The sequence below is a fragment of the Diabrotica virgifera genome, chromosome 8 (assembly GCF_917563875.1).
Source record: "Diabrotica virgifera virgifera chromosome 8, PGI_DIABVI_V3a".
Classification (NCBI taxonomy): Eukaryota; Metazoa; Arthropoda; class Insecta; order Coleoptera; family Chrysomelidae; genus Diabrotica; species Diabrotica virgifera.
In genome coordinates, this window is record NC_065450.1 from 53,461,748 (window position 1) to 54,038,463 (window position 576,716).

Genomic DNA, 576,716 nt, shown 5'->3' on the forward strand with positions numbered 1-576,716 from the left:
GTACCAATTTTCATTTTTCGAATAGAAGCGTTCTGGAGGTATCAAAAAACTAATTACAAGACGCCATCTTCAAAGAGCTCTTCTAGCTTCCTTAGGAAGCGTTTTCGGACTAGGTGAGGTGGGTTAAATTGTCTCAAAATTATCTGAGAAATCTTCGGTCTTCGTTTATCAGAAGAGTTTCTGGACACCCTGTAGATCAGATCAGAGTCTGTTAACCTAATGTAGAAACGTTATATTAAAAAATATATACACCAAACTGTGTTTTCACTCTCAGAACAATCAAATAAAAGAACTTATCTGGGACAAACAAGTACCTGTTATCTCCATACAGGTGATAATGGATTTTTATGAATTGAATCATCAATATATGAAATAAAAACGTTGCTAATAAAACAAACAAGTTAAGTAGAGATAATATTACTCGAATTTGATAATGAGCAAATAAAACTTTCTAATCTATATAAAAATATTTCGCTAAACTTACAGAACGCTTATAGTAAGTAGTTGATCTCGGTACTATTAACGTCAATTACCTCCTAATTAGTTTCCACCTACGCCAAATTAATGCACTGGACCTATGCGCCAGTGAAATTATATCAAAGAAAGAACGCACGGTGAAGAAGTCAAGAAATTTTCAATCAAGTCGCCGTTGGTGAACAGTTGCAACGCAGCGATACTTCGCTACAGATCGCTAGAACTCTGACCGGTACATATCGCTATCTAGCGGAGAAACAAAACACAATCACACCTGTTCTACCACTCTACCTGGCCCACAGGTGAGTGGGGGTTACCTGGCTGCATTACGTCACGTGACAGAAGTTTTTAACGTAAAAAACTAGTATAACCGCACCTTCCGTCCTCCCCTAAAGTGCAACAAAAACGAACGGAAAATGCACCACAAAAGGGGTTTTTAATCGTCGATATAACGTTTTTGTGATCAAATTCGATTGTGATTTAAGTTTTTGGGTACCTGACAGGATCAAATTTTAATACGACTGATGCAGTGGTGAAGAATGCGAGGTATTTCGAAATAACACCGTTGCAGGCATTGTTTGTGTTCAAGAATCTGTGATTTTTCGTAAATAGAAACAAAAAACAACGCGATTTTCAAACTTTTAATCAATCTAGTGATATGATAGTGCTCATCGTTTGATCCAAAATGTGTAAATTCAAAAGGACGTTACTACCTTTAGCCTTATTGTCTTGTTTCAAATTTGTTTACTTACAACCAAGTACTGATACCTTGACGGAACATCCTGGCGGGACTGTGGTAAATGATAAAATATTTTTTAGTAAATCTAAAAGTCCTTATTGGTTGAGGAATGACCTCATAGTTGAATTTGGCGCTGAATTGGTGATTGAACCAGGTGTGACTGTGAAAATTGAACCGCAAGTTGGAATAACAGTCCGAGGAATTTTGACAGCGGAGGTGAGTATTTATATAGAGATTCCATAAACATCAATAAATTAGTACCGTGGTGAAAGTTGAGAACAATATCGTGAAATCTAATTAAGTAATCATTCACGAGAAAACCGTGAATTTTGCTGATACAGTTTAATTAATTATTCTTATTCAAATTTTATTTTTAATTGTTCTACCTTAACGAATAAATAATCAGACCCCTTGCACAGGGTGTTTCTATGTTCGATGACAATACTCCATCCCACAAACATCTCTAAATTTTAAAAATTTTGATACAGGAATTTGAACTTTTATATAGTCCATTTGATTTTGTACTTGAGAAAGGAACTACAGAACTTTTTTGATCTGCAATTTGTATTTGAACAATTTTTCTCGAAAATGTATAAGAAACATTCTATAGATAGGCAAAAAATATTTTTTTCAATTTTTAAAACTGTTAAAACAGCAAAATCAGCTACATCACGAATTTTTCATCAACTACTACTCATATACCTACCTGTATCTTATCTGTACTTTAAAACCTTCAAATATCACTGTATAAGATTTTTACCTGAAATCAATAATTTTTTTTTTACTTTTTTACATAATATGATGAGTTTAAAATCAAAATTTTAAAGAATTCAACTCAGTTCTTTGGAACATTCAAAAATTGGAGAAACACATTCAAACCCCCAAAAAAACCTACCGTTTTGGGGGGTTTGAACGTGTTTCTCGCATTTTTGAATGTACCAAGACTGATATAATTTAAATTATAATATAATTATATAACCTATAAAAAATCCTTGATTTGCCCTTTTTTGAAGTCTCTAAAATGGGAAAAATCTCCAAAAACCCCCTAAAAACCAGTTTTTGGATTTTTTAAGTTGGCGGTCCTTACGGAAAATCGGAAACAATTAGGAATATGTATAGTTTTTGATAAAATACACAAAATACAAAAAAATTGCCAACACTCTCCAAAAAAAGTTATACGCATTTTTCAAAAAAAAAAAAACATTCACCTGTTTTGTGAAAGCCTCAAATATACATGTGAATTTTTTGAAATTTTTAAATTAATTGCATCCCACCTAAAAAATTAAAAACGAAAAAATAACGTTTTTGGTGGTACGGGGAGTGGAGGGTTAAAATTGCGCTGAGTGTTATTTTTATTCACATAGAACGTAAAAAAATGAATTTAATCCGTTTTAAAGTGTACAAAATGGGAAAATCCCCAAAACCCCCTAAAAAACAAGTTTTTAGAATTTTTAAAGAGCACCTTACGAAAAAATCTGAAAAAATTAGTAGTAAGTACTTATTGTTTTTAATCAAATACAAAAAAAATAGACTTGCTGCGAGTTATATCGAAAAAAAGTTATACGCATTATTCAGAAAAAAAAAATAAAAATGCATTTTAAGGTTATGTACACTCGATATACGGGTCTATAAAAAATAAAAATGTTGGTCGGCCTAGCAAAGTATGATAAATTTGCAGTCACTCGAGCGTTATGGGGACCTATTGGGTTGTGATTATTAGGTCCTAAAACCAAAAAAGGTTAAGTAAAATTTTCCATTTTAGTGTGGACTTTCCACTTTTTAATTAAATTTTCCATTTCCAACAATCGTTTTTTCCGATTATAGCGCCATCTATCCATAATTCGAAAAAATGTCTCGAATAAAAGTTGCTTATTTTTACGTAAAGAATCCAAATCTGCAATAAAAAAATGGGGGCTCCCATTTAAGATTTTAAAGTAACCCCCGCCCCACCTCCGTGGGGGGTCGTGTTTGGTACCATTCGATAGATTTTTCAAAACATTTTAAAAGTGTATTTTTTGCAGTTTTTCGATCTGATGTTCATTTTGCGAAATATCACGGGGTTAGTATTTAAAATTTTAAATTTTCCCCCACCGTCTCCGTCGGGGGTCATGTTTAGTAACATTCGATAGGTTTTTGAGAAATATTGAAGACGTACCTATTTTTTAGTTTTTCGATCTGGCGTTCATTTCGCGAAATATTCGCTTTTTTTTGTGGAACTTTTTGACTCACCCATTTTCTTACGCCCCTCTCAAATCGTCAGATTTTTTAAATATACACTCTTTTGCACGTACTTAACTTACCTTATCTTAATCTGACAATTTCGAATATGTATTTTTAAGGATAGATTTTTTTTGCGCCCCTTAATGAACTTCCCTGTGTTAAGAGCCAATTGTAGAGGTAAATCTGCAGAGTACCAGGTTTCTCCCCATATGATAATCTGACGCCCCCCGAGTAACTGTAAAAATCCACGCTTGGGCTCCCCTACCATGTTTTGTAAAAGCCTCAACTACGCCTGTGAATTTTTTGAAATTTTAAGATTAGATACTTAATTGCATCCCACCTAAAATAATAAAAACAAGAAAATTACGTTTTTGGTGGTGAGGGAGGGGGTGAAGGGTTAAATTCAGCTGAACCTTATTTTTAATCACATAAAACGTAAAAATATCAGCGGCGGCTCGTGGGTCAATCTTCAGGGGGGTCATTTTGGTTTGAAAACTTCAAACTGTTGATTTTTTAAAGTATTTAAAAGATCTTTTAGCATTTATATTTTAGATAAAAAATACAGACTTAGATAAAACTCAATACTATTTACCCTAGTTTTCCGAAAATTAAATTTGTCTTTTTTTAGAGTAAATCTTTTAAAAAATATAGGAAAAATGGTATGAACAGGTTATTGACTGATATATAGATAGGAATATTTATAGTATAATAAATTGTAAATTTATTAAAACGAAACTTACTTTAAATATTTTTATATTTTAAGTCAATTCTTCTATCCTTTAGTTCTGCAAAATAGTCTATGACCTTCTCATTGAACAAGCAGACGGTAACTAACTAAACGTGAGGCCGTCGACTCTACTACAGGTATACGACGGAAAGGTCACTCCCACTCTCGCCCACGAAATTGCTATCTGCCGTCTCTTTTCTATTTTACATGCATTTGTCCATAAGCCATAAGAACTGTATGTAGACAATTTAAAATACGGCCCAGCCACGGGCTTGTGTATAGCGCGAGGCGCGACGTTATTATATCTATTATATTTGTTTTGCCAATGCAGACTGCTGAGAGTATTTCAGAGTGAAGTTTTAGATAAAAGATATTTTTAATAAAATTGGTATTTTTATGAGATTATTTTAGGGGGGTCATTGACCAATTGACCCTAAGGAGGAGCCGCGCTTGAAAAATATTAAAACAATTGACCTTTTACTTCCTAACTATATAGTTTGTCAAACTTGTTCCTAGGTTTGGCAAACATTTATGAATATTTTTTCACAATTAGTTAACAACATGCTCTTTAAGAAAGTAAGATTTTGACATCAACTATCTTTGTAGCTGAGATCATTTTGAACAAAAATTTTTAATAGAATATTTTGTGTTGAATGAACCGTTCTCTCAGAAACAACGATTGAAGCGACTGGCGATTTTGAATGTCAGTTACGCCCGCGATATCAATTTATACCTAACATCAAATTATTCGTTACATAAGCCTATAAAGGTTAGTTGATTGAAAAAATTATCTCTCAGTGACCTAGTTATTATCAAACAATGGATACCTAAAATATGTTCGTTAATAACGCTTTGAAACCCAGCGAATGGAAGAACCGACTCGTACCTACAGATTACAGTAGATATTGCTATTAACACGAAAGACCTTCAACAAGAACAACAACTAATTGCAACATTTGACTATTGATGACTAACGCTGCAACGTAAACGCCTCACGTTCATGCAGCAGCGGAGAAAAAACCCGAAAATAAAAAAATAAAAACATATAATTACACATAATAGCGGTTGATGAGCGGAAATGATCAATGAGAGCGTTTATTTTAAATCCGAGTGATTTTAATTGCATCTTCTCGTTGTGGGTTGCAGAGGTTATTCATTTATAAGATTAGTGAATCAGCTTCATTGAAGTTTTTTAGTTCGTCAAGCTGCAGTGTTTTAATCGGATGTATTAAGCAGCATTTAGACGCCGCGATAAATGCGGGCAATTTATTGTGACGATAAATTGCTACAATTTATTGATTTTTTTAAAGCTTGTTTAGACCTTGCGATGTATTGTCGCGATTGATTATAAACTGAAACAACTCGATCGTTACAATAAATTGATGCAATCCAACTTCAATTCCGATAAATCGCTGCGATGTACCGTTTACACACAACGATAAATTGAAACAACTCGATCGATATCGATAAATTGCTCGGATTTATCGCGGTGTCTAGACGCTGCCTTCGACCAGGGCATTTAGAACAAAAACACCGGAATATATCGATTTTTAAATACGGTAACAATCGACTTACAACTTTCTGCATTGTAAGTATTCGGGATGACGCGACATCAGGAAAGAAGTCTACAATAGAAAAATTGGTGGAAATGCATAATTGCATTTATAGTGCATAAAATGCATCCAAAAGTGCATTCTTCTTCTTTAAGTGCCATCTTCGTTCCGAAGGTTGGCGATCATCAGGGCTATACGTATTTTCGAAACTGCTGACCGAAACAATTCGTTGTTGCTACAGCTATACCATTCCCGTAGATTCTTTAGCCAGGAGTTTCGTCTTCTTGCTATGGACCTTTTTCCTGCTATCTTCCCCTGCATAATTATTCGAAGCAGTTCATATCTTTCGCCTCTTGTAATGTGTCCCAAGTATTGCAGTTTTAGTTTTTTGATCGTAAATATGACTTCTTTTTCTTTATTCATTCTTCTCAAGACCTCGACGTTTGTGACTCTCTCCGTCCATGATATTCTCAAAATTCTGTGATACATGCACAGTTCAAATGCCTCTATTTTTTTGGTATCATTCTTTTTCAGCGTCCATGACTCCATTCCGTAGAACAGCACAGAAAGTACGTAACATCTCATCAGGCGAAGTTTCATTTCAAGGCTCAAATCTCTTCCACAGAACACTCTTCATTTTAGTGAATATGGATCTGGCTTTTTCTATTCTTATTTTGATTTCTGATGAGCTATCGTTGTCTTCATTTATAGACCAGGGCGCATCTGTAAAAATATTAGTACATTTGGACGTTGAGAGGTGACTCAAATTTTTTTGCAGAAATTGCTTGAAAATAACTCAAATAATAATATTTGAGTTATCCTCCCTCTCAAAAAGGTCCGGAAGATTGTTTAAATAATCAAAATGTCAAAAAATGAAGGACAAATTCGATTTTTTTTTCTTTGTTTTTTGATTATAACTTTAAAAGTATTCATTTCCGAGAAAAGTTGTACTGAAATAAAAGTTGCATAATTAAATTTTCTACAATATAGAATTGGTTAATAATTTAAAAAATAGTCACCCTTGTTGCAAAATAGCAATAATTGCGAAAAAAACCATACAAAAACAAGTATTCGCATTTTACATTTTTCAACCATTTATGCTACACTTAGGACCTTCGTATTTCACCCAGAAAAACTTTATGATACAGTAAAACAATACTGTAAATTTCGTAAAGATCGGTTTAACAGATTTTGCAAAATAAATTTTGCAATCCAGCTTTCGCAAAAAAAATTCATTTCTTCAAAATGTTACAGGACTGAAAATAAAGCAGATAGCAAGTTGAAATTTTTTTTGCTTATAGAAGTGAACTGTATTCTTCATTTGCAATTTGCAAAACTAAAAGCGATTAACTACCACGGCGTCAGGAATTTTTTTAAATAAACAATAATTATTGGTGCTACGCGCAGGACAGCGGATAGTTTGCTCTGATTGGGCATTCCATTGACCTTTGATAATGATTGATACATTTTAATTTTTATTACATTTCGATATAAATAAATAAATTTGTTTCTGGCAAAATAAAAACACATACTCTATCCTTTGAAATAACACTTTTTTTAGCAAAAACTTTCTTTGTTCATATATTTTAACTTAGAGAATAAAAGTTTATTATTTTTAAACATATGCAATTGTTTAAACAATATTTCACAAACAATAATAAAATTAGTTTGATTTTTGTGGAATTAAAATATTAAAATACAACAAAATATAAAGTAAGAAAATAATATATTAGATAAAGATTGGAAGAAATTTTGATGGAAATCAACTTGTGTGAATCGAACACCGCTGTCCTGCGCGAAGCACCAAAAATTAATGTTTATTTAAAAAATTTCCTGACGCCGTGGTAATTAATCGATTTTAATTTTGCAAATTGCAAATGAAAGGTACAGTACACTTCTATAAGCAAAAAAAAAATTCAACTTGCTATCTGCTTTATTTTCAATCCTGCAACATTTAAAAAAAATGAATTTTTTTTGCGAAAGCTGGATTGCAAAATTTATTTTGCAAAATCTATTAAACCGATCTTAATGAAATTTACAGCGTTGTTTTACTATATCACATAGTTATTCTGGGTAAAATATGAAGGTCCTAAGTGTACCATAAATGGTTGAAAAACGTAGAATGCCAATACTTGTTTTTGTATGGTTTTTTTCGCAATTATTGCTATTTTGCAAGAAGGGTGACCATTTTTTAAATTTTTAACTAATTCTATATTGTAGGAAATTTAATTACGCAACTTTTATGTTAGTACATCTTTTCTCAGGAATGAATAGTTTTAAAGTTATAATCCAAAAACCATTAACAACATCGAATTTTTTCTTCATATTTTGACATTTTGATTATTTAAACAATGTTCCGGACCATTTTGAGTGGGAGGATATCTCAAATATTTTTATTTGAGTTATTTTCAAGCAATTTCTGCAAAAAAATGTGAGTCACCTCTCAACGTCCATCTCAAAACAGATGCGCCCTGGACTATTATAAAAGTGCTAACTTTTATAAGACCAGATTTTTTTACTCGGCCATTTTTGGGGTCGCTTAACATGAATAAGCCATCAGAACCGACCCCCGGAACACTTGGTGCTAGGAGTTACTGCTAAGGCATCACGCCATCAGAACGGACTTTCGGAGCACCAGGTGCGTAGGGTCACTTCTGAGGCAGATTATCTTCTGGAGTTTCGAGGGTTTTCTGCACTAAATTGAATCACAAACATTACTCGGGAGTTTTTGGGGTTGCTGAACACGAATACGCCATCAGAACCGACCCCCGGAACATCTGGTACCCAGAGTCATTGCTAAAGTACGTCATTCTGGATATTCGAGGAGTTCGGCAGTAGAGACAGATTACTCCAGAGGCCTTCACCTACGTCATAATCGTAAATAGCAACCCCAAAAACTCCCAAGTACGTACTCTATTTGCATCAATTTAGTGTCGAAAAGTCTCGAAATTCCAGAAGATGACGTGCATAGCAGTCTACCTGGGCCTGGGCGCTAGGTTCTCTGAGGGTCGGTTCTGATGCCATATTCATGTTCAGCAACCCCAAGAACCTCCTAGTAATCTGTTCGCATAAATTGAGTGTCAAGAACAATTGAATATGACGTGCCTCAGCAGAAACCCAAAAACCACCGAGTAATCTGTTTGTATGTCCCAATTTAGTGCCGAAACTCTTCAAATTCCCAGTGCCGGATGTACCACTAGGCCGACTAGGTCGCGGCCTAGGGCCGCAAGCAAAAGGGGCCCGCAGCGTTCTGTAAAAAAAACTTTTTTGGTAAAAAAATGTACAAAAAAAGCCGTGTCCGAATATGGACACGGCTTTGCGCATTCTACTATGCATGATGACATCTAATGCATCTGGAGAAAGATCATTCAGCGTGTTGTAAAGAATCAAAAATTGAAAGATTATAGATCATCAGATTGATTATAGATTATAGATTGTATGGGGTTGAGGCATGGACACTAAAACAATCCAACATTAAAAACCTGGAAGCATTCGAAATGTGGTGTTATAGACGTATTCTGAAAATATCATGGACAGATCGTAAAACAAACGCACAAGTGCTCGAACAACTAGGAAAACAATGCGAAGTTTTAAATTCCATAAAAATCAGGAAGTTGGAATACTTGGGGCACATCATGAGAGGTGAAAAATACGAACTATTAAGGAATATAATGCAGGGCAAAATCAAAGGCAGAAGAAGCGTAGGAAGACGTAAAATCTCGTGGCTACGCAATCTCCGTGAATGGTTTGGATCAGTGATGTGGGAGGGATTCCTCCCATATCACTGGTTTGGATGCAGCTCAATTGAACTATTCCGGCGCGTAGCCAACAAAATTATAATTGCCAGAATGATTTCCAATCTCCGATAGGAGCGGAACTTTAAGAAGATAGATTGTCTAGTTTGGTTAGTTTTGTTTCAAATGCTAAGAGCTTTTTTAAGCCTTATACTTTAACAATTTGATGAAAGATTTTGCAGCAAAAAAAGCTAGAAAAGTGAGTGTTTGGAGTTTAGATATGAGATATATTTTGATTATGGAGTGGAGTGAGTGTCAATGTTAATCACTAATCCAACTTTATCCAAATTAAGAACATGACATTGACGTTTTTCAGTATAACAGAATAATGTGACAATGCAACGATCTAAAAGTTTATTTGTGGTATTCTTAATATTTCTATTTTTCAGAACCGTAACCTATTACTGTTATACTGTTATACAGTTCATATTATTTTGCTTTTGCTTGATATTTTACTTATATTGTCTTTTCAACTCGGCTTTTTTAGTCTTTTGCTGTCACCTGTATCTACTTTTCCCCCGGATGAAACAAATGCTATTTAATTTTAACAATTAAGGACAGACGCAAAATGGCGCATCAAATTCCACATGACGTGGCTTAGCAATACCCAATACCTTAGGCACCAGGTGCTCCAGGAGTCTGTTCTGATGGCGTATTCATGTTCAGAGGCTCCAAAAACCTGATTAACTGATCTTGACATGTTTACGGACTCTTGTATGCATTTTATTATTTTATGCACTGTAAATACAATTATTATTATACATGTCCACCAATTTTTCTATTGTAGACTTTTTCCCTGACGTCATTAAAAACACAATGCATAGAGTTGTAATTCGATCGATGCTGTTTTAATAAATCGATTTATTTTTTCCTAAATGCCCTGGTCTGGAAGAAGTGTAGTTCACAATATTTCTCGAGTTATAGGCGAAAATATGAGCACAAAAGCAAAAATTTTCGATTTTTCAGATTTTGTTAAATAAAAAATTAAGCACAAGGTTTGCGACTAGCGCATATTGTGACTATTGATACAACGTACATCCTGAAGTGATTACAGCAAAAAAGAGATTCCTATGCAAATTGTTCAATTCAAAACAGATCGTCTGGACTACTTTTGAGAGGACTAGAGGACACCCCTATGATAAAAAATATTATTTAATTTCAAAAGCGGAAACCAATAAACGAATTCATTAGATATTCACAAAGTGTAGTAGCTATTAAATAGCACTGACTTTCTTGATAACATAAAACATTGTTATCATAAACACGGTGTGTATTTTGTTATCAGCACGTGTAGCTCCATTTAAACAATAGACCACAGCTGATATAATTACACTTACCTCATGAATCATAGGTGGGTTTGGGTCTGGTGACACGTTCTACTCATTTTCCAGTAATTTAAGAATGTGGTACAAGTTTATTGTTATCGAAAGACAGGTTGTAAATACCGTAAATATACCAGGCAGCGTTGTTCTAAAAACTTAGAAGATACGAAGATTGTGATGAGAACTTTGGAAGTGGCGTATTTTTTTATTCCGTAAAATTATTTATCAGATATAATATGCTTACCTACACAAAATTCAATTTTTCTTTTCAATAACCATAAAATAAAAAAACAAGTTCCAAAATATTGATTCATATAACAAATAAAAATTTACGAAGTTTTTTTATTCCAGAGTCCTTAAGATATTTTTCTAATCGAAATCAAAAGAAGTTATAGCTTGAATTATAGATCTCATCCTGGCATAGACTGGATCAAAGCAGCAACCTCGTTTTGCGGTATTTGTTCCTACTTGTTTACCAGCTGCTGTTCTAATTTTGCCTGATTACTCTTCCCAAGTTGTTCCACAAATCACTATAGGGGATGTCTGAATTTAGACTTATAGTACCCGAATACCAACATCTGTAAAGTACGACGTTAAAGTAGTTATTGCATTGTTACTCTACGTGCGGCCAAGAATTAGGTATCCTGCATTATGACAAAATTTGCACCAACATAACAAGATCTGTATGGTGCTAACCCCATACCATTATACCTCCTCCAACAAACTGTACTCTAGGAGAGAAACATCAATGGGCATAGCGTTATCCAGGTCTTCTCCACAATCTTTGGCGACCATGAGGTGAATATCTCATAAAACAAGACTCATCTGTAAACAAAACGTTTCTCCAATGTTCCACATTCTATGCTGCATTAATACGAGAAAATTTCAAGCATTGTCTTCGATGAGCTGCGTCCAATAAAGGGCTTGTAGCAGGTACATACATAAGATGATAAATTTTATTCGTTTAATCTTCTGCGTTTAGGATCAGGTGAACCTATGCTACCATGAACATCTGCCAGCCTCCTAGTCAAAGCTTTAGTAGTAACTCTCAGCTTTCTAGGTATATGATATTTAAGAAACTGATCTTCCACTGCGTTTGTTCCTCTTTGTCTTCTTGAGTAAGAACCAGTCTGTCGAAATCTGTGTAAAACATAGGATAGTATACTTACCTTGCAGAACACTAAGCATTTGGATAAACATTGTGCAAACAAACAGCGCTACTTGATCTGGATACATTATAAATTATTCGTTGTTATTAAAAACACTTTCCTTTTCCAACTGGACCAAAAACAACACTATTTAATTTAATAACAACAATGACAAACTCTTAAAAACAAGTGGTGTAAGGTAACTGATAGAGCAGATATTGAAAACGAAGAAAAAACATCAGAAAAAGAATGTTACTATTTCAGATGATAGAAAAAGTAAAATCGCAACTAATGTAAACAATTACATGAATAGACTAAGTTTTCAATCTAATAGCATATAAAATAACATTAAAAATATTACTCTACATCCCACCAGATTGAAAACAATGGGAACCTTCTCTGGTTACACCTCCGAGGCTTCTAAAATTCGCAAGCCATTACGAGAGACTAATAAGTTTCGAAACCGGTAGACGTGCTTGCTGCACTCTCTGATTTAACTAGAATATCGAAATTGAAAATGGTTATTCATTTTTGAATTACATGAATCTTGAATTACATGAAGGAATATTTTGTGAAAGCATGGCCATTTTCGTGAACATATGACCAAGATCCTAGAAGAACATAGGGTAACTAATAGATTCAAGAAACAACAATGGATGACAGAAGAAATGTTAGACCTTATGGAACAAAGAAGACAATACAAGGGAGAGGCAGACGATTCTTGTTCCTTAGGTACACTATTTTTAAACATATCTGTATGTAGGTGCATGTGCCTATTTCCATTACATTAACTATAAATTAATGTAATGACGCCAATAAAAAATATTTTAAAAATCGATTGAAATAGCTTTATAAATAATTTATATGTTTTCCTTTTTGCTAAGAATGACAGAATAGTCCTTGTAGGTATATACGTAATTGTGTATGGGAATACAATGACCTTTTCTTTGGTTTATAAAATAATCGATTTTGTGACAAATTACATTAAATCATTATTTATGGTAGGGGAGCCCAAGCGGGGATTTTTGCAGTTACTCGAGCGCGTCAGATTATCATATGGGGAGAAACCTGGTACCCTGCAGATGGACCTCTACCGTATATTGGCTCTTAACACAGGGGAGTTCGTTAAGGGGGGCACGAAAAAGAAAATCTATCCTCAAAAAATCTCGAAATTGTCAGATTAAGATAAGGTAAGTTAAGTACATGCAAAAGAGTGTATATTTAAAAAATCTGACGATTTGAGCCGGGCGTAAGAAAATGGGGGAGTCCCAAAATTTCACAAGAAAAAAGCGAATATTTCGCGAAATGAATGACAGATCAAAAAACTAAAAAATATTTATTCAATATTTTTTAAAAATCTATCGAATGATACCAAACACGACTTCCCATGGAGAGGGGTGGGGGTAAATTTAATATTTTAAATACGAATCCCGCGATATTTCGCGAAGTAAACATCAGATCGAAAAACTGTAAAATACACTTATTCAATATTTTTGAAAAATCTATCGAATGGCACCAAACACGACCCCCCACGGAAGTGGGGTGGGGGGTTACTTTAAAATCTTAAATAGAAGCCCTCATTTTTTATTGCCGATTTGGATTCCTTGCTTAAAAATAAGTAACTTTTATTCGAAACATTTTTTAGAATTATGGATAGATGGCGTTATAATCAGAAAAAACGATTGTTGGAAATGGAAAATTAAATTAAAAAATGGCAAGCGCCCACTAAAATGGAAAACTTTACTTAACTTTTTTTGGTTTTAGGACCTACTCTTCACAACCCTACAGGTCCCCAAAGCGCTCGAGTGACTGCACATTTAGCATACTTTGCTCCCCTACCATTAGAAAATCATGGTTTTAAGTTAATTTTAACGGCAATATAATAATTTTAAAATTCATTACGTTTATTATCTATTAATGATTCATAGTTAATTAGGTGTGAGGAAATATTTTTAACGACTGACATAAAAATGTGTCTATACTAAAATCACAATAAAGATGCACTAGAAACCAAGACACGTTGAATGTTGCGAGGAGCACTCCCGAATCATGATTTACAATATATAAACTTTGTAGATCATGATTTGGGATTTACAATCGGTATACATTCTAAATTATGATTTGGGAGTGCTCCTCGTAACATACAACGTGTCTGTTTATTAATTTCTAGTGCATCTTTATTGTGATTGTAGTATAATATCAATTATCTTATGTTTTAAGTATATTTACAGTATTTGCTAAATCGTCAATGAAAATTAGGACCATTCCCTAGAAATCAAATGTCGGATAGAGAAAGCAAGATCTGCATTTCAAAAAATGGCTTCTTCTTCTTCAGGTGCCGTGTCCGTATTCAGACGTTGGCCGTTATCATGTTTACAAGTTCGTAAAACCTCTCTCTATCGGCTGCTGCGCGAAATAATTCTTCTACCGTTGAACCACACCATTGTCTAATATTACGCAACCATGAAAGTTTCTTTCGACCAATCCATCTCTTTCTCTCCATTTTTCCTTGTATTATAAGGCGAAGTAGTATTTAGGCTCTCTAATTATATGGCCGAAATATTCTGTGTTTCTTCTCTTTATGATGTTTTTGAGCAGGCGTTCTGAATTCATCATTTGGAGAACATTTTCATTGGAAGTGTGCGAAACCCACGATATCTTTAGGATTCGTCGATAGCACCACAATTCGAATGCTTCTAATTTATTTAGCATTGTGGTTTTTAACGTCCATGGGTCCATGTCTCACAACCATACAATAATATAGACCACACGTAACATTTTAGGACCTTCTTACGAATCTTCATCGACAGGCTTCGGTTACATAAAACTGGTTTCCAGGTCATAATGGCCTTATGTGATATTTCAATCCTGGTTATTATCTCTTCATCAGAATCGCAATTTACATTTAACAAACTACCAAGGTATTTAAAATGGTTTACCCGTTCTATCTCCTCTCCATCAAGAAAAAGCACGCCTTGATCTACATTTATCTTTCCAACTGCCATCCACTTTGTCTTTGAAACATTGATTTTTAGGCCTCCCCGATAACTTGCTTCACTGACTAGATTTACTAATGTCTGGAGATCTTCTAAATTTTCTGTAAGAGTGGCTGTGTCGTCATGCAGCATGTCTGATATTGTTAATTACTTCTCCGCCCAGTCTTACTCCCTCTTGTCTGTCGTCCAAAGCCTCCCTAAAGATTTCTTCAGAGTACAGATTAAAGAGACTGGGTGACAAAACACATCACGTTTGATGGGTAGTTTTTCAGTGCGACTATCTCCAACTTGGATGGATGGTACTTGATTGTAATATAAGTATTTTAGCAGTCTTATATCGTAGTGGTCAAGTCCTGCTGCCTGTAGGCAATTAAAAAGTATATCATGTTGTACTCGGTCGAGTGCCTTCTTGAAGTCGATGAAACAAACGTAAACGTTCTTTCGGAATTCACAGCTTTTTGTAAAATAACGCGCATACAAAATAGTGCCTCTCTAAAATGGCTAAGCTATTCAAATGTCATGATTTATCAATACTTATCCATAATAATCATGTTAATACGGTGTACTTTACTATATACTGTTGTACAGAGTTTTGTCATGGACTCTCACAGACGCCACCTGCAAGAAAATTGAGGCTTTAGAAATGTGGTTTTATCGTCGAATCCTAAAAATATCTTATATCGACCAAGTTACTAATCAGGATGTTCTATTAAGAATACAAAAAGAAAAAGAGCTATTAACCACAATAAAAACCGCCAAAATCGAATACCGCGGTCACATCATGAGAAACAACGAGAGATATGGACTGATGCAACTATTTTTACATGGAAAAGTAGAAAGAAAATGAGAAGAAGGAAGGCGAAGAATTTTCTGGCCGAAAAATCTACGTACTTGGTTCAACACACCAACCACAAATCTTTTCAGAGTAGCAGTGTGCAAAGTACAGATTCCAATGATGGTCGCCAACATCCAAAAGCCACTACAAGAAGAAGATTTGCTAAACAAGCCTTCTGATTGGCGATTCTAGTTGACGAACCTTATCCAACACTTTCTCAAAGTCTGTATATAATGCTGGGGCCACAGTAACGTCTAATGCCGTTAATTAACGCCTTATTTGCCTTATTCTGGGGCCACAGTAACGTCTAATGCCGTTAATTAACGCGTTATTTGACTAACGCATTAGGTATAGTCATGACTTAGCGCGCTAATTTGTTAATGCCACTATTAATGCCGTTAAACGTTAGGCGATAGATCGGGTGTCGGTTTCTTTCGACACTACAAAGGAGTTACTCCGTTACTTATCGCGTTGTTGTGGCTACACTTGCACTGTTTCAACAAGTTTTAGCTTGCAGCGCAGCAGAGTAATTTGTTTTGTGAATAGGTACATACTATTTTACGAAAATGTAGTGGAGTACTGAGAAAATAATTGAATTTTTAAGTGTTTGAAACAGAACCTTGTTTATGGAATCACCGACAAAAATTACATAAAAATCGTGGTGTTCATGGTGACGCTGCATTTTTATCATCCAGCATCTTCTTTTGAGTATTGGTTTTTGCTTGATCCGTTTATAAAATAATAAATTCATACAATAATAATTAGCACTCATAAAATATGCCCAACAGCGTAATAGCTAGCAGCTTCGACTTCCATCTTGAAATTATTGGATAAAAAACGGGTTTTCTGCTGACTACGCGCTAAAATAAGTGTGGCCAGTCACTTTAACGCACAGTTTATTCCATCATTATTGGTGTGTTAATTAATACGATAATGGACGTTACACGTTAACGTTACTGTGGCCCCAACATTACAGAGATGGCAAATAATGCGTTAATTAACGGCATTAGACGTTACTGTGGCCCCAGCATAAGACATACACCCGCCAAATAAGTAACTACTAAACAAGTCAGATTCGTAAAGTGAAGGAGAAAATTGGAAAAAATTTTGAATCTACAACTTAATATACCAAATACAAAACAATAAATCGTGAGATTCTTCTTCTCTTTGTATAGACATGACTCTGTCTGTTTATTCAATGTACCTCCAGTAAGTTGTCGTTCTATCGTTATCGTGGTCTTCTCACTGATCGTCTTCCTATCGCGGAACCGTCTCTCGCCGTTCTTACTACTCTATTTGTTGTAATTCGGCTATGTGGACATTCCATTCTATTCTTCTGTTTCTTACCCAGTTATTAATGTTATACATATCTTGCACACCTTGCATCTCTGTCATATATCTGTACTTCTAGCTCTGTCCCATAGAGTTTTACCATCGATTTTTCGAAAGGTTTTCATCTCGCTGTTTCTAGCAAACTTTTTGTCGTCTTTGTGTCAGGTCGTGTTTCTGCCGCGTAGGTATTTCATTATTGTTCTCTGTTTTTCACATATATTTTGGAGTAATTCTTCGGCATTATAGGTTTGCTCCATGTTACTTAGCTTCTCTGAAAGAATCTGTGCGACTCTCTCTTTTCCTGTCTTTTTTTTCCATAGTAGGTAAAATTTTCCAGGAAATGAATAACTTATAATACTTGTAGTTCTTGTTCTTGTCATTTCAAATATGTCTAATAATTACACATAAAGAGACAAGTTATAGTGGTCAATAAACCAATAAAAACATTTACACGTGCGTAATATTTATTTGCGACTCACGTATGTAACTATAGTGATTGCCAGGCAAAGAAATATTTTCTTATGTTTGCGATTTTACTTGAGAAATAATGCCATAATAATAATTCTTACAATATAGTTAACATCATGTGAATTTTATAATTTTTAGTCAAGTGAAAGTTCTGAAACATTGAATATTACCATATAATATAAAAAAGGGATAATTTGATACATCTCACATACACACTAATTAATAAAACGATTAATTAAGACTAGAATGGGTAATAGTATACAGAGTAATACAGCCAAATAGATGTTTTTTGCGAAAGAATATCTTCGACATTTTTAACTATTGCAATCTGGTCAACTGACTGAACTTCTGTCGTAAGATGGTCATGTTAGTTAATGTCTTCTTCTTGTTCGTTTTGTGTTGAAAAGACTCTGTTTGTTCTATGAATGTGTCTCCAGTAAGTTGTGGTTCCATCGTTTTCGTGGTCATCCCATTGATCGTATTCCTATTGGAGAACCGTTTCTCGCCGTCTTTTCTAGTCTATTTGTTGTCATTCGACTAAATAATCATTCCATTTTACTCTTCTATTTTTTACTCAGTCCTTGATATTCAGCACCTTGCATTTCCTTCGTATATCTGCACTTCTAGCTCTGTCCCTTAAGCCGATGCCGCACTGCAGGATGCTAGATGGTCGCTTGGAGGGTGGATTTTAAAGGTGGATGGTGGAGGGGCGCTGCATCCTGGACGCAGTGAAAGAGTGAAATGAAGTCAGAAGTCAGTATCCAACTGACTGCGGAATCGTTTGTTTCATTTGTTACGTTACATTTGGTTTGTTTTTTAGCATATGAGGTAAGCTATTAAAGGTAAAACTCACTCACTACACTTTTCAGAAAGTGGAGAAAAATCGACTTAAAGTTAAAAATTGTTTTTTAAATTCACCTACGTCCAGGATGCAGCGCCCCTCCACCATCCACCTTTAAAATCAACCCTCCAAGCGACCATCTAGCATCCTGCAATGCGGCATCGGCTCTAGAGCAGCGGTACTCAAACTTTTTGAGTCATGTAGGTACCACCGACAGTTCTTTTTATTATTTTTGGTATCACCTATATTTTTAGATTATATTATCAAGACTTACTAAGTACTACTATTTTAATTTTTTTTGTGTTTTGTGTATAAAAAAAATATCACCGCAAATGATGATATGTACCAACAGTGGTACATGTACCACAGTTTGAGAACCGCTGCCCTAGAGTCCTACCATCAATTTTTCTGAGGATCTCTAGTGTTTCTAGCATTCTTTTTTGTTCTCTCGCGTATGTCATTATTGGTCTGATGATTTTTCTAAATTCTGCCTTTCACTTCTCTTCCGATATTTTTATTTCTTCATATTGTTTGATTCAGCTAACCTGTGCCTCTGTTTGCTCTATTCACTTGATCTTTCGCTTCTGTTTCGAGCTTTCGTAGCTGGACAGTGTGATCCCTAGATATTTAAACTTTATTACTGACTTGTTCAATTATTTGACCCTCCAGCTCTGATTTACATCTTATTAGATTTGCTGTTATAATCATGCATTTTGCCTTTTTTTGGGAAGTTAACATGTTAAATTTTCTGGCGGTTATATTAAATTGGTTCAGCATATCTTTACTTTAGATTAGTATTGCATCGTCTGCACAGCAGATTATTTTAAGTTGTTTTTCTCCCATTCGGTATCCTTTTTTAGTTCTTACTTTTTTTATTATTTCGTTCATAATCAGGTTGAACAATAGAGAACTCTGGTAATCCCCTATCTCTTTCTTATCCTATTCCCAGCTCCAATTTCATCAGTTCGTTTTTCTTATACACTTTTACTTTTTGTTGTTCTGGTAATCCTAGAGTTATCTCTTTCTCGTAAAATAAGTTTATAACTTCGTTTAATTTGACCCTATCAACTGCCTTCTTAAGCTCTACAAAATATAAATAGGCTGGTTTGTTGTATTCTAATGATATCTCTTGCACTTGCCTCATTATAAATATAGCGTCGGTGGATGATCTTCCCTTCCCGACTTAGAACCTTGTTGTTCTTCTGATAGTGTTATAATTTCATTTATTTTAGTTGTTGTAACTTTGGTTGTTAATTTTAGTGTTGTGTTTAATAAATTATTTCCTCTGTGATTCTCCGGGTCCGATTTGTCTTCTTTTTGCATAGAGAGGTTGATAAAATTCCATTATTGTGGTATTATGTTTTGATCTATTCTAGAAAAAACTATATTCTTCGATATATAATTTGTCAATTTGCAAGAAAAATTACCAATTATTGACGTCTCATCTTGTATAGAAAAATAAACCACAGTTTTAAATTATATTTGGAAAACTGTTTTAAAATTTACATTGTTTGATATCAGTATATCAAGATTTTACAAGTTGTAAACATAAAATTTTTCTTATCAATAGAAAAATGGTTTTAGAATATTTAAATTTGGGGCCACATGCAGTAGAGTAATTAATACAAATAAATAATAATATAAGTAAGTCTCAAAAAAAGTATTATCAATAATTTATCTTGATGGCAAGTGATGATAGTTTATTCTATTTAATTCAAAAACACCATGAAAATATTGAAAGCAGACCTCATGGATTCAGAAGGGTATTTTACAAAAATGTGATGAAATGTGACCTACAATATTATTTTTACAAAATACCAAATATTTAAAACAATTTAAGTAAGGTAATTTTTAATGAAATTACCTTTTATTTTCATCGCAGATATCGAAAATTTAATGACATAATACAAATACAATAATAAACGTATATCCCATTTTGGTATTTATTACTCATATAATATGCATTATGTATATAATTTCTACTTTTCAGAGGTTATAACGAATAAACGGTGATTCATTTGTTAACAATTTAATAGACTACTCATTCAGTGACGTATTTTCTTGATCACATTTCCCGTTTCTGTCGCAACATTTCACCTAGTTCTAAATGTGTCAACGATTTCTTGGAAATTGGTTCTTATTAATGAAAATTTAATACTTTTTAGATTATAATATAATATACCTACATGTAACGACCCAAACTTTTACTTAATTGTAATATGTATTGTAAAATATTTATTGAATATTGGAATTTTTTATTTTATTTGTCTGCTACACAGAAAGGGTGACAAATTTGAATACTCATAATGTAAACAAGGTGTTTTCTAGAAGTTCTTTGAGCCCTATCAGACCAGGGCATTTAGGAATAATTAAATCGATTTTAAATACAGCACCTATCGACTTCTAACGTTTTGCATTGTGTTCGAGATGACGTCAAAAATGCATCCAAAAGTGCATGCAATTTTTGAGGCCATATCGAATTTTATGAAAACATGTCAAAATCAGTATTAGTCCATTGAAATGTTACATTTAGGGATGCATTTCTTAGAGGAGTCATTTTTATTTTTTAATGTGTAGGGGGGTTCAGTAGAAGCTTAAGTTCAAGTTTTTGGGGTCGCCACTCTTGTCCACCGGCCGCCATCTTGTGCAAAGGGCTTTTGCGCTGTATCTCCTAAACTAGCAACCCTACAGAAAATTTAGTTACACATAAAATGTAGCAAATTATATTTTCTACAATTTTATATGTATGACTTTTTATCGCCAAGTAACCAACAAAAAAGTTATAAACAAAAATAAGAGAAAATTTTGTAAGAACTTTCCTTTTGGAAGTTATAAATTTTTTCCGTTCATTTCACAATAAAATAACATCATAGCGATTTTGTAGAGGATTTCTCAACGAACAATTTCCATTATAAAGTTGTTTAATTTTATTTATTTGTCTAGGTTTTACAGCGCTCCAAACTTGACCAGGTTCTCGAATTCTCATAAGAATACGATAAAAACAAAACTTTAGAATTAGATACTTTTCTACCTATATATTTATTTATTATAATTTTAACGAGCCTATGCTATTATTAAGCTATTTTTAACCCTTTTCCCCGCCATCTATGAGGTAGAGTCTGGAGGCGCGTTTTTTTTGTGTGGTATCCCCAATAGGCCTAATCCACGGACAATTTCTAGACAAAATAATATTATTTATTATTACATCTTGAAAAAGATCTATCATAGTTATTATTTTTTCATTTTTTTCGATGGTCCAGGCTGCGAGTCAAGATCAGAATCAGTATCCGAGGTGAATTTTTGTAGTATAATAAGAGTTAGAGTTGGCGTCATTGTCGGTAATCCATCCAATTTTGCTAAAAAAAAAACGGGAACATCACCCCCTAATTAGCATCTCAAACGAAATTAGTCGTTACCGCTGTAAGTTTCATCAGTTCGAAAGTGATTATAAAACACCAAAAACGTGTTTTTTTTGTTGAAAAATGGACATATTCACTCGCAAATAACTCAAAGTATTGACTTAGTAAAAAAACTGTATAGAACAAAAGTTGTTTAGAATTAATCAGTTTATCCACTTCCGGACTTATTTTAAAGGTTTCTTTTTTCGCTCCCGAAAAGTGGTGAAAGTCACCCCCAGGGTAAAAGCACACATCGGCACGATATCACTTGTTTTGTTTGACATGTTAGCTACGTGTATGCCAAATTGCATGTCAATCCAAGTGTTTTTTTAAAATTTAGAGGAAAAACCGTGAGTAAACGTACTATAAACCGTTATTTATGCAATAATTTATTAACAACAAAGTCGGAACGTGGTTTAAGCTATCACGACTAGTGGCAATCGATCTAGCGTATAAAAATACTATGAAAAAGACTATGTACAAACTTGCTGTAGATAGCGCATTATTTCGAGCTAATCGGCGAATAAACAATTATTTTGTTACTAAGAAAATAAGAACATATTTTGAGTAATCACGACTAGTCGCATTCGCTTCAACGACCAAAAATACACCAAAGAAGACAGTGGCGCACCGAGAATTTTCCTCTGGGAGGGGTTGGCTTGGACACCGAATTTTTTTTGTATTGTTTGTGAAAAACCAGTTACATTTTCCTGTAGGCGATGATATAAAGCATTAGGTACGTTATGAAACCTTTTGCGTTCGATTCGAGAGAGCATTGGAAAAATTCTTGAATGCTCGGCATGAGGTACAAATAAAAATTGTATTGTTGTAAACAGAATAGTTATTTATTAAACAGTTCGTGAAGTATGCTTTTTGCGAATGCACGTGATGTTTAGAGCACGAGAGACAGCGGGCCGAGTGCTATACATCGCGTAAGTTCTCAAAAAGTACTGCACACACAGTTTCATACAATATTTTATCTACGATAAACAAATAAAAAAACTGTAACTCTTCGTCACTGGAATTCATTTCTATTCTACAATTTTTAGAACTTTGACATTTAAAAATTCTAACTTCTTTCAAACCACAAAACTGTCAAAAGTTTTGTTGTAATTTATTGCTCATTATGTCATCACCATGACAACGCGAAAATTAAGGGTATTTTATTATATGAAAGTGTGTCAAAAACCAGTGCGAAAAAGTAAATCCCATTTAAAATACATTGTTACTTCACGCACTGTTGTCTATAATGACAGTTTTCACAAACTAAAAACTTATAGGTACATAATATGACAGAGTAGATAAATACATTGTATACATTGTATAGTGAAAACTGTCATAGATAGCAGTGCGTGAAGGGATTGAAGTGTGCGTGAAGTAACAATGTATTTTAAATGGAATTTACTTTTTCGCACTGTTTTTGACACACTTAAATGACACACCATATAATCAAATAAATCTCCTTAACTTTCGCGTTGTCATGGTGACGACATAATGAGCAATAAATTACAACAACAATTTTGACAGTTTTGTGGTTTGAAAGAAATTAGAATTGTTAAATGTCAAAGTTCTAAAAATTGTAGAATAAAAATGAATTCCAGTGACGAAGAGTTACAGTTTTTTATTTGTTTATCGTAGATAAAATATTGTATGAAACTGTGCGTGAAGTACTTTTTGCGAACTTACGCGATGTATAGCACTCGCTCCGTTGTCGCTCGTGCTCTAAACATCGCGTGCGTTCGCAAAAGCATACTTCACGAACTGTTTCATAAATAACTATTTCCAAAGTGCTTCTTAAAGTGTCAAAAAATTAAAATTCACAACTCAGAAAATAATCATGGAAATGAGTTATATTTTTATACTCGGGGGTTTTGAGGTTGCTAAACAGGAATATGGGTTCATTGAAGCTGTAAGAGGTACCTGGTGCCTGGTATCCCAATAGGCACGTCGTCTCCTGGAGATTTATGGAAATTCATTAAAACTTATTCCGAGGTTTTTGAGGTCGCTGAACCCGAATATTGCTTCGACGATGCCATACGAGGTACCTGGTGTCCGGTTCTATATTATCTCCTGGAGTTTTGCAATAAATATTGCATGGAAGATGCCGTATGAGTTACCTGGTGCCCGGACTCTACTTCGTCTTCTGGAGTTTTATAGAAATTCGTTATAAAATTCAACGGTGTGTAACAATAACAGTAAGTTACTTTAGTTCAGAGCGAAAATTATGAAAAAAAAAAAATAATTCGAAATTTTATTTTTCACTATTAATAATATTTTTTTAGATATAGAGATGCCAGAACCTCGAGTATCTGATTAAAACTCTTAGGGTCGATTTCTCATACTTGCGGTAATCTAAGGTTCAGTTGAACCAGGTTCATCGGTGATCTGCGGTTTTGTTGGGAATGTATTTCTCATTGCACGTTCATTTCAGCGCTCGTTCTACAGCTTAAGAGAAATGCCAATAGATGGCAAAAGGTAAAGAACTGTCGCCATTTTGAACTACCGTTTTTATGCTGTTTTTGAATAAAGTTAAATTTAAGTATTTATAGTCAAATAGTCATTTTAATAATTATAAATAAATATTATAAAAACAAAAATAATGTTATCGTTTATCGTTAGGCTTAATATAATAAAATAGGATATATTTATATATGACAGCGTTTCGTGTTAATCCAACGCATGCGTAGTCCATGAAATCATCTGAACTGAGTTCTGAAATCTTTGAACGGCCGAATTCCACCGTTCAACCATGGTTCAAGTTTAAACTGACATCAGTTGAACGTGCGAATTGAGAAAGACGATTTTGACTTTAAACTGACGTTTACTAGAAGTTCAGGTTAAACTGGAGTTGAACTCGATATGAGAAATTGGCCCTTAGTTACCTTAAAAACCCCGGAATAACAAGTTGCAACAAATTTTATTACGAATTTTCATACAATTACCAGAGACGACGTAGATACAGGGCACAAGGTATCTCGTACAGCATCTTCGTTGCAATATTCTTGTTCAGCGATCTTAAAACTCCTGAGATAATAAATTATTTTCAATAACGAATTTCTATAAAACTCCTCGAGATGGCGTAGACTCCTGGCACCAGGTACCTCTTACATCTTCTCCGACCCTGTATTCCTGTTTGGCGACCTCAAAATCCTCCGAATATGAAAATTAAACTCATTCTCATGATTATTTTCCAAGTTTTGAATTTTTATTATGTAAACACTTTGAGATGCACTTTGGAAAATGGATTTTCCGCCTACAAGAATGCAATTCTCATTTGTAATTATTCATGCCAAATATTCAAGAATTTCCCTGAAGCTCTCCCGAATCGAATGCAAAAGGTTTCATAATCCGTCTTACTTTAAAAAAGTTATAGGTTTAGGCGATTTTAGTGCTTTACTACTATTCTTTATATATCTTTGTTATATGCCCTGGGAGGGGTTTTAACCCCCAAAACCCCTCCCTGGGCGCGCCACTGAAAGAAGATCTTAACACTATCAATTTCTTTACAGGGCTTCTAATAATAAATGAAAAATACCTAATTTTACCATAATTTGTTAATAACAATTAAATACACAATATTTGGGCTTCCAGACCACTTCTATTGGGTTCAGCGACTCAAAAAACCTATAATACCACCATCAAATCACGCGAGCTAGAATTTCCAGCGGGACCCCCTATGTTGCGACTAGACTATTAGCGTTGATTGAGGTATTGACCCCCCATATTAATATTTCAATCAACGCTATTAGTCTTGTCATGTCCATATTTTCTTATTTTATATACTAGCCCTATACTATGTATACTATACAGGGTGTAACAAAAATACAGGTCATAAATGAAATCACATATTCTGGGACCAAAAATAGTTCGATTGAACCTAACTTACTTTAGTACAAGTATGCTCATAAAAAAAGTTACAGCCCTTTGAAGTTACAAAATGAAAATCGATTATTTCGAATATATCGAAAACTATTGGAGATTTTTTATTGAAAATGGACATGTGGCATTCTTATGGCAGGAATATCTTAAAGAAAAATTATAGTGAAATTTGTGCACCCCATAAAAATTTTATGGGGGTTTTGTTCCCTTAAACCCCCCTAACTTTTGTGTACATTTCAATTAAATTATTTTTGTGGTACCATTAGTTAAATTCAATATTTTTAAAACTTTTTTGGCTCTTAGTATTTTTTCGATAAAGCAGTTTTTATCGAGTTGCGGCTTCTTTTTTAATATGTTTACATAAAGAGTTTATGGGGCTTGTCTTCCTTTAAACCCCCCAAATGGTTGTGTACGTTCCAATTAAACTTGCGATACCATTAGTTAAACACGTTGTTTTTAAAACTTTTTTGATTCTTTGTACTTTTTCGAGAAGGCACCTTTTATAGAGGTGTGGCTTCTTTTTTAATATGGTTCAAAATATACCTAAAAATGTAAATCATAAATAAATTTTCATATTATTACCAAGTCTCGATAATCGTACTTAACCATATACAAATATGTGGTGGATTTCAAAAATATCTTGATAAAAACTGACTTTTCGAAAAAGTACTAAGAGACAAAAAAGTTTTTAAAACATTGTGTTTAACTAATGGTACTACAATAAAAATTAAATTTGAACGTAGACAAAAGTTTGGGGGGGTTTAAAGGAACAAAACCCCCATAAATTTTTTATGAGGTGTGTAAATTTCACTATAATTTTTTCTTAAGATACTGCTGCCATAAGAATGCCACATGTCTGTTTTCAATAAAAAATCTCTAATAGTTTTCGCTATATTGGAAAAAATCGATTTTCATTTTGTAACTTCAAAGGGCTGTAACTTTTTTTTGTGCACATTTGTACTAAGGTAAGTTAGGTTCAATCGAACTATTTTTGGTCCCAGAATATTTGATTAAATTTATGACCTGTATTTTCGTTACACCCTGTATACGATGCCATACTCTGTCAAAGGCTTTGTCTACATCCAAGAGGGCAGCTCATTTATATTGTTTATCGTTAAATCCAGCTGCAATGTATTTGGTTAGTCGGAGTACTTGATGTTCGCTGGAGCGCTGTGCTCTGAAGCCAAATTTGTGCTTCAGGAATTATTATCCCAAGTTGGTCTGTCTCTGTCTGGAGTCTGATTTGTACGATTCTTTCTACTATTTTACTGACTGTTGGAAGCAAGCTAATCAGCCAGTAATTTTGCGGGAAAATTGGAAAATGTTGTTCTTCCTTGGTGTATTGGTTACACCCTATAGATTCTCGAGTACACAACTATTGGTAATCTATAAGATTGAATGACGAAGAAGACTTACGAAGGTAGAGACTTTACTTTAAGGATGTATCACCAATCATAATAATGGAAGGGTGCTTCTATAGTATGCGGTCTACCATTGTTTTTCTACTATATCTTGCGGTCTACCAAATGATGCGGTGTATAACCTGTTTTATATTACAGAGTAAACTTTACAAAGTGAATAACACGTAAAAAGCAGAAGAATTAGTATTTGGGCCATTCCATTTCAAATCACTCAATTTTGGAGCAAAAAAAATTTTGGACCTCCGATTTGTCTGAAAATTGGATATAGCTTCTGCGGGACGTAAAAATAAGATATTTAAGGTCAAAAAATCTTCTTCTTCTTTTTTTCTCAAAATGTTATTTTATGCGATTTTACAGTGATTTGGTGTTTATTTATACAAATTTGCATTTTCTATCGTAAAGTATGAATGGAAAACATAATATTTTAATAGAAGTGACTCAAAAATGTCATTATATGGCATTATAACAAGTTACTTTGATTCAAAACAAGCTTTTGATCAAATTTTATAGTGTAGAAAACGTTAAAATACCGTTTTTTACATTTTTCTCCATTCCCAAAATACATCATAAGCGATTTGGCTGAAAATTTGCCCACAGATAGACAAAACATAGGACTTTAAGTGGTGAGAAGGATGTGAATTATATTACAATACCAAAACAGTTACATGCAATATTATAGTCAAAAATATAGCCGTCTACTGTAAGTACAATTAACTCGAAAATATCGACCTCACGACGAAAATTGTTAAAAAGAAATTATAATAATTGTACATACGATTTATTTGGAACAATTTCAGTTCCTACCATGTTTGTCACCCGTGTTGAGCTGGCCCCCCCCACTTGCAAAAATTAAAAAACAAACAGCCCTGATTTATGAGCTATTTATGAGCTCTCATATTCCGCAAACTAAAAATTTTGAGCTCGTTCCACTGAGCAGGAATTTAATACCCTAGTGGGGGGGGGGGGGCTGACTACTTAAAAATAGGAATATTGAATCGGTTTTTGCGGCAGAATTACGAGCTATTTATGAGCTCTTGAAATTAAATACTTTCGATTTTTGAGCTCATCCCCTTCACCCCCAAACAACCCTTTAATTGATTTAACTTAAGAGAAAGATGCTGAGAAAACTTAAAATATATCGTATTGCGGATATAATTCATATAGCTTATATACTCTAAGAATAAACTATTAAATCAAGAGCATTTCGATTATTGAGCTACAACCCCTTCGCAAGAAAACCACCCTATCTTCCCGGCTTAAGAGAAAGTTGTACTTAAAATGCATTAAACTAATTATTTGGCGACTACATATCATTTAATAATTTATAACCTTCCAAATTACGCGCATTTAGATCAGTAAATTGCAATTTATTTTGTATAGTGCAGTCACACAAGCCGGGAATATGGGATGGTTTTCTTGCGAAGGGGTTGAAGTTCAATAATCGAAAGGCGCGTGATTTTAGAGTTTTTTCTTAGAATATAAGCTATACGAATTAAACTACTATTAACTTTTTTGTAAAAACTTACAGTTTCTCAGTGATTTACAAAAAACCTCTTCAAAACATGCATTTTTTTTCACAAATAATTAAAATCTTTGATCTTTAATAACTTAAAAAGTATTTACTTATTTTATTAACTTTATATAATAAATTTTGCTTTTAATTTGTTCTTTTATTGATTTGTGCAGTTATTTTTTATAAAATAATTTTCACCCCCGAGAAGGGGCGGTATCCACCCTCAGGGTAAAGGCGCAAGGTGGCACCATGTCACCTTTGTTTCTTGACGTATCCTCTAACCACTGACCAATTTTCGTGAAAATCGATGAAGGTTCACCGAAATTGAAGGTAATCGTTTATTTTTACCTTCAGTGACTGCACTATACAAAATAAATTGCAATTTACTGATCTAAATGCGCGTAATTTGGAAGCTTATAAATTATTAAATGATATGTAGTCGCCAAATAATTAGTTTAACGCATTTTAAATACAACTTTCTCTTAAGCCGGGAAGATAGGGTGGTTTTCTGGCGAAAGGGTTGTAGCTCAATAATCGAAATGCTCTTGATTTAATAGTTTATTCTTAGAGTATATAAGCTATAGGAATTATATTCGCAATACGATATATTTTAAGTTTTCTCAGCATCTTTCTCTTAAGTTAAATCAATTAAAGGGTTGTTTGGGGGTGAAGGGGATGACTCAGCCCCCCCCACTAGGGTATTAAATTCCTGCTCAGTGGAACGAGCTCAAAATTTTTAGTTTGCGGAATATGAGAGCTCATAAATAGCTTATAAATCAGGGCTATTTGTTTTTTAATTTTTGCAAGTGGGGGGGGCCAGCTCAACACGGGTATTTTTGTCGAAAAGTTAAAAATGGCGGAGAAATTGAGCAAAACAGGTTCTCCTTTAAAATCAAGATGGCGGCTAACGTAACGGAGGAATTCATTCGTGATTTTAAATTTAGGCTACTATACTCCCCTAAAGATCAGAAAAATAAAATTTTGGGCAGCTCGGCATTCAAGGTCAAATGCTATCCCGACTGGACTAATATATATTTTTGAGTTCATATTACTGCATGTAACTTTTTTGGTATTGTAATATAATTCAAATCCTTCTAAGCACTTAAAGTCCTATCTTTTGGCTATCTGTGGGCAAATTTTTAGCCAAATCAATGATGATGTATTTTGGGAATGGAGGAAAATGTAAAAAACGGTATTTTAACGTTTTTTACACTATACAATTTGATCAAAAACTTGTTTTGATTCAAAATAACTTGTTAGAATTCTATATAATGACATTTTTGAGTCCTTTCTATTAAAATATTATGTTTTTCATTGATACTTTACGACAGAAAATGCAAATGTGTTTAAATAAACACCAAATCACTGTAAAATCGCATAAAATAACATTTTGAGAAAAAAAAGAAGAAGATTTTTTGACCTTAAATATCTTATTTTTACGTCCCGCAGAAGCTATATACCAATTTTCAGACAAATCGGAGATCCAAAATTTTTTGCCTGAGTGATTTGACATGGAATGTACCATTTTAATTTTACAAATTAATATTTTGTCATATATATTCAACATTTTAGTTGGGAATAAGCCAATTTTGTGGCTTATTCTCAGCTAAAACAATAAATTGATATGATAAAGTATTAATTTGTAAAATTAAAATAATAATACCTACTTCTTGTTTATGCGTCTTATTATATTACATACCATAATAAAGATTATGGTGTTTGACCGCACAGGTATACAGTGCGGCAAAAAAATCTTAACAAAGTGAATAAAACACATAAATCAGAAGAATTATTGGTGCTACTATATTATGCGGTCTACCGTCGCGTTTATAAACGCATTAATACGAACAAATTATTACTTTGTCAACAAGCCACAAAATTGGCTTATTCTGCACACTATAACAGATATGCCCAGGTAGACCGTATCCTCGGGGTAGACCAAATACTATAGTGTCACCAATAGAAGTACATATACAGTGCATTCATAAAGTGTGGAAACGGTCTATTATCTCATGACTTAATTATTTTCAGAGTTAAAGTTTTGACTGGTCGATTTTTATTTTTAAATTTTGATTTTTTGACGTATATCCCATAATAGTGACGTCATCGATTTGAGCGTGATGACATCATCGATGATTTTTTTAAATAGGAATAGAGGTCGTGTGGTAGCTCATTTGAAAGGTGATTTAATTCTCTATTCAGTAATATAAACACTAACATCATTAATTATACAGGGTGGCCCAAATATCATTTTTGAATTAATTAAATTAATTGACGCAAAAAGAAGAATGTATGTAATTTATTTAACTTAAAATACATTTTACTATTGCCACAAAATACAAAGAAAATGTTTATTTCATAAATACATGTTGCTTTTCGCTTAAATTAAATGTCAAACAGCCACCCACCTACCTCTTAGCAGTTTGAACATTTAATTTAAGGTACTACATAGTACACTTTAAAAGACCAAAAATAAGCATTTTTTCAAGATTTCTTTTCTCAGAATCCTTATTAAAAATGAACATAAAACTTTTTACATATTAATATCTAACTCTTAGAGCAGCGGTTCCCAAACTGGGGGGGCGCCCCCCCCAGTGGGGCGTAAGGACATGTCAGGGGGGGCGCGACACAAATTGAACGTTTAATTAAATTTAGGTATTCTTTCTAAAATTCTAAATTAACCTCTTGTTAAACCGTGTCTGTTAAAGGCAGCTGATATTATTCTGGGAAAGCAGAGTAAACGAAAGTTATCTCAAATACCTCTTTCTGACAACACTGTGAAACGTCGCATTGATGATATGGCCGAAGACATATAAAACCAGGTAGTTAATGCAGCAAAACCATCTTAATTTTTTGCTATTCAGCTAGATGAGAGTACAGACATAGCACTATGTTCTCATTTAATTGTTTATGTTTGGTATATTGAAAACGAGAGCTACTCTTTTCTATAGAGTTGGAGACCACGACAAATGCTATTGATGTTATAAAAGCAGTGTCAGAGTTTTTTGACAAACATGATCCCTCTTGGCAAAAACTGATCGGTGTATGTACAGATGGCGCGCCTTCAATGCTTGGTTTTTGCTCAGGCTTTGTGCAATTAGTAAGAGAAAAAAATGCTGATGTGACTGGGATACATTGTTTTATACATTGATAAGCCTTGGCAGCAAAAACCCTGCCAAGTAAACTCAATGGTGTCTTAAAGTTGTGTATTAAATTAGTGAATTACATAAAAAAAACAGTGCGTTGAATACTCTACTGTTTAGAACGCTTTGTGAAGATTTAGAAAGTGATCACAAAACACTACTATTTCATGTACATAAATTACGATAGCTCTTAAAAAGAAACATGTTGGCAAGATTATTTGAACTTCGAGATGAAGTAATCACCTTCTCGGTACATCAAAACCAAAATGAACTAAGCATGGCCTTTAAAAAACATTGTACCCATAAGTAAGCATTGTACCAAGTAATATTGGCTTATTTGTCAGATACCTATGACTCGTTGAACAGCCTTAACTTAAAACTGCACGGCGGAGACTCAAATATAGTTACCCATCGTGATGCGATCCAGATGTATATTCAGAAATTGGAACTTTGGAGGCGTAAAATATCAGCAAACGCCTGCAATGATTCAAATTTCTCTAAAGTAGAGTCAATCTCGGAAGAAACACGCTTGAAGCAGGGCCGGACTGGCACATAAAAAAGGCGCCAACCCAAATCCTAAAAAAGGCGCCAGACACCCCCCCCCCTTCTTCTTGACATCAAACTTTTTTCAAATCCTAACGCATGTATTTTCAAGTAACGCTATAAATATTACTTGTGATTTTTTTAAGTTTATTTTAATTTAAATCCATAAAGTAATTTACTATTTTTATTGGAAATAGTAAATTATATTAAGATGCCATAAAAATATAGCTTCTATCCCTTTTACTCCGTTACATTTTTTGGTGATCTCTGGAGATTTAAAACAAATTTTTGAAAAGTTTCAGTAGTAAGTTTTCAACTGCTTCTACAGAGGAATCTACTGGTTCAAAAACAATTAACAAAAATCATGATTGGTGTTCAATATGTCACTTTTTGAATCTTTTCAAGTTTTTAGAGCGCTCTAACACTCCATATAATAGAAGAGTAAACCTAGATAAAATATCCGAAACCACACGGTGTCTGTCGATCCGTGCCTGAGTGGTGAATGACCTAGATCAGACAGCCGCAAACGGAGCCCTCGGAGAACTGACGAAACCCTTTGAAATTTGAAATTCAAGCCTTAACGTGGGTAAGTGCGCACTGTCTCGCCGGACAGTATAATTCGCCCCTACTCATGGGAACTATATGGATAAGTATTTAATCACGCAGGAAAAAATAAAACAAAACGAAGGGACAATGGAGCGAGTCACCGGTGGTGATGCAAGCTGGAACAAGCTATGAATGAGATGATAATATCGTGTTCATCAGTAGTGAAGGGAACAAAGAGAAAGTACTCAGCGAAGAAGAAAAGAGGAAGGAGACTTCGGAAAAAGGGGATCTGTTGGAAGAATTCCGGTCAGGGGTAGGGAACTGAACAAGACGGAGTTCCAGCGGAGGCAACCTTGCAAAGGAGTTCCTCACTTGAGGAGAAAAGATCTAGAGAGAAGGAGTAGAGTTCCGAAATAACGGCTATGGTAAGAGCAATGAATAAACTTACCAGAGTTACAAATAATTTAGTGAAACTAATGTCCGACCATAAGAACACGAAAGTCGAAATCAAGAATGAGGTAAAAAACCTTAAAAGAGTCATCAAAGACATCTTCTTCTTTTTGTATAGACATGACTGTCTGTTTTTTCAATGTGCCTCTAGTAAGTTGTCGTTCCATCGTTTTCGTGGTCTTTCCACTGATCGTCTTCCTATTGGAGAACCGTCTCGCGCTGTCCTTAAACTATCGAAGACCACTGTCCACCGAAGACATGGAGGGCACTTTCAGAGAAGTCGCCCTCGGCAGCATTGAGAACCGAAATATAATAGTGGAGAAAAGCGGTGAGGAAGGAACGACTAAGAGGCGGAAAGCGTGTCCACAAAAATGGACTTCGAAGAGCTCTTTCCCCAATAACTTAGTCAAAGAAAGATACAAATGATCGTAACGGTCCTGAACTCAAGAAAAAGAGGCTTTGAAAAAATTAACATTATAAATTCGAATAGGAAGAAGATCACTTTACTTTACGGTCGTCAAACAGGCAAGAGGAAATAATCCTCCAGGCGAATTAGTAATGGTCTTGGAACCTGGACTTCTAGGTGAAGGGGAAAGGTCCAACGACCTGACCAGGAAAAACCGAAACTGGTAGTAAGTGCAGTAGGTACATACAGACCAAGAGACCTCCCACTTAATTCTACGATCACAATTACAAGGTAGAGTCAGGAAAAAGAGAACCGGGGAAATCTTCAGACTATTTTCATGATCCCTGTAGAGAAAGGGGTGACGGAAATGGAAGGGGACAAGAGACTACTGGCAATTATCTCCAAATTATTGAGGGAAGACATAGAGACACTGGAGACCAGAGAGGCGTCCCTAAGAGTATAGGGGGGCTACAGAGGTAGGAACCTCAGGAAGCTCCTCGAAGTCACTTTTATGGGTATGGACTTCCACCTCGCGTTGGAGGAGTATGAACGTGGTGACGCAGAAGGTGATCGTGAAGGGATGTGGAAAATCCTACGCTGAATTGCTAAAGCTAAACAAAGGCAGTGCAGACACGAGGAAGAGTCAAATTGGTGTCAAAAGCGCTAAGAAAATTAGGTACAGGGACCTAAAGCTCGAAGTGGCATGGAAAGAATAGGCCGAACACCTCAAGAAGATAAACGTGGCCCACACGGAGGAAAAAGTAGTAGAGAACGTCCGGGGCTATCAGGATCAGGTGGATATATTTAATATAGACAGTGATGTCAAAAAGGAAGAAATCCTGAGACAGGTTCGCAGGTATACCGGCAGCAGAAAATCACATTAAACTCGTCTCTATAAGGGAAAATAGAGAAGGCAACACAAACGTCACAGTCAGACTGACGCGCATCGCAGCCAAAAAAGCACTGGAAAAAACATATTGGCTATAACTCATGCAAGATACGAAAGAGAGACTGCATGTCCAGCGATGCTTCAGATGCCTATAGTTCGGTCATGGTAAAACCGACTGCAAGGAAGAAAACAGAGCGACTCCTGCTACAGATGTGACAAGGGAGGTCATCAGGCACGAGAGTCCAGTAGTGAGGCGACTTTTTGCCTCACTTCAGTGCCCGGAGTATAAATGGGATGTAAATGATTAATGGGATGTTACAATAGAGAGTTTTTAAGCCCCTTATTTCAGCAACGTTAAACGTTATACGCTATTCTGCTCATGCGCATTAACTGAAAAATAACGTATTACCTTATTAGCGGATAAGGTGTCCCCTTATTTAGGTAGAAATAAGGTTCACGTTATTAAGGGATTACGTATTTGTAAGATTGTCAAATGTCATATATCTAAATCATAAAAAACGAAAAAAAAGTCATATGAGCTGAACCAGAGACAACTAGAATAAAAAATATAGTAACGATGTATAAAATTGTAATCAAAATTTGTTTTAAAAAAAAACTATCAGGTAATAAACATATTATAATATAATTGAATATAATCTGCTTGGAAACCCTGGTAGAATAATTCTAAATTACACCATTTCTTGAGAAATCTGACACTTGATTGAATTGTCTTGTTAAACTTAGGATGGATGTTTTGTGTTCCTAAAGTAGTAAATTGTCTTTGGTGAACGTTGTAATACATTTTCTTCCATTATGGCAAATAATTCAATAAAATAAGTTATAGCACACAACTGCCGTTTTATAGGTTACATTTGCCAAATGTCAATTATCGTTAATCTGTGTGTGTATTTTCTGAAGGGTTTCAAAATCTATTTTAAGCAAATACGTTATCCCTTATTTATCACTCATTGCGCATGACAAGTATAACGTTTTACGTTTAACGTATGTCAAAAAGCAGAGGGTCTAAAATCTCTCTAATATCGGCAAGCTCTTATTTTTAAAGGATGCATATCGAATTTCTTCAACATTTATACCAAACATTAAAATGGCCACTTTTTGCGCATTCTGACAAAGTTGCGTTTCTACTACGCCCACGGGCTTCACTGTGTAGGATTCTAGGGCGCAACAATCCTACATGTATAATGTAGTTATGGAGCGCAGAAGACTGCACTCATATATTTTAGGCCAATTGTGAGATGTAACACTCTTGTATTATAATATAAAGAGCGGATATTGATACCTACGAAAGGCGCCTGAATCGTAAAGTTGGTCTTAGAGGGCGCCGCGCGTCGCATCTAAGCCATTTGATTATCTAATACCTGATTCAAGTTGACAATTTGTATTTTGTTGTACCCAATGGCTTTATTATTTAGGATTCTGGGGCGCAACAATCTAATACCTGATAAAAGTTAAAAAGTTGTATTTTGTTGTACCCAATGGCTTCATTATTTAGGATACAGGGGCGCAACAATCCTATATGTATAATGTAGTTATGGAGAGCAGAAAACTACACCTGTCTATTATAGGCCAATTGTGGGATGTAACACTGTTTGTATCAAGTATCAGATAATTAAATGGCTTAGATGCAACGCGCAGCTGCCTCGAAGACAATTTTTATAATAGTAACAGCGGAAACTGATACCTACGAAAGGCGGCCGAATTGTAAAAATTATCTTCGAGGGCGTCGCGCGTTGTATCTAAGCTATTTACCTATTATAATAGAAACAGCGGATATTGATACTTACAAAAGGCGCCAGAATCTAAAAATGATCTTCGAGGGCGCCGCGCGTCGTGTCTAAGCTATTTATTATAATATAAACAGCCGATATGGATACCTACAAAAGGCAAAGGAATCTAAAAATGGTCTTCAAGGGCGCCGCGAGTCGTATCTAAGCTATTTATTATAACAGAAACAGCGAAAATTATTTATACCTACGAAAGGCGCCCGAATAGTAAAAATAATCTTAGAGGGCGGCACGCGTCGTATCTAAGCTATTTATTATAATAGAGAGCGGATATTGATACCTACAAAAGGCAAAAGAATCTAAAAATGGTCTTCAAGGGCGCCGCGAGTCGTATCTAAGCTATTTATTATAACAGAAACAGCGAAAATTATTGATACCTACGAAAGGCGCCCGAATCGTAAAAATTGTCTTCGAGGGCGCCGCGCGTCGAATCTAAGCTACCTATGTATTATAATAGAAACACCGGATATTGATACCTACGAAAGGCGCCCGAATCGTAAAAATGGTCTTCGAGGGCGCCGCGCGTCGTATCTGTGCTATTTGATTATCTGATACCTGGTAAAAGTTATACATACTTTGTTGTACTCACTGGCTTCATTATATAGGTTTCTATAGCAATTTCTGTTTCTTCATTAAATAAAAACAGTTTTTAGGGGAATGGTTGCCACATAGTCTTTGTGTAAAGGTTAAAAAAAATCAGCGTTTAATTTTTTTAATGGATTTTTTTAACTAACGAAGGCAAAAGGCGCACCGGCCCGCGGGCCGCTGGGCCGGCGGCCCAGTCCGGGCCTGGCTTGAAGGACATTTATGAAGGATCAAGTTTAAAAATCCAAATTTCAAACCATTTGGAGAGCCTAATTGAAGAGTTCCAGAAATACTTCCCAAACACTTGCGACGTTAGTATTTACATAATGTCAATTGACCCATTCCATGTCAACATAGACTCCCTGCCTGAATCACTGTAAGAAGATGCTTTGCAAATAAATACAAATTATTTTTTGCATGATTCCTCTGCCAAATACAACTTTGACATAATGAACAAACCTTCATTTTTGTTGAAATATTTCAAAGTGTATCCAGGTGTATCACGGGAAGCTCTTCATTTATATTTGCCCTTTTCAAGCACCTATATGTGCGAAAAAGCATTTTCAACAATTGTGGCAAGTAAAACAAAGTATCGGAGTAAACTTGATGTTGCTAGTGACTTGCGTTCTGCACTTACTAAAACTCAGCCACGAATAAGCATTAAGCATACCTACTAGTAAATAAAATAAAAGCCTATCCATCTCACTAACCAACCTAATCTACTTTTATTTTATTAATAATTTTTGTATTTTATGAAAACTGATATTGTTGTAGCTCATGAGAGTATAAATAAATATGTTTTGTTTTCACACAAAAGTTATTGTTACGGGGGGGGGGGGGGCGCGAGAAGCTTTCAATTCAACAAAAAGGGGCGTGGTACAAAAAAGTTTGGGAACCCCTGTCTTAGAGAATACAAAAAATATATCGTTTTTCGTTTATGCACGTACACTTATATTTTAGAGGGCGCCAAAGTCGAGGTCTCGAAAAAAAGTAGTTCCGGTGGCGGACAGTTCTCAATCTCAGGATTGGGATCTCTGAAACAAAAAAATCGTACGACATTTAAAAAAGGAAGGTCTCTTGCGTGAACATTTACCACCGATAGTGAAAAATTCCGCAAAAAAGATTTTACGTAAAATTTGAAAAAGTTTGTGAAAAAATCGCCCTTTTTTCTTCAGTTTTTCATGGTTAAAAAATATTTATTTTTTATTTTTTGGTCAAATTGTGGTAAATTGTCCCGTAAGAAACTTTCTTTTTTCAAATGCAGTACGATTATTTAGTTTGAGATATCCCAATCCTGAGATTAACTGTCCGCCATCATTTTTCGAGGCCTCAATTTTTGCGCCTTCTACAATATTAGTGTACGTGCATAAATGAAAAAAGATATATTTTTTGTAATCTCTAAGCGCCGGACTACACTTGCGATTTTATATTTTGTCGCGAAAATTGAACACATTGTTTCAAATACAGGGTGTTTCATTAATAATTGTTCATATAGTAACTGGAGAAACCTTAGCACAAAATACGAAGATTAACCTAAAACACTTAAATAAAATATGGTTCCTTACTGAGTTACAGGGTGTTTTATCTAAAAATTTAAAAACTATTTTTGCTCAGCATTTTATAACTATTCGACGTATCCTTTTCATACTTGGCAGTAAGTGCGACTACTATACACCCCACTAAATTATGGTAAACAAACGTTTCTAGCTACTGCCAGAGGCGTGCGACAGGGTATAGTAAACGGTTGACCCTTCTCAAATTCTACGCCACTGGAGGAATTACTATTTTAGTTCCATTTTTAGATTGTCCAATATTTTCTACGTAAATAACATACTATTCATTGGTAACGATAAAGTCATTAGTTTTAGATATATTTGAAGTTAAATGTGAAACGGCACAGTTATTTTGATTAATTTATGATATGATTCATATGATTAAAAATTAAAAATTATTTGTACCCAGTACTTCAAAACTGTTTGGCGTATCCTTATCATACTTGGCATAAAGTGGAAGTACTGTACACCCTAATAAATTAAGATAAATAAACGTTTCTAGAGCTACTACCAGAGGCGTACGACAGGGGATAGTGTCTGGTTGACCATTCCCAAATTCTACGCCACTGACGAAATTCCTATTTTAGTGTAATTTTTTGATTTTCCAATACTTTTTATGTAAATAATATACTCTTTATTCCTAACGATAAAATGATTAGTTTTCGAGATATTTGAAATTAAAAATGGAGCGACACAATACATTAATCAAAATAACCGTGTCGTTTCATTTTTAACTTAAAAGATCTCGAAAACTAATGACTTTATCGTTACAAATTAAGAGTATATTATTTTCATAGAAAGTATTGTAGAATCCAAAAATTGAACTAAAATAGCAATTTCGCCAGTGGCGTAGAATTTGGAAAGGGTCAACCATTCACTTTCCCCCGTCGTACCCCCCTGGTAATAACCAGAAACGTTTGTTTAACATAATTTAGTAGTTTGTACAGTACCTATACTTCCTGCCAAGTATGAAAAGGATACGTTGAATAGTTTTAAAATGCTGAACAAAAATAATTTTTAAATTTTTAGATAAAACACCCTGTAACTCAGTAAGCAACCACATTTTACTTAAGTGTTTTAGGTTAAATCTTCGTATTTTGTGCTAAGGTTTCTCCAGTTACTATATGGACAATTATTAATGAAACACCCTGTATAAGTCAGTCCATTTGCGACTAAATAATCGTGGATTGACTTGTATTTGAAACAATGTGTTCAATCTTCGCCACAAAACAATCGCGCGACTAAAAAATCGCAAGTGGAGTCCGGCGCTGAGAGTAAGATAACGAGCGATCCACAATTTGCAAAAAATTACGTATGTTATGTTTTAATCTGAATTTATATCATTGGTTTATCAATGAATAAAAACCAGAACTTTAATCGAATATAAAAAGAATTAACAAAATTATAAGTAACAATAATAAATAAAGTCAAACAAGATCTCTACATAACCTAACTTTTCTTGTTAAGTTGACGTACACCGCAAAGTTGACGTAAACTGAAGTATATCTGAATTAAGAATAGACATGCACTGTATAGCCATCTCTGTCGTTCAGAGCCACCTATGGTGACAATAATTTTGGATTATTACACGTTATTATAGTTAATGGACACGTTATTATAGTTAATGTTCGACTGGTCCGACTGGACATTATTTGATAAATAATGACATTATTTCGAAGTTTATTAAGTAAGTACGATATAACGCCCAAGGGCGTGTTATTGAAAAATAACGCCCTAGGGCCTATTAAATTTAAATAACGAGTTAAATACTGTCAAGTTGACAAATAAAACTCCAAGTAAAACTATGGTTACCATAATTACGTTACGACTATTTCTGGTAAATGTACTTATTTGAAAACTAATTAATTCAAAATTCATTCAAATTTTTTGCATATAAAGAATAATTTAGTCGGACATTAAACGTTGAAGGCACCACGGGTATTATAATAATAACGCTTTCGGTCAACGTATATACCTCGGGCCGAAGGCACTCGGTCTATACATCATTGACCTCAAGCGTTATTATCCTTATAATACCCTTGGTACCTTATAGTTATTAGACCGAGAGCCTTCGGCCCGAGGTATATACGTTGCCAAAAGCCTTATTATTATAATACCCGTGGTGCCTTCAATGTTTAATGTCTGACTAAATTATTCTTTATATGCAAAAAATTTGAATGAATTTTGAATTAATCAGTTTTCAAATAAGTACATTTACCAGAAATAGTCGTAACGTAATTGTGGTAACCATAGTTTTACTTAGAGTTTTATTTGTCAACTTGACAGTATTTAACTCGTTAATTAAATTTAATAGGCCCTAGGGCGTTATTTTTCAATAACACGCCCTTGGCCCCCGATAGTGGCTGCAAGACTTTGACGTGAGTTCGGGGGCTTAAGCTGACAGTTTAGATAGGGCTGTAGTCTGGTGTAGGAAGTGGAACAAGTATGCATGTGTGAATGAATAGGATCTCCCTAATAAGGAGCTCTCCGCTGAGTGTAGGTACCCCCTATAAACGGGCTAGGCCTGATGAATGGGAAGTATGAAAGGATGTGAAACGACCTTGCTAGATCAGTTCCTGTCACCACTTGGTTCTCTGGGGTATCTGGGAATCTCTCTTAGGTAGTCTAGACACTAGAAGTGGACGAACTGCATCAGCGACTAAGAAGCAGCCTACCCCAAACCTACCCAAGCTAAGGTGGATGGTAATCGTGCCGATGGCTGGATGGCCACAGGGTGTATGTGGTCGTGAACGATCCCCTTGGGGTACCAGGCGAAACCCCATTGCATATAGCCTTCCTCTGGTAATGCGGGGCTCTTCCAGGGGTGACAAACCTTTCCCTAGCTACTCGTGGGAACATCATGGACTCAAACAACAAACTAACAATAACAAACAAAAAACCAAAACCAAATCCCGAGGCTGAACCAAAACGTTCACCTCAGCTGGAGGCCGCGGTTGAGGACGGACAGCAATGTTCAACTCAAGCTTCGGCCCCAGCAGAGGCCGGACAAGGATCACCTCGGGAAAATCGGCAAAAGCGCCACAAACTTAGTGGCGCCGAGCTAAAAAGAAGGAGGAAGGCCAGAGAGGCGGCGGGGAAGGCACCTACGGGAGCCACCCATCCCTCTCCAGCCCCTCCAAAAACAAAGGTGAGGGTGCCCGCATCGGAAGCTGTCAACAGTTCCACCTCCAAAAGAGGACAGGAACTGACAGCCCCCGGTGTGAAGCGCCTTCACCCAAGCACTTCCACGGAGAGCACGCCGCAGAAGCACAAGAAGGTACGCAGCGGTGGAAACACCACTGCCCCTTCCCAAAGCTTCGCGGAAGCCTCCGTAACACACCTTAGGGTAGCTATCATAGATAAGGTAAACCCGTACGGCAAGGTTTCTGCCGACCGGGAAAACCTTATCAAACGCAGCCTGATGGAGGAATTGGACAGAGCAATCTTGTCCACCTCCAACAGCCAAGCAAGAGCGCCCATGTTTAAGTCGTGGACCTACTCTGGTGAGATCACCAGAGTGGCCTGCGATGACGACGAGGCGCTTGCGTGGCTAAAAAAGGCTATAGATGACCTCAAACCGTGGGAGGACGCATCACTGGCTGTTGTCAGTCAGGATAAGCTGCCGAAGCTTACTAAAGCCTCTCTATGGATCTCGGAGGATGTTACTAACACCTCCGATGACACAGAAAGAGTGCTGCGGAGGCTAACGGCGCAAAATCCGGACATGTCAGTTGCGAGATGGTGCACCTTCCACCATGAGGCCAAAACCGATCCAAACGGACACCTGTTCGTCTTCGGAATCGGAGACGAGGACATGGCCGTCCTTAAGAAAAGAGCAATGAGGCTGAGCTACGCGTTCACCTCATTGACTCTAAAAGCAAGCAAACAAAAAATGGAGGGCACCTCCTCGGAACCAGGGACCTCAGATACTCGGCAACCGGATACGGTCACTGAGACTGAAACACCCGTGGTTCCACAGCAGGACGACGACCATCAGATGGTGGTCGACGAACCCTGCAGAGGAAGCACCGAAACGACTAAGGCTGCCGCCTCCTCAAGTGAGGAGGAAATGGACGCCTAAAAAGAACCAATACGACACCTTCGCCATGGGCAAAGACGTCAGGAAAAAGGTAACCATTATTCAATGCAACCTCCAGCACAAAAAGGTGGCAACAGCGACACTCTGCCGCCACCTGGATGTAAAGGAGGATGCAATAGCATTAATCCAAGAACCTTGGATAATTAAGACCAAAATAACTGGTTTTGGCAGTCTAAATGGTCAAATCTTCAGCTTACCAAGCAACCAACAACCGAGAACAGCAATATATGTTCCCAGGAAAATTAAAGCCTCCCCCCTGGTGCAGTTTTGTACTTCAGACGTAACTGCTGTTAAAGTAAAATGCCCATGGGGAAAAGGCAAAAGCAGAGAGTTGATACTAGCATCGGTCTACCTACCCTCAGATGCAGCCACCCTACCACCAACAAAGGAGATGGAAGATCTGGTAGACCATTCTCTCAGCCAGAAGGTAGAACTTATTATCGGCTGCGATTCGAATTCTCACCATCTAAGCTGGGGCAGCAAAGATAACAACTCTCGAGGTAAGTCTCTTTATGACTATATTATTAGTAAAGATTTGTATATCTTAAATAGAGGCACGGAACCTACATTTATTAATGTTCGTAGCCAAACTGTTATAGATATCACGCTAGCAACAGCAGAAATATCTAATAAAATTCAGAACTGGCAGGTCTCAGAGGACATCTCTATGTCTGATCACCGCTGGTTGACCTATACTATTAGTCTGGAAAAAAGCCTTATCAAATCTCGCGACCCTAGGTGGACGGATGTAGAACTCTACAACCGCCTCTTAGAAGATGCTCTGCGGAATGAAAAGGCTTTAACTCCAGGAACTAATACAGAAATGGAAAGGTACACGGTATCTATCCAAAATAAAATAAGCTACGCTTATAAAAAATCCTGTCCGATAAGGATGGTCCAGGAAAGTCGCAAAACCAACTCTTGGTGGTGCACTGAACTGGAACACCTTAGAAAGACAGCAAGAACTTCTTTTAATAAAGCAAAACGCACCAAACTCAAAGATGATTGGGATATTTATCAATCAAACCTCAGAGAGTTTAAGAAAGTCTGTAGACAAAAACAAAGAGCTGCTTGGAGAGCCTACTGTGAGGAAATCGAAGATTTTCCGCAAGCTTCCAGGCTACAAAAAGCGCTCTCAAAAGATCCACATCGGCATATCAGCATACTAACAAAGGAAGATGGAAGCAAAACTTCCAACCTTTGCGAAAGTGCTGAGGTCCTGATGAAAACACACTTCCCCGGTTCTAGTATTTCAAAAGCACCAAACTGGACGGAAGAAATAATCATACCCACACCAAATGACTGGCATCTTGCCAGAACATTAATTAGTGAGGAAAAGATAAGATGGGCCATATCGTGCTTCGCCCCTTTTAAGTCACCAGGGCCTGACGGCATATATCCAGCCCTACTACGGTGGGGACTGGATATTCTTTTGCCGCACCTTGTGGGAATGTTCAGAGCCTCCTTGGCTCTGAGATATATTCCTAGAGAGTGGAGAGAGGTACGTGTGGTCTTCATACCAAAACCAGGTAGGATGGATTACACCCTACCGAAGGCTTTCCGACCAATTAGCCTGACATCTTTTCTCTTGAAAACGATGGAAAGGCTATGCGAGAGGTACATAAGAGATGAAGTTCTGGTTCATAATCCACTTCATCCAAATCAACATGCATATACTTCGGGAAGATCTACCGATTCTGCACTTCATCAAGTAGTGGGAAGAATTGAAAGATCGCTGGATAATAAAGAATCCACCCTAGGTATATTCATAGACATTGAGGGAGCGTTTGATAAAACAACTTTCCCAACCATCACCCAACAGCTCAATGTCAGGAATGTCCCCCTGGCCGTGAGCGAATGGATATTCAGTATGCTGTCAAATAGAGCAATAAGCATAAATGTAGAAGACGTTTTGGTTAGAGGGATGGTTACGAGGGGATGTCCACAAGGGGGGGTGCTATCACCACTCCTCTGGAACATAGTGTTGGATACCCTGGTTTACCAACTCAGCAAGAACGGTTTCTACACAATAGCCTATGCAGACGATATAACCGTCTTGCAAAGCGGTAAGTTTGAGAACACACTATGCGAGAGATTACAAGTTGCTCTCAGACTAATAGAAACATGGTGTAAGGAACACTCACTGTCTATAAATCCAAAAAAGACAGAGATGGTCCTCTTCACCAGAAAAAGAAGGATCACGGGCTTAATACCCCCTAGGATTCTAAACTGCAGTCTGAATTTCTCTGAAGAGGTGAAATACCTTGGTATTACCCTTGACAGGAAGTTAACATGGAACTCTCACTTAGATAGTAGAGCTAAAAGAGCATATATTGCCTATGAACAGTGTCGGCGAACGGTCGGACGCACTTGGGGCCTTTCGCCCAGGGTGGTCGCCTGGATCTACACTACTGTCATTAGGCCAATGCTAACTTACGGAGCCATTGCTTGGGTACCAAAAGTGCTACAGGCAACAGCGATCAACAAACTAAACCATATTCAACGGATGGCTTGCCTAAATATAACAGGTGCCATGAAAACAACACCAACTGCTGCAATGGAGTTGCTCATTGGCATTACCCCTTTAGACATATATGTCAGAGAGGTGGCGCTGATGACGATGATGAGGTTACGCTCAGCGGGTGCAAACCTTGATGTAGGAATGGGACAATTGAGATGTCGTTTCTGGCGGGGTGAGCTGGAGGCACTGCCCCAGCTGCATGCGGGCCATGGATGCGACTCAATTAAACCTACGTTTGTCTTCGACAAACCCTACAAAATCGAAACAAGTCAACATAGGGAGTCAAACGTGGCAAATGCATATTGCATCTACACCGATGGCTCCAAAACGAAAGAAGGCTCAGGATGTGGAATATACTCCAGATCATTGAACCTTAGTATAAAATGGGGCATGGGCAAAAATGCCAGCGTAGTTCAGACTGAACTGGCTGGTATCTCCATAGCTGCAAAAGAGATAATCGGGAAAGGTATAGCCGGCAAAACTGTAATAATCTGCACAGACAGCAGACAAGCGCTACTAACCCTGAACAGACCACGCGTCATATCAGGGCTAGTAATGGAGTGTCATGAATCACTAGCCCAAGCTTCGGATGGTAACAACATCATCCTGAGGTGGGTTAAAGGACACAACAGAAATAAAGGCAACCGCATTGCTGACCAGCTGGCTAGAAGGGCAGCAGGCCTAAGACTCTTAGGACCTTGTGATCTTTTTGGCTTGTCGACTACAACAATCGCGGAAACTGTCAAATGTCACTCCCACACGCAAACCGTAAGAAGATGGGAAGAAGGGCCAGGATGTAGACTTGCCAGGGTAACACTAAGGAACCTTGGGAAGTCAGCATCAGAAAAGTACTTGAGAATGACCAGGAAAAACCTACGCTTGACCGTTGGTTTTTTAACTGGCCATTGTCAACTAAGAAAACACCTCCACACACTGGGGCTAGTAGACACATCTCTATGCAGGAGGTGTGAACGAGATGACGAAACTGTCGAGCATGTCCTATGTGAATGTCCGGAGTTATCTATGCGTTCGGCGAGCCTTGGCCTACACCTGCCGATATAGGGGAGATGTCACCAGGTGATTTGTCCACCTTCCTGGAAATGGCAGGATGGATAATGAACTAAGGACGACAACCCCCTGGGAGGATGTACAATGGGTCAATTGTGGCCTAAGTGCTGTGGGACTTGACTCACACTCCCTACTCTACAGATACAGAACACGCCCTTGGGCGTTGTATCGTACTTAATAGACTTCAAAATAATGTCATTATTTGTCAAATAATAGACCAGTCGGACATTAATATGTAAAAAGTTTTATATTCATTTTTAATACAGGTTCTAAGAAAAAAATTCTTGAAAAACATGATTAGTTTTGGTCTTCTAAAGTGTACTAGTACCTTAAGCGAAAAGCAATGTTTATTTGTGAAATAAACATTTCTTTTCTCTCTTCTGATAGCAGTAAAATGTATTTTGAGTTAAATAAATTACATATACCTATTCTTCTTTTTGCTGCAATTAATTTAATTCAAAAATTATTTTTTTGCCACCTTGTATAAATAATGATGTTAATGTTTATATTGCTGAATAGGGAATAATATAACCTTTGAAATGAGCTACCACACAACCCCTATTCCCATTAAAACAATTATCAACGACGTCATCACTCCCAAATCGATGACGTCACTATTATGGGATATACGTCAAAAAATTATAATTTTAAAATAAAAATCGACCTGTTATCGAGCTTTAACTCTGAAAATAATTAAGTCACGAGATAATAGACCGTTTCCACACTTTATGAATGCACTGTATATTGAAACCTACTATTAATTTTTAAACTTTTGTTCATGTCATCCAATATCATCTACTTCCATCGTTAAAAAATATAAATAATTGAGAAGAAAAATATCTCCGTAAAGATCGTTGTAAGATACCTATTTTCGTTTTGTTTATATATTTTGTTTTGTTTATATTGTTTGTTTCGTTTACTGTAATATAATAAAAAATAACCCGTTAACGATAAACAATTTACCTACCTGTTTCTTTAAAAACCGTTGCAGTAGAAAAGAACAAACAGAAATGATTTCATGGTTCGCTCACCCTTCAGTGTCTGTCTAGGTTAGGGTTTGGGTCTATTACGCACCTGTCTCTCTCTAGTCACTCTAGTGTATTGTACCTGTTACAAGTGTTTCAGTTGACGAAGCACAATAGTCGGACCTCATTGTTATTCTTTCATTCAGCAAAAAATGTGATCTGCATTTTTACGGCTACCTGAATGAATGGAAGGGTGATGGCACGATGGGCTGTTTGGAATGTCTCTCTTCCGGTGTCTATTATTAACGAAAAAAGAAAGCTTTGTAAGGTGTTATCTTCAATTTTATGGAGGGAATTTAATATAGTATATTTCACGAATTTGCGACTATTTTGGATTAGGAATGAAAGCTTTGACTTACCAGTTGTTCATATGCAGGCGCAGGCGCGGATCTAGAAATTAATAATAGGGGGGCAGACTTACCTCAAATACAGTGATGCCACAGCTACCGATTTTTCGGCAGATCTACCGAATACCTGTCAAATCTACCGATCTACCTATTTCTCCTTTTTTTCTACCGAAAAATCAAAATTCTTAATTTTCAAATTAATCTGCCGATTTTTTTTCTACCGAAAAATCAAAATTATTAAAAAATTTTCTTAGCGGATAGATTTGGCAACAGAGTTTAGTCAGTTTTCAAGAATTCTTGAATTGCTTTTACTAGCTTGTGACACAATGTGCGAACCAGCAGATACGGATTTACCGATATCAATTTTATGATCAGTCCTTTGTCCTTTGATATTATGATTTTGGGAGTAAAATGTATCTACCTGAATCTGAATAGTAAATACTGAAGGATTGTGGTTTATTTTGATATAGAAGATAATTCCAAACTAAAAATAGTATTTATATTAAAATCTTAAAAACAGGAGAAATTTATTTTGCACCTTTTTAACTTACAGTATTTCGACATAACTAAAGAATATTAAAAAATTTTCTCGTTCTCCGACATTGTTTTGTTTTTAAACGATTATAAAGTGTAAAAAATCATGTTTTTGCCTATAAAACATTCCTTGTAGATTTTAAAATACATAAACAATTGGAGGTAATTGCAAAAAACCCTTATTTTTGCAGTAATTTATAAATGTTAATAACTTATAACTACATATTATTTATTATAACAAAAATTTTTAACTTGTTTAAATAATTATACAGCTTTTAAATAACAATAGGAGGTACATAACAATAACAATTTGTATTTTGAACGTTAATAGATACACGTGTGGTAAGTTTTTTTAAAAAGTCTACAACAGGAAAAAATATGCAGTTTTATTTTATTAAAAATAAATTAATTCATTATAACAAAACTAAAGCATCCTTAATATTTTTTATTGTTGCGTTAGTTAGACGGCTCAACTCGAGTTACTTTGGATTAAAAAAAATGAAGAAAATTGCTCTATAATACCTAGAAAGCCGAGAAAATACATTTTTTTAAAGTATACCGATTTTAACTTTGAATGATTTTTATGATGAATGGTGATTATTGATCATTATATGATGATGAATGTAGTTTATTTTTGAATACTGGTACCTAAAGTATTCATTTTTTTGCAATGTGATAGCAAAAGAAGCAAAAATGAAATCTACCTTTGACGATATATACCGAAAAAATAGGAGCAGTCTCCCGAAATTTTGTCCAAGACCTGTGACAACACTGCTCAAATATATTATATTTTCCAGGTTTAGCCATAGGACTCACACTTACTCTAAGGATAAAATACACTATATAATCCCAGATACCTACGGTATCAAAAGGATTGATAGACAATTCACGACTATTAATCTCGCTGATCGTTCTTTACCATAAAGATTCACCTTTCTACCATCAATGGGTAGGTACGCATGGATTATCTAGTAAAATACAAATTTTTATATCTTTATTGTATCGCAAATTTGAAACGTGACTTTTCATGAGATAAGGTTGATACCCAGTGTAATGTATTTGCATTTTAAAATATCATTTTTGTTATTCTTTGAATTGAGAAAAATATTTCCGTTGTTTATGGTATCACCGGTACCCAAACAAATGCGCCTGTATGCAGATTATTTTTCAGAGAAGGGTGTTTTATTAGATTTTATGGCTTCTTTCAATTTTTTGGAAGCGGTTGTCGTGTAATTTAGTGTTGTACTGATGGCTTAAAGTTTAGAGTTAACAGAAAAAAATAATAAATAATAAAAAAATACTTATAGACTAAATACAATAGGGGGGTCCATGGACCCGTTGACCCCCCCTGTATCCGCGCCTGTGCAGGCGGTTTGCCAACGTCGACGCCGCGATTTACCTGAAAAACCCAACCGCCGCGATTTACCTGAAAAACCCAACCGCCGCGATTCAAGTTACAACATAGAAACAAATGCAACCGTTCATCATCGTACACATGCAACCGCGAGTTTACCAGCGTTTAAACTGGTAAATCGCGGCGTTTACGTTGGCAAACCGCTCTATCTGAACAAGCCCTTAACTCTTAACCACTGACATGCGGTATGTCATACCTTGCCAAAAATATATTTTGTTGTAAAACGTGTTTTATAAAAGATTTCTAGAACACCATCTGTGTACCTTCAAGTGGTGTGTAAATTGTACCTGCTCCCAACTGCTGCAGTTTTAGTATGGTTTAGTCTTTGAGCGAGCTACGTTGACGTAAAGTTTTCTTGCAGTATCAGGTACCGCATGTCAGTGTTTACGTGTCTATAGTTAAAAGCAGTCTAGTGTATTCTTCCGCAATTAGTATGGCAGCAAGTTCATCCAGTTGTTCTACATTCAAGTGGAAAGCAATATTTTACTATTTTTGAGTAACCTATACTCAATTTTTTTTGTAATTCAGAATTTTGTAAGAACCTCCACCAATTTTTTAATATTATGCATGCGTTCATAATTTTCTTGAAAAAATCCAAAACTCTGAAATCATTTTATGTTGGAATTTACCAGCAGAACAGACGGGGTCGTGAATTGTAAGTTTTTTGAATTCCCTCGTGTCTTCTTCGCTTCAGCATCCATCTGGCTTGCAAATTTTAGAAGCCTTGGAGGTGTTACCAAGAAAGTGGACCAATAAGTTTTCAATTTAAAAATCTTTTAGTAATATTTTAATATTTTTAAATATTATTAATATTGCTATTAGGATTGAAAACTACTTCATCTTTCAAGTTTATTTTATATGGAGCAGTATTACCAGATAACGGCAGTTCTCGCCAGTGGCGTGCAATACCCCTACATCCGACACTATAATATACACGAAATTTTTGATTTTCTAAATCTGACTGAATTGAAAATTGGGCCAAATCCCATCTTAAATTTTAGGAAAAGACTCGCCCATCCATATGTCAACTCTCCATTTTGGTCCAAGGGTGTGGATTTTACGGCCCTTCCCATTTAGGATCTGTTTTTCGTTCTCATCCCCAAAACTCCCAAAAATTTAAGTCCGACCTTTGCGGCTTCTGATAGTACTGATCATTACCTTTCCTTCGCATGTCTAATTTTGAAAATCGGTTATACCATTCAAAAGTTACCGAGTTCAGAAAGATGACTCAATTTTTATTTAAAAATGGGAAAATGTTTGTGGATATGTATGTATGCCTGTATGTATGTGTGTGGAAAAGTTACGCCGATCTGAATTTTTCTTTCTGTGTTTCAAGAGGAGCCAGGGCAGATTCAGAACCGGTGTAGTTTGTGACTTTTTACCACCCATAAGGGGGACCACCGGCTATAGGGCTAGGTAGATACAAAATAACATATTTTTTGGGCGTATATATCTTAGGTTCAAGGAGCGACAGGAAAACCGCAAAAACACCAAATCCATAGTGATGAGTTAAGCTTTCAAATGGTGCCTAAGCGGTTAGGATCAGACATACACACGGCTCATTATAGCCGAAAAACTGAAAAACTATACTTTGAAAATTTTGGTTTTTATGACAATTACTCAAAATTTCAACCTACGAATTGGGCCACTAACTGAGCGTTTGTAGGGGGACTCTAGACGCATCTAACAGTGTATATCGCATATCTGGGAAAATCGAATTTTTAAGTTATAGGCTTCATAAGTATGAGCAAATCTATTTCTTATGGGAAAACGGTTTTTCAAGCTCAATAATTCCTGTAATACCTTCAGTTATCATACTTGACCTTGGATGCATCAGATATTACTTGTCAATACGTTTCAAACTCATGTTTAATGATCAAAATCGGTTAAACCATTCAGAAGTTATTGAGTTCCAAAGGTATAATCCATTTAATTATTATCGCCGAAATGGTTTATGTAGTTGTAGTGGTTACGACGCTAAATTGATAGGGCAATCCGAGTTCATTTACCAAACATCCCAATATTTTTTTTCAATCTATTTCGAATAGAAAAAAATCTAGTGTACATTCGATGGACACTAGATCATTTGATAGATAATGCTATAAAGGCGACCATTTATAACGCTTAACGTGGAATCGAGAAACATTACATTGAACTTCAAACATTTAATTTATAAAATAACTTTGAAAAACTCCTGATACAAGAATAAAAACCGCTAAACGCCGTAATGGCGCATACAATATTCCAGCTACAAAAGAGCTAATATGAATATTAGGTACGTGACGCGAAAATGTATTTTCATTTTGGTGGAAAATAAAATTCTAGTTTTATTTTAAAAGATGTTTCAATAATATTTGCTAAATTTGAAGTAACACGCGCCACAAAACAGCTTCAAAATACAAACTCTATCAAAGTTATTCTTTTGTGGCTCGTTTTACTTCAAATTTAGTAAATATTATGGAAACACATTTTAAAATAAAATTAGAATTTTATTTTCCACCAAAATGAAAATACATTTTCGCGCCACGTACCAGTAGTGTACTGATAGATCAGCGGGCCCTGGTTCCATTTGGAATGCGGGCCCCCTCCCAATAAAAACACACATTGTATATCGAAAGTTTTAAATAAAAATCAACATATAAAAACTAAAGCTAATTTAAAACAGTAAAATAATATTAATCCTATCGTTTTTCACACTGACATGACTGATCACTTTACTCCAGCCGTTTTTATACCTAAATAATGAAACTCAGAAATTTTCTACATCTAAGGCCTGGATCCCGCGTACCAAAAAAAAGTTTATTAACAGCAAGCTGAAAATTTGTTAATAGTTTAACAGTTTTTATTCGGACAAACTTTGATATATGGGAACACTGGAACAGGGGAAGTTTTAATTGTGGAACGTGATTTTAATTGTGGAACTTGTCATCTTGACACTTTTATGATTGTGAAAACTAGCAGGTTGATTTTAGATTCATTCAATAGCAAAATATATACAATATATATGAAAAAATGTTTGTTCGACAAATTTGTTAGGCCTTTTAATAAGTCCGACACGTAGAACATATCAAATGGCAGGAATTATGTTGGTCATAGATAGCAAGATAGCAGTCTGATTTTTGCATGAGAGTTTAATGAAAGGGTAACAAATCAATTGGAAGTTCTGTCCGACAAAATACATGGGACATTTTCATAGTCTGACGTTCGAAACCTGTAACCTGTTCCACAATTAAATTTTCCCCTGTTCCAGTGTTCCCGTACATCAAAGTTTGTTCGACTAGACACCGTTAAGCTATTAACAAATTTTCAGCTTGCTATTAATAAACTTTTTCTGCTTCGCGGGATCCAGGCCTGTCCAGTCATAATTAAAAACCTGAATATCGGAAAACAGCTTTTAAAAAATGAACATTAGATGCAATTTATATCAACAAAATAGATTCTTAAATTGCACATAATACATCGTATGATGCATTTATGAATAAGTTAAATAATAGGTATTTTTTTGAAGTTATACTTCTTTAGGCGCGATTGAGAGTAAAATTTCATAATACTGCGCGCATGCGCACACAGATAGTATGGCGTTTAGTTGCTATATCTTTCAAGTTATGTATAAATATAAATATCAGTGCAAGAAAAGGTGTGAAAAGAATATATTTAGTCGAGGTATTGAAGGATTAAATTGTCGATTTTTTTGCAGTAAGACGGATTTTAATGCGGATTGGTGCGTTGGATTCGTGAGAAAGTCAGGAAATTTTGTGAACTAATGTAATGAATAAGAAATCTCAAATTGCATTTGTGCATAAGAAAAATGCATTTCAAAAGTGCATTTTGAAATAGGCAATTATTATAAATATGTGCAGGTACCTACATGATTTTGTGTTTACGAATGTTTTGTATAAATGCACCTATTTACGAATGTTTCTTCTAAAATTTAGGGGTATATTAATTTTATAATACATTTAAGTATGTAGTAATTTTCTTTACAATTTTTACTTACCTATTTGTTTTTTTATACCTAATAACGCCCGTGTCTAGCAAGTGTCTGCGTAGGCTAGCGGTATGTGTATCTAGTTACGGACGTGTTAGTACTTGGTTCGATTCCCCATAAGTAATTTTTTTTGTTTATTATTAATGGTTATTGACATCTTAGACTATTATATGGACTTAAAAAATGATTAAAAATAATTAAAATAATTAATCGGGATGTTGCCCAACTATTTACCGAGATGCAAATTTATAATAATTGCCTATTTCAAAATGCACTTTTGAAATGCATTTTTCTTATGCACAAGTGCAATTTCAGATTTCTTATTCATTACATTAGTTCACAAAATTTCCTGACATTCTCACGAATTACTGACAGTAAGGCCTTTTTTGTGCTTCAATGCCTCGACTAATTAGTGTTTTTAGTAGATATATTTATTATAATTTTTGTGTATTTGGATTTGTTTTCCTCAGGAGTAAGATGAGTATTATTAAAACATTTTATTGTATATTTATTATACTTCACCTTGTCTGTTTGTTACCGTGAATTGTCATTAGGTACGTCCGAACCGATACAGACACAGTCCTCGTAGCGTATTTGGTATAGCATTCGGCTAGAGATCGAGAGGTCTTGAGTTCGAATCCGGAGCAATCCTATACTTTTTTTTATTTGTTTGAAAGTGGCAAGCACAAAATTAGTTTGGTGTTTAAAAAAATTAAAACAAACTGTTTAAAGTATATTTATTTTTAAGAAATCATATAATAGAAGTATAACTTCTTACGTGCGTACAAAGTACACACACACACTCTTTTTTTTTTTAATTTAACCGCAGAATGAAAGATTACGTTATTACCGAGGGCCGAAAGTCCCTGAAAACTCCTATAATGTTTATTTTAATAAGTTAAAGGGGTGAAAATAGAAAGAGAAAATTGAGTGTGATTTTTAATTTCAAATATCTCATTCAAAAGAAACTTTTCATTTATTCTAAGGAGATTTCGGCCCTCGGTAATAAGATAGCCGGTGGTATCCAATAGACGCCGTACAGCGTGTATTGGAGACCACAGCCTTAGATCACGATCTTAGCTCTTAGATATTTCAAACTGTAACTGTACTGATTAAATTTACCAACTACAGTGACTGCTTCCACACATGACGGGCGAAAGTTCTGATAAAACGTACCTGTAAGATCGGTTGTCTTCATTTTTGTCTATATTTAGAATTTAATTTCAGTTATTTTATAAAAATTACCTAAAAGTATGTAAAAGCTGAAGAATGAATGTGCTATAAATACGAACAAAAGGAGCATCGATCTAATTTATTGTCTTGGGATTATTTTTATAACCCCCCGTATAATAGTTACATTGAATATCTCAATTTCCAAATTTCTACAACTTTGTAGTTTACAACAACTATTCATGGATCGTGCTGATATAAACACAAGTGTTTGGGTTAGTAGGTACAGGCGGTTATTCTTTAAACAAGTGTTAAAACCAAGGCTTCGGCTTAAGCAGGTAAAAAGAGCACAGAACCTGACAAAAGCGTTCCCTATGTTTCTTAATAAATTTTGTTTTCACGTTATTTGATAAATAGGTATTATTCCTTTTTATTTATAATTACCTACACAAAAATAAAAATTTATTAACCAGTTACATTTCCTATCGTGTCCTTTTGTAGTTCAAAATGTCCCCATCAAATTATAAAAAAAAAACAAAAAGCTTATTAGAGCGGGCCCCTGTGGGTCTGTTTCCCAGACTTTACTTTACACCAAAAACACTCAAATAAAAATTCACCGCAATTAAATTCTGCATAGAGACGTGTTTTTTCCGATTTACTTCGACGAAAACGTTCCCCGGAAAAAGCGGGTTTTTCCAACAAAATCTTTAATTTTCAACTAAACTTTTAGGTAAGTAATTGTTAATCAATAATTAAATAACTTGGTAATATAAAAGTCATTTTTGTATAGATTATAATTCCAGAAGCCGATTAAAATTGAATAAACAATTTAGCAACAATTGAATTGTTAATTAAAAATTTACGGTCGCTATAATAACGACAATAATTATGATGCATAAGAATAATAATGATTTTTTCATAAAAAGACACTATACCTATCTAATGTACTTAACAGAATTGAAATTGGACTATTTAAGCGGCCTCAGGAATATTTTAAAATTATAAAGAATTTTTTGGCTTATAAACAGATAGAATATCTCGGAAAATATTAAACTAAATTAAATTGTAAAAACGGTATTCAAAAAACAGCAGCAGGACGCTTCTTTTAAAAGAAAAAACGTTTAATTATGATGAGTAGTTCCTGAGATACAACCGGTCAAAGTTGACCGGAATTTACGGCAAAGATATAAACAATAGGATCATAATTTTCAAACCATCACCCTTTTATTTTTGTTCTCTTTCTCCACACCAATTTTCATATCCTTAAAATACTCATAACATATATTATTATAATAAAAACTATCGATAATACGTGTGAAAATTGCCAAAAATAGCAAAATTCCAATCAAAAATTAGGTTGGAGAAAATGTAACCCTCAAAGTTCAAAATCGGTAAACGTTAAAAAATGCATTTTCTCGGCTTCCCATGGAGCAATTTCCTTCATTCTTTTTTTGTTCCCAAGTAACTCGAGTAGAGCCATCGAACTAACGCATTATTAAATGTCAGACTTGCTTTGGTTTTGTTATAATAAATTAGTTTATTTATTATAACACAAAATTTTAATTTGTTTAAATAAAAATTGTTTAAATAATTATACAGCTTTCAAATGAAAATATTTATGTTTTTAACTTTAAAAGGTACACTTGTAGTAAGTTTATCTAAAAAAAAAAGCCTACAACTGGAAAAAATATGTAGTTTTCTGTTCTTATAAATAAATTAATCTATTATAACAAAACAAAAGCAAGTTTGACATTTAATAATGAGTTAGTTCGATGGCCCCACTCGAGTTATTAGAGAACAAAAAAAGAATGAAGGAAATTGCTCCATGGGAAGCCGAGAAAATGCATTTTTTTAACGTATACCGGTTTTGAACTTTGAGGGTTACATTTTCTCCAACCTAATTTTTGATTGGAATTTTGCTATTTTTGGCAATTTTCACACGTATTATCGATAGTTTTTATTATAATAATATATGTTATGAATATTTTAAAGATATGAAAATTGGTGTGGAGAAAGAGGACAAAAATAAAAAGGTGATGGTTTGAAAATTATGATACTATTGTTTATATCTTTGCCGTGAATTCCGGTCAACTTTCACCGATTGTATCTCAGGAACCCCTCGTCGTAATTAAACGTTTTTTCTTTTAAAAGAAGCGTCCTGCCGCTATTTTTCGAATACCGTTTTCACAATTTAATTTAGTTTAATATTTCCCGAGATATTTTATTTGTTTATAAGCCAAAAAATTGTTTATAATTTTAAAATATTCCTGAGGCCGCTTAAATAGTCCAATTTCAATTCGGTAAAGTACATTAGATAGGTATAGTGTCGTTTTATGGAAAAATCGTAGTTATTATTATGCATCATAATTATTGTCGTTATTATAGCGACCGTAAATTTCTAATTAACAATTCAATTGTTGCTAAACTGTTCATTCAATTTCCATCGGCTTCTGGAATTATAATCTGTACGAAAAGGGCTTTTACATTACCAAGTTGATTAACAATTACTTATCTAAAATTTTAGTTGAAAAATAAAGATTTTGTTGGAAAAACCCGCTTTTTCCGGGGAAAGTTTTCATCGAGGTGAATCGGGAAAAACACGTCTCTATGCAGAATTTAATTGCGGTGAATTTTTATTTGGGTGTTTTTGGTGTAAAGTTAAAATCTTTGGAGTTATAGAGCAAAAATTAAAAAAAAACACGATTTTCGGACGCCATTTTGTTTATAAAAAAAGTAGCACACTATCTGCGGACTTTGCATACCTATATTATTAATACATACAATAATAAGATTCGATTCCAGTAATAAAATTGCTGGTAAATAACTTTTCCTTGTATTTTGCTAATTAGCCCAGAGTAGTTACAAATAAGGATGTTTTGTTGAGAATGCAAAAAGAAAAAGAGCTGTTAACCACAATAAAAACAGCCAAAAAATCTGCCTCAAAAATCTACGTACTTGTTCAACACAACAACCACAAATATTTTCAGTCCAACAGTGTGCAAAGTACAGATTGCTATGATGGTCGCCAACATCCGAAACGGATGGGCACTACAAGAAGAATGTTAAATCAATCAGATTGTCGATATCAGATTAATTCGTCTATGTATTTCACAAGTTTACTCATTTTTGGTTTTCTAGGTTTCCTGTCCAAGGTACTTATACATATACATATCTGTACATAGGAAGCATACTATCCTAAGTCACATTTTCATAATTTTACAGGAGGAGCACTTAAACATTATATTTGATGTTTGTTAAAAAAATGATAAGTAATTAATAATTGTAGTGAAAACTATTGTCGGTATTTAGAAATAGTATTATATATAGTTTGCTGTGATATTTTGAAAGTAAAGTAAGGGTTTAAAGATAATAAAATAATGGACTTAGGATATATTACCTCTAAGTTATAAGACTCCTTATATTTATAATACACATATACTAAGTCCTCATAAATTGGTTATCTGTGTAAAAAACTCGTCAATATTTCTTTATTTATTTTATTTAGTTATAATTAACATACAGTTTTCAAATTACATGTCATCATTATCATTAGGGTACTCGGATTCTTCGTTTGAATGTGGCAGATTTTTATAGAAATCATGGCAATAGGATGGCAAGTATAAGAGTAAGTCCATAAGATCCCTATATTTTTTTGTTGATATAGGAATCAATTGCATATTCATTTGTGGTAAAGTTTCTGGCAAAATGATATCACCTCTTTTATTTCGTCTTAAGTCAACCATTTGAAAAGTGTCACTGTTGAATGATGTTTTATATTGAAGCATTCCAAAATTTTCTTTGGTAACACGTAAGATCACTGATTTTGAAATTTGAAATGCCCCTCTATCAGTATTTATTTTCCGATTAATAAATGGACCTGTTGAAGAATATAAGCATTCAAAATTTTTAAAATCATTGAGTTCCATGTTGACAGCTTCGTATTTATTTGAGCACTGACGAATAAATTGTTGCCAGTCCCAGGGTGTTAATATAGTTAGAGTGGGTAATTTTTTTCGTTTCCTTTCTATATTAGCGTGTACTGAATCGGATTCCATATGCGTGTGCCCCTTTAGAAGAAATTTACAATCTATTACTTGTAGTTTGGGATATCTTTGAATGAGGTAAAATGCACACATAACTACACATAGGTTTTTGGTCTGGCCCCAACAGTTATCTGCCCATATGGTTACACATTCGACGTCAGATGAAGGAATATTTAGATCAGCCCACTTTAAAATTCCCGAAGCAATTTCATTTCCTCCTCTGTTTGCTTTGGTTTCATCCCACATTACACAATACGCAGCACTATTATATCCATCGTATAAAGTGTAATTCAAAGTCCATAATTTTCGCTTATAAAAATTTACACAATTGGTCAAATATGGCGTTGGAAGGCACTTTTGTAGATCACCAGTCAGTACTTTGTGCTTAATATTTACTTTTGCTTCGGCCATATCAATAGATTTAAATTTATATCTGTCTTCTGCTTCTTTTAAGTGCGTATCTTTCTCGTTTTCAATCAGTTGTTTCTCAGAATCATTATCAATTGCTCGTATTTTAGCTGTAAACATATCGCAGTCGTCACAAGTGTCTACCTCTGGGGGTTTAAATGTTAAATTAAATTGCTTATTAAATATATCGCGATATAGCCAGGGCTTTGCTATGTCTTCAGTAGCATCCTTATTCTCTGTTTTTTCCTGTTCGTATAATTTATACATTTTTTCAATATTTAAATCAGGCCCTAAGTAATTCTTTTTGGACCTTTCCCGATTGTAGTGACACTCGTATTTGGGAAAAGATGAAATATGTGATACCACAGAATGAATAATTGTTTCTGTTGTCTTATTACTTGGCTCATGAGTGCCCCTAAGATCCCGTTGAACCATGCCGCCATCCTGTCGCTTTGATAAAGCAGTCTTCACTACTTGTTGTGAAATACTTAACGTGTTTAAGAACATGGTTCTACAAACTACAGTTCTATTATTGTTAATTACAAAAGAGTAAACCAAAGTATTTGATCTTAGTTTAGATTCATCTCCTGAGCGCGACCTACTTCTTTCTGTAGGTTTCGTTTGGACACAAGATAATATAAATTGCCTTTTGATGTTATAATCTGCTGTATCATTCCAATATTTTTTGAAAATATCTTCCCTTTGAGCTTCAGATAATTTTGAACCACATTTCATGCGGCAAGAAGTTCCGCATGACACTTTTAAGTTTTTGCAAGGAACATTCTTACCCTTCTTACTAACATAGGCCCTTCCACCAGCATAGTTTCTTTTTCTCTCATTCGCTTTCCAGTTAAGAACATGTCGTGTTCGTTTCTTTCCTGTTTGCTTTATTTTTGTTTTATTGACGACTTTTCTTTTGGTCACTAGACGATTGGGATTTCTAGTATCTTCTACTGTATTAGGTAAAGAGTCTGGTATAGCATTAGATGTACTTGGCACACCTTCTGGAAATGCCGATAAAGGTACAGGAAACCTACTTCCACTTTCATCTGAATCAGTGTCCGAATCTGGTTGATAATCTTTATCCTTTATTGAGTCATCGCTGTCACTTAAATAAAGGTTGGCACTTACCACAGAACTTTGTTTAGACTGATTTTCTTCTGCAACACTAGCCGATTTGATGGCTGCATCTTGGCCGCATATATCGCTATGTTCGTGATGTGGTAGGGTTTCTTTATCTTCACCTGCAATAGAAAGTTTCGTTACAACGGAAGCAGAGTTTAAATGAAATGATTATTATTAAAGATATTTTTATTAACATTTAGAAAAGCAGTAAATATTGCATTTATTTTTTCACGACTGACTAAAAAAAAATAGTAAATTAGTGATAAAAACTTACCTTTTTGTAATCTGGGGTCTGTATTTAAAGACTTAGGTACGTCGGAGAGCGACAAATCTAATATCCTTAAACTTCTTTTGCGAAAAGCCATTGTTAAAACAATAAAAGACTCACTAAATATCTTCTCTAAAATAACACGCTTTCGACTTTAAATCTGTGATCTGTTTGCTATGCTGGTACGTTAAAAACTAAATATTATATTATTTTCAGAATGCGCCTGTCTGTCATTAATGACGATTTTTCGTTAAAATACTGCTTAGTACAACCTAATAAATTAAGTAATAATTAAATCCAATCTCCAAAAGACATAAACACAATAAATTAGGGCGGCCTGTAACCATAAAATTACTAAACCAATATTCTAAACAGTTGCCACTTGATGTGCACTTAATATACTATGCATTTAACTTGAGTTTGTTTTAAACAGATTAAGTTCCATGAAAATGCACACGTGTGTGTATATTTTATTATATACTTGATATATTTTCCTTGAGAGGCATATAATCCTATAATGGACTTAGGATCCGGTTCATAATATTTCATTTGGAGGAATATAAGTTTAAGTCCAGATAAGATTATATACCTCTAAAGCAAACTGGACATAGTATACATAGTTTCTCGTCTAATTTCGTTTCTAAAAGAGTTTGGACTTAGTATAGTATTCCCCTGAATAATATAGGGTATTCCGATCCCAGTTATGCAATAATGTATTTTTCTGAAAAAATGGACTTAGGATAGTATGCCTCCCATATACAGATATATAATATTTACTTGTAGAGTATTGATATCAAATCAATTTTTGTTTTCTAAAAGGTTATCTTTAACGTGTCTATTGATAATTCTGTGAATTTGATGATAATCAGTACATATTATATACTTTGAAAACTCAGACAATATCGTTAAAAAAATAACCACAAGTAAGTACATCTAATTTGCAAATATAATTATTGATGACTCATTTTAAACATTCATTTTATAAAGAATACTCTTCACTGTACATATAATGCAACCGCAAAGATAGAAGGCAACAGACTGGCGACGATTCATTTCACTTCAATAGCATCTTTGTCTTTAACATCACGAATTTCGTCCTCCAATGCTGTGGTGATTGTAGTAATTTGTGAATATTTATAATACATAATAATCAATAATAATTATTGTAATGAATCCGCTAAAATCACATCTTAATCCGCATAAAATCATACCGTCAAATATTTTTGAATTTCCACAGGATGATGGTTACAAAGTTTATTTTAAAGGTTTATTTTGTTACCTATCCTATTATATTACTGATTTATTATTTTTAACACTGTATTTATTAACTTTATTTTATTGAAGTGAAAACACATAATTTATATTCTTTATTTACGTACACGTATTATTTAATTCAGTTATTAAATTGATGGATTCGACCGTTACTTGATGGAAGTTCATTTTATCTCACAATAAAACACTGAAAAACGTTTGTTTTCTATACTTCCACAAAATTTATTACAACTATGTTATTACTACAGCTGTTTCGGCAAAGTGCCTTTCTCAAGTGATATATTTTACAATGTGTTTGCCTTTTTAAGTCTTTAACTGAAGAGGTTGAGGAGTGGGGAGCTGTTTGTCTCGAGTTGGTCATTCAGAATTATATCTGTATTTTTCAATTTATTAATTTCCATTGATTCTAAAAGTGATATCTTAAGGCCTTTATTTTGAATATGTAGAATTTGAAACTCTTCATTGAAAGAATGATTATGATCTAGAAGGTGAAGTGCGTATGTAGAAGTGTCTGTTTTTCTATTGTTGAAAGCCCTTTTGTGTTCTGCTATCCGTTTGTCAAAAGTTCTGCCAGTTTGACCGATGTAAGTTTTCGGACAGTCACCACAAGTTAGTTTGTACACACCACTCTGTAGTGGTGTGTAAAAGCCGAAAGAGAAAGCAACTACAGAGTGGTGTGTACAAACTAACTTGTGGTGACTGTCCGAAAACTTACATCGGTCAAACTGGCAGAACTTTTGACAAACGGATAGCAGAACACAAAAGGGCTTTCAACAATAGAAAAACAGACACTTCTACATACGCACTTCACCTTCTAGATCATAATCATTCTTTCAATGAAGAGTTTCAAATTCTACATATTCAAATAAAGGCCTTAAGCTATCACTTTTAGAATCAATGGAAATTAATAAATTGAAAAATACAGATATAATTCTGAATGACCAACTCGAGACAAACAGCTCCCCACTCCTCAACCTCTTCAGTTAAAGACTTAAAAAGGCAAACACATTGTAAAATATATCACTTGAGAAAGGCACTTTGCCGAAACAGCTGTAGTAATAACATAGTTGTAATAAATTTTGTGGAAGTATAGAAAACAAACGTTTTTCAGTGTTTTATTGTGAGAATTCATTTATTATTTACAATAATTTATATTACACTAAAACTTATACTAAAATATATACTAGCACTTGTATAAAGTTTATCTTTAATTACTATGTACAAGCCTTACACCTAAAGGTAGAAAGGCTTTGGACTAACTAAGTAAGTATGTAAAATTTGTTTATCACTTTTACATCGAGATTGGGTCGCGGACGTTTCCCCAACTGAACTGTCATTAATACGACTAACTTCACGCGTAACTTTGATACGAGAATTGTAAAAAAAATATGCATTGAAATCCAGATCCCGTAATTCGTTAAGCGTGATAAAGTGAGTACAAAGACATACATATTTAAAAAAACAAAATAATCGTTTCGTTTTGATTCAATTCGAGTCTCTTGCCATCCCCTGACACCTGGTGTTTCGGAATCTATCCCTTGTCAAAGACGCTTTACAAGAAGACTGAATTGAACCATAACGAAACGAAGAAGAACTGCAGATATTAAAATATTTGCAGCGGAGTGTGGTTAGACTGTCCTCTAACGGGGAATGATGAAATGATTGAAAAATAATTTCGACCACGAGTCAGTAATCTGTTAACCGAGGTACAGTAGTACAAAGCGGCGCCGCTAGGAGAACACTCCAATAATGCGTCGCAGATTACTTTAATGAAACGTGGTCATTTGTACTCTAAAACCGAGTAAGGTATAACAAAGAAACAAAATAATCGTTTCGTTTTGATTCAATTCGAGTCTCTTGCCATCCCCTGACACCTGGTGTTTCGGAATCTATCCCTGTCAAAGAGGCTTTACAAGAAGACTGAATTGAACCATAACGAAACGAAGAAGAACTGCAGATATTAAAATATTTGCAGCGGAGTGTGGTTAGACTGTCCTCTAACGGGGAATGATGAAATGATTGAAAAATAATTTCGACCAAGAGTCAGTAATCTGTTAACCGAGGTACAGTAGTACCAAGCGGCGCCGCTAGGAGAACACTCCAATAATGCGTCGCAGATTACTTTAATGAAACGTGGTCTTTTGTACTCTAAAACCGAGTAAGGTATAACAAAAAAACAAAATAATCGTTTCGTTTTGATTCAATTCGAGTCTCTTGCCATCCCCTGACACCTGCTATTTCGGAATCTATCCCTTGTCAAAGAGGCTTTACAAGAAGACTGAATTGAACCATAAAACGAAACGAAGAAGAACTGCAGATATTAAAATATTTGGAGCGGAGTGTGGTTAGACTGTCATCAGGGGATGGCAAGAGACTCGAATTGAATCAAAACGAAACTATTATTTTGTTTTTTGTTATACCTTACTCGGTTTTAGAGTACAAATGACCACGTTTCATTAAAGTAATCTGCGACGCATTATTGGAGTGTTCTCCTAGCGGCGCCGCTTGGTACTACTGTACCTCGGTTATCAGATTACTGACTCGTGGTCGAAATTATTTTTCAATTATTACATACATATTTCTTTCTTTGTAATTACAGCTTCAATTTACCGTACATTTCTCGTAGACTCTGCCGATAAGGTAGAGTCGTGTTGGGGAAAAGTCGCGCGCCCATCGAGGGGTATTATATCTCGCGACATTTATAAATACGAATAACTTCGTTCTATGTTTTTGGATGTCTTGGAGTATCCAATAAGTGTTTATCCCCTGCAGAGAAGCTTCAGATAATGCCCCACAGTCCTGCAAACTCTATACTACAATAAAGATGCACTAGAAATAAACAATTCAAGACACATTGAATGTTACGAGGAGCACTCCCAAATCATAATTTACAATGTACAGTATGGCGCAAATATCTGAAATAAATTCGATATTTCGTAAACCGGCTAAATTCCCGAAATAAATGGATTTTTATTTTTAAATTACGATATTTTGGAAAATATTTCATACCAGTAATCGATTTTTAAATGAGACTAGGGGTCGTGTGATAGCTCATTTGAAAGGGTATTCAATTCTGTGTTCAGTAATATAAATATTAACATATAATATAGAGTGTCCAAAAAAATTTTTTTTTAAATTAAATTAATTGACAAAAAAGAAGAATGTATGTAATTTATTTAATTCAAAATACATTTTACTATTGTCAGAAAACAGAAAAAAATGTTTATTTTGCTAATAAGCATTGTTTTTTGCTTAAATTCAATGTTCAAACAAGGTCTCACCAACCACCTGCCTCTTGGAAGTTTGAACATATAATTTAAGAGAAAAGTAATGCTTATTTGTCAACTAAACATCTTTTTTCTGTTTTCTGACAACAGTAAAATTTATTTTAAATTAAATAAATTACATAGTCAGTCTTCTTTTTTTTGTCAATTAATTTAATCTAAAATTTTTTTGGACACTGTATATAAATAATTATGTTAATATTTATATTACTGAATACAGAATTGAATACCCTTTGAAATGAGCCATCACACGACCCCTAGTCTCATTTAAAAAAATCATCGATTACGTCATCACGTCCATATGGATGACATCACTTGTATAAAATATATGCCAAAATATCGTAATTTAAAAATAAAAATCGACCTATTTCGGGATTTTTCCTCAAACAAGCCGGTTTACGAAATATCGAATTTATTCCATTTGCACCATACTGTATATATGTACCGGGTGTCCCAATAAGAATGGCTCTCGGCCATATGTCAGGAACCGTTTATAGTAGAGCTTTGAAATAAAAAATTTTATAACAAAAGTTGCCTCAGGAAAAGCCTGGAAATTATTTTCGTAATTGTGGGTCCACCGCTAGAGGGCGTAATTGAATATCAAAAATAAAAAAATCTAAATTTTACAAAATTTTCCTAATGAAGGGGCACTGGAAATCCGATTATTGTATTCTTCATCAAATTCTGCGCATATTTGATTTAACAAGTTTAACTCTACCTTTGCAAATAAGAGGTGGGGGTGAGTGGGAACCTTGTTATGAAAAAATGGCTGTAAGTCCGGTTCTGCTAAATCAAATTTTGAAAACTGGGTCTTGTTGCAGACAGATCTTTTTCTTCAATGTAAGCGTGATAATTTTGAACCATCCTAATGAGTAATAAGCCAGCTGGGAGGCGTTATTTAATTTTTTTTCAGAAATCTAGTTTTCTTTGTAAAATATTAAATACAAGTATGCATTTTTAATCATAGTTTATAAAATTAGATTAAATTAGCAATAGAATAGCGAAAACCGCATGTCGATACCTTTTTTCTATCTCAAGATATCTCGAGAAACGTGTAAATTTTATACATAACTGTTACTATCACCGGTAAACTAAGTTAATGAAAAGTAGTGTGCTGTGAAAAAAAAAACAAAATAACATTTTCCAGATGTCAACGTATAAAAATATAATTAATTAAAACAACAATATAAAGAGAAACAATACTATTAAAATTAAATATAACACAGAACAAAAAGAACTACTTAGTGACGACCTAAATATTCAAATTGTTGCCCATCATACACTACTCTAGAATACATTATCCAGAGAATACTAAACGCCATTCAAAGCATATCGAGAGCAGAAATTGAGACTGCTGTTCAATCTACTCTTGAAAGAGTAAATTTTGCAACGAAAATGATGGGCAAAAATTTGAACGTTTATGTCATCACTAAATAGTTGTTTTTATTTCTCTGTAATAGGGCTTTTCAACGCTTCTCATTTGTTTCGAGCCTCTGCCATATGCCGTATAATCCGTGTATAATATTAATATACGAGATATGAACGAGGCTCGAAACAAATGAGAAGCGTTGAAAAGACCTAATATACGTTGACAGCTGGAAAATGTTTCTTTGTTGTTTTCGTAGCACACTACTTTTAATGAATTTCGTTTACCGGTGACAGTAACAGTTATGTTTTTAAATTTACACGTTTTGTAAGATATCTCGAGATAGAAAAAAGGTATTAACATGCGGTTTTCGCTATTCTGTTGCTAATTTTGTCTAATTTTGTAATATGGTATTAAAAATGCATGTTTGCATTTAATATTTTCCAAGGAACATGGAACAAGGAAGATTTCTGAAAAAAATTAAATAACGCCTTCTAGCTGGCATATTACTCAGTAAGTTGGTTCGAAATCATAACTTTTATATTGACGAAAAAGATCTGTCTTCAACAATACCAAGTTTGCAAAATTTGATTAAGCAGAACCGGACTCACAGCCAGTTTTTCATAACAAGGTTCCCACTCACCCCCACCTCTTATTTCCAAAGGTAGACACAAACTTGTCAAATCAAATATGCGTACAATTTTATGAAGAATACGACGATCGGATTTCCAGTGCCCCTTCATTTGATATTCAATTACGCCCTCTAGCGGTGGTCCCACAATTATGAAAATAATTTCCAGGCTTTTCCTGAGGCAACTTTTCTTATAAATTTTTTTATTTCAAAGCTCTACTATAAACGGTTCCTGAGATATGGCCGAGAGCCATTCTTATTGGGACACCCGGTACATTGTAAATCCCAAATCATGATTTGGGTTTCTGGGTTTTCTGTAGATGTTCCATCCGGTCCCATGGCTTTATCATTTTTTATACGTTTTAGTGCTTTTTCATTTTCCACTTTGGTAATTGCAGGTCCATTTCTTCTTCTTGGTTCTGTTGTCTACAAACGGTTCCTGAGATATGGCCGAGAGCCATTCTTATTGGGACACCCGGTACATTGTAAATCCCAAATCATGATTTGGGTTTCTGGGTTTTCTGTAGATGTTCCATCCGGTCACATGGCTTTATCATTTTTTATACGTTTTAGTGCTTTTTCATTTTCCACTTTGGTAATTGCAGGTCCATTTCTTCTTCTTGGTTCTGTTGTCTACATTTTTTCGTCGATTTCAAAAAACTATTTCATATATTCTTCCCATATATTTATCTTCTCTGCGCTTTCAATTAATTAGTATTATTTTATTTTTGTCCATTATGTTTTTAATACTTTTTTTCTTGTATATGTCGGCTGTTTCTTTAATTGTCCTGTATATTTTTATGTTGTTTTTCTCATCTTTCTATTTTTATAATAGCCACAATTCCTCCGCTTCTTTGATTTTTGTTTGATTGTTTTATTTACGTTTTTGTATTGTTCGTTTTTTTAAGTGATTCATTTATAGAAGCAGTAATATTTTTAAATAATATAATCTTATTTTCTTTTACAGTAATTAAAATAAATATTTAAATATATTTTTTAATGTTGTTACTGTATCGTCAGCTAAATTGTTTATTTACACCAACAAGATTGACCTACTGACCCACAATAAATTAAGACTAAAACTTCACCTGTTGGCAAAACAATAGCTAGACGTAAACTTGCATAAGCATTTTTGCACTAGTTATCTCTTATTTCATTTATTTATTACACAGAGTATTAAATATCATTTTTTTAATAATTGATGAATTGCGTCTGCTTAACCTTTTAAGGCTGACCTCTTTAAATGTTGTAGAGTAAGAAAATAATATATTAGATAAAGATTCGAAAAAATTTTGATGAAAATCAACTTGTGTGAATCGAACACCGCTGTCCTGCGCGTAGCACCAAAAATGAATGTTAATTTAAAAAATTTCCTGACGCCGTGGTAATTAATCGATTTTAATTTTGCAAATTGCAAATGAAAGGTACAGTACACTTCTATTAGCAAAAAAAAATTCAACTTGCTATCTGCTTTATTTTCAGTCCTGTAACATTTTGAAAAAATGAATTTTTTTTGCGAAAGCTGGATTGCAAAATTTATTTTGCAAAATCTGTTGAACCGATCTTAATGAAATCTACAGTATTGTTTTACTGTATCATAAAGTTTTTCTGGGTCAAATATGAAGGTCCTAATTGTAGCATAAATGGTTGAAAAACGTAAAATGCGAATACTTGTTTTTGTATGTTTTTTTTTTTCGCAATTATTGCTATTTTGCAACAAATGTGACTATTTTTTAAATTTTTAATCAATTACGCAACTTTTATGTCAGTACAACTTCTCTCAGAAATGAACAGTTTTAAAGTTATAATCAAAAAACCAATAAAAAAATCGAATTTTTCCTTCATATTTTGACATTTTGATTATTTAAACAATGTTCCGGATCATTTTGAGTGGGAGGATAACTCAAATATTATTATTTAAGTTATTTTTAAGCAATTTCTGCAAAAAAATTTGAGTCACCTCTCAACGTCCATCTCAAAACAGATGCGCCCTAGACTAGTTACAATTCAGATATTCACCCTTATTTTACGAGAAATTCTAATAATATTTACATCAGCAGAACCAATACTACAGGTGCTATGAACTCACTTCTCTACAAGGGTTTTGATAATTTCAATAAGTTGCCAACGGAACTCAAGTTGAAGACCTCAATGAACATGTATATGGAAAATAAGAATTATGTTGCAAATCGTATTTAATGTCTTATGTGGCTTCTAAATGTGTTTTTTAACTGCGTGTAGTTTAATGTAATATTTTGAGTAATGTAGTATTTTTAATGCTTGTATTGTAATGGACTATTTTAAGCGTTTTTTTTTTGTTTTTTGTTTTATTTTTATTATTATGAATTGGATATTGTATCTTAATAACACTTTTCTATTGTCAAATAATTTAAATTGTATATACATATTATAAAATATCTCAATTGTAACTGTATATTAGGGTAACCTAATTTTTGAATAAATTCTTCTTCTTCTTCTTCATTTTTTTAGTAAAATTGTGGCTTATTTCTTATCAAAACTAGTGAACGTACATATTCCATTCTTCTGAAATTTTCGTTCAAATAAATATAGAAACATAAACATGAACTATAGAAAAGTTGGCTCAGAGTTTTTTATAAAATACCTATTGTATAATTGGACCGTTAATTTTACTGGTTTAAAAGTTAAAAAACTAAAAAAATCAGTCACTGCGTTAGTAATTAAATAAATAACTAGGTGTTTACAGTTAGATAATACTTAACTCTAAAACAATACGGTGTCATGCACAGTGAGCAGGAACATATGTAAAAAGATTAGCCAATTAACATAATTTACGTAAAATGGTTGTTATCTCTTTACCCTCATATTTAGGTTTATTGTGTATTGAATGCAGAGGAGTGCAGAGGAATTGGTAGAAAGCAGGCCTCTTGGTTGAAGAATATCCGGGAGTGGACAGGAATAAAGAAAGCAGAACACCTATTTAGAATAGCTCGAGACAGAGACAGTTTCGCCATGTTAATCGCCAACGTCAAGGGGACTTGATAGGGCACGTTAAGAAGAAGAAGTGTATTGAATGAAAATTCAGAAAATGTTCCATTGAATTATTATCCCATAACACAGATTTTAAACATGGATTATGTTTATGTACACTCATTGTCTAAGTATTGTGTAAAAAATAAAAAAATATGCACTCTTAATACGCTTCAAGCTTTCTTTCTGAGAAAACGGTTTCTACACAAAAAGTGCGAATAAATATTTTTGTTCAAAATGATCTCAGCTATATTTCTTGTTTGAATTTTTTTCTTAAGTTGATCAGAGTCTTGGTAAAACGATGTATTCCGTTTTCCCCCCGCTACGAGGGGGTTTTAGGGGAAAGCCCGGGAGTAGAAGTGACAAACTGTTTTCATCTTTTCCAAAAATAATATTCTCTGCAAAATTCAGCTTGTTTGTCTCGTTTTTTGAGATCAAATTTCTGACGACTCCTATATGATTCCCAAGTTATTTTCTTTTGGCATCTTAATACAATTTACTATTTTTTTTTAATAAGCCACAATTTTACTTTAAAATAAATATATTTTGTCGTTTACATTGCATACTGCGGAGGACTATGCAATGGAAACCAGGACGCTGACAAAAAAAGATGAAGAATATCTAACAGTAGTAGAAAAAAAATAATGAGAATAATATTGGGACCAAAAATAACAAGCGACGAAGAAACAAAAATGAAGTCCAATAAATAATTTCAACAAGAAATGGGAGGTGAGAACAGAGCAAGATACATAAAAGCAAGACGCCTAGAATGGGCAGTGGGTAGGCCACATAATGAGAAGAGCATCCACAGAAATGATAAAAAGAATCACGAACTGGATACCCCTGGGACCAAAAAAAAAAAGAGGAAGACCCAGGATAAGATGATGGAACCAGATAGAGAAAGATATAAAAATAATGAAAATAAAAGACTGGAAGACAAGATGCAGAAACAGAAAAAATTGGAAATATATATCCAACGCTACAAAGACACGTGTACATAGATCTATAATAAATAAACCAAACAGGAATAATCCACCTGGAAAAAAGGATTACTATATGCCCCAGCATTGACAATAATCCGCTAGGATTGAACGGCTGTGATGATGATGATAAATGATGATATTTTGACGTTTCGATTATCACTCCGGAAATCGTTCTCAAAATACAAAACATTAATTTGGAGATATGTGTTCCTAATAAAAATAGGAAATTATATTTATTCTTTGTATAAACTCATTAATAAATAATATCTAGGGATAGTTTTTAAATACCAAAGTTATTCTCTAGAATATTAAATTAAATTTTTGTAATATTTGCTAGTGATTATGTGTACCAACTCAAATAAATTTTTTACCGATCTATCACGTACCTCATTTTCTGTATTTCTGAACCTGTAAAGGTACGGCCTGAAGCAATCATATCCTATGAGCATCTAAGTCAGGAAATAATCCAAACGACGCTGCTCGCAGTCCATCCATCTTATGCCTCCTCTACATATCAGCAGACGCGTCTGCGGATGCATCTGCCGATGTATCTGATGCCTCCTCTACATATCAGCAGACGCGTCTGGGGATGCATCTGCGGACGCATCTGCCGATGTATCTGATGCCTCTTCTACATATCAGCAGACGCGTCTGCGGACGCATCTGCCGATGTATCTGATGCCTCCTCTACATATCAGCAGACGCGTCCGCGGATGACATACCCGTATGCATCCACAGATGTGTAGATGGGGTAATTTGGTCGTCTGTTGTTTATTTTTTGCATACAGACGACCAAATTACCCCATCTACACATCTGCGGATGCATACGGGGATGTCATCCGCGGACGCGTCTGCTGATATGTAGAGGAGGCATCAGATACATCGGCAGATGCGTCCGCAGATGAATCCGCAAACGCGTCTGCTGATATGTAAAGGAGGCATCAAGATACATCGGCAGATGCATCCGCAGACGCGTCTGCTGATATGTAGAGGAGGCATTAGCAGGTTAGAAATCAGCGACTTTCCCCTTTTTGTCTTATTCCTCTTGCCAACCATACTGGATTTGTCCCTCTTTTCTTATTTAAATGTTCTCTGGATACGAGGAAGACGAAAAGCCCTAGATACAAAGTTTACCAGTTTTATACAATTAGAATAATTGAAATAAAAATAATAAACAATATTTTAAATCCAAGACTTTTCGTTAAGAAGCTGCTTTCTGGCTGCATCCTGTATCTCCGGCTTTTAAAATATATAAGAACAAGAGACGACGAATATAGAAGAAAGCAAATAAAGGACACTTTGGCCACGTATTTACCTTCTTTTCGTCTAGGAAAAGGGCCGAAAGACAGTTTCAGGTACTCAAATCTGAGTAAAGATGAAAAAGATAAAGGCAGCTTTTGTTTTAATTTGATTCAGAGTTGGACCACCATCTCCATATAGCTATTTCAGCATCTATTCATCCTCAGTGAAGCTATGCAGTCACAACTCTGAAACAAAAATCAACAATTTTGCCTATTTAAGGGAAAACATCGCGATGCAATGTTTTCACCTTTTAGTCCTGTCGCCAGGGGGGTACAACGGCCTCCTTAATTTAGATAAACTTACCCAAGTTTCTTTTATGTATTTTGACCCGTAGAACACGAATTTTTTGGGTAACAGTTGATCCGGTTGTCGATAAGTTTGTTAAAAACAAAGAACTTGAGGAATTACATAACAGCGATTTTTCGCAAAACAAAACATGTTTTCGTATTTTTTGGGTGATTCTCAGCAAAAAATGGTTTTACAAGTTTTTTCGTAGGATGCATAATTTTAGAGATAAACGCGGTTGAACTTTCAAAAAATCGAAAAAGTGCAATTTTTGAACACGAATAACTTTTGATTAAAAAAATAAAATAGCAATTCTGCTTACTGCATTTGAAAGTTCAAGTCAAATTCTATCGGTTTTGATTATTTGCATTGCTTAAAATTAAGTTTTTATTTGTTAAACAAAGCCATAAACACATAATGTTTCCCGTGCCCAATGCATGCGTTTTAATGTACGTAATCTACGTAGAATTGTCTGTATGCAGTGCCGGATTAACCATTAGGCGGACTAGGCGACCGCCTAGGGCCCGGGCACTTGATGGGGCCCGCATCCCACACAAATGCATTAATTAATATTGAATTATTTAAGCAGTAATTAAAAAAAAACAAAATGTTAAAAAAATAAAATAGGGCTAACTGAGACAAGAAAAAAGAGAATGGTTATTTTATGATTTCCAATCAAACTCAGTTTTTTGCTTTGTCTTCTGTCAAATATCAGGAAAATACACGACTTCACGACAAATTAAGCAGTTATCTTCAAAGGTATTTTTATATTTCATGTTCTAATCATTCCCTCAATTTGGTGATCAATTTTGTAAGCAAATTTTGCTTAGAAGCTGGTAATTATTTTGGTATTGTACGTTTTTTTTTCAATTTCTACCCACCGATGGGCCTTACTGTCCATTAACTCACGGTAAAATATTGCAAAACCTCCGGATTTTAAAGAACCTTTGGATTTGAAACAAGAGCTTGGATTGACATGAAATTTGGTATAAGCATAGCTAACATGTCAAAGAAAAAAGTGATATTGTGATAATGTGTGTTTTTGCTCTACGGCTGAGTCCACCCCTTCTCGGGGGTGAAAAAATATACCGTCAAAATACGTCCGGAAGTGGATAAACTGACTAATTCTAAGCAACTTTTGTTCAATAGAGTTTTTTCATCAAGTCAATACATTTCGAGTTATTTACAAGTGAATATCTTCATTTTTCAACAAAAAATAACACGTTTTTAGACGGTTTTTCGCAAATAACTAAAAAGTAAGTATTTTATCGAAAAAATATTCTTAGCAAAAATATAGCTTTTAAAAAATTGAAAAAAGGTGTATGTGTGCAGTTTGTAGACCCAGTAGAAGCAGAGTTGTAGCTAATGAAAAGTAGGTTCTTATTAAAAGTAAAAAAATAAGCACTTTTCATAGAAAACTCATCATAAAAGTAAGCAAGGTACGCTCAGAATAAAGTTGATTCCATTTTTTGAGTAAAAAAAACTGTTGAAAATAATCCCCTAATTAGCATTCCCAAATTAAATTAATCCTTACCGCTTCACAAGCTACTGTACTTATGTATTGTTTATATGCTCTGTGAGTTTTATCGGTATAAAGTGCCTATTTATAAAAGGTCTGTAGTAGAAAGGGCTTGAACAAGTCACTAATCACGAGTGTATGCAATTTTTTTATTTGGTTTAATGCCTCGACAATTAATGGCCATTGGCATGGTACAGTGGATTTTTCCAATCAGGTACCTAGTGTAATGGGTAGTGTGTGTGTTGAGTAAATGTCTTGTTACTTAGCAAAGTCTTTATTGTTTTTGCAAAGAGACGCTAATTGTATCCGAACGTCTACGGTCCCTCCGATGAGTACCGATCAACAAGGATAGAGACTATTTTCATTTATTAATATTTAATAAATGAAAAATTCTCTACCCAGGGTATGCAAATTTTGAACAGTCATATCTTAACCAATTTTTATCTTCCAAGAAAGCAATAATCTCAAAATACATATTCAGAAAAGCAAAACCGACATTTTTTTACTCTAAGATTTTTGGTACCACTAATAATTTTTAAGTTATTTTGAAAAAAAAGACATTTTTTTTTCAAAATTTCAAAAAATTTGTTTTACTTTAAATCTCAATGTTTTGAAATATAAGCACTGTGAACCTGTGAAACTTACAGATCATATAAATAATATACTTATAAGATTTTTCAAGACTCATAAATTTTAAAGATTTTTTTGCCAAAAAGAGTAATCAACATTATTTTAAGCTTTACTTAAAAAACTTGCTTTAAACTTGTTAAAAAAAAACAAAAATAAAACTTTTTTAACAGTTTATAAAAGTTGTAATGATTTTTCACTGAAAAGTGCTTCATTTTTTGGTTATTTACTTTGAAATATTTGATTTGGAATTTGTCGAATCTACTTTTCATTAGCTACAGTTCTGCTTATACTGGGTCTATAATATAATATTATACTTACTTATATTATACTTCATACATACACCTTTTTTTTTTAATTTTGTATACTCTATATTTTCTTAAGAATATTTTTTCGATAAAATACTTAATTTTGGAGTTATTTGCAAAAACCGTCTAAAACCGTGTTTTTTTTTTGTTGAAAAATGAACATATTCACTCGCAAATAACTCAAAAACTATTGATTTAGTAAAAAAAACTCGATTGAAAAACAATTACTTATAATTAATCATTTCCGCACGTATTTTGAATGTATGTTTTTTCACCCCCCCCCCCCGAAGGGGTGGCACTCATACCCAGAGCAAAATCACATATCGACACAATATCCCTTTTTTTCCTTGGCATATTAGCTATGGACTATTAATGAGAAGTTGTTTCGAAATGTAAAAAAAGCAAAATGATATTTTTTACACTTTGGAGTAACTACTTCCCAAAACAACATAAATATCTGTAAATTTGTTTTAAGTAAATGGCCGCTATAAAGGGGTCTACTTCTTATGGCCGCCTAGGGCCCCATGATGCCTTAAACCGTCACTGTCTATATGCGCGCCTACTCGTTCGATTTCAAATGGGAAATTCATTGACAACATCATTAAATCACTATGTGTTTATAGCTTTGTTTAACAATAAAAAAATTAATTTTTAGCAATGAAAGTAATCAAAACCGATAGAATTTGACTTGATCTTTCAAATGCGGTAAGCAGAATTGCTATTTTATATTTCAATCAACAGTTATTCGGGTTCAAAAATTACAATTTTTCTATTTTTTTGAAGTTCAACCGCGTTAATGTCGAAAACTATGCATCCTGCGAAAAAACTTGCAAAAACATTTTTTGCTTAGAATGACCCAAAAAATACAAAACAATGTTTTGTTTTGCGAAAAATCGCTGTTATGTGATTCCTCAAGTTCTTTGTTTATAACTATCTTATCGACATCCGGATCGAGTGTTACCCAAAAAATTCGTGTTCTACGGGTCAAAATACATAAAAAAAAACTTGGGTAAGTCCATCTGAATTAGGGAGGCCGTTGTACCCCCACTGGCGACAGGACTATTTTGAGATGCAACAAATCCTAATAGGCAAAATATTATAATATTTAAATAGGCAGGATTGTTGATTTTTATTTCAGAGTTGTGACTGCATAGCTTCACTGAGGATGCATAGATGGTGAAATAGCTATATGGAGATGGTGGTCCAACTCTGAATCAAATTAAAACAAAACCTGCCTTTATCTTTATCGTTCTCTGGATGTTATTTAATTTCTTCTTTTGTAAATTCTTCCTCTTTCCTTCACTAACACGTGCATTCAAATAGACCTGAACTCACAGAGCCTTGGCAGACGCTGTTATGTATACACATGTCACCCTCAACAGACTCTTCTTCCTATCTGTTTGGGTCAGGTACCTTCTGTACGACTTTGTTGAAACTGCACTCCAGAAAGGTTCCGGGTAATTATCTCACGCAGAGTCACACCTAAATATCTCACGAATTTCTTTGAACCACCCTCGTTTCTGTCCATTCGAATGTTACTCCGTCCCTTTTCCATGATCCCTTCAGAAATATGGCCTTGTTCTTAGTCGCAGCTAGCTCTAGTCCATGCCTTTTCATCTATTCTTCGTCTTGGTCGCATGTACCCTACACAACGAATATAATGTTCTCCCTGTTCCACGCAACTATCAACATTCAGCATAGCCAGGTCATCCGCAAATGCGAAAGAGGTTACACCCTCTTCATACTGTTGACTCAATAACTCATATAGGTGACCCAATCTGACTTAATCTAATTTTCTGTTTAGCAATCTATAACTTTTATTTTATCATAGGTTAGTTCGTTATTTAGAACAAATAATATTGACCAATTCTTTCTTGTATCTTCAATAAATATAACAATATATTTATTTGGTGGGTACTTTTAGAAATGTTAACTATAAAATAAACAGATGATAAATTTAATAAATAATATTGACACGATTACTACAGACATTCATAATATAAGACACAGGTTCATGTTATCATAAACAAATATAAACAAGAACACTGACATTCTTTATCAAAGTAGGCACCTAATATCCTCATTAGGTAAAAACAAATATACGGGATATTTACTATGTTCTAGAAAAAATTTGAGTTCATTATCAAAGTAAAGTATAACCAGTGATTATAGTCAGTCCCTGGATCCATGAGTCCAATATTCGAAATTTTTATAAAAAAAAATGATAACGATTTTCGGAGTGGAGATCGAAACTTCAAATAACAATAATTATAAAATATAATTTTTATTACAATTAATGGTTTAATCTCATATAAATACATTATTTTTAATTCATTTTAATGTTGAATGTAATTTTTGTAAAGTGTTATGTTCTCCTTTTTTTTGTAACTTATTGTGTTTTATTTTGTTTTTTTTTGCTGCTATAAATACTGTATACCATTGGTCAAATTAAGTCTGTTATCAGATAAATCTGTTATCAAGGGCGTGTCGAAAATGATATCAAAAGTGAAGTTTACCAGTCTGATTTGATACGGCACTACACGGCGAAGGAACTTGTAGTGTGGATCTTCTGGAAACCAAAACTGGTTCCAAAATAAGAATCAAACCGTTCCCATTTTGGTACCATATTCAATATCATAAGCGTGTTTACCGTGGGTAGGGGAGCAGGGGGCTAGTTGTCACAATTTTCATAAAATCAAATATATCTTAACAGCTATTTTCCCAATTATCACTCTAAAGACTAAACGCTAGTTTAACTCTTTCTGAATAAAATTGAACTGAAGAAAAGTTAAGAAGACTGTTATTTTTTAATCAACTAGCATTTTACCACAAAAAGTGCCTTGTTACAACTTACCCCGCGCTTGGGGCAGGTTGTAACATTACGAAAATTCGAATTTTTTGGAATATTTCGAAGAAAATACCAACGTTGGTCCTGCTGAAAGATGTTGCTCGACTTAATAAGGTGGCTTCTGGTGTTCTTAAATATAAATGTAGATTTCTACGCATAAAATTTTGGACCCAATCTGGACCAACTGTATAATTTTGATACCAAGAAGAAGGAAGTTGCTTAGCACTGAGTTTTACAGCATATTGGTAATTAGTCCAAAATATACTTCGGTGCACTTCAGAATATACGAAGCCATTTTACTTTCTTCTTCGGCTCTAAAAACTATCCCTGGTTTAGTACAGCCCACTTGTAGACTCTTAATGTTTTTCTTTTTTTCTATATCGTTATAAAGATACATGACACAGTCCGTGCTATTTTACTTGCTTGCTTTATGCTACATTGATTATCTAAAATTTCCGCTGAACCTAACTCGTAGACTTCACTTCCTGGTTTTGAGTTGCCCTTTCTGATTTTTTTTATGTTGTCTCGTTCTGGACTATTACTAAACTAAAAAATACGTTTTTATATTGTAGATCATAAATTTAGTAAGATTCGGCGCAATTTGTAACATGTTACAACAAGCCCCAACGTTTTGTTACAACATACCCCGTAGCACACTTTTGTATATTTAATAAAATAACTGTAAAAATATCTTGCTAATCGTAAAATCGTTAAACAATATCAAAGTATAACTACATTTAGAAATGAAATGAACACCGAAAGATTCATTTCCGTTTAAAACCATAGCGATAACCAAAATTTTATGAGAGTCAAATTCTAAATTACCTCATCCAAATGAAGCACATGCACAAAACTACTATTTGCAACTATCGGAGGATGATAGTTAGAGAATAAGATTGAGTCAGCTAAATTAGTTAAAAACGGTCAAATAACCTATGAAAAAGCCGTGTTACTACTTACCCCTGTTACAACAAGCCCCTTGTTCCCCTACCCTATTGCTTCAAATTTTGGGGGCGCAAAATCAGTTATTTGTAAACCCACATACCCTATGGTGCAAATTTTGGGAGTCTAAAAAGAGTGATTAGTAAACCTACATATAGCTGCATATTTCGCAAGTTAGGAACCGTGAGATTGCAAACCCACAGACCTTTTGGCTGCATATTAAAGAGATCCAAAACAGTGATGTGGCAATTAAAACCACATATTTTTTGGTTTTGTGTGTTTCGTAGAAGAACGTTGAAGCTGCTGTTCAACAGAAGTCTCCCGTGTACATGAAAGGTTGAAGCTATTATAGAATTGATCGAATCGAATGCCCCTAATACCTACCCAAAAATGTCTATCAACCAGCTCTCGGACCAATATATCTATCATCAGTTGCTATCTAAAAAATAGAGTCCAAATAGTGAGGTTTACCCTCAGGGCCAGCAACCCACTAACCCACATGGTTGGGAGTTCTACGTTGCCGTGAAGTAAAATCAAGGAAAAGATCAAACATCACATAATAAAGTGGGTACGCGCAAATCGTGGTGCAATGCTATTTAAATGCATTCTTTTTTTCGAATCCTGAGAAAACTAAAAAGTATTTTTTAAAAAATTAAACGCGGAATGAAAGATTGCATTATTACCGAGGGCCGAAAGTCACTGACAACGTCTGTAATGTTTACAGGGGTGAAAAAAAAGAGATTGTAATGTGATTTTTAATTTCAAGTATTTTATTCAAAAGAAATTTTTTGTTCATTTCAAGGGACTTTCGGCCCTCGGTAATGTAGTCTTTCATTCTGCGTTTAAATTTTTCAAAAATATTTATTAGTTTTTTCAGGTTTCGAAAAAAAAAATGAATGCATTTAAATAGGATTTAAGGAACTAAACCAAGATTTTACGCCTACCCCTTTAAGGGGTTACATAGGTCTTGCAGGTAAAAAAAGTGACTTTTTAAAAAAAATTATATCTCAAAAACTAAAAATTATTTTTATTTATAATTGGAACATGTCAAAGTATAGTACTTACGGTACTCTCAAAAAAATATTCAGCCAAAAATAACAGCCCTTTTTTGCGGTGGGCAGCATAACTAAGTCCAGTCTCATCTGAAATCAAAAAATCAAAAAGTTTCTGGTAGTGTGAACTGGCTAGTGTGAACTGGCTAGTGTGAACTGGCACATCTGGCTAGTGAATGAACGAAGGAATTTAAAAAAAAATGAAATTTGAAGATTTTACATAAGTTTAAACACATTTTCGACCCCAATTTATCTAATTTTTTAAAGATAACCATTTTTAAAGTTGTTTTTTTTTTATAAAACAAAAACGACTTCACCTAATAAAAATTCCTTCGTTTATTCACTAGCCAGAGGTATAAACTACAAGAAACTTTTTGATTTTTTGCTTAATTTTTTTTGAGAGTACCTTAAGTACTATACTTTTACATGTTCCAATTATAAATAAAAATAATTTTTACTTTTCGAGATATATTTTTTAAAAAGTCACTTTTTTTACCCGCAAGACCTATGTAACCCTTTAAATACAAAAATGTAACTTTATAATTATTAAATAACTTTATAACGTTTAAAATGTTTTCAGCCAGATATTTTTAGTAGCTCAAGCATGTATACCTCGTAAACATCACTGATGATGGAATTTACTATTGACATTCCACAAACGTTCTGTGATGTTGTGCCCGAAAGGGTCTTTCTAATACCATATAGGGTATACCATATATAAAGGATTTTTAATAAACATTTATAATTAGGTCATCCTACAGAGATGATCCTCTAGTAAAAAAATTTAAATTGTGTAGGTACTTATTTTTTACTACTGAATTTAGTAACTTTGTAAGTCATGAAACAGACTTCTGCTTTAATGGTTCTCGCTCAACAAAGAGCTTACAACATCTCCTTCGATCTCGTCTTTTATAAACGTCTAAAACGTTAATCAGATATGCGTTTAAATCTAGTTCAGGAAACTCAAACCGAGAATAACAGTCTCCAACAATGAAAGAGATCTTGATGAGATCATTTCCCAGGAAGTAACGGAGCTTTTCGAATTGTTATTTATTTCTATTGCCTTTATTTGTGGTTACGGATAATTGAACATTATTTAGTGCTCTGCATTAATAGTACAAATCTCTTGAGGAAACGATTTATACAGGTCCGTACTAGGTGGAAAGTACAATTAAAAAATGATTTTCAAAGTTTTAAATATACAGTGTGTCAATTTGAAAAGTTGCCACCCCCTATAATTTGGTCCTTATAGAAAATCTAAAAATATGCAAAAACACGTCAAGTTTATTTGTGAGGGGGACATTTTGTAGACCAGTTTTCAACTAAATTACATCAACCCTATGGCGAGGGCTGAAAAAATCCCCAAAATCTTTAATGGAAAGGGGGGTTGAGTGATACCTCATTTTGAAGGTCATTAAATTACCCTTTCAAAAATACCACATACCTTATATTTCTTTTCACTACTTTTGGCATAATCTTGCACTCAATACTCTAAAAAAATTTGGATTTCTGAACTCTATACTTAATAGTCCTGTCGCCAGGGGGGGTACAACGGCCTCCTTTATTCAGATGGACTTACCCAAGTGTTTTTCATGTATTTTTACCCGTAGAATACGAATTTTTTGGGTAACAGTTGATCCAGATGTCGATAAGATTGTTATAGACAAAGAACTTGAGGAATTACATAACAGCGATTTCTCGCAAAACAAAACATTTTTTTGTATTTATTGAGTCATTCTAAGCAAAAAATGTTCCGGCAAGTTTTTTCGTAGGATGCATAGTTTTCGAGATAAACGCGGTTAAACTTTCAAAAAATCGAAAAATTGCAATTTTTGAACCCGAATAATTTTTGATTAAAAAATAAAATGGCAATTCTGCTTACCGCATTGGAAAGTTCAAGTCAAATTATATCGGTTTTGATTATTTGCATTGCTAAAAATTTATTTTTTTATTGTTAAACAAAACTATAAACACCTAGTGCGTGAGTGATGTTTTCAATGATTTCTCATTTAAAATCGAACGAGTAGGTATAGGTACAAGTGCAACCGAGGCAATATCTACGTAGCATGCATTAAAACGCATGTATTAGGCACGGGAAACACTATGTGTTTGTAGCTTTGTTTAACAATAAAAAAATAAATTTTTAGCAATGCGAATAATCAAAACCGATATAATTTGACTTAAACTTTCAAATACGGTAAGCAGAATTGCTATTTTATTTTTAAATCAAAAGTTATTTGGGTTCAAAAATTGCAATTTTTCGATTTTTTGAAATTTCAACAGCGGTTATGTCGAAAACTATGCATCCTACGAAAAAACTTGTAGGAATATTTTTTGCTTAGACTGACCCAAAAAATACAAAAAAATGTTTTGTTTTGCGAGAAATCGCTGTTATGTCATTCCTCAAGTTCTTTGTCTATAATCTATAACAATCTTATCGACATCCGGATCAACTGTTACCCAAAGAATTCGTGTTCTTCGGGTCAAAATACATAAAAAAACTTGGGTAAGTCTATCTGAATAAAGGAGACCGTTGTACCCCCCCTGGGGACAGGACTGTAATATATTTACGGTTTTACTTGATTTTTCCAAAAATACTTCAAAAAAATACTCCAAATACTTCAACACCCAAAAAAAATTCAATTTGGAGTTCAATACTCCAAAAAAATTTTTGGAGTTCTGAACTCGATATTTAATTATTAAAATTAATAATTAATTATAAAAATATTAAAATTACTGAAAAGAAATATAATGTATGTGGTATTTTTGAAAAGGTAATCGAACTACCTTTAAAATAAGGTATCACTCAACCCCCCTTTCCATTAAAGATTTTGGGGGTTGTGTCCGCCCCCGCTAGAGGGTTAGTGTAATGTAGTTGAAAACTGGTCTATAAAATGTCCCCCTCACAAATAAATTTGCCGTGTTTTTGTATATTTTTAGATTTTCTATAGGGACCAAATTATAGGGGTGGCAACTTTTTAAATTGACGCCAGGATACGCACCCTTGGAAACCACCGCTTGCTGAGTTTGCACATTCCATTACCGCAGTGAAGAACCTTGAATTTTTCACCGTAATCTGACGTCATTCGTCGCAGTGTTACGAACGCAGTTTGTCAGTGCTGCTTTCGAGGAAACCCAGGCTTAACTCAGTACATGGGATCGGTAAATAAATATCAAAGATTGAATTTCTGGTGGAGTAAAGATGATTGGGCCTTGCTGGAAAGGCATAAAGGTGTTTACGAATTAAACAAACCGTTTCTAGAATATATAAAGATGGAAGTGTTAAAATTCCGTGATTCCTGAAGTAACTTCTGCAATGTGTAGATCTTCTGAGTCTGAGGCCAAACAGATACCTTATTGCTCTTTTTTGCAATTTAAAAATAACATAAAATTGAGCAGCTGTACTAGAACCCCAAAAAGGAAGACCATATCGAAGATGAGACTCGAATAATGAAAAATATGTTATTTTAGAAGATGCTAAATTGAGTTCCCTTGAGACAGATCTTATTGCATAGCAAGCTGAGGCGAGTTTCTTACTTAACGAATCGATATGAAGGGACCATTTGAGGTTGCTGTCTAAATACCAAGAAATTTTACAGAATCAACGGTACTGATCTGGCTGTTATTAAGAGGCAAAGATTGAAGAGCTCCTTTATAGGATAATGCTACTGTTTTATTTACATTAAAAGAGAGTAAATTAGAGTCAGACCAGGTCTTTATCGTCAGTAGATCCGAAGTTATAGTTTCATGAAGAGATGCTATAGTTGAGTTGCTCCAAGTGATACTGGTATCATCAGCAAAAAGAAAAATTTTCCCATCGATTTTTAAATTAGTGATGTCATTTATAAAGAGAAGGAACAGAAGAGGACCCAATACTGAACCTTGCGGTACTCCACATACAATGTTTTTGAGACTAGAGTCAGTATCATTTGCTCTAACTAGTTGTTTCCTATTATTCAAGTAGGATTGGAACCAATTCAAATAAACCGATTTCTTTTGTGCTAAATGCCCTGGTCTATAAGTGTCCTATATCATCCATTCCTCATCAAATTAGAAATTGATGATGATTCAAATGAAATTTTTCTAAACGAGCAACAACATTGAAATTTATATAAAAGTTACAAAAAATTTGTTAAAAAATAACCAACTCTCTTTATATAGGCAATATCTTTATACGGCAAACGAAGGTGAACGTTAAACGAAATGATGAGAGCATAACGATTAGAATTTCCTTCAAAGTTTCAGAGCTATATTGAGTTCTCTTGGTCTTCGTTTTCTTTCAGCAGTGCACTGTGCACTAGTCAGTCACTAGTGTATCGGCGAGTGGCGTTGACCTGAAAAGTAGAGTTGCGTTTATACAAATTCTAACATCGATTTTGTCTAGAATTACCTACATTGTGGTTGTGGGCTTTCATGAGATCGTTTTCTTACCATTTTACAATTATCGATTTTATACACTGTGAATAGTAAACTAAATAATAGATCTCCAAATCTTTTTTTTAGTTTAATTTTATTTTCAAATATTTCCATTTGTACATAATTACAGTGAGGAGCGCGCTAATAACGGCCAAAATAGCACAAAAGATGGAAAACGTATTAAGTTGTGTGATAAAAAGACATGAAACTAGTCGAGCTGGGAAATTTAGCGATATTAACCTTTAAATTTACATTATATTGATTGTTTCCCACCTTTAGACGTATCGAACGAGTTTGGCAACTACGACTGTCATAATGACAGTTTTAGTTCACATACTTCCATTATGTTTGAACAATTTTTTTGTTTTAATTTTGCACCCTGTAGGGGGGGGGATTTCCTCATTTTACGTCCCCGTAAATCCACCACTGTTTGCAAGGCTATATCATGAATACTTACTAGATTGATGGATTCGACCGTTACTTGATGGAAGTTCATTTTATCTAACAATAAAACACTGAAAACGTTTGTTTTCTATACTTCCACAAAATTTATTATAACTAAGTGACTACAGCTGTTTCGGCGGAGTGCCTTTCTCAAGTGATATAGTTTACAATGTGTTTGCCTTTTTAAGTCTTCAACTGAAGAGGTTGAGGAGTGGGGAGCTGTTTGTCTCGAGTTGGTCATTCAGAATTATATCTGTATTTTTCAGTTTATTAATTTCCATAGATTCTAAAAAAGATAGCTTAAGGCCTTTATTTTGAATATGTAGAATTTGAAACTCTTCATTGAAAGAATGATTATGATCTAGAAGGTGAAGTGCGTATGTAGAGGTGTCTGTTTTTCTATTGTTGAATGCCCTTTTGTGTTCTGCTATCCGTTTGTCAAAAGTTCTGCCAGTTTGACCGATGTACGTTTTCGGACAGTCACCACAAGTTAGTTTGTACACACCACTCTGTAGTTGCTTTCTCTTTCGGCTTTTATTGTTCTTAATATATTTGCTTAAGTTGTTGTTAGTTCTGAAAGCTGGTGTTATTCCTTTCTTTTTTATGTATCTGGCTATCTTTGTTGTTATCTTGCCAGTATATGTGAGAGAGCAGAAGGTACTGGGTTCTTTCTGTGGTGGTGGATACACTAATTTCAGGGCTTTCTTATGGAGTTTTTGGTTTAAAATTTTGTTAACTGTTTGTTCGTTATAGCCGTTGTTTACTGCTATTTGTTTCTCCGCCGAAACAGCTGTAGTCACTTAGTTATAATAAATTTTGTGGAAGTATAGAAAACAAACGTTTTCAGTGTTTTATTGTTAGACTTACTAGATTATAAATAATAATAAACATTACAATATTCATTTCAGTACTGTATATTTTGCCGTATCTGTATTAAGAGCTAATCTCCTAACAAATACAAAAACCAATACAGATTACCGCGTATGCCGAGGACATCAACATTTTTGTCTCACAGAACAGAAGAGGCGGCAGAAAGATATTCGCAACTAAAAACAGGGGCAAAAGAGACCGGAGAAGAAATAAATATTCAAAAGACAACAAGCTATCACAGGCAATAGGGGAAACAGACGCACAGTTGAATTAGAGGATGATATATAAAGTTTGACATATTTGGTAGTTGCATTAGGCACGGATGTATAAAAAGAAACACAAATTCAAAGAAGAATACTCTAAAAACACACACTGGAGTTCCAAAAAATCGGGGTATACAACACTATTATCCGACCAATAGTATGGTATGGATGCGAAACATGAATGATGACAAAAAAACACAAAAGGAAAGCTGGAAGTCTTTGGACCTATTAACGAAAACGGAATATGAAGACGCAGTTACAACCATTAACTCTACCAACTGTTGAAAGAGACACCCATCTCAGAATTCATTAAACTTCAAAGACTTAGATGGACTGGCCATGTAGTGAGAGTGAAGACCGAAAAATTGTCGAAAAGAGTCCTAATAGATAGTAAAATACAGGACGCAATATCAAAAAGAAGTCCACGGAAAATGTGGGAGGATGAACTCACGCTGGCTGGTATCAACCGTTTCATATAACTCTTTCATCAAACCTTTCGCAACTCTTTCACATTACAGAAACAATCAAAATTATTCATACAAGCGGACTATCCACTATAATCTACGGTTCCGTCCGAAAACTGGTTCCTTAAGAAACGAACGTAGTATATGCTCAGAATGAGGGTGAGAAGCATGATATCAAACACGGGACTTTGCAGTAAGACAATAGCCCAAAATGTAGGAAATCACATACACAAACAACAGAAATAGAGGATGAGCACGAACAAGATGAAGACATCGCATAACCAAAACTTGGAATACATTAGGAGAAAGTTAAGAACACTCAGTTGCCGTTGGGGAGATAATCAGTTTAGTGTTACCATTTTTTTGTCGAAGTTGCAAATTCAAGATGTCAATAAATAGTACGATATAATAAATTTTGATAACACAACTAAAGGCTTGTTCTGTATCTATGATTGTTTACACTGATTAAGTGATCTAGAAAAAAACTCATTTTAGGCCAAAATAATTAGACACCAGTGCATTTAGAAAAAATATTTAGGAAATGCATGATTGCATTTACAGTGCATAAAATGCATCCAAACGTGCATAAACATATCAAAATCAGTATATTAAGGGCCATATTCTGTTACTCGTGGATTTGGGGTCCCTGAACATGAATACACCATCAGAACCGACCCTCTGAGCACCTAGTACCCAGGGTTACTGCTAAGGCACGTCTTCTGGAGTTCCGAGGGTTTTTGGCAATTGATTGAAGCAACCAGATTACTCGGGAGGTTTTTGTGGTCGCTAAACACAAATACGCCACCAGAACCAACCCCCGAAACACCTGGTGCCCTCGGCCACTACTAAGATACGTCATCTTCTGGAGTTTCGAGGGTCTTTGGCACTAAATTAGTAGGCAAGTAGATTACTCGGGGGTTTTTGGGGTTGATGAACACGAATATGACATCAGAACCGGAAAGCCTCGAAATTTGACAAAAGGGACTCCGGGGGTCGGTCCTGGTGGCGTATTCATATTCAGCAAACCCCAAAAACCCCCGAGTAACAAAATCTGACCCTTAATATATCGATTTTAATATATTTATGCACTTTTGGATGCATTTTATGCACTGTAAATGCAATCATGCATTTACACCCAATTTTCTATTGTAGACTTTTTTCCCAACGTCGCGTCGCGTCATCTGCAACATCATGCAAAAAATTGCTGTCGATCGGTACTGTATTTAAAAATAGATTTATTCCGGTGTTTTTAGTTTTAAATGTCCTGGTCTAAGCTGAAAACATCACCAGTCGGTTTGTTTTTTGTTGTTTAAAGAGATTCACTAGTTTTCTCATTGATGTTTATGGTAAGATATTAACTATTTAAAATGTCATTAAGGAAAGATGAAATCGTAGCAATACTTTTATTTTCTATTTTTGCAATAGCGGTGACGCCATTAACGAGGCAATAAAAATACCGGAAGAAGTGAACGGTTGGTAAAGTAAAGTTGTTGGAAAAAGTTAATAGCGAGTGACTTCTTCGCTCTGATGAATAATTTTCAGAGCGTTTCTTCGTTCCACACGAATATTTTTGCACTAATTTCAGCTGAAGAAACCATTTTTTTGTGATAAGTATCTATATTTGTGCTTATAAAATAATAATTATTTTAATTTAGAATAGTAAAAAGTTAAAAGATAAAATAAACGAGCTACTGAATCAAATGGTATGAAAGATCAACTGATTACACACACCCAAACTTATATGGAATCACCATGTATTTCAAAGTAATATTTATTTCTTTTGAAAAAACTTGTTATTGTTGCGAAGATTAAAGGTTTTTATTGAAAATAAACAAATATACAAGACAATCGGATAGTACAGCACGGTAAGGTATAGATTATTTGCTTGAGTTGCAAGTTGAACGAAAATAAATAAACTAACTTTTGCGTCCAAAAACGAAAATGTGCCTGGTGTGGGGTTATAGAACTTACAACGAGGAAAGATTATTGGTCTTGTGGAGAAAGTAATGTTCTCAGAGGGACATAGCTGTAGAGCTAGGCGTAATACAGGGCGTTCTTTCCAAAACCTATGCTAGGTAACAGAAACTAGGAAAGCTAAAAAATAAAGCAGGGGAAAGTCACCAAAAGTAATAACGGCTCTCCAAGATCGTTTAATTGTCCATTCAGCTAGAAGATTCATCCAATCAACCATTTCCCACCTGCAGCTCCAAAGGCAGCTTTTGGAAGCTACAGGTGTAACTGTTTCAGTTGAAACGATAAGAAGAAGAGTTCGTACCAAGAAGTATACAGCAGGAGACAGTTATGGGTTCCCGAGTTATCCAGGCAGCACAAGATTGGTCGCCTAAATTGGTGTCTTCACCACCAAAACTGGAACATTCGGAATGGACAAAATGTGCTATTTTCAAAAAAAGTCAGGATTTGTGTAAAATCAGATGACCCATGAAATCGTGTATTTAGAGGTCGAGAAAGACAAACAAGAACGAAAACTGTCAGATCTGTTTACAAATATACAAGGGGAAGTGTAATGTTCTGGAGAGGATTTGTGATCCGTAAAAAACTCCTTTATTTTTCATCCAATCAACTTTAATTGCTCACAGGTATGTTGATAACCTGCACTCAGGCTCTGGAGAGGTGCAACAGGATAAAATTTAATTTTATTGCATGATAATGGACCTCTACATACCATTAGAGTGACTACAGACATCATTAAAACAGAAGGTATCCCTTGTTTGGAGTGGCCTGCTTGTTCCTACGAGCTTAATCATATAGAGTATTTGTGAGATATGCTTAAAAGAAAAATTAGAGCTCGCCGGGATAATCCACAAAACACCGCACGGCTAGTACAAGATGCTCTTAAAGGATGGAGCAACCTACCACAGCAAAATGTTGATAATTTGATTAGGAGCGTGCCCACGCAAACTGAAGCTTGCATAAGGACTAAAGGTGATAACACTGACTACCACAAAATACAAAAAAAATAAATAAAAACAATTTAAACATTATTCGTTTTACATTGAAATTTTGTATGCTATTGACTTTAAAACAACTACTTTCAATTTGTTTGTTAAATACTTTATTGTTTTATTTAATTGTTATGTATTTGTTATCAAATTGCTTTAAAATAAATATTGTTTGACTTCGTGTGTTTGTTTTTTTTAATTCGCACGAAATAGTAAGAAATATCAGATAATTCCATATAAGTTTGGGTCTGTGTATTTATTTATTTAGCGTATGGCAACTTAGACCCAATTATATCTAAAATAGGTACCTAAAATTACAATAAACAATAAACAAGTTAAATTAAAATTGACTCTATCTAAAAATTCTTAATCGTATCCAATATATTGGCACGCATTGAGATTTCTTATGCAGTTAATCGACTCGGGCGTCAAAAACAGGAAATCTTGGGAACTTGCCCTCGTAAGCTAGCTGATGGTACTCCTCTGTTATGTGCTAATGTGCTTGTTAGATTGGACCTCGCCACAGCTGCATGGCGGTGATGGTGTGCAATCCCCATTTGTGCAACATATACGCACATCGACCATGTTGAGTTTTGATGCGGTGTGCACCAGGTCATCCGTGGTAGGTCAAATCCAAGAGGGTCCCTGTGATGCAAGATATAGGTAATTGTATTTGATTCAGCTTCCGACCATTCATGGATCCATTTGGTGATCATGTTGAACCCGGTGGCTGCGGCCGATTCTGCGGTTTGTATGGGAGATCTTCTGGAGCGCAGTCGACTTTTGGTAGTTTTGGTTGCATCTTATATACAGCTATGAATCGGCAGCGCCTTGTTGTTATGGATTTGGATTCGGGATATAAAACAGATTGGTTAACAGATAGAGCCAGCGAAGGTGTAGTGGTGGAATGTCGTTTGGCATCGGTAGCCAATGAGTTGATGAACAAGAGCTAAGCCTGAAGACCTCAGTATGGATTCCGATGCCTCCCTTGTTGTGTCACGCAGCTTCTGGATGATGCTATTTCTGGTTTTTAGCTTCTCAGCAACTGTACTTAAATATTCTCTAAAGCTTAACATTATATCCAAAGTCACGCCTAAAGCTTAACATTTTGGATGTTTTTGTTTATTGTGGTTGAATCGTGTAGTATCAAAGTGAACGTTAAGTGTTCTTGACTAGGGCCGCCGAGAGGGATGAGCGGGCCCCGGCAAGAAATGACGAACGGGCCCCCGACAAAAAGTAAAGAGCGGAAAAAATTGTTGAACTTTTATAGAAATACAATTATCAATAGTAAAAATATGTAATGAGAAACATTTCAAATATAAATTTTATTAAATTTTGATTATATTTATAATAGTGAAAATATTTATAATACAGGTGCATTTCGCGTTTTCTGATTGGAAAAGTTGTCTATTCTATAACTTTCAAAAAATTGCATGATTTTACCAAATCATTCTCAATGCACAAAGTTGATAGGCGACTTAACCAATTCTGCCAAAGCCATTTTTCAAAAAAAAAGACTTAACCAATCCTGTTTCATTGTAGATATCACAGCATTCTTTACGCGGGAAAGAAAACTAAAGGATATTTTCGCTTCTGCGACTGTCACTGCAATGTGCAAAATATTCTTAACGCAATAACGACGTTAGGAAATAATGAATCTAATTTGAGATGTTTAATGTTATTAAGTAAATGTATTGGAGAAATCGCAGGGAAAGATTCAAGGAAGGCGCAGCATAGGTAGAAGAAGAATGTCCTGACAGAGAAATATCAGAGAATGATTTGGATCCACCTCAACTGAACTCTTTCGGGCTGTAGTGTCAAAAGTTAGAATACCAATGATGATTGCCAACCTTAGTCGCGGAGATGGCACGTAAAGAAAAAGATTGGGGAAAGTTGAGATTTACCAATATTATCCTTGTATATCGCTCTCAAATGAAAAATTTCATCTATCAAAATTCTTCACTGATGTCTTCTTTATAAAACTCGCGCAATATATCATTTTTTTCTTAATATTCTCGTTATCGTAATCTCGGAATGTCCACAAAATGTTGAATAGCGAGCGAATGAATTTCATTTGCTGCATTAAATATTCTGGTTAAATTGCTTATTATTTGACAATATTAAATAGTTCACAGCGAAATATTGCGTCGGGCTCAAAATTATCAGTCTCATCACTACTAAGCCCAGGCAATCATCAAAAAATCTCACAGGCTTCTTGCGCCGTTTTTCTTTATTTGATGTAAATTCTGGATATATTCCATAATTGCTGGTAACTAATTTAGATTCTTCAACAATGGAAGACCCGATTTCTTTAGATTCTGACCCTTTATATTCTTCAATCAATTTCTGATTTTTTTAAATCTTCTAGAAGCCCTGATATATTTTTAATCTCCATATCCATAGTTATCTGACTGCACTGCAGCATTTGGCGTCTGTGATTTATTGCTGTTAAAATTTTACACCAAATTAACTAAAGGTCATGTTAAATATAGCCGAGGATTAAACAGGAAAAATTACGTCTTTGGTCTGGTCGACGCCGGGCCCCTTACATCGCCGGGCCCCGGTAAAATGTACCGGCTGTACCGCCCTCTCGGCGGCCATGTTCTTGACGCCAAATTATTGATTAGTAGAATTGACTAGCACAATAATAATAAATAATACGTATGTATGTGTATGAGAACGAAAAGTACCCAGACGATACCTATTATTATTATTGTTTCTACTACTGAAATCATTCCGAAGAATTTTCTAGACAACATAAAATATCTGGGTCTAAATGAACATCTCTATAAAACCATGCAGAAAGCTGTGCTACTCTCGACTCTCGACCTCCAGATGCGTACGAAAATTTTGACTTGATACTCCGGTGTATAAAGTCATAGGGCTCGATAACACGGAAAGAGTCCCACCAGAGCTCAATCCTTTTGATATCCTAGGTATCTGGGGTGAGTGAATTTTCCCCTTGAATGAGGGAATGCGAGCAGTATGGCTAAATCTGGATAATAATAATAGGATAGATATAATACATATTAATGGGTAACGCTAAATGAACTAGCATATATTGACGGCCAGACAGATTTTCAGAGGTTCAGTGGCTCTGACGACTGAACTGTACCTGAATAATCATCAACAAATTTCACAAAATCTAGTTTAAGTAATTTCTCACCTCTCAATTTTAAATTGAATATATTAGACACATGGGTAATTTAAAATTATTTTGATTTCAGGGAACGGAAAACGAACGAATAACACTGACAGCAAAAGACGATAAAACATCTAAGAATGTTATTCTACCTGACATCCGGTTGGTGGATGGGCCAACTATATTGGCAGGACGTGTTCAAGTCAAACACAATGGACAATGGAGGAGTATATGTACGAATTCTAGGAAGTAAGTTATTTAATTCTGTTCTTTGACATATTCACAATAATGTATGAGATATCAACGTATAAAACATATAAAAAAATCAATCAACGTAAGATATATCAATCAATACTCCTACGATTTTTATCGCCGAGGATAAAATGGCATGCATTTCAACCGCCACTCTCACATATTTAGTATTGAAAAAGTTATTCTTCTTTTTTCACAGAGAAGATGGCTTAAATAAAAGCTCTCGATAAAAACTCTCGACAAAAAAGCCATATTATTATTAAATATTATACTTCGGGCCGCGCCAGAGGCGATTAAAAACAAATATAACAGCAACAAAACAATACAAATACCTAGATCATCATGAACCACAACTATATAGATAAGTAGATTCAATGAGGTGATCCTGTAGTCCTAGATTACAATCTCTAGCCTGTCCTTGTTTCAAAGGTCTAATAGCTTCGAGACTGAATCTTCCATGTAGCTATTTGCCGGTGGATTTTCTTCGCCTAATGCAAACAACCGCACAATACATTTGCTTGCCAAATTGTCACACTGAAATATAATGTTCTTTGCTGTTTTTTTATCTAGGTGACAAGATCTGCCTAGGTCATCATCAGCCAATTCCATCAGATTCAACTGCCTATTTAACCTACACTGCCCTGTCGTCAAGTTACTATGGCTTTGACTGTTTTCCTGTCTTTCCTTATTAGGACTGCCGTAGATTTTGACGAACTGTTTCGCCTGTGCTTGTCCCGAATCTTGTAGCCGTCTTGTTACTGACTTTGCAACGCTGCAGAACGGTTACGGTCCAACGAACGGCATTGATAAGCCTTGTTTGGCCATTAATCTGCTTTTTGTTACCCTTATGAACTTTGAGTCCCACTACCCAGTCTATCGTACCCTTGCTCTTGTTACCTAGTTTATTTAGGTTAGCCACACAATCCCATACTACAGTACCTGGCCAAATTATTAGGCCAAGCAAGGAAAAATGTATTGTAGCGTGATTAGTGTAATTACTTCTAATTACAATAAAACTAGCGGTTCGTAATTTATATACGACTTTATTTTTTATTTATACAAGTTTACTTTACAAACTTTAGCTTAAGACTAACTCTATTTACAAATATGTCCTATTTATATATGCGATACAGATATTCCAGAAATATCTATATATCTCCAGCTATGTCCATGTGACTCGACCGCTTGCACGTCATCGGCGCTGCATCGGCGTATCTCGAAACATCGATAGTGTTCTGTCTGTGCGGAGACGGGAGCTGGTATACGAGGGTAGGTCAATAATTATTTTGTTACACTGCTCCCCTCTTAAGATCTGAGCGTCCCGATCAGCAACTCTAGATGGCCCAGGATGGCGGAATCTACAGGATTCTCCAGCTCTGCATACACCCCTAGAAAAGAAGTAACAGTCTACTGTCTTTGAAGGGTATGACATCTTCGGGTTCATGCAACACACAGTAATCCGTACGCCAGTTTCTCTGAAGATCACTTCCAGCATGCTTCTCACAATCTTCCAATCCAGATTTTCTACTGCATGGCCAATTTTTGGTAAAGCCAAATCTTTGATGTCATAATTACAGACCATTTTCTTCAAATTAGTTAGAGCACGCCATATGTTCTCGTAGCTTGGCGTGTCCGTATAAGACTTCCTGGTCACTATATACAGCAAAGATCGAGGACCATCTTCCAATCGCAATACTCTTCCAATTCTAGGTTGTTGATTCCTTAACTCGTCCAGGCGGCCGAACTTTCTATTGAATACGGACGAGATTCCTTTAGTCATCTCGAGGTCTTGGGCAACACAGTGGGCTAGAGAGACGTTTTCTGGAACACCAAACAGATCTTGCTGAACTTCTGTGGTCACGCCGAATCTAGCACTCTTTCTTTCTGCGTAATTTGACATAAATTCCTTAAAACTTGGCTGTGGTGCATCTTTCATCTCCTGTTGGAGGACTCGGGCTTCCTCTGTTTCATTTGAGCCAGCATATGGTGCAAGACGATTTATGTGAATAACTTTTGGTTTACCGTTTGGTAACTTCTTAATTCTGTATATTACGTCATTTATTTTCTTCTTAACTTCATACGGACCTTCCCATTGTCTTTGCAGTTTAGGACACAGGCCTCGACGACGTTGTGGATTATAAAGCCAGACAAGATCACCTACTTCGAAGCTTTCATTCTTGCAGCGAGAATCATATTGATCTTTCATTCTGTCACTGGCTATCTGGATGTGTTGTCGGGCAAGTTCATGAATGTTGTTCATTCGTAACTTCAGGCGGTCTACGTATTCTTCGCCTGCAACATATTCCTCGGAAGGTCTGCAGCCAAACTCTAGGTCGCAGGGCAAACGAACTTCACGACCCAACATCAGGCAGGTTGGTGTTTGACCTGTAGTTTCATTCACGGCCGAGCGGTAGGCCATCAGGAATAAATGAATGTGTTGGTCCCAATCTCGCTGATGTTCAGATACAACTTTGGACAAGTGTTTACCCATCGTTCGGTTCATCCTCTCGACCATTCCATCTGATTGAGGATGCAGGGGTGTTGTTCTGGTCTTATTGGCACCAATCAATTTACAAACGTTTTGGAAAAGAGCTGACTCAAAGTTTCGCCCTTGGTCGGAGTGGATCTCCAAGGGAACACCAAATCGGCTGAAGAATTCTTTAACAAGTACCTCTGCAACGGTAGCAGCTTCTTGATTCGGTAATGCATAGGCCTCGGTCCATTTCGTAAAATAGTCCATGGCTACCAGAATGTATTTATTTCCAGCATCGGTTTCTGGAAATGGACCTGCAATGTCGATTGCTACTCTTTCCATAGGACTTCCAACATTGTACTGTCTCATGGGTGCTCTCTTTTTACCAACTGGACCATTACCGGATGCACACAGTTCACATTTCCGGCACCATCTTCTTACATCATCTTTACAGTTCACCCAATAGAACCGTTCTCGAACCTTTTGCAGAGTCTTCGTAATACCAAAGTGTCCACCTGATGTACCGTCATGCAACTGACGCAATACTTCTGACACTTTACTTTTAGGTACAATCAACTGAAGCTTAGATTCTGTACCATCATCGCTCTCAAAGGTTCTGTACAGAAGATCATCTTTTAGTATCAGGCAATTCCATTGGCTCCAGTAGGCCTTGACTTCCGGACTACATGCACTAATGTTTTGCCAACTAGGTCTCTCACCTCGACGCATCCAATCCAATACTCTTTTTATACATGGATCGTCTTCTTGGGCTTCTTGTAACTGTTGTGGCTGCCATTGCTCATTAACGACGGTGGTTCGTCTCACGGGGCAAAATCGTTCCTCTAATTTGGCACAGTGATTACAATTTGCACTGCATGGTCGTCTCGAAAGGGCATCAGCATTTGAATGAACTCTTCCGGCCCTGTGTTCCATCTCATAATCATATTCTTGAAGTCGTTCTAACCATCTTGCCATCTGGCCCTCTGGATTACGGAATTGTATGAGCCATTTTAGAGCAGCGTGATCTGTTCGAAGAAGGAACTTTCTGCCGTACAAGTATTTATGGAAATGTTCGCAAGCCTTCACTACACCCAGCAGTTCTCTTCTGGTAACGCAATAGTTTCTTTCTGGTTTCGACAGGACTTTGCTGAAATAAGCGATGACTTTTTCCTGTCCATCCTGGATTTGTGAGAGAACAGCTCCTATGGCACTGTTGCTAGCATCGGTATCCAAAACAAATTTTCCTGCCTGTCCCGGGTAGCTTAATATCGGTGCACTGATCAGAGCCCTTTGTAGTTGTTCGAAAGCTTTTTGACACTCCTCACTCCATGTATATTCTTTGCCCTCCTCCGTCAACTTTGTTAGGGGCTTGGAGATATTGGCAAATCCTTTGACAAATCGTCGGTAATATGTACATAGGCCAAGGAAACTTCTAATTTCATGTTTATCTTTTGGTACTGGCCAATCTTTAATTGCATCAATCTTTTCAGGATCAGCTGTTACACCATTACTCGATACAATATGTCCTAAGTACTTAACTTCTCGTCGAAACATGTGACATTTCTTCGGACTTAACTTCAAGTTCGCTGCCCTCAATCGTTGAAAGACTTCTATTAGATTCTTGGCATGTTCATCAAAGGACCTTCCAACCACAATTACATCATCCAAGTAAACCAGGCATGTTTTCCATGTTAGACCTCTTAAAACTGCCTCCATTAATCTTTCAAATGTGGCAGGCGCATTACATAAACCAAACGGCATAGCCGTAAACTGCCAAAGCCCTGATCCTATCGAAAATGCGGTTTTCTCCCGATCGGCTGGCTCCATGTCTACTTGCCAATATCCACTTTTTAAATCGAGTGTGGAAAACCAACGAGAACCGGAGAGAGTATCCAATGTATCGTCTATTCTGGGCAAAGGATAACTATCTTTTTTTGTTATCGCATTGAGCTGGCGGTAGTCGATACAAAAACGCGTTGAACCATCTTTCTTCTGTACCAGAACTACTGGTGATGTCCATGGACTGTTCGATGGTTCAATTACCCCTTGTTTGTCCATATCCTTGATAATCTCTTCGGCTTCATCTCTTTTCGCAAATGGAAGTCGTCTAGGCCGTTGTCTGATTGGCTGAGCGTCTCCGGTATTTATTTTATGCGTTACTATGCTTGTTTTTCCCTTATCCTTCGTGTCAATAGCAAAAACATCTTGATACTCTATCAGCATAGATGTCACTTTTTCCGTTCGTTCATGATCAAGATCTTGGCATCTTTCAATGATCATCTCAACAAGCTCCTTTGGATACTTCGCCTTCGATGATTTCTCATTGGTATTCACAGAGCAAATTGAAGCCACGGGAACACACTGCCCGATCAAAGCTCCTCTACTTAACTTGATAGCAGTTTCCCTTAAATTCATAACTCTTACAGGGATCACATCTCGAACTTTTACCAAAGTTTTCGCCGTTAGGAACTCGACATTATCCACATCTTCGACCATCCTTAAACTTCCCTCTCGGCAGTGTCCATCAAGCATGGTCATCAGAATTTTCTCACTATTACCGGGTATGGTTACGTCGCATGTAGTAAGTAAGCGGATGACATCTTCTTTGTCGTCGTGAAAGGGCAACTCTTCACCATTGATCTTGAGAACTCCATTTTGAACATCCAATATTGCCCCCACTTTCCTTAGTACGTCCATCCCCAATATGAATTCGTCGGAGATCTCGGCAATTAATACTTGATGTTCAACTGTGGTCTGGCCAATGGATACTGACATATTAGCCTCGCCATATGTATTAATTAGCTCACCAGTCGCTGTTCTAAGCTTTACTGTTGCAGGTGATAATTTATTATGGTCTCGTACTACATCTGGACGTGCGATAGTTCTCGTTGCACCTGTATCCACCAAAAATGATCTACATCTATTACTGATACGACCTTCGATGTATAAGTTGTGGATTCCACCGGAGGACGTAAGGTTGACAGTTACTATGGGGGCTCTAGTTCTCGAGGTCGGCAGTTGCCCCTTGGTGTCGACCCGCTCTAGTTTTCCGACGGCTGTACGATCTTCTTACAATTACGACGAATGTGGCCTACGTCTCCACAATTCCAACATCTAGGCTCGCGTCTCTTTGGCATCTGATTACTTAATACTCTCCGTATCATTTCCTCCAGACGTTCATTGTTGTGTTCGTCACTTTCTTCAATGGTTCTTACTCTATGGCCTCGTGAAGTTTGACTAGCCGTTTCGTGTTCCAATGCAATAGCAAGTGCTTCATCTAAAACTTTCGGTCTTGCTAGTCGTAAAGCTTTCTGTAGTTCATTATCTTTCAGCCCATTGACGAAGGTATCTACTGCAATTTCTTCTAAAACGCTGTCTGGCACCTCTGGATAAGCCAACCGCACCACACGAGCCACATCTGCTTCAAATTCTTGCAGATTCTCACTTGCTCGTTGACTTCTACTTCGCAGTTGTGCTTTGTATACTTGTTGTAGATGGGCATCTCCATAGCGTTTTTCTAGACGAGTGAACAAGGTCTGGTAACAATTTTCTTGACCCTTGGGAATTGACCTTAATATATCTGCAGCATCACCTCGTAAAGCAGCAGTCAAGGAAACAGCCTTTTCTTGTTCGGTCCAATGATTGGCGGTCGCAATAGCTTCAAACTGTCTAAGATATATGGACCAAGAGGACTTTCCATCAAATGGTGGTAATTTGAATCTCATATTATGCGACGTTTCGTCTCTCGGTAGTTCATCTTTCACTAAAGGATCTAACGTTGCTGCATTAACTGATGGTTGTACTTTTGTATCGGTTATCCTGCTCTCTAGCTGTTTGATCTTTTCTTCTACGGTCTCTACACTTTTCTGCATCTTATCGAATGTTCTAGAAACTTCTTCAAATTTCTCATTGTTCTGTTTACAAACTTCTTCTAGTTTTTCGTTGTTTTGCCTACAGACCTCTTTAATTATTTGAGAAGTCTCATTGAATCTTTTAGCAACATTTTCGAATTTCTCGTCGCTTTTTCTACTAACTTCTTCAAGTTTCTCGTCGCTTTTTCTAGAAGTTTCATCGATCTTTTGAGAAACACTTTCAAATTTCTCGTTGTTCTGTCTAGAAGTTTCATCGATCTTTTGAGAAACACTTTCAAATTTCTCGTTGCTTATCTTAGAAGTATCATCAATCGTTTCAGAAACAGTTTTTAATTTCGATAAGATTGCTTGTTCTGCTGACTGGAAGTGGAACGTCTTTGGGTCTTCTCCGTTCTTCGTGAGGACATCCTCGAGTCGTGCTTGTAGGACTATCTTGAGCCCACTGCTGTCCAGATCCCGTTCCTCGAGCTGTTCACGGAGCTGTTTTACTGTAAGTTCTTGTAGCAACATCTTTGGTCGGCACACACGTACTTTCCAAAATGTCTTTTAACAGTCTTTCCGAATACCGAACAATCAACGCACTTTAACTATTCCCGACGAATAAAGTCCAAAAGTATTTTAAAGTCTTTCCGAATACCGAACAATTAACGCACTCCGGTTATTCCCGACGAATAAAGTTCAAAAGTCTTTTAAAGTCTCTCTGTAATTCACTTATTTATATCGCACTAAGTTAACCGAACACCGACACCAACTGTAGCGTGATTAGTGTAATTACTTCTAATTACAATAAAACTAGCGGTTCGTAATTTATATACGACTTTATTTTTTATTTATACAAGTTTACTTTACAAACTTTAGCTTAAGACTAACTCTATTTACAAATATGTCCTATTTATATATGCGATACAGATATTCCAGAAATATCTATATATCTCCAGCTATGTCCATGTGACTCGACCGCTTGCACGTCATCGGCGCTGCATCGGCGTATCTCGAAACATCGATAGTGTTCTGTCTGTGCGGAGACGGGAGCTGGTATACGAGGGTAGGTCAATAATTATTTTGTTACAGTATTGTATGAAGTTATTTCTCTCATGATTATGAATATATTTGTAAAAATACAGTTTTGTTCCTTTTTTGTGAATATTAACTCTTAAGATGCATAGCCATTAGGTTCGCTGCTCCGCGCTCGCAACAACTGTTCCAATCGATACGGCATGCGCTTCTTTACATATAAAGGTGCGTATCCATGAGGTTCGCCGCTCCGCGCTCCTGCAACTGCTCCACATAGTGGGTACGTTGGCGCTCCTGGATCATGCAACAGTGCGCGCTCCGCCTTTCTTTGTTTGGCCTAATAATTTGGCCAGGTACTGTAGTTTAGAATTGATCTCTACAGAATTGGCTTTAAGTACTGTCTGGTCATCTGTGAAGATGGCAATTGAACTATACGTTCTTTTCTGTCTTTCTATTTCTTCCAAGCAGTGATGGATCACCATTATTTCCGCCTGAAAAATTGTGATATCGTTATATAGACTTACTGCTTTGTCCCTACTATACCGGCTCCCACACCCTCCAATTTTTTTAACCATCAGGCTACCACGTATCTTCCGCTTGTATGGGTATATCTTTCTTCTAGTCTTCTTCGCCTGGCATTTCTTCTTCGTGCGACTAGGATTATTCCTGTTTGTCTGCCTCTTATTCTGTTTCAGTTGTTGACTGTACATTGTTTTTCCACCTTTTCGGCGGCCTTCCAACGGGTCTTCTGCTATACGGCTTGTTGTTTTTACAGATGTTCGCTAATCTATCTGGTTCCATTCGGTTTACACGTTCGTTCCAGTTTTTCTTTCTTGTTTTTTTTTTTCATCGTTCTCGTATACTTCTGTTGCTCTGTCTGTCTCTTAATGATATGCCCGCTATTGATCTTAATACTTTCATTTCGATATTGCCTGGCATATTAATTTTGAATTTCTTGTCAAAGCTATATCTCGTAGCTGTTGCATTGATGGATTGTCCCATTAGAATATCTGCATTTAGTTCCTCGATCACAGATCTGACTTCGTCCTGTATAAAGATTATACGTGGTGGTAGATTTAGCAGAACTTCCAACGTGGTAGGAGTTGTTTTTATGGCTCTCGTAATACATAGGCATCAGTGGAAAGAGTTAGTTATCTAGGAAGCATACTGAACATGCCAGGAGGAGCAGAGGAGGATATTCAAACACGAATTGGCAAAGCACAGACAGTAATCTGTCTGCGGAATATATACAGTGTGTCCGCAGTTGGGGTGCCCTAGAGGAAAAACTTTTTTATTTTCAATTTTATCGAAAAATGGCATTCTTGATAAAAAGTTTTGCTTGTTCTAAAACCCCATAAAACGAAATAAAATTCGAGTTTTTCAAATCCTGCTTAATTTTGTAGCCAATTTTATGTAAATCCCTATAAATTTTTGCACTAAGTTCGAAATCGTAACAATAATCTAGTGTTGCCAAGCCACAATGTAGCTTAGTAACTGTCAACACCGATAAATAATTTGCGAATTGTCATTTTTTTCGACATTGTTAAGCGTTTAATAAAGAATTTATCTTGTGTTAAATTTCATTATTAAAATTATTGGATAAATAATTATTTAATTAATAAATAATTTGATGATTCAAGGAGAACGACAAAGTCTGGCTTTATAATCCAGAGAAGCGAAAGGGTTGTTCTCCCAAGTTATTATTGTTACAATTTCGAACTTAGTTCAAAAATTTATAGGGATTTACATAAAATTGGCTACAAAATTAAGGAGGATTTGAAAAACTTGAATTTTATTTCATTTTATGGGGTTTTAGAACGAGCAAAACTTTATCAAGAATGACATTTTTCGCTTACATTGAAAATAAAAAAGTTTTTCCTCTTGGGCACCCCATCCGTGGACACACTGTATGAAGTTAAATAATATATGGAAATCTGATGAGATAAAACTGGACACCAAAGTAAAAATATTCAATAGCAATGTAAAGGCAGTACTATTATCTGGATCACAAACTAACAAAACACAACACTTGAAAGATTCAATCCTTCATGAATAAATGCTTAAGAACAATTCTAAAAATATTTTGGCCCAACCGGATCACAAACTCAAACTTATGGAAAAAAACGAAACAAGATGGTTGGGCCATACTCTACGGAAACCAGACACATAAATAACAAAACGAGCATTGAAATTCCAACCTGCAGGAAAAGGGAACAGGTGAGATCGATACATACATGGAAGAATTATTAAAGAAGCAGAAAAAGTCGGCCTTACCTGGAAAGAACCTGTGGTGTACCCACAGGCATACATGGTACACCACAGGCCACAGGTCACCATTAGATGACTCTAAAAAGAAGAAACATGTCAACTGATAGTGGTGGCCCCTGAATCGAATTAAATCTATAGCTGCCTTTCCTCATACAGCGCTAGTCAAAAGTCCGTATCCCCCCTCGTATCTTTTAACGGTTATACCTATAATAGTGAAATTTGGAGGGAGGAAATAAACGGACGTAAGCTTCTTAACTAGTCATGGCACGTGACGTAATAGTGACAGAAGACTTTACAGCGCCACTGTGACAGATAATTTTAAATGGGACCTTATGTCAAGTCATACCTTGTTTGAAAGGTATTGAAAATACCTATTCAGTCATACTAATTTTGTTTGAATTTAAGATAATTTTGATGAACAAATAAAATAAATAAAAATTGTAGTTTCGCATTTAATTAATAAAAATTCAAAGTTCCGTGTATGATTGCTAGTAAAAAAGGTTTACGTTGACGTAAAAACTACTAGAGAATTGAAAACGTCAACTTTTTTGACAAAAAAACCATAGGCGGACATTTGAATTTTTATTAATTAAAGGCGAAACTACAATATTACATTTATTTAAGTTATTCAGCAAAATCAAAATCAACTTAAACCCAGAAAAAATAGTATTACTAGGTATTTTGAATACCTTTCAAACGAGGTATCACTTACCATAAGGTCCCATTTAAAATTATCGGTCACAGTGGCTCTGTAACGTCATCTGTCACTATTACGTCACCTGTCATGACTAGTTAAGAAGCTTACGTCCGTTTATTTCCTCTCTCCAAATTTCACTATTATAGGTATAACCGTTCAAAAGATACGAGGGGGGGGGTACGGACTTTTGACTAGCACTGTATAGTAAATATTTGGAGAGTAACCTAAGTAATCTAACCTTTAAACAGTGAATGTGAGTAAAAACCAGCCCAATCTCTTCTAGAGCTGCTCTAAAATTCTCTTTGTAACGGTCATGGCCCCCCTAACATCCCCATATATTTCACCATTACTCTGTCTAGGATTGTCCATGACTAGGTGTACTCGGTAAACACAGAAAGTGTACATATAGCTGGAGTAACTTCGCAAAAAATCATGGTATAACTTCGTTACTAATATCGCCTACTTTCTATAATAAATAATTTTCAACATGTTCAATTTATTAATAATTTCTCTTTTTTTAGTTGGACAAATTTTGACATGGCCACAGCTTGCCGGCAATTAGGATTCCAAGGTGGCACATTTCACAGCTGGCACAACAGACAAATGCCCCTAAAACCGCGTATCCTTTATGAAGAGCCAAACTGTTCAGGAAGAGAAAACTCAATATTTGACTGCCAATGGGACAAAAGACAAATGGGATCCGGCGTATGCGACTACCATCCAGACCTCGGGATAGAATGTATGACAAGGCACGACACACCTTTACCATTTTGGAGAGGAATAAGATTCGAGAATGCTGCCAGTACTAAGAAGTTAACACTGTTTAACACTCTGTATGTGCCAACATCTAGCTCTACACTTAAGTTTGTGAACATATATTACGCTGGAGCAGGAAGAGACCAGAATACAACTAGTGCTTTACACGTCACTGGAGTGCCTCCAATAGTAGACCATTTAGAAATATTTAATTCTGCTTATAATGGAATCAACATTACAAATCCAGATGCTCCTGTAACGATAAACAATTGCAAAATACGAAACAGTAGAGGATATGGCATCTTTATTAATTCCAGTTATGGTCTGGCTCATATCGACGGTTGTACTGTAACGGAAAATGGAGGAGATGGTATTAGGTTTGTAAGAGCTGAGGAGCGGCCAGATGAAAGAGCGGATAGAAACGGATATAGCGACTTTTGTCAATTAGCTCTAGCTTCTAGTCAGACATTTCCAGTTCAACTGTTTGCTGAACAAACTCTCTTTTTAACCAAGGAGCTAATCTGCAATAAAGTGTTTACAACAAGATATGGGCATGTCTTGACATTAAACTTTATTCGAGCTGTTACAAATCGAAACGACAGTTCCTCGATAGAAATCCTTGATGGCTCCACACTGAACAACAGAATCATACAGTCGTTCTCAATAAGAAACAACACAAGACCTCAAGCGATAACTAGTACCTCCAATCAACTGTATATAAAATTTAGAGCTGCTCCAATGACTGAAACTTCTATTTTTATGAGAATAACATCTGGTCTTCGAAAATCGTTTGATGTGAACGTCAGCAACTCCGATATATCAGAAAACGTAGGAAGAGGTGTAGCTGTGGATAACTTGAGGTCTCAGGTTCATATACATAAGACATCTGTTTCTAAAAATGAGCATGTAGCTGGTATACATGTAACAAGCGGTGTAGGGGATGTAAATGTGACAGAGAGTCGTGTGTCTTTCAATGAAGGCGATGGAATTAACGTAACGTACACAGGTGGTAGTAGGAATATATCCAGGTCTTCTATCAGTTCGAACAAGGGCTATGGTATTGCAATTTGGCTAAATAATACAGAAAAAACTGAGTTTATTATGGTCAATCAAACTACTGTAGTCCAATATTCTGAAATATACAAGAATGTAGATATTGGTGTTCTACATGGTAACTATTGTGGAGATGCTTTGTTTAATTTCACCGAAAACAGCTTTAAAAACTGCTTAAATGACGCACTGGAGGTACTATCTTGCTGGAAACCAACCAAAACCCCAACTAAACTACAAATTGGCCACAACAGATTCATGGGCAATGAGAAGATTTCCTTAAAGATATATCCTGCCATCAACTTAAAGGCAGTTGTAGAGTACAATCAATTCAGGCAAGGCACATTCGGCGGACTTCTGATAAAGACTAAACCTTTGGAAGAATTTAACGTTTTAGTCAATGATATAGTTGTTACACAAAATTATTTCTTAAACAATTCTGGAATATTTGTTGTGAATATTGGACTTTCTCCGTATTCAGAAAGTCAGTATTTACTATTTACAAGAAATTTCGTCAAAAGCAACAAAATCAGCGAGCCTTTCCAGATGGAAGATGGTACTGCGTCCAATTTGAATCCAAGAAGTAGAGTTTCAGCTCCAGTTGTGGTGGGATCCAGCAACATTGACATATTTAGAAATATTATCGAAAATCCAGATTCCAAATATGAAATTGGTAGTCATTTGGAAGACCAAAGCAAAACTATAAACTGCACCTATAATTGGTTGGGATTTGGTAATGATGAACACATTTTTCACAGGATATTTCATCGTTACGATAGATACAACCTAGCAAGAATTTCGTTTATACCATTTCTTTTACACAACACTAATCCTCTTACATCCAGAGTCAACGCCAATCAATTTTACGTACCCAAATTCCTCGCTGATGGGTCTGACAAACTCGGAGGTGAAATAGAAGGTGAAGAAATTATCACAAGAGGAGAATATATGGTTGTTAGGGACATTAGTATCCGACCTGGTGGGAAACTCAGCATAGAACCTGGTGTAACTCTTCGCTTTCCACCATCTATAGGTATAATGGTAGGAGGCCGTTTAGAAGCCAAAGGTATAGAACCAGATAGTATTAAGTTTACTATTAAAGAAGAACTTGTCCATGCTCCAGATAACATAACATATGAAGTGGAAACAGATACAGAAGCATATGATCCAGATGCTGAGATGATCGAAATTGAACCTAAAGTGCCAATAAGACTTCTTGGGGGAAATAGTGAGACTGAAGGGCGACTGCAACTTAAAGTAGATAATGAGTGGGGAACTGTTTGCAACTATGGATGGACCATTGAGAATGCTGCGTTGGTGTGTCAACAATTGGGATATGTCTTAAATCCAGATGATTGGTAAGAAAAATAATAATTATTAGTTTTGAAAACTATTGTAGATTTTTCACTGGCATTCTTTTCTTTGAAATTAGTATATTTATTTTCTTCTTCACTTATTTTTCTATCTTTAAAATCTTTTTGCAAATATGTTCAATTTGAAATTTCTTCTTCTTTCCGCCATTAGCTGCCATTAGAGCTAGGTGAGTGCACTATCTCACTACCATGTGGTACACCTGCATTGATTTCTTTTAGTTACGAGTAGGCTCCGTCTTGCTTAATCTTAATAAATATATCTGAAACATATGATTCCAATAATTCTGTGTATTTACTTGGCAAAATCCTTTATCAAAAGCGTGCGCCACGTCGAGGAAAATAGCGCAATAAACTTTCTTTTCTTTTAGTGACCTCTCTATCATATCCGTTATTCTATGGCATTGGTCGATAGTTGAATGACTTTCCCGAAACCCAAACAGGTGTGATGAAATTAGAGCCTTAGTGTCTATAAGAGGTTTCAGCCTTTTCAGCAACAGCTTCTCGTATAGCTTCGAACGTAGTAAGGAAATCGGCCTATACGATGATACTGTATTTGGTTGGTATCCAATCCAAGTTATATGCGACGATATCTTAACCTGAACGAGATATTTATAAGATATGTCAGCTTTACTACGGCTTTTCTAGGGACTTGTAGATTTTCAGTAGTAACTACACGAGAGCTCTAAAATTATCGATTTGTATCCCGAGTCACACTTTGACAGTTTTAATTTATGTATTTATATATTTTAATTATGTTAAAGTGTCCCGAAGACAAAACAAATCGATAATTTAAGAGCTCGAGAGTAATTATCTTTTTAAATCATTTTATTATATTGATATCTTCTGCCTGAATATTTACTAAACCTGTTTCTTGGTATTCTGTGTGACAAGTTGTAAATCATTAATTATTGTCATTAATGTCACTGAATATATTTTTGCGTAGCAACGAAGGGCATCTGACGTAAAATACTTGACGACGGGAAATTATCAAAAATTATCGGGTATGGTATAATATCACAAGAGAGTGAGAATAAATTGACAATAATGCGACAGTTTTTCGAAAATTTGTTGTCTGGCAATAGACACGAGAGCCCGCAGGGCAGGATAAGTTTTCTAATTTCTTTAGGGTAATTATTAACTTTAACTCTGTGGATCAGTTCAGGTGAGTTATTCCACGCAGCTTGCTGAATTTGTTTAACAAAAGATTCCGTTTCTTCATCAACGCTTCCTGAAGTAGCTTGAACCATTTCTGTTTTGCAGCATATTTCTTGATGATGTCTGATAGTTTCTTTTATTATGATAGCACTACCATCTCTGGTTGTATTATCCGGTTGTATTGTATGGTATACTTTATATCCGTTAAAAATAATGTAGGTTTCTTTTGTATAATTGTTTCAGAAATGAGACAAATGACAACAATGTCTATGCCAATCTGCAATTCTTGTTAATGTTTCAGTAGTCCACTTGCATTCCATTCTATTATCCTCAGACTATCTGGCATTAAAGTTCTTAGGAATAGCTCCTTTTGTGCTTTATTCTAATCTAGTAATGCGTTCATCCATTTTGGTCAATGTCTCCAATAATAGGGAACTTGCATAAAATATTAAATTCGAAAAAAATGTTATAAATCACAACAGAACATAATTTAAAACATGTATCAAAGATAAAAAAGTTTTATTTGTCTTTCGTTTGGCCCCTAAATTAAAAATTTTGATTAAAAATTCAAATTATACCAGCCAGCCCAAAACGCGTTGTGACGTCATCCGGTTATATGTTTACATTCTGCACCTACAAAGTAAACAAAATTGTATATAATTTTAAATTAGACATTATAAACGTCAGTAGAAAATACAGTTATGTGACGTCACAAGTGTTTTTGATCGTTTGAACTATTCATAGAAAACGTGTACTTTTACAAAATGGTTTTATTTTCCATAGTAAACCTTCTTTCCTTTCCTTCAAAAACTGTACCAAACTCCAATCTTAATTAACTGGTATATATTATTACAATGACATACGATAAATGTCATTAGAATATAAATGTTTTTTCCTTATTCTGCGACAATGAGCTGGCCAAATACCCAAGTAGGTGGAGGCCAATAAACTAAAGAAGGGGAAGAAGAATATACCTAAATATAACCATAATCATAACTATATAATAAAACTATGTGACGTCACGGGTCATTTGAACTATTTTATACCGCAGAAGACTTTAAATTTGTATTTCTAAGTTATTACGAGTTTTTGAAGCGTGAAATTTTGGAAATATCATTTTTAAACAAAACTGAACATTATTATGTAATAAAAAAAATGTGCAAGTTCCCTATCGTAGGAAAGTACTCTGAATGTTAAAGCTATGTTTTGGATTGGTACTTTTAATTCCTAGATTACTAGATTATTTGGTTTGTTGTTGCATCCTTTGCGGCTGTTTAGGGACCGTTCAAGTATTACGTAACGCAGGTTAGGGGGGGGGGGGTCAAAAATCTTCAAAAATTGCGTTACGCAATATTTAAACACCCATTAGAGTGCGTTACGTAGGGGGGGAGGGGGGTCAAAAATCTTCAAAAATCGCGTTACGTAATACTTGAACGCTCCCTTAGGTATTGTGGTTTTCTTCTTTCGATTCTCTTAGTAACTTCTGCATTTCATTTGCTACCATATGTGTCCTCTTTATTTAGCAGGATAACTTTCTCTACAGTGGATACATTTTGTGTGGGCAATTTTAGATTCATCTCAATTATTAATGGTTAGGTGCTTTCCGGTACATCTAACATATCGTGGTTGCTTTGTACATTATTTTTGCTTACTATTATAGTTCTCTCTTGTGGTTCTCTGATTTCGATTCTCTTTTAACTTCTGCATTTCTTTTGCTACCATGCATCGTCTGTAGTTAGTTGGATGACTTTCTACACAGTGGCATTTTGTGTGAGCATTTTTAGATTTATGTCAATTATTGATGGTCAGGTGCCTTCCGATACATCTAACATATCGTGGTTGATTTGCGCAGTATTTCTGCTTTCTACTATTAATATAAATAATAATGCACATATGTATACTTATATTGAGTTTATTTTTAGGAATTTGGAAAGGAACGAGATACCCCAATCTGGAACCACAGAAAAAGTCATCCTGTCCAACGTTCAGTGTACTGATTTCGATTTAGACATTTTAGACTGCAAATCAGAGAAAGTGACAGATTTTGAAAACTCCTGCAGCCACGAGAACGACGTAGGGATCAGATGCTACAAAACTTCATGGGCTGGAATAAGGTTTAGTTCTTTAGCCGATAGAACAGACTTACAGTTTATTTCCATCGAGAAAGCTGGATTGCTAGATTATGCAACCAACTCATTTAAACCTGCTCTTCAATTGGACTTTGCAAGGCAGAATTTTGAAAATATAAGAGTCACCAACAACGACTACCATGGCCTTGGAATAATATACTCAGACATATTTTCAGAGTCTGTAAATATAATAAAAAATTCAGAGTTTTCTAACAACAAAGGAGCAGGAATAAGCCTCAAACAACTGGGATTGAATATTTACAACAGCAAAATTGAAAATAACATCATGGGCATTGAACATAACTCAGTGCTTTCTGGTCTGCAGCAACGAGAAATAGCAGGATGGTTTATCAAAAACGATGATGAAAACTATTACAATCCATTTTTGATTCCTCAGTATTCAGATACGAATGTAATAGAGTTACTACAAGGGGAAACAAAATATTTGGTTACATCAAACATTCATGGCGATCCTATAAACCGCTCATACAAGATTAGGTGCAATCCAGGCTGGGTACTTGGTGTTCAGCTTATTAACCCCATTGAAAATAGAAGTACCGAGAGCATAGTAATACACGATGGTTTAACATCGTCAGCTAATGCACAATATTATGTTTTGAAACAAGACTTAACAGTATTTCCAACCACCTCAAGTAGTCATGGCATTGTCTTAGACTACAACAGTGGTTCAAATGCTTTTGGAGGTACGGTTTTGATCATTAATACAGTCAAGGCACCGGTCCAAAACGTTTATAAAAGAATAGTTAAAGGCCCTGTACCTACTTTAAGCGTTAGTAGAACTACTATAAGAAACAATATGTTTGGGGTCCATGCTTCTTACTACAACAGATACCTGGATGAACTTGGAAATCACTTTTTGAGAAAGGCCAATGAGACCATGAAGTTCTATAGCTGTGAAATCACGAAGAATACGTACGAAGCTGTTTTTGTACATTCACCTAACTGGGATTTACATAAGAGTAACCTTTCGGAAGTAACTCTTATGTTCAACAAAAGTTTGATTATGGATAATGGGAAAGGAGTTTTCCAATTTTCCAGGGATATGAGGTCGTCTAATAATTTGTTCCATTACGTGTTTCAAGATAACACTATAGAAAGTAATAAAGGTAAGGTCCTGTTGTTTTATTTTATTGTATCTACAGTATTTTTTTGCTTTCCTTATACAGGGTGAGTATTTAGTGCGACAGTGGTCCATAATTCCATTATGGTACACAGTATCCAAAGAAGTTATTTAGAAACCATGTAGGCAATGATATTGTACAGGCTTGGAAAATATGCAGAATTCTACAGGGTGATTAATAACCTACATGGTAAAGCAAATATACAATTTTTTAAATAGGACATTCTGTATATTTTCTCGTATTTAGATTCCTATCATAATCTCTGTTCCTACAATATGAAGTTTCACACTACTGTACAGGGTATTTAACAAGTTATGACCATTTTTATTTCGATATTGCTATATGAAATAATCACCCTGTATATAAAGAAAGCATATATAAATAATTATTCATTTGACATAATATGGTAAGCAATATGTTTTAATTTTCAAATTAAGTTAAAATTAAACGTACAAAGAAAATTACGATTATCTCATGTTTTTTAAATATACAGGGTTATTCACTATATTTTGACCCCCCAGTAAACTGCTTTATTTACAGAATTAGAAAAACATTAAAATACAAAAGTTATTTGATTTTTAAATTATGATTTTTTGACATATATATGTCGTACTAGTGACGTCATCCCTTTGGGCGTGATGACGTCATCGACTATTTTTTTAAATGAGAATAGGGGTCGTGTGCTAGCTCATTTGAAAAGTTATTCAATTCCCTATTCAGTAATATAAATAATAACATGATTATTTATACATTGTATCCAAAATTTTTTTTAATCGAATTAATTGACACAAAAAGAAGAATGTATGTAATTTATTTAATTCAAAATACATTCTACTGCTGTCAGAAAACAAAAATAAGTGTTTATTAAACAAATAAACATTACTTTTCACTTAAATGCAATGTTCAAGCTACCAATCATCTGCCTCTTGGCAGTTTGAACATTGAATTTAAGCAAAAAGCAATGTTTATTTGTGCAATAAACTTTTATTTCTATTTTTTAACATTAGAAGGTATTTTGAATTAAATAAATTACATACATTCTTCTTTTTGTGTCAATTAATTTAATTAAAAAAAAATTTGGACAGCCTCTATAAATAATATCTTAATGTTTATATTACTGAATATAGAATTGAATAACCTTTCAAATGAGCTAGCACACGACCCCTATTCCCATTAAAAAATAGTCGATTACGTCATCACGCCCAGATCGATGACGTCACTAGTATAATATATATACTATGTAAAAAAATCATAATATCGAATAACTTGTATTTTACATTTTTTTCTAATTCTGTAAATAAAGCAGTTTACAGGGCGGTCAAAATATAGTGGATAACTCTGTACATACATACATCCCTATATTTTATTTTTTCAAAACATTTCGTTTATCTACTGGATAAAGAAATGAGTCAATACTCGCTATCTTATAGTTTGTATGTTATTTATTAGTTGTCATACAATAATTTCATTTATCATCATCATCAATGGCGCTACAACTCTTCGTGAGTCTTTGCCGCGTTTACTATTGCTTTCCATGTTTGTCGGTCCTGTGCCACTAATTCCCATTGTCGCACTCCCATTTTTTCTAGATCTTCTTTGACTGCATTTTTTCACCTATTTCTAGGCCGCCCTACAGACCTTCTTCCATCTGGCCTTTCCCAGAACACATTGTTTATAAGGCGATTGTCGTTACTGCTTATCACATGCCCTGCCCATCTGAGTCCATTAGCCTTTATATATCTGACTAGATTTTCTTTTCCGAATAGAGACTCTAGCTAGTTATTGTATCTGCGCCTCCATTTGTTTGTCACGCTGTCTCTGCAAGGGACAAGGGCTATATATCATTCGAAGGCTTTTACGTTCCCACACCAGCAATTACTTCTCTTTTTGTTAGCGTCTATGTTTCGCTTCCATACGCGACTACTGGTCGTATTATGGTCTTATACAGGGTGAGTCACCACTAACGGGACGGAAGATTACAGCGAAATGGTAAAAGATCTGTAAAAATTTTAAATAAATAGTTTGTAAGTTGATAAAAGCTACATTTTAAAATTATTTTGAAATATACAGGGTGTCCCAATAAATGGCGGCGTATCAAAGTTCTATTTTTTCTTATGGAACACCCTATATTTTATTGCATTTTTTAATTGTACGCAAAAAATAATGTATAGTTTTATAAGGCTTTCCTATACCTATGTACAGAGTGTTCTGAGTTATGTTGACTTTTATTAAAATGTAGAGTTTTAAAAAAGGCTTATTCTCAAGTTATTTAAGAAATTATAAAAGAATTGCTTTTACATCTAAATAGTTGGATATTGGTTGAATGTATTCAATGATTGATTATTACAAATTTATTTAAAGGGTGTTCAAAATTTACAGTTTCATTATTGGATCATTCAATGTGTCATATGATGCTTATTTTAAATGGAACACCATGTATATTAGTAAATAATTATACTAATCAAATTTACCTCTTTCGAATGGTGTATGGATGTCCTATACATAGGTCTCATAGTTTTTGCGTAATTTACAATTATTTATATTATTAATCTGTAAATCCATTTTAAAACAAAAGATGTAGTTAATTAATGTCATCGTACCGCTTGTCATTTCATGACAGTACAGTCTGGTAATTATCTTATAATTAATGTATTCCATTATTGGTTATGACCCATTTATTTACAGGGTGTTTAAAATTTAGAGTTTCATTATTGGATTATTCAATGTGTCATAAGATGCTTATTTTAAATAGAACACCGTATATTACTAAATTATTATACTAAACAAAGGTTCCTCTTTCGAATGGTATATGAATGTTCTATAACAAGGAGTCATAGTTTTTGCGTAATTTACAATTTTCTTAAAAGTTAAATCGATTTTAAAAAAAATTTATTTTAGAGTCAATCTCGATTTTTAACCCCATTATCTTGGCATAGTTGGTATAAACGAGTGTAGTTGTAAATAAAAATATATACTTTTAGTTGCTGATTTGTAAAATAAATTTTTTCGTTATTGAAAATAATTAAATACTTAACGAAACAAAGAATTTTATTAAAACAAATACAAAATGTTATAATAATTAATAATACAAAATGAACCACAACTTACTATAAGTAAAAAATTATCAGTTATGTAATAAATGTTCAAAATGTTTGCTTCCTTGTGTAATACAACAAGCGATTTTATCTTCAAATGATTTGCTTACATTATTAAACATAGATGGTGTTATAGATGCAAAAGCGTTCGAAATTCCTAAATGCATATATTATCATCTGGAGTAGTAGGAAGTGTAGCATAATATACAATATTTTTAATATAACCCCATTTAAAAAATCCATCTTTGTCAATCCTGGTGACCTAGGTGACTTTCGTGGATAGCGTGATTGTTTATTTTTAGGAACAATTAAATTTGAATTTCATACACGGATGAGACCTAGGTATAGGACATCCATACACAATTCGAAAGAGGTAAATCTGTTTAGTATAATTATTTATTAATATACATGGTGTTCCATTTAAAATAAGCATAATATGACATATTGAATAATCCAATAATGGAACTGTAAATTTTGAACACTCTGTAAATAAATGCGTAATAATCAACTATGGAATACATTCAACCAATATCCAACTATTTAAATGTACAAGTAATCTTTTTATAATTTTGTAAATAACTTAAAAATAAGCCTTCTTTTAAAACTTTAAATTTTAAGAAAAGTCAACATAACTCCGAACACTCTGTACATAGGTATAGGGAAGCCTTATGAAACTATATCTTATTTTTTGCGAACAATTAAAAAATGCAATAAAATAAAGGGTGTTCCATAAGAAAAAATATAACTTTGATACGTCGCCACTTATTGGGACACCCTGTGTATTTCAAAATAATTTTAAAAGGTAGCTTTTATCAACTTACAAACTATTCATTTAAAAAATTTTACAAATCTTTTACCATTTCGATGTAAGCTTCCGTCCCGTTAGTGGTGACTTACCCTGTATATCTGGATTTTTGCACCTCGTGAAAGAAGTTTTGACTTCATTAGATGTTTCATTGCAAAGAAAGATCTGTTTCCTGCCATTATTCTCGTTTCAACTTCTCGCTCTAATTTGTTGTCATTTGTGATTGTTGCTTCTAGATATTTAAATTCTTTAAACACTTCGAAGTTATGATCGTTTATAGTAATATTTTGCCTTCTGTTCTTGTTTTGAGACGACCATGTATTTTGTTTTGTCTTCATTTATTTTTAGACCGATGTTTAATGCAACTTCTTCAAAGCTCGAGAAAATATCCTTAATTTCTAATGTTGATTGTGCTACTGCGTCTACGTCATCGGCAAAGGCGAGTATGATTTTTACTCCCCGAGCAGTTATGTCTGGTTTGATTTTTGGATAAATTTTTCGCATGACCATGACATATTCTAAGGCCAGGCCAACAATGGGGACAACGGATCTCCCTGTCTCAGTCCAGAATTTACGCAGAAAGCATTTGATATTTTCCCCCCTATTCTAACTTGTCTTACCATCGATTTTTCGCAGTGTTTTCATCTCTGATGTTTCAAGCATTCTTTTTGTCCCCTCTGTGTCAGATTAAATTGTTTTCTCCCATTTGGTATCCGTTTTTAGTTCTTACTTTTTTTTATTATTTCATCACATAATCAGGTTGAACCATAGAAGATACCGTTCTTTAATTTGACCCTGTCAAATGCCTTTTTAAGGTCCACGAAACATAAATATGCCCGTTTTTATATCCTAATGATATATCTTGTACTTACCTCACTGTAACTGTAAATACAGTGTCGGTACATGATCTTCCCGACCTAAACCTTGTTGTTCTTCAGCTAGTTTTATAATGTTATTCAGTTTGTTTGTTATCACTTTTAATGTTAGTGTTGTGTTTCTTCTTCATAATTCTCTCGTCTTAATTTTAGTGTTGTGTTTCTTCTTCTTCCTGTGCCGTGTTCAATTATCGAGCGTTAGCTATCAAATTGGCTATAGTAATTTTGTTGACGGCAGCTCGGAAAAGGGATGCAGAGAATTTGCTAAACCAGCCCTCAGGTTTCTAAGCCATGACGTTCTTCTTCGACCCGGCCCACTTCTTCCGTTTACCTAGCCTTGTATTATTAAATGGTGAATATTATATCTCTATGGGTGTCGCATAACATGGCCAAAATATTCAAGTTTGCGCTTTTTAACTGTTCTGACGACGAGTGCTGTGTTTAATAATTTAATTTTGTTCTTTTCCAGCTGGAGGATTCGATGTAGCACTTCCTTACGTATGGCAGTATAACGAAAACTTCACTCACTCTGTTTTTATGGACAACAACACCTGGATTAACAACAACAACTTTGAAATAATAGTCGACGGTCACTTCGCTGTAGTAAATATAACCAACAACGTTTTTAGAGAAAATTACTGCAAAACAGGCCTGTTCGCCTTGAGGGGGATGGAGAAAAAACTCAAAATCGTCGGTAACAAGTTCCTTAATAACAACGGAGAATACGTTATGGAGTTCAGCTCCAACAGTCAATCTGAAATAATTGGTAATGTTCCTGCTGTCTTTATGTACAACGAGTTGAGAAGCAACAAACGAGTGATGAGAGGAAGAAGTGGGGTTCTACAAGTCAACCATGAGCCTACCTGTGTCGTAGGCTTCAGAGGAATCCAAAAAGTTAGGATCAACAGAAACTTGTTTGCTGATAATTTCTTGGAATACCAGTTATTGGCTGGAATAAAGACAGCTAAGATAAACCACTACCTTAACGTAAAGGAAAACTGGTGGGGCACCAGGGATGACAGTGACATCAAAGAAAAAATTTTCGATTTCGATGATTGGAATGATCACGCTATTGCTGAGTACAAACCGTATCTTCTTGAAGATAATTTCCAAGCTAGCTACTCAGTGAGCTTCAGTTCGAATAACTCTATTGATTTAGATGCGTTGGGCGGAAGACTAAACGAAGACTTAAAGCTGACAAATAGGGGACGCCCTTACGTCATCAAATCCGACATAACTGTGATGCCCAACGCGACTTTGACCATTTATCCGGGTGTTGTTTTGGAGTTTGCTCCTAATGTGGGCATTCTAGTTCTGGGGATACTTAACGCACGAGGGTATTTAGGATCAGAAATTATAATGAGGCCTTTAACTGGGGTAGGAAACTTGGAACTCAGAAATGATGGAGCAATTAATACAAGAAATAAAAGACAAATTGAGAACTTGTATGGTCAGGATTCTATAAGGTAATTTTTGAATTATTGTTACTAAAATATTAATTTAATTTAAGTAATCCACAAGGAAAAGAAATATTTTTTCCTGTAGCTGGCTGTATACCATCAATCACAAAAATGTAATGAAAAATTGTTTGTAAAAGGTATAAAAATTTATTAAAATTCTTTTAAGGGCTACATCACAGAAGGTTTTCGATATTTAAAAATATCTTCATCAGTGTTTAGAACTGGTTGATCACAAGCTGTGAGTGACATTCAAAGTTGAGTTGTCATCTAACAGTCTTCATGTAGTGACATACTTACCTGTTTAGCAACCCACGTGATGTAGGCCTTGAAAGTGATTTTAATAAATTTTTATCCCTTTTACAAAGTATTTTCCATTAAATTTTTATTAAATTAAGTAATTGCTATATTTGACAGATAGGTACTCTAAAGAAATTAATTTTATAAGTAATACATATAACGAAAATAATGTCTTCTTCTTAAATCATACCTTGTTTTTTTTTCTTAAACTCTTAATAAGTTCTGTGGCCTCAACGAAGGTCAACAGTTTTCTTATTGGCAGTTTGAGGATCTCTTCAGGTTCAAACCTCAGTTGGCCAGTGAATTCCTGCCTTATATTACCTAGCACATTGCAATGGCATAGTATGTGTATGGCAGTTTCTTCTTCCATTTCGCACTTTCTGCACCATCGTTCATCCACCTTACCTAGTTTGTATAGGTGATTTCTTAAACGGCAATGTCAGTCACCATTTTAGTGACCGTTTTGATCGCTCGTTTATTGAGATTCATTAAATTGTTCGAGAGTTTTTATCAATATTCTTGATTATTTTCTAGTCTTGGTTTTCCCTTGTGTGGCTTCTTTGATGATTCATTATTAACCATTCTGGAAGGGAGAAAGGTTCTGGGCCTTCAAAAGTTTCTCTCGAGGTTTGTTTTGCCAACGTATTTGCTCGTTCATTCCCATGTACCCCTTCATGACCCGGCACCCATATTAAGAAAAGCAATGTTTTGTTAATACTAACATTTATTCAGTCTTTCATAGTTAGGACACTATTAACAAGACAACAGTAAATTCTATTTTAAATCTGAATGGTTTTGAAACAGACTCTGTGGATCAGTCTGGATTTATTTTTTATTTAGCGTATGGCTTAAGTACATCACAGAATATATTTAGGTTTATGCATTATACAATGCATCACAAACAGATGTCCAGTTTTTTTATATATTCGATTGACCCTTAGGTTGCCATTACAAAGTCTATAGGGTGCCTTAGTATGCTCTGCGTGGGCAGTCCTGAACAATGTGTCTGATCGTCTGTCTTGCAGCGCCGCAGTCACAAGAAGGCGAGGGAAGTGTATCCCATCTATAGAGGGAGTCGGCGCATCTTTCACAGTTTGATTCGATTAAGGGCTGCCCAAATCTTACGGGGACGTTTAAATTGACCAGGTTTTTCTATGATGTCCGCTAGACTATGGTAATGCGGATCTGTCTTACTTTCCCAATCTTCTCTCCATCGGGTATTTAATTCAATTGGATTGCTGCAGCACCTGAGCAGATTGTAAAAGGGGTAACCTGGATCGGAGACGGTTTCCGAGAATATCGGGGATATCGTTGTGGACTAGAAGCTGGCGACTGTCCATGATTTTGTTATATTCTTTAACCAATGCATGTTCGCGGCGTAGGTTGGGTGGTGCTATATTACTAAGGGTAGGCCGCCACATTGTAGGGGTGAGCTTAATTGTGTCTGTTATCATACGCATAGCACGGTTTAGTTGAGTGTCGACAAGGTGGGTATGCCGGCTATTGTCGACAAGTGACAAGCCACACTGGTGCACAGTATTCTGCGACCAGATATATCAGGCCAAGAGCAGAGGATCTTAAAGTTGATGCTGTGGACCCCCATGTAATGCTGCAGAGTTTCTGTATTATATTGTTGCGTGTTTTCAATTTTGCTGCTGTTTTCGTCAGGTGTTCTCTCTAGAGTATTTCGGGTATTTATTGTGTTTCAACAGCTTGTTATTAAAATACACTCGCAATTCTCTGTTTGCCAGCTTGTTGTTGAAATAGTCTGGAGCAGATAGACAACACTCTGTGGATCAGCCTGGCAAAATTTTGCCGCCAGTCTTTTGCCCGCTATGTACAGAGGCATGTGATATAGTTCAGAATAGGATTTAACGAGTAGAATACGATGACATACAAATCCAAGATGGCGGCGTGAAATAAAGGCCTTAAACTTGTAGCGCCTAAACGACTTAACAGACATGGATGTGCGAGGTGTCACATGATACGATTTAGGTAACGAATGAAATATGATCACATAGAAAAATTAAACTTGTCGATATGTCAAAGGTGCCTTCGGATCTTCACTTCCATTTATCCAATTTGACACAGAACATGTCATTTATGTGGACTGTCAGCCAGCTTTGCTTTGATTGTTATTCTTTTATAACGCAGAAAATTTTCTGAAGCCTTATGTATAGTATATTTGATATTTTCCCATTATTCTTCCACGATTTCTTTTTCATTTTTTCATGATATTGAGTATTCATTTTCTAGTTCATTTTATAATTTTTCTCTAGTTGCATAAATTTTTAAAACTGCAATATTACATCCAACATGTTCCTAGAAATAATTTTACCCTTGAACCTCAAGTTACAAGTTAGTGGGTTATAGTCAGAGCCAATATCTGCTCCAGGGCAAGCAGCTACTCTTTTAATGATATCTTGGAATCGTTTATTTATTAGGTCATAATCTATTTGGTTTCTAATGTTGTGTTGTTCAGTGTCTTCCTGATAGCATTGTACTCACATAATCTGCTTGTTCATTCCATTCTCCCAAGCCAAAAGACTCTACTTCTCCTAGTAGTTTATTTAATACTAGATTTTGATTAATCACAACTACAGCGACACTTCTGGAGGAAATAAAACGCAGATATGATCTAGCACAGGGAAGATGACCAAAATATGGAAAGGCTCCCAAACACCCGTGGTTAACAACTGTTTAATATTCCCATTACTAAGATACGGATGTTGAGACAATTGGAAAGTAAAATATAGACATCAGCCAAATGTTTTGCTAGAGAAAAATTTAAGAATTATGTGTACTAGCCATATAACAAATGATTTGATTTTAAGTGAACTAAAAATCAGTGAAAGGCTCTCCAGCGAAGTCTTCTTCAAAATACTTTGAATAGACGAAGAACATATGAAAAAACTTATCATTCAAGCAAAGATAGAAGACCAAAGATCACGAAGAAGAGCCCAACGAGAGGCATTGACCAAATCGTAGGATTATACAAAAGAACAATGCACTAATTAAAAGAAATGACCAGACACATAGATATGTAGATTGACCACACACGACATCACGATGACTACTACACTCTTTCTGGAGGATCAATACTGAAGACAGATAATTATGACATGTCGATCTACAATTTGATAGAACCAGTTTTATTTGGAGTTCCTCTCTGATTTAGATATTATTATTGCGTCATCTATGAAGGAAATCATGTTCAGAGAGTTTGTGACATCTATATTATGTTACTGTATTTATAAATTTATAACTAGTCTTGTTGGGTTTGTTTCAGGTTATGCAAAAGTCAGAGCTGTGCAGAAAACGACGAAAGGCTACCGAACGAAGGATTCTTGGAATACTTCAACAAAACAACTTTGCAATGGATTCCAATGTGTGATTCACGGTTCACCGAAAGAAACGCCCAAGTCGTCTGCCGGGAACTCGGGTTCGATCCTCTTACGGCCTTTTTTGACTTCGGAGTCAGAATCGACTTCCACAGCAACTCTTTATCGAGAATTTGGACATGGCCAGAACCTCTGCAATGCAAAGGAACCGAAGGTCAATACGAAAGTTGTCCAATAAGACTGAACGGCCAGCAATTTGGCCATCGACATAAATGTGAATGGAACTCGAAGTTTGTCTTCATTCATTGCGAAAGACAGACCAGAAAACATAACTATTGGGGTGGAATACGGTTTACTGATGCTGAATTTGAACGACAAGAATACAGTTATAGGATTCACGATATTCATACGCATTCAACGGTTCAATCGTATGAGTCCACTTTGGAATACGTTAAAATCCAAGGTGCTGGTATTCTACATAACGAAAAATCTTCAGCAATTCAAAGCGTGTTAAGAAGTCCTAGAATAAATTACGTTGATGTTGATGGATCTGCTTACAATGGAATAGACTTAATATCTCCATCGAAAACAATGAATCTACTACATAACAATATTCAAAACTCTTTAGGTGGAGGTCTTAATATATTATCTCTTTCTGGAGAAGGCAGAGAGTCAGATGAATCTAGCTTCACTCCCTTAAGAGACTTACGCGTGCCTTATAATCTGTTTAGTCTTATAGACATTTGTGATACACACAAAGAGATAAGAGTACAAGAAAGAGTTCTTGTTTACTACAAATATGACAATCATCCTGTCAATTGTATTAAAATATTTAAGAGTTTTTATGATATTAAACCACTAGGAATGAGGCTGCTACAATTTGATCTGTTTAATTCTACCACCAAGTATGGAATACCAGACCTTTTGCAAATGTATGATGGAGATATTTACAATGTATCGTCTACTGTGATTGATACTATCACCATGACGACTGGGAATGAGAAAAGGTTGTTCAAGTCTAGATTGCCAAGTTTGAGTGTCAAGTTATTTGCCAATGGAGCATCTTCAGTTCACGGATTTATAGCGGAGGTGGTTACCTTGCCAATTTCAGCCATTGGATTCAGTAAGTACCTATCAATGTAGATTTTAGGTAAAGAGAGGTCTACAAGTGACCTTGTGACCTTTCCCCACTTTGCCTTTTAAATAACCCCATAAAAATCTAGAGGTGTCAAATTTGCGGATCTTGCTGGCTATTTGATAGCTCCTCTTCTTCTAATCCAACGATTTGGAAATATATTGTCGAGAAACTCACGAACGCTTCGAAGATAATGAGGAGTTGCTCCGTCTTGTTGAAACCAAATTGATCTATTCACGAGATGAGGATTTATATCATCAGAAAAGAGTCTGGCTAGTTCTGGAATTAACTTCAATTCTTAAAATTCTCATTAAAAGTTGATTATAATTATTATTTTTATAAGGTGAAGTAGTTTTCAATCCTAATACCAATATTAATATTTAAAAATATTAAAATATTACTAAACGACTTTTAAATTGAAAACTTATTGGTCCATTTTCTTGGTAACACCTCCATGGCTTCTAAAATTTGCAATCCAGATGGATGCTGAAGCGAAGAAGACAAGAGGGAATTCAAAAAACTTACAATTCACGACCCCGCCTGTTTAGCTGGTAAATTCCAACAGAAAATGGACCTAAGTTACTCAAAGAAGTAACGACCAATATAAAAATAAAATAAAAATTCCATTTTTATTCAGTTGCAATGCGAAGGCAAAACGATCTTATTTTTCACTTAAAATACGGAGAGCAGTCCAGCCCTCTGAATCGACGATTTTCGACTCTTGTTGGAGTCTCATCGGAGAGAACGTAGGCCTGCTTCTCCATACTTCAAGTGATCAACACCGAGAATTTATCCCCCACACCGAAACTGACGTGAATGGACTAGGTGACTAGTGAATTGTAAGTTTTTTGAATTCCCTCTTGTCTTCTTCGCTTCAGCATCAATCTGGCTTGCAAATTTTAGAAGCCATGGAGGTGTTACCAAGAAAATGGACCAATAAGTTTTCAATTTAAAAATCTTTTAGTAATATTTTAATATGTTTAAATATTAATAATATTGGTATTAGGATTGAAAACTACTTCATCTTTCAATTGCCAGAGTCACCTAGTCCATTCACGTCAGTTGCGGTGTGGGGGATAAACTCTCGGTGTTGATCACTTGAAGTATGGACAAGCAGGCCTACGTTCTCTGTGATGAGACTCGAACAAGAGTCGAAAATCGTCGATTCAGAGGGCTGGACTGCTCTCCGTATTTTAAGTGAAAAATAAGATTGTTTTGCCTTCACATTGCAACTGAATAAAAATGGAATTTTTATTTTATTTTTATATTGGTCGTTACTTCTTTGAGTAACTTAGGTCCATTTTCTGTTGGAATTTACCAGCTGAACAGACGGAGTCGTGAATTGTAAGTTTTTTGAATTCCCTCTTGTCTTCTTCGCTTCAGCATCCATCTGGCTTGCAAATTTTAGAAGTCATGGAGATGTTACCAAGAAAATGGACCAATAAGGTTTCAATTTAAAAATCTTTTAGTAATATTTTAATATTTTTAAATATTTATAATATTGGTATTAGGAATGAAAACTACTTCATCTTCCAATTGCCAGATTACGCTAGTCACCTAGTCCATTCACGTCAGTTGCGGTGTGGGGGATAAACTCTCGGTGTTGATCACTTGAAGTATGGCCCTAATAACACAAAACATTCCAGGAATGTTCCTAGAATGTACACACAGGACATTGAAAACATTCCTGGAATGTCCCCAAAAGCACACGAACGTCCCTGGAAAGTCCCAGGAAAGTGCTGTATCAGCATTTTAAACATTCCTTGAATGTCTTGTTGGAACATTCCATGAATGTCTACGAATGTTCTTTGAACATTCACAGTATATTATTTAGACTGAATGTCTTGTTGAAACATTCCATAAATGTCTACGAATGTTCTTAGGACATTCAAAGTATATTTTTTAGACATTCTCTAAAATATATCGTCAGTGATGTGACAATACCTCCTATGTTTTTTCATGAGTTTTGCAGGAGACGAAAAACTTTTTTAAGGTCACCTCCTGTTTTCATATGTAAGTTTTGATTTGTTTTGTAGTAAATAGATAGTTGAATTTACTACAAAACAAGTCAAAAAATATATGAAACAGGAGGTGGCCCAAACAAGTTTTTAGTCTCTCTTACAAATCTCATGAAAAACAGATAGGAGGTATTGTCACATCACTGACAATATGTGGCCATACCAAATAATATATCCTTGATAAATTAATATAAACATTTTTATTGCACAAAATCTTTTCATACATTTTTTTAATGTAATTTATTGATATTCCTATAAAAAATGTGTCACATTTGCTTTGTAAACCTTTCTTTTGCCTTTTCGTAGCCACATATTCCGTTTCCTTCCTAGTTTTTCTAGACCACTTCTCTCAGATTTTTCTATCCTTTACAATTAACAATCAGAAGAAATATTATTTACAGGTAATAATATGCATAAATAATAATAAGAGTAAATTAAATAATATTTAAATAAAATAATATGAACATTTTGTATTTTAACAACGACGTCCGATGTGGAAGTAGAAACCTTAATAAAGTTATTTTTTCAAGTAAATTGTGGCTTATTTCCCCATTAAAATAGTTACAATAATTACAAAAATGCCACCAAGAAATAGCTTTTTCACAAACAAATAAGTATTTTGTTTTATTATATTTATTGTTTTTATTATTTACTTTAACGTAAGATTATAACTTAATTCTTGTTTTCTATTTCTGAGGTTTTTATTTATTTACATTCAATATTAATCTGTTTTGTTGTATAATCTACTTCGCAATAATTATGTGATATATTGGACTTAAAATGAATTCAAAAATTTTTTGTAATTGGGCAACAATGTCAACTTAGATCTCTGATGTAGATAATGAAGTGCAACGGTATCTACAGTCGGAAAAATGAAAGAATAGGGCTTTTCATCGATTGTCATTTGTTTCGAGCTTCTGTCATATGTTGTATTATCTGTGTATAATATTAATATACACGGATTATATGACATATGACAGAAGCTCGAAACAAATGACTGTGAATGAAAAGCCCTATACCCATGAACGATCACATCAATCACTTATTTTGTATTTGCTATCTTTTTCTATAACAAACGTTTGTTATTTATAGAAAAAGACAGCAAATACAAAATAATTGATTGATGTGATCGTTAATGGGTATAGAGCTTTTCATCGATTGTCATTTGTTTCTAGCTTCTGTCAAATGTCCTATAATCCATGTATAATATTAATATACACGGATTATACAAAATATGACAGAAGCTCGAAACAAATGACTGTGTGAAGTTCTGTCAATATCTTTTTCTAAAAAATATTTTGAACATACTCCTCTATTAACAAATCTGATCTATACTTCATGCCTTCTTCGCAGGATCTTCTGGAAAGCTAAAAATACAAAATATATGCATTACTAAGCATTATTAACAAATTTTAGTTTTAAATAAAAAATATGATTAATGAACTCACAAAATATTATAAAACAGCTTAGAAATTGTTTATTAGTATAGTCGGTTCCCTAGACACAACTGGCTAGTGATTTTAGTAGGTAATTTTTTTGTTTTTGGACAATTTTGCCAAAATTACTAACTATTTAGTAATTATTAACTATTTAGTTATTATTTTTTTTGACAATTTTACCAAATTTGCAAAATTATTTACTAAAATCACTAGCCAGTTTTGTCTGTGTCTGAGACTTAGTGGTACTGAGACTGAGTTTAGCGAACCGACTATAATATTATGTGTATTCATTTATTGGTACTATTATAGTGTGTGGTCTACCATTCTGTTTATAAAGGCATACATTAGCAAAAACGCAAGAAGAATTATTTTAATTTTACAAATAATCCTTTTGTTATTATCTTTATTTACTATTTTAGTTAGGAATAAGCGAAGTTTGTGGCTTATTCGCAATTATTAAAATAATAAATGGATATGACCAATTATTAACTTATAAAATACCTAATAATTCTTCTGATTTATGCATATTATTTTCTGAAATACGGGGCATGCCTTCGTTTACATATTTGCATACTAACCGTTGAAACGTTATTCCTGCAGATTTTTTATCTACATTGCTTCTGCTACTCCAACTGTGTTGAGAACAGGACACCATTGTATGCACTATGTTAATAATACTATTAAAGTTTTTATAAAAGTATCCGAATTAAAAAAATATTCTTAAAAAGCACAAATAAAAACAAACAACGATCACGCACGGCAAGGTGGCCAAGATGGCCGAAGCGCCGAAGTGAGGTCGTTGGTCGACATTGGTCGTTTTTAGTCACGTGATGTCCTCTCTAAGCGCCACGCACAAATACCATTCCAGGAATAATTTAATCAGATGTTCACGGAATGTTCCCTAAATGTCCAGGACATTCAAATATTGATAGAACTTTGGTAGTACATTCCTGGAATGTTTTGTGTTGTTAGGGGGAGAAGCAGGCCTACGTTCTCTCCGATGAGACTCCAACAAGAGTCGAAAATCATCGATTCAGAGCACTGGACTGCTCTCCGTATTTTATTTTATTTTTAATTATTTTTATAATTCTGCTTATATACCCAGTTTGTTTTCTTTTCAGTTCAGAGGTGTTCAGCTGGGCCCCACTGAAGAAGTCTAAAGCCAGAAACAGCTATCTGGGGACGCTGAACCGCATCTAAATCGAAAGGAAACATAAAATGTCTCACATTTTTCTTTACAGTTTGTGTCAAGATTTTGTAAACTACTTCTACCCAAGCAATAGGTCTTTTCATCGATTGTCATTTGTTTCGAGCTTCTGTCATGTGTCATCTAATAATATCATCTAATATAATATATCTACGTCATACGTTATTGGTATATACCAGTGATATGGGTATCCCTCTCACACTCCTCTCTCCCTCCCACATCACTGTTATATACCAATGATACCAAATGATACAAACCAAAGACGTATGACGTACATATCTTAATATTTTACGACACATGACAGAAGCTCGAAACAAATGACTGTGAATGAAAAGCCCTATGCCTCTATAGTTCTCACATTTAATTTTGTCACCTTTTTTGTGTGTTTTGCATAATATCCTTACTCTGGCCCAATCTCCTGGCATCTTTGCTGTTTCCCATATGCTTTTTATCAGTTCACGTATCTCTTATAGAGTTTTTTCCCTCCTGCTTTTACCATTTCAACCGCTATTTCTGTTATTCCTGGGCCTTTATTGTTTTTAGTCCCTTTATTTTCTTTTCTATTTCTTCCTCTGTAGGTACCTACCTATTCTGATCATCTTCAATTTCATGGATTGTTTCACTTTTTTCTTCGTAAGGATATATATATTAGCTACTCAAAACAATTGGTGTTACGTTATTAATATTCATTAATTTTTTAGACCGAGACATACAACACAACATCACTAGATCAATTATTAGTAACAACGCTGAAAGTGGACTTACTTACATGGCATCTGGAGAGGTTAATCCAATTCTTACAGTAGAGAAAAATCAGTTCAAAAACAACTGTAAGAAATTATATGGAAATTTCACGACTTGTAAATCCGGTTTACAGATTGATGTTCAAAATACCCAGACTATCTTTTTCAGGGTAAGCAATAAAATACATTATGAAAGGGAACCCCACCAAAAACATCATTTTTTCGTTTTTATTATTTTTTTTGGTGGGATACACTCAATTTTAAAATTTCAAAAAATTTACAGGCATCGTTGAGGCTTTTACAAAACATGGCTATTTTTTACAGACCCGCAGGTTGAGTGTAGGTAATACAGAACCTCAAAATGCATTTTTTTAAAGCGTTTAACTTTTTTTGTGAGACTGCGCAGAAGGGTTTCATTTTTTTTATTTTATGAATTTTATCAAAAAAAAACTCCTAATTTTTTTAAGGTTCGTCATTTCAAAAATCCGAAAAACTGGTTTTTTGGTGGGTTTTTGGGGATTTTCTATATTTTATAGAGTTCAAAATAGATCAAATCAAAGTTTTTTTTATAAGTTATATATAATTTGTAGTAATTTATTGTTCTTTAGGACATTCAAAAATGCAAGAAACACGTTCAAAACTTCCAAAAACATGGGGTTTTCTGGGGGTCGGAACGTGTTTCGCTGAGGGTCTTATTTTTTTAATTTACATAAAACACGTAAAAAACTTAAAAAATTGATTCAAATTGTATCGATCTCAAAAAATATTATTAACCCCGCAAAAACCCTTAAAAAATTTGGAAATATGGTTTTAGTGGGTTTTGTACGTATTTATCCCATTTTTAAACGTATTAAAGAACTCAGTTACTTCAAATAATATTATAATCTATAAAAAAACTTAATTTGATCTATTTTGAAGTCTATACAATAAAGAAAAACCCAAAAAAAACTTTTAGGGTTTTGGAAGGTGGCGCACCATAGGGAAAAATCTAAAAAAAAATTAGAATTATTGTTTTTTATAAAATACATACATAAAATAAAAAAAAACTAGAGCTGCAGCAGTTTCAAAAAAAAAGTTACACGCTTTTTCGAAAAAAAAATGTATTTTGCGGTTATGTACCGGGTGTCCCAATAAGAATGGCTCTCGGCCATATCTCAGGAACCGTTTATAGTAGAGCTTTGAAATAAAAAATTTTATAACAAAAGTTACCTCAGGAAAAGCCTGGAAATTATTTTCATAATTGTGGGTCCACCGCTAGAGGGCATAATTGAATATCAAAAATTAAAAAATCAAAATTTTACAAAATTTTCCTAATGAAGGGGCATTGAAAATCCGGTCATCGTATTTTTCATATAATTCTGCGCATATTTGATTTCGCAACTTTAGGTCTACCTTTGCAAATAAGAGGTGGGGGTGAGTGGGAACCTTGTTATGAAAAAATGGCTGTAAGTCCGGTTCTGTAAAATCAAATCTTGCAAATTTGACTTTGTTGAAAACACATCTTTTTCGTCAATGTAAAAGTTATAATTTCGAACCAACCTACTAAGTAATACGCCAGCTATAAGGCGTTATTTAATTTTTTTCAGGAATCTAGTTTTCTTTGGAAAATATTAAATACAAGTATGCATTTTTAATCCTACATTATAAAATTAGATTAAATTAGCAATGAAATAGCGAAAACCGCATGTCGATACCTTTTTTCTATCTCGAGATATCATACGAAACGTGTAAATTTAAAAACATAACTACTGTCACCGGTAAACGAAGTTAATGAAAAGTAGTGTGCTATGATAAAAACTAAGAAACATTTTCCAGATGTCAACGTATATAATAGGGCTTTTCAACGCTTCTCATTTGTTTCGAGCCTCGGTCATATCTCGTATACCTATTAATATTATCACGGATTATACGACATATGACAGAGGCTCGAAACAAATGAGAACCGTTGAAAAGCCCTATTAATTAAAACAACAAAAAAATAAAAACAACTATTTAGTGTTAGTGACGTCATAAATGTTCAAATTTTTGCAAATCATTTTCGTTGCAAGCATTTACTCTTTCAGATTGAACAGCGGTTTCAATTTCTGCTCTTGAAATGCTTTCGTATTCTCTGGATAATGTTTTCTCGAGTAGTGTATTAGTATTGTAAATGCTTGCTTCAAAAATGATGGACAATAATTTGAATATTTAGGTCGTCACTAAGTAGTTGTTTTTATTTCTTTGTTATATTTTATAGTGTTGTTTGTCTTTATATTGTTGTTTTAATTAATTATATTTTTATACATTGACATCTGGAAAATATTTCTTTGTGTTTTCCATAGCACACTAGTTTTCATTAACTTAGTTTACCGGTGACAGCAACAGTTATGTTTAAAATTTACACGTTTCTTAATATATCTTGAGATAGAAAAAAGGTATCGACATGCGGTTTTCGCTATTCTATTGCTAATTTAATCTAACTTTATAATGTAGGATTAAAAAGACATAGTTGTATTTAATATTTTCCAAAGAAAGCTAGATTTCTGAAAAAAATTAAATAACGCCTCCCAGCTGACTTATTACTTATTAGGCTGGTTCGAAATTATAACATTTACATTAACGAAAAAGATCTGTCTTCAACAAGACCCAGTTTGCAAAATTTGATTTAGCAGGACCGGATTTACAGCCCTTTTTTCATAACAAGGTTCCCACTCACCCCCACCTCTTATTTGCAAATGTAGACTTAAACTTGTGAGATCAAATATTAGCAGAATTTTATGAAGAATACGACGATCGGATTTCCAGTACCCCTTAGTTAGGAAAATTTTGTAAAATTTAGATATTTTAATTTTTGATATTCAATTACGCCCTCTAGCGGTGGACCCACAATTATGAAAATAATTTCCAGGCTTTTCCTGAGGTAACTTTTGTTATAAAATTTTTTATTTCAAAGCTCTACTATAAACGGTTCCTGAGATATGGCCGAGAGCCATTCTTATTGGGACACCCGGTACACTCAACTTACTGGTCTATAAAAAATAGACATGTTTTGTAAAAGCCTCAATTATGCGTATGAACTTTTTGAAATTTTAAATGGATTGCATCCCATCTAAAAAAAAATAAAAACGAAAAAATGACTTTTTGCTGAAGGTGGAGGGGGAAGGTGAGGTGGAGGATTAAAATTGAGCTGAGTCTTATTTTTTAATGACATAGAACTTAAAAAAATTAAAAAAGTGGAATTCTGGGAGTGGGGGAATTTGGTCTATCTTAACGGAGGATATCTTTTGTAATCAATAAATATTTTCGTATTTCTATAAAGGTTAATTTATGTTTTGTAGAGTAATTTGGTTGAGAAAAATCAGGGAGGACTGTACATAAAATCCGATTCTAGAGGTTCAGCCACCTCTTTGAGAGGGTATATCCACAACAATCTCTTTGTCAATAATTCCAACCTTCCAACGTTGTACATAGAAGGTAGAAAATCATCCCCCTACCAGGAGGTTACTATATACAGAAACTACTTCACCAGAAACTATGCTCAGTACCACAACAACATTGTTCTAAGACAAGTAGTGTCGAATTTTTCCTACAACTATGTCAAACGGAACATTGGACGACAGAATTTGGAGGTATCTGGATTTGATAGAGTGAGGTTGAATATTTATCAGACTACAACGCACAATGGATTTTATAAGTAAGTATATTTTCGTTTATTTCCGCCCATTGCTTTATTTGATCTTCGACCAGAACATCCTGTAATTTTTGTAATAAATTAGTTTAGTATCACCGTATCACCATTGTCCAATGTTTGGAACCGATGCCATACAAAAAGAATTCAAAACTTTATTGAAATCCGTTATAAAAGGTATATATTTATTAAAATCGATTAAAGGGCTACATCAAAATGACAGAACATTTTGGATATGAAACGATCATCATCAGTGCTGATACAGGTTTATTCATGCTGAGCCACCAAAAATGCGTGGGTAAAAACCGTTTAAATGTTTTAAAATTATGATAGATTTACATTATTATGTATAATTTAAAACGATGGATGAGTGTGTCCTATATAATGTATAGGACATATCATGGTCCTATTATGGCCCTAGGCAGCGCATGACTCGTTACACTCCCTAGGGTTGCTGATCTGAAGGATATGTTCTCACATTTTGGCGATGGTTAGCATCTAACCATGTAGTTGCTAATACTGATTTACATTGATTGATCCCATCAGAATCAAAACCTGCCAAATCCTAAATTTGTCGTTTTCCCTTTTTTACACAGTTTCAAAGTTCAAGTATCTATTAAGCCAAGCGTCCACAGACCCGCATCGTACGCAACGGATTTTAGTTTGCCTTACAATGATTGCCGATAATGCGATCCGTACGATGCGGATCAGTGGACGCGGTTACATAAGTTTCTGTACAAAGCAAAGTAAAATCCGTTGCGTACGATGCGGGTCTGTGGACGCTTGCCTTTAATCTACAGCCAGAAGTTTTCGTCTCAAATCCGCCATTTTATGGCATTTATTGATGCCATTTTGATTATAAGCAATGCCGAATACTTTTTGGGAAATATACATTTTTAATGTTTTTTTTTGTGAAAAATTTCATAAAATGGATTTAGCAGGTTTTGATTCTATAGGTCTCAATTGTAACACCACGTAATTTCAATGTTACTTTATTAAGTATACGTACAAATCTGAATCTTTAATCAATATTCTTTATAAACTTTGTTTTTAGCAACTTTGCGGTGGAACGCGACAGTAGATCGACAGTTGTAGCAGGAACTGCTGGACAACATTACGTTGATAACATCTTCTTTGATCCTGATAACGATTACGAAATGATTACTGTCAACCGATCTTTGTAAGTATCAATAATGTTTTGTAAAATTTAATTTTATACCCATAATATCCCATAATCTCAAACAATAATCCATTATATCCCATAGATACCTACTTAAAACGCGTTTCTTCTTTTTTTCTAATAGCACCAAATAGGAGTTCTCTCGATAAGCTATTGATTAGCCCGAATTATTGTAGGCAAGTTGAAATTATTTCACAATTTCACAATTTTATACACAATTTGTCATCAGTCGTCTGTAAATTGTAGATTATCTAAATTCGTCCAGCATCTTGGTAAATATTGGTCAACTTTCTTGCAGACACCATTACGAATCATCTTATTGAGATGATATCTACTACGTCTACACCTATTAAATTGCTAATTGCTAATAATTTAATTGGTGATTTTAAAGGGAGTTTTGTAACAATGTGTGGAATAGGGAGTGATAAATCTAACATTGATCAAACTAACAGGACAATCTTTTGGCGCTTTTTTTGGGGGGAATATCTTCTATATACAGGGTGTCCAGAAACTCTACCGACAAACGAAGACAGGAGATTCCTCAGATAATTTTAAGAGAATTTAACCACATTCACCTAGTCGGAAAATGCTTCTTAAGGGAGCTAGAGCTCTTTGAAGATGGCGTCAGGTAATTAGTTTTTCTTAAATACCTCCAGAATGCTTCTAGTTAGAAAAACGAAAATTGGTATGCATATTTATATTTCAGAGAGATACATTGATTCCATCCATTGCGAATTTCTAGTACCGCTCATAGGCATAGGCGTCCGTTTTAGGTAGGGCAACGGATATTTTATCGCATAACTTTTTTGTCTCTAACTTTTAAGCATTTTTTACTCTGTTATTACTCTTTTATTACGCTATTATTAAATTGTGAGATATTCTATTACTAAAAGGTACTCTTGTTTGAAATCGGTAGGATACACCGTTTTCTAGAAAAATCCGTTTGAAAATTTTTCGTTTTTTGAATTAAAAATTTTTTTTTTTTTAATTTTCAAAAAAAACCGCTGATGTTTACCAATTTAAAGCAAGAATAACTTTTAGTACGAGGATACCTCATAATAATTTAATAATCTTGTGTCAAAAATCCTTAAAAACAAAGACAAATAATTATGCGATAAAATAACCGTTGACCTACCCAAAACGGACGGACATTACTGGTACTAGCAATTCGCAATTATTGAAATTGATTTATCTATGAAATTATAAATAAACGTACCACTTTTCGTTACTCGTAAACAGTTTTATTTTTATTTTTTTTTTAATTCAAAAAACGAAAAATTTTCAAACCGATTTTTCTAGAAAACGGTGTATCCTACTGATTTCAAACAAGAGAGTACCTTTTAATACTAGAATATCTCACAATTTAATAATCCAGAGTAAAAAATGCTTAAAAGTTAGAGACAAAAAAGTTGTGCGATAAAATATCCGTAGCCCTACCCCTACCCAAAACGGATGCCTATGAGCGGTACTAGAAATTCGCAATCGATGGAATATAAATATGCATACCAATTTTCGTTTTGCTAACTAGAAGCATTCTGGAGGTATTTAAGAAAAACTAATTACATGACGCCATCTTCAAAGAGCTCTAGCTCCCTTAGAAAGCATTTTCGGACTAGGTGAATTTGGTTAAATTGTCTTAAAATTATCTGAGGAATCTCCTGTCTTCATTTGTCGGTAGAGTTTCTGGACACTCTGTATATTTGCAAACACAACCCACCCACAACTTTAGTCAAAACAACTAGGTGGTAGTTTCAGCGGGTAATTAAGTATGACATTCCAGCAGTAACTTTTAAAAAGGTTTATTACAGTTATCAATGGAGGACGACAATGAAGAATGTTTTATTAGAAAGGTATTAGCGGCCTAAAATAATTTCTTGTTTACGTTTACAGACATTAAAATCGTATACTGAAAAGGTGAAGAATGCTGGAAATTAGGAGTACCTATATATATTATAGTGTACTATTTGTAAGAAAGACACATCCATCTCCTTATGTAATTCTCCAATTCTCCTAATTTACTTATGTATTCAAAAGAAGTAAAAGTATTATTACATAGCTTTAAAAGAACTTTATTTAACTCCAATAATATTACAATAACTTGAACACACTGACAACTATATGTATACTTCAGAAACTCAAATACAACTACTTTTCTAGAAATGTCAACGCCACATTTAAGTTTAACTCATAAGATTGCTCCTTCCTTTGTTGTTATTCGCCTCGAATAACTGGTCTATCAGGGACTGATTAAAGCCAACAGGGTGGATCAGTTCCATGGTATGGGGCTAATCTCTCAATATGAACTACCTTGTTGTTTACTTCTAGCTGAAAACTGGATGTGGTAGATTAGATCGTTTATTTTCTGCAAGACGGTGTACGGGCGTTTCTAGTTTCGTTGAAGTTTCGGAATAAGTCCTTTCTTACGTGTGGGATTGTATAACCATACTGGATCACCTCTTTCGAATTTTGTCTCAGTAGCATGCATATCGAGCCTGGACTTAGCTTTATCACTTTGAAGCTTCAAAATTTTACGAGCAAATTCGTAGACTTCTCCAATTTTTCTCTTGAGTTTTAAACGTATGTCAGGCAGGGGCGGCTCGTGATAGTAGAAGGTGGTGAGGCACACTACACCTGAGGAATTTTAATATGATGGTTAGCTTCTCTTTAATGGCCGGAAGGTCGATTTTGTGACGTCATCTATGGCCAAGCTAGTACAAATAATTCAGGACAAAAAAATCCCCACAAATGATCCCTGGACAAAAAATCCCCAGACAAATAATCCCCGGACAAATAATCTCCGGACAAAAAATCCCAACAAAAAATCCCGGGCAAATAATCTCCACAAATTATTTAGACAAAATATCCCCACAAAAAATTCCGGACAGAAAATCATTAAGAAATATATGCTGCCGATTAGTTATCTAAAAGTTTTCCCGTGAATGCGATCGACTCAAATGCTTTCAGACTCAGTGTATAGAGTTATTTTGAATTCCAATTCCATATCGAAAACTTCAAATTTTACGTAACAAAAGAGTGTGTGTTTTTTCAAAAATCGTGGAAGATATGGGGAATGAGGTAAGGCTGTGAGAATCATGTTCCAATATTATTTGCTTAAATCTTTTGCTCACTCTGATTTGAATAACTATGTTCAAAACATTGCCATTGTCCAAAAAAAAGTTGTGGGGATTATTTGTCCGGGATTTTTTGTGGGGATTTTTTGTCCGGGGATTATTTGTCCGGAGATTTTTGTGGGGATTTTTTGTCCAAGATTATTTGTCCGGGGATTATTTGCCGAACCCTCGCTAGGGCGTCTACAGAACGGCGCCGTATTTATTTTAATGCTTGCAAACGATATTAAAATATTAAATAACAATTCTATTCGCAAAAAACTAGCAATGAAAGCTATAAGCCTCCAACAGGTTCTCACTCATAGGAGCTGTTTTTTAGCTAAAAATAATTACTATAATACCACATATCAAACCAATATGAATCAGATGTTTCGTCCTTCCTTGGTCTCATCAAGCCATATTAAGCAAACTTTACATTACATACCTACTACATGACAACAACGGACAACTGATTCTGTTAATATTAATCAGTTGCCAAAATGAAATTATTGTATTGTACCCTCGGAGATCCGTGGAAAAAATTTACACCCAAAATATCAAAATTCAGTTTGGCAACACTGTTCCAGACAAATTAATATATTTTGTGCCAACAAAAATGAGATTTTTCAACCAAATAATGTTTCACATTATGATGTGCAAAATAACTTTGAATTGGTTTCTACTAATGAGCTATTTTTGTCATTAAAGTAGAAATAACTTTAAACTTTATTCTTTATTATCATTATCGTCCAGTTCTCGTCTTATTATTTTCACTGTACTAATATCCGTCGACTAATTTACAATGATTAATGCGATGTTAAAACATTTTATCGTTAGCGTCTTCTGGAGTGTCTGAGACATATCTAATTTCATTGATAAAATGCACAGTCCCAACGATTTCCACTTGAACCATACGCAAACAATATACCCATAAACACGTGATAACTTCATTTCAGAACCAATCTTATATTGTAAATGTATTGAATATAGTGAAATACAAACAAGCAAGTAAGCAAATTACTGTTATATTATAAGATTGATTTTTATGTTAAGTAAACTAAGGGTTAAACTTTGTTTTTTTGGTATTTTATTTTATGTTTTTTTTTTATAAAAAAAGCGTGCTTATAAGAAAATAAATCATTATAAAAGAAAGCATGATTTCTAAATTTGTTATTTATTTATTTAATTGGCATTGATAAATGCCACACAGCCAGTATGACATTGATAAAATTTTCTAAACGTAATCTAAACTAATATAAAACTGTATCTAAAACTACTTTACAAAACTACAATACAACCGTCCATAGAAAATAAGGGAAGCAAGGTCAAGTACTTAACTTCATAACAAAAAAAAAACACAGGCGTGCCTCAAGGATGGATGAATTTCGTTCCCAGAATTGGTGGCACATTTTTCAAATTTTTCCGCTTTTACTGTCCCATTTTAAGAAATAGTAGTATGTTAGACAAGGAGGTTTGAAGCAAGCCTCATCTGTAATGATTTGAGAAAGTTGGAATGAGATGTATGATGCATATAATACTGGCACGTGGAAGACGGATACAAAGATAAAGGGTCAGAGTCGTACCGATTTTAATTTTTTTCATAAAAATAAAGTTATGTCGGAAATTTCAAAAAACTAAATTATATTTAAAATACTGATTATGAAATAACGAAATAACGTAAATAGTCGATTGATATACTGGTGAGGCACTGCCTCACCTGGCTCATAGGACAATCCGCCACTGATGTCAGGGATGAAGATTCTTCTTCGTAGGGAGGAAATCTTTCGAAAATAATACCTTGAAGAGACTTCATTTCTCTTCCGGTGATCATTATCGATGGGGAATAACCGGTTGCTTCATGTTCGGAACTTCTGTATTCATCTTTTTGATTATCAACAACAAACGTGAAAAGGTATTCACAAATAGTTCTATTATGTCTTTCGATCATTCCGTCTGATTGTGGATGGAGAGGCGTAGTGCGAGTTTTCTTAATACCCAAGATTTTCATCAATTCTTCTGATTCAAAATTTCGTCCTTGATCAGTATGCAACTTAGTCTGGGCTGATTATCGGAGAATAGGCCATTTTTGGGAAAAGTTATTTACCAGCAATTTTATTGCTGGAATCGAATTATAAGATCTTATATATTAATAATATAGGTATGCAAAGTCCTCAGATAGTGTGCTACTTTTTTTATAAACAAAATGGCGCACGAAAATCGTGTTTTTTTTCAATTATTGCTCTATAACTCCGAAGATTTTAACTTTACAACAAAAACACCAAAATAAAAATTCACCGCGATTAAATTCTGCATAGAGACGCGTTTCTCCCGATCTGCTCCGACGAAAATTTTCCTCGGAAAATGCGGGTTTTCCCAACAAAATCTTTAATTTTCAAATAAAGGTTTAGATAAGTAATTATCTACCAATAATTAAATAATTTGGTGACTTAAAACCCTTTTTGGTTTAGATTATAGTTACAGAAGCTGATGAAAATTAAACGAATATTTTAGCAACAATTCAATTGTTAATTAATAATTTACGGTCGCAATAATAACCAAAATAATTGTGATACACTGATCAAGCTTTGAAATCTTATAAAGATGAGATGCCTATTTTGTCGACAAAATATGAATTTTTTATTTTTTTACATAATCTTTAAATGTTTAAAAAAAATAGTTATAAACAAATTAACGTTTCTCAGAAAGTTTTTATTATATTATAATTTTAAAAAGTAGCTAAAATGCGCATTTTAAATATCTTTAAAATAAATGCTTTAAAACTTTTTTGCAACCATTTGTAAAAAAGTTATGAAACAGCAAAGTAAACATACGATTACTACTGTGTTTATAATATTTTTTAATTCTTTCAAAGCGTAGAAGTGAGTTTAAAGTACAAGCTAATTATTTACAAAAAAATATCGATTATCAGTTTAATAGTTATATTTTAATTAAAGATTATAAATATATTTTTTTGTAATTTACACGCGCGAAAGTAGAGTAACACAGTACTGTAGCTAAAATTTTCACTCGGAGCGACGACCGGCCGCGTGATGTACACTTTTAATAAATAATGCATGCTGCGTGTCAGTCGCTTCGAGTGAACATTTTAGCTCCGACTCTGTATCAGGCCTACGTTTGCGCTAAAAATTACAAGAAAAAGTATTTTTAATCTTTGATTAAAATATAACCATTGCACTAATTTTCGACATTCTTTGTGAGTAATTAGGTTGTACCATAGACTAACTTTTAAGCTTTGAAACAATTAAAACAAATTATAAACAACGGAGATTTGGTATATTTACTTTGCTGTTTCATAACTTTTTTGCAAATGGTTGGAAAAAATTTTTAAAGCATTCATTTTCAAGACCTATGAAATACGCATTTTAAGTATTTTTTTAAATTAGAATATAATAAACAATTTCTGAGAAATCTTAATTTGTTTATAACAATTTTTTTAACATTAAAGATTATGCAAAAAAAAGAAAAATTTATATTTTGTCGACAAAATATTAAATAGGCATCATACCTTTACAATCTTTCTAAGTTTGATCAATGTCTCATGATTATTTTGGTTGTTATTGCGACTGTAAATTGTTAATTAACAATTGAATTGTTGCTAAAATATTCGTTTTATTTTCACCGGCTTCTGAATTTATAATCTATAACAAGAAATCTTATATTTCACCAAGCTATATAATTATTGATAAATAATTACTGGCCCAAAAAATTTATTTGAAAATTCGAGATTTTGTTGGGTAAACCCACGTTTTCCGAGGAAAATTTTCGTCGGAGCAAATCGGGAAAAACATGACTCTATGCAGAATTAAATTGGAGTGAATTTTTATTTGAGTGTTTTTGGTGTAAAGTTAAAATCTTCGGAGTTATAGGGCAATAATTGAAAAAAATACGATTTGTCGGCGCCATTTTGTTTATAAAAAAAGTAGCACACTATATGCGGACTTTGCATAACTATATTAATAATATATAGGATCTTATAATTCGATTCCAGCAATAAAATTGCTGGTAAATAACCTTTCTTTGTACTTTACTAATTAGGCCAGCGTATTATAACTATTTTTTTTTTTCAAAATTGAAAGATTATGCAAAAAAAAGAAAAATTTATATTTTGTCAATAAAATATTAAATAAGCATCTCATCTTTATAATCTTTATAAGTTTGATCAATGTATCATGATTATTTTGGTTATTATTGCGATCGTAATTTGTTAATTAACAATTGAATTGTTGCTAAAATATTCGTTTAATTTTCACCGGCTTCTGGAATTACAATCTATACCAAGAAAGGTTTGATGTTACTAAGTTATTTAATTATTGATTAATAATTACTTACCTAAAACTTTATTTGAAAATTAGAGTTTTTGTTAGGAAAACCCGCATTTTCCGAGGAAAATTTTCGTCGGAGCAAATCGTGAAAAACATATCTCTATGCAGAATTTAATTTCGATGAATTTTTATTAAGGTGTTTTGGACTTTGCATACCTATATTATTAATATATAGGATCTTATAATTCGATTCCAGCAATAAAATTGCTGGTAAATAACTTTTCCATGAATTTTGCTAATTAGCCCAGAGTAACTCTAAAGGAACTCCATGTCTAGATATACGACGTGTGTTATGAATGCCTCTGCTACTGTAGTCGCTTCTTAATTAGGAAGGGGTGAAATTTCAGGCCATTTTAAAAAATTATCCATTGCGACCATCAAGTACTTGTTTCCTCTCTCTGTCATTGGAAGTGGACCTAGTGAGATTAATCTTATACTACTCTCGTAAGAGTATACTTTCGTAATTCTTCCAAGGACTGATTTAGTATAGAGAAAGACTTGCATATAAACTAATAAATAATAGAAAATGAACGTAATGAAATGTACGTAAGAGGATGATGGTCTCCTCTTAAACAGAATGAAGTACCTATAATCCGTTTTTGATTTTCTCTTAGTTAACTCATGTGAGTATACGGAATCAACCTTCGACGGAATTTTTACCTAGATGAATTGACAGGAAGTGACTACATATTGTAGAGTCCCTTTTGTCTGCTTTATTCATTGTCCGTTGGCTTTGTTAATTGTAGAAAGCACGGTTTGAGGTTGTAACCAGAAAGTTGGTTCCACGGTAGAAGTCTTTAGTTTTTCGGATCTAGGACTACCAATTGTGTTAAACTAATAATATTTGTCAAAAATGAATAACCATTTTCAATTTCGTTGCAACACAAAACTACAGCCGCATCATCATTCCAGTTCAATCAGAGAGTGCAGCAAGCACCTCTACTGGTTTCGAAACTTATTAGTCTCTCATCAGGAGGCACATATGCTACTCTCTCTGACCCAACTAGGACAAACACCGGCGTGCAGTTACGGATTGCAATGAACGAAATGGCAGGGATGCCCTAGCGGTAACTGCTAGCAAAAAACTAAGTTCTCAATCTAATAGCACATAAAACAACATCCAAAAATGTTATTCTACATCCTACTAGACTGAAAACAATGGAAACCTTCTCTGGTAACACCTCCGAGGCTTCTACAATTTGCAAGCCATAATGGATGCTGAGACTAAACAGGAAGATGAGGGAATTTTACAATTTATAATTCACGTCCCATCTGCTCAGAGCGGTAAAGTTCCAACGAGAATGGTTCCCTTCGTACTCCAGTCAGAGTAAACATGTAAATCAAAAATGAATAACCATTTTCAATTTCGTTGCAACACGAAACTACAGCCGCATTGCCCCATCATCATTCCAGTTCAATCAGAGAGTGCAGCAAGCACCTCTACCGTAGAAGCCTCGGAGGCGTTACCAGAGAAGGTTCCCATTGTTTTCAGTCTAGTAGGATGTAGAATAACATTTTTGGATGTTGGATGTTGGAAGAGGCGTTGACTCCTAAACGAACTGAGAGAACTAAAAGAAAGGCATGGATGACAGAAGAAATTCTTAATTTAATGGATGAGAGACGTGCCTATAAGAACAAAAACAAACAACAATATGATGCAATAAATCGAACCATAAAGAGAATGATCAAAGAGGAAAAAGAAAAGTGGCTGTCAGAACAATGCAAGGATATTGAGGAATGTGAGAGAAAGTACGATAGTTTCGGCATGCATAAGAAGATCAGAGAAATGACTGGTACAAAGAAGAAGACTCATAGTGGAATGGTGAATGATTCAGAAGGCAAGATTATAATAGATTTCAAAGAAAAACTCACAAGATGGAAAGAATACGTAAAAGAACTTTTTGACGACGAAAGAGAATTAATAACAGTGAAACGAGAAGAAATGAAGGGTTTAAGGATACTTAAACAAGAACTGGAATAGGCTTTAAAAAACACCAAGGATGGTAAGGCACCAGGGCCTGATGAAATACCGGTTGAAGTATTAAAACTTATTGATGGAGAAGTGATGAACATGATACTCGAGTTATTTAACAACATATATGATACTGGAATAATACCACAAGACTGGTTAAGGTCCACATTCATTTTAATACCTAAAAAATCAAATGTAAAAGAGTGCTCGGATTACAGAACGATTGCCTTGATGAGTCATATGTTTAAAGTTTTTCTAAAAATCGTTCATAATAGAATTTTCCGCAAACTTGAAGAAGATATAAGTGAAACACAAATGGGCTTCAGGAACGGCCTTGGTACGAGGGAAGCGCTCTTTGGTGTGGGCGTACTATTTCAACGGTGTTTGGATATCAATCAGGATGTATACGCCTGCTTTATAGACTTTGAGAAGGCCTTCGATAGAGTCCGACACGACCGACTGAGACAACTTCTAATCGAAAAGAACATTGATGAAAAAGATATTAGAATAATAACTAATTTGTATTGGAATCAAACAGCGCAAGTCAAGGTAGATGATGAAATGACTGAGGAGATCAAAATATGTAGAGGAGTAAGACAGGGGTGTATTCTGTCTCCTCTTTTGTTTAATTTTTATAGCGAAGTCATATTTAAAGAAGCTCTGTCGGACGTTAGTTGTGGTGTAGTGATCAACGGAAATACAATCAATAATTTGAGATACGCTGACGACACAGTGATATTAGCAGACAATCTTACAGATCTGCAACGACTGATGGAACACACTAACCACTACTGCAACAGCTACGGGCTTACATTAAACCTCAGAAAAACTAAATGGATGGTAATAACAAAAGATCCACACGCCAGGAATGATTTGGTTGTCAATAACACGGTTATAGAAAGGGTATCCTCCTATAAATACCTTGGAGCTTGCCTGGATCATACAGGCGATCAAACAAAAGAAATAAGAGCAAGAATAGAAATAGCTAGATCAGCATTTAACAAGATGAAAATATTTCTCTGTAGTCGTGACATAAATCTTGATCTGAGAGTGCGTATGGAGTCATGGACCATCAAGATGGGCAGCATTAAAACATTGAAGCTTTTGAGATGTGGTGTTACCGTAGAATGCTACGTGTATCTTGGGTGGACCACGTGACGAATGCCGAAATTTTACATCGGATCGGAAAAGGATGTGAAGTTGTACTTACTGTTAAAAGAAGAAATACTTTGGCCATGTTATGAGAGTTGACAAATACTCGCTGCTGAGCCTGATCATTCAGGGTAAAATCAGGGGTAAGAGAAGTATCGGTAGGCGCAGAATATCTGGGTTAAGAAATCTGAGGGAATGGTTCGGCTGCAGTTCCATCGACCTATTTAGGGCAGCCGCCAGTAAAATAAGAATAGCTGTGATGATTTCCAACCTCCGATAGGAGACGGACTTGAAGAAGAAGAAGATTGAAAATTTAGTTTTTTGCTAGCAATTGCCGCTAAGGCATCCCTGCCATTTCGTTCGTTGCAATCCGTGACTGCACGCCGGGGTTTGTCCTAGTTGGGTCAGAGAGAGCAGCATATGTGCCTCCTGATGAGAGACTAATAAGTTTCGAAACCGGTAGAGGTGCTTGCTGCACTCTCTGATTGAACTGGAATGATGATGCGGCTGTAGTTTCGTGTTGCAACGAAATTGAAAATGGTTATTCATTTTTGATTTACATGTTTACTCTGACTGGAGTACGAAGGGAACTATTCTCGTTGGAACTTTACCGCGCTGAGCAGATGGGACGTGAATTTTAAATTGTAAAATTCCCTCATCTTCCTTAATCTCAGCATCCGTTATGGCTTGTAAATTGTAGAAGCCTCGGAGGTGTTACCAGAGAAGGTTCCCAGTGTTTTCAGTCTAGTAGGATGTAGAATAACATTTTTGGATGTTGTTTTAAGTGCTATTAGATTGAAAACTTAGTTTTTTTTTAATAATATTTGCTCGTATTTACGTAGGTAGCTAGTTTTATGTAATTTAGACTTGAGAATTGTTAATCATTTTTCGAGTAATTTTGTAGGTATGACTAGTACCAAGATTGTCTAAGAGTTCATGTCCTGTAAATGCTGCCTTTGCATTAGAACCATCTAACGATTGTCTAATATGTACTTATATCATAAAAACATCAAACATTTAATTTTAACTTAATACTATTAATTTGTAAAACATTAATGGTAAAGATGGTATTTACAGATCAAGAACTCTAACACATCTTATCTTAGTAATCCATTAGACTTGCGTATTTGTAATAACCCCCTAAACATTTTATTAAGTTAACAGTAAATATTATTAGCTGTAGGTAATAAAATAATATTTATTTTTTGTTGCATGGTGCATGCAGATTTGAATTCAACAGGTAAGAAATAGATATAGTAATATTTGTTTGTTTTGTCGAAAAAATAGTGTTTCAAAATTATATTTAAAGAGAAAATTGGATCCATTCTATTATTTGTAATTTTTAATGTTGTTCTGAAGCTATTTTCTTGTGGCATTTTTATAATCAAGTATATTCAAATGGGAAATAAGCCACAATTTTACCTAAAAATGATTTTATTAACGTTTCGACGCCCAAGTCGCGTGTCGTTGTCAAAATACAAAATAATACTAAATAAACAAAAATGTTGTTGCTTAGTAAAAAATTCTTCTAATAATTTATTTAATCTGACTCATTTATATCGCCAATTCAGACACGTATTATACATTTTAAAGTAGACGACTTTAAAATAATATTGCCAATATTGATGAGTTGCGTTCCTGGGACGACTTTACTAAAAGATAGTTCATTCGATTACATGAAATCAATCCCAACTCAAGAATATCCGCCACAAAAAATCATAGCATGTGATCTGTCTTTAAAAAGACAACCAAATGCAACGGTGGCACTGAAATTCTCGCGTTAGAGATTCCATAGTAAATCAAGAGGGAAAACCAGGAAAAACCTCGTGATACTATCCCGACATCGTAAGTATTTGGGTTTACATTTAGTTTACTCTCAAAACTAATACCGAATTCTGACTTGATATTTTAAATTTTAAATAATACTAAATACAGAAATATATATATATATATATATATATATATATATATATATATATATATATATATATATTTAAAAACATAAGATGTAGATCTTTGAAACACACTCAGTGAACCAAAGATCCAAGGTTATTGGTTTAACGACCACTCGTACGAAATCAAATAGATGAAATAGAGAATGTGGAAAAATCCCCTTACGAACAATTCACACATCCACCATTTCGGGCTGGGAAAAATTTTTCGAATAGAATCAAAGATCCAAACACCAGTTCTTAGAAATGTGTTTCGCCCTCTTCAACCTCTCTGGGCTCGTCGGTAAAGACAAGAGGTTGAATATCTTTAGACACATTCTAATCAAAAAACAACATTCGAGACCTTTGGTGTTTGGATCTTTGATTCTATTCGAAAAATTTTTCCCAGCCCGAAATGGTGGATGTGTGAATTGTTCGTAAGGGGATTTTTCCACATTCTCTATTTCATCTATTTGATTTCGTACGAGTGGTCGTTAAACCAATAACCTTGGATCTTTGGTTCACTGAGTGTGTTTCAAAGATCTACATCTTATGTTTTTAAACATATATTTTACTTACTTTAAGTAATTAGGGAATTAAAACTTGAGACTGTCATTGTCGGATTTGCCGTAGACTTACGCACCTTCTATGTCTAGGTCTCGAATGTTGTTTTTTGATTAGAATGTGTCTAAAGATATTCAACCTCTTGTCTTTACCGACGAGCCCAGAGAGGTTGAAGAGGGCGAAACACATTTCTAAGAACTGGTGTTTGGATCTTTGATTCTATTCGAAAAATTTTTCCCAGCCCGAAATGGTGGATGTGTGAATTGTTCGTAAGGGGATTTTTCCACATTCTCTATTTCATCTATTTGATTTCGTACGAGTGGTCGTTAAACCAATAACCTTGGATCTTTGGTTCACTGAGTGTGTTTCAAAGATCTACATCTTATGTTTTTAAACATATATTTTACTTACTTTAAGTAATTAGGGAATTAAAACTTGAGACTGTCATTGTCGGATTTGCCGTAGACTTACGCACCTTCTATGTCTAGGTCTCGAATGTTGTTTTTTGATTAGAATGTGTCTAAAGATATTCAACCTCTTGTCTTTACCGACGAGCCCAGAGAGGTTGAAGAGGGCGAAACACATTTCTAAGAACTGGTGTTTGGATCTTTGATTCTATTCGAAAAATTTTTCCCAGCCCGAAATGGTGGATGTGTGAATTGTTCGTAAGGGGATTTTTCCACATTCTCTATTTCATCTATTTGATATATATATATATATATATATATATATATATATATATATATATATATATATATATATATATATATATATATATATATATTTGTACAAATATTTTCGACCGTACTGTGTTATAGTGGTTTGAAGTTTCAGCAATTCGGTCATGTGAAATAAAAGTCTATTTGTTATTTCTCAATATTTCGTCACACTTTTGTGACTTCTTCAGGAGAAAAAAAAAAAAAAGAATTTTAAATATCAGACAATATTCTATGAATATAAAATTTATTGCAGTTACCATAACTCCGAAATAATAAATGTCAAAATCAAAATTAAGTCAATGTCCCTTACGATATGTTAAAAAAATCTAAATTAATACTCTTATAGTTGTAAGTAATTAAATATTTAGCTTTTGTTAATTTCTAATCTTAATAAATTTACAGTTTTCTCCTGAAGAAGTCACAAAAGTGTGACGAAATATTGAGAAATAACAAATAGACTTTTATTTCACATGACCGAATTGCTGAAACTTCAAACCACTATATATATATATATATATATATATATATATATATATATATATATATATATATATATATATATATATATATATATATATATATATATATATATATATATATAAATAAATAAGCAAAATCATTGGCTAATACTATTTATTTATTTATTTATTATTATATTTGTACTCGATTATCCAACATCATATTATATATATATATATATATATATATATATATATATATATATATATATGTTTTTTGGCCGTCGAAACGTTAATAAAATCATTTTTAGGTAAAATTGTGGCCTATTTCCCATTTGAATATACTTGATTGTAATTTTTAAATAGCAAATACCTTTATTCCCTCATGTAGAATAATATACAGGGTACCTTAAGGTTGGCGCAAATTTCGTGGTTCTGAGATTTGTTACAATTGGTTTTTGTTGAATTCTTAGATAGACTGCTGACTTTTGATGTACTTATAGTATTTCTCAAACATTTTCATACGACTTGGAGATTTTTCCATTGGAGAATTCACAGATCTTATCATAATTGCCAGGCTGTTTTTGACAGATTGCAATGAAAAGCCAGGAATATAACCCTTTATTCTTGGAATACTAACTATATTCCGAGACTCATTATAAACAGTTTGTGGCAAATGTGCAACGATCTGTTTATAATTAATCTTAGTGTGTTCACATTCATAGACATGTCCTTTGTACGTACCTGGAGATACTTTATTACTTTTGCTTTAAAAAGGTATATAGTTTCCAAAGGGTATGTCAATCCCAATAGTCGTTACCCAATCAGCATCCCCAGATTATGCTTCGTAGCTTCTTCACTGCCTGCATATTTTTCTTTTTTGAGGGTTTCTTTGATTTGGTGCATCGTTTTCTGTGTATCATTTTATCGGCAACTTTATTGAGGACTTTTTTTAGACATCCACTTACTTCCTGATTAGCTTCGCTTTTTGATGCTTTGGTTTTAGTTTTTTTAGCTTTTTTAGGCCTCCAGCGGAGCCTAACAGGCCTCACCCATATGAAAGTACAACATAAACTTGTACTACTGAAAGTATTTTTCTTTTATAAAATTGAAACCCTATATACTTGCCTACTAATAAAAATATAACTTCTCTGCAAATTTTGAAGAAAAGATACACGGAACTAATGGTCCTCACATGCCTCACCCGACCGAACGTGTATTTTTTGTGTGTGTAACTGTATGCTCCATTTATATACGCTTAATAGAAAATTACCTCTGTAGTACACCTAAATTTAGTACAGTATGTCTACATCATACCTACATTTAGCGTTTAGTTGCACATACACACGCATACGACAAAGTAAATTACAGCTCCAGGGAACATGAGGTTCCCGGAGTGAGTTAGGATATGCGCTGGAATTCTTTTGGAAGAGGACCCAACACCTGCAAAAGAGGTTATTGCAGATATTGCAGAAAAACATGCTATAAGGAATGTGCTGACCGAATTTGATTACCAATATTTTCTGTATGAACTTTTTTTTAAACATTGTGGCTTGTTTATAAGGTACAATGTTTTTTTCCTTTAAAATGGAATATGAACTTTTGGGTTACCTTTTATTATTTGGAACTAACATACAGAAAAACTAACAAAAATATTCACTATTTTACGATCAAGTTGGCAACAAATCAAACTTAAACGAAATAAACAACTTCATGGCAATCTTGATCTACCCAAAGATATTTCTTTTTTTTTGTTTCATAAAACTTGACTAATTTTGCGGTATACTACATACATAATATGTATTATTTCAAGTGCTAGATTTGTTTTTGGTACTTTAGTTTCGTCTAAACTAAATAATTTCCATGTGATTTCATTTTTTGTTGTTTGTAATATTATTCTTTTTTTTTAATCAGATCACTTTGTGTTCACACCTTGTTTTTAAACTAGGAAGAGTAAACTTACCTAAAAGACAGATTCCAATAATGTTACTAGAAAAATTATTAGATTCATCTACCTTTTTGGTTGATCATGTCAACCTTCGACGATAATCCATAAATATTATAATATTAAAAATGAATAACCATTTTCAATTTCGTTGCAAAACGAAAATACAGCCGAACCATATTCCAGTCCAATCAGAGAGTGCTGCAAGCACCCCTACCGGTTTCGAAACTTCTTAGTCTCTCATCAGGAGGCACATATGCTGCTCTCCCTGATCCAACCAAAACAAACCCCAGCGTGCAGTCCCGAATTGCAACGAACGAAATGGCATAGATGCCCTAGCGGCAACTGCTAGCAAAAGACTAAGTTTTCACTCTAATGGCATATAACATATCCCACCAGAATGAAAACAATGGGAACCTTCTCTGGTTACACCTCCGAGGCTTCTACAATTTGCAAGCCATACGGATGCTGAGACTAAGGAAGATGAGGGAATTCTACAATTTACAATTCACGTCACATCTGCTCAGCGCGGTAAAGTTCAAACGAGACTGGTTCCCTTCATACTCCACACAGAGTAAATGTAAATCAAAAATGAATAACCATTTTCAATTTCGTTGCAAAACGAAAATACAGCCGAACCATATTCCAGTCCAATCAGAGAGTGCTGCAAGCACCCCTACCGGTTTCGAAACTTCTTAGTCTCTCATCAGGAGGCACATATGCTGCTCTCCCTGATCCAACCAAAACAAACCCCAGCGTGCAGTCCCGAATTGCAACGAACGAAATGGCATAGATGCCCTAGCGGCAACTGCCCTAGCGGCAACTATGAAGGGAACCAGTCTCGTTGGAACTTTACCGCGCTGAGCAGATGTGACGTGAATTGTAAATTGTAGAATTCCCTCATCTTCCTTAGTCTCAGCATCCGTATGGCTTGCAAATTGTAGAAGCCTCGGAGGTGTAACCAGAGAAGGTTCCCATTGTTTTCATTCTGGTGGGATATGTTATATGCCATTAGAGTGAAAACTTAGTCTTTTGCTAGCAGTTGCCGCTAGGGCATCTATGCCATTTCGTTCGTTGCAATTCGGGACTGCACGCTGGGGTTTGTTTTGGTTGGATCAGGGAGAGCAGCATATGTGCCTCCTGATGAGAGACTAAGAAGTTTCGAAACCGGTAGGGGTGCTTGCAGCACTCTCTGATTGGACTGGAATATGGTTCGGCTGTATTTTCGTTTTGCAACGAAATTGAAAATGGTTATTCATTTTTGATTTACATTTACTGTGTGTGGAGTATGAAGGGAACCAGTCTCGTTGGAACTTTACCGCGCTGAGCAGATGTGACGTGAATTGTAAATTGTAGAATTCCCTCATCTTCCTTAGTCTCAGCATCCGTATGGCTTGCAAATTGTAGAAGCCTCGGAGGTGTAACCAGAGAAGGTTCCCAATGTTTTCATTCTGGTGGGATATGTTATATGCCATTAGAGTGAAAACTTAGTCCATTATAATATTATTCTAATACGTCGCTAAAAATAAAAATAGCTTAAAACAACTGTTTTTTGTATAAATTGCATACCAAAAATCTAAAAATTATAAAAATCTAAAAAATATAAGGTATAACTTAATTAACCTATTATTGAAATGCCAATAGCGTCAAAATTTCATAATTGTCAATAGTGCCAAAATTTCATAATTTGGTGGAGTAAACTTGCCTGCGATTGGATCAATTACAAACAAGCATTACAGCGCGGAAAATTTGAATTACTCCTCCTAGTTTAAAAACGAGGTATAGTAAAATGTCAGATAATAAAACAGTTTATTATATAAAAGTAGTTAGTCAAATGTCAGATAATAAAACAGTTTATTATATAAAAGTAGTTAGTCAAAGCCACCTCCACTTTCGTGTAGTGGAGATGGTTTTGCATGAGCCTAAGGTATTTGAAGTAAAATTTAGTTTTGAAAAACCTGAAGTTTTCAGGTTGAAGCAATAAGATTAAAATATATCATTTCTTATTAAAATCGGTGGAAAATTGGTCCAAAATGTACACATAATTTTTACAAAAAAGTATATACAGTCGGAAAAATGAAAGAATACCCATAAACGATCACATCAATCACTTATTTTGTATTTGCTGTCTTTTTCTATAAATAGGGCTTTTCATCGATTGTCATTTGTTTCAAGCTTCTGTCATGTGTCACATAATATTAATTTATCTACGTCATACGTCTTTGGTTTGTATCAATGCCGGATTTCGTTGATGGACCGCCGGGGGCTAAGTCATACTATACCGCCACTCTCCAGTACCTAGGTATAGATGCGTCTTAGGTTAACAATTCATTAAAACTATTTTAATATTATTAGTTAATTTATTACAAATATACAAAAAGCCACAAAGACACCAACTCACAACTTATGAAGTAAATTAACATAATTATTTACAAACAAATTTTCCTGGATTTCCTACTTGCAAACAGGTCGATAATTTTATTAAAATCTAATTTTGTAAGCAGATCATAATTAATATTTAAAACAGCGAACGAATTTAATGTTTCTTCCGTCATCGTATTTCTCAAATAATTTTTGACCCGTTTTAAAGTGGAAAATGATCTTTCATCAGTTGCGTTAGTAACCACCAACGATAAGAAGATTCTAAGTGCAATTTCTACGTTTGGGAAGGTTGCAATTATATTATTTTTATGCAAATCCTCCATCACAAAAGTAGCACTGCGAATTGTGGGATTTTTATACTCAACTTGGCCTAGTAGTGACATTATATTTTTTTTTATTAATTTATTTTCTTTTTCGGTTTGAATTTATATTAATTTTAGTCTAACTTGTATTATTAATGTTATTTTTTTGGTACTACTGCTTAAATCTTACCTATAGGTGTTATAAATTATGTAATATTTTTATCATTGTCCTGTAAATGGGAAACTGTTGGGCAATAAAGCTATTATTATTATTATTATTATAAAATGTTTGACGCTTTGTCTGAAATCACGTTATCCTCTGAAAGAGGTAGAGAAAATAAAAGTGAGAAAGTGATGGCAAGATCTTCATAAGCTTTTCCTCTAGATTTCAGATTATTTGCCAAATAATCAATTGTTTTATACAGCACTTGGGTTCTAATCTTATTTTGCGGTGTAAGGATCTCTTCTGTAACTGCTTCGTCAAACTGTAATTTTCTTTTGCGACTTCTAATTTCTTTGCTGTATTCCGTTTGTGGTGATAAGAGCTGCCCCTTTTGTTCAAATAAATTACATTTATCACGAAGAGACTCGTAAAAATGTTGAAATGAGCTATACAAAGACGAACATGTATGTCAGTCCATATTTGCGCTTTGTAAAGATTTACTCGATAGGTCAGTTCTTTCCAGTACTTCGATCCAAAAGGCAACATAAATATCAAATTCTAACGTAGCCAGCTTTTCGTGTAAATTGTTTGCTTGACAGCGAACTGGCATCTTCTCGTCGTCGTTAGAGGATAACTCTAACTTGCTTTATATCTTGATAGCATAAATTAAGAGCTTTTAATGCATTAAATCGTCCTGACCATCGAGTCACATTAACTCTTTTTGGAACAAATGTTGTATGGCCACAATTTTTCAATAGATCAGTGAGTCGTTTCCATCTGTAAGTTGAAGCTGAGAAAAAAACATTAATTTCTTCAGCAACTAAAAAAAATAAGTACTTTCCATAGTGCATTCTGCTGCATGTTGCACAATCAAATTTAGGGAATGGGCTACACATGGTACGTATTTTTTCACCATTCTTTAAAACTTTATAGAATAGGGATTTAGTGCAGTACCTGTTTTGTTTTCCTATTTTTCTTTTTGAAGATTCAAAGTCTAAAGAATTAAGATCCTGTGTTTTGAATTCTTTCAGCACATCATCTACACAATTTCTTGGCCAGAATTTTGGATCTTGTAAATCAACTCGATTAACACCACTTTGGACTAGAATTTGTCGTTCAGGAGAACTCTTTTCAGGATGTAACTCGATATCACAAATTGGGTCTGAATTTGCTGTGAATGAATCATCTCGACGTGATGAAGATCCTGCTGCAAATTTTATTTTATTAAAAAAGTAACTAAAACAGTCAAATAAACCTACCTTTAAAACATCTGAAACTGTTGCAATTGGATCGTCTTGAAAAGAAGTGCTCGTTGGTATACTATCATGCCTGGATTTGGTAAAAAAAGCTGAATCTGGGGTTTTTTAATACTGCATTTAATTTTTGTTGTTTTTCTAACTTTTGTCTTTTCCAAAATGCACCTCCTTCCTTTCCGCTTATTTTTTAGAAACGTCACGAAAACACTTCACTAATAAATACGTAAAATTTGAGACTAGTCTCGAAAACTGCGCTAACACGACTGACGCTGACGACATGGCGTGTTGGAGCCGGACGCGCTGCCGCCAGGCGCAGGGGCACTGGCCGATTTCCCGGAAACATGCAACGTGTTTTTGTGCGACCTGCTACGGCAGGCACGAATCTTATCGGTGACGAGACGAAGTTTTATTAAAAGGGGTGATACACACGCGAGTAAGTACGCGAACTTATGGCTCGCGACCTTTTTCGCGCGTGTATCACCGCAAGTACGCGTACTTTAAGTCCGCCGAGTAAGTACGCCGTCGATCCAACAAGTTTGAAATCTTACTCGTAACCCGTACGTGTATCACTTCCACGAGCCGCGAGCCTTGAGCCATCATGTTATTGCGTTTAAAATTACACTTATATTTTCACTAATTAAGCAAATTACCTAGAAATAATTCAATCGTTTATTGTTGAGAGGAGACAAGTTACATTTTATAAGTTTTGAGAAAACCGTAAAACACTATTTTAAGCTATACTAAATTATCTTTGATTGTTTGTTTTTGAGTAAACCTAATTATTTATAGTCTCTTTTATCCTCCTGATGAAAATATTACCCTCTTATCTATGATATTTTGGTTGTTACCCACACTGTTCGATTTCGTCTTTTTTTATTAGTATTAAAAATATATAACACGATAGGATACGATACGAAGTATATAATACGATAAAATTCCTAAATAGCACAAACCACCGACGGCGACCGCGATCTTTAAAACCGCGTACTTTAAGTCTGCCGTGTATCACCGACGGCGAGCCGAGTAAGTCCGCGATATTTAAACCCGCGTACTTAAAGATTGCGTGTGTATCACGCGCTTAAGATGCTATTTCAGAAAATCAACCCCATAAATTTGAAATATCCACATATAGAATTAAAACGTGATGGGAGTGACGTACCGCCTCTCAAAATTTACCGCCAGGGGTTAATAGTCCCATAGACCCCCCTTAATCCGGCACTGGTTTGTATCATTGATATAATATACCAATAACGTATGACGTAGATATATTACTATTATGTGACACATGCCAGAAGCTCGAAACAAATGACTGTGAATGAAAAGCCTTATAACAAACGTTTGTTATAGAAAAAGATGGCAAATACAAAATAAGTGATCGTTCATATGTATTCTTTCATTTTTTCAACTGCTTTAATATTTTATACAATGAAATTACTATATACCTAAATTAGATTATGTTTCCGCACAATTTACTTACACAAACTATTACACAATTACAGCACTTTTCCGTTATGGGACGTGAGAATAGATGCCGCGAACAATTATTGGGGAGTCAATACATCTCTGGCTGTGAGAGGAAGAATAAAAGACCAAAGTGACGATCCACGGCTACTGGAAGTGATCTACGCACCGTATTATATGAACAATCAAACGATCTTAGATGGGAAATGCCCTCCTGGATGGGAACTTGTAGGTGAAACCTGCTACATGTATGTTGGTGCTCCAATGACCTTCTGGGAAGCTAAAGCTTTTTGTCAGGTTTGTATTAATTCATCCAACATACAATGTATGTACGTATTATCATGATCATCATCAGCCCATTTTAAGTCAACTGCAGGATATAGGCCTCCCTGTTTGTATCAGTGGCGGATCCAGCAAAATCCAACATCGTCAAGAGAGGGGGCCGATTGGCTAAATTTATATGAAAAATAAATGAATAAATGAATGTTTTTATAATCTTTACATATAAGTTGGTTTGAGGGGGGCCGATCGCCCCATCGCCCTCCCCTGGATCCGCCACTGGTTTGTATCCAAAGTGTTTAAAATTTTCTACATCTTCCGTAAATCTTTGCCATTATGTTGGTGGTACTCCTCTGTTTCGTTTATCTGCTCTTGGTCTCCATTTGGTTAACTTCCGTGTCCAGCTTCCATCTTTCATCATTGCCGCGTGGGCTGAACATTTCCATTTCAATCTGCAAGATCTCTCCACAACATCTATAACTCATCTGTTTTGTAGGTCTTCGTTTGTGATCTTGTCTTTTCGTCATCTTCCGTAAATCATCTTGCCATCATGTTAGTGGTACTCCTCTGTTTCGTTTATCTGCTCTTGGTCTCCATTTGGATAACTTCCGTGTCCAGCTTCCATCTTTCATCATTGCCGCGTAGGCTGAACATTTCCATTTCAATCTGCAAGATCTCCACAAAATCTATAACTATGGATCTGTTTTGTAGGTCTTCGTTTGCGATCTTGTCTTTTCGTCATCTTCCGTAAATCATCTTGCCATCATGTTGGTGGTACTCCTCTGTTTCGTTTATCTGCTCTTGGTCTCCATTTGGTTAACTTCCGTGTCCAGCTTCCATTCTTTTTACTTGCCACGTGGCCTGTTCATCTCCATTTCAATCTGCAAGATCTCTCCATAACATCTATTACTCTGGTTCTGTTTTGTAGGTCTTCGTTTGTGATCTTGTCTTTTCGTCATCTTCCGTAAATCATCTTGCCATCATGTTGGTGGTACTCCTCTGTTTCGTTTATCTGCTCTTGGTCTCCATTTGGTTAACTTCCGTGTCCAGCTTCCATCTTTCATCATTGCCGCGTGGCCTGAACATCTCCATTTCAATCTGCAAGATCTCCACAAAATCTATCACTATGGTTCTGTTTTGTAGGTCTTCGTTTGTGATCTTGTCTTTTCGTCATCTTCCATAAATCATCTTGCCATCATGTTGGTGGTAGTCGTCTGTTTCGTTTATCTGCTCTTGGTCTCCATTTGGTTAACTTCCGTGTCCAGCTTCCATCTTTCATCATTGCCTCGTGGCCTGAACATCTCCATTTCAATCTGCAAGATCTCCACAAAATCTATAACTATGGTTCTGTTTTGTATACCCTATTCCACGAACATACGCCTGTTTTGGATTATTTCGACAACGAATATTTTACTGTGCAAAATAAGAAGAACGAAAGTAAATTGCAAATTACATTGTTGTTTATTGAAATAATTATTAGCGCCGTTTACTTTCGTACTTCTTATGTTGCACAGTAAAATATTCGTTGTCGAAGTAATCCAAAACAGGCGTATGTTCGTGGAATGGCCCATAGGTATTCGTTTATGATATTAGAGAGATATCGAAACCGTCGTTTGGTAATAAAAGATCCTTTATTTTGACACTTTTGACATATAAGCATGGTTATTTATGTCAAAATAAAGGATCTTTTATTAAAGGACGATGTTAAATAGGGTTTCGATATCTCTCTATTGTCTTTCTTTTATTGTTACTCCTATCATGTATATCTATGTGTATAAGTAACTAACTTTCTTGTCACCAAATGATTCAGATTTCTTATGTGTCAGTTTAAATAAGGCGTCATTAAAAAATTCATTAAAATAATTGAAGTCAAAGTTTTTAATCCTAATAAAAATATTTAAAAATATTTTTAAAAGATATTTAATTGAAAAACTTATTGGACCATTTTTCTGGTAACGCCTCCATGGGTTCTAAAAATTTCAAGCCAGATAGATGCTGCAATGAAGACAAGAGGGAATTCTAACCCCGTCTGCACAGCTTGGCAAATTCCAACGGAAAATGGACCTAGTTACTCGATAGGAGTAATACCAATAGAAAATAAAAATGTATACCATTTTTATTCAGTTGCAATGCGAAGGCAAAACTGTCTTAATTTTCACCTAATTCAGAGTGCGCAAACCAGCACTCTAAATCGACGATTTGAGCTCGTGGGCTGTTTTCACTTCAGGCAGAGATGGAGCAACCCTTGGCTTAAAAACTTACGACAATGGACGAATATGTTCTCCATATAACTATTCAAGGCGGCTGCAAATAGGATTAAATGGGCAAATGTAATGGCCAACGTCCTTAAGGATACGGCACCGTAAGAAGAAGAAGAGATAAGCAAACCTATGCCTCTCTGATGATGCCTCTAATAAGAGGCGAAAATCGTCGATTTAGAGTGCTGGTTTGCGCACTCTGAATTATGTGAAAATTAAGACAGTTTTGCCTTCGCATTGCAACTGAATAAAAATGGTATACATTTTTATTTTCCCGTTGGAATTTACCAAGCTGTGCAGACGGGGTTGTGAATTGCAAATTTTAGAATTCCCTCTTGTCTTCATTGTAGCATCTTTCTTGATTTGCCATTTTTGGAAAAGAGTACGAAATGAATTAAACTCAATAGTAAGAAGGAAGAAAACAGAACATTGGGAAGCATTTTCAAAAGAGATGGAGCACGACTTTTATGGGATGCAAAAGGAAATGTGGAAAATGATACGAGGTCAAAGAGCAGAGATGAGGGAATTGATAGAAGTAAATCATATTGATACAAATACATGGACAACTTACCTAAAAAACCTCTATCAAATGCTAATCACAAAGAACTGGAAACACCAGGATTAGAATCGGATGAGAAAACAGAAATTAAAGAGGAAGATATAAAGAACGCCTTGAAAAAGATGAAAAATCGAAAAGCTCCTGGGAAAGATGGAATAGCTAATGAACTTTTAAAATACGGAGGAGATAGACTTCACAAAGAACTGAATATCCTCATAAGTAAAATAATAAATACAGGAAGAATTCCAGAAGAATGGAGAACCACTCAAATGATAGCGTTATTTAAGAAAGGTGATAGGGCAGACCCCAGTAACTATAGAGGGATACATTTACTGAGCACTATACTGAAACTCACAACAAAAATACTTATGGAGAAAATAATGGCGTACATAAATATATCGGATGAACAACAAGGATTTAGAAGTGGAAGATCATGTAACGATGCAGTTTTTGTGATAAACCAGCCTTTTTCTGTTTGATAGACCTAGAGAAAGCGTTTGATAGAATCCAATTAACACTAGAAAGCCGGAGGGGCCAATTTGGCCCCTGTTGCGATTTAAAGTTATTGTAGTTTTTTTATTTGAGGCAATAATATTTTCATATTTTATGCCTTTTAATATTTTGATACAAAGCCTTATTTAAAACAAAAAAATATTGTTTACTAAATTTATTTAATGGTTTCTTTAACAAATCTACCATAGGAGTCTAAGCCAAGCCGCATACCAAAGAAACATGAAACGAAAAACATGAAACATGAAACGAAAAACATGTCTCATGAAAAGAAAACACTGCTAAACAAATCTCAAAGTCCTCCTACCAATGAAACGAGTGTGATTCATGCTCATGACACATTTTTATTTTCGGAGAGTTTCATAAATGGCCGGACATATATTTGTTTAGCAGTGGTATATTTCCATGAAACGTAATTTACGTTTCATGTTTCTTTGATGTGCGGCCTGCCTTAAGGGGCCAAATTGGCCCCGTGTAAGTTATTATCGTTTTCTGGTAAATTCGACGATCCTTTCTTTCAAATTCCTGTCGAATGGGTAAAATTATATTTATGTATGTTTATTGTAAATGGTTACCCTTATACTGGTACTGATCATCTACGTAATAAAGATACAATTGTTGGCGAACACAAGTGAACACAAAGATGCAATTGTTGGTGTAGAGGACCAAATGACGCGTCTTTATACTACAAAAGCAACTTCAAGACGATGGCATATGTACGTCTTTTATCATACTCTTGACTTGGAAGCAATAAATGCATGGATTATTTATAAAGAAATAACTGGAAGTAGACTCAGTTTCCGTAAGTTTATTCTTCGGCTGTGTGAAGAATTATGGGCCCTATACCTTGTCTCCCGAAATCTTGAACTACGTCCAGCAACACCAGGTCTACCAACAACTATCACTGTTACTATCCAAAAACGAAAAAAATATCAGTTGAAAATATTTTGTAAAGGAAATCATACTTCAAATCATTGCCACGGTTGTAACAAGGCAATGTGTGGCAAATATCAAAAACTGCAAATTATATGGTGTTCCGAATGTTTTTGATGGGCAGCGAATGTGTTAAACAATAAAAGTAAAAAATAAAATTAGGTTCTACCGTCTAGAGTTGATTTAATTTCTTTAAACTGAGTTTTAATTTATTAAAGAACGTGGGGCCAAAATGATTCCTTCCGGCTTTCTAGGTAGGTATGCTAAGCCAGACATTCTAGTGTTAAAAGATGTGATACACCTACTATATGAGAAAAATTTACCACTGGATATCATAAAACTGATAGAAAACATATATGCAAGAAATAAAATAGAAATGAAAGTCAATGGAATAATAACAGAACCCATAGAAACAAACACAGGAATCGGGCAAGGAGATTCACTAAGCCCTCTACTGTTTAACATAATATTGGATGCAATAATAAAACAAGAGATAAATGGATATCAACTAAAGAAGTGCATCATCGAAACGAATATAAAGAAAAAAAAGAAAGCAGCCGATAATTGTTGCAAGAACAAAAAAAACTGTGGATCGAAGAGCTGTTATAGGAACTAGAAATGAATAGTAAAGACAGCGCCAAACTATTTGGATACCTAAAAGCTCAACAAAGAAAAGGCATACCAGTAGTTAAAATTGACAATATATCATGGGAAACACACTTCACAGAACTATATAGATGCAAAGAAAGCCCGGAAGAGGAGGTAGGCGCAATGGAAGACATTAGAGATAATGAAATAAGGATGCCAACACATGATGAATATTTAGCCATCATTCAAAAAATGAAACAGAAAAGAACACCAGGCCCAGATGAAATTCCCAATGAGTTCATTAAAAACGGAGGGGAAAAGTTATTAACAAGCATCTATAACCTAATAGTTAGAATATGGGAAGCAGAAGAAATGCCCGAAGATTGGAAAGAAGGCAGAATTATACCAATATTTAAGAAAGGAGAAGTAACAAACTGTAACAATTATAGAGCAATATCTCTACTGAGTACAACATATAAAATTCTAACAGCCCTCATCAAACAAAAACTCAATCAATTCACAGAGAAAAAAATTGGGGACTACCAGCAAGGATTCAGAGAAGGCAGATCCACTACAGATGCGATCCACATAGTTACACAAACAATCGAAAAATGCCACGAACACAACATAGAACTCCACATCCTCTTCGTAGACTTCAGACAAGCCTTTGACTGTATTGGAAGAAATAAATTATTTATTGAAATGAAAAATCAAGATATACCAGCAAAATTAATCAGATTAACAAAAATGACCATGGATGGAGCTCGAGCCAAAGTAACAACAGAAGAAGGTAGCACAAAATCAATTGCAATAGAAACAGGAGTGCGACAAGGCGACTCCCTGTCAACCACATTATTCAGCATAGCACTAGAAGGAACAGTCAAGGCCAGCAAAATTAAAAGAACTATAGCCCACTCCTCAACACAAATAGTTGCATATGCAGATGATTTAGTTCTTATGGGAAGAGACAAGGAAAGATTAAAAGAAGCAGTAACAATCCTGGCAAAAGAAGCACGGAAAAGAGGTCTAGAAATTAACGAAGGAAAAACAAAATATCTACTCTGCTCTAGAAGAGAAGATAACAGGATGAGAGAAATCAAAATAGAAAACTACACTTGTGAAAGAGTCCAACAATTTAAATATTTGGGAGTAATAGTGAATGGCCAAAACAAGAGAAGTGAAGAAGTAACGGAACGAATACTAACAGGCAACAAAACATACTGGAGATATCATAGGCTTATGAAGGACAAGAACTTATCCAGAAATACAAAACTGAAAATATACAGAGTTGCAATCAGACCAGTAGTTACGTACGCAGCTGAGACAATGTGCCTCACGGAAAAAGATTAAGAAAAATTGAGAATATTCGAAAGGAAAATCCTCAGACGCATCATGGGCCCGATAAGAATGGACAACGGAGAAATGAGAAGAAGAATGAACCATGAACTAAGAGACATAATGAAGGGAGAAGATATAGTTAGATTTATTAAATCACAGAGGCTGAGATGGCTGGGACACATAGAAAGAAGGAAAAACGACCGACTGATTAAGAAGATCACCAGATGGAAACCGGCAACTGAAAGACCCAGAGGAAGACCCAGAGAGAGATGGGAGGACCAGGTCATGAGAGATATCAAAATTCTGGAAGTGAGAAACTGGAGGGAACTATGCACATGCACATATCGAAATGAGTGGAAGAAAATAGTAACGAAAGCCAAGTCATACAACAAACTTTGACAACATACAAGTGGAATGCGGAGTGATTCACCACAATAAGCGAATCTGAGAGCTCTAAGTAAGAGCGGCAAACATTCCACCTGGAATGAAAAGCCCTGATGATGATGATGAATAAAACATGTGAAGAGAAAAAGATGGTACAAAATGGGCAATAGAGAGATAAAAATACTCTGTTACGCTGATGACACCGTCTTAGTAGCAGAGTGCGAAGACGACCTACAAAGATTATTGCACGAGTCCAACATTAACGCAAAAGAAATTAATATGAAAATATCAGCCCAAAAAACAAAAAGCTTAGTAATTGCCAAAGAACCAATAAGATGCAAATTGGAGTTAGACAATCAAATTATACAACAAGTAATGAAAATATCTGGGAATTAATCTATCAGCCGACAACAATATCGAAGAAGAGGTAAAAGACCAAATAATTAAAGCCAGTAGAACGGCCGGATGCCTAAACGACACAATTTGGAAAAACAAACACCTAAGATTGGAAACAAAGGCCCGAATATATGTCAGTTATTAGGCCAGTTATGACTTACACGGCCCAAACAAGACCAGATACAAGCAAAACACGAAAACATCTGGAAACCAACGAAATGAAGATCTTAAGAAGGATTGCTGGAAAAGGACTACAGGATAGGGTAAGAAGTGAGGAAATCAGACGCATATGTGGGGTAGACAATATAAATGTCTGGGTACAGAACAGAAAAGAAGAGTGGAATGAGCACATAAGCAGGATGTCTGAATCAAGGATAGTAAGAATAGCCAGGGACAAGTCACCGTTAGGCAGGAGAAGTATAGGACGCCCAAGGAAAAGATGGAATGACAACTTAGGGGCAGAATGAAAGGCACCGTTGAAGAAAAACTAGCAGTACTGCCTATATAAAACATGAAGAAGAAGAAGAAGAAGCAATTTTTAGAACCCATGGAGGTGTTACCAGAAAAATGGTCCAATAAGTTATTCGATTAAATATCTTTTAAAAATATTTTAAGATTATTAATTATAAGGTTTAATATAATATTTCTATTAATAATAATTTTCTTTAGTTTATAAAGGGTGGCTCTGGCTTTTCCAATACGTATTCTTATTTCTTTGTCTATATCCCAGTTCTTAACGTTTGCGGCCAAAGATAATATTGTGGACTCTTTCTAACTTTATTCCATACGCTGTGGCATCGTTTGGTTGTCACTTCTCACACTGTTTTGCTGACAACCCTATTAAGTTTTGCCTTGAGAAGTATGTATAAAGTTTAGCCCTTATTCATCACATGTTTCGGTCACTCTGTTTACAAGTCGTTGCAACTCCTTTTCATTGGAAGCAATCAGTACCGTTTCATCTGCGTATCTGAGATTGTTTACATTAATTCCGTTGATTTTAATTCCTGAATCTTTATCTAATGCTTCTTTGAAAATAAATTCGAAGTAGACATTAAAAAGTAGAGGCTATAAAATGCATCCTTGCATCACTCCACGTCTTTCTATTTCTTCCGTCGTGTTCTGACCAATTCGTATGTGTGCACATTGATGCCAACATAAATTTTTGATAATACCGAGGTCTTTTTCATCAATTCCCACCTGTTGCAAGACACCTATCAGTTTGTCGTTATCGACTCTGTCAAAGGCTTTTTCGAAGTCGATAAAACACATATATACCGATTATTTTATATCCCTACATCTATGACCTGCAAACTGAATAACGCTTCTCTGGTTCCAACGTTGTTTCTGAAACCAAACTGTGTTTTGCTTAGTTGTATAGGTACTTGCCATCAAATTATTGCAGAAAACCTTAATCTTAAGATTATTACAAAGTCATTTGTATTTGAATGGTGTTAAGTTTCCGTCACAGGTAGAAATTAATAAATTTTAATTTATTGCCCCTTTAATTATTATAGGTACCTGCTATTCAGCTCCAAATTTTTGAATTTTATTTTTCGCAGGTGCGCATGCCCAGATAACATGGCTGCAATGTAAAATAACGTCTGTATTACAAATGGTGACAGCTTTGATCAATATTAGCTGCCATGACGTAAAATTATCTGTCACTCTCTTAGGCAAGCCGCACACCAACGAAACATGAAACGTAAAACACGTTTCATGAAAATAAAACACGGCTAAACAAATCTTGAAGTCCGCCTGCCAATGAAACGAGTGTGATTCATGCTCATAAAACATTTTTATTTTCGGAGAGTTTCATAAATGGCCGGACGATTATTTAGTTAGCAGTGTTTTATTTCCATGAAACGTGATTTACGTTTCATGTTTCTTTGATGTGCCTAAGGCAAGCCGCACACCAAAGAAACATGAAACGAAAAACATGTTTCATGAAAAGAAAACACTGCTAAACAAATCTCAAAGTCCGCCTACCAATGAAACGAGTGTGATTCATGCTCATGACACATTTTTATTTTCGGAGAGTTTCATAAATGGCCGGACGTATATTTGTTTAGCAGTGGTTTATTTCCATGAAACGTAATTTACGTTTCATGTTTCTTTGATGTGCGGCCTGCCTAAGAGTACACCAAATATTTACCAATGTGAATATAGTTTATTAGGTGTTTTAAAAAGAAAATAATCTTTCAAAAACGCGAAATTAAAGAAAGTGTACTAACAGACATGTTGTGTTAAAAGTGAATGACTCACGCAGGTGCGTACGCAGACGTACTAATAATGTTTACCTTTCGAAACTTAAGCACCCAATTCAAATACAAATGACTTTGTAATAGGATTACGAATCGGTTTTTCCAGTAATAGGATTACAATAATTTGATGGCAAGTATACTTCTATTTTGCTATAAATTCTCGAATTATGATTAAATATTTTTATTTGGTTACTATTTACAGGAAGACAACGCCTCTATGCCATATCTGCTAGGAAACATCAACTATCTGCCTCTATTTGATTTCTTAAGAAGACAAAACGAATGGTACCTTTATTCCGATAAGGTTTGGGTTCAGCACATCGATAGGATCAATGAGTGTACCATATTTGCCTACCAAACGGTAGAAATTGAAAATTGCGAAAGAAGAAGTCCATTTATTTGTGAAATAGGTATGTACCTATCTTATTTTTTTAAAGTAGGTAATAAAATTAAAGTCACATGAAATAATTTCAAAGACATAACAAGATCTGAAACAATGAAACACTGAAACTTGTTTTCGATATTTCCAAAAAAATTTATTACAAATTAATGTCACTGCAGCTGTTTCGGCAGAGTGCCTTTCTCAAGTGATGTGTTTTTACAATGCGTCCTCACTTAATGTCTCTAACTTGCTAGGCTAAAAAGGCATGCTGCACACGAAGCGTATCGTCATAGACGCGTATTAGATGCGACGTACGAAAACATACGCTTTCGTGCTGCTCACTTGTGTCTTTATGGAATATTGTACACGAAGCGTAAGCGGCGCGGAATCGTCAACGCAGACAAGCTTCAAGCCGCCATGCCAGGCGTACAACGATGTCAGTCGCTTGTAGTACGCTCGAGTGTTAGAACACCTTTTTTGACGGAATTTTATGAGAATGGCGGATCAAATATTAAAATTTGTCCAACTGATTGAAAATTATCAGTGTTTATATAATAATACCCTACAAGAGTACTCCAGAAAAGATGTGACTGAAAAAGCGTGGTCAGAAGTAGCCAGGTTATTTTGTGTTGTAGTAAAACAGCACAGCATCATTATGTGTGGAATTTAGAGTCATCTTCCGACAACTCTTTGGCGGCAATAAATAACCTTGTGTTGTAGTTTTTGTAGATATAAGGATGCACCCACAATTTCCTCTGTTTCTTTTTTTTGCGGTGGCGAAGATAATTTAACAAAAGTAAGTCCTCTTTATCACTCCTTGACATCTTTGCAACTACTGTAAAAGCATGGAAAACATTAAAACAAGACGATCACATGCCGCTTGCAAATCGAATCGTTTGCGGATTTTAAGGCGTAAAGGAATCGTCGCTGCATGACGAAACTTATACGCGTCTATGACGATACGCCCCGTGTGCAGAATGCCTGGGCAGAAGGAGTCGGAGCTGTTTGTCCCAAGTTGGTCATTCAGAATTATACCTGTATTTTTTAATTTATTAATTTCCATAGATTCTAATAAAGATAGCTTACCCCGGGAGCAGTTGTGCCGTTAGAAAAATCTAACATTTTATCATTTTCCGTGATAATTTGATAAAAAAATTTCCAGCATAAATTTCCACTCGTAAGTGCCTCGAGCACGATTGTAGGAATGCGTGGGACTTTTTTTTTATTTGTTTTTTAATTTTTTTCAATTTTTTTTTGTGGAATTTATGGCTATGATGAGAACCAATTAGCACTAAAATTGTTAGAAATACATATTTTTAGCATAACAAGAAGTAAATAAAAATATTATAATTCAAAAATGAATAACCATTTTCAATTTCGATTTAAAAATATTATAAAATAGAAATTTGTTTCAAATTCGCATTTAAATTCGTATTGTAAGATTTTTTCTCTACACGCGACAGAAATTGTTGTTAGTTCTGAAAGCTAGTGTTATTCCTTTCTTTTTTATGTGTTGGGCTATTTTGGTTTATATCTTACCTGTATATGTGATAGAGCAGAAAATACTGGGTTATTTCTGTGGTAGTGGAAATATTAATAATTATTATTTCAGGGCTTTCTTATGCAGTTTTTGGTTTAAAATTTTGTTAATTGTTTGTTCGTTGCACATATTGTTTATTGATATTTGCTTAATGATGTTAAATTATATCTCGAAGTTACTTTTTGACATTGGAATTTCTGTCAATCTATTTAACATGCTATGGTATACCATAGATACTATACTGAAGTTCACATTCAGTTGGCAGCGTTACAGAGATACGCCTGTGCTTTCTATATGGCAGAAATAACTACAATGTTGTCAAAGTTTTTAATCGTACGTTATGGGCCGACTCCTATAAAAGAATTTTGGGAAATATTTATGAATGTAAAATAGAAAAATACTACACTTTTGTGAACTTTTTTTAAGTTTGGCCTTGCCTATTTTAAAAAAGTAGCAAAATTTACAATGGCAGTAGAATTGGCAACACTGTTATCTTATATCCGTACAATGCCATCTGAATGTGACTTCCACTATAGAACGTCCCTAAATGCTTTTCAATTACGAAATAGACGACCAATATGAGAGAGCCAATTTCTGCATCAACAATACTTGCATTGATCCTTTGATTTCTAGAATTAGATTCATCCCCACCTTAATGTATGCAGAGCTATTGCAGAAGTTCTTCGTGAATATATAAAGGTTTCTGCCGCTGTCTACTTCTTTGTTTCTTTTAAAATTTCTTTACTTCGTTGTTGAAATATGTGCGTAAATTTTAAAATTTGTTTATCGTGAGATATTTCAAACTCCAAAATACAAAATATCATTAAATTATACAAAAATGTTGTTGCTTAGTAAAAAAATTCTTCTAATAATTTAATTTATTCTAACTCATTCATATCGGCAATTCAGACATATATTATACATTTTAAAGTAGAAGACTTTAAAATGATATTGCCAATATTTATGAGTTGCGTTCCTGGGATGACTTTATTTATTGCAAGATAGTTCATTCGATTACATGAAATCAACTTTAACTCAAGAATATCCGTCACAAAAAATCATAGCATGTGATCTGTCTTTAAAAAGACTACCACATGCAATGGTGACAGTAAAATTCTCGTGTTAGTTCCATAGTAAATCACGAGGAAAAACCAGGAAAAAAACCTCATGATACTATCCCGACGTTGTAAGTATTTGGTCTTACATTCAGTTTATTCTCATTCTGATTCTGATTTTATATGTGTGTTAAATACTAAAATATAAATTATGTACTATCCTCCATATGTTATTGACTCACAATTCATCAATCCGTGTATCCTCTATTCAATCGTGGTATTTTTTTTCAATTGACCATTGGTATTTCCTCTTTTAGTACGGGTAACCACATCCTAGTGGATTATACCGAGGAATTTGCGGCACAATTGGTTTCATTTGGCATAATTAAACCCGCTTCTCTGATTCTTATCAGCGATATTGAGCAGTATGGAATATATGGAACAATTAGAGCCAATATGGCCGCAACAATTGCCGCGTTTTTTTAATATGTTCCATATCGCTTCACTCATTACTCCAGATTAGTGTTGTCGGGCAATTATTACTGAAAAATACCGTTACAATATTACACTACCACTTACATTAAATTGAAAATCTTGTTTTAGATCCCAAGGTTCAGATTAGGATCCTTCCTCTGGCTGACGACTTCATAACAATATCTGTGATAAGTAGTTTAGTTCTAGCAGTTATATTAATAATTATAGTCGTCGCATGCTGGTGGACCAAGTCTAAATTCAGAAAAGCTCAACGGCTTGAGAGGAGGAACAGTATACGACAGAGTTTGCATTCTCTCAGATCCATCGGAATGTCTCAGAGTAGCTTCGCTGATCCTGGATACAGACGTAAACAAAATCAGATGGTGAGTATTTTATTTTTAGATAAATTACAAGAATCTGCAATACCGTCAATAATACATTTTAGTTCAAGGCCTTAAGTTTCTTCTTTACAGTCTATAATTCATCGTAAAAAAACATATATGGCGTCATTTAATATAGCTAAAGACTTTTGCGTATAGTTTTTTGTCCCTTGCATCCTTTGTTTCCACGTATCCTTTCCATGCTTCTTTTTATCAGAGATAGTCACTTTTACTGGGTATGTCTGCTATCTGGTTAGTTTTTCGTTTTTCATTATTTTCTTAATTCCTCAGGATTTTTTATCCCATTCTTAATTATTTCCTATAATTGTTTCCATTTTTCTACCAGTGACCCCTCTTCTCTAATCTTTTCGTATTTCTGTAGTAGGTAGGTATCTATCTTATTTATTTTATTTTGGTATGTCCCTTATTTTGTTTATATTCAGTTTATTTTGAATAGGGTTTACAATTTTAAAAAGTGTAAATTCAACTTTTTAAAATGTTCCAAATTGATCACTTTAAGTTTTTCCAAAATTAGTTTTCCCCGAACCACAGAATAGAAAATAATATGTAATTGTTCTATGTCCGAACCCATAGACATATTAACCATAGACCAGCCTAGATATATGCCTCTCAATGCATCGGGGTGTAAGGCCAATATCAAGTACAGTGGTCTAGCTAACTTTGTCTTTCGTACGAGTGTGGGCGTATCTACCAAGAGGTGGGAGTAATAGGGCTTTTCATCGATTGTCATTTGTTTCGAGCTTCTGTCATGTTGTATAATCTGTGTAAAATATTAATATACACGGATTATACGACATATGACAGAAGCTCGAAACAATGACTATGAATGAAAAGCCCTATGGAAAGAGTGCAACGGCAGCGGCTATCATATGCTAGAGAGAGAAAGCTAAGCGCCGGTAGAGAGAGATAGATATAGTATGGTATAACTAGACCCAAACCCAGACATCCAAAGTTAAAGTTATCCTCCAACACCAAATTGTTCTATATGGTCCACATAATGTTCAGAAATAAGTCACACCATTTTGAGCTTCGGGTTTTGGGGTGAGGGGGAGAAATCGGTAATTTCGTAGTTTTTTACGTTTTTCGTCAATATTTCTAAAACTATGCGGTTTAGCATGAACAATCTTTTATACAAAAATGTTCTACATTAAATTTAAAATAAAAAAGCTCCTATGCCTAATCCTTCTAAAATGAACGGTTCCAAAGTTACGGAGGTAGTATAGTATAATTATTGGTCCAAAAAAAGGCCTAACTTAAACATACAAAGTAAAAGTTTTCCTCCAACACCAAATTGTTCTATATGGTCCACATATTGTTCAGTAAAAAGTTACACTATTTTGAGCGTCCTATTTGGGGTAGGGGAGATGGGGGAGAAGTCGGTAAATTAGTAGTTTTTCTACGTTTTTCGTCAATATCTCTAGAACTATGCTTTAGCGAAAACAATGTTCTATACAAAAATGTTCTACATAAAATTTAAAACAAAAAAGGTCCTGTACATAATTGTTATAAAATCAACGGATACAGAGTTACGGAGGGTGAAAAGTGGAGATTTTCGATACTTTTTATATTTTTTGGGCAATTTATAATAGTATTACCAAGTATTACTGATGAAAGAAGTTATCTTTAGCAGGATTGTGTTTTGTAAATAAAATTTGCTAGGTATTTCAGTGGCCGATGGTATGTTAGTGATAAGCCCTTGAAGAAAGTCAACCTCACCACCCAAAATCATCGTCAATTGCAAAAAAAATATAAAAAGTATCGAAAACCTCCACTTTTCAGCCTCCGTAACTCTGAAACCGTTGATTTTATAACAATTATGTATGGACCTTTTTTGTTTTAAATTTTATGTAGAACATTTTTGTATAGAACATTGATTACGCTAAAGCATAGTTTTAGAAACATTGACAAAAAACGTAAAAAGACTACTAATTTACCAACTTCTCCCCCATCTGCCCCCAACATTTGGAACCGTTCATTTTAGGAGGATTATGCATAGGGCCTTTTTTATTTCAAATTTAATGTAGAACATTTTTGTATAGAAGGTTGCTCATGCTAAACTGCATAGTTTTAGAAATATTGACGAAAAACGTAAAAAACTACGAATTTACCGATTTCTCCCCCTCTCCCCCCCCCCTCCCAAACCCGACGCTCAAAATGGTGTGACTTTTTCTGAACATTATGTGGACCATATAGAACAATTTGGTGTTGGAGGATAACTTTCACTTTGGATGTCTGGGTTATGCCATCTTTTGGATCAATTGTATCATAATATTAGACCACCGATGAACTGCTCCGCGTTACACTATTTTTCGTAGGTACCTTGCCTAATCTATGTATTATTATATCTATGCCCGAACCGCCCGAACTCTGTTTTATCAATACAAACGTACCTAGAACGTAGGCAACAAAGATTGCTATCGCTCCATCCGAAAAGAATGAACCGTATCTGCGATGCCTACATCTGTCATTATACATATATACATAAGATCTGTCCAATAATTTGTTACATACAGATTAATTAAAATCGTTCAGATTTCCGAATGAGTATAGCCGGATTTATACATATTACACGAGGAAAAAGAAAATCATGTTTCCATCATATAAGTTTAAGACACCCTGTGATTAAATAGAGCTTTTGAATGCCACTGATAATAGTCCTGTATAAACACTTAGTCCCTTTTCTGTACATTGTTTTTTAATTCATTTTAATATCTCGATTCATTTCAAAATTATGAATCATGTTAAAGCGACAGTGTTTATGGGTTGAGTAATTAGAAATAAAACACAAAAAGTTGTTTTAACTAATCAGTGGAAATATAGTCTATAAAGATTTATTAATACTTATAGATATATATAATACATACACAAACAATTTATTTTTTATTATCGTCGTTACCATCTTTACCATCTTTACCTTTCTTCTCATCTTTCTTTTCGGGTTTCTTTGGTTCTGGAGTGACACTCTTGGCATCTTTACCATCCTTACTTTTCTTCTTATCTGTAAGTACCTTTTTGGGTTTCTTTGTTTCTGGAGTGACACTCTTGGCTTCTGGTGGTTTTTCGACAGATCCCACCGATCCAGTTTTGGTTAGTTCTTTGACCAGCAAATCGATCGAATCTGAAATAAGCGCTGTTTCTATTTCTGGTGTATTTCTTACCTGAATAAACAAAAGGCAAATAACTAAAGAGGTATTATCGTAACTAGCATACTATGTCGACTTTACAGAAGAATATTAAAAGAACTCATATGTAAATAGTACCATCCATACGAATCAGAGGAATAAAGCGGCTTTATGTAAGGTAGATCCACAATAGAAAACATTTGCTGTATAACCCAAGTAATCGAAAAAAGGCTGTCAAGAGCCCAAGAGTTGCATTTACTTATGGTAGATCTAACGAATATATATGACACGGTACCCATTAATAGACTATGACAAAATTGTAATTGCACAGGACAAGGAAGATCTGGAATATATAGCAAGGAAACTAATAGAAGAATATAGAAAATACGGGTCTGGAGATAAATACCAAAAAAATACAATATCTATGCGTAGGAAGGAAAGAAAAGGAAAACCTGAGCCTGGAACAGGAGATAATTGCAAGCTGGAATGAATATGTATAGCTGAGAATAAAACTCTAATGAGTACAGGACGAAAAGAAGAAAATATCAAAGAAATGGCAATAAAGGGAAAGTAGGTGATGGGAGTCTTGAATTAGGTACTGTGGCAAAAAATATATGAACAGAAAATAAAAAACTAATTTACAACACAATATTAAAACCAGTATGAATGAATGCTATGGAGCTGAAGTCTAGCAATTAATTAAGAAATACAACGCTAAATTACTAGTCACTGAGATGGATTTTTGGAGGAGGTCAGCAAGAAGACCTACACTAGAACATATAAGAAGCGACGACATTAGACAACAAATGGAAATATAAAGAACAATCATAGATGACATCGAAAGACAACAGCTAATATGGTACGAGCACGTAAGACGTATGGAGGAAAAGAGAATTACCAAAACAGTGTTAGAATGAACCCCAATAGAAAAACGAAAACGGGGAGGACCAGCAACGACATGGATGAAGGGCATCTCCAAGGCGATATCGGAAAGAATTTAAGAGATGAAGACTGCCACAATAGAAAGGAGTGACGATTAGGAACTGAAAGTTATAAAACCGGTTTAATATAGTAGACTTCCACTATAACGAGAACTGAAATGGCGGACTAATTACCTCATTATAAGCGGATCTCGTTATATCGAGACAACAATAATATTGTGCAGACTACCACCACTGAAATGTTTTGATGCCTCTTACGTAGTCTATTAGGTGTCGATCGTCGACATGAAACTTGGCCATCGTAAATTGTAAATTTTAATACAATATTCGATATCGGTCGATAGATAAACAGGAAGGAAGAAGTTTCTTACAGGCGGTGAAGTTTATTACAGCACTCGATAAGCACACAGATGCTGGAAATTCCTGTATACAGGCAGTTGGGATATTTACCTGTTTTCTCACTTCGTTTTCAACGTATTGCACCAAATTTCTCTGTTGAATCTTTTTCCAAACATTACCGACTGCAACTTGATAATCTAGCAGTCGTTTTACTTCTCGATAGACGTGCATTTGTCTTTTACGAAATTCATCCTCATATTGCATTGCTACATTTTCTCGTTTTGCTTCGACTAAAAGTAATTGTCCATCGGCTTGAAATTGAAGGATTTTTTCGTTGATTATACCTGGTTAAAAAAAGGATACACATAAAAATTAGGAAGTGGCAATAAAAACGACAAAAAACTTGGTTTTATAAAGGTGGTGTATTAAGCCCCAGAAGGCATGAAGGCTTTCCTTCCTGTATTGATTCACACTACATGTTCCGTCTTTAGTATGGCTTCATCAGGCAGTGCCAGATTGAAGACAGACTCTGAGATAGAAAAGCAGAATTCTTAAGCACCTTTCTCACTATACTAACAGAGTGATATCGCTACGAAGCGGCATCTACTTTGATAGTAACGCCATCTACTTTAATTAACAGAAAATATACTAATCACAAAAAGTATCGCATAATTTTTGAAACTGAAAAAAAGGTTAAAAATAATATTTAATTTTTACCAGAACTTTTCCCTTCCCTACCCTTGATTGTTCGATTGGATTTGACTTTAAGAAGTGTTGCTGGCTAAATGGGCGCAGTTCCCAAAGGCCAAAAAAGAAGAAGAAAAATCGTCTCGTTTAGGTATCTGCAAACCCATAACATTTCAAGTTGAAGCGTGTTTTGCCTAAAAACAAACAGTAAACAAAACTTTGTTAAGGGAAAATATTTATTTTAGACATTTGTGTTCAAGAATTTGATCTGTGCACTAGCCTGCTTGAGTTTTCAATGAGGAGGTGCGTTCTTACAACAAATAAGTAGGTAATATAATGTCAGAACAAGCAGCCCAAATTGTAGGTTTAATGGGAATGGACGATCGCAGCAATATCTTGCTGTTATGGTAATCCAACAATTTAGCGTTTCAATAGCTTTAAGAAGGTATAGATGAAGTAGAGAATACACAAGAGGAGCAGTTCCAGCACGTCCCAGGAGAACGAAGATCCGTTCCAGCACGAACCCCGCAGATGAACGTTATTTACATCTGCAGACTTTGCGTATACTTACATCATGTTACAGCTAGACAACTGCGAAATGATCTTTCCACAGATCGTAATGTTCGAATAAGTACCTACCAATTCAGTTAGAAACAGAGTAAGGGAATTTGGAATCAGAGCCAGAATACCTGCTACTGCTCACTTGCTCCTGTTAACGAGGATACATCGTATGGCACGTTTAAGTTTTGCACCAGGACATGTCGATTAGTCGATTGGGATATTAACGGCTGGGATAATATTCTTTTTATTGATGAGTCAAGATTTGCACTTTGTGGATCTGAAAGTGCAAAGTGTCTGTCGTGCTTTTCGTGCTATATGGTGTGCACTCGTTAACAGAGGAGCAGTAGCAGGCATTCTGACTCTGATTCTGATTCCAAATTCTCTTAATCTGTTTCTAACCGAATTGGCACTTTACGAACCGAACATTACGGGCCACACGGGCTGTGGAAAGATCATTTCGCAGTTGTCTAGCTGTAACATGATGTGTACACAAAGTCTGCAGATGTAAATAACGTTCATCTGCGGGGTTCGGCACCTGGGAAGTCCTGGAATTGACTTTCTTGTGTATCAAGCAAGATATTGCTGCGATCGTTCATCTCCAATTAAAGCTACAATTTGGGCAGCTTGTTCTAACGTTACCTCCTCATTTCACTTCCTCATTGAAGACTCAAACCAGACATAGTGCACAGATCAAATTCTCGAACACAAATGTCCAAAATAAATATTCTTATTTAACAACGTTTTGTTCACTGTACCTTTTTCCTGCAAAAACACGCTTTAACTTGTTAACTTGTTATTGGTTTGTAGACACCTAAAGAAGACGATAGACGAGGATTACATACAGTGTATCCACGGATGGGGTGCCCAAGAGGAAAAACTTATTTTCAATTTTAGCAAAAAATGTCATTATTGATAAAAAGTTTTGCTTGTTCTAAAACCCCATAAAACGAAATAAAATTCAAGTTTTTCAAAACCTGCTTAATTTTGTAGCCTATTTTATGTAATTTTCTGTTCGCGGTGTGCAAGTACTTAAAGGGGATACGAGAAACGATCGTGCGAGAATAGCGGAGAAATATTACAACTAATATTACAACTAAATATTAAAATTACATATTTACGTTTTAATAACATTTTATTTTTTTTATTTATTTATTGTTCATACATATGACCTGGCCTCTAGTGACTAATCCAGGTCGTTTTTTCCTGATGGGATTACAGATTTTTTTTTATATATATTTTTATATTTTTTACTAAACTACTAAATCTATTTTTACAATTAATAATTTGCCATAATCTATTAATTACATGAAACAAATACATTTAACAAATTTAAAGAAACAATATATATTTGTTAAAATATTTTTGGTACTATCAACTCCCTTCTAAGTTATAAAGACAGTCCCTCTATTTTCAGAAGAGAGTTGATAGTTTTTTTTTTTAATTTAATGAATTATTTATTGAATTATTATTTTTATTTATTTATTTTATATTGAATTATTATTATTATAATTGTGAATATCTATTTTTGAATTTATATTTTATTTTATTTATTTTAACTTTATCTTACTCAACTTCATCAGGGTTGGATTATTTGTTTTCTTCTATTATTATAAATTTCTTGTTATTTTTTAGATATTATTTCTGTTAGATTGTTTAATATTCCAAAATATTCTTCATTTTGTACTATATCTCTTGTTTCAATTCTTTCTACTTTTCTTCTCATTTCTCTATGTTCTTCATTTTCTATAGTATTTTGACAATGTAACACTATATGTTCTGGTGTACCTAGTTCTCCACATTCACAATATGCATCATCTTTTAAGTTAAATCTTTCCAAATATGTTGGGTACTGTCCATGTCCTGTTAAAAAGTGTACTAAACCTTGTTTTGGATTAAAATAATTTGGAATGTTTTCTAATATTGGTATAAAATTGTATAAACATTTAATTGATATAAACATACTATAAAATTGTATAAACGTTTTAATAACACAACCTGAATCTTATTTTTTCTTCTTATTATTTTTTTGGACTATGGCCTTGACAATTATCCAGTAACCAGGACTAATATAATTCGCCAATATAATTAAAAGTGCGCATAATGTTGCTGAGCGTAGAAACCAGGTGTCGCTTTGCCGAACTTTCACGGTCCCAATAAATTTTTGCACTAAGTTCGAAATCGTAACTATAATCTAATATTGCTAAGCTACAATGTAGCTAGTAACTATCAACTCTGATAAATAATTTGCGAATTGTCATTCTTCTTCGACAAGAAAATGTTAAGCATCCAACAATAAATTCTTTGTGAACGCTTAACATTGTCGAAAAAAATGATAATTCCCGAATTATGTATCGGGGTGGGCAGTTACTAAGCTACATTGTAGCTTAGCAACACTAGATTATTGTTACGATTTCGAACTTAGTGCAAAAATTTATTACAAAAAATAAGCTACAAAATTAAGCAGGTTTCGAAAAACTTGAATTTGATTTCGTTTTATGGGGTTTTAGAACAAGCAAAACCTTTTATCAAGAATGACATTTTTCGCTAAAATTGAAAATAAAAAAGTTTTTCCTCATGGGCACCGCATCCGTGGACGCACTGTTAAAAATTAAAAATTCTTTTTAAACTTTTTTTCTGTTTCAAAAATTATGCGATACTTTTTGTGATTAGTGTATTTGAAAATACCAAATACCCATATATTTCATTCACCAGTTTTAAAAATTATACACAATCAGTGTATTCAATCACAGTATTTACAAAAAATTGTCATGAGTGTCGACATAAGTGAAAACTTCTGAAATTGAAAGTGGGATTGAAAGTATGATTGAAAGTGTACCTCAGGCGCTTGCAGCCACTTTGACTAAAGCGATGATGAGAAACCTGGAAGATTTTGAGATGTGGTTTTACAGAAAAATCTTGAAAATATCCTTGTGAAGACTTTCAAAAGATACGGCACCTAAAGAAGAATATCTTTAATAAAAAGAATAGTAGACAACGTAGAGGGAAAACAGTGCAGTTCATGCCTTCTGGTATATCATCATCCATTGAGCGAATGAACAATTTTAGTGTACCTATATATTAGAAGAGTAAAAATATACCTTCATTAAAATGATCTACATTTGCTTGTCTGACACTAATCCACGAGTTCTCATAAACTTCCAATTCCTTGTCTAACCATTTGGTAACATGCGGCCCAACATACTTGACTGTACCCCATACCATTACTGCCATCGACAATCCATTATAAAAATTGTGTTCCAACACAAAATACTCCTTGCTAACCAGAAAGGTTCCAGTCGCCACCAAGAACGTGTAGAATCCTGTAACACCTGTCTTAGGATAGAAAAATGTAGTCCATTCCTGTGGGACAAACCCCCAAATGACTTTTCCTGGCAGCTGTCTCGTTAAAAATATTTGTTTAGGTGGTGGAGGAGGATCTTTGGGATCTTTGGGATCTTTGGGATCTTTAGGATCTTTGGGTGGTGGACTATCAGAAGAAGATTTTTCTGTAACTAATTTTTTTAGCTTGCAGACGGTATCGTCCAGTGGTAGATCTCTTTTTGCATCATCTGATTTCACGCTATCGTCAACAGTTAGTTTGAATCCATCACTTAGGTTGATAACATTCCCTCCATTTATCATTAAACGATTATATTCTTTACTTAATTTGCTCGATACACGGGCTTCCCGTTTCCTCTCACTGGGAGTTTCATGTTCGATTTCGTAATCAAAAATTAGAGATTCCTTATCAATTTTAGGTAAGCCTTCCTTATCAATTTTTATATTTTCGAAAGAATTTATATTTTTGCCATCACAAAAGGAATTATGGGAGCTCAAAGAGATTTTTTTGATATTTTTAAAAATGTTTACCGACTTAAACTGCTTCAAATACGACATTTTATAAGTCACTGTGACAGTAAATCGGAGTTTGACAAGTTTATGAGTTCAATGAACATCATACTGGTGCTGACGTCACTCTGTCACATTTTTTAGACTTTGACTTTATTCTAATCGAATCGCAGCAGGTAGCAGTTAGTTTTATAGTCCACTGAACCATTTGTAGGGGGGTTTAGTATAAACATCATTTCGCAAGTTTGTGGGTTCGCCCCCAGAGACATGTAAAGAAAATAGACTTGTCTAGGGATATGCCACTCAATGCATCGGGGTGTAACGTCGATATCAAGTACGGTGGTTTAGCTATCTTTGTCTGTCGTGCGAGTGTGAGCGTATCTACCAAGAGGTGGGAGTAACGGAACGACAGTGACACACAGGCGGCGGCCATCATATGCTAGAGAGAGAAATCTAAGCGCCGGTGGAGAGAGATAGATAGATCACCGATCCGAACTGCTCTGCGTTACGCTATTTTTTCGAGTTGGCCAAATCTATGTGTGTAAGATCTTTGGTTCGCCCACGGTTCAGGCCAAATCTATGTGTGTAAGATCTTTGGTTCGCCCACGGTTCAGATCGACGGTGGTGGGGAGACTTCAATTTTTGACTTTACGTCACAAGAATACAGAATCCCATATTTTTAAATGATTTTCGATCATTAAATGTGTGTTATTGTGTATGTATGTGTAGTATTTGTGATATTATTAAATAATAAGACAAATAATACACATTTTATCTTATACGAGGTGGTGAATCGGAAAATGGGCCATAGGAAACTCAATGTAAAATTCTAAACTGTTGAATTCCTGCTTCTCTAATTATTTTACATCAAAAGTCATGAGAGAATATTTGTAGAGAATTGAAATCTGTATTAAAATCAAAAGTTAAAATTGTTCTAAGATTGAAACGTATTCCAAAATTTTGAAAAATATAATACATTTGCCACAGCAGGTGTGTGTAAAAGTTAGGCCACACGTTACTATTTAACTGACAGTGCTCACACCATTCTGAATAAAAAATCTTTATTATTAATACTTTCTCCGCAGTTGAGGGTATCTTATCAAATGTATTGCTTTTAATGATAAAATAAAAATATTGACAGTTCAAAAATGTGAAAATAATAACTTCATTGTGACACATTATTGCACTGTGTGTGGCCTAATTTTGGACTGAAAAACGTATTTTTACGCATTTTTACAAAATTTTGGAATATGTTTAATTCGTAGAACAATTTTAACAGTTGTTTTCAATGCAGATTTCAATCCTCTACAAACAGTTTTTAATGTCTTTTGATGTAACATAATTAGGGAAGCAGGAATTCAACAGTTTAGAATTTAACATTGAGTTTCCTATGGCCCGTTTTCCAAGTCACCACTGTAACACTTTTTTGGCCATTTTACGATAAAATGGCATCAACAAGGTAGGGTTGCTAAAATAGTTTACGGGATACAGCCCGAAAACTCCTTTTCCAAGATGGCGGGACACGTTTTTCCTATTTATTTTTTGCAAATAAATTTTGGTACTCTATTTATCTTTGTTTTACTATTAACCTTAGACGTACTAATTTTTGTGCAATAATATGGCATCGTGTAATAAATACGCATAATATATTTATATATAATATATGGATAATATTATTATCCATATATAGAAAAATCCATATATCCATATATAGAAAAGCCATCACAATGTTAAACAGCATTTTATGGGACCAATCTATCAGCAACGAAAACAGAAAGAGGATATCACATGAGACTATAGTGAATAGTATCATTATGTAGGTACAGCTATAAGGTATGGCAACTGAAAGAAGGAACACTGGCAATGCTGAGCAACGGAAATGGATTTTTGGAAAAGAGAAGCATGAAGATCTAGAAGAAAAGGATTACCAACTGGTTCGGACATATACAAAGAATGGAAGAACAATTAATGCCTAAGGAAATACTAAAATGGCAACCAGAAGGAAAAAGAAAACAAGGTATACCAAGAAAAAATTGGAGTGAAGGAATAGACAAAGAGCTGAGAGAAAGAAACAGAAGAGGATCTATGGAACAACCGGACGAAGTGGCGATTGGAACTCAGAAAACGGCGGAGAACGTTATAAACCGACACGTACTATAGTATTTTTACTACAAAAACGTTATTACGTAGGTCAAAATTTTTGACGTAAGAGAACTGTCAAAACATTAGAATGTGACTTTTCATTATTGCTATGTTTATTAGTACAGTGAGAAGCTAGGCATCATTACTTGTCAGATATATTTTTCTCTGTTATTGTTTATTGAACAAATAATATCCATAATTCTTTATTTTAATTATTGATGTCAGTTGGATTTCAATACTTGCCGAGATATATTAATTAACAACAATATTTTTTTTTCTCTCTGATTCTGGCTTTGGTTTAGAACTAGAACCTTTAGCCACGTAATTGTATAATATTATTATAATATTATAATTATAATATTATAATATTATAATATTAATAATAACAATATTATTATAATGTATAATCAATAAAATAAACAATTTAACTATGTGTTCACAGGTACTTGTTATTATTATTTATATTACTAACTTAACATAAAAAATACTAGATCTAAATATATTTATTATTATATTTTTGAAATAAAAATACTTTTTATTCGTATATTTTATATTTAATTCGTATTAAATACTACTCAGAACATTCATCTGTCATTTTTAGCCTTAAAATATATTATCATTATTAAATCATTATTAAATGATCTCTTTTATTGATTATACACTAACTAAGTCAGTATAATGTTGTTGTTTTTTTACCTTCTCTACAAAAACACCCTGTAATCATTTAAGATTTTTTACCTCAGAATCCCACAGCATTACCAAAAGCTTAGAATAGTAAATAAGTGAATAATTTTCCAAATGTTTAGGTATTATTTAAGAATACACTACTCAATTGGATTTTTAAAATGAAGAAAATAATCACATTTTCAAAATTTCTTTTTTCACTTTTCAGTATATGTAAAACGTAATAAGTTTGTTTAGTTCACAATATTATGAGAAAAGAAAACAAACTCACATGCACATGCAATGCAGTGTTTGTTTACGATGATCACAGCTGAGTCTGAGAACATAACATAATTGACCGCAACCAGCAACACAGAATTGTCATTTTCGTTGAATGTATCAGTAGCGTAGGAATGTGTAAAATATTTAACTAAAATTATTATTTTTTGGGATATTGAACTTAAATAATTGGTTTAGAAAATTTATATTATTGATAATAATAAATGTTTTTGGTTATTTAATTAATATAATTATAAAATTCTCAATGCAATCGCGATTACGTTTTTCTTATTAAAATACCATGTGGACGCTTATACAAGATCGGGCAGTTCCGTGTTGGTGTCGCATTTTAGCTGTGCTAGAGAAATTCAATTCTAGAGTTGATGTTATGGAATATCATTATGTATTTTCGTTAAAGCAAGAAACCCATTATGAACAGCCAGCACGGCACAGCCCGGCACAGCCCGGCACGGCACAGGACAGTCCAAATTCATTTGTATAGTTTTAAATGCAACGTAACCCATTATGAGCAGCCAGCCCGGCCCGGCACAGGCCAGCACGCAAACGGAACGGCCGAAATTCTCCGAGTAGAATAAAATCCGTTGGAGTCGAACGGCCTCAACGGCCAGTCGGCGCCAGTGTGTCATAATTGTTATAAAATATTATATTGTTGATTTTTTAATTGAAAGCGCGTTGTTTCTTTTGAAATAATATGGACGAACTTTTAATTGAGAGTGTCAGAGAATACCCATTTTTGTATGATGCATCGGACCCAGGTTATCACGATAGCAAGAAAAAGGACAATGCATAGGTACAAATATCCGAACATTTTGATCAATGGACAGGTACGTACATTATCTTTTAACCATGAATTCGTTTTTTTAACATGATGCATATTCATTAAAATTGTGTAGTTTATGTCTTTTAAAAACTTTTATTTTACGATAGTTTTTAAAATATATCATAGATGACATGATGCGTTTCTAAAATAAAATTAAAACAATACATAACATTTTTCTCCTATATAGAGATGGGCTAAATTATGGAATAAATTCATTTTCTTTAAAATGGACGGCTTTGGAGAAAAATCCCGAAACACGTCGATTTTTATTTTTAAATTACAATTTTTTGGCATATATTTCATACTAGTGACGTTATCCATCTGAGCGTGATGACGTAATCTATGATTATTTTAAATGGGAATATGGTTCGTGTGGCATCTCATTTGTGGCCAAAAAATACTTTTTTAATTAAATTAATTGACGAAAAAAGAAGAATGTATGCAATTTATTTAACTCAAAATACTTTCTAATGATGTCAGAAAATAGAAAAAATGTTTATTTGGCAAAAAAACATTGCTTTTCGCTTAATTTAAATGTTCAAACTGTCAAGAGGTAGGTGGGAGGCTGTTTGTGATTTAATTTAAGTGAAACGAAATGTTTATTTGTGAAATAAACATTTTTTTCTATTTACTGACAGCAGTACAATGTATTTTGAGTTAAATAAATTACATACATTCTTCTTTTTGCGTCAATTAATGTAATTTAAAAATTATTGTTTTGGCCACCCTGTATAAATAATGATATTATTGTTTATATTACTGAATAGAGAATTGAACACCCTTTCAAATGAGATGCCACACAACCCCTATTCCCATTTAAAAAAATCATCGATTACATCATTAAGCTCAGATGAATGACGTTTCTAGTATGAAATACAGTGGAACCTCGATTATCCGTCAGGGCACCGGACCAAGGGTATGACGTATAATCGAGAAGACGGTTAACAGAACATTAAAAAAATAAAAATCATACTGTTATGGTGACACACAGATATTAACTAATAATTTGTGTGATGTACATTTTTATTTTCGGCTTGCGATTCTAAAAATAGAGCTCTAAAAGTACAGTCAAACCTCTATATTACGGACTAATTGGGGGAACGGGATGTCCGTTAAAGCCGAAAGTCCGTTGTATAAAAATAGGTTTAAAATCAGTCAAACTTTTTTTTAATTATGTGGGTACTGTATATACAAATCTGTAAGTTAAAAAAGGAATAAGTTTTGTTCACTACTTTTTTACTTTTCTACTTGATCTAAAAACTTTCTACAATATACTTCATTTGGTTGAAGAAATTATTCACTGATTCATGGGTTGAATAAGCGATGTATTTTTTGGTAAAACATACAATTAAAGTTGCGATCTTCGGAATTTAGAATACTTTCAGGGGGATTAGCAGGAGCATTGTCTAAAAGCAATAAACATTTCACCTCTTTAGGCAGTGTTACCAGTTTCTTCTCTTGAAATTTTCTCACTGCAAGTACAAATCCTTTAAAAAGAAATTTTTAAAAATATCTGATGAACCATGCCCTATTAGAGCTATAATACGAAACGGGCAGATGATGCCTTTTGATGATTATATCTTTGACAACACTAGGTTTAAGAGATTTACCAACAATTATTATAGTAGTCAATCCATACTGCCGAGTTCGTGTCCTTGCTGTCTTTCCTTCTAGAATTCGATTGTTTTTTTGCATTCAATTTTTTTTACATTTGATCTGATTTTTTGTCCGTTATATCCGAAGTCCGTTAAATAGAGGTCCGTTCTATCGAGGTTTTACTGTATGGTATCATTTATCATTACCTATTTAAATTGAAATTTAATCCATAGCCCTGAATAAGAACAAAAATTATTTACATAAAAAAATGCGGTGATGGCATAACTGCACGTGTACATTTCAATGAATTTCGTTTGGCTTATCGCAATGCTCAAACAAAATGAATTGATGACTCAATTTTTACTTGTGTATACAATATAACTTAATGGATCCTGACGGTTAACAGAGGTGACGGATAATCGAGGTTCCACTGTATATGCCAAAAAATTGTAATTTAAAAGTAAAAATCGACCTGTTTTGGTATTTTCTTCCAAAGCCGTCCATTTTAGAGAAAATGAATTTATTCGATAATTTAGCCCCTCTCTGTATATATTTTATTAATAAAAATACATTATCATTTATGGAAAATGATCATTTTTCCGGTGCCGTGCCGCGCTGGCCGTTACAAATGGGTTTTTGGACGGGCCGGCCTGTGCTGTGCCGTGCCGGGCTGTGCCGTGCTGGCCGTTCATAATGGGTTTCTTGCTTAACATTAACAAATATTTTGGGATATGAATAATATATTTCCGCAATAGGGCTTTTCATCGACTGTCATTTGTTTCGAGCTTCTGTCATGTGTCACATAATATTAATATATCTACGTCATACGTCTTTGGTTTGTATCATTGGTATATATCAATAACGTATGACGTAGATATATTAATATTATGTGACACATGACAGAAGCTCGAAACAAATGACTGTGAATGAAAAGCCCTATTGATGAAATCCGATTGACATCATTAATTAGAATAAAGAACTAGAGATATTATTTGTACAGTAAACAAAAACAAATAAAAATATCTCTGACAAGTAATGACATTAACGTGGCCAAGATGAAAAGTCACATTCTAATGTTTTGACAGTTCTCTTACGTCAAAAATTTTGACCTACGTAATAACGTTTTTGTAGTAAAAATACTATAGTAGTCGTCATTAGTATGTGGTGAACTTTTTGAACACTTATTGTGAATACATATTTTTCTGTTAGAAGGAAATGAAACCAAAGTGTCATAAGTGTGTTTTTTTTGCAAATCTGCCAGCTGACTTATGCGCACCCTTGTATAATATTAAAATCCTGATATTTTATCTCTGTACATATTTGTTTAAAGTAAAGGAACTACACTAATAAATATTTTTTTGTTATTTTTTAGAGTACCCGATCTACCGACACGCTAACGAAGAAAATGATAACCAACGGATCAATAGACAGCATGGAGAAGTCCGCATATAGTTCTTCTATAGATGAAAACCAATCATACGACGTATATGAATCGCATAACCCCAACCCTACAGCATTTTCATTTACTCCAACTATAGAGTACCACAAATCTCCAGCCAGATACGAAAATCAACCCACAAGACCTACATTTGACTTATCATTTAAAAACGAAGGCTTCAGAGACAATTCTACTTTTGCATCAAACTCGAACTACCAGTCTAGAGCTGACAGCGTTGTTCAAGACGAATCGTCCGAAGAAAGCCCTATCATGGATAAAAGCAGTGACATAACTTCATATCCTCCAAGTGAATATTACAATACGGACACTTTACCGCTAAATAATAAATCGGATTCAACTTTGAATCTAAAAAGAGGTATAGAAGAATCTAATAAGGGTTATGACTATAGTTTGATGCAAGAACTAAAGAACAAGTTACCTCAAAAGAAACCACCGACTCCTCCTAGGAAATATTCCCCCACGTACTCGGACCAACTCGGAAATATGCAGTTTTCTCCCGATTATAACACAATAGGCTTGGCCTATCCCAGTGAAACCAGGTCACAATCGGCGAGTCTTCTAGAAACCGATTTCGACGAACCAGTTCCTCCTAAGCCCAAACCGAAGACTAGGGCACGAAGTGAAGTCTTACTAGAAACCAATTTTGACTACACTCCACCAGGTGGTAGTCCTCAGTTTAACGAACCTCTCTCTGATGCTAATAGAAGCAGAAGTCAGCCTTTGGAGACTGCGATGTAGAATGTAAATATCAAAGTGTGGTGAAGTAGTGCAAGAATATATCTGAATCTTATCTAGCTCTAATCGTCAAAATGGTTGTTAAACCTATAGACTGACTGGCAAGTGTCAGGTGGTAACAATCTCGGATTAGCAGCTTTTAAACTAGATTTGTGGAACGACAATCTAGCCCAGTTACTTGAGTGGTGCATTTTTAAATGAAAAATAAATCTAGCTCAAGGGAAGAACAACGATAGGATCAATCTATCAGTGCAGTTTATATTTTCCGATATTGCGTGAACGAGGGTATAACCAAAAGCAGTCATTATAATCCCTTAGGTTTTTATTGACATTAGTGTTAAAACAAAAGGTGCAATTATTGACGAAGCAAGTGTGATATTCATACAGTAGTACCGTAGTAGGTACTATTTGCAATGTTATTTTGTTTTTTACAAAGACACAACATTTATATAGCGGTTGTTTATAAAATATTATTTATATATTAAATCTAAATTATTTTGTATAACACGGTCCTATCTAGTTTCCGGAAATCTAATAAATAAACACACAAATTGGCAACACCGAGAGTTCGCTCGAATATAACCGTATGCATAATATCGGAATATGACGACCCGTGTTGAGCTGCCCCCCCCCCCACTTGCAAAAATCAAAAAACAAATAGCCCTGAATTATGAGCTATTTATGAGCTCTCATATTCCGCAAACTAAAAATTTTGAGCTCGTTCCACTGAGCAGGAATTTAATACTTTAGTGGGGGGGGCTGAGTCAGCCCCCCCACTACTTAAAAATAGGAATATTGAATCGGTTTTTGAGGCAGAATTACGAACTATTTATGAGCTCTTGAAATTATATAGTTTCGATTTTTGAGCTCATCCCCTTCACCCCCAAACAACCCTTTAATTGATTTAACTTAAGAGAAAAATGCTGAGAAAACTTAAAATATATCGTATTGCGGATATAATTCCTATAGCGTATATACTCTAAGAATAAACTATTAAATCACGTGCATTTCGATTATTGAGCTACAACCCCTTCGCAAGAAAACCACCCTATCTTCCCGGCTTAAAAGAAAGTTGTACTTAAAATGCATTAAACTAATTATTTGGCGACTACATATTATTTAATAATTTATAAGCTTCCAAATTACGCGCCTTTAGATCAGTAAATTGCAATTTACTTTGTATAGTGCAGTCATTGAAGGTGCAAATCAACGATTACCTTCAATTTCGGTGAACCTTCATCGATTTTCACGAAAATTGGTCAGTGGTTAGAGGATACGTCAAGAGACAAAGGTGACATGGTACCACCTTGCTCCTTTACCCTGAGGGTGGATACCGCCCCTTCTCGGGGGTGAAAATTATTTTATAAAAAATAACTGCACAAATCAATAAAAGAATAAATGAAAAGCAAAATTTATTATATAAAGTTAATAAAATAAGTCAATACTTTTTAAGTTATTAAAGATCAAAGATTTTAATTATTCGTGAAAAAAATGCATGTTTTGAAGCGGTTTTTCGTAAAGCACTGAAAAACTGTAACTTTTTACAAAAAAGTTAATAGTAGCTTAATTCGTATAGCTTATATTCTAAGAATAAACTCTTAAATCACGCGCCTTTCGATTATTGAGCTACAACCCCTTCGCAACAAAACCATCCCATATTTCCGGCTTACGAGAGAGTTGTACTTAAAATAATTTAAATTATTTATTTGGCGACTAGATATCGTTTAATAATTTATGAGCTCGCAAAATATACGCATCTCAATTATTGAATTGCCATTTTCTTTCTATAGTGCAGTCACTGAAGGTAAAAATCAACTATGACCTTCGATTTCGGTAAATCTCCATTCATTTTCACGAAATAGGTGAGCGGATTTTGATGCTATCAACTTTTTCTGGAGCTTTGTACTAAGTACTTTGACAAGTATTTAGTACCTAAGTGTTATAAAATGCATCTCTTTCCCGTTATTTAACTTGAATCGTTAGATTTGAACAGTCGGAGAAAAAAAATATACATTTAATTAGCAATAACTTACTTTAAATTAACATTAAAGGGTTTTTCAAGTAAGCAATTTATTATATTTTTTATTAGCTTCAATTTTAGTAATGAAAACTTTTTTGTAAAAACTTACAGTTTTTGAGTTATTTATGAAAAATCGCTTTAAAGCATGCATTTTCTTCCACAAAAATTAAAATATTTGATCTTTAATAACTCAAAAAGTATTCATTTATTTTAATCACATCATATAACAAATTTTGCTTACAATTTGTCCCTCTCTGGATTTGTGGGGTTATTTTTAATAAAGTAATTTTCACCCCTGAGAAGGGGTGACATATACCCCAGGTTAAAACCCCAAGTTGTTATTGTCAATTCGTGAAAATGAATGGAGATTTACCGAAATCGGTCATAGAAGATTTTTACCTTCAGTGACTGCACTATAGAAAGAAAATGGCAATTCAATAATTGAGATGCGTATATTTTGCAAGCTCATAAATTATTAAACGATATGTAGTCGCCAAATATTTAATTTAAATTATTTTAAGTACAACTCTCTTTTAAGCCGGGAATATGGGATGGTTTTCTTGCGAAGGGGTTGTAGCTCTATAATCGAAAGGCGCGTGATTTAAGAGTTTATTCTTAGAATATAAGCTATACGAATTAAACTACTATTAACTTTTTTGTAAAAACTTACAGTTTTTCAGTGATTTACGAAAAACCGCTTCATAACGTGCATTTTTTTCACGAATAATTAAAATCTTTGATCTTTAATAAATTAAAAAGTATTGACTTATTTTATTTACTTTATATAATAAATTTTGCTTTTAATTTGTTCTTTTATTGATTTGTGCAGTTATTTTTTATAAAATAATTTTCACCCCCGAGAAGGGGCGGTATCCACCCTCAGGGTAAAGGCGCAAGGTGGTACCATGTCACCTTTGTTTCTTGACGTATTCTCTAACCACTGACCAATTTTCGTGAAAATCGATGAAGGTTCACCGAAATTGAAGGTAATCGTTGATTTTCACCTTCAGTGACTGCACTATACAAAGTAAATTGCAATTTACTGATCTAAATGCGCGTAATTTGAAAGCTTATAAATTATTAAATAATATGTAGTCGCCAAATAATTAGTTTAATGCATTTTAAGTACAACTTTCTTTTAAGCCGGGAAGATAGGGTGGTTTTCTTGCGAAGGGGTTGTAGCTCAATAATCGAAATGCACGTGATTTAATAGTTTATTCTTAGAGTATATAAGCTATAGGAATTATATCCGCAATACGATATATTTTAAGTTTTCTCAGCATTTTTCTCTTAAGTTAAATCAATTAAAGGGTTGTTTGGGGGTGAAGGGGATGAGCTCAAAAATCGAAACTATATAATTTCAAGAACTCATAAATAGCTCGTAATTCTGCCGCAAAAACCGATTCAATATTTCTATTTTTAAGTAGTGGGGTCAGCCCCCCCCCCCCCACTAAAGTATTAAATTCCTGCTCAGTGGAACGAGCTCAAAATTTTTAGTTTGCGGAATATGAGAGCTCATAAATAGCTCATAAATCAGGGCTATTTGTTTTTTGATTTTTGCAAGTGGGGGGGGGGGCAGCTCAACACGGGTAATATGACGAATATCCAAAGAATAAAATGTAAATTTACACAAAATTTACTACGCTGCAGTGTTGCCAAGCTGTATTATTTATTGTTATCTGTGAAATTATTCTACAAGTTCTGTCCCAAAAAAATCCGACTTTTCTTCATTACTTTAACATTACGAACCCATCGGAAGTCACTGAAACAGTTTTGAAATTCAGTTTTTGCCATAAACTGTGTACGATGCATATTAAACTAAATTACTAAGAACTAAACTTAGAACACTAAATACACTATGTGACTCGAAAGCACCGTTGTTCAGTGCTGGTACTGCTGGTAGATTAAGACGGGGTCGTTCATAGAGGTGATAAACACAAGAAGGAATAGGATACAAATCAGCCAAAAAATACGGAAGAGAAAAAGTCTTAAAAAATGGGCGCCACTATTTTTCAATATTTGAATCCCAAAAAACAGAAATGGGATCCATATAAAGCAAAAAGAAAAGCGCAAATATAAAAAAAATAAAATACCTACGTATAAAGAACACAAAATTTATTATTTTATATGGCTTGCAAATTGTAGAAGCTTCGGAGGTGTTATCAGAGAAGGTTCCCATTGTTTTCAATCTGGTAGGATGTAGAGTCACATCGTTTGGTGTTGTTTTATGTGCTATCAGATTGAATAAACTTAGTTTTTGCTAACAGTTGCCGCTAGGGCATCCTTGCCATTTCGTTCGTTGCAATCCGTGACTGCACGCCGGGGTTTGTCCTAGTTGGGTCAGAGAGAGCAGAACTGGAATAATGATACGGCTGTAGTTTCGTGTTGCAACGAAATTGAAAATGGTTATTCATTTTTGACAAAATTTATTGTTTAGAGTTTAGGTAATCCATTACGATTTAAACATGATTAAAATAGAGACTGCACAAAAATGTATTTAAGAATATTCCGGTTGGTGTATGGCGGAATTTAATTAAAACGACAAAGAAATAATGTGTACAACGAACGGTAATCTTTTTATTTATTTGGTGTGAACAAGCGGTCTGTTGTTGACCTATATCGACAATCGAAGGGTGTGTGTTGTGCAAACGCTGGTAGTAGACTGACTGGGTCGAACGAAACCCCACTGTTATGTTAACTGATTTGCGGTTTCTTAGATAAACCAGAGAAAGCCATAAATTGAGAAACTTTATGGATTTCAAGAATTTTGATATAACGAGGCTGGGGACATCGTAATCCATTAAGAAGTGTTTCTGTGAAAGAAACATTCATCTTATACAATCTGTTTAACGTTTCATTTAACATCTGCTCTGTATTTACATGTGAATTTATATGACACATATTAGATATTTCGTTTTGCGAAAAGTTATTAAAAAAATAACAATTAAAATTAGCAGAAAATAGTAACTACAGCGTAATGCTATAAGAATAATAAAATATTTTCATGGTAATGAAGTCCACTGTCAAAGCAACTATTTTTCTGTTCTGCCGTTAGAAATAGTAAAATGAATAGGCACAAATGCGAGTTATTCACAAATTTTCGGTTAGAATTCTAGAAACACAAGTTGTCGGAAATTACATATATTTCTAATAGGGCTTTTCATCGATTGTCATTTGTTTCGAGCTTCTGTCATATGTTGTATAATCTGTGTATAATATTAATATACACGGACTATACGACATTTGACAGAAGCTCGAAACAAATGACTGTGAATGAAAAGCCCTATTTATGTACCGTCAAACGAAGATCTGATCACAGACCACTAATAATAATCATAATATACGCTGTGAGCTCGTACGTAGAGGGGATATTTACAAATTCGCGAACGCCAGTAGTGACAAGTTTGTAAACGTTTACCGGAAATTTGACATAAATGTCAAAGTGATTAATTTAAAATTAAAATTAAAAACATTAATTATAAACAATATTAGTTGGTCAAAGCTGTGGTATATATTTTTACCTTAAATATACTTACGTTTTAAATACTGAATTTAAGTTTTTTTAATGTTCCGTAATATCTAATTATAAATAATCTATTATAATCTTAGCGCCATCTACACGATTATTGTCAAAGTATCCGAAGTAAGAAATTGATATTTTATCAATAGAACGTCAAAATGATTAGAAAAATCTTAAAAAAATCGATTACAATTTAATTATTTTTTTGCGTTGTAAATATTAAGCGATAACAATTAAATAATAAATTTAAAAATTACCGGTAAAAGTTGAATTAGTAACCGCTAGGAGCGACACCAGCGAAGCTCAGAGCGTATAAGAGTATGTAGATAAGAGTAGTATGTGGATATGATTCAATCGCAAATCTCACACGTTTGATATTTTCCGGGGCTGTTATTCTCTGCGTACTTCACAGAGAGTGCTTGAACATTTTGGCGCTTCACAGAGGGGCGAAATTATAAACAAAGATCGGATTATTTTGGGGCAAACCAAACAATACAGTAACATGGCGTTAAAATGTTTAAGGAGTGCTCGTTATGTATAAACTGCTTAGTTACTTTCAGAGCTGCAGCTCATTCCACAATAATAAAAGTCAACTTTTAATAATATAGATATGCATATTTTTATAGCGCCATCTAGAGATTGTTTGGTAAAAACGCTCTTATAATATTTGAAGACTTTATATCGATACATCAGTATCAGAGTGCACCATCTCAAAAAACATAGTTCTTCACAAATCAACTTTAACTTATTTTTTCTGAGAGCAAATATTTTTAATCTGTTGTAAATAGTCCATTTTTTATTCAAATAGAACAATATTTTGGAATTAGATGTTTATTTTATGGTTCTTTTAGATGATAATTTTTAATTATTATTTTTTTTTAAAGAATTAAGATTTTTTTTGAGTTGGTGCCCTATGAAACGATCAACACGATATATTCATACCTTTATTTATGCCATTGTGGTAGTAATTATTAAATTTAATCTGTTGTGTTATTGAAAACTGCCTAACTATTTAGACTTACTTAAAAAATGCCTTGTGATTTGTAATCTGTTGGCTGCTATTTACCGTCCAAAATAGAATAAAATACAACATGCGGAAAAATTAAAGTAATATAAATAAATATTGAATGGGTTGCATATGTGAGTCCATATTAAATGTAGTAATGAAACAAAGACTTACTCACAATCATTTAATTATACTTTGACGACCGGTTTCGATCTCTACATTATTCAGATCATCTTCAGGTCGGCGTTACAAGTAGTTAAATGCTACAATTAAAGAAAACCAGAGTTAGAACATTGTCTGGTTGCACAAATGTTAATAGAAAGCTAAACCCGAAAACATTTTTTGAAATAAAGGTTTGCAACTGTTGACATCTCAGAAATTCGATACATACAAATGCACACTTATGAATAACAGATACTCATAAGCATGCATAAGCAAATAGATGCTTGCAGTTTATGAATATTTGTTGAAAAATTTTTTTAATAAAAACTAATGAAAATATTAATCAAAATTAGATATGCTTCCAAAATTCAAAAAATAATAATAATAGATAGTAATATTGCTCTGATCTACTTACATGCCGTTACAAGGGATGCGTTGCCACTTAGTTGTTAACATGTTAATACATCCAACTTATGCTAATAGTTGCTAATCTATTAGCATAAGTTGGATGTATTAACATGTTAACAACTAAGTGGCAACGCATCCCTTGTAACGGCAGTAAGTAGATCAGAGCAATATTACTATCTATTATTATTATTTTTTGAATTTTGGAAGCATATCTAATTTTGATTAATATTTTCATTAGTTTTTATTAAAAAAATTTTCAACAAATATTCATAAACTGCAAGCATCTATTTGCTTATGCATGCTTATGAGTATCTGTTATTCATAAGTGTGCATTTGTATGTATCGAATTTCTGAGATGTCAACAGTTGCAAACCTTTATTTCAAAAAATGTTTTCGGGTTTAGCTTTCTATTGACATTTGTGCAACCAGACAATGTTCTAACTCTGGTTTTCTTTAATTGTAGCATTTAACTACTTGTAACGCCGAGCTGAATATGATCTGAATAATGTAGAGATCGAAACCGGTCGTCAAAGTATAATTAAATGATTGTGAGTAAGTCTTTGTTTCATTACTACATTTAAAGTAATATAGTTTAATCAGAACATTTTTCATAACTGGTTTGTTACTTTACAAATGTTTAATAGAGCAACATAAATAAATAAATAATTAACGTATTAATAAATTTAAATGGCTTTGAATATCTACATAATTTTGAGAATTTTTTGAGACAGTTTTTTTAATATCTCGTGTCATCAGGAGTAGTTATAATTGCATACATCATCATCATCAGTGGCATCAGAACTCATGATGAGACAAAGCCTTCTTAAGAACAATCCATTCACCCCTGTCCCCTGTCCCCGTCCCCGGCAACTCCTCTGCATGCTCTAACTCCAGTAGATTTTAAATCGTCCTCTAAGTTGTTTTGATACCTCAGTCTCAGTCTTTCTCTGGTTCGTTGTTTAATCGCCATTCTTCGGTCAAAAACTTATCTAACTGTTACCTGTTACACTTCCCTCTCGTTTGATTACATATTACATTCTCTCTATCTAAGGCCTGCAACCTTAATTTTACTACCTCAGTTTCCCCAAAACTTCTATATAACTCCAAAGTTGCAACGCCTGCGTCACAAACCTTGCTCTTTTATTCCTCCATATATTCTTCTTAGGATTTGTCGCTCGAAACGTTTAAGCAATTCTTGGTCCTTCTGTGTAAGTGAACACGTTTCTTCTCCATATGTAGCAGTGGTCTTATTAGTGTTTTATAGACTTCTCCTTCTTGTATGTAGGCTTTAAAGTCTGTTTCATCTTAAATATTAGCCTCCTAAATTGTTTAAGTTATCGCACCATCTTTTCCTTGGTCTGCCAATACTTCTTCGTCCATTTGGTGACTTATCTCTTGCTATTCGTACTATCCCATCCTCTGCCATTCTACTAATGTGTTCGTTCCACTCCTGTTTCCGTTTTGTCACCCATCCATTTATGTCTTCTACATTGCATGATCTTCTTATGTTTTCTCTTCTCTCCCTATCCAACAGACTTTTTCCTGATATTCGTCGGAGTATTTTCATCTCTGTTATTTCTAGTAGTCGTCTCGTTTTAGATGTGTCAGGTCTTGTCTCCGCCGTGTATGTCAATATAGGGTCTTAATTGCTGCTTTATAGATTCTTGCTTTTGTATCTTGTCTTAGGTGTTTGTTCTTCCAGATTGTGTCATTAAGAGATCCCGCCGCTTTACTTGCTTTTAAGCTTTGTTGTCGTACTTCCTCTTCATCATCTCCGTAACTGGTTATATCTATTCCCAGATATCTAAACCTTGCTTCCTGCTTTATTATTTTCCCATCAATTTCGATTTTACATCGTAGTGATTATTTAGATGTTGTCATACATTTGGTTTTTTCTGCTGATATTATCATATTGTATTTCTTGGCTGTTGTATTGAATATGTGTGTTAATCTTTGGAGATCGTCTTCTGTCTCGGCGATTATTGCGGCGTCGTCTGCGTAACATAATATTTGGATTTCTTTATTCCCCATTCTGTAACCGTGACCTTTACGTACTGCTTCTATTATTTCGTCCATTGTTATATTAAAGAGTAGTGGGCTTAATGAGTTACCTTGTCTGACTCCGCTTTGTACTGGTATAAACTGCGTTAGTTTTCCATTCATCGACGGCGTGTTTTATAGACGGCCACTTTAATTTTTCTAGATAGTTTTGAGGCCACCTGTCTTCTCGAGCCATTGTAACAGTTATTGGCAAGCACTATTTTTCTTTTAATTTCTTCTCTGACGTTCAACAGCGAGTCTAGGTAGATGAAGGTTTCTACACCTTCCAATTCTAAATCTTCAATTAGTATTCTTCTATGCTTCTGGTTGTTTGACCTAGCAAGTACAACACATATCCGGTCTTTTGGGAATTTATATTTCGTCCCATTCTCTGTGCAGATGCCCTTAACAAAGGAAATGCATCGGTTAAAGACTAACAAAACTCAAAACCAAAATAGCAATAGTTAGCATGTTTTTAATGTTGAAATTGGGTCTACCCCAAAATTCCGACAGCCAAAATCCCTACCCGCTAGAATCCCGACAGGCCAGAATCCCGACAGGTTTGATGAGTTTCTTTTTAACATATAATTACATTTATTTCTTGTTTTTTGTTTATGGCCATCTGTTTTTTATTTTTTGTTACTAAACAAAAGTATTTACCGTTTAATATAAACTAATTTTCTAAATAAAATTTCTGGGTATATGAATTAAATTATTTTTTTCCAATATATAGTCCAATAATATATGTATAATCAAATCCTGAATTCAAGTTTACTTTCATGTAATACATATTATCATGTCACTTACAACCTTCCATTTCAGTAAGTATAGCTTTTATATTATAAAATGAAGTGTTTAATAATTTTTTCTTTTAAAATACATAATAATAATTAGTACCTGTACTTATTAGTAAGTAATTATTTTTCAATTTCAATACTCTATAATATGATTTGGTATTGCATTTGAAAAGGAAACAATAAATCTTCAAAATGTAGTGGTCGGAATTTTTACTTATGCGAGGATTGTTGCATGTCGGGATTTTGGCCTGTGGGGATTCTGGCGTGTCGGGATTCTGGCCGTCGGGATTTTGGCTGCCACCGGCTGAAATTAAACCCAAACCTACTACTTACATCTGCTACCATTGAGACAAGCGTCTGCAGACCTTCCAGACTATCTGCAAAAATGACAGTGTCAGCGTATCTTATGTTGTTTAGTAATTCTTAATTTATAACTAACTATTCCTATTCCTTCGTCTGTATGGGTCATTCCACGAACATACGCCTGTTTTGAATTACTTCGACAACGAATATTTTACTGTGCACATAAGAAGTACGAAAGTAAATGGCGCTAATAATTATTCCAATAACCAACAATGTAATTTTCAATTTACTTTCGTTCTTCTTATTTTGCACAGTAAAATATTCGTTGTCGAAGTAATCCAAAACAGGCTTATATTCGTGGAATAGGGTATATCAGTTAGAGCTAGGTTCTTAATTGCTCTTAATTTGTAATAAATAATAACGGGGACAGTATACATCCCTGTCGCAAACATCTTTTTAACTTTATGTGGTCTGTTAAATGATTCCCAAATCTAACAGCTGCAGTTTGTTCCTAATTTATTGACATAAGCTGGTTTTATTATACACAATATTATATTTTTTGAGAAATTCTATTTTTTTTTGTTTCTATTATTAAAAACTTCCAAATTTTTAACGGTCTCCGGCATAAATGTTAATGCTTTTTAACAGTAAAAGTTTATGTTGCAATTTTTAATCGGACGGACCATACAAAACTAAAGGATCGATTTTTTAATTTATACATAATATTTCAATCCATATCTTTCTTTATATGAAATTAATATTTCAAGATATATAAATTTAACATTCCTTTAATTTTTCAGCGTGTTTATAAAGTTTAGCGTGTATAGAATTATATATGTATATATTTTGTAACTAAAGCTTATTAGTAAATCCACTGCCACCATGTTGACTGGATTTATTGTTAAAAAAAGAAAAGTTTGAACAATTTATGAACAATACATCATTGTGATACTAGAAGAAAACTTTGAGTGTTAATTTATCTTAGAAATTTAAGACTTATACGTTATCGACCCATGTGTTCTTAAGATGTATGATGTAAAAATTTCTTAAAAATCTTATAGAATTTGTTATATAATAATTTTATGTACATTTTGATAAATTTTATACGATATGTTTATAGTAGTTGAAAAATTAATGTTTTTGTTGTAATCTACACAATTTGGCAATCGACGTTTCTGTATATATTTTTATAAATAATCTTGACTGACGAATGTTTTTTAAATAAAGCTTGCATCAGTTGTGTATATAAATTGATAGATTTAAGATCTCAAACCTTAAAAATAAATATTTTTCAATATCTTGTTTTTTTTATATTAAACTGTCTACCGGATATTATCATCACCATATTGCACAATAACATTTATTAGTTTGTGTAAGCAGGGCCGGCGATAACGGGCCTGCAAGGGATGCACTGCAGGCGGGCGCCCCTTATTGGGGGGCGCAAAAATGACCTTTTTTCTGTCGGTGCTATACAAAATACTAATTTAAAAGACACCAAAGAGCACCTATGCTTCTTTTGCAGGCGGGCGCCTTATACCCTAGCGCCGGTACTGTGTGTAAGTGTATTTACCATTTCATTATATCAATATAACAAAACACCAGAATATAACACAAAGATAAAAGTCGAAAGATTTATTCCAAAAAAGAATAATAGAAAGAAGCAGAAACATATATATTACAGAAAGTGATGGAGTCGAAGTTAGAATACAACGATTGCAATGGGTCGGACATGTGATAAGAATGGTAGAGGATAGGCTACCAAAAAGAGCACTAAACGCTAGAATGCAGGGAAAGAGACCGGTTGGAAAGCCAAGTAAGAGCTGAGCGATACAGTAAGCAGCGACGCACAAGCACTTTTAGGAGTCCGTAGTCCGTGTATGGAGAAGAGCAGCCACAGACAAACAAAAGTGGAGGCAAAAAATAAAGAAGGCTATGGCGGCTCAAAATTAAGTCTAGTGTCTTCATAGCCTCAGGCTAGGAAGAAATTTCTTGGTGAAGAAATATAAATAAAAATATGTCGTTCCCAAGGCGAAGAATAAGAATAAAAAACATGCACTTGTAAAAAGAAGAAGAATAAAAACGATCACTGGGAACGTTTTTCGAAAGAAGTGGAACATGATTTGTATGGTCTGCAAAAGGATACATTGGTTGACTATCTAAAAAATAGAAAGAATATTATAGTAGGGGAGCCCAAGCGGGGATTTTTGCAGTTACTCTAGCGCGTCAGATTATCATATGGGGAGAAATCTGGTACCCTGCAGATGTAGGGGAGAATTGGACAAAACCGGGTACCACTTCAAAAACCGTCTGTATCTTTTGCTATGTGAGAGTACCAATTGTTTGCTGCAGATTGAAATATTCTCAAATGACTTAAGTTTGATATGCCAATGCCAATTTTTAAGAATATTCTTAAATTTTTAATTTTTTTTTTTTTATTTTTATGAAAATACTGCAAAATACCCGGTTTTGTCCAACTGGTATGATAAAACCGGGTAGTGACTTAATTACCATGTAAAAATACTAATGGGCAGAAAATAAAATATTTATTAAAAGTATGTGAACAAAAATCGAAAATATATGAACAGAAGTCACAAATAAAAACTTCATTTACATCATCATAGGCACTACAGGCGTCATAAGCCCATTTGGTGCAAGACACACATTTTATCCAGCCTTCCTTCGCATTATAATTTGAAAATAGTTAATTGTAATATAGACACGCATCGTCATTATTATCTTCTTCCTCCAAACTCTCCAAAATTTTGTTTTTGGTGCAGCCCTTTTTACCACGTTTTTTCTTTTTTTTTCCAGTTCATTTAGCTTTAATTTTTTTACGACTGGATATTTTTTTTAATTTTTCCTACTAGCTTTCTTACTAGCTTCTTCAACAAAAGAAGCCACACGTTGTAGTAACAAGAGGTCTGCGATTTTCGGACTACCCGGTTTTGTCAAACTCATAAAAAAGACATTAAATGTTATTTAAATTTTTAAATTATGATATGATATTCAAAACTTTTGGCCAAATTAAAGGTAATATACTAGGTTACATGTATTAAATTTTGAAATGGTAATTAGTTATTCATTAGAGGAGAAAACAGCTATCAACTTACCTTAAAAATCGAGTTTCCTGCATCAAAAAACAGGTGAGGTCTTACTGCTCCGGCACAGATTACTCAAATGAGGTAGAAATGAATACACACTACTGTTGGTGGTAAAGGGACACTAATTTTAACATTGTCTAATACTAATAGACAGCAGCAGACAGTTAGAAGAATTAAGTGGTACCCGGTTTTATCAACATACCCGGTTTTGTCCAACTCTCCCCTACCTCTACCATATATTGGCTCGTAACACAGGGGCGTTCGTTAAGGGGGGCCTGAAAAAAAGATATATCCTTTAAAATACTCGAAATTGTCAGATTAAGATAAGGTACGTTAAGTACATGCAAAAGAGTGTATATTTCAAAAATCTTACGAAAATTGAGTAAGGAAATGGGAGGGTCAAAAAGTTTCACAAAAAAAAAGCGAATATTTCGCGAAATGAACGTCATATCGAAAAACAAAAAAATACATGTTCAATATTTTTCAAAAACCTATCGAATGATACCAAACATGACACCCCACGGAGAGGGGTGGGGGTAAATTTTAAATACAAATCCCGCGATATTTCGCAAAATAAACATCAGATCGAAAAACTGCAAAATACACTTTTCAATATTTTTGAAAAATCTATCGAATGGTACCCAACACGACCCCCCGCGGAGGTGGGTTTGGGGGGGGGGGTTACTTTAAAATCTTAAATAGGAGCCCCAAATTTTTATTGTAGATTTGGATTCTTTACGTAAAAATAAGCAAATTTTATTCGAAACATTTTTTCGAATTATGGATAGATGGCACTATAATCGAAAAAAACGATTGTTGGAAATGGAAAATTAAATTAAAAATGGAAAGTCCCCACTAAAAGGGAAACTTTTACTTAACTTTTTTTGGTTTAAGGTTCTAATAATCACAACCCAATAGGTCCCCAAAGCGCTCGAGTGACTGCAAATTTAGCATACTTTCCTCCCCTACTGTTAGTAAGATAGAAAGATTAAATTGCGCTAGAACAGGAATGAAACACCACAAATCACTACAAAAATGAAGAAGTTAATATAAGTACCTACACAGGAAGTTCCAAAAACGCTTAAAAAGCTAACGAACAGGAAAGCTACATGTAAAGACGGAATACCAAACAATTACTAAAATATTGTATAAAAGATAAATTAACAAAATCATAAAACACAATAGGGAGCTTGCATAAATTTTTAAATATTAAAATGATATTAAAAAACATAAAGTAACATGATCTTAAAACGCTTGCATGCGAAAAAAACAAATATTTTTAACCCGTACGCGAATTACGATGCTTTGAAAATGCTATAAAATTCAAATATCTTAGGAGGCTCTTGAACGTCCTTCTATTGGTCCGACGTCACGGGCCACGGGCTAGCAGTCGGAAACCACGCGATTAGGGTAGGTATCACGGGTATATTACATTTTAATCGTCTTTAATGAAAAGTTCCTAGGTATTATTTATGTTCATCTTATATATTTTAATAAGTAAATCCCCAATCAGCTTAGTTTTAAACTGAAATTGATATATAACAACCGTTTATAACAATAGTTTGGTACCATTATATTATAGTATACGGTCCCCGTGGGTTTGATCTACCTAAATACCTCTAATCGAAGGATTTCGTATATCCTGGAAAAGATTAGGGTGTAATTTGCATTATAATAAAGATTTTATTTCATTGTAATGTTTATTAGTACCTACTCCCAAACAGCGCACTGGCGTCTTTAAGTCGTCTATAAGATGTCGCAATCCGGCAAACTAGACGTCTTAAAGATGTCTGTTGTCTCCTGAATGGCGTCTTTAAGACGTCTTAAAGACATCGAATGTTACAAAGTAAGATGTCTTAAAGACATCATCTTTAAGATGTCGTAAAGATGTAGATTTTAGAACGTCTTAAAGATATTTATCAAAGGACGTCTTACATATATCTTGCTTAGGCCATTTTAAGCCATACTTATTCATTCCCTTTGATACAAAAGTAAAAATAATACAAAAATTTCTTATATTTTTATGTATATTTTAACTACAAACCAATGTGTACCTGCTTAATCTACTACAAATATAAATAAAAAAATATAAGTAAAATATAAAATAAAAATTTGTTGTATATTTCACAAACGTTGAACTGTATTCTCAATCATAGAGTTTATAAGTGACGGGTAACATTAAAAAAAATATATTATTTTATAACTTTAAACAAAAATCAATTAACTCTTATAAAATGTTATAAATTAAAAACTTTGTTATAATACTCAGAAAACCCAAGGGAAAACTTTAACTTTTTTCCTATTTTTTAAAAAGTTTTATTTAACACTGTTGCCTTCCTGTCACTTGCCCTTCTCAACCAAGTTTGAATTGCACATTCACTTGTTTTTTGAGAATCTGCTAGTCCTGTAACATCTGCGGCTCCTAAAATGTAAAAATATTTATACAAATATAAATATATAAATAAGAAACTCGAAATAAAACAAATACATTTAAGTGACTAACTTAACAACAGCGTTGCTAAACGGGTATCATTAAATTTTCTGTTTCCTTTCATGCCCTTCCAACTATATTTTAGAGCTTGGTCATTTGATAGGATAAGTTGAAAAGCCCTTTTAATAAAATCATATGCATTGCGTCCACCCAGCTTAGATATCTCTTGGAGCTAAAATTAAATAGAAATCAAATTTTAATAATAAAAATCAGTATATGCAACTTACTGCCTTGGAGAAATTATCTTCATCTTGAAGATATTCTTCAAATTTTTCAAATTCTATATCTGTTTTTATGGGGAAATCTAAATTTTCATTTTGAAAAAAACTGGTTCTTTCATTTTTACTCTCTGTTACACCATTTAAAATCATTTCTTTCAGTTTTTTCACCTCATTTAGAGTCTCAGTTACTAGTCCTCTTTGGATATGGCCCTGTTGGATCAAGATTTTTAACTGCTTATCTAAAATATATGGGCACATATATTATTTGGATGCATACTTGAAAAATTCTAAATACTATTGCATTTAATTTAATATTTATATAATTCAGAAGAATAAATTCTAATAGAATAATTAGTAAAAAAATATAAATAGATGTATAATAAATATGTACCTTTTTCAACACAATTCTTGCACTGCTCCAGAATAGTGTGATTGGAACCCATAGTTTTGTTATTTCTAACTGCATTTTGATCTTGCATAAATGCCAATTCATTAATTTTTGAAATTGACCTTAAAACAGTATTTAAAAAAATCAGTATCTATGATGATTTGGTTATGAATTAAATAGCATACCTGACACAACAGGATTTGCATTATCTAAGGTCTTGCCAAAAACTAAAAAAAAAATAAAAACATTAATTTTTTTCTTTACAAATTTTAATTTTGAGTAAAAACAGAAAACTTGCCCAAGGCCTTTCGGCCGTGAAGCAACCCATCCATGCGAGTGAGATCTAAGAAGGGAGATGTAAACATTTCCCAACTTAAAACTCCGATAGATGGTTAATATTCCCTGACCCATTCAACTGGGATAGACAATACCCACCACCTCACCATGGCTCTCCGCTGACCCCCCGGTATGAAGGATTTTATGATCCTGTTGACCAGAGGCTGCTTTCTAAAACCACCTGCTTGGGTAGTGGGGTGACTTCAGATGCCATCTATCTCGCTGAGAGGTAGCACTGGACATGCTTTACTCCCCTGAAAACAGAAAACTAATTAAAATAATAATTGCAATCATTTACCATTTCTCTTAATCAGTGTTTTATGAACATATTTTTTAATTTTCGGTGGAGCTCCAATCAGGTTCTCATTACTTGATTCATCTTCACTGCTTGAAAATATTTTCTGAACCTTTTTTCTTTTTTTCTGATGTTCATCCTCTGTGTTTAAATCACTTGTATCTTCTGCTATTCTTGGCTTAGATCGGGCTTTAATATAACCATCTGCAAAGCACACTTTTAAAAAAAGGAGTAAAAATAAAAAATACTAATTTACCAAAGGTGGCATTTTTAAAAATCTTTATCGAGTGAGAAGGCCAACAGGTGTTTAGAGTTTCTCCCTTTCTTATTGCATTTTGCATCTTTAATGTGGGAAGGGAAGGCCAATGACATTTATCTCCTTGAATCCAGCCAGTTGGAACTGCCTCGACTGTCCCATCTTCCAGGAATTGCACAACTGTCCAGCTCATCTCTTCCATATTAAGGTGATTTTATCAAGGCCTTTTATATAAACTTTAGATAATAACAGAAGCACTTGGAAAAAGTCTATAAATTGAAAAGTCTTTTACAAAAAAAAAAAACACTTTTTTAGTTTAACAACAATCAGTAAAATATATTAATTTACTTTATAGTACAAGTTGCAATGACTGATTTTTAGTTTGGATCATATCCAAAAGAAATATTCTCCATTATGACATGGAAGACTACTAACTAGAGGTAATTTATTTTTCCTACGACCACCATTGAAAATGGTTATTAGCGTACTAATTTGTACCTAAGAAAGTAGCTTTGTATCATATTATGTGCATTGAAAGATTTTCAACAAACATATTGAAAAGTGTAACAAAGGTACGTGTATTGAAAAGTAATATGTCATGGTTAAATTTTAATTGTCCATCCAAAAATAGCCCTGTATTTTTGAGGTTATGTTAATTTACTTTTCAACACATGTATTAATATACTTTTCAATACATGGGTGATATACTTTTCAACACACGTGTGATGTACTTTTCAACACATGTGTGATAATGTTTAATTGAAAAAAATTTGTTTTTTAAACGATTCTTATACATGGTTTTAGGAAAAATAGTGTACACAACTCATAGAAAAGTGAATTTCTTGCACTCGTTATTTTCCGCACTCGCCGCTATAAGCGGCTCGTCCTAAATTTTCACTCCGAGCGAAATACACTTTCCATACTTGTTATGTAATATACTCTCTAATCTATGACAAGCATGATATGACATGACCTTATTACATCACTCATTTTAGACTTTAGACTTTTTGCGTTATGTAATGATGCTCATTACATCACTATAGTGCAGTAATATAAACTGATTACATAACATTACAGAAGAAAACGAAAGATCTGAACAATTTATTTGACAAGATGTGTCAAAAATGTAAAATTTTATTGACAGAAAAATTTTTAGGTTCACAATAAAATAAAATATTATTTTTTCATTTCAAAGGTCTTAGATAAAAGGTTGTACATTACACATGCGGTAGTAGTACATTAAGGAATAACTAGTTTCATGGGACGCGTTCTTATCGCACGAGTTTAAGTTTAGAAAATGAGCCACGCATTAGCGAGTTTTCTAAAGAATTAGTGCAATAAGGCTTCTTATATGAAACGTTTTTCTTATACTATTTTTTCCATTGAGATGGAGTTAAATTGTAATTTAAAAAAAAAAATTAGAATTATGACGTTTAGGGAATTTTGAAATAACACTTGGTATAAGTGATATCAGGTATCAGTTACCAACAATGATAATTTACCTTGGCTGGTCATAAACGCAGCAGAAAACTGTGTAATCAACGTAAACGTTTACCATGTTTTTCATTAAATAGAAAACAGTGCTTTAATGGGTTTCATTATAAAACCGCAAACAGTGCGTTAATGAGTTCATTTTAACATGGAAATAAAAAATCATATTACAAAACTTATATGGTTACCATGACACAGCCTATGACCTGGTCGTGGCAACATTTTCCACTCGTTACTGCAATAATACTCATACCGAACTTGTAATGTAAACAACTATTATAGATTTTCATTTAACTCACTGTATGTTTTAATCTATTCTATTATAACTACGGTGACCATATCTTTTTAAAGAAAAAAAAGTACAAAAAACAAAAATGTATTAAAAACGCAAAATGTATCTTGTTATTGGACAAATATAACTTTTTGGCATTAAAAAATAAATGAACTATGTAGCTAAACATAAAAAATTATATCAATTAAACTAAATATAACACATTACATTCACTTTGAAAAAGTTACAAGCCTGTAATTAAGAGTTTTTAGATGAGAGACCTGGAATAGCCTCATCTTCTTCCGGTTTTTTGCATCATTCATATTTTTCTGAACTTAAAATTAATTTAAGAAGCCGGCTTCGACTGAAGTAAATGAAACATTTCATACAAGTCTCATCAAAATTTGCGTTCACCAGCATCGCTGCCTTGAGAGTGGATATGGACATTTGTGACTTTTCCGACGTCCAATAATAATTATTTATTACAGAAAATAAACACTCGATAGCCGCACTAGTACCCGGAAGGGAAAAAATAAATTCGCATAATATTTGTAAGTTTTTCAGTTTGAATTGATCTACACACTTAAAAACTTTAAGCCATCGATCCTGACTATTTTTTTCTTTTCTGTTCCACTCAGCAATTTTTTCACTTGTAGCCACGTCTTTCAAAATTCCCAGTTCGTCAAAGAGTTGATCTTTAACATGGTTGCCTTGATATACAATTTAAAAGCTTCGAGAGAATAACAAACATCGTTCCATGTTATCTCACTTCTTATGCGAGCTCCACACTCTCGCCGAAGTCGATCGAGGTTCAACAAGTACGAAAGTGTAGACGGCCACCTTGTGTAACTTTGCCTCACTTCGTTCTACTTCCATTTTCTGTCGGTCTGGTCAAAGGGATCTTTGTCGGTATTGCACCGCACTTCCTCGCGAAGTAGAACGAGTGTGTAGAGAGGGTACTTCGGACAACTTTGGCGAAGTAACTTCGCCGAGAGTGTGGAGCCCACTTTAGATCTATGCTTTTGAATTTATTTATTTTATTTATTTAATCAGTTAAGCCCATTCGTACCTTTCGGTGTTGGGCTATGTTTTTGAATAGTTTAAATTCATGAAAATTTGTACTCCAGTTTTCTAGGTAGATTACACATTTTGTGTAAAAATGTTTCACTTGTGCAGTGAAGTTTTGTGTACGACCACCGCACCATAAGCCTGATGTCTCACACACTTAAAATGTTTTTAAAGATCATTCATAAACGCATTTACCACACTTGATATGAATATTGAAGAAACCCACTTTGGATTTACATTACTAATCCAGAGATGCTTGGATGTGAACCAGGATATGTACGTCTGTTTCATAGATTACAACAAGGCTTTCGATAAAGTCCGCCACAAAGAGCTAATGGACGTCCTCAAAGCAAAACAATTACAATCCAATGACCTTTGAATTATAACAAATCTATATTATAAACAGCAGGCACACATACGCAATAAAGAACACATATCAGAAGAGTTCAAAATTAAAAGAGGAGTGCGACAGGGGTGTGTATTGTCACTACTACTATTAAATGCATACTCTGAAGAAATTATGAAAAAAGTTCTTGAGGAAGAAACAGCAGGAATAAAGGTACCTAAATGGAACGCCAATTAACAACATTAGATATGCGGACGACACTATCATAATAGCGGACAACCTCCAAGACCTCCAAAAGCTAATGGGCAAGATAGTTGAGTATGGAGAACAAATATGGATTATCAGTAAACGTCAAGAAAACTAAATTTATGAGGATATCAAAAACCCAAAATAATGATAAAAGCCTGAATTTAGAACAAGTTGAAAACTACAACTATCTTGGCACAATAATTAATCACACAAACGATTACTCCAAAGAAATTAAAGTTCGAATAGAGAAGGCAAGAACCAACTTCAATAAAATGGGAAAGGTAGTTTGTACAAGAGAACTGAAATAATTAAGACTTGAGAGTTAGGCTGGCAAGGTGTTATATTTTCTCGACTCTGCTTTACGGGATAGAAGTATGGTCAATTAACGCGTCGACTACTAAAAAGTTGGAAGCATTAATTTGAACTGTGGGTGAAGGTAAATACCTGAAGATCGCATGGACCGAGCCTGTAACAAACAACGAAGTAATGAGAAGAGTCAACAAAAGAATGGAAATATTGGAAACCATCAAGACACAAAAGCTGCAATACCTGGAACAGTATACAAAGAAATTTGTTTAAAAGTAGTAAAAGATAAAAATATTCATTTTTTAGAAAAAATAAGTACATTCGCGTGTCCTTAGAAAGGTTTTAAAGTACATTAGGACAATATTTAAAAATAAGTACTGTCCTACTTAAATAAGTACATATGGTCACCGTAGCTATAACTGAGGTAGGTTAGGTTTTTACAAATGCAGAAGTGGCATTATGATGGTGTCATTTTCAAACAATAACTTTACACATTTATAATTTATGAGAGTATAGTTACATATTTCCAGGGGTCCCAAAAATTCCTGCTCTACTTTAAAAATTCCTAAATCTGACGACTCACATGGATTTTTGTACAAAGAGCCTTTATGCTGATATTTTCTGCCCACAAATTCAATACCAGTATTTGTATTCATTATGTTTGAGATCAGAAAAATGTCTCCATTTTTTAAAGAACAACAATTATCTGGAGAACTTATTTTTAGTGTAAATTTTGAAAAGACTATTGTTTTAAACTGTTGTAGTAACTCTTTATCAGATTGAGGTACAGGACCATCACTGTGAGGGTCTTTAAGTACTGGAAAACTCAATTCTTTATGTTATCTATGGTTAATTGCCATACTTTCTGAATATCTTTTGATAATTTGTTGCAATGGTTTCTCACTCTCTTAAAATTTTTTGTAGAAAGTTTTCAAATGGAAAGGCACTAAAGTTGTCAACAGGTCCGTGGTACTCTACATCTTTTGTTAAATGTAGTAAGTTATGTACGTTGTGAGAGGTATTCTCAACACCATATAGTGTTTGAAAACTTTTGACAAAAAAATTTTAAAAGATCTTCAGCATAACTTGTAATGTGTTTATATCAAGAACTGGATAAAATAATCATGGCAACATGTAAACACAAAAAGTTTACATATCGGTCTCGGCTTAAATTTTGTTTTAACACTAATGGGCCTGTATAAAATAACATTTGCCGAAATTCTGTGGCCTTCCACCTTTTTAAGTCAATTAAGCTCCGAGGCTTTCTGTTGAATTCAAGAGGAATATAAGGAGATAATGTAATTAATGACTCAGATATTGCAGATATTTTTTGATAAGAAATCTTTGTAGTAGGCTTGCCAAAGCAAAAAAAAATATAATAGCTTTTTCATTACCCCAAGACAAACTAAATACATGTAGTCTAATGGAAAGCTTTGAACCATATGTAACTGTGGAATATTCTGTAATATTGACTGACCTAAGTGGTGTGACTTATCTGTTTGTAGCCTAAATTGTTCATCTGTTCTAAGTGTCAATGCATTTATTTCTGGGAAACACATTTTGTCCAAATATTCCCCTTGAATTAAACATTTAGTGCACGATGAATAACCAGTGTGGCCTTTGATGAATTTGATGAAAGATTTAGCTGGAGCATCACATACAAATGCTTTAATTCTAACATGAAAATGTGTGTTATTAATTTTAATTCCATTATTTACAGTACTAATGCAATCATTCACAAAGTCCTCTAAATATTCATTGGCATAATGTGGTTTATCATAGCCATGATATATTCCTACCATCTCAACAATATTTGTTTCCACAATAGAAATTAATATTGGATAAACCTGACTACTGGAACTTTTTGCTAGGGGAAAGCCATCTATATTTACATTTAAATTTATAGTGTCCTTTAAAAACATTGAGTTAAGTGAGTTTACGCAGTTTTCAATTGCACTCTTCAAACCAATGTGGTAATATTTACCGAGAAGAACAGTTTTTAATTCAATATCTCGGACTGTATGTAGCAAAGTCCGAGCATCTAATGGTAAATGGAATAACTCATCATTAATATTAGTTTGGAGAATTTTCAACAGTTCATTTATAGCTACATTTGGAATATTAAATTTTGTTGCCCATTTAGCTAATTTAATATTTAAAGATTCTTGCTTAGTTTTACCCTCTGTTTGATCCTGAATATTAAAATCTGATAAGGCATCATAATCACCAAGACTATCACTATCATTGTCTGAATCAGAATGTTCCCTGGCTACTACCTCAAAGATATTTGTTTTTAATTCAAATGTAATTTCTCTACTACAGCTTGGCTGGGGTTCAGAATTACATTGGAGGCTTATTTGGGGTTCTGCCATGGGGCTTAAACTTGTGAATACTGAAGAATCAATAATAGCTTCATGTCCACTGGTATTTTCTGTGATTAATAATTTGTGAGCCGGGTTTGCTCACATATAATATTTTTGCAAATTTCTTTTCATTTTAGATAACCCTTAGAACATTCTGATTTGTTGAAATTTTAAAATGTTAAAAGATATACAATTTCAATACAATAAATAATAGGTATTCCACAAAAACCAGATTTACAATTCCCATGCAATAATAAATAAAAAAAATATGTAATACAAAAATATACCTTTTTAAAACAACTCTTGCAATGCTTCTCCAGAATAATATGATTAATATAGGTATAATCCTGGCTTCTCCAGAATAATATGATTAATATAGGTATAATAATTTAATACAAAATTAATGAGCAATATAATAAAACAAGCCAAACCTTTTGGTCTTCTCATAAATAAGGAAAAGACAAAATACATGATAATGGGAGAAACAGATAAAGAAAATGAAGACAATTTCACATTGGAGATAGAAGGAGAAAATGTATGCGCATTTAAAAGAGTTTCAGAATTTACATACCTGGGTGTAAAAGTAGATGAAAAGGGACATGGGGAAGGGGAAATAAAAGCAAGAATAGCAAAAGCAAACAAAAAGTATGGAGCATTGCGTCCATTAATGAAATCCAAAGATGTGTCAAGAAAAACAAAAATAAGAATCTACAAAACAGTTATCAGACCTACAGCTACATATGCATGTGAAACATGGGTGCTTAAAAAATCAGAAATAGACCTTTTAGAAAGATGGGAGAGGAAAATACAACGAGCAATATATGGAGGCGTGAAAATAGACGGTCAATGGAGAAGAAGAAATAATAAGGAACTTGAAGAACTATATAATGAACCAAAAATAACGACGGCAATCAAAGCACAGAGAATCCGATACTTAGGACACATAGAAAGAATGGGAAAGGCGAGAATGCCAAAAATGGTTCTATTACTTAAGCCAATACAAAAAAGAAGAATAGGAAGACCAAGAAGGAGATGGAAGGACAGCGTATATGAAGACTTAAAACAAAGTAATATTGTAAACTGGAAAGAAAAAGCTTTGGACAGAAAACAATGGAAGGAAGTGGTGAAGAAATGTATGGAAAGACTATAATGTTAAGTGTAGTATTAAGTGTTTTATACAAACAAATGTAATATTGTATATATTATAGTAGTATAGGATATAGCATTATATATAAATATGTAATAGTAATTGTAAGGAAAAATTAAATCTTTCAGCCCTAGGCCTTCACGGCCTGTTGAGCTTAATAAATAATAAATAAAGGTATAATAATTTATTAATAGAATCACTCAGAATCAGTATCAGTAATTACCAGTAGTTTTTATTCTTTATGTCATCGAGATAGGAGTGGAGTCCTTACGAAAACACCTTAGTCTCAGCATCCGTATGGCTTGCAAATTGTAGAAGCCTCGGAGGTGTAACCAGAGAAGGTTCCCATTGTTTTCATTCTGGTGGGGTGTAGAATAGCATTATGTTGTTTTATATGCCATTAGAGTGAAAACTTAGTCTTTTTGCTAGCAGTTGCCGCTAGGGCATCTATGCCATTTCGATCGTTGCAATTCGGGGACTGCACGCTGGGGTTTGTTTTGGTTGGATCAGGGAGAGCAGCATATGTGCCTCCTGATGAGAGACTAATAAGTTTCGAAACCGGTAGGGGTGCTTGCAGCACTCTCTGATTGGACTAGAATATGGTTCGGCTGTGTTTTCGTTTTGCAACGAAATTGAAAATGGTTATTCATTTTTAAACAGTCATTCTTTCAAAATTATTCCGACCATCTTAATTACTTTCGGGGAACTCTACAACATTTACTCGGGGTGAAACAAAGATATTAAAATTCCAAACTTTCTTTTAAACCATTTTTCTAGAAAATGATAATTACCTCTACCTGTGGATTCTATAGTTCCCGTAATAAACAATCTTTTTCCATTTTAAACCTAAATACATCGTTCTATTCACTTTAATTATTCACAAAAGTCTTTAATGGTTCATCGGAAAGCTCATAAAAAAAAGAAATCCACTTACATCCAAACTAAATTCTAATAAATATTTACAGATCAATATACAGGGTGTATCAAATTTATGTGCCCGCGTTATTTAAAAAAAATTTAATTTAATTTTTATTTTGCCCTTGATTGATAAAATTGAAAACACAGTAATATATAATCATAAGCTTCGATTCCAGCAATAAAATTGCTGGTAAATAACTTTTCCCAAAAATGGTCTACTCTCCGATAATCAGCCCAGACTAGTAGCATTTATCGTGTCTTGGTTTGTTTATTTCTACTGCATCTTGATTGTAAAGGACATCGCACACATCTTATGGAAAATATAATGTCACTCAAATTCAATAAAATTTATACCAATAGATTCGTTTTAAATTAACGATCAAATCTTATCATTGCGCCAACTCTCTATTTTCAAAAATAAGAGCAGAAATTGATATAAATAAATCTGAAATCAAATGGGTAGGTACATAAGTTAGAGAGAGAAAAAATATTTTAAAATACCCAGATTTTCGGTACTCCATAAATCAGCGGATTAGTTTCACTAATCCGCTTAGGCCCAGCGGGATTTAAGCTGTTATGAATAGCTCTCAGAGCAATAATGATTGTAAACTAACATTTTATGGACTCCAAAAATGTGATTTCGATAAACTTTAATTGCAATTTGCGCCGTAATTAATCATAATTAAGAGTTGGCGCAATGATAAGAATTGATCGTAATATTAAAACGAATCTAATCGTATAAATTTTATTGAATTTGAGTGACATTATATTTTCCATAAGATGTGTGCCAGTGACGCACCCAGGGAGGGCTTTTGGGGGTTAAAACCCCTCCCAGGGCATATAACAAAGATATATAAAGAATAGTAGTAAAGCACTAAAATCGCCTAAACCTATAACTTTTTTAAAGTAAGACGGATTATGAAACCTTTTGCATTCGATTCGGGAGAGCTTCAGGGAAATTCTTGAGTATTTGGCATGAATAATTACAAATGAGAATTGCATTCTTGTAGGCGGAAAATCCATTTTCCAAAGTGCATCTCAAAGTGTTTACATAATAAAAATTCAAAACTTGGAAAATAATCATGATAATGAGTTTAATTTTCATATTCGGATGATTTTGAGGTCGCCAAACAGGAATACAGGGTCGGAGAAGATGTACCTATATAAGAGGTACCTGGTGCCAGGAGTCTACGCCATCTCGAGGAGTTTTATAGAAATTCGTTATTGAAAATAATTTATTATCTCAGGAGTTTTAAGATCGCTGAACAAGAATATTGCAACGAAGATGCTGTACGAGATACCTTGTGCCCTGTATCTACGTCGTCTCTGGTAATTGTATGAAAATTCGTAATAAAATTTGTTGCAACTTGTTATTCCGGGGTTTTTAAGGTAACTAAGAGTTTTAATCAGATACTCGAGGTTCTGGCATCTCTATATCTAAAAGAAATATTATTAATAGTGAAAAATAAAATTTCGAATTATTTTTTTTTTCATAATTTTCGCTCTGAACTAAAGTAACTTACTGTTATTGTTACACACCGTTGAATTTTATAACGAATTTCTATAAAACTCCAGAAGACGAAGTAGAGTCCGGGCACCAGGTAACTCATACGGCATCTTCCATGCAATATTTATTGCAAGACTCCAGGAGATAATATAGAACCGGACACCAGGTACCTCGTATGGCATCGTCGAAGCAATATTCGGGTTCAGCGACCTCAAAAACCTCGGAATAAGTTTTAATGAATTTCATAAATCTCCAGGAGACGACGTGCCTATTGGGATACCAGGCACCAGGTACCTCTTACAGCTTCGCCGAACCCATATTCCTGTTTAGCAACCTCAAAACCCCCGAGTATAAAAATATAACTCATTTCCATGATTATTTTCTGAGTTGTGAATTTTAATTTTTTGACACTTTAAGAAGCACTTTGGAAATAGTTATTTATGAAACAGTTCGTGAAGTATGCTTTTGCGAACGCACGCGATGTTTAGAGCACGAGCGACAACGGAGCGAGTGCTATACATCGCGTAAGTTCGCAAAAAGTACTTCACGCACAGTTTCATACAATATTTTATCTACGATAAACAAATAAAAAACTGTAACTCTTCGTCACTGGAATTCATTTTTATTCTACAATTTTTAGAACTTTGACATTTAACAATTCTAATTTCTTTCAAACCACAAAACTGTCAAAATTGTTGTTGTAATTTATTGCTCATTATGTCGTCACCATGACAACGCGAAAGTTAAGGATATTTATTTGATTATATGAAAGTGTGTCAAAAACAGTGCGAAAAAGTAAATTCCATTTAAAATACATTGTTACTTCACGCACACTTCAATCCCTTCACGCACTGCTATCTATGACAGTTTTCACTATACAATGTATTTATCTACTCTATGTCATATTATGTACCTATAAGTTTTTAGTTTGTGAAAACTGTCATTATAGACAGCAGTGCGTGAAGTAACAATGTATTTTAAATGAGATTTACTTTTTCGCACTGGTTTTTGATACACTTTCATATAATAAAATACCCTTAATTTTCGCGTTGTCATGGTGATGACATAATGAGCAATAAATTACAACAAAACTTTTGACAGTTTTGTGGTTTGAAAGAAGTTAGAATTTTTAAATGTCAAAGTTCTAAAAATTGTAGAATAGAAATGAATTCCAGTGACGAAGAGTTAGTTTTTTTATTTGTTTATCGTAGATAAAATATTGTATGAAACTGTGTGTGCAGTGCTTTTTGAGAACTTACGCGATGTATAGCACTCGGCCCGCTGTCGCTCGTGCTCTAAACATCACGTGCATTCGCAAAAAGCATACTTCACGAACTGTTTAATAAATAACTATTCTGTTTACAACAATACAATTTTTATTTGTACCTCATGCCGAGCATTCAAGAATTTTTCCAATGCTCTCTCGAATCGAACGCAAAAGGTTTCATAACGTACCTACCTAATGCTTTATATCATCGCCTATAGGAAAATGTAACTGGTTTTTCACAAACAATACAAAAAAAATTCGGTGTCCAAGCCAACCCCTCCCAGAGGAAAATTCTCGGTGCGCCACTGATGTGTGCGATGTCCTTTAGTATAAAAAAACTAATTAGTCCCAAAAGAAAAGGTAGACACAGAACGAGGTGGATTAATGAAGTGGAGGAAGAGATTAAACATGTGAAGCTGAGAGACTGGAAAAGAAAAGCACAAAACAGAAGTGAATAGGTTTACAAATAAAAAATAATCTGGTATGGGCTTATAAATAAATAATCTGGTACACCACACACCACCCTGTATACCTACAACGAATTTTTATATTTGTATTAGGTATACCTACTGATCTACATTGGTAATGGTAATATTGCGTCCAGAAGAATTTTATCATCATTAGTTATTTTTGTCCGGGATATTCCGTTCCGTCAAACATAGCACACCCTGTATAATACAACAGTTCTTTTTCTTGAACTTCATTTTACTCTCACTTCAAAATAAAATATTTAAATATACCTATCCTATAGGTACATACATAATGTTTTAATCTATTCAAACATTGTAATTTTATCATAGAAAAATATTGTTTTATTTTTCCTACAATGAGGTTAAATAGTTTACATAAGAGCAACATTCAGCAATAAAATTATTTTTAATCCATTGTTTTGCAAATTTGACCTTTTGCACGACCACTCTGTATGAGCAATAACACATTGTTTTCACGTACGTATCTCTGCTACGCGATACGGCTAGTAGTTATGCAACTGTTTGAAGTGAGACGGAGAATCCAGAGGTGGGCGAGAATGAATACATAACAGACTAATAGGAGCCAATCACAGACGGCTTGGGACTTACCTCTTTTGTCATCAATGGGCTACGGACGAGTCCAAGTTTTTTATAGAAGCAGGGGAAGCTAGCATTTATTCATGAAGAAATATTATATTTGGACAAGTGTGTTGTAAATTGGATTATAGTTTGAAAGAAATAGTCGTCAAAATTCGTTTGACGGTATATTTTGCACAAATAAGTGATTGGTAATTGTTAACTGGGTACATGTATGTTACCGACTCTCCTCAATAGTATTAATTGACTGGTCCGTAGTGTAGTTTCAGCTGACTTCGTGCAGTGTTGCCAACCTTCATAGTCTAAGATACGATAATTATAAGGTCGACCTACACAATGGATAAAAATAATTTGATATAGGTACGGTACATAATATTATGTACTAAAAACAAGGGGTACGGGTACGGTACCCAATATAATTTTCTCCTGATTATAATTAATTCACAACTAAACAAAACCTTTTTTTATAAATTTTAGTTTTTGAATCATTCTAAACAAAAAACGTTTTTTTGAAGTTATACTTCTTTAGGCGCGATTGAGAGTGAATTTTTATTATACCACGCGCATGCGCATACCGACAGTATGAAGTTCGTTGCTAATCTTTCAAGTTACGTATGTACCAGCGCAAATAAGTCATTAAAAGAATATATTAGTGTTTTTAGTAAATATATTATTTATTATAATTTTTGTGTCTTTGGATTTGTCTTCCTCGGGAGTAAGATAGTAAGTATCTATTATAACATCTTTATACTTCACTTGATCTATTTGTCACCATGATTTGTAATTATGTCCGAGATGTCACGTAAACAGAAGGATAATGGCTTCGTTGGTAGAGCATTCGACCACAGATGGAGAAGTCCCGGGTTCTAATCCGGACGATTCATATTCTTTTTTTTTATTTTTGGTATTGTTTTAATACAAATTTTTTGAAAGTGGTAGGTGAGTATTAAAATTAGTTTAATATTTAAATAAAATACAAATAAACTGTTTAGTGTATTTATTTCGTTGAAATTATATAATAGAAGTATAATTTCTTAAAAGCGTACAAAGTACACACACATTCTTTTTTTTTTTTTTTGTTAAGAATGATTTATTTAGAATAATTTTTAAGATTTTCAAGGCCTAAAAACGTAAGTAAAAAATATAATTTTTGAAATTATGAAGTACCTAAATTCAAGTTCAAACCTTATTCTATCAGTTCTTGATAAGAATTTTGAACTTATTTCATTTTAAAACATTGCTTTTTGGTTGTTAATGCAGTCCATTCGCTCGTCGTCCAATAAGAACCTTCCTCATTTACAATTAATAATTAAAAAAAGAATGTGTGTGTACTTTGTACGCACGTAAGAAGCTATACTTCTACTACATATTATGTGATTTTTAAGACAATACCAAAAATTTAAAAAAATAAAGGAATAAAACGCACACGAACACATTGAAAAATGCCACAAAGAAAAAATTATTTCTGAACGATAATAATTATTGTTGACAAAAATTTGAAATACGCATTTTCTGAAAAAAATAATATATAACAAATATACTTACAATCATAAAATGCATAAAAAAATAAAAACTTGCATCGGGAATCGAACCCGTGAATCGCTTTGATTCGTAATCGAAGCCTAGACTCACTCGTCCAATTCCACATTATTTGTCATGTGGAAAAATAGGGTAACTGAACGTTTTACTGTTTGACAGTTGTTTTGAATATAATTAAATTATGTAGTTTAAATTTTGTGGAAGAAAATATTAAAATATAACAAAACAGTAAGAAAACAATATATTAGATGAAGATTGGTAGAACTTTTGTTGGTAATCAAATTAAGTATGTAAATCAAAGCATTACATACCTACTAGATAAATAAATCTACTCCAAAAAATCATAATTTAAAAATAAAAATCGGACCTAATTTGGGATTTCTCTCTAAAATCCCCATTCTTGAGAAAGTAAATGTATGTATTCCAACCTAATCCAAATGTATAATTACAATATGATTATAATAAAAACTACTTACCAAATTAGAATGAGTTTTCCTTGTCCAAAATAGTCCAAAAATATAGGTATATGAAAACTATTTAAAAAGACAGTATAAATATTAACTAACTTTGTTTCTTTTCCCACAAATTTCAAAACGCAACAACCATAAATAATCAAACTATGTACAGCTGTGCCACAGCCACCATATTGAATAATTTTTGACATGTCATTTGAACATCCAATCAGAACAAAGTTATAATGCGCATGCGCCGGGATCATAGGTTTTAACATATAAAAATTCACCCTCATATCGCCGGTAAAGAAGTATAACTTCAAAAATATATTTTAGAATAAAATATGACAAAAATTCTTATCGAGACCTGATAGAAGGTTTTAACTCGAATTTAGGCACTTGATGATTATAAAAATAATATTTGTAGGTACTTGTGTTTTTGAGCTTCAAAAATCGTCATTTTCTGTTTTTTTACTTTTAAATTGTTTATACCTACCTAACTCGAAAACGATCAAGTTAAAAGGGTATAGGAGGCGCAAAATATTGCCTGTCAAAATGTTCAGTGTGTTTTAAATATAGTCATTTTTTTCGAATCCTGAGAAAACTAATTAGTTATTTATGAAAAATTTGAAGTATTTGAATGAAAGATTACGTTATTACCGAGGGCCGAAAGTCCCTGAAAACTTCTATATTATTGTTTATTTTAATAAATTACAGGAGTGACAAAAATGAGAAAATTAAGTGTGACTTTTAATGCAAAAGAAAATTTTTGGTTATTCTAAGGACTTTCAGCCCTCAGTAATAATACAATCTTTCATTCTGCGTTTAAATTTTTCAAAAATACTTATTAGTTTTCTCAGGGTTTGAAAAAAATGAATTCATTTAAATTACATTAAACATTTCAGGCGACATTTTGAGCCTATGCCTCTTTGTTGGTTTCGAATGGTGCAAAAAATCTAAAATAATATCTGATACTAATATTTTCGGGCCGAAATTTTTGTTAATTTATAAAAAAAGTCATTTTTAATTATTCAATTCCTCAAATTTGGACTGAAGTAAAATTCCCTTTTGAGTTAACTTTTCCCTTTTTCTCTTTTGTGTTAAAAATAAAAAAACAGACAACAGATAACATTTACATAATTAGAAATATAATAGAAGCTTGCAGACAATGAAAGTACATATTAGTTACATTGATAAAAAGTATACAGAGTATTCGAATATTCGAAATGGGAAAGAGGTATCAAACAAGGAGACAGTCTTAGCCTTAGCCTGCTACTATTCATAATAGTCATGAATGAATTGACTAGAAATACTGCAGAAAGAACCAACCAAATACGGATAATAATAGGATACCAAAGATTACAGCAAGTAAAAATAGATGCCCTAATGTAATCGGATGATATAGTCCTTATACCAGATTCCGTGACAAAATTGCAAAAACGTTTAAACATGGACCAAGGAAATAGAGAAATTAAGACTGGAAATTAACATCGATAAAAGTAAAATAATTGTCATCGACGAAAAGGAAGAAAATGAAATAACTATAAAATGCAAAAATACCAACCAGAAATAGCTACCGCATATATGATTATCTTGGAAGTATAATTAATTACCAATGATGGAAAAATAAACCTGAAAGTAACAAACAGAACAAAAAAATCTAAAAAACTATACACTATACTACGCACTAGTGCCAGATCTGAGAAAAAAGAATTGTCCCAAGAAACAAAAAAATGAAAATATATACGATTGTGACACCGACGATACTATATTACACAAGTGAAAATTGGACTTTGCAGAAAAATCATAATAGTAGGATAAACGCAATGGAGATGAGCCATCTACGAGCTATAGCCAGAAAGACCAAATAGGATAAAATAAGAAATGAGACAATAAGAGGGATAACCAAACAGGAACTAATAATGAACATAATAATAAAAAGACAATTAAACTGGTATGGACATCTGATGAGAATGAAAACCAGTAGACTAACGAGAAAAATTCACGAAACAAGAAATATCACACAAAAGAAAAAAAGGCAGACCGAAGAAAAAAATGGATACATCAAATAGTAGATGCGAGAAAGATTAAACAGAAAACGCTTGAAGAAAAGAAAATAATAGTACAAGATAGAAAAGAATGGAAGAGATAGGTGAATATGTAGATAAACTAAACCCAAATTTGACACCTCAAAAGGTGTAAGGAAGGGGAGAGAGAAAGAAAGAAAGTTTTAAAAATTCTACAAACAAATAGGTAATTGAAAAAACGTTACTGTCTAAAAACAAAGCCTTCATAGAAGTAGAAAAGGCATTCGACAGGATGAAACGACAAACTGCGTGCGACAGCTTGATAAGAAGAGGTGTTGAGAAAAAACTAGTTGATATCATCAAAAGCCTATATTTATAAGAGAAATACATACATAAAAACATAATACATAAAAATATTAAATTAATAGAATTCGAAACAAATGAAGAACTAAGGCAAGGAGGTGTCATGAGCCCAACTCAACCCTCTTCAACATCTTTATGGTTGAAATAATGAAAGATTGTACACCAAACCTAAAGAAATTGCATATAATAATAATAGTCTCCCGTTTTATACCGCTCACGTGGCTTTGGGAGTATAGTAGGGTAGTCTGCTATATCTAGGGCCTACGGTATACAAGGAAGGTAACAGGGCCAGTGCTACGCTTCAACCGCCTATTATTACCCCTGGTTTTACCCAAGGTACTCATTTTATTCAGGCTGAGTCGACCTGGGGCCTATAAAAATTTTAAAAATGTCTAGTTGTTCTTGCCGGCGGTAGGATTTGAACTCCACCGGCACACTACCACTCGGCTATGCCGGCCCCAAAGAAATTGCATATAGGGTACAGGAATCTCCAAAGTGTCAGCATTTCGGAATGTGAATTCGCAGATGACGTAGTTTTTAGGTCTGAAGAATAAGAAGCCTTGGAAAATAGCCTACAGACGTGGAATAACACATTGTGTAAACATGGTATGAAAATCAATACTTACATATAAAACAAAGACTATTGTAATCTCGCAAAAACAAACTCACAATAAATACAAATAGAGAAAATAATGGAGAAAAATAGAACAAATGAACCATTTCCAATACTTAGGCGTTACAATTGAAAATAATGGAAGGCAAGGCAGGACAAAGATATTGAAGAGAGAATTAGTTAAACATCAAAACTATTCCATACAATAAATAACTTCTTAAACAAGAAAGAAATTACAAGGAAACCAAATTAACTACTGTGTTTAAAACCATATTCCACGTTCCGCAACGAAAGCGGAAAAATTCCTAAAGATTGGCTTAAATCCTCATTTGTCATTTGTTGTACTACCAAAAAACACAAAGTCACAAAATGTAGCGACTATCGAACCCTCAGCCTAATGAGTCATGTATTGAACATTTTTCTTAGAATAATTCATCAAAGAACGTATTGAAAAATTGAGGACAGAATCTCAAGTACTCAAATCGGTTTTCGCTGTGGGCTTGGGACACGTGATGCACTATTTGCAACCCAAGTTTTAATCCAAAGATGCAGAGATGTAAATCATGACGTTTTCATGTGCGCGATTGATTTTGAAAAGGCTTTTGATAAAGTTCGCCATGAAAAAATGCTACCTACATATTCTCAAGACTTACGGTAAGGACATTAGAATCATCGCAAGTTTGTATTGGGGACAGGCTGCATGTGTTAGGTTTGGGAATCAGTGCTCTGAAGAAGTAAAAATCAAGCGTGGAGTTCGACAAGACTGTATATTACCAACGCTGCTGTTTAATCTTTACGCTGAAACAATCTTAAATGAAGTGTTGGACAACGCAAAAGAGGGCATAATTATTAATGGCGTGCTTATGAAGAATATCAGATACGCAGATAATATATGTACCTAGTTAGTGACATGATCAATTGAACATCTTCAAGCGTTATTGAACCGAATAGTGGCGATCTGTGCGATATATGGACTTAAACTCAAAACAAGAAAAACAAGTTTATGGTTATTAGTAAACAGGCAACCTTGACCTTAAATAATAATAACTATAACGTAACAATTGGTAATGTTTCAATTGAACGCGTAAGTTATCTTGTATATCTGGGTACTCAAACTAATGAAAGCTGGAACCCTAGCACAGAAATAAAAAGGAGAATTGCCAAAGCAAGAACAAGCTTTATAACATTTAAGAAAATCCTTTGCAGTCAGTGATCTCAATATGGAACTTCGCATAAGAATGGTTCGATGTTATATTCCCAGTACTACTTTACGGGGTTGAAGCATGGCCCCGCAGAATCGCTTTTGAAGAACCAAGAAGAATTTGAGATGTGGGTATACCGCCGTATTCTGAAGATCAGTTGGGTAGAAAGAATCACAAACGAAAGGATTTTGCAACGTTTGAATAAAAGTTGTGAAGTAGTGAACACGGTTAAAAGGCGTAAATTGGAATACTATGGTCATATAATGCGTCACCCAGAAAAATATGACATATTTCACCTTGTCGTGTAAGGTAAAATAATGGGGAAAAGAAGTGTGGGCCGGACGCCATACAACCTCTTGGCTTAAAAACCTACGCCACTGGTTTGGGAAAACTAGCACTGGACTATTTCGTGAGACTGTAAATAAGACAATGATTGTTAATATGCTGGGCAACATGGGAGCCGACGATCGACAAGCGGTCTCGGCACCTTCAGAAGAAGAAGAAGAAAACCATATACAGACCAGTACTTACTTACGGCTGCGAATCATGGATACTAACAAGAAAACTAAAGCGCAAGAGTAAGATACAAGCCCTAATAGAGATATTTATGAAGAGTTATAGTATTGGCAATGAGAGACAGATTAAGAAACACAGATATACGGACAGACCTTAAGACGAAATCAGTACTTGAGTATATTTAAGAAAAACAACTAAATTGGTGAGGACACATGAAAAGAATGAAAGACAACATTCTGGTGAAGAAAATCCCCAGGATACAAAAGAAAATAAATAGGAGAAGACCTAGAGAAGATTGGGATACATCAGCCGCAAAAATCATTCAAGGGAAGGGAAAAGCAATAGCAAAAGCAAGCAGATTAGCACATAAGAAGCAATGGTCAACATTTTTGTACACACAAAGAAAGTTAAAAATTCTCGCAAAAAGTGAAATATCGCTCCAGTTGGCAACACCGGACTCCGTGTAGTGAGTTCTGAGTAAGTGTAGTAGTCTAGTAGTACGTAGTACGGCCGGTTCTAAGGTAGGCGGTTCGTTGTGGTCGTGTGGTAGTATGCCAACCGGTTGGAGAAAAATCTGTTTTTCACCCTTTAGTTCTCAATAGAATGAAATCGTGAGTTCTGTGACAAATTTCAACAAAAATCGTTTATAAAACCATCAAAGTGGCGGCCAATACAGGATCTCGCACCTCCAAGGATAATATGCTCAAATTTCTCACCCACAAATTAAGAACTCATTCTATAAATGAGGATAACTATGCAGGGAAGGTTAGTATCTGCTATTTAAACATTACATAGTATTTTTTAACCTCACTGAAGGTCACTGTGTTGAAAAAAATGGCTGCTGTACTGCTTCAAAGCCCGAGAACAAAGGAATGTGGATATCTCACTCCAGCTTTCAATAACCAGTACATTTAACCATTCAAACAATCAACCAAACCTTTCTTATGATCATATCTACTTAATATTCCTTTCAAATTCACTCATAGACGCAAAACTTTAGATCGAAATAGAGAGTATTTGAATTTGCCGGCTCCTGTAACATTTTCTCAATGAATAATCAATGTCATGTCATTTTCTTGTGTTTTAATGATGATTTTTTTCAACAGGCCGATGAAGACCATGATTCTGGTACGGAATCAGATGAAGAGATTGATGCTCCAGTATCAGGATCAGGTAAGCAATGACATCACCAAAAATAAATATAAATGCTTTTCTATTAATATTTATATTGACGTTTGCGTACACAGGTAGGTGTAGGTAGATATGCCCAGCTGGACGTACATAATACATAACATAATACACTATTATACGAAATTAACAGGAACAGGACATGGTTTTGCTTATACTTTATTTGCTTGCAACTGGAAGGAAGCTCACTACAAATGCAAATCTTCACTAATCTGAAAAGAGTGGTCAAACTGATACCTATCACTCAAAATAATAGCCTCTCCTGTTAAAATGTAGTTTTAGATGTTACTTTTCAAAGAGACTTTGTTTATATTGAAATCCAGACAGGAAAATATGCAAATAAAAACGTATGAAATATGCGTATTAACATGCAGCATTTTACGGAAAAATATGCATGTTTATCTAGAAAATATGCATGTAATATGTAATAATAAAACATTATAAACAACTCAGAAAGTAGTATCTACTTCTACTTTTCTGTTTCTGAAGTAGTTTACTACTTCAAAAAGAACCTGGTAACCACTATTTTTTCCATGGATGCTTTGAATTTTTGTAAAATCTTCTTTCCAATATTACTTTTAACGTTTTAATACAATGATTCAAATTCTTTGGAATTTTGAGAATATCAAGATATGACTGATAAAAAAAGAAGCACCAAATATCCATAGGAGGTTCTTGGTTTTTCTTTCTACATATTTATAGTTAACAAAATGCTACGAGCATAAATTAGAAGCCAGTGGCGGATCCAGGGAGGGGCGATCGCCCCCCTCTCAAACCAAGTGATTTAATTTTTTTTTAATTATAAGTATGTCCCTGTAAGTTGTATCCATATGGAAAACTTTTTTTATCATTAATTTTACGAAACAAAAATATTCTTTATAAAAAGTTCTGTATGGTCCAAAACCCAAGATTCAACCATCAGATATCAAATTTTATGAATGTTATACGAGGTATGTCAAAAAGTTTGAATTTAACTCAAGAGTAAAGTAGCTTTATTTTTCACAATATTGAAAATTGCTATTATGAAAAGTTGTTTGGAATTAAAAAACTATATTCTAATGTGCAATTACATCCTTCTATTTGAAAAAAAAAATATTTTTTTTTTTGAAAAATTATGGATAACTAACATTATTTTCAGTTATTTCAATTCTGATAACTCTTTACTATCAATTTTACGAAAAAAAAAAATGATTCTTAATAAAAAGTTCTGGATGGTCTAAAACCTAAAATACAACCATCTTATATCATATTTTATCAATTTTACACGAGGTATGTCAAAAAAGATAAATTTCGATCAAAAGTAAAGTACCTTTATAGTTCAGAATATTTCAATTAGAAGGATGTAATTACATACTGAAACATAGTTTTAATTCTAAATAACTTTTCATAATAAGAATTTTCGATATTGTGAAAACGTATTTTACTCTTGAGCGAAATTCATATTTTTTGACATACCTCGTATAAAATTGATAAAATTTGACATAAGATGGTTGTATTTTAGGTTTTAGACCATGCAGAACTTTTTATTAATAATCACTTTTTTTCGTAAAATTAATAATAAAAGAGTTATCTGAATTGAAATAACTGAAAATAATGTTAGTTATCCATAATTAAAAAAAAAATTTTTTTTGATTAGAAGGATGTAATTGCATACTAGAATATAGTTTTTAATTCTAAACAACTTTTTATAATATGTACTTAGCAATTTTTAATATTGTGAAAAATAAAGCTACTTTACTCGTGAGTGAAATTCAACATTTGACATACCTCGTATAATATTCAAAAAATTTGATATTTGATGGTTAAATCTTAGGTTTTGGACCATGCAGAGCTTTTTATGAAGAATAACCTTTTTTCGTAAAATTAATAATAAAAAAGTTTTCCATATGGACACAACTTACAGGGACATACTGTATAAAGATTATAAAAACATTCATTTATTTTCATAGAAATTTAGCCAATCGGCCCCCTCTTAACAATGCTGGATCCGCCACTGTAAAAGCACTTAATTAATAAGTCCAACATAAGTAGTTATATGTTTTTGTTTTTAGTCAAATAAATGCAAATTGACGATATTGTTAAAAAAAAATGTTTTTTTAAGCGACCGTTCAGTAAACTAAATATTGAATGATTTGAATTTTTAAGATTCTATTTTTTCACCTCAAGAAATTTAAAAAATTCTCGTGAAATGAAAAAGTACATCGATTTATTGCGAATATGCCTTGTATTGGCGTGTATAAAAAATATTACAATTTTTAAAGTATTTGTTTGTACCACCCTGTAAATATTTAAAATAAAATAGATCTTGCTCACCTTTTAACATTGATTGATAAATATGCATTGTATATTTTTACAACAAAAGTGATTTCTAAAATTGACATCAATACAAACATTTTTACCTAGAGATATAATTTGGCAGATTTTGTAACCAAAATTTAAGTTATATGAATTTTATGCACACTTTTATAAAAATATGCGAAATATGACATTTTTGCATTTTTTATGCAAAATATGCAAGTTGCATATTTGCCAAAGTCGAGAAATGACAATACAAACCGTGGATTATATACCTAACAAGTATGAAAACCATGGGTCAGTGTTGTAGAATCAAACAGGGTCAGATTTATGTGCTATACAGGGTGTTTGGTAAAGAATGGGCCATAGCTTAACCTTAGATTTTTTCTAACGGCGCGACTGCTCGCGGGTTAATCACAGCTTTAAATTCACTGCTAATTTTTTTTATCATTTATTTATCGGTGCGAACAATTTTTTCACCTTTGTTATCTGACGATTACGTCTATTACGACTATTTATTGCAGCTGCTGAGCTGCTTGAAATTGTTACCCAAGGTCAAGGGTGATATATTATATACTCAGTGACATTAGGTACGTGTTACACCAAGAAGGAATAATTTCTTGAACTTAATTTTTTGGCAACCGAATGACTACTTGTATTTTTTTAAAGACTATGATAACAATATCAATATTTTATCTATTAGGTACACTTTTTGTAAAAGTAATGTTTTATCTTTAAATATTCTGAGAGAAATTTCATATCTATTCTTCAGGTAAGCCTTTTTCTTTTCCTTGAATATTTCCTTCACCGCTACAGAACCACGGAGTTTTTCGCTTTGGAATTTCCAAAACTATAATTCTACAATTTTTATTTAAAAAGTCTGTGCCAGAACTATTTTTACTAATTTTCACTAACAGTTTTTTTTCCTATCCAATTTTGAGCAATACAAATAGCTTCATTACAGAAAACCTTACAGAATAATGTTCTGAATGTTTATACCTATTTAGTCATTCTATTATTAAATTTTGTGTACACCCCATTCTCCTTTATGATGAATATAAAAAACAGCAAAATAGTCATTTTAACGATTTAGTGATACGGTAGTTTTGTTACGGTAGGGCAGCTCAAGCGGGGATTTTTGCAGTTACTCGAGCGCGTCAGATTATCATATGGGGAGAAACCTGGTACCCTGCAGATGTACCTCTACCATATATTGGCTCTTAACACAGGGAAGTTCGTTAAGGGGGGCCCGAAAAAAAATCTATCCTTAAAAATACTCGAAATTGTCAGATTAAGATAAGGTAAGTTAAGTACAGTCGGAAAAATGAAAGATTACCCATGACCATGAACGATCACATCAATCACATATTTTGTATTTGCTGTCTTTTTCCATAAATAGCAAAACGAGAGAGATTATTAATTATCTGAATAACATGTGATTGATATGATCGCTCATGGGTAATCTTTCATTTTTCCGACTGTACATGCAAAAGAGTGTACATTTCAAAAATCTGACGATTTGAGCGGGGCATAAGGAAATGGGCGAGTCAAAAAGTTTCACAAAAAAAAGCGAATATTTCGCGAAATGAACATCAGATCGAAAAACTAAAAAATACATCTTCAATATTTTTCAAAAATCTATCGAATAGTACTAAGCATACCCCCCACAGAGAGAGGTGAGGGGTAAAGGGCCTAGCCGGGTAAGATGATGAAAAGTGCCCCCAACTCGATTCGAATTTCATATAGGTCACCGTTTAGCATATATAGTGAAACTAACTTTCTACAATTTTTAGCCCCCTAGGTGGTCATGTGACCCACCTAGAGCCTAATTAGGGTTTTTATGTTTTTATTTTTTATCTCAGCCGCATCGAGAACTAGCGAAAAACTTTAAATAAAAAAGTTGTAAGCTTTAAAAAGTTCTGTCCGAAATTTTTTTTTTTAATTTTTGGCAGAAATTTAAATTTTAGAACCATTTTAAAATTTTAAATGAGTATAAAAAATAACTAAGACATTCGTTTTCACGAAAAAAATATATAACATGTATTTTTGCATAATGTTTCACCCTGAATTTTTTCAAATTTTTAAAATTGATGAAACGCACCTTTAAAAATAAAAAACCGCATTTTTTCGTTTTTTTTTCGTTTTTTGATACAATTTTATACATATTTTTCAAAAAAGTTAACACCTTCACTAGAGTAGGTAAAAAACTGAAAAATATTTGGGGTTTGCTTATTAAAAATTTTTTGTAACGCCATCCATTTTCAAGATACAGGGCGTTGAAGAAAACAAAATTTTACACATTTTTTACGATTTTGCTGCACATTTACAACATTGTAATAAAACTTGGCGGGTTTTAAGAAGTAGTTATTGTGCATGTTTTGACATACAATTAAGGATTTGATATTCATCATTGGCGCGCTTAGGGGTAATGGTCTGAACTTTTAAAAGAAAGAAAGATAGTACGCCACTGACATATTTCAAATTAACAATCATTTTTGAATTCCTCGTTCAATTTTCGATAAAAAAGCTATCTTCTCATTTTTTCATACGAGGCGCCGTTTTGCTGCAAAAAATAAAATATCTTAACGCTTCCAAATAATGGATGTACGAGTTTATGTAGATGTAGAAACTACTAATAGTAGTACTTATTTTATTTCATAGAAGTTCGAATACTTTGTAAGGGTTAAGATGTTTTATTTTTTGAATAAAAATGGCGCGTCGTATGAAAAAATAAGAAAGATAGATTTTTTGTCACAAATTGAACGAGGAATTCAAAAACGATTGTTAATTTGAAATATGTCAGTGGCGTACTATCTTTTTTCTTTAAAAAGTTCGGACCATTACCCCTATGCGCGCCAATGATAAATATAGAATTCTTAATTGTTTGTAAAAAAATGCACAACAACTACCTCTTCTTCTTCTTCTTCTTCTTCTTAAAGTTCCCTCTCCTATCGGAGGTTGGATATCATAATAGCTATGGTCACTTTGTTGGCTACTGCTCTGAGTAGTTGTAATGCACTACAGTTAAACCATTCTCTAAGGTTCCTCAGCCAGGAGATGCTTCTTCTTCCTATGCTTCTTTTTCCTTGGATCCTTCCTTGCATAATAATTCTCAGCAACTCATATTTTTCTCCTCTGGTAATGTGACCCAAATATTCCAGTTTTCTAGTTTTTATATTTTTCATAATTTCTAACTCCTTATTTAAACGTCGTAGCCCTTCAACATTGGTAATCCTTTGAACCCACTGAATTTTGAAAATATTCTTGTGTAACACCACATTTCGAACGCTTCTATTCTTCTTATGTGTTGTCTCTTCAATGTCCAAGCTTCCATTCCGTATAGCAATATAGAACATATGTAGCATCTTAGAGCCCTCAATCTGAGAGGCAACTGAAGGTCTTTGTTTGTAAGCAGTGTCTTCGTTTTTATAAATGCTTGCCTTGCAGTTTCAATTCGAACTTTAATTTCTTTGCTTTGGTCATTTTTGTCATCAATCCAGGTTCCCAGATATTTGTATGTCTTAACTTTTTCTATTTGGGTTTGCTCTATCATTAACCTTTCATTTCCATGTTCTGTTTTTGAGACAATCATAAATTTAGTTTTTTTCTTGTTTATTTTTAGTCCGTATCGAATGCAATATTTGTTAATTCTATTTAGCAATTCTTGTAGCGATTCCAGGGTGTCCACTACCTCTTAAACACGCCAAATTTTATTACAGTAGTTTCGACATGTTGCCAGTAGTTTCGGCAAAATCGTAAAAAATGTGTAAAATTTTGTTTTCTTCAACGCCCTGTATCTTGAAAATGGATGGCATTACAAAAAATTTTTATTGAGCAAACCCCAATTATTTTTCAGCTTTTTACCTATTCTAGTGACGGTGTTACCTTTTTTGAAAAATATGTATAAAATTGTATCAAAAAACGAAAAAAAAAAACGAAAAAATGCGGTTCTTTATTTTTAAAGGTGCGTTTCACCAATTTTAAAAATTTGAAAAAATTCAGGGAACTATTATGCAAAAATACACGTTATATATTTTTTCGTGAAAACGTATGTCTTAGTAATTTTTTTATACTCATTTAAAATTTTAAAATCGTTCTAAAATTTAAATTTCCCGCCAAAAATTAAAAAAAAATTTCGGACAGAACTTTTTAAAGCTTACAACTTTTTTATTTAAAGTTTTTCGCTAGTTCTCGATGCGGTTGAGATAAAAAATAAAAACATAAAAACCCTTTTTGGCTTCTAGGCTTTTTGGGTCACATGACCACCTAGGGGGCTAAAAATTTCAGAAAGTTAGTTTCACTATATATGCTAAACGGTGACCTATATGGAATTGGAATCGAGTTGGGGGCACTTTTAATCATCTTACCCGGCTAGGCCCTTTAAAATTTTAATTACAAACCCCGCGATATTTCGCAAAATGAACATCAGATCGAAAAACTGCAAAATACACTTTCAAAATGTTTTTGAAAAATCTATCGAATGGTAAAAAACACGACTCCCACACTTAGGTGGGGTGGGGGGTTAATTTAAAATCTTAAATGGGACACCCAAATTTTTATTGCAGATTTGGATTCTTTACGTAAAAATAAGCAATTTTTATTCGAGACGTTTTTTCGAATTATGTATAGATGGCGCTATAATCGGAAAAAACGATTGTTGGAAATTGAAAATTAAATTAAAAAATGGAAAGTCCCCACTAAAATGGAAAATTTTACTTAACTTTTTTTGGTTTTAGGACCTAATAATCACAACCCAATAGGTGCCCATAACGCTCGAGTGACTGCAAATTTAGCATACTTTGCTCCCCTACCATTATTTGATTTTGATGAAAATTAATAATGTAAAAAAGAAAAAATCAAGAAATTACCTAGTAAAAAGCTCACAAATTTGTCTAAAAATGATTTAATCCAAAAATCAAAATTTACCATACTCATACATAATATACGAAAAATACAAATAATTATTCTTTTGTATTTGGACAACCATTGTTAAACACTTACACAACAAAATACAATTTAATTAATATTTTTTGTATATATTAGCCATTGTTCGATAATCTGATGAATGGGAAACTTTTGGAAAATCGCTTTGTCATTTATCGTCGATGTTTCCGTTTTTCTATTTATGACAGTGTAACACAAGCACATTTTTTTTCATGAAAAAGTGTTTCAAGTTTATAGTAGTACTAGGTCTGGATCCCGCGTATGAAAAAAAACTTGATTAATAGCAAGCTGAAAATTTGTTAATAGCTTAAGGGTGTATAGTCGGACAAACTTTCATATATGGGAACACTGGAACAGGGGAAGTTTTAATTGTGGAACAGGTTAAAAATTTGGAACGGTCAGACCACGAAAACGGCTTATGTATTTTGTCCGACAGAACAAACTTAAACTCTCCGAACAGAGATTAAACTCTCATGCAAAAATCAGACTGCTTTTTATCACCAAATGGGCGTTTTAATCAGTGGAACATGTAGAATATGTCAAATGACAGGAATTATGACAAGTGATAAATAGCAGTCTGATTTTTGCATGAGAGTTTAATCTCTGTTCGGAGAGTTTAAGTCTATTCTGTCGGACAAAACAAATGTGCCGTTTTCGTGGTCTGACCGTTCCAAATTTTTAACCTGTTCCACAATTAAAACTGCCCCTCTTCCAGTGTTCCCATATATCAAAGTTTATCCGACTAGACACCCTTAAGCTATTAACAAATTTTCAGCTTGCTATTAATAAACTTTTTTTCATACGCGGGATCCAGACCTATACCAGCTATTAGTGATGTTGATTATAGTTACTTTGGAGTATTCGTTATATACAAATCGTTACTTTTGTATAAAGTAATCATTTACAGTATTCGGTACTTTGATTACTATGATTACTTTTGTTACTTTTGTATTTGAGTACCAGTAATCATATCGAGAATCGTATTAGTCAGTAGATAGGTATTTTGTATAGGTATTCCGATATAACAAGATCTACTATCTAATCTACATCGGCATATGGCGTAGATCTAGATAAAAATATAGTGTTCTCGCATTTAATCTTTGTTAATGACATACATTACATATTTTACGTATACCATTATACCTCCCTCTGTTTCATCTTCTACCTTCTCCTCACTCTCACACCCTTTATACCGATAACGATATTCGATAACACTTGTAAAATACCGGTCCCGTCCGTTACTCGCTGGGATACGGATACGATTGGTAGAAGGTAATCAATGTACTGGTTGTAGATACAATAATCGTTACTCGCTCTGATACGATTGGTACGAAGTAACGAAGTAATCAGAGTAATCAAAGTAACGATTTGACTCTCTGTATAGTAATCGTTACTTTCGGTATTCGTCAGTAAAGAGTACTTTGTAATGAATAGATACTTTTTCATCATCTCTACCAGCTATCTAAAGGTTCGGATCAACGACGCGTGTTGAGGCGCGCTTCACCACTTTACCAATTTAAACGTCGGCAAAGAGAGATAGAAAATATATATGTAATAGTGAAAAGGAAAGAGAGCACAGTTGGCACCCCAAAGTACCTACTGTAAAATTAATAAACATTTACTTTGTAATAAAATTGGTCGGACCATCATGTCCCCAAGAATAATAGACTGGGGGGTAGTGTTAAATTTTTACTGCACGGGTTCTATGAATTTATTTTGGTGGTTAGTACTTGTTTGATAACGAAAATGTCTGTCAGCTGGCGCGACTCCAGTGCTTTTAGGCAAGAACAAATAATATGAAAGTAGTTGGATACTATAGTCTAGTAGTGGCTAGGATACCTGGCTTTCACCCAGGAGGATCGGATTCCATTCCCGGCATCGGAAATCCTTTTTGTTTTTAAATTTGACATTTTGATATTAAATATAATTCTTTGTTTCTCAAAGGATTGTAAATCACAAAATTGTGAGGGAAATAACGTTTTTTCATATTGCTTTGATTCCCGTCTCCAGTTTTTATCTGTTTCTGTTACAGTTTTCTAACTAAAGCATCTGTTTACTATCTTGGGCTATATTTATTTATTAAACTTAACAGGCTTTGTAGGCCTAGGGCTAAAACGTTTACATTTTTACTAAACGCTTTTCTTTACTTCAATAGTTTGCATCAAATCTTTAGACGTTAATTTGACTGACTTTTCTTCAATGCTAATGAATGAAAATTTGCAGACATATGCATTCGCGTGAACAATACACAAATAGTCAATAAATTTTTTTTATGTTTATTAATTATTGTTTAAATAAAAAAGACGATTTTAATGGAAAATGCTTTTTTTCTCTGGTTTTTTACAATGTAGAAACTTGAAACTTTTACGGATTGTAGCTAATGATATGAACTATACATAATTTCACTTTTTACGTTAATTGTTTACGTTATGCTTCATAAATAAACAATAAAGTTTCAAATTTTGAACGCTCATATATTTGTTTATACAGTGAGCACGTAAAGGTTGGAATAAATTCATTTTCTCGAGAATGGACGATTTTGGAAAAAAAACACGAAACAGGTCAGTTTTTACTTTTAAATTGCGACTTTTTGGCATATATATCGAACTAGTGACTTCACCCATCTGGGCGTGATGACGTCATCTACGATTTTTTTAAATGAGAAAAGGGGTCGTGTGATAGCTCATTTGAAAGGTAACTCAATTCTCTATTCAGTAATATAAACCTTAACATAATTATTTATACAGGGTGACGAAACAAAATATTTTTAATTAAATTTACTGACATAAAAAGAAGAATGTGTGTACCTAATTTATTTAACTCAAAATACATTTTACTCCTATCAGAAAACATGAAATATTGTTTATTTGACAAATAAATATTGTTTTTTTCTTAAATTCAATATTAAAGCAGCCACCCACCTTCCTCTTGCCAGTTTGAACATTAAATTTAAGCGAAAAGCAATGTTTGTTTTTCAAACAAACATTTTTTTATGTTTTCTGAGAGTAGTAAAATGTATTTTAAATTAAATGAATTACTTGCATTCTTCTTTTTATGTCAGTAAATTTAATCCAAAAAAATTTTTTTTGGACACCCTGTATAAATAATTATGTTAATGGTTATATTACTGAAGAGAGAATTGAATTACCTTTCAAATAAGCTATCACACGACCCCTATTCTTATTTAAAAAAAAATCATCGATGACGTCATCACGCCCAGATGGATGACGTCACTAGTATGATATATATGCCAAAAAGTTGTAATTTAAAAATAAAAATCGACCTGTTTCGGGATTTTTTCCCAAAATCGTCCATTCTTGAGAAAATGAATTTATTCCAACCTTTACTTGCTCACTGTATATAAATCGGCGTTTATTCGTGTCAAATTTCAATACGAAACGAAACAAAACTTCAACCAAAACTCGAATTCAAAAAATTCGTGTTTTTATCGTAGTCTTAGAAAAACCACGTTGGACGTTAATTTGACTGCCTTTTATTTCATGCAAATGACTAAAAATTTGCAGACATATGCATTCGAGGGAACAATACACGAATAGTCAATAAAATTTTTGTTTGTTTAATAATTGTTTAAATAAAAAAACGATTTTAACGGAAAATGCTTAAATTCTCTTGTTTTTTTTTTACAATGAAGAAACTTGAAACTTTTACAGATTGTAGCTAATTATATGATCTATACATAATTTCACTTTTAACGTTAATTGTTTACGTTATGCTTCGTAAATAAACAATAAAATTTTAAATTTTTTGCCGATTCCGACTGCTTGTCATGTTTGTACATCATATTATGTTTTATACATATTTTAATAAACATGACGATATATTTTAATGTTTGAAAAGTGTAAGACTAAAAAGTAAAAAATAAAAAAATATGAAAAAATATTTTTAAGAAACGCTTTTCTTTAGTTACGAGTGACTAAAATTAATTATTATAAAGAAATCAACTAAAAAGCAAAAAAATAAAAAAAATTGAAAAAATCTAACACATTCGTTAAAGAAAAGCGTAGGGCGAAAACCGTTTATTCGATGAAGACGCGCCACTCTTTTCTTTGATGCTTTGACGAATGTGTTAGATTTTTTCAATTTTTTTTATTTTTTGCTTTTTAGTTGATTTCTTTATAATAATTAATTTTAGTCACTCGTAACTAAAGAAAAGCGTTTCTTAAAAATATTTTTTTCATATTTTTTTATTCTAATTACATTTTATTTTAGTGTTATAAATTTTATTTAATAGGGATGTTCACAAAAAATTAAAAAGTCATTTCAAACATGTAAAACGATTAAGAAACACCCTAGGAATAATTGTCCAAAATTTCAACAAAATTGAAAAAGCCTTTCTATAAAAAATCTTTATTAGAAATCTAGCATTATTTTAAATTTCAAGAACGCTTCTCTATTGGCCTGACGTCACTAGTTGCATACCCCAAGCGCGCGCCATTCACATAGTGTTACTGTTTACCTGTTTGACGTTTCAGGTCATTTTATTTTGTTCTCTTCTTGTTTTATCAGGGTTAAAGTGGAGTTTAATAGTGAATTTGTTTAGTTTAAAGTGGATAGACTGTTTGTAAGGACATATTTTGGGTTTTACAAAAATAAACAAATAAAATGGAAGAAGGTTTTCAGAAAGCCGATTCGTATAAACTACCGACTGTAGTGTAGATGTAACAATGGTGTATGATTTATTGGCATCTTTTAAAAAAATAAATCTACCACAGCTTTACTGAGTGTATATTCCATATAATTTTCCATGTCTTCTTTAAGCTAAAAAAATAAATGCTCAATACTCCACAAAAAAAAATAGAGAAAGTTGTATGCATGCATTGTACGCATGCATATTGTATACATACATTGGCTGGTTTTTACTTTACCTTGGTTAGGTGTATTAAAAATATTTTTATTCTTCTTCATGTGCCTTGTCCGTTGTGGACGTTGGCTATCATCGTGGCAATGTTAATTTCATTTGAGGCGTTTCTGAATAACTCGATCGATTTTTGTCCAAATCATTGGCGAAAGTTTTTAAGCCATGAGTGTCTTTTCTTCCGGGTCCGCGTTTGCTCTCTATTTTACCTTGCGTTATCAGTTGGAGTATACGATATTTATCATGCCTCATGATATGACCGAAATATTTAAGATTTCGTTTCTTAATTGTAAAAGAGATTTCTTTTTGTTTTCCCATTCGACGCAATACCTGTACGTTGGTGTGGGTCGCCCAGGATATTTTGAGGATACGTGGGTACACCCACATCTCGAATGCCTCTAGCTTTTTCTTTAATGTTTCCATTATTGTCCAGGCCTCTGCGCCATATAGCAAGACCGGAAATAATATCATTTTAGCAGCCGCATTTTTAGTGGGAGAGATATTATGTCGCAATGGTTGAAAATATTTCTCATGCATGTTGTTAAATGTTGCTATGTCCTTTTCAACTCTAGATCTTATTTCGGTTGTTTCGTATTTCGAGTTGACAACTGTTCCAAGGTAAAAAATATTTTTGAACTTGGGTATTATACATTTTCATTTCAATCAATCTTTTCACTAAATTATTAATGATTTTAATGTAATATAAAGTCATACCTATAGACCTACATCCACATGTAGTTATTTCAAGGTTTACTTTTACTGTATGTATTATTAGAATCCCGTTTTTAGGAATATCCCAGTTTAAGGAATACAAATTTGAGGTCCCGAAACTTTTTCATTTACTCTTTAAGTGGGTAGGTGCAAAATCTTGGTCCAATGCTATTTAAATTCATTCATTTTTTTCGAATCCTGAGAAAACTAATAAGTATTTTTGAAAAATGTAAATGCAGAAAGAACAATTACATTATTACCAAGGGCCGAAAGTCTCTGAAAAACTTCTATAATGTTTATTTTATTAAGTTAGTTCTTTTAGTTAGTTATTTTAAGTTCTAGCTGCAACAAACCATTTCTTTTTCTGTTTTAAATTGGCTGGAACGCTAATAAAAATCTTGTCAGAACTGTTTTTTGATGTATTTACACACCCAGGAACAAAACACCACTTATTTGGCTTTATTTTTAATAATTAAATACGTAAAAAACTGCGCACATTCAAATACACTGAGTAAATGAGTATACAAAACTAGTCGTCGATCAAAGACGTTACGACTGCTGACGTCACAGACCGTAGCCTCGCTGCAGGGTACCGTTTTTCTAGCCTCCAAGAAAATCAACATTATGAACTCATTTATCTTAAAAAATATACATTTTTAAACAGTTTTATGATTGTTACGTTTTTATATACCTTGTAATCTATTGAATTTAACTATATTTAAAAATTAGTGAACATCCCTATTACACTTACGTGTTTTTATACACTTCTTCACCACTTCTCTCCATCTAGTTCTGCCTAATGCTAGTTCTTTCCATCTCTCAATGTTACTTTTCTTCAGGTCTTCGTACACACTGTCCTTCCATCTTTTCCTTGGCCTGCTTTTCTTTCTCTTTTGTATTGGTCTTCGTGAGAGTACCATTTTTGGCATTCGTTTACTTCCCATTCTCTCTATGTGCCCCAAGTATCGTATTCTCTGTGCTTTGATCGTCGTCGTGATCGTTGGTTCTCTCTCTATATAGTTCTTCCAATTCTTTATTGGTTCTTCTTCTCCACTGACCTTCTATTTTCACACCTCCATATACATATTGCTCTTTGCATTTTTCTCCCCCATCTTTCTAAAAGGTCTGTTTCTGACTTTTTGAGCACCCATGTTTCGCATGCGTATGTTACTGTAGGTCTGATAACAGCCTTATAAATTCTGATTTTTGTTTTTCTTAATACCTATTTGGATTTCATTATGTTTGTAATGCTCAATACTTTTTTCCTATAGCTATTCTTGCCTTATCGTCCCTTCCTGATGACCATTTTCATCTATTTTGGCTCCTAGGTAATTAATTTATTTGGCTCTTTTGAACGACTATGTTTTTTATCCATCTATGTGTAATATGATGTTACATTATTTTTCTTTTTGGATCTCTCCATTCTCTCCCATTATCATATACTTTGTTTTTTCTTTATTTATTTTAAGTCCAAAATTTTCGGCTTTTTTTATTAGGTATGTTTTTCATTAGCTTTTGTAGTTTTTTCTTCGGTTCTTGCATTTTTATTCTGCTTTTCCTGATTATTTCTTCCAATGTTAGATTGAATGCACTTGTTGATAGTGGGTCGTCTCGTTGTCGCTTGTCGCTTGCCGTAATCGTTTCTTGCTTTCAAACTTTTTGGATGTATGCCCTTTTCATGCTTTTCTTTTGTTGTGTTTTCCATCTTGGGCTAGTGTAGTTTTTTCGTATTAGTATTCGTATAATATTAGTAAAGTGTTTTCTGTTTTTATTTAAGCATCCTTGTGATGTTAAATATGGTAGGGGAGCAAAGTATGCTAAATTTGCAGTTACTCGAGCGTTATGGGGACTTATTGGGTTGTCATTATTAGGTCCTAAAATCAAAAAAAGTTAAGTAAAATTTTCCATTTTAGGGTGCGCTTTCCATTTTTTAATTTAATTTTCCATTTCCAACAATCGTTTTTTCCAATTATAGCGCCTTCTGTACATAATTCGAAAAAATGTCTCAAATAAAAGTTGCTTATTTTTACGTAAAGAATCCAAATCTGCAATAAAAATTTGGGGGTCCCATTTAAGATTTTAAATTAACCCCTTACCCCACCTCCGTGAGGTGGTCGTGTTTAATACCATTCGATAGATGTTTCAAGAACATTTTGAAAGTGTATTTTGCAGTTTTTCGAACTGATGTTCATTTTGCGAAATATCGCGGGGTTTGTATTTAAAATTTGAAATTTACCCCCCACCCCTCTCCGTAAGGGGCATGTTTAGTACGATTCGATAGACTTTTGAAAAATATTGAAGACGTATTTTTTAGTTTTTCGATCTGACGTTCATTTCGCGAAATATTCGCTTTTTTTGTGAAACTTTTTGACTCACTCATTTCCTTACGCCCGCCCCGCCCAAATCGTCAGATTTTTGAAATATACACTCTTTTGCATGTACTTAGATTACCTTAACTTAATCTGACAATTTGGAGTATTTTTAAGGACAGATTTTTTCGGGCCCCCCTTAACGAAATTCCCTGTGTTAAAAGCCAATATATGGTAGAGGTACATCTGCAGGGTACCTGGTTTCTCCCCATATGATAATCTGACGCGCTCGGGTAACTGCAAAAATCCCCGCTTGGGCTCCCCTACCAATATTTTATTATTTAACATGGCATTTCCGATTTTTTTTTTATGAAAAAATGTTTGGTTTTAAAAGCTTATTATATTGATCTAAAATTAAAATAGTGCGGTCAGGGGATCTAAGAATACCCACGTTTATTTTATGTGCAACAAATTATCAGTTCTTACTTTTTTATAGTGTTGGTTATGAAACACTGATAATGTTTAACCGCATGTCAAATATGTCCTCTACTATATTTTTAGTATATTAGTAACAAGTTCATAATAAAGTTCGATTCGATTTTAAAAAGGCTTTTGACAAGGTCCGACATACCAAAATGCTAGAAATATTGAAAACCGCTAGATTGGATGATAAAGATTTTCGAATAATTACAAATCTATACTGGCATCAAGTGGCAATAGTGATGAGCAAAACAAGAACAAGACCAAGACCAGGCTAGTCTTGGTCTTGGTCTTGTTCTTGCAAGCTTGGTCTTGGTCTTGCAGCTAAAAGGCAGTCTTGGTCTTGGTCTTGCACTAACCGGTCTTGTTCTTGGTCTTGATCTTGCTGCAAGAGTCTTGCTGGTCTTGCTTTTTTGGTAGTAATAATTTGAACCAAACAATTTCGAATAAAATGTACATTGAAATAAATAAAGATGTGAAGAATGAAACTATATTTTTTGCTTTAAAATTTTAACAGAATGTAGAATGTAGTTTCAAACGGATACCAATTTTAACATTATACATTCACCTAATGACCTAATTATTTCCCTCTATATAAAGAGATTAGAGTATATTTTTATAATGGTAATGTTTATCAGTAGGAAAAACCTGCATTTACAACCCTTGTTGCAATTGCCGGCCTTCGGTTGTTTCACGTTGTGTTTTGCATGCTGTCGATACCTGCCGCCTGCCTTCAGACCACGTCTTGAGTCTGGATTATTGTTTATTGCCCCTGTATTTTAATAAAATGTTAAAGAAAAAGAGCTTCTTAAAGGTGCCACAAATGGCCGGGGACCATCAATTCACGGATTTTACGAAAAAGGATAAACGGTTTATAGTTGTTAACAGATAATGTTCTGCTCCTTTCACTCGAACACTGTAGTATTTATCCTACGAGGGTCAAATTTAAGAACATAAATTAAATTTTTTTAAGAGAACACAAAAATCAAATATTTTTTACTCTATTTAATCATTATTTAATATAATTAACTTTTTTTATAAACTAACTAAAACATACTTTTTACTAAATACGTACATATTTACCATACCTATTTATAGACCTAATACTATAACATAATAACTAAACCTAATGGGGAGTTATAAACGCTTAATTCTGTAATTTGTTATCTTGCAGTTCTTTAATTTTATTTAAACTACATTGCTCTCGTAACACGAGTTATTCGCACTTTTTATTTTCACATATTTTTGGATTGAATACCCATTATGACATTTAAAAAGTTGAAAATATTCGGATGTGGGTAGTAAAAACTAGAATTTAAAACACACTGAAATGATGCGCATGCATTTCAAGTGCGGCACATACTATTTGTACTACTGGCCCTTTCTGGGGAAAACCTAGATTCTTCCAAATAGTTTTCAACTATGAAATCAGTAAAATTCTTTACGGGTTTGTCATCCGGGATTTTCACAAAAAATTCAACTTCCAACTTTCGTTGATTGTAAAAAATTAATCCAAAAAATAATTTTAAAAATTTCCAAGTATCGGAATTTTTGTCATTATATTCAGAAACTGAACCTAAGCTTTGGATTTGGCGATACCAAGCTTGACACATTACAATCGACAACCAGTTATTTTTTATTCAGGCCACAATGCTTTCACAGCATTGTGAATCCCTTTTCAAAAACTATTATGATATTTTTTGTATTCATTTTAAATTTAACGACCTACATTTTTCCTCGATTATGCGAAAAGAATTGAAATAAGTGTCAGTATTTTTATTAGACAAAAAAGCGAAAACTACTGGTACATAAAAACCGTTTTTAATTGCATTTTTTTAAATGGATTACCCTATCTATAATTACATTTTTTTGTCTTACAAGTAATTTCAATTGTCCTTGAACTGTCGCCGTTTGAAAACTTGCCTTCTGGACACTTTGAAGGTTGAGAAAATGCAAACCGTTTGACTTAATCAAAACGACTTAAAAATATAACCAAAATATTATGTATTTTAAAAATTCGATATTGTTTAAGGTTTCTTACAATGTCAGTATATATTATTGAACTAAAAAAATAAAGTTAAATAATAAAAACCAATTTTTCTCAAAAAAGTGCAAGAGTCTTGCAGGTTGGTCTTGTTCTTGCGTGGTCTTGCAAGGTTCGGTCTTGGTCTTGGTCTTGTTCTTGCAAGCTTGGTCTTGGTCTTGGTCTTGCAACCAAAAGGCGGTCTTGGTCTTGGTCTTGCTGCAAGACCAAGACCAAGACCGCAAGACCAAGACCAGTCTCGCCCATCACTAAGTGGCAAGAATAAAAGTTGAACCAGAACTGTTCAGTGAAATAAAAATGTCTATTCGATTACAGTTTTTCTGCCCAATGTCGGGCTACGTCTACCTACACCCTTTGTATTTGCGAGCCATAAATCATCGAGGGTGCACTCTGATGGGCAAAGTCTGCATACTCTCAGGTGCTCCACGTTCTGTATTTGCCCACATTCACAAAGTGCGTCGTTATCTGTCTTGATGCCCCATTTAATGAGATGAGGTTTTGTTTTACAGGGGCAACACCTGTGCGTATGCGCTTGAGTGTCTGCCAGGTTCTCCAATCCAGGTTCATTCCATTAGGTCGTTCTGGATGTAGGGGGAACAGTTTGGGTGGTTCGACGCTAACATTTCTCATAAACCTTTTCTTTGATTTAAGTCAGCTGATTCCTGGCGGTTCGTCAAACCCGTATAATTATTGGTGCCTTTCATCGAAAGTTTGCGTGAACTTGCCTGATGAAATAAATATAAAAAGAGTAGTGAAACAAGGCTGTATACTATCGCCTTTACTCTTTAACACGTATTCAGCGGAAATATTTTTAAAGAAGCAGTAGTGAAGACAACAGAAGGTATTATTATGAATGGAGTAACCGTGAACAATATTAGATATGCCGACGATACCGTAGTGCGGGCTAATTGCGGAGAAGACTTTAAAGTCTAATGAACAAAACAAAACAAACCTGTGATCAGTTTGGATTACTTAATACGTTAAAAAACGAAATAAATGAGTTGGCAAAGAAAATTATATACAGGATGACTCGACTGTATAAAAGTCACGAGATACCACACTGGAAGGAATAGAGAAACTCGTGTATCTACTATCACTCGTGTATCAAGCTTGTTCCGGTCAATCACATCGCGATCAATCAAAGCAACATATCGCAGCGTCTAAACAGCGTTTCAATCATCAACAAATCGCAGCAACTTGTCATCACAATAAGTTGCTGTGACTTATCGCTGTGTCTAAACGACGCTTTAGAGAAAAATAATAATTTTTTTAAAACATCTTTTTTAAAAACTTATCAACTATAAGGCGCCATCCCAGCTAAACGGTTGGTGATAGGCCTATGCTATCACGGAAAAAAATGTAGGAAATAGTCCTCTTCATATTATTATTAAGGCACTTTTTGCAAAAACGTACAGGAAGGGCTACGTTTCGCAAAAGCCACAAATTACCCCCTTTAAAGGGATGAAAATGGGTGTTCCGGGGCGAAATCTTTTAAGAAAAAGTTAGTCCCATAATAAGCACCCCTTGATATACCAGAAAAAAAATAAAACCGGACTTGTGTCGAGTTTGCGAAGTTCAACCTCTGTTTCCTACACTAATAATAATAATTTGAAAGGCATAACAAAAAAATTCTTTGACATACATTATATGGTATAATTTCTCAAGATAATTATAAATTTAAAGTAGCAGTTAAATGGTAATTTGCAAAGTTGTAGATTACGGTTTTGTGTAGGTTTGGACTATTTATATTTTCGTTGATACAAAGTAGCACCGACAACGAGTCTGTTACATTTTTACACCTAGTTTGGTTAATGTATTGACAACCTACAGCAATAAAATAGATTTAATAATAGTGTGCAAGCAAAAAGTGTCATTGCTTAAGAGAAAGTTGATTTTAATACCTAAGAATTGGACAAGTAACAAATAGCGCCATATTACTTAATTTCAGCTATACAAATTGTACAAGGAAATAACGTATATCATATGAAATAATGAAACTCGGATTTTAATGGTATTACAAACAATAAACAACCGAAATAAAGATGCAACTGTTTAAGTACAGTCGGAAAAATGAAAGAATACCCATGAACGAACATATAAAACACGCTGTATTTTCCTGTCACCGTGTCACAAAGAAAATTGTCCAGTGCAAGTACATGTAACAATAATTATTACATGTACGTGCGCTGGCCAATTTTTTGTGTGACACGGTGACAGGAAAATACAGCGTGTTTTATATGTTCGTTCATGGGTATTCTTTCATTTTTCCTACTGTACCTACATCATCGTCCAGAAAAGTCCACTGCTAAACATATGCCCCATCCTTGTGTTTTTACTCCAGGGAAATAAGGCAAAAATATACCATGTTCGGGACACTTGAGTAGCCAGGTTGCAAATGGGTTTTTTGGGTACTATATACCTAATACATTATACATACAAAAATGCCCGTCACAGTTCGGACGGTTTAGTTATTAACGAATAAGTGTCAAAAATAGCAGTTTTTTCGTTTAAATCGCTACGGCTAAAAATAGGGTAATTAAATATCTTATTTATACTGTCATTCTTTTAGTAGATGAGCCAAGGTTTAAAATGGCAGTTTTTGAATTTCGGTTTGTTTATTGTTTATCCCAATGAGCTTTTTCTTCGCAATATTGTTGTTCAGAAAATAGTAATGTAATAGCAATTCTGTGAAAACCACATGAAAGAAGAAAAGTCATGTTTTCAAAGTATTTTAGAAAAATCATTAAAAAGTCATTTTTATCATTCCGAAAACATTTTACTAAAGTAGGGTCATTTTTAGTTCATAAACAATTTGAATAACTTTGTTAATATTGACTGTAGATTAAAACGACTTTGGGATTTGAAAAGCTGGTATTTTTATAAGAATTTTCAAAAAAACACTTTACAGTCAAAGTTAGCCTTTTTTTTATTTAATTGACAGCTACTTTGTTTATAACAATTAAGCAACCCAACTAGCGCCATTTCGAAGTTGAAGGTACTTATATAGTTTATGTGTAAAAGTTTGAGTAAACTTTAAACTTCAACAGAGTTGTTAATAAAGCTTTAAAAATAACGTTCTAACGAAATCGATTGATTTGTGGTCGTTGGAAATGAATTATTAAAATCCGTGCACTCAAAAAATGAAACTGATTCTTCAAACATATACTGCGATTAATATCTCCAGAGCTTGTTGATGGATTTTGATCATAATTTTTTTAAATTGTATGTGCTCGTATTCTTGTAGAGTACTTTATGTACGTAAATCCCCACCTAACATTTCAAAATGTTAGGGGGAGTTCCCCTTATCACTCAGGGATATGAAAAATAGATTACGACCGATTCTAAGACCTACCGAATATGCATATATAATTTCATAAAAATCGGTCAAGCGGTCTCGGAGGAGTATGACAACTAACACTGTGACAGGAGAATTTTATAGATGTAAATATATAGATGGGTATTAACAAATAGGGGTTGGTGATGGAAAAGTGTAAATTAAGGGTTGTATGTATTTTTTAATCCTACATCATATAAAATTAAGATAGACAATTTTGTCCAAAAAAATTTTAAAAAATGTCAGGGGGCAACCCTCTTATAACTTATGGGTATGAAAAATAGATTAAAACCTATTCTCAGTCCCATAGGATATACTTGTAAAATTTCATAAAAATCGGTCAACCCGTTTCGGAGTAGTATGGTAACTAACCCTATTACAGGAGAATTTTATGTATATTGAAGTAACTGTGAATTAAATAATAATAGTGGCTAACTTTGACCGTAATTAACATAGGCGAAAAGTTTTTTTTGAAAATTTGTGTAAAAATACCAGCTTTTGAAATTCCAAGGTAAATTTACTCTACAGTCAATATTAACAAAGCTATTCCAATTGTTTTACAATCCAAAAATGACTCTACTTTAGTAAAATGTTTTCGTAGTGACAACAATTACTTTTTAATGATTTTCTTCAATAATTTGAAAACAAGACTATTGTTCTTTCATGTGGTTTTCACAGAATTTCTATATAATTATTATTTTCTGAACAATAACATTACAAAAAAAGCTCTTTGGGTTAAACAAATTGAATAAAATTTAAACTAATTGACGAATCGTCTTAAAATTTTTTGTACAGTATATGGACTCTTTGACTCAACTTTTTGTGAAATATAAAAGTCGTAAGGTCACTTTCTCGAAAGTTATAGCAAATTTTTTATTTTCGAAATTTTAGTTTTATTTTGCAATTTTCGAAGCAACAAATGATCGGACCAAAATTAAAAAACTGCCGTTTTAAACATTAGCTCATCTACTAAAAGAAGAATACTATAAATAAGATATTTAATTATCCCATTTTTACCTGTAGCGATTTAAACGAAAAAACTGCCATTTTTGACCCTTATTTGTTAATAACTAAAATTCTCGTCCGAACTGTGACAGGCATTTTTGTATGTATAATGTATTAGGTATATAGTACCCAAAAAACCCATTTGCAACCTGGCTGCTCAAATGTCCCGACAAAAACCTTATTTCCCTGGAGTATTTGAACTCCATCTATCTTGAGCCACTCACATCTAGTTGCTATTTACGATACAGTCATTATCGCTGAAAGTAAGAAAGACTTGCAGACGCTTCTAATCACAATGCGTGCTACCGGGGAAGCAAGCAAGCAAGCAATTAGATTTAACCCAACCCGTGAGACTTGTTTATCCTTTATTAAGTTACGTTCGGATGTAACAATTCATTGGAGCGAGGTGTGTTAACTCGTGCCATTGGCAGGAGTCACCCCACCCCGCTCTAGTGATGAGCGAGACTAGTCTTGGTCTTGCGGTCTTGGTCTTGGTCTTGCAGCAAGACCAAGACCAAGACCGCCTTTTGGTTGCAAGACCAAGACCAAGCTTGCAAGAACAAGACCAAGACCAAGACCGAACCTTGCAAGACCACGCAAGACCAAGACCAACCTGCCAGACTCTTGCACTTTTTTGAGAAAAATTGGTTTTTATTATTTAACTTTATTTTTTTAGTTCAATAATATATACTGACATTGTAAGAAACCTTAAACAATATCGAATTTTTAAAATATATAATATTTTGGTTATATTTTTAAGTCGTTTTGATTAAGTCAAACGGTTTGCATTTTCTCAACCTTCAAAGTGTCGCGAAGGCAAGTTTTCAAACGGCGACAGTTCAAGGACAATTGAAATTACTTGTAAGACAAAAAAATGTAATTATAGATAGGGTAATCCATTAAAAAAAAAAAATGCAATTAAAAACGGTTTTTATGTACCAGTAGTTTTCGCTTTTTTGTCTAATAAAAATACTGAAACTTATTTCAATTCTTTTCGCATAATCGAGGAAAAATGTAGGTCGTTAAATTTAAAATGAATACAAAAAATATCATAATAGATTTTGAAAAGGGATTCACAATGCTGTGAAAGCATTGCGGCCTGAATAAAAAATAACTGGTTGTCGATTGTAATGTGTCAAGCTTGGTATCGCAAAATCCAAAGCTTAGGTTCAGTTTCTGAATATAATGACAAAAATTCCGATACTGGGAAATTTTTAAAATTATTTTTTGGATTAATTTTTTACAATCAACGAAAGTTGGAAGTTGAATTATTTGTGAAAATCCCGGATGACAAACGTGTAAAGAATTTTACTGATTTCATAGTTGAAAACTATTTGGAAGAATCTAGGTTTTCCCCAGAAAGGGCCAGTAGTCAAAAATAGTATGTGCCGCACTTGATATGCATGCGCATCATTTCAGTGTTTTTTAAATTCTAGTTTTTACTACCCATATCCGAATATTTTCAACTTTTTAAATGTCATAATGGGTATTCAATCCAAAAATATGTGAAAATAAAAAGTGCAAATAACTCGAGTTACGAGAGCAATGTAGTTTAAATAAAATTAAAGAACTGCAAGATAACAAATTACAGAATTAAGCGTTTATAACTCCCCATTAGGTTTAGTTATTATGTTATAGTATTAGGTCTATAAATAGGTATGGTAAATATGTACGTATTTACTAAAAAGTATGTTTTAGTTAGTTTATAAAAAAAGTTAATTATATTAAATAATGATTAAATAGAGGAAAAAATATTTGATTTTTGTGTTCTCTTAAAAAAATTTAATTTATGTTCTTAAATTTGACCCTCGTAGGATAAATACTACAGTGTTCAAGTGAAAGGAGCAGATCATTATCTGTTAGCAACTATAAACCGTTTATCCCTTTTCGTAAAATCCGTGAATTAAAGGTCCCCGACCATTTGTGGCACCTTTAAGAAGCTCTTTTCTTTAACATTTTATTAAAATACAGGGGCAATAAACAATAATCCAGACTCAAGACGTGGTCTGAAGGCAGGCGGCAGGTATCGACAGCATGCAAAACACAACGTGACACAACCGAAGGCCGGCAATTGCAACAAGGGTTGTAAATGCAGGTTTTTGCTACTGATAAACATTACCATTATAAAAATATACTCTAATCTCTTTATATAGAGAGAAATAATTAGGTCATTAGGTGAATGTATAATGTTAAAATTGGTATCCGTTTGAAACTACATTCTACATTCTGTTAAAATTTTAAAGCAAAAAATATAGTTTCATTCTTCACATCTTTATTTATTTCAATGTACATTTTATTCGAAATTGTTTGGTTCAAATTATTACTACCAAAAAAGCAAGACCAGCAAGACTCTTGCAGCAAGACCAAAACCAAGAACAAGACCGGCTAGTGCAAGACCAAGACCAAGACTGCCTTTTAGCTGCAAGACCAAGACCAAGACCAAGCTTGCAAGAACAAGACCAAGACTAGCCTGGTTTTGGTCTTGTTCTTGTTTTGCTCATCACTACCCCGCTCCAATGCTCCAGGTTTTCCCTTTCCCCCCATAGCACTCTGATGCGCGGTGGGGGCACAACTATCAGCCAAATGCTCTTCACATTGGGATCCTGGGTAATAAGATTCCAATGTGGTGTCCTAATCGGTTTTAAAACTAGGCCAGCGTGAAGCGCTTTTAGCCTGTGACTACTGGTGATTTGTCCGCGGTACTGTTTTGTGCTTGCTTGGGTCCCAGGCTGAAGGCCTGGTCCCAATTTGGTATTATTATTTAGAATGTGTCGTGGTTTGTGTTGTCTTACCTCTGGTTTGTCTCGCTTTAGTGGCGCTTTAGTTGTTGTGTAGAGCTACGAACTGTCTACTTTGTCGTTTTTTCGTTTTTTTTAGTATACTTATTCCACTATCTGTTGTTTTGGTCTTTTGTGTTTCCATCGGTGGAAAGCGTCGTACCTAAGCATCTCTCGCAGTATTGGACTTGGATGGTTCTCTAATTCAGGGAATTTTGTCCTCGCTTTTTCTTTTATTGTGTCTATTACTCTGATTTGTTTGAGTTCTCTGAATAGATGTCTTTCAGCCACGTATCTTGGTACGTCGACTGCTTCCCTTAGGCTTCTGTTGTGTGCCGCTTGAATTTTCTTTTTAGTCGTCATGCATACTTGCCCCCATGCGAGAGATGCATATGTTATAATCGGTATTATTATGCTGTTTATCAGGTTCATTTTCGTTTTTATCTTTAGTTTGCTTTTTCTGCCTATGAGTCCTCTTGTCGACGCTCTCGCAGCGTTAACTTTGTTTACTGTGGCTTCTGCGTGCTTTTGAAATGTGAGGCCTTTATCTAAGGTGACTCCTAGGTATTTAGCTTCGTCTTTCCACTCGATAGGATTTTCTAGTAACCTTAGTTGTTCACCTGGCTGTTCTCTTCTTTTCTTGTACATTACCGCTTGTGTTTTTTCCGCGTTTATGGCGATTTTCCACTTTGTGCACCATTCTTCGACGTCGTCTAATGCGGATTGTAGATTGTCTACTGTTGTGTCTATGTTTCTGTGCTTGGCCGCTATTGCTGTATCGTCCGCATAAAGGCCTAGCATAGTACCGTGTGATCTTGGTATATCCGCGGTGAATATTGAATACAACAAGGGTGACAGTACTGCTCCCTGTGGCACCCCCGCTTCCGGAGTTCCAAGTTCCGACAGGACTTGTCCTATCCGAACTCTGAATTTCCGGCCGCTCAGGTACGAAGTGATCAGCCTCGTCATTGCCTCGCCGTATCCATATTCTCGCATCTTGTATATTAGGCCTTTATGCCAGACTCTATCGAAGGCTTTGCTTACATCCAGGAATGCTGCCCCTATGTATTGTTTGTCGTTTAATCCTGCTGCTACTGGGGAACAGTTTGGTTTAACAATAAATATAAAGAAAACAAAATCCATGGTTATCAGTAGAGGGGTAAGGTCATAACAAGGATCCATGAAGGATATTGAACAAGTGGACGAAATTTTTTTTCCCATAATCATCACTACGATGATGATTATTACAATTACAATCTGGTCATACTTGACCAATGAGCAATTTTAATCTAACCTAAATTATTACTGTTCCTTAAAATTAAGAGCTTACCCCATAGCGTCTCTTATCTAACCTAACAAGATAGTGCACTATTCTAGCATACACATAGTGGACGAAATGAAATTCTTAAGAGTCTGGATTACGGAAGATCTAGATCTGAAATCAGAAATTCGATCAAGAATAGAGCGGCTGTATTTTCGTTTTGCAACGAAATTGAAAATGGTTATTCATTTTTGATTTACATGTTTACTCTGATTGGAGTACGAAGGGAACCAATCTCGTTGGAACTTTATCGCGCTGAGCAGATGGGACGTGAATTATAAATTGTAAAATTCCCTCATCTTCCTTAGTCTCAGCATCTGTTATGGCTTGCAAATTGTAGAAGCCTCGGAGGTGTAACCAGTTGTTTTCAGTCTGGTGGGATGTAGAGTAACATTATGTTGTTTTATATGCCATTAGATTGAAAACTTAGTCTTTTGCTAGCAGTTGCCGCTAGGGCATTTATGCCATTTCTTTCGTTGCAATCCGTGACTGCACGCTGGGGTTTGTTTTGGTTGTATCGGAGAGAGCAGTATATGTACCTCCTGATGAGAGATTAATAAGTTTCGAAACCGGTAGAGGTGCTTGCTGCACTCTCTAATTGGACTAGAATATGATGCGGCTGCATTTTCGTTTTGCAACGAAATTGAAAATGGTTATTCATTTTTGGTTTATAATATGTTTACTCTGATTGGAGTACAAAGGGAACCATTCTCGTTGGAACTTTACCGCGCTGAGCAGATGGGACGTGAATTATAAATTGTAAAATTCCCTCATCTTCATTAGTCTGAGCATCCGTTATGGCTTGAAAATTGTAGAAGCCTCGGAGGTGTAACCAGAGAAGGTTACAGATTAGATTGAAAGCTTAGTCTTTTATTTTTTATTTTTTTTTATACATTTTATGATTGTAGTATATTTATTATATAATTCTTTTTCAGAAAATAGTAGAGTGTGTGTTTTATTCTTTTATTTTTATAATATTTGGTATTGTTTTAATAAAGTTTTTTGGAAAGTAGTAAGTATATTAATTTCGTTGAAATCATATAATAGAAGTATAACTTCTTACGTGCGTACAAAGTACACACACATTATTTTTTATTTAATTTAATTTTCCTATACGTACGTTCAAAGTTTAAAAAGTAATATTTAATTAACGCATATATTATGGTTTCTATAAGACCCATTCTTGTATTGAGTTCTTCACACAAGTCTCTGGACGATATTGTAATGTCTATTCCAGAAATATTTCGAATCCCTTGTCTCAAATACTCCTCGTTATTCGCTTCTCTCTCTGAGATAGAACCTAACATACACCCAAGTGAAGTAGAAACAGTAAGAGACCTACTTGAGGGAGAGACAGAGTCCGCAATCTAGTTCGTCTCTCTGCTCGTTCTCTTTACATTTTTATTTATGGGCTCAGAAGTGTCATCAATTGAGTCCTCTTCTGAGCCATATCTTTTTGTCTAATTCATTTTATTCACGCAAGTTAGGACTAAAGGCTGTCACGTAGTGATGTAAGAAGAGAATATTATCAAGAGAATATTCTCGAGAATATTCTCGGTCAGAATATTCTCGTCCTCGAGAATATTCTCTTGAGAGTAGCTGCGTCCTTAATCGTGCTAAGACTATACATCTTCTTCTTCTTCTTCCTTCTTGTATGTAGGCTTTAAAGCCTGTTTCTTCTTCAATATTATCCTCCTAAATTGTTTAGGTTATCGCACCACCTTTTTCTTGGTCTGCCAATACTTCTTCGTCCATTTGGTGACTTATCTCGTGCTATTCGTACTATCCTATCCTCTGCCATTCTACTAATGTGTTCGTTCCACTCCTGTTTCCGTTTTGTCACCCATCCACTTTATGTCTTCTATATTGCATGATCTTCTTATGTTTTCGCTCCTCTCCCTATCCAACAGACTTTTCCCTGATATTCGTCGGAGTATTTTCATCTCGGTTGTTTCTAGTAGTCGTCTCGTTTTAGATGTGTCAGGCCTTGTCTCCGCCGTGTATGTTAATATAGGTCTAATTGCTGCTTTATAGATTCTTGCTTTTGTGTCTTGTCTTAAGTGTTTGTTCTTCCAGATTGTGTCATTGAGAGATCCCGCCGCTTTACTTGCTTTTAAGCTTTGTTGTCGTACTTCCTCTAAGACTATACATAAAAAAGAAAAATGGAAAATGTGGATACGATTTTTGTAAGTAAACGCGAAACAATGAGGAATTTAACTATGGAAGTAATGCTAGATAATTATTGGTTCAAGAATTTTACAAGAATGTCAAAAAGTGATTTCGAACTATTAATAAATATAATAGGACCAAGAATAGAGAAGAAAGATCAAACATGAGAAACGCAATACCAATCTCAACAAGATTAGCAATCGTTCTTCAGTTTTTGGCGACTGGTGACTCCTATACTAAAAGTTTTAGTTTAATGTATTTATTCAGGGTGCACTACTCTTCCACATACCAAGTTCCACAACTCTGGACGTAAATGTACTGCGTTAATAAACCTTACTGTAATTTCATTTGACCACGTATTCATCTTTTCTTTGTATGTTTTGACAAAACCAAATTAAATTTCAACAGAGTACAGGAAATAAAGAGGAAATATAGAACAACATGCAAAATTTGCCACAACAGTTCGACTTTATCGGCAACACATCAGCCACTAACTGCAATAGTGTTCAAATACCAGCAAGATTTCGGCCACATGGCTCAGCCATACGGCGATATTTTAATTAGATGGCTGTAATGTTGCCAGCAACATACCAAACATTTTGGCAACATATTGCTTCAGAAACTAGCCCGTCTAAATGCCTTTTTAGACGTAGACCAATTCATGACTGAGCTGGCGACTCGTGAAAAACAAAATCCCACAACTTCTCATCGGTACAATGAAATGCAGAATGTAGATGAGCAGGATCAGCTAATGATAGAAATAGATTCTGAATCTGAGGCCTCATCTTTTTCTGATTGATCACCACATCCATTACTTGCATTATTTGCTGTTAGGAAGAAACTTTCATTTTTTTATCAAATAAATTTTTTGTTCTTTGTTGTTTTTGTATTTTGTTGATATTTATATAAAGAACACTATTGTTTAGTCTCATAATTTTGTATATAATTTCGTGATTTTAATACTATATTTCATCTTTTACAATATCCCTAAACGCGTTGTAGGGTTCATTCTCAGAAAATTCTCCATATCGAGAATATTCTCATTCAATTTTTCATTTTCGAGAATTTTCCAACACTACTATCACGCACAGCTAGCAGTGGTCCCATGCCGTGGAAAGGATATTCTGAATGACCCAACTTGAGACAAACAGCTCTACCCTCCCTAATTTATTCAGTTAAAGACTATAAAGCGTCGACCCATAGTAGAAATAGGTATATCACTTGAGAAAGGCACTCTGCCGAAACAGCTGTAGTGACAATAAATTAATTATAATAAATTTTGTAGAAGTGTTGAAAACTCGCTCACTTTATACTGTTATACACATATCTTTAAAATGTTTAAAGATCTAAGTAATTGAGGTATTGTTTAATCGAAAGTCAATATACTAAGGGGCTTTGATAGAAAGTTAAAATGAGCATTTACACCATATGCCTAGGCTCGGCTCCCGTGTGTAAATTCAACTATTTGGCTGTTTCTTCAACAACGTTTATCATTTTATTAACTGCATATATTATCATTATTCTAAATTGAATATCTAGCACATCGCTTGCAATTCCAATAATTACTTTATTTATATCGTTTCCAATCCTACGCCCCGATGAGCTGAAGTCGGTAATATCGTTAATTTTTTATCCACTTTCTAATATAAATTATCTAGTTGAAATTCGAATCAAGTCATGAATAGACGACTATGCCCTTAGTCCAGGCTGTGTGCTGGCCCCCGTCAGGTAAATTATTACGATTCGTTTTTTGTTTTGCACAAACTTACTTAAAAAGAGGTCTTTATAACAAATCCACAGGGTGCCAGGTGGTACCGTGGTCGGAAAATTGTTTAAACATTTTTTTTCAACAAATTCAAAAAATCAATTTTTTGCTTCGGTCAAATTTTTTTTAGATTCTTTGGGTCATTTTGAGTAAAAAAGGTCTCTTCTGAGACTTTTTTAGTTATTTTGAGTAAAAAATATGATATTTAAGGTCAAAAAGTCTTCTTCTTTTTTTCTCAAAATGTTATTTTATGCGATTTTACAGTGATTTGGTGTCTTCTATTGCATTACATTTTCTATCGTAAAGTATCAATGGAAAAATAATATTTTAATAGAGGGGACTCAAAAATGTCATTATGTGGCATTATAACAAGTTATTTTGAGTGAAAACAAGTTTTTGATCAAATTTTATAGTGTAGAAAACGTTAAAATACCGTTTTTTTACATTTTCCTCTATTCCCAAAATACATCATAATCGATTTGGCCGAAAATTTTCCCACAGATAGCCAAAACATATGACTTTAATCGGTTAGAAGGATTTGAATTATATTACAATACCAAAAAAGTTACATGCAATAATATCAGACTCAAAAGTATATTAGTCCAGTCGGGATAGCATTTGATCTTGCATGCCGAGCTGCCCAAAATTTTATTTTTCTAATCTTTAGGGGGGTCAATAGTAGCCTAAATTTAAAATCGACAATGAATTCCTCCGTTACGTTAGCCGCCATCTTGATTTTAAAGGAGAAACGTTTTTGCTCAATATCTCCGCCATTTTTAAATTTTCGACAAAAATGGTAGGAACTGAAATTGTTCTGAATTGAAGCTGAATTATTATAATTTCTTTTTAACAATTTTTGTCGTGAGGTCGATATTTTCCGAGTTAATTGTACTTACAGTGGACGCCTATATTTTTGACTATGATATTGCATGTAACTTTTTTGGTATTGTAATATAATTCAAATCTCTCTAACCACTTAAAGTCCTATGTTTTGGCTATCTGTGGGCAAATTTTCAGCCAAATCTATTATGATGTACTTTGGGAATGGAGGAAAATGTAAAAAACGGTATTTTAACGTGTTCTACACTATAAAATTTGATCAAAAACTTGCTTGGAATCAATATAACTTGTTATAATTCCACATAATGACATTTTTGAGTCCTTTCTATTAAAATATTATGTTTTTTATTGATACTTTACGATATAAAATGCAAATTTGTTTAAATAAATACCAAATCACTGTAAAATCGCTCAAAATAATATTTTGAGAAAAAAGAAGAAGAAGAAGACGACAATTCGACCTTAAATGTTTTATTTCTACATCCCGCAGATGCTATATACCAATTTTCAGACAAATCGGAGATCGTAAAGTTTTTTTGGTCCAAAATTGACTGATTTGAAATGGAATCACCCCTATTAAAAAAATATTATTTAATCATTATTCGCCAAAATTGTCATATTTCGCCGCTACGGGTGCTGGCATAGTTTCGTGTATCCCCACCATGGTCACGCACAGAGCGAATACGCGATTTAAAAGTTGAAAAACGCGAAAATGACCATTTTCAATGCTTAATAAAATAACTCGGTTAAAAATTATTATTATGAACGTCAGAAAGTGATCAAATCAAAGTTTAAAGCTCCCCTACAAGATCCTGAAGAAATTTTTGTAAATTATGTACAATGAGCGCTAAGCACGTATTGAGGCGGCCGTCCTCGGCGGCCGTGAAAGTAATTTATCAGGTAAAGTAACTCATCACACACGCGTGAGTGTGAGATAGATGCACCATTGGACGGCCGCCTCAATAAGCGCTTAGTGCTCATTGTTAATAATTAAAAATCACAGATTTTTGTAATAAAATAATGACAAAAATTTCTTCAGGGATCTTGTAGTCTTTAGACCTTTGTAACGATATGAGAAAAAAAATTGTCCGAAGTGAAAATTTTTTTTTTAATTTGTTTAAACAATTTTTTCCGACCGCGGTACCGCCTGACCCCCTGTGGATTTGTTATAAGGACATCTTTTTCAGTAAGATTGTGCAAAAAAAATCGGGAATAATTTACCTAACTGGGGCGAGCTTACAGCCTGGACTAAGACGAGTATGCTGGGCAGTAAACTCCTCCTTTTCCCATTCCCCATCCGAATGTAGATTTCATTGCCGAGGTCACGACCTCTGATGCAAGACAATATTTTACTATCAAGAACTAAAAATTACACATCACGAATCGTAAACAACTATGATGTTGTCGAATTGACCAAGGAATGACATTAACTGAATTATTTAAGAATACATACATACAATACAATGATACACAGGGTGTGTCACGCTCAACTTTAACAAAAATCTTGATTTTGTTCGTTTCTTTTTTTATTTTCAAAATCTCAGTTTTTTAAAGTATCTTGGGTAAGTGCTAGTAGATTTGTCGAAGTGCAATACCGCTTGTATTGTACGTAATGTATTCTCTATTATTTTAAATAAGATTGTGTTACAAATCAAACGAAGGAATTTACGGTTCTACAGCCTCTGCCGCATCCCGCATTTCGATTGCCACCTTTTTCGGTCAGTCCATTCTTCCTCATTTATGGCTCTATCTCTCATTATTCCTCTAATTGCTTTTCTCCATTCTAAAGCTCTTCCCCTCCTTTTTTGTATTCCATGGAACATAGTTTAAGGCCTGCTTTGGCCATCGACCGTCTTTCTTTTGCATTACATACCGTACCATAAAAGTCAGTCTCTACCATAAAAGCATGTAGGTTCTATGGGCCCTACCACTATGACGTTTTGTCTTTTTTAGATATAGTCACACAGTAGTGTCCTGTTGCGGTTTGTAGTTCTGTTGAACCGGTTGGACGATCTTGCGTTCATGTGTCCTATTAATGGTGGCTTCATCTGTGCCCACAATGACATTCATGTCTTCATAAGGTTGGATTATTCGGTCTAACATAACATGCTGAAACAATTTTCATTATATTATTTCCCGTTTTGATCCTTTCTATTATGTTTTCCATAGTGACCAGACCTCTGGTGTTGGAATTACTTTTTGTTCGATTCCTTTTTTCACCAGAATCGTCGTACCTCCTGATGTGCCCTTGCAGTCATTTCTATAGCTATCATAGCCCGGAAATTTTGTTTTTTCCTTTATCCTAGTTTCTTGTAAAGCTATGATGTGTCTAGTTCGAGCCTTATGGCAAGCTCGTCCAGGGTGTTAATTTTCTGTTTTAGCCCAATTGGATCCCGTACCCTATTGGCAGTTTGTCCAACTGGTTCGACAGTTACCAATATTGTCCATTACGCTCACTACACCTGTCATTCACTCGAACATGAACATGAAGTTTTTCGTCCTTTCGTTTAGGGTCGCCATGAGATTTGCAGTTTCATTGTTTTGTTTATGTTCTTCTGCCTCCTTTGTTACTTTTGCGTATCTTTTGTTGTTACTTCTGGCTGTTGGAGCGTGTTCCACTATTCTGCACCCCTTTTGCGCCTGTGGTGTGTCTGTGTTTCTTTTTGGTGCTTTAGTTAGAGCACCCTCTGTAATTGTCATTATGCCTCAGTATTGCAGTTCCTTGTGCATTCGCTTATACATAATGTATTATCCGACACACTTAACGGATTTAGTTCCACAGTGACAGGCTTTGGATCCACGACAGAATCCTTGGCAGTTATAGCACTGCATGACTTCTTTATTTTTCTTTGTTTCTTCTTCGACATATTTATTCTCATGTAGCAGAGATTTGTCAAGCTTCTCTATTTTTAAAAGATAAAGTTTTCCAATCCTAATAGCAACATTAATAATATTGAAAAATATTAAAAATATTACTAAAAGATTTTTAAATTAAAAACTTATTGGTACATTTCTGAAGCATTCTCTGAAGAGCCTCTAACAAGAGGTGAAATCGTCGATAAGAGTGCTGGTTGCGCTCTCTAATCTAAGTAAAAATTAAGACATTTTTGGCTTCGCATTGCAACTGAATAAAAATGGTATACATTTTTATTTTATAGTAGTATTACTCCGTGGATTAACTAGGTGCATTTTCCGTTGGAACTTTACCAAACTGCAGACGGGGGTTTAGAATTCCTTCCCTTTTGTCTTCACTGCAGCGCTTGCAAGGCTTGCAGGCTTGCAAATTGTAGAAGCCTTGGAGATGTCACCATGTACCAATAAGTTTTCAATTTAAAAATGTTTTAGTAATATTTTTAATATTTTTCAATATTATTAATGTTGCTATTAGGATTGGAAAACTTTATCTTTCAATTGCCAGATGACGCTAGTCACCTAATCCATTTACTGCAAGTCAGTTGCAGTGTGTTACTAATATGTCGAAAAATTTACTGGATTAGAGAAAGCAACCTATGCATTCTCTGAAGAACCACTAAAAAGTGGTGAAATCGTCGATAAGAGTGCTGGTTGCGCTCTCTAATCTAAGTAAAAATTAAGACATTTTTGGCTTCGCATTGCAACTGAATAAAAATGGTATACATTTTTATTCTCTATTTTTCTTTATCTCCCTCGTTTATTGTAACTAAGAACAGTGGCAAAGTGTAATGCTCTGATTACTAATCTTGTGGCGCGTTCTTGATCTATTGGATAAGCGATGTAATTAATAGGGATCTTAGGGCTCTTTGCATTTTGTTCTTCAAGTAGGTACCTTGATCATTGCAAGGTATTCTTCTGTGTATATCTTCTGGATGATGATTGATTATCCGGATTTGGTGATCCGATTCCTCTTTCTGCGGCTTTTTTTAGTATCTCTTGACTTTTTCCTATTGATTTGACGATAATCGCCAGTGGCTTTTGTGCAGCCTTTTTTGGTAGTTCTTCTTCCGTTGTGGTTACCATGTTTTGATTTTTACTCTTGAAGCTATAGTGTAACCGTAACCAAACCGTTAAGTATATATCATCCACCTCTTGTTAAAACAACGAACGACAATGACTGTTTTTGTTAAATTTTCCTATATTTCATTATCTCCGAAATTTAAAAATAGAATGAAGATAAAATGTTCTGTATAAACATTAAGTAATACAATGTAAAACGAGAAATATTGTTCTTAAGCAACGATCCCATTAAAATTGCTTTTTAAATAAACACAATTTTATCGCTATTATTAAAATAAGCGTACAATGTCAACAATAACAGCTGAGTTTCCAATTTTAGAGGCATTTTACGATTACTTAGATAAATGGTCTTTATGTTGGGATTGTTTACAGTTTACACATTCGCTCTGTGATGATTACAAATTGGAAAACGATTACAACCGCACACATGATATTATTTCATAAAATCAATGGCGTAAAGCTTATCCTAGAAAGAAAAAGCTGGACAGCTCTGTTTAAATATCAAGAAGGGAAAATGGAATAGGAAAATAATTTCTTCTTCTTTTTCTTTTATATAGGCATTACTGCCTGTTTTTCTTCAAACGTGCCTTTTATTCTGCCCCTAAATTGTCTTTCCTTGGGCGTCCTATACTTATTTTGCCTAACAGTGACTTGTCCCTGGCGATTCTTACTATTCTTGATTCAGACATATTGCTTATAAGTTGATTCCACTCTTATTTTCCGTTCTTTACCGAGGTATTTATATTGTCTACCCCACATCTGATTTCCTCACTGCTTACCCTGCCCTGTAGTCCTTTTACAGTAATCCTTCTTAAAATCTTCATTTCGTTGGTTTCCAGATGTCTGTGTGTCTCGCTTGTGTATTTTCTTGTTTCGGCCGTGAAGTCATAACTGGTCTAATAACTGGCTTATATTTGGGCCTTTGTTTCCACTCGTATGTACGTGTTTTTCCAAATTGTGTCGTTTAGGCATCCGGCCGTTCTACTGGCTTTAATTATTTGGTCTTTTACCTCTTCTTCGATATTGTTGTCGGCTGATAGACTGATTCCCAGGTATTTGAAAGTCATTACTTGTTATATACCTAATTTGATTGTCTGACTCTAATTTGCATCTTATTGGTTTTTTGGCTATTACCAAGCTTTTTGTTTTTTGAGAAAACGTACGGGAAAAATGTACTGCATCATTCAAAGAAGTCCCGGGTCTGACTATGCATGGTGTCACTAATAGTAAAACATTAAGTTTATATTTAGAAAGTACTAGCAAGTTCAAGGAGCACATTAGCTTACAATTTTCTTTACTTAGTGAAATATTGTTACAGGAAAAGATTTAACAAAAATCGTCATTTTTGTCAGTTTTTTTCTTGTAGGTTTGGAAGTTGTTTGTTTCTACTGCTCTCAGGGTCAATACAATTGGGTTGTGACTCTGATTCACCCTCGTTCATTGAAGGTACTTCGTTTTGTTGACCCACGTTTTCTGGAATTGCTATGTCCAGGAATGTACGTGTCTCCACCATGGAAGCATGTAGGTTCTGTGGGCCCTACCACTATAGTATTTTGTCTTTCTTCGAGATAGCCACACAATAGTCTTCCCTTGCGATTTGTGGTTCTGTTGAAACAGTTGGGCAATCTTGCGTTCAGGTCTCCTATAATAATGGTGAGCTTGTCTGTGCCCAATAGGGATGGACTCGAGCAGAGGTTTTGACAAGCGAGCTCGGCTGGAAATTTCGAGCCGAGCTCGAGATAGAAGCTTGGCTTGAACTTCGAGCTGCATTTTGAGCTCGTGGCTCGTGACGGCTCGGCTGGAATTTGTTTCATATTTTACGGGCACACTGTATATTGAAAATACATATTTGTAGTCTGAATTACTTCTTCTCAAATAAAAGTCTTAGCAGAAATAAATGAATTCTCGTTTCGAAAATAATTTTGTTTAACTCGAAGCTCGGCTAGCAAGAAACAAACCGGCTTGAGCTCGAAGCTCGGCTCGTCAATCGAGTAGCTAAGCTCGAGCTTATGACCATCCCTAGTGCCCAAAATGACATTCAAGTCTTCATTCGGTCTAACATGTGTTGAAACAATTTTCAGCGTATCAGGTCCTGTTTTGATCCTTACTATGGTGGCTCCCCTAGTTTCCAGACCCCTGGTGTAGGAATTGCTTGGTGTTCAATTCCTTTTTTCACCAGAATGCTGATGTGGCCCCGTGATTTCTATAGACATCATAGCCTGGAACTTTTTTATTTTTTCTGTTATCTTAGTTTCTTGTAGAGCTGTGCTGTCTAATTCGATTTTTATGGCAAACTTGTCCAAGGTGTTAATTTTCTATTTTAGCCCATTTGGATTTCATGACCCTATTCTTAGATCGTCCAACATGAAATTTTTCACCTGTTCGTTATCACCAACAGGTAATATCGAAAGGCCAAATTAATTAGTCTGATATTTTTTTTATTTTAAAATTATATTAAATTCAAATTTTGACATTATTAGTTGTTGGTCCCCTGGTCTATTATATCCTAGAAATTAATTTTAGTGTTCACTGTCAAGGTTAACGCGACCTTTGATGTGTAGTATGTTTAGAGTTTAGAATATATTTATATTTATCTTTTCTAATTCAAATTACTAACTAATTTGTTATTACTATTTTACACTTTTGAATATTCAATGAATTTGGAAATTGTAGAAAATAGTATTAAATAACTTAATAAAGATTTTAACAAAAAATGACGACCATTGTCATTTCTAAACAAGGAATTCTACAAGGTAGAAGAAAGAAAACAACACAACACCACAGGCTCACAGGCAGTCCAGCTACACCCACAAGAAGGGACGGCTAGGATGACAAAACCATATTATGTACATGGCCTATCAGAAAACTTAAAAAGGGTAGGAAACAACTACAACATCACAACATTTATAACAACCATCACACTCAGATTTTTTCTGTCCAAAACCAAACCAAGGTCAAAGACCTGCATCTACAAAATACCCTGTACCCAAATGCAACAATTTCGGACATCTTGGATATTAGTGCACCCTAATATGTCTGTGTAGATTTTGGCATTGGATCCGACCATCACTTGTAACACCGTTGCCGTATCCTCTATTTCTTCATACTATCACGTTACAATTTTTTGTGAAATTATACATGAGCTGGACACCCTCAAAAAAGCGCTTAGTTTTCGAGATACTGACCACGGAGGGGTGAATGGCTAATTTTATTCATACTTTATATTTTCGAGGGTGCTGAAAACGAAAATGAGGTTTATTTTGAATTTTATGTGGGGGAACATTGTCAAAATCGCAATTTTAACCTAAAAAAAATGAAATCACGTTTTTTGTGTTTACAGTATATAAATTTTTACAGTATATAGCTCTAACATATCTGAAGACAAAGGTACCTACTTCAAGTTTTTATTCTTATCATGATAAAGGTTATGAATTTTTAAAAGAAAAAGGTGCGGATTTGTGCATTGCAAAGTTTAATCGCAAAAGTTGTGTGACGAAGTTTAAAATTTAGCTTCTTAATCACGTTTATTTGAAAGTAGAGAGTACAAAGAAGGTTTCTGGTAAGTTTTAGATCAAAATGTTTTATAGAAAAAAAAAATAGTGCAACTTTTAATGTCGACATTATAAATCCCCAATATAACGCTTATTTTTTGAGGGACAGACAATCTAGGTCTAATTTCTCACCTTTAGTACTATCATTGGGTTATAGCTTTCATTTGACACTTCATATGTCATTCTACCTAGTATAATGACGGAGAAGTAAACGTTCTTATTCTATTATTCTTGTGGGTACATTTAACATTGATTGAAATTATGAAAGAAATGGCATGGCAACACTGTGATGCACAAACATAAGATTCAGCTGTGCGTTACGTAGGGTGCACAAAATTGTCAATTTTCGCTACTTTTAATAAACTTTGAAAGATAAAAACGATCTTACAACCGAAAATAGTTAAAAAAGAGTAATTCTAAAACAAATTTAAATTACGGGGTGAATTGTAGCGACCACCGACTTAGCCGGTGGTCTCCAATAGACGCTGTAGGCTGCGTACAACGTCACGCCGTAGGAAAATTGTCCATTTTCGCTACTTTTAATAAACTTTGAAAGATAAAAACTATCTTACAACCGAAAATAGTTAAAAAAGAGTAATTCTAAAACAAATTTAAATTACGGGGTGAATTGAAGCGACCACCGACTTAGCCGGTGGTCTCCAATAGACGCCGTAGGCTGCGTACAACGTTACGCCGTAGGAAAATTGTTCATTTTCGTTACTTTTGATAAACTTTGAAGGACAAAAACTATCTTACAACCGAAAATAGTTAAAAAAGGTCTTACAGACGCCACCTGCAAGAAAATTGAGGGTTTGTGGCTTTATCGTTGAATCCAGAAGATATCTTATACCGACCACGTTGCTAATCAGGGTGTTTTATTAAGAATACAAAAAGAAAAAGAGCTGTTTTTTTTTGGCATGGGCTGTCGCCACTCAGCCAGTCACAATAAGTATATTTTAAAATCTAAATACATTTCAAAAATATAAAACCAAACAAAAATAAGAAAGATAAGGAAACGTTACCGTAAAGGTGGTTGTTGTTTGTTAATACTGCAATTATTGTATTCAGGAGTTAAGGTAGGAATAAGACAGGGTCACTTGCTTCTTCTCTTCTAGGGACCCTTCAAGACATTTCGTTTAGACATAACTAGACTAGGTCGCGGATAAGAGGTAAATACAAATGTGATAAAACAATGGTAAATAATTATTTGTGGATAATGCTTAAAGGTTGATTTTACTTTTACAAATAAATTCCATTAAGCAGTCAAATATATTTTTCCTATTTAGAGAAAGTAGGTATACTACATTCGCTCTCGCGAGATTTTTTTTGAGACATTCGGAATAGGAAACGTACAACACAAAAATTCCTACCTCACACTATTAACTGCTAAAATCAAGTCAAATCAACTTAATCTTTCATTAAAAAAAGAAGAATTATTAGAAATAGTGGGAGTGTCTACTAATCTCATAAAATTTTGTGAAGTTTATTTCTACAAAATATTTTTATTTTGTACAATAAATAATTTTCTCATTTGCTATCAATACATTATAATGGTTTAAATAAATAAATATTGATTGGCGTAAGGTTTATGTTATTTTTATGTCTGTTTACTATTAATAATATTGGATATGAGCAGGTGCGTTGGTTTTGTAGTAATTTCCAGTCACTTCTGACAACTGAATTTTTCAAAAAAGAAATTACTAACGTCAGTGTCAAAAAAAATCTCGCGAGAGCGAATGTAGTATAACTTAAATTATAAGGTGGAAATACATATATTATATTTTAATAAATTTTCAATTAGTTTATTAGTTTGTTGAGTATACTTTGAGCACTCAGAAAATATATGATTTAAGTCTCCCTCCTTTTGACAGTCTGGACAGATTTGAAGATAAAATGTTAATTTTCGCCAAATGAAAATAATAATAGGCGTGCCCAAATTTTATTATAATAATGGAAGTTATATATCTGCGGGGAACGGAATAATGTTTAAACCAGTACTCAGTAGGCACTTTAGGTTGAATCATCGCATATTGAGAAGAAGTATGTTTGCTAGATTCTTTCCATGCTCGTCTCTATTGTTCATTAACATCATTTTTAACGATTGCACATATATCTGGATTAGGTGTATGTTCGGTTAACGATCCATGTGTGATGGCTTTTTTTGCTAATAAATCAACATGTTCATTACAGGTGATACCTATGTGTGCTTTAACCCATAGGAAATGCACTTCTCTTCGTTTTTTATAGATTTCATAAAGTATTTTTTTTAATTTGGAAGATATAGTTGTTTAAATTATGACTTGGAAATATTGTCTGAATAGCTGTCAGTACGGAAAGTGAGTCAGAAACAATTACTGTAGACTTTTTTTTGTGTATTCATACAATATAATAAAGCTTCATAAATTGCAATTGCTTCAGCGCTGAATATTGAGAAAGAATTATTTATTTTATACATTTTTTCTCTATTGTTTGATGGAACATAAAAGGCACATCCAGTGCCAAACGTTGACTTCGACGCATCTGCGTAGATAATTATAGACTTCGAAAAATCGTCCAAAATACACTTTTTAAAATGTTATGACTGATAGCTGCATTTTCATGATAACTTGACATAATTACTTTTACCAAATGTAATGAAGAAGGAAAATCTTCAAAGTCTAAGATATAGTCTGGATTTAAACTAACATCAAAGTTTGACATACTGCGAAAAGCCACAAAGTGGAGGTGAATTCTTGGGTTTCCAATATTTATTCGTCGAATCAGCTTCATTCAATTTGCTTATTTTTATATGAAGGGAAGGATTTTTTTAGGAAGGGAAGGAATTTTTTACTTAGATATTCTCTTCTATATTTCAATGGCATTTCTATAGCTTCGACATGTAACGCATTAATTGGAGTTGATTTCATAGCACCTAAACAAATCCTTAGAACTGTATTTTGTATTACGTCGATTCTGCTTAGGACCTGATCAGATGCAGAACCATATAGTATACAACCATGATCTATGATTGATCGTATATAAGCTTTGTAGAAAAGTAATGATGTTTCAACATCTGCTCCCCACCACGTTTTTGAAATTGCTTTTAGAAAATTTATTCCTTGATTACATTTGTTTAGCATAAACTTAATATGTGATTTCCATGTTAGTTTTCGGTCAAGTATCATCCCCAAATATTTGATAGAAGTTTGGAAACTACACTCGTGCTTGCTTAATTGTAATTTATCAATATTTGGTAAGTTGTGTCGTGTGAAAATGCAAACACTCGATTTGTTTATCGAAATTTCAAATCCATTTTGTTGGAACCAATCGTTTGACAAGTTGTGCATTTTACCTAATGTTTGTGTACAATTATCATATATTTTTTAAAACAGTATACAAGGAAATCGTCAGCATATTGTATAATCTTCAAAGTGCAGTTTTCAATTTGGCTATTATGTAGATCAGCAGTGTACAGATTAAATAACAAAGGGCTCAAACTTCATTGGGGCAGCCCTAAGTTATTGTATCGCGGACTTACGAGACCACTGTTATGTGCTCTGAGATATATCTTTCTACATGAGTAAAAAATTATATATTGTTTCTGCTAGTTGGGCTGGTATTTGGAAACTTTTGACTAATTTTTCAACTAAAATATCTAGACAGACTCATATCATATGCACCCTCTGTAAAAAGAGCTGTTAAAAATAATAAAAACTGTCAAAATCGAATACCTCGGCTACATTACAAGTAGCGAGAGAATGGACTGCTGCAACTAATTTTACAAGAAAAAGGATTTCCTGGCTGAAAAATCTACGTACGTGGTTCAATTCAACAACCACAAATCTTTTCAGAGCAGCAGTGTGCAAAGTACAGATTGCCATGATGGTCGTCAACTTCTCAAAGGGGTAGGCACTGCAAGAAGAAGATGAATACTAATAGGAGGATACCATACGGCAGACTGTTTTTTTAAATCTTTTGTAAACTAAGCTAAACGTGAACTAGATTACAATGGTACAAAATGCCGATCGGGTATTATGGTCGTGAAAAATTCATTATTTTCATATTTTCATTAAAATATATGTAGTCTAGGCGCCAGAGGGGTCACCGTGTCAGAATCAAATCTGGTCAAATTTTGACCACTCGGATCATATGTCAGTATTATTTACACAATTATAGGTTCAAAAAATTGCAAAAAGTATTTAGCACTTGAATTAAAAAAAGATAAATGTATCTATTCTAAGTAGTGATATTCTAAGTAGTAAGAAGAGAATATTCTCGAGAATATTCTCGGCAAGAATATTCTCGTTCTATATTCTCGTTCTCGAGAATATTCTCTTTAGAGTTGCTTCGTCCTTAAAGGATCCCCCAAACCAACGCGAAACTTTCGCAACCGCAACCTACGAGGAATCGCGGCGAATCGATAGGCACGGCGGATTATGAACGTGTTCAGACCACTTTGCGCGGAATCCGCAACGGTCGCGGCAGAACAGCGTTCCTTTCATGAAACGCTGCATGCACGGTATTTTCCGCTACCGTTGTAGTTTCGCGTGTTTTAAAATGGTTGTTACAGAAAAACTCATTGAAATTGTTAAACAATATCCTATAATATATGATTTAACGGACGAAGATTATAAAAATATAAGAAAAAAGGATAAAGTCTGGAATAGTATAGGGTCAGGATTAGGAAAAAATGATAAGTTTTCATTATATATTATAATATTATTAATTTGCGTGCGTAGAGATTACGCCCACTTAAAAGTTTGGTCATTTTTGATGTCTTGTATTTCCTAAACCTGTTGGCCGATTTAAAAATATAATTTGTTCACATTTGTATGGCGAATAGTCGCGTCGGATTTCGCGTCAATATGGGGAACCCTTGTCCGCTACCGCTCCGCCTGCGAATGTTCCGCTACGGAAAATTCGCGTCGCAAAACTTTCGCGTCGGTTTGGGGGATCCTTAATCGTGCTAAGACGATACATAAAAAAGAAGAACAAACGCGAAACAATGAGTAATTGTGTATGTGTTCACAAAGAGGGGATGGCATTAGATAAACTTTTTGCCACAGATATAATCAGTAATTAAACTATGGAAATAATGCTGAATTCGCTCTATCGAGATTCACTTTGACACTGACGTTAGTAATTTCTTTTTTGAAAAGTTCAGTTGTCAGAAGTTATTGGAAATTACTACAAAACCAACGCACCTGCTCATATCCAATATTATTAATAGTAAACAGACATAAAAATAACATAAACCTTACGCCAAACAATAATTATTTATTTGCACCATTATAATGTATTGATAACAAATGAGAAAATTATTTATTGTACAAAATAAAAATATTTTGTAGAAATAAACTTCACAAAATTTTATAAGATTAGTAGACACTCCCACTATTTCTAATAATTCTTCTTTTTTTAATGAAAGATTAAGTTGATTTGAGTTGATTTTAGCAGTTAATAGTGTGAGGTAGGAATTTTTGTGTTGTATGTTTCCTATTCCGAATGTGTCAAAAAAAATCTCGCGAGAGCGAATGTAGTATAGACAATTATTTGTTAAGGAATTTTACAAGAATGTCAAAAAGTGATTTTGAACTATTAATAAATATGGTAGGGCCAAGAATAGAGAAGATCAAACATGAGAAACGCAATACCAATCTCAACAAGATTAGCAATTTTTATAATAATATATACTAACAGTTTTAGTTTAATGTATTTATTCAGGGTGCACTACTCTTCCATTTGTCTCATAGTTCCAGAAGTATGCCAAGTTTCACAACTCTGGACATAAATGTACTGCATTAATAAACCTTATTGTGATTTCATTTGACCAAATATTCATCTTTTCTTTGTATGTTTTGACAAAACCAAATTAAATTTCAACAGAGAAATAAACAGGAAAAATACAGGAAATAAAGAGGAAATACAGAGCAACATGCAAAATTTTCCACAGCAGTTCGACTTTTTCGGATACACATCAGGCACTGCAATAGTGTTTAAATACCAGTAAGATTTCGCCATATGGCTCAGCCAAACGGCGATATTTTCATTATATGGCTGTAGTGTTACCAGAAACATACCAAATATATATTTTCGGCAACACCTTTAAACGTAGACCAATCCATGAATGAGCTGACGACTCGTGAAAAATAAAATTCCACAACTTCTCATCAGTACATTGAAATGCAGAATGTAGATGACCAGGATGAGCTAATGATAGAAATAGATTCTGAACTTGAGGCCTCATGTTTTTCTGATTAAATCACTACATCCATTACTTGCATTATTTGTATTAAGAAGAAACTATTTTTTTATCAAATAAATTTTGTGTTCTCTGTTGTTTTTGTATTTTGTTTATATATAAAGAACACTGTTGTTTAGTCTCATAATTTTGTATATAATTTTATGTTTTTTAATACCCTATTTCATCTTTAACAATATCCCTAAGTGCGTCATAGGGTTCATTCTCAGAAAATTCTCCATATCGAGAATATTCTCGAGAATATTCTCTGATTTTTCATTCTCGAGAATTTTCCAACACTAATTCTAAGCAGGTTATACATCAAAGGTCAGGTTAACCTTGACAGTGAATAATAAACTTTATTAATAGAATAGACCAGGAACCCATTGCAAACGCTTTTCGTTGACAATTTATTTTTTTATACTTAACTAAAAGTACTTCAGTACCAAAAAGGCCTCGTTTTTTTAGTCAGTGTATCAGATTTTTTGACAAAATAATAATATTTTTGGGTGATATGTTGTTTAGTTCGATTATTTCAATTTGTAAAGTATTAGTGTTGATAAAAGGTTTGTTCCAGCACGAAACACGACGTATACCGTATACCGTCATGAAACGATCACGAAACTGTGCGCAGATAGCAAAATAATACGTCCCATGGGCTATTTTGTTTACTGCGCAGTTTGGTGATCGTTTCATGACGGTTTTTCGTTGTGTTATTTTACTTGTTTTAAATATAGTCCGTCCGCTATAACTTTTCCCATGCGGTACGATTCATTTTCAATCAAATTAAGTCAAAACAGAAAGTGAAACGTACGCGGATGTGTGTAGTATATAGTATACAGTATCCAAACACATCGACGTTCGTTTCAATTTATGTTTTGACTTACTTTGATTGAAAATGAATCGTACCGCACGGGAAAAGTTATAGCGGATGGACTATACATTGTGAGTCACCACTAACGGGACGGAAGATTACAGCGAAATGGTAAAAGATTTGAAAAAATTTTTAAATTAGTAGTTTATAAGTTGATAAAATCTACATTTTAAAATTATTTTGAAATATACAGGGTGTCCCAATAAATGGTGGCGTATCAAAGTTATATTTTTTTATGGAACACCCTGTATTTTATTGCATTTTTAATTGTCCGCAAAAAAGAAGGTATAGTTTCATAAGACTTCCCTATACCTATGAACAGAGTGTTCTGAGTTATGGTGACTTTTCTTAAAATGTAAAGTTTTAAAAGAAGGTATATTTTCAAGGTATTTAAGAAATTATGAAAAAAATACTTTTACATCTAAATAGTTGGATATTGGTTGAATGTATTACATGATTAATTATTACACAATTATTTACAGGGTGTTCAACATTTACAGTTTCATTATTGGATTATTCAATGTGTCATATGATGCTTATTTTAAATAGAACACCATGTATATTAATAAATAATTATACTAAACAATTTTACCTCTTTCGAATGGTATATGGATGTCCTACACCTAGGTCTCATAGCTTTTGCGTAATTTACTATTATTTAAATTCTTAATCTGTAAATCGATTTTAAAACAAAAGATGTAGTTAATTAATGGCATTGTATGACATTGTCACGTTATGACAGTACGGTCTGGTAATTATTTTATAATTAATGTATTCCATGATTGATTATTACACATTTATTTACAGGGTGTTCAAAATTTACAGTTTCATTATTGGATTATTTAAGGTGTCATATGATACTTATTTTAAATAGAACACCATGTATATTAATAAATTATTATACTAAACACAGGTTCCTCTTTCGAATGGTATAGGGATGTTCTATAACTAGGAGTCATAGTTTTTGCGTAATTTACAATTTTCTTAAACGGTAAATTGATTTTAAAAATAATATTTATAGTCACTCTCGATTTTTAAACAGTACGAAATAAATGTTTGTTTACTGTATCATAATGAAATGAAAATTATGTCTATTTACTAGACCATTATTATGAAAAGTAGGTATATTGGTCTGTATACAATACATTAAAAAAAATCAGGATCTTCTATAAAGTCTAAAGTCCATAAACGATAAGTTAAATATTTATCATAATCCTGTTTGGTCTAATACTGGTGTAGTTGAGTTTTATACGGATACTAGTGGTTTCTCTTAAGGATTCTAACAGTCGTTTTACTGATTTACAATTTGCCCGAAATTTTTTCTTTACTAGTATTTGGGTTTTCCGTAACAGAAAGCAGGACATCAAGCTCCTTGAGGTCATCACAAATAACTGGTTTATTTTTATTTAACTTTCCGTATGCAACATTACCAGTAGCACGGAATCTATTGAAATCTCTCAAAAACGTCCTTTTTTGGATGTCTTCTATCAGGATACTTTTGAGCGTAAACTTACGAAGGTAAGATACAATTTTGCAAACACTCCCCAATGCAAAGTACCATGTCTACTCTTTCGTAGATAACGTGATTATTCATTTTTAGGAACAATTAAATTTGAATATCATTACTGTCATAAAATGACGATGTCATACAATGATATACATCTTTTTTTTAAACTCGATTTACAGATTAAGAATTTAAATAATTGTAAATTACGCAAAAACTATTAGACCTAGGTATAGGACATCCATATACCATTTGAAAGAGGTGACTCCGTTTAGTATAATGGTGTATTAATATACATGGTGTTCCATTTAAAATAAGCATCATATGACACATTGAATAATCCAATAATTAAACTATAAATTTGAACACCCTGTAAATAATTGTGTAATAATTAATCATGGAATACATTCAACCAATATCCAACTATTTAGATGTAAAAGTATTTTTTTCATAATTTCTTAAATACCTTGAGAATAAGCCTTCTTTTAAAACTTTACATTTTAAGAAAAGTCACCATAACTCAGAACACTCTGTACATAGGTATAGGGAAGTCTTATGAAACTATACCTTATTTTTTGCGGACAATTAAAAAATGCAATAAAATACAAGGTGTTCCATAAGAAAAAATATAACTTTGATACGCCGCCATTTATTGGGACACCCTGTATATTTCAAAATAATTTTAAAATGTAGATTTTATCAACTTACAAACTACTAATTTAAAAATTTTTTCAAATCTTTTATCAGTTCGCTGTAATCTTCCGTCCCGTTAGGGGTGACTCACCCTGTATAGCTTAATACAGTATTCTTGCTTATTATTGTATGTAGTAATATGTAATATACATACTTAAGGCGAAGGGGAGAAATAAGCGGATTCTTTGAACGTAAGTACATATCCAAACTCCCCTTCTGATGGTTTCATGTATTACATAGAGGTCATCGTATGTGTAGAAAGCAACAATAGGTACGGAAAATATGTGAAAAAAAAAACAAACAAAACTAGACTTCTGGGAAACTCACAAAGGGCAGAAAAGGTTAAAAAAAAATTGTAAAAATGCGATCTCTAAAAAATCTATAGAATGACCATTCGAAAAGATATGAAAATATGAAAATAATAATCCCATCAACAATAATTAAAAATATTGTAGACCATTCGAAAAGATATGAAAATAATAATCCCATCAACAATAATTAAAAATATTGTAAATTAGAAGGATTTTCCCTAAAACCGTGAACAATTTTCTTGTGGAAGGATGCTAATCAAGAACATAAACTACAATTTCTATTTATAGTGCCATTTTGCAGTAATAACCTATTCTTATTCCCGTTCTGGTCTCATACTAACACGGCGAGACTGCCGTCGCTGCCAGAGGACCTAATTCAATATCATAATTATGCAGAAATCGGTTTTCACCATAATTTCAAAGTGATTTAATTTGATTTACGCCATTCCAGAAATTGCGGAAACCTGTATTTTACTTGTGACGTTTTCAAGTAAAGGAATTAAATCAAATTGAATGTGAAATGCACAAAATTTTATTTCGACGTGCCATTGAAATGAATTTAAATTATGAGCAGTCCTATTAGAGCAGAGAAGAGAAATCAGTACCGGGAAATGCTAAAAGTGTAAAAGCGACGTTCGATCAAGACTCATCATTTGATTTTAAATAAAATATTTATATGTTTGGAAAAATGTTAAAGGAAGGAAATGGAAGGAAACGAATGATGCATTGGAATTGGAATATTCCGATGAAACTGGAAAGTAGCTTATACAGGGTGATTGATTAGTAGGGTAAAGCTCAATATTAGCCACTTTGAGCTTCACATTACAAAATTAGTTAGAATGTTACAGGGTGTTCGATAACACAGTGGCAGACCTAACTTATGTTTTTTTTTAATGGAACACCCTATATTTTATTTTATATTCGAAATCCTGTTAACTTCTCCATCACAAAAATATAAAGGTTTGTAATGTTATACAGGGTATTTACAAAGTTATAACCAATTTTGTATGAAAATCGTAACAAGTTCAACTCCCTGTATAAATAAAAATAAGCACAACAGCAATGGTTTATTAATGCCATATTTTTTTATTTATTGTCAAAATTTTTAAGAATTATTGATATTGCTAATTTTCTTTATATCAAATACAGGGTGAGTCAAAACGCAAGTACATTATTTTCTCAGTAATGTGTAATGGAACACCCTGTATTTTATATCATTATTGAAAAGTAACATTAACGTACTTTAATTTTTATATAACATTCCCTATGCCCAAATTTATTAGTTTTCGAGATATTTTCATTTTTCAGAGCAAATTATTTTAGGTGTTTAAATTTATCTAAATTTTAAGTAAGCCATGACTGAATTGACAATTGAAGATTACCGATTATCAATCCGGTAATCAATGTAACACTGTAGCAAATAAAGAAATAAAAATAATTTATTAGTATGTAATACATTTTACAAACAAAAACACAACCACTACATGCAACATTTTTGAAACAATTAAAAACTATCTTTTTATGTAAATGCAACAAATAAACAAAGAAAATTAGTAATACATTTTACAAAAAAACACACAAACACAAAATACAATATTTTGTGAAGACAATTAAACACTAGATACTTTTGTATGTAAATGTAACAATGTAACAAATAAAGAACGAAACATAATTTATCAGTAATACATTTTGCAAAAAACAAGTTTGAAAAAATTAGAAGCTACTTTTAATAAAATATTTTTAATATTTAATTACATAAGGTGTTCAAAATTATCTCCTAACACATTTATGTACGCCTAAAAACGATCATTGAATGAGCTACTTACTCTACGGAGCATTTGTAAATTAACACATCGAAATACACTTTGTATTCTATTTTTCATCTCATCCCTTGTTGTTGGAGGTATTTTATAAACTTTATTATTAACGTAACCCCAAAAAAATCAGTCCAGTTTATTAAATTCTGGTGATTTGGGTGGCCACGCTACTGGTCCATTGAAAAATGAAAATATCTCGAAAACTAATAAAGGACATCGCACACATCTTATGGAAAATATAATGTCACTCAAATTCAATAAAATTTATACGAATAGATTCGTTTTAAATCAACGGTCAAATATTATCATTGCGCCAACTCTATATTTTCAATAATAAGAGCAGAAATTGATATAAATAAATCTGAAATCAAATGGATACGTACATAAGTTAGAGAGAGAAAAAATATTTTAAAACACCCAAATTGTCGGTACTCCATAAATCAGAGGATTAGTTTCACTAATTCGCTTAGGCCCAGCGGGGGGTTTAAGCTCTTTTGAATAGCACCCAGAGCAATAATGATGGTAACTGACACTTTTACTGACTCAAAAAATGTGATTTCCATAAACTTTAATTGCAATTTGCGCCGTAATTAATCATAATTAAGAGTTGGCGCAATGATAAGATTTGACCGTTAATTTAAAACGAATCTATTCGTATAAATTTTATTGAATTTGAGTGACATTATATTTTCCATAAGATGTGTGCGATATCCTTTAGACATAGGGAATGTTATCTAAAAATTAAAGTACGGTAATGGTACTTTTCAATAGTGATATAAAATACAGGGTGTTCCATTTAAAATTACTGAGAAAATAATGTACTTGCGTTTTGACTCACCCTGTATTTGATATAAAGAAAATTAGCAATATCGACCATTCTTGAAAATTTTGACAATACGTTAAAAATATGGCATTAATAAACCATTGTTGTTTTGCTTATTATTATTTATACAGGGAGTTGAACTTGTTACGATTTTCATATAAAATTGGTTATAACTTTGTAAATACCCTGTATAACGTAACAAACCTTCATTTTTTTGTGATAGAGAAGTTAACAGGATTTCGAATTTAAAATAAAATATAGGGTGTTCCATTTTAAAAAAACATAAGTTTGGTCTGCCACTGTGTTATCGAACACCCTGTAACATTCTAACTAATTTTGTAATGTGAAGCTCAAAGGTGGCTAAAATTTTTGTTATTAACTTTTATTGCTATCTATTACTATAGCGGAGCTATTGAGCTTTACCCTACTAATCAATCACCCTGTATAGGACTAGTTGGCCCGGCAGACTTCGTACTGCCTGACTGCCTCAATAGATAAAAACAAACTTTTGTATACAATAAACTTAAAATAAACAAGAGAAATTCGTAATTAATAAACAAAAAATGCTCGATGTGAATGCGGTTTTATTATTATTTTTAATTAATTACACATGCTGTTTGATGTAAAACAAATTAGTTAGAAGTAACAAAATAAAGTTTGTAGTGCAACAGTTAGGTATGTACAATCTTAAATTTGTTTATCTTATAATGCATAATATAACAGCTTTATTTTATCTACATTCAAAACAACCCTGTATTTATGATTGGGTTCGGGGTGGTTCCAACTCTATAGGTGTTGATTAAATAAAATAAAATTAAATTCAAATTAAATAACATTAAATAAAATGAAATAAAATTAAATAGAATTAAATAAAATTTTATAAAATTAAACAAAATTAAATAAAAAAGTAAATAAAGTAAATTAAAATTAAATGAAATTGAATAAAAGTAAATAGAATCTAATAAAAATAAATAAAATTTAATAAAACGAAATAAAATTAAAAAAAATAAATGCAATTAAAAAATGAAATAAAATAAAATAAACGAAAATAAATAAAATAAATCATATTTTGCTCAATTTGAGTCCCAAAGTTAAACTGTTCCACTTCTCTTCTACGAAATTTGTCGCTCGTTCTTCTTCTTCTGTCCTCAGAATATTTCTACGGCTTGAGATATTGTATTTCGGACACCGATTGAGCTAGAGAAAAAATTTTAGTACGGTTCTGCTCGGAATAGCAAGGAGTCTACCTACTTAATTTCGTATTTTTCACGTCATTATTGTGAGAGTTACAGCGTCATGGGCAACTTCCTTATGACGTACGGGTATGAAATTATATAAATAACAACCTACTCCGAGTCCGGTCGAATATATCTGCCAAACTTCATAAAAATCGGTCAAACCGTTTTGGAGGAGTATGGCAACAAACACTGTGAAAAGAGCATTTTATACATATAGATGTAAAAATTTTGGTGGCTACTAAAATGATTATATAAAACCGTATAAACCTTCCCTGAACTTCTACAAATAATTCAACATCAAAATTAGCCAAATCGGTCCAGCCATTCTCGAGTTTTAGCGAGACTAACGAACAGCAATTGATTTTTATATATAAGACTAGCTGTGATGTGCGGCACTGAATATCGCTATGATGACAGGATTTAGCATTTTTTCGATACGCAGATAGCTATAGTCTAGAGTGCTATAGAAGGATTTTGAAAATACCAGATCCAACGAGTTACAAATGCAGAAATGTTAAGAAGGCTACAAAAGGATTGCGAGGTCATAATGAACATCAAAACAAGAAAGCTGGAATATTTAGGCCACATTACCAGAGGTGCGAAATATGAGATATTAAGGCCCACAATGCAAAGTAAAATTAAGGGTAAAAGATCAATACGAAGACGAATAATTTCCGGACTGAAAAACCTAAGAGAGTGGTATAGTTGCAGCTAAGTAGACGTTTCCAGAGCAGCCGCCAATAAGGTACAGATAGCTGTGATGATATCCAACCTCCAAAAGGAGAAGGAACTACAAGAAGATACGCAGATAGACAATCACTTGAAAAACAATCACGAATAAGTTTAACCTAGAATGACGGATGAGTAGATACCTCTTAGCTAGGTTATATAAAATTGTCACTTTGATACCTAAATATTTAACAGCAGATATTTTATATCATCATCACCATGACATTGTCGCCCTCTTTGGGCTCTTCCGATTGATTTTTTGCGGGGAATCAGTCCGCATTAACATATTGTCTCCATTTGTTGACTTTCTTGATAACTGTTTCTGGATTTCTCCTTTCTATATGTCCCATTCATTTGAGTTTCTGTGCCTTGATAAATCTGACGATGTCTTCTCCTTACCCAGAGAACTCAAAAGTTCTCTTACTTCGTAGTTCATCAGTTTTATAAATTCATTATTACCAAGTTTAGTGGGCTGCTAATCTCTGAATGATTTTGTCTATAATCCTCAATCTTTCTTCATCTTTTTGTGTTAGGCACACTACTTCAGCACCATGTTTGACTACTAGCCTAATTGCTGCTCTGTAAATTTTCACTTTACTGTTCTGAGTAAGCTTCTTATATTTTAGGGAGTTTCTACTATTCTTCTATCTTCTATCATTAGTTCCATTAACTGAGACTCCACGATATTTAAAGTGCTCTTCATTTTCAAACTCATATTCTCCAATATTTAACCTTGTCACATTAACTGTATTTGTTCGTGAACTTATTAGGTATTTTGATTTATTTGCTAAACTCTTCTTGGATGTTTCCTTACACTTCGCAAATTCTTCCTTTAAACTGTTTTGGTTTCTGCTAATCAATGCTATGTAAGCGTACCCCACAAGTTGTGACGTCGATGTTATAATTGTATCTTTTATTTCGGTAACTCTTATTGTTCTTTGTACAGTGACATTAATAGTGACGTTGCTATTTCTATATTTTTGGAGATACCGTCATCTGTTATTATTGCAGCCGTCGATCGTTCCATTGTCTGGCCACACATTTAATTTAACAGATAAGTACCAAGAACTTAATTACAGAAAACAATTATAAAAAAGATTATTTCTCGAAATGTGCCACATCAACAAAATAAAAAGTCAATTAATTATAAGACATATTGAGCGACATTTATTGAAATATTTTAAAATTCTGAAAAAACAGTATATTTAACAACTGGTTCGATAATGGAACTCTTTGGTCCTAATAACACAAAACATGTGAAAAAATACTGAAATCAGTTGCCGTCTAGGACGCTCGTGAAAACGAAATGTGCGGTTCTAAGCTATACTCCGTTTGAAAGTTATTGATAGCACAGTTTTTATGCCACAGGTCATTTGCATTTCTCGACAGCTTTGAATAAAATACAACATAAAATGCAAATGTGTCATTAAAACTGTGCTATCAATAATTTTCAAACGGATTATAAATTGTTTGATAATATAAAATACAGGATTTCGTAAGTTATATTATTGGAATAATATTATGTTTGTTTCTAATTGTTAGTTAATTTTGTAGTTTGTTCCTGACAAAGTTGAAAAAATAAATTCAACGAAATCTAAACTCACTTTACTTTTTCTCCATTTTATGTAATAATTTATTTCTTTAAAAATAATATACGTATTTTAAGTTCTATAAATGATGATTTCCGTCATTTTGAAATATTCTGAAACTAGTCCAGAGAAATAAGATTTTTCTTGTGACACATCCCCCTCCAGGCCGAAACTAAATTTTTTGATGTAGTATGGACATCTATATTAATAACCTTTATGTTTCCTGCAGCCGGTTTTTGATGATATACATAGTTATAAACAAATGAAGATCAAAAAACGGTAAATTTTCGCTTTTTTCGTCTATAACCAAAAAATTAAGCATTTTAAACAAATTTGAGAGTAAGAAACTCATAAATCGTCTAAAAGATTTCAATATGGCGTTTGCTGAATATGTCTATCCTTACTGGTTGCTAAGAAAATTGCAAAATAAATCATAAATTTTGAGTTTATATAAATATTCATAACTTCTGTAAAAATTAACTTAGAATCTTCTTATTACACGAATTGCTGAGACTTCTGGTGCTTAAATTATATTTTAAATTTCAAAGCAATTGGTCAAATAGTTTAAAAGTTATTTAATTTGTTTATCCCAAATTCATTTTTTTTGCAACACTATAAGTCAGAAAATTATGAGGTTACAGTAAGACTTCTGGCAGTTTATGGAAGAAGAACATTTATACTATTGACTTAATTAAAAAAAAGACAAAAAGTAATTTTAAACAGTGTAAAATTATATTGCAAAAACACGTTGAATTTTTTATTTACTTATAAACAATTAGAATAACTTTTTAACTTTAACGTTACCCGTAGAAAAATTATTTGTTCATATTTAGAGGGACTGAATTTTTATACACATTTAGAAAGGAAAACAATTATTGTCCTAGCACAATTAGGGACGAGGTTAGCCCCCCCTTTTTAATTCACATGTTTTTGCAAAATAATTTTACAGTATTTAGAATTATTTTTTGTCATTTTTTTTTTAAATTAAATTAATAGCATAAATCTTCTTCTTTCATAAACTATCCAAAGTATTAGTGTAACTTCATCATTTTCTGACTTACAGCGTTGCAAAAAAAATTAATTTGAGATAAACAAATTAAATACCTTTTAAACTATTTGACCAATTGCTTTGAAATTTAGGCTATGATTTAAGCACCAGGAGTCTCAGCATTCCATGTAATACGACCGTTCTAAGTTAATTTTTACATAAGTTATGAAATATATAAAAACTCAAAATTTATGATTTATTTTGCAATTTCGTAAGCAACCAATAAGGATAGACATATTCAGCGAACGCCATATTGAAGTTTTTATACGATTTATGAGTTTCTTACTCTCAAATTTGTTTAAAGTAGTTAACTTTTTGGTTATAGACGAAAAAACGAAAATTTACCGTTTTTTGATCTTCATTTGTTTATAACTATGTATATCATCAAAATCGACTGCAGGAAATATATAGATTATTAATATATATTATGTACGTACTACTCAAAAAGTTTAGTTTCGGCCTGGAGGGGGTTGTGTCACCAACATGATATTTTTTTTTCCTTATTTCTCTGAACTAAACACGTAATACTGATATTTATTGTTCTTTGATCAGCTTACCAATTCTATATAAATATACTTCGGGTTGAGGCTGAGGCTAGAGGTTACTGTACATATTTACCACAGAGAGAATAATCATCTGATTGTACAAGAACTTCTTTTTTTCTTGTATAATTAGAACATATTTAAAGTTTATGGTGAAATCGTGATGACAACTTATTGAACAAAAAACTCTGTTCAATTAGTGCTCTTTAATATCGTCTAATTACCGTTTAACTTCCAATTAAGAATGAGAATTTCGAAGTTTTATATCTTTTTTTATATTCCCTAAGAAATTTTGATAAAGGCCTATAAAGTGAAGATTTTCTTAAATTTGTAAAGCAAAATTAAATTTTAACTTTCAACTGAAGTATAAATATTGATATAAAAATAATTTATTAAAAAATCTTTTCTATTTCTTTTGGTCTTGTAAGGAAGATTTGTCTGTCTATTTGCCTCCATTCAAAACTCTCCTGTGCCCTTTTCCTCATGCTGTTACGTCCATCGTTCTAAGGTCTCCACGCTATTCATTTCGTTGTGGGCCTTGCTCTTTTAAACATAAAAACATTAACTGTTTTAAGGGCGTAGGCGAAAAATTTCGCGCCAATGTGTTTTAAATGCATTATTTTTTTTCGAATCCTGAGAAAACTATTAAGTATTTTTGAATAAACGAAAAAAAGTTACAGGGGTAAAAAAAGAGCAAATTTAGTGTGATTTTTAATTTCAAATATTTCATTCAAAAGAAACTTTTTGGCTATTCTATAAATGAACTTTCTGCAATCGGTAATAAGTAATCTTTCATTCTGCGTTTAAATTTTTCAAAAATGTTTATTAGTTTTCTCAGGATTCGAAAAAAATGAATGCATTTAAAACACATTGGCGCAAAATTTTGTGCCTACGCCCTTAATTTAACACTGAATCCAATATAAAGTATTAAAAACGACTGTTAGGAGAGAACCATTTTTTTATTTATTTTGATACACTACATATTCACAAATAACTTATTTTTATTATATAATCAAGTGGTATACCATTGTTTATATACTATGCTACTGTGTGAACTCTTTATATTTGTCAAACCTGCACCTTGTGTGCTTTAGATTTCACCACGAGTCACAAGATCTAAACAAATAATAAGTAAAACCGATTTGTTTGTGAATCTCACTGAATTGAATGGCATCGAACATACAAAATATCAGTGGATATGTAGGCGCTAGAAGTGGCCAGTTCTTTCCTTAGCTTATAAAATTTCTATTAGATATACTACATATTAGATCATAGTAAAAACATTTAACCGACTTAGTATCAGAAATAAAGATATTGCGACCTTATCTCTAAATCAAATTGCTCTTTATGTGAGTATTGGTAACTTTGGTATACATATACTTATGTAGGACATATTCTGGTAGATTGTTCTAAGTGCATTAATAAAAAACATAAACACTCAATACCTGACAATATATCACAAGTTTTATGCCTGGTTGCACCAACAAATCTTAAGCTCCAGCTTAGCCCAGGTCAGCTTATAGATATGGAATCTGTAAGTCTAACTTACTTTGCACTATAATTTTCGATTCTTATCAATCCAATTTGGCAAAAAACAAGAAAGCCGTTGGTCCCGACAACATACCTACAGAAATGTTAAAGCTCGTAAATGAGGACAACATTGGAATACTAGTCAAACTTTTCAATGATGTTTATTCGACTGGTGATATCCCTGAAGATTGGTTAAAGTCCGAATTCATAACCCTACCAAAAAAACAACGTCCAAAAAACTGTAGCGATTATAGAATGATAAGCCTTATGAGCCACACTTTGAAAATCTTTCTACGTATCATTCACAGTAGAATCAGAGATAAATGTGAAGAAGACCAGGATGAAACACAATTTGGCTTCAGAAATGGACTGGGAAATGCCGAGATCAAAGGAAAGATGTCTTTGCTGTATTTATTGACTATGAGAAGGCCTTTGATCGAGTACAACATCACAAATTAATTAAAATATTAAAGGATAAAGGAGTTGATAGTCAAGATGTGCGAATCATAGAAAAATTATACTGGCGTCAAACTGCGACAGCTTGCATAAATCGAAAATCAACAGAAATATGCAAAATACAAAGAGGTGTCAGACAGGGTTGTATACTGTCCCCACTGTTATTCAATTTATATTCAGATAGAATATTTAAGGAAGCGCTGCATAATTTGGAATGGGGTGTGAAAGTTAATGGAATTCTGATAAATACAATCAGATATGCAGACGATACAGTTATTTTAAGTGATGATATAAATGGATATACACCTTTTAAATGCCATTGACACAGTGGGAAGAGAGTTTGGCCTAAATATAAACTGTTCAAAAACAAAATACATGGTATTTAGCCGTTTGGCCCATCAAGATTCACGGATACACCTTTTAAATGCCATTGACACAGTGGGAAGAGAGTTTGGCCTAAATATAAACTGTTCAAAAACAAAATACATGGTATTTAGCCGTTTGGCCCATCAAGATTCACGGTTATATGTTGATGGTCATATAATTCAAAGAGTACCCAGTTTTAAATATCTTGGTTGCCATATTACTGAACAACTAGATCCAGATAAAGAGATAAAATGTAGAATCGAGATAGCCCGCACGACATTTTTAAAAATGAGGTCATTCTTCTGTAATGATACCTTGCAACTTCAACTTCGAAAGCGCATGATTAAATGCTACATCTGGTCAGTCCTCTTGTATGGTGTCGAAGCATGGACATTAAAAATATCCACCATTAACCGTTTGGAGGCCTTTGAAATGTGGCTGCACAGACGTATACTGAAAATACCATGGACGGCTATGCTGACAAATGTGGCAGTCCTTAAGAGAGCAAATGCTACCCGCGAGCTGCTTGATAATATCAAATATAGAAAGATGGCCTATTTTGGACACGTAGTAAGGGGAGACCGGTATAATACTCTTTAACTTATTATGATGGGTAAAATCGAAGGACGCAGAGGAATTGGTAGAAAGCAGGCCTCTTGGTTGAAGAATATCCGGGAGTGGACAGGAATAAAGAAAGCAGAGCACCTATTTAGAATAGCTCGAGACAGAGACAGTTTCGCCATGTTAATCGCCAACGTCAAGGGGACTTGATAGGGCACGTTAAGAAGAAGATCAATCCAATCCACGTGGCAATCTATTGTCACAAGCTGAAAATTGATCTAAAGCTCAATGGTGTAACGCGTATAGACCTGGATCCCGCGTACCAAAAAAAGTTGATTAATAGCAAGCTGAAAATTTGTTAATAGCTTAACGGTGTCTAGTCGAACAAACTTTGATGTATGAGAACACTGGAACAGGGGAAGTTTTAATTGTGGAACAGGTTAAAAATTTGGAACGTCAGACGAAAACGTTCCTTGTATTTTGTCGGACAGAACTTCCAATTGATTTGTTACCATTTCATTAAACTCTCATGCAAAAATCAGACTGGTGTTTATTACCAACTGGGCATTTTAATGAGTGGAACACGAAGAACATGTCAAATGACAGGAATCATGTTGGTTAGTAATAGCAGTCTGATTTTTGTATGAGAGTTTAATGAGAGGGTAACAAATTTTCCAAATTACCTGAGGTTCCAAATTTTTAAACTGTTCCACAATTAAAACTTCCCCTGTTCCATTGTTCCCGTACATCAAAGTTTGTCCGACTGGACACCGTTAAGCTATTAACAAATTTTCAGCTTGCTATTAATCAACTTTTTTTTTGGTACGCGGGATCCAGGTCTAGTATGTTTCGTAAGCTGAGTTAAAACACGTCTTTGAGCTTAAGATCTGTTGGTGCAACCAGGCATTAGAACCCAATTACAATCCGACAAACAATAGCCGGCGGGTGACCTTTAGCGAAAATACACAGCGAGAAGTACACAATACGAGAAGGTCAGCCGCCAGGTCTCGCTTGTCGGATTATACAATTTTTATAAACTTATGTAACTGTATAAAGGACATTAATACTTAATACAAACAAATTATAAATTAGTTTTATGTTTCAGTTATGCTAATATTATAGAATTTTTATTTAACATACCATCTGAAATTATTGTAAGGGTCAAATTGTATGCGATTTGTATCGGAACGTCTGCGGTCACAATAAGCGTTTCTTCTCTCTTCGTAAAGACAATGAAGTCGACTTTATGAGGTAACAAGACATTTACTCAACACACACACACTACACATTACACTATAATGACATTCGATTTATACCACAATTAGCAATCCTTTTTCATAACTTAGTCTTAAACTTTATTAGCTAGTTCTTTAGCAGAAATGTGAATTTTACAATCTAGTGTACAAACCTTAAACCACATAATGTGTATGTATATTTATTAGCAGTGTAAATGATAGGATTTATGGTTCTATGACACAATGAAAATCATTGTTATTAAAGTGCACTTTCAATTAACGCAATCAGCTGTAATTACTTCTTCTTTTTTTTTTCTCAAGTAATACGAAGCAAGGAAACGTTTATGTTGTAATGATTGCTTATAGTTGACCTACATTTTTGGCAGACTTTCTTCTCTGTTAATAAATGTAGGTACTTGATTGATTAGATTGAAGTAAATATGAAAGTTGCCTAATATGGTCCAAGGGATGATGTCTTGTCCTTTTTCATGATGGTAATAATGTCTTATGTTATTAGGTTTAATATACGGGATGGTGCAAATCAAAGGAATAAATTCGTTATTTCGTAAGCCGGCGCCTTTAAGGAAAAATCTTGAAACAGGTTGATTTTTTCTATTTTTAAATTATGATTTTTTGACATATATATCATACTAGTGATGTCATCCATATAGGCGTGATGGCGTAATCGATGATTTTTTAAATGAGAATAAGGGTCGTGTGCCAGCTCATTTGAAAGGTTATTCAATTCTCTATGTAGTAATATAAACATTAACATAATTATACAGGGTGTATAATTAAGAATGTCCAATTTATGAGTTGTAGATTCTAGACCTCAAAATATTAACATTTAACCCAAATCACTTAAATAAAATATGGCTCCTTACTGAGTTACAGGGTGTTTTATTTAAAAACTATTTTTACCAGTACTTTAAAACTATTTGACGTATTCTTATTATACTTGGCAGAAAGTGTGGCTACTGTAGGTACACCCTATTAAATGATGATAGATAAATAAACGTTTCTAGCTACTTTCAGAGGCGTACGACAGGGGATATGAATGGTTGACCCTTTCCAAATTCTACGCTACTGGGGGAATTACTATTTTAGCGCAATTTTTCGATTCTCCAATACTTTCTATGCAAATAATATACTCTTCATTGGTAAGCTAATAATATCTCTACATTATACTAATATAAGTAGTTAGTTTTAGAGATATTTGAAGTTAAAAATGAAACGGCATAGTAGTTATTTTGATTAATTTAGGATATGATTCATTTTAAAAATTATTTGTACCCAGTACTTTAAAACTATTTGACGTATCCTTATCTACTTGGCAGAAAGTGTAGATACTGTACACTCTACTAAATTATATTAAATAATCGTTTCTGGCTACTACCAGAGGCGTACGACAGGGGAAATTGACTGGTTGGCGCTTCCCAAAATCTACGCCACTGACGGAATAGCTATCTTAGTGTAACTTTTAGATTTTCCAATACTTTTTATGTAAATAATATACTCTTCATTCGTAACGATAAAATCATTAGTTTTCGAGATATTTGAAGTTAAAAATGAAGCGACACAATACATTCATCAAAATAACTGTTCCGTTTCATATTTAACTTCAAATATCTCGAAAACTAATGTCTTTATCGTTACCAATGAAGAGTATACTATTTACATAGAAAGTATTGGAGAATCGAAAAATTGAGCTAAAATACTATTCACCCAATGGCGTAGAATTTGGGAAGCGTCAACCATTCACTATCCCCTGTCGTACACCTCTGGTAGTAGCTAGAAACGTTTATTTATCATAATTTAATAGGGTGCACAGTAGCCACACTTTCTGTCAAGTATGATAAGGATACGCAAATAGTTTTAAAGTACTGGGTAAAAATAGTTTTTAAATTTTTAAATAAAACACCCGGTAACTGAGTAAAAAGCCATATTTTATTTAAGTGATTTGGGTTAAATCTTAATATTTTGAGGTCTAGAAGCTACAATTCAGAGATTGGACATTCTAAATGATACACCCTGTATAAACAGGGTGTCAAAAATTCTTTTTGAATGAAATTAATTGACACAAAAAGCAGAATGTATGTAATTTATTTAAATCAAAATACATTTTACTGCTGTCAGAAACTATAAAAAAAATAAAAGACTAAGTTTTCACTCTAATGGCATATAACATATCCCACCAGAATGAAAACAATGGGAACCTTCTCTGGTTACACCTCCGAGGCTTCTACAATTTGCAAGCCATACGGATGCTGAGACTAAGGAAGATGAGGGAATTCTACAATTTACAATTCACGTCACATCTGCTCAGCGCGGTAAAGTTCCAACGAGACTGGTTCCCTTCATACTCAACACAGAGTAAATGTAAATCAAAAATGAATAACCATTTTCAATTTCGTTGCAAAACGAAAATACAGCCGAACCATATTCCAGTCCAATCAGAGAGTGCTGCAAGCACCTCTACCGGTTTCGAAACTTATTAGTCTCTCATCAGGAGGCACATATGCTGCTCTCCCTGATCCAACCAAAACAAACCCCAGCGTGCAGTCCCGAATTGCAACGAACGAAATGGCATAGATGCCCTAGCGGCAACTGCTAGCAAAAGACTAAGTTTTCACTCTAATGGCATATAACATATCCCACCAGAATGAAAACAATGGGAACCTTCTCTGGTTACACCTCCGAGGCTTCTACAATTTGCAAGCCATACGGATGCTGAGACTAAGGAAGATGAGGGAATTCTACAATTTACAATTCACGTCACATCTGCTCAGCGCGGTAAAGTTCCAACGAGACTGGTTCCCTTCATACTCAACACAGAGTAAATGTAAATCAAAAATGAATAACCATTTTCAATTTCGTTGCAAAACGAAAATACAGCCGAACCATATTCCAGTCCAATCAGAGAGTGCTGCAAGCACCTCTACCGGTTTCGAAACTTATTAGTCTCTCATCAGGAGGCACATATGCTGCTCTCCCTGATCCAACCAAAACAAACCCCAGCGTGCAGTCCCGAATTGCAACGAACGAAATGGCATAGATGCCCTAGCGGCAACTGCTAGCAAAAGACTAAGTTTTCACTCTAATGGCATATAACATATCCCACCAGAATGAAAACAATGGGAACCTTCTCTGGTTACACCTCCGAGGCTTCTACAATTTGCAAGCCATACGGATGCTGAGACTAAGGAAGATGAGGGAATTCTACAATTTACAATTCACGTCACATCTGCTCAGCGCGGTAAAGTTCCAACGAGACTGGTTCCCTTCATACTCAACACAGAGTAAATGTAAATCAAAAATGAATAACCATTTTCAATTTCGTTGCAAAACGAAAATACAGCCGAACCATATTCCAGTCCAATCAGAGAGTGCTGCAAGCACCTCTACCGGTTTCGAAACTTATTAGTCTCTCATCAGGAGGCACATATGCTGCTCTCCCTGATCCAACCAAAACAAACCCCAGCGTGCAGTCCCGAATTGCAACGAACGAAATGGCATAGATGCCCTAGCGGCAACTGCTAGCAAAAGACTAAGTTTTCACTCTAATGGCATATAACATATCCCACCAGAATGAAAACAATGGGAACCTTCTCTGGTTACACCTCCGAGGCTTCTACAATTTGCAAGCCATACGGATGCTGAGACTAAGGAAGATGAGGGAATTCTACAATTTACAATTCACGTCACATCTGCTCAGCGCGGTAAAGTTCCAACGAGACTGGTTCCCTTCATACTCAACACAGAGTAAATGTAAATCAAAAATGAATAACCATTTTCAATTTCGTTGCAAAACGAAAATACAGCCGAACCATATTCCAGTCCAATCAGAGAGTGCTGCAAGCACCTCTACCGGTTTCGAAACTTATTAGTCTCTCATCAGGAGGCACATATGCTGCTCTCCCTGATCCAACCAAAACAAACCCCAGCGTGCAGTCCCGAATTGCAACGAACGAAATGGCATAGATGCCCTAGCGGCAACTGCTAGCAAAAGACTAAGTTTTCACTCTAATGGCATATAACATATCCCACCAGAATGAAAACAATGGGAACCTTCTCTGGTTACACCTCCGAGGCTTCTACAATTTGCAAGCCATACGGATGCTGAGACTAAGGAAGATGAGGGAATTCTACAATTTACAATTCACGTCACATCTGCTCAGCGCGGTAAAGTTCCAACGAGACTGGTTCCCTTCATACTCAACACAGAGTAAATGTAAATCAAAAATGAATAACCATTTTCAATTTCGTTGCAAAACGAAAATACAGCCGAACCATATTCCAGTCCAATCAGAGAGTGCTGCAAGCACCTCTATAGGTTTCGAAACTTATTAGTCTCTCATCAGGAGGCACATATGCTGCTCTCCCTGATCCAACCAAAACAAACCCCAGCGTGCAGTCCCGAATTGCAACGAACGAAATGGCATAGATGCCCTAGCGGCAACTGCTAGCAAAAGACTAAGTTTTCACTCTAATGGCATATAACATATCCCACCAGAATGAAAACAATGGGAACCTTCTCTGGTTACACCTCCGAGGCTTCTACAATTTGCAAGCCATACGGATGCTGAGACTAAGGAAGATGAGGGAATTCTACAATTTACAATTCACGTCACATCTGCTCAGCGCGGTAAAGTTCCAACGAGACTGGTTCCCTTCATACTCAACACAGAGTAAATGTAAATCAAAAATGAATAACCATTTTCAATTTCGTTGCAAAACGAAAATACAGCCGAACCATATTCCAGTCCAATCAGAGAGTGCTGCAAGCACCTCTACCGGTTTCGAAACTTATTAGTCTCTCATCAGGAGGCACATATGCTGCTCTCCCTGATCCAACCAAAACAAACCCCAGCGTGCAGTCCCGAATTGCAACGAACGAAATGGCATAGATGCCCTAGCGGCAACTGCTAGCAAAAGACTAAGTTTTCACTCTAATGGCATATAACATATCCCACCAGAATGAAAACAATGGGAACCTTCTCTGGTTACACCTCCGAGGCTTCTACAATTTGCAAGCCATACGGATGCTGAGACTAAGGAAGATGAGGGAATTCTACAATTTACAATTCACGTCACATCTGCTCAGCGCGGTAAAGTTCCAACGAGACTGGTTCCCTTCATACTCAACACAGAGTAAATGTAAATCAAAAATGAATAACCATTTTCAATTTCGTTGCAAAACGAAAATACAGCCGAACCATATTCCAGTCCAATCAGAGAGTGCTGCAAGCACCTCTACCGGTTTCGAAACTTATTAGTCTCTCATCAGGAGGCACATATGCTGCTCTCCCTGATCCAACCAAAACAAACCCCAGCGTGCAGTCCCGAATTGCAACGAACGAAATGGCATAGATGCCCTAGCGGCAACTGCTAGCAAAAGACTAAGTTTTCACTCTAATGGCATATTATATGGACTGGAATATGGTTCGGCTGTATTTTCGTTTTGCAACGAAATTGAAAATGGTTATTCATTTTTGATTTACATTTACTCTGTGTTGAGTATGAAGGGAACCAGTCTCGTTGGAACTTTACCGCGCTGAGCAGATGTGACGTGAATTGTAAATTGTAGAATTCCCTCATCTTCCTTAGTCTCAGCATCCGTATGGCTTGCAAATTGTAGAAGCCTCGGAGGTGTAACCAGAGAAGGTTCCCATTGTTTTCATTCTGGTGGGATATGTTATATGCCATTAGAGTGAAAACTTAGTCTTTTGCTAGCAGTTGCCGCTAGGGCATCTATGCCATTTCGTTCGTTGCAATTCGGGACTGCACGCTGGGGTTTGTTTTGGTTGGATCAGGGAGAGCAGCATATGTGCCTCCTGATGAGAGACTAATAAGTTTCGAAACCGGTAGAGGTGCTTGCAGCACTCTCTGATTGGACTGGAATATGGTTCGGCTGTATTTTCGTTTTGCAACGAAATTGAAAATGGTTATTCATTTTTGATTTACATTTACTCTGTGTTGAGTATGAAGGGAACCAGTCTCGTTGGAACTTTACCGCGCTGAGCAGATGTGACGTGAATTGTAAATTGTAGAATTCCCTCATCTTCCTTAGTCTCAGCATCCGTATGGCTTGCAAATTGTAGAAGCCTCGGAGGTGTAACCAGAGAAGGTTCCCATTGTTTTCATTCTGGTGGGATATGTTATATGCCATTAGAGTGAAAACTTAGTCTTTTGCTAGCAGTTGCCGCTAGGGCATCTATGCCATTTCGTTCGTTGCAATTCGGGACTGCACGCTGGGGTTTGTTTTGGTTGGATCAGGGAGAGCAGCATATGTGCCTCCTGATGAGAGACTAATAAGTTTCGAAACCGGTAGAGGTGCTTGCAGCACTCTCTGATTGGACTGGAATATGGTTCGGCTGTATTTTCGTTTTGCAACGAAATTGAAAATGGTTATTCATTTTTGATTTACATTTACTCTGTGTTGAGTATGAAGGGAACCAGTCTCGTTGGAACTTTACCGCGCTGAGCAGATGTGACGTGAATTGTAAATTGTAGAATTCCCTCATCTTCCTTAGTCTCAGCATCCGTATGGCTTGCAAATTGTAGAAGCCTCGGAGGTGTAACCAGAGAAGGTTCCCATTGTTTTCATTCTGGTGGGATATGTTATATGCCATTAGAGTGAAAACTTAGTCTTTTGCTAGCAGTTGCCGCTAGGGCATCTATGCCATTTCGTTCGTTGCAATTCGGGACTGCACGCTGGGGTTTGTTTTGGTTGGATCAGGGAGAGCAGCATATGTGCCTCCTGATGAGAGACTAATAAGTTTCGAAACCGGTAGAGGTGCTTGCAGCACTCTCTGATTGGACTGGAATATGGTTCGGCTGTATTTTCGTTTTGCAACGAAATTGAAAATGGTTATTCATTTTTGATTTACATTTACTCTGTGTTGAGTATGAAGGGAACCAGTCTCGTTGGAACTTTACCGCGCTGAGCAGATGTGACGTGAATTGTAAATTGTAGAATTCCCTCATCTTCCTTAGTCTCAGCATCCGTATGGCTTGCAAATTGTAGAAGCCTCGGAGGTGTAACCAGAGAAGGTTCCCATTGTTTTCATTCTGGTGGGATATGTTATATGCCATTAGAGTGAAAACTTAGTCTTTTGCTAGCAGTTGCCGCTAGGGCATCTATGCCATTTCGTTCGTTGCAATTCGGGACTGCACGCTGGGGTTTGTTTTGGTTGGATCAGGGAGAGCAGCATATGTGCCTCCTGATGAGAGACTAATAAGTTTCGAAACCGGTAGAGGTGCTTGCAGCACTCTCTGATTGGACTGGAATATGGTTCGGCTGTATTTTCGTTTTGCAACGAAATTGAAAATGGTTATTCATTTTTGATTTACATTTACTCTGTGTTGAGTATGAAGGGAACCAGTCTCGTTGGAACTTTACCGCGCTGAGCAGATGTGACGTGAATTGTAAATTGTAGAATTCCCTCATCTTCCTTAGTCTCAGCATCCGTATGGCTTGCAAATTGTAGAAGCCTCGGAGGTGTAACCAGAGAAGGTTCCCATTGTTTTCATTCTGGTGGGATATGTTATATGCCATTAGAGTGAAAACTTAGTCTTTTGCTAGCAGTTGCCGCTAGGGCATCTATGCCATTTCGTTCGTTGCAATTCGGGACTGCACGCTGGGGTTTGTTTTGGTTGGATCAGGGAGAGCAGCATATGTGCCTCCTGATGAGAGACTAATAAGTTTCGAAACCGGTAGAGGTGCTTGCAGCACTCTCTGATTGGACTGGAATATGGTTCGGCTGTATTTTCGTTTTGCAACGAAATTGAAAATGGTTATTCATTTTTGATTTACATTTACTCTGTGTTGAGTATGAAGGGAACCAGTCTCGTTGGAACTTTACCGCGCTGAGCAGATGTGACGTGAATTGTAAATTGTAGAATTCCCTCATCTTCCTTAGTCTCAGCATCCGTATGGCTTGCAAATTGTAGAAGCCTCGGAGGTGTAACCAGAGAAGGTTCCCATTGTTTTCATTCTGGTGGGATATGTTATATGCCATTAGAGTGAAAACTTAGTCTTTTGCTAGCAGTTGCCGCTAGGGCATCTATGCCATTTCGTTCGTTGCAATTCGGGACTGCACGCTGGGGTTTGTTTTGGTTGGATCAGGGAGAGCAGCATATGTGCCTCCTGATGAGAGACTAATAAGTTTCGAAACCGGTAGAGGTGCTTGCAGCACTCTCGGATTGGACTGGAATATGGTTCGGCTGTATTTTCGTTTTGCAACGAAATTGAAAATGGTTATTCATTTTTGATTTACATTTACTCTGTGTTGAGTATGAAGGGAACCAGTCTCGTTGGAACTTTACCGCGCTGAGCAGATGTGACGTGAATTGTAAATTGTAGAATTCCCTCATCTTCCTTAGTCTCAGCATCCGTATGGCTTGCAAATTGTAGAAGCCTCGGAGGTGTAACCAGAGAAGGTTCCCATTGTTTTCATTCTGGTGGGATATGTTATATGCCATTAGAGTGAAAACTTAGTCTTTTGCTAGCAGTTGCCGCTAGGGCATCTATGCCATTTCGTTCGTTGCAATTCGGGACTGCACGCTGGGGTTTGTTTTGGTTGGATCAGGGAGAGCAGCATATGTGCCTCCTGATGAGAGACTAATAAGTTTCGAAACCGGTAGAGGTGCTTGCAGCACTCTCTGATTGGACTGGAATATGGTTCGGCTGTATTTTCGTTTTGCAACGAAATTGAAAATGGTTATTCATTTTTGATTTACATTTACTCTGTGTTGAGTATGAAGGGAACCAGTCTCGTTGGAACTTTACCGCGCTGAGCAGATGTGACGTGAATTGTAAATTGTAGAATTCCCTCATCTTCCTTAGTCTCAGCATCCGTATGGCTTGCAAATTGTAGAAGCCTCGGAGGTGTAACCAGAGAAGGTTCCCATTGTTTTCATTCTGGTGGGATATGTTATATGCCATTAGAGTGAAAACTTAGTCTTTTGCTAGCAGTTGCCGCTAGGGCATCTATGCCATTTCGTTCGTTGCAATTCGGGACTGCACGCTGGGGTTTGTTTTGGTTGGATCAGGGAGAGCAGCATATGTGCCTCCTGATGAGAGACTAATAAGTTTCGAAACCGGTAGAGGTGCTTGCAGCACTCTCTGATTGGACTGGAATATGGTTCGGCTGTATTTTCGTTTTGCAACGAAATTGAAAATGGTTATTCATTTTTGATTTACATTTACTCTGTGTTGAGTATGAAGGGAACCAGTCTCGTTGGAACTTTACCGCGCTGAGCAGATGTGACGTGAATTGTAAATTGTAGAATTCCCTCATCTTCCTTAGTCTCAGCATCCGTATGGCTTGCAAATTGTAGAAGCCTCGGAGGTGTAACCAGAGAAGGTTCCCATTGTTTTCATTCTGGTGGGATATGTTATATGCCATTAGAGTGAAAACTTAGTCTTTTGCTAGCAGTTGCCGCTAGGGCATCTATGCCATTTCGTTCGTTGCAATTCGGGACTGCACGCTGGGGTTTGTTTTGGTTGGATCAGGGAGAGCAGCATATGTGCCTCCTGATGAGAGACTAATAAGTTTCGAAACCGGTAGAGGTGCTTGCAGCACTCTCTGATTGGACTGGAATATGGTTCGGCTGTATTTTCGTTTTGCAACGAAATTGAAAATGGTTATTCATTTTTGATTTACATTTACTCTGTGTTGAGTATGAAGGGAACCAGTCTCGTTGGAACTTTACCGCGCTGAGCAGATGTGACGTGAATTGTAAATTGTAGAATTCCCTCATCTTCCTTAGTCTCAGCATCCGTATGGCTTGCAAATTGTAGAAGCCTCGGAGGTGTAACCAGAGAAGGTTCCCATTGTTTTCATTCTGGTGGGATATGTTATATGCCATTAGAGTGAAAACTTAGTCTTTTGCTAGCAGTTGCCGCTAGGGCATCTATGCCATTTCGTTCGTTGCAATTCGGGACTGCACGCTGGGGTTTGTTTTGGTTGGATCAGGGAGAGCAGCATATGTGCCTCCTGATGAGAGACTAATAAGTTTCGAAACCGGTAGAGGTGCTTGCAGCACTCTCTGATTGGACTGGAATATGGTTCGGCTGTATTTTCGTTTTGCAACGAAATTGAAAATGGTTATTCATTTTTGATTTACATTTACTCTGTGTTGAGTATGAAGGGAACCAGTCTCGTTGGAACTTTACCGCGCTGAGCAGATGTGACGTGAATTGTAAATTGTAGAATTCCCTCATCTTCCTTAGTCTCAGCATCCGTATGGCTTGCAAATTGTAGAAGCCTCGGAGGTGTAACCAGAGAAGGTTCCCATTGTTTTCATTCTGGTGGGATATGTTATATGCCATTAGAGTGAAAACTTAGTCTTTTGCTAGCAGTTGCCGCTAGGGCATCTATGCCATTTCGTTCGTTGCAATTCGGGACTGCACGCTGGGGTTTGTTTTGGTTGGATCAGGGAGAGCAGCATATGTGCCTCCTGATGAGAGACTAATAAGTTTCGAAACCGGTAGAGGTGCTTGCAGCACTCTCTGATTGGACTGGAATATGGTTCGGCTGTATTTTCGTTTTGCAACGAAATTGAAAATGGTTATTCATTTTTGATTTACATTTACTCTGTGTTGAGTATGAAGGGAACCAGTCTCGTTGGAACTTTACCGCGCTGAGCAGATGTGACGTGAATTGTAAATTGTAGAATTCCCTCATCTTCCTTAGTCTCAGCATCCGTATGGCTTGCAAATTGTAGAAGCCTCGGAGGTGTAACCAGAGAAGGTTCCCATTGTTTTCATTCTGGTGGGATATGTTATATGCCATTAGAGTGAAAACTTAGTCTTTTGCTAGCAGTTGCCGCTAGGGCATCTATGCCATTTCGTTCGTTGCAATTCGGGACTGCACGCTGGGGTTTGTTTTGGTTGGATCAGGGAGAGCAGCATATGTGCCTCCTGATGAGAGACTAATAAGTTTCGAAACCGGTAGAGGTGCTTGCAGCACTCTCTGATTGGACTGGAATATGGTTCGGCTGTATTTTCGTTTTGCAACGAAATTGAAAATGGTTATTCATTTTTGATTTACATTTACTCTGTGTTGAGTATGAAGGGAACCAGTCTCGTTGGAACTTTACCGCGCTGAGCAGATGTGACGTGAATTGTAAATTGTAGAATTCCCTCATCTTCCTTAGTCTCAGCATCCGTATGGCTTGCAAATTGTAGAAGCCTCGGAGGTGTAACCAGAGAAGGTTCCCATTGTTTTCATTCTGGTGGGATATGTTATATGCCATTAGAGTGAAAACTTAGTCTTTTGCTAGCAGTTGCCGCTAGGGCATCTATGCCATTTCGTTCGTTGCAATTCGGGACTGCACGCTGGGGTTTGTTTTGGTTGGATCAGGGAGAGCAGCATATGTGCCTCCTGATGAGAGACTAATAAGTTTCGAAACCGGTAGAGGTGCTTGCAGCACTCTCTGATTGGACTGGAATATGGTTCGGCTGTATTTTCGTTTTGCAACGAAATTGAAAATGGTTATTCATTTTTTTATAAAAAAAATGTTTGTTTAATAAATAAACAGTGTTTTTCGCTTAAATTCAATGTTCAAGCTGCCACCCACCTGCCTCTTGGGAGTTCTACATTGAATTTAAGCGAAAAGCAATGTTTGTTTATCAAATACACTTTTTTTCTGTTATCTGTCAGCAGTAAAATGTATTTTGAACTAAATAAATTACATACATACATTCTTCTTTTTGTGTCAATTAATTTAATTAAAAATTTTTTTGGACACCCTGTATAAATAATTATGTTAATATTTATATTACTACTGAATAGAGAATTGAATAACCTTTCAAATGAGCTATCACACGACCCCCATTCTCATTAAAAAAAAATCATCGATTACGATTACGTCATCACTCCCAGATGAATGACGTCCCTAGTATGATATATAAGCGAAAAATTATAATTTAAAAATTGAAAAAACCAACCTGTTTCAAGATTTTTTCTTAAAGGCGCCGGCTTATCATCGATTACGATTACGTCATCACTCCCAGATGAATGACGTCCCCAGTATGATATATAAGCCAAAAAATCATAATTTAAAAATAAAAAACGACTTGTATCGGGATTTATTTTCAAAATCGGCCACTTACGAAAAAATAAATTTATTCAAACATTTACGGCTCACTGTATATAAATAAAAAAACTGACAGTCATTTATCTCAAAGTTGAAAGGTTAATTAAACAAATAAAAAGCACTGTACACGATTATTCAACACATTGAATTGCACCATAAAATGTTTTATTATAGGTAATGTATTTTTCATTATACATGCATTTTCACATTCTTCTATGAAAGTAAAGATTTACGGATATTCTTCTTTATTGCAGCATCCTGTTCAGAACGCGTTTGTAACGTATCACCGGCAGACACAGGATGTTCGATGGAAAGTCCAGCTCCTGATCAACACGATGCTCACAGCTCCGAAGAAGAGTTGGAAGTTATCAATAGCAATAGTAAAATGAGGCGATCAACGGCACCTCCCAGGCCGCTGAGGGCTGCGTCAGTTTGTCTAGCTGAAAAACGAAAGTGGTCTCAAATTGGAGACGCGCAGAATCGAAGGTGAGTCCATTTTATACTTTCTGTAGATCACGTGCGCGACATTTACTGCAACCTCTTCTGTATTTTTTAAAACCTCTGCTGTGATCTGGTCTGCGCCATGAGATTTTCGATTCTTTAGCATTTTAATTTCTTTTTTACCTCAGACTTTAAAAGGTGATCTCATCGTGATTTGTATCCAGAGAATCATCTGCATGCAGTCTTTGACAGTATTTTCACCATGCCTCCGCAATCTCTTTCTCACATCAACAAAATGGGATGGGATAAAACAACAAAAATTCCGTTATTAATTTTTTATATTCTTTTCCAGGTATACACCCGAAAACGAAGAGAACATGTCCCACTATAGTAATCTATCTCCGTCTCCTTGTTCGCCGTTCCATATAAAATGTTGTAGCGAAGATGGTGGACACCATATTGAACATTCCGGCTCGTCGGATGATGAGGTAATGCCCAAAATTGAAATTAGCCTGTGCCATAAATAATAATTAGAGTAGAAACGGAATTCGGCCAGAATACGTAAAAAAGTGGCGGTATCAATGTTTGGTATAAATGTTTAAGAAATTCGAATAGCCGCTTTAAAGATACGCACTTGCGGTATTTTAACATCGCATTAATCATTGTAAATTAGTCATTTTACAACTTACAGTAAACACTTGCATATTAGTATAGTTAAAATAATTAGACAATAAATATCAAGCAGGAGAAATTAAACTTTTTTCTACTTTTTGAACATCATATTTGAACATTATGGTAAAAACATATAATTTTGGTGGTAAAAAAATTAATTTAATTAATATTAATTTATCTGAACTAAATTACGGTTCTGTTGATATCTGAGAAGACATTTTCTTCACAGAATGTTGCCAAACTGAATTTTGTTATATTTGGTTTAAATTTTTTAACCGATTTCAGAGTCTACTAAGTATACCATTAATTTTCTTATCTATGCAGCATACAAGATATATCTAAAGCGTGATATATGTATGTATAGCTCCTAGCTCCTTGTACAGTAAGGTCTTTTAGGGCCATTAATGGATGGATAATTTCCATCGTTTGCTGTTCTTAGCTGCCAGCCTCCAATCTCTGATTCCCAACTCACTGATCTCTTCCATTACTGCATCTCTCCATTTCCTTCTTGTTCTTCCTCTTTTTTTGCCCTCAGGTGCTCTCCAACCAATATTCTTGACTTTTCTGCTCTCCTGTATCTTTAAAGATGTTGGTACACTTGTTCGTTCGATCGTTTTGTCCGTTCCCCCTCTACTAGTTTTTCGCCAAATACTCTGCGACATATCTTTTTTTAGGCGGTTTTTGGAGATTTTTCCTATTTTGACTTCAAAATAGATCAAATCAAGGTTTTTTTTTATAGTTTATATGTAAATTGAAGTAACTGAGTCCTTTAGAACATTCAAAATTTTGGAGAAACACGTTTAAACCCCCCAAAAAACTCCCTAAAAAACCAGTTTTTCGGATTTTTGAAGGTGGCGAACTTCATGGAAAAATCTGAAAAAAATTAGAAATATTGTGTGATAAAATACACATAATAAAAAAATAGACCTACAGCCATCTCAAAAAAATTGTACGCCTCTACTACTTTTCCGCCAAATACTCTGCGACATATCTTTTTTTAGGCGGTTTTTGTAGATTTTTCCTATTTTGACTTCAAAATAGATCAAATCAAGGTTTTTTTATAGTTTATATGTAAATTGAAGTAACTGAGTCCTTTAGAACATTCAAAATTGGGAGAAACACGTTTAAACCCCCAAAAAAACTCCCTAAAAAACCAGTTTTTCGGATTTTTGAAGGTGGCGAACTTCATGGAAAAATCTGAAAAAAAAAATAGAAATATTGTGTGATAAAATACACATAATAAAAAAATAGACCTACAGCCATCTCAAAAAAATTGTACGCTTCTATGTACACACAAGCTCCCGACTTCTAAAAAATAGACGTGTTTTGTAAAAGCATCAACTATGCGTGTGCATTTTTTGAAATTATAAAATTGATTGCATTCCACCTAAAAAAATTAAAACGAAACATGACGTTTTAAATAATGGATGGAGGGGAAAGAGGTTGGTGGGTTAAAAAGTCTTATTTTTTTAATCATATACAAGGTGACATATAATGACAGTTTGCTCGATAAACATATGTCCGCAAATGCTTCGTTTCCGAGATAGGGGATGTTGAATTTTTTCTTACAAACTGACGATTTATTTATTGCTCCAAGACCGGTTGAGCTATAAAAATGAAATTTGATGTGTTTTAAGAGGTAGTTATTATGCATTTTTTGACATACAATTAAGAATTTTGTATTCATCATTGGCGCGCCTACGGGTAATGGTCTGAATTTTTCTAAAGAAAAAAATAGTACGCCACTGAGATATTTCACATTAAAAATTATTTTTCACATCTAATTTGTGATAATAAAACGGTTTTTTTTTCATATGGTGCGCCGTTTTTATGCAGAAAAATAAAACATCTTAACGCGTATTTTTCAGTTCTTTATACATTATCAAGAACTATCCAATATAGTAATACTAAACTAGAACAATAACAGAAAATATTACTAATAAGATTTTAACTAGTTGCAAATATACAAGAAATGTTCAAAATGGCCTCCTTTAGAGGTAACAGAAGAATATTATATTCATCATTGGCGCGCGTACGGGTAATTGTCTTAATTTTTTTAAAGAAAAAAGTAGTAGTAGCACCACTGAGATATGCCAAATTCAAAATCATTTTTGAATTCCTCGTTCAATTTAAGACAAAAAATCTCTCTTGCCTTTTTTTCATACGAGGCGCCGTTTTTATGCAAAAAAATAAAACATCTTAACGTTTACAAAGTATCTGAAAAAGTTTCTATGCATATGGAAACTACTTCGAATACTTTGTAAGCGTTAAGATTTATCGTTTATTTTTTTGTATAAAAATGGTGTCTCATATGAAAACAAGGCCGGATATATTTTTGTCAAAAATTATACGACGAATTCAAAAATGATTTTGAATTTGACATATCTCAGTGGCGTACCACTTAAAAAAATTCGACAATTACCTGTACGCGCGCCAATGTTGAATATAAAATTCTTCTGTTACCTCTAAAGGAGGCCATTTTGAACATTTCTTGTAGCTTTGCACCTAGTTAAAATCTTATTAGTTTAGTATTATTATATTAGATAATTCTTGATAATGTTATAAGAAATGAAAAATACGCGTCAAAATGTTTTATTTTTCTGCATAAAAACGCGCGCCAATGATGAATACAAAATTCTTAATTGTATGTCAAAAAATGCATAATAACTACCTCTTAAAACACACCAAATTTCATTTTCATTGCTCAACCCATCTTGGAGCAATAAATAAATTGCAGTTTGAAATAAAAATTTCAACACCCCGTATCTCGGAAACGAAGCATTTGCGGACATATTTTATGTTTATCGAGCAAACTGTCATTATTTTTTCATGTAGAATTAGCCCTTAAAGTTTGTCATACTTATTTACTAACACCCTGTATAACTTAAAAAAAAATAAATTCTTGGAGTTAGGGAGGATACCTCTTAATTTATTTATCCTGTCCATAAGTGGAAAGTTTGATGCGCCACTGTCAACGGCCACTAAAAAGTGACGGCATTCTGCTCATACGTGTTCTTTAATAGTGCCTAAAATGATTAGCAAATTTCACCTATCCCGGCTCTTAGTGTAATATTGGTGGACACCATATTGAACATTCCAGTTCGTCGGACGGATGAGGTAATGCCCAAAATTGAAATTAGCCTCCTGTGCTATAAATAATAATTACCATTTAATTTTCTTATCTATGCAGTGTACGAGATATTCTATCTAAAGCGTGATACTAATTTATTTTTGTAAATTGTGTTCATGACCGTGAATACGATAAATATTATTTTGCAAAAACAAACAGTGGTTTTAATTGTAGAAATGTGTATGCGTACGTATAATACTTTGTATAACAAAGAGGTATTATTTATTACAATTTCAATGATTATTGGCAACTGTAACTCTTTGAGGAGCAAACGTATTCATGCTAAAATGCCCTAGTGCAGTGGTCGGCAAACTTTTTAGCCAAAGAGCCAAATATGAACATTACAACAATTAAAAAAAATTGGGAGCCAAATCTGCTTGTTCGGCAAACTTTTATTGCGCTAAATAAAACTAAAGTGTCTAGTCAGTCGGTTAAGATAGTGAAAAATGCTCCCAGCGATATTCCAAAAAATAAAAGAACCACATGTTCTACATCAAAAAGTATTCGACCAAATAAATGTTTAGACCCTTAGCCCCATCCTGCCCATCCATAACCCCACAAAAAATTAAAATGTATTTTTTCGTTTTTTTTGGCGATCTCTTCGTTTCTAATCATCGTACAAACTTCTATTTTCTTTCGTTTTGTAGGGTTTTATTTCCTACAACATTATATTTTTTACAAAATTTTTGGCGCAATATCCATTTTTTTAAATGTTGATATGTGGAACCGAAAAGGGAAAGAACAGCAAACGTGAGCTTTTTAGCTCATCATAAGAATCAGGAATATTATTCCAAGCGTTGAAAATGATCATGTCTTCCTTCTCCAGGTCATTCAAAGCAGACCACTTCTTGTGTTGTGAATTTTTTTTCTTCTCCAATACTTCCAATTCAACACAAAGACATTCGCATTTAGAGCGCCATATCTCCTTGTTTTTTAAATCCAGAAATTGTATTTCAAAGCCAGTGGCGTAACAAAGTCGGGGCCCCCCGCAGAATTTGAAATGGGGCCCTTTTAATCCGGGAGGCCGGATTAAAAGGGCTTCTAACGCCGTTAGAAAAAATCCAAATTTTTATCATTTTCCGTGATAACTTAATGAACAATTTTGCAACATAACTTGTAAGTGCCTCGAAGAAGATTGTAGTAATGCTTAGGATTTTTTTAAATTTTTTTTAATTTCATTTTTATTTTTTTTTTGGTGGAATTTATGGCTTTGGTGGTAACCAATTAGTTTTAAAATTGTTAGAAATATATATTTTTAACATAACAAGCAAACAAAAATATTATAAAATTGACATTTGTTTTAAATTCGTATTGTTAGGTTTTGTTCTACGCGCGACTGCTTACGTGACTGAAGTGAGCGCGACTGCTCCGGCGTTAAACAATTACTAAATACGACTTATTTAACAAAAACTCTTTTGTGTTAGCGTTATCATTCACTGTTCATAACAACTTACATTTCTCATCTTTATCGGTATACAGACCCATAGGGCTTTTCATCGACTGTCATTTGTTTCGAGCTTCTGTCATGTGTCACATAATATTAATATATCTACGCCATACGTCTTTGGTTTGTATCATTGTATATATCAATAACGTATGACGTAGATATATTAATATTATGTGACACATGACAGAAGCTCGAAACAAATGACTGTGAATGAAAAGCCCTATTCCAAAAAAGTGTGTTTGCGTAGCTTGGAACCTATAGGAAACTTTTTTATTACATATCTATATTACGAAAAAAAGTTATTCTGTATAAAATGCTCTGCATGGTACAAAACCTAAGTTGCAATAATCAGATATTAAATTTTATTGATTTTATACGAGGCATATCAAAAAATATTAATTTCGCTCAATAGTACCTATACTACGAGTATACCACCTTTATATTTTACAATATTGAAAAACTTTATTATAAAAAGTTGTTCGCAATTAAAAACTATGTTTAAATATGCAATTATATCATTCCAGTTGAAATATTGTGAACTATAAAATAAAGGTACTTAACTCTTAGAGAGAAATTCATATTTTTCGACATACCTCGTATAAAGTTGGTAAAATGTGATATATTACGATTGAATCTTCGTTTTGAGATAATGCAGAGCTTTTTATAAAGAATCTGATAAGAATTGTATAAAGAATTTTTTCGTAAAATTAAAAAATTAATAATAAAATAGTTATTATAATTATTGTAATAAAATTATGTTGGTTATCGGTAATTTGAAAAATATTTGGAAAAATTAATTTTTTATTTACAAGGATGTAATTACATATTAAAATTAAAATCGTATATTGTTAAATATAAAAGTACTTTATCCTTGAGTTAAATTCTTATTTTTTGACTTACCTCGTATACAATTGATAAGCTTTGATATCTGATGGTTTATCTGGCTTATTTTGTATCTCAGATTTAAGACCATTCAGAGCATTTCATGAACTTTTTTCGTAAAATTGATAATAAAAATGTTTCCTGTATGGTTCGAAGCCACGCAGACATACTGTATAAGTGCTCAAAAAAATTAATTTTGAATTTTCAAATTGTAATGTCTGACAGGGCCGTAACTACCATTGGGGCAACCGGGGCAGTGCCTCGGGGCCCCCGGCGAAGGGAGCCCCGCGATTGTAATCGCGTTATACTGCCTATAGGCAATATAACGCGATTAAAAACCTACATTATAGCCGAAGAATGTAAGTAACATTATATGTAGTATATTTTTTATGAAAACAGAAAAGATGTTATATTGATGGTAAATATTTAGCTTAAAATAATGTGATTTCAATTTTTTTTTTGTGTTGGTCAACTAAAATAGCAATATGTAGGTAGGTACAGGAAACTTCAGTCATGGAGTACATTAAAATGTGTTTTCAAGTGGTTAAATATCAATTTTCCCGGACTCCTTCTGCTGGGTGATTAACCCCAGACCTCCCCTTTGGGGGCCCCCAGATCACGTTTGCCACGGGGCCCCAACATCTTACTTATGGCCCTGATTTAATGACATGTTCGAATTCAGCATAATCAAAAAGCAAATAGAAACATTTTTGAACAAAGTAAAATGATGAATTCGCCGATATCTTTTAAAATTATTTAATATAAAACAGTTTTATTGTTTAAATAATTAATAAACAATTAGAGGCATCTGTGAGTAGAACTTTTCACTATAAGATATATAAACTAACAAAAAATATTTTAGAAAAATATAAGCTAGTTTGATTTTTTCCGAAACCGAAACAATGCAAGCTTTTCTACATTGACTCCCCTAAAGCGTAAGTGTTATAATTTCCTTATCTTACCGTTTATCTGTTGAGAGATTGTCCAATGATTACCTACCTACACAAGAAAAGTCGTCAATAATTGTTAAATAAATGCGTACCAAACTGATGCAACTATAACCGTAAAACAACACAAACATAAATAACATTCAATGCAAACAACCAATATGAAATTACTTGCGATAATATTGTATCGAAATACTAAAAGTAGGTAAAGAACAGAGAGAAAGAAAACCCATTTTTAGATTTAAAAATATTGTTCTTAAATTCGTCAAATTGCAATTCTAATATCTTTCAATAGTCACGTACAAAGCATTATATAGTTTATTGTCCCTGCCATAAAATTTCGGTAGGCCGGAAGGGATTAAGTTTCTAGATATTATGAGATGGATTCACTTGGCAAATACGTTTAGTTAGAAATTTTTACGTTTTTAAATTTAAACAGACAACGTAAAAACAATATAACAATAACAGATTTTTACATAATATCAGATGACAAGATGGGGCCCTTAAGCGATTGGGGCCCCCCCGCAAGCTTCACGCTGCGGGGCCCTCTGTTACGCCCCTGTTCAAAGCTACTAATACCAATTTCAAAAGGAGAAAATTTCACCTCGGTTGTCGTGTAGCATTAAGAGGATTTTTGACAAATGCTAAAGTTTGTAAATTTGATAAAAGCTAATTTATCAGAATAAGATGTAATGTTTTTCCTACCAAGTTTTTTTAAATGAAAATATTGCGCTTTCCGTGGATATTTGTGCCAGAGCCGCACCTAAGGACCCAAAGAGCCACATGCGGCTCCGGAGCCGCACTTTGCCGACCACTGCCCTAGTGGAGCAACAATATGTTTATTCTTCTTTTTCTTCTTCTTCTTCAGTCTGTTTGCATCCACTCCTGGACACAGGCCTTCCCATAAGTTCCCAATTCTTCTCTGTTTTGTGCTATTTGGTGCCAGTTTCTCCCCATTTTTGTTTTGATGTCGTCTACTCTCAACTACGACTATACTCGCATGGTCTTCAATGTACAATGTTTCTCGTCCACTTTTAGATGTTTTGTCGTGCCACGTGTCCTACCTAGTACTATTTTATTTGCGCAATTCTTCCAATTACCTACATCTTCCACTTTCGTCCTGCTTCGCACTTCTTCATTTCGTATATTATGTTCCCTCAGAGATACTCCTAACATAGCTCGTTCGATTGCCCTCTGTATCGTTCTCAATGTATTGGTAATCTTATTCACAAATCGATAAAAAAAACACACAAAGGGGTTAATTATCTACTATTGATACACAATCAGATGTTTTTGCAACTAAGTTTCTATTTGTTTACTTTAAATAGCAACTCTATCTAAGAGCCCATAAAGAGGTTTCCCCAGGGCCAGCAACCTACATAGTTGGGGTACTGCGTTGCCATCAAGTAAAATTTTAAACATCACATAATATTAACTACAACAATGTAACATTATAACAACTTTACTCCATTTAAAGGGTTTTCACCCAGTTGTTTTTAATGGCTCAACCATGTATATCTCGTAAGTAGCACTAATGATGGAATTGTCATTTCCAAAAAGGTCCTGTGATGTAAGCCGAAAGGGCCTTTTTTTAATGTAAATATACCTTTTATAAAGTATTTTTATTATTTTTTTTTGATTTATGGTACATAGCCGACTACAGGACATTCGTTTTCTGCTTTGTTCCAATTATTTTATTTGCATTTACTTCTATCCAATGCTTTTTATTTACAGTTCTTAATGTTACTTTTTTGTCAATTTTTCCATATGCTGCTCTTCTACCTCTTTTGTTGTCTACTTTTCTGGTTTGTATTGGCTTTTTTGAACGTACGATTTTCGGCATACTTCTTTTCCCATTCTTTCGATGTGTCCTCAATAACGTATTTTATGCGCTTTCATTAAGGTTGTTATTTTTGGCTGTTTTGGTTTACTTCGATGTTTCTTCTCCTGCTGAAGGTTAGAAATTCTTATGGCAATTCTAACTTCATTCACAGCTGTCCTGACTGATTGAGTGGAACTTATATTAAACCACTGCCTTAAATTATTAGTATTTTGTCTGGTCCCCCCCCCCCCGCCATTATATGATTATATGACCAAAGTTCTTCAGTTTTCTCCGCTTTACTGTTTTTTAATCTTGCACAGCAACATAAAACCGATATCAAAATAATTGAAAACTCTACCATATATTATGCTGATGATCTGCAAGACTTTTAAACAGTTTTTTTAAGGTGATACAGTAGCGATCAACAGGTAGCCAAAACGCGTTCCAAGATTGCGGCTATAATTTTGAATATTTTTTCGAGATATTTGGCACACGTATTCGTAATATAATAAAGAATGGCGGTACAGAGCCCAATTTGAAAAATATATTAATATGTGGAAATTACTCTGTAATTAAATGCAATATTAAAAAAACGAGCCTGTACCGCCATTAAGAAGAACAAAAAAATACACTTTCTTCAAATAAACTTTTTTATCGGATGCCTAGATTTTGTATCATTTTGGAACTACTAATGAAATAAAAAATTTTAAGTAGTTCCAAAATGACACAAAATCTAGGCATCGGATAAAAAAGTTTATTTGAAGAAAGTGTACTTTTTTGTTCTTCTTAATGGCGGTACAGGCTCGTTTTTTTAATATTGTATTTAATTACAGAGTAATTTCCACATATTAATATATTTTTCAAATTGGGCTCTGTACCGCCATTCTTTATTATATTACGAATACATGTGCCAAATATCTCGAAAAAATATTCAAAATTACAGCCGCAATCTTGGAACGCGTTTTCGCTACCTGTTGATCGCTACTGTTTCCTCTTAAGAGACCACACTATTGTGTAGCACGTCGTGTATAACTTACTACAGTAGAACCCCGACTATCCGAGCTGCGCATTATCCCTTGCCGTTAACTCCATACTCCGTAAGTGAGACTCATAATGCAGTATCGATAAAATCAGTGCTCGGGGGAATCCCTGGAAATTATTCGCTTGTCATCTGCCCGTCATCATCTGCCCTGTCATCAATGATGAAAGATGAAAGGCCCGAGCTTGAAAAACGAAGTAGTTACAGGACCTGACATAACTATTTACGAAATTGAACAAGCACTAAGATTAGCAAAGACCAGAAAAGCGACGGAACCAGATGAAATACCTAGTGAAATAATAAAGTTCTTTGAAAGTTCAGGTAAAAGATATCTCCTTCATCTTTGGCTGTACAAAAAACTGGCTGTATATCAACGGATTGGCTGCTGTTGACTTTTGTGACGATACCTAAAAAGCAAATGCGAAAATATATAGTGACTACCGAACCATCAGCTTGATGAGCCATGTTTTAAAGATATTTTTACGAATATTGCACTCTAGAATGTACTAAAAGGTACAAAAACAACTTGATGATACACAGTTTGGGTTGGTGATACATACCTTGGAACCAGAGAAGCACTGTTTAGTATTCACGTACAGAGATCCAAAGATGTCGGACATACGGTTTATATGTGTTACATTGACTTTGAGAAGGCCTTTGATCAAGTAAAACATATTGAAATGAATACCATACTTCAGCAGGTGGGTATTAATAATAAAGACCTACGCATTATTAAAAATCTTTACTGGCATCAACATGTAAATATCAGGATTGGCCGTGACACTTCTGAAGAGCTTCAAATACGAAGAGGAGTAAGGCAGGCTCCATTTGATCCCCACTAATATTTAACATCTACACATTCTGAGTTCGTTTTCAGTAAAGCAGTGGATAATGTTCAATGTGGTATCAAAATGAATGGCGTCAATATTAATAATTTGAGATACGCGGATGACACAGTGTTAATTGTAAGCAATTACGAAGAACTTCAACAACTGATTATAGAATTACCACAACGTGTGATGAATACGGATTCAGGCTTAACACCGCAAATACAAAGGTGATGATTGTCAGTAAACGCCAAGACAACCAAAAGTGGTAATAGCTTATGGTCACTGGAGAGAATTAACAGTATCACCTATCTTGGTTGTAATCTAAATGAGAACTGAGACATGTGCAAATAAATTAGAATACGTATAGGCCAAAGCTGCATTCTTTAAAATGAAGAAACTGTTATGTGGAAAAAATATTACTTTGAGTCTAAAAATTAGATTAGTGAGACGTTATGTCGTCGGTATACCGCGAAAACCAGGTAAATGACAAATTTTAAAATATTGAGTTAAGTATACCAAAATTCTTAGCTTTTTACGCTCTACATACAGGTAAAACCCAGTAAATGATACGATTTGCCATTCAGCAGATAATTTGTGTGATAAACAAATAAGTTACACATAATTAACTTTTCATTTTCAAGTAAAACAATATATCGCTACTTACTTCCACAAAATTAAAGTTCTGTTGCATGTAAAACCAAGTAAGCGCACATATATTATTTTGCCGGACAACAATATATTTCTACTGCTGTATGCCATATTAAGTAAAAAGGTGATAAATGTCTTTAATACATTTTACATGTATATTTTATTTAAATTTCTCATTCATATCGACTGGTAAAATCGATAGTATCGACTTTGTTTCTTTGAATGGTCAAGAGGTACAGATATGTGAGAAGTTTTTTTGTAAGACACTTTGTATATCAGCGTCGTTAATGCAAGATGTTGTAAGAAAAATTGATGTTATATGTTGTTATGCAGATACGGGCAAGAGGCCAGCATATACTGCCAAATAAAACAAGCAATGAAAAACGAAAAATTGTGAATGCTCATATTGAATCTTTTCCAATCATGGTCCCACATTATATTCGCCAAAGTTCGAAGCGTAGATATTTGGACAAAAATTTGAGTATAAGGAAAATGTATTAACTTTATATAAATGATTGTCAGCTAAAGAAACCGGAAGGTAATGCGAAATTACATACCGAAGAATATTTTCTAACGACTATAATTTAAGCTTTTTTGTTCTAAATAAGATCAATGTTTAATTTTTAATAAATAACATTTATTAGCCCTATCATATTATGATATGGCTAATCCAACTAAGAAACCGGATTTAGAAAACAGTTACAGACAACATCAGAAAAAAAATAAGTATGGAATCTCGAAAAACGAAATGATAAGAAAAGCTCTAACCAACAACGGAATTTTGTTTCAATCACTTTCGATCTACAGGCTATACTACAGATTACAGATTAACTGGACAATTCATATATTCTTCCCGAAAATTATGAGTCTACAATTTGTGTGTAAATGAAGCCGCATTACCAAATGAAGCTTACCGTTTTGCCTGGTCAGTCATTAACGGTAGACGAGGAAGTTCTGAAATAGAAAGCATTATACTCAACTACCTATCAAAATATGTCCCAGAATATGTAAGCAAGTGAAATAAGTGTATTTTTTATACCTGCGAAGGACAGTATGGTAACATAAATTTTTAGAGTCGGGACATTCTTGTATGGAAGTTGACTCTATACATAGCAGCATCTAAACCGCTAGAAATCAGGTCTCTCTCTGGTATGCCAGATTACTTGTCTGTATACGTACTACGAATTTTATTATTTAAAAAAAACTTTCACACATTCTAATTAAAAACCGAACAAAAGACCAAAACGGCGAAAAAATAATGTTGTTAAAGGTAAAAGATGAGATTCATGAAAGAAGAGATAAACAGAATCAATTTCAATTATGACGCGTTACCAAGCTTCATTTCCTTATTGATACTGCACGGCAGTCAACAAGAAAATAGCAAGCTGAGTTATCAAATAACATAAGCATGCTTATGTTAGTCGATAAAAACTTAAGCAACTTTATGATAGGACTTCGCCAACTAACATAGCAAAAAACAGATTTGTTACAGTTATTTGATAAGAGAGTGATACCGGAGGAATATAACAGGTGGTATCGTATTTTACGATGCCAATGGCATCTTGTCAGATCCTGCTGATCAGTGACTAATCTGACGAGTTATACGCATGGTAATATTGTATTCTTGTATCTATAACACTTTCAAAAAAAATTTTCTTTGCTATCATTTATGTAAATAATATCCATATAACTACAAACAGCTTTGAATAAAATGTTCAGGGAAAACCAGTTAAATGTTATAATTATCGACTAATCCCTTAAAAACATTACTATTAACTAGTTAAAGCTTCAGATTCCGATCACAAAACTACAAAATATTATATTTGGTTTATTATATTTGTTATAAATGTGTTATTTTAAGGGTAACTGATTAATTTAGATTTACAGGTAAAACCAGGTAAGTGACCGCATCTCCATCTTAAATTTAGGTTTAATCAGCTAGGTGTCTTAACTTTTTCAAACTATTGATAGAATATCATTTCTGATATATGCATCTTTCACTAGAATACCGAATATCAAACACAAGTTGTCCTCTTAATTCAAAATAAAACACTAAACTTTAAAAACGTTTTTTCTCGGTTTCGGTATTTCGGCATTTACCTGGTTTTCGCAGTATACCGACGATGTGTTCTTTACTCTTTTGCATGGAGTCGAAGGTTGGACTTTAACGAGATTGTTTACGAATACATGCCAATATTCTACTAGAATAAAATCGGGGCTCTACTGTACAGTGTAACTTTTTCTAAAACATAGTTTCAGTCAATTTATTTCACACAATGAATTATTTGAGTATTCTTGTATACCCTTTTAGTATATTGACAACAAATTTCTTATATTACAGGTGCACCACTTCTTGTACACACGGGCTACTCCTGTACAGTTCCGCACTTCTCCTCCTTTAGAAGCGGTAAAACCTGAACGAAGATCAATTGTAACGAGCAAGGGTCGGTCGACGAGCCCGCCTGCCAAACTACTTCACTACGAAGATTCCCCAAGAAAAAGAACCAAGCACATGAAACATGCACATATCCAGAGGCCATACCTTGATTTTGAAAAAATGCAACAGGTAAATTTATATTTATATACCTTTTACTTTATTGCTAGATACATATAATGTGACAGTAATATTCTGTATTATCCTAATTTATAGTGGTCAATTTTAATTTTTCTTTATTGAGTTTGGACACATACACCAGGGAAATAACGCATACCATGTTCGGGACACTTGAGCAGCCAGGTTGCAAATGGATTTTTTGGGTACTATATACCTAATACATTCTAAATACAAAAATGCCCGTCACAGTTCGGACGGGAAACTTAGTTATTAACAAATAAGTGTCAAAAATGGCAGTTTTTTCATTTAAATCGCTACAGGTAAAAATAGCGTAATTAAATATCTTATTTATAGTATCCTTCTTTTAGTAGATGACAAAAAATTTTAAGATTATTCGTCAATTAGTTTAAATTTTATTTAATTTGTTTATCCCAAAGAGGGATAAATAATTTTTTGGATAATTTTTTGGATTGTTATTGTTCAGAAAATTATAATGATATAGCAATTCCGTGGAAACCACATGAAAGAAAAATAGTTATATTTTCAACGTATTTACAAAAAATCATTAAAGTCATTTTAATCACACCGAAAACATTTTACTAAAGAAGACTTATTTTTGGCTTATAAACAATTTGAATAACTTTGTTAATATTGACTGTAGATTAAAACTACTTTGAGATTTGAAAATCTGGCATTTTTACACGAATTTTCAAAAATAAACTTTTTGTCTAGGTTAATTACGGTCAAAGTTATCAACTTTTTTTATTTAATCCACCGCTTCTTTGTTTGTAACAATTAAGCAACCTAGCTAGCGACATTTTGAAGTTGAAGGTATATAGTTTATGTGTAAAAGTTTGAGTAAACTTTGATCTTCAACAGAGTGGTTAATAAAGCTTTAAAAATGACGTCCTAACGAAATCGATTCGTGGTCGGTGGAGGGGAAATATTAAAATTCGTGCACTCAAAAAATGAAATTGATTCTTCAAACATATGCTGCGATTAATATCTCCGTAGGTTGTTGATGGATTTTGATAATAATTTTTTTTAATTTGCATGTACTCGTAGTCCTTTAGAGTACGTTATGTATACATACCCCTACCAAACATTATAAAATGTTAGGGGGAACCCCCCTTATCACTCAGGGATATAAAAAATCGATTACGACCGATTCTAAGACCTACCAAATATACATATATAATTTCATAAAAATTGGTTAAGCAGTCTCGGAGGAGTATGGAAACTAACACTGCGACGGGAGAATTTTATAGATGTAAATATATAGATGGCTATTAAAAAATAGTGGTTGGGGATAGAAGAGTGAAAATTAAGGGTTGTATGTATTTTTTAATGCTACATAATACAAAATTAAAGACAATTTTGACCAAAAAATAAAAAAAAATCTCAGGGGACAACCCCCCTTACCACTTATGGGTATGACAAATAGGTTAAAACCTATTCTGTCCTACAGGATATATGTGTAAAATTTCATAAAAATCGGTCAAGTTGTTTCGGAGGAGTATGGTAACTAGCACTGTTACATGAGAATTTTATGTATACAGAAGTAACTGTGAATTAAATAATAAAAGTGGCTAACTTAGACCGTAATTAACCTACGCAAAAAGTTTTTTTTTTGAAAATTCGTGTAAAAATACTAGCTTTTGAAATCCCAAAGTAGATTACTCTACAGTCAATATTAACAAAGTTATTCAAATTGTTTAGAAACCAAAAATGACTCTACTTTAGTAAAATGTTTTCGAAATGATAAAAATAACTTTTTATTAATTTTTTTAAACATTTTGAAAATATAAGTATTCTTCTTTCAAGAGGTTTCCACAGAATTGCTGTATCATTATTATTTTCTGAACAATAACATTGCCAACAAAAAGCTCTTTGGGATAAACAAATTGAATAAAATTTAAACTAATCGCCAAATAATCTTGAAATTTTTAGGGCATTATATGTACTGGTTGACTGAACTTTTCGTGCAATATCAAAGTCTTAAGTTCATTTCCGCAAAAGTTATAGTAAATTTTTTATTTTCGAAATTTTAGTCTTTTTTTTTGCAATTAGCGAAGCAACAAACGATCGGACCAAAATTCAAAAACTGCCATTATACACCTTTGCTCATCTACTAAAAGATGAATACTCTAGATAAGATATTTAATAACCCTATTTTTACCTGTAGCGGTTTAAACGAAAAAACTGCCATTTTTGACCCTTATTTGTTAATAACTAAAATTCTCGTCCGAACTGTGACGGGCATTTTTGTATTTAGAATGTATTAGGTATGTAGTACCCAAAAAAGTGTCCCGACAAAAACAGGAGCAAGTACTTGAACGGGATACGAGAAATGATCGTGCGCGAGTAGCGGAGAAATCTTATAACCTTTTTAGCATAGCATATTTTCTTAAATAATTCATATTGTCAATTGAAATTGTCATATTGACATATTTTATACCTACTGTCAGTATGAAATCGGGCATTAATGCTGCTCCACAATATTGATATGATATGCAATTATTAAAGTGAATTTAATTCATTATTGTAGGTATTTTACTTGTAATAATGCATTTTAATAATTAATTTTATTTACTACATACCATGTTTACCTTTTAATTACATAACCTCAATCTTACTTTTTCTTCTTATCCTTTTTTTTTGGCTATAGGTAGGGTTACCATACGTCCAGATTTCGTCCGGACAGTCCGGATTTGAAAGACATGTCCGGATTGGCGTCCGGATTTTTTTCTTTACTAAAAAAAATGGAAAATACTAGGCCCAACGGTGGGAAATTTCATTATGAGCAGCACCTTAGGTCTAAAGTATGTTAAAACATAGATGTACCTATATGTATTTTAAACTGGCAGAGATTTTCGATGTTAGTTGCATATTGTAGCGAAACAGCTGTACTTTTAATTATGCCATATGCATTTCGCATATATGTACAATGTAGAGGTAGCAACACAGTCAAATTCACATTTTACATTTTCTACAACACCTTGGACTACCGTGTCCGGATTTGGCCTTAATAAATTATGGTAACCCTAGCTATAGGCTATGTGACTATCCAAAGGAAAGGTATTGACAAGAGTTCTGGAGCTGAATTGTTAATGTTCCTACAAGATGCAAAATCTAAATATGCTAATCGTTTTTCTGACCCTTTTGGTTCTTGAAATAAGCATTTTTGGCAGATCTTTTTAGTCACCTTAACAATTTAAAGAAGAACTTTCAAGGAAGACAAAAGAATATTTTAACAGCTAAAGATAAAGTAAAATCATTTCACGCAAAACCTCGATTGTGGTGAACCTCCATGCAAAACAAAATATTTGAGACTTTCCCGTGCGTTCAGAAGATATTATTTCTACGATTTTCAAGATTTCCAAGATGTCGATGTGTCCATGATACAGAGCTTGCATAATTTACAAGAGCAACTTTTGACATACTTTCCAGACTTGCACTCTGAAGCTGATAATGGGCGTAGATGGATTTTAAACCCTTTTTTGGAGAAATAAATAGATCTGGCTGATGTCACCACAAACATGAAAGAATCTCATGGCATGCTTAAAATGGAATTTTATTCGCCAAGTGTTGACGTATTTGGGATGAAAAGAAAACACCAGTATCGGTAGCTGGCAAGGGAAGCTCTTAAATTATTAGTGCAATTCGTCACTTCGTACTTGTGTGAACTGGCATCTTCTTCAATGGTAGACATTAAAACTAAATATGTGAAATAGACTGCAATTAAAAAATGATTTGATTATTAACGTTTCAAAAATAGCACCACAATTTGATAAACTTCTGAAAAATAAACAAGCACATCCTTTCCGCTAAAATTTTGTTTTTTTGTGTAAGAACCTCAACTTTTTCTTTCAGTTGGCAACCCCCCGAGTAAGGCTTCGCGACCCCCCGAGGGGTCGCGACCCACAGATTGAAAAACACTGCCTTAAAGTATAAAAGCTGAATTTTATATATGTTACTTGGACTAAATAAATGAAAAATGAAATATTTTTTTGTCAAGAATAAAGTTTTTTTCGTTTTTATCTAATGTTGTTAAAGTTTTGAATTTTGAATTAAAGAACCATAAGACAAGATGGATAGAAATTTTAAAGTAGAGTCTATTAATCACCAAAAATTAAAAAAATAACACTAGCGTTATCATTTTCTTCACTTATTTAAACATTTTGTAATTGCTGAATATTGATTGAACCCGGCTCTCTTTAGTATGAAGGTTAGTAAGCTTAAGTATCACCCTCTAGCCAAATTCCAATTTACATCCGTTAGTAATGTAATATATCAGTGCCCGGGTTAACGTAATTAATGATATTATCGTCACGTAACTGTTCAAACATCATCAGCCTGAGCATAGGTGAGTAACGGCACATCCAAAAATAATCGATTTTTATGACAAATCAACAAGTATAGCTCGACTACTTTTATATAATAAATTTCGTTCACATTAGCTTGATACAAAGCCCCATGAAAATATACGAAAAAAATTATGAACAAAAGAATAACCAGAAAAATTGACAGCACACTCGAGGAAGCACAAAGCGGATTCAGAAAAGGCAGAAGCACCCATGATCATAATATTTACCATCAAACAAATAATAAAAAAATTTCAGCAACAGGAATAAAGATGTATATGGCGTACATAGACCTTGAAAAGGCTTTTGGCACAGTACGAAAACAAATATTGATTTAGAAGCACCTTCGAACGATACGAACGATGAACATAGAAAATTCATTTCCTGCCACATCCAAGTCATTTAACCGTGGCAAACAACAAGGTCCAAGTACACTTGTACAAGTGCACTTGTTCCAAGTTGGAATCCAAGTACACTTGGACCGTGTCAACCCGCTTTTAAGTAGAATCTAAATCCTTTTCATGCAATTCGGTGGTGACCCTGAAAATTACACGGTATCGCCGTATTTCACGTTCATTTACTGGGTAACGTTCAAAAATAATCGATTTTTATGACAAATCAATAAGTATAGCTCGACTACTCTTATATAATTTTGTTGACGTCAGGTAGATACCAAGCCCCATATTGATTTAGAAGCACCTTCTGACGATACGAACGATGAACATAGAAAATTCATTTCCTGGCACATCCAAGTTATTTAACCGTGGCAACCAACATGGTCCAAGTACGCTTAGATTGTGTCAACTCGCTTTTACTAAATCCTTTTCATGCAAATCGGTGGTGACACTGAAAATTACACGGTATCGCCGTATTTCACGTTCATTTACTGGGTTACATTCAAAAATAATCGATTTTTATGACAAATATAGAAGTATAGCTCGACTACTCTTATATAATTTCGTTGACGTGAGGTAAATCCAAGCCCATATTGATTTAGAAGCACCTTCTGACGATACGAACGATGAACATAGACAATTGATTTACTGGCACATCCAAGTCATTTAACCGTGGCAACCAACATGGTCCAAGTACGCTTAGATTGTGTCAACTCGCTTTTACTCAATCCTTTTTATGCAATTCGGTGGTGACACTGAAAATTACACGGTTTCGTCGTATTTCACGTTCATTTACTGGGTTACATTCAAAAATAATCCATTTTTATGACAAATCAACAAGTATAGCTCGACTCTTGCTAAAAGTGCGGCCCTACAACGAACAAAAATGCATATGAATATTCCCGGTGTCACTGAAAACGATGTATTAAAAAAAATGCATGCCATGCGAACTACGTATAAACACCTTTGCATTGGTTATTTGACAACAAAGTCATTTAACCGTGGCAACCAACATGGTCCAAGTGCACTTCCTGTACACTTGTACAAGTGCACTCAGTCCAAGTTGAAATCCAAGTACACTTGGATCATGTCAACCAGCGTTTAAGTAGAACCTAAATCCAAATTTTGATGCAATTCGGTGGCGACACTGAAAATTACACGGTATCGCCGTATTTCCCGTTCGTTTACTGGGTTACATTCAAAAATAATCGATTTTTATGACAAATCAACAAGTATAGCTCGACTACTCTTATATAATTTCGTTCACGTGAGGTAGATACCAAGCCCTATATTGATTTAGAAGCACCTTCGGACGATACGAACGATGAACATAGAAAATTCATTTCCCGTCGCTGGTGGTGAGGTGACCGTTCGCATTCGATTCGTAAATTATTTATGATTTAAATACGCTGTTGCATTTTCAATGTGATTTTGGATTGGGATTGCCCGTTAGGTAGGTGGAAGTTGTATCACTTGGATACAAGGAGACTCGCGGAATAATCATACTTAAAATACAATAAAATGCTGTTTTCTCTATCAGACTTACTTTAGATTTACTTCATACAACAAGCTAGAAATAAATTTAAAGAAATAGGGCTAAAATTAATTGTGGAACATCTACAATGATTATCCTGTCCAAAGTGCACCTGCACTCTGACAACTGAATACGAAGGATTATTCTCACACGGACTCGGTACTGACTCCGAATACCAGCGTGCACCTTAGACGCACCCATGGGCGCGTCCATAGTGCACACTGATTTCCGAGTCAGAAAGTCGACACCGAGTCAGTTTGTGCGTTCAGACCGACGACCACAGCGGCTGGACAGCTGAGCCAGCAGCGGTAGCGTTTAGACGTCACCGCTGGAAGTCAGCCGCTGAGAGATTTACTAAGCTTTCCCTATCAGCGCTGGATACAACCACTCAGCCGATTTCTGCTGACAGTCAGCGCTGTGGTCGTCCGAACGCAACCATTGAATCCTTCGTATTTAAATGGGCCTGTCCAAAGTTCACTAGTGCGCTGGTGCACTTTGGACAGGCCCTTTTAAATACGAACGATTTAACTTCACCGACTCGGCGTCGGCTTTCTGACTCAGAAACCAGCCTGCACTATGGACGCGTTCTTAGGTAGGAATACATAGAACGCTGGTGAACCGTCTGTGCTTATTGCTGGTGCTGATCAGCGCTTATTTGCAGCTTTTTCTGCTTTTACGTGGACAAGTAAAAATCTGAATATCAGCATCAGTTTTTTCGCTGTTGGATTTCGAAACTGAAGATGAAAAATAATGTTTTTATTATAAAATGATTCTTAAACCTGGAAAACAACCAAATACAATATCATCGTACATACCGATTTCATTACTACCCGTAATTTCAAAGCTGTACGAGAAGCTTTTGCTGGAAAGGTTGAAACCTCACATATATGCTAAGGCTCTAATTCCATCACACCGGTTTGGGTTTCTAGAAAGTCATTCAACTATCGACCAAGTCCATAGAATAACGGATATAATAGAGAGGTGAAACCATACTTCTTTGAAAATGTGGCTGCTCAAGCAGTAACTGCTACTGTTGCTCGAAATCGCAACATGATAAAAGAGTTCTTGCTGCGTAAATTGGAGGATATTGATTTGGACGACATATGTGGTTTCAATAAGATGGTGCCACATGCCATACAACCTGTGAAACAATCAAATTACTGCATAGACCAGGGCGCATCTCTAAAAATATTAGTACATTTGGATGTTGAAAGGTGACTCATATTTTTTTACAGAAATTGCTTGAAAATAACTCATATAATAATGTTTGAGTTATCCTCCGACTCATAAGGGTCCGGAACATTGTTTAAATAATCAAAATGTCAAATAATAAAGGAAAAATTCGATTTTTTTCTTCGTTTTTTAATTATAATCTTAAAAGTTCCGAGAAAAGTTGCACTGACATAAAAGTTGCGTATTTAATTTTTTTACAATATTCGATTAGTTAAAAATTTTAAAAATTGTCACCTTTGTTGCAAAATATCAATAATTGCGAAAAAAAACATAAAAAACAAATATTCGCATTTTACGTTTTTCAACCATTTATATTACACTTCGGACCTTCATATTTTACCCAAAAAAACCTTATGATACAGTAAAACAGTACTGTAAATTTCATTAAGATCAGTTTAATATATTTTGCAAAATGAATTTTGCAATCCAGCTTTGGCAAAAAAATTCATTTTTTCAAAATGTTGTACGACTGAAAATAAAGCAGACAGCAAGTTGATTTTTTTTACATATATAGAAGAATACTGTGTACCTTTTATTTTCAAGTTGCAAAATTAAAATCGGTTAACTGCCACGGCGTCAGGAATTTTTTTAAATAAACATTAATTTTTGATGCTTCAACTTGCTTTATTTTCAGTCCTACAGTCCTGCTTTTTCTGGGTAAAATATGAAGGTCCTAAGTGTAGCATAAATGGTTAAAAAACGTAAAATGCGAATACTTGTTTTTTTCGCAATTATTGCTATTTTGCAACAAGGGTGACAATTTAAAAAAAAATTTAACCAATTCTATATTATTGGAAATTTAATTACGCAACTTTTATGTCAGTGCAACTTTGGTTGCATATTTTTGCATGTTTTTTTACATATAGAAGAATACTGTACCTTTTATTTGCAAGTTGCAAAATTAAATCGGTTAACTGCCACGGCGTCAGGAATTTTTTTAAATAAACATTAATTTTTGGTGCTTTAACTTGCTTTATTTTCAGTCCTGCAACATTTTTAAAAAATGAATTTTTTTGCGAAATCTTGATGGCAAAATTTATTTTGCAAAATCTATTAAACCGATCGTAATAAAATTAACAGTATTGTTTTGTTATATCATAAAGTTTTTCTGGGTAAAATATGAAGGTCCTAAGTGTAGCATAAATGGTTAAAAAACGTAAAATGCGAATACTTGTTTTTTTCGCAATTATTGCTATTTTGCAACAAAGGTGACAATTTTAAAAATTTTTAACCAATCCTATATTATAGGAGATTTAATTACGCAACTTTTATGTCAGTGCAACTTTTGTTGAAAGTGAACACTTTTAAAGTTATAATCAAAAAAACGAAGAAAAAATCAAATTTTTCCTTCATTTTTTGACATTTTGATTATTTAAACAATGTTCCGGACCTTTTTGAGTGGGAGGATAACTCGGTTCTTATTATATGAGTTAATTCCAAGCAATTTCTGCAAAAAAATATGAGTCACCTCTCAACGTCCATCTCAAAACAGATGCGCCCTGGACTAGCATGAGAAATTTCCTGGACCTGTAATCTCTCGTCTCGGTGATTAGAATTAGCCCGCTAGTCGTGTGATTTAACTCCATTAAATTTTTTATGGGGTTACTTGAAGTGAAAGGTATACGAGTATGCCAACAAGGGCAACAAGACTACAACCACCCGTGCATTGAAGGAGGAAATTCAACGTTGCATCAACGAAATTGAGCCACATTTATGCAAAATAATCATGGAAAATTTCGACAAAAGTGTGCAAAGGTCATATGACTGATGTGCTATGTGCTATTCCACGCATAACTCAAAACTCCATAATTAAGCCAATAAAAATCCCCACAAACCGATTAGTGCAGTTACTGAAAGTTTTCACCTCCGATTTCGTTGAACCTCCATCGATTTTCATGAAAATTGGTGAGTTGTTAGAGGATACCTCAAGAAACAAAGGTGACATGATGCCAACTTGCGCTTTTACCCTGGGGTGGATGTGGATGCCATCCCTTCTCGGGGCTGAAAATTTTTTTGTTAAAAATAATACCACAAATCGATAGAGTGATCAATTCTAAGCAAAATTTGTTATATAAAGTTAATAATATACATCGATACTTTTTGAGATATTAAAGATCAAAGATTTTATTTTTTCGTAAAAAATGCATGTTTTAAAGCTATTTTTCACGTATAACGCAAACACTATTTTTTTAAGCTTTTACAACAAAGATATTATTACTAAAATTAAAGACAATAAAAAACTGAATACATTCCTCACATAAATAACTAAACTGTGTTAATTCATAGTGAGTTATAGGTAATTGAATGTATATTTTTTTGACGAGTACTCAAATCTAAGTATTCAAGCTTAAATAACGGGAAAACGATTCATTTTATAAAATATATCTGCTACACACTTGTCAAAGTACTTTGGAATACCTATCAAATGAGCTCCAGTAGAAGTTAATAGCATCAAAATTAAGCAAGTTGTCATGAAAATAAAAAACCTTTTCGAATTTTTTAGGAAAAAGTGAAAAATAAAACATACGCCATTTCCACAAAAGTTAAAATTTATAGTAATCCTTACAACGCTTATTTTATATGAGCATAATTAATGATTTCAAGAATTTTGACCGGTTTATAAAGCATATTTAAAAAAAAAGATACAATTTAAAAAAATCAGAATTTTTAAAATTATCGTAATGTTCATTTTCTTTTGATAATAACTCCAAAAATACTCAATATACGTAAAAAATGATACATAACCAAATTTTATTTTTTTTGTATCAAATATTTTACCTTTTTACTATTTCTCTAGGGTAATAAATAACCGAGATAGAAACGTTTAAAACTTAAATTTTGCTGCGAGAACCATGTAACCGGGTCTATTTAACCTTTTATTTTTAAAAAAGTGAGGCATTTAAAAGATTAAATTTAGCGTGGTTTAATAGCCCTTGAAATTACTCAAATGGTTTTTAGCTGAACCTGATATCGTAAAAATTAACGGAGTTATTTAAAAAGAACACACAATAACATTTTCTGGAAAAATGTTTAAAAGATAAATTTTGAAAAATTTTTGGAGTATAAATTTTAATGCTATCAACTTGTTCGGGGGCTCATTTGATAGACATTTTTAAGTACTTTGACCAATGTTTAAAATTTATGTTATAAAATGCATCATTTTCCCGTTATTTAAGCTTGAATACATACCTAGATTTGGCTACTCGCCGAAAAAAATATCCGGTCAATTACCTATAACTCACTTTTAGTTAACATTAAAAGGTTTTTCATTTAATTTTTTATTAGCTTCAATTTTGATAACTTTTTTGTAAAAACTTATAGTTTTTGAGTTATTTATGAAAAATCGGTTAAAAACATGCGTTTTTCTCACGAAAAATTATAATTTTTGATCTTCAATAACTCAAAAAATTTTGATTTATTTTAATAACTTTATATAACAAATTTTGATTAGAATTTGTCCCTCTATCGAGTTATGGGGTTTTTTTAATAAAATGATTTTCACCACGAGAAGGGGTGGCTTCCACCCCCAGGGTAAAAGCGCAAGTTACAAGAATAGGCACTATGTCACCTTTGTTCCTTGAGCTATTCTCTAACCACTCACCAAGTTTTAAGCAAATCGGTGGAGGTTCAACGAAATCAGAGGTAATAGCTCATATCCACCTTCAGTGACTGCACAAGATATCTGAATAGTAAGTACAATAATTAAAAACGCAATAAGAATATTTTTTATTAATAACTGCAGTTAATTCGAAGTAAATATGAATTTTAAATACAGTAATAATCTTACCGCATTAAACCTACATTTGGTATACATTTTATACAGCCTATTATACTACACTAAAAACTAATATAAAGCAGTAATTGTAGAAGGCGGCACTTATTAAAATTTCATAAGCAATTAAACGTGTAGAACACTGCCATGCCGGCCGGTTACATTAACCAGTGTTTCAGAACAGAACAACATGATAATGATTTATTCCACCATTCCATCTCTTAAATATTATAATCTGTTTTGATGGAAGACTGCTGCCCTTCAATATTGTTTCAACACGCAAATTGACTTTATATTCCATTTACTATATCGTCTAAGTCATGGACGTATCTTTATTTATACGTCCATGGTCTAAGTATTATAAATATGTATAAAGGTTTCTAAACTTTAAGGGGTCATAAATGATGATTTTTTTTGCAGTATTGTTTGATAAAACACTTTTACTGGTTATCTTCTTCTTAGGGTGCCTGTCCGTTCCGAACGTTGGCGATCATTCTGGCTATGATGATTTTGTTAGTTGCTATACAGAATAGTTGTGTTGAGGTCTTTCTATACCATGCTCTCAGGTTAGCAAGCCAGGATATTCTTCTTCGTCCTGAGGCCCTTTTTCCTTCAATTTTACCTTGTAAAATGCACTGGAGTAGCTCGTATCTGCCTTGATTTCTCATTATATGCCCCAAGTACTGCAGCTTACGGCCCTTCACGATGTTGACTAAATCTGCAGTTGTGTTCATTCTCCGTAGTACTTCTTCATTGATGACTTTGTCTGTCCATGGTATCTTCAGGATCCTTCTGTACAACCATAGCTCAAAAGCTTGAAGTTTCGATAGAGTTTCCGCCTTCAATGTCCACGTTTCTACTCCGTATAGAAGCACTGAGTACACGTAACATTTAAGGAGCCTTATTTTTTGCTTTTAGAGTGATGTCATGGCTCTTGAACAGAGCTCATAGTCAAGAATGCACTCTTTGCCTTTCCGATGCGACATTTAATCTTTTGAGTATTGTCCCACGACTCATTGATTATAGTTCCCAAATAGTTGTATTGTGAGACACGTTCAATTCTCATTTGGTTCACATACAGATTTAATCCAGTTATGTTGTGCTTGCTGATGATCATTAGCTTGGTTTTGCTGGTGTTTATATCTCGTTCATATGTTCTACTGGTTTCCGTTATTTTATTCATTAAGTTTTGCAGCCCTTCTATGGTATTGGAAAACACTATTGTATCATCTGCATATCGCAGGTTACTGAGCTTGACTCCATTTATTGCGATGCCTTCATCAATATCTTTTAGAGCCTCTTCAAAAATGTGCTCTGAGTACAGATTGAATATCAGCGGTGAAATTAGGCATCCCTGTCTCACTCCCCTTAAGATTTTGACCTGATCTGTATATTCTCCATCTATTCGGAGCACTGCTGATTGATTCCAATACAGGTTAGCTATTATTTTCAGGTCTCTTCCGTCAATCCCTGTTCTCTTCAACACTTCCATCATTTGTTCATGTCGGACTCTATCGAAAGCCTTTTTGTAGTCAATCAGGCATGCAAAAACATCACAGCTGACATCTCTACATTTCTGAAACAACACCTGCACGCTAAATAAGGCCTCCCTCGTACTAACGGCGTTCACAAATCCAAACTGATTGGGCACAATTTGTTCTTCACATTTTCGGTAAATTATATTATGGATCACTTTTAAAAACAGCTTGAGAAGATGGCTCATTAGGTTTATGGTCCTATAGTCTTCACAAACTTTTGCTCCTGGTTTTTTGGGTAACGGTACAAACTCAGATTTGAGCCACTCTGCTGGTATTTTTCCTGCCTTGTGTATGTCATTAAATATTTCAGTTATTATTTTTTTATTTGTGCTCCATCTAATAGCTTTAGCAGTTCTGCAGGTATTTCATCAAGTCCCAGTGCCTTTTCATCCTTCATTTGTCTGATGGCTGTGGTTACTTCTTCTGATAGGATTTCGGGACCTGAATTATCTTCAATTGTGAGTTCTTTTCCTGTTCTAAGGTCGTGGAAAAGTTTCCCCAAGTATTCTTCCCGTACTTTCTTTTATCTTCTTTGGTTATGGCAAGATTGCCTTCATTATCTGTTATTTTTCCGCTGCTGCGTTTTCGGAACTTTCCAGCTATTTCCTTCACCTTTCGATGGACATTGAAATTGTCATATCGACTTTGATACTCCTCTATTTCTTGACATTGTTTTGTTTTTTGTTTCTCTTTTGCTTCTCTTATCTTTCTTCTGACGATGGTATGTATTCTTTTATATTCCTTGAGATTTTCTTTGTTCTTTTTTCTCTGATCCATAAGCTCGAGTATTTCATCGGTCATCCACGATTTCCGTTTCTCTGTATCTTTCTTCAGGTGTTGTTCTTTTATTTCTCTCACTGTTTCTTGTATGATGGATGGTTACACTGTCATCTATAGTTCCTGCATTTCTGCATTTTAGCATCTTTGTATTGAGGTTTTCACTCACCTACAGTTGAACATTGGGATCTTTCAGTTTTCTAATGTCATACCTCTTCATCGACTGACTTGTAACCCTCTTCATTCTGACTTTGAAATTACCTACAACTGGTACATGATCAGAATTTATGTCTGCCCCCGGGTATGTTTTGACATATGTACAGCTGTTCCTCTTATTTACTAGTAATCAATCTGATTTCTCACAATCCTTCCCACAGAATCCTGTGGAGATTTCCAGGTGTGCAGTTTCCTTGGGTGTAACTTAAACCAGGTGTTCGTTATTACTAATTGATTTGCTTCCGCAAAAATTTTTAATGTATCTCCCCGATCGTTCCGGTTTCCTAGTTCAAATGGTCCAACTGCAGATGATGTTTTGCTAGCCCCAACTTTGGCATTGAAGTCACCCATGACAATTGTTAGGTGTTGCTTTTTCAACCTTTTCACGACTTCATCAATGTTACGGTATAGTTCTTCTACCTCTTCTTCTGTTCCTTCTGTTGTAGGTGCATACACTTGAATTATATTGATCTCGATTGGTCTTGCTTTCAGTTGTATGAGCATAACTCTTGCTGAGACTGGGATGAAGTTGTCAACAGATTTTGCAACTTCTTTTGTCAATATAATACCGACACCTAATTCATGTTTGCCGTTATCTGTTCGAGTAGTATACGCGGTGTTCTCCGATATTTGCGGTTCCTGAGCCTGACCAACGCATCTCGCTTTTTCCTAGAATATTTAATTTCATGTGTGCCATTTCTTGGATTGCATTCTGGATTTTACCTTCCTGTGCCATGGTTTTCACGTTCCATGTGCATATTCTCATGTTTTCTTTGCATTTTAATCTATTTGTTATACTTGTAACTGCTCCTCCCGGAGATCCGATTGAATTTCGCTGCAAGCATAGCCATTTGATTCTACTAGGACTTATCCGGATATTTAATGAGGTGTCTTGTCCCAATCTTTCTTCCTCATATCTATGCCGTTGACCGCTTCCGGGGTTCTTCCGCCTTTGAAGCCAGTTTCCCAGCTCCAGGACAAAGGGGTGCCCTACCGTTTACTCGCTCCTCCACCCGAAGGTGTTGGCCAGTAAACGGGGACTGCTTATTCCGGCAATCACTCGGTCCCTATCTGCGTCAGCCATCAAAAGTTGATGTTGCCCACCTTCTATCACGTTTACTGGTAATATTGTCCGACAAATTTTTAAGGGTACTCCAGTTGTCGGACGCACCAAACTTTAGAAACCTCTATATATTATGAAACACCCCTCTCGAAAGTTGTACAAAATAGAAAGAAAAGTTTTCCGACTCGACATGAATAACTGAAAAAAAAATGTCTCTTGGGGGAGGTAATAATTTTTTTTAATGGTAGGCCCAAGACCTACCAATTTCTTTGTTAGTCGCAATTTAATCATCTTCACAAACAGCTTATACAAGACTGATAACAAGGTAAGGGGTCTATAGTTTTCTAATTTATATTTATTATCCTTTTCTAAATATCAGTATAAGAACCAAGAATTTAACCAAGCTTTGGGTACTTACTCCATTGTTTATCATTTCTAATCCTATTCCGTCTTCACCTGGAGCTTTTTTTATTTCGCTTATAGTATAGTATAGTTGATCCAAAAGATGGCATAACCCAGACATCCAAAGTGAAAGTTATCCTTCAACACCCAATTGTTCTATATGGTCCACGCAATGTCCAGAAAAAATTCACACCATTTTGAGCGTCGAGTTTGGGGGGTTAGAGGGGGGAGAAATCGGTAAATTCGTAGTTTTTTACGTTTTTCGTCAATATTTCTAAAATTATGCGGTTTAGCATGAACAACCTTCTACACAAAATTGTTCTACAGTAAATTTTAAATAAAAAAGACCCTATGCATAATCTTTCTAAAATGCATGGTTCCAAAGTTACGGAGGTAGTATAGTATAACTGGTCCAAAAAAAGGCTTAACCCAAACGTCAAAAGTAAAAGTTTTCCTCCAACACCAAATTGTTCTCTATGGTCCACATATTGTTCAGTAAAAAGTTACACCATTTTGAGCCTCCGGTTTGGGGGCAGATGGGGGAGAAGTCGGTAAATTAGTAGTTTTTTTACGTTTTTCGTCAATATTTCTAAAATTATGCTTTAGCGTAAACAATGTTATATACAAAAATATTCTACATGAAATTTAAAACAAAAAATCTTGTATACATAACTGTTATAACATCAACGGTTCCAGAGTTACGGAGGGTGAAAAGTCGAGGTTTTCGATACTGGAACCGTTGACTTTATAACAATTATGTATTGAACCTTTCTTGTTTTAAATTTTATGTAGAACATTTTTCTATAGAACATTCTTTACGCTTAAGCATACTTTTAGAAATATTTACGAAAAACTTAAAAAAATACTAATTTACCGATTTCTCCCCCATCTCCCCCCCAAACCGGACGCTCAAAATGGTGTAACTTTTTACTAAACAATATGTGGACCATATAGAACAATTTGGTGTTGAAGGAAAACTTTTACTTTGGATGTCTGGGTTAGGCCTTTTTTAGGACCAATTATACTATACTACCTCCGTAACTTTGGAACCGTTCATTTTAGAAGGGTTATGCATAGAGCCTTTTTTATTTCAAATTTAATTTAGAATAATTTTGTATAGAAGGTTGTTCATTCTAAACCGCATAGTTTTAGAAATATTGACGAAAAACCTAAAAAAACTACGAATTTACAGATTTCTCCCCCCTCTCCCCCCCAAACCCGACGCTAAAAACGGTGTGACTTTTTTCTGAACATTATATGGACGATATAGAACAATTTGGTGTTGGAGGATAACTTTCACTTTGGATGTCTGGGTTTGGGTCTAACTATACCATACTATTAGTGTTCATTGCATTTGAAACAAAATTTTAAATATAGCTTTTTAATCACGTTTATGTTACAATGTAGAGTACAAAGAAGTTTTCTGGAAAATTTTAGATGAAAATGTTTTATAGAAAAAAAATGGTGCAACTTTTAATATCGACGTTATTAATCCCCAAAATAACGCTTATTTTTCGAGTTACTGACCATGGATGGTCAGTAAAATTGCGATTTTGACACCATCAAGAACATAAAGTAAAACCAAATAAAATACTTTGATTTAAAACTCTCTAGAAAACTTCTATGTACCTACTCTATATTTTAACATAAACGTGATTAAAAAGCTAAACTTCAAATTTTGTCTCTAAACTTTTGCTATTTAATTTTGCAAATCACAAATGTGCATCTTTTACTTTAAAAAATTCATAACTTTTACTAGAGTATGATTAAAGGCTTGCAACGGGTCCCATAGTCTTAAGAAATGTAAAAATATCTGCTTTAAAAATGTCGGAAAAAATATTAAAAACCAAACGGAGTTGTAGCGAGCTAAACGCAAAAAACGTGATTTCTTTTTTTTTTATTTTTAGGGTAAAATTGCGTTTTTCACACTTCCCCCACTTAAAATTCAAAATAAACCTCATTTTCTTATTTAGCACCATTAAAAACTTAAAGTAACGCCAAAATTAACCATTACCCACTCATGGTCAGTATCTCGAAAAATAAGCGTTATTTTGGGGATTTATAACTATAACGTCGATATTAAAAGTTGCACCATTTTTTTTCTATAAACATTTTGATGCAAAACTTTCCAGAAAACTTCTTTGTACTCCACATTTTAACATAAACCTGATTAAAAAGCTAAATTTCAAATTTCTTCACTCAGCTTTTGCGATCAAACTTTGCAATTCAGGAATCTGAACCTTTTACTTTAAAGAATTCATAACTTTTATTAGAATAAGACTGGAAGCTTCAAATAGGTCCCATTGTCTTTAGAAAGGTGAGAAATATATACTGTAAAAATTTCTGAAAAACATATTAAAATGGAACAAAGTTGTAGCGAGTTAAACGCAAAAAAATGTGATATATATTTTTTTTATTTTTAGGGTAAAATTGCGATTTTGACAATGTTTCCCCGCATAAAATTCAAAATAAACCTAATTTTCGTTTTCATGACCATCAAAAACATCAAAGTGTGACCAAAATTAGCCATTCACCACACCATGGTCAGGATCTCGAGAAATTTTGCGTTTTTTTTTGGGGTGTGCCGCTAGTCTACTGGTGGTGGTTTTGCTTTTGACTCCTATAATGTTTGGTAGTAGTCTTCTATCATGATGATTATTTATTCTTTGAATATCTGTTATTTCCTCGTTTTCATAATTAATTACTTTTGTAATTATTAAATCTGCACCTTCCCTTGTTTTCTTCTATCATCAAGTAACCATCACTATATCGTCATGAAGGATAACAATTTTTGAATAACTTTGTTGAGAATTTATTTCGTGCAACTAGTGCAAGCACATTGCTTTAATTAAAATTGTGCTGCAACGTTTTAAAACCGATGTCAAAGAGTGAATTTGAAGTCGAAAATTTATTTCCTCAAGAATAATAGACTGCACTTATTTTAATGAATTTTAAATTTTTTCGTGCGAAATCATAAAAACCCCGAAAACCTTGTTAGCCTACGGTAGTTTCATGAACGTCACCACGAGGTTTTAGTAGAGGATCCGATATAAAAGAAGCGATCTGTATAAATATAAATTATTTGATATGTAATTTAGTGTGTTAAAAATTATAACAAACCAAGAGCTGCCGATATAATTTTGTCCAGATTATAATTCGACTCATCCAGCGAAGACTGTATTAACTCATTTTTTTAAGCTTTCGAATAAAGCAAGATAAAGTTTTGATTAATGCAAAAAATCAGGGGTTCTTATTTACTAAATTGTTTTTATATTTATCCATTGTGTTTACCGTATTGTTCCACTTGTGCTTTTGAACATGTCAATGTTTTTTCTCTATATGGTTTTTGAATGAGTTAGTACAGTATTCGCTGGAAAAAATCGGGAAAATCCTGGATAGTACATCCTGGATACTTATTTATACTTATAAAATGCACCTTCTATTCACATGTATTATTTTTAATAGAAATTTATACGCCGTACAACTTTTATAACGTAAACAATGTTGTTCATGTAGGCGTACTTTACTTAACCTTAAAATGCGAAATTTGTACTAACTCACGTGACAACGACGCTTCCGTTCGGAATGCCGATTAAGACTATACTAAATTTGAGATAGGATAGTTTTCGTTGAATAATGTAAAGATATACAAGTTAGTACAATATCGAAGTGCAAAATTGGTTGCCTAAACGTGAAAGAATTAACTTAGAACTTTGTTCGTTGAAAGGTTATCTAATTTTTCAGGAGTGTAACTCAAAATCGCCAAAAATTGAGTTAGTACAGTCTTCGTTGGACGAGTCGAATTAATAATGAAAAAATGACTTTTTTTATAAGTTCTAATAAATTTTTTTCAACCCGGTCAGATATTATTTTAGATTTTTTAGATCATCCGAAACAAAAAAGGTCATTTGTAATTTTTAAGTTGATCGTTTTCGAGTTATATATAATTTAAAACTGAAAAGAGAATGAGAAATGACGATTTTCAAGGCTCAAAAACACAAGTAAAAAATAACATTTTTGTAATCGTCACCCTTAAGTACCTAAATTCAAGTTCAAACCTTTTTCTATTCCCAATAAGAATTTTTGCCATGTTTTATTCTAAAATATATTTTTTAATCGTTAATGAGGAAGGTTTGTTATGGGAAGACGGGCGATCGGGCTGTATTAACAACTAAAAAACAATGTTTTAAAATGAAATAAGTCTAAAATACTTATCACGAACTGGTAGAATATGGTTTGAACTCGAATTTAGGTACTTGGTAATTTCAAAAATGATATTTTGTACCTTATGATTTTGGGCCTTGAAAATAGTAATTTTTAGTTTTTTTTAGTTTTAAATTGTTTAGAACTAGAAAACGATCAACTTAAGAGAAAAAGTACAAAGACCTTTTTTGTTTCGGATGATCCAAAAAGCTAAAATAATATCTGCCCGGACCGATTTTTTTTAATATATAAGAAAGTCCTACCTAATACAAATCTGCAAAGACTACAAAGACAATCCAAAGTCCTTCCTGATGTTTGCAACGTCCTATGGTATGGTTAATTCCGCTTTTTGCACATATATAACATCTTTGACTAAAATCTCAAACTTCGTCCCCGATGATGTTAACGACTGTTAACGAAATATTGGAATCGTAGAAAAGAGTATACTGAGTCTTCCATATTTCAGCTGTTATCCCAATATTCCCATTCATAATATGATTCTTGAAAAAAGGAAACTAAGAAAAAAATTGTGGCAAAATACTCTTACTCCCATAGACAAAACAAATCTAAACAGAGCTACACGCCAAGAAGTCTACTCAAAGAAGCACTAAACGAATGCCAAGATACTAGTATTATTAAACATTTTTTGGAAAACCTTTCTGTAAGTGAAAATTAAGAGTACTCACTATGAAAACCGACAAATAAACTGAAATCCCAACAACAAAAAAGACTTCTGTAAGAAAAGACGATGGTGTAGGTGTAGTCCAGAGTAATAAGGATTTTTTCGGGGCACTCAACTAGGTAGCTGACTACTTTTTTAGTTATTGTAGACCTATAGGAAGAAAACCTACCTGTTTCCTGTCTAGAGTTCGCGTCCGTTTTTTAATTATTAACAATTTAGTGCAAAAATTGCGATTTTTTGCACTCCATTAAAAGCTAAATAGTTGACATAAAATTACAAAATTCAGTTTTTTCGAACATTAAAAAACCTTAAAAATGCCGATTTTTGAAAGTTAAAAAGTTAATTTGTTGCTACGCAAACTGCAAAATAAGTGAAAATCGTTATTTGTAAATAACTTTTACTAAAACTACCTTAGAACTTGTGTTTCACCCAAAGTTGGGTATTGGCGTACTTAACAAACCTTCAAAATTTGAGACCGATCCATTAATTAGTTTAAGAGTTATTCTGTTTGTTTATCCCAAAAACCTTTATTTTGCAATAAGATAAGACAGAAAATAATGAAGATAGGGCAATTCTGAGTATGCCAAATGAAAGAAGAGCGATAGTATCAAAATGTATTAAAAAAATTTATTAATATAGTCAAAAATCCTAATGCCAAATTTTTGAAATTTTGTAGTTTATAAAGATTTAGAATAACTTTAAAAATGTTATCCGCAGGAATAATCTTTTTATATATTCGAAAAGACAGTATTTTATCACGAATTTTCAAATAAAAAATTTAGCCTGGGTTCATTTGGGACAAAGTTAGCCATATGTTGTTTTTAATTCACAGCTAATTTGTTTATAATAATTAAGGAATCTCATTAATGCCATTTTAAAGAATGGGATTTGTATTTTTTCTTAAAAAACATTTGCACAAACATTGTACCTTCACAGCACCCTCTACGATTTTTCAAAAAATGTAGTTCAAACGATTCCTAGGCGAAACCTACAAATCCACCGAGTTAAAATACAGAAAAAGCAATTTCAAACTAATAATATAATTTTCTGTATCTCCGGATAAACTCAATGGATTTTGATCTTTCTTTTTTAATTTGTATGTAATTTCTACGTACATTACAAATATACAATTTGTTTATAAATTTATTAATTAATAAACAGTCTAATTTGTTTGAAAAAATATTTTTTTACAAAAATCTATTTTTTAATCATAGTATCATTAATGATCATAGAAAAAGTTAAAGTACATTTTATTTTTATTAGATAATTATTTATTGAAGATAATTTATTGCAGGACTGAAAATAAAGGAGATAACAAGTTAATTTTTTTTACAAATTGATGAATACTGTACGTTTCATTTGCAATTTGCAAAATTAAAATCGGTTAACTACCACGGCGTCAGGAATTTTTTTAAATAAATATTAATTTTTGGTGCTACGCGCAGGACAGCGGTATTCGATTCACACAAGTTGATATCCACCAAAATTTCTTCGAATCTTTATCTAATATATTATTTTCTTACTCTATATTTTGTAGTATGTTCATATTTTTTTTAATTCCAAAAAAATCAAACTAATTTGATTATTGTTTGTCAAAAATTGTTTAAACAATTGCATGTGTTTAAAAATAATACACTTTTATTTTCTAAGTTAAAATATATAAACAAAGAAAGTTTTTGCTAAATAAAGTGTTATTTCAAAGGACAGAGTATGTTTATTTTGCAATAAACAAATTTATTTATTTATTTCGAAACGTACCAAAAATTAAAATTTATCAATCATTATCAAAGGTCATTGGAATGTCCAATCAGAGCGAATGTATCCGCTGTCCTGCGCGTAGCACCAAAAATTAATGTTTATTTAAAAAAATTCCTGACGCCGTTTTAGTTAACCGATTTTAATTTTACAAATTGAAAATGAAAGGTACAGTATTCTTATATGAGTAAAAAAAATTCAACTTGCTGTCTGCTTTATTTTCAGTGCTGCAACATTTTGAAAAAATGAATTTTTTTTGCGAAAGCTGGATTGCAAAATTTATTTTGCAAAATCTATTAAACCGATCTTACTGAAATTTACAGTATTGTTTTATTATATCATAAAGTTTTTCAGGGTGAAATATGAAGGTCCTAAGTGTAGCATAAATGGCTGAAAAACGTAAAATACTTGTTTTTTGTATGGTTTTTTTTTTTCGAAATTATTGCTATTTTGCAAGAAGAGTGACAATTTTTAAAATTTTCAGTTAATCCTATATTGTAGTAAATTTAGTTACCCAACTTTTATGTCGGTGCAACTTTTCTCGAAAATGAATACTTTTAAAGTAATAATCAAAAAACCAAGAAAAAAATCGAATTTTGCCTTCATTTTTCGACATTTTGATTATTTAAACAATGTTCCGGATCTTTTTGAGTGGGAGGATAACTCAAATATTATTATATGAGTTATCTTCACGCAATTTCTGCAAAAAAATATGAGTCACCTCTCAACATCCAAATGTACTAATATTTTTACAGATGCGCGCTGGCCTACACCGCTAGGAACTAGATAGAAGTTACTTTGTATGAAATTTAAAAATTTTTGTAATGTAAATTAGTTATAGGTAAAGGGTGCTCACCAATGGGTGTAGCTCTCACTGTGTCATATTTTCTATGTATGAAGGAAGTTAAAAAACTTACTTCTACCGCTGCAAAATGGATACTTTTTTGCTTTTACTTTGACGTCTAACCACTTTCTTTAACCGAAATTCACTGGCCATTGTTAGTTCCAAAATAGACAAAAAACATTTTGTTTGATCCTTGCACGCAACTGAACATTTGGTGCACAGGGCTATAATATGCACCCGTACATAATATTTATCCCGAAATATAAAAGTATAAGAAAGCGAGAAGAGGTTGAGCTTCATTCGTTTTTTTTACATCTTTTTTGTCATTACCGGTATGAAGTGTTTCAGAGGCACAGAGTCCTTGAAATATTTTAACGGCGCTCGAAAGTTCGTCCGAAATTTTACGGCAAAATAACCCTTAAAGACAGTAATTATAAGGATTCTTTTTTGCAAAAAAAAAATCTTTTCCTGCAAACATTTATGGGCCGGAGCGCTCACAGCGAACGCGTATTAATTTTTATGGCGACGAGATAATTATTAGCGTAGGAGTTAAATCAAAACTTCATTAAATCGTCTTTGTAGAGTGTAGATTTTAAATTTATTGAAGTTGCAAATAAACTGCTCGTGAAAAGTTAGGGATATTATCACAATTTTTTTTAAAACAAAAATATTCAAACGTAAATGATAAAAATTCTTTATGTTGTTCTGAAGCTATTTTCTTGTGGCATTTTTGTAATTAACTATTTTTAATGGGAAATAAGCCACAATTTCACTAAAAAAATGATTTTATTAACGGATGCCGTTGTCAACGGTATTTTGACAACGGCATCCGATTTGGACGTTGAAACGTTAATAAAATCATTTTTTTAGTAAAATTGTGGCTTATTTCCCATTAAAAATAGTTCATTATAAAAATTCTTTATTATAAAATAAATTAAGATCACTGCATCTCTTTTGTATCAAAAATCTACCACCACAAAATTTTCGTACAAAAAAAAATAAAAAAACTAAAATTTAACACCCAAAATCAAACAAAAAATTGTTTAATAGAAGGTGTGTCCTCCACGAGCCTCAATAACTGCTTAGCAACGTATTGTCATACTTTCCACTAAAGTGTTAAGCACATCTTGTCTAATTGCATCCAAAGTTATGGCAATAGGTTTCTTAATTGCAGAGTACTTACTAAAAGTATTATTTTGTATTTTGACAACGACACCCGACTTGGGCGTCGAAACGTTAATAAAATCATTTTTTTTTTGATAAAATTGTGGCTTATTTCCCATTGAAAATAGTTGATTAGCAAAAATGACGCGCTGCTGTTTACTCTTAATGCACCACCTTAAAATGGGATATTTTTGATGTCTCGAATTTCCTAAACTTGTTGTCCGATTTTAATGGTTTTTAGTATGTTATAGCCTTATTCTTTAAGAATATTGATGTAGTAATATTGTTGCTGGACATGTAAATGACATTGTATACCGGGTGTAACAATCATACTGTGTTTTTTCCTCAAAGTTCGAAACACCCTGTGGAATATTCTAGCATTTAAAAAATATTGAAATTAAAATTCAATTGTAACCTAAGGCTTTCTTAACATTGTTTTTTTATTCATTCAAATATGTTGGATAATAAAAAAGTTAGATACGTTAACATCTAGTCACCTTTTTATCAATAAATCCTCATTTTAAGCTTAGTTTAATAAACAAGCCTAGTCAAATAATTGTTAACAGTCAAAAAGTGTCTGGTTTGTTGTGAAAATTGGTTGATTTATGATTTAAAGTTTCAATTATGTCCGTAATTTTTTTCTTGTTTGGTGGAAATGGAACGTACTACAAGGAATTTGGACCCGTGATGAATGGGTTCAAGCAGTGGCCTTACACAGCGAAGGACTTAGCTACCATGCTATGGATAGGAGGATTTTTGAATTATAAAAGTATATATCTCTTTTGCTTGAACCCACTTATCATGGGTCAAATTCCTTGTAGCACATTCCATTTCCACCAAACAAGAAAAAAAATTACGGACTTAATTGAAACTTTAAATAATAAATTTACTAATTTTCACAACAAACCAGGCACTTTTTGACTGTTAACAATGTGACATCTATCAAACTGTTAATTTCTCATGACCAACTTTAGGCTTGTTTATTAAACTAAGCAGAAAATGTGGATTTATTGATGAAAACCATGGCTAGTTGTTAACGTACCTAACTTTTGTATCATCCAACGTAAGCGAATGAATCAAAAAACAAAATGTTAAGAAAGCCTAAGGCTACAATCAAGTTTTAATTTCAATATTTTATACAAGCTAGAATATTCCACAGGGTGAACTTTGAGAAAAATACACAGTATGACTGTTACACCCGCTCCGCTATATAATGACATTTACCTGTTTAGCAACACTGTTACTACATCGATATTCTTAAAGAATAAGGCTATAACATACTAAAAGAATCAGTCAAATCAGACAACAAGTTTAGGAAATTCGAGAGATCAAAAATGCCCCATTTTTAAGGTGGTGTGTTAATTTTGCTGCTCAGTATATTATCTTATATAAAAAATTCGCTAATTATTGATGGTATTGGCCACTAATTTGACCTATGACACCATAATAACATCCCCAACCTGTAAACATGCCGCGCATTGATTAAATTTGGGAACTAGTGTGCTAAAGCCGACTCTGTATACATCCCACCATGCCAATTCATTTCTTTCGGTGTCGTTAGATGCAATGAACTTCTTGCAGTGAAGTGGAAAATATTTTTAAGGAAATGGAATTTCTTTTTCTAGCTAAAATGGGTATTTGCCTATTGTTAGAGTCTAACATAGTGACGTTTTTGTTATCTGCTGAAATATTTTCTAACTTCTCGACAAAATTAACACGTCAGTCTTACTCTTTTATTGTTACTTACAGTAACTAATGAAAACATGTAAATTACAGTTGAGTCCGCGAATCTTTACCCGTGCGTCATCATTTAAAGCATACGAAATAAGTCGATGGTAAGTCGGAAATTGAAATTTACTAAACGCAACAGCAAGTGACAGTGACTTGCTGTTGCGTTTAGTCCCGTTTGTCCCTGGGTCCCGAAAAAGTCTCTCGGGACGCCTAAATGCCGTATTTGCATTGGATTGATTTTATGTTTCTGACTATATTTTCTCTCTTTAATTTTTCTTCAATTTCAGCATTTGTTTTCAGTCGTATTTCTCCCTCTCGTGTTACATAATGGCCCAGTATTGTTCTCATTATTTTTCTTCCAAATTTCAGAAGGCTATCTTACTCTTTGTTTTAAAATTGTTTTATTTTATGGTTTTCTCTGTCTTTTTTAATATCCCCCAGCGAAACCAGTCATTTTTCTTCTTTTTATTTGTTGAGTTGGCTTTGTTTCTCTCTATTTTGTATTCTTCCCTGTTTTGTTCTGACGGGTTGTTGATCCATGTCATTCTGGCGAAGTTTTTTGGTCTTGTCTGTTTCGCATTCATGATCGTACGTAAATTACATATAATATTAAAAGGTAAATTGAAAAGGATTTATAGGTCCCAAATTAGCTGAATGACCATGTTTTAATCGCCCCTACCTGTTTGGAAGTGGCGCGTTTTGGGGGTTAAACCCCCTTTCCTCCAGGGCATATGAAAAAAATATAAAGAATAGTAGGAAAATTTAACTTGTCTTTCACACAAAATACAAAAAAAATTCGGTGCCCAAGCCAACCCATTTTAGGTGCGCTACAGCTTCTTAGACGTGTCCCGTTTTTTCAAGTTTATGATTTGGTCACTCCAACGTAAGGGGATGTTGGTCACCTCTGAAACGAACTGAAAAAATTTGAGCTGCCTTTCATTTTCTATTAGTTTTACTCCTATCTGACTATATTTTAGATTCCCTTTGTCTTCTTCTAATTCATCGTTTTTCTTGTCTTATAACAGTATAAAAACAAATTGATCAAAGATCAAAAATCTCTACTGCAGAATTTGTAACACTGTGTATTGGAAGTTTAGATTGAATACAAACCAGAACTAACGTATTTCGAACAACCCACTTTGGTACCGGTACGCCCTGTTGTTCCGATTACAATGAAACCAGTTTTGGGTTTGCTGTATCTGTATTACACTGCATAACCTTTACCTTCAAATTAATGTAAATCTGACCCTGATGTCACGAAGTGTAAATATTTTTTTTTAATAATCACTATCTCTGCCAATTATGTAGGTAGGCAGTGGCCTGGATATTCTTTTTAGTTTTTGTTGTTACTGTATACAGTTGTGATGTTTGTGTGGGACGCTACAGGAATTTAATAAATGACTACAAACGATTTTTTCAAATAAGTAGATGAACTGTTAGGGCTGTTTCACATTATAAGAATTTTGAACGAGCGAGGGTTTTCTCGTGCGATAGTTTTGACGCATTTGTCCTTTTCACACAATAAGAATTGAGTCGCACGAAGATATTTTGCTGTGTTGTTTGGTATATTATTTTTATTTACACTTTGTGGCTGAGGTAGGTACATGATACGATGTCTGATATGTATCATTACGATGTATCATTACAAATGGGTATTTTTTGTCCATACTTTTGTCCTAATGTACTGTAATGCGTATTTAATTCATTTGCAATTTCTATTTTGTCAGTTATCATTTCTTATGGTTTTAATTAAAAGTCTTAACTTGTTTTTATAATCGTTGTTCTACTAACTTATTTGTGGGATCTTGGATTAGCTCATACAATCTATGTAATAAACTACTCTAAATGGGGAATAAGCCACAATTTAACTAAAAAATTATTTTATTAACGTTTCGACATCCGATTTGGGCGTCGAAACGTTAATAAAATAATTTTTTAGATAAATTGTGGCTTATTTCCCATTTAGAATAGTTTATTACAAAAAGTCCACAAGGAAATAGCTTCAGTACAACATTACAATCTATGTTTTTAATGTACAGAATTTAAAAGACCCTCCGTCATCCACTCGTTTTTAAATGTTTTTAGATAATTTCACACAAGACGTGACGGCCGCCCTACTCCAGTCTTCACCGAGTCGTTTACCCTATAAAACTAAATATAATTTCGTAGAATACAAGGTATAGTTATATGGAGCGAAATCAAATTATAGCGTTGTGGTTACTTTATCGTCGAAGAAAAAGAAATAAGGGGAACCGAATTCATTGGGTCCATCCTATGAACGCAAAAAGATACGATTTATATATTTTTATATTCACACATATTGATGGAACACCCTCTATACTCAACGTTAATTGTAACTATGTAAAATAAAGTTTATTATAATATACTTACCAGTTTTAATTACTGTTGTTATCAGTAACATATAATTAATTCTGCTGTACTTACCAAATGTGTTTTTTTCTTTACCACCTAATTCGTCAAATTCACTGTTAAGTGCACGGCATACACCATTCCAAGCATTTCTCGTCAAGTTTCTATCTTTATATATTTCTATTGTTTTCTCCCAAAGAACAGGTCTCGCTTTAATTAATGTTATTAATATTTCACTATCAATCTGAGACATCATAATATATTATATGCACCTACTTCAAACAGCCACAAAGTGTAAATGAAAATAATGTACCAAACAACCAAAGAAACTACCTTCGTGCGACTGAACGACAGTATCATATGAAAGGATGCAATAAGTCCCCTATTAGTCTAAGCCAAGCCGCACACCAAAGAAACATGAAACGAAAAACATGAAACATGAAACGAAAAACATGTTTCATGAAAAGAAAACACTGCTAAACAAATCTCAAAGTCCGCCTACCAATGAAACGAGTGTGATTCATGCTCATGATATATTTTTATTTTCAGAGAGTTTCATAAATGGCCGGACATATATTTGTTTAGTATTGGTTTATTTCCATGAAACGTAATTTACGTTTCATGTTTCTTTGATGTGCGGCCTGCCTAAGAGCTAGTGAACCCTCCGACTAACGGTCGTCCTGTAAGGCTAGAAATTTTTCTAGTGATAATTCATAGCACACCAAGGCTAAAAACCATGACCTGGCAGGCTTCAGTGGTGCACGTGTATCTACCAGGTGAATCGAAAAGTGCAAATTTAGGGGGTAAAATAAACTTTCTCCTGTAAGGTTTAAATTTAAGTATGTGTTTGAGTAAGTCATTTAGAAGAAATGTGTAGAATGACAGGCGATTCTGAAGAGCATAAGACCTTGCCAGGCGAGGGGAAAGATTAGGGGTTTTTCCTAAAATTATTCTTTTTGCATCGAACAATTTTTTTTTAGGTTTTTTGAATCATTCCAAACAGAAAACGTTTTTAGTGATTTTTCTCTTAAGTTAATAGTTTTTGTTATATAGGCGATTAAAAATTTTGAAAATTGCGAAATCGGCCATTTTAACCCTAAATCGGACATTTATCTAAAAATTTCAATGTTGCCAAGATACGTAGATATTCTTTAAACATTGATTGATGAAATCCCGAAGAGTTTTTTGCAATAAAATATCGAAAACCCCTTTGTTTTTTTAATTGCTAATCAAGCGGGTGCGACACTGTAGTATAAGTGAGGACGTTTGAGTTTGCATAAATTCATTATCTCGAGAATGGACAAATTTCAAGAGAAATTCTCAGACAGGTCGATTTTTATTTTTAAATTAGGACTTTTTGGCATATATATATATATATATATATATATATATATATATATATATATATATATATATAATAATAGTGACTTCATCAATCTGAGCGTGATGACGTAATCGATGATTTTTTTTTAAATGAGAGTAGGGGTTGTGTGATAGCTCATTTGAAAGGTTATTGAATTTTCTATTCACTTATATAAACATTAACATAATTATTTATACCGGGTGTACAAAAAAATTTTTTTTTATTAAATTAACTTTGATTAAATTTGACAAATAGAAGAAAAAATTTTTTTGTACACCCTGTATAAATAATTATGTTAATGTTTATATTACTGAATAGAGAATTAAATAACCTTTCAAATGAGCTATCACACAACCCCTACTCTTATTTAAAAAAATCATCGATTACGTCATCAGGCCCAGATGGATGACGTCACTAGTATTATATATATGCCAAAAAGTCCTAATTCAAAAATAAAAATCGACTTGCCTGAGGATTTCTCAATAATTTGCCCATTCTCGAGATAATGAATTTATGCAAACTCAAACGTCCTCACTTATACTACAGTGTCGCACCCGCTTGATTAGCAATTAAAAAAACAAAGGGGTTTTCGATATTTTATTGCAAAAAACTCTTCGGGATTTCATCAATAAATGTTTAAAGAATACCTTGCATAAGAGTACCTTGGCAGCATTGAAATTTTTAGATAAATGTCCGATTTAAGGTTAAAAATGGCCGATTTCGCAATTTTCAAAATTTTCAATCGCTTATATAACAATAACTATTAACTTAAGAGAAAAATCACTAAAGACGTTTTCTGTTTGGAATGATTCAAAAAACCTAAAAAAAATTTGTTCGATGCAAGAAGAATAATTTTAGGAAAAACCCCTAATCTTTCCCCTCGCCTGGCAAGGTCTTATGCTTTTCAGAATCGTCTGTCATTGTACACATTTCTTCTAAATGACTTACTCAAACACATACTTAAATTTAAACCTTACAGGAGAAAGTTTATTTTACCCCCTAAATTTGCACTTTTCGATTCACCTGGTAGATACACGTGCACCGCTGAGGCCTGCCAGGCCATGGTTTTTAGCCTTGGTGTGCTATGAATTACCACTAGAAAAATTTCTAGCCTTACAGGACGACCGTTAGTCGGAGGGTTCACTAGCTCTTAGACTATACGCTACTGGGTGCATAAAGACGGCACGGCTGCCGTCTGTTGTTGTAAGCGAGGGACGGCATAAACACGGCGACTTCACCGAACGTTCCAACCACCGTCTAGTGAGAAAGGCTCCATATGATTACATGAGCCACCATTGGAATGTTCGTGCGTTCTAACCCTCGCACGTTTAAATTCTTTTAATGTGAATCAGCGCTTATGAGGAATTACCTTTTTTCTTCTCACTCTTTTCTACACTATATACATAGGCGTCGCTAAGCGCTAGGGGGTTTAAACTCTACCTTGAATTCGTCTAGTCTCCCAGATTTTGGAACAAATTTTCAGGTGGCCCTTGCTGATATTTATTTGACGTCTACTAAGCCTAAGATAAAATAGGTTTATGATAACTAAAGTAAGATACGAAAGTCCGAGATTCAATTTTTTCTAACTCGTATTTGCAGAAACACGCATGAGACTGCGTTTACTACTCTGCGTAGTGTGTGGTCGCTCGTGTGATAAAAAAATCTTGGACGCCTGAATTACTCAGCGAAATAGATGTTTAATGATGTGGCACACATGGTATATTCCCTATTTAAAAGTGAGGGTTTTTGTGTTACGGGTTTGACAAATGACAGTTGTCTATATACGAATCCCTACGAACTCCAATGAATATTGCTTTTCGAATCTTTGTAAGTCAAGTTTTTTCCGGATGTCATTTGTTATAATTGGTTGTACTGCAACCAATTTGCTTATTGGTGTTAACAAGAGGGGGACCGACGGCTTTACGTGCCCTTCTATGCATGGTGGCGGCTCAGTTAAATTAGAAATTGAAACATTTCTGATGTCTGCCGGATTCGAGCCCGTGCCGTCCGGCTTTGTAAGCTAGTACTATAGCCGCTGAGATACAGCCGTCACTTAAAAGTCCAGTTAGTCGAAACCTAAAGGAAATAATGTGACTACACGCGAATATAATTGAATCGGTGAGTGAAAGAATAGTACATCTCCAAAACTGTCATTTTAAGAAAATTAAAAAACCGTTTAAACAAAAATCTAGTGGTTGTTTGATACTTCATACATTGTAAAGTTGTAGCTTTTGTGCTTATTTATTAAATAACCAAATAAAATTTATTAAAACAAACTCCAGAAAAAAGATATTTGTAAAAATGTATCGTGTACATGTACTGTTCTTTCACTCAGTTACAAAAAAACACAATTCTGAAACTACATTTATTGGTTTTGTTTAGTAATAGTTATTAACAATGCATGAAATGCAAGATTGTTAACCCTTTATCAATCGCTAAATGAATTCTGATTAAAAGTGGCGCGCGACGACGTAATGCCATTGAGTGAAAGAACAGTATAAGCATTGCACGTATACGGTTCTTTCACTCATCTACCAAATTGCCCTGTCGATATTGAATCGCGGAGAGTTGTGTTTATACTGTTCTTTTGCCCAGTGATGCATTAACCTATTAAACGTATTTTGGCTATCTCAGTTCAAAATGTCGTTTTTCGCGTTTATATTGTTCTTTCACTCACTGATTCAATTACAACATTACAATGAGTCGGACAAACTTTGATGTACGGGAACAGTGGAACAGGGGAAGTTTTAATTGTGGAACAGTTTAAAAATTTGGAACGTCAGATTACGAAAACGTCCCATGTATTTTGTCGGACAGAACGTCCGATTGCTTTGTTACCTATTCATTAAACTCTCATGCAAAAATCAGACTGCTATTACTAACCAACATGATTCCTGTCATTTGACATGTTCTTCGTGTTCTACTCATTAAAATGCCCAGTTGGTGATAAACACCAGTCTGATTTTTGCATGAGAGTATAATGAAATGGTAAAAAGTCAATTGGAAGTTCTGTCAATCAATTGGAACGTTTTCGTAGTATGACGTTCCAAATTTTTAACCTGCTCCACAATTAAAACTTCCCTGTTCCAGTGTTCCCATGCATCAAAGTTTGTCCGACTAGACACCGTTAAGCTATTAGGTAACAAATTTTCAGCTTGCTATTAATCAACTTTTTTTTGGTACGCGGGATCCAGGTCTAATATTTGTCACTAGATCAACAATGATGATATATGAAGTGATTAAATAACGATTTATATTGTAAAACTGATAAAATGTGGAAAATTATAATAACTCTATTGTTAAGTCAGGCATGCAGTCTGATAAAAATACACGAGTGCATCACGCACATGTCGTAAAAATGATTCAAAAATTAATTGCAACTTCAGATTAGATAATTTTTTATTCAATTTCACTGTTTTTCCTAAAAAGATATATAAAATTTTAATAATAAAGGTTCATTATTTGATACAATGTAAATAAAGGAGTATACTTCAAAAAGTTACAATTTCTTTATCTATTTTTCTGTCTGTACTGCGTTTCTCTGGTTCTTTTCATTTTTAAATATTTTTCACCTTTCGTACAATACAACCTTACACCTTATTACCAGAGAACGGCAGTTCTCGTCAGTAGCGCACCCCCCCCCCCTACACGCGACACTATATATACACGAAATTTTCGATTTTCTAAATCTGACTGAATTGAAAATTGGACCAACTCCCATCTTAAACTTCAGGAAAAGACTCACCCATTCATATGTCAACCATCCATTTTGGTCCAAGGGTGTGGATTTTACGGTCCTTCCTATTTAGAGTCTGTTTTTCGTACTCGTCCCCAAAACTCCCAAATACTTCAAAAATTTAAGTCCGACCTTTGCGGCTTCTAATAGTAGGTACTGATCATTACCTTTCCAACGCATGTCTAATTTTGAAAATCGGTTATACCATTCAAAAGTTACCGAGCTCAGAAATATGACTCAATTTCTATTTAAAAAAGAGAAAATGTTTGTGGATATGTATTGTTATGATCTGCTTTCTATTACTTTTATATTAATTATTATTTACTTGATCAATTATTTAATTAACGCAAATCATACATAAAATTAAGAAAGAATCTCAGGGTGCCTTTTTATAATATAAAAAAATGTCTAAATTATCTTATGTTATACTTATCTTCTCTCGTGGTTTCAGTATCTCTTAGTTGATCCTTATCGGGATAAAATAGGAAAAGGAAATAAATAGAAAAATCATAAATAAAAACATACAATTACCTTTATTATCAAAAGCAATGTTCTGTAAATTTATCAATTAAATTCTGTGGGCATAACTCTCCAAAAGAAACTTTTACCATATAAATTAATCTAATTCAAACAAATATTTATCGCTTTGTTCTTGATACCATTAATAAACCCAGCTAAACAAATAAATTTGGTATTCGCAAAATTACTTATACTTCCTATTAAATTTTTGAAATGTTGGAATCTTAAATTCATATGCTTTTACGTAAAAAAATTAACTTCTGATTATAAAAAAAATCTATCACATAGGTTATTGACTGACCTTTTTGATTCACACACAATGATGTCTCCTCTTGACCCAAACAGCTCCTCCTTGATTATGTTAGGCTACCAATCAAAGCCCTCTCCGTTCTCAGCAAACAATCCAGCAGGATACCAGCAACTATTTCTCCAAAACACAAGCCAGGCTTCCTTTGACCAGGACTCGTTCAATAAACTCCAAATCTCTCTTCTCTCTTTCTCTCAACAATAATCTCCTGAGACCCAAGTATCTTTTTTACTTGGTGTCACAAATAATTTTAATAACGATAATTCTTGTAACTTACTCTCTTGGACTTTACAGAATCAAAGAGGTATTTCTTCTCGATTTGATTTGTCTCTTGTTCCACTTTTCAGCTACTCTCACTTATCAAACACAACCACTAGTACTTGCTTCTGAACTACTCACGAAAACTTTTGACTGCTCCTCTCGGCTGCCTGTAACACAATCCTCTTTCCAAAACTATCTGAAAATTCAACCTTCTCTCCTTCCCATTCCAAATTGCCAAACCAATCAGAGACATTTCTTCTTCCCCCTTCTTTTTTTTTCATTCGAAACACCCACTCATACTTTCAAAAATATTCCTACCACCATACTAATTACTTTCGGGAAATTCTACAAAATTTACTCGGGGTTAAACAAAAAGTTTAAAATTCCAAACTTTCTTTACCTTAATTTTCTAAGAACTAATTACCTATAGCTTCTATATTTCCCGTAATAAACAATCGGTTTAAAATACTAATCCTAAATAACTTTCACTTCACTTTTATTTACAAAAATGTTTTTAATATTCTTCATGGAAAAATTCATTAAGGAGAAACCACTTTGCGTTGAAAGCTAACTTCTAATAAATATTTATAAATCAATATACAGGGTGTATCAAATTTATGTGCCCGCGTTATATTAAAAAAATTAAAAATTTTTATTCTATCTTTGATTGATAAATTGAAACACAATAGTATGTATGTGGAAAAGTTAAATCGATCTGAATTTTTTTTCTGTGTTTGAAGGGGGGGTCAGGGCCGATTCAGAACCGGTGTAGTTTTTAAATTTTGACCAACCATAAGCCAGCTATAGGACTTGGTAGGTACAAAATGGCATATTTTTGGGGGTATATATCTTCGGTTCAAGAAGAGACAGGAGAACCGCCAATACACCAGATCAATAGTGTTGAGTTATGCTTTCAAATGGTGTCTAAGCCGTCAGGATCAGACATACACACGGCTCAGTATAGCCGAAAAACTGAAAAACAAACTTTGAAAATTTTGGTTTTTCGACAATTACTCAAAATTTAAACCTACGAATTGCGCCAATAACTGAGCGTTTGTAAAAGGATTCTAGACGAATCTAACGGTGTATACCTCATATCCGGGAAAATTCGAATTTTTAAGTTATAGGCTTCATAAGTATGATCAAATCTATTTCCTATGGGAAAAAACGGTTTTTCAAGCTCAATAATTCCTGTAATAACTTTAGTTATTATACTTGACCTTAGATGCATGAGATACTACTTGTCAATACGTTTCAAACTCATGTTTAGTGATCAAAATCGGTTAAGCCTTTTAGAAGTTATTAAGCTACAAAAGTATAATCCAATTAACGATTATTCCCTAAATGGTTTATGTAGTTGTAGTGGTTATGACGATAAATTTGATCTGGCAACGGACAATCCGAGTATATTCACGGACCATCCCAATATTTTTTTCAATCTATTTCGAATAGAAAAAAATCTAGTGTACATTCGATGGACATTAGATCATTTGGGAGAAAATGCGACAAAGGCGACCATTTATAAAACTTAACGTGCAATCGAGAAACATTGCATTCAACATCATACATTTAATTTATAAATAACTTTGAAAAACTCCTGATACAAGAATAAAAAAAACCGCTAAACGCCGTAAAATGAGTGGCGCATACGATATTCCAGCTACAAAAGATCTGATATGAATATTACGTGGCGCGAAAATGTATTTTCATTTTGATTCAAAACAAAATTCTAGTTTCAATTTAAAAGATTTTTCCATAATATTTGCTAAATTTGAAGTAAACGCGCCACAAAAGAGTTTCAAAGTTCAAACTGTATCAAAGTTACTCTTTTGTGGCGCGTTTGACTTCAAATTGAGCAAATATTATGGAAAAATCTTTAAAATAAAACTAAAATTTTGTGTTTTGCATCAAAATGAAAATACATTTTCGCGCCACGTAATATTCATATCAGATCTTTTGTAGCTGGAATATTCTATGCGCCACTCATTTTTACGGCGTTTAGCGGTTTTTTATTCTTGTGTTATTACAAAAATAATTACTTAAATATTACTATTACTAACCGCTGACTATCGCGTGCGTTCCCAAGCAAACGATGCAATCCGATGGGGCACCTCAGTTCAGTGCAGTCGAATAACTGAATTAAATATGAAACATCGCGACGTTGTCTTGAAATTTACAGTGGTTAGGTAATTGCAAATCAAGAATCTAACTTATTGCACTGAAACTGTCTATGATCCGAAAAAAGATTTCCAATACTGTATACATAAATAAGTTATTCCGGAATCATCTAGAGCAGCGATTCCCTAACTGTGGTACGCGTACCACCAGTGGTACGCGACGATTATTAAGGTTGTACGCAAGCAACCATAGGACATACACAGTAAAATTTACTGAGTTAATAACCCCACGGCGCGTGGGGGCATCGCGTCTAGTTTGCATTAAGCTCCGCCTATTTTGCTGGCCAGCGCATCTTTCGGCGACGCGAGTCAAACAGTGACAAAGCTATCGAGCGTCCGCACGCACGTCCAACCAGCTAGCATTCGTCAAATTACCTATCTAATTTGTTTTAAGTCAAGTTTAATATATTTGAATTAACATGGATAAGTGGCTTAGTAGTGTAAAAAGACCTTGTGCTCAAAATAATGTACCACCAAGTTCATCTCAAGAATTAAATTGTGCAGTGATTCAAGATGGTGTTAAAAATTCTTTACCATCGATTTCCACTTCGGAGCCAGATTGTGCGGTAAGTCAAGAAGATAAAATACCTACTAAAATTCGAAAAATTACTAGAAAATATGACCCAGAATACATAAATATTGGATTTACGGTGACGGATGTAAATAATGAGCCACGCTCTCAGTGTGTCATCTGCTTTGAAATTTTATCAAATCAAAGTATGAAACCCTCATTACTGAATCGTCATTTTAACACAAAACATTCTACATTAGTAAGCAAACCGAAGGATTTTTTCACCCGAAAATTAACAGAAATGAAAAGCACTAAGAAAGTCATGTCTTCATTTACTGGTAGTACCGAAAAATCAGTAGAGGCATCATTCTTAGTTAGCCTAAGAATTGCAAAGTCAGGAAAAGCTCACACAATTGGCGAAGAGTTGTTGTTACCTGCAGCAAAAGATATGGTTACCTGTATGTTGGGTGAGGCGTCAGCTAAAAAGCTAGAACTGATATCACTGTCCAATAATACCGTTCAACGTAGGATCGACAGTATGGCATCAAATGTTAAAAATAAAGTCATCAATCATGTAAAAAGTAGCGATTTCTTTTCGATACAACTTGATGAGAGTAACGAACTATGCCCAACTTATGGTTTACGTGCGGTATATACATGAAAATAAAACAATTAAGGAAGATTATTTATTCTGTGAGCCGTTATCAACACGAACTACCGCGGATGAAATTTTCAACAAACTGGATGAATTCTTTGCTGAAAATGGACTTGACTGGATGAATTGCGTTGGCTTTTGCTCTGATGGCGCTCGAGCTATGACAGGTAGATTCGGAGGTGTAGCCACAAAAGTAAAATATGTTGCTAAGAATTGTACTTTTATGCATTGCAGTATACACTATACACAGACAAGCGTTAGCAGTAAAACGAATGCCCGAACAATTTAAAAATGTTCTCCAAGATGCAATCAAGGTGGTAAATTTTATTAAATCTCGGGCATTTAACTCTCGTTTATTTTCAAACTTGTGTTCCGAAATGGGCAGTAACCATATTCAGTTGCTGCTACATACAGAGGTTAGATGGCTTTCGCGAGGCAAAATGCTGAACAGATTATTCCAGTTACGTTCTGAGGTGCAGCTGTTCCTGATGGGGACTGATTTTGAATTACGCAATCGACTGACAGACGAACACTGGCTTATATCATTGGCTTACTTATCAGACATTTTCAATCGCATCAACGACTTAAATCTAAGTTTGCAAGGTAGATCTACAAATAGATTTTCAGTAAATGACAAAATAAAAGCATTTATCAAGAAATTTCAAATGATTGAAAAGAGCGTGTCGAATGAGAACCTAGCATCTTTTCCTAATTTAGAAAATTTTATAACTGAAAATGAACTTACAGTGAGTGAAATTGTGATCAATAACATCAAAAATCACAGCCAAATGATCGTTGAAATATTTGAAGAATATTTTAAAGAAGATTATTTGGAGTTCAATTGGATAAGGAACCCATTCGTTTAGGATCTGGATAGTGTTCGTGAAAATTTAAGTGTAAATGAAAAGGAATCTCTGATAGAGTTATCTTGCGATGGAGCTTTGCAAGTAGAATTCAACAAAGAAGAGCTGTGTGAATTTTGGCTAAAAGTTAAAAATGAATATCCATCGCTGTCCAGAAAAGCATTACTGTTTCTAATTCCATTTACAACCACATATCTCTGTGAGAGCGGATTTTCTGCTATGTTGATAATAAAAAATAAATATCGTAACAAGCTTAACATAGACACTAATTTGCGCCTGAAATTAAGTACAACTGAGCCAGATATTTCCTCTCTTGTCTCGAACATGCAGCATCATTTTTCGCACTGAGTATATTGTATTTTTTCCTATAACTAATAAATAATAATGTTGTCATAAACAGTTGTTGCAGTTTTTATTACTTTACCATTTTCAAGGTTTTTTAAAGATTACCACAGTTCAGTGGTACGCTACTAATTTATAATTTCGTGTGTGGTACGCGAGATTAAAAGTTTGGGAACCACTGATCTAGAGTATAGTCTCGAGTGATACGCCCATCTCTATGTCATCGCGTGGCCCCGCTTCTGGCGGCTTCTCGGGAATGCGAGAAGCTAGACTCACTTCTCTAGACTCTGCGTTTTTCAGTCTCCCGAGTTGCAACCGTTATTTGAAGTCGGTCGAAATTAACTGTTTCGTTACGGTATTATGAAACCAAAACCAATTAATAATTGCATAATTGACTTACATTTCTTTTTGTTTTAGATGAAAACGAGGTCCGTAACGGCCTGGCGCCACACCGCTGACCACACAGGAGAGCTGTCCGTTTACTGTTGGTGAGATCAGCTTAAGGGGCGGACTCCGTCGCCCTCCGACTTAAGTAATCACCCCATGGAGGGCTGCAGTTCGTCATCCTCATCATGGCCTGATAATCCTTCATAGTCTACAAAATAACTCTAACCGAAACTAAAACTACTAAAGAATTGCTGTATAGAAGCACTGAATTGGTACACGTGGTTTTTGGACCGACAGTTTTAGATTTGGGTAGTTGGCATAGACTGGAATACTTCAAATGGAATAGACGTGCGTTGAAGATCTTGCGTCGAAAGCATTTCGCAGACTATATAGTTTTGTAATTTTATATGGACTCATTAATTGCAATAAATATTTTCCACTCAAATTTGAAGGCAGAATACAGGAATGGTACTAAAACGGGTACAACTCTTAAGATTTCTTAATTAACTCAACAAGATGTTCCTAAATACTCGGCTAGAAATCAAGTGAATATAGGTACGCTGAATATTGTTTGAACCCAACAGTAATGCTCGGTTTCACAAACAGCTGTTAATTGCCTTATTCATTATGAAAGTTAACTGTGACAGCTATTATTAAAGGTCAACTATATTGTATGACCAAGATTCCGCAGAATTTTGTAGTCAATCGGTTTATTTTATCGATTTTTAAAGCGATGCTTATATACTAGCGTTGTATTACTTTTTCTCTATAGTAAAATGCCAAGGTGATCGTCACGAAACTAGCGTCACGGAATAGTTGGAGAAGTCCATTTACGCGACGAGGGGAGTCCGGTATACAACATGTTAACTTTTTCAATTCTGTTAAAATCTATAACAAGGATATTAACTAGCAGCGGTTTTGTGTACATTACACAATAAACTTTGTAAATCGATGATTGTATAAAAATCGTAAAATAAAAAAATAATAAAACTACTTTATTCAATTGTAAAAAACATTGAAAATTTACCAATGCAGAAAATATAGCTGTCTGATGAACGAGTTCATCAAACCTGGAATGTCTCAGTAGTAACAAAAATGTTAATTACTAGGTGTTCTCTCTTCCTATACACATATATGCTGGTTCCAGCTGCCAATAAGTGTTTTTCTTTTAATATAGTACCAAGAAATTCACCTTTTTCTTTTGTAAACCCAAGATCCCTAACAAGTTGTTAAGCTCGATCTGCTTAAATGGTTTAGGCTCTATATTTTCTGTACATTGGAACTCTTCATCATCTTGCTCATCTAATTGCGTCTTTACATCAGAAAACACTTCTTGTTTGAACAGAATTTAAATCATTTTGATGTTCTGGGACCCGCAAATCTACATCGTGCCCTAGTGGTCGGATGGCAGACATTAGGTTAGGGTAGATTATTACCTTCTTGTTTTTGAAGGTATGACCAGTAATATCAATACTGCAAAAGTAGAGATAAATATGAGAAATAACCCATTTTCACAAAGTCATAATGTTTCGTTGGTGTTTTTTTAATAGCAAACTCACCACAAATATAAAACAATATGTTAGCAGAGTTCTTACAACCACGATTAGACATTTTACTGAGCAAATGTACTGGAAATGTGGAAACCAGAAAGTGAGGTTAGGTTGTCACTAAACACATCATCAGCTGTAAATAGATAGTAAATATTTTACAGCAGTGTTACCATCTCTTCTACATCCAGTACAATTTGAGGTCTATAAAAGCTGTTCAATTAATTAGGAATAGTTAATTCATCAGTTTGCTTTTGTGATAATGTTTCGATTTGAGATTTGAATCATTTTCTTTGAATGCAAAATTAACGAGAGATATTTAGACCAATTATATTACAATCTATGACAAACACAAGTGTATTTTCCAGTTAGTATAGAATACTAAGTTGTCATGAAATGGAAATAATTAAATTACTCATAAACTACTTGAAAGAAACAAATATAGTCATTTAAATGAAATTGGTATAAATATAACAAAACTAATAGATTAAGGTAAAAATAAAATAAAAATCTGTGGCTAACGGACCTGCATCCAAGCCATCTTTGCACACACATTAACACACTAAAAATCTGTTCAATTCTTGAAAAAATCACAAAATTTAATAAATCCAAGTGTAAATGTGAAGAAATGGTAGGTGATGTGACATAGCTTAATAAATGTCGTATTTGGATTTAGCAACTTAAAAAAACATAAGAATAAAGTGTTTTAAGTAAAAATGTTTTTTTCATCGTTGGACGTCAGGCATTGCAATTTATGTTTAGACATTGCTAAAGATATTTTACACAAATTTTCATGCTGCATCTAATCCTATTTATATTGGTCCATCTCCAGGTCTGTAAACAGTAATTAATAACCGTATATACTATATACTTCATTGCAAAATATATTCAGGGCCGGTTGTTCGAAAGCTAATCAAAAATGGAATCAACAAGGCTTTTCATCGATTGTCATTTGTTTCGAGCTTCTGTAATATGTTGTATAATCTGTGTATAATATTAATATACACGGATTATACGACATATGACAGAAGCTCGAAACAAATGACTGTGAATGAAAAGCCCTACTGATCATTATCAAATATTTAATTACTGTCAATGTCAACTTTGATTGGGTTGCTGAAAACATAATTGATTACAATTATGAGTTTAATTGATTAATTAATCAATAATGTTAATAATTGGTATGTTAATTAATAATTAATTAATCAATCAATTATGTTAATTATCATAATAATAATTAACATAATTGATTACAATCAACTGATTGACGTACGAACAACGGATTTTGTAATTTGATTGTTGTTAAGGGGACTTAATTTTAATCAACTTCTTGATTAGCGTTCGAACAACCGGCCCTCAGTGTACGTATGTTCATTTCTTGGATTTATAACCCTGTATATGGTGCGTGTATTGTAAATTTAACTAGAGATAATAATTGTCACAGTTGACCGTTTATTAGTTAATTGAGGAATTACTGTAACGGATGTTTGTGAAACTGTCTTTGGGAGATTCAGATGTTTAATCAATTTTAGACTTTAATCGTAAAATAGAGGGCTATAAAATAAATACATCAAATAATAATGTGAACATAACCGAAAAATATAAACAAGTTTTGGTATAAAGACCAAAATTTCGCCTACGAGCGATTCTTTTAGGATTGAGTTATATAAAGATTAGAGTACAGTTACTTTTAGTAGTTTCAGAATGATTTACAAGAGAATATCTGAAGTTGCCCACCTTTGTAGGCGGTTTATGGTTTCACAAATGAAGAAAATAAATTAATTGCAATAAAACGTTCTTCCATTTTTGAAAGTAAGGTTATACCATAATAGACGGAGAGGCAGCGCTGAAAAATCTCTTTGAATTTACTAAAGCTAAATTTTTCAGTTGATTACTGTGATTGTGTAGAGAAACATACTGCGGTCGGTCAAGCGAAAAGTAGAACAGGGGTTACTGAGAGGGTTGCTTTCCTACGAAGGTAATTAAATCCATTTACTAAGGCTGAAAATCAGTACACACATTCTAAATTGAATATAAATACAAGTTATTATAGTCGGCCAGCTGTATGACGGGACAGAGCCGGTCGGTCGGCCCCAATGAATGTACAGGGTTATTCACTATATTTTGACCCCCTTGTAAACTGCTTTATTTACAGAATTAGAAAAAAATGCAAAAAACAAAAGTTTTCGATTTTTTAATTATGATTTTTTGACATATATATCGTACTAGTGACGTCATCCATCTGGGCGTGATGACGCAATCGACTATTTCTTTAGATGAGAATATTGGTCGTGTGCTAGCTCATTTGAAAGGTTATTCAATTCTCTACACAGTACTATAAATATTAAGATTATTATTTATACAGGGTGTCCAAAAATTTTTTTGAATTATTAATTAAACAATTAATTTAATTTAAAAATTTTTTTGGACACCCTGTATAATTAATCATGTTAATGTTTATATTACTAAATAGGGAATTAAATAACCTTTCAAATGAGCTAGCACTCGACCCCTATTCCCATTTAAAAAAGTAGTCGATTACGTCATCACGCCTAAATGTATGACGTCACTAGTACGATATATATGTCAAAAAATCATAATTTAAAAATCGAATAACTTTTGTATTTTACATTTTTTTCTAATTCTGTAAATAAAGCAGTTTACAAGGGGGTCAAAATATGGTGAATAACCCTGTATATTCACTGGGGTCGACCGACCGGCTCTGTCCCGTCAAACAGCTGACCGACTATAATAACTTTTATTTATATTTAATTTAGAATGTGTGTACTGATTTTCAGCCTTAGTAAATGGATTTAATTACCTTCGTAGGAAAGCAACTTTGATACCCTCTCAGTAACCCCTGTTCTACGTTTCGCTTGACCGACCGCAGTATGTTTCTCTACACAATCACAGTAATCAACTGTGAAAAATCTAGCTTTAGTAAATTCAAAGATATTTTTTAGCGCTGCCTCTTGGACTATAACTTTAAACGGATGAAATGAGAAGGTTAAATGATAAAATGAGAACATACGGTACTGATAACTGAAGAGAGGAAATTGTGGACAAAATAGTTGAGCTGAATCTAAAGGTACAAATTTAAAAAGCAATTAAAAAATACTTAAAAATAAAGCAAAGACTAGGAAATAAAATATGAAATTGAGGAAAACATCTCAGAAACACACCATAAGAAGAAAAGTACTGAAAACATAAAATACAAAAAAATCAATAGGGAAAATAAACCATCCTACGGAAAAGCGATAAGAGTAGGAATATTGTTCCAAAATTATCCAGGTACTCTTAATAAATCACTTGGTACCTATAAAAGAGAAGATTTTGGACAAAATATTGAAGCTCAATCCTTAGATCCGAAGTTAAGAAAATAATAAAAAATGAACTTCAAAAGTAAAGCATAGAAAGCAAAATAAAGTATAAAATGAGTTGAGAGTGACGAAAAAATCAGGAAACAAACCATAATATGGATAGGTTGTAACTGTGCTAAAGATAGGAAAGTCTGTCCCAAAATTATCCAGAGATTTCTCTTTCAGTTGTAACACTTAGTGTTCATAATAGAGAATATTTTCCGGTGCGAAAAATAGGTTCTAAAATATGCCCTACAGATAGGAGTTAACAGTAATAAGGATAGGAATGCTGCCCCAAAATATTCTAGAAACTCTTTCAATGAAACACTTGGTAGCTATAAAAGAGAAGATTCTGGTTGAAATATTGAAGCTCAACCCATAGATTCAAAGTCAAGAAACCATTATTAAATGTTTTTTTATTATTATATGTTGTAAAGGTAAATTAAGGTAACTATCTCAGGTTTTAGGGTTTATTACAATGAAAATCACGATAATTCGAACAAATGGTGTATTTTCGACTTTACGGTACAAAATCTCGATGCTAACTCAACTAAACAGAAAAATTGAAAATAGGGTCTTTGTATCTTTCTTAGGTACATCTCTTTCAACGGGGCATTGGGCCACTTAATATTGGTTCCCGGAAAGGCATATGCCCGCTGGTTCCTTACCGACGCGTTCCTTACATAGAAGGCGTAGAAGGGGCCGATTTGCTACAATGTTTATTTTTAAAAATAAGCAATGAAAGCAAAATAAAATATAAAATGATCAATCCTCTGGGAAGAGAAGCCATGCTATGAACAGGCATAACTGTGATAAAGATACAAAACTCTGTCCCAAAATGATCCAGAGACTTCTCTTTCAGTAGAACATTTGATATCCATAAAAGAGAACATTCTGTGGTCCAAAAAATGAGAAGATGTATTAGAAAGTTTCAAGAAGCAAATGGTAGTAGTTAGACTTTTCCTTTGGAAACCAAACAATACTGTAGTACACCACTCTAAATTTCAACTTGTTAGGAAGATAAAAGGAAATCACAAAATACATGAAGAAGCAGTATAGTATACATATATGTATGTCTAAGAAAGTATGTATAAGAAAGAGCATAAAAAGATGGAAAAGGAAATAATGTATCAAAACACAGAAAACATGGAGTCACCTGGTTTGACGAGAAAGCATTTGACATTGTTAAACACGAAAAATTAGTTGTTATGTTGAATGCCATAGCTATGGATGGGAGGGATATTCGGATACTAGCCGGTTTGTACTAGCTATCAGACAGCTGACATTAGAGTTAAAAGTCAGACGTCCGAAGAAGTTCCTATTATAAGGGGAATTCGACAGGGATGTGTGCTTTCTCCACGTTTCTCTAACATCTTAGAAGACACAGAAAAAACATAAGAACTAATAAATATTTCAAACTTCTGTGGTCCTGAATTGGAATTCGCGAGTGAATTGAGTCAGCCAATGCATGACTAGCAGGATGAGAGATGAAGTCTTGCGGAGAGATGGCACTTATTGATTGATTCCTACCACAATATGTTGAGACCTTATAAAACAGAAATATACAGAAAGTATGGGTGGAGAAGAACATGTATAGGTGCATGATTGACGTCATATTTCTTTAAAACCGGACACAATCCAAAGATTTAACATCTAATTCAGATATCCTTCTGTTCAGTTATTATTTGCAGATAATGTATTTATTTATAGAGGAATAAAATGACTTAAAAGGCCCTTTCGAAAATTTGTAGAAGAACGACTTAATATTTTTGTACAAAACGAGTATTAAGGATGATAATGTTACTGTGAATGTTTATATATACAAAAAAGGTAGATCTCGGTGTTTTAAAGTAGATTTAGTTTACACACTTTTGATATCATCAATTTGTTTCTAAGGGGCTTTTGATGGAAGGAAAGTGCACAAAATTTTATTTTTAACCCTTTCATTGCGCATGGCACGGATCCGTGTCATCACTGTGCATGACACGGAGCCGTGTCATCACTGCACGCGGCATGGATATGTGTCGTCAATGCGCACGGCACTGATCCGTGTCAGGATGCGTTTTCAGACAATGCGTGTGACGCGGATCCGTGACACTGTTGCACAGGCACATTGTCATTTTAATTGAGAGTAGATACTGAGCGCTAGTTCAAGGTAGAGTGCGTTGACGAGCGTGTAGCTTACATATCGGGACTAAAAGTTTGTTCGTTTCGGATTTTTTTTTTTCGTAGGTAGATTAATATGGATGATAGTAAGGCAGGGTCGTCGGGCATTAAAAATGCCCCTCCTGGGCATGTCTTCCAGCAAAACGTAGCAGTGAATAGGTTAAAGGACACCGCATACATCTTATGGAAAATGTAATCTCAAATCCAAATGATTTACATGAATAGATTCGTCTGGAAATTACAATCATTTCATATCATTGCGCCGACTCAGAACTTTGATTAATAACGACGTAAATTGATGTAAATAAGTCTAAAATCAAATGGCTGTGTGCGTGAGCTAGAGAGAGGAAAGAGATTTTGTGAATCGCCAGTTCATAAATCTTTATGCAGGTATTAAGGCTTATCTTATAGATACCTAATAAAGTAGGTATAATTTGGTCAGTCGTACCAAAATATATAGTTCGTCTAATCTGCTTAGCTCATGCTGGGTTAAGCTGTTTTCAATAGCAACTAGACTAATAGTATTTATGAATGACAGTTTTATGAACTTCAAAATGGGATTTCCATAAACTTTATTTTCAATTTACACCGCTATTTGTCAAAATTCAGAGATGGCGCAGTGATATGAAATGATTGTAGTTTCGAGACGAATCTATTCATGTAAATTTTATTGTATTGAGTGACATTACATTCTCCATAAGATGTGTGCGGTATCCTTTATAAAAAATGTTAACTCGAAAATTAATGTTAAATGTATAGGAGTTACGGAAAAATGAGACTAGTCCAATAATAACAATGCTCAGTTGCAGCAGTTTCACTAAATAAACGGAACTGAGCTGAAAAAACTGATATTTTTGTAATAAAATATAAATTTTGTGTCAATTATATCAAAAGTACTAGAAATGCTTGTGTTGGGCAATTCTTTCACATGTACCGATGAAGGTACAGATAATAAAATTGTAATACAGTCATTCGATTGCCGAGCGAATCGCTCTGTAGTTTAGTAGCTTTTCCTAAATTATGCAATATTCTTGACATCTGTCATAAGTCATAAATAAATATGATCATCTGCCATACAATCTTAAGCCTTGTGCACACTTAAGCATTCGCCCCGAGTGAGCATTATTTCCCCTTTTTTTGCTCGGATGAGTACGGGAACGGTACGGGTAAGCCGAACGGATCTGTACTACTCAGTCCGAGACGAGAGTTGCCTAGAATGGTCGAACTGCTTCAAAAATTGGTATGTGACAATATTACAACCAATGTATAACAGTGAAGCCATTAGCTAGATCACTGGATGCTAATTGTTTAAGGCTTCGACTAGCCCTGTCTCTCAGGTGTAGGTACGTCTTATCCTATAAAAAAAGCAAATCCTGCGTAAAGCTGTACAAAATGTGAAAATAATACAACAAAATGTATGGCTTCATGCAGCGTTTATTAACTACAGTTGTAGTTGAATGTTTGATATAGGCTGCCTCCATGGATGTATGCTGAAGTAGTTGCAATAGGTGTTGAGTTCTCCATAGTAGCAGCCATGTCACTGCAGCTTATTCTCTGGTGCACCAAGTGGTTCGGTAAGTCCTGTTCAACAGAGGGGACAAGAAAAATTTAAGTCAAACGAAACCCAATAGAGATTTAGCGATATAAAATGGGTTTATAAACTAAAACACCACTTTAAATAGATGAAAAGGTGCAGAAAAAAACATTACTAGAAAATCACGTTTAAGTTTGATAAAAATTTTTGTCTTATACATGATCGTTCATCGATTATTTGATGCAACTGATAATTTGTTGTGTGAATTTAGTTGAACTGTTTTCTGATTAATAATAAAATTTTGTGCACTTTTAATAGAAACAGTAACAAAATTAAAACTGCCACCTTACACTATTTACTTCTTCCACAATGTTATAAAAATTTAAATCGCAGTTAGTTAGCATTTTTGGATTGTAAAATTTTTTAAAAAATTGTCTGACACATTAAACTAAGTCTAAAAACTGCCCTTCATTTTTTAAACTCATAGGCTCTTAATCTGCCGTAACGCAACTGCAACTCAACCGCAAAAATAAACATGTTGTAGCTGCTACACAGTCAACTAGATTCAAACACGTGCTTTTAGTACAAAGTCAAACACGTGCTTTTAGTACAAAGTCCGCTCACCAACCCAATTGCAACGTGGCGTAAAACGAATAGACTCGAAATTGATCGCGATTCAACTGGCATGTCAGTTGCAATACAACTGTTGCATGCATAAGATTTTGAAGGGATCATTTTATATATGAAACTCTATTATAATGATGGAACAAGACTTGTCCTTTAAATTAGTAGAGGCATTTGAAAAACATGCCTGCTTGTTTGTACAATAATTATAATCTTCTACACTGACACTTTTCCTATAGTTTGTATCCCTTTTTTGCTATGTATCGCCAAAGTATTTCTACTAGTTTATGATTCATTGGCACTAGTTGCATCGCAGTTGAGTTGTAATTGTGTCGCAGTCGGGTTGTAGTTGGGTCACAGTCGAGTTGTAGTTGTGTCGCAGTCGATTTGTAGTTGCGTTGTGGCGGTGGACGAAGAGCCATATTCGACTGCCCCTAAACTGCTTCATTGTTATAACTTAATCAAAATAAGTGTGAAAATTATTCGTAAAATATTGTTGTTTACTAAAGAAAGTAGGAACAATATATAAGTAGGAATACCTTAATAAATTAAAGACTATTATAAAATTGCGTGCAAGTGATAGAAGTTGTGAACTTGTTTGTGTTTTATGTACAGTGAAATACGGATGCGAAATATTGTTCTATGGAAATTTTGTTATATGGATACACACTGTCTTTCAATTTACGTATAAATATACGTGCGTTCAATATTTACTTTAATTTGTAAAAGCACCTGACTAAATTTTATTCTGACAACGCCGCAATAGCTCAGGTGTATAACAGTTACTCTATATTAGCGCTCAGTTCACCAACATTCAAGAACATTATACAAAACAATAAATAAAGTTGATCAATCGACTCCAGTTGGTCCTTCGAGCCGGATTACTCTTGTATATAAACGTGTGTATGTAGATTAACTGTATGCTGGTAAATCTTGTTTCAAATTATATAGGTATTCTTGAGAAGAAATGTACTCAATTGATCAACTTTATTTATTGTTTTGTACAATGTTCTTGTGCGTTGGTGAATGACTCAGCGGGAATATAGAATACCTGTCATACAAATTTAAGGAAATATAAAACAACGTGTACCCCAGGTCAAATTAGTTAGAAGTTCGATGATATGAGCTATATCCTCGGCTAAACTTATTAACATTCTCTCTTTGAGGTATAAACTTCGTTTGTTTTATCCTATTTATTAAACAAAAACAAGTTAATAGAAACAGTCAATTTCGAATAGAGTGGAGAAACATTGTAAGAAATTGGTTATACAGTTTCTGCTCATATATGTTTAGACTCAGCAAATTCTGATTTTCTTGTTTAATATTCAATCATAATTACAACTAAGTAAACTATATACAGTATCAAGAACTAAGTAGATCTGTAGGTGCCACTGACAGATATATGTTTATATCATTGATTCTTTCTAACTGTCCTGTGTGGCTCACTATACTTAAAAATGTTCTAAATAACAGACTATTATATTATTATCTTTAAATATACGTACTAGATAACGACTTCTACCAATTGTTGTCAAAAGGGTTCGAACTTTTGTTTCGATACCTATTGATTTATTTTATTTCACATTGTCCAGTTGTAGCTCCCATACTGAATTTGATGCTCAATGGATATTTCAGTCTTTATCACAGCCAGAAACAAGTCCGCGAAATGCACCATTCTTTTTCATACTGTGTATTCATCGATCAAAAAGTCGTAAAATAGTGTTAGAGAGAGTAGGGGGTGAGTCGTATCTCCATCTTGTTTTACAATGTGTGCTTTTTCTTGACGGTATGTAGGTTTCAAGTTGGTAATATCAGTCATCATGGCTTTTTCAATTCTATTCTTCAAAAAGTTTATAATGTTCTAAGGCTTCAGGTCGAGAACATGATGTTCCTATATTTTCTGTGTCCCAATACAGTGTTTTTACTTGATATTCTACTTTCTTTCTAAAATCTACATATACGGTGATACTTGGCGATTTTGTCCACTTGTGTAGAAAAATAAGTGGGAACGCATTCAGTGAATTGTGTTGCTGTTGCATCGTAGGTGGAGCCAAGTATCACCGTATATTTGACACTTACAACTTTGATACTTCAACAACTGAACGATACATTTTTGCCATTAAAAAATCACAAACTTGTTTGCTTTCATCATGTCAGATGTCACCATTGAAAGGAATCCGTTATCATGTAACATCATCTGTCAAAGAATATGGTATTGTGCCTACCTTCACATGCATTGCAATTATTGTTAAAAAAGGGATGTGGATGTCTTGTGATTTAACAAAAGGATCTTAGGTTATCATTTTGCAATCTTATTTTTCTATTTTTTTCTACCACTTTGATGTTGATTCCGCCAAAGATGAACTCGGGCCTCATTCTGTCTATTTGGTGCCAAAATATCTGATATTCCAGTGCCCTGACCATCGGTTATACCATCGATTTACAATGATCCAATTAGATGAAGAACAAAATCAGCCTACCCTTTATTATTGTATTCTTCAATTTGCACAAAAAGTTTAGTAATTTACTCTGTATTTTGAACAACTTTAAGATAAATTTACCAAAATATTTGGGAAGATATATAGAACAATTTGATGTGTTTTGTCTATTAGTAATGATAAAAATAATTGAGTATTGAATTTGGATAAGTGTACATATAGCAAAGTAATTCGAATGAAACAGATATTGTAGAGTGATCAATTGAAAATATGTATAATCAGAACCACAAATTAGATTATACTTAACAGTGCAAATATATATTAATTTTAAGTTTAATAATCATGAAAAAAAAAGATATCTATCTTCATTTCTTATGTATTACCCATTTTAAAACGAACACAATCTTTAATGCCGTTAGAAGTTCTAGAGATACGTCAATAAATCAGACTTTATAGAATTTGTCAGCTTCTGTGACAAGAGTCAAATCATTTCTTTTTTTGATTTGAAACATGTTGGTTTTAAGCCATCCTAATGGATAAGAACGAAAAAATTCTGAATTCTTCACACTGCCATTGCGGAATTTCGCACATTAGCGCAAAATTCTGCGGATATGCGCAATTCCGCACATACCATCGTGGATTTTCGCACATTAGCGATAAATTCTGCGGATGTGCGAAATTCTGCGCTATAAAATCGCGGAATTTCGCACATTAGCGCGGAATTCTGCTGATGTGCGATATTCCGCACTATATCATTGCGGAGTTTCGCTCATTTTCATCACAAGAATGAAACCATTTCTTTTTTATTTGGGCCATGTCGTTTTTGAACCATCGCAATGGATTGGAACAAAAAATTCGGAATTCCGCACATTACCATTCGGAATTTCACACATTAGCTCCAAATTCTGCGGATATGCGAAATTCTGCGGATGTGCGAGATTACGCGCAATACTATCATGGAATTTCGCACATTTCCATGACAAGAATCAAATCATGTCCTTTTAATTTGGACCATATCGTTTTTGAACCATCGCAATGGATTGAAACGAAAAAAAATTCGGAATTCCGCACATTACCCTGGCGAAATTACGCACATTAGCGAGAAATTCTGCGTATGTGCAAAATTCCGCACTATACCATGGCGAAATTGCGCACGTTAGCGCGAAATTCTGCGGATGTGTGAGATTCCGCACTATATCATTGCGGAATTTCGCACTTTTTCATGGCCAGAATTGAACATTTCTTTTTTATTTGGACGATGTCCTGTTTGGGCCATCACAATGGATAGGAACGAAAAAAATTCGGAATTCCGCATTACACCATGGCGTAATTTTTCACGTTAGCGCAACATTCCGCGGATGTGCGAAATGGCGCAATTTTATTTTTGTAATTATAAAAGCAAATTAATGTTTTTGAAATAATTCACTGAGTAATGGTTTTTCTTTTCCCCTTCATATTTCATATGTGTAGCATTCCTACTTATGTTAATAGCAATTTAAAAGAATCTATTGGGATTTTAAATCATTATATAGAGCGTATAGAGCAGTTTCTTCTGGACTAATTTAGGTTAAAGTATGAGTATATCTAAATTTTTGAAGCGAAGCGAATTTTATGCTGAAAACGTTATATTAATTTTTTTCTCTATAGTAAAATGTTAAGGCGAGCGTCATTGAAGTAGCGCCACGAAATAGCGATTTGTGGTCCGCAGTTACAGTAAACAGTAAAGAGTCAATTTACGCGATGAGGGGAGTCCCTTATACATGTAAACTTATTCAATTTTATTAAAATCTATAAAAAAATATAAATAAAAAATAAAACTACTTTATTCAATTTTAAAAATACAGACAAAATAGTATGAAGCTTCGCGCTAATCTACACTGCCGCCTACCGAAAGAAAAAACTGCCAATTTTTTTTCTTTTTTCTTCATCCATTCATTTTCTATCTTTATTTAAATAAACTTATATGTATCTTGAATAAAATAGGTATTGTTTTAAGGATACACAAGATACAGTCCAACTATCGATAAATAGTTTGGTTCGTTCAAATAAAATGGGTAGTACCGTGTATTAGTACCAGTGATACAAACGAAATACGAAACATTTGTGGTTTTTTGAAACCTAGAGTCAGTAAAACGAAACTAACTTGATTTTACAGGTACAGTTTGTCAAACCTAGGAAAAACTTTGAAAATCTTACATTACAATAACTCCACATGGCGATTTTAAGATTTTTTTCAAACTTATTCTTAGATTTGGTAAACTGTAAACTTGATACTTAGACTTTAGACGTCAGGTGCTATTCTCATTTTCTTTTTCATAAAACCGCAACTTTTTCCTATTTCTTATTATAATTAAGACTATAGATCATTAAATATTTTACACCATTGTGTAGAATTGTTTGAATTATTTGTGATATAATCGTAGTCATATAGAAATTACTTGGTACCTTAAAAAATAATCTGTGAAGACTGTTAACAGTGGTGTTGGCAATGAACATTTTAAGAAGTAAGTTTTACATTACTAACAAACCAGAAGAAAGTTATCAATCCGGAGAAAGTTGTATAGGGGAAAAGCATGTACCTTGGGAAAAAATGTACTATTATTTTTTATCTTATTTGATCCCGGTAAAAGAACTACGCCTAGATGGATGACGTCACTAGTATGATATATATATATATATATATATATATATATATATATATATATATATATATATATATACCCGAAATGGTGGATGTGTGAATTGTTCGTAAGGGGATTTTTCCACATTCTCTATTTCATCTATTTGATTTCGTACGAGTGGTCGTTAAACCAATAACCTTGGATCTTTGGTTCACTGAGTGTGTTTCAAAGATCTACATCTTATGTTTTTAAATATATATATATATATATATATATATATATATATATATATATATATATATATATATATATATATATATGCCAAAAAATCATAATTTAAAAATAAAAATCGACTTGTCTCGGAATTTTTCTCCGAAGTGGCCTATTTTCGAAAAAATTAATTTATTCCATAATTTTGAACCTCTCTCTATTTATTGCACATACCAAGAAGTTTTCCTGAAATGTTGAATTTGCTTCTTAAAATGATTTTTACCAATGCTATGCAGCCTAAACTGTTTCTATATGCCTATAATCGCACATTATATTTAGTTGCATTATTAATATGTTAAGTTTTAAGTGTTTTTTTATTATCAACAATTTGGCCCAATAAATATTTTATACCATGAGTAGTTTTTTTAAGTATTCACATAAAATAAGCTATTCACCGGCACAAAATTCCGCCACCCAAAATTTTTGATTAAGTTTGACAATTTATAACTTTATTATTTGTGCTCCGATTTTCAAGATTCTTGCACTAGTTTGTAGGTACATGTATTAATAACGTTTGGTATTATTCCGGTAACACAAAAATTTTGCTTGCATTGCATTATACAGGGGTGAATGGAAGAGTTGTATTTTCTCCTAACTTTAAAAAATTCTGTGTAAAAATTTGAAAGAGCTAATTTTGTTTCATAGTCCTGTCATATTATCCCGGAGGCATCACTAAAATTTTTGAAGATATTCTTCTTTAGCGGCGAATCGATTGAGGGTAAAATTGTACATGATCCGCGCGCCTGCGCACACTGACAGTATGTAGTTCATTGTTAATCTTTCAAGATAGGTATGTATGTATCTGTAACCGTGCAAATAAGTCATTAAAAGAATATATTAGTGGTTTTAGGAAATGTATTATTTATTATAATTCTTTTTTTTTTGGATTTGTGTTTCCCTGTAGTAAAATAATAAAATATTATGTAAGCATAACATTTTTACACTATATGTCGCCGTGTTGTGTAATTATATCCGAAACTTACATGTATATTTCTAGGGCCTCGCTGGAGTAGTGGGAAATGCGTTAGCACTGAGATTGGAAGGTTGCGGGTTCAATTCCTGGGCGAGTCATATTTTTTTTATTTTTGGTTGTTTTATTAAAAATTTTTTGAAAGTGGTAGATAAGAAAGTTAGTTTGATTTTTAAATACAAATAACCTCTTAAGTATATTTACTTCGTTTAAATTACCTATTATATAATAGAAGAATATCTTCTTACGTGCGTACAAAGTACACACACATTCTTTTTGTTTTTTGAATTATACGAATATGTATCTCTTTTCTTTAAGAGCTTTTTGCAAATAAAAACACTTTTGGACGCATAAAATAGAGGTTGAATTGATAAGATTAGAATTGCCCGCATGCAGCCCAGGTCTCAATCCTATTGAGCATTTATGGAATGAATTAAGAACAGTGGCCTGCTGGCCATATAAATGAATCGGTGCAATCACCGAGAGGCTGCGGCCTCTTGAGGCCGGCCAAATAAGATTTTTTTCACAAAAATTTCTAAATCTGATGTAACAACTTTTTTTAATTTCGAAGCGAATGATGTTAACAAAACATTTCACAAAAATTTAAATCTTTTTTGATTGTAAAATTCAGTTTAAGTAAATTAATAAGACCCTATGTACATAAATGATTGCTACAGATAAATAAGCATTTATTAACTCTCTCAGTGACACAAGTATCTTGTGAAAGAAGCTTTTCAACGTTGAAATACAAAAAAATAGGTTAAAAAGTACTTTAACACAAGATCACTTAAAAACATTTGTGCTAATGGCCATAAACGAAACTTTGTATGAGCTTAAAAATAATGAAATAATCGACGAATTTGCTCAAAAATCTTCTTTAAGGGTGTAGGCGCAAAATTTCGCGCCAATGTGTTTTAAATGCATTTATTTTTTTTAATCCTGAGAAAACTAATAAGTATTTTTGAACAATTAAACGCAGGTTGAAAGATTGCATTATCACCGAGGGCCGAAAGTCCCTGAAAACTTCTATAATGTATATTTTAATTAGTTACAGGGGTAAAAAAAGAGAAAATCTAGTGCGATTTTTAATTTCAAATATCTCATTCAAAAGAAACTTTTTGCTTATTCTAAGGGACCTTGGCCCTCGGTAATAATGTAATCTTTCATTCTTCGTTTAAATTTTTCAAAAATACTTATAAGTTTCCTCAGGATTCGCAAAAAAAATGAATGCTTTTAAAATTCATTGGCGCGAAATTTTGCGCATACGCCCTTAATGCGGAAATTATTGAATGAGAGTTAATTATTTTATAAAATAATCGCAAAATAATGTTTAGATTAATGCGCTGTATTAACATTTAAATATTGTTAAAGTATTTGTACTGTACTTGTATTTGTACTCTCTTGTATAATTATTATTGATTTACTAAAATTCAACTTAATACATAATTGAAAAATTCTCAAAATTTTATTTTATTTTCATCTTTTAATAACATTAAATTTATATATATTCATTCAGGAAATTATGGTTTCTGCCTTACTGCAAACAACATTGTCATACATGTGATAATATTTATTATTTGTAAGATTGCTTATTCTTAAATAATAGAACAGCAAATTTTAAACAATTTCATTGAATTTAAAGTTTAATGTTTGATTTAAAAATAATTTATATTTTTGTTTTATAAATAACGATTAAAAATCTTGAAAATATAAGGTAAAATGAGGATGGGAGGCCGCTTTTCTATAAAATCACCGAGCCGCTTGAAAAGTTCCAGCACGCCACTGATTAAGAAAGTTATTCGCCGTCATTCTAGGCCTCCAGACAATTTGGTATAGTTATGGCCCCGGTAGAGTAATATCGGGCTATTCCCCAGACAAGGATAACGCATATTATTTATTCGATGCCAAACAGATTACGAGCAGTCGTTGTTGCAAGAGATGGACATACCCGCTATTGAATTGTTTTGTTTTGTTGTTAATTTTAGTGCGTTTGATATTTTTAATTAAAAAAACCTTCAAAGCAGTCTTTTTACTTACAGCTCTTACAAGAAAAGAGATATTTGGATAATTCAAAAAACAAAACCTTCGTGATACCTCCAGGATAATACAAAAGCAGTATGAAACAAAATCAGCCCTCCAATTTTTCCACAGAATTTTTTAAAGTTACTAGAAAATACAACGCTTCCATTCACTCCCGTATAATGCCATCTAAGCAAAAATTTTTTTACCGGAATAATAACAAAGGATGTCAATACATGTACCTACCTACAAACTGATGCAAGATTCTTGAAAATCGGAGCACAAATAATAAAGTTATAAATTGTCAAACTTAATCAAAAATTTTCGGTGGCGGAATTTTGTGCCGGTGAGTGTAGTTTATTAGTATTTTAACGATATGTACGTGGTAGTAACTAAAATAATTACTTAAATTGAGTATTCAAGCACATGAACAACCTAAACAATAGATTAAAAGTACAACAACTTTAGGTTTGTAGACGACATACGACATAGTCCTTATTGCAGACCGGGTAGATCATGTCTGCCAACTTCTTCAGGACTTTGTACACAATTTGGCTTTAAAATTACCTATTCCAAAACACCAAAACCATTTGGCCAAAATATCTCGACTAATGCCACACAAATTGAACAAGTATACAGGGTGAGGCAGGTAAGCGGTCTATTAGAAATATCTCGAGAACTAAAGGCAACAGAATCATGAAAATTGGAATAAAAGGGTTTTAAAGAGTGATCTATTTAATGAAAATATTTTCATCGATTTGCTACTTCCGGTTATAGTTACCGGAAGTTGCTTGTAACTTCGTTTTTTTTTTAATAGGGCATATTTTTTTAAAATAGTATAGGTATTTTTACATTTTTGGATCCTCCTGAATGCCGTCTTTCCTAAAATATCAGGGTTTGTAATGTTATACAGGGTAGCTTAAAAGATAATTACGTTTTTTTCTTAATTTCGTATCAACATTCACAGTGTATTTCATTCATGTCGTATCAACACATATTGAAAACACAACACGTATATGAAAAAAGAAGATTTCAAGTTTTTCTGACGAATTGTCACCTTGAATTCAAACTTAAATCTAATAATGATATTATAAATATTTGTTTTATGCCAAATATATTTCCAAATTTGACAGAAAATAACTGATATATTTTATCAAAGTAAATGTTTAAAAAATTAACAGTTCAAATGGCTTATAATTTATCTTATAAGCAGGGACAACATGTGTACACCAAAGACGGTAAGTGCAACTTATTTTATTTATAAAAGTCTTGTCAGTATAAAATAAATCGTTAGCAGCTATATCTGTATCAGGTTAAACAATGGGGACAGCGGATCTCCCTGTCTCAATCCAGAATTTACATAGAAAGAATTTTATGTTTTCCCTCCTGTTTTCTAACTTATGCAAAGCAGTTACACACATTTATGCGTTACCACAGCTGGTTTCTTAGATGTGCCCAGCTCAACCATCGCATTTGGACGATTCATTGAATCGTACCTGTAACTGATGTAGATCTTGATTCCAGGCCTGAAGCCACATTAGTAGTCACCAACTATGTCTCAGCGTATGGAGTAATCTTTTTAGTAAAATCAAAGCCAATATTTTACACGTAATATTGATTAGTGAAATTCCCCTATATGCTTCCATGTTTATGCCTTACGTATTTGTACAATAATACTGCTATACCCCATTCCACGAATATACAACCCTTTTGGGTTACCGGTATCGGGATACCGGTATTAAAACCGGTATTATTAATAAAAAATTAGAAGAGCATCATTAACACTCAAGTTCAACGTATGTGCTACGCAAGGGTGGTGATGTTTTTTAAAAATGCGTGCACGTTTAATATTCGCCCCATTGTCTGACACTATGTAGTGATTTTATGAAGAATATTCCACCTACAGAAGATCTCCTTCAAACCATTGGAAATATTTTCACATGTCTGGCTTCCTAAGATTTCTTCAGTTGATAAAACTTTAGAGAAAAATTCTTTTTGCAGATAAAATGACACTTTACCGGTTACCGTAATATAACCCCTATTGCTGTCGGATGTCCAAATTTCTGTCGTAACTGAAATATTGTCGGTAGCACTAAGTAAAGATTTTATCCTAGAAACTTCTTGACTATACATTTGATTTTGGGATGTTTATACGAAAGCTTTTTAAGATTTGGCACTTTATATTTGGGTTGCAACAAGTTGGGGCCATACTCGACTCGGTATGTGTAATAAATATGCCTTAATAAACTTTGTTCCTAATAAAACTATTTATATTCAAAAAAAATTTCTTGTAATTAATTAATATTATTTTAAATTAGATTTATATTGTGCATACATTCAGTTTTTATCAACTAATGTAAAACCGGTGTTTTTAGAAAAATGCCGGTTTTTAATAACGGATAAAAATCGTCCGGGATTCCGTTATTCGGGATCCCGGTATTGTAAGTCCTTCCTCTTGGATTATCGCGACAATGAATATTTTACTGTGTAAAATATGAAGAACGAAAGTAAATTGCAAATTATATTGTTGTTTATTGGAGTAATTTTAGAGCAAAATATACTTCGTCTAATTTACTTACCGTTGCACGTCATCCGCGTCATAGCCTGTGACGTCACATGATACCAACACGAAATATTTAGGCGGTAGGTGTGTTCTTTTTTAGAATCATTTTTCCGAGTACATTGGAATTAGAGCCACTAGACATATTTTATTATATACGCGTAGAAATAATATTTGAATATTTCTAGTAATGTTAACCTAAAGGAATACACAATAATATGTTTCATTTAATTTGTATAAATGGATTATAAGGCGTTTTTATGAAGCACATTTGTTCGGAACACACTGAAACTTTAATCGAACGAAGCTGACATTTTAGAATAAATTGGTAACATTTATTTGACAGTTGCGGTGATGACACTTCATATTTGTTTATATTCTTTACTATAAGTATTTGTTTTATTATATTTACTGTTTTTATTATTTACTTTAATGTAAGATTATAACTTAATTCTTGTTCTCTAGTTCTTAAGTTTTTATTTATTTACATTGAATATTAATTTGTTTTGTTGTATAATCCACGTTTAAAATAATTAATGTGATCTATTTGATTTAAAATGGATTCAGGATTTTTTTATACTTTGGCAACTATGTCAACTTAGATCTTTGGCGTAGATAATGACGTGCAACGGTAAGTAAATTAGACGGACTGTACTTACGTATTTCTTATATTGTACACTAAAATATTCGTTGTCGCGATAATCCAAAACAGTCGTATATTCGTGGAATACACCATATCCCATTCTTTCGGCATTATTTGTTTTTGCCATATCCTTTATATTAATTGATGGATTTTATATAAGTTCATGACCGCCTTTTTTTAATTAACTCAGCACCAATATTGTCTAGGCCAGGGATTTATCGGTTTAAGTGTGTTTATGGCATTTTGAATTTCTTTCTAGACTTGGTGGGGGTATTTCTATTTCGACCGTTTGATATTCATTTTTCCCGTTGTTTTCATCATTTTCATTGTTTTGATCGTTTTCATCAGTTAAATTCTGGACATTCAGAAGAAGTTTTTCAAAATATTCAGCCCATCTTTCTATTTTATTTTCGGCAGTGAACATCTCTCCATTTTATTACCACGTTTTTATATACTTCGCCTGTTCTTTGTCTGTCACTTTGTCCGGGAAAAGTCTTGTAATGTAATCGATTTTAAACATACTTCTCAAATAGCTAGAGGTCTGAAATTTTGAGAATAGCTTCGAACTCGATAATAATGCAATATTCAACAGCTTTTATATGGATGCATTGAGTTTTATTTGGAATTTTAAGCCATTTTTTTATATGGTAAAATTAGTTCTCACTTTTCTCAAGAGATGGCGCTACTAGTTTTCTCAATAGATGGCGTTACTTTCTATGTCATGTAAAATTTTCTATTCATATGTAAGCGCCACTTTAATTTAAAATTGCCTCGCTAGTTTGGTTACATAAAAAGTTCTCAAAAATAAATATTTTATTAAAATTGAAAATTCTGAAGTTCTTGTGTCAGAAGACATAGGAATTGAAACAATAATATAATAGTTTATAATTTTATATTGTGTCCTATAAATAATAAAAAAGTGGTATTATAAAAAGGTCTTTTTTATAAACGTGTAATTCTTTATCATGAAATTGGCTGTCCTGATATAGGAACCTCTTTTATGTTGTCTTGCCTCTCTGTAGGATGTTTTACTTTAGTCTATGTTCTTCTACCTTTTCAATTTGTTCGTATAGATTTGTCTCTTTTTTGCCCTCTTCTAGCTGCAGCTCTTTCTCTGTTGAATTGTATACGTTGTTCGTCTGATGGATTCGACATATAATCCATTCTTCTTTTGTTTGTTTCTTTTAGGTATCTTTTCTTTAGCATTCTTCGTCGTACAATTTTTTTCTTTTTATTTTCTTGGTTCTTCCGATATATTTATCTGCTGCTTCTGTAATAGCGCTTTTATGGAGTACCATTGCTGATCTACATCTTCACTTTCATTTTTTTCCAAAAACTGAAACCCATTACGTATCTCTAGTTGATATGGTCTACCTATATATTCTTCTAGCTTAAATAATAAATAAATAATAAAAAATAAACAAAAGAAATAGAATTTTTTAGGTAATTTCAAGATGGGCGAACCATGCAATCAAAAATTGCTTCATAAAAAATTAGATTGTCCAATTTATATTCATGAATATAGACACTGTGTCGATTCAAATTTTTCCGATAAGCGTATCGAAAAATATTCGAAATTTTTTAATCAAAACCCTAAAAGAATACTAAATAAAATAGAGGAAACCTATTGGGCAACGTGGAAACCTAGTAACTACAAGACTAAAGAAACGAATAATAAAGAAAGAAAGCACGAAAGTGAAAGTAAGGAAACGTATGTTCCGAAGAAACAAAGAGAAATGGAAAATAACAATTTAATTGGTGACGCTGCGCAAGAATTGATAGAATATGTTAATAAACCTACCAATGTAGCTGAGTCAATTTCAGGTTCGTACTTTCAACACTTTTAATAATTTAAACATTATTACTTATCACCATAGATACTATGATACTATAATATACATACCTACTACTTTTACTAAATATATAGGTATATGAACTCTCTTACTTCTTCAAAAGTATAGGGTGGAGTCGGCTATTGGTGCGCACCTAAGGCAAATTCAGGATATTTCACAAACTTGAAACATTTCAGTTTCCAAATTTTTTGAAGATATACTGCAAAGGCTTAGGTATATTGGTAGGGACCCCATTTAATGAATGGTTGAACAGTAGAAGAGTGAGAGACGAAATTTCCAATTAGTTTAATGCGCACAATTGCCCGACCTATTCGGCTAATGGTGCGCATATGTCGGATAACTGTGCGCAATAATAGAACTTAAAAATGACCTTCGAAAATGTAGCTTATTGGACATAAATATTAAAGGAACAAACAAATGTACGGAAAAAGATAAGAAACCAAGCTACAGATATTTAATAAAAAATCTAAGTATTGCAGAAGTCACAAATATATCCTTCTGGATTATCCTGTCCTATACACATGGCATGAGACCATTGACAATATATCGAACACTTGCACCATATCTAGTCTTTTTTGCTACCATCACCAAAATACACAGAAGTCATTTTCATAGTTCACCTTCTGAAATAACTTCGGAGCTGTTGTGTTCAAAAATTTTTCTTTTTGCACTTTTTTCAATTTCGTGGTTTTCTCTTTTGCCCCTTTCTCTACTTTGACGATTGTTTAACGCTTGTTTACGTTTTATGAAGAAGTGTCAAAACGTAAAAAATGCCTTTATATACCTTGCCATTAGACGACGTTACACTTCACCACATAGGTAACACAAAATTTGATAAAAACAAAAAAGAATCGAGCAAAACTAATTATATCAGTGTTTAAAATGGTAAATAAATAAAGGGTATAATTACTATTTAAACTATATTTCTGTCAAGAAAAAAGTTATCGCTTATATTCTCAGACACACAAACAATATCATACCACGCGAAAACATGTAAACGATAACTGCTGCCAACCGCTAAAGTATCTCCCGACGTTCGTTTGTGTCGGATAAATATGGCAGTTGCTACTAGATGGCCGACAATATAGTTTTTGCAATTTTATTAAATAGGAGATTAGAAACATTGATGCGCACAATTATCCGACGCGCACCATTGGCCGACTCTCCCCTATGTTCCAACCGTTAGATCTTCGGGTTTTGCTAAATGCTTAGGTATTGTTTGTCACCTTCATTACTTAGTTTTACTAGTATTAACGTGTAGACCCATTATTTCTTCTGCTGCTTCCAATGCCATGAACGATTGGACCCGGTCCGCCTTTCGATAGATGATATCGTACTACCGCATACTCTTGTATTTGTACACTCCTATTTTTAATGGTTCCTCCTGTTGTTATTCCAAATTCTCTAATAGCTTTCTCTATAATAGAAGCCACGATAGGCTATCTCCCTGTCGAACTCCTATTTATGCCTGGAAAATTCTTGATACTCCGTTCTGCACTCTAACCTTACACTCGACTGTTGAGAGGGTTGCTTTCACCAATTTCACTAAGTGTATTGGGATATTGAATTCTGACATGGGTATGTATAGTGCGTTTCTGTCCGCACTGTCATAGGCACATCTAAAATCCACAAACAAATGGTGAGTATCAATTCCATACTCATATTTTCTTTCCAAAGCTTGTATTAGAAGAAATATTTGATGTATAGTTGACTCTTCTTTGTGAAACCCACACTGGTTTTTGCTTATTATGTTTCCACAATATCCTGATAGTCGATCTAAATATAGTCCAGAGTAATAAAGATTTTCTCGGGACACTCAGAGATCCAGGTAGCTGACTACTTTTTTAGTTATTGTAGACCTATAGGAAGAAAACCTACCTGTTTCCTGCCTAGAGTTCGCGTCCGTTTTTTAATTATTAACAATTTAGTGCAAAAATCGCGATTTTTTCGATTTTTTGCACTCCATTCAAAATCTAAATAGTTGACATAAAATTACAAAATTCAGTTTTTTAGAACAATGAAAAACCTTCAACATGCCGATTTTTGAAAGTTAAAAAGTTAATTTGTTGCTAAGTAAACTGCAAAATAAGTGAAGATCGTTATTTGTTAATAACTTTTACTAAAACTACCTGAGAACTTTAGTGTTTCACCCAAAGTTGGGTATTGGCGTACTTAACAAACCTTCAAAATTTGAGACCGATCCATTAATTAGTTTAAGATTTATTCTATTTTTTTTTCCAGAGACCTTTATTTTGCAATATTTAAGAGACCTTTATTTTGCTTTATTTTATAAGACAGAAAATAATGAAGATAGGGCAATTATGGGTATGCCAAATGAAAGTAGAAGAGTGATAGTATTAAAATGTATTAAAAAAGATAAAAAAATAATTAATATAGTCAAAAATCTGAATGCCAAATTTTTGAAATTTTGTAGTTTATAAACATTTAGAATAACTTTAAAAATGTTGTCCGTAGAAACAATATTGTTATATATTTGAAAAGATAGTATTTTAACACGAATTTTCAAATAATAAAATTAGTCTGGGTCAGTGATGTGGGAGATCACTGGTCTGGGTTCATTTGAGACAAAGTTAGCCATATGTTTTTTTTAATTCACAGCTAATTTGTTTATAATAATTAAGGAATCTCATTAATGCCATTTTAAAGAATGGGATTTGTATTTTTTCTTAAAAAATTTGCATTGCATTTGCATTAAAAAACATTGTACCTTCACAGCATCCTCTACGATTTTTCAAAAATGTATTTCAAACAATTACTAGGGGGAACCTTTACACAAATCCACCGAGTTAAAATACCGAAAAAGCAATTTCAAACGAATATAATTTTCTGTATCTCCGGATCAACTCGATAGATTTTGATCTTTCTTTTTTTAATTTGTATGTAATTTCTACGTACATTACAAATATGCAATTTGTTTATAAATGTATTACTTAATAAACAGTCTAATTTGTTTAAACAATTTGTGAAAAATATTTTTTTTTACAAAAATCTATTTTTTTAATCATACATTAAAGATCATAGAAAAAGTTAAAGTACACTTTAATAAATAAATTATTTTTATTAGATAATTATTTATTGAAGATAATTTATTTATTAAAGTGTACCTTAACTTTTTCTATGATTAATAACGATAGTGTGATTAAAATCATGGATTTTTGAGAAAAAATTATTTTTTTCAAAAATTGTTTTAACAAATTAGACTGTCTAAACAAATTGCATATTTGTAATGTACAGAAAAATTACATACAAATTAAAAAAATAACAATCAAAATATATACAGTAGATCCCGAGATATAGAAAATGATAGTAGTTTTAAGTTGCCTTTTTTAGTTTTTGAACTCGTGCATTTGTCGGCTCCCAGCTCCCCCTTCACTTGCCATGACTAGTCAATAATTGAATTACATTTTTAAAAATTCGTGTAAAATACCAGCTTTTCTAATATGTAAAATGATTTTTTCTACGGACGATATTTTTAAAGTTAGTCTAAATGTTTATAAACTACAAAATTTCACAAATTTGGCATTAGGATTTTTGACTATATTAGAAAATTTTTTTATCTTTTTTTAGTACATTTTGATAGCATCAGTTTTCTACTTTCATTTGGCATACGCAGAATTGCCTATCTTCATTATTTTATGTCTTATGTTATTGCAAAATAAAGGTCTCTGGGATAAACAATTAGAATATCTCTTAAACTAATTAATGGATCAGTCTCAAATTTTGAGGGTTTGTTAAGTACCCCATACAGGCACGTAGCCAAAGGGGGTCCATGGAGTCGGGACCCCTCCCAAGACTGTCTCGGCTTTGGTACCAAAGCAGCAAGTTTATCCCCAAGTTATTATTATTATTTTTGAAAAAGTAAACGAAATAATTATTATTTTTTACTAGGATTATTTGTTTTTATTCAGTGTACGTGTCAACATATATCCAGTTTAAAAAACAGATTTACCACGAGGAAAAGTATTCTATCAACATTTTAAATTCTTTTACCTGGATTTGCCAATCTTGCATGTCTCTTAAGCGGGCTCCACACTGTCGGCGAAGTTACTTCGCCAAAGTTGACCGAAGGCCGAAATACCTCTCTACACACTTGTTCTACTTCGCGAGGAACACATTCAAGCGGTGCGATACCGACTTTCATCCCTTTCACTCGGACGCGCCAGACCGACAGAGAATGGAAGTAGAACGAAGTGAGGCAAAGTTGCACAAGGTCGCCGTTTACACTCTCGTACTTGTTGAATCTCGATCGACTTCGGCGACAGTGTGGAGCTCACATTACAGCAATAAAAGCTGAATATATGTTAAGCGGGCTCCACACTCTCGGTGAAGTTATTTCGCCAAAGTTGACCGAAGTCCGAAGTACCCTCTCTACATACTCGTTCTACTTCGCGAGGAAGTGCGATACCGACAAAGGTCCCTTTGACTCGGACCCGCCAGACTGACAGAGAATGGAAGTAGAACGAAATGAGGCAAAGTTACACAAGGTGGCCGTCTACACTCTCGTACTTGTTGAACCTCTATCGTCTTCGGCGAGAGTGAAGTGCGGGCATTATGGTATAACTGTAACACAATATCATCTTTGAAACCAAATACCGAAAGTCTTCGCGTAATGAACATTGTAATAAAGAATTTTTTCCAAAAATTTACAAATTCTTTACAATTTTGGCAACTATCCCTGTCACAACGGCCAGTGTTAAACGTCCGTTCTCAACAACGAATCGAGTAAAAACTTCACCCGGAAACAAGATGGGAACGAAAGCGAAAGACTCATTTTATTGGCTCTTTGGTCCGTTGTCCGTTCATTGGAATGCTGAGTTAAAGCCAAGTAGGTACATTTTTTTATCAAATAACCAAAAATTACTGGTCGACAACTGAATAGAAGACCAGATGTACTCTTTTTTATGGAATTCTATATTCCGTTATACATAGTAGTATCTAACATCATCATCTTCTTCTTTAGCCCATTTCTATCCAGCTTTGGACATACTAGGTCTTCACCAAATCTTTCCATATAATATGTCCTTGGCTGCGCTTTTCCAGTGGGTTTCTGTAGCTTATACAATATCGTCCTTTCATCGCATCTGAGGTCTTCCTCTTCATCTTCTTCCTGTCCGCGGTCTCCAGGTTTGTATTGTAGCATTCGATCTTTTATCTTCCTGTCTCGCATTGCCACCCGCAAATCTCCACTTTAACCCTGTTATATGTGATGACTAACATCATCAGAGACGCTAAAATGATATTAAAGATACAATGGTGAAATTACGTGAAAATTGAAAAATTTTACCGTCTAATCTACCAAAAACTTTGAGTTGTAATGAATAATCATTTCGTTGTGAATCGAAACAAGAGCAGTCTTATTTTAGTTAGTTCAGAGAGCGCCAAAAGTGCTCTAACTAGTTTCCACTCTTGTTAGAGTCTCTTCAGAGAACACATATTTGATTCTCTCTGAACCACTAAAATTCTGGCTGTCAGCCTCTACCCACACACGAAAGATTATGATGATATGGATGCCGTGGTGGCATCTGATAAAGACGAACGAAAGTTTTACTTCTGATATTAACAATATTAAAAATAAAACTTTATCAGAAATAATCTTCTGGTTACACCATTCGTGGCCAACGAATCGCCGAAGCTAAGAAGGCCGAGGGAGATCTGTCAGGTTGCATCTCACTACCCGCCTGTCCAGCACGGTAAAATTCAAACAAAGATTAGTTCCTCAGAATATGAGTAGAACTAATAAAAATAATGAATAATCATTTCGTTGTGAATCGAAACAAGAGCAGTCTTATTTTAGTTAGTTCAGAGAGCGCCAAAATTTGAGTTATGTTTGGACCCCCCTCAAGCACATTTCCTGGCTACGTGCCTGACCCCATAATACTCAACTTTGATTGAAACACTAAAGTTCTAAGGTAGTTTTAGTAAAAGTTATTAACAAATAACGATTTTCACTTATTTTGCAGTTTGCGTAGCAACAAATTAACTTTTTAACTTTCAAAAATCGGTGTTGGTAAAGGTTTTTAATGTTCTAAAAAACTGAATTTTGTAATTTTATGTCAACTATTTAGTTTTTGAATAGAGTGCAAAAAATCGAAAAAATCGCGATTTTTGCACTAAATTGTTAATAATTAAAAAAACGGACTATTTCTAGCTTATTACCCTGGAGTAATAATGTAGGCCAATATTTTGTAGGTCACGTTTAGGAGATTATGAGTTTTCCTTGTAGTTATCACAAATTGTTTGATGTTATTTCTTGTTAACAATTTATACCTACGTTACAGTCTTCTGGTAGTTTTACCTGCTTCCATATCAGTTTTACTAGCCTACTTATACAACAGGTCAGATTTTTTGCGCCATGTTTTAAAAGCTCAGAAGGCATGGTATCTGTTCCAGCGACTTTGTTTTCTTTTAATTTCTGTATTGCTTTAATGACTTCTTCCTCTGTTGGGGTGTTATCTTTCGCTCTTTCGTCGTCCATGGCTTCGAGCTGGAATTCAACTTCTTGCAACCTGATCTCACTTCTCCCATCTAATTGTAGTGTAGTGTGTGTTGATGAAGCTATGCTCATTACTGCAGTGTATCACAAATTTTTTAAAAGTTTGTAGATAGGGCTTGAAATTGATTCATATAAAACTGCAAAAATTAAGTTTTCTATTGAGTAGACTCGTTAACTATAATGTTTTTAATACTAATATATTTAATAATAAAACACTGAAAACGTTTGTTTTCTATACTTCCACAGAATTTATTATAACTAAGTGACTACAGTTGTTTCGGCAGAGTGCCTTTCTTAAGTGATATAGTTTACAATGTGTTTGCCTTTTTAAGTCTTAACTGAAGAGGTTGAGGAGTGGGGAGCTGTTTGTCTCGAGTTGGTCATTCAGAATTATATCTGTATTTTTCAGTTTATTAATTTCCATAGATTCTAAAAAAGATAGCTTAAGGCCTTTATTTTGAATATGCAGAATTTGAAACTCTTCATTGAAAGAATGATTATGATCTAGAAGGTGAAGTGCGTATGTAGAAGTGTCTGTTTTTCTATTGTTGAATGCCCTTTTGTGTTCTGCTATCCGTTTGTCAAAAGTTCTGCCAGTTTGACCGATGTACGTTTTCGGACAGTCACCACACGTTAGTTTGTACACACCACTCTGGAGTTGCTTTCTCTTTCGGCTTTTATTGTTCTTAATATATTTGCTTAAGTTGTTGTTAGTTCTGAAAGCTGGTGTTATTCCTTTCTTTTTTATGTATCTGGCTATTTTTGTTGTTATATTGCCAGTATATGTGAGAGAGCAGAAGGTACTGGGTTCTTTCTGTGGTGGTGGATACACTAATTTCAGGGCTTTCTTATGGAGTTTTTGGTTTAAAATTTTGTTAACTGTTTGTTCGTTATAGCCGTTGTTTACTGCTATTTGTTTAATGATGTTTAATTCTATCTCGAAGTTATTTTTTGTCATGTGAATTTCTGTCAGTCTATGTATCATGCTATGGTAGGCTGCTAATTTGTGTTGTGTAGGATGGGATGATGAATTGTGTATAGTTGTGTCAGTATGGGTAGGTTTATGATATACGGAGAACTCATGTTTGTTGTGTAGTCTCGAAATCGTTACATCTAGAAAGTTTATGGAGTTATTCTGTTCTGTTTCTATTGTAAACTCAATATTATTATGAAAGTTGGTCAAGTTGTCTGTTAGTTCCTGTAAAGCATACTAGTATATCATCCACGTATCTCCACTAATGTATTTCATTCTTTTATAGAGAAAATCAAAACGTCAATTTATTACTCAGAAAAGAAACTATCTCATCTCTCCTTCTTGGAGAACCAAGTACAAGTTAACAAACAAGATCCAGCTCAAGTTCATTCCCTCGTGGCAGAAGCTAACAACCTAGATTCTGATAAAATCGTAAACAGAAGTCAAATATTTGACAATACAGAAGAGAAAATAAATTCTGAATCTTCACTAAAGTTACTTAAACATATAGATTCGTTTATTATTATTCTAAAAAAGCAACTAGAAAAAAGAGAGTCACATTTTGAACAGCCAAAATGTATAAAATTATATAAAACTTCCGGAAAACGTAATTACATAAAAGGTGGTACCTATCCCCTGAAGTCTTCTAAGAAGAAAGAAGTAATTAGTAAGGGAAATTTTCGATTAGGGCCCCCCGGCCAACTTATGATAACTAATGGCGGTTATAACAAAAGACCATTGCAAGTGAATTAAGATAGTAATATATTATAAATAGAATTATTGTGTTTTATTTTAACAATATCTAACGATAACGGGACGCATCTAAACATTCCGTATATGTATTTGGAACCTAGGAGTTTTCTATTGGTTCGTTGCAGCACGCGGTCATATTTTAACCAATAGGCGGCGAGGTCCCAAACGCATATACGGAATGTTATTCGGTACCAAATTCATATACGGAATGTTAAATATTCGTACACCGAAAAAGATAAGTTTTTATTAGTCTGTTAAAAGGAGATTAATTTTAAAATACTTGTTACTGTATTATTAAATAAAAATAAAACAAAAATACGATTTTTATTAAAGCCAATTAAAATGAGACTGGTTTTTAATAGTATATTATGCAACGAGCATTTAATGATAGACATTATGAAGCGAGTATAAGGGATACGAAAAGAGCCGCGTAGCGGCGAGTTTCGTATAGAGTATGAGCTTCATAATGATAATTAATGCGTAATAAGTTGTTTACACGATTTTTTCTATAATCATTCACAAAAAATATATTCAAATTTATTAATTTTGTAACGCAAACAAATTAAGTAGTTTGTCAGTCTGACAATTTGTTTACATATTGAGAACTGTCAAAGAGTATGTATTTGATTCGCCATTGGTTACTTCGCGTGTGCCACCTTTATCGCGAATGTCATATCGCGATTCTACTGGTTAACAATTTGTATCCTAATGAAAATATGTATCATAATGAAGTTCATTATGATACAGGTAGTGGCATCATAATTGATATATTATAGTATGAGAATAGAAAAATTATTGTTAATGTATTATTAAAGATCCACAAGGAAAAAGTTTTTCCTGTAGTTGGCTGTATACCATATAATACAAAAAAACGAATAAATTCCTTTATAAAAAGTCTATATTTAAAATCCCTAAAAAGGGCTACATCACAGAACTAGTTTTAGATTGATTGACCAATCATCATCAGTGCTTTCCTAAAATGAATATAACCTGATAAAATTTTGACTACATTTAAAAAAAGTCGTAGGTTATACCTACTCACGTGTCCTTACCATGCTAACCACCAAAATATAATATTACAAATTTTATTTACATATATTACATAATTACAAATATTTTGGTGGTTAGCATGAAGGACACGTGAGTATAACGTACAACTTTTTTAACCGTAGTCAAAATTTTAAAACCTTTGCACCATTTTATAAGGTTATATTCATTTTAGGAAAGCACTGATGATGATTGGTCAACCAATCGAAAACTAGTTCTGTGATGTAGCCCTTTTTAGGGATTTTAAATATAGACCTTTTACAAAGGACTTTATTCGTTTTTTTGTATTATATGGTATACAGCCAACTACAGAAAAACCTTTTTCCTTATGGATCTTTAATAATACATTACCAATAATTTTTCTATTCTCATACTATAATATATCAATTATGATGTCACTACCTGTATCATAATGAACTTCATTATGATACAGATTTTCAGTATGATACAGATTTTTAACCAATAGAATCGCGATATGACATTTGCGATAAAGGTGGCACATGCGCAGTAACCAATGGCGAGTCAAATATATACGCTTTGACAGTTCTCAATATGTAAACAAACTGTCAGACTGGCAAACTACTTAATTTGTTTGCGTTACAAAATTAATAAAGTTGAATATTTTTTTTGTGAACGATCATAGAAAAAATCGTGTATACAACTTGCATTTAATTATCATTATGAAGCTCGTACTCTATACGAAACTCGCCGCTAGGTGGCTCGGTTCATATCCCTTATACTCGCTTCATAATGACCATCATTAAAAATATACTATTAAAAATGTATAATAAAATGTATAATAAAATGTATAATAAAATGTATATAAAATGTATAATATACTATTAAAAACCAATCTCATTTTAACTGGCTTTAATAAAAATCGCCTTTTTGTTCTATGAATATTTAACATACCGTATATGAATTTCGCACCAAATAACATTCCAAATACTATAATTGTTTTATTTTTATTTAATAATACAGTAACAAGTATTTTAAAATTAATCTCCTTTTAGCAGACTCTAATAAAAACTTATCTTTTTCGGTGTACGAATATCTAACATTCCGTATATGAATTTGGAACCGAATAACATTCCGTATATGCGTTTGGGACCTCGCCGCCTATTGGTTAAAATATGACCGCGTGCTGCAACGAACCAATAGAAAACTCCTAGGTTCCAAATACATATACGGAATGTTTAGATGCTAACGGGACCCCACTGCACATTTTTCCTCTGCCCATGAAACAGTACAATGTTGGTAGTCCTATGGAAAGAGTAGCAATCAACATTGCAGGTCCATTTCCAGAAACACATGCTGGAAATAAATATATCCTGGTAGCCATGGATTATTTTAGGAAATGGGCCGAGGCCAGGAAGCTGCTACCGTTGCAGAGATACTTGTTAAAGAATTGTTGAGCTGAGTTGGTATTTCCTTGGAGATCCATTCCGACCAAGGGCGAAACTATTAGTCAAACCTCTTCCAAAACGTTTGTAAATTGCATCCTTAATCAGATGGAATAGTCGAGAGGATGAACCGATGGGTAAACACCTGCCCAAAGTTGTATCTGAGCATCAGAGAGATTGGGACCAGCACATTAATTTATTCCTAATGGCCTACCGTTTTGCCGTGAATGAAACTACAGGTCAGACTCCAACCTGCCTGATGTTGGGTTTTGAAGTACGTAGGACGTTTGCCCTGAGACCTAGAGTTTGGGTGCAGACCTTCCGAGGAACATGTTGCAAGCGAAGAATATGTCGACCACCTGAAGTTACGAATAAATAACATTCATGAACTTCCATGAAATAGAAGGAAAACGGAATCCAGGCCGTAGAAGAATGTCATGGTTGCGGAATTTGAGAGAGTGGTTTGGCTTCACCACTAATGAACTTTTTAGGTCAGCTGTAAACAAAGTCAAGGATAGCCTTGATGATTTCCAATCTTTAAGTGGCACAAGAAGAAGAAGATGAACTTCTCCGACAAGACATTCAGCCAGATAGCCAGTGATATAATGGAAGATCAATATTATTCTCGATGCAAGAATGAAAGTTTTGAAGTACCTAGGTGATCTTGTCTGACTTTATAATCCACAACGCCGTCGAGGCTTATCTCCTAAACTACAAAGTAGTTTAGGAGAACTACAGAGTATGTAGAGTATGTAGGGAAACATGGGAAGGTCCGTATGAAGTTAAAAAAAAATAAATGACGTAATATACCGAATTAAGAAGTTGCCAAAAGGTAAACCAAAAGTTGTTCATGTAAATCGTCTTGCACCATACGCTGGTCAAATGAAACGGAAGCAGACTTTTCTTTAAACATCGACTTGTTGTCGCTTTCAATGTAGCCTAGTTGGCTCAAATGTTATATTTGAAAGGTCATTTGACCTAACCCTGTAGCTAGTTTCAACTGCTTTGGATCTGGAGTAAGTAACTACATGTTTTAATTTTCTTAACCTTTTCAACGGTCAAAATTTCAACTTTTTCAGTATTATACAGTGGTTTACTTATTTCTAGGTCTAACTTGATAATGGACTGATTAGTCCGAAAACGTTTGTGATGTACTTTTGTGTACTTTTGTGGTGTACTTTTTTTATTCCAACTTGGATCTTTTTTAGAAACAATTTTTAAATAAATTATATTCCATTTACAGAGGAAGATTTTTTACTTCTAAAGTAATTTTTATTATGGTATACAGCCAATTAGAGGGATTCATTCCTTTTTATATTGATATAATAAATAGTACCTACCGTTGAGAGCGCATCTACTTGTGTTATCCATCTTTTATTTTTATTTATTTTTATGGCTGAGATTAAAAGAGATGGACGAAACGAAGCACCTGATTTTTCTTATAACTTAAGTTATATAAGCATACTACGGGATCAGTTAAAGTGCTTGACATATTTTTAAATAAATTCCACCCAGAACAAGGTGTCAAGCAAGGATGTATACTATTAGCCCAATAAATGACCGTTTTGGAGTGTAATTTCCAGGGGCAACTCCGAATTGCATGAAAATTTGGATTTAGGTTCTACTTACCCTCCACTTCAAAGCTGAATTTGTGATGTTGGTTGCTTTTACTTGGGGGGTGACATTTACCCCTTCTCGGGGGGTGAAAAACGCGTGTTTAAAATAAGGCCGGAAATATCGACTTATTTTAAGCACCTTTTGTTCTATAAAGTTTTTTACGTTAGTCAATACTTTTCGAGTTATTCGCGATTTAAAATGTCGATTTTTCGACAAAAAAACACCGTTTTCAGACAGTTTTTCCCAAATAACTCAAAAAGTAAATATTTTATCAAAAAAAATATTTTTAGTAAAAGTGTAGCCTATAAAAAAAACTAAAAAAATGGTGTACCAGTAAAGTGTACAAATTGAGTAGAAGCAAACTTGTAGCTCATGAAAAATACGTTCTTAATCGTCTAATTCCAAATCGAATAATTCAACGCGAAATCACCGAAGAAAGAAGCGTTTTTCGGGAAAACCTTATTAACATTTTTAAAGTATCGAAAAAAAGCTTATTATTTGTTTTTTACAAAAGTTTACAGCATTAAAAATAAACGAGTTACACTGAAAAAAAAAGAAAAAAGTTTTTTTTGGTAAAAAAAATCGTGAAAACCTACCCTAAATGAAATTAATCGTTTGGCTTTACCATCTATTTTAACTGTATGTGTATTGTTTATATGATCTGTAAGTTTGATTGGTTCGAAGTGCTTATTTTTGAAAACATTTGGTTTTAAGGTTAAAAAAAATTATCTAAAAATTTTTGAAAAAGTAGGTTTTGCTATTATAAATATGCTAGTTTCATTTTGTTTCTCCGTAAGACAAAAATAGGTTAAGATATGGCTGTTCAAAATTTGTATACACTTGTGATTAGTGACCCATTCAAGCTTTCTCAATTATAACCCTTTCAAAAATAAACACTTTAAACCGGTGAGACTGACAGATCATATAAAAAATAGATAGGTAAGTAAATTGTTTGTAAAGCGGTAGCGATTTACTGCATTTGGGGAGCTAAAGACGGTGATATTTTCATGATTTTTTACAAAAAAAAAGAGGACCAACTTTATTTTGAGCGTAACTCGCTTATTTTTAATGCTAAAACTTTTGTTAACAATTAAAACAAAGCTTTTTATAAAAAAGTTTAAATGGGTTTTTCCCGAAAAGTGCTTAATTTTTCGGTGATTTCACCTTCAAATATTCGATTTGGAATTAGACGAATAAGAACGTATTTTTCATGAGCTACAACTTTGTTTTTATTTGATTGATAGACTTTACTGATACACCATTTTTTTGGGTTTTTTATAAGCTACACTTTTGCTAAGGACATTTTTTTTTCGATAAAATATTGACCTTTTGAGTTATTTGCGAAAAACCGTCTGAAAACGTAGTTTTTTTGTCGAAAAATCAACATTTTCAATGGCAAATAACTCGAAAAGTATTGACTTACATAAAAAACTCTATAAAACAAAAGTTGCTTAAAATCAGTCAATTTATACATTTCCGTTCTTATCTTGAACGTATGTTTTTTCACCCCCTAGAAGGGGCGACTGTCACCCCCCAAGTAAAAGCAACCAACGGCACAATTTCAACTTTGAAGTGGAGGGTAAGTAGAATCTAAATCCAAAATTTCATGGAATTTCCCCTTCATTTACTGGGCTATATGTCCACGACGACTGTTTAATATCTACGGAAAACATATTAAACCAAGAGGCAGCGCTGAAAAATCTCTTTGAATTTACTAAAGCTAGATTTTTCACAATAATTGATTACTGCGATCGGTTTCGAGAGAAACATACTGCGGTCGGTCAAGCGAAACGTAGAACAGGGGTAACTGAGAGGGTATCAAAGTTGCTTTCCTACGAAGGTAATTATTTCCATTTACTAAGGCTGAAAATCAGTACACACATTCTAAATTAAATATAAATAAAAGTTATTATAGTCGGTCAGCTGTATGACGAGACAGAGCCGGTCGGTCGGCCCCAATAATCGACTGAGGAAATGAAGCATTTTGGCTCGCAATTTTTTCGTCCAGCATGGATTTACTTGAAATTTTCACAGAAGGTAGGGAATAGTCCAAGGATCATTTTATATATCATGCCGCTATCAAACGCTAAAACCTTGGGAGTGGTTGCCACCCCATCTCGGGGGTGGGAATTTTTTATTACATTTTAACCATGTAATTCGGTGGAAAAAGTGATTCTTAGAAAAAAATGTTTCTTACATTTTCTTCGTAAAACTAATATTTTTCGAGTTATTCGCGCTTGAAAGTAACAGTTTTTCGACGAAAAAATCGACATTTTTAGAGGGTTTTTTGAGAATACCTCGAAAAATATGCATTTTATCAAAAAAACTGTAGATATCGAAATTGTATCTTTTAGTAGCACAAACCAAATTATTTTCCTATAATATCTTTAAGACCAATATAAACCGAGATACGGCATGTTAAAGGTTAGCTTTTTTCGTCAAACAGATAATTTGAAATATTCAAAGCCAAATAATGGAAAAAATTTGCATTTTTTGAGGAAAACTTAAATAATCTTTTTTCAAGTATACAATTAGACCTTTCAAAAAAAATAATAAAAAGTTTCTAGCATGAAAATTAAGCGACTTATAATCAAACAAATGTCGGTACCTGCTTTTCTCTACGAAAAAATCAGTGAAAACAACCCCCTAACTACCTTTCTAATTCAAAATTGGTCTTCACCTTTCTGTAGCTCCTTTTATATTTATATTATCAATCAACTTAAGAAGGAGTTTGACCTATCTAAAATGTCTAATTTTGGAAAAATTGGAGTTTAAAGAAAAATTTTTTGCAATTTGGTATTTTTCACCTTTTACTTCAAAATATCTCCGAAAATACTGAAGATACGAAAAAAATTATAAACTACTAAATTGTAGCTTTTTTAATGACTAAAATTACCCTGTGCATAGATATTCATTACAGTGAATAGTTAGTCAGATATAGCTGTTTAAAACCTATATTTACCAGCAAACACCCCCTCATTCGAGCCCTTTAAACCAGCCCCAATTAAAAACTAAGGGATCTTACGGAATTTAATTTACACAGTCTTATAGCTCTTTAAAAATCCTACAAAATCATTTTTGAAGAAACTTTTTATCACAAAAATATATATAATATTTTTCGAGGTATGTATTCTCAAAAAACCCTCTAAAAAGTCGATTTTTTCTTCGAAAAACTGTTATTTTCAAGAGCGAATAACTCGAAAAATATTAGTTTTACGAAGAAAATGTAAAAAACATTTTTTTCTTACAATCACTTTTTCCATCGAATTACATGGTTAAAATGTAATAAAAAATTCCCACCCCCGAGATGGGGTAGCAACCACCCCTAAGGTTTTAGCGTATGATAGCGACATGATGTAGAAAATGATCCTTGGACTATTCCCTACCTTCTGTGAAAATTTCAAGTAAATCCATGCTGCACGAAAAAATTGCGAGCCAAAATGCTTCATTTCCTCAATCGACCATTGGGGCCGACCGACCGGCTCTGTCCCGTCATACAGCTGACCGACTATAATAACTTTTATTTATATTTAATTTAGAATGTGTGTACTGATTTTCAGCATTAGTAAATGGAAATAATTACCTTCGTAGGAAAGCAACTTTGATACCCTCTCAGTAACCCCTGTTCCACGTTTCGCTTGACCGATCGCAGTATATTTCTCTACACACTCACAGTAATCAACTGTGAAAAATCTAGCTTTAGTAAATTCAAAGAGATTTTTCAGTACTGCCTCTCCATCTATATGAGGAGTGTGCTCGAAAGATGGGAAAAAGGAATCTCAATAAATGGCCGACAAATACACAATCTATGCTTTGCGAACGATACAGACCTTCTTTCCAACAGATAAGGAGACCTAATTGATTTCATATGGCTGGTTGAAAAAATAAACTATAAAATCTCACAAAAGAGAAGAAAATAGAAGAAATTTAGCTGTGTTTCGATAGGAAAATACAGAAGAACTGTAGTTGAAAAACTAGTCAAATTATAATAAATGTCAGCTAAAACTAAAATAACGTACTATTTTTGACATTTATTAAGTAAAATTTAAATATAAATTTCAGTGTCATGAATTTTTCTGCAAAAACATTATTTAGAAAATCCCTTAGTGTTACAAAATTTACCATACGAAAGCGTTGTACAGTTCCTCCTCCTAAAGAGCCCGTGGTTACTATTCTGAATGCTGCCAGTGAAGTTGGACAAAACCTTGCCTTCTTACTCAAACAGAACTTTTACATTGGAGAGTTACGACTGCATGACAAAGATAGGCTGGTTTGCAATATCGCTGAAGATTTGAGTCATATAGACACTAAAACAAAAATAAGGTCATTTGTTGGAGTGAATGTCTTACGACAGGCAGTAACAGTAAGTCTTTAGTTCAATTTTCAATTATATAAATATCGCGCTTTTGTTGCGTTCTGTTTTCTTTAACCATCCATTCGGTTGGCTCGTTTTCAAATCTCCGTTAGTGAAAGGCTTTTTATACGCAATTGGTATCTGTCTAAAGCCCTTTATGTATCCAGTAATGAACATAGACCTTCCTGTTTCCAATTCCCTCTTTCCTAAGCTATGCTCATCCATCTTGTCCCTACATGTTCTCTGATGTCACCTGTTCATTTTTTTTCTGAGGCATTCCTCTTTCACGCTTGTATTGCTATAGTCTCTAGTGAATGATTTGTCCGTTCCATCTACCATCTTTTGCCTACTGTTCTCGTTGCCAAATTTCCGTTTAACTATAGTGTTTGTTTTCATAGCATATATTACTTTAGTGTTGCTCCTGATCCAATTATTGCTCTTCTTGTCTTTTAATTTTACCTGGAGTATCTACCTTTCCATGGCTCTTTCTGTTTTAGCCATTTTTTCCATCAAGCCCGTGAAGACAACAGAAGAGTTGTCTTTCTACATGCCGATAAGCCTACTGCTGTTAATTCTTTCCAAGGTTTTTGAGAAGCTGTATGTTAAAAGGCTAAAAACTATAGACGAAAACAAGATAATTCCAGATCACCAATTCGGATTCTGCAATAGACACGGCACACGGGAGCAAGTTAATAGAGTGGTAAACCAAATCAATAAGGACCTGAATAGTAAAAGATATTGTTCAGCAGCTCTCCTCGATATATCTCAGTCTTTCACAAGGTGTGGTATGAAGGATTGCAAGTTAAACTAAAGAAGCTACTGCCCCATCCCCACTTTTAACTTCTAAAATCATACCTGACAGATAGGTACTTCCAAATAAAACATGGAAGTGAATATACAGAGTTGCATCCAATAAATTCAGGAGTTCCACAAGGTAGCGTGCTTGGACCGGTCCTGTACTTATTGTATACTGCAGATGTCCCATCAACACGACTTACCACTGTTCGTTGCGACATTTGCTAATGATACAGACATTTTGGCGTCCCACACTGATCCAACATCAGCCTCTAGGAACCTGCAAACTATCTCCGCAGAGAAACGTGCCCACCTGTTCAATTTATTAATTGTCAACTTCCACAATCTGATAGCGCCAAATACCTCAGCATACACCTGGATCGACGACTGACTTGGGACAAAACACTCAAAACAATAACCAAAACAATAAACAATAAAATATTATTATACAAAACAATCTTAAAACCTGTGTGGACCTACGACATCCAGCTGTGGAGAACTGATAGCAACTCCAACATATCCATCTTGCAGAGGTTCCAAAATAAATTACTGCGAACTATCGTTGATACTAGATACTCCCTACTACGTCAATAACGAAATCATTCAGCATGATATTCCTTTAGAATCCATCAAAGATACCATACATCGTTTTAGAGTCAACTATATGTAGAGAAAGAGTGTCAGTGCACCCAAATCGGTTAGCCGCCCATCTAAACGTGCGTGATGCCAATGAAATCCGTAGGCTAAAACGTCTACTGCCATCGGATCTATCTACATCACACACAGTGCCGGATTTACCACTAGGCCGACTAGGACGCGGCCTAGGGCCGCAAGCAAAAGGGGGCCGCAGCGTTTTGTAAAAAAATCCTTTTTTGGTAAAAAAATTTTTACTCATTGAATTGAAATCAGTAAAAAATTTTTCAAATAAGAGAATGGATATTCTACTAAACACGTGGTACGAGATTTTGCAATGTTTTGATATGAGTAGCAAAACATTGCAAAAACTGCTACAGACTTGAATGTGACTATTGCAACATACAAATCTCTAAAGGCATTGAGTTTGAGAGACAACTTTGATTCCTATGAAAAAAAAAAAGAGAAAAAGAGTCTAAAAATGAAACCTATATTCTTGAAATAAAAAGACGCCCGAAAAGAAAAGCTCTCCTTGGCTAAGACAAAAAAGATGAATCCACTGAACCCCACTTTAATGGCAAAGAAGACTTAAAGATTAATACATTCAATGTTGTAATTGACACGCTTTATTCAGAATTAAATGAAAGGTCCGAAGTTTATTTCAGTCTTAAGAGGAAACAGTAGCGATCAACAGGTAGCAACAAACGCGTTCCAAGATTGCGGCTCTAATTTTGAATATTTTGTCGAGATATTTGGCACACATATTCGTAATATAATAAAGAATGGCGGTACAGAGCCCAATTTCAGAAATATGTTAGTATGTGGAAATTACTCTACAACTAAATAAAATATTGAAAAAAGGAGCCTGTACCGCCATTAAGAAAGACAAAAAACTACACTTTCTTCAAATAAACTTTTTTATCCCATGCCTAGATTTTTGTGTAATCTTGGAACTACTAAAAATCGATTTTCTTATAAGTAGTAAGAAATCGAACGTCACTGACTTGGCAACATTTCGCACCTATGTGTATAAAAATTATTGTTTTTGATAGTATAAACGTCACTGTCAGTGTCGAATTACCGACGGACTGTTGCCCCACTTTTGAAAGTTCGCAGAACTTTCGCAATATTGGTCCGCGTTTGTTGCCACCTGTTGATCGCTACTGTATCACCTTAATGAAAAATTTGGATTTTTAAACAACTCATCGTCAATTTCCAATGAAGAAATCGGGGTAAAAGTTTCTATTTTGACTAAAAAGTATCGAATCGACATAGATGGTGACTTTGGAGAAGAGTGTGTACAGTTCAAAGGCTTTATTAAAGGTATACTTTATGAAGAGAGAGAACCTCATGACAACAAGATTACCAAGCCTCCGAGGAATACGTACACTTTTGGAGTATCTGAAACACATTCATGAAAAACAGTTAACAACATTATTTCCGAATATGGACACGTCTTTGCGCCAGTGACGTAGCTGAAGATTGCGCGGGGTCCCCCGCGACAATTTTTGTGGGCCCCCGTATTATAAACATAACGACAACAACTAATAACAGCATAATTACTAAAATATGTGTAAATGACAATATTTGGCCTTTCTTTAATAAGTCTTCATTAGTTAGTGTTAATAGATTTTTTGGGAATAGACATGAAAACCTTTTATACATATATCTTAATCCGACAAACCTATTATTAAGTTGTTGCAATATTATATCTAAATTTACATTGAAAACAATAACTAGAATTTTTTTTTCTAAAAGTTATTTTTTCGTCGCAGCTGAGCTCATCGTAAAATTGTTTTATACAATTTATCCGTTTATTTTAAAATTCCGGTATAATACCCCACTATTCTGCTATTCCTGCTGCTTTTGCTAAAGGTTCGGAAAACGAATTTCTCAGTTCTAGAAGATTATCAAGAGTTTTTTCAAAAAGTTGAAGGGCGACCGTTAACTCCGCCGTTTCAGATTGCAAAAGTGTAGATGTTAGATTAATAAAGTTAAGTATTTTAGATTAAATAGTAATGTTATTCTCCTTTTCATGAACATTTTTCAGTGCGTCACAAATTATAGAAAAAAAGGTAAGTCCGTGATAATACACATTTATGACATTTATTCTAACGTGACATTTTAGTTAAATCTGACAGTTGTCAAATTTTATTTTCAATTTGGAATAAAACCAAATCAATTGTGTCTATTGCATTTATAAAATGGTATTTTCTTTCATTTGTATAGTCTTATAAATTGTACAGATTATATTGATAATATTATTATTTTATTTAATAAATAATTCTTTTTTGATTATGGCGCCATCTATCGACAACTAGAATAATCACCGAACTAGAATAATTACCGAAGTATTCCCAGACGTGCCTTTTTTTCTGTCACATACAATTTAATGCGTTAGAGAGAAATCGAAAAACTGTGACGCACTGAAAGATGATCATGAGAAAAAGAATAACGACAAATTCAAAATTATTCATATGCTCTAATAATGCATTAACTTATAATTTTTCATCGTTTTTTAGACAGCAATGAAATTTTCGTTAAAGATTTCATTACTTGTCGGAAAGCTCGACGTAAAGCCATAACAGCATCATGTCTGGATGAACACCGGGTTTCACATAACCTTTTAAGTGTTGGCAAACGCGATGGATCCAGTCATAATAGTACATAGTAATAGTACATCCTATCTTTTAATACTTGCACTAAAAAAACATAATCTTTTAATTATATCCTAAAAAACCAAGTCCTGTACACCAGCAACGGCATCATTCAACACTAGGTTCAGGTTGTGTAAGGAAAGGTGCTTTGATTGTATAAATTTTAAAATTTCATTTACAAGACCTTCTGCACTTTTTGGGATTCACTTTCATCTAAACTACCAACATGTCCACGAAAGTACGAAACGCTAAATTGTACCCGAAAACAGTAAGAGTTACTTCAATTACCCGCTTCATTATTTCCTTCCAAATTCCCTATTTTGATGCTTATTAGTAAAATATGTTTTGGTCCCCAATTTAAAGATAGAAGTATCAAGGTTGAAGGCGCCTTGCGGGCCTGTCAGCTACGCCACTGCTTTGCGCATTCTACTATGCGTGATGACATCTGATGCATCTGGAGAAAGATTATTCAGCGTCAGCGTGTTGAAAAGAATCTTGAGGAACTCGACTTTTGACGAAGATTCTAGATTGTCTACTTTGGCTAGTTTTGTTTCAAATGCTGAGCTTTTTCAAGCCTTAGACTTTAAAAATTTGATTAAAGATTTTGCAACCAAAAAAGCTAGAAAAGTGAGTGTTTAGAGTTTAGATATGATATTTATTATGAGTATGGAGTGGAGTTAGTGTCAATGTTAATCACTAATCCAACTTATATAGTCCATTGAAATGTTACATGTAGTGTGCATTTCTTAGAGGAGTCAATTTTATTTTTTTAATGTGTAGAGGGGTTCAGTAGAAGCTTAAGTTTAAGTTTTTGGGGCTGAGGCCTTTGTCCCCCGGCCGCCATCTTGGAAAAAGAGGTGCAAAGGGCTTTCGCGCTGTATCTCGTAAACTAGCTACCCTACAGAAAATTTAATTTCACATAAAATGAAGCAAATTAAATTTTCTACAATTTTATATTTATTACTTTTTATCGTAAAGTGACCAACAAAAAAATTATAAACAAAAATAAGAGAAAATTTTGTAAGAAATTTGCTTTTGAAGGTTATAACTTTTTTTACGTTCATTTCACAATGAAATAACATCATAGCGATTTTGTAGAGGATTTTACTATAAAGTTGTTTAATTTTATTTATTACCTAGGTTTTACAGCGCTCCAAACTTGACCAGATTCTCGAATTCTCGTAGAAAAATAATGCTTTTCTATCTATATATTAGACGAGCGGCATTAACCGTTATGCCAACCATGAAAATCAAATTTAAGGTGAATGATCAATTTTGGTCTATTTTTATGTTTTCGAGGTCGCTGAATCCGAATATGAAGTTTATTTTTATCTAGAGTTGGTGGAACATGTTAAAAAAATAAATTTTATACAAAAATGCCAAAAATCAATTTTGATGATTTTTCAAATTTACCTCGCTGTATCTTGGGTCGCTGTAAATATTTCCTTTTAAAAATTTTACTGTGTCATCTCTGAAGTATGTAGATAACAATGAAATTTGTCCAAAATGTTTAAACACATTAAAAAAGGAGTTGTTAATTTATTAACATTTTGTCATCATATTTCGTTAGTTTCATCTTTACTTAAAAAAGTTGAGTGACAAACTTTTTAGTTTATAATTTTAACCAACACAACAATAAAATATAGTTCATGAAGAAGTTTTTTGGAAAATTTTAAGTCAAAATATATAATAGGAAAAAAGTTATGTTACTTCATATACAAGCGGCACACCCCAAAAAACGCTTATATCTCGAGATCCTGACCACGGTGTGGTGAATGGCTAATTTTTATCATACTTTATGATTTTGATATCAAAAATCTTTTTTTGCTCTGCTTAAGAATTTTGCATTTTGCGTTGCGTCATTCTTCTTCTGAAGCGGTGAATTTGTCCTCAAACAACTTCTTGGGCCTTTTCTATATATGCTTAGAGTTATAAGTTTTATAGTGGGAAAAAAGGTCAAAAACAGATTAATAATAGCATAGGAATGTTAAAATCATAATAAATTGTATGAATAAAAAATATATATAGATAGAAAAGTAAGCCTAACTTTTGTTTTTATTGTATCCCTATGAGCATTCGAGAATCTGGTCAAGTTTGGAGCGCTGTAAAACCTATATAAATAAATAGAATTAAACAACTTTATAGTGGAAATTGTTCGCTGAAAAACCCTCTACAAAATTGCTATAATGCTATTTTATTTTAAAATGAACTGAAAAACACTGAACATCCAAAAGGAAACTTGTTAAAAAAATTTACATATTTTTGGTTATATCTTTTTTGTTGGTCACTTGACGATAAAAAGTAATAGAAACAATATTGTGGAAAATTTAATTTGCTACATTTTATGTTTATAATTAAATTTTCCGTAGGGTTGGTAGTTTATGAGATATAGCGCGAAACCCCTTTGCACCCCATTTCCAAGATGGCGACCGGGGGACAAGGATGGCGACCCCAAAAACTTGAACTTAAGCTTCTACTGATCCCCTCTACATATTAAAGAAATAAAATTGACTCCTCTAAGAAATGCAAGGTACGGCCTAAAAAATGTAACATTTTAATGGACTATTATACAAATTAAGAATTTAAGAACATGACATTGACGTTTTTCAGTATAAGAGAATAATGAATTGAACGATCTAGAGGTTTATTTGTTGTATTCTTATGCCTGGTTGCACCAACAGATCTTAAGCTTAAGGCGTGCACTAAAGAAACATATGCGTTGCACATTAGTCTTAGATCAATTTTCAGCTTGCTACAATAGATTGTCATGTGGATTGCATTGATAAGAATTCAAAATTATGGTGCAACGTATGTGACACTTAAATCGGCCCTATCTATAAGCTGAGCTGGGTTAAGCTTGATCTTAAGATTTGTTGGTGCAACCAGGCATTAATATTTTTATTTTTCAGTACCGTATCCTATTACTAGTACAGTTCATATTATTTTGCTTGTTATTTTACTTATAATGTCTTTTCAACTTGGCTTTTTTATTCTTTTGTTGTCATCTGTACTTTTCCCTCGGAGTGAAACAAAATGGTATTTAATTTTAACAATTAACTACAATACTAATTAATATTATAATAATTTTAGCAATATTAATAATTTTAAAAATAACTGCTGTTTGCTAACATTTTGAATTATAAATTTTCAATCTTCTTCTTAAGGTGTCTTCTCCATTACTGAAGGTTGGCTATAACTACAGCAAATTGCTCTCTATCTTCAGAGGTTCTTATAGTATCGAATGTGTGTCCATATCTGTTCAGTCTCTCACGTTCTTCAGCCATGAGCATTTTCTTCTTCCTGAACCTCTTCTTCCTTCCACTTTCCCTTCCATTATGAGTCGTAAAAATTTGTATCTTTCTCCTCTTTGAATTGTCTAGATAACTCGTTTTTCGGTTTTTTACAATATTTAGGAGTTCGCTCTCAGTCTCTATTCTTCTCAGCACCTCGTTGTTGGTCACGTGATCTGTCCAAGAGATCTTCGCAGCATCCTTCGAAAAACCAACATCTCAAAGGCTTCTATAAATATAGAATTCTTTCTATAAATTTTCTTTTTCGAAATTTCTATAATATAGAAATTGTTGTTAGAGCTGTTTTGGGGTTTTAGCCAAATTTGCAAACCAAGATTATTTAATTAGTGAATACATTTCAACCTACTTATTATGTCCGTATTCAAATAGAACATTAGAGGCATTTCTATTCATTTATGTTATACTTTGTATTACGAAATTTAAAAAGTCAAATTAAAATAAAAGTTTTAATTATTACTATTATTATTAAGTCTTTGTGCTTTAATTGAAATATAAGATGTTTCCCATTTTCAATTTAATTATGATTGCTTTCAAAATTATATGTATATACACGTACAGTGCACATATTCTAAAGGTGCCGGTGGTGATGACGTCTATGCGCAGTATTATAGTCCTATAGTCGATGTATGAGGGAGAAAGTATTCGAAATCGAAATAATGAAATAACAAATACATAATATAAAATTTGTTATTTCATTATTTCGAATACTTTCTCATACACCGGCTATAATACTGCGCATAGACGCTATCACCCACCGGTACTTTATAATCTGCGCACCGACCTACTTGTGAAAATAACATGTTTTTTAGGGAGCCGATGTAGTGGTAACTGTAGGAGGAGATAAAGTATCACCTGAAGAAACTTTTGAAGAAATTTTCAATAGAAATGTTAACGACGTACGAATAACAGCACTGCATTTGGCGGAATTTAATCCTAAAGGAATAGTTTGTATTGCCAGGCCCCCGGTGGAAGCATTGGTACCTTTAGTTTCAGAGGTAATAAAAATTAATGCCATGACTTAGTATCTGACAGTAACAATAATCTTTTCCTCTGATATTTATCAATCCCTTTGCCTTGATTTGAAGGTCAGCTTCCCTAATTATATTTTTCGATGCCTCTCTTTTTCTCTTGGATCTTATCAATAATAATCCCTTTTCAAATAAATTCCACCTGTTTCTCTTCGTTGGGCTTCCTTTCATGCATCTTTCAGATATTTAACAACTCTTCGTATTATTTAAACGATGAATTTTGATAAAAAAAACTAAATTTCTATGGAATTAGAGGTATTTCTTTGAATTGGTTCCAATCTTACGTGGATAATCGAAAACAACTGGTTAGAGCAAATGATACAGACTCCAGTCTCAAAAAAATTATATGTGGGGTACCACAAGGTTCAGTATTGGGTCCTCTACTTTTCCTTACCTTTATTACATGACATCACTAATTTTAAGATCGATGGAATTTTTTTCTTTTTGGTGATGATACTTACCAGTATCACTTGGAGCAACTCAAAATTATTTTCGATCTTCAAGTCAGCGTTCTATATATTCTGCTTTTGTCCTACTACACCGTTTTTAAACCAGAAGCAGCAAACTCAAAAGACATATTCACACCCAATAATGACACTAGAAAACTACGTCGGTAAGAAGTTCTAAAAACAACTGTCTTTTTATATAAAAGCAGACTAAAAATCTAAATATTAAAGGAATAACGCAGAAAACACAAAAAGTTGGCGGATATAACTAATTAACCTATGAAATGCCAATAGTTTCAAAATTTTATAACAGTGGAGTAAACCTGCCTGAGGTTAGACCAATTACAAACAAGCATTATGGCGCGGTAAATTTTAATTACTCCTCCTAGTTTAAAAACCGGGTATAATTGTCCTCTACTATTGGAGTTTTAGCTTTAGTTCCCGTTCAATATTTTCTGCTAATAGCTCAGCGGCAAACATTAAACTTCAAGAGATGTTATCTTAGAATGTCACTGTTGTTTGATATAGTACTAATGACAATGGGATAAGCAGTAACCTCTGATGCAATCCTACTTTCAAATTCAATTTATCATTTTCTCCTACACCTGATCTGACACGTCGTTATTTCTCATACTCATGCTCATCGGGATCTTGTTTCTTTTCGATATCCATAACAGAAGCTCTCGATGATTATATCAACGTTTGTTTCTTCATTCCTTATTCCTTCCTATCTTTTAAGAACTATACAAAAAATAATATTATAAATTGCACTTTTGTTTTCTTTACATAGGAGTTTAAAAAAGCAGGAGTATATGACTGGAAAAAAATTTTTGGTGTCACAACTATAGCTGCCATGCGATCAAACAGTATTTTAGCAGCGAAAACAAAGCACAAGCCTTTAGATATGGTGTGTCCAATAGCAGGAGGTTTGAGTAACGAATGTTTTGTGCCCGTCATATCCCAAGTTAGACCCAAAATTGCTGTAGTATGTATCTTTTATACTTATAATAAGTATATCTGTTTTTCAGTATTATCTTTCAGTTTCTATTTCGGTTTAAGGATGTGTATCTACAAGATAAGAGATGTTAAAAGATGATAAAAACCATCGAGTGTATGGGCATGTGTCTTCGAACCTTACTCCCAATCAGATAGCCCACCAAATACATCTTAACACCATGTGCAAAAAAAGTATCAACCGCTATCCAAAAACCGAGAAAACAATACTTTGACATACCTTTCAACATAAAAGAACTCGACAAAGGACTAACTTCATTCAAAAATGGAAAAGTCACAGGAATTGATGATATATGCGTGGATCAAATGAAACATTGATGGCACCGTAGCAAAAAACTGGATTTTTGTTCAATAACTAACTGTTGAATGAGATTTCAAATATTAAAGCCAAGGAGAGAAACAAAAGTGATATCTGTACTAAAACCTGGAGAAGATCCAAAGACGCCTAAGAGGTATATCGCTTCTCTGCCACCTATATAAGCTGTATGAAGGAGTTAGCGTGCACCGCGTAGAGAAAGTGGTTGACTCAAAAATCATACCACAGCAAGCTGGTTTCAGACCTAGGACGATCTGCACCAGCCATATTCTAGCTCTGACGGAACGAATCAAGAACAGATTTGAAGAAAAAAGATAACAGGCTTTGCGTTCGTCCACCTAAGTTATGTGAACGATAAGATACCGTCCATATAAACTTGTTGCAGAGGGTCTACACCACTCTCAAGGACAATTCGCCAAAATAGTGGAACCACTTCTACAAAATAGACTATTCTACGTAAGTCTTGAGGGAAGAAAAAGTCAGTGGCGAACCCAAACGATCTAGCTTAGCGTAGATTACTAGTAGGTACCTATACTTTTCATCCTGTACGCCAATGGTCAACCAACGCCCACTTTTACTAAATCTTTATGTACGTAGACGACTTGGGTTATAGCCCACCGGGGCACCAGGTGCCTCGAAGACTTCGCCAATATGATATTCGTCTCCAACGACCTCAAAATAACCTCCGAGTAACGACTTTGCACTGATTTTATATCGAATTTTCACAACCTCCATGAGACATGGCTCGTCCTGGGCAGTAGCTGCATCGGAGACTATCGCCGACATGATATTCGTGATCCGCGACCCAAAAAACCCCGAGTAATGAGTTTGCGTTGATTTTGTATCAAATTTCCATAAAACTACACACGATGCCCATCCAGGGCACCAGGTGCCTCGGAGACTGTCACCGTCAGGATATTCGTATTCAGTGACACAAAAAACTCCCAAGGAGGGTACTAAATAGCCTTACAATCCTAGATTACAATTTAAAAAAATGCGCTCGGTACTGAGATATTTTATTGAAGACATTCTGGATAGTAACACAAAGTAGCAGCGTTGTAGCAGTATATCAAGACCTTCAATCAGATCACTAGATTTTATCTGCTTTTAGACTTCTTTATGTAAAAAGTAACATGTTTAATTAATATTCCTTTAATAGTAGAATATCTTTTTTAGAATGGAAGAGAGCTTCGGCAACAAATTTTCAATAGCGAACACGATATTTTGAAATTATATTGTGAAAAAAAGGTTGTGTGCCTTACGCCGGCTTTAGCCATATCACGTTTCATAAATACATTATTGAAAACCCTAAAAGGTCAAACTAACTGTGCCGAATGTGCTTTTGTAAGGCAAATGGGTCATATAGGAAATTTTTTGCCTTATATGACGTCAATAGTAAGATTAAGTAAGTACCCTTTAAAGTTAGTTCATAACTTAGCAACCTGTCAGCACTGATGATGATCTGTAATCAGATCGAAAACTAGTTCTGCTTTTGTGATGTAGCCCCTTTTATGGAATTTTAATAAATACGTGATAAGCGCGCTAATCACCGGCAAAATAACGCAAAAGATGGAAAACAAATTAAATTGTGAGATAAAAAGAAATGAAACTACTGGAGACGGGAGCAACTGGCGTTTGGCAACTGCCACTGTGATAATTTTAGTTGACATACTCCTCTGATACGTCTAAAGGTGGGAAACAATAAATAGAATGTAAGTTTATATGTTTTTATCGCTAAATATCCTATCTCCAGTAGTTTCATTTCTTTTTATCTCACAATTTAATTTGTTTTCCATCTTTTGCGTTATTTTGCCGGTTATTAGTGCGCTCATCACTATGTATACCTTTATAAAGGATTTTACTTAAATAAATTTATTGTGATATATGGTATACAGCCAGCTACAGGAAAACATTTTTTCCACCACCTCCACCGAAAGTATACTTTTCCGGACCTGATTGTAGGGAGTAAAGTTGTACTTTTCCTCCCTAAGGAGGAAAAGTAAAAGTAAAAAAAAGGAGTGACGTCATGGTATTTCATTCATGAAATATAACTTATTGACGCCCTGTACAATATATATTTTCTATTACGTAAGTATCTATACATTTTAACGTTTATTTATAAAACACCCTGTATTTTGCAGAATGGTAAAAAACAGTAAATTTTGATAAAATGAAACAATTCCTCCGCTACGCGTCGGGCAGTAAACTTCATTCTCGGGAGAAAAAGCAGCACTTTCCTCCCTTGTTATACAAATAGCTATTTCTTGTGGATTTGTTTTTGTTTTACTCCATTACTTTTTTATTTATATTGACGATTTTTGTAATTTTAGTAAATTTGATAAAAATAATAAACTTAAAGATAAAACCCATAACTAAATTAAAATTCATGGTGACGTTTCAATTATTACTTTAATCATCGTCAGAATAATAAGTTTCTTGAGCGGATGCTTTAAAATAATTTTAAAGGAACAAACAATAATTAATGAAAACGTAAAAATGACATTGACAATCATTGGGTTAAGTCAATAATTTCAAACACGCCATGTCTTGTTGCGTGTTTAAGGGTGGCTTCAAAAGAAATATGGATAATGCCTCCTTGATGCTGAGTTCCGTTGGAGAACTTGCATGACCAATGATTGAGAAGTCCTTACGACTAATAGGGTGGTCAGAATCAGTCATATGTTGGAATACCGCTGAATTTGGAATTGTTCTTGATCGTCTTCCTAAGTGAGGAGTGACACCTAAGTGTTCGCAACATCTGACATTAAAGTGATGACGTCGAGTCTTTCCGACGTACGTAGCTGCACAGCTACTACATTTGAATTGGTATATAATGTTAGATGCGAGATCACTAGGAATCATGTCTTTCACATGGAAACGAGATCCTATTCTTTCCAAAGTCGTGAAAGCAAATCTTAATTCTATAGAGGGAAATGCTTTTTTAATTGTTCTACGGATGTTGCGTCGGATTTGTAAGCTGTGGTAACCAGTATATGGAAGTTTGATATAGATCTTTTCTTTGATTTCTTCTACTTTGCTGTTTGGTTGGAATTTGTTATTGAAAAAACGTCTGATGTATCTTTCTAAGAAGTTCAACGAAAAACCATTTTTACTTAAGATCAACTTTATGTTTTCTAACTCTTCATGTAGGAATTGCCAGGTTGAACAGATAGTGAAAGCGCGGTGAACAAGTATATTGATTAAACTTATTTTGTATTTGTTGGGAATGAAGCTATCTGCGTTTATATACAGGCCGGTGAAGGTTGGTTTTCTATATATTGAGTGGAAAAACCTGAAGGTGATCTGAAGATGTTAATTCCTAAGAAGGGCAGATTTCCATTGACTTCAATTTCACTAGCAAATTTCATATTGTGGTGTTTCTGGTTGAGATAATCTAAAAAATGTTAAATGTGATCGGTATGTTTGAAGATGAGAAAAATATCTTTTTTTTTAGATTATCTCAACCAGAAACACCACAATATGAAATTTACTAGTGAAATTGAAGTCAATGGAAATCTGCCCTTCTTAGGAATTAACATCTTCAGATCACCTTCAGGTTTTTCCACTTCAATATATAGAAAACCAACCTTCACCGGCCTGTATATAAACGCAGATAGCTTCATTCCCAACAAATACAAAACAAGTTTAATCAATATACTTGTTCACCGCGCTTTCACTATCTGTTCAACCTGGCAATTCCTACATGAAGAGTTAGAAAACATAAAGGTGATCTTAAGTAAAAATGGTTTTTCGTTGAACTTCTTAGAAAGATACATCAGACGTTTTTTCAATAACAAATTCCAACCAAACAGCAAAGTAGAAGAAATCAAAGAAAATATCTATATCAAACTTCCATATATTGGTTACCACAGCTTACAAATCCGACGCAACATCCGTAGAACAATTAAAAAAGCATTTCCCTCTATAGAATTAAGATTTGCTTTCACGACTTTGGAAAGAATAGGATCTCGTTTCCATGTGAAAGACATGATTCCTAGTGATCTCGCATCTAACATTATATACCAATTCAAATGTAGTAGCTGTGCAGCTACGTACGTCGGGAAGACTCGACGTCACTTTAATGTCAGATGTTGCGAACACTTAGGTGTCACTCCTCACTTAGGAAGACGATCAAGAACAATTCCAAATTCAGCGGTATTCCAACATATGACTGATTCTGACCACCCTATTAGTCGTAAGGACTTCTCAATCATTGGTCATGCAAGTTCTCCAACGGAACTCAGCATCAAGGAGGCATTATCCATATTTCTTTTGAAGCCACCCTTAAACACGCAACAAGACATGGCGTGTTTGAAATTATTGACTTAACCCAATGATTGTCAATGTCATTTTTACGTTTTCATTAATTATTGTTTGTTCCTTTAAAAATATTTTAAAGCATCCGCTCAAGAAACTTATTATTCTGACGATGATTAAAGTAATAATTGAAACGTCACCATGAATTTTAATTTAGTTATGGGTTTTATCTTTAAGTTTATTATTTTTATCAAGTTTAATGGTGTGTCCTTATCTACATATATTTTAGTAAATTGTATTTTAGGCCTAGATCCCGCGTACCAAAAAAAAGTTTATTAATAGCAAGGTGAAAATTTGTTAATAGCTTAACGGTGTGTAGTCGGACAAACTTTGATGTATGGGAACACTGGAACAGGGGAAGTTTTAATTGTGGAACGTGATTTTAATTGTGGAACGTGTTATCTTGACAAGTTTATGATTGTGAAAACTAGCAGGTTGTTTTTAAGTTTATTCAATAGCAAACTTTATATAAAATATGAAAAAATGTTTGTCCGACAAATATGTTTGGGCATTTTAATAAATCCGATACGCAGAACATGTCAAATGGCAGGAATTTATGTTGGTGGTAAATATCAGTCTGATTTTTGCATGAGAGTTTATTGAAATGGTAACAAATCAATTGCAAGTTCTGTGCGACAAAATACATGGGGCGTTTTTGTAGTCTGACGTTCGAAACCTGTAACCTGTTCCACAATTAAAACTTCCCCTGTTCCAGTGTTCCCGTACATCAAAGTTTGTCCGACTAGACACCGTTATGCGATTAACAAATTTTCAGCTTGTTATTAATAAACTTTTTTTGGTACGCGGGATCCAGGCATATTTGTTATCGTTTTTCTGACTCTTTGTAAGCTTTGTCTATCTATAAAATTGTACAATTTTCAATGACAATAAAAAATATTTCTATTCCATTCTAAGAACATTATCATAAATCCAAAACATTTTTTAGGTCGCCATGGAATCTTATCCAGCCACATGCCCAACGTAGATGGTGAAGAAACTGTACTGCTTCAACAGATGGCGATACGCATAAAACAATACATCAAACACGGAGAAAGCTTTGTAACTGGTGAACCACAAACTGTGAAAGAAAAATTACCAAAACCACAGGACATTCAGATTAAGACCTACGCACAAAAATCACCAAAACCGGACATTGTCAACGCTTCATAAATTCCAAAGATTACACTTTTTTGTTTTTGTAATTTCTAGTAATCTGATTTGAATAGTAACTACATAAATTTTTCGACAAAATTCATACACCACCATTTTTTTTAAATAGTAGATTTACAGCCTTTTAAATAGTAGATGTTACTTTTACCTGTAGGATAAGGATATAATGAATGCTCTATACCTTGTTTTTAAACCAGGAGGAGTAAACTAAAAAGACAGATTCACAACCAATAAAGTCTCTAGAAAAATCACCAAATATTATATTATACTAATACGTCGCTAAAGAGTTCTAAAAACAACTTTTTAATATAAAAGCAGATTAAAAATCTAAAAATCAAAGGAATAACGCAGAAAACACAAAAAATCACCGATAATTTAATTAACCTAGGAATGCCAATAGTGTCAAAATTTCATAAATGTCAATAGTGTCAAAATTGCATAACAGTGGAATAAACTTGCCTGAGGTTGGACCAATTACAAACAAGCATTACGGCGCGGTAAATTTGAATTACTCCTCCTGGTTTAAAAACAGAGCATAGTATGATCCAAAGCCTAATATAAGCTGCTAAACCATCATCACCACGGCCCTACAGTGCTTTATAATTTGCAAAAAAGAAATATGGCGCTTTATAAGAGGCCAAAGAACGGAGTTACAGGAATTAATAGAATCAAAACACATAGAAAAGTATACACGGATTGACTAGCTAGAAAGCTCTATGCAGAGGAAGAACAAAAATGACTCTAGAAACGGTAGCACCAGAAATTACTTACCACAAATGAAGATGCTAATATTAGTACACAGGAAGTTCGAGAAACACATGAAAAGCTGAAGAACAGAAGAGCTGCAGGTAAGGACGGAATACAGTGAGGCCTCTTTTTATGCGATTTTGAAGTTGTGCGGTTTGTATTTCATCAAAAGAATTATATTATTAACAAATAGTAGGAATTAATATTAACTATTACCATCCAGATATCAGTATTCTGAGGGTTTGCAATTCGGGTATTCCCTTGTGACATGATGTAGCATGTAGCTATTACATCACTCTGAGTTTCGCATTGAAAGGTGTAACCTGTAATTGTTTTGAAATTAAATTTAAATGTTTAAGTATTTAAGAGTTTTAGGGCCGGTTGTTCGAACGCTAATCAACAATGATCATGCCCCGAGAACTCTAATAAAAAACATGTAATCGTATTTATTTTCCTTCCATTTTGCCAGAGGCGCTGATGTCGGCATTGTGATTGGTGGAACATGACTTTTGACAAATCCTGCGCTATCTGTGAATCTGTGTTCAGTGTTCGTGTTCGTTCGTTCGTTGTCGTTCAGTTATTTTCATGTTATTTTATATGGTCGGTTATGTGTTGTGTTTGTGTCACCATAAAAAGCTGATATTCATGCAGTCGTGTTTTTTGATATTTTTGTTATTTTGTAATCGTGTATCTTTTTAAAGGTAAGTTTTTCTGATTGTAGGTACTGTTTATCCAACAGTTTTAAAATACACACTTTATTTCACGTTTTGTTGTTAGGTCTAATGGCTCCGTTCAGCTGTTGTGTGCAGACGGTGGAAAAGTTCAACAAGTAAACATTTATTTAATCCAAATTAAATACTCATATTTCTATGTAAAATGTCACATTATTTTATAAATAAATAAGTAAGAAACAAAAGTTGTTTGTGTTTTACCTTTATTCTCCAATTGAATAAAATATTAAATATTGGAAGTACCGTATGGAGGCTATCTATGTACCTAGCATGGAGGCTAGATTATGGCACCCTTTCTATCCAATCAACAACAAGAGCGTTTAAAATTTCACACCTATCATGTCGAAGCTACAGACCACTTATGTGGAGGCCAGATTTGTAGTATCCTTCCATTTAACCAGGTGCTGAGATGGCGCTGAAATACGTGACATGTTTTTTAAAGAGTAAGATCGCATTCTACCAAATCACACAACACTTTTTTCTATGACAATGATCACTATCAAATATTTAATTGCTGTCACAACTGTCAATGTCAACTTAAGTTGGGTTGCTGAAAACATAATTAATTATAATTATGAAATTAGTTAATCAATTAACATAACAATTATTAATATAATTGATTAAATAATTTCATAATTGTAATCAATAATTATGTTTCCAGCAATCCAATCAAAGTTGACATTGACAGTTGTGACAGTAATTAAATATTTGATAATGATCATTTTTGATTAGCGTTCGAACAACCGGCCCTAAATGTTGCTGATTTCAAGTTGCAGTATAATAAACAGCACATTTTGATTTCTGGATTGAAACATTTAATCATGTATCGTAAAGTTTTATGTTCCATTAGAATAGATTTTTTCAATCTCAATATCGTTAGTCTGCGTTTTTAATTTCTTCTTTAATGTTTTATTTGGCCCAATGGAGACAAAAAATATCAAAGACATATAATTTTTGGTGGACAAACGTCCACCATTTTATGTGATTTTAGAAATTTACGGAAGGTGTCCCTACTTTTTCAATGCAAGTAAAAGTCTTTTTTTATGCGATTTTTGAAGTTATACTTCTTTAGGCGCGATTGAGAGTAAAATTTCATAATACTGCGCGCATGCGCACATAGACAGTATGGCGTTTAGTTGCTATCTTTCAAGTTATGTATAAATATATCGGTGCAAGAAAAGGTGTGAAAAGAATATATTATGTGTTTTTAGTAAATATATTTATTATAATTTTTGTGTCTTTGGATTTGTCTTCATCAGGAGTAAGATGAGTATTATTAAAACATTTTATTGTATATTTATTATACTTCACCTTGCCTGTTTGTTACCGTGAATTGTCATTAGGTACGTCCGAACCGATATAGACACAGTCCTCGTAGCGTATTCGGTATAGCATTCGGCCAGAGATCGAGAGGTCTTGAGTTCGAATCCGGAGTAATCCTATACTTTTTTTTTTATTTTTTTCAAAGCGGTAAGCGCAAAATTAGTTTGGTGTTTAAAAAAAATTAAAACAAACTGTTTAAAGTATATTTATTTTTAAGAAATCATAATAGAAGTATAACTTCTTACGTGCGTCGAAAGTACACAAACATTCTTTTTTTTTATATGCGCTTTTCTGTAGAACGTATCCACCGCATAAAACGAGACCTTACTGTACCAAACGAATTACCTACCGATTTTTTTTGGAGCAGCAGTGACAGAACAATTAACACAATCATAAAGCACAATAACATACCGGTAGAATGGAAAACGACCGAACTAATTCTGCTATTCAAAAAAGGAGATAAAAACAGCCAGAAAACTACAGAGGTATCAACTTGTTAAATACTACCCTAAAACTTACAACTAAAATTATACAAGAACTAATGAATCAGAAAGTAAGTTTAGCGGATGAACAGGGTTTCGTATTGGAAGATCAAGCAAATTACTGAGCAATCCCTAGAGTACCATGTCTATGTCTGATTGACTTGAAGAAAGCATTTGACAGAGTAAGACTCAAAGATGTAATCCATCGTCTGTGTAATAAAGAAGTCCCCCTAGATATCATAAAAACTATTGAAAACATCTACCAAAACAACAAAATGGAACCGATGATGGACAACTTACAGAAACTATATACATAAGCAGCAGAATAAGACAGGGAGACTCATTGAGTCCTATGCTCTTCAATGTAATCATTTCGTGGCAACAAAGGAAGAGTATGTAGAATGGGAAACAAAGAAGTAAAAATACTCGTTACACAGACGACGCAATACTGATATCATCAGATGAAAAAGATTAGTCCACACATTTAACATAAGAGCAAAAAAATTCAATATGACAATTTTAGGTCAGAAAACTAAAACAATAGTAATAAGTAAAGAACCAATCAGATGTAAAATGGAAGATAGAAATAAAATACCTTGGAATTACATTGTTAAGCTACGGAGACCTGGAAAAAGAAGTGAGAAATCAAGTACAAAAAGCAAATAGACTATTGTGCGTCCCACCTTGACTTTACAGTACAGGTTTTTATGACCAACAGTGATGCCAAATTTTATCAGAAACAGGTTTTAAGCAAACATACTTTTTGCTATCGGATAACTATTAATAACTTAGGAATTAATATTATTGATATTTTGTGGCTGTCAGGAATTCTAAAATTTTTTTATCGAAAAATACCTTTATGTGAACAAGATAAAAATAATTTTGTATAAAACATTTATATAATAATGTATTTAAGCGCATAAGTATGTTAAACCCTAATAAATACGTAGGTACCTACAGAAATAATTAAAATACATTTAAACTATATATTTTAGCTTCTTTCTATAATCCCGTCTTCCTCACTTTCACTGCCACTGTCGGTAGGGTGTAAACACATTAAAATGACATTAATTTCATCTTGGAAATCAGTCATTTTAGAATAACAATAAACTGCAATTAGGATCCAAATTTTCCAAATAAGCAATGAGTTACTCAATACAATGTTATCAGTAATAATTTTAAGCTTATTTAATATTCTTTGTTATAATTTAATTTAGGTGAACTGACCATCAACTTATACTTTATTTTTATTCTCAACTGTAGGACCTGGTAGGACAATATAAAACTTTACTTAAACTTGACTGACAATCTATTTTATATTTTTCTTGGCATTACTTCAGAACTGTATACTCTATACTGTCAATACTTGAATTAACAACCATAGAACAACATCCACTTTTAATGTTGAATATTTTAACATTCTTAACCAAAAAAAGTTATTACGCATATAGATTATAAAATTGCTGATTACTTTTTGAAAATGACTATCACTCACAAAAAAAAAATGAAAAATATTGTTTTACTTGACTGTAACGGGTTAGTTTTAATTTAACATTTTTAGGGACCTACATTTTTAGGACCTTGGTAATGTCCGATTGAAAATTCTTTCGAAGAAAATCTGTATACTGTAAAGTCAAGGTGGGACAGACTATAGCAGAACTTAACACTATATGGCGAAACCAACATATTAACACTAAGGGTAAGGACAGAACAAGTGGGTCGAGGTGGAGGTGTAGGTCGCGCTGGATGCTACTAGTTAAGTCTCGGTCGATGTCGACAGCACATAGCAAGGAGGTCACCTGCGCTGTCAGTCGAGCTAGAACCACTATCAAGTGAAGTAGTTTAATGAAATTTGAATGACAAAAAGACTGTGCTTTTGCGATGTTGTGTCAGTCAAGTCATGATAGTGATGAAATGTCAGCTGTAAATAATCAGATCCTCCTTCATATTTAAAAAATTTAATGAATTTAATTAGGTACTTTAGAAATTTAAAAATAAACTGATTACAAAAAGGGATTATATAAAAAGTATAAACTCAGATAGCGCAGTTAATGATAACTTGGCTTCGAACGGACCAATCACAGGGAAGCATCCTTGTAGGCCGCGCAGTAGGCATCCATGTAAAACAAACTCATTTTATTTTCAAAAGCATCGATGTAAACCTCCTTGATGGCATCGCGCTAAACCTCCATCGCGACTTACCTGCTCTGTTCGCTTCCATTCAGTACAATGTGTTTGTTTTACATGGATGTCGACATCGACCGCGACCGGCACCTCCACCTCCACCCACTTGTTCTGTTCTTACCCTAAGATGAAGTCAAGAATTTATAAAGCAAGTATAAGACCAATAATGACATTGGCATCAGAAACAAGACCCGATACAGCCACAACACAAAGACTACTGAAAACGACAGAGGAGTGAAGACATTAGAATAAAATGTAACTACAGTGTATAAAAGAATCTACACTAAATAGAAAAAAGAATGGAATAATCACATAAACAGAATGGGGGAGACACGTGTAGTAAAAATACCAAGAGATAAATCACCAATCAGTAGAAGTATCGGCCGACCGCGCAAAAGCTGGAGTGACAACCTGAAACCTCAATCCGCCAATGAACAAGCAGAATTGCTTATAAAGAGGAAAAAGAAGAAGAAGACTTTGCTCAAAACATACGTTCGCACCGGGCGTATCAGAGTTTTATACAATTTACATTTAATTGATAGTGATTTCTTGATCTAAGTTAAAGGAGCAGACAATAACAACATCTATTTGACAGGATTATACAGTGTTTTATTTCCAAGGTGAAATCATTTTGGCTGTTGACGAGTGAGCCCCGGTAAATTAAACAGTTTGTTGTCGATAACTGTATTCAATATGTATAATAATAAAATTGTTAATGTTAACCGTCGTGAATTTCTCCATGGTATCCCACTTTTATAGTTATGTTCTGAAAATATGTCTTGTTACTGTTAAGGTTTAGTATTAGAAACACGAGTACTATTAAAACAAAGAGATATAGTTTTCAATCTGTTTTATTCTATACTTAAAAATGGAATTTCTTTATTAAATAATAATCTCCGGGAAGAACCAATATTACTTAAAACTCTACCTAACATAATAGCTTACAACTTAATAGCTTCTGCGAGAGAGCAAGACAATCCAGTACCATCGGGTTCTACTTGTAAAGAAGTAATTTTACCATTTTCGACAACCATAGAGTATCTCTTACTTCTGGTTCCGCCTAGAGGGGCAATATCAACAGAAAGATCCAAAGCTTTGGCTAGGGCAGCAGAAGGATCAGCAAGCATTCGTACTTTTCCTGAAGTTTTGTGTTCTTTGCCCCATGCAGCCATTACGAAAGGATCGTTTACTGATACACAGACTATCTCGCTTACTCCTTGACTCTTTAAGTCATCAGCCTTGTTTACATATCCGGGTAAATGAGTCTGAAATAGATACAAAATGATAAGTTGTTGTGAAATGTATACTTATGATTAAGTTAATAGTATTAACAAAAAACAAAAAACTGAAGTAGAAGATTTATATATCGTCGTGGATGTGAAGAGAGCTAACCCACATTTTCTCAAAAATGAGTTAACTGCAGCATCGCAATCAGAAAGAAAGGTTCCATGTTTTGGAAATGTTCCATTTTGAATGAAACAATATATTCACTTAGCTCTCTTCACTACAACATGGAACCTTTCTTTCTGATTGCGATGCTGCAGTTTACTCATTTTTGAGAAAATGTGGATTAGCTCTCTTCACATCCACGATGACGATATCTAGGGTGCTCAGTAACAGAAGTATAAATCAATTTAGTCAACTTTTCCGGAGAAGCAAGAAACCATAATTAATTGCCATGTCTTGCCATGCATTTTATATATGAAAAGATAATTTTATTTATTTTATATTACCATATTGACTTGTTCTATTGAACCATAAACCGCAAACATTTTAACCTATCTAAATGGGATCAAATCAAATTAAAAACTGGAATTATATCGGCTAAGGCAGTGGTGCTCAGACTTATACTGTGTGAGATCTACCACATAAACTGCAAGCGACCAGCGATCGACTGCTAGTAAAAAACAACAGTTTTGAAAATAAAAAACTTTGTTGCACATTTCTATTTGATAAAAAGTTGTAACTTCAGAGAGTTGTAAATAAAGTCATGTTATTCATCCTAATTTTATTTGGATGTTGATGCATGGCACTGCCACGCACTGCATAATATTCACAAGATTTTCATATGATAGTACGGAATTACCGAGGGCCAGATGCAAGCATGATGAGATATGTTCGTCAGTTAGCCGATTATGATACTTTGATTTCACTGCCTTCATTTGGGAAAATGCGAACTCACACAAGTACATACGTTGATCCACAGAATGCTATGAGCTTCAGAGCTATTTGCCTCAAAGATGGATATTTGTTATACGGTATGAAAGAGCGAAATTTCTTATCAGCCGCTCTGGACTTAAGGTGTATAGAAGTATCCGAAATTATTTTCAATGCCTCATTTTGGACGGAAACGATCTCCATATTGAAAGTAAATAATATTTCAGTGGCAATTTTTTCCACGTCTTCACAAGAAAATGGATTAGACATGAATGTTACAATATCTGTCAGTTTCTTAAAATCAGGAGTGTCATTTGAAATTTTGATTGGGTGGGGGCAAGCACTATATATACAATACATTACATATGATGTAATGATGAAAATTGATGTATTTTTTGTAAATTTCAGGGTCGGGGGGGGGGGCAAATACCCCCTGACCCTATCAAATGACGCCCCTGGTTAAAATCAGCCAAGCGTCTTTCAAACTCGCCATGAACTACTTACATCTCCGTCTCATAATAAATATAATTCAAATGGGCGGTTAACCTTTTTTTCAACGATAGAAAGTTGTTTAAATCCTTTCAGTTCATTTGATTAATCAATAATAACAATTTGTTGACAAAGGAATGTACTGCGCTCATCATATCGATAATTGTTATTTTTACCCTGTAGTTCCAAATTAAGGAGGTTCAAATGATTTGCTAAATCTGATACGAAAGCCAGATCACTGGGCTTTTCGTTTTGAAGTAAATTTTCCCCTCGTCCTTCTAGAAAAGAAATTATTTCGGGACTAATTATTTCAACCACCTCACATATGTATGCAGAAGTAAATTAGTGTCCACATCTTTTTCATTAGTATTTTTTCCGTGAATTGCGATCGACTTTAGGGATCATCTAAGGGGTATATATGGCTACCTCTACGTAGCTGAACCAAACAAGCTGATCATTTTCGGTGGAGTGTCGGTAACCATTGAAAGATCAAAAGCAAGCATTTGTTCTTTGTTGGTCAATGGGTACGGGCATACAATAGATTCTCTGCTGTCAGTGCTGTCTTAGTCGGACTAACACTTAAATAAAATGAGCAGAAATGGGAATGCGGCAAATATAATGAACACTTTGAATAACCTTGTTTGTGCACACTTGACTCATTAGGTATTTTTTTGGAAAATGCTCCAGTAATTAGCATCTTTAGAAAGAATAGTTTTTTAGAAACAATTGTTATTATTATTAGCTGATATTCTACAACTAAGATATGATAAGAAACATGTAAATACCTTAGAACATCCTGGTGTAAATGCTCCGGGAACAGCAAATAGTATCACCTTCTTTCCAGAAGAAAGTTGAGCCAAATTTACTTTGTTGGTAGGTGAATCTTCAAAGAGATCTACGCTGGGAATACTGTCACCTACCTAAAAGAAAATTCATTTAAAATTAATAAATGTATCTAATTAAGTCTTTATTTTTTAAGCATTAATTGAGGAGTTAATTCATGTTTCCAATTTTGTGTTTAACGGTCGGTTTCATAATCAGTTAAAGTGGACTTTAAATTTTAAGTTGATACCTTTATCAATGCAATTCATATGGGTAAATGTCACGTTAAAGTGAACTTTAGTTAATGTTTATTTTAAGTTGATTAGACATTGAAAAGACAGTAAATACAAAATAAGTGATTGATAAATAACAAACGTTTGTTATAGAAAAAAGACAGCAAATACAAAATAAGTGATTGATGTGATCGTTCATGGGTATTCTTTCATTTTTCCGACTGTACTTAAAATTGGGATGTTATATTATGTACTCGGTAAATTTTTCTCTCGTTATCCTCATATGAGTATAACATTCTAATTCACATGACGTTTGTGGATTTTCAAGAAACATTCAATTTCATCGAATTCTGGGCTGTACTTGAACCTCTAGAAAATTCAGGTATACATTCAGAATGCACTGAAGTAATTAAAAACATTTATGAAAATTCCACCATCAAATAAAGCTGGACGAAAGGAGAAAAACAAATCCCTTAAAGCCGTAACAGGGAATGAGACAAAGAGACACCATTTCTCCCATTGTGATAGAAGACATTTTAAAAACGTTTTTATATACATACTTGGCTTGGTCTTTGTCTCTATGTCTGGCAAATTTTATAATCCATTTTAAACATACTTCTAGGCTATCTAAGCACTTGAAATTTTCAGAATAGCTCGGAACTAATTAACAATGCAATATTTAACTGCTATTATAAGGATATATTGAGTTTTAAGGGAGCTAGAGCTCTTTAAAGATGGCGTCTTGGAATTAGTTTTTCTTAAATATCTCCAGAGCGCTTCTATTTAGAAAAACGAAAACTGGTACGTTTATTTATCTTCCAAAGATAAATAGATTTCCTCAATTGCGACCTTCTAGTACCAGTCATTTGCATCCGTTTTGGGTAGGTCAACGGTTATTTTATTGCATAACTTTTTTGTCTTAATTTTTAAGCATTTTTGACATTTGATGATTCAATATGTTGTTTGTGGATATATCACGGCGATATAGAGGCCACACAATCTCAACAATGTTACCCATAGCCCCATTAACTAGTCCTTTTTTGACATTAATGTTAGCTCGTAACATTACATACTCTTGCGCCGACGAATATCTCTAACTCCTTTAGTAATCCACTTATAGGGGCTATAGGAGGGAAAGGGATGGTCTGGAGCATGGTGGAGTGATTCTTGTATGACAAGAATTCATACACCTCGCTCCAATGAATTGCTGCACCTCGACGTCATTTTTAGGAGTGGACAAGTCTCACAGACTGGGTTGAATCAAATTGTTTGTTTGCTTACTCAAAATGCCATAATATATCAACTCGTAGTGGATACGGAATTCCAAATTAAATTTGAAAACCAAAAAGGCGATAGACATAAAATTTTATGAAATATATTTTGATGAATAAATAATTTCCAATATTTTCCTTAAAGTTGTGTGTTGAACATTTTCATTGATTTATATGAATTTAAAGTCGATTACAAAATTCTTTTATGACATAGAAATTGAAACAACAAAATAGTTTATAATTTTATATTGGGTCCTGTAAATAATGAAAACGTTTTATTATAAAAAGTTCTTTTTTTAATAGTGTAATTATTTAAGACATTAGAATGGAACAAAGGTATGAACATCGATTGAACATACTTAAACCATTTGAGATGGGCAAATGACATAGTTATAATAGCAGATAATATCCAAGAACTAAATGAAATATTTCAACAGTTCAATGAAGTTTTTGGAGGTGTTGGCTTAAAAATGAACTACAGTAAAACAAAAATAATGAGCCAGGACCAGACAAATAGAACAATACAAAACCATACCATACAAAATGTTGGACATTATGTATACTTATCTGAGCCATGGCGTCAAACTGGGAAAACCAAATCAGGATGATGAAATTAAAAGAAGAACACTGCTGGCATGGGCCGCTTTCGGTAAACTACAGTGGCGGCTCGTGATTTTTACAATAGGGGAGGCTATACCTAACTGTAAAATATCTAGAAAAATTTGCACTAGCAAAAAAATGCGCCAAAAAATGTAATTTAAGGCCCCATTTTTTGACCATTTTTTATTTACATTTCATAATATCATCCTAATTCATAATTTCATGATATCATATCATTTTAAAAATAGTTAGTCTAATTGTAAAAGTTTAATACCAAAGTTTGGGTCGTTTATTTGTTAACAATTCCATCTATTTGTAAATAGATACCTCGCATATCAAAATAAATACAGATTTGAAGTTTTGCAGTCCATACATAATGAAGCTTCAAATTTTTTAAGATACTCAACTGAATTTTTTTAATTCTAAACACGGCCTACTGCGAATTCAAAAACACCATAAATTACCGATATTTTGCTTTGAGTTAGAGATATCGGAAAAAGTTATTTGAGCAAGTTGTTCCAAATATTATAACCCTACATACCAAATTTCATAACAAAATTCGCACTTTTATATTTTTCATTATTTTTAGTCAGGACCCTAAGATTCGTTGTCCCGAGACGCACGCAACCACGCAACGGAGCCGAGAAGCTATTCTGCCTCCCTTGGTATATCTCCGGGCAGCGTGTGATGGCACCGTAGATGCCACTGTTAGGAGACCGGGTCTCCTTAAACGCCTGCTGCGCTGCACGGAGCATTAGCAACGGAGACTGTTGGGCTTCTCGGCTCCGTGCTCCGTTCATGCATCTCGGGATAACCCAGGGTCCTGCCTACAATATGTAATAAAACTGAGACGCGATCATGCGTTCTAATGGTAATGCTCCGTACGTATGGATAATTAGTGATAATATGGAATTTACACGTTGTATAATAGTGAGAGTTGTACTCGTTGTTTTCGCGATTCATGATAAACAAAACAGTGTAGAGTGTGTAAAAAATTTATGGGGAGGCTGAGCCTCCCTTGCCTCCTCTGACGAGCCGCCACTGGTAAACTAGCACAGGGGTCACCAATTGGCGGACCGCATCCGGACCGTAGGCTAGTTTTGTGCGGACCGCGATTAAATTCAGAATTAGACAAGGGCCTGGATTCCGTGCACTGTAGATATCTACAGTCGCCTTCTATCGATGTCAATTGTCATGAAAATATTTGAATTTTTAGCTTTAATTGAATTATTTTCTAGTTTTGCTAGGTTATACTCTAATTGATGCTGAAGTGACACTTAGTAAAACAAGAAAATATTTGAATTAAAACTAAAAATTCAAATATTTTCATGACAATTGCCATCGACAGAAAGCGACTGTAGATATCTACAGTGCACTGAATCTAGGCCCAGGGCGCATCTGTAAAAATATTAGTACATTTGAACGTTGAGAGGTGAAATTTTTTTGCAGAAATTGCTTGAAAATAAATCAAATAATAATATTTGAGTTATCCTCCCTCTCAAAAAGGTCCGGAACATTGTTTAAATAATCAAAATGTCAAAAAATTAAGGAAAAATTCGATTTTTTTCTTTGTTTTTTGATTATAACTTTAAAAGTATTCATTTCCAAGAAAATTTGTACTAACATAAAAGTTGTGTAGTTAAATTTCCTACAATATAGAATTGGTTAAAAATTTAAAAAATAGTCACTCTTGTTGCAAAATAGCAATAATTGCGAAAAAACCATACAAAAACAAGTATTCGCATTTTACGTTTTTCAACCATTCATGCTACACTTAGGACCTTCATATTTCATCCAGAAAAACTTATTGATATAGTAAAACAATACTGTAAATTTCATTAAGATTGGTTTAATAGATTTGGCAAAATAAATTTTGCAATCCAGCTTTCGTAAAAAAAATTCATATTTTCAAAATGTACAGGACTGAAAATAAAGCAGATAGCAAGTTGAAATTTTTTTTGTATATAGAAATGTACTGTACCTTTCATTTGCAATTTTTCAAAATTAAAATCGATTGACACTACGGCGTCACGAATTTTTTTAAATAAACATTAATTATTGGTGCTACGCGCAGGACAGCGGATAGTTTGCTCTGATTGGGCATTCCAATGACCTTTGATAATGATTGATACATATGAATTTTTATTACATTTCGATATAAATAAATAAATTTGTTTATTGCAAAATAAAAACACATACTCTATCCTTTGAAATAACACTTTTATTAGCAAAAATTTTCTTTGTTCATATATTTTAACTTAAAAAATAAAAGTTTATTATTTTTAAACATATGCAATTGTTTAAACAATATTTCTCAAACAATAATAAAATTAGTTTGATTTTTGTGGAATTAAAATATTAAAATACAACAAAATATAGAGTATGAAAATAATATATTAGATAAAGATTGGAAGAAATTTTGGTGGAAATAAACTTGTGTGAATCGAACACCGCTGTCCTGCGCGTAGCACCAAAAATTATTGTTTATTTAAAAAAATTCCTCATGCCGTGGTAATTAATCGATTTTAATTTTGCAAATTGCAAATGAAAGGTACAGTACACTTCTATAAGCAAAAAAAATCAACTTGCTATCTGCTTTATTTTCAGTCCTGTAACATTTTGAAAAAATTAATTTTTTTGCGAAAGCTGGATTGTAAAATTTATTTTGCAAAATCTATTGAACCGATTTTTATGATTATTATTATTTTACTGTATCACAAAGTTTTTCTGAGTGAAATATGAAGGTCCTAAGTGTAGCATAAATGGTTGAAAAACGTAAAATGCGGATACTTGTTTTTGTATGTTTTTTTCGCAATTAATGCTATTTTGCAACTAGAGTGACTATTTTTTAAATTTTTAACCAATTCTATATTGTAGGAAATTTAATTACGCAACTTTTATGTTTGTACAACTTTTCTCGGAAATTAATACTTTTAAAGTTATAATCAAAAAACGAAGAAAAAAATCGAATTTTTCCTTCATTTTTTGACATTTTGATTATTTAAACAATGTTCCTGACCTTTCTGAGAGGGCGGATAACTCAAATATTATTATTTGATTTATTTTCAAGCAATTTCTGCAAAAAAATTTGAGTCACCTCTCAACGTCCATCTCAAAACAGATGCGCCCTGGACTATTAAATATAGTGTTTTATATTTATTTTATATATATTTTATATTTATTTTATATATTAAATATAGTGTTTTGCAATTTTGAACATTTTGACCATAAAATTGTGTATGTATTATATCTGTCTCAACTTATGTGTGCAAAGCAGCTTTGTCAATATTGAACTATATTAAAAATCGGTACACATCTCAGCTAACAGATGAATATCTCAACTCACTAATGAGAGTCAGTTGCAATAAACTCCTTCTAAACTTCAGACAAGTTGTTAGTCCAGAAAGCCACTGCGCATCCGCTAGGAAAAATATTCTAATTCGCATTTTTTGCACAATCTTACTCAAAAAGGACTCCTTTTAACAAATTGGCATGTTGCCAGGACAAAAAGGTGGTCAAAAATTTTTTAAACGTTTTTTTTTGTTTTTTTCCTAAAATTATTTTTTTTGCATGAAAAAAAGTTTTATTAGGTCTTTTGGATCATTCCAAACAGAAAAAGTCTTTAGTGACTTTTCTCTAAAAATGATAGTTTTTGACATATAAGCGATTAAAAATTGAAAAATTGCGAAATCGGCCATTTTTAACCCTCGAAAACTATGTGAAAAACTGAAAATTTTAATGTTGCCAAGGCAGGTAGATATTCTTTAAACATCGATAGATGAAATCCCGAAGAGTTTTTTGCAATACAATATTCAAAACTCCTTTGTTTTTTAATTGCTAATCAAGCGTGCGCGACACTATTTTCCACCGACAGTATGGTGCAAATGAAAGGAATAAATTCGTTATTTCGTAAACCGGCGACTTTAAGGAAAAATCCCGAAACAGGTCGATTCTTATTTTTAAGTTATGATATTATGGCATATATGGTATACTAGTGACGTCATCCGTCTGGACGTGATGACGTAATCGATGATTTTTTTAAACGAGAATAGGGGTCGTGTGCTAGCTCATTTGAAAGGTTCTTCAATTCTTGATTCAATAATATAAACATTTACATAATTATTTATACAGGGTGTCCAAAAAATTTTTATTAAATTAAATTATTTGACAAAAAAAGAAGTAGAAGGACACCCGGTATAAATAATTATGTAAATGTTTACATTACTGAATAGAGAATTGAAGAACCTTTCAGATGAGCTACCACACGACCCCTATTCTCATTTAAAAAAATCATCGATTACGTCATTACGCCCAGACGGATGACGTCACTAGTATACCATATATGCCACAATATCATAACTTAAAAATAAAAATCGACCTGTTTCGGGATTTTTCCTTAAAGTCGCCGGTTTACGAAATAACGAATTTATTCCTTTCATTTGCACCATACTGTCGGTGGAAAATAGTGTCGCGCACGCTTGATTAGCAATTAAAAAACAAAGGTGTTTTGAATATTGTATTGCAAGAAACTCTTCGGGATTTCATCAATCGATGTTTAAAGAATATCTACCTACCTTGGCAACATTAAAATTTTCAGTTTTTGACATAGTTTTCCAGGGTTAAAAATGTCCGATTTCGCAATTTTTCAATTTTTAATCGCTTATATGTCAAAAACTATCATTTTTAGAGAAAAGTCACTAAAGACCTTTTCTGTTTGGAATGATCCAAAAAAACTAAAAAAACTTTTTTCCATGCAAAAAAAATAAGTTTAGGAAAAAACAAAAAAAAACGTTTAAAAAATTTTCGACCACCTTTTGGTCCTGGCAACATGCAAATTTGTTAAAAGGAGTCCTTTTTGAGTAAGATTGTGCAAAAAATCCGAATTAGAATATTTTTCCTAGCGGATGCGCAGTGGCTTTCTGGACTATGTACATTTTTTTACACAGGAAACACATTTTTTTAAACAAATTCAAAATTACCTTTTTCTCCAAAAAATGTATTTTTAAGTTTTTTTGGTAATTGCAAACTAAAACGGTCTCTTGTTATTTCTCTCAAATTTTGATAGTTTTTGAGTTATAAGCGATTTAAAATCTGAAAAATGCGAAAATACGCATACGCATTTTCGAGGCTTGAAAATTCATGTGTAAATTATTAGTGTTCAGGTTGACAAGTGCTTTAATTGAAGCGTATACATTCAACTTCAAGATTCTAACGAGTAGTCGGAGCTTATTCCAATATATACCGTTGTTTTTTAATTGTTAATCGTTGCGCGTTGCACTTTATGTGTATACGTGCGACAAAGACGCACAAACATGATATATTCGCGGTGTGCAAGTACTTGGAAAGGAAACGAGAAACGACCGTGCGCGAGTCGCGGAGAAATATTGCAACTATCTTAAATAATTCATATTGTCAATTGAAATTATTGTTAAATTGACGTATATTTCATACCTTCTGTCATTGAAGCAGAAAAATTATATATTGCTCCACAATATTGATGTGATATGCAATTATTATATAAAGGTAAATTTAATTAATTGTATTTTGCTTGCAGTACTGCATTTTAATAACTAATTTTATTTACTACATACAATTATTTACGTTTGCATAACATAACCTGCATCTTATTTTTTCTTCTTATTATTTATTTGGACTATGGCCTTGACAATTATCCAGCAACCAGGACTAATATAATTGGCCAATATAATTAAAAGTGCGAATAAAAGTACAGAGCGTAGAAATAGAGGTCGCTCTGCCGAACTTGCACGGTCCCAATACGTACTTATGCGAAAATTTAAAATTATATAATATATTATTAACACAGTTTTTTTAGTTTAAAATAATTTATTTATTTATGGAGTTGATTATTGCTAATGTGCTAGTTAAATATGCCAATCATATAGCGCGATATGCACCATATAGTGCGACGCGACGCAGCCGCGGCTTAAGTGTCGAGTGGACGCGCATAATTAACAATTAAAAACAGCGGTCTAAATTGTAATAAGCCAATTACTCATCAAAATCTTGAAATTGAATGCCTTAGCTTCAATTTAGGTAATTGACGACCTCAAAAATAATAATTTACACATGAGTTTCAAGCTTCGAAAATGCTTATTTTTACATTTTCAGATTTTAAATCGCTTAAAGCTCGAAATCTATCAACTTTTAAATATTCACACATATTATATTCACACATTGAGTTACGTAATACTTGAACGCCCCGTTAAGGTGCGTTACATAGGGGGGAGGGGGTTAAAAATCTTCAAAAATCGCGTTACGTAATACTTAAACGCCCCCAATACGTACTGATCGAAGGTTTTTGCCTTTAAAGTATTTAAATTTGAGTAGTATGAAGTATAATTGCCCAAATTCTGCCCATGCTAAAGAACATCTTCTATTTAAATCAGCCTTTAGGTTAAGCTTTTACAGTTCGAATTTTTGTCATAAGTATATTACTCAACCTTTTCTAGACCAGGGCGGATCTGTTTTAATGTGGATGTGAGAGGTGGCATTTGGATTTTTGCACATAAAGTTAGGTGACAACTTCAATAATTATAATTCGACTTATGCTCCTCTCAAATATGCCCGGAACATTAATAAAAAATTTAAATATTTAAAAATTTCGAAAAATATCGACTTTTTTCTACTTTCACTGCTTATAACTTTAAAACGATTCATTTTGGAACAAAGTCGTAAAGAAATAAAATAAAGATAATTGGATTTTGTATAATATACGACTGGTTTAAAATGTCTTAAATTATTACCCTTTCTGCAAAATAGCAATAAATGGAAAATAAGGGGGCAAAAAAGACTGTGTTTATTCAATGTTTTTCAACCCCTTTGGTTGCACTTAGAACATTCATAATTCGCTTAGAAAATTCTTACAACATAAATAATCTGTCCACTAAATTTCATTAAAATCGACCTAATAGATTTTGCATAATAATTTTGCAATCTAAATTTATTTTAAAAAGTTCAAATTTTTTAAAAACTTTCTGAACAGAAAGTAGACCATTTACAAGTTTGCTAATGTTTTTACATATAAAGAGGTTCTCTACCTATCTAATACGCTTTACAGAATTAAAATCGGATTATTTAAGCGACCTCAGCACTATTTTAAAAATATAAACAATGCTTTCGCTTATAAACAAATACAGTGAGGACGTTTTGAGTTGGAATAAATTCATTTTCTCGAGAATGGGCGTCTCTGGAGATAAATCCCGAAACAGATCGATTTTATTTTTAAATTATAATTTTTTGGCATAAATATCATACTAGTGACGTCATCTATCTGGGTGTGATGACGTAATCTAAATATTGTAATTAATTTAATCCAAAAAAATTTGTTTAATTCAAACCCTGTATAAATAATTATGTTAATGTTTATATTAGTGAATACAAAATTGAATAGCCTTGCGATTGAGCTATCACACGGCACCTATTCTCATTTAAAAAAATCATCAATTATGTCATCACGCCCAGATGGATGACGTCACTAGTATGATATACAGTATGTCCCTGTAAGTTGTATCCATATGGAAAACTTTTTTATTATTAATTTTACGAAAAAAAGTTATTCTTTATAAAAAGCTCTGCATGGTCCAAAACCTAAGATTTAACCATCAAATATCAAATTTTTTGAATATTATACGAGGTATGTCAAAAAGTTGGAATTTCACTCAAGCGTAAAGTAGCTTTATTTTTCACAATATTAAAAATTTCTATTATGAAAAGTTGTTTGGAATTAAAAACTGTATTCTAGTATGCAATTACAACCTTCTAATTGAAAACATTTTTTTTTTTGAAAAATTATGGATAACTAACATTATTTTCAGTTATTTTAATTCAGATAACTCTTTTATTATTAATTTTACGAAAAAAAGTGATTCTTAATAAAAAGTTCTGCATGGTCTAAAATACAACCATTTTTTGTCAAATTTTATCAATTTCATACGAGGTATGTCAAAAAATATGAATTTCGCTCAAGAGTAAAATACGTTTATTTTTCACAATATCGAAAATTGTTATTATGAAAAGTTATTTAGAACTAAAAACTATGTTTCAGTACGTAATTATATCCTTCTAATTGAAATATTCTGAACTATAAAAGTACTTTACTTTTGATAAATTTATATTTTTTGACATACCTCGTATAAAATTGATAAAATTTGATATAAGATGGTTGTATTTTAAGTTTTAGACCATCCAGAACTTTTTATTAAGAACAACTTTTTTTCGTAAAATTAATAATAAAAGAATTATCAGAATTGAAATAACTGAAAAAATAATGATAGTTATCCATAATTTTTCAAAAAAAAATTTTTTCAATTAGAAGTATGTAATTGCATATTAGAATATAATTTTTAATTCCAAACAACTTTTCATAATAGCAATTTCCAATATTACGAAAAATAAAGCTACTTTACTCTTGAGTGAAATTCAAACTTTTTGACATACCTCGTATAATATTCAAAAAATTTGATATTTGATGGTTAAATCTTAGGTTTTGGACCATGCAGAGGTTTTTATAAAGAATACTTTTTAAGAACTTTTTTTCGAAAAATTAATAAAAAAGTTTTCCATATGGATACAACTTACAGGGACATACTGTATATACCAAAAATTTAGATTTTAAAAATAAAAATCGACCTGTTTCGGGATTTATCTCCAGAGACGCCTATTCTCGAGAAAATGAATTTATGCCAACTCAAACGTAGTTACTGTATTTGTTTATAAACAAAAAAATTGTTTATAACTTTATAACAGTGCAGAGTCCGCTTAAATAATTCGATTTTAATTCTGTAAAGTGTATTAGATAGGTAGAGAATTACCAAACTTTTGAATTGTCCACTTTTCCTTCAGAAAGTTTTTAAAAAGTTTAAACTTTTTTAAAAAAATTTAGATTACAAAATTATTCTGCAAAATCTATCAGGTCGATTTTAATGAAATTTGGTGAACGATTTAAGTATGTTATAAGAATTTTCTAAGCGAATTACAAAAGTTCTAAGGGAGCGTTCAAGCATTACGTAACGCGGTTTTTGAAGATTTTTGACCCCCTCTCCCCCCCCCCCCCCTACGTAACGCACCTTAATGAGGCGTTCACGTATTACGTAACGCAATTTTTGAAGATTTTTGACCCCCCCCAACCTGCGATACGTAATACTTGAACGGTCCCTAAGTGCAACCAACGTGGTTGAAAACTTTGAATAAAAACAGGCTTATTTTGTATTTATTGCTATCTGAAAGGGTAATAATTTAAGACATTTTTAACCAGTCGTTTATTATACAAAATTCAATTATCGTTATTTTATTTATTTACGACTTGGTTTCAAAATGAATCGTTTTAAAGTTATAAGCAAAAAAAGTAGAAAAAAATCAATGTTTTTCGAAATTTTTAAATATTTTAATTTTTTTATTAATGTTCTGGGCAAATTTGAGAAGGAGCATAAGTCAATTATTCAGCCGTGTGATGGATGACCGAAGTTATCTTTAACGTTTGAGTTAAAGTTAACAGAACTTTCAGGGCTAACGTGCCCCATAACTATTTACGTAAATTTGGTGTGATGTATCTGTCGCCGTTATGAGATAGTTATTTCTTCAACGTTAAAAAAGAGAAATAACATTTGACTAACAAAGTGTGAAGTAACAAAGAGAACCTTATGTAGAAATAGTACAAGTTGGAGTGAGCGCGAGAGATTGATCAGAACATGCCTCAGGCGTGACAGGATGGGACGATACCCATAAAAGCAACGTTGCCAGGGTACAATAGTACCAATTTGATACAATTAACAACCAAACTTTTGATACTAAAGTATCTTAAAGTAAAAACCTCCAATTGTGTGATATAATAAATTTGCTTCAAACAACATTAAAAAGCGTTTTTTTAAGTGTTTGTACAAAATGTGTTGGTTTAGTCATTTTGTGTCACTGTTTCAGTCATTCCAGTGCATTTACAAAAATTTCTCTGGCAACACTGCATATGTTTATAAATTTCAACTTATATATTCAACAATTATATCTCGAGTTGATTTTTGTATGATTTTTAAAATTGTATTACATACCTTTCTATTCTTAAATTATTAGCTTTACTTTTTATTGTTAATTATTATTTTAATCGTATTATTACCTACAGGCTTTTAATTGTTATTTGAAGTCTATATTTTTGATGTTTTTAATTTTGCACTGCTTTATATTTGATAAAAAATTAATAACATGCCGCACAAAATCCTAGGACAACATGAAGCAGCGTTCTTCGTTGAGTATTCACTCGATTTCTATCTAAAAACAAGTCAAAAGATGAACTAACCTTACATATCCTTACATAACTACAGAGTTATCTCAAACTTGAGGTTTAACGTCGCATTATAAAGTGACAGTTGATGTACCAGATAACTCAAGAACTGTCAAGAAATAACACAAGTAGTTAAGTATTAAGTAGTTAAGCATAACTACAGGATAACTTTACGTTAACGATAACTTCGGTCATCCCACCCAACTTTATCTGCAAAAATCCGAATGCCACCTCGCACATCCAAAAATAGACGTTTTTTATAGATCCGCCCTGGTCTATTCTATATTATTATAGTTAAGAGTTATATCCTCAGTTATATTTAGCGATTCATTGGTTAGACATTTAGTTTTTGCTAGATTTGATCAAAAACATACTGATATTTACATAAAAAAAACTAAAGACCGCAAAATTTACACCTTGACTGCATCACGTATCCCCAGAAGCACGAGCATACTTGTACTACATGCCATACGCAACATGTGACACATAGACAGAATAGGAATAGACATAACATATCTTCCAGAGACATGTGGCATGTGAAGCAAGAACTAGTATATTAAATATTAAGTACTTAACCGCAGCAGTCACCCTGTTAAGAACCCAAAATAAAGCCTCCAAATCTAATGGCAAAACTTAAGAAGAGGGAAAGCAAAACTCATTTACAAGAAAACTGTTGAAGTACATTAAGATAAGATTAGAGACATTCAAAGTCCTAATGAACTGTTAATGTTAATGTATGATATTCTGATGATATGATAAGATATTATAAAACACTGAATACTGAGTACAAAGCTTAAGAATTAGTTGTATATTGTATATACGTGAAGATCGAGTTGTTTAATTCAATAAGAAACAAAGTAACATATGTTTATTGTCTGTTAGATTTAGTTACAATTGCAGAGTTCCTCAAATATTATAATTATCAAAAAGAAAATTATTTGCTTGGTAACAATTATGTTATACAAAAAATAATATTCTTCGCTTTGAGGGCATTGTTTGCTGCTATATGAACATTTACAAAAACTTGTAAACCTGTAAAGTAATTGTTAACAAAATAAAAAAGACTACATTCAAGTTATTAATTTTTTGACATAATCTACATATTAAAATTAACATTCTCTAATTACAACCCACTTATTATACCATTACGTAACTTAATTTTACTTACTTTAACCATTTTAGCAGAAGAAATATGTAACAACCTTTGGAAAAACTGTGATTTTATTCCGGCAGACCCAACTGGCAATCTTTTTAATACATTCACCGTGACATTCATTTTATAAAAACTTTTCCGGCCGGACCAGTATCTTCTCTCCTCTTTCCTCCTTAACGTTCGGATTAAAACTGTAAAATTAGACAAAGATAGAGATTGTACTGATAGACTTTGAAATGTGACATTCGTTGTGGTTTTATCAGCTTCGTATTTTTCCGTTTTTGGTTATAAATTTAAATTAAAAATTATTACAGGTTTTTAGTAATTATATAAAAATCTGAAGTGGACATATATATTTACGAGAGCATCTATTACATTCTGAATAAGTAAAAAATGATAAACTTTTTAAATTTTTAAATTTGGGAAGGTTAAGGTTAAGTACAAGTAAACATTACAAAAATGAGCTCTACAGAAAAATTTTGTTTTTTCTGCAAAAAAAAGGTAGTTCATGCTGTAATGTGCAGTATTTGTAAGGGAAATTATTTTCACGAGAGTTGTGCAGAAAAATCTGGAGCAATGAAAGGAAATACAATCAAATGTGGTCAATGTGCAAAAAGTGAGGTTAAGTCGGATGAAGTCGATTTTTCTTCAAACAAATCAAAGGAAATCTCAGAGTTTCAAAAGTTATTTCAGAAAATGGAAGAATCTATGGAATTCCTGAGCAGCAAATTTGATACTCTTACAGTGGAAAATCAAAATGCATTACGGGAATTGCGAGATATGAAAAGAGAAAATATCCAATTAAAAACCAAAGTTAGCCAGCTGGAAAAAAGAATCTGTGAACTAGAAATCAAAGAATTTTCCTGTAACTTAGAGATTCACGGAACTCAAATCAAAAATGAAGATCCCAAAGAAGTTCTAATGGAAATTGCTAATGATCTTTTATCATGTAATTTTAATAGTCAAGATGTGTCAGACTGCTTCAAACAAGAAACCAAAAATGGAGCAATAATTGTTGCAAAGATGAGATCACGTGATATAAAAACTAAGTTTATCAAAGCACGAAAAAATCGTAAAATGGAATCTAATATGCTGAGTTGCAACAAAAACAAAGAGAATACCTCAAAGATCTATATAAACGAGCAGCTCACCTTTACAAACAGAAACTTGTTTAACATTGCATACAAATTAAAAAAGGAAAGGAAATACAAATACTGTTGGACAAAAAATGGTAGGGTATATGTAAAAAAATCTGATGATTCTGAGCCAATTTACATTCACAATGAGGATATTATCAAAACTCTTTAATATTATTTGTGTGAACATTATAGTAAAATGGAAAATACGTTAGTAAAATGGATAATGATTGTAAATTGCAAATAAAATTTAAACTGGATAAAGTACAGTGTGATAATAGTACTGAGTTTAACATACTCTACCTGAATGCTCAGTCTTTGAGAAATAAGATATTGAACTTTGAAACGTTAGTTGTTAAGTTAAATATGCCAGATTTAATTGTAGTGGCCGAACATTGGCTGAGAGTGGGTGAAGAAACATATTTTAATGTGAATGGTTATAGTTCAGTTTTTGTTTGTAGGGATAAAGAAGGTGGTGGTGTAGGGTTATTTGTTAAAAGCTGTTACGAGTACTCAGAAGTCTACAGATATAATAAAAAGTGTTCAATGTTATTTTTACAGATCGATAGAAGTATTATAGTGGGTGGAGTATATCGACCTCAAGATTTCTACTGCAATGAACTTTTTGATGCACTGGATACAGCACTAAACATATTTGTGAATAAAAAAATTCCAGTTTGGATACTAGGTGACTTTAACATAGACCTTATTCAAGAGAGTATCCCACAAAAATTAGTTTGTCAAACAATTGTGTCCAACGGTTTTAGTATATTAAATAAAACTAACCCTACCAGAATCACCAATCATTCGGCTACATGTATTGATTATGTGATGACAAACACTTTAAACTTTGATGCAACGTTATATATAGTAGATGAAGGTTTCGGTGATCATCAACTGCAGCTATTAAAGGTAAAAAACACATCATTTATAACCACTGACAAGTATTATACAGTAACAACTTTAAACAAACTGAAATTCAAAAATGAAATATACAGCTTGCAAAATCAGATTTGGAATGAACCTGATTCTTTATGTGATGAAATATTACGTGTTTATTTAAATAATCTTAATACAAAAACAATTAAAAATCGATTTCGACAAAAAAGTGCACCATGGTTTAATGTCACATTACATAACCTTGTTTTAAAAAGAGATTTTCATTATAGAAGGCATAGACAATTCCCTAATAGTAAGTTCTTACAAGATGTTTATAAGTCCGTGCAAAATGAACTACTGAAAGCAGTAGGCAAAGCAAAAAAAGACTATTTCACGAATAAATTATCCGATGCACAAGGCAATACTAAAAAATTATGGGCAACTATCAATCACCTTATTCATAATGCCGAAAATACAAAAAAAAAACAATAACAATACATGAACTACACTATCAGAACTCGATATATAATAAATCTGAGGAGCTATCAAACCAATTAAACAAATATTTTTCACAAGTAGGAAAATCTCTGTCAAAAAACATAACACCTTCAACAAGCACTCCAATAAATGTATCACCAAAAGAATATATATTTGAATGGCAACAAGTCTTAGAAATTAATGTTCAAGAGGTTGTAAGAAAACTAAAAAAAGGCAAATCTCCTGGCTGGGATGGCTTTGGTGTTGATATTATCAGGGAGTTTGAAGAGGAGCTTCTACCGATTATAACTAAATTAGTTAACCTTTCTCTTGTCACTGGAACAATCCCGAGCTCTATGAAAATGGCAATAGTGATACCACTTTATAAGGGAGGAGACTCAAAACAGCCAGGAAGTTATCGGCCAATATCTCTCTTAACAGCTATGTCAAAGATATTAGAATCATGTGTAAATCTTCAAATCGTAAACTTCTTGAATACAACTGGTGCCTGGTTTAATCGACAATATGGTTTCAGACATAATTCCAGCACAGTGTCAGCAGCTACCGATTTGATTACAGATATATATAGTAACTTAGACAAAGGATTAAGCTGTGTATTTGTATCACTAGATTTACAAAAAGCTTTTGATACAGTTAACCATGAGTTACTTATCTCAGTGCTTGAACAATATGGTATAACTGGTATGTCCTTAGTATGGCTCAGGGATTATTTGACTGGCAGAATACAAAAAGTGCTCTGTAATAATGTACTTAGTACAGCAGAAGACATCACATGTGGAGTTCCTCAAGGGTCTATATTGGGACCAACATTGTTCCTTATTTATATAAACTCCATCTCCAATCTGCCTTTAAAATCAACGCTATTTTTATATGCTGATGATACGGGACTCTTGTATGCTGACAAAGATCCCAAAAAGCTAGAATATGTTGTAGAAAAAGATCTGACAGATATAGATGACTGGCTCAGATACCACAAGCTCTCACTCAATATGAATAAATGTAGTTACACAATAATTTCAAATATTGAAGAACACAGAGAGCTACAGTTAAATTTTGGAAAATTCAAATTCGTTAAAAAAAATGTTACCAAATACCTTGGCTTACACATAGATAATCGACTAACATGGGAACAGCATATATTGAACACGTGTCAAAAAATAGCTCCAGCAGTGGGTATGCTTGGAAGAATTGCTAAATTTATAAGTATCCCACAGCGTAAAATGATCTATCACTCTTTAATAAATTCACATTTGTCATATCTAACTATTGTTTGGGGTAATACAAATCAAAAACAGCTACATCCTCTCATGGTGTTACAGAACAAGGCTGTGAAATATATATTTCAACTGTCAAGACTTCATCCAACTGACGACCTGTACTATCAGAGAGGAATTCTAAACATTGAGTCGCTATACATTTTACAAGTTTGTATATTCATTCATCAAATTAAGCTTTCTCAAACACGTACAAATATTACTCTTAAGACGTATAGAAGATGTGCATGACCATAATACCAGACAGGGAGGTAGTTTTCAAACCGTAAGAATGCGAACTACTGGTGCACAAAGAAGTATATACTCAAGTGGTCTGATTTTGTATAATAAGTTACCCACAAAGATCAAAGACTGCAGGCTAGAAAGATTTAAAACTGAATTAAAAGAGTTACTTCTTACTAACTACTACAACAGATAGCTTTAATTGAATATAATTCTATAACAATTTAATAATAAATAATAATTTAATCATTTACTTTAATACAATTTCTTTAATGAATCTATATAGGAAAACTTAACCTTCAGTGTAAAGTAGTCTAAAAAGTTTTATGTTATGTAATCTGTTACCATTATATTTATGTTTATTATGTTACCACAAAACCAGCATAGCTACGGCTCTTGGTTTTTTAATGTATTTTTTTTTTTTGTATATTGTTATTACGTATTTTAATAAATGGAATAAAAAAAAAAAAAATTATATTTTAAAATTGGCAACGCAATAAACGTCAATTTTATTTAACCATAGAACAAGAAACAATATTTCCCGATTATTTCTTATTTTGTGTTTTTTTAACAAAGTAAATTCATTTTGTTATATTTCACAGGATTTGCGCTAAATGGGCTTATTCAGTCGGAGGTATTATTTTAAAGGGTTGATCTTTTGACTCCCTTGTTAATTGTTAACATCAAACATACATAAATAGGTCTGTTCCTTTGTTTTAAGTGTAACACTAGTTCTTGAAAAGTGTAAGAAAAGTGTAAAAGTGTTACACTTTCTTGTTTCTTTGTTTTTCTAGTGTTTACACTTTTTTTCACGATACACTCAACTTCTGTCGTAGAACGCGTACAACTCGTTTCTTTGAAATGCTGTAGGAAAAAAAGTGTAACACTTTTCTACACCTACCTCCGAGACGGTGATGGATATTACACTCGTCCTGCGCAGTATCATCCAACCGGAGCCAGCTGTTTAGCCGTTAAATGTGTTTGTTTACAAAAAAGATATATTTCTTTTTAGTTTAATTTAAACTAGATTTATAAATTGAAAAAACTAAAGTAGCTACAAGTTTTAATTTAATTTTGCTTAACCTCCGAGTGGCACTTTCCTGTAATTTTAAAATTATCACTTTTCAGTGATTTTTTTAATATGCTTTTATGTGCTTTAATATGCTTTTAAGTTCAACAAAGCATTTCCTTTAATTACAATTAAGCCAAAACATCGCAAATCCTGGGCCCTGGACTACTAAAGGTATCCGGTATCCGCATATCAGCCATGAATATGTGTTCACTACTCTACATCAAGAAATTTACTTTCCAATGGCTCTGTCACTGAATATATCAGCAAGTATAGGAAAACCTATTTAAAACTTATAAAATCAGCTAAAAAATCGTACTATCAAAATTGTCTGAGAAGCTCTAAAAGTGTTGCAAAAGAAACTTAGTCCATAATAAACGATCTTCGAAATAAAATTCACCCAGCTTAAACATTTTTCCTTTCAGACCCTGGAAATCTAAATGAATACTTTGTTAATGTGAGTAAAAATATAACATCAACAGCTTCCTGCAATTGTACTTGAGACACTGTGTCAGGTGAGGTGTTTGAAAATTTGAGTAACTTGATTCTGGGGTGTGAATTTCTAAAACTTTTAAGTGTGGTTTTTAACCGTTGAGAAAAATTATTTATTTAGTGTTGTGTTTATAATTTAATATATGTTTTAAAATGAGTTTTGTTTTATTTTTTGAGAAAAAATTAAAAATACAGCATACTTACAGTACTTTTTTTGAAATGCTATTTTCCAAAGTTTATAAAATTTCTTACGCTCGATTTTATATTAATAAAGTTAAAGTGGACTTTAAATTTAAAGTTTTCTTTAACTGTAACAATTGCTTTTTTTAAGGTAACACACACTTTAACTTTATTATGAAATCGAGAGTTAGTCAAAATTCTAAATGCTCAGTAAATAATAACAACAATTAGGTACTTGTATTGAAAACAACATATTTTGTAATTTGAAAAAAAAAACAACATATTTGCAACATAGATAACAAAACAACATGCTTTGTTACATATTTTAAAAAACTCTCCATCATGCATGCTCCATGAGAAAAGAAAATATAAAACTAATTTCATCCTTATTATGTCTCAGATGGCGTAGCTACTTTTGCTATAACTACTCAATGCTTTGCTACTCTACCTACCTACATACAATTTGTATTGTTTTATCAAAAAACAAGCATCTACATACTCTGCAAATTGTATATTTTTTCTTTGCATTTTCATATGAAAAAACCGCGGTATTTATCTTGAACTTTTTTTGAACAAGGTGCAATACTTAGGTAATATTATTATTAATAAAACAAAGTATATTAAAATACAATGTTAAAAACTTTAATAATATTAGCAATATTTAAAAACTTCAATATATTATATTATAGTATACATATTATGAATCAGTAGAAACGATTATATTTAAATTTGGTAAATTATAACTCCAATCGACCAGAGCACGACCACACAACCCAAAACACAAGTACGCAAATATGGTTGTGTGAAGCGTGGCTCGAAGCCGTGCAATTTACGAGACTCGCTCGATCTGTAGATCCTTGTGTCCTCATCTCGCCAATTAATGATTCTTTTGAGAAAGGTAAATTTCCAGAGTACCTAAAGACAGCTATCATTATTCCTCTTCATAAGGGTGGTGAAAAATCTAATTCCTGCAAGTATATACCTATTGCATTACTACCGGTACTCCAAAATTATTGAGAGACTCATAAAAGCATGACTTATGTCCTTTCTTGTTGAAAACAACATTTTATTACAAAAGTTCGGCTTTTTAAATAATAAATGTACTGCTGATGCCATGTTTTCTGTACTACATGAGGTTTATCAAGCACTGAGCAATAATCTTCACACTGCCACTGTTTTTTGTGACTATGCCAAAGCTTTTGATTGTGTAAATCATGAAATTTTGATAAAAATAACTAAATTTATATGGAATTCGAAGAATTTCTTAATTGGTTTCAATCTTACTTGGATAGTTGGAAACAACTGGTTAGAGCAAATAATACAGACTTTAGTCTCCAAAATATTGTATGTGGGGTCCTCTACAAACCACAAGGTTCAGTATCAGGTCCTCTACTTTTCCTTACGTTTATTAATGACATCCCTAGTTTAAAAATTAATGGAAAAAATTTTCTTTTTGCTGATGATACCAGTATTACTTGGAGCAACTCAAATATTGCTACTATACCTTCTGATCTACTCACGATAAAAACCTGGTCCGATTCTAATTTACCTTTTTTTAACATAAAACAGTAGCATTATCCTATACAGGAGCTCGTCAATCTTTACCTCTTAACACATTCACAGACACAACTGCATATGAAGCCACTTACTCCATAAGATGTGTCTACATCTAAAGTGTGTCTGTGAATGTGTTAATAACAGCCAGATCAGTATCGTTGATTCTGTAAAGTTTCTTGGTATTTTTTTTAGATAGCAATCTTAAGGGTTAAAAGGGTCTAAAGGGATAAACATTCACTGAAAGCGATATTATCTTTAATACCCGTGGTGCCTTCAACATTTAATGTCTTACTAAATTATTCTTTATAGGCAAAAAAATTTAAGGAATTTTGAATTAATTAGTTTTTAAATAAGTACATTTACCAGCAACAGTTGTAACGTAATTGTGTCAACTCGACAGTATTTAACTAGTTATTTGAATTTAATACCCTAGCTAGGCCATTATTTTTCAAAATAAATATTGAAAAATAACGCCCTAGGGCATTATAATATAACTTACTTTGAAATCATGTACAGTGGAACCTCGATTATCCGTCTCTCCATTAACCATCACCTCTGTTAACCGTCAGGGTACATACAGAAGTTGTATTGAGTTATACATTAGCAATCATTTAAATGCAAAAAAATAAAAAAAAGGTAATTTGATTTGTGATGAGGACACAAACGGCTATCCATTGCTGACAGATAAAGAACTCATTGAAATGGCAACAAAGGCGGACCAAACCTATTCGGAAGCTGACACAGTAGCTATATTGATGCTTGGACACAAGGAAGCTTGACTGTAGCTATATTGATGAACCTATTGTAACTGACAAAGATTTGCGTAAATAATCTAGAGAAGCTGCATCGCATATGCAATAATTCATCGAGTGGTATTCTCAACAAGAAGAAGCCAATAAAGTAGATTGCATGATCTTATGCCTTATGCCGATTAAGAAATTCAGACGTCGCAAAATATGAAGCAGCAGTAAAACAAACACAAATTTCAGAATATTTTAAATTGATTCGATTGTATGAACACAAATCCCTCTTATATTGTCAAACAAACCATACAAATGAAATTTGAGAGTTGTACTATGAATTTTTATTTTTTTTTAATGTTCTGTTAACCGTCTTTTCGATTATCCGTCATACCCTTGGTCCGGTGCCCTGACAGATAATCGAGGTTCTACTGTAATAATATTAATGTCCGACTCGTATATTATTTGACAAATAATGACATGATTTTGAAGTCAGTTTGATAAATAATGACATGATTTCGAAGTCAGTTAAGTATGATATAATGCCCTAGGCTCTAGGGCATTATTTTGAAAAATTACGCCCTAGGGTATTAAATTTAAATAACTAGTTAAATACTGTCAAGTTGACAAATAACAACCCAAGTAAAACTATGGTTACCACAATTACGTTACGACTATTGCTGGTAAATGTACTTATTTGAAAACTAATTAATTCAAAATTCCTTCAATTTTTTGCCTATAAAAAATAATTTAGTCGGACATTAAATGTTGAAGGCACCACGGGTATTAACGATAATATCGCTTTCAGTCAACTTATATCCCTCAGGCCAAAGGCCCTCGGTATATACACCATTGACCTCAAGTGTTATTATCCTTATAATACCCTTGGTACCTTAACTATAATCTCACAATCAGCCCATAGAAGGTGTCAAACAAATAAAATATTTGGGAATCATACTTGATAATTTATTAACAATTAAACGATTACTTTATTGATTACAGTTAATTTATTTAATGGAAATTAAGGTAATAATAATAATAATGTTTATTCAAAAATAATCAAATATAAAATCTTCCTGAGACTAAAAACATATTTAAGTGTATAATTAATAAGAATTAACATAGGAAGCCACAAGGAAATAAATCTGCACGTAGCTATAGCCCAAAGTAACTCCTGTTATTTATCCAAATCTTTACTAGTCAAACACATTTGTTTTGAAATTCCAGCAGTTTCTTCTTTTTATACCTTTTAAATATCTGGTGTTGTTCCTAAAACAAAGACATAAATAAAAATTCTACATTGTGTACCATAAAAAAATCATAAAAATGTGGAAAGTATCACAAGAATAAAGAAAAGTCCCAGATATAAAATTCACTATTAAAATAAAAATAGTAAATAATTATTTATATCTGACACTTTTCTTATTGGAACTTCTTTCTGGTAACATCCTTAATCTCTGACTTTTACAATTTATAAGATAAGAGATGATGAATAAAGAAAGGGAAAAGGACTCTGCAGTATACAGTTACATTCTGCTTTCATTAATCTAGAAAAAAGATCAGAAAGATAATTCAAAGTCCGAAATTGTAAAAGTCAAAAAGAGATTAAGGATGTACCAGAAAGGGGTTCCAATAAGAAAAGTTTCAGATTTAAATAATTATTTACTATTTTAATAGTGAATTTTGTATCTGGGACTTTTCTCTTTTCTTTAAGAGATATCGCTGAAGCATCCTAATAGTAGATAACTATTTTTGAAATTCCACTTAAATAGACAATTTGATTTCGTTTTGATTCAGAGGTGTGCAGGCAGCTCCACTGGGGACGCCGTAAGGCAGAAACAACTGTCTGGAGATTGTGTATCGCCTCTGGGTCGAAAGGAAACATAAACTGTCTCTTCACTATCACAAGAGTATTTTAATATTTTTATTGAATAAAAGTAGTCAAAAAAAAAGGACTAGTTGGTGGAGCGAAGAGATAAAAATAGCTGTGAAAGAAAAGAAAGTACCATGGAGAGCTTATCTAGAAAATAACAGTTAATAAGCAAGGAAGCTTGTGAAAGAAAAAGTTAAAAAAGCTAAATTGGAACAGTGGGAGAGATTTGGAGAAAAGATGGAGCAAGACAGTAGTAGGACAAACCAAAAATTGTTCTATTAAGGTCTGAAAAAATGAGAGGTAAATCAGGTAGTACTGTCGTGCAAATAAAAAAAAAATAAAATGGAGAAACACTTACCCAACCACAAGATATAGTTAATAGATGGAGTAAATATTCCAAAGAGTTGAGTAATGAAATAACAATGGAAGAATTAACGGAAGCCATTGCAAAAATGAAAAATGGTAGTGGCAGGAATAGATAATATCAAAACACGATTGTTGAAATATATGGGGCAGTGGTTCCCAATCTTTTATGTCTGGCGACCCACCTTCTGATGTTTTTTCATATTCGCGACCCATCCAACACCCATGATGATACATATATGTATATTATTCAGCTATTGTAAGAGTCACGCCGCGACCCACCTGAAATCCACCCGCGACCCACTAGTGGGTCGCGACCCACCGGTTGGGAAACGCTGATATGGGGGAATCTGCATTACACTACTTACACAAATTACTGATAACAATTTGGAAACAGAAACGCATCCCAGAAGATTGGGCAACAGCAGTAATGGCTCTTCTGGTAAAGAAGGGAGGTAAAAAAGTAATGTTCAAATTATCGAGGTATTTTCATGCTAAGTGTACTGGCTAAGATTTATGAATGAACACTGGAGATGAGACTGAGAAAGAAAGTGGAACATCAACTAGACGATGCACAAAAAGGTTTCTGACCGGGCACAGTGTCCAAGATCATATCTTTACTATAAGACAATGGAAAAAGCCTTTGACAAGGTACCCGGACATCACATTTGGAAAGGGCTTGAACTGTTCGATGTTGGAGGAGAACTAATTGATGCAAGTAAAATTTATGTACTGGAACATTGTGCGAGCATTAAACTGTGAATCAAACAAATTTGCTAATACACAAGGAGTAAGGCAAGGTGGAGTTTTAAGCTCACTGCTATTCATTATATTATATATATGAATGAACCAATAAAAAAAATGCAGTAGAGTCCCGAAAATTAGATTTAGGTTACCATTGATTAAAAAGTATAACTCTGAGTAAATGTGTATCTGCAGATGACATTGCATTGATACCAAGTTCAGAGAAATCTTTACAAAGCAACCTAAATTTATAGACGAGAGAACTTGCAGACAAAGGAATGAAAATAAAATTAGCAAAGACTAAAACTTTACTTATTTCCAAGACACTGAGAGAAATCCATATAAACCTAGACGGAAATTTAGTAGAACATATGAATGATTTTGAATATTTATAAACTATAATAGACAAAAAATGCAAAAAAAAATGAACAACAGAATTGCTAAAACATCACGATTATATCACTCCCTCACTACAGGTTTCATTAGCAAAAGAGAAATTAGTGAGAAGACAAAAGGGACAGTATATTATATACCTCCCTTCTCTGCTTCATGGAAGTGAAACATGGCTGGCTTTCCTAATAATTAAGCTTGAATTATCACATCTTTATTATTATTGTAGACATTTAAAATCCTTATTAATTGAATTACATTAAACTTACCACTTATAAAATGTTTACTTTTCATATTTTAATTTTAGTTCCCTTATATCTGTTCTTCTTGTGGCTTTTATCCATTGTCCCCGGCTTTGTTTGGATAATTCATTTAAATGTATTGCATGGGGAGCCTTGGGAACAGTACAAAATAAGACTTTTCCCTGTCTGCCCTACTCCCACAATTTACAACAATACAAGTTACATGTATAAGCTTCCCAAGAAAGAAAAACTGATAACTGCTATGGACTAATTCAGTTCTGTAGGCGATAAACTACTTTATATTTGATTTGCTGCACACAATTTCGCTGCACAATCGACAATAAAAACAAACAGGATATTCTTTACAAATGTAAATATTAGGATTAGGTTATGTTATGTTATGTGCCCCCAGTTAGGCCATATTCGGAAGTTCCTTGTCCCTTTGCTTGATTGGCACACCGATAATTTTCGTTTAATACTGTCCGCTGTCACATCCGCTGTCATTTTACACTCAAATGTCCATAGAATTTCGTACACTTACACTCAAAAGTGTAACACTAAAAAACAAAGGAACAGACCTTTCAGTAACCACACCAATACAACCAACAAACCTTACCTTAAACCTTAAGAAACATCATAAATTCCTATAAATACCCAACAATAATGGAAAGTTGAGACTGTAAACTCAGGAACCTGAACTCAGTGACAACCTGTGCAAAGAGTTAAATAATTTCAAACAGAAGTCGTGTTACTTTATTATGCGCTAAAGTAAATTTAAAAATCTATGTTTTTAGTCTCACCAGTTTATATTCTTTTTAGCTATTAAGTAATAAGATGTTAAATATCATTTTAAATAAGTAATTACTCAAAATTACTTTGCAAAGAATCAAATACTTTCAAACCAAATTCAGCTAGGTATTTATATTCATAGCCCCCGTAACGTTCTTTTAAAATATTTCTATTATATCACATTTATAATTAGTGTGTTTTGTGTACCTACTAACGACTATGTCCATTATCTAAGTAAAATAAATAAAATTTTGTGTTCATTTAATCAAATATAAATCTTTAATATTCTTCCCCTTATATGACTACTATTTTATATGTATATTTTATAAATCGGCCCTCTATTTGACAGATCGACAATGGTGCCACGTCTAATACTACGGCCTGTCAAAATATAGAATAGACCATCATGAGCCGCTCAAGTAAATTTAAAAATTATTTGAAATTTAAAATGTTTTTCGTCCTTATCTTACCAGATTATATTCTTTCTGGCTATTTAGTAATAAGATATAACAATTATGAACCTTGTAACTATTTATGAACCTTGTAACAAAACAACGTTTTAAAATTTGTATTCTCAACTATTCGCGAGACAGTTTATTTTATTTTTTAACGTTGGTAGTGTAGAGTGATTGGTAAACAAAAGACGCGGCTAGTGTATCCTTCCGGCCTTGTCAAATATTGATTTTGATTATTTTAGTTTCTCTCTTGTTTATCGTCGTCAACGAAACACCGAAGCATTTTCTACGTTGTGACAATTTCATCGAAAGCAGGGTTCTACGCATCGCTTCGAATTTGGGTAACTACATGTAAAACTACTCATTGGATCTACGAATCCTTCAAGTATTTATATTTAGCATACAAGTTTCTTTTTGACTGCGAATTTGTATAAAACCTACTTTGCATTAGACGCCCTGCAGCGCCGACATTTTGTTTTAAATTTCACATATAACATAACTATTTTCGTCGATATATTGACTTCGCACTTTAGTTAAGTATTGTTTTTCAATTCGTCATGCTTAAGGAATCGATTGATAAAACATTTAATACCTTTTTTCACTTTTACCCTAATATTACTACGCATTCGCCTAACCGGCACAGATTATTTAATGTTACCTACGAAATTCTACGTTCCACAGAAATATGGGCGACCGATCAAGAGATAGGACGACGAGGGTGTACGTCGGAGGGCTCACCGAGTCCATAAAAAAAGAGGACCTAGAAGGCGAGTTCGAGAAATACGGCAAGCTAAACTCTGTTTGGGTAGCCTTCAACCCTCCAGGTTTCGCTTTCATCGAGTTTAACAACCATACCGATGCAGAAACTGCCTGCGATAACTTGAATGGTACAGAATTCCTGGGTGCTAAACTCAGAGTTGAAATTGCAAGGGGAAGACCACGACGTGGAGGCCCCCGGGGTGGTTTTAGAGGCAGCAGAGGAAGCCGGGGTGGAAGGTTCGACCGTTTCGATGGTGGTCGAGTCGACCGCTACAGCAGCAGCAGAGGTGGTGGTGGAGGAGGTCGCTTTGGTGGTAGAAGCTTTGACAGAAGAAGAGACTTCCCTCCAAGGAATGGTTATGGTGGCAGTGGACCAAGAGGCAGCAGAGGAGGTGGTCGTTTTAACGACAGATTCAGGTCCAGATCACCAAACATGGGAGCACCAAGACGTAGGGATTAAGGTTTTTTAAAGTTATATTTGTAGGTGTTAGTGTGTCAGTGGTTTGGAAAGTCCATTAGTACTTTTTCAGTCTCATTTTACGAGGCTAAATTATTGTAATTTACAATCAAATATCAATTGTCAATGTGAAAGCAATATTAGTTTTGTAAGAACTTTCGATATCATATCGATACATTTTTGGCAAAGTAAAGTGACATTTTTGGCGAAAATCATGTTTTTCCATTAAACTATCACTATTATTGTTTAGAAGATACTGCCAAAGTGTAGTAGGCCTAGAATTACTTTAAAAATAATATATGTATAGGTTTACTACACTTTGGCAGTGCCTTCTGAACAATAATAGCGTTAGTTTAATGGAAAAACATGATTTTCAAAAATGTCACTTACGTTACTTTGCCAAAAATGTATCGATATTTGTAAAATTTCTATAAAATATAGCATCTGTTTTTGGGTCAATGATCTGAATTTTAAAGCTACACTATAAATGAATCAGCGTAAACAAAAATGTTCTAAACAACTTTTGTCGAATACTGGAAAACTACATAAATCTAGAATTACTCGTGAAAAAGAACACTTGCCCCCAATAAAAAAACTATTGTACAATCATCAGTAAGTGAAACAGAATTCATTGATATAAATTTCATATCTATAAACCCTTTTAGGGAACTAGAACACAAAATAATATGTATGATATCTGGACCTTGGAGGTAAACTATGATATATCCAATAATTGTTTTTATAAAACAATGAGACCATATTTTAATGATAATAATATATAGTATTTTTACTACAAAAACGTTACGTAGGTCAAAATTTTTGACGTAAGAGAACTGTCAAAACATTAGAATGTGACTTTTCGTTATTGCTATGTTTATTATAAACACGGCAATAATGAAAAGTCACAATCTAATGTTTTGACAGTTCTCTTACGTCAAAAATTTTGACCTACGTAATAACGTTTTTGTAGTAAAAATACTATATATATCCAAATTTGTATAATCCAACTAATAAAATAAGTGAATTGATGGAACTTATTTAAAACAACACCATGTCCACATAATGTAATTATTTAATATAATCCACATAATGTCAAAAAAATTCATAATGTAATCCACAAAATGTCAAAAGTGAAAAAAAGACACGTTTTTGTTTACACTGATTCAAATGTATTCATAATATGTTCTATAATCCATGTATATTAATAGTATACACGGATTATACATTTGACAGAAGCTCGAAACAAATGACAATCGATGAAAAGCCCTATTGTTGTACAGCCTTGATTCACTGTATCGTTCTGAAGTTAATTTCTTATGGTACCTTAATACAATTTACTATTTTTACTGGGTATAAGCCACAATTTTATTTAAAACAAGTTTATTTTGACGTTTCATAAGCAAAATTATGGCATATTCCCAGTAAATTTATTAAATCGATTCAATGTATATTCTTTTGGTGTTAGTTGTAAAGAGTCTGAAAGATTATCACTTATTAAAATTATATATCTTGACCTCAGAGGTAAACTACACCATGTCATTTCAAGCAACTGTGTTTAGCATGTGTTTGCAACAAAGTTTAGAGCACTTAGAAAGTTATAAAAAGCTGATATATACCATAATTGTTTGAAAGACAATATGACCATATTTTAATGATAATATAATATATCGTCGGTAATGTGACAATACCTCCTATCTGGTTTTTCATGAATATTGTAAGAGGGATTTCAAACTTTTTTTAGGGTCACATCCTGTTTTCTTATGTTTTGACTTGTTTTGTAGTAAATAAATAGTTGAATTTACTACAAAACAACTCAAAAAATATCATATGGAAAATAGGAGATGACCCTAAATTCATGAAAAAGCAGATAGGAGGTATTGTCACATCACGGACGATATAACCAATTTGTATAATCCAACTAATAAAATAGGTGGATTAAAGGATCTTAGGAATAGTCATATTTGGGAAATTATGAATTCTTCTTCACTAGTTAATCTGATGTGTCTAGTGTCTTATACAATTAGATTCTACGAACATCTACCCAAAAAAGTATATTCAGAAAAAAAAAATTATATATAACATACTATGTACTAAGACTATAACTACTATATATAATCATAATCCCTCCTACTGTAAGGTGTAAGGAGACTAACTACTATAAGTCATAAAAAAGACCTTTCGGAATTCTTCTACAATTTGAATTTTATAATTAATAAGGTATTATCAAAATAGAAAGTAAAATAGTTAATTACTACAGTTATGAATCATATTTCATCACCATTTTGATGTTTAGTTGTAATAGTTATTTCAACAGTGGTAATAAAAACTTCGAAAAGCTGTAGTGAAAAACTGTCATTTTTGACTTATACTCTTAATACGTGGCATGATCGATATATAATGTATTAATTCAAATTTATTTGTAGAATGTGATTCTACAAATTGGGTTAACCAAATGTATATTTCATTAATAAAATCAAGCTCAAATTTTAATACATTTTGTTGACATTTGTTTTATACAAATTATTGATTTATGCATATATCTGAAAAAAGATTTTGTGGTGATAATACCACATTATTTATGAAAAAATGTAACTTTAAGACTCCTTAGCAAAGACCTGACAAAATATATATTTTTGCCAGGGATATTTTCTGAAGTTGAGGTAATAATTTGTAAATAATGTAGTATTTCAAATTAGTTAATTTTATAGATTTTCAATATATTGCTCATCTGGAAGAAGAGAGTCACAACTCAAAAAACAGCTTTTTTCAGGAAACGCAGACAGTATACGCACGCGGAATAATGGCACGTACAAAGCAAACAGCCCGAAAATCCACTGGTGGTAAAGCACCACGCAAACAGTTGGCAACTAAAGCTGCTCGCAAGAGTGCACCTGCTACTGGAGGAGTTAAAAAACCTCATCGTTACAGGCCAGGTACCGTAGCCCTTCGTGAAATTAGACGTTACCAGAAAAGTACTTATTAGAAAACTACCTTTCCAACGTCTTATCCGTGAAATTGCTCAAGATTTTAAGACAGATTTACAGATTTTATATTTGGTAGGTTTATTCGAAGATACCAACTTATGCGCTATTCATGCTAAGAGAGTGACTATTATGCCTAAAGACATTCAGTTGGCCAGAAGAATCAGAGGAGAAAGGGCATAAAGAAATAGAAGACATTAAAAAATATATTTTAGAACTTAATTTAAATGTTGACTGTCTTTCTATTAGCAATCAAGAAAACTATATATTTGATTTAACAAATAAAAACGATCAAAATTTTGAGTTGTCACTTTTCTTTTAAAATATGTCGCTTTTTTAAACATTAATGCAAAATACCTAGGAGATTTCTCAAAATACATACAAGGGTTTTCTCAACTATATGTTAATGTAGAACGCCAGAATATAACTGAAAACTGTCATTGTTTCGGAATAAAATATTGATTTTACTGCCAAAAGAATAATGACACTACCGCCATCTTGCAATGTGAAACTTCTTGGTAAAAGTATACGACTTTTGGAGTCATTTAACAAGATAACTGGAATTATGCATTTCGTCAGTCTAAATCGCAAATTGCCTAAGTCACAAATTGAAAATTTTAGAGGAGAGACAAAAAAAGTGTGGAGTTTGCCTATGTCCTATGAGTAAAATAACTTTCGTTTACCGAAATTGCCGTGAAATAAAATAATAATTGCGCTTGTGGGAATTGTCAGGCAGTAGCTTTTACCGTCTACTACTAGATGAAACCAAAAAACAATTTTCGCAAAAAATGGACTTGGCAATTTGCGATTTAGACCGACGATTTGTCACTTTTCTTCCTGATGAGCGATATATCAGTTTAATGTGATTACCTCAATTTCCATAAATTTCAACTAGTTCATTCATCGTTTAATCTGTAATCAGTTCTATAAATAGTTTAATTCCTTCAAATATTAAGACCATAAGAAACTATTAAATGTTACATTTTCAACTATAAATAAATTATTGTTTACCAATAGACAACTGATTACTGATTAACAAATAATCAACATTGCACTTATCTTTTAAAATGAGACTGATCCGTTCTTAAGTTATTCTAGAATAGGCATTTTTTATTTTGTAGTTTTGTGACGGCTAATGGACTAAACCAATATTTTCTTAAGTGTATTTTTTAAGCGTTTTACTAAATAAGACCATGTAATTTTGTTCTGATCTGGTAACATACTCTGTAAGGCTGTTTTTGGATTTATTTTTATATTACTAGATTTCATTATATACAAAAAAAGGATGAGAATCTTTCAAATAGAGAGTTGTGCTGTTTTTGATATATACACATCAATTTGTATTTTGTTCTGTTTATATTGACATCAAAATGGTACTTATAATAATAAATTATAAAATAGGAAATTGTTTGTTTGATTTTGAGTATATTTATGATTTTTCAGGGTACTAATTTAATTGCCAAATTTCGGACCAGTGCTTTTTAAATCCATTAATTTTTTTCGATTCCTGAAAAAACTAATATTTTTGAATAATTTAAACGCAGGATAATAGATTACAATATTCACCATTGGTAAGTTTTTTTCAGGATTCGAAAATATTAATGCATTTAACGAGTATTTGCCTGAAATTTTGCAAGCGAATGGCCACAAATGAATGCAAAAGCAACGAACAGAAATGATCGGACACACCCAAGGGGGGCTTACATCTGAGGATGGATGGAATAGTTGCTAATGATGATGAATTTAAACTCTTAACTAAGTTTAGCTTGTCCTCTAACTACTCTTATCATAATATTTGTATTCATTTATTTACACCTATCTGCTTTTAAAGCTCAACATCCTTGCTTTATGTAGCCAAGTATTTTGTTTTGTAGCCATTGACCTAGATTTACTACAATCTTACAACAGTTTACTGAATAAAGTCTAACCCATTGTAGAGAGATTTGGGAAAATATTGATTTTTATCTTCAGAAAATTATTGTTAATTATTACTACCTTCCCTCCTTGTGGAGTATTTGATGCTCTTATGTAGTCAAAAGTGAAAGATGCTTAGATTAGCGCACCCTCTACTGTTTTATTCCTTTGAAATTTCCTCCTTCCCATCTCTGGAAAATTCTTTCATGATTATTGTTTCAGTTATCCAGTCTTCTCGAGTCAATTCTTTGAAAACCTAATTTTTTTTATAGTTTTCTTGTCTCACAAGATTCTGCTCCTTACAATAATATACTCTTAAGAGCATAGGCGCAAAATTTCGGGCCAATGATTTTTAAATTCATTTTTTTTTCAAATCCTGAGAAAACTAATAAGTATTTTTGAAAAATTTAAACGCAGAATGAACATTATTACCGAGGGCCGAAAGCCCCTGAAAACTTCTATGCTTATTTTAATAAGTTAAGGGGCGAAAATTTAGTGATTTTGATTTTCAAATATTCAAAAGGAACCTTTTGTTTATTCTAAGGGACTTTCGGCCCTCGATAATTATGCAATCTTTCATTTGTCGTTTAAATTTTTCAAAAATATGTATTATTTTTTTTAGGATTCGAAAAAAATGAATGCATTTAACAAACATTGGCGCAAAATTTTGCGCCTACCTTGTTTTTTTAAGAGTCGTTTTTTCTGCATTTATCTTAGGGCCATTAAATTGGAGTATTATGCAGCTTGTCGATATTCTGAAAGAACATTTCAAATATACATAGATGTCGTAACATTCATTGAAACAGCAACTTATTAGATGGGCTGGACACCTAATATGAATGCAAGACAACACGATTTCTAAAAAACTAACCACAGAAACATCGAGGCTGACCATGAATTAGGTGGTTAGATAAAGTTGAGCTGATTTAGGTATACATATATATTAAAAATCGGAACATGGTAAAAGGTTGCCAGAAACTGAACAGAATGGCAACGAATCTTAGAGAAAGATAGGATCCACAAAGCATTGTCAAGTCAAAGGTGATGATATATATGATCCTCAGAATAGAACTATTTATACACGAACATACTGTAAGATTATTTTCAACGTTAATAAGTTACTTAAGGGAGAATACTAATATACAGGGTGTAACAAAAATGCAGGTCATAAATTAAATCACATATTCTGGGACCAAAAATAGTTCGATAGAACTTAACTTACCTGCTTAGTACAAATGTGCACATAAAAAAAGTTACAGCCCTTTGAAGTTATAAAATGAAAATCGATTTTTTTTAATACATACATCGAAAACTATCACGAGATTTTTATCGAAAATGAACATGTGGCATTCTTATGGCAGGAATATCTTAAAAAAAATTATAGTGAAATTTGTGCACCCCATAAAAATTTTATAGGGGTTTTGTTCCCTGTTTCAATAAAAAAAATCTAATAGTTTTCCATATATTGAAACAAATCGATTTTCATTTTGTAACTTCAAAGGGCTGTAACTTTTTTTAGGTGCTCATTTGGGCTAAGGTAAGTTAGGTTTAATCAACTATTTTTAGTCCCAGAATATGTGTTTTAATCTATGACCTGTATTTTTGTTACACCCTGTATATCTTTTTTCAACATTTTATAAGTTTATTCTACTTTGTAAAGTGGATTATTCAAATAACCCTATTATGCTAATGCAGAACATTGACTTGGATAATTGTGCCACTTTCCATTTAGAAAGAAATAGAAACAAAGGTACCTAATAATAATACACATATTTATATTAAATATGTAATATTATCACATCACAATAATTCTGTTCTGTAAGTGTGTTCACGAAAAATTAACATAAAAAATAATTAAAAAAAAGTAAAATAATGATAACAAATAAAAAAAAAAGGAAATAAAACTAAACAAAAGACTACATAAATAAAGCATTAAAAAAAAAACAAAAATATAATTAAAAAAAATATACATATAAAAAAATGCACTAAACAGAAACACACATTTTACTAACATAATAACATTTATCCTAGGGTGTGAGAATTTGAAAAATCAATTTATTTATATTGGATCAAAAAAATGCTCCTTTATATTTCATAAATAAAAAATAAGTCTGGCTAATTGGTTCATGCCAAAGCCAATTTAAAAATAAAAATAATTCTTGTCTATTAGAGTTGGTACTTTTCAGATGGAAAAGAATAAACTTTTTAAAAATAAATTACTAAATTTTATTGAAAATAATAGACAGCAAAGCAGTCTTCTTAGTAAAAAATTTGCAATAAAGATAAGAAAGCATAGTTACCTTTAAATTAAGCAAATATTTAACATATGAAAACAATTCAAGGCATATGATTTTATCACAGGTTTAATCTTCTATTACATTTTAGTGCTAATATCTTCACTCATAATTGAAAGGAATCTAAACAACAATAGATTGTAAATTCAAATAAGGAAATTAAATTTAAGTATCTATTCATTTTTTTGTATAAAAAATCACTAAATTGAAGAGTCTCAGATGCAGAATTCACCATTATAATAAAATTAAAATGGTAAACAGTTATTGAAATCCGAGACTTTTTGTGTTGAAAGTTCTTTCTGGTACATTCTTAATCTGCGACTTTTTCAATTAATAAGACCGCAGACGACGAATATAGAAAACAAAAAGGATTCCTTGCAATCACATTCCGTTTTCGTTCGTCTAGGAAAAGGACAGAAGAGGAACTTTCTAGTACTCAAATCTGAGTAAAGATAGAGTCACTATTTAGAAACAAAATTTTTCCACTTAGAAGTTGCGTTAAAAGGGGGTAGGCGCAAAATCTTAGTCCAATTGCATCAATAAGTATGCATTTTTGAAAAATTGAAACGCGAAAGAAAGATTACATTATTACCGAGGGCCAAAATAAGTCCCTTAGAATAAACCCACTAAATTTTCTTTTTTTTTTTCACCTCTGTAACTTTTAAAATACACATAGTATAAGTTTTCAGGGACTTTCGGTCCTCGGTTATAATGTAATCTTTTATTCTGCATTTAAATTTTTCAAAAATACATCTTAGTTTTGTGAGGATTAAAAAAAAATTTTGCGCCTACACCCTTATTAACTCTAGAGGTTGTATTGTAAAATCATTTTCCCACTATAATACAAAGAAATAAGGTAAAAAGTACCCTTTTGGGGGGCACTGACCTGGCAAGGTATTTGACAAATTTTTTTCAGTTTTACAGACTTCAATAGATATTCAAAACCTATATCTTTTCTGCAGTGGGTTTGGTGGATTTTTTTTTAAATTACTAACAATTTAAGCCAAAAATGCATGATTTTAAAAACTTTTCTACCAGTAAAATTTAAGCATTTTGACAGATACTCTATGCACAATAACACTGAGACAGCGACACAAGAGGCCAAGACAATGGTCGAATACTTCAGCAGTTGATTTTCAACTCTCTTGAGTATCTTGACACTTAGTTATAGTGAGCAACAGCTGTCCTAATTGTTATTGTTAGTCGGTCCAATGAAAAAAAAAAAAAAAAAAAAAAAAAAAAAAAAAATGGCTGAATATTTTTACTTAAGAGGATGGGTACGTATTTTCGGCTGCAATGCTATTCAAATGGGGATTCATTTTTTTCGAATAATCCTGAGAAAACTAATAAGTATTTTTGAAAAATTTAAACTCAGAATGAAAGATTACGTTATTGGCGAGGGTCGAAAGTCCCTGAGAACTTCTATAATGTTTATTTTAATAAGTTACAGGGGTGAAAAACTAAGAGAAAATTTAGTATGATATTTAATTTAAAATATCTCATTCAAAATAAACATCTATTCTAAGGAACTTTCGGCCCTCGGTAATAATATAGTCTTTCATTCTGCGTTTAAATTTGTCAAAAATATTGGTTTTTTCAGGATTCGAAAAAAATGAACACAATGTCCGTGGTAATATTTCCAAATCTATCTTTGTCATACAACGCACTCAGTCGAATAGAATATAGTCAGTCAGACAGTGATAATTTTAAATATTTGACATGATCGGGAATATTTTGAGTTGTTGATTAAATAATATTGATATATAGTGTAAAGTTATTTATTGTGTATTATTTGTGGAAGATCCAAGTAGAGAATACATCAGGATAATATATTCTGTGATCCAAGTATTGTGTTGTTAAAGATGTTCAAAATTGTAAGCGTTCCATAGTAACAATATATTATTAAAAAATCACTTTAACACTTTTCCTCTTTTCTCGATTGAGTATTAGTTTTTGTTGTACATATAAATTATTACAATTACTGAATACATAGTTAGTGAAAAAATTATCACATTTATTAGCTGAATTAATAATTTGCAATTATAAAAATAACAGTTATCCAAGAACATTCAAAACCATCTCTTTAAATTATTGATGACATTTTCAAGTAGAATGACATTCTAGTAATGTTTACATATCATACCAGTGTGAATGTTACTACACGTAATTTGCCATGTAAAGACAGAAAAAATAGGGATACCCGTAAAATATTTGCGAATTATGTACCGATGGCCTTAATGGAGCAAGAGAAAAAACATGGAAGGAGAGGATATGAGAGAGAAATCAATAAATTAAGGTGAGGAAATCGGAAAGAAGTTGCCATGACAAAGCTCCCGGTCTTAAAAGTATAAACAAAATAAACATTGAACTTCCTAAATAAGATTCGTAAGAACGATTTCTGAAGTGAAATTGAAATGTCAAAATACACATAATTTAATCCTTTAACAATTACACAAGAAATGGTAACATTTCCACAAACACTTTCTGGTTAAATATGTAAATAGATACTTAAGGATAACAATAAATTTGACCATTCAGTTACTTTTCAGACTACTTATGTAGCCCCTATCAGGGGACTACTTATGTAGCCGCAGAATGTTAAAGGGTTAAACTGAAATTGTGGTTTATTCCCATTAATATGTTCGGTGCCCATCTTGAACAAGCACCACTTGGCTGGTACCACATACTTAAATTGTTAATTTAGTAACATAGTGCCACTGGGCCACTTATGCATCATTGGTACCTTTGATAAAACCTTCAAGGCCGTGTCCCACCATCAAATAATTTGATCAAACTGGTTTGAGCAAACTGAAAGTGACAGTTAGTGACGTCACATCCTGAGTGTTCATTGTGGATAATAATGAAAAATTTTAATTTTAAATAAAGTGGAAACAAGTTAGGCAACTCAATACAAAAAATTTGATCAAACTAGACTGATAGTGAGAGCACAGATTTTTAGAATTTCAAAAAAACTGCAATTGTGACGTCACTTTGACATACTTCCGGAGTTTGATCAAATTATTTGATGGTGGGATGCGGTCTTCAAGATGCTACACCGGTGTGCACTGAATGTGTTAAAGATAGTAAATAAATCTATATAATTTAATAATAGCCATATGGAATGAACAAATAATACTGGAAGAATATAGCAAAGGAAAAATTATTACTATCCACTAAAATAAAGAAAAAACATATATCGTTAAGTAGCATTTACAAAGATATTTTATTATATTTTACAAAGTTTGCTAAAACCCCATTTTACAATTTTAATGTCTAAAAAATATAATAAACAAATGAGGCTATGCATGAGATAAGGGTGAACTTTGAAATCTCTGTTTTGAGGAAAACTCAATTTTAAAGTTGTTGAGTTAGGGTGAACTCTGCAAATTTGATTATACTTAATTCAATGGGTCCGCCAAGTAACACTGTAAGTGCCAGATTATCTGTTTTAAAATAATCAAACAAGAAATGTTAAAATTATAATAATGGTAAATTTATACATTTTAAGGGTTAGTAGTACAGTTTGTAACTATAACTACTGTGTACTGTATTGCTAACCCTTAAACTGTTAGACCAGTGGTTCCCAACCTTTTATGTCTGGCGACCCACCTTCTGACGTTTTTTTATATTCGCGATCCATCCCTCACCCATGATGATATATATGTATGTTATTCAGCTACTGTAAGAGCCACACCGCGACCCACTAGTGGGTCGTGACCCACCGGTTAAGAAACGCTGTGTTAGACATTTACCATTATTATAATTTTAACAGTTTTTGTTCGATTTCTTAAAAATGAATAATGTGGTGCTTACGTTATTCGGCGGATCCATTAAATTGAAGATAATGTGTCATATGAAGGGATGAACTTAAAAAAGAATGGTAAAAAAATAAAAAATCGCATAAAGTCGAGTTTGGCTTGTTGCATGCATAGCCTTAAATATACAAGTTTAAAACTTATGTTTATAAAATAATTTATCACATTGTATTTAGAGTTTATCACATTGTATTTAAAATTATATCATTTTGAAAATTTATTTTGAGTTGATTGACCGATTTCTCTTGTCAGTAATGCACTTTTCAAATTCTTTAAGTGTATTCTGCAACTCTTCATATCCTACGATTTCACAAGCCTCCGACAATCCTAACCACTTAAAATCTTGGTGTTCGTCTGACAATATAACTTTTGCATTTGGTTTAATCAGTTCGGCTAAAAAGTAATGAACTTCTTTTGGCTTGTTATTAACTTTATAATGTAATGTTGTCTTGCAACCTTCATACACTTTTAAATCGTCCTTTGTAAGGCCTGATTCTTCAAGAGTTTCTCTAAATGCAGTGACCATGATATCAGTCTCTCCAGGATCAACGTGCCCCTTTGGAGGAGTCCAGTGGTGTATGCCATAAGAAGTTTGTAACAGGAGGTATTCAATATTGTTTACAATTCTAAATATAACAAATCCAGCTGCAACTTTCATTTTGTCCAATATATAACTTTTCTATGGTACTTACTGGAATAACAACTTATCTGAGTTAAAAATTTATTGATATTGTTGTGTTAATTGTCTCTAACACAAATCATGTATGGACGTGGACAATTATATTGAATTTTTATTTATAATTGGATTTGGATTAATTATAATTACATTATTATCACCTAACCTCAAATATTACTGTCAATGTCATCTCTTTCTTCTTTTCGTTTACTTGTGACATAATAACTACACTACACATAACAACAATACAGACATAATTTGTGCATAATAGACCAGCAAAATAGGGCATTTAAAAAAGTTATCGATTTTTAAATACAGCACCTTCAGACTTGCCACTTTTTGCATTCTGTTCAGGAAAAAAGTCTACAGAATGGGTGGAAATACAAAATTGCATATTAAAATGCATCTAAAAGATGCAAAAATGCATCTAAAAGATGCAGAAATGCATCCATAAACATGTCAAAAAAGTATTATTTAGGGCCAGATTTTGTCACTCAGATAGGGTTTTGGCACTAAATTGATGCCAACAGATTACTCGGGGGGTTGGGGTCCTTAACCCTTAACTACAGAGATCCGGTATTTTTTACCGGTGGGCACTCCCAAAATGCGGATTTCATGGTAACCTCACCACTTACAAGTTCATGTGTCTCTGTACCTCTCGGGCAGTTTGTATAACAGTGCTAGTCAAAGCGTGTAGTGTTTGTTTATTTTCAATATTTTCTTTGGTAGCACACATCAAACATCTTAACCGGTAAAAATTACCGGATGTCTGTTTTAAGTAAGTATTTTTAAATGGGTACCATATTTGTAAATGTGAAATGTTTATATTATTTTTTGTGTTTTTAGGGAAAAAGTAAAGAAATGGACTGTGGAAGTCATCCTGGACCTTCAATGAAGGTTAAATTTAAAAATAAAAATTTTGAGGCAACTTTGCAAAAATGTAATTGCCATTTAATTCTGTAACAATTTTACCCCTTGCAGATTTTTTATCATGGATGTAAAAATTTTTGTAAATGCTATTTTATGTTTCCTTTGTGATTCTATGTTACGTTTATTTGTTAAAAAAAAAGTCTAAATTTTTGTTCATAGCATTTATGGCCGTTTGTTTCAATAGACCAAAAATGTTGCCAAAATTCTGGTTTAATAGATTATTCTTCAAAAATCTTGTATTATATTATTAAAATCACTCATTTTACTATTTTTCCCATATCTAGAGACTCCATAAAAACTCATAATGCAAAATTTTTTTGTTTTTTATTATTAACTTTATATTTTGACTCTATTTTATAATGACCGGTAAAAAATACCGGGGATCTGTAATTACGTGCTAATATTGGGATGTCTGTAGTTAAGGGTTAACAATAATACGCCATCAGAACTGACCTCCGATGCACATTGTGGCCAAAAATCCTCCAAACTTCAGAAGGTAACATGCCTTAGCACTCTTAGCAGTGACCTTAGGCACCGGGTGCTCCTGATGGCGTATTCGTATTCAACGAACCCAAAAACCGTCTATAATCTAGTTGAATGCATTCAGTGCCGAAAACCCTCGAAACCAGTGGTGTCATGGCAAAATTAGCAGTGGCGGAACGCACTTTCTTTAACTTTTTTACAAGTAAAATATTACCCTATATTTTGTACTCATAAATAGTATAAAACCTAAATTCTCTATTTTTTTTTCTTTTCTTAACCAGTGCCGGAACGGCGTTCCTGCACCATGACACCACTGCTCGAAACTCCAGAAGATGACGTACCCTAGCAGTGGCCGTGGGCGCCAGATGCTCCGGGAGGTAAGTTTCGATGGCTTATTCGTATTCAGCAACCCCAAACAAAAATCACCACGCGAGTAATCTGTTTGCATCAATTTAATACCGAACATCCTCGAAACTCCAGAAGATGACGTGCCTAGCAGTGACATATCGGGCACCAGGTGCACTGGAGGTCGGTAATGATGGCATATTCTTGTTCAACGACCCCAAAAACCCCCGAGTAATCTGTTTGCATTAATTTAGTGCCGAAAGCCCTCGAAACTCCAAATGACGTGCCTCGGCTGTGAACCTGAGCACTAAGTGCTCCGGTGTCGGCTCTGATGGAGTATTCGTCTTCAGCTACCACTAGAAGAACCCCCCGAAAAACCCTCCGAGCAACAAAATCTGTCCGATGAATACCTACAGTTTTTTGACATGTTTATGCACTTTTGGATTCATGTCATGCACTTCAAAATGCAATTATGCATCTACACCCATTTTTCTATTTTAGACATTTTTCCTGATAGGTCTGGATCCCGCGTATGAAAAAAAAGTTGAATAATAGCAAGCTGAAAATTTGTTAATAGCTTAAGGGTGTCTAGTCGGATAAACTTTGATATATGGGAACACTGGAACAGGGGTAGTTTTAATTGTAGAACAGGTTAAAAATTTGGAACGGTCAGACCACGAAAACGGCACATTTATTTTGTCCGACAGAATAGAGTTAAACTCTCCGAACAGAGATTAAACTCTCATGCAAAAATCAGGCTGCTAGTTATCACCTGTCATAATTCCTGTCGTTTGACATATTCTACATGTTCCACTCATTAAAACGCCCATTTGGTGATAAATAGCAGTCTGATTTTTGCATCAGAGTTTAATATCTGTTCGGAGAGTTTAAGTCTGTTCTGTCGGACAAAATACATGTGCCGTTTTCGTGGTCTGACCGTTCCAAATTTTTAACCTGTTCCACAATTAAAACTTCCCCTGTTCCAGTGTTCCCATATATCAAAATTTGTCCGACTAGACACCCTTATGCTATTAACAAATTTTCAGCTTGCTATTAATCAACTTTTTTTTCATACGCGGGATCCAGACCTATGACATCATCCTGAACAGAATGTAAATTCACGACAGGCCTAATAATCTATATATGTATGGATAGATAGATACGTTTATTGACAATTTTTACATAGTAAACACTACATGCCATGTCACAATGTAAATAAGTCACAATCCTAGTCGACATCAACAATCTCTTTGGACAAGTAAAAAAGTTGGATAAATAATGCTGTTGGATACATATGAAACCTTAGACTAAGAACAAGAGGTTAAATGTAGAATAGAACAGGCAAGAAACACCTTCTTAAAGACGCGACAGTTACTCACTGCCCGCAATCTTTATCTGTCCCTACAATACCGCATATAAAGTGTTATGTATATAGTGTATATAGGGTACTATATTACACGGCGTGGAAGCTTGGACGTTAACAGACAGCTCGTTACGACATTTAGAGAGCTTTGAAATATTGTCGTATGCCGAAAATTCCGCATTAGAAATGAAGAAGTTTTAAGGCGTATGAATAGAGAACGTTAACTCACAGAAATTGTCAAGAAACGTAAAACATCTTATCTTGGATACATATTTAGACACAACAGGTATAACTTCCTTTAACTTATTATAACAGAAGGCAAAATAGAAGGAAGACGCGGCCCGGGTAGACGACAAATGACCTGGCTGCGCAACATCAAAGAATCGACAGGATTAGACTTTCAAAGTCTAATAAGAAAAGCTCAAAATAGAGAAAACTTTGCAGAAGTCGTCGCCAACCTTCGCTAAGAAGACGGCACCCAAAGAAGAAGAGATATACATATAAAATTATTAAAAAATAATACAAAAACACATACAGCCCAATCAAAGAACAATCTGACCCCAAAAAAAATAAAATAAAGGAAGGATGAAAATTTGGGAATTTGAAATTGTCTATTATTATACAGGGTGTCCCGAAAAGAATGGTCATAAATTATACCACACATTCTGGGGTCAAAAATTGTTCGATTGAATCTAACTTACCTTAGTACAAATGTGCTCACAAAAAAAGTTACAGCCCTTTGAAGTTACAAAATGAAAATCGATTTTTTTCAATATATCGAAAACTATTTTTTATTGAAAATGGACATGTATAATTCTTATGTCAGGAACATCTTAAAACAAAATTATAGTGAAATTTGTCCACCCCATAAAAAATTTATGGGGATTTTGTTCCCTTAAACCCCCCCCAAACTTTTGTGTACGTTCCAATTAATTCATTATTGTGGTACCATTAGTTAAACACAACGTTTTTAAAACTTTTTTGCCTCTTAGTATTTTTTCGATAAGCCAGTTTTTATTGAGATGCGGCTTCTTTTTCAATATATTTACGTAAAAATTTTATGGGGGTTTTGTTCCTTTAAACCCCCCTAATGTTTGTGTACGTTCCAATTAAACTATTATTGTGGTACCATTAGTTAAACACAGTGTTTTTAAAACTTTTGTCTCTTAGTCTTTTGTTCATAAGTCACCTTTTATCGAGATGTAGCTTCTTTTTCAAAATATACCTAAAAATGTAAATTATAAATAAATTTTCAGATTATTAACAGGTCTCTATAACCGTACTTAACCATATACAAATATGTGGTGGATTCGACAAATATTCAAAATATCTCGATAAACACTGGCTTATCGAAAAAGTACTAAGAGGCAAAAAAGTTTTAAAAATAATGTTTTTAACTAATAGTGCCACAATAATAATTTAATTGGAACGTACACAAAAGTTTGGGGGGGTTTAAGGGAACAAAACCCCCATAAAATTTGTATGGGGTGCACAAATTTTACTTAATTTTTTTTTTAAGATATTGCTGTCGTAAAAATGCCACATGTCAATTTTCAATAAAAAATCTCTGAGAGTTTTCGATATATGAAAAAAAATCGATTTTCATTTTGTAACTTCAAAGGGCTGTAACTTTTTTTGTGTGCACTGTTGTATATAAGTAAGTGAGGTTCAATCAACCTATTTTTGACCCCAGAATCTGTGATATAATTTATGACCAATCTTTTCGGGACACCCTGTATAAGGAAAAGTTTACAATTCTACATCCTCTCCATTTTTCAAAAATAGAGGGGAATACCCCCTGTCGAAGGTGAAAAATATACATTCAAAATAAGTCCGGAATTGGATAAAATGACTAATTCTAAGCAATTTTTGTTATATAGAGTTTTTTCCCTAAGTCAATACTTTTCGAGTTATTTGCAAGTGAATTTGTTCATTTTTAACAGAAAAAAAACATGTTTTTGGACGATTTTTCGGAGATAACTCAAAAAGTAAGTATTTCAGCGAAAAAATTATTCTTAGCAAAAATATAGCTTATAAAAAACTGAAAAACATGGTGTATGCTTGAGGTCTGTAGACCCAGTAGAAGCAGAGTTGTAGCTAATGAAAAGTAGGTTCTTTTTCATAAAATTCCAAATCGAATATTTCAATGTGAAATAACCCAAAAACGGAGCACTTTTCGGGGAAATTCATTTCAACTTTTTTAAAGTGTTTAAAAAAAGGATAATTTTTGTTTTTTAAAAAACTTGTAACATTAAAAGTAAGTGAAGTGAGTTACGCTCAAGATATTGTTGGTCCCTTTTATTTTTTGGTAAAAAAGTCGCGAAAATCACCCCCTAATTAGCATCACAAATAAATTTTATCATTACCACTTCACAAGTTACTTTGCTTATGTATTATTTATAATTTATATCAGGGGTGGCCAAGCTCTATGATAGTCCGAGCCATTTTTCAAAATTTGAAATTTTTCGCGAGCCGCAATTAAACAACTACCTATTTAAAAAGTGTAAAAAAGGTATTCAATTTTTCTCTCAGTTTTTGGATTTCACGAATTTTAAAGTGAATAAAATGGTTCACATTGTTATTTCAAATATGCAAATAATTCTACAAGCAGCCTTTACTATTTCAGAATACTTTGATTCTTCATCATCCCTCCATTTTTTTCTGGGACTGCGTACTGATCTTCTACCGTCTCTCAAAAAACACTGTCTTTAATACTATGTCTTTCTCTAATCTTACCACACACCTTACTTTAGCTTTTATATGTCTAACAATGTTTTCAGTACCATCCACAGTCAGCAATTCAGCTTTGCGACGCCTTCTCGCATATTTATTTTCCGCTGATGTAGAATCCATGTTTCACTTCCAGGTGTAACCATTGGGCGAATAATTGGTTTGTACAGTCTTCATTTAGATTGTCTTTTTAGTAACTTACATCTTAATAATGATGATAGAGAGTATAATGCTCTATTTCCCGCAGTTATCCTTTCGGAGACCTCTTTTTATATGCGGTTGTCATCTGCGATTACCGCCCCTAGATATTTAAACTCTTTTACTTCTTCGAAGTTGTGGTCATTGATAGTTATGTTCTGCCTAACTCTTGGTCTTGGATTTTTGGTTACTAGAATGTATTTCGTCTTCTCTTCATTTATTCGAAGGCCCGGACTACCTGTTTCTTCCTCGAGTTGTGAAAACACCTCTCTCACGTCTCTTGTAGAATGACTGCACCTAATAGATCATCAGCAAACGCAAACAATAGTTTTAATCAGCGATTCGCAAATCCCCCTGTCAAATTAGATGATATTTTACTTATTACATATTCTAAGGACAAATTGACTAGCAACGGTGATAAGGGGTCTCCTTGTCAAAGTCCGGATGTTACACTTAGTCTTTTACATTTATTGTCACTAAGTTAAGACATTTTGAAATACAAAAATTAAAAGTAATTCAGGTACATTTATTGAGAGCCACAAATAATCCTTCAAAGAGCCACATGTGGCTCGCGAGCCGCAGTTTGGCCACCCCTGATTTATATGATCTGTAAGTTTCATCGGTTCAAAGTGCTTATTTTTGAAAAAGCTGTAGTTAAAATGGCTTGAACGAGTAACTATAATCACGAGTTTATGCAAATTTTGAACAGCCATAGCATAATCAATTATAGTATAACAAGAAAATAAAAAAGGAAAAATATTCAGAAAAGCAAAACGTACATTTTATTACTCTTTAAGATTTTTGGTATTACTAATAATTTTTAAGTTAATTCCATGAACAATTCCATTTTTTTTCAAAATAAAAAAAAATGTTTTATTTTAAACCCAATTTTTTTCAAAACTGAGCACTTTGAACCAATGAAACTTATAGATAATATAAACAATACATAAGTAAATTAACTTGTGAAGCGGTTACGATTAATTTTTTTTGGGAAGCTAATTAGGGGGTGATTTTCGCGATTTTTGTACCAAAAAATAAAAGGGACCAACAATATTTTGAGCGTAACTCACTTATTTTTAATGTTAGAAATTTTTTTACAAAACAAAATAAACCTTTTTTTAAACACTTTTGGAATTTGACGAAGAAGAACCTATTTTTCGTTAGCTACAACTCTGCTCATACTGGGTTTGCAGACCTCACGCGTACACCATTTTTTTCAATTTTTTATAAGCTATACTTTTACTAGGAATATTTTTTTCGCTAGAGTACATACTCACTTTTTGAGTTATCTGCGAAAAGCCGTCCATAAACATGTTTTTTTTTTGTTAAAAATGAACATATTCACTCGCAAATAACTCGAAAAGTATTGACTTAGTGAAAAAACTCTATAGAACCAAAGTTGCTTAGAATTAGTAATTTTATCCAATTCCGGGCCTATTTTGAACGTATATTTTTTCAATCACGAGAACATATTTTCAACCCGTATTTCCCAATTTTTGTAAAATGGAGAGGATGTAGAATTGTAAACTTTTTCTTATACAGGGTGTCCAGAAACTCTACCGACAAACGAAGACAGGAGATTCCTCAGATAATTTTAAAACATTTTAACCCAATTCACCTAGTCCGAAAATGCTTCCTAAGGGAGCTAGAGCTCTTTGAAGATGGCGTCATGTAATTAGTTTTTCTTAAATACCTCCAGAACGCTTCTATTTAGAAAAACGAAAATTGGTATGCATATTTACTTTCCATAAATGAATCGATTACATCCATTGCGAATTTCTAGTACCGGTCATAGGCGTCCGTTTTGGGTAGGGCAACGGTTATTTTATCGCCTAACTTTTTTGTCTTTAATTTTTAAGCATTTTTGACTCTGAATTATTAAATTGTGAGGTATTCTAGAACTAAAAGGGACTCTTACTTTAAGTCGATAGGATACACCGTTTTCTATAAAAAACGATTTGAAAATTTTTCGTTCTTTGAATTAAAAAAAAAAGTTTCAAAAAAAAACTATTTAGAAAGATGAAAACTGGTACATTTATTTATATTCCAGAGATTAATCGATTTCATCAATGGCGAATTTCTAGTACCGGTCATAGGCGTCCGTTTTGGGTAGGCCAACAGTTATTTTTTAACATAACTTTATTGTCTTTAATTTTTAAATATTTTTGACACTAGATTATTCATTTATGAGATATTCGAGTACGAAAAGTTACTCTTGCTTTAAGTTGGTAAAATACATCGTTTTTTTTTTAATTTTTTCAATTTTTTTTTCAAATTCCCAAAACTAAAAACTTTCAAATCCATTTTTCTAGAAAACGGTGTGTCCTACCGACTTAAAATAAGAGTACCTTTTAGTACTAGAATACCTCACAATTTAATAATCCAGTATCAAAAATGCTTAAAAGTTGAAGACAAAAAAGTTATGCGATAAAATAACCGTTGCCCTACCCAAAACGAACGTCTATGACCGGTACTAGAAATTTGCAATAGATGGAATCGATTCATTTCTGGAAAGTAAAACAAATTTTCATTTTTCTAAATAGAAGCGTTCTAGAGGTATTTAAGAAAAACTAATTACATGGCACCATCTTCAAAGAGCCCTAGCTCCCTTAGGAAGCATTTTCGGACTAGGTGAATTGGGTTAAAATGTCTTAAAATTATCTGATGAATCTCCTGTCTTCGTTTGTCGGTAGAGTTTCTGGACACCCTGTATAATAATAGACAATTTCTACTACCTATTTCCAAATTTTCATCCTTCCTTTATTTTTTTGGAGGTTTTCGTAAAATTTTGTGTTCCCTGATCGGGCTAATAATATAACACATACAATGAAAAATTGAAATATAAGAAAATATAAAAAAACAATTAGGTGTACCTAAAACAGTTTTCATAAAAACGACCACACTAGTAGCTCAAACAAACAAATTCCTGTACTTATCAAAATACGTGAATCATTAATTCTTACATGAGTAAAATATTAGTCAAACCCCAAATTACCAGTATTTTTATCACCTGATTTTGCTTCTTCACTTCAGTATATCTTTGATAATTGTCGGTGCACGGTTGTTTCGGTAGTTTTAACGTTTGTTTCGGTAATTTTTTGTAGTTTTATATATTATTTATTAAGGAATATTTAGTTCTCTTAATATGTATAACAGTTTAATCAAGTGACAGAAATTCCCTAAATTAGAAAATATATAACTTTTTAACGTGTTTTGTATCTAGTCATTTTATCCATTTTTTTGTTGTAAAATGTAAAATAATTATAAATTATCTATTTTATTGTTTAAAACGGCTTAAACGTGTAATAATATACATTGCGTATAAGTGTGGTATTTGTCGAATACGAAGATAATGAATTATAGTAAAGCTAAATATAGGCCTACCCTTTGTATGAAGTTCCATGGATTGTTGTTGTGTTCCAATTTGGAAATACTTCGCTGCAGGCGCATTGGTAAGTATTTAGCAATCAAGTTCTGTTATTTTCATCTATATTTACATTTTTATAAATTTACTTTTCTTGATTGCCTAGTTTTATGTTAATGAGCATTTAAGGGGTTAGGCGCAAGATTTCGGTTCCAATGCTTTCATTTTTTTCGAATCCTGAGAAAACTAATAAGTATTCTTGAACGCAGAATGAAGGATTACGTTATTACCAAGGGCCGAAAGTTTTTTTTTTCTTCCTTATTGGCTTTGGATTACTTGATCCATTCAGCCACGATAGATAATAAATTACTGTTTGCTACAATATTCCAAATATAATACATTGCATTACATAATACATTAGGTACATGTGCGCACATATAATACTTATGCACGCACATACATACATACATATGTAGAAGTGGAAACATTTAATTGACCAGTAGGTATACTTCTCATTCATGGCCCTAACCAACTTAAATTAATTTACAAATAATTAAATCGACAAAAAAAAACTACATGCTAATACTAAATACTAATACTAAATGCTAATAAATATATGTTTTTTTTTTACACAGCGATAAGGCTTCAACCCGGATCAACCCCGCGGAGGTTTACACCCTCTTTGTGTTTTTAATTTTTTTTTTCTCTTTTTTATTTTTTTTATAATTTATTATACTTTTTTTTATTTATTTATTTATTTTTTTTAATAAGATTTAATTTTTTTATACATTTTTTTTGTATACTTATTTTTTGGAATAATTTTTTTTTTAAATTTTTTCAATATAAACTTTTATACAATTCTATTCTTATTACCTCCCTGCAAAATTCCGAAAAAAATTCCAAAAGGGCCGAAAGTTCCTGAACATACTTTACTTACTTAGTCCTAAGCCTTTCTACCTTCAGGTGTAAGACTGGTGGAGTTGAGTTTGGCATTGTAGTCTCCATGCTTTCCGATCTTGCGTTAGGTTTCTTGCACTTTCCAATGTCAATCCCTTCTTCTCGACTTCTTTCCTGATTTCATCAACCCATGCACATAACTCTTGGTCTTCCTCTTTTGCTTTTCCCCTGCACTCTCATTTCGAACACTAGTTTTGCTAAAACGACATTCTACACACGTGCCCAAACCATCGAAGTTGATCCTGTACTATTTTTTCATTGATTGGTTCTAATAGTTTTAGGTTTTGTCTGATTGTTTCGTTTCGTATTTTGTCTGTTCTCTTTCTGTTTGCTATTTTCCTCAGGAACCTCATTTCCGTAGCATTGACTCTGGATTTTTGTCTTCCCGTCAATGTCCATGTTTCGCTGATATACCTACATGATTGTTGGTCTAACTACTAATCTAACGACTGCCGTTTTTACTTTCTCCGGTATCTCTTTTTTCCCCAAAAATGTTGTTTTCATAGTGTTAAATAAGCTTCCTGTTCGTCCCAATCTCTCGTTTATTTCCATGTCTTGTTTACCATTTGATTCAATAATTATTGCTCCTAGGTATGTCAAATATTCCACTTGCTCTAGTTGTTTTCCGTCTAATTCTATTGCGTGTGCCTTCTTCATATTTGAAATTATCATTGTTTTTGTTTTCTCTGTATTAATTTTCATATTTATGTTTGATAGTTCTTCTTCTATAATTTCAAAAGATTATTCTGCTTTCTCCGTTTTCTGCTATCAGTACCATGTCGTCTGCAAATGGTAGCTCCGATAGTTGAGTGTGTTTCATTTGCCAGTATCTTAATGTTAGTTTTCTTATTCTCCTCTTGTATTTCTTTATTGCTTCATCCAGTACCACTGAGAATAGCAGTGGACTCAACACGCATCCCTGTTTGACGCGTTAACTTGTAGTAAATTCTCTGGATTTCTCGTTATTGGCTCTTACTGTATTTGTATTATTTTTGAACATATCTTTTATTACTCCTATTATGTGCCTGTCAACTCCCCTTTCTTTTAGTGTCTTCCATACGTCCTTTCTTCGGATTCTGTCAAACGCCTTTTCCAGGTCGATGAAGCATTATATCTATCTCTCTATTTTTATTGATTACCTTCTTTTAGACAAGTTTAGTTTAGACATATTACTAAGACAAGTTAGTGAGAAGGTAATCAAGTCCCTGAGAACTTCTACAATGTTTATTTTAATAAGTTACAGGGGTGAAAAAAAGGAGAAAATTTAGTGTGATTTTTAATTTCAAAAATCTCATTCAAACGAGACTTTTTGTTCATTCTAAGGGACTTTCGGCCTTCGGTTATAATGTAATCTATTCATTATGCGTTTAAATTTTTCAAAAATATTTATTGGTTTTCTCAGGATTCGAAAAATGCAGCATTGGAGCCGAAATTTTTCCACCTACGCAATTAAGTAAATTTACGAAAAAATGTAGGCAAAAGTTAATTAGTTAATAGGAGTGTAGCTATTTTCTTTGAGTATTTCTAATTATCTACGTATTATTAAAACAAATACTTGCTTTTTTGCATTGAATTTGCTTGGGCATTATCTTCACGCTTGCATTTCTTCACTTTAATTTTTTGTATTAAAACATAAATGCCCATAAAGCAAAATTAATGTTTTGTTTCTTTTGCAGTATAAAGGGTACAATGTAGCCGGTGAGTAGGGAATGAGTCAGGGGTTTTATATTACTAACATATTTTTTACGTACAAGTTTACTTGAAAAATATTCTATTTAAACACTATATAATATTACATTAAGGTATGCACCAACTGGTACACTCTATAGTAGCCGACAAAAAGATTTCTCAACTGTTTAATTACAGTATGCATCATGTGATGCTTACTCCCAAAAGACACAGTTGCTGTAATCTTCGCGTTTTTTTTGGTTTTTTGCTTTGAAATTTCGTTTTTACCCATAAAAATCGAACGGGGTGCTTGAACATGTAGAGCTCAGTTCATGACTGGCACCCTGTTTAAACTAAGCGCTCTACATACAAATATGTTCAGAAAGGCTTCTGTACTTTTAAAACCAAGATGTGTAACGTACAATAAATAACTGGTACACCATAAACATGTTTTGACTTGTACATATGTATGCTTTCTTTCTCTTGGTAACAGTTTAAGTATTTTCAGTCTTGAATTTGAAGTTGAGTTTATCTTAGAAAATAATTTGATAGGTTTTTACAAGATCTATAAGACTATTAATAATAAATCTTTTTAAAATCCTCAGTCGCAAAAAGAGGTGACTTTGAAAGGGTTGGTAAAGTTGGTTTTTGCATGTTATTACAAGTTTTAATTGTCAATAGCTCACTCAATTTTTACCGTAGAAAACTTTTTTGCAAATCATGTTCTTGGGAATTAAATAAGTTACAATTTCATATTTAAACATTTTTTCGTATCTCTGATGCTAATCTTGCTATTCTGAAGAAAAAGCCATTTTTTTCCAAACTACAAAAATTGGTCATTCACTTTTAACTCCAGTTTTTTAAAAACTAATCATTCTAAGCCTGTCAAACTTCTAGAACCTATTAATAATACATAAACGAAAAAGACCAAATAAGGTCAATGACTAATTTTAATTAGGGTGGTGATTAGGGGGTTGCATGCGATCACTTTTTCGCTGAAAAAATAGGGACTGACATTCTTTTCATTATAAGTCCCTTAATTTTTAAGCTAGAGACATTTTTTTATTTCTGGAGATAGATATTTTTAAGTACTTTAAACTTATTGTTTTATTACAGTAAACTTTGCATCTGGGTCTTTTCTGGGTCTCAAAGGTGGAATTACTGCATCGCGGTGATTTCCCTTAAAAGGCAGAATTGTTGATTTTTGTTTCAGAGTTGGGATTGCATAGCTGCACCGATGAAGCATAAGATGCAGAAATAGCTTTCTGTACATTTTGGTCCAGCTCTGAATCAAATTAAAACAAAACTGCTTTTCCCCCTTACTTTAAATTAGTTTGAACAGGTTGTTCTCGAAAAATGCATAGTTTTCCCGACTTTTGACTTTGAAACTACAATATTTAGCATTTGACGACGAAGAGCCATCATATAATAAAGTATAGCTCGATTACTATTGGTCTTAAAGAAAATTAAAAAAAAAAACGGTTTTGTTTATTTTTTCAAAAGGCACATTTTTGTTAAGCAAAGTTGTTTTGATAAAACGAAAACTTTTGGAGTTATTAGAGAGTTTTTGTTGCTACGTAACGTACGCATCTCCGTATACGTAAAGCAAGTAACGTGTCGTAGAGGATGAATGTTAAAATAGGTAGTTTTTGTAACTGCCTTAACGTAACGTAAAGCAAATCGTAAAGTCATTTTTAAATTCCGTTGACATTTAAAAAAAAATAAAACAATGTTCACACAATATACAATTAATATACAAATGTAAAAAAAGATAAATGAATGATGAAATTGTATGGTTTTAATTGCTTCTATTTAAATATAAAAATATTATTTTTCCTTAGGTTAAATTTTTTTTATTTTTGTTTATACCTACTTTTTAGTTGTAAAAATTATTGTATACCTACATCAGAATTCCAGTAGGTATAATGTAAATAGTGTGGCAATATTTATTTGAAAATTTTACTGAAACTAGGTCATTTGTTTATCTAGTTATTAATTGTGGTGATCACTGTATTTCTTAAATTAATACAAGATTTGTTTGTTTTGCTTTATTAATAGACAACTTAAAAACAATAAAATTTTAAATCTATTATGAAGTTCCAATTACAAACACAGAATAATTTTACTCAAATAGACTAAACCAATAACCAATATAACCTTAAAATGTTTATAAACGGGTAGGACGCTGATGAAATGTTCATTTGGTAGGTAATCGGGCAAGATCCTCGTGTGCATTCGGTGACTTTCGGCTCGATAGGGATGCGTATGAACCTAACGTACCAGCCCGTAACCTTAGGTAATACGTATCGCGATACGGGAGTTCAACCATTAATGCGCAAGCGTATATGTCAAAAAGATGCGTTACGTTTACGTATTTGTGTGCACAAAAACTCCCTATTAGCAGAAAACTTTTAAAAACATTGATTTTTTCGATATAAAACTAATACTTTCGATAGCGAATAAATCTATCAATTTTATCAAAAAAATGTATACAACGTTTTTTACTTAGAATGAACGTTTGTACCAACTTTTGCGATTAAAGTATAAGAACAAATTTCCACCCCCGAGATAGATAGGGTGGGATCCACCCCCATGGTAAAAGCGCCTTTCGGTATGATATAGATTTTGATCCTTGGACTATCCACTACTTATTCTCAAATTTTCAAGCAAATCTATCCATTCTGTAAAAATTGCGAGGTTTTGTCCTATTTTAAGCTTCATTACTTGGACTACAAAGTTTCTTTGGTGGTGATGTTCTGACCGATCCTATCTCTGTTTTCATTAATGCGCCTCATTTACATATATTTAGTTTTACTTTTATTGATTAGGAGTCCCATCTTCTCTGCTTCCTTCTCGAACCTGATGAAAGTCTCCTTGGTCCTGAATATGGTGTATCCTATTAGATCGATATCGTCTGCAAATGCCAACAGTAAGTTTGGCCCTTTTCGATGAAATACTGTAGTCGGTTTTTCGATTCTTGCACTTCTGATTATGTGTTCTAGAGCTAAGTTGAAGAGTTGTGGTGAAAGCGCATCTCCCTGTTTTAGTCTATTGTTGTCCAACTATCACCTTACATCGTAACCATTTCATACATATCCGTATCAAATTGATCAGTTTTTTTAAGCCAAGTTCCTGTGTCGCTGTCCACAGTCTAACCCTGCATACATACTCTATTAAATGCCTTATAATTTCAATATCTTATTAATTAAAAAGTATACAAGTTTAAAACATATTTATAAAAGCAAATAAATATCACATTTTATTTTAAATTCTTGGACTCATTTTTCTTGTTAGTAATCCATTCTTCAAACTCTTTAAACATATTCTGCAACTTTTCAAATGCTACAATTTCACATGCCTCAGATAATCCTAACCATTTAAAATCTTGGTGCTCATGCGACAATATAACTTCTGCGTTTGGTTTAATCAGTTCTGCCAAAAAGTAATGAACTTCTTTTGGCTTATTATTAACCATATAATGCATTGTCGTTTTGCAACCTTCATACACTTTTAAATCATCCTTTGTAAGGCCCGATTCTTCAAGAGTTTCTCTAAATGCAGTAACCATGATATCAGTCTCTCCTGGATCAACGTGCCCCTTTGGAGGAGTCCAGTGGTGTAAGCCATTGGAAGCTTGTAACAGGAGGTATTCAATGTTATTTACAAATCTAAATATAACAAATCCAGCTGCAACTTTCATTTTGTTAAAAAAATTATTGATATTATTTCATTAATTGTCTCAAACACAGATCCCGTATAGATAATACAACTACATATATTAAATTTTTATTTGTTATCTGATTAACCAACATAATATAACCTTCAATATTATCTTAAGTAAATATTATCATCTTTCTTCTTTTAGTATAAATGTGACACGTAATTATTTAAGCTATTGTTCGTCCGCTAGAACTTTTCCCATACGTCACGATTCATTTTCAAGTAAATTAAGTCAAAACATAAAGTGAAACGAACGTAGATGTGTATATACATTTTGTATACTGTATGTATATTACTACACACATCGGGGTACGTTTCACTTTATGTTTTGACTTAATTTGTTTTAAAATTAATCGTGACGCATGGGAAGTTATAGCGGACGAATAATATTCCTTAGAATAGCTAAAACAGAATAGAAGAAATAATATTTCTTCTTATTCCCTTTACTCGTCCTTCCATGATGGCGTGTAGCAGAGAGTACTTATCGTTTCAAATTATGTGACCCAGATACGATCTTTTTCTTATTTTAATTGTGTTCGTAAGCTTTTTGCCATGTCCAATTAGTCCATTCTGTCACGGTTTTTGCTCTAAATTTTAAAGAACCGTTTGGATTGACATGAAATTTGGCATACGCATAGCTTACATGTCAAAGAAAAAAAAGTGATTATGTGCCCATGTGTGCTTTTTTCCTGGGGGTGACTTTCACTCCCTCTTGGGGGTGAAAAAATATAAGTCCAAAATAAGTCCGGAAATGGATAAATCAAATCAAATCAAATTTATTCAAAAATATGTGTGTACAACATTTTACATTTAGATCCTATATTTTTATTAGTGTCGACTGACTCAGCACCATGCCTAGGCAAGAGTTGCCTGTTTTAATAAACTGACTAATTTTAAGTAACTTTTGTTCTATAGAGCTTTTTCGCCAAGTCAACACTTTTCGAGTTATTTGCGAGTGAATATGTTCATTTTTCAACAAAATAACTACATTTTTAGACGGTTTTTCGCAAATAACTCAAAAAGTAAGTATTTTGTTGAAAAAAACGTTCTTAGCAAAAATATAGCCTGTAAAAAAGTAAAAAAATGGTGTACGCGTTAGGTCTCTCTGGACCTCGTAAAACCAGAGTTATAGCCAATAAAAAATAGATTCATATTCACCAAATTTCAAATAGAATACTTCGAAGTGAAATATCCAAAAAATTAAGCACTTTTTGGGGAACACCCATTATAACTTTTTTAAAGTGTTTAATAAAAGCTTTATTTCTGTTTTTATAAAAAGTTTCTAACATTAAATTTAAGCAAGTTACGCTCAAAATAAAGTTGGTCCCTTTTGTATTGGCAAAAAAAAAATCGGGGGGACCACCCCCTAATTAGCAACTTAAATGAAATTAATCGTTACCGCACCACAAATTATTTTACTTATTTTGTGTTTATATGATCTGTAAGTTTCATCGATTCAAAGTGCTTATTTTGGAAAAAATTTGGTTTTAATGTAAAATCTTTAAAAATTTGATTTATGAAAAATATGCTTTTTTTTTTCAGAATAACTTAAAAATTGTTAGAGATACCAAAAATCTCGAAAAACAAAAAAGTCAGCATTGCTTTTCTGAATATCATGTATTTTTTTGTTAGACAAAATTTGATTAAGATTTAGTGCTTCTAAATTTGCATACATTCGTGATCAGTGACTCGTTCAACCCCTTTTAACTACAGCCCTTTCAAAAATAAGGACTTTGAACCGATAAAACTTACAAATCATATAAACAATACATACACGAGTCAAGAAACTTGTGAAGTCGTAACGATTAAGTTCATTTGAGATACTAATTAGGGGGTGATTTTCCCGATTTTTTTACCAAAAAAAAAGGGACTAACTTTATTTTGAGCGTAACTTGTTTATTTTTGATGCTAGAAATTTTGGTGGTTATTTTGTTAAAAAAATGAACATATTCACTGGCAAATAATTCGAAAAGTATTGACTTAGTGAAAAAACTCTATAGATCAAAAGTTACTTAAAATTAGTCAGTTTATCAATTTCTGGACTTACTTTGGACGAATACTTTTTCACCCCCAAGAGGGGGTGAAAACCACCCCCGGGGCAAAAGCACATATCGGCACAATATCACTTTTCTCTTTGACTTGTTAGCTATGTGTATGCCAAATTTCATGTCAATCCAAGCGGTTCTTTAAAATTTAGAGGTTTTGTAATATTTTACCGTTAAAGAACGTACTAAATTCGTCTTATAGCCACATTTCGAATACCTCCAAGGAATTTTTAGAATACGCCTATATAGCCACATTTCGAATGCCTCCATTTTTTTACGGATTGGGCTTTCAGACTACAACCTTCTACCCCTTACAGTAGTCGTAATACAGTTAGTAAATCAGCTTACAAAGTGAATTGACCAAGTACATATAGTTCATATACCGGGTGGACCAAAAGTCAGTTAACCGTTTTGTATATTAATAAAAGCAAAAATATCTGAAGTAAAAAAACGTTTATTGTTTATTGTAAATAAGTAGGTACAAAGAAGTGCATGCTTTACATTTTATGTTCAAAATGTAAACCACCTTCATCAATACATTTTTGGCAACGCTTACATACAGTGAAACAAGTCTTTCTACAGACTTCCAAGTTGGCACGGAGAACTTCAAATTGGCAAAAACTTTATCTTTAAGTACTCCCCACAAGGCAAAATCACAGGGCGTCAAATCTGGCGAACGCGCGGGCCATTCAATTGTGTCTCTTTTCCCTATCCATTCGCTAAACTGGTCATTTAGAAACTCACGAACTTGCAATCCGTAATGAAGCGGTGCACCGGCTTGCTGAAAATATCGAATACCTTGTAACTGTGGATTATTTGCAAGGCCCTTCACAGAGCACGAAATATTTTCTTGGATACGCCGCAAACTTGCGCGTAACTTTTTGTGATAGCGTTAACTGACTTTTGGTCCACCCGGTATATCTCAACATTGGATGTTAACATCAGTGCTATATACAGAGAACATAATATGATGTGTAATAGCGATACTATAATATGGGATGTGAAAGTTTGGTAATTTCGAATAGCATGTATGTACTTATATGGATGAGAAAGTACACTCGCGAGCAAAAAAATCGGGTCACTCGATGAATTATAGACGTTTGATGTCTCGAAATTACTAAACCTGTTGTCCGATTTGAGTGATTTTTTAGTATGTTACAGCCTTATTATTTAAGAATATCATTGTAATAATATTGTTGCTAGACAGGTAAATGTCATTTTATACCGGGTGTAACAATCATACTGTGTTTTTTCCTTAAAGTTCGGAACACTCTGTGGAATATTATAGCATAGATAAAATATTGAAATTAAAACTCAATTATAGCATTAGGCTTTCTTAACATTTTCTTTTTTGATTCAATTGCTTATGCTGGATAATAAAAAAGTTACGTACTTTAATAACTAGCCATGTTCTTCATCAGTACAGGGTGTTTCTAAATAAGTGCGACAAACTTTAAGGGATAATTCTGCAGGAAAAAAAATGACCGTTTGATTTATAAACATATGTCCGCAAATGCTTCGTTTCCGAGATACGAGATGTAGAATTTTTCTTACAAACTCACGATTTATTTGTTGCTCTAAAACCGGTTGAGATATGCAAATGAAATTTGGTACGTTTTAAGAGGTAGTTATTGCGCATTTTTTGACATACAAATAAGAATTTTATTTTCACCATTGGCATGCATACGGGTATAAACATTTTAGATACATTCCGTATGCTCGCCAATGGTGAATGTAAAATTCTTAGTTGTATGCCAAAAAATGCGCAATAATTACCTCTTAAAACTTACCAAATTTCATTTGCATATCTTAATTGGTTTTAGAGCAACAAATGAATCGTCAGTTTGTAAGAAAAAATTCAACATCCCGTATCTCGGAAGCGAAGCATTCGCGGACATATGTTTATAAAGCAAACGGTCATTATTTTTTCATGCAGAATTACCCCTTAAAGTGTGTCGCACTTATTTAGAAACACCCTGTATTGATGAAGAACATGGCTAGTTGTTAAACTAACTAACTTTTTTATTAGTCAACATAAACAAATGAATCAAAAAAGAAGATGTTAAGAAAGCCATAGGCTACAATTGAGTTTTAATTTCAATATTTTATCTATGCTATAATATTCCACACAGTGTTTTGAACTTTAAGGAAAAAACAGTAAGATTGTTACACCCGGTATAAAATGACATTTACCTGTCTAGCAAAAATATTATTACATTGATATTCTTAAATAATAAGACAATAACATACTAAAAAAAAAACTAGTCTATACTGAGCGACTTGTGGATTACACAGTAATTTACACAGACGCAGACGGTTCTAAAAATCAAACAGGAGTAGGATGTGCTATGCATGTGTAAAATACCCATCAACATAGTAATTACAAATTATCTACTATTAGTAGTATTTTTACAGTTGAGATTATAGCCAACGAAAAAGCTCTAGAATGGATCAAAGAGAATAATATTAAAAAACCTGTGATAATAACAGACTCCAGATGTGCAATATATGTATGCAATTGAAAACAGTGATTTTAGTTCATACAAATCAAAAATTTTATGTAATATAAAAAATAATTTGTCTAAAGTGGAAGTAGTGTTTATATGGGCAAAAGGGCATGCCGGTATACTGGGTAATGAGAAAGTGGATGAGTTGGCCAAAGATGCAATAAAAAATGGTGAGATCCTAACTCAGATCTTATCGACAGATGCAATAAATGACGTCAAAGCTAGAATAAATAAAATATGGAAAAAACAATGGAAAAATATTTCAAGCATATCAAAAAATTTATATTTTTCTTTACATCGAGAACTTCCTCCGCCACCTGAATACATATTTAAGTATAACCTGCCAAAGCAAGATATTTCTACTATCGTCAGATTAAAAACTCGACACGGAAAATATGAGGCACATCTGCACAAATTAGGAATAGTTAATTCATCAGTCTGTTTTTGTGATAATGTTTCGGTTAGAGATTTGAACCATATTTTCTTTGAATGCAAAATTAACGAGAGATATATAAAGATATTACAATTTACGACAAACACAAGTTCATTTTCCAATTAGTATAGAATATCTAATAAGTTGTCATAAAATGGAAATCTTTAAATTACTCATAAACTACTTGAAAACAAATATAGTCATTTAAGTGAAATAGGTATAAATATAACAAAACTAATAAACTGAGGTAAAAATAAAATAAAAATCTGTGGCTAACGGACCCGCATCCAAACCATTTTCTCTCTCTCACACACACACACACACACACACACACACACACACACACACACACACACACACACACACACACACACACACACACACACACACACACACACACACACACACACACACACACACACACACACACACACACACACACACACACACACACACACACACACACACACACACACACACACACACACACACACACACACACACACACACACACACACACACACACACACACACACACACACACACACACACACACACACACACACACACACACACACACACACACACACACACACACACACACACACACACACACACACACACACACACACACACACACACACACACACACACACACACACACACACACACACACACACACACACACACACACACACACACACACACACACACACACACACACACACACACACACACACACACACACACACACACACACACACACACACACACACACACACACACACACACACACACACACACACACACACACACACACACACACACACACACACACACACACACACACACACACACACACACACACACACACACACACACACACACACACACACACACACACACACACACACACACACACACACACACACACACACACACACACACACACACACACACACACACACACACACACACACACACACACACACACACACACACACACACACACACACACACACACACACACACACACACACACACACACACACACACACACACACACACACACACACACACACACACACACACACACACACACACACACACACACACACACACACACACACACACACACACACACACACACACACACACACACACACACACACACACACACACACACACACACACACACACACACACACACACACACACACACACACACACACACACACACACACACACACACACACACACACACACACACACACACACACACACACACACACACACACACACACACACACACACACACACACACACACACACACACACATAATAAAAAAACACTCAAATCGGACAACAGATTTAGGAAACTCGAGACATCAAACGTGTATAATTCATAGAGTGACTCGATTTTTTGCCCGCGAGTGTATTTCTTTCCCCAATTGAGATAAAAATGAGCTATGTTTCGGAACGCAGAACAAATTATTTAAGAGTATTACGACCAATTGACACAAGGTACAGAGTGGAGGTAGGAAGGTAGAAAAGTAAACGCAAAATATCGCTGCACGTCATAATTAATTTTGTTTCATTATATTATTATCAATGCATTAATTCTTGACAATTGTGATTAGTTTTGATTATAATATAATTTAGTTGTGGTTATATATATATATATATATATATATATATATATATATATATATATATATATATATATATATATATAAGTCTTATTCTTTATAAAATGTGGTGTGTTCGTTGGAGAATTGAGTAACGTAACTACTGAAGGAAATGCACAAATTTATTGAGATGTTAACAGTTAGAGATACAAAACGATACTCAACTAATGAATACAAACTACATATTTCTTAAAACCTTTCATAGTCCATCAACATTTCGCTGACACCTCAAAATTACAAGCGTTGGTGTTTATCATGTCACGTAGTCTAAATATTGCAATATAAACACACACAGTGGCGTGCTCGCCATAACACCTCCCTCCTGAAAACCGAAGCTGGGGTGTCCAAGAAGGGCCTCTTTGCAGCTTCGAAGTTTTGGGCTTGTAGTGTAGAGCCTCTCTGGATATGCTCCGAACAGGGCAGGTAGGGCCACATGAAACAAAGAAACCAACCGGCAATAACTCATTCTATTTTTGTTGTTGTGAGAAGGCCGTAGATGAAGTGTACCACGAGGTAATCGAATTATATGTTGCAATTATTACTGATTAAATTCATTTATAATATGGAAAATGAAAGTTCATATCTACTACTTGCCGTGTTACACTTCAACTTCGTTTAGTTAATAACCTCATAAAATGGTTTTACATTATTGAAATGAAATTTTCGAATAACCTCGTTATCTAACTTAATTTTTAGAGTTTTATTGGTTTCATTGACTTCCAGAACAACATATGGTCCTGTATTTAATATCGATTTTGGTGTATTTGGATTTCTTGGTCTTTTTAAGAGAATATTATCTCCAACTTTATACTTTACTTCCAAGTTACTCGTTCTTAAGTTATCAAAACGGTTCTTTTGCTTTTTCCTTTGATCGCATTGTTTTTCCCTTATATTTTCTAACTGATTATTATACGAAATTTCATCAAATTCGGTATATTCATTTTGTTTTTGATGCACATGGTTTAATCGAATTCTTGACAGAGCGTCTGCAACTCTGTTTGCTTTGCCCGAAATATGCTGAATATCAAAATTATATTCACTTAATTTCAGTCTCCATCGTGATAATTTAGAATTAGGATCTTTCAAATTTAAAAGCCATATAAGTGGTCTATGGTCTGTGACTAATCGAAATTTAACTCCAAATAGATATGGACGGAAGTAATTTGTAAAGTGTACAACAGACAATAATTCCTTTTCTGTAGTGGAATATTTCATTTCAGTTTCATTTAATGTTCTTGATGCAAAAGCGATAGGTCGATCCTCACCGTTATCAGACATCTGTGACAAAACCGCACCGACAGCGACATTCGATGCATCGGTCGTCAAAATAAATTCCTTAGAGAAATTAGGATAAACCAGAATTTTTTCCGAGGTCAAAAATTGTTTACATTTGTCAAAGCATTCCACTACTTGGGGTGTAACATGAAACTTTATATTTTTTTTCAACAAACCCATTAGAGGTTTAGTTAAATCAGCAAAATTATTTACAAATTTACTATAATAGCCAAATAAGCCGAGAAATGATTTACATTCAGTTTGATTTTGCATGATTTACATTCAGTTTGATTTTGCGGGACTGGAAAATCTAAAATAGCTTGAATCTTTTTCGGGTCTGGTTTAATACCTTCCGGTGTCAATAAATGACCTAAGAAAGTTATTTCATCCGTTAAAAACTTACATTTATCAGGTTCGATCTTTAAATTATTTTTTTGTATTAATTCAAAAATTATTTCGATATTTTTAAGATGATCTTCGACTGTATTACTAAAAATTAAAATATCGTCCATATAAATGAAACATGTTTTGCCTATGTGCTCTCGAAATATGTCATTCATCACTCTAGCAAAGGTACTAGGAGCGTTTTTAAGCCCAAACGGCATTCTAGTAAATTCAAAGTGCCCGTTTTCTGTGGAAAAAGCTGTTTTTTCGATATCTTCGGGATTCATGGGAATTTGGTGAAAACCCGACGCCAGATCGATTGTAGAAAAAAATTTAGAGGTATTGAGAAGGTCGAAAATATCGCTAATATTCGGGATAGGAAATCTATCGTCAACCGTGATAAGATTTAATTTTCTAAAATCAATTACTATCCTCCATTTTTGAACATTATTTTCGTCAGGTTTTTTGGGGACAATAAAAAATGGCGAATTCCAAGGACTGACAGAATCGCGAATTATTCCCTGCTGTAATAATTTTGTTATTTGTTTATTGACCTCTTTTTTATGAACGTGAGGGTGCCGATAATTTCTAGTATAAATCGGACTGGCATTTTCAGGGTTAGTACGGATATTATGTTTTATTCGACTGCTAAAAGTTAGATGTTCGTTAGGTAACGAGAATATATTTTGGAACTTCACATGAATATCTTTTATCTTTGTTTGTAATCTTTCATCAAGATGGTCTAATTTTAGTTTACTTATAATAGTATCAATTTTTTCCGTTGAGTCGATAACATTACTTCGGACTTGATTTTCGTGTATATTATTTAGACTAAATATATTATGTTCCCGATCAGACGAAAACAATGGGATTTCCTCATGATTAGCAAATAAAGTATTCAAACCAAAGTCAATAACACATTTATTCTTTTCTAAAAAATCATAACCAAGTATTCCATCAAAAGGAGAATTTATGTCTACTATATAGAATTTTTCAACACTCGAAAATAATTTAAAGTTTACGCTCTTTGTAACTTGAATTGGTTCGTTACTAATACCAAATATTTTAAAATTTTCATGATTAAACTGATAAGAGTCTAAAATTTTACTTGGTTTCAATATTGATATAGCTGCCCCTGAATCAATTAATAACTTTAAATTTAAATTTTTAATATGCGCGTAAAGAAGCGGTTTATTTGCTACTTGGTAAATTGTAAAGTTGTCAGCGGAACTTGCTCTAAAAAATCCTGATCAACTTCGATTTCTATGTCTTTTTCGCTTTCTGAACTGTCGTTGTCGCAATAGGTATTATGAACAACATTGTGAGATTGTGGTTTACGATAACATTTTTCTGCTTTATGTCCATATTTATGGCAAAAAGTGCACTTTGGAATGGTTAATTTAATTGGTGGATTTGGATTTATCGATTGATTTGTTGAACCGGGCGCAGAAAATGTTTTTTGCGTACCTGCATTACTTGAAGAAATTGTATTGTCATTATTTATATTTAATTTAGAAAAATTGTCATTTGTTTGTTTGAAATATTGTTGGTTTTCATAATCGTTTAAAATTTGCTTAATTTGAATCAACGAACTGGGATTTAAAGAACGAAGCATTTGACACAAAGGTTCTTTTATGCCCGTAATAGCGGTCAGAATTGCAGTCTTACTGTGAAAATTATTTAAACATTTTTTTTCAACATTGTTCAAACTTGAATCGTATTTGATAACTTTACTGATTCTTATCAATTGTTTTTCAATTCTATCAACGAAATTTACCGGTTTTTCATTAGAACGTTGCTTAAAATGGCATAACTCAAAATTTAGACACTGCAAATCCAAATTTTCACCAAACTGAGAAAGGAGAGCATTTTTTATCTCTTGCCATGTCGAAAATTCTTTCGAGCCAATGAAATCAAGAGCCTTTCCCTCTAACCTGCTTTTTACAATAAAAGGAAAAATTTGTAAATCCGCTGGGTCAAATTTTGCAAAAATGAAATCAACAGAATCTATAAAATAGTGTAATTTTGAAGAAGACCCATCAAAAACATTTATAAGCTTGATAGCTTTGTCACTATTAATATAATTATTAGAAGTGTTGGCGGAAATTATGGACGTATTTGCTGTTACGTCGTTAGTTGCCATTATATTAACAAAAAATAAGTTAAACAAATAAAAAAATAAAAAAAATGCAAATACTAGATATGATATCTTAAAAGTTTGAAAATAGCGAAACAGAGTAAATAAAAAAATGAAAACAAATACAAAATTAATATAATTCGACTAACCTCAAGTACTTCCGTGAGAACGTGGCCTTACACCGGAACGGGTCGAGAACGTTGCAGCGTCTCAGATCAGGTGGATTTACACTGGAACGGGAAGAGAACGGGTGGAGAACGTTGTACCTTCTGGATCAAGTGGCTGTACACTGGAACTGGTCGAAATTCTAAACTGTATGTAGTTGCTTCTTCTGTGGAAATGCTTCACCGTTTCCAGGGTCGAGTGGCTTTTCACTGAAGCTGGTGGTTGAGAAGATTTCACGAAGTTGCTAGTTGCGCCTCTCCAGAACTTCCGAATTGCTTTGTGGCTTTACACAACAAGTGGCCTTACACTTGGAATTCTTCAAGTTGCTTACGGGTTCCTTCAGTTTTCCTTCCTCGTGGCCTTACACTCGGAACTCAACTACTAAGTCACTAATTCTCCAATTTCCCAATTAACGATTAAAATCGATTAGAAAAAAGGCTTTACTTTTTCTAATTGGAAATTTCTACTAACTGCGCCAGTCTTATTCTTTATAAAATGTGGTGTGTTCGTTGGAGAATTGAGTAACGTAACTACTGAAGGAAATGCACAAATTTATTGAGATGTTAACAGTTAGAGATACAAAACGATACTCAACTAATGAATACAAACTACATATTTCTTAAAACCTTTCATAGTCCATCAACATTTCGCTGACACCTCAAAATTACAAGCGTTGGTGTTTATCATGTCACGTAGTCTAAATATTGCAATATAAACACACACAGTGGCGTGCTCGCCATAACATATATATATATATATATATATATATATATATATATATATATATATATATATATATATATATATATATATATATATATATTGTTATATTTCTATTTGATATGAAAATTAAAATTTGATAATTATAGACAAAATTCAATTTAATATAAAATAATTTCAATTTTCTCAACCACGGGCATATAAATTTGGAACAACCTGTATACAACAAATTGTTATATTTAATTTTAAGAAGTGATTAAATAAGACTCAAGTGAAATCGTTAATAGGTCATTATCGTTGTTCGCGGAAGGATCGGTCATTAGCCGATGCTAATTAAGACTAAGTGGAAATAGAGAATAGGTCATTAAAATTTGTATATAGTAGAAAGTAATTTTAGAATGGGAATTAACTATTTTCTTTGAAATCCATTAAGCATATTTAGAAAGTTTAAAAATTGGTTTTGAGGAATACTGCGAATGAGAGTTGGTGGTGGAAGTTTGATTTGTGAATCTGGAAGGGATATTTAGAAAGTAGGGGAATGAATGACAAATAGAGATCAGAATGTTTTGAGCTGTCGAGAAGTGAAGTCGAGTAGTAGACGGTAGTGTACGGAGAGTGAGAAAGCCGGTGTAGTTCCGTGAGTGTGGAGTATCTATCGTAGAACGAGAGGTAGGCCAGGTTGAGAGTAAAAGAACCTCCTTGAGCCAAGAGTTCCCGGTAGCTGATTGCAGTTTCGAAAAAGGTAGAACACAGCATCACGACAGAAGCAGGAAACGAGAGCTATACGAACTAGTTTCAGAGGAGAACATTACTGGAAGCCAGGACGAGGTTTTGATTGCAGCCAAGGATAGCAGGAAACGGGTCTTGTGTGAAGACATTCTCAGTGCACCAGAAAAAGGTCAGTCTCATTTGTTTGGACATGAATGTATGGGTTTTTCGTAGTAAATACCACATTTAAAATTGAAAAAACATAATCAATAATATCAGAAAAGCTTCATCAAACTTAAATAGAATTGTTGCTGATAAATCATAATAGTTAGATGTTAATAAAAACTTTCAATTTGGAAATCAAAAGGAAATAAGATTCCCATGTATAAATGTTATGTTTAAGAATAATAAGATATAGCAAATATTAAGCAGTGATTGCCATTTAAATAAAATAAACAATATTTTGATTACAATTGTAACCCATATGTGTTATTATTTTACTCTTTTCTTTCCTATCCCGATTAGGAACCATTAAGAAATACTTAGAAGCCACGTATGTAAGTAATTAATTTTATAAAAAGCCCTGAGATTGAAAACATATTGATATGTGATCTGGTAAATTAATTAGATTATTATTAATGCATTGATTAAATTAAATGACATATAAAAATATTATCTCATATCAATAATCAAGATCACAACAACTGTCGTCCAACGTGGAGGGCATTGTAAAGTATTTCTAGTGGCAAATTTGAAGGATAGAAAGAGTAAAGCCGGTATTTGAAAATTTATATGCCTGTGGTAAAAAGTGAGATACTTACATTTGATAACATAAAATTTTAGATCTCTTTAGGTACAAATTTTACATAACTGATTTAATATTTTATTTTTACGATATTACATTTGATATATTTATTGACAATTTATAATATTTGGGTGAGAAAAAGTCGTCTTGGTAACATACTAGTAAAATTTCATATTTGGCGGGGACAGTACTTCTTGAAAACAAATGTCTGTGACAAGAAGCCAAAGCAAAGACAACAAAAAACAAAAAGAACATTCAAATCAAGAGAATAATTCAGACCAAGAAGACATTTTAGACACGACAATCATGGCATCAGAACAGCAAGAATTATCAGGAATAGATAAAATATTACAAATGATGCAACTCCAGTCACAAAGAATGGAACAAAAACTGGATGAAAATCAACGTGAAACGAAACAAGCCATGGAAGAAACATCAAAGAAAATGGATGAATCACAACAAAAAATGGAACAAAAAATGGATGAAACACAACAAAAATTGGATCAAAAAATGGATGAAACACAACAAAAAATGAAACAAGCAATAGAAGAGAACAACAAGAAAATGGAGGAACGCATAGGAAAGTATGAAAAGGAAGTAAAAGGATGTTTGACAACAATGAAAAACGAGATGAAAGAACAAGAAATGAAAATTCAAAATAAAATGAAGGAGTTAACGAATTGCCAGAAAAAAGAAATGGAAAGTTTGGAAAACAAGTTGGAAAATGCTATTCAAGCAATCAGAGAAGAAATGGAAAGAAAGATTGCGGAAATCAATATTCAACAAAATGTAGGAGAAAGAAGAGAAATGGTTATACATAGCACAGATGACATGAAGATAAGGTTTGGCGGGGATGTAAGAATATTACACCCAGTGCCGTTCATAAATAGCCTGAAAAAGAAAATACAGCACATCGAAAATTTCGAAACAGCAAAAGAAACTATCAGAAACCATCTAAAATATGAAGCAAGCCTATGGTTCGATTGCAAAGAAGAAGAATTTGACAGTTGGCAACAATTTGAACAAAAATTTTTGAATTATTTCTGGGGAAAAGTCCAACAATTGGAAATTAACAAGGAATTGCAAAATGGGAAATACAATGATAGGATGGGTATATCAGAAAGGACATATGCATTACAAATTTACTATAACGCAAAACATTTACAATATAATTACTCATCGGAACAATTAGTCGAACTGATTGCAAGACATTTCGAAGAAACGCTGGAAGACCATATCACATTGCAAAACTACAAAGACATAGATAGTTTATGCCAATTCCTACAAATAAGAGAATCACGTTTAAGGGAAAGAAAATCAAGAAGGTCGCGAGAAGATTACAGGCCCCGAGAAACACAGGATTACAGAGATAGAAATCAAAATAGGAGGGACTATACAAGACGAGATTTTAATCCCAGAAGGGAAAACGAAAATAGAGACAACGGAAGAGGAAATTATGAACAAAGAAATAGGCAATGGAATGAGAACAGAAATCGAGAATACCAGAATAGAAACACCACACGCTCAAATCAAGAAAACAGAAATAATGGTAGACAAAATGAACAGGGATATCGAGAAAACCGAAACAGATCCGACAGACCAAGAGAAAATAGAAGAGAAGTAAATAATACCCAGACAGATGAATATGACGGAGAGAGACATTATGACGAAAATATAAACTACGATGAGCAACCGGCGTTTTTTCACGACGGCGCTCACTAAAAACCAAAAATCAAACAGGAATCTTTTGTAACCCCAAGGAGTTTATTAAATTGGCAAGGAACAACGAAAAGAAAAATGGAGTTAATTTAAAATTTGTGGATGGATTTATCAACGAGAAACCAATTAAAATTATGATAGACACTGGATCTGAAATAACATTGGTCAACAGAAAACTAATAGAAGAAGTTAACTTAACAAATTTAATTTACAAAATACCTAGGGTAAATTTAGTGGGCGCAAACAAACGGACATTGGCAACTATAAATGAAGGCATACGAGTAATGGTACGACTGGGTAAGAAGATGTATGCACTACAATGTGTAATAATGCCAAACATGTCACATGACATGATAGTAGGAGTTGACGAATTGGCAGAAAAACATGTAGTGATAGATTTTAAAAATAATACGATGAATCTAACAGAAGAAAAAGAAGAAGAACAGGACAAGGAACAGGAGAAACAAAATACGGACGAATCAGGTAAAGAACAAACAGTGGAAATGAATTTGGCAACGAAGCAAGGACAAAGAAGAAAAGGGAGAAAAAGTCAGAAAAAGACAAAAGAAAATGAAACCTGTGGCTCCTCAAAAGAAGAGTTGAGCCCAGAAGAAGAAAAATTGAGAGTATCAAAAGCAAAAGAAAACTGGGATTCCTCAAAAGAAGAGATGAGCTCAGGAGAAGGAGAAATAAAGCTAACAAATGAAAGCGAAAAAGATATAATCGAAACAGTGGCATTTGAAGAGGAGGCATATGAAAACGAGGATGCAGAATGCACGGTAAAAGTATGTGAAAAATCTGAGGAAAAAGACAGAAGATTGATATGGGAAAAAGGGAAAGACAACATAATAGCCGACACTCTAACACAGGATGAGGACACTGAAAATAAGGAAACAATTACTCTACAGGTGGGACTAATTAGAGTAATACAAGAAGAAGGGGTATAAGACGTAGATTAAAGTAAGGAAATATACAGGGAGTTGGTTTTGCCTCGATAAAATTTATTTAAAAATGCAGATAAATTTTATCGAATACAAGGCGGGGATTTGTTATATTTCTATTTGATATGAAAATTAAAATTTGATAATTATAGACAAAATTCAATTTAATATAAAATAATTTCAATTTTCTCAACCACGGGCATATAAATTTGGAACAACCTGTATACAACAAATTGTTATATTTAATTTTAAGAAGTGATTAAATAAGACTCAAGTGAAATCGTTAATAGGTCATTATCGTTGTTCGCGGAAGGATCGGTCATTAGCCGATGCTAATTAAGACTAAGTGGAAATAGAGAATAGGTCATTAAAATTTGTATATAGTAGAAAGTAATTTTAGAATGGGAATTAACTATTTTCTTTGAAATCCATTAAGCATATTTAGAAAGTTTAAAAATTGGTTTTGAGGAATACTGCGAATGAGAGTTGGTGGTGAAAGTTTGATTTGTGAATCTGGAAGGGATATTTAGAAAGTAGGGGAATGAATGACAAATAGAGATCAGAATGTTTTGAGCTGTCGAGAAGTGAAGTCGAGTAGTAGACGGTAGTGTACGGAGAGTGAGAAAGCCGGTGTAGTTCCGTGAGTGTGGAGTATCTATCGTAGAACGAGAGGTAGGCCAGGTTGAGAGTAAAAGAACCTCCTTGAGCCAAGAGTTCCCGGTAGCTGATTGCAGTTTCGAAAAAGGTAGAACACAGCATCACGACAGAAGCAGGAAACGAGAGCTATACGAACTAGTTTCAGAGGAGAACATTACTGGAAGCCAGGACGAGGTTTTGATTGCAGCCAAGGATAGCAGGAAACGGGTCTTGTGTGAAGACATTCTCAGTGCACCAGAAAAAGGTCAGTCTCATTTGTTTGGACATGAATGTATGGGTTTTTCGTAGTAAATACCACATTTAAAATTGAAAAAACATAATCAATAATATCAGAAAAGCTTCATCAAACTTAAATAGAATTGTTGCTGATAAATCATAATAGTTAGATGTTAATAAAAACTTTCAATTTGGAAATCAAAAGGAAATAAGATTCCCATGAATAAATGTTATGTTTAAGAATAATAAGATATAGCAAATATTAAGCAGTGATTGCCATTTAAATAAAATAAACAATATTTTGATTACAATTGTAACCCATATGTGTTATTATTTTACTCTTTTCTTTCCTATCCCGATTAGGAACCATTAAGAAATACTTAGAAGCCACGTATGTAAGTAATTAATTTTATAAAAAGCCCTGAGATTGAAAACATATTGATATGTGATCTGGTAAATTAATTAGATTATTATTAATGCATTGATTAAATTAAATGACATATAAAAATATTATCTCATATCAATAATCAAGATCACAACAATATATATATATATATATATATATATATATATAAAAAATGCAGTGTGGTTCAAAGTTATACCTGGCAAACGTTTAAAAAAGTGTACACTATCTGTTTGAATTCCATTAAAATTTATTTGGTTGTCTTAAATAATTCGAAATCGTTTCCCTTTTTTTCCCTTGTCGACGCCTGTGATCTTCCTTGTTCGCCTGTTAGCGAGGTTCACATATGTCGCGAAGAAATGGACTTCAAGTGGTTGAGGGTCCAAAGAATTCTTCCCCCTATGAGATGCATCCTGACCACTAAACTGTGCAGACGTGAAATAGTGTCGACTTCGTCGATGATGTCCCGATTGTAAGTACCTTGTATTTTTACCTTGTATTTTGTTACCTATATATTTCCTTTGTTTTTGAAATATTTACCAATCAGAATGATTTGAATATGTATATATGCACTTATTGTGCCTATATGTAGTGCCTACGAAGGCACAGTAAATGAGTAGGCATTGGCAGATGTTGTAATTCGTATTGTTTATTGCTTGTTTTGATTTTATTAAATTGTTTCGTTCAATACCTGCTAGTAACCATACACTATCGGTTAATGAGAAAGTAATTATACAGGTGGCAAAAAAGTTAAATTTACTGAACAAATTAAAATTGGAGAAGAAGAAAAGTTCACATCAAAATCGTCAAATGATGACCTTCAATAGATTTAGTAGGAAAACAACAATAATTTGGCACTATGTTGGTACCATTTATATATGACGTGCACTGATAATATCTTCGATATTATTATATCTAGTATTTATTTTACTCACAACACTTTAATACATCAATAGGATAAAAAAGTCACCTTCCGAAAAAATGCACCGTAAAACCCCTTAAAAATTAAGAACTACTAGTCAAACTAGCCATCAACAGCTCCATTTTATGCAAAAAGTTTCTACCCTCCATCTTGTCCAATCTTACATCTCTAAACTGACCGCCCAAATGCTCCCATTTTCTTTCTGTTACGAGTCGACTTGGGAAAAAGTCAGTTCGTGGCGAATGCGCGACAGAAACTTGGGTTCCAGTTGACGGTTCACATCGTACCGCTATTATTCTGTCTCCTGTCGGTGAGGACAGTAGACAAGAACTGGCGTTTCCTAGTGGTTCAACGGTACCAGTACCTGAAAATATTGATTTAAAGTTAGATTAACTCAATGAACAGGTTTAAAAGGTATTAGGAAATCAAGCATCGTAATAACTAAGAGGCATTAATTTACGAAACACAACAATAAACTTATAAAATCAATGGGAAAATCCCAGTCAATAAACCTAACAGCCAAATACTATGGTATAGTATAACTAGACCCAAACCCAGACATCCAAAGTGAAAGTTATCCTCCAACATCAAATTGTTTTATATGGTTCACATAATGTTCAGAAAAAAGTCACACCATTTTGAGCGTCGGGTTTGGGTGGGAGAGGGGGGAGAAATCGGTAAATTCGTAGTTTTTTACGTTTTTCGTCAATATTTCTAAAACTATGCGGTTTAGCATGAACAACCTTCGATACAAAAATGTTCTACATTAAATTTGGAATAAAAAAGGCTCTATGCATAATCCTTCTAAAATGAACGGTTCCAAAGTTACGGAGGTAGTATAGTATAATTGATCCAAAAAAAGGTCTAACCCAAACATCCAAAGTGAAAGTTTTCCTCACAACACCAAATTGTTCTATATGGTCCACATATTGTTCAGTAAAAAGTTAAACCATTTTGATCGTCCGGTTTGGGGGAGAGACGGGGGAGAAATTGGTAAATTAGTAGTTTTTTTTACGTTTTTCGTCAATATTTCTAAAACTATGCTTTAGCGTAAACAATGTTCTATACCAAAATGTTCTACATAAAAGGTCCCATACATAATTGTTATAAAATCAACGGTTCCAGAGTTACGGAGGGTGAAAAGTGAAGGTTTCCAATACTTTTTATATTTTTTGGTTATTTATAATATTATTGCTGATGAAAGAAATTTTCTTTAACAGAATTGTGTTTTGTAAATAAAATTTGCTATTTCAGTGGCCGATGGTATGTTAGTGATAAGCCATTGAAGAAACGTCAACCTCACCGTATCCAAAATCATCATCAATTGCCCAAAAAATATAAAAAGTATCGAAAACCTCCACTTTTCACCCTCCGTAACTCTGGAACCGTTGATTTTAAAACAATTATGTATAGGACCTTTTTGTTTTAAATAGGGAACTTGCACAATTTTTTTTATTACATAATAATGTTCAGTTTTGTTTAAAAATGAGATTTCCAAAATTTCACGCTTCAAAAACTCGTAATAACTTAGAAATACGTATTTAAAGTCCTCAGCGGTATAAAATAGTTCAAACGACCCGTGACGTCACATAGTTTTACATTAGTTATTATTATGGTTATGTTTCGCTGTGTCTAAGTACACGCTAACGTGTACGCAAATAAAAAAAGTTAGGTATGTACACGCGAATTAAACTTCATCAAGCCAGTGACGTTATTATTTAGCGTGCGCAGTGACTGTATATTTTGGTACATGCTATTTTGATATGTTTAGCGTGTGTTTGATAGAAAAATATTTGTTAAAGGAAGGGAAGGAAGGGAAGAATTTGTTAAAACAGAACTATTCAGATGTTTCAAACTTAATTGTAATAAATCAATGTATATACTAAAGTATATATTTAGGTTAGCAAAATAAATATATGTATTTAGTTGACATAACACGTAAAAAATATTGTTAAAATAATTTTTATACGTAAGTTAATTATTATAACCAACTATTCTAAATGGGAAATAAGCCACAATTTAACTAAAAAAATGATTTTATTAACGTTTCGACGTCCAAATCGGATGTCATTGTCAAAATACAAAAATTAGTCAGATTAAATAAATTATTAGAAAAATTTTTTACCAAGCAACACCATTTTTGTTTAATTTAATAATATTTTGTATTTTGACAACGACGTCCGATTTAGACGCCGAAACGTTAATAAAATCATTTTTTGGTTAAATTGTGGCTTAGTTCCCATTTAGAATAGTTGATTACAAAAATGCCACAAGGATAATAGCTTCAGAACAAGTTAATTATTATTGTGAAAGCTTTAGGTCTTCTTTTTATTTTAATCTTTTACGGTAATACATACTATTTCATTTATAACTAAAAAATATATATATTAATTTATAGTCTCTTATCTTTTTCGTACTGTTTTAAAATGTTCTTAAACTCATTAAAAGAACTAAATAATTGTCCACACTCCGTAGTTAATTTAAAAACAAACACTAAACAAATAAAAAATAAGAAATCACTGACACTCTAACTTTTTTATTTGCGTACACGGTAACGTATACCTAGACACAACCTTATATTTAGGTATATTCTTCTTCTCCTTCTTTAGTTTATTGGCCTCCACCTACTTGGGTATTTGGCAAGCTCATTGTCGTGGAATAAGTCAAAAATATTTATATTCTAATGACATTTATCGTATGTCATTGTAATAATATATACCAGTTTGTTAAAATTGTAGTTTTATACTGTTTTTGAAGGAAAGGAACGAAGGTTTACTATTGAAAATAAAACCATTTTGTAAAAGTACGAATTTTTCTATGAATAGTTCAAACGATCAAAAACACTTGTAACGTCACATAAATGTATTTTCTAGTGACGTTTATAACGTCTAATTTAAAATTCTGTTTATTTAAAACCAAGTGACGTCACGAGGCGTTTTGGACCACCTGTTTTAATTTGAATTTTTAATCGTCTTTAGGGGCCAAACGAAAGACAAACAAAACTTTTTTATCTTTGATACATGTTTTAAATTATGTTGTGTTTTGATTTATAACATTTTTTTCGAATTTAAAAATTTATGCAAGTTCCCTATTGTATGTAGAACATTTTTGTATGGAACATAGTTTTAGAAATATTGACGAAAAACTGAAAAAACTACTAATTTACCGACTTCTCCCCCATCTCCCCCAAACCGGACGCTCAAAATGGTGTAAATTTTTACTGAACAATATGTGGACCATATAGAACAATTTGGTGTTGGAGGAAAACTTTTAAAAAAATTGAAGAAAGACTTCTGTGTAAAAGGTATATTTATTAAAACCCCAATATTAATAAATATACCTTTTACACAGAAGTCTTTCGTCAATTTTTGTAATTAATGGTATACAGCCAGTTACGGGAAATTTTTCCTTATGGATTTTATGAAAACTTTTACTTTGGATGTCTGGGTTAGGCCTTTTTTGGACCAATTATACTATACTACCTCCGTAACATTGGTACCGTTCATTTTAGAAGGATTATGCATAGAACCTTTTTTATTTCAAATTTAATGTAGAACATTTTTGTATAGAAGGTTGTTCATCCTAAACCGCATAGTTTTAGAAATATTGACGAAAAACATAAAAACTACGAATTTACCGATTTCTCCCCCCTCACCCCTCAAACCCGACGCTCAAAATGGTGTTGGAGGATAACTTTCACTTTGGATGTCTAGGTTATGCCATCTTTTGGATCAGTTGTATCATACTAAAAGTGATAACAAACTGAATTAAATTATAACATAAGCAGAAGAACAAGTAGAATGCATACTCCTTGACTGTTAAATAATAAATAGTTTAGGCGACAATATATCCCCTGTCGCACTCCTCTGCCAATTTTAATCTTCCCAGTCATGCAATGAAGGTTACCAGGTTATTGTCGCATTTTCATATATATTTCGAATAACATTCGCATACCTGTGGTCTATTCTGCATTCTGATAGTGCTTTTAAGATAGCAACAGTTTCCACGGTGTCAAATGCTTTGTGGAAGTCGACAAAGATAAGAACAAGTGGTCTATTATATTCGATAGACTTAAGTTTGCCCAATTTGATGTTATTTTCAAATTACAAAAAAGAGCAATAAGATATCTGTTTGGCCTCAGAAGAACAACCCATTGCAGAAGTTACTTTAAAGATCACGAAATTTTAACCCTTCCATCTTTGTATATTTTAGAAACTGTTTGCTTAATTCGTAAACTCATGCATGTCTTCCCAGCAAGGCCTCATCATGACTACTCCACCAGAAATTCAACTTTTGATGTCTATTTACCGATCCCGTCTTCTGAGTTAGTAAAGAAATCTATACTATATTCCGCAAAAAAACTATACAACCATCTCCCTTTACAACTCAAATCTGCAACATCCTTTCTCAAGTTCCGTAAAATGACAAAAGCTCATTTATCTAAAAGACCATATTATTCAGTAGAAGAGTTTCTTAATGACTAACTAAGAAATCACAGTAATGTACAAGTAACTAAAGTGTATTTATCTATATCTGGGTGTCACATACAGCAGCTTAAACTTATTAGTTCCTTTGTTTGTGTTTTATTATATTATGTTGTATGTTCAATTTTGCAATTTATAGTAATTTTGCAATATATTGGTTTTTGTTTTTTTACTTCACTTTTTTAACTTGTTTATATTTTTTTTATTGACGATTTATCTAATTTTATAAAATTGTATTTGTTATTGTTATGTATATCTTTTTCGTGAATCTATGTTAAGCTTTGTCCATAAAATTGTATAATTTTCAGTGACAATAAAGCATATTTCTATTCTATTCTATTCTATTCTAAATAAGCGCGACAAACTTTAAGGGGTAATTCTGCATGAAAAAAGAATGACCGTTTGATTCATGAACATATGTCTCCAAATTCTTCGTTTCCGAGATACGGGATGTTGAATTTTTTCTTACACACTGACGATTTATTTATGGCTCTAAAACCGGTTGAGATATGCAAGTGAAATTTGGTGGGTTTTAAGAGGTAGCTATTGCGCATTTTTTGACGTACAATTATGTATTTTATAAATAACTACCTCTTAAAACCTACCAAATTTAATTTCCATACCTCAACCGGTTTTACAGCAATAAATAAATCGTCAGTTTGTAATAAAAAATTCAACATCCCGTATTTCGAAAACGAAGGATTTCCGGACATATGTTTATAAAGCAAACTGTCATTATTTTTTCATGTAGAATTAACCCTTAAAGTTTGTTGCACTTATTTAGAAACACCCTGTATTGATAAAGAACATGTCTAATTGTTAAAGTAGGTACCTAACTTTTTTATTAGCCAACATAAGTGAATGAGTCAAAAAACGTAATGTTAAGAAAGCCTAAGGCTACAATTGAGTTTTAATTTCAATATTTTTTAAATGCTAGAATATTCCACGGGGTGTTCAGAATTTTGAGGAAAAAACATAGTATTATTGTTACACTCGGTATATAATGACATTTACATGCTTAGCAACAATATTACTACATTGAGATTCTTAAAGACTAAGGCTATAACATGTGTCCCGATTTTTTTGGCCAGGAGTGTATATTTCCATTTTTGTCTTTAAGTTGGAAGATTTATTTTTCGCCATTTTACATTTTTCTCCTCAATGCTTTCATGCTTTCGTTTTTTTTTCTATTGTTTTTATAATTTTCTCGGCTAATATCCCGTCTGATGGCTTTAGAGATTTCTTTATTGATAATGTTGATTTCTTGTGAGTCAACATTTCCTTGACTTTCAGCACTCTACAGTCTTACTATTTTTTGTTTCGCTTCTTTACTAATTTTTTGTTCTTTTCCATGTTTAGGGCCAAATTTTTACTGTGCTTTTGTTATTGTATCTACCATTTCTTCGTTTAGGTTGCTTATACAACTTCTCTTGTTTTAGTCCTGAGTAAGTTACTGGAAATATATTTTTCAAAGTCAAGTTCATTCGTTGGGCGTATCCCAGATTTTAAGTTTTTTACTTTTTATCATCTTCAGTCTTTATTGCTTAATATTGATTTCTACAGTTGCTCGGACCATTCTATGACCACTTCTTCTTCCGAACATCTTTAACTACATCATGCTTTTTTTTGTCAGTGATGATGAAGTCGATCTAGATTTTGGCTTACCATCGGGGCTCCTCCAAGTCCATCTTCTTTAGATCAGCTTATAGAAGAAGCTATTTATTAAATATAAATTGTTTTATAATAGGAAATTTAAGAGCATTTCGCCCCCTTCGTATCTACCAGGTGTGCCCAAATTTCCGAGAGAATTTTCAGCTGAATCTTTCGCTGAATTTTCAGCTTTAAGTAGCTTAGTAGAGATTTAAACTGGTTCAGAAGCTTTATTATTTTTGGCTTGCTGTGTTAATTTTCTGACTTTCTTTAGTAACGAATAAAAAAATATATTATTTATTTAGAAAATAAAATAAATTTGGATTCTCTTACCTAAATGATTGGAGTTTCCTAAAGCTTGCCATCCCATTGTCTTAGCCAAAGCTTGAACTGCCAATATTTGATGCTGGTTAATATGACAAAATATTAGATCTCTTAATTCTTGTGGTTCGTAACTCATGTTCATCACTTTTCCGTCTCTGCAGATACATTTTAGATTCTTCTGTCCTAAAATATTAAAATTATGTAAGAATTTAAATATTACAAAATATATTATAACACAATCTGTGAATTTTATCAATAAATATATAATCTACCCACTTATGGTCTTAGTAGAAGATGAACTAACTCACCCAATTGAAGCCGGCAATTTGATAAGACAGAAAGATTCCTTTAGTCCTTTATTGTTCAACCTGATCATGGATGAAATAATAAAAAAAATAAGAACTAAAAAAGGATACCAAATGGGAGAAAACAACTTAATATAATCTGCTATGCAGACGATGCAATACTAATCTCTCAAAGTGAAGATGACTTACAACGTATGCTGCACCAATTCAACATAATAGCCAGAAAATTTAACATGTTAATTTCCTCAAAAAAGACAAAATGCATGGTTTTAACAGCAAATCCAATAAGATGTAAATTGGAGCTGGAGGCTCAGATAATAGAACAAGTAATGGAGTTTAAGTATCTAGGCATCACACTATCTAGCTACGGAAGGCCCGAAACAGAAGTGGAAGATCAAGTGAATAGATCAAACAGAGCCGCAGGTTGCCTGAATGACACAATATGGAGAAATAAACACATCGGAAAAGAAATGAAAGGCAGGACACACACACACACACACACACACACACACACACACACACACACACACACACACACACACACACACACACACACACACATAATAAAAAAACACTCAAATCGGACAACAGATTTAGGAAACTCGAGACATCAAACGTGTATAATTCATAGAGTGACTCGATTTTTTGCCCGCGAGTGTATTTCTTTCCCCAATTGAGATAAAAATGAGCTATGTTTCGGAACGCAGAACAAATTATTTAAGAGTATTACGACCAATTGACACAAGGTACAGAGTGGAGGTAGGAACGTAGAAATAAGTAAACGCAAAATATCGCTGCACGTCATAATTAATTTTGTTTCATTATATTATTATCAATGCATTAATTCTTGACAATTGTGATTAGTTTTGATTATAATATAATTTAGTTGTGGTTATATATATAAAAAATGCAGTGTGGTTCAAAGTTATACCTGGCAAACGTTTAAAAAAGTGTACACTATCTGTTTGAATTCCATTAAAATTTATTTGGTTGTCTTAAATAATTCGAAATCGTTTCCCTTTTTTTCCCAGAAGTGGAAGATCAAGTGAATAGATCAAACAGAGCCGCAGGTTGCCTGAATGACACAATATGGAGAAATAAACACATCGGAAAAGAAATGAAAGGCAGGATTTACAAAATAGTCATCAGACCAATAGCTCTATTCGCGCTGGACAATCTGAACGTACCCAGAGGGAGAACGCCTGTGCATTACAAAATTTAGCATTCGCGGAGGTCGAATTTTTCCCTCTGAACACCCTCCGGATTTTTAATTCGGTGTTCGCGCAGTACAGAAAAAAGATCCTGAACGTGTCCGGGATACCCTCTCGACGTTCGAGGATTTTGTTTCGGATTTTAAGTTCGCGCGGGCGCACAAAATATTTGGGAAGAATTTCTTGACATTCTGTTCTTACTCCCCCTCCAATTCTCAACCTAAAATATTGTTAAACAACTTGTAAACGTAGATTCTGGCTTTTAAAGTTTTGAAATTATGTAAAGTATTGTATCATTTAAATATTATTTTTTTCAATTTAATTGTGGCTATTTCCTATATAAATAGTTAATCATTTAAATATTCTTCAAACAAATTTTAATATTTTTTATATTAAAGCATTTTTAGTTGTTTTTGTCAATGTTTTCCATTTAGTATGTTTAAAAATAAGTAGGTACCTTTTCTAGTATTATTATCATCTAATTACTTTTCATTCGATATTCGATAATTATCTATTACAGTAGTATTACAATAAATTGTACTCTGTTTTTACTTAATTTCTTCTATCTAGATGAGCTTATAAGTACCTACGACCTACATATATATTCTTGTGGTTTATTTTTCAGTTTAATTTATAAGTTAAATTAGTCTCTTATTGAATATAATGAAACATAAACAACACATCAAAGTTATTCTGAAACTATTTCTTGTGTCTTGTTATATTTCATTATTTTTGTGGTGTAATAAACCACAACACAATGCCACAACCTATCAAATTCAATATATCAAAATTGAAAATGATTGCTTTACTAAATTATTCTTCTTTCAGATAATGTTCAACCCCCTGGAAGTTAAAGGTAATTTTTATATCTAAATAACAAGCTGCAACTTCCAAGTAATTCAACAATCTTTTACTCTCTACAAAAATTTAAGCCGGATTTTGGCGTGGAAATACCAAATTATATTTTCGAAATAAAAGACGCTAATCAAACTTGTAAGAAAAGCATTGAATAGAAAGTTAATCCATTGCCTTTGCCTGTTGCTGTTATTCTATTTCTCCATAGATAAAGAATATATGTCTTTATTAGAGTTGCCAGATGTGATTTTCTAAATCCCCCAAATTTAAATTTTTGCCACATTATAACAGCTTTGTTCGCGGAGACAATCCATGACTGGTTTCTGACTGATTCGCATGTGCAGTTCCGTTTTCAAGCGCTTGAAAACGGAACTGCGCATGCGAATCAGTCAGTAACCAGTCGCGGACTGTCTCCGCGAACAAAGCTAATAAATTAGTAGCAGTAGTAGTCAAATGTAGAGAACAGTAAACCAAAATTACACTACTTATCAACAGAGGGCGATGACGTAATTCATAGGTTCTATCGTCTTCAATAATAGAATAATATGTAGAAAGAACTGTATATTCTACTGTCATTTGTAATTATTACAAATGAGAGTAGAATATACAGTTCTTTCTACCTACATTCGCAAATTTAATTTACCATGACCGTTAAAATCCTCCATAATTTTTCCCCTAAAAAATCCCCCAACCATTTCTGCTCATAAAAATTCCCCCAGACTCTTTCAAATTACCCCAAAAATGGGGGGAAATACCCCAATCTGGCAACTCTGATGTTGACATACAAATTTGTTGCATTTGCATTTTTTGTTGACATTGATTTCGAAATAAGAAAAGGGACAAGAAAAGGCTTTCTTCTCTAACCTTAATGTATGCAACCCGTCATTACATTACGAATCCGAAAATTGTTCGCGGAGAATAAAATCCTGAACATGTCCAGGATAAGTTTACGTTGACGCCTGCGCCTTGGAGACTAATCCCGAACTTACTCTGAATACGTTCAGGTTGTACAGCGCGAATAGAGCTAATAATGACATACGCGGCAGAAACACGACCCGACACAGAGAGGACAAAAAGATTGCTCGAAACAGCGGAGATGAAAACCCTCCGAAAAGTCGATGGTAAGACTCTATGGAGATGCAAGGTGGACAACATTAAGATGCAGGGCCGGCGATAACGGGCCTGCAAGGGATGCATTGCAGGCGGGCGCCCCTGTTTGGGGGGCGCCAAAATGAGCTTTTTTTCTGCTGGTGTTATGTAAAATACTAAAATACAAAAATTCATTTTTTAAATGTGGTTTAAATTCGTCATAATACCCTAATCTGTGTTTGTTAGTTTTGCATATCACATAATACCTATACAAAAATATGCAATGCGGCATAGAAATCTTACCATGTATTAAATTTTATTGGTCAAAGATATCATATTTCAACCAAACAACTTTGCTCAACTTGTTTATGTTCTTCAAATTTCTTGCAAGTTTTTAGTTTTGTATCAGCAGTTATGAGAGGAAATGAATGATTTCTAGTAAAATAAACAAGATTGTGATACTGTTTTCTTGCCGCCTGCGCCTGTCTAATTATTTAAGTATTATGTATTATTATTAATAGGTATCAAGTTAAGTATTAATCCCATAAAAACATAATATTTAAAATAAACATTATAAAATTTAGTTTAGAGCTCTTTAGATTTAGTATTATTTCATGTGATTACAGAATAGTTTGTCAGTTGTAGGTACTCTGCAGTTAAAGAATAGCATTCAAATGTATAAAATTATATTTGTTGAGTACTATTCACTCAGTACTATTATTAATTTACGGTTAAGTTATTATTTTTATTTAGTTAAATAAAATGGATTAAAAAAAATTATCTGGGGCACAAATCGAAAAATAAAAGCTGAAAAAGAAGAAATGACACAAAAAACAATATTAGTTCTCTTAGCCAATTTCTTAAAAAAGTTAAAGTGAAGTTGTTTTGTCAGATGAGGGGTCCAATAAAACTGTAGCCGAACTTTATTTACCGGGGACATTTGCGGATAGCGTTACACCGACTTAAGTCGGTACCTCGCTGCCCGGAACACACATTTTTAGGACACAAGTCCAAAATCAAGTCATTAATAGGGAGAAAAGCTCTTCTGACTACCCCTAAAATCAGGTTGTTTAACCACATAAAGTAATACAGATGATGTGTTCCATTACCCAGTGCATCCAAGGTAACGTTCAGTACAAAGCCTCCTGAGGGTAAAAACATGCCGAAGATACATGGATGGGCGCGGTGTAGGTCGCGATTCGCGATCGTGGTCGCTACATCGATATCAAAACAAATCTTCATTTTCTTATGAGATCGCACATACCAAGGATGTATCACCCGTTCACCCTCGCGACCTTGCATCGCGATTTACAGCGATGTCGATGTCAAAACAGGATACGGAAAGTATTTTCGGTTATTCGTTATGTACTGTGATGGGAGGGGTGGTGATACAGCTTGGGGGGTCAGATAGATACGGGGTCAGGTTACGCAGTGTGACCGGTTTGATCTTCGGACATGTGGGTCTCACTGTTCCATTTGAACACACATAATGTTTCCGAGGCTGGGGTTGTACGAGTATCTGTGTGTATGCGTGTGGAGTGGGGGGCGCCTGTGCTAGTTTTGAAGGCGGGCACCTTATACCCTAGCGCCGGCACTGTTAAGATGCAAGGACAATGGTCGCGTTCACCAGAATAATCCGAGTGCAATCCGATTAATTTGCGCTGAAACGCTGACAGTTTTTTTACTAGTGAACGACTGACGTTTGACATTCGATTGAGATTGTTATGTGTTCCATTTGTTTATGTTTTTATTCTTTATTTATATAATAATATAATTTATAACCTAGACAGTTTTGTTTTTAAATAAAACTGTCTAAACTAAAATGGATAATATTCTTGAAGAATTTTTGTTTGGGGACGAAATTAGCAAATGCCGTTATACCTACATTAAATTTAGCGGATGTACCTACCTCAAATTATTCCAGAAGGATGAGATGAAATAATAACAAGGAATTCGTATGTCCAGAAATGCTTTCCAGGTAAAATTGTATAACAAATTAATAACATCATGTATATATTATTATATTTCCAGGAACTCTTTAATTGTATTGGTTATATCCACCAATTTGAAAACAGAATAATTCTATTGGAAAAAAATAAGTAAACCAGAGAATTTGTTACTGGGGATAGGTTTGGTTTGCCAAAGAGCTCTGGACATAAGATTTTCACCCAAATAATATAGAATTACAAAAAATTGGAAATAACTAATCTTGAATATCAATGTGTATATTGAGTTTAATTTTATTGTAAATATTCTATAATATAATTTTATTGTAAATATTGTATTAACACATTTGTGGAAACATCTTCATATGCAGACAGTAATTTCCCTTTGTAAGTACATGCATATATAGTCGTATCTGCGAATGGGTTAATTGTAAACCGTAATCAATAAAAACTTTGTGTAAATCGATAAAAAACTGGTTTGTTTGAAAATAAATGTAGTACAAATGTGTTCATAATATTTATTTTCATGCTTAGATCAAAACTAAATGTATTGTAACACAACCTTTCATATATCCTCCTCCTCCATTGTTAAGCAGAATTTGTTAACAAGAATCCATTCTTTTTTTAATAAGAGGAATTTCTTCCTTAGCGTTCTGGTTGTGGCTCTAAAATTGCATTTGTTTCACTGAGAGCATCTAAAATGTCTCTCAATCCTTATTTCGTTTGACATAGCCATACTCATAGAAATAATTCTATCTGTATTGATGGTATTATCAGAGAACAACGAACACATGGTGGTCTTCAGAGTGCTCCCAACCAACAGTACCTTATGCTGCTCCGTTTTCTTTTACTGTTTTAACTCTTATCCGGGCAAGTGGGGCTCAATAGGCCTGAAACGCCATGTCTTTTATATGGAAGTAAAATGTCTTGCCCGGATAAGTATTAAAGTGAGCTTTCTCGTTTCAGAATTTTTTATCGAATACAGCTTCAAGATAATATATTGTAACCATGCAAAATAATTATTTTTTTCCCTTTATAGGTTGCCAGCAACACCTTTGTAATGTAAGATTGCTTGGAAATGTGCTTCTGTATGAGCATCATAAAGGGATGTCTATTGCATTCCCAGTTTATCTCAAGAGTTAGTTGGTTGTGATCAAAGAATCTTATTAAAAAATAGATTATATCTCCCTCTAGTTCTTTTTTCATAGTTCCTCTACTTATATTAAATTTGGAGTATGCCTAATTCCATGAAATGACAACAAATAATATGATTGTAAATAGTTTTGAAAAATCTGTTTAAACTGTATAATTAAATTTTTTTTAAAACATCTACTTTTAAAAATTTCGTACCTAGGCCTGGATCCCGCATACCAAAAAAAGTTGATTAATAGCAAGCTGAAAATTTGTTAATAGCTTAACGGTGTCTAGTTGGACACACTTTGATATATAGAAACACTGGAACAGGGGAAGCTTTAATTGTGGAACGTGTCATCCTGACAAGTTTATGATTGTGAAAACTAGCATGTTGTTTTTAAGTTTATTCAATAGCAAACTTTGTATATAATATATGAAACAATTTTTGTCTGAAAAATATGTTGGGCATTTTAATAATTCCGACACGTAGAACATGTCAGAGGATAGGAATTATATTGGTGGTAAATAACAGTCTGATTTTTGCATGCTAATGAAAGAGTAACAAATCAATTGGAAGTTCTGTCCTACACAATACATGAGACGTTTTCGTAGTCTGACGTTCGAAACCTGTAACCTGTTCCACAATTAAAACTTCCCGTTCCAGTGTTTGTTTTAAATTAAAACATCAAAGTTTGTCCGACTAGACACCGTTAAGCTAATAACAAATTTTCAGCTTGCTATTAATAAACTTTCTTTTGGTATGCAGGATCCAGACCTATTAACTATTCAACTCAAGCTAATTCCATTTTACCAGCGAATATAAATCTCATTCAAAATTCGGCATATCTAGATACTCCTCATTAACTTAATGAAATCTTACCAGAATAATAAACGTTTACTACCAGAACAAGAAAATTTTGATAATAAATTAAAGATTCGGTCAGCTGTAGAAAGGTTTGAACTAATAAAATGCAAATTTACAGGATTAAAATTTGATACAGAAAATATTCGATTAACGAACATTGTGTTTTACACAATTTTATAATATAAAAGGCAATGTTCTGGATAAATGCAATATTAAGTAGGTATGCTAAATAAAGAAATTGATAATATAACGGTGAGTGAAGAAGAATAAAACATTGGAAATAACTAATATTGAGTATTATTGTATAGGTACCTACCTACCTAAGTATATTAAATTTAATTTTATTGTAGGTAAATATCAATTACAAAATAGTTGGTATGCAATCAATACCAATTTTTATAAGATTTGTGAATCAATCAAAAACTGGATTGTTGGAAAATAAATGAGGTAGGTACCTACTACAGATATCGTGTTAATATTTCTAACTTAATTTAGATAATAACTATATTAGTCTAGTAAAATAAAATTACACTACATGTAAAATCAAAATGTAAATTCGTACAGGTTGAAACAAATTTTATATCAAAGTTTAGGTGGGTACAAAAGATATTTTCAAGAAAGTATCCAAATCATACAAGGGGATCATTGTTTAAATAATTAAAAAGGGGTCATTTTTGAAAAAAAAATTACTTTTTTAACTGCTGAGGTCATTAAATTACTAATGAAGGTCTATAGGATTGTTTTCTGTAAAGTTGAAGGGAAAATCTTTCACATAAGTCTTACTAAATTAAATTTGACCCCCTATTTATTTAAATAATTATACATAAAACTTTAAAAACAAATTTGCAAAAAAATATTTTTAGCGTTTTAAATAAGCACTATAAAATATCTTGTTTTACAGAATAAGTTGTAATATATTATCAGTATTAAGCAAAAAAAAATTAGTCGAGAAATATTTTATATTTTTTGAGATATTGAATTTGTTTATTAAATGTTACTATATTTTCAATTGCAAAAACGCGGTTGTTGCCAAAGAAATATTCACCTGTATTAAATCTTATTATTTTTATTTATATATATATATTTTCGATAAATGTATTGATAAATTCAAATTTCAATTAAACTGTCCCCTAAAATTGCATTTGAAAATAATCTAAATTTGTTTATATTTTGTTTTTTTAATAAAGTCGCGGTGATTAAATATTTTAAAATGCCGTTTCGATAATTGGGTTCCTGGGAATTTTTTACTAATTAACAAATTTTTTTGTCTTTTTTTTCCTCTTCTTTTTTTTCTTGGCATTGTATTTAAGTTTCATTAAGAATGTCGAATCTCTAAGCTGTAGATTCTAGACCTAAAAATATCAAGATTGGTCTAAAATCACTTAAATAAAATGTGGCTACTTACTGAGTTACAGGGTGTTTTATTTAAAAATTTAAAAATTATTTTTACCAAGTACTTTCAAACTAATTGACGTATCCTTATCATACTTTACAGAAAGTGTGACTACTAAACAGTCTACTAAATTGTGAAAAACAAAAGTTTCTAGCTACCACCAGAGGCGTACGACAGGGGCCAGTTAATGGCTGACCCTTCCCAAATTCTACGCCACTGAGGGAATTACTATTTTAGCGAAATTTTTCGATTCTCAAATACTTTCTGTGTAAATAATATACTCTTGGTAATGATTAAGTCATTAGTTTTCGAGATATTGGACGTTAAAAATGAAACGGCATAGTTATTTTGATTGATTCATTCATTCATTTTAAACTTCCAATATATCTCAAACTGATGACTTTATCAATACCAATAAAGTTATTTACATACAAAGTATTGGAGAATCGAAAAATTTCGCTACAATAGTAATTCACTCAGTGGCGTAGAATTTGGGAAGGGTCAATCATTCACTATCCCCTGTCGTACGCCTCTGGCACTAGGTAGAAACGTTTATTAATCAAAATTTAATAGGGTGTATAATAGACACACTTTCTGCCAAGTATGATAAGGATACGTCAAATAGTTTTAAAGTACTTGGTAACAATAATTTTTAAATTTTTAAATAAAACACCCTGTAACTCAGTAAGTAGCCACATTTTATTTAAGAGATTTTAGTTTAATCTTAATATTTTTAGGTCTAGAATCTACAACTCGGAGATTCGACATTCCTAATAAAATTTAACCCTAAAAGGGCCCGTAGTAATATAACTCCAAGAAGAAAAAGAAGAAGAAAAAACGACAAAAAAATTTTGTTAATTAGTAAAAAAATACCAGAAACCCAATGATCGAAACGGCATTTCAAATTACTTAATTCCCGCGACGTTATTAAAAAAACAAATTATAAACAAATTTGAATAATTTTCAAATGCCATTTTAGGTGGGAGTTTAACTGAAATTTGAATTTATCAATACATTTATCGAAAATATACATAAAAATAAAAATAATGAAATCTTAAGCAGGTGAATATTTCTTTGGCAACAACCACGTTTTTGCAATTGAAAATATAGTAACATTTAAAAACAAATTCAATATCTCAAAAAATATTAAATATTTTTCGACCAATTTTTTTTGCTTAATACTGGTAACATAGCGCAACTTATTCTGTAAAATAAGATATTTTATAGTGCTTATTTAAAACGCTAAAAATAATTTTTTGCAAATTTGTTTTTAAAGTTTTATATATAATTATTTAAATAAATAGGGGGTCAAATTTAATTTAGTAAGTCTTATGAGAAAGATTTACCCTTCAACTTTGCAGAAAAAAATCCTGTAGACCTTCATTGGTAATTAAATAACCTCAGCAGTTAAAAAAGTATTTTTTTTGCAAAATTGACCCCTTTTTAATTATTTAAACAATGATCCCCTTGTATGATTTGGATACTTTCTTGAAAATATCTTTTGTACCCACCTAAACTTTGATATAAAATTTGTTTTAACCTGTACGAATTTACATATTGACTTTTTTTTTATTTTATTAGGCTATATATAGGATACATATCAATAATACTAAAATAAGAACTACAAATATTTACAATAAATTACATGCAATAATTATTGTATTTATATTCAATTTTAATTAAATTGTCTATTTTACTTTGAACTTAATTTTAAAGTTGGCGGGATTCAGCTATCACGGCACAACAAATTTAAGGCTGAATAAAATGGCGAGCGCTTCCAATCCGATTAATTCAGCGCACCGTTCACTAGTAAAAGAGCTTCCAATCCGATTGCAAGCCGATTCCAAGCTCTCTGTCTGATGAACGCGACCAATGTTGTTGGTCCCTTGTTCATTTATGATGGTGCCGACTTAGTTGTAGTGCGTCACTCTTTCTACTGGGGTTTGGTTAGAGCTGATCTTCTGTTATCTTTCCTTGCTAATTATCATAAGCTTTGTCTTCTGTATTACGTTTATATTGAGTCCATATTGTTGACTGTATTGCGTGATTTTGTTCATCAGGACTTGTACGTCTTCTAGATTTTCCGTAGATATACTATGATACAATACTATGGTCATCATTATCATCTTGGTGCTACAGCCCTTAGAGGGCCTCGACCTTCTCAAGCTTTCTACCCCATTCTATTCTGTCCCTTGCTTGCATTTTCCAGTTGCCAACTCCGATCTTCTCGGCATCCTGTGTTACCCCGTCCACCCACCTCAACTTTGGTCTACCCCGTCTTCTCATTCCCACGGGTCGAGCTGTTAGAATCTTTTTTATCATGTTCGATTCAGGGGCCCGGGCTACATGTCCTGCCCACTGCAGGCGGTTTCGATTAATTACAGTGATAATATCTTTTCCACCAAACGTATGCTTATGGATATTCTGCAGTTCAAAGTTATATCTACGCCTCCATATTCCATTCTCACAGACTGCTCCGAATATCTTACGTAGCACTTTTCTTTCAAAAATCGATAGAGCGGATTCATCTGTTTTAGTTAGCGTCCATGCCTCTGATCCATATGTGAGAACGAGGACTATCAATGTTCTGTACAGCCTTATACGAGTTTTTTGAGACAGACGTTTGTTAGATAAGTATTTCGATAGACCATGATAACAAATGTTTGCAATTATTATTCGCCTTTTTATTTCCTCAGATGTGTTATTATTGGGGTTAACCGATGTCCCTAGATATATGAACTCTTTGACCGCTTCGAAGTTTTGGTCATTGATGATTAGATCTGCGGCAACATTTCCAGCTCTTGTGTTTGTGTTAGTCGCCGTGAATTTGATTTTATTTTGATTTATATGTAACCCCATTTGTTCTGCTGCTGCTATTAGATCGGTTAGGATTTCCGCAGTTCTCGCCCTGGTTCTTGTTATAATGTCCACGTCGTCTGCATATGCTAGAATTGGGACTGATCTATTAAATATTGTTCCCCTGCTATCTAAATTAGCGTCTCGTACAACTTTTTCTAAGGCTACATTAAAAAGCTGACACACCAGCGCATCTCCCTGCCTTAATCCCCTACAATACTATGGTGTTATCTGCATATTTGATGTTATTTAGTCGGAATCCTTTTAGTAGAATGCCTTTTTCAATTTTGTGCAAAGCTTCGATAAATATTCTTTCAGAGTATATAATGAACAAAAAAGGAGATCTGGAAGAGTAATGTAAAAGAAACATTTGAACACTCGACTTCAAGTTACAATTTTAGTGAAGTGAAAATTACCACTTTGTTATCCGACTGGTTTTGTTGTGAATTTTTAGGACCAATTACCAGTAAAATGATTTGTAAACCATTTTGTTAGGGCATTGTGAAGATGAACAATTATTTAACTAATTTACTAACTTTAATGGCTGAATGAGTCAAGCAATCCGAAGCCAATAAGAAAAAAATAATGTGTGTGTACATTGTACGCACGTAAAAAGTTATACTTCTATTATACGATTTCAACGAAATAAATATATTTAACAGTTTATTTTTATTTTATTTAAATATTAAACTAATAATTAATGCTTACCACTAAAAAAAAAAAGAATAGTAATGGTCCGGATTTGAACCCAAGACCTATCGATCTGTAGCCGAATGCTCTACCAATAACGCCACGAGCTCTCTGTTTATATAGTTTCTCGGACATAATGACAATTCTCGGTAACAAACAGACGAAGTGAAGTATAATAAATATAAAAATGTTTTTAATACTTATCTTACTCCCGAGGAAGACACATGCAAAGACACAAAAATTATAATCAATATATTTACTAAAAACACTAATATATTCTTTTCACACCTTTTTTTTGCGCTGATACATACATAACTTGAAAGATTAGCAACGAACTCCATACTGTATGTGTGCGCATGCGCACAGAATAATAAAAATTCACTCTCAATCGCGCCTAGAGAAGTATAACTTCAAAAAAAATGTAAAATACTCACCAACATGTATTATAAGAGGTGTTCTACAAACAGCATCGTAACCATGTGTCGAAATATGAATTTTAACACAAGACTGTGTTGGACTATTCAGAGTATTCCAGTGAGAGGTAATGAGTGGATCTTTTACTTCTTTTGCTATGGTGTCAAGCACATACTCAGTTCTCATCCTCATAATAAAATGTTGGGCTTGTTGAACTATCTGTTCCAGAAGTGTTTGGGTTTTCGTCATTTCAAGAAGTTCGTACCGGTCAGCTGCCATAGGACCTAAAACAAAATTAGATTAAATATATCGTAAACGTAAAACGAGAAAATACAAAAGCAAAAACATTCTCTCTAACAAAAACCTTATCTTGTAAAAGGTATATTTAAAATCCCTAAAAAGGCGGATGCGATTCGTGTCGATTGTTCGTAATCCCTATGCAATTGTCACCTAAACTCTGCCATGTAAGGTGCTACCTACAAGTTTCCAACCAATATGGTTGATGTCATGTGATGCCAGGGGTTAATCTGGAAATATTTTTAACATCCTTTAACATCAGATAATATACTGTAACCTCAACTGTTTAATAACAACTCAAGGGTATTTACCCGTATATTTTGGTGGCTTAAAGCATGTAAACCTGTAAGTATCACTTTTTTACCTTTGTCAAAATTTAACCTCACGTTTGCTTTACTTATAGAGTTATACTTATTTTAGGTGATAACACTGATGATGGAATATTGATTCCGAAAACGTTTTGTTGTGATATAACCCTTTTTAAGGATTTTAAATATACCTGTTACAAGATAAGGTTTTTACTTTTTGTGATTTATGGTATACAGCCAGTTACAGGAATTTTTCCTTGTGATATTTTCTCTAACAGTTTGGTGTTGAGTTGTTGAATAACACGGAATTCTTCAAAATTACGCTACCACAGATAACAGAAACAAATCTTTGACGACGAAATTGGACTATGAATATAATAACTAAATTTCTATGGAATTCGAGGTATTTCTTTGAATTGGTTTCAATCTTGTATCAATCTTCAATTGGATAATAGGAAACAACTGGTTAGGGTTAGAGCAAATGATATAGACTCTAGTTTCAAAAATATTGTATGTGGGGTAGCACAAAGTTCAGTATGGGATCCTCTACTTTTCGTTATCTTTATTATGACATCATTAGTTTAAAAATCGATGGAAAATTTTTCTTTTTGCTGATGATACCAGTATTACTTGGAGTCAAATATTGCAACTCTTCAAGCTACTTAAACTTCTGATCTACTCACAATAAAAATCTAGTCCGATTCCAATTTACTCTCTTTTAACGTAGATAAAACAGTAGCATTATCCGATAAAGGAGCTCTTCAACCCTTACCTCTTAATAACAGTATATCTTAATATCAGTATCGTTGATTCTGTAAAATTTCTTGATATTTTTTTAGATAGCAACCTTAAATGGTCCTTTCATATCGATGAGTTAGTAAGATACTATCCTCAGTTTGCTATGCAATAAGATCTTTTTCGAAGGAAATCAACTTAGCCTCTTTCATAATAACATATTTTTTTTCGTTCAAATTGCATCTTCGATATGGTCTTTCTTTTTGGGGTTCTGGTACAGCTGCCCAATCCAATGTCATTTTGAAATTACAAAAAAAACAATGAGATATCTGTTTGGCCTCAGAAGAACAACACATTGCAGAAGCTACTTCAAAGATCACAGGAAACTGTTTGCTTAATTCGTAAACCTCTACATGGGTTTCCAGAAAGACCTAATCATGACTATTCCACCAGAAATTCTACCTTTGACGACTATTTACCGATTCCATTCACTGAGTTAGTTAAGAAATCTATATTATATTCTGCAAAAAAAAACTATACAACCATCTACCTTTACAACTTACGTCTGCAACATCTTTCCCCAAGTTCCGTAAAATGACAAAAGCCTATCTATCTCAAAGACCATATTATTCAGTAGCAGAGTTTCTTAATCAATAACTAAGAAATTACAGTACCCTTATGTATAAGTAGAATTTTTATGTATATTTGGATGTCATATGCAGCTTAACTTGTAACTAAATTAACTTATTAAATTTATTAAGGTAGATTATGCAATTTGCAATTTTTTTAAATTTTGCAATAGATTGTTATTGTTTTTTGTTTTACTTTATTATTTTTTATTTATATTGACGGTTTATATAATTTTAGTAAATTGCGTGTCCCAGATATTGTAACTTTCCTATTTCTATTTTGTTTATTATATCGTACTCTTTGCCTGTTCCTCGCAATACTTCCGTGTTCTTTTTCTTCTGTGTTCATGCTAATCTAAGTATGCTTCTGTAACACCACATTTCAAATCACTGTAGCTTATTTATATGTTCTTGCTTCAATGCCCAGCTTTCAAATTCATATTGTAGTATCAAAAACACGACTTCTCAGAGCTCATAGTCTCAGCTCTAATCTACGGTGTTTATTGCAGAGAATTGCTTTCATTTTTATAAACGTATTTCTTGCTGTTTTCATCCTGTAACTTATTTCTGTTGTTTGATCATTAGTTTCTGAAATCTAGGTTCCCAAGTATTTGTATGTTTCAACTCTATCTATCGGTATACATCCCAAATGTATGTTTGATTGTATATTTGATTTATTTGTTAATATCATATATTTAGTCTTTTTTGTACTAATCTTTAGTCCATATTTTTCGCAGAAACTGTTTTGTCTTGTTTAGTAGTAGTTGGAGTTGTTCATTCATCTTATGTTGTTAATAGTTCTTCCGTTAATTATTATTCTTTCACTTTCAGAGAGTCATGCTTTTTCAAAAATGGATTTACTATATACATTGAACAGTAAAAAAGACATAATACATCCCTGTATCACTCCTCTCCTGATTCCGGTAAAGGATTCTAAGTCTCTTTTGTCTATGTTTTTTGTCTTTAGAAGTTGGACTAATTTTTCATGTCTTACTTTGTCAATTAATTTTTCAAAATCAACGTAACAAACATGCACATCCACATTCATATCTATGGATCTTTGAGCTATCACATTAAAAGCAAATAATGCCTCTCTGGTTCCTAGTCCGTTTCTGAATCCAAACTGACTATCATGTATTCCTTCTTCCAGTCCTTTATTTATACGACCATGTATTATTTTCAAGAATAATTTGAGAACATGACTTATTAATGATATTGTTCTGTATTCACTGCAGTCTTTTGTCTTTTTGCGTATGTACTTTTAGGTTAGTGATAGTGCAAAAGATGGAGAGTAAACATTATTTCGGTATATGTCCTGTTTTATATATTGCATTAAACAAGTCTACTATAATGTCTAAGATTTTATCATTTATACATTTTAAGCTTTCTACTGGGATTTGGCCTGGAACTTCTACTTTGCCATTTTTGTTTTTTTTTAAGTTATACTTCTTTAGGCGCAATTGGGAGTGCATTTTTATTATTCTACGCGCATGCGCACACAGACAGTATGAAGTTCGTTGATAAATGTTTTAAGTTATGTATATGTATGTATTAGTCCAAAAAAGGTGTGGAAAGAATATATTAGTGTATTTGGTAAATATATTTATTATAATTTTTGTATCTTTGGATTTGTCTACCTCGGGAATAAGATTAAGTAATATTTAAAGTATTTTTATACTTCACTTGGTCTATTTGACACTATGTCTGAGAAATCTTGTAATCCGCACCCGCACAAACAAAAAGAGCTCAGTGGTAGAGCGCTCGACTGGAGATCAAGAGGTCCCCGGTTCGAATCCGGGTGTTTTCTATTTTTTCTTTAATTTTTCTTATTGTTTTAATAAACATTTCTGGAAAGTACTAAGTAAAAATTAGTTTAATCTTTAAATAAAATATAAATAAACTGTTCGAAAGTATATTTATTTCGTTGAAATCATATAATAGAAGTATAACTTCTTACGTGCGTACAAAGTACAAACACATTCTTTTTTTAATAATATTTTAATTTTCTCTTTTAATATCTTTAAAATCACACCATTTTCTACTTTTAATTCTAGCTATTCTGTTCTCTTGTCTTTGAACAACTCATTGATAAATGCTATTCATCTCTTTACTTTTCCTTCATTTTTTATTTAACACTTGTTTCCCATCTTTATCTTTCAGTATTCTCGGTTTTCTTTCTCTATTGTTCTGAGTTTAATACTTTAATTTTTTTGTGTGTGTTACAACTATCATTTCTTTTCTGGTATTCTTCTATTTCTGCGCATTGTTCTTTTAATCTTACTTCTTTCGCTTACTTAATTTTGCATCTTATTTGTTTCTCCACTTTTTTGTACATCTGATTACCTTTATTTTTATGTTGATGTCTTTCTTCAATTAAGGCCTATCCTTGAATAATGTAACTGTAAAATATCTCTATTTCAAAAATTTCTTTCAATACAAAACAAAATCTATTCATGAAGTAATACTCTTTACGTCAATCTGATGATTCGTCAACCCCAGTTCAAAAATTCTATTATACAATACACCCCCTGGAGTGAAAGGTTCGGACCTACACAATGAAAGGATTAACGTGATTATAATTGTAAATTTTTAAATAAAACAAATTTAACAAAATATGTACCTATTTTTTTATATAGCGATATATTTTGAGATCATTCATCCTACTTTAGTATTTGCATATAGGTATATAAGTGTGTATTTATCGTACTGTAAAAATCCATACGCTAAATAAATAAACAAAAACAAAATAAAAAAGAAATAAGATTGTTTCAATAGTATTATTAGGGAAATACTTTGTATGCTGTATTGATAAGTGATATACCTGTATAGTTTGTGCAATCGATTTTATCACCCTTTTTGTGTATGGGAATGATAACACTCTCTCTTCAGGAGGTTGTCAAATGCTCTTTTTCCAGATTTGGCAAATCAGCTCTTGAAAGGCATGTACCCTCAATTTTTTAAACATTTTGAATATAGTGTCGGTTCTTGGCTTTGTGATTTTTAAATTTATGGATAGCTCTAGAGACTGTAGGTTCTTTCACTATGGCTTCTGCCGTAGAATACACACATTCCTTTTAGGTGACATGCACCCAAAATTATGTCTATGATTATAATTAATAAAATTAATTTGAAATCTCTGCCTAAATGACTACTGAGTGAACTGAGTAGTTTAGCAATTATGTTGCCAGTCCCAAACCGGATAAAAAGAGGAGAGGGAAGTAATTACCTTAAAAAAAAAGCAAGATTCAGCTGACTTCAGAGAAGATGGTAAGAAACTATGGGACAGAGCTAGAAGTACAGATATACGGCGGAGATGTAAGGTCGAGAACATTAAAAACTGGGTAAGAAGCACAAGAGTAGAATGGAATGACTACATAAGCCACATAGCAACAAATAGAGTAGTAAGGACGGCGAGAGATGGTTCCCCAATAGGAAGACGATCAGTAGGATGACCACGAAAACGATGGAACCACAACTTACTGGAGGCACATTAAAAAACAGACAGTCATGTTTATACAAAAAGAAGAAGAAGAAGAAGACAAGCACAAGAGTAGAATAGAATGACTACATAAGCCACATAGCAACAAATAGAGTAGTAAGGACGGCGAGAGATGGTTCTCCAATAGGAAGACGATCAGTAGGATTACCACGAAAACGATGGAACCACAACTTACTGGAGGCACATTAAAAAACAGACAGTCATGTTTATACAAAAAAGAAGAAGAAGGCAAGCAAGAATATACAGTGAGTCAATAACAAACATAGACTGGGAGTAAAAGACATGGAAAATCTAAAATTGAATATATTATGTTCTCACGGAAACAAAAAATGGTAAAAAGGTGCAAGCAGAGGAGTTTCAATTCTTATAAAAAAAATTTATATAACTGGAAAATTATATATAAATTGAAAAAAGTGGAGATTCCAGGAAATGGTGATGACGTCATCATACGAAGGTGGTTCACTCTGTATATTACATTACAATTTGAAAAAAATAATAAATTAAAATCAAGAATCAAACTATTACGGTAATTTCTAATAATGTTTGTTTAGCTAATAATGAATTCATGCGTTACTTTATAGACGCACTCATTTTTGCCACCCTGAACCAATTTGAAGCAACGTATTATATATACATTTTTGGAATCAGCTCAACAAGCGAAATCTGTAGATTGAAAAAAATGGGGGTTGCGTTTAAAAAAATGATGATGACGTCATCATACGAAGGTGGTTCACCCTGTATATTAGATTATAATTTGAAAAAATAGAAAACTAAAATCAAAAATCGACTTGTTTCGGTAATTTCTAATAATGTTGTTTATTTAGCTAATAATGAATTTATGCGTTACTTTATGGACACACTCATTTTTGCCACCCTGCACCAATTTGAAGCAACGTGTTATACATTTTTAGAATCACCCCAGCAAGCAAAATCTATAAGTTGAAAAAAATGGGGGTTTCGTTTAAAAAAGGTGATGACGTCATCATTCGACGGTGGTTCACCTTGTATATTAGATTATAATTTGAAAAAATAGAAAAACTAAAATTGAAAACTAAAATCAAAAATCGACATGTTTCGGTAATTTCTAATAATGTGGTTTATTTGGCTAATAATGAATTTATGCGTTACTTTATGGACGCACATATTACCTAATTATATTTATATTATAAGAATTCGAGTATAGGTCTGGATCCCGCGTATGAAGAAAAAGTTGATTAATAGCAAGCTGAAAATTTGTTAATAGCTTAAGGGTGTCTAGTCGGATAAACTTTGATATATGAGAACACTGGAACAGGGGCAGTTTTATTTGTGGAACAGGTTAAAAATTTGGAACGGTCAGACCACGAAAACGGCACATTTATTTTGTCCGACAGAACAGACTTAAACTCTCCGAACAGAGATTAAACTCTCATGCAAAAATCAGACTGCTATTTATCACCTGTCATAATTCCTGTCATTTGACATATTCTACATGTTCCACTCATTAAAACGCCCATTTGGTGATAAATAGCAGTCTGATTTTTGCATGAGTTTAATCTCTGTTCGGAGAGTTTAAGTCTGTTCTGTCGGACAAAATAAATGTGCCGTTTTCGTGTTCTGACCGTTCCAAATTTTTAACCTGTTCCACAATTAAAACTGCCCCTGTTCCAGCGTTCCCATATATCAAAGTTTATCCGACTAGACACCCTTAAGCTATTAACAAATTTTCAGCTTGCTATTAATCAACTTTTTTTTCATACGCGGGATCCAGACCTATTAGTAGTATCACGATCAGTAAGATCGATAAAATAAAATTATATAACATAGAATAATGTTTAATGTTTCTGTAGAAGGTATTTTCAAATAAAAATTATAATAAAAATCTTGGAATTTTATCAAAAGTCTAAATAAGCTTTATCTATTTACAAGATACCCCCTACCGAGAGGGTCTCTGTACCTGTTGGCTTGCTGACTGTTCGATATCGACAACAAGGATAGCCTGTGATCACTGAGCGAGATAAATTTTAGCAGAACTTTGAGATTTCTTAAAAAGTTTAAACAAAATAGGTGCTTTGTGTTACACTTTATGTTAAAAACAAAAACAGATTCGGAAAGTGGGAAAAATTCTTTAGTGACGTATTTGTATTTAAATTTTTTTACGTTAATTTTAAACAAAAAAAAATTAAAAATCACACATTGTTTAAACAATTTAATAATCTAAAAACAAATAGAGCACTAGAACTTTTTAATTCCTTTCATATAAAAAAAGAATTATCTCAATATATGCCATAGTTGTTGCGTTATTTTATTTAAACTTTTACATTGAAATTTAGATATGCCCAGAATCACGAGGAACGGCCTTAAATCTAAAATTTCGTCCGTCGTCCATTGTTTCTTTTCGTATCTGGTTGGTGTTAGAATTTGTTTTTGACTTTTACCTATTTGTCTCTCTACTAATTAGAAATAGAAAATTGAAAGATTCAGAAACCAACAAATGCATAAGAAATGAAATCAAACTAAATTGAAATATGTTCTAAGAGAAAAGACAGTTAACAGAAAAACATGTTAGCAAAACATTAAATATCTGCAAAAAATATGAAAACTCAAAATTATCTAAATGTTTGTCTTACCTGCAAGCATTCTCTTCTTGGATGGACCCAACGGCCCAGTTGCAGGATGGGGGAAAGGATGGTGCGTATTTTTGTGGTGCACTTCCCTTAGAAGTTGATGTAAAGAATGTTCCAGAACATGGTCGTGATCGCTTTTAGATGGTGGAGGATTTTGTTGTTTCTTGTCACTTGATGTGGAGTGCCTTAATCCAATAATTAGTTGAATACCTGGGAAATTGATAATTAATTAATAAGAATTAATTAAAATAATTATAATTAAATTAAAAACAGTAAAGTAAATAAAATTGATAAAGTTGTAACGTTACAGACGTCACATCTTTGCTATTTTATTTTTAAATAATTATTTTACTTTATTTTCTTTAATATTTCATTAGTAATTATCTTCTGTATTCGTTTTAACTTATTTTTTCGTTAAAACCCTGTTTGGCGCCCTCTTTTGTTATCTTCTATTTACTATCTCTCTTTTTATTTAAATCATCAACTGAACGTACTTCATATATTCTTACTCTGTAAGTATCTGTCTTTCAATACGGAACATGGTTGTCCATTAGGGTGGGCCGAAAATGGCAAATTTTTTAAAAGTCGCAAAAAATAAACGGCGCTAGTTTGGAAAAGGTGCATATGGACAGTGGCGGCTCGTCAGAGGAGGCAAGGGAGGCTCAGTCTCCCCATAAATTTTTTACACACTCTATACTGTTTTGTTTATCATGAATCGCGAAAACAACAATTACTCTCACTATTATACAACGTGTAAATTCCATATTATCACTAATTATCCATACGTACAGAGCATTAGCATTAGAACGCATGATCGCGTCTCAGTTTTATTACATATTATTGTAGGCAGCCCCTGGGTTATCCCGAGATGCACGAACGGAGCCGAGAAGCCCAGCTTTCTCCGTTGGTAATGCTCCGTGCAGCGCAGCAGGCGTTTAAGGAGGCCCGGTCTCCTAACAGTGGCATCTACGGCGCCATCACACGCTGCCCGGAGATATACCAAGGGAGGCAGTGTAGCTTCTCAGCTCCGTTGGGTGGTTGGGTGCGTCTCGGGACAACGAATTTTAGGGTCCTGACTAAAAATAATGAAAAATCTAAAAGTGCGAATTTTGTTATGAAATTTGGTATGTGGGGTTATAATAATATTTGGAACAACTTGCTCAAATAACTTTTTCCGATATCTCTAACTCAAAGCAAAATATCGGTAATTTATCGTGTTTTTGAATTCGCAGTAGGCCGCGTTTAGAATTAAAAAAATTCAGTTGAGTATCTTAAAAAATTTGAAGCTTCATTATGTATGGACTGCAAAACTTCAAATCTGTATTTATTTTGATATGCATAGGTATCTATTTACAAATAGATGGAATTGTTAACAAATAAACGACACAAACTTTGGTATTAAACTTTTACTATTAGACTAACTATTTTTAAAATGATGATATCATGAAATTATGAATTAGGATGATATTATGAAATGTAAATAAAAAATGGTCAAAAGATGGGGCCTTAAATTACATTTTTTGGCGCATTTTTTTGCTAGTGCAAATTTGTCTAGATATTTTACAGTTAGGTATAGCCTCCCCTATTGTAAAAATCACGAGCCGCCACTGCATATGGATATTACTCATGCAGGTAGAAAATTTGAATTTAAAAAAAAATATTTAACCGAGCCCAGGGGCCACTTTAGGGGTCAAAATTTTTTTTCCAAAAAAATTAGGGGCGCTACCTTAAAATCTTTTTTATTTAATCAGTAATGTTACTAGAAAAAAATTAAAGAAAATAGAAAGCATTTTAACCGGCCCCATGAACCAAAACAAATTTTTTAAAATTCAATATATACCATAAATTAACATATTTGTATAAATGTGCAGTCTTTCGCTTGATTAGTATAATTTTTTATATAAAAATATACTAATCAACCCAGAACCCACCACGCGGAGGTATCTGCACCTTTTTTTTTTTCATCACTAGGTGGGGAATCTGCAAACAGACGTCGGAGGTAAACATTTCCAACAGTGCTGGGTTCCTGAGCTGAAACCTCATCAGTGTCACGTCGACCAGTTTGGCCCTAAATCGGACCTCCCTGCCCTCCGTAACTCCGATGTGGCCGGGACCAGCTAAACCCCACCCCTCTCATACTAGGGCATCAGGGTGGAATCGCCCGTTAGGGCATGACTTCTCCCCGATGTCCTTCTTTTGCCCGATTCTCAGTCGCTCGTCATCACGCATCAGCTTCCGTCTCTCGCAATCATCCGACCACCACGTCCCTTAATCCTATGCTATCTGCACCTGGAGTTCCTCCCAATTGGGGACCCTCCCACCCATATATTTTTAAATTTAGGTGACATTCCGTTTTTCAAAATATTGCGACTTGTTATCGAAAATGGGTAACATTTGTCGACCTTCTAACTTTAGTCGAACGTATCCGTCTCTGGACTCATCGCCACATACTTTAGTGGAGGCCTCAGTCACCAACTTCACACAGCGTTCCACTGCCTGAGTGTGACATGGGAATTTATCAAACACAAATGTGCCTTTTAAAAAATTATCTAAATCTTCATTTTTTAAAGAAACTGTCAAAGGTGGTTCTGAAATCACTGTTTTTTGCCAGTCTATTAAATCTATGTAATCCTCAGCGGCTAAGTTGATTAAAGGTACCCTAAAGACTCTCACTTCATTACTTGGGTGCATTCTGCATTTTTTTATCCTCCTTACAGCCAATTCCTTTATATGAGGCCTTGGGTCGGTTAGCATAGCTAAGAGTAAGTTTTCAGGATGAGCAAAATATCCATTGTCGGCAAAGACTTTGTTCACTATTTTGGTAACTTTAGGTGGAAAAGTTCTGGAAAGACTAATGGCTTTCCATAAATGTCGTGCTCCATCATAGATCAGTGGTCGTGTTTTAACATTAAACCAAACAGGGGCATAAACTTTCATAATAAATTCAGATAAAATAACTAGGTTTGATATGGGTTTTTCGGTGGCTACATATAGTCGTAGTATCCTGTTGGCTGTAGTAAGCCAGCGAGCATGGGATAACTTTCCAGGATCTTTATTTGCCAAACTTTCAGAAAAATGTCCATTTTTAATAGCAGAACAAATGTTGTACAGATATTGTTGGTCAGTACTTAGAATATCTGCTGTTACTTCTGGAAGCTCCGTGTCTATAATTTTAAATTTTTTTACTGGCATTTGTTGGCAGTCTTTCAGTTGGGAACCCACTGGCCCTGAAAAACTATAAGGTCCCTTGGTTTCGCCATCTAAATTTTGAAGAAGATGACGTAAAGGCAATTCATTTGTATGGAGGCATAGGCGTAACCAGGGGGGGGGTTTTGGTGGTTATAACCCCCCCCCCCCCCATTGGGATGTACTTTGAGCTCTATACACTTAACACCATAGCCATCAGAGACCTTCCAGTAGTTGTAACCCCCCCCTTTCAGGTAGTTGTAACCCCCCCCTTAGGATCATCCTGGTTACGCCTATGTATGGAGGAGACATATAATACTCCACTGAAGGGGTCTTCCGATATGAGTTTCCATAAGACGAATTATGCCTCCCTTCCATCCCGTATTTACATTTGTTCCATCGCAACCGATTAGAGACAAAAAACTTATATCCGTCTGATAATTATCTAAACATTTTAAAAGTTCATTTTTTATATTCACTGCAGTAGAAGCTCCTTTTGTAGATATATGTGCGAAATATATACTACCAGGTTCTTTTATAATTGAAATGTGTTCTTCTTGTTGAAGATTTTTTTTATTATTTACCATAGAAAGAGTTTGGTCCTTTCGCCCATCAAAATATAGACCTACAATAGTCTTGTTTTCCTGATTTTGTTGTAGTTTTTGTCGACTTTTACGTAATTCTCGTCTTATTTTATTTTTATCTATTACGTTCGTTTGTTCACTTGTTGAAATTAGATTAAAGTCTTCCAACACGGCATTAACAATTTTAGCTACAGCCCTGTTAGAAGTTCCAGTCTGATCTGCTATTCTGGCAGTGTTGGCTAAGCTAATTCGCATCTGTTTGGGTTTCGACACTGATACTTGAGGATGGGATTCTTGTTTTGCTGAAACTGGACATTGGTATTCCTCCTCGCTTGAACTTTCATTAGAACTTTGGTTTATATTCATGATGTATTGCCTAGTAGTATTTACATTTGTAAGGCCACTTGTACTTGGAATTGGCTCTTCGGTTTCTTTCTTTCTTTTCAAGATGTTGTATTTTCTTTCTTCTTTTTTTTGTATCTGTTTTGTCACAAGTTGGTCAATCCCTCCAAATTGCATTTTTCTCTCAGATCTTTGGTCTTGTAAGAAGGGCCATTCTATTTTCGGAATCTTCCTATTTTTTTCGCAACAGCAAGTTTCCAAAACGAGACACTTACAAGTTGATACATCAAAAAGCTTTTTCGACTCTCCTAGAAACGTATCTAACTTAGCTTGCAAAAACTTTGAAATTTTTCCTTTTATGGGTTTAATGTTTTGATATTTTTTATTATAATTCAAAATTAGTTTAGTTATTCTTTCATGAGTTATTATAGGTAGAGAAGCACGTTTCCACACATGCTCTACTTTATTCGCAACAATCTTGGCAACTGTAGCACTTGGCGGTTGCTTACTACCGTCGCCTTTTAACTCTAATCGAACCTCCAAATAACATTTCATCACATCCTCGTACGTCGGAAGCTGAGATGCATTTGGCAGAATGTCTTTTGAATTGCCAAATATTGGGCACGTGGCACTAGCACGAGTTTTTACTAAAGTGTTTGGCATTATAACTTTATGTCACGTTCTAATCACAATTAGAATTTATATGTCCACAAAAACACTAAAAACGTACAAAAAACAACTAAAAGTCCACAAAAACAGTCAAAACAACTACTTTTAAACGATTTGCACTCCGCAACAACAGTCCGCATTAGACAAATACTCGCAGGGAACTAAATTAAACTTAAACCAAAGGCGTTGGTCCGACTACGCATAGTTCAACGACCTTAAAATAATAGGCAGATCATATTAGAGGGCGGACTGATATTATCAGCTTAGAAAATTCGTCATGGGCCCGGCTTAAAATATTTTTTTTTGTATAATATTTTTTTTTGGGTAATAAGGAGGTTAAAACAATGGTTTTTTTCAGTAGCGCCCCTAAAAAAAATATTATTAAAAAAATAGCCCCTTGAAGGGCCCCTGGGCCCCGCTAAAAAGTTTTTTTTACGTAAATTTTTTGTTAATTATTTTTTTTACATAAAAACGCACCTTTTTTGCTATAGCGTCTTTTAAAATAAAAAAAAAAAGTTTTTTCGGCCCACCCTATTGTCCATCTCCCTATACTTTGCGCTGTCATATTTCAATGACAGTGACAATAATGGAGAGAGGGCAAAATTAATTTATTTAAAGAGATGAGTTTTAGATAAGGCTCCATTTATTTCATCAAACTATCATCTCTTGGGGTAAGTTTTTAACCATCACTGTACAAGATTTTCTAAACCTGTATTAATTTTTTATAACCTTTTTTGTTTTTATACCTAACCTCCCATCTTCTAAGAGCATGTGTTCTGATATTTCTTTTCATCTATTAATATGCGTTTAGTAATCAAATTTTAACTATATAGTAATAATCAATATTAATTCCATTTAATTTACCCCTTGCCATCTGTTACTTTTTGAATACTTTTTAGCAAGGTTCTTTTTCTTTCTTCTTGATGTTAAACTTATACACGTTTTGTATTCTAGTTTTTGGGAATAAATCACTTTTCTCCCTTTGGGAGACACCAGCTTTCATCACCGGTGATGCAACTTTAAAGGCACGACAACAAGATGCATCGAACAGACAGCAGCACCCGACATCATTAGTTGCAGTGACCTAGGGCCACAACATCTGCCCAGGTCTACAAGTCTACAGTTGTACCATCCGACCATCAAGAAGATCTACTATCAAATACCACAAGCCATAAGTATAATCTACAAAATTGTTAGTTTTTGACAAGAATTTGAATATATTTGTTAATGCATTTAATAAGTCACATTTTTAATATACCTTTATTGAACAATAAACCTGTTTATATAACCAATATAAGTCAGTTTTAGCGTTCGAAGCGACTAAATCTTGATGAGCGGACACGGTGACGGTGACCCTCCCGATCCCGGAGAGGACGAATTTTACAAGTTTAGAGAAGAACAGAATAATAATATGGAAATAACAGCGGTTTCAGGTATCGATAATATTATTAAAAATGTCAATAGCAGCTCAAACGTAAGTAAAAATCAACTTCATATTTTTCGTCAAACTCGTCCCAAATAAATACAAATGACATTAGAACTACCTATAAATATTTACAAACTGACACAGGTCCTTTTGAAGTAATAATTGAAAATAAAAGTGATTTACGTTTAAATGCGATTAGGGTTGGTGATATAATATTAAAAAATTGGCCGGAACTGGATAATAAAATAAAAAGAATTGATTTGGCAGGAAAACATCGAGTAAAAGTAGTTTTTGGAGAGTCAAAATGGGCCAATTTTTTAGTAGATCAAAATAAATCAAAAAGGTTTACTGAAAATAAACTTGAGGCTTATGTACCTAAATTTATGATTCATCGTCAGGGTATTTTAAGGGATATTGATAGAGATATTTCAGATGAGGAGTTAAAAAATAAAATCAAAGCCTATGACTACCACTGTAAATTTACAGTAGTAGAAGTCAAAAGATTAAAAAGGAAAATTGTTGAGAATAATACTACGGTATATGTTCCAACTAAAAGTATTATTGTGACTTTTAGGGCACAAAGTTTACCTAAGTATGTAGTTATTAATAAGGTATTAATTCCGGTCGAACTATTTGTACAGAAAGTAATTTTGTGTTTCAATTGCCATCGTTACGGGCACGTGGGTGGACAGTGTCGTGGTAAGTCTAGATGTTTCAAATGTCACGGTGAACATTTATCCTCCAAATGCACGGAAAACCCAAACAATAAATGTCTTCAGTGCAACGGAGATCATTTAACTACAAATTTTCAGCTGTGTCCTGAATATCTGAGGCAAAAAACTATTAAAGATATTATGTCTCAAAAAAATTTAACATACAATGACGCAATTAAATTAATCCCCAATAGAACATATGCAAATGCAACTACTAGTGAAAATAAAACATTAAATCCTCAATTTCCCATAGAATTAGCGTCTCAAAAAGCTTTTCCACTCCTTCCCAGTCAAGCTGCTCTTCCATATTCTTCAGGTTTTTCGCAGTCTAGCCCCATAGATTCCCATAAATACACTATCTATAGAAATCCAACGAAAAGGGCCAGGCCTCAAACACCTGATCCTTGTATTAATGAAGCAATCAAAATAACTAAACCAATTGAAATCGCTAGGTTACAAGGGGGTATTTTGAGTCAAGAATCTTACCGAGAGAATATTATTAAAACGAATGAAATGTCAGAAACAGAAACGATTACATTAGTATTTGAATTAGTTATGGATATATTAAAGTCTTTAAATAGGGATAATATTTTAAATGTTCAACAGTTTGAAGTGGTTAATATTATTAAGGACAGACTCAATAAACAGGGATTAAGCTCGAAGACATGAACAAAACCTTTTCTATTACACAATGGAACTGCCGATCGGCAGTTTCAAATAAATGTAATTTGGAGTATTTACTTCATGAATATAAAATCAATATAGGTCTTCTTTCGGAGACTTGGTTTAAACCAAATATTTATTATAATTTCGTAGGTTATAATTGTTCACGTTTAGATAGAGAAGATGGAAAAGCTGGTGTAGCAATTTTAATTAAGGATGAAATTAGTTTTTCTGAGATAGATTTACCTCAAATGGAAAAGATTATGGCTAGGTGTGTGTATGTTCGGATTGGTCAATTTAAGGAAGTTTATCTTGTTTCAGTTTACATAAAACCTTTGAGTAGAGTTACACTGACACAATTTCTTAATTTTTTTAATAGCATACCAAAACCATGTATAATTGGTGGGGATTTTAATTCGCATCATTCGGCTTTTGGATCAGATCTAGAAGATTTTGAAGGAAGAAACCTGTTAGAAGCAATAAACTCATTAAATCTAGTATTTTTAAATACAGGGGAACCAACCCTTGTTACTAGACCAGGCCAAAGAAAAAGTGCTATTGATATTACTATATGCTCTCAAAATATCAGTCAATTATTCCAGTGGGAGGTACTTCAAGATCCCCATGGCTCTAACCATTTGCCAATACTCATGAAATGTCAACTTAGAGGAACGCCACCACCAACAAAAAGTCATAAAATATGGAAAATTAACAAGGCAGACTGGAGAAAATTTAGCACTTTGTTATATGAAAAATCATTGAATGTTATTGACGATAGTTATGACAAATTATTAGAAGATATGAACGAAGCAGCTACCGTAGCTATACCAAAAAAGAGTACAAATAAACGAAATACTTGGGAAAAATGCAAACCATGGTGGAATAATGACTGCCAAGATGCAGTAACGAAACGCAAGCAGTTATTTAGTAAATATAAAGAGAATCCAAATTTGGATAATCTTAATAAGTATCAAAATCAAGATGCGATCGTTAAAAGAATTACAAGTGAAGCAAAAAGAGCTAGTTGGAAATTGTATTGTGAAAGTTTGAACAAAAATACTCCAATGAAAGATGTTTGGGCTAAATTAAACAGATTCAAAAACAGGAAACAAGCAAATAGACATCAAATAGAGTGGGGAGACTGGACAGAATATTTCCATAGTAAAATCTGTCCTAATTGGGTTAACGAAAAACCAAGAGAGTTCAAAAATAATTATACAAATGATCACATGCTAAATAAACCTTTCACAATGAACGAATTACAATAAGCTTGTAAGAAAAGAAATAATACGTCTCCCGGAATAGACAACATCCATTACCCAATGATTGCTGAGATTCCATTTATAACTAAGCAGCGCTTATTAGGCATTTATAACAGTATATATACAAACAAGTCGAACATACCAGACGATTGGAAAAAATATTTAATAGTACCTATTCTTAAACCTAATAAACCTAGAGATTCTGCAGACTCCTACACTGCCCTCCTAAGACAAAAGGTCCTATCTGCAAAAATTCGGATTTTCAGGTTTTTGTCTCACTGGACTCTTAGTTTAAAACTTAACATATTTACTACGTCAAAAAGCCGTAACTCACAGGCAATGATTCAAAATTGCCATATTGATTTTGTCCTAACCAACAAAAGTTAATCAAATACCAAATAAAATTGTCCTAAAGTAATATTGCTAGACGAGTATGTCCGAAGTTGGCTGATATAATATGCAGATAGGACAATGTCTCTTAATATAGAATGACGTTTGCAACACGTGACTCAACAATATAACCTTAAACCCCAGTAAGGAATAACTTCTGACTGTGCCGTTTGACGTGTATCGGTGTGAATTATTGTTGGTATTGTTAGTTTTAAAAACAGTAAATTAAAAGAGGCAATATTATAGAGGCAAATATCACAATCTGGTTAGACAACTGCTCCAGCCAGAACAAGAACACGACATTGATTGGTTTTTTAATACTCATTGTAAATTCGTCAGTAATAGCTGCCGAATGTGTAATTTTGAAGTATTTCCAGCCAGGGCACACATTCATGGCGGCAGATTCGTTCCACCACCAAGTAGAAATGCCACTTAAAAGAATGACGAAAGTTTATGATTTCAATGATTTTATACAAGCAGTTTCAAATACCAATTCTTCTAAAGTTAATGTACATTCAACGAAAATCGGAGACTTTTTTAAATTCACTGATTATATATATCAAAACACAAGTGGAAAAATATGAACCCACTGTTTGTTTAAAGGATATTGTATCCTTGAAATTTGAGAGGGGTGAAAAAATTATATCGTATAAAACTAACTTCGAATCTGCATATACAGATTTTATAAATCTTTTTTAGAAAAAATATACAAATGCCATCTTAACTCAACCAGTACATAAGGCCGAGTGTCGAGGAATTACTATGGAGAGGAAGACAAATTTAGTAACAAAATTAAAGTCTCATATGCCCTCAAATCGTTTGCCTTTCTGGGAAGATTTGCCAGTCCGTTTATGTGAAACACTAGATGAAGATTAAGGTGTTTTATATATTTTGTGATTTCTTTTTTACTAATAAATTAATTTTCTTAATATTTTAAATTTATTAATTTAATAGGTGATGCACTTAGTACCTATTAATTAATGCCTCTTTATAAATAGGATCCCTTCTACTAAGTTAATTAGTCTTAACTACCGATATATTCAAATATCTTTTTTTGTGATGATATAAGTGAAAATAATACTGTACTATTAAATCCAATAATTATCAACTAACTCAGGCAGAAAATCTTAAAAATCTTGTGATTATCAATTTTTTTTGGCAAGCAATTATTACAAAAACCGTGATATCTCAAAACTGTAATTTTGCAGATAGGAACTCTTGTCTTAGTAGGGCAGTACAGACCTATTGCATTGGGGTCTTGTATAATGAAAACATACGAACGACTTATTAAAAACAGGTTAGAACACTGGCTGGAGAAAAATCAATTATTATCAGCAGTCCAATATGCATTCAGAAGAGGACGTTCAACTCAAGAAGTTACAACATCATTTGTTACTGATGTACAATTAGCATTTACTCGTAACAACTCAATATCCTGCCTATTTTTAGACATTAAGGGAGCATATGATGTAGTTAATCTAGACATATTGACAGATAAATTATACGCCATAGGAATTCCAGAAGGGGTTATTGCGAACTTAATGAAGTTATACCGTGATAGAAAAGTGTATTTAAATATAAATGGAGTGATAGGTACGCCCAAATCAACATCAATTGGATTGCCTCAAGGAAGTATTTTAAGTCCATTATTGTTTATTCTGTACACTGCTGATGTTACTAGTTCTATTACCGAAGAAACTAGAATACTTCAGTACGCAGACGACTTTTGCATTTATACGGAAAAGAAGTCGATCGAAGCTTCAATCAATGCATTAGAAAACGCCACAGAAAGAATTGCCGAATGGTCACAAAAAAATGGATTCAGCATCTCTCAAGATAAATCAGTCATGTGTTCATTTACGAGAAGACGTTATCAACCACCAAACCAAATTAATATAGGACCTTTCACATTCCCATATAAAACATCTGTTAAATACCTTGGCATAATTTTAAATCAAAAGCTCTCTTGGAAAGAACATATTCATCATTTGTCAAAAAAATGTGAAAACGCAATAAATGTACTAAGAGCTTTTAGCCACACAAAGTGGGGAGCCGATCCAAATATATCACTAATCTTCTATAGAGCACTAATACGTTCAGTGATTGACTATGGTTTTATTTTATATGGAAATGCAAATTTAACTCAATTGGAGATATTGGAAAAAATAAAAAATAAGTGTTTACGACTTTGTCTTGGATGTATACAAAGCACACCAACACATATTTTAGAAATTGAAGCAGCAGAGCCTCCTTTGCATCTTAGACGGCAATTTTTGTGTGATGTTTTTATGTCAAAACTCCTAGCACAGAAAAGATCTGAGAAAATACAAAACCTCAATTCAAAAATAGATAGTCCCTTCTGGCGACGTAAAATTCATCCCAAAGTAATAAGCAGTTATCAGCTATTAATCCAATTTAATAGCGAGGTTTACAGAAATGACATCCTTCCCTTTTATAATTGTGATTATAACCTATTAGAACTACAAATTCCTTATTATTATCTTAATATTGAACCACATGTTAATCAATTTAACATAAATACGTTTGTTGAGAAAACAATTCTGAAAAGATGGCCGGAGTCCGATTGTATTTATACAGATGGATCCAAATTCGCTGAGTCAACTGGATGCGCCTTTTACCATTCAAATGAAAATCTATCCAAAAAATTTAAACTTTCAAATCAAATGTCTAGTTATACTGCTGAGCTCATCGCAATCCTTCAAGCTTTGAGGTATATTAATATTCATCACAAGAATAAGTTTGTTATATTAACAGATAGCAAAAGTTCGGTAGACACAATAGTACAAACTAAATTATCAAGCACTTCATCAGTAGTAAATATAAAAAATTTAGAAACAATCCAGTTACTTACGAATACAGGTAAACAAATTTCTTTGGTTTGGATTAAGGCTCATTATGGAATTAACGGAAATGAAATAGTGGATAGACTTGCCAAGGATGCTACTACAACAGGGGAAACGATAGAAGAACCATTAATGCCAGTCACTGATCTACGACAATGGTTTAAGAAAAAACAAATGGAGCAATGGCAACTGGAATATGATATCTCTCTTAAAGGTGTACGATTTCATGATATCCAACCAAAAATTTATAGAAAACCGTGGTTTAACGACATTACAAATCGGCACTTCATTAAAACCTTAAATAGAGCAAGGAACAAACATGGTTTATATCCAGTTCACAAAAATAAAGTAGGGTTGGCCACTTCTCAAAACTGCACATGCGGTGAGTTGGGTACTTTAGAGCATGTGATTTTCGATTGCGCAAACTTCCAGATGCTGAATCAACAGTTATATAAGAATCTACAAACAGTAGGAGTTACTCTCCCCACCAATTTAAATTCCATTTTATGTACACGAAATATAAATTTGTATAAAATTGTTTATAACCACTTAAAAAATATGAAAATTGATATTTAAAAAAAAATATATATATATAAAAAAAAATTAAAAAAAAATATATATATATAAAACAAAACAAAAAAAAAAAATAATAAAAAAAAAATAAATAAATATTAAAAAACAATAAAAAAAAACAAAATAAAAAAAAAACAAAATAAAAAAAAACAAAAAAAAAACAAAAAATCACAAAGAAGGCCTAAACCTCCGCGAGGATGAATCGGGTTTAGGTCTTAGCGCGAAAGAAAAAAAAAAGAAGAAAAAAAAATTAATATCAATTAGTGGTTTAGTATAAGTATTTAGTAATAGTGTTTTATTAGTATGTATTTTTAATGTAATGTATGTAATATATGTTTGTGATTATTAAAATATAATGTATATCAGTTAAAATTAGGAAATTGTGTCTATGAAAATAAAAAAAAAATTTGAGCTGGCCAATTGGTTCAAACCAAGGTCATAAATCTAAACACACACACACAAACCTGTTTGGTTAAAATATTGTTTTGATTGCTTCAATTCTGAGTTTTCATAGTTCATATTTAAGATTAAGACAAGACGAACATACACCTTGAGAGACGGTAGCTATCTTGGATGATTGGACTAATATTTTCGAATATTATTTCAATTAGCTGGGGTAGTTACGTGTTCTTTGTTTCAAAGTATAGATAAGTATTTTCTAAAATATTTAAGGTCTGTAAAAGAATTACGCAAAGTAATACAACAATCATATGAAGTAATTTAAAAGCCATACCAAAAATGTCTATTATTTTTGGCATAATAATGTATTGGTTACAGTTTATGTTCTTCCTGTACAGGTTGTTGCGTGTATAAAACAATTTTTGAAACAATGTATAAACATTTATAGGCTAAGCCCATTATTCAAATGCTCTATAAAAAACGATAGGTCAAATAAAAACAGAAGTTTGGCAACAATGTATAAATAAATATAAATTTTCGTCAAGATATTTCGGGAACCCAATAAACCTATGTCGTTTTAAATATGTTTCTCTCAAAAACTCAAGTAAATGCCTTTACCTGGCAAAACGGTCGCCATGATCTGATTTCCAACAACCATATGTGGTACTGGTGCTTGCAGCTGTACTGCCTCTTTAGCTAGTTGATTGAAAAGTTCTTTACAAAATAGAACATTTTGCGCAGCTTCAAGTTTCTGTTGCCAATGCATATCAGGATTGGACGGTGGGGGACCGGAGCCGAGGAGCGTCAAATTGGCAGTGCAAAGATCTTCTTGATCTAAAAAATACATTTCTCTTTAATTGATGTCAAATTCTAAAGAATGTGTGAACTCTCTTAGATCATTCTGAAAATAATAGAAAGCTTTAACACGTTCCGTGCCCATGACGACAGCGTGTCGTCACGGCGGTTTTATCGAGGGTACTGACGACGCACGAGTGTCGGAGGTAGTAATGCGTTACTAAATGAACCATTTAAGTAAGTGGCACGAACCAAGTGGGGTTGGTTCAATATGGGCACCGAACGTGTTAACAAACTGCCTAATACATTTCGAAAAAAATAAATTTTACATTAAGATATGGTCATCATAGATAAAAAAAAGAATGTGTGTGTACTTTGTACGCACGTAAGAAGATATTCTTCTATTATATAATAGGTAATTTAAACGAAGTAAATATACTTAAAAGGTTATTTGTACTTATTTTATTTAAAAATCAAACTAACTTTCTTATCTACCACTTTCAAAAAAGAAGAATATCTTCAAAAATTATATAATAATATACTTACAATCATAAAATCTATAAAAAAAATAAAAAAATAATAACTTGCTTGGGGCTTGAACCCACTTCACGTCTACCGCGCCGTACGAAAGTTGACGGCATTTCAAACTGCACCACATTCGCGTATACGTCATGTGGGAATATACACAAACTAAACGTTTACACCATAAATTTATATGAATTTAATAAAATTATTAGTTTGATTTTTGTCGAAATAAAATACAACAAAATATAGAGTAAGAAAACGATATATGAGATGAAGATTTGTAGAAAGTTTGTTCGTAATCAGATTATGTAAATTAAAGCATTGCCTACTAATAGGTAACTACATTATTTTGTTTACATTTTCCAAATAGATAGGTTTTGAAACTATTAGGTATTTCCAACTGAAACATTTAGAATTACGTACCTGCGGCTTTTCAAAACTATCTAAAAAGTCACAATAATTATAAAATTGATTTTATTTCTGTCCACACATCAATAAAAACTAATATTATACAATATTTTTGTTTACCGATAACCTCCATATTGAACAATTATTGACAGATCATTTCAAAATTTCAACACCCAATCAGAGCCTGTATAACGACTAATACCATACTGTCGGTGTGCGCATGCGCGCGGATCAATCAAATTTTACCCTCAATCGATTCACCGCTAAAGAAGAATATCTTCAAAAATAACTTTACAGTTATGGGGGAAAATAACGACAGTTATTATTTTCCCCCGAACTCTAAAAATATCGACCGCTTGAAAAAAAATTTAAATGAAAGAAATTATAGAAAATCACATTTTCAACAATTTTAGTTCTCATACTTTTTGTCCAGAAGTTGAAAATGGCGGAGATATTAAGCAAAAACGGTTCCCGTTTAAAATCAAAATGACGGCTAACGCAACAGCGGAATTCAGTCGAGATTTTAAATTTACACTATTATTGATCCCCCCCTAAACATTAGAAAAATAAAATTTGGGACAGCTCGGCATGCAAAGTTAGGCCTGTTATTCGGCTAACCCGACTGGACTATCCCTGCTGTCTTTGTTATCTACCACATACGGAAATTGTAAGGAAAAAAGTTGGGCGTCTCGTCAAAATGAAGCTACTCATGAAAAATTAGCTTCTTAGTAGTAAATGGTGAATATAGGCCTGGGATGCCTGAGTAATATGTATATGTGACACAATCAAAAGTCTTAGTAAGATCTAAAAACGATACAAAAGTGTCAAGATATTTTTCAAACCTTTCCAAAATATTTCTTCAGTACAGTTAATAACACATTGTAAACAATTGTTTTTGGCGGTTTATTAACTAAATCTATCACAATATTTATTTACCTTTTTGGCACAAAACTTCAATATAAGCAACACCTTGCAGCTCAGAGGGAATTGATACTCTTAAAGCACTTGTAGGTTTTACAGGGGCTGGACCTCCTGGTAATGGACTGCTTGGAGGACTGTTAGTTTTTTCCTCGTCTTCTGCTTTGGTTACCTAAATAATAAATATCTGGTTCTTAATTGAAACTACGAGAACAAAGTACAAAAAAACCTAAATTAATCATGCATATTTACACACAGAGCGACAAACAGTGATGAGGCTAAGCGCTAAGAACTGGCTAAATAACGCAAAAGATGGAAAACATAATGCGTTGTGAAATAAAAAGAGATTAAACTATTAGAGGTGAGAAATTATCAATAGAAACCTTTAAAACATTAAATAACATTTAGATGTTAGCTTAAGAGCTAGTTGATTTCAGCCATAAATTATAAAGATGACATCGAACATTAACATTTTTTTTTAATTTCACATACGGAAAAAACTGATTGAAGACAATAAAGCAAATGTAAATAAAAACAGTTTAATTAAACAGTAGTAATTTTTTAATCCAAAATTAAATTATTGATCAAGAATAATTTCTACTATGATTTGAGATGTCACATACACTCCTGTCAAGGCGACATAGGAAATTAAAATAAAATGTTTTTCAAAGTCATAGATACGTATAATTATGACTGAAGTACTATTTCACAACTTATTATGTTTTCCATCTTTTGCGTTATTTTGCTGGTAATTAGTCCACACATCACTGTATAATGGGCCTGATGGTATACCACCTAATTTTCTTAGGGAATTCAGTTTTATACTGTCGCGACCTTTGTTTCATATATTTAATAAATCTTTGGATGTAGGTCAGTTCCCAGACTTTTGGAAACTTTCTTATGTCACACCAATATATAAATCTGGTAATAAATCTAATATTAGTAATTACCGCCCATTATCTATTCTTAGTGCTATACCAAAGGTTTTTGAAAGTATTATTACTGATTTCCTCACCTTCGATAGCTCTGGGATCCTAAACTCTCAGCAATTTGGTTTTACTACACTACTTGAACTGAGTTTGTTGACCTATGTTGATTTTCTGCCTGAGGCCTTAGAAGAGGGACTTCAAGTTGATTCAATTTATACTGACTTTTCCAAGGCCTTTTACAGAGTAAATCATGAACTCCTGACTCGAAAGCTTAGCTCCTATGGCATAAGTGGACCTTTGTTGCAGTGGTTACAGAGTTATTTAACTGAAAGATTTCAACAGGTCCGAGTGAACCACTTTTATTCACAAACTTTTTCAGTTAAGTCAGGTGTACCACAGGGGTCCCATTTGGGTCCATTAGTCTTCAATATATTTATTAATGTTACCAACTGTTTTCACGATTGCAACGCCTTGCTATTTGCTGATGACTTCAAGTGCTGTTCACTTAACGTTATGAACCTTAATGCCAGCAAATGTCATGTAATTAACTTTAACCGTACTCACCACCCAATATTATTAAACTATTACATTGATGGCCAATTGCTCAACACTGTAAATAAAATCAAGGACTTGGGGATTACGCTGGAAAATTCTATTTGTTTCAATACTCACATCATCAATGTTTTCAAACATCTATGAAAATGTTGGGTTTTGTAAAAAGAACAACTCGTGATTTTACAAACGTATTAGAGTTCTTTACTTCTCCTTGGTCAGGTCTCACCTCGAGTATTGTTCTTCAGTGTGGTCCCCACGCTACTTGGTATAAATTAGGAAACTTGAACAAGTCCAAAATAGTTTCTTCCGTTACATTGCTTTTAAGCTTCATACACTGTAGTCGTTTTAAAAGAAATTTACATGGGATCAATATTTGAGTGAAACGTCTGTAATTTGTTAACTTGTTTTTATGTTATTATTTCCTATTACATATTTATTTCTATATTATATTTATATTTCTGTATGTCTCTTTTTATATTATATTATGTTATTGTTATTATCTGTACACTACGTATTTATGTAACACTTTATGTTCAATTAAAAATGTAATGTATTTTTATAGAATTGGGCTTGCCCGAAAATAAATAAATAAATAATTTTGTATATGGAAGAAAAATATGGATCTGAAAGATACTAGATGGCATTTTATTAATAAAATAAAAGGAATTATATATGATGTATTTAAATAATAATTGTTCAAATTTCAATATCCATCTGAATACAACAAGTGAATAAAATTTATTAAATTTAATCTTTTTCCAATTTATATTGTAGCCTATATTTCCTTTTTGAAGGATCTACATACAGTTTACACATTTGAATAACTAAAGAAGTATCTAAAGTAAAAGACAGGGAAAATGGAAAATCCTAAATTTGAAAATTTGCAGGTTTCTTCTACACCTGATTCTCAAATATATGAAACTAATCATTATATCGAACACAGTTCACAATTTCTACCAAATGTAGTAATGTAGCATACCTCAAATGTGCCAGTCTGTAAGTACTTGGATCCTGTGGTCCTATAGCTGAGATCTCCTATGATCGTATTAGAGACCTTTTTCAGTCTCCAGTTTTGTCTTAACCTAAGAAGTTCTATATGAAAATCTAAGGTTGTTCTACTTCGTGCTGCTTCATTTTGAGAATTTTTCATCTTTTCTGCACCAGCTAACAATACACTAGCAGCACCTAGAAAGCACAAATATTATAATATACGTAATGAGATACAAATAGGTGAGAATGATCAAGATAACAAATGTAATGAACCAAATGTATATACAGGCAAGAAATATGAATACAATAGAGATAAATGAAAAAAAAAAGACACTGGATACAAATGAGAAATTAATGTTCAGAGTCAGAGTTCAGAAGTGACAGAAATTTATATAAACAATTTAATTGCTTAAATAATTATAATTAGCGGACTAACAAATATAAATCATTTTTACAAAATGCAATTTGTTCTCTTATAATATTGAAATATATATGCAATCAATCAGTAATTAAACGTTTTACCAAAATTTTCTCAAAAAAACAATAAATTTCATTACAAAACATTCAAAAGGATAGTTCATTTACCATGCTTATTAACAAAATAAATCACTTCTTTGCTTTACTTAGAAAAAATGCAATGGGTAAACTTAGGCAAAAATAGGTATAGAATTGCCTTCTTGCTCACTATCTGTTTCGTGCTCATGTATAAAAGTTTCATCCAATATGCTATCATCAGAATTATCAAGGTCACTGTCACATTCGTTATACCATTGTAATGCAATATTACTAAAATCTGCATCACTCACTTTTATTTTCTTGCGTGAACTGGCCATTTTTATATTGCACAATTTATTAGTTACGTGAATTGTGATGTGCTATCCTGATTTGACATACTGTGATTTTCTACATGTGGTAATTCAAAATATATCGCTCAAAAACGCAACAAATTTCTGCTATGTATAGCCTGGTTATAGATAAATGAGAAATTTAAAGAGATAGACCAATTGGTGTACAAATGGTATTACCACTTGTACACCAATTGGTCTATCTCTTTAAATTTCTCATTTATCTATAACCGGGCTATACTTTCGATGACTAAACTGAAAGGTACTGAGAGTGTTGACCATACAAATTTAGAGTAAGTGGGGATCCCGAAGTATCACACAGTTGCGATACGTCATTTTGACGGCACGTCACCAGTTAAGGGTTAAGAAAGAACTAATATTTTGACTTCTAATAAAAACTGCTTTTATTTATTCAACTACGATCATATTTTATCAACAACAGCCTACTTTAGTTTTGTTTTTATCTAATCATTTGTCATTTCTCATTGCTGCCAATTAGGCATTCCAATGAACTGTCAATCATGGCCGGAGCAGGGCAAAATCTAATGTTTACATCGACATTAATTTGTAAAGAAAATTCTGTTTGGTTGTTTTTTTTTTGTTAATTGTGTAGGGAAATCTGCGAAATTGTGATAACAAATTAAATATGAAGTGGTTTATTGCCTACAGAACTGAATTATCCCATAGTAGTTACCAGTTTGTGTCAATAACTACTATGGGATAATTCAGTTCTGTAGGCGATAAACTACTTTATTTTATTTGCTATTACAATTTCGCTGCACAATTAACAATAAAAAACAAAACTAAACAGGATATTCTTTACAAAAACTGATGTAAACACTATATTATTAAATTTTTGCCCTCCTCCGGCCATATTATATCACGTGATTTGGAAGGGTCAATTGGTTTATAAATATTAGGTACTGTATAATGTCAAGGCCAGCAAAATTAAGCACAATAAGAACCTAAAGCTTAGATGAACAATCTTATAAAACATATTCCAATAGAATGGGATGTGCGATATAAGTAGTGTCTAGTAAGATTGTTTGAAGGAAATTCAAAATCAAAATAAGCTTCATGTCAATTGTGGGATTATATAAGTTAATTTGCTACTTTTAGGTTATTTATACTCATTGTAGTTTCATACCTGCTAACGCTTTCTTCCTAGCATAGATTTGAACCATCGGTTTCGTATCAAGAGATTCTTGTTGTACAGGGTCAAGAACTAAGTATCTTTTGTCTTTAGCAATCGCCAATACGTCGGCTAATACACATACTTCCGTAAGGGCATTCCTAAGTTTATTTCTCACCGAATCCCAGGGCCATAATGAAGACTGAAACGCATCTTTACTGTCAGTGTCTGATTTAGCATCTTCGTTAGTTTCTTCCTTCTTAATTTCTAATTCTGACGTTTTACTGAAGTCTATCTTTTGAGCATACTTAGCGAGACTCTCAGAAAGAGTTAAAGGTCTAGAAATAAAAGTTATTTAACATTTTGGTTTACCCCACATGTAAGTTACTTACGGTTGATATATCTCTGTTCCATCATAAGTAATTTCTTGTATTTGATTTTCGATTGGAGCTTCGACTGATATATTTACACTGTAAGACATTTTTGCTGCTTAATTTACCTTAAAACTATATGTTTACAAACATTATTAAAATACCGAAATTGACATTTTGGTTATCTTTATTTTTTATTTATTGACATTTGACATTGACATTACCGAACCACAGAATTATTAGTGATCGAACCTTGGGAGAGATTATGTCCAGCAAACGACGGCAATGTTGCCAGATTCCTTTTAGCGGGAATTTTAAAATTTTATAGCAGTTTGGTTTTAAATTTGACAGTTCTGTTTTCTCAAGTCAAAAATCTTAACCTTACTTTTACAAGTGATTAAGATTATTATTATTTTATTTACACGTAAATTGAAACAATAAATATTGTGCTTTGTCATAATTTAAAACTCATTATGTTGAAGTCTTTTCCAGTTGATAAAATTGCAATTCAAAAACTTTTAGGTAGGTACGTGTAACTTCCACAATATTATTTATTTTTAAAGTATTAAGGTTGATGTTGATATCAAAAATTTAGATTTCAAAGATAGTTTTATGTAGGTAGATACTAATAGAGTAATACTAGATATAATAGATTAGATACAAAGTAAGCTGTAAGTAGTATAACTGCCCGTGTAATCACCTGTTATGTTGTTTTTTTAGATTTGCACTGTATGGATGGCACAGGAAGAGAACAGAGTACAAGAACATGAAACATCTTATTATGAATGTATATGTATGTGATCCTCAGCGGCGGCTCGTGGGTCAATCTTCAGGGGGGTCATTTTGGTTTGAAAACTTCAAACTGTTGATTTTTTAAAGTATTTAAAAGATCTTTTAGCATTTATATTTTAGATAAAAAATACAGACTTAGATAAAACTCAATACTATTTACCCTAGTTTTCCGAAAATTAAATTTGTCTTTTTTTAGAGTAAATCTTTTAAAAAATATAGGAAAAATGGTATGAACAGGTTATTGACTGATATATAGATAGGAATATTTATAGTATAATAAATTGTAAATTTATTAAAACGAAACTTACTTTAAATATTTTTATATTTTAAGTCAATTCTTCTATCCTTTAGTTCTGCAAAATAGTCTATGACCTTCTCATTGAAATTTGGAATGCTCTTGACAAGCGTTTTCTCGATGCTCAGCATAGACAAGGCACTAAGTCTAGGTTGTCCCATCGTATTACGCAGGAATGTTTTTACTCTTTTTAAAGTAGAAAAACATCTCTCACTTTCCACGGTTGTCATAGGGAGTGTGCACAAAATATTTAATAACTTCACTGCTTCAGAAAATGTTTCAGACAAATTCATGTTAATAAAAAGCTGAAGTATGGCTACTGCACCAGCACTATTGCGAAAATCCTCACGACAATATAAGACTTCAAGTTCCGATTTTAGTTTGGAAATATTCACTGTGGGATAATTAGCCGTCACCATTTTTAAAATATTTTGCGGAAAGTTGGTAGTGTATGCTTCAAATTTCTCTATGTAGAATAACTGTGAAATCATGAGATGATCATTGAAACTAAACCTGTGATTTATTTCAGATATAATAATATCACAAATTTCAAGTGCAGTTCGTCGCTTTGGATCCTCTGCAGTAGTTTTTCTTTTTTTTGCTGTTGATGTGCTTGGTACTTCTGATTCCAAAATAGTATTTCTAATTATTTGGATATTGTTGTTAAAAGACAGGATACAATTTTTGACAGATATAACATCAATGTCTCGCATTTGCAATTGTTTAAACAATATATCAACATGGGGCATTATTTTATGGAAAAAATTTAACCAAAATAAAAAATGCTCATCTTCCAAATGTCTTTTTAAACCAGTTGCTTGATTTATATTGTTACCATCTTGCTCCTCATCAATAATTTCCTCTAAGCAAGATTTTAAATCATCTTTATAAGTGTATACAATTTCAACACATTTTGTATTGAAAGCCCATCGAGTAGGCGCAGCTTTAGGTAGCCTTACTTTAACCACTCTATCCAGAACCATCGTACGTTTTGGAGATCGGCCGAAAAAGGACGAAAATCCGTGTAAATTTGCAAAAAATATTTTTATCGGTTTGTGTTGACTCGCCGCTTTTTGGAGGATAAGATTAAATTGATGGGCATAGCAGTGAATGAAGTGTGCATTTGGGTATATTTCTTTAATTTTTGTTTGTACTCCTCCCAGTTTACCGCTCATGACTGATGCACCATCGTAACTTTGGGCAATCAATTTTTCAGGTGCTTCATTAATTTTTAATAATTGAAGTTCTTCCAATATTACATTAGTTAAATGTTGTGCTGTAGTACCTAGGGGGTTAACAAATTTCCAAAATCTTTCATGTACAATACCAGTTAATACATATCGCAATATGATAATCATCTGCGTTTTATTGGAGCTGTCTGTGGTCTCATCTACTTGAATGGCCACAAAATTTGTCTGGCCAATCTCCTTCATGATATGAGTATGCACAATGGCTAACATTGATTCTAAAATATCGTTCTGAATTGTTTTCGATGTTCCTTTAAATACTGTACTTTTTTCAATGTGTTCTTTAAACATTAAATCCAGTTCAGAAACAAAATCGATAAGGCCCAGAAAAATTCCACGATTATTGGAGCTGTCACTTTCGTCATGACCGCGCAATGCAATTTCGAAAACTCCACAAAATTTTACACAGTCGATTAGTTTGTTTAAAATATACCTATTTTTAGATACCAATTCATTAAAGTCATGCACAGATTTACGATATACACTATCAAGTTGCTGTCTTATGTTAACACGTCCTAAACTTGCGTAACTCATTGATGAATTTATATGAGTAGTTGAAGAGGCATGTTTTGTAATTTTCACTTTTAAATGCTTAATGTCAGTTACTCCATTTTTCGCCCATACAGCGTCATTCGAAAACAGTAAACACGGATAGCAAAAAAATGCATTTCTCACACTGCAGCCACAAATCCAATCACACAAATTGTACATTGATTCTTTAAAATATCTTTGAATGTCCTTACCCCTATCCTTTGTTGTTTGTTTTAAATTCATGTTTGGTTTTGGTCGACCACTTTCTTTTTTCTCAAGCCGCCGTTCATAATTTAGTGTTCCAGCAGATTTTAAGGCAATTATTTCGTCAACAACACTCATCTTGTTTTTGTTACAATCACAAAAAAATCCAACAAAACAAAATAAATTACGCAAATACGCCGCGATCGATATAGACCTGCCGTGAAGTGCGGTCAGCAGACGGTAACTAACTAAACGTGAGGCCGTCGACTCTACTAGAGGTATACGACGGAAAGGTCACTCCCACTCTCGCCCACGAAATTGCTATCTGCCGTCTCTTTTCTATTTTACATGCATTTGTCCATAAGCCGTAAGAACTGTATATAGACAATTTAAAATACGGCCCAGCCACGGGCTTGTGTATAGCGCGAGGCGCGACGTTATTATATCTATTATATTTGTTTTGCCAATGCAGACTGCTGAGAGAGAATTTTATATTTCAGAGTGAAGTTTTAGATAAAAGATATTTTTAATAAAATTGGTATTTTTATGAGATTATTTTAGGGGGGTCATTGACCAATTGACCCTAAGGAGGAGCCGCGCTTGGTGATCCTCAAAAAATTATTTTTCAAAACAAGATAGAGAAAGAGCTTTAAAATCCCAAGGATCCTGCAAAATGTTTATTTGGTGTACTAGTCGAATAATAGTATCTAAAAATATTGAAACTATTTTAAAACACATTACGGGCATGAGGATGATATAGAGCACTTACATAAATACCAAAATCAGATAAATATCTCTTCAAAGTTTATTTTGAGACTTTCTTCAAAAATGTAAGTAAAATATTTGCATATCGACGGCGGAAAGGCAAAACTGAAAATTTTTTATAACATGAGTTACTTCAGTTTTCGCTTTAGAATAAGTTTATCAGCAGTTATTTTAGTTTATATACAGCAGTTTATATACAGCTGGGAAAGTTTCAGGAAGGCTTCCAAAAGGCTTTCCCAGCTCTAAAAGCTGTTTGATAGGTGCTGATACACTTATTCTAAAGCGAAAACCGAAGTAACTCATTTTATACAAATTTTTCAGTTATGAGGTCCTGCCTTTCCGCCGTCGATATACACAATATAATTTAAAACAAGAATGTTACCACTAAACCACTTTTTAAATATTAAGGCGGGTTTACATTACTAGTGAATAACGAACGTGGCTCACGCTTACGTATTTTGCCCCTGCTATTGTTAGATATTTTATTATCTATTTTCAAACTCGAGCAGTACATTTGTATCTATGCATTGCATAAATACAAATGTACTGCTTGGGTTTGAAAATAGATAATAAAATATCTAACAATAGCACGGGCAAAATATGTAAGCGTGAGCCACGTTCGTTATTCACTAGTAATGTCAACCCGCCTATACTCATGAATATTTACTACAGTTTACAATTTCAAACTAGTGTGTTTGATTCTCCTATACCTATATTTTACTTTTTTAGTAAACTTCAGACTGTTCAGGATAGCATAATAGCATAGGAGGCGAATTAAAAAGAATTAATTTACTTACAAGAAAAGATATCACAAACATTAAACTCTCTTATGGCATTGATTTGAAAGATGGGTATATGTACAAGGATGATGCAACCAGTGTTTATTTTTGGGTTGAATGCTTACAGACTCATGTCCAATATTATTTTACAAACAACAGGGCATACTAATGGATATTCATTCTGAATTTAACATTTATGATTTTTGTCTTATTTTCCTTAATACTGTGCCAAAAGGAAATGTTAATTAAGTTTGGCAAATCCTTTATCGCAATCGATGGAACTCATGGGCTCAATTCCTATGACTTTGAACTTATGACAGTATTAGTAAAAGATGAATTTGGGAATGGATTTTGTACTGCTTTCTTATTTTCAAATAGAAAAGATACCTACTTTAATTTACCAATTTTTTTAAATACATGTCTGTGTTGGTATTATATGTATAGTCAAATGTTTTCATATCAGGCATAAGTGACACCTTTTACAATGCCTCGTCAAATGTAATGGGTATTGCTCCTAATAGACTGTTAAGTGCCTGGCACATAGATAGGGCATGGTAAGTAAATCTTAATAAAATATCTGATTCTGAAAAAGATCCTATTATATATACAAGATGTATTAATGATGGTTTAGAGAGTATTAATAGCTTTTTGGGTAGACTTCTAAGTGATGCAGATACATACAATTTTAATAAGTATTTCCAGTAGAACTACTGCAATAACATCCAACAATGGGCCTATTGTTATAGGAAGGGGTTGTGGAATTAATACCAATATGACCATTCAAAATTTTCATAAAATTTTGGATAAAAGGGTATCCATTAGTTGTTATCAGTTAAGTTTAAAACTTGGCACTCATGGAGAGCTATACTCTATACCATAATATATAATAGGTATATCTCATAATATTAGATCTCATATTGTTCACTCCAGTAGTAATGAGTGAGCCTGCATACACAGAACCATAATAATATATTATAGTTTGTGTATGCAGGCTCACTCATTACAATAGTGAGCAATAGAAGATATAACATATTATAGTATAAGTCTCTGTGCATGACCAGATTAACATGTTTGGTGCCCATCTCGAACAAGCTCCACTTGGCTGGTACCACATACTTAAATCATTTATTTAGTTACACAGTACTACTCACATAACTTGTGTCGTCAGTACCTTCCGTAAAACCTTCGTGATGCTACTCATACTTCATGGCCACTGAATGTGTTAAAGCTTGTTAATGTAGGAGAGTTATACTAAAATATATATCTTATATTATATTGCCTTAAATAGAAAAAATATCTTATTTAAATTGTATCCATGTAAGTTTTGATTTAATGAAATAAACCTTTTAATCAAAAAAGTGTTGTTTACTTGTGTACACCTAGCAATATCCTGATCATAGATAAATAATATAGTATTACCGGATCCTGATATGCAGACGCCAATAGGGCTTTTCATCGATTGTCATTTGTTTCGAGCTTCTGTCATGAGTCACATAATATTAATGTATCTACGTCATACGTCTTTGGCTTGTATCATTGGTATATACCAATAACGTACGACGTAGATATATTAATATTATGTGACACATGACAGAAGCTCGAAACAAATGACTGTGAATGAAATGCCCTATTGAATAGGGCTTTTTCATCGATTGTCATTTGTTTCGAGCTTCGGTCAAGCGTCACATAATATTAATATACCTACGTCATACGTCTTTAGTTTGTATCATTGGCAATATCAATAACATATGACAGATATATTAATATTAGACAACACATGACAGAAGCTCGAAACAAATGACTGAGTGAAAAGCCCTATATCATGTAAATACAAGTCATAGAGATGTCTTTCTACGGTTAAAATTTCACAGCCTAAAGACATCATTTATGTAACTTCTTAAGCCGTCAAAAAATGACTGCAATAAGAAAATAGAATTTATTAGCTCACCTCGCCCCCAGGCAAAGTAAAGGTGCTAGGCCACTAATTTCAATTTTTTTTATTTTGTGGCTTTAGCACTTAGCTATTTAGCCAGATACATGATGAGAATTAATACTATTATAATACATATTAAAACTAATTCAAATTACTAGTAATTTTATTAATATTCTCAATAATTATGTAACCACTTAATACTAAAATAAAAAAGTGTCCATCTATACTATCCCAACACATTTTCACCTTTGAAATCGTAAATTTCCATTCCCATTAAAAAATAATTTGTACTGTATAAGTATATTTCTTTTGAGCTTCATTTTTTTTTTCAAAATACTGCAACATGACTTTTAAATTATGACACAGTACAATACTTGTTTCAATATTTACATGTAAATAAAATAATCCTAATTACTTGTAAAAGTAAGGTTATAAATTTAAGAATACAGAACTCTCTTTTAAAACCAAAGTGGCATTAGACTAATTTTAAAATTCCCGCTAAAAGGAAAAAGGTAAATCTGGCAACAGTGCCGTCGTTTGCTGGACATTTAATCTCTCCCTCGAACCTTAGACAAGGAAAGAGAGGATCGAACCGACATCTTCAGTGGCCTGGTGCTTCTTGGGATTTAGCCCTGTTACTTCATTGTAGTAACAATATTATTTTTAAAATTTAAAATATAAAGGAAAAGATTCCTCTCATTGGCTGTATACCATAATAAAAAACTTACTAAGGAAGTAAAAGTTCACTTGTAGGTAGATGGTATATAAATTTATTAAATTTTTATCTAAAATGATCCAAATTGGATTGAAGTGGGTACATCTATGATACTATAAATAACATACAATAAATAACTTTATTTATAGTATCATGGGTACATCTATAGTACAAAAAACACAAACGTTTTCGGACCAATCAGTCCATCATCAGGTAGAAACTTTAGATCCAAAGTAGTTGGAACTAGCCATGATACTATAAATAAGAAGATAGTATCTTCCTGTAGCGCAAATACGCCCGAGTTCGCGCATCGCATGACGTAACTGGAGACCGTAATTTGAATTCTTGTTGTTAGCTTATAGTCCAGCGTGTGTCGTCGCCCCGTTAGGTAACATATTCCGATTCGATTTTGTTGCACAAACTCACTTAAAAAGAGTTCCTTATAACAAATATACAGAGTGCCGGGAGGTCCGCGGTCGGAAAATTGTTTAAACAATTTTTTTAAACAAATTCAAAAAATCAATTTTTTCACTTCAAAAAAACAATTTTTTCACTTCGTATAATTTTTTTGATTCTTTGGGCCATTATGAGCCAAAACGGTCTCTTGTAATTTTTCTCTAAAATTGACTGTTGTTGAGTTATACTCGATTTAAAATTTGAAAAACGCGAAAATGGCTATTTTCAAGGCTTAATAACTCGGTTAAAAATGATTATTATTATGAAAGTCAAAAAGTGACTGAATCAAATTTGAAAGCCCCCCTACAGGATTCTGAAGAAATTTTGTCATTATTTTATTACTGAGCTGTTATTTTTAATTGTTAACCAAGAGCGCTAAGTGAGGCGGCCGTCAATGTGAGTGCAAGTGAGATGCACCGGAATGGTGCATCTCTTTCGCACTCACTATTGACGGCCGCCTATATGCAGTTAGTTGTTAATAATTAAAAATAACAGCTTAGTAATAAAATAATGACAAAAATTTCTTCAGGATTTTCTAGGGTGGACTTTAAACTTTGATTTGGTCACTTTCTCACTTTCATAGTAATAATTTTTGACTGGGTTATTAAGCCTTGAAAATGGCGATTTTCGCGTTTTTCAAATATTAAATCGCGTATAACTCGACAAAAATAAATTTTAGAGAAAAATCACAAGAGATCTTTTTTGCTTAAGGCCGCGTCTCACCATCAAATAATTTGACCAAACAGTTTGAGCAAACTCCGGAAGTACGTCAAAGTGACGTCACAATTGCAGATTTTTTGAAATTCGAAAAATCTGTGCCCTCACTATCAGTCTAGTTTGATCAAATTTTTTGTATTGAGTTGTCTAACTTGTTTGTACTTTATTTAAAATTAAAATTTTTCATTATTATCCACAATGAACACTCAGGATGTGACGTCAGTAATTGTCACTTTCAGTTTGCTCAAACCAGTTTGATCAAATTATTTGATGGTGGGACGCGGCCTTTATAGACCTAGATCCCCCAGCTAGCAAGATAACGTTACATTAACGTTAAATTTAGGTTTTTTTGTATTGTTACGTAACATCTATCAAAAAATGACGTCACTGATACGAAATTTTAATACGTATATTATACGTATGAATTTATTCGTTTCTGAAACGTGGCTCTTTGGTAGGTTTTAATGCGTATGAATTTATTCGTCTCTAACACGTGGATTTTTGGTAGGTATAGACACGTATAAGATCTCGTTTGAGATTGCAGCGCCATCGCGGATTTATTTTGAACCTTTCATTAATACCTAACCTTACATTTCCGTGATTAAAATTGATTAAAATCGTGTTTGTTTTTATGGAGTATGGAGTTATGTAAAAAAAAATCGAATTATTATTGTTGTGTGCCTCAATGTGATTCTTGGATAAAGCGTACCTAATAGTAATTTATCGTTTCATTCGTTCCCTAAATAGGATAAACAATATAGAATTCTATTCAATGACAGTTTAGTTGAAAACGAAATGTATGGAAATATCTTCTAAAAATGGGGAAGCAGTCTAGTCCTTATATGAAAGTGTGCAGTTTACGAATGAAGATTACTTCAAGGGTATGTTTATGTATTGTAATATAAAGTAGCTATTAATAATTTTGTCTCTTTCTCTCACATAAAAGTCAAATATATAATAAAAATGTTTATTTCAAATATTTAATAAATTTGTCAGCATATGTATGTGGTTTTATTTACACAATAATTTTAAGTCCTATTTATAAATATCATTTATACCGAAAATTCTCCTAAAAAGTGACGTTAAAAAAATTACGTAGAAATAACGTAAAATTGTTACGTAACATCGCTGTGACTTTTTTACGTATATTTTAGGTAAAATTTGATGTAACATTTGTCGTAACTTCTCCCAAAATGTTGACGTTTGTTTGACGTTATATATACGAACACTGTTAGCTGGGCCCGCTTACCAAAAAAAGTTGATTAATAGCAAGCTGAAAATATGTTAATAGCTTAACGGTGTCTAGTCGGACAAACTTTGATGTATGGGAACATTGGAACAGGGTAAGTTTTAATTATGGAACAGTTTAAAAATTTGGAACGTCAGATTACGAAAAGGTTCCACGTGTTTTGTCGGACAACTTCCAATTGATTTCTTACCATTTCATTAAACTCTCATGCAAAAATCAGACTGGTGTTTATCACCAACTGGGCATTTTAATGAGTGGAACACGAAGAACATGTCAAATGACAGAAATTATGTTGGTTAGTAATAGCAGTCTCATTTTTGCATGAGAGTTTAATGAAAGGGTAACAACTCATTTGGTTCTGTCCGACAAAATACATGGGACGTTTTCGTAATCTGACGTTCCAAATTTTTAAACTGTTCCACAATTAAAACTTCCCCTGTTCCAGTGTTCCAGTACATCAAAGTTTATCCGGCTACACACCGTTAAGCTATTAACAGATTTTCAGCTTGCTATTAATCAACTTTTTTTGATACGCGGGATCCAGGTTTATTATAATGATCCAAAAAATCTAAAAAAATTAAACGAATCGACAAAATTAATGGTTTGAATTTGTTTAAAAAAATTGTTTAAACAATTTTCTGACCGCGGCACCTCGCGGCACCCTGCGGATTTTTTAATAAGGAACTCTTTTTTTAGTAAGTTTGTGCAAAAAAATCGAATCTGAATAATTTACCTAACGGGGGCGACCATACAGCCTGAACTATACAACCGCGAGCAATTCAAACTAATCGGAAATCATTCGTTCATTACGAACCATTACGAACTTGGGTCTCCAGTTACGTCACGACTCCCTTCTCTTCGAGATGCGCAATATATTATCTTGTTATTTATAGTATCATGGAACTAGCTACATAGCTAGGTCAAAAGACCTTAGTATTACAATAATTACAATAATATAGAAATGTAGTGAGACTATAGTGTGGTCTCACTACATTTCTATATTCTTTTAACATCGACTTATTGTCGACATTGTTGTAGCCGAAATGGCCTAATTATTGTAATACTAAGGTCTTTTGACCTAACTATGTAGCTAGTTCCAACTACTTTGGATCTAAAGTTTCTACCTGATGATGGACTGATTGGTCCGAAAACGTTTGTGTTTTTTGTACTATAGATGTACCCACTTCAATCCAATTTGGATCATTTTAGATAAAAATTTTAATAAATTTATATACCATCTACCTACAAGTGAAGTTTTACTTCCTTAGTAAGAATATTATTTTTGTTTAGCATTTGTTTTATTTAATTTTAAAAATTAAATAATGAAGATATGGTAATTCTATTCATACCGCATGAAAGGTGAAGACTTTTACTACTTTTAAAATAATTAAAAATCGTTGTGCAAAGTTACGGTTACTTTAATTTATAAACAATTAGGTAGAATAACTTTTTAAACTATCACCTACTCGTAGACCAACTGTTTTTATATTTTATTTAAAAAGCTGATAATTTTTACACGAATTTAAACAAATAAAAGTGATTCTGGATTCTGGGATAATCAGATAAAAAGTAGGGATTTTTTTGAATTCTCAGCTAATGTTTAATATTAATAATTAAGAAACGTCTCATTTTAAATATAAGGATTTAAATTTCCTTATACAAATTTTAAAAGTGATTAAACTATAATATAAACATTTGAATAAAGAAATGAGGCATAGCAATGAAGATGTCGGACCTTCATTATTTAATGTCTTATGCTATTACAAAAAAAGTAACTGGGATAAATAATTTATAACTTTCAAACTAATTGAGGGATCAATTCAAAAAAGAGAATGTGTGTGTACTTTGTATGCACGTAAGAAGTTATACTTCTATTATTATGATTTCAACGAAATCAATATACTTTAAACAGTTTATTTATATGTTGAATGGGTTGCATGTGAGAGTTCATTTTGAATGAAGTAAAAAACAGACGTACTCTCAATCATTTATTGTAACTTCCGACGACCGGTTTCGCTCTCTATAATATGCAGAGTATCTTCAGGTCAATGGTTACAAGTCACTAAATGATTCGGCTACAAGGGGCTACTTCATGATTATTCATTAACATGATATCTTGCTCAAGATATCCACCATATCTAACGGGATATGGTGGAGTAGGAGTAGACGGAGAATGTTGTAAAGGTTAACAAGTTTAAGAAAATTCTTGAGGGAGGTGAGATAATTCGTGAGAGACAACCAAAAAATCTGTGCCTGCTATTTTGTTTGTGAAGTAGACTGAAGTGAATGAGTTATATACAATTTTAATATGTGATGGGTTTAAAGATTTTTATTTATAGTTATTAAAAGATTTTTATTTATTTATGCATGTCTTGGTGTTAGGCTGACAACCATAGGGTAGCGTGACCTAATAATTTGGGGTGGCACGGGGTCTACGGGGGGGGGGGGGGAGTGGTGGTCCCGTGGAAACTTTTTTGAAAACTACCACTTAAGAACTAAAGTAAAGTATATGTGTATTTTTGTTAAACATTGGTTTTAATCAATTTTTACTATATTGATGGATTGTAAAAAGACTCAATTTCAAAATATACAAGTTTATTCTATTCTAGACATAACTGCATGGACATTTATAACACAAAAACAAATTTGTGTACAAGACAAAGTTTTAAGGTGAACAGAACTACAGTAATGGTTTTCAACGAACCAATTTTCGTTAGTTCTAATGAAGCATTAGCCTCCTATCGGCTAGATTTGAAAATCTGTCAACTAACAGATCTAGTTTTTTATCTTTCATGTATTCAGACGTCAATTCTTGCTCAATAGACATCAGGGCAAGCCCACTTAAGCGGTCTTCTGTCATGGTGCTTCGAAGAAATGTCTTTAGCCTTCGTAGTGTAGAAAACGATCTTTCTGCGCTTGCTGTTGTGATAGGCCACGAAAGTGATATTTCTAGTAGCTGCCAAACATCTGGTGCACTGGCTTGAAAATCATTCTCAATAAAAAAATCAGCCAACTCTTGGAACGTTACTCTTGTGGTTGCTTTGTCTGTTTTGACAAAATTGTTCTTTGCATAACAGTGAAAAAACTTAAGATGTGCAGAGAAACTTAAAGACAAGTTATAAAACTTTTGGATTGCCATAACAGCGTTGTTGTCAATTTCGGTCCAATTAAATAGTAACTGGGCAATGCAGTTGATTTTATCATAATCGTTCTTGGAAAAACGAGATTGCAAGTTTACAATTACTGTGTCTAAAGCAGCAAAGTAAATGTCAGTCTTGAACATCTGTTCAGGTGATTGATGAAATGCAGCATCTGAAGAGCTACTACTAGCTTCAAGTTTTTTCGGAATCTTCCGTTTGCGTGGTAGTGAAGGCCTTTCAACTGACAAACCTTTCATACCATATTTGTTACACTGTTCTTCTGACTCATTCCACATCTGAATAAAGCCATCATCATTTCTGTCCAGTTTTAAACAGTCAATGACTGATTCAACTTTTGCAAAAACCTTAGAAATGTCAAGAGATTCACTCTGCAGTTCTTTGGAGAGTATATCAGTCTGACTCAAAACGCTGTGCAATAGTTTTAAACTGAATACAAATTCAAATGTGCTGATTTGTTTGGCTAGACCATCAGCTTCGGCTGCAATTTTACGATTTGATACATCGTTTGCAATAACTTCCAAAGTTTCGTACACTTCAGGGAGCTGCTCTAGAATTACATGGATTGCTTTGTGTCGAACTGTCCATCTAGTTCGAGACAAGCTCACCAGTCTTTTCATTTTTGTTTCTCCGCTTTGCTTACATATTGATTCAAATATTGAAAACCTGTTAGCTGATGCATTAATTAAGTTATACAGGTTATTTACTATGGATAAGCAATTCCGAAGCTGTCTTATTTCTTCACAAAATCTCTGAACAGCCAGATCAAGCAAGTGGGCATGGCAGTGTGTGTACAAAGCTTTAGGCTCTTCTTCTTGGAACCTTAAGGCAACACCTTTGAATTTGCCGCTCATGTTACTAGCTCCATCATATGCCTGGCCGTGCATTTTATTTAAGCTTATACCCAACTGCTGCAGATACTGTTTAATAGTGTGATGTAAATTTTCACCAGTAGTGTCTGACACATCAACGAAGCCCAAAAACCTTTCATTGATTTTAATGTGTCCATCTATTTTAGTAATGTATCGAATGCAAATGCTAAGCTGTTCACGGGTTGAAATATCCGTAGTTTCATCACAAATAATTGAGTAGGCCAAAGCCTCACTCACCTCTTGGACAATTTGTTGAAGCATTTCACTTTTTATGCAATCTATTATCTCATTTTGTACCTGGGCACTTTTGTATGAATGGACTGGGGATTTCATTAATGTTTGGATTCCTTCCTCCATTTCAGTAGATCTCAGTTCTAGCAGTTCTATAAAGTTCCCCCTGTTAAATGAAGCAGTACTCTCATCATGTCCTGTTAAGGCAAGATTCTGTTTTCCAAGGAATAGGATGTTTTCAATTATGAATTTTAAATACCTCCTATTCATCTCAACCATTTTAGTATGTGCCGAGGACAACGAATCTGCTACCGTGCTTCCTGCTTTTCTATACTCATTGAGAAACTGTTTAGATTTTTGATGCATTTCACTCTTCTCATGTTTCCTGAATTTTTCCAAAGCTTTCTTCCAATTGTTCATGCCCAGTTTAGTGAATGACTCCTCCCCGCGACCAGACTTATGTTGACAAAATAGTCGGCATGGGTAACAAAATGCAGCGTCTGTAATGGGGCTATATTCGACCCAATTAAATTCACTGTACCAGGATTCTTTGAACTGCCTCGATTTGGATTGAATCTTGCTTACCTTAAAACAATCAACAGGCTGAAATGCTCCTTTTGCAATATCTGCACTTTGTACTCCCAATGAAGGATCTCTACTTTCGCCCTGGAATGTAGCATCACGATCTGGGCGTAAACAAGATGGCGATTCATCACCAACGCTACCTCCAGTGCTACTTCCCGCTAAATGTCTATCTTCATTTACACTTTCACTTGAATTTCCAAGTTTTTTAAAGAATGTTAGTACAGAGGACTGTTTCTTAGACATGATAACAAACGAACATCCGCAAAAATTACACAAACAATAGCAGCTCAGCTAGTAACAATAAGCTTATTGAACGAATAAAACGTGGCGACCACCTACACAACACAACACACGCGCACTGAGCTGGTATGATATCCCTCCGCCAGGCGTCGGCTGGGCTCGGGTGCATTCGATCGGCTGCTCCAGCTCGGGCGCAACCGGCCAGAGTCGGCTCACCGGCACTTGTAAATTTAGTTGTAACACGCGCATACTTTACACACACAGAATCAAATTAGATGCATACAGAAAAATAGACTAACGGGGGATCTATATTAGTTATTCATTCGTAACTTTTAGTGTATACATATACGTAATTTAAAGATAATTTATATTATTTTTTTCTTTTTTTGCATAATGTTGGGGGGGCACGTGCCCCCCCGTGCCCCCGGCCCGACGCCACTGCTGACAACGTTTGGATCAAAACGAATTGACGGGTTTAGAAATGGCTGATAAGGAATCATCAAAAGAAATCGAGAGCCACTCAAGGGTAAATCCAGACTAAAAAAATGATCAAGAATATTGATAAAAAACTGTCGAATAATTTGATGTAGGTACCTCAATAAACGAGAGATCAAAACGGTCACTGAAATGGTTACTGGACATTTCCGTTTAAGAAACCACCTATACAAACTATGTAAGGTGAATTAACCAGGGTGCAGAAAGTGCGAAATGGAAGAAGCGACTGCCACACACACACTATGCCATTGCAATGTGCCAAGTGATGTACCAAGAGACTGCGGCTACCAGGGGCTACTTCATGAGTATTCATTAACATGATATCTTGCTCAAGATATCCACCATATCTAACGGGATATGATGGAGTAGACGGAGAATGTTGTAAAGGTTAACAAGTTTATGGAAATTCTTGAGGGAGGTGGGATAATTGGTGAGAGACAACCAAAAAATCTGTGCCTACTATTTTGTTTGTGAAGTAGACTGAAGTGAATGAGTTATATACAATTTTAATATGTGATGGGTTTAAAGATTTTTATTTATATTTATTAAAAGATTTTTATTTATTTATGCATGTGTTGGTGTTAGGCTGACAACGTTTGGATCAAAACGGATTGACGGGTTTAGAAATGGCTGATAAGGAATCATCAAAAGAAATCGAGAGCCACTCAAGGGTAAATCCAGACTAAAAAAATGATAAAGAATATTGATAAAAAACTGTCGAACAATTTGATGTAGGCACCTCAATAAACGAGAGATCAAAACGGTCACTGAAATGGTTACTGGAAATTTCCCAATTTCCGTTTAAGAAAGCACCTATACAAACTATGTAAGGTGAATTAACCAGGGTGCAGAAAGTGCGAAATGGAAGAAGCGACTGCCACACACACACTATGCCATTGCAATGTGCCAAGTGATGTACCAAGAGACTGCGGCTACAAGGGGCTACTTCATGAGTATTCATTAACATAATATCTTACTCAAGATATCCACCATATCTAACGGGATATGGTGGAGTAGACGGAGAATGTTGTAACCCATATAGCACACAACGTCCGATGGATGTCCATATAACGTACATTTGAAGTCCAAACGTCCATGGACCAAAACTGAACGTACTATGTACGTCCATTACGCGACGTCCATTGGACGTTTGATTTCAACGTACATTGGACATCCTTTTGTGGTCCATGGAGATTTTACACAAAATGCAACTATTATTATGAGTAATTATATATAGCTTCTTGTTTTAATCAAAGCAATATTATTAGTAGAATAGAAGAAGCTTCTAATAAATGTAGTCACATATTTTTTCATCATCGAATTAAAACACTGAACCACTAAAATTATTTTAATTAAACCTATATAATATTAAATGATGATAAAACGATGGTAAACTTTTTCAGAATAACCGAGCTACATCGCGCATCGGTAATTGTAGAACTTACAATAATTAAACACTACCAATTTAAATCTTACATGTGCATTTTGTAAATCTTAAATTTCCCGCCAAACTAAATGAGAATCTTCTTGACAACGTTGTCGCTCTTCACGCTATCGGCCGTAAAAGGTAGTACTAGGCAGGTACTTTTAGGGGATTATCGCTGTTAATAATTGTTGTGGAATACTGAAGGAGGATTTATTTATGATAATTCACATAATGGCAAACCCGCTTGCAATATACAACCGTACTGACTCTCAAGTTCTAAGAAATAATGTTTGGAATGAACAGAACAGAAATAAACCTCTTTTAATGTGCATGCATTATCTGAATTTTGTCTTTATTAAGTTATTACATACAATATAATACAACCTGTGATATCTTTGTGTTTGCTGTTTATCGTGCAAGTGCAGTCGTGCATTAATGAAGTTCCTATAATAAAGTATACATAATAAAGAGAAATAAAAAAGGTATTTTGTGTAATATTTTAAAGTATAAGTTTAGTATTATAGGAACTATTTCCTATACCTAAAGGCTTTTTGCTATGTATGTATTCAAAAAATTATGGACACTAATACACTCCTGGCCAAAAAAAACTGGACACCTTAAAAATGGGTCATTTTTGATGTCTCGGATCTCATAAACCTGTTGTCCGATTTTAGTGATTTTTTTAATATGTTATAGCCTTATTCTCTAAGAATATGGATGTAGTAATAGTGTTGCTGAACATGTAAATGTCATTGTATACTGGGTGTAACAATAATACTGTGTTTTTTTGTCCTGAAAGTTCGTAACACCCTGTGGAATATTCTAGCATTTAAAAAAGATTGAATTTAAAATTCAATTGTAGCCTTAGCCTTTCTTAACATTCTGCTTTTTGACTCATTCACTTATGTTGGGTAATAAAAAAGTTAGGTACTTTGACAACTAGCCATGTTCTTCATCAATACAGGGTGTTTCTAAATAAGTGCGACAAACTTTAAGGGTTAATTCTACATGAAAAAATAATGACAGTTTGCTTTATAAATGTCCGCAAATGCTTCGTTTCCGAGATACGGGATGTTGAATTTTTTCTTACAAACAGATGATTTATTTACTGCTCTAAAACCGGTTGAGATGTGTAAATGAAATTTGGTAGGTTTTAAGAGGTAGTTATTTCACATTTTTTGACATACAACTAAAAATTTTATATTCGCCATTGGCGTGCATACAGGTAATATGACCGGGTAATATGACCCGTATGCACGCCAATGGTGAATATAAAATACATAATTGTAGTCAAAAAATGCGCAATGACTGCCTCTTAAAACCCACCAAATTTCATTTGCATATCTCAACCGGTTTTAGAGCAATAAATAAATCGTCAGTGTGTAAGAAAAAATTGAACATCCGGTATTTCGGAAACGAAGCATTTGCAGACGTATGTTTATAAATTAAACGGTTATTATTTTTTCGTGCAGAATTACCCCTTTAATTTTGCCGCACCTTTTTAGAAACACCTTATATTGATGAAGAACGTGGCTACTTGTCAAAGTACCTAACTTTTTCATTATCCAACATAAGTGAATGGGTCAAAAAGCAGAATGTTAAGAGAGGCTAGGGCTACAACTGAGTTTTAATTTCAATATTTTTTAAATGCTAGAATATTCCACAGGGTGTTAATAACTTTCAGGAAAAAACACAGTATTATTGTTACACCAGGTATACAATGACATTTACATGTTCAACAACACTATTACTACATCCATATTCTTAGAGAATAAGGCTATAACATATTAAAAAAATCACTAAAATCGGACAACGGGTTTATGAGATTCGAGACATCAAAAATTACCCATTTTTAAGGTGTCCAGGTTTTTTTGGCCAGGAGTGTAGATTGCTTTCTGAAAAGTGCCCTACAAAAATGTCCATAAGACGTACATTGAATGTACATCAGATGTACATTGAATGTACATAAAATGTACACTGAAAGCTTCAACAACGTACACTGTACGTTTGTAGCGGACGTTCTATGGACGTCCAATTTTGTGAACGTCCATCGGATGTCCATTGTACCTTAGTGGGACGTCCATTGGACGTTCCAATGTACACAGATGTACGTCCATTGGATGTCCATAAAACGTACTTGTGCTATCTGGGAAAGGTTAACAAGTTTATGGAAATTCTTGAGGGAGGTGGGATAATTGGTGAGAGACAACCAAAAAATCTGTGCCTACTATTTTGTTTGTGAAGTAGACTGAAGTGAATGAGTTATATACAATTTTAATAGGTGATGGGTTTAAAGATTTTTATTTATATTTATTAAAAGATTTCTATTTATTTATTTATGTGTTGGTGTAAGGCTGACAACGTTTGGATCAAAACGGGTTGACCGGTTTAGAAATGGCTGATAAGGAATCATCAAAAGAAATCGAGAGCCACTCAAGGGTAAATCCAGACTAAAAAAATGATCAAGAATATTGATAAAAAACTGTCGAATAATTTGATGTAGGTACCTCAATAAACGAGAGATCAAAACGGTCACTGAAATGGTTACTGGACATTTCCCCATTTCCGTTTAAGAAACCACCTATACAAACTATGTAAGGTGAATTAACCAGGGTGCAGAAAGTGCGAAATGGAAGAAGCGACTGCCACACACACACTATGCCATTGCAATGTGCCAAGTGATGTACCAAGAGACTGCGCCTTTAAGGCAGGCATTCACTGGTGAACTGTGGTTTGAACCAGAAGAGATCCTAAAACTAAGTACCAATAAGAAGACTGTTGACTTTCGTTGAAGTCACAGAACTTAAAAAAACAAACAACAAGGTATGGTACAAAGGTCTTACGACCAAGTGCTAGAGACTAACAAGTCTCGCCCGATCATACAGGTAGAAGAAGAAGAAGAAGAAGAAGAAGAAAAAGAAAACTAACTAAATAACTTTAGGGTGTTAACTAAATAAAATTATTGTTTATAGTTTTTAAATAAAGCACGTAGCCAAAAAATCGATAGAAACTTGGGAGCAAAAGCGGGCCACTCACGATACTGCGGCGTCGTTCAATTTTGTCGAATTCGACTAATTGACAAAAATTTTGATCGTATGTGACCGTGCATCCAACAAAATCGTTATAATTTTACCACCGAGAAACTGGTTTCTATATTGCAGTACTGCAGAATTGATATCAGCGACGATTTTGTCGAACGACACCGCAGTATCGTGAGTGGCCGGCTTAACATTTACAAAGTTAAAATTTTATATCAGTTCCTATAGACCGGTCAAGCTAGTCTCAAACATGGGAGTGAGGTTACAATAATTACCATCAAGCTGAAAATTAGCAGGATTGTTCAAAATACCATCATAAATAAAATCTAAAATGTCCTCAAAGCTGTAATACAAGTAAACATAATATTCTATGGGTCAACTGTCAACTTAACTTATATTACACATAATAATATAAGATTTTATAAATATGATAATGTTTCTACTATACAGCTTGCGGTCTACCGAGGGATGCAATGTATAAGCTGTACCTATTATGTTACAGTGCCAACAAAAAAATCTTTACAAAGTGAATGTAACGCGAAAATAATAAGAATTATTATTTCAATTTTACGGCTTATTCCCAAAAATATAGTAAATTGATATGACAAAGTATTAACTTATAATAATTCTTCTTACTTATGCGTCTTATTCAATTTGTAAAGATGGGTTTTGTCGGAATAAACACGTTCTATCGGCTAGTCTAATCACCCTACCTATTCTTTTCTCAGATGGGTTTGAACATAATAATGAAAGCCAATTTTCTAGGCAAAATGTTTATTGCTAAGTACTAATAAACATTTCAGTATACAATAAACTTTATCCAAATTTAGTTTGTTTACTATTATGCAAATAACACCGTTATCTTTCTGGGTGGCGAAATCCTTCAGGTAGATGACACCCTCGAGGTATTAATTAGTCTTGAGTCTAGTACTACTCCGGAGTGAAAATACGTGTTAAATCTAATATATTACTTGAATGTGCTGAAGTTTATTAGCTTTCTTCTCTCAATGTACGGAGCGCCTAAAAAACTACGTGCTTAGATAAGTTTCGATATGCACGTTTCTTTAAAAATACTCGAAATAAAAAACAAGTGCAGTTATCTTGTCTTTCTCCAACCTAAGTGGCTGCTCATCAAGATCTTTTTCGAGTATATTACCAAGTTCAAGTGTGGCTTTGTTATCAGCTAGATCCAAAAGACTGGGGATGGAAATTAGTCGACAGTTCATTAGAACCAATTCAAACTTTACTCCCACCTGCGCCGGAAAAACTCCTGAACACAATTTTTTGCAATTGTAAAAAGGGATGTAGCGCTAAATGTGGTTGCAAAAAAGTTGGACTGTTTTGTTCGGTAGCATGCACCAATTGTCAAAACCGGTCGTGCTCCAATGTTGAATCACCAACAATTGAGGATTGATTTGATTCTATCGAGGAGCCATGCGATATGTGTCATTATTGGGGCAATTTACTGGCACCCAGGATGAAGAAGAAGAAGAAGAACAAAAAGAAGAAAAACTAGAAGGTGAAGAAGAAGAAAAAGGAGAAGAACAAGGAGAAGAGGAAGCAGAAGTATTAGAAAATTATGAACCAGTTGGATAAATTTCCCTTTTTTTTTAATTGATACCGCTTTTTATAACTTTCTATCATTTGCAACCCTTGCCAATATCAATTTATTCAATAGCTTCAAATTCAACAGAATCATAACAGATCCGTGGAATAGGCCTACTAGGGAAACCACGTTAAAAAACGCGCTAAGCACACTACCTCAAAGGTGGATGGAAACGTGTGCGCATATTATGACGATTACAACTTTTTGAATCGTTGTACATATTTCAAAAACGGGGCTCTTAGGAAAAAAGTAATAAGATATTTTTTATAGATAATTATCGTATCTATATTTTTTGTTAGAACTTATGATAAAACTTACCGTTTCGCTGAAAATCGCTAAAAACTATATTTTATGACCTTTGAACCCGCGTAAATTTTTTAGCTCGGGTCGGATTTATGAGGACTTTTTAGATTTCATTTATGATGGTATTTTGAACAATCCTGCCAATTTTTAGCTTTATTTTTTAATTTTTGTAACCTCGGATGTGTAAGTTGACCGGATTACCACTATTTTTTTTATAAAATTTAGACTTCTTATATAAAATATTATAATATTTAAAAACGTGTCTCTCATTTTTAAATAAAGTAATAATTCCAACTTCTCCAAGTCGAAAGTAGTGAACGGGAGGCGGCGCAGAGAATAAGACACGGAGTAGAGTCTCGTCGGCGGCGGAATATCAATAATGTGTGACCGAAGCAATTGCCAAGTTTTATCGACGCGACTCCCTCAACTTCTCTATTTTCTCTATTTTTTCCTGTTTCGTTTCTAACTTTTCTGACGTTTTAAACATACCATACGGCTTAAATAGTACAAACGGTTTCCTTCTTGTAAATTTTAAAAAAAGTAAATAGAGAAGGGAATTATTTATTGAGTTATTCAAAACTTTTGAGTTTCAGTACGATTTCAAGAATTTTTAACCGCTAAAGATGATATTGGATACTAAAACAAACATAGAAAATTAACATGTGTTAAATACGCCAGTTAATGAGAGCAAAAACAAGATATTACCTCCGAATTCTATCCTACTGCATGGATTTTAATGAAAGTTGGGAATAGCCTCTACTTATCTCCTAATTCAAAGTTTACCGTATATACTATGGCGATTTTATCTTGGGGGCGGTTCCCACCCACCATTTCTCGGGGGTGGAAATTTTTTTAGGTTAAAATAACCACCGAAGTGGCTATAGAACCTAATTTTAAGCAAAAACTGTTCTATATTTTTTTTTGAAAACTTAATACTTGTTGAGTTATTCGTGGTCGAAAATTGGCCATTTGTATTGAAACATAAATAACATCTTTTCTAACGGTTTTTTGCTAATACCTTAAAAACTATGCATCTAACTAAAAAACTACTTATATAAAACATTTTTGTAGATTATAAAAACACAAAGAAATTCGTTCTTTCATAAATCTTCTAGTAATAATACAAAAAGAGATATGGTAGGGGAAAAGAGTTTGTTTCTTCAACACAGAAACAATTGATTTTAGGTGTACAATGCCAACAATACCTTTTGTAGTGCTTGAAAAGGCCTTTAAAATGAGCAATCAAGTATATTCAAATGGGAAATAAGCCACAATTTTACCTAAAAATGATGTTATTAACGTTTCGACGCCCAAGTCGGGTGTCGTTGTCAAAATACAAAATAATACTAAATAAATAAAATGTTGTTGCTTAGTAAAAAATTCTTCTAATAATTTATTTAAACTGACTCAGTTATATCGGCAATTCAGACACGTATTATACATTTTAAAGTAGACGACTTTAAAATGATATTGCCAATATTGATGAGTTGCGTTCCTGGGACGACTTTACTAAAAGATAGTTCATTCGATTACATGAAATCAATCCCAACTCAAGAATATCCGCCACAAAAAATCATAGCATGTGATCTGTCTTTAAAAAGACAACCAAATGCAACGGTGGCACTGAAATTCTCGCGTTAGAGATTCCATAGTAAATCACGAGGGAAAACCAGGAAAAACCTCGTGATACTATCCCGACATCGTAAGTATTTGGGTTTACATTTAGTTTACTCTCAAAACTAATACCAAATTCTGACTTGATATTTTAAATTTTAAATAATACTAAAATACTAAATATGTACTAACTCGATATGTTACTGATTTACTAATTGTGGTATTTTCTTTCTATTGACTTCCTCCTTTAATATGGGTAACCACATCCTACTGCATTCTACCGAGGAATTTGCGACACAATTGGTTTCATTTAGCATAATTAGAGCCGCTTCTTTGATTTTTCTCTCTGCTTCTTTTAGGACTATACTTGAATCTCTCCACTGAACTCTATGTTCATTATCCCATGCGTGTTGACATATTTGAGATCTATCAAATTCTCTATTTTTTATATAAGACTGATGTTCATTTACTCTAACGTCTAATGGTCTTGACGTTTCACCTATATAAAATTGTTCGCATTCACAAGGTATTTTATAAATACAATTCTTTGTTCTTTCTTGTTCACTGTTAGGTTTAGTTTTAGATAGAATAGATCTCAATGTGTTTGTTGTTTTGAATGTTGTTGATATGTTGAATTTATTTCCTATTGTTTTAAGTTTCTCGGATAGTCCTTTTACATATGGTATTGATATTTTCCTCGTATTATTTCTTGTGAATGTTGTAGGATCCCGTTCTAAGTTGTTCTGTTCCATTCGATCCTATCTTGACAATTCCTTATTTATAAACGATATGGGATAATCATTTTTTAATAAAACAGATGTTTAAATTTTAATCTAAAACTAAACCTAACTGTGAACAAGAAAGAACAAAGAATTGTATTTATAAAATACCTTGTGAATGCGAACAATTTTATATAGGTGAAACGTCAAGACCATTAGACGTTAGAGTAAATGAACATCAGTCTTATATAAAAAATAGAGAATTTGATAGATCTCAAATATGTCAACACGCATGGGATAATGAACATAGAGTTCAGTGGAGAGATTCAAGTATAGTCCTAAAAGAAGCAGAGAGAAAAATCAAAGAAGCGGCTCTAATTATGCTAAATGAAACCAATTGTGTCGCAAATTCCTCGGTAGAATGCAGTAGGATGTGGTTACCCATATTAAAGGAGGAAGTCAATAGAAAGAAAATACCACAATTAGTAAATCAGTAACATATCGAGTTAGTACATATTTAGTATTTTAGTATTATTTAAAATTTAAAATATCAAGTCAGAATTTGGTATTAGTTTTGAGAGTAAACTAAATGTAAACCCAAATACTTACGATGTCGGGATAGTATCACGAGGTTTTTCCTGGTTTTCCCTCGTGATTTACTATGGAATCCCTAACGCGAGAATTTCAGTGCCACCGTTGCATTTGGTTGTCTTTTTAAAGACAGATCACATGCAATTATTTTTTGTGGCGGATATTCTTGAGTTGGGATTGATTTCATGTAATCGAATGAACTATCTTTTAGTAAAGTCGTCCCAGGAACGCAACTCATCAATATTGGCAATATCATTTTAAAGTCGTCTACTTTAAAATGTATAATACGTGTCTGAATTGCCGATATAAATGAGTCAGATTAAATAAATTATTAGAAGAATTTTTTACTAAGCAACAACATTTTATTTATTTAGTATTATTTTGTATTTTGACAACGACACCCGACTTGGGCGTCGAAACGTTAATAAAATCATTTTTAGGTAAAATTGTAGCTTACATATTTCCCATTTGAATATACTTGATTATAAAAATGCCACAAGAAAATAGCTTCAGAACAACATTAAAATGAGCAATATTAAATGTCGATTACATTCAAACTAAGCGAGATATGCTGCAAAAAAATTGATGACTAATGTATTTTAAGAAAAAATGAGAAGTATATTTAACCCCTCATCCACCAAAATTTGAATGCATCGTTGTTCTATAGTGTTATTTCTATGTTAAAAAAGTTGAACGAATTTAAAATAAATGGTTTTTGAAAAAAATAAGATCAAATTATAGAGCGATTTTTTAAATTTTCTTAAAAATCTTCTTTTTCTCGATGTAACTTGAAAATAATAAGCGATACAGTAATAAACAACAAAAACAAAATTTTTATCTAAAAAATCCCCACATTTTTGTACGGTATCTTTTTTTCGTATCTATTATCATTTTCGAGTTACATGGAGAAAAAGGAGGATTTTTAAGAAAATTTAAAAATGTGCTCTATAATTTAATCTTATTTTTTTCAAAAACCATTCATTTTAAACCCGTCCAACTTTTTGAAAATAGAAACAACACTATAATAAAAGGCATCGTAGAAGGAAAACGATGCATTTAAATTTTAGTGGGTAAAGGGTTAAATATACTTCTAATTTTTTCTTAAAATACATTAGTCATCAATTTTTTTAAGCATATTTCGCTTATTTTGAATGTAATCGACATTTAGTATTAGTATTCGCAAAAATCCGTTCGAAAGCGTTCAATGAAAACGGCCAATTTTCAACCACGAATAACTCAAAAAGTATTGAGTTTTCAAAAAAAAATTATAAAACAGTTTTTACTTAGAATTAGGTTCTCTAGCCGCCTCCGTGGTTATTTTGACCAAAAAATTTCCACTCTCTTGAAGGGGTGAGAACCACCCCCAAGATAAAAGCCGCATAGTATATAGGGTAGACTTTGTTTCTTGAGCTATTCCCTACTTACTGTGAAAATATCAAGTAAATCGATGTAGTAGGATGGAATTCGGAGCCAAAATACCTCATTGACTGCCGTAAAATATTTTTACAAGAAAAAGTATCATTAAAAGTTCTCCTTCTTCTTCTTCTTTTTCTGTAGACATGACTCTGTCCGTTTTCAATGTGCCTCCAGTAAGTTGTCGTTTCATCTTTTTGTTGGTCTTCTCACTGATCGTCTTCTTATTGGAGAACCGTCTCTCGCCGTCTTTAGTCTCTACTATTCCATTTGTTGTAATTCGGCTAATATGATCGTTTCATTCTACTCTTCCATTTCTTACCCAGTTGTTAATGTTATCCACCTTGCATCTCCGTCGTGGATCTGTACTTCTAGCTCTGTCCCATAGTGCCACCATCGATTTTTCTAAGAGTTTTCATCTTTGCTGTTTCTAGCATTCTTTTTGTCCTTTCTGTATCAGGTCGTGTTTCTGCCGCGTATGGTATGTCATTATTGCTATATATCTACTAGTGGTGTTCAACATGAATACCTTGTCTTTGACACTGGCGGCTAAAGGGGGGCTTGGGGGGCTAAGCCCCCCAAAAATTTTTGTTTTTGTAAGAAAAAGTAACCTAGGCTTAATGTTTCCAAATCTGGTTAACGACATTAATACTTTAGATAGAGAGTTTAGAGAATTAAAATATTCAAACTTTGATTTCTCCTTAAATGAAAATGAATTTTGGAAGAAAGTGTGTAACTCCAAAAAAGTTGACAATAGTCTTGTCTTTCCAGAGACTACAAATTTTGTATCTTATTTACATTAACACACAGCAATGCAAGTGTGGAAAGGTTATTTTATGAAATTAACTCGAACAAAACAAAACTACGAAATAAATTAGGCTCAAACGCAATTGGTAAAAGGGGAGAAGTGTACTTTTGAAGTGTGTAAAATAAAAAATTCTTAGCTGAGCGCTTTCGGCTTATAAAGCCATCTTCGGAGCTATGGTCAAAAAGGTCAAAATACCACTATGAAGAGAGATGGGTTCCATGTATGATATGAAATACTTCTGTTTCTTATGTAGTTTTTTATTGATTGGAAAAAACCTTGTCTGTCTGTTTAAAAAAAAATTTTTTTTTGATATGTTTACTTATATTCCAAATCTTTCACTTACTTCATTTACTTTGTTTATTAGTTGCTGGAAACTGTTAACCTGTCTGCTAAAATAACGGTGTCATCTTCGTAGCTGATGTTGTTTAGGCGTTCTCCATTTAGGAGTATTCCATGTTAGCAATTCTCCAAGGCTTTACTAAATATGTCCTCTGATAGGTTAAATAATACTGGTGAAAGTATACATGTATACATCCTTGTCTAACGCCTCGAAGAATTTAAATCGCTTCCGTCGGTTCATTTCCAAGATTTGTTCTTATTGTGGCTGATTGGTTTCAGTATAAATTTTGTATTATACGCCAGTCTTTAACATCCATTTTGGCTTTTGATAGAACATTCACCATTTTTCGGTGTTGAACTGTATCAAATGCTTTTCGGTAGTCCACAAAGCAAGTGTATCACAAGTCATATATATCTGCATCTTTGGAATAATACCTGTAGACTAAACAAACAGTTCATCATGAACTGTTCATCTCTCGTACCTAAGCTTATCATGAATGCCTAGTGCAACGTCTAAAATATAAAATTTTGAATAGCTGGTCTATCTAATATACATAACTACCACAGCAAAAAGTAAGATTTTGTTACAAAATCATACAGGGTGTCACAGATATTTTAATCTTTTCATAATTTACGCGCCTACTGTATCTATGTATATCTAATAAGTATGTATGTTCAAGCAATCTATATAGTGTAATGGGTAAGATTATTGTAGCTTTGGGTTGTTCTTCTTTAATATTAGGCCGGCAGCTGGTGTTTTCTGGTAATTAAATATGTAGTTAAAAATATTTATTTATACTTAGGTAAATACCGTTAAAGCAGGACATAATATTGTGTTAAAATTAATTTTATCAATTTTTTAATAACATTTAACCTCACAGGGACCTCCCTCTTACCGCATGCTTGCATTAATAACTGATGTAGAATAGCTTTTATAATTAATCTTGTTATTGTTAGAATTACTGATACTAAAAGAACTTTATAAAAACACAGTTAGATCTAAAATTACTTTAGGTATACAGTTCAAAACTTTTAAAATTCAGCACAAAATGCAAGCATGTCCCCGCTCTTTTTTTATTAAAAATACAAAATCTAAAATTATTTTTTTAACCGAGTCTTTTCATTAGTACACTTATGCTTGGAAAATGAATTGCACAACACAACAATTAAAATACTGATACACTTAACTCATTTTCTCCTTCTTCCGTATTTTCTTCGTCACTATCATCGCCCAATTCAATAATAAATTTATTTCCACCATTAATGTGCAAGTGCCCAATCTTCTTATAATATTCTTCTACTTTGATCACTTTGGCGATTCTTTTCTGCCAGTCTACTTTGGTAATATTGGCTACTTCTTTTTTTAATTATCTCAATTACCTTTTTGTCAAATTTAGGAAATGTATTTGAACGCCTTATACTTGGTTTTAATTGTCCTCAAATTAACTCAATAGGATTGAAAACACAAAAGTAGAGTGGAAGTCTCAATATAGTGTGTCCATGCTTTTCCGCAATACTCTCTAGAGCGTATAATTTTCTAAATTGCTTCGTGTGTAGAACTTCAATAAGTTGTTTTTTTGTGTAAAAATCTTCGAAATACAAATAATTTTCCATCAAACAATTTTGCAGGTCAGCTTTGAAGATGTATTTGGTATTTTAGTGAGCTGTCGGGAATGATAGGAACCGTTGTCAAGCACTATTACGCTGTTTTTCTCCAAGTTTGGGATCAGCGAGTTTTCAAACCAATCTTCAAAAATGTCAGCTTCCATATTCTTGTGGTAGTCAACGTTACAATCTTCCATTTTCTTCCCACATAATTTTAAAGCATTCGGAACCCATCCCTCACTTCCTCCGCAATGTACAATAATTAGCCGCGAGCCTTTATTTGCAGGCATTTCTGGTATGCACATGCTTGAACCATCTGTCCATCCTTTCTTTACTGTATCGTGGGTATCATACCAAGTTTCATCTAAATAATAAATTCTCCTATTTTCTTGCCTATATTTAGTAATTTCTTCTAGGTACATATTACGTCTGTTGACTATTCTTTGGCTTTCCATAATTGCTTGACGTTTATTTATTTTTTTTTTTAACTTAAAGCCCATTTTTTTTATCCAATTTTGAAGAGTTTTCTCACAGCAGTTCATATTTCGACCGGTTGTTTCCAATTTCTTTCTTATTATTTCTATAGTAGGTATTTCATTGCTTTTGTAGCAGTCGTATATTGTGGTTTTGAATAGTTTTACGAGTGAAGGATTTAAAGGTCTTGAAAATTTGTAGTCACATCGTTTCTTGCGATGATAGGGTTCATTTTTAACTATTTTATATACATTAGAAAGTGGAATTTCTGTTAAATCAGAGGTGGCTTGTGCCAATAGTGTTTCATCGAAGCCGAATTTCGTACGTAGATTTTTGTATACATTCAAACATACTTGCTGTGTTTCTGCATTTAAATGCATTCGAATCTTCTTTACGAACTCTTTTTTTTTAGTAATTACATTCACACTAGCACTGGCAATTTCTACAATATCAGCGTTATCGTACGCGATATTTACATTATCCCACGGGCGCCACATCACTATTCACATTAATTAATTAAATTACAATAATTAACACTTGACACTCTCCAAACGAAATACTAAACCAATATTCAAAATAATTACAGCAACAAAACACTCGTATCACTTAACACACGTACACTCCAGTACTAACACACTGCTAGCTACCGAACTAAAACTAAGATTTTGCACGAAACTTGTGAATAGATATGCGGGAGGTCTGACCGTAAAAACACAGATGCTTCAAAGGGCCGCTTCTTAAACGTTTGACCTAATGTCTATATTTGAAGAATATCATATTTCACCGGCTTAAAGCTATTCCACAGTATTTTTTACTTGGACAATACTAGGTATACCTACGTTACAACGATTTTAATTCTCTTCAGTGGCGGCGCCTGGTGTAAAATATTGGGGGAGCACACATAATGTTAACATATAAAAAGACCTTGAGACCCTATTTCCGTAGGTAAAGGTTTTTGAGTGTCTTCAAATTGTAAAAATCAAAGGACCTTATTAAAAATTACAATAAATAATGTATTTTATTGACGTAAAATTATAATTTAGTGTTTAAATGTTACAAGCAAGTTTTGTAACGAAAGTCAGTCGCCTGTTATTTTTTAGATAAATTATTCACAAACAAATTCAGTAAAATTTGGAATTTCTTGAATCATTTTTTTTTTATTAAAAACATTGCGAGTGCAGTTAATCGATCCTGGCCCATAGCTATTCTAAGGAAAGTTTTGATACGTTTCAATGCAGAGAGACATCGTTCTGTTTCTGCAGTTGTCACTGGCATCGTAACAACAACTGGATAGTTAAAAACGTATCTTCTATTTTATTCATTATGCTTCCTCTTCTCCAAATATGTGCTTCACACCTACACAATTTGTAAGTTTTTACACAAGTCTCCATTTTAAATAATCATTTATAATCCCGACGTTTGCACTTTGGTACATTATTAATTAACAATTTTGGTTTCGGCATTTTTAATTTTTCTTCTAAATATAATGAAGAAAATTTAATTGATTTTAAATATTCCACGCCAACATTTACGTCCACAAATCCTTCAATTCTTAATGTAATTCCGAAATTCGAACTTCATGAAAGCAAAATTTAAACATACGTGTGCCGTGCACGTTGAAAACACCAAAGATCATGCCATAAGATCACATCCGACTTGTGATCCTGTGGCCATCTAAACTTGTGGGCTATAGCGGGTAGCGGGGTGGGTGGTGAGTTGTATTTTGTCGTATGAAAAGTCATTGGTATAGGAACCACTGTGAGAGCGGTGAACGCGGGGTTCTGTCTAAGGCCTCGCATCCGTGAACTCTCTCCTTTGAAATAGAATAAAAATAATTAAATGTTACCTATTAGATACTTATAAACTCCTTGGATCTGTTATTTCGAATTTCAATTACTGTATAGTTAGATTAAAATGTTATTTATAGAATGATAAATATTACATATATGAATGTTGGTGTGAAAATAATTTTGGGGGTTCACGTGCACATGTGCACTTATGGAGAAACCGCCACTGATTCTCTTCTATTTTTCCACCTCTCCATTGAAGGTTTAGACGTAGGTAGTAGCCCTTGCGATATAAACTCTCGTGTATTTTATTACTACTAATAAAAACGTTTTATTGCCCAAACACTAAAATTTGCGTCATACATTTTTCAGTTTGGTTTCAGTAACACTTTTCACATAATCTGGAAAGGTATTTTGATTCCTCTTTTTATTATTTACCAGAGAAAGCTTTCACATAAGGAATTGCCCAGAGAATTGCATAAATAAAAATCGATGAGGTTATAAGCACAGTATTGTGAATTTATATTTAGAGGAAAGGCTGTAAATATGGGCTGGTCTTGTAATATGGGCTAGGTGGGTTTCACAGCTATTCGTTGCAGATCTCTACATTTTGACTATTTCAAATGGTATTTGACGAAGTTAAACTATCACCGTAGCGATAGCACCACTGTGGTAGATATTTCCCAGTTTATAATAATTGTTTGTCGGTTGGTGCGAGTGTCAAATCTTTTTCGGGTAAGTTGATAAATTCCAGTATTTAAAAATAAACACGAATTTTAAAAAAAGTCTGTGTCACGTTGAAGCTCTATTATTAGTCTTTGATATATGCTAATGAGTGTTCTTCAAATTGTCTGCTTTTAGACATAACTTCTTTTGTTGTGCAAAGCAAGCGTGTTTACAATATGGGCTATGCCTCTGTTTTCATTATGGGCTAGTGGCCCATATTTAGAACAATGTAGCAATGTAGGCAAAACGAAGTAGGAAAAGGCAAAGAAAAAAGAAAAGAAAAAGAAATAAAAAAAGGAAAACGTAAGCAGCTTACCAAAGTCACAAAGAACCAAAAAAAGAAATCGGTTTCTAGTAGCGAGGATGAGGAGGAATATGTGCCTGCAGATGATGAAAGCGATTACAATGAGTTTCCTTCCACACAGCCTCCACAAGACGCAGCTGACGTAACGTGTATGTTTTGCGAAGTACTTTTTTCAGAGGATAATCTTGGTGAAATATGGGTCAAGTGCTTCTGTTCCATTTGTGGGCACATAACGAGTGCGCTGGGGCCGAAAAAGAAGAATATGTGTGTGACTTTTGCAAATAGTTTTAGCCTATGAGTTATTTAATGTATTTTTTGTATTTTAGATATTAAAATATATTTGTCACGCATTTATCTCATTTCACACAAATTTAAGACACATTTTTCGGGGTAGCCCATATTTAGGATCATTATTCAAACGGCGCAAAAGTACAATTTTTCATTATTTATACATTTCAAATAGTTGTATATTTTTTAATCAATTTGCACTTTGGGCAGGTTATAAGTAACTAAATGTAGGTATTCTTGCATACCTTTGGAAATAAAATAGAATTTTTATTCTTTTTTTACAAAGAAAAATAAAATGGGTAGCCCATATTTGCATCCTTTCCTCTACTATAGCAATAAATGTAAATGTATTAAATATTAATATATGTATACAGAGTAGACCAAAAGTCTGGAAATGGCCAATAATCTCTTAGAGCCCCCGCAGACTGCAGACTTTTTATCGGCCGATAGTTTGGTCGGCTTCTTAATCAGTAAAGAGAGGTATAGTATGCATATGCGCACATTACATCGATTCAGTATCGGCCGATAAAAAAATTTGATGGGCTTCCCGATTGCCCTCAAACTAATCTGTCGGCCAACTATCGGCCGACGGTTTAATCAATATTGTCTAACTAGGACTTGCGCACACACGACGATTATATATCGGCCGATAGTTTAATTCTCTCCTAGTTTTGGTGTCCGATACTCGTGCCGAGCGAATATTTTTTGAGTATTTTTGCCAAAAAATGGCATCGTCTAATTTATAATCGTTAATTGTAGAAACCTGGGTAGTCCAATTAGCATGACTAGTTCATCCAGAAGCACTATAACGATTAGTAAATAGATTACATCAAGTCAGTATAAAATATGGACTACAAATGAACGTTAAGAAAACCAAGTTCATGATTATTTCTAAGGAGCAACACACAGTAGGAAGTCTAGATATCGAGGGAAAACAAGTAGAAAGAGTGAATAAATACAAAGATCTGGGAACCTGGGTAAAAGAAAACAACTACCAAGGTAGAGAAATCAGGACACGCATCGAAATTCCAAGTTTGTTAATCGAGACCTTCCTCTGGAGCTGAGAATAAGAGCCTTAAGATGCTACGTGTTCTCGACGTTGTTGTATGGAATGGAAAGCTGGACACTAAAAGTACACAACATAAAGTAGTTGGAAGCATTTGAGATGTGGTGCTATAGAAGGATTTTGAAAATACTATGGTTCCAACTAGTTACGAATGCAGAAGTCTACAAAATGATTGCGACGTGATAAAGAACATCAAAACAAGAAAGCTGGAATATTTGGGCCACATTACTAGAGGTGCGAAGTATGAGATATTAAGGTTATAATGCAGGGTAAAATTAAGGGGAAAAGATCCATAGGTAGAAGAAGAATTTTCTGGCTGAGAAACTAAAGAGAGTGGTATGGTTGCAGTTGCAGCTCAGTAAATCTTTTCAGAGCGGCGGCCAATAAGGTACGGATAGCTGTGATGATAGCCAACCTCCCATAAGAGAAGGAACTACCAGAAGAAGCAGTTCGATGAAGCTGGCTATTTTTGCAACTATTTTGGCAACTTTTTTGGGTAATCAAATAATTTCCAATACATTGTGTAGAATTTTACACTAAATAATCTATCACTGAGAATTCATTATCATTGGTAGCTGTTCCAATCATCGTCGTAAGTAAGCCTTCAGGTGTATCCATTCATTTCTGTTTGTTGTTTTTTGCATCCATTCGTGGTCAGCCATTCACCTGATTTGATGTCATCAGGGCATCTTGTTTCATGTCTGCTTCTACTTCTCTTGCGTGTCCTTGGTCGCCATTTAAAAATTCGCTTCGTCCAACGGTTGTCTTCCATTCTTCCTATGTGTCCAACCATGTTCCATTTTAACATGGCACTCTTCTGGATCATATCTGTTAGTTTTTATCGTCTTCTTATTTCTTCTATTGTGAATGGAATGCACTCAAAACTCTAGGAATCTCTTCTTGGTTTTCCTCATCAATTGTATGAGAGCGAAAATAACATTTCTGGATAATTTTTGCATTGTGCGACTACTCACTTCAACAGTCAAATAAGAACTTTAGTACTAAATCGTTCGAGAATAGTCGGTCGGCTGTTGATAGTGTGCGCCCTCTTCACCAACCCGACTATTTAGTTGGCTCGGTATGCGTACTAACAGCCCAACCCGACCAAACTATCGGCCGATAAAAAGTCTGCAGTATAAGTCTGAAATATAAGTTTCAAATTTGATGCTTGAAATGTTGCCAGATTTAGATTTTTTCTGATATCATAACTCACTTTGATTTTTTAAATACAATATCCTGTATGTGGGTCTGGATAGCTCAGGCGGTGGTATGTCTGACTTCCACACAGGTAGGCCGGGGTTCGAAACCCAGCACCGGCGAGAACATCTAGACATTTTTAAAATGTCGATAGGCCCCAGGTCGACTCAGCCTGAATAAAATGAGTACCCTGGGTAAAACCAGGGGTAATAATAGGCTGTTGAAGCGTAGCACTGGCCCTGTTACCTTTCTTGTACACCGTAGGCTCTAGATATAGCAGACTACCCTCCTATAACCCAAAGCTGCGTTAGCTTTATAAAACGGGAGACTATTACTATTATATCCTGTATGTGGTACCTTTATTGAAATTTCCACTTCAATACCAGTTCAACCGTATTATTGTTGCCCAAATGCAAGACCAAGACGAGACTTGGAGAGTCTTGGTCTTGGTCTTGCACCAATACACCTAGTCTTGTTCTTGGTCTTGGTATTGCATTCCCGGTCTTGGTCTTGGTCTTGCAGCAAGAGTCTTGCAAGTCTCGCAGTTACACACTAATAGCATATTGCTATTTATTAAACGTTACTGTAGATCTTAGAACAAAGTAACAGTATAGGTATATTTTCAGCTTGACTTAACATACAGGGTGAGGCAGATAATAAATATTCTTATTAGAAATATCTCGAGAACTAAAGACAACAGAATCATGAAAATTGGAATAAAGGGGTTTTGAAGAGTGATCTATTTAATGAAAATATTTTTTTATATTTCCTACTTCAAGCTATACCGGAAGTTGCTTATAACTTCGTTTTTTTTTTAAATGGGACACCCTATATATTTTTACATTTCTGAATTCTCTTCCATGTCTTCTTTCTAAAAGTATGAGGCTTTGTAATGTTATATAGGGTAGATTAAAAGATAATTACGTTGTCTTATTAATTTCGTAGCAACTTTCACACCCTGTAGAATTGTAGTTATTTGACATCAAAAACTTTATTTATGTTTAAACGATTTTTAATATAGTCTACTATTGTTAAAAATTATTAGTATGTATATCTGAATGTTGCATTTGATATACAGGATTGGTCGAAACTCGGAATGAGTATTTTCTGAGTTTTCTTTAATGCAAAACCCTGTATTTTAGTATTCTAATGAAATGATATTTTATGGTACTTTTTTATTTCTTAAGCATTCCCTATAACTAACTGCTTCAATTTGTGCTTAATTGTTAATCGCGCCAACAATGTTAACTACGTAGGTATTTTGATATATCAACTATTATTGGTAATTTTTAGGATCAGTCTAGATTAATATGTAAGTATCTATTTCCGAAAAATTATTTGCGATTGAATATGTTCACACCCAAACTAATAAAATTTCACTTATTTTTTGTTTCAATTAATATTTTGGCTTGAATCACCAATAACTCACAAACTAAAGCAGTTAGGTATAGGGAATGCTTAAAAAATAAAAAAGTACCATAACACCATTTCATTACAATACTAAACTCCATTCCATGTTCCATTTAAGAAAACTCAGAAAATACTCATTCCGAGTTTCGAGCAACCCTTTATTCTAAAATTAAAAATTTAGCTATACTAACAATTCTTAACAATAGTAGACTATATTAAAAATCATATGAACGTAAATAGAGTTTTTGATGTCAAACTACTACAATTCTACAGGGTGTGAATATTGCTACATTATGAAATTAAAAAAAAAATGTAATTCTCTTTTAAACTATCCTATATATCATTACAAAACCTTATATTTTAACAACAAAGACATCGAGAAGAATTTAAAAATATAAAAATATACAGAGTGCCCCATTAAAAAAAGCAAAGTTATAAGCAACATCCGGTATAATCGGAAGTAGGAAATAGATGAAAATACTTTCATTAAATAGATCACTCTTTAAAACCCTTTCGTTCCCATTTTCATGATTCTGTTGCCTCTAGTTTTCGAGATATTTCTAATAGGACATTTATCTGCCTTACCCTGTAGACATAGTACAAACCAACCAAATTAATAAATGTCTAAACAACTCACATCGGGTGGGGTTTGAACCCACGATCTAAACTATCCCTGCCCATACTGTCACTAACTGATCTATCTACCATATCCCACGGGAGTCAGTCTGTTTCTTTAAACATTTGCATTTAATAACCTTATATTACATATGTGCTAAAACACGGTTAAAACACAAAAAACCAAAAAAAATGACATAAACTTGACTGTATTAAAGAACATTCTCTGTCTAGAAAGGAATTTTGTTTGACCCATTGATATAAAATTGCACACTCTGGAGAAAGTTTACAAGTACGATGTTTAATCTTTATACGATGTGGTATTTAGAATCCTACTAACTGATAAGGAAAAACAATTGAGTGTGTGTCGTATTATATGTTTTATCAACTTAGGCGACATATCTTTAAAAGTTTCAATAGGATATTACTATCGACGTCACAACACAGATTATTTTATGAAAGGACAGCTATTCTGAAAATCTAGACAATTAACATACACTTATTGTCAGAGCGAAGGCGTCCGTCGCCGTCGTCTGCTAGGAATGAATGTATTACAAAATATTATATTTTTACATTGTTATAATTTATTATGACCTCTGAGTACGTGTCAAATAAATATGTCAAGTGTTCTTTTAATGAATATTTTGATTTGCTATGTATGTTTATTGTATTGTTCATAATCCGCACAAGTCCAATTTTCCAAATTTCCAAATTTTTGTTATCTACATATCTTTTTGGGTCTCATAGTCTCTAAGCATATACCCGAACTACTATTTTCCCTAAAATGACACTCAATCCTAACTGCAAGACGCAAAAGTCTCGTAGGCTTAGTCCTGTTCTTGCTCAGGTCTTGCACGGTCAGTCTTGGTCTTGGTCTTGCTAAAATAAAGCGGTCTTGGTCTTGGTCTTGCGAAAACGCAAGAACAAGACCAAGACCGATTTTGGGCAACACTAAACCGTATACAATAATTTCTATTTTATATAGTCAGGAAGATCTTAAAAAGATAAAACAAAAGCAAAGATAAAGAAAAGTCTATTACATTTCTCCATAGTTCTCTAGAAATTAATATGGATTTATCGATCATTCTTTACCTTAGCTCTGCAACACTTGCTGATTTAGTTTCATAAATTCTACTTTTCAAGTATCCCCAATAAAAAAAATCTTTAGGATTCAAATGGGGCGAATGAGGAGGCCATTTAATACTGCGATCTCTCTACCAATCTACCAATCCATCGATTATGGTACATAATTGTAACTAATAGACTATGATTTGAGAAGACATCTGCGCCTTGATACGTATTTGTTCAGGTGATAGAATTTTTAAACCTTCTTTTTATGTTGATAAAATCAATTTGGTTTCTCATGATTTTTCCTGGGGTATTACCGAGTGCTTTCTATGTATAAAGCGTTCTTGGATGTAATTTAAAAAATGTTTTCGTTACGACAACATCCGTCTCTTGGCAAAATTGGATAAGCCTTTCTCTTCTTTCGTTTTTTATGCCATATATGTCCCCACAACATTCTCGACACAAAAGACTACAGCCCTGACTAACCCCCTTAGAAATGGTTATATTTTGATTTACCATATGTCTATACTTAATATATATGTTACCGGCCAAACCCGATTTTAGGGCAAACTAGTTTGTCCCAAACGCGATAGGATAAATTAATTTGGCCTTGGCCTAGGCCAAACTAGTTTATCCTGATATTAATATGGATACTGCAGGATAAACTAGTACCTCCTAGTATAAACATAATATATCTACAAAGCCAAAATAAATGATAAACTGAATAAAATGACTCTGTAATTGGATGTAAGATAATTGTTTTTATTAAAACGATAATGATTTAATGATTTATGGTCGTTAAAACTAACGGACAATTGGTAATACAAACAATCATATTATAAAAAACCTCAATTAAAAAAAATATTATTTATTTTTCTATCGAGCGCTTTGGTGCATAGTATCATGCCTTCTTGCATTTGCATCTGTTTGTGGAGAAGTTTTTGTTGCAGTCGCAATTTGACAAGACCTTGTCCTGAACCAACTGAATTTCTTGTAGCTTATTAACACATTCGTGGACACGACTGCATATGCAGACACTTACAAAGGGACATAATTGTCTGCAAATGAAGTCGTATCCGTGAATGTGTTAAGTAAGAAAAAATAAACCCAGAACATGGTATCTGAAGGACACCAAGTTCGGTGCAAACTTTGTTAAATCCTTCGTCGTTTGTCTGAAGAATCACTCCAATGATGTTTCTGAGATCACCTTTGCCTATAAGCATCACTGTCTTCTCTTAGGTTAACATTAAAATTATTATCTATCTTCCTTAAGTAATCTTCATCCTGAATGTCATTTATAATTTCTTGCTGCAAAAATGAAGTTGAAAGTCCTAAACCAAGGCTCTAAAATATCGTTAATGGCTACGAGAGATTCAGTTGAATTAGAACAATTTTTATTTTTGAAATACAGCTGCAAGAAAAACTGTTCCATACACATGCGTTAGTTCGATGGCTCTACTCGAGTTACATGGGAACAAAAAAAAAGAATGAAGGAAATTGCTCCATGGGAAGCCGAGAAAATGCATTTTTTTTAACGTATACCGATTTTGAACTTTGAGGGTTACATTTTCTCCAACCTAATTTTTGATTGGAATTTTGCTATTCTTGGCAATTTTCACACGTATTATCGATAGTTTTTATTATAATAATATATGTTATGAGTATTTTAAGGATATGAAAATTGGTGTGAAGAAATAGGACAAAAATAAAAAGGTAATGGTTTGAAAATTATGATCCTATTGTTTACATCTTTGCCGTAAATTCCGGTCAACTTTGACCGGTTGTATCGCAGGAACCACTCATCATAATTAAACGTTTTTTCTTTTACAAGAAGCATCTTGCCGTTGTTTTTCGAATACCGTTTTCACAATTTAATTTAGTTTAATATTTACCGAGATATTCTATTTGTTTATAAGCAAAAAAATTGTTTATAATTTTAAAATATTCCTGAGGCCGCTTAAATAGTCCAATTTCAATTCTGTAGAATTTCATTAGATAGGTATAGTGTCTTTTTATGAAAAAATCATAGTGATTCTTATGCATCATAATTATAGTAGTTATTATAGCGACCGTAAATTTTTAATTAACAATTCAATTGTTGCTAAACTGTTCATTCAATTTACATCGGCTTCTGGAATTATAATCTATACAAAAAGGGCTTTTATATTACCAAGTTATTTAGTTATTGATTAACAATTACTTTTCTAAAAGTTTAGTTGAAAATTAAAGATTTTGTTGGAAAAACCCGCTTTTTCCGGGGAAAGTTTTCATCGAAGTAAATCGGAAAAAACACGTCTCTATGCAGAATTTAATTGCGGTAAGTTTTTATTTGAGTGTTTTTGGTGTAAAGTTAAAATCTTTGGAGTTATAGATCAAAAATTGAAAAAAACACTACTTTCGGGCGCCATTTTGTTTATAAAAAAAAGTAGCACACTATCTGCGGACTTTGCATACCTATATTATTAATATATACAATCATAAGATTCAATTCCAGCAATAAAATTGCTGGTAAATAACTTTTCCCAAAAATGGCCTATTCTCCGATAATCAGCCCAGACTAATAAGATACATTGAAAACTTGTACTAGTATCAGACGGCACAATTAAAAATAGACATCTCTCTATCCAAACCCATACATATAAAATGTCTTGGCTCCGAAACATAAGGCAATGGACAGGGATGTGTGCTTTCCCCTCATATAACATTTATTCGGAAGCCATATTTCAAGAGTCTTTGGAAGATGCAGAGTTGGGAATCAAAGTGAATGGAAAATTGATCAACAACATACGATATGCTGATGATGCTGTCTTAATTTGCGACAACATAGCAGATCTTCAACAACTTGTTACTATAATCGGAGAATACACTAAGCGAATGGGATTAGAGATTAATACCAAAAAGACCAAATTCATGATCATCTCCAGAAACTTGGATCCACTTGAAAACTTCACCATAACACTGAATACTAAGTCCATTGAAAGAGTGAGCAAACTTAAATACCTGGGAACGTCGCTTTTTGAAAACGGCATCGGACAGGGAAGTAAAATATCGCATTGAGCAAGCTCGGCAAGCTTTCGTAAAATTCAGGAAGGTAATGACCTTTTCAAAGTTCGATCTTCAACTGAGACTAATATTTACTAAGTGCTATGTATGATCGGTGCTGCTATATCGAATCGAAGGTAAAATTGAAGGCAAGGGAGGAAGAGGACGCAAGAAAATCTCCTGGCTCCGAAACATAAGGCAATGGACAGGGATAAATGACATACAATCTTTGTTACAAATTGTAAGAAACATAGAGTTAATGGAAAATGTGATCGGTAACATCCATTAGTGCATTTGCATCTGAAGAAGAAGAAGAATACTTGATGTGGATTTCTTGGTTCTAATACAAGACAATCGACCAAAGATCCACAAGAATCATTGAACATCCCAGAAATTTACTGCATTCCATCTAGTTGTGGTTCAATGTACATTGGAACAACGAAGCCCAAGGTAAATATTCAGTTGACTGAACAACACAGAAACTGTAATCGTTTTAACTGCGCAAATTCAGAACCGCCAAATTTTTTTCGAAGTAATACAGGTGCTACTGACAAATTATACACTGAACCAAAAAAGTACGTAAATATAATGAAAAAAACATTGATTCAAAAACGGGGACCATTAATTTTCGTCCAAAGATCAGTATCATTGGTCCAATGTAAATAGATACATTAACTAATGCTCAAAAACATTAATTTTTATGAATTAGTACGTTCATTCAATGTACTTTCTAGTTAAGAATCAATGTATCGGTACATTGAATCAATGTATCGGTACATTGAATCAATGTATCGGTACATTAATTATTAACTAGAAAGTACATTGAATGAACGTACTAATTCATAGAAGTTAATGTTTTTGAGCATTAGTTAATGTATCTACTTACATTGGACCAACGATACTGATCTTTGGATGAAAATTAATGCTCCCCGTTTTTGAATCAATGTTTTTTTCATTATATTTACGTACTTTTTTAGTTCAGTGAATGTCATCTTCATGTATATTTGAATATAACATGCAAATAGTTAATAAGTAAACAAAATGACGACTTAATATCTACACAAATATTACAAATATAGGTTGAAGCAACGATTTTTTGCCGATTCTCAAACTAATGTTAAGTAGGCATCTATAAGTTTAAAGAAAAAAAACATATATTTTTAATTAACACAAACAACTTTTTATAATGTAATTTGGGAAAAGCTGAATAAATAATATAACAGAAATTGATTCTTCTTATAAAATATATAAAAAAATATATATTATATAAAAATGTATACCTGATATCGTGAAAATAAATACATCTACAATAACATGTCCATAAATACAACATCTCTCTGGGATTAATTATCACCACCCATACAAAAACAAATGGTTGAATGGCATTTTTCCTTGATTTCAAAAATCTAATATGATCTTCGACTTCTTGCTGGGTCCTCCCGATGTAAGAATGATTACTGGAAATATGTGATGGTGTATTTTATTATTATTTGGTTGTCCATTAAGATCTTTTTTAACCATTTTATTAGTTCGTACAAAATATCGATGTAGAACCCAAAGAAGAACTGCATGTTAGCCATCTACAATTTATATTAATAATTATTATAAAAAAATAAATCTAAATAGTGAACATAGTTGTATTTTTGGTATCACTTTTTTTATAGAAATATTTTAATTTATCCTGAAAAAAATTGCTAGATGTTGAGATGTTTATTTTTACTTTGATAGATACTACCGACTGCAAGAGTTAATAATATTTTTCAATCATTTACGGTTTAATAACCTAAAGATTTCATTTACTAATCTTTTATAAGATTATACCATTTAGAAATATTTTCAAATGGCTCCTATTTTGTTTTACCTATGTGTCGAATTAGCTTTTGAAAAAATTTACAGAGAACAAAAATTAATTAATACTAGATATGGAGGATTGAATAATGAAATAGGTACTTACATTTCGTAATGTCTTCATGGGCAATCTTTTCAAATAAAAATTGATATGACTTTCACACCGAAGAAAGGAGATAATTCTTTCGAAATTGCTGTCCCATCCATCAGTAAGTCCATTTCCATTTCCAAATGCCATTCCAAAGTCCATATCGATCTGCAAAAGTGGAAATAGAAGTACAACTTTTTTTTATAGAAAGCCAACAAAATAATTTATAAATAGTTAAAAATATATGTAAATACATACCTTAGAAAAATCAACCAAATCACTAGTACCAAACACCGCTCCTCAGAGTCTGCAGGGTGACTGTCTGCTAGGTGGCTACAACTGTTGTCACGTGACTTTTTTACACCAATAAAAACACTTATAGAGTTTTAAGAAATGTATCGGTTTATGTACAAAATTATTGCTACAATGTATTGATCATTGATTCAGGTATATCACATTAATACAATGATTGCGTTACATCAAAACAATGTATCGAGTTATTAATCAAAGTCGAAAACATTGATTTAACGTTACGAAAACTTTGATTCAATGAACGAGTTCGTAATTTAAAGAACACTGTACATTAGTGCAACGTTTTATATTCATTAATTTAACCGCATAATCCTGATGTATAGTTTCATATATACAATAAACAAATTATTAGTATTATGAAAAAAGTCATTGGATAGATAAAACGATTTATTGGATTAATGATTCTATTCATTATTTTTTAATGAATAGAATTACATTGTAATAATGAATCTGGTCATTACTTAATGACTACGTGTTTATAGTATTAACGAAATTTTCATTGAATCAATGTAAAAAAAGTCAATGATTGGCGTTCATTGGTACTATGTACAATATTTTTTTCAGTGTACCAACGGCGTAACCAGGATGATCCTAAGTGGGGTTAAAACTACTGGAGTGTCTCTGGGGGTATGATGTTAAGCGTATAAAGCTCAAAGTATATCCAAATAGGGGGGTTATAACCCCAAACCCCTCCTGGTTCTGGTTACGCCAACGAATTACACTACCTTATCGTATGCCGTAATAGTATATTAAGTATGGAGAACGGTAAGGGTTTTATACCGATCGAAGACAATTGTTTGGAGGAGGAGCGGAGCGACGACTCCAATTATTGTCTGAGATCGGTTACCCTTAACGTTCGACATGCTTATAACGTTTTTTGCACGATTGATACCATTATAAATTATAAAATTAAACATTTTCGTCATATTGACTAGTTTCATTCATTTTATCAAGATAGATACTTTGGTTGTTAGGTAGTAACTAGGGTGCATAACAACAATGGAGAATTGAGTTTTTATTTAGTTGTCAATAATTTTAAGTACAATTTTGATTATTATAAATTAAAATATGAGCGAAAGTGAATTTGAAGAAATTGAACGGGCTTGGGAAGAAGGGTGTTCCGCAATTACTCCCCCGAAAAATCCAAAATCTGTTATCAAAATACCTACCAAAAGTATATAAAACTTCGTCCATTACAAGTAAAATCAAATCATTTGTTTTTAAGATACGCCAAAGGAAAATGTTGTGCTCAAGTAATAAGGAAAGGGACAATCGGGGGCTGGCCTTCTCAAATTGCCAAATTCTTAAATTTGCCTAATTCCGAGAACTATACTGGCCATTCGTTCAGGAGGACATCAGCAACGCTTTTGGCTAATAAAGGTGTTGATGTCCTCGGATTAAAGCGTCATGGAGGTTGGCGTTCATCGACAGTGGCAGAAAGCTATGTAGAAGATTCTCTTCAAAATAAAATAGATTTTGCCGAAAAAATATTGTGCAATACTAGTAATACTACTAATGTATGCGATTCTGCAGGAGTTTCTGTTAGAAGCAGGGGCGGATTTATTCAATAGTGGGCCCGGTGCTAATTCTTGTATAGGGCCCTACCCAACTCTTTTTTGACAAGGCACTTTAAAAATTAAAACAATATAAACTTCAGTACATTTAAAATTATGCAGAAGATACAAGGCTAAGACATGGTAACGCTTTTTTTCTTTGTTTATTTTCAACAAATGCTTTTATGACACTAAGTAGGTATGAATTACTAATTGTCGTCTTTGACGTTCTTCAGGTACTTTACTTGGTTGTAAACAAAAGCTTTACCTGTTGTTAAGCTTAAAGGGTAAAGTAGGTATATTTTATATTTCATTTCTTAACTTTATGGCACCCATTGAAAGACATCTATTTTTGTCAAACACCTTTAACTTTCAGAGCGACTTAAAAGCATTGTATTGTAAGATTTCCGAAAAGGAGATGTAAAAGTATACCTGCTAATCTGT

The 576,716-nt window shown here is 33.5% G+C and overlaps 10 protein-coding genes, 1 long non-coding RNA gene and 1 pseudogene across 18 annotated transcripts; 6 read left to right on the forward strand and 6 right to left on the reverse strand.

The window, feature by feature from the left end:
• The first annotated feature begins 595 nt into the window (after positions 1–595).
• On the forward strand, positions 596–184,833 carry LOC114339455 (protein bark beetle). 2 transcript variants are annotated; one of them, XM_050657897.1, is made up of 14 exons: positions 597–1,429; positions 92,663–92,826; positions 103,675–106,317; positions 109,410–110,743; positions 116,003–116,999; positions 120,580–121,754; positions 127,132–127,343; positions 130,491–130,846; positions 131,895–132,020; positions 143,820–143,834; positions 153,814–154,072; positions 163,484–163,691; positions 166,862–167,115; positions 183,526–184,833. In XM_050657897.1, the coding sequence occupies exons 1-14, from the start codon at positions 1,160–1,162 to the stop codon at positions 184,348–184,350; spliced, it is 8,838 nt and encodes a 2,945-aa protein (XP_050513854.1). In that variant the 5' UTR covers positions 597–1,159; the 3' UTR covers positions 184,351–184,833. The 2 variants fall into 2 exon arrangements, with proteins under 2 accessions (XP_050513855.1, XP_050513854.1); XM_050657898.1 differs by lacking the exon at positions 143,820–143,834 and having other exon boundaries at positions 596–1,429.
• Positions 169,951–176,704, reverse strand: LOC114339453 (uncharacterized). Its single transcript, XM_028290115.1, has 3 exons — positions 175,882–176,704; positions 171,647–171,879; positions 169,951–170,291 (listed from the first exon to the last, which is right to left on the reverse strand). The coding sequence occupies exons 1-3, from the start codon at positions 176,678–176,680 to the stop codon at positions 170,007–170,009; spliced, it is 1,317 nt and encodes a 438-aa protein (XP_028145916.1). The 5' UTR covers positions 176,681–176,704; the 3' UTR covers positions 169,951–170,006.
• Positions 184,834–220,886: 36,053 nt separating the features above from the next.
• On the forward strand, positions 220,887–402,259 carry LOC114338545 (uncharacterized). Of its 3 annotated transcripts, XM_050657901.1 has the most exons (9): positions 220,887–221,168; positions 221,510–221,576; positions 293,901–294,132; positions 294,440–294,575; positions 307,846–308,070; positions 394,693–394,878; positions 396,148–396,342; positions 397,864–398,092; positions 401,951–402,259. In XM_050657901.1, the coding sequence occupies exons 1-9, from the start codon at positions 221,103–221,105 to the stop codon at positions 402,172–402,174; spliced, it is 1,560 nt and encodes a 519-aa protein (XP_050513858.1). In that variant the 5' UTR covers positions 220,887–221,102; the 3' UTR covers positions 402,175–402,259. The 3 variants fall into 3 exon arrangements, with proteins under 3 accessions (XP_050513858.1, XP_050513859.1, XP_050513860.1); XM_050657902.1 differs by lacking the exon at positions 396,148–396,342 and having other exon boundaries at positions 220,893–221,168; XM_050657903.1 differs by lacking the exons at positions 394,693–394,878; positions 396,148–396,342; positions 397,864–398,092; positions 401,951–402,259 and adding an exon at positions 347,253–362,137 and having other exon boundaries at positions 220,893–221,168.
• LOC114338546 (uncharacterized) lies at positions 365,817–378,090 on the forward strand. Of its 2 annotated transcripts, none has more exons than XM_028289146.1 (3): positions 365,817–366,008; positions 369,417–369,797; positions 377,600–378,090. In XM_028289146.1, the coding sequence occupies exons 1-3, from the start codon at positions 365,933–365,935 to the stop codon at positions 378,064–378,066; spliced, it is 924 nt and encodes a 307-aa protein (XP_028144947.1). In that variant the 5' UTR covers positions 365,817–365,932; the 3' UTR covers positions 378,067–378,090. The 2 variants fall into 2 exon arrangements, with proteins under 2 accessions (XP_028144947.1, XP_028144948.1); XM_028289147.2 differs by having other exon boundaries at positions 365,829–366,008; positions 369,407–369,797.
• A 6,217-nt stretch (positions 402,260–408,476) lies between the features above and the next one.
• LOC114338547 (peroxiredoxin-5, mitochondrial) lies at positions 408,477–429,093 on the reverse strand. 2 transcript variants are annotated; one of them, XM_050657905.1, is made up of 4 exons: positions 429,012–429,093; positions 424,673–424,848; positions 411,073–411,207; positions 408,477–408,906 (listed from the first exon to the last, which is right to left on the reverse strand). In XM_050657905.1, exons 2-4 carry the CDS (start codon positions 424,778–424,780, stop codon positions 408,583–408,585), a joined length of 567 nt encoding a protein of 188 aa, XP_050513862.1. In that variant the 5' UTR covers positions 424,781–424,848; positions 429,012–429,093; the 3' UTR covers positions 408,477–408,582. The 2 variants fall into 2 exon arrangements, with proteins under 2 accessions (XP_050513862.1, XP_050513861.1); XM_050657904.1 differs by lacking the exon at positions 429,012–429,093 and having other exon boundaries at positions 424,673–424,867.
• On the forward strand, positions 425,174–425,965 carry LOC126890157 (uncharacterized). Its single transcript, XM_050659008.1, has one exon. It carries the CDS (start codon positions 425,174–425,176, stop codon positions 425,963–425,965), a length of 792 nt encoding a protein of 263 aa, XP_050514965.1.
• Positions 429,094–433,656: 4,563 nt separating the features above from the next.
• LOC126889547 (uncharacterized) lies at positions 433,657–437,051 on the reverse strand. The gene is made up of 2 exons (XR_007700079.1): positions 436,344–437,051; positions 433,657–433,973 (listed from the first exon to the last, which is right to left on the reverse strand). It is a non-coding gene; the product is annotated as an uncharacterized LOC126889547 (long non-coding RNA).
• Positions 437,052–437,711: 660 nt separating this feature from the next.
• Positions 437,712–443,162, forward strand: LOC114338549 (RNA-binding protein Rsf1). 2 transcript variants are annotated; one of them, XM_028289150.2, is made up of 2 exons: positions 437,712–437,901; positions 438,242–443,162. In XM_028289150.2, exon 2 carries the CDS (start codon positions 438,246–438,248, stop codon positions 438,777–438,779), a length of 534 nt encoding a protein of 177 aa, XP_028144951.1. In that variant the 5' UTR covers positions 437,712–437,901; positions 438,242–438,245; the 3' UTR covers positions 438,780–443,162. The 2 variants fall into 2 exon arrangements, with proteins under 2 accessions (XP_028144951.1, XP_028144952.1); XM_028289151.2 differs by having other exon boundaries at positions 437,791–437,911.
• LOC126889546 (histone H3-like) lies at positions 441,577–443,162 on the forward strand (annotated as a pseudogene). The gene has a single exon (XR_007700078.1). The product of XR_007700078.1 is annotated as a histone H3-like (transcript).
• Positions 443,163–449,161: 5,999 nt separating this feature from the next.
• On the reverse strand, positions 449,162–450,639 carry LOC114338550 (bis(5'-nucleosyl)-tetraphosphatase [asymmetrical]-like). Its single transcript, XM_050657906.1, has one exon. The coding sequence runs from the start codon at positions 450,436–450,438 to the stop codon at positions 449,998–450,000; it is 441 nt and encodes a 146-aa protein (XP_050513863.1). The 5' UTR covers positions 450,439–450,639; the 3' UTR covers positions 449,162–449,997.
• A 15,072-nt stretch (positions 450,640–465,711) lies between these two features.
• LOC114338552 (bis(5'-nucleosyl)-tetraphosphatase [asymmetrical]-like) lies at positions 465,712–466,286 on the reverse strand. Its single transcript, XM_028289155.2, has one exon. The coding sequence runs from the start codon at positions 466,192–466,194 to the stop codon at positions 465,754–465,756; it is 441 nt and encodes a 146-aa protein (XP_028144956.1). The 5' UTR covers positions 466,195–466,286; the 3' UTR covers positions 465,712–465,753.
• Positions 466,287–483,921: 17,635 nt separating this feature from the next.
• On the reverse strand, positions 483,922–532,010 carry LOC114338551 (mediator of RNA polymerase II transcription subunit 17). The gene is made up of 9 exons (XM_028289154.2): positions 531,790–532,010; positions 531,413–531,735; positions 529,410–529,615; positions 526,965–527,118; positions 524,919–525,134; positions 511,233–511,439; positions 503,176–503,439; positions 490,407–490,580; positions 483,922–484,303 (listed from the first exon to the last, which is right to left on the reverse strand). The coding sequence occupies exons 1-9, from the start codon at positions 531,876–531,878 to the stop codon at positions 484,023–484,025; spliced, it is 1,914 nt and encodes a 637-aa protein (XP_028144955.2). The 5' UTR covers positions 531,879–532,010; the 3' UTR covers positions 483,922–484,022.
• Positions 532,011–576,716: the final 44,706 nt, after the last annotated feature.

Coding starts and splice junctions, on each gene's coding strand:
- LOC114339455 (XM_050657897.1), top strand. CDS start 1,160: ATGTGTAAATTCAAAAGGACGTTACTACCTTTAGCCTTATTGTCTTGT. Junction 117,000..120,579: donor TATGGTCAGGATTCTATAAG/GTAATTTTTGAA, acceptor GGTTTGTTTCAG/GTTATGCAAAAGTCAGAGCT. Junction 130,847..131,894: donor ACGCACAATGGATTTTATAA/GTAAGTATATTT, acceptor CTTTGTTTTTAG/CAACTTTGCGGTGGAACGCG.
- LOC114339453 (XM_028290115.1), bottom strand. CDS start 176,680: ATGTCGTATTTGAAGCAGTTTAAGTCGGTAAACATTTTTAAAAATATC. Junction 171,880..175,881: donor TGTAGATCATTTTAATGAAG/GTATATTTTTAC, acceptor TTTTTTAACCAG/GTATAATCAACGAAAAAATC. Junction 170,292..171,646: donor AAAACGAAGTGAGAAAACAG/GTAAATATCCCA, acceptor TTGTTTATTCAG/GTAAGAAATACACCAGAAAT.
- LOC114338545 (XM_050657901.1), top strand. CDS start 221,103: ATGCTCAAATTTCTCACCCACAAATTAAGAACTCATTCTATAAATGAG. Junction 221,577..293,900: donor TGCTCCAGTATCAGGATCAG/GTAAGCAATGAC, acceptor TCTTTATTGCAG/CATCCTGTTCAGAACGCGTT. Junction 394,879..396,147: donor TGGTACCTTTAGTTTCAGAG/GTAATAAAAATT, acceptor TTCTTTACATAG/GAGTTTAAAAAAGCAGGAGT.
- LOC114338546 (XM_028289146.1), top strand. CDS start 365,933: ATGTTTAAAAAATTAACAGTTCAAATGGCTTATAATTTATCTTATAAG. Junction 366,009..369,416: donor ACATGTGTACACCAAAGACG/GTAAGTGCAACT, acceptor AGAATTTTTTAG/GTAATTTCAAGATGGGCGAA. Junction 369,798..377,599: donor TGTAGCTGAGTCAATTTCAG/GTTCGTACTTTC, acceptor ATTCTTTTATAG/AGAAAATCAAAACGTCAATT.
- LOC114338547 (XM_050657905.1), bottom strand. CDS start 424,780: ATGAATGTCACGGTGAATGTATTAAAAAGATTGCCAGTTGGGTCTGCC. Junction 411,208..424,672: donor CTTCTGCTAAAATGGTTAAA/GTAAGTAAAATT, acceptor ATTTTCTTTTAG/GTAGGTGACAGTATTCCCAG. Junction 408,907..411,072: donor TTACACCAGGATGTTCTAAG/GTATTTACATGT, acceptor TATCTATTTCAG/ACTCATTTACCCGGATATGT.
- LOC126890157 (XM_050659008.1), top strand. CDS start 425,174: ATGTGCAGTATTTGTAAGGGAAATTATTTTCACGAGAGTTGTGCAGAA.
- LOC114338549 (XM_028289150.2), top strand. CDS start 438,246: ATGGGCGACCGATCAAGAGATAGGACGACGAGGGTGTACGTCGGAGGG.
- LOC114338550 (XM_050657906.1), bottom strand. CDS start 450,438: ATGAAAGTTGCAGCTGGATTTGTTATATTTAGAATTGTAAACAATATT.
- LOC114338552 (XM_028289155.2), bottom strand. CDS start 466,194: ATGAAAGTTGCAGCTGGATTTGTTATATTTAGATTTGTAAATAACATT.
- LOC114338551 (XM_028289154.2), bottom strand. CDS start 531,878: ATGTCTTACAGTGTAAATATATCAGTCGAAGCTCCAATCGAAAATCAA. Junction 529,616..531,412: donor TAGGAAGAAAGCGTTAGCAG/GTATGAAACTAC, acceptor TGTGCTTTCTAG/GTGCTGCTAGTGTATTGTTA. Junction 511,440..524,918: donor CATGGCGACCGTTTTGCCAG/GTAAAGGCATTT, acceptor TCAATTTCCCAG/GTATTCAACTAATTATTGGA.